The sequence below is a fragment of the Ranitomeya variabilis genome, chromosome 4, assembly GCF_051348905.1.
Source record: "Ranitomeya variabilis isolate aRanVar5 chromosome 4, aRanVar5.hap1, whole genome shotgun sequence".
NCBI lineage: Eukaryota > Metazoa > Chordata > Amphibia > Anura > Dendrobatidae > Ranitomeya > Ranitomeya variabilis.
Genome location: NC_135235.1, coordinates 594,356,423 through 594,933,138, shown reverse-complemented (window position 1 = coordinate 594,933,138; position 576,716 = coordinate 594,356,423). Strand labels below are relative to the sequence as shown.

The 576,716-nt window shown below is 44.4% G+C and overlaps 1 protein-coding gene across 1 annotated transcript; it reads right to left on the bottom strand.

Annotated features, from left to right (window-relative positions):
* Positions 1-361,759: 361,759 nt before the first annotated feature.
* ZNF217 (zinc finger protein 217) lies at positions 361,760-371,403 on the bottom strand. The gene is made up of 6 exons (XM_077253206.1): positions 371,300-371,403; positions 367,654-369,250; positions 366,937-367,065; positions 364,456-365,853; positions 363,732-363,810; positions 361,760-363,317 (listed from the first exon to the last, which is right to left on the bottom strand). The coding sequence occupies exons 2-5, from the start codon at positions 368,999-369,001 to the stop codon at positions 363,746-363,748; spliced, it is 2,940 nt and encodes a 979-aa protein (XP_077109321.1). The 5' UTR covers positions 369,002-369,250; positions 371,300-371,403; the 3' UTR covers positions 361,760-363,317; positions 363,732-363,745.
* Positions 371,404-576,716: the final 205,313 nt, after the last annotated feature.

Genomic DNA, 576,716 nt, shown 5'->3' with positions numbered 1-576,716 from the left:
TAGGGGTGGGAAACCCCACCATAACATTCTTAATGGCCTCAGAAAGACCTTCTCTGAAATTTGCAGCCAGGGCACACTCATTCCACTGAGTAAGCACCGACCATTTCTGAAATTTTTGACAATACACCTCTGCATCATCCTGACCTTGAGAAATAGCCAGCAACGCTTTTTCTGCCTGATTCTCAAGATTAGGCTCCTCATAAAGCAGTCCAAGAGCCAGAAAAAATGCATCTACATTAAGCAATGCAGGATCTCCTGGCGCCAGAGAGAAAGCCCAATCTTGAGGGTCGCCATGCAACAAGGAGATAATAATTTTAACTTGCTGAGCGGAATCACCAGAGGAACGAGGTCTCAGAGATAGAAATAACTTACAATTATTCTTAAAATTTAGAATCCTAGATCTATCTCCAGAAAACAACTCAGGAATGGGTATCTTTGGTTCTGACATAGGGCTATGAATAACAAAATCCTGAATACTTTGCACCCGTGCAGCAAGATGATCCACATTAGAAGCCAGAGTCTGAACATTCATGTCTGCAGCTGAGCTCAAAACCACCCAGAGTTCAAGGGGATGAAAGAAGCTAAACAGACTGCAGCAAAGGAAAAGCGGGAGGAGAAAAAAAAAAAAAATGTACTCAGGTCTTCTTTTTATCCCACTTCTGCGATGCATTAAACACTTTTTGGCCTGCTCTACTGTTATGAACCTTAGTGGTTGAGGATCACAAATTACTCCAGCTAAGTAACAAACCTAGGACAAGCTCTAGGGAGGTGGCAAACTGGACTGACCGCAAATCTGAACCTATCCAAACTCACTAGAAGTAGCCGGTGAACGTGCCTAAAAATCCTAGACGTCTCGAGCCAGCCTGAGGAACTAACTACCCCTAGAGAGAAAGAAAGACCTCTCTTGCCTCCAGAGAAATAATCCCCAAAGATATAGAAGCCCCCAACACATAATAACGGTGAGGTAAGAGGAAGGCACATACACAGGGGTGAAAGCAGATTCAGCAAATGAGGCCCACTAAAACTAGATAGCAGAAAATAGTAAAGGGGTCTGTGCGGTCAGTAAAAAACCCTTACAAAATATCCACACTGAGATTTCAAGAACCCCCGCACCAACTAACGGTGTGGGGGGAGAAACTCAGTCCCCTAGAGCAACCAGCAAGCGAGGAAATCACATTTTAGCGAGCTGGACTAAAAACATAATGAATGCTGATAATCAAAAAATGATCAAACAAAAACTTAGCTTGTCTTGGAGAGACTGGGAGCAAGGTAGTCACAAGGAATCTGAAGAGCACTGAATACATTGAGAGCAGGCAAGGAACTGAGTATCCAGGTGAGCTAAATAGGAAACCAACCAAGGATAACGAACCAGCTGATGCTGCCAACCTGCAGAAAGACAACACTACACAGTACCGCTTGTGACCACTAGAGGGAGCCCAAAAACAGAGTTCACAACAAATTGCGTTCCGCAGGCGAAAACTTGCGAGAAAAGAAGGCACATGGTTTCATCAAGGAACCATCAGAATTCCTCTGAGACAAAACGGCCCCTGCCCCAATCTCAGAAGCGTCAACCTCAACCTGAAAAGGAAGAGAAACATCCGGCTGACGCAACACAGGGGCAGAAGTGTTATGATCCTTAGTGGCTGAGGATCACGAATAGACCAGCAAGTGAATAAACTAAGGACAAGCTCTAGGGAGATGGTAACTGGACTGATCGCAAATCTGAACCTATCCAACACAAATAGAGGTAGCCGGTGAACGTGCCTAAAAAATTCCTAGACGTCTCGAGCCAGCCTGAGGAACTAGCTACCTCTAAAGAGAAAGAAAGACCTCGCTTGCCTCCAGAGAAATAATCCCCAAAGATATAGAAGCCCCCAACAAATATTAACTGTGAAGTAAGAAGAAGGCACATACGTAGGGATGAAATCAGATTCAGCAAAAGAGGCCCACTAGTACTAGAAAGCAGAAAATAGAGCAGGGGTCTATGCGATCAATAAAAAACCCTTACAAAATATCCATCCTGAGATTTCAAGAACCCACGCACCAACTAATGGTGTGTGGGGAGAAACTCAGTCCACTAGAGCATCCAGCAAGCGAGGGAATCACATTTTAGCAAGCTGGACAAGAAAACATGATAAACACTGCTGATCAAAAAATGAGCAAACAAAACTTAGCTTGTCCTGGATGGACTGGGAGCAAGGTAGTCAGAAGGAATCTGAGTAGCACTGATTACATCGACAGCCGGCAACAAGTGAAAGCAAAACAGAGCTATATAGGAACCTCCCAGAGGATAACGAACCAGCTGATAGCCAGAGACCAGCAGGATAACAAACAAAGCCACCAGGGGGAGCCCAAAGCAAAAGTCACACCATACCACCAGTGACCACAAGAGGGAGCCCGAAAACAGAGTTCACAACAGTACCCCCCCCTTAAGGAGGGGTCACCGAACCCTCATGAAAACCCCCAGGGCGATCAGGATGAGCCACATGGAATGCACGAACCAAATCGGCTGCATGAACATCAGAGGCGACAACCCAAGAATTATCCTCCTGACCATAGCCCTTCCACTTGACCAAATACTGGAGCCTCCATCTAGAAACACGAGAATCCAAGATCTTCTCCACCACGTATTCCAATTCTCCCTCAACCAGCACCGGGGCAGGAGGCTCAACCGGAGGAACCACAGGTACCACATACCTCCGCAACAACGAGCGATGGAACACATTATGAATAGCAAATGATGCCGGGAGGTCCAGACGGAATGACACAGGGCCAAGGACTTCCAGAATCTTATAAGGACCGATAAACTGAGGCTTAAACTTAGGAGAGGAGACCTTCATAGGAACGAAGCGAGAAGACAACCACACCAAGTCCCCAACACGAAGTCGGGGACCCACACAGCGACGGCAGTTGGCAAAGAGCTGAGCCTTCTCTTGTGACAACTTCAAATTGTCCACCACATGATTCCAAATCTGATGCAACCTATCCACCACAACATCCACTCCAGGACAGTCAGAAGGCTCCACCTGACCCGAGGAAAAACGAGGATGAAACCCCGAATTGCAAAAAAAAAGGAGAAACCAAAGTAGCAGAACTAGCCCGATTATTAAGGGCAAACTCGGCTAACGGCAAAAAAGTAACCCAGTCGTCCTGGTCAGCAGAAACAAAACATCTTAAATAAGTCTCCAAGGTCTTATTAGTTTGCTCGGTTTGGCCATTCGTCTGAGGATGGAAGGCCGACGAAAAAGACAATTCAATGCCCAACTTAGCACAAAAGGTCCGCCAAAATCTAGACACAAACTGGGATCCTCTGTCAGAAACAATGTTCTCAGGAATCCCGTGCAAACGAACCACATTTTGAAAAAACAGTGGAACCAACTCGGAGGAGGAAGGCAACTTAGGCAAGGGCACCAAATGGACCATCTTAGAAAAACGATCACACACCACCCAGATGACAGACATTCTCTGAGAGACAGGGAGATCTGAAATAAAATCCATGGAAATGTGCGTCCAAGGCCTCTTCGGGACAGGCAAAGGTAACAGCAAACCACTGGCACGAGAACAGCAAGGCTTCGCCCGAGCACAAATTCCACAAGACTGCACAAAGGAACGCACATCCCGCGACAAGGAAGGTCACCAAAAACACCTGGCCACCAAGTCTCTGGTAACAAATATTCCAGGATGGCCCGCCAACACCGAAGAATGAACCTCGGAGATGACTCTGTTGGTCCATCTATTCGGGACAAACAGTCTCTCCGGTGGACAGCGGTCAGGTCTATCCGCCTGAAACTCTTGCAGCACACGTCGCAAATCTGGGGAGATGGCAGACAAAATCACCCCTTCTCTAAGGATACCAGCCTTAATCTCTAAGGATACAAAACTCCTAGAAAGAGCATCAGCCTTCACATTCTTCGAACCCGGCAGGTACGAGACCATGAAATCAAAACGAGAGAAAAACAACGACCAACGAGCCTGTCTGGGATTCAGCCACTTGGCCGACTCGAGATAAATCAAATTCTTGTGATCAGTCAAGACCACCACACGATGTTTAGCTCCCTCGAGCCAATGTCGCCACTCCTCAAATGCCCACTTCATAGCCAACAGCTCCTGATTACCGACATCATAATTCCGCTCGGCAGGCGAAAACTTTCTTGAAAAGAAAGCACAAGGCTTCATCACAGAGCCATCGGGGCTTCTCTGCGACAAAACAGCTCCCGCTCCAATCTCGGAAGCATCAACCTCCACCTGGAAGGGAAGTGAGACATCTGGCTGACACAAGACCGGAGCCGAAGAAAACTGACGCTTCAGCTCCCGAAAGGCCTCCACAGCCGCAGAAGACCAATTAGTCACATCAGAACCCTTCTTGGTCAAATCCGTCAAAGGCTTAACAACGCCAGAAAAATTAGCTATGAAGCGACGGTAAAAATTAGCAAAACCCAAGAACTTCTGAAGACTCTTAACAGATGTAGGCTGCGTCCAGTCATGAATAGCCTGAACCTTGACTGGGTCCATCTCAATAGTAGAAGGAGAAAAAATGAAACCCAAAAAAGAAATCTTCTGGACTCCAAAAAGACATTTTGAGCCCTTCACAAATAAAGCATTGTCACGCAGGACCTGAAAGACCATCCTGACCTGCTTAACATGAGACTCCCAATCATCCGAAAAAACCAGAATATCATCCAGATACACAATCATAAACTTATCCAGATATTCACGGAAGATGTCATGCATAAAGGACTGAAAGACTGAAGGAGCATTAGAAAGTCCAAAAGGCATCACCAAGTACTCAAAATGGCCTTCAGGCGTATTAAATGCAGTTTTCCATTCATCACCCTGTTTTATACGCACAAGGTTATACGCACCACGAAGATCTATCTTGGTGAACCAACTAGACCCCCTAATGCGAGCAAACAAATCAGTTAACAATGGCAAAGGATACTGAAATTTGACCGTGATTTTATTCAAAAGGCGATAATCAATACAGGGTCTCAGGGAACCATCCTTTTTAGCCACAAAAAAGAATCCTGCACCAAGAGGGGATGAGGACGAGCGAATATGTCCCTTCTCTAAAGACTCCTTTATATAACTCCGCATGGCAGCATGCTCCGGCACAGATAAATTGAAAAGTCATCCCTTAGGAAACTTACTACCAGGAATCAAATTTATAGCACAATCACAGTCCCTATGAGGAGGTAGAGAATTGAGTTTGGGCTCCTCAAATACATCCTGGTAGTCTGACAAAAACGTAGGGACTTCAGAAGGAGTGGATGAAGCAATTGACACCACAGGAGCGTCACCATGAATTCCCTGACAACCCCAACTTGACACCGACATAGCTTTCCAATCCAGGACTGGATTATGAGTCGGCAACCATGGCAGACCCAACACGACGACATCATGCAAATTATGCAGTACAAGAAAGCGAATCACCTCCTGATGAACAGGAGTCATGCACATGGTCACTTGTGTCCAGTACTGAGGTCTATTCATAGCCAATGGTGTAGAATCAATTCCCCTTAGTGGAATAGGGAATTTTAAAGGCTCCAAATCAAAACCACAGCGCCTGGCAAATGACCAATCCATCAGACTCAGGGCGGCACCTGAATCTACAAAAGCATTAACCGGGTAAGATGACAGGGCACAAATCAGGGTAGCAGACAAAATGAACTTAGGCTGTAAAGTACCAATGGTGACAGATTTATCAACCTTTTTTTTGCGCTTAGAGCATGCTGAGATAACATGAGCTGTCACCACAGTAAAAGCACAACCCATTTTGCCGTCTATAATTTTGCCGTTCACTTTTGGTCAGAATTCTGTCACATTGCATAGATTCAGGTGTCTGTTCAGAAGACACCGCCAAATGGTGCACAGGTTTGCGCTCCCGCAAACGCCGATCAATCTGAATGGCCAGAGTCATTGACTCATTCAGACCTGCAGGCGTAGGGAACCCCACCATGACATTCTTAATGGCTTCAGAAAGACCTTCTCTGAAATTTGCAGCCAGGGCACACTCATTCCACTGAGTAAGCACCGACCATTTCCGAAATTTCTGGCAGTACACCTCTGCTTCATCTTGCCCCTGCGAGAGGGCCAATAACGTTTTTTCAGCCTGGTTCTCAAGATTAGGTTCCTCATAGAGCAATCCAGGGGCTAGAAAAAACGCATCTACACTAAGCAATGCAGGATCCCCTGGCGCCAATGCGAAGGCCCAATCTTGAGGGTCACCGCGCAAAAAGGAAATGATAATCTTAACTTGCTGAACGGCATCACCAGAGGAACGAGGTTTCAAAGAAAGAAACAACTTACAATTGTTCCTAAAATTCAGAAACCTAGATCTATCTCCAGAAAACAACTCCGGAATAGGTATTCTAGGCTCTGACATAGGACTGTGAACAACAAAATCCTGAATACTTTGAACCCTAGCAGCAAGATGATCCAGACTGGAAGCCAAGCTCTGGACATCCATGTCAGCAGCTGAACTCAGAGCCACACCAAGATTAAGAGGAGGAGAGAAGCTAACCACAGCAGCTAGACACACAGCAACAACAACAACAACAAAAAAAAAAAAATTCTCAAGGCTTCTTTTCTCCTGCCATGCAATTAACACTTTATGGCTGGCTGTACTGTTATGATCCTTAGTGGCTGAGGATCACGAATAGACCAGCAAGTGAATAAACTAAGGACAAGCTCTAGGGAGATGGTAACTGGACTGATCGCAAATCTGAACCTATCCAACACAAATAGAGGTAGCCGTTGAACGTGCCTAAAAAATTCCTAGACGTCTCGAGCCAGCCTGAGGAACTAGCTACCCCTAAAGAGAAAGAAAGACCTCGCTTGCCTCCAGAGAAATAATCCCCAAAGATATAGAAGCCCCCAACAAATATTAACGGTGAAGTAAGAAGAAGGCACATACGTAGGGATGAAATCAGATTCAGCAAAAGAGGCCCACTAGTACTAGAAAGCAGAAAATAGAGCAGGGGTCTATGCGATCAATAAAAAACCCTTACAAAATATCCATCCTGAGATTTCAAGAACCCACGCACCAACTAATGGTGTGTGGGGAGAAACTCAGTCCACTAGAGCATCCAGCAAGCGAGGGAATCACATTTTAGCAAGCTGGACAAGAAAACATGATAAACACTGCTGATCAAAAAATGAGCAAACAAAACTTAGCTTGTCCTGGATGGACTGGGAGCAAGGTAGTCAGAAGGAATCTGAGTAGCACTGATTACATCGACAGCCGGCAACAAGTGAAAGCAAAACAGAGCTATATAGGAACCTCCCAGAGGATAACGAACCAGCTGATAGCCAGAGACCAGCAGGATAACAAACAAAGCCACCAGGGGGAGCCCAAAGCAAAAGTCACACCATACCACCAGTGACTACAAGAGGGAGCCCGAAAACAGAGTTCACAACACAGAAGTAAATCGACGTTTAAGCTCCTGAAAGGCAGAAACAGCCGCAGAGGACCAATTCGTCACATCAGCGCCTTTCTTCGTCAAATCGGTCAGGGGTTTAACCACACTGGAGAAGTTGGCAATGAAACGGCGATAAAAATTAGCAAAGCCCAAAAATTTCTGAAGGCTCTTCACGGATGTGGGCTGGATCCAATCATGAATGGCCTGAACCTTAACCGGATCCATTTCTATAGATGAGGGAGAAAAAATGAAGCCCAAAAAAGAAATCTTCTGTACTCCAAAGAGGCACTTAGACCCCTTCACAAACAAGGCATTATCACGAAGGATCTGAAATACCATCCTGACTTGTTTCACATGAGACTCCCAATCATCTGAAAAAATCAAAATATCATCCAAATATACAATCATGAATTTATCAAGATAATTCCGAAATATATCATGCATGAAGGACTGAAACACAGATGGAGCATTAGAGAGTCCGAATGGCATCACAAGGTATTCAAAATGGCCTTCGGGCGTATAAAACGCAGTTTTCCATTCGTCACCCTGCTTAATACAAACAAGATTATATGCCCATCGAAGGTCAATCTTAGTAAACCAACTAGCCCCCTTAATCCTAGCAAACAGATCAGAAAGCAAAGGCAAAGGGTATTGGAATTTGACCGTGATCTTATTCAAGAGGCGATAATCAATACAGGGTCTCAAGGAGCCATCTTTTTTGGCAACAAAAAAAAAACCTGCTCCCAATGGTGAAGAAGATGGCCGAATATGCCCCTTCTCCAAGGACTCCTTAACATAGCTCCGCATGGCGGTATGTTCTGGCACAGACAGGTTGAAAAGTCGGCCCTTAGGGAACTTACAGCCTGGAATCAAGTCAATAGCACAATCACAGTCCCTATGCGGTGGAAGGGAACTGGACTTGGGCTCATTGAATACATCCTGGAAATCTGACAAAAACTCAGGAATTTCAGAAGAGGGGGAGGAGGCAATTGACATCAAAGGAACGTCACCATGAACCCCCTGACAACCCCAACTAGTCACAGACATAGATTTCCAATCTAATACCGGATTATGCACCTGTAACCATGGGAAACCCAGCACAATAGCATCATGCAAATTATGCAACACCAGAAAACGACAATCTTCCTGATGAGCTGGCGCCATACACATGGTCAGCTGTGTCCAAAACTGAGGTTTATTTTTAGCCAACGGTGTAGCATCAATGCCCCTCAAAGGAATAGGACTCTGCAAAGGCTGCAAGGGGAAACCACAACGTCTGGCAAATTCTAAGTCCATTAAGTTTAGAGCGGCGCCTGAATCCACAAATGCCATGACAGAAAATGATGGTAATGAGCAGATCAGGGTCACAGATAACAGAAATTTAGGTTGTACAGTACTGATGGTAACAGAACTAGCGATTCTCTTGGTACGCTTAGGGCAATCAGAAATAACATGAGCAGAATCGCCGCAGTAAAAACACAACCTATTCTGACGTCTGAATCCTTGTCGTTCAGCTCTAGACACAATCCTATCACACTGCATAGGCTCAGGACTCCGCTCGGAAGACAATGCCATAGTGTGCACAACTCTGCGCTCGCGCAAGCGCCGATCAATCTGAATGGCCAGAGACATAGAATCACTCAGATCAGCAGGCGTGGGGAACCCCACCATAACATTTTTAACGGATTCAGAAAGACCCTTTCTGAAGATTGCCGCCAAGGCATCCTCATTCCATTTAGTCAGTACAGACCATTTTCTAAACTTCTGGCAATATGATTCTGCCGCTTCTTGACCCTGAGACAGGGCCAACAAGGTCTTCTCAGCATGATCCACTGAATTAGGTTCGTCATACAATAACCCAAGCGCCTGAAAAAAGGTGTCTACATTAAGGAACGCCGGATTCCCAGGTTCCAGGGCAAATGCCCAATCCTGGGGGTCACCACGCAGCAGAGATATAACAATTTTAACCTGCTGGATGGGATCACCAGAGGAACGGGGTTTCAGAGCAAAAAACAGTTTACAGTTATTTTTAAAGCTCAGAAATTTGGACCTATCCCCAAAAAACAAATCAGGAGTTGGAATTCTAGGCTCTAAAACTGGAGTCTGAACGATATAATCGGAAATACCCTGTACTCTAGCAGCAAGTTGATCCACACGAGAAGCCAATCCCTGAACATCCATACCAGCGCCGAACTCCTGAGCCACCCAGAGGTAAAGAGGGAAGAAAAAAATAAAAACACAACAGACTATAGAAAAAAAAATGGCTCAGCACTTTCTTTCCCTTCTTCTGAGATGCGGTTAACTCGTTGTTGGCCAGTTGTACTGTTATGATCTGGTGGCCTAAGAGCAGCATGAGACGTACTCTGGAGAAGGTGGTACCTGTACTGACCGCAGACCCTGAACTTAACACCGCAACTAGAAGTAGCCGTGGAATGTACCTAGCGCTGCCTAGACATCTCGACACAGCCGGAGGACTAATTACCCCTAGAGATAGAAAAGGGAAAACTATCTTGCCTCAGAGAAAATCCCCAAAGCATAGACAGCCCCCCACAAATATTGACTGTGAGAGGAGAGGGAAAAAACATACACAGACTGAAATGAGAATTTAGCAAAGGAGGCCACTTCTAGCTAAATAGAAAGGATAGGACAGAGTACTATGCGGTCAGTATTAAAACACTAGAAAATATCCAACACAGAAAATACAAAATCTCCACAGCTATCTAAAGATATGGAGGGTATATCTGCATCTCCAGAGATACCAGCTTGGCTAAACAAATCCTTATACAGACCAAGCTGGACAAGACAAAAACATGGAAAAGAACTGAACAATAAGGCTACAGCATGTGGACAGCAAAAATCAAGGCCAGAACTTATCTTTGTTGAAATGAACTGCAAAGCAGAAGAGACCAGGCAGGGATGTGAATCCTCCAGGAACAATGGACAACTGGCACTGACCAAAGGGTGAAGCAAGACTAAATAGCCCAGTTAAAATTGCAAAAAGTGAACACACCTGATAAATGCTGCGATTCAGAGACAGCAGCGCTACCACTTACAACCACCGGAGGGAGCCCAAGAGCAGAATTCACAACACCCATCCTGTCATGTGCTCCCATCCTGCGCCCCCATCCTGTCATATGCTGCTCCATCCTGCACCCCCATCCTGTCATGTGCTCCCATCCTGCGCCCCATCCTTTCATATGCTGCTCCATCCTACACCCCCATCCTGTCATGTGTGTGCCCCCATTCTGTCATGTGCTGCTCCCATCCTGTGCCCCCATTCTGTCATGTGCTGCTCCCATCCTGCGCCCCATCCTGTCATGTGCTCCCATCCTGCACCCCCATCCTGTAAAGTGTGCGCCCCCATTCTGTCATGTGCTGCTCACATCGTGCGCAATCATTCTGTCATGTGCTGCTCCCATCCCGCGCCCCCATTCTGTCATGTGCTGCTCCCATCCCGTGCCCCCATTCTATCATGTGCTGCTCCCATCCTGCGCTCCCATTCTGTTGTAATGTGCTGCACCCATTCTGCCTGTTCCTGTTTCCATTCTGCCATATGTTGCTCCCATCTTTCTCTCTCCGGCTCTACTGCCCGAGTGCGGCTGTGCTGAGTGCGGGCGGCTGTGCTGAGTGCGGGCGGCTGTGCTGAATGCGGGCGTCTGTGCTGAGTGCGGGCGGCTGTGCTGAGTGCGGGCGGCTGTGCGTGGCTGTGCTGAGTGCAGGCCGCTGTGCGTGGCGGTGCTGAGTGCGGGCGGCTGTGCGTGGCGGTGCTGAGTGCGGGCGGCTGTGCTGAGTGTGAGCGGCTGTGCATGGCGTTGCTGAGTGCGGGCGGCTGTGCGTGGCGGTGCTGAGTGCGGGCGGCTGTGCGTGGCGGTGCTGAATGCGGGCGGCTGTGCGTGGCGGTGCTGAGTGCGGGCGGCTGTGCATGGCGGTGCTGAGTGCGGGCGGCTGTGCGTGGCTGTGCTGAGTGCCGGCGGCTGTGCGTGGCTGTGGTGAGTGCCGGCGGCTGTGCGTGGCTGTGGTGAGTGCGGGCGGCTGTGCGTGGCTGTGCTGAGTGCGGGTGGCTGTGCGGACGGTATCGCTCAACACTACTCATGATCCAAAGCATACCACATCATCTGTAAAACACGGTGGAGGCAGTGTGATGGCTTGGGCATGCATGGCTGCCAGTGGCACTGGGTCACTAGTGTTTATTGATGATGTGACACAGGACAGAAGCAGCCGAATGAATTCTGAGGTATCCAGAGCCATACTGTGTGCTCAGATCCAGCCAAAAGCAGCCAAACTGATTGGTCGTCGCTTCATACTACAGATGGACAACGACTCAAAACATAAAGCCAAAGCAACCCAGGAGTTTATTAAAGCAAAGAAGTGGAATATTCTTGAATGGCCAAGTCAGTCACCTGATCTCAACCCAATTGAGCAGCATTTCACTTGTTAAAGACTAAACTTCAGACAGAAAGGCCCACAAACAAACAGCAACTGAAAACCACCGCAGTGAAGGCCTGGCAGAGCATCAAAAAGGAGGAAACACAGCGTCTGGTGATGTCCATGAGTTCAAGACTTCAGGCAGTCATTGCCAACAAAGGGTTTTCAACCAAGTACTAGAAATGAACATTTTATTTAAAATTATTGAATCTGTCCAATTACTTTTGGTCCCTTTAAAAACAGGGAGGCACATGTTAAGGAGTTGAAACTCCTAAACCCTTCATCCAATTTTAATGTGGATACCCCCAAATGAAAGCTGAAAGTCTGAACTTCAACTGCATCGGAATTGTTTTGTTTAAAATTCATTGTGGTAATGTCTATAACCAAAATTAGAAAAATGTTGTCTGTGTCCAAATATATATGGACCTAACTGTATATATATATATATATATATATATATGCCAGTGTGACACATATATACATATTTATATTTAATTCAGCGCTAGATAGCAGAAAAGCCGGTAATTCAATTGCCGGCTTTTCCTCTCTCCTTCACAAACCCGACATGATATGAGACATGGTTTACATACAGTAAACCATCTCATATCCCTTCTTTTATTACATAATCCTCTTTACTAATGTAAGAAGTGTCTTGGTGTCAAATTTGGGGTCTCTAGCTATTAAATTAAAGGGTTAAATCGTGGAAAAAACTGGTGTGGGCTCCCGCGCAATTTTCTCCGCCAGAGTGGGAAAGCCAGTGACTGAACTCGAGCCTGGGAAAATATTCTGAAAAGTTCCCAGGCTCGAGTTCATATGAGTTCATCCAGCAGAGGGCGCATCACCGCGACTCGAGGTAACTACAGTACATTCCCCTGCATTCCATTCTTTCACCAAGTTTTACAGACAGGAGCACAGCTGCATTAGCAGAGCTCCTGGGTGTAAAGTGATTTAACCCCTTCAGATGGATTTACAGCGTGGACAAGACTAAACGATGGAAGGTATGGAATATTGTTGTTTGTTTTGTGTCTTTATTTCATTAAAATATTTTTTAATAATGTGTGTGTGTTTTATTAACCATTTCGTACTATTGGATTAATAATGGATAGGTGTCATAATTGACGCCTCTCCATTATTAACCTGGCTTAATGTCACCTTACAATAGCAAGGTGACATTAACCCTTCATTACCCCATATCCCACCGCTACACGGGAGTGGGAAGAGAGAGGCTAAGTGCCAGAATAGGCGCATCTTCACAGATGTGCCTTTTCTGGGGTGGCTGGGGGCAGATGTTTTTAGCCAGGGGGGCCAATAACCATGGTCCCTCTCTAGGCTATTAATATCGGCCCTCAGTCATTGGCTTTCCCACTCTGGCGGAGAAAATTGCACTGGAGCCCACGCCAGTTTTTTCCGCGATTTAACCCTTTAATTTAATAGCTAGAGACCCCAAATTTGACACCAAGACACTTCTTACATTGGTAAAGAGGAATATGTAATAAAAGAATGGATATGAGATGGTTTACTGTATGTAAGCCATGTCTCATATCATGTCGGGTTTGTGAAGGAGATAGAAAAAGCCGCCAATTGAATTACCGGCTTTTCTGCTATCTAGCCCTGGATTAAATATAAATACAGTATATATATATATATATATACAGTTAGGTCCATATATATTTGGACAGAGACGACATTATCCTAATTTTGGTTATAGACATTACCACAATGAATTTTAAGCAAAACAATTCAGATGCAGTTGAAGTTCAGACTTTCAGCTTTCATTTGAGGGTATCCACATTAAAATTGGATGAAGGGTTTAGGAGTTTCAGCTCCTTAACAAGTGCCACCCTGTTTTTAAAGGGACCAAAAGTAATTGGACAATTGACTCCAAGGCTATTTCATGGACAGTTGTGGGCAATCCCTTCGTTATGTCATTCTAAATTAAGCAGATAAAAGGCCTGGAGTTGATTTGAGGTGTGGTGCTTGCATTTGGAAGGTTTTGCTGTGAAGTAAACATGCGGTCAAAGGAGCTCTCCATGCAGGTAAAACAAGCCATCCTTAAGCTGCGAAAACAGAAAAAAAAAACATCCGAGAAATTGCTACAATATTAGGAGTGGCAAAATCAACAGTTTGGTGCATCCTGAGAAAGAAAGAAAGCACTGGTGAACTCATCAATGCAAAAAGACCTGAGCGCCCACGTAAGACAACAGTGGGGGATGATCGCAGAATAATCTCCATGGTGAAGAGAAATTTCTTCACAACAGCCAACCAAGTGAACAACACTCTCCAGGAGGTCGGCGTATCAATATCCAAATCTACTATAAAGAGAAAACTGCATGAAAGTAAATACAGAGGGTTCACTGCACGGTGCAAGCCACTCATAAGCATCAAGAATAAAAAGGCTAGACTGGACTTTGCTATAAAACATCTAAAAAAGCCAGCACAGTTCTGGAAGAACATTCTTTGGACAGATGAAACCAAGATCATCCTCTACCAGAATGATGGAAAGAGAAAAGTATGGCGAAGGCGTGGTGCAGCTCATGATCCAAAGCATACCACATCATCTGTAAAACACAGCGGAGGCAGTGTGATGGCTTGGGCATGCATGGCTGCCAGTGGCACTGGGTCACTAGTGTTTATTGATGATGTCACACAGGACTGAAGCAGCCGAATGAATTCTGAGGTATTCAGACCCACACTGTGTGCTCAGATCCAGCCAAATGCAGCCAAACTGATTGGTCGTCATTTCATACTACAGATGGACAACGACTCAAAACATAAAGCCAAAGCAACCCAGGAGTTTATTAAAGCAGAGAAGTGGAATATTCTTGAATGGCCAAGTCAGTCACCTGATCTCAACCCAATTGAGCATGCATTTCACTTGTTAAAGACTAAACTTCAGACAGTAAGGCCCACAAACAAACAGCAACTGAAAACCACCGCAGTGAAGGCCTGGCAGAGCATCAAAAAGGAGGAAACACAGCGTCTGGTGAGGTCCATGAGTTCAAGACTTCAGGCAGTCATTGCCAACAAAGGGTTTTCAACCAAGTACTAGAAATGAACATTTTATTTAAAATTATTTAATCTGTCCAATTACTTTTGGTCCCTTTAAAAACAGGGAGGCACATGTTAAGGAGTTGAAACTCCTAAAATCTTCATCCAATTTTAATGTGGATACCCTCAAATAAAAGCTGAAAGTCTGAACTTCAACTGCATCGGAATTGTTTTGTTTAAAATTCATTGTGGTAATGTCTATAACCAAAATTAGAAAAATGTTGTCTGTGTCCAAATATATATGGACCTAACTGTATATATATATATATATATATATATATATATATATATATATATATATATGTCTCACTGACATATATATATATATATATATATATATATATATATATATATATATATATATATATATATAGACTGTATATATGTTTTAACGAATATTTGAGCCCATGGATCCATTGTATGTCGGTTTTGCAAGCCTTCGAGAAAATATCGCAGTACGGATGCCATACGGATTACATACGGAGGATGACATGCGCAAAATACGCTGCCACACCCTGCCTACGGATGACATACGGATCTATTTTGGGAACATTTCTGCGTATTACGGCCGTAAAAAACGGACCATATTTTCATACGCCTAGTGTGACGCCGGCCTGAAACTGCTAAAAAGCTTTTAAACTGTTTGTATGCTTCTATTTCTCAGACATACAGTGTTACGTGGTCTGTGAACATTTCTGTGATCTCTAAAAGTGAAAAAAAGCTTTTAAAAATTTTGTAAGCTTCTCTTTCTCAGACATTCAGTGTTATGTAGTCTGTAGTGTTGAGTATTCCGATACCGCAAGTATCGGGTATCGGCCGATACTTGCGGGTATCGGAATTCCGATACCGAGATCCGATACTTTTGTGGTATCGGGTATCGGTATCGAAACAACATTAATGTGTAAAATAAAGAATTAAAATAAAAAATATTGCTATACTCACCTCTCCAACGCAGCCTGGACCTCACCGAGGGAACCGGCAGCGTTGTTTGCTTAAAATGCGCGCTTTTACTTCCATCCGTGACGTCACGGCTTGTGATTGGTCGCGTGCCGCCCATGTGGCCGCGACGCGACCAATCACAGCAAGCCGTGACGTAATTTTCAGGTCCTCAATGCCTAATTCTAGGCATTCATGATTTTAAAATTACGTTCCGGCTTGTGATTGGTCGCGTCGCGGTCACATGGGCGACGCGACCAATCACAAGCCGTGACGTCACGGGAGGCAGGAGACGCGCGCATTTTTAAAATTACGTCACGGCTTGTGATTGGTTGCGTGCCGCCCATGTGACCGCGACGCGACCAATCACAGCAAGCCGTGACGTAATTTCAGGCCCTGATGCCTATTTCTGCATTCAGGACCTGAAATTACGTCACGGCTTGCTGTGATTGGTCGCGTCACGGTCACATGGGCGGCACGCAACCAATCACAAGCCGTGACGTAATTTTAAAAATGCGCGCGTCTCCTGCCTCCCGTGACGTCACGGCTTGTGATTGGTCGCGTCGCCCATGTGACCGCGACGCGACCAATCACAAGCCGGAACGTAATTTTAAAATCATGAATGCCTAGAATTAGGCATTGAGGACCTGAAAATTACGTCACGGCTTGCGGCCACATGGGCGGCACGCGACCAATCACAAGCCGTGACATCACGGAAGGAAGTAAAAGCGCGCATTTTAAGCAAACAACGCTGCCGGTTCCCTCGGTGAGGTCCAGGCTGCGTCAGAGGGTGAGTATAGCAATATTTTTTATTTTAATTCTTTATTTTACACATTAATATGGATCCCAGGGCCTGAAGGAGAGTTTCCTCTCCTTCAGACCCTGGGAACCATCAGGATACCGTCCGATACTTGAGTCCCATTGACTTGTATTGGTATCGGGTATCGGTATCGGATTAGATCCGATACTTTGCCGGTATCGGCCGATACTTTCCGATACCGATACTTTCAAGTATCGGACACTATCGCTCAACACTAGTAGTCTGTGAACATTACTGTGATTTTAAAAAACTTCTAAAAAGCTTTTAAAAATGTTGTAGGCTTCCATTTCTCAGACATACAGTGTTACGTGGTTTGTAAACATTTCTGTGATCTGTAAAACTGCTAAAAAGCTTTAAAACATTTTGTTGATTTCCATTTCTCAGATGCACAATGTTACGTGGTTGGTGAGCATTTCTGTGATCTGTAAAGCTGCTAAAAAGCTTTAAAAAATGTTGTAGGCTTCCATTTCTCAGACATACAGTGTTACGTAGTCTGTGAACATTTCTGTGATTTGTAAAACTGCAAAAAGCTTTAAAACATTTGATAAGCTTCCGTGGTCTGGGAACATTTCTGTGATTTGTAAAACTGCTAAAAAGCTTTTACAAATTTTGTAGACTTCCATTTTTCAGACAGTGTTACGTGGTCTGTGAAGATTTAATCTCTAAAACTGATAAAAAGCTTTTAAAAATAATGCTTCCAGCAAGCTTGGCAGCACCACCCAGTCTTCCACATGGTCCAGTCTCACCAGCCTAAAGTTTGGATAACTTAATACTCACCCTGATCCTCCTTCCTCGTACAATGTTGAGTTCCAGGAGACTAGTGATTTCTTGATTGTGGACTCTCAACCTGCATGCTCCACGATGGACAGGAGAACATGCTGTTTAGTGATGCACAAACGTGCCTGATGACTGGGTATTTTTGACAAAGAGGGAACAGATGGTCAAGCAATACCTGGCCGACCAAATTGTACTCCCTAATTTCTCTGCGACTTTCAACTATTGGGTCTCAAAGCTGGACACCTTGCATGAGTTGTACCTCTATGTCTTGGAGATGTTTTCAGACAAGCTGTTTGGAAAGTCTTGTCTGAGTGGGTTTTTAGTGCCGTTGGGGGGTTCATAAGAGGCACATGCTTTCACCTGTCAACAGAGAATGCAGACAGGCTCACTCTCATAAAAATGAACAAAGCCTGGATTAGCCTACACTTTTCCACACCACCAGATGACAACAACACATAAAGTGTTTGTAATATTCAATATTATAATGAGGTCCACCAATTGTTACCTTTCAGGGGTCTATGGATGACCCTCCTTATAATTTCTGTCTGGTTTGCACTTTCTGCAAAGCGTTTATGACTGTATAAGTACATCAACTACATTTTCAAAATATTTTTTGTTAAAAATTCAATGACTCATCCATACAGTATTACATGCTTTCTGTCACATTTTGGCCTACCTTCTAACACTCTCGCACTCCTCCAGTCCATCCTTAACTTTGCTGCCCGACTAATTAACCTCTCTCCTCGATACACTCCTGCTTCCCCTCTTTGCAAATCCCTTCACTGGCTCCCAATTTCCCACCTTATCCAGTTTAAACTACTAACACTGACCTACAAAACCATCCATAACCTTTCTCCTCCGTATATTTCCAAACTAATATCTCAATATCCTTCCTCACGTAATCTCCGGTCCTCCCAAGACCTCCTTCTTTCCCTCACGCTTATTCGCTCCTCACCCAATCGCCTCCAAGACTTCTCCCAAATATTCTCCATCATCTGGAATTCTGCCCCAACACATCCGGTTATCCACCACATTTGGATCCTTCAAACGGAACTGAAAACCCATCTCTTCAAAAAAGCTTACAACCTGTAATGACCACATGGCCACCTCAGTACCATCGAAGTTACTGCAACCCCCAAATTACTGTCTCCTTCCCCATAATCCTGTAGAATGTAAGCCCACAAGGGCAGGGTCCTCTTCCCTCTGTACCAGTCTGCCATTGTTAGTTTTGTTTACTGTAAGTGATATTTGTATTTTGTTGTAACCTCTTCTAATGTACAGCACCATGGAATTAATGGTGCTATATAAATAAATAATAATAATAATAATAATCTATAACATAACGCTGGGAGTGTCACTGTCCGAAGACTTTATAAACTGCGCAAGCTCAACGCGCCTGCACAGTCTGGACCCCATAGAGTGACGCAGCCCAGGAGATCGCGGTAAGGAGATCAGCCCAGGAGATTATGGCGGTGAGAGAGAGAGAGAATATCCGGGCCAGTGAATCCTCCGTCAGACATGGCGCATGCGTAAATATATGTATATATATATATATATATATATATATATATAATGTATATAAGCCTCCCAAAATTTGCTTACAAAATGTATCGGTATTATATTTCTCATCCATAGACTTTTACATATTTTTGGGTAGATTTCCGTGTTATATAAGCCTCTAAAAACTTGTTTCAAAATGTATTGGTGTTATAATGCTCGCCTATAGACTATTTTGTGGTCTGGAGTACATTTCGTTGGTATGCAATCCTTAAAGGGAACCTGTCACCTGAATTTGGCGGGACCAGTTTTGGGTCATATGGGCGGGGTTTTCGGGTGTTTGATTCACCCTTTCCTTACCCGCTGGCTGCATGCTGGCCGCAATATTGAATTGAAGTTCATTCTCTGTCCTCCGGAGTACACGCCAGCGCAAGTCAATATTGCCTTGCGCAGGCGTGTACTCCGGAGGACAGAGAATGAACTTAAATCCAATATTGCGGCCAGCATGCAGCCAGCGGGTAAGGAAAGGGTGAATCAAACACCCGAAAACCCCGCCCATATGACCCAAAACTGGTCCCGTCAAATTCAGGTGACAGGTTCCCTTTAACCCCTTCCCGACATGTGACGGTATAGTACGTCACATGTCGGGACCCCCGCTTTGATGTGCGCTCCGGCGGTGAGCGCACATCAAAGTCGCGACATGTCAGCTGTTTTTTACAGCTGACATGTGCGCGCAATAGCGGCGGGTGAAATCGCGATCACCCGCCGCTATTAACTAGTTAAATGCCGCTGTCAAACACAGACAGCGGCATTTAACTACCGCATCCGGCCGTGCGGCCGGATATGAGCGCATCGCCGACCCCCGTCACATGATCAGGGGTCGGCGATGAGTCAGGAAGGTAACCATAGAGGTCCTTGAGACCTCTATGGTTACTGATTGCCGGTGGCTGTGAGCGCCCCCCTGTGGTCGGCGCTCACAGCACACCTGCATTTTAGCTGCATAACAGCGATCTGATGATCGCTGTTATGTAGCAGAGCCGATCGGGCTGTGCCTGCTTCTAGCCTCCCATGGAGGCTATAGAAGCATGGCAAAAGTAAAAAAAAAAAGTTTTTAAAAATGTGAAAAAAATAAAAAAAATATAAAAGTTTAAATCACCCCCCTTTCGCCCCAATCAAAATAAATCAATAAAAAAAACCCCCAACCTACACATATTTGGTATCGCCGCGTTCAGAATCGCCCGATCTATCAATAAAAAAAAAGCATTAACCTGTTCGCTAAATGGCGTAATGAGAAAAAAATTCGAAACGCCAGATTTACGTTTTTTTGGTCGCCACGACATTGCATTAAAATGCAAAAACGGGCGATCAAAAGAACGTATCTACACCAAAATGCTATCATTAAAAACGCCAGCTCGGCACGCAAAAAATAAGCCCTCACCTGACCCCAGATCACGAAAAATGGAGACGCTACGAGTATCGGAAAATGGCGCAATTTTGTTTTGTTTTGTTTTTTGCAAAGTTTGGAATTTTTTTTCACCACTTAGGTGAAAAATAACCTAGTCATGTTAGGTGTCTATGAACTCGTAGTGACCTGGAGAATCATAATGGCAGGTCAGTTTTAGCATTTAGTGAACCTAGCAAAATAGCCAAGCGAAAAACAAGTGTGGGATTGCACTTTTTTTGCAATTTCACTGCACTTGGAATTTTTTTCCCGTTTTCTGGTACACGACATGCTAAAACCAATGATGTCGTTCAAAAGTACAACTCGTCCCGCAAAAAATAAGCCCTCACATGGCCAAATTGACGGAAAAATAAAAAAGTTATGGCTCTGGGAAGGAGGGTAGCGAAAAACGAAAACGGAAAAACGGAAAAAGCTCCGGGGGTGAAGGGGTTAAAAAACATATTCAAAATGTATCATTATCATATTGCTCATCAATAGGGTATTAAATCTTTTTGGGTACATTTCGTTGCTTTAACCCCTTAGTGATAGAGACAATTTTGTACTTAATGACCAAGCCAATTGTTACAATTCTGACCACTGTCACTTTATGAGGTTATAGCTCTGGAATGCTTCAATAGATCCCACTGATTCTGAGATTGTATTTTTGTGACATATTGTACTTCATGTTAGAGGTAAAATTTATTCGATATGACTTGCGTTTATTTTTGAAAAAAACAAAACAGAAATTTGGCAAAAATGTTGAAAATGTTGCACTTTTAAACTTTTAATTTTGGTGCCCTTAAATCAGAGTCATATTACACAAAATAGTTAATTAATAACATTTCCCACATGTCTACTTTACATCAGTACAAATTTAGAAACATAATTTTTTTGTTAGGATGTTATAAGGGTTAAAGGTTGACCAACGATTTCTCATTTTTCCAACAAAATTTACAAAACCAATTTTTTTAGGGACCACCTCACATTTGAAGTCAGTTTGTGGGGTAAATGTAACAGAAAACACCCAAAAGTGAAGCCTTTCTAAAAACTGCACCCCTCAAGGTGCGCAAAACCACATTAACGAAGTATATTAACCCTTCAGATGCTTCACGAGAATTAAAGCAACGTGGAAGGAAAAAAATGAACATTTTACTTTTTCACAAAAAATTTACTTTGGAACCAAACTTTTTTATTTTCACAAGGGTATCAGGAGAAAATAGAAGACACAATCTGTTGTGCAATTTGTCCTGAGTACGCCGATACCCCGTATGTGGTGGAAAGCTTTTGTTTGGGCGCATGGCAGGGCTCAGAAAGAAGGAAGCACCACTTGACTTTTTGAGTGCAAAATTGGCTGGAATCAATGGCGGGTGCCATGTTGCGTTTGGAGATCCTCTGATGTATCTCAACAGTGGAAACCCCCCAATTCTAACTCCAACCCTAAAACAGCCCTAACCCCAACCCTAACCCCAACACACCCCTAACCCTAATCCCAACCCTAACCATAACCCTAACCCCAACATCATCCTATCCCCAACTCCACAACCCTAACCCCAACACAACCTTAACCCCAACACAACCCTAACCCAACCCTAAACCTAGCTCCAACCCTAGCCCTAGCCCCAACCCTAACTCTAGCTCAACCCTAACCCTAGCTCAACCCTAGTCCCAACCCTAACCCCAGCACAACTCTAACCCTAGCTCTATCCCCAACCGTAACTCTAGCCCCAACCCTAACCCTAGCCCCAACCCTAACCCCAGCTCTAAGCCTAGCCCCAACCCTAATCCTACCCCAGCCCTAACCCTAGCTCTAACCTCAACCCTAACACTAGCCCCATCCCTAACCCTATCCCTAGCCCCAACCCTAACCCTAATGGAAAAAAATACATTTTTTATTTTAATACTTTTACCTAACTAAGGAGGTAATAAAGGGGGGTTTGATTTACTTTTCATTTTATTTTGATCACTGTGATAGGGTCTATCACAGTGATCAAAATAAACTAATAGGAAAAAATCTCCTATAGCTGCCTGGTGCCCGCCGGCAGATCTCGGCGGGTGCATTGCGCATGTGCCCTCCATTTTCTTCCCGGAAGAAGACGCTGAGGGCGGACAGAGCTGGAGGGACCAGGGGACACCGGAGGTACCGGGTGGGCTCAGGTGACCCCATTTCTCTCTATATGTCCTAGATCAGGGGTCCCCTGATGCAGGTGCCTGCCCTGATGGTTCATTATCACCTGGGCGCACGTACACACTCAGCATTCATCATCTCAATGCTGCGACACATGGGGAGCCAGTGGCTGTAGCACAGTGACAGCTGTAGCTGCCGGCTTCAGAAGACATCAATACTCAAACTCTGTCACTGCATCTCCATCTCTCTGCATCTCTGTCCCAGCGCGGCAGCTTCTTCCTGTGCTGAGCGGTCACGTGGTACCGCTCATTAAGGTCATGAGTATGGATGCGACTCCATTTCCATAGGCATGGAGCGCATATTCATGACCTTAATGAGTGGTATCCCATGACCGCTTGGCACAGGAAGAAGCTGACATGCCGGGACAGAGATGCAGGGATGTTCAGCGATGGTGCGAGGAAGGTAAGTATGATGGAGGAGGATGGGGGAGGACGGGGAGGCATGGGGAGGCCGGAGGTAGGATGGGAAGGACGGAGGAGGATGGGGGAGGATGGAGGAGGATGGGGAAGCCCATTCATGCATACAAGATGGGACAGGGGAGCCATGCATACAAGGATGGGAGGGGGGAGCCGAGCCATGCATACAAGATGGGACCGGGGGAGCCATGCATACAAAGATGGGAGGGGGGAGCCGAGCCATGCATACAAGATAGGACAGGGGAGCCATGCATACAAGGATGGGAGGGGGGGAGCCGAGCCATGCATACAATATGGGACCAGGGAAAGCCATGCATACAAGGATGGGGGGAGGAGCCGAGCCATGCATACAAGATGGGACAGGGGAGCCATGTATACAGTACTTTGGGGGCCATCATACTATACATGGGGGGATTATATGTGTGGGACTATCATACTATACATGGGGAGATTATATATGTGGGACCATCTTGTTATACATGGGGGATTATATGTGTGGGACCATCTTGCTATATATGGGGGATTATACGTGTGGGACCATCTTGTTATACATGGGGGATTATATGTGTGGTACACCTTTTGAATATTTGTCAAATTTTCTTACACCATGATTAAAAAATAATCAGCATGTACAGTACTCAAGTACAATTTTTTGTAAGTGCTCAATGCTCCATTTCCTTGTAGGTTAATAATAATAATAATAATAATAAAAAAATTTATTTATATAGCGCCAACATATTCCGCAGCACTTTACAATTAAGCGGGGACATGTACAGACAAATTCAATACAAGTTAAGACAATTTAAACAGTGACATTAGAGGTGAGGTCCCTGCTCGCAAGCTTACAATCTACAAGGAAATGGGGGACACAATAGGTGAAAACTAAGTGCTTGTTATTTCAGGTCTGGCAATTATAATAAATTGTGAATTTTTATATAAAGCTGCATGATCCGGTCATCAGCCCGTGTGTTTAAGTGCAATAGCCAAGTATCAAGTGCAGTTATCATGTGCATTGAGGGTGTGGAGACAGATAAATAGTAGGGTGCAGATTCAGAAGGAGGGAACAGGGCTCGTCTGGGGAACTGCATTCCAGAGAGCTGGCACAGCACGAGAGAAGTCTTGGAGACGGAGGTGTGAGGTTCGGATTACAGGGGATGTTAGTCTTAGGTTATTTGTAGAACGGAGGGCACATTTAGGGCGATAGACAGAGATGAGAGAGGAGATATATGGCGGTGCAGAACTGTGGAGAGCTTTGTGAATGGGTAGCCAGTTGTTGCGAATGGGTAGCCAGTGTAATGACTGGCACAGGATGGAGGCATCGGTGAAGCTGCTGGACAGAAATATGACCCTGGCAGCCGCATTCAAGATGGATTGGAGAGGAGAAAGTTTGGTAAGAGGGAGACCGATCAGAAGAGAGTTGCAGTAGTCCAGACGAGAATGAATAAGAGCGACAGTAAGAGTCTTAGCAGTTTCAAAGGTGAGAAAAAGTCGGATTCTGGAGATGTTTTTAAGAGCGAGTGAGTGATCGGATATAGGGAGTAAAGGAAAGTTTGGTGTCGAATATGACCCCAAGACAGTGGGCATGCTGCTTGGGAGTTATGGTTGAACCCTCCAGGGTAATTTCGATGTTGGGTAGAGTGAGGTTAGTAGAAAGGAGAAACACAAGAAGTTCCATTTTGGAGAGATTTAGTTTCAGATAGAGGGAGGACATGATGTTAGAGACAGCAGACAGACAATCCTTGGTATTTTGAATTATGGTAGGGGTGATGTCAGGGGAAGAAGTATATAATTGGGTGTCGTCAGCATAGAGATGATACTGGAACCCAAATCTGCTGATTGTTTGTCCAATAGGTGCAGTGTATAGAGAGAAGAGAAGGGGGACTAGGACTGAGCGGTTAGAGAGGTAGGAGGAGTGTTGTGAAATTGGATTTTGGGCTCCCCCGGTGGCCACTGGTGGAATTGAACTGGTGTGCATCATCCCCTCTGTTCACCTGTTTCCATCAGGATGTGGGAGTCGCTATTTAGCCTTGCTCCTCTGTCACTTCCATGCCGGTCAACATTGTAATCAGAAGCCTTTCTGTGCATGTTCCTGCTGCTAGACTACTCCCAGCTAAGTTGGACTTTGTCCTCGTGTGTTTTTGCATTTTGTTCCAGTTCACAGCTGTAGTTTCGTTTCTGTGTCTGGAAAGCTCTTGTGATCTGAAATTGCCACTCTGATGTTATGAGTTAATACTAGAGTCTTAAAGTAATTTCAGGATGGTGTTTTATAGGGTTTTCAGCTGACCATGAAAGTGCCCTTTCTGTCTTCCTGCTATCTAGTAAGCGGACCTCAATTTTGCTAAACCTGTTTTCATACTACGTTTGTCATTTTCATCTAAAATCACCGCCAATATATGTGGGGGCCTCTGTCTGCCTTTCGGGGAAATTTCTCTAGAGGTGAGCCAGGACTATATTTTCCTCTGCCAGGATTAGTTAGTCCTCCGGCCGGCGCTGGGCGTCTAGGGATAAAAACGTAGGCAACGCTACCCGGCTACTGTTAGTTGTGCGGCAGGTTTAGTTCATGGTCAGTTTAGTTTCCATCCTTCCAAGAGCTAGTTCTTATGTTTGCTGGGCTTTGTTCTCTTGCCATTGAGAACCATAACAGTTTGACCGGCCACAAAGGGTTAAATTAATTGACAGAGAAAGGAGAGAAAAGAGAAGTCTGCTGAAGATTTTTTTTTTTTTTCCTTCAGTTCTGAGTGTGCTTGTAATTGAATCTCTTGCAAGTCTGCCTATATTGCAGCCTTTCTCTCTCTCTCTCCTTCTAATCCTGGAATGGCTCTGTGTTCACCTGTTTAAAATGGATATTCAGAGTTTAGCTGCAGGTTTGAATAATCTCACCACGAAAGTTCAAAATTTACAAGATTTTGTTGTTCATGTTCCTATATCTGAACCTAGAATTCCTTTGCCTGAATTTTTCTCAGGGAATAGATCTTGCTTTCAAAATTTCAAAAATAATTGCAAGTTGTTTTTGTCCCTGAAATCTCGCTCTGCTGGAGATCCTGCTCAGCAGGTCAGGATTGTGATTTCCTTGCTCCGGGGCGACCCTCAGGATTGGGCTTTTGCATTGGCTCCAGGGGATCCTGCGTTGCTCAATGTGGATGCGTTTTTTCTGGCCTTGGGGTTGCTTTATGAGGAACCTCAGTTAGAGCTTCAGGCGGAAAAGGCCTTGATGTCCCTATCTCAGGGGCAAGACGAAGCTGAAATATACTGCCAGAAATTCCGTAAATGGGCTGTGCTTACTCAGTGGAATGAGTGCGCCCTGGCGGCGAATTTCAGAGAGGGTCTCTCTGATGCCATTAAGGATGTTATGGTGGGGTTCCCTGTGCCTGCGGGTCTGAATGAGTCCATGACAATGGCTATCCAGATCGATAGGCGTCTGCGGGAGCGCAAACCTGTGCACCAGCGGTGTCTACTGAGAAGACGCCAGAGAATATGCAATGTGATAGAATTCTGTCCAGAAGTGAACGGCAGAATTTTAGACGAAAAAATGGGTTGTGCTTCTATTGCGGTGATTCAACTCATGTTATATCAGCATGCTCTAAGCGTACTAAGAAGCTTGATAAGTCTGTTTCAATTGGCACTTTACAGTCTAAGTTTATTCTATCTGTGACCCTGATTTGTTCTTTATCATCTATTACCGCGGATGCCTATGTCGACTCTGGCGCCGCTTTGAGTCTTATGGATTGGTCCTTTGCCAAACGCTGTGGGTATGATTTGGAGCCTCTTGAAACTCCTATACCCCTGAAGGGGATTGACTCCACCCCATTGGCTAGTAATAAACCACAGTACTGGACACAAGTAACTATGCGGATTAATCCGGATCACCAGATTATTCGCTTTCTTGTGCTGTATAACCTACATGATGTGTTGGTGCTTGGATTGCCATGGCTGCAATCTCATAACCCAGTCCTTGACTGGAAAGCTATGTCTGTGTTAAGCTGGGGATGTAAGGGGACGCATGGGGACGTACCTGTGGTTTCCATTTCATCATCTATTCCCTCTGAGATTCCTGAATTCTTGACTGAATATCGTGACGTTTTTGAAGAACCTAAGCTTGGTTCATTACCTCCGCACCGGGAGTGCGATTGTGCCATAGATTTGATTCCGGGTAGTAAATACCCTAAGGGTCGTTTATTTAATCTGTCTGTGCCTGAACATGCTGCTATGCGAGAATATATAAAGGAGTCCTTGGAAAAGGGACATATTCGTCCTTCGTCATCTCCCTTAGGAGCCGGTTTTTTCTTTGTGGCTAAGAAAGATGGCTCTTTGAGGCCGTGTATTGATTATCGGCTTTTGAATAAAATCACGGTTAAATATCAATATCCGTTGCCGCTGCTGACTGATTTGTTTGCTCGCATAAAGGGGGCCAAGTGGTTCTCTAAGATAGATCTCCGTGGGGCGTATAATTTGGTGCGAATTAAGCAGGGGGATGAGTGGAAAACCGCATTTAATACGCCCGAGGGCCACTTTGAGTATTTGGTGATGCCTTTTGGTCTTTCAAATGCCCCTTCAGTCTTTCAGTCCTTTATGCATGACATTTTCCGTGATTATTTGGATAAATTTATGATTGTGTATCTGGATGATATTTTGATTTTTTCGGATGACTGGGACTCTCATGTCCAGCAGGCCAGGAGGGTTTTTCAGGTTTTGCGGTCTAATTCCTTGTGTGTGAAGGGTTCTAAGTGCGTTTTTGGGGTTCAAAAGATTTCCTTTTTGGGATATATTTTTTCCCCCTCTTCCATCGAGATGGATCCTGTCAAGGTTCAGGCTATTTGTGATTGGACGCAACCCTCTTCTCTTAAGAGTCTTCAGAAATTTTTGGGCTTTGCTAACTTTTATCGTCGATTTATTGCTGGTTTTTCTGATGTTGTTAAACCATTGACTGATTTGACTAAGAAGGGTGCTGATGTTGCTGATTGGTCCCCTGCTGCTGTGGAGGCCTTTCGGGAGCTTAAGCGCCGCTTTTCTTCCGCCCCTGTGTTGCGTCAGCCTGATGTTGCTCTTCCTTTTCAGGTTGAGGTCGACGCTTCTGAAATCGGAGCTGGGGCGGTTTTGTCGCAGAGAAGTTCCGATTGCTCCGTGATGAGACCTTGTGCTTTTTTCTCGCGTAAATTTTCGCCCGCCGAGCGGAATTATGATGTTGGGAATCGGGAGCTTTTGGCCATGAAGTGGGCTTTTGAGGAGTGGCGTCATTGGCTTGAGGGGGCTAGACATCAGGTGGTGGTATTGACTGACCACAAAAATCTAATTTATCTTGAGTCCGCCAGACGCCTGAATCCTAGACAGGCGCGCTGGTCGTTGTTTTTCTCTCGGTTTAATTTTGTGGTGTCCTACCTGCCGGGTTCTAAGAATGTTAGGGCGGATGCCCTTTCTAGGAGTTTTGAGCCTGACTCCCCTTGTGATTCTGAACCTATAGGGATCCTTAAGGATGGAGTGATATTGTCTGCCGTTTCTCCAGACCTGCGGCGGGCCTTGCAGGAGTTTCAGGCGGATAGACCTGATCGTTGCCCACCTGGTAGACTGTTTGTTCCTGATGATTGGACCAGTAGAGTCATTTCTGAGGTTCATTCTTCTGCGTTGGCAGGTCATCCTGGAATCTTTGGTACCAGGGATTTGGTGGCAAGGTCCTTCTGGTGGCCTTCCCTGTCTCGAGATGTGCGAGGCTTTGTGCAGTCTTGTGACGTTTGTGCTCGGGCCAAGCCTTGTTGTTCTCGGGCTAGTGGATTGTTGTTGCCCTTGCCTATCCCGAAGAGGCCCTGGACGCACATCTCGATGGATTTTATTTCGGATCTTCCTGTTTCTCAGAAGATGTCTGTCATCTGGGTGGTGTGTGACCGTTTCTCTAAGATGGTCCATTTGGTTCCCCTGCCTAAGTTGCCTTCTTCTTCCGAGTTGGTTCCTCTGTTTTTTCAAAATGTGGTCCGTTTGCATGGTATTCCGGAGAATATCGTTTCTGACAGAGGAACCCAATTCGTGTCTAGATTTTGGCGAGCATTCTGTGCTAGGATGGGCATAGATTTGTCTTTCTCGTCTGCTTTCCATCCTCAGACTAATGGCCAGACCGAGCGGACGAATCAGACCTTGGAGACATATTTGAGGTGTTTTGTGTCTGCAGATCAGGATGATTGGGTTGCTTTTTTGCCTTTAGCGGAGTTTGCCCTCAATAATCGGGCCAGCTCTGCCACCTTGGTGTCTCCTTTTTTCTGTAATTCGGGGTTTCATCCTCGATTTTCTTCTGTTTAGGTGGAATCTTCGGATTGTCCTGGAGTGGATGCTGTGGTGGAGAGGTTGCATCAGATTTGGGGGCAGGTAGTGGACAATTTGAAGTTGTCCCAGGAGAAGACTCAGCTTTTTGCCAACCGCCGGCGTCGGGTTGGTCCTCGGCTTTGTGTTGGGGACTTGGTGTGGTTGTCTTCTCGTTTTGTCCCTATGAGGGTTTTTCTCCTAAGTTTAAGCCTCGGTTCATCGGCCCGTACAAGATATTGGAGATTCTTAACCCTGTGTCCTTCCGTTTGGACCTCCCTGCATCTTTTTCTATTCATAATGTTTTTCATCGGTCATTATTGCGCAGGTATGAGGTACCGGTTGTGCCTTCCGTTGAGCCTCCTGCTCCGGTGTTGGTTGAGGGCGAGTTGGAGTACGTTGTGGAAAAAATCTTGGACTCCCGTGTTTCCAGACGGAAACTCCAGTATCTGGTCAAATGGAAGGGATACGGTCAGGAGGATAATTCTTGGGTGACTGCCTCTGATGTTCATGCCTCCGATCTGGTCCGTGCCTTTCATAGGGCTCATCCTGATCGCCCTGGTGGTTCTGGTGAGGGTTCGGTGTCCCCTCCTTGAGGGGGGGGGGTACTGTTGTGAAATTGGATTTTGGGCTCCCCCGGTGGCCACTGGTGGAATTGAACTGGTGTGCATCATCCCCTCTGTTCACCTGTTTCCATCAGGATGTGGGAGTCGCTATTTAGCCTTGCTCCTCTGTCACTTCCATGCCGGTCAACATTGTAATCAGAAGCCTTTCTGTGCATGTTCCTGCTGCTAGACTACTCCCAGCTAAGTTGGACTTTGTCCTCGTGTGTTTTTGCATTTTGTTCCAGTTCACAGCTGTAGTTTCGTTTCTGTGTCTGGAAAGCTCTTGTGATCTGAAATTGCCACTCTGATGTTATGAGTTAATACTAGAGTCTTAAAGTAATTTCAGGATGGTGTTTTATAGGGTTTTCAGCTGACAGTGAAAGTGCCCTTTCTGTCTTCCTGCTATCTAGTAAGCGGACCTCAATTTTGCTAAACCTGTTTTCATACTACGTTTGTCATTTTCATCTAAAATCACCGCCAATATATGTGGGGGCCTCTGTCTGCCTTTCGGGGAAATTTCTCTAGAGGTGAGCCAGGACTATATTTTCCTCTGCCAGGATTAGTTAGTCCTCCGGCCGGCGCTGGGCGTCTAGGGATAAAAACGTAGGCAACGCTACCCGGCTACTGTTAGTTGTGCGGCAGGTTTAGTTCATGGTCAGTTTAGTTTCCATCCTTCCAAGAGCTAGTTCTTATGTTTGCTGGGCTTTGTTCTCTTGCCATTGAGAACCATAACAGAGGAGAACCAGGAGAGGGCTGTGTCCTTGAGGCCTATAGAGCGGAGCATAGTGAGGAGGAGCTGGTGATCTACAGTGTCAAATGCAGCAGAGAGATCCAGGAGAATCAGGAGGGAGCAATGACCTTTGTATTTAGCTGTTATCAGATTATTAGAGACTTTAGTGAGGGCAGTTTCAGTGGAGTGTAAAGAGTGTAAACCAGATTGTAAGGGGTCGAGAAGAGAGTTATCCGAGAGATAGCGGATTAGATGGGAGTGGCCAAATGTTCTAGGAGTTTAGAGATGAAGGAAAGGTTAGAGACAGGTCTGTAGTTAGGAGTGCAGTTCTGGTCCAGGGATGGCTTTTTAAGTAAAGCGGTTATGATTGCATGTTTAAATGAGGAGGGAAAGGTACCTGAAGAAAGAGAGAGGTTAAATATAGGGTTGAGCGAAACGGATCGGACAAATTCAAAAATCGCCGACTTTCGGCAAAGTCGGGTTTCATGAAACCCTACCCGATCCTAGTGTGGGATCGGCCATGCGGTCGGCGATCTCCACGCCAAAGTCGCATTTCATATGATGCTTTCACCGCCATTTTTCAGCCAATGAAGGAGGACGCAGAGTGTGGGCAGTGTGATGACATAGGTCTCGGTCCCCACCATCTTAGAGAAGGGCATGACAGTGATTGGCTTGCTTTCTGCGGCGTCACAGGGGGTATAAAGGGGCGTGCACGCCGACCGTCATCTTACTTCTGCCGATCTTAGCTTAGGGAGAGGTTGCTGCAGCTTCTTCAGAATAAGGGATATAGTTAGGGAGGGAAGATTAACCCCCAAACCGCTTGTGCTGTAGCGATTTCCACTGTCCAACACCACATTTATTTTGCAGGGACAGTGGAGGCTATATTTTTGAGCATCAGCTCTGTATCTTATTAGGCTGCCTTATAAGGCTCTGTGATAGCTGCATTGCTGTTTGCACGGTGCTGTCCAATCCAACTGCTTTTTAAAAAGCAAAAATCCTGTTGCTCCTTTCTGCACAGTTATCTTGTTTATTTGTCCACAATGCACTTTTGTGTGCAGCAGTCCTTTTAATTGCTGCCATGCTTGTCCTGAGATCATTGTAGGGAGATTGAAATTGTACTACAGTCCTTGTATTTTTTCATATATCTTCCAGCCACTTTCTGACACTTACATTGTGTTGTTTTATACACTGGGCCTGAGTTTTGGTGCAGTCTCCCCCGAAAAAGGGAGATTCAAATTCTCACAAAGAGGATATACTACAGTCCTGTTAGTTTGTCGTATATCAGCCAGCCACTTTCTTCCACTTACATTGTGTTGTTTTATACACTGGGCCTGAGTTTTGGTTCAGTCTCCCAAAAAAAAGTGAGATTCAAATTCTCACTTTTAGGATATACTACAGTCCTGTTAGTTTGTCGTATTTCAGCCAGCCACTTTCTGCCACTTACATTGTGTTGTTTTTTACACTGGGCCTGAGTTTTGGTTCAGTCTCCCCAAAAAAAGGGAGATTCATATTCTCACAAAGTGGATATTCTACAGTCCTCTTAGTTTGTCGTATATCAGCCAGCCACTTTCTGCCACTTACATTGTGTTGTTTTATACACTGGGCCTGAGTTTTGGTTCAGTCTCCCCCCAAAAAAGGGAGATTCAAATTCTCACAAAGAGGATATACTACAGTCCTGTTAGTTTGTCGTATATCAGCCAGCCACTTTCTGCCACTTACATTGTGTTGTTTTATACACTGGGCCTGAGTTTTGGTTCAGTCTCCCCAACAAAAAAGGGAGATTCAAATTCTCAAAAAGTTTATATACCCCTTCTACCTTGTTTTACAGTACCATATAATGGTTATTTTGGTTAGATTTTCCAAAAAATGAGGAAGTCTGGTGGAAGAGCCCATGGGCGGTCGTTGCCAGCTGGTACTGATGGTGGTGGTGGTGCATTTGGTGGTAGTGGCAAAAGCACAATAGCACCTAAGGCTAGAGGTGTTGAGCCAGCGTCATCGTCAGGCTACACAAGGCCTCGAAGGCTCCCTTATCTGGGAGTAGGAAAACAGCTTTTAAAGCCGGAGCAGCAGGAAAAAGTTTTGGCTTTCCTTGCTGACTCAGCCTCTAGCTCTTTCGTCTCCTCCAAATATAAAAGCAGCAAGTCGTCAGTGGATGCTCCCGGTCTGGAACAAGACGTTTCCTTGTGTCCTTCACCCAAACCAAAAGTGAAGGATGCGTCAGGCGACACAACAGGTTACTCCTTGGAGCTCTTTACACATACCGTGCCTGGGTTAGAAAGGGAAATTGTTAACTGCCCATTACAAGATGAATCGGACATGGAGTGCACTGATGCACAGCCACAGCTAGATTATTATGCTGTTCCATTGACTCAGATCACTACATTGCCCTCGCAGTGTACTGAGCCAGAATCTGACCCTGATGAGACTATGGTGCCCTGTGCCGAACGCTATAGCACCTTACACGGTGACACAGAGGAAGGTGCACATGACATTGAAGAGGAGGTGATAGATGACCCAGTTGTTAACCCAGATTGGCAGCCATTGGGGGAAGAGGGTGCCGCTGCCAGTAGCTCAGAAGCGGAGGAGGATGATCCGCAGCAGCCATCTACATTGCAACAGCTGTCATCTGGCAGGCCCAAATCAGGCCAAAAACGTGTGTCAAAAACAAAAACAGTTTTAGGACAGCGTGGCCATCTGGTGAAAGTAGCACAGGGTGCAATGCCTGAAAAGGTATTCGAAAGTAGGAAGAGTGCAGTGTGGCAATTTTTTAACCAAGATCCAAATGATCAGTCAAAAGTTATTTGTAAGAAATGCTCAAAGACCTTTAGCAGTGGGAAGAATCTTCAAAATTTAAATACAATGTGCATGCGTAGACATTTAACCAGCATGCACTTGCAAGCCTGGACTAACTACCAAACGTCACATAACGTTGGTGCACCTGCTCAGAATGAAGGTAGTCAGCAACGCTACATTGCTTCCCTCACTGTAAGCCCACCGGTTAGGACACCACCAGCAGCAAATGTGGAGGTATCGTCGCAAGGCCAAAGCAGTCAGGGAATCACAAGGTTATTGGTAGGAAACACTGTATGTAGGCCAACATCAAGAATACCATCACCAACCCTCTCTCAATCCGCCATGTCCACCACCACCACCGCTAGTTCTACCATATGTAACTCTCCAGTCCAGCTCACCCTACAAGAGACTCTCATTAGGAAAAGAAAGTTCTCATCCTCTCATCCGCGTACACAGGGTTTGAACGCCCACATTGCTATACTAATCTCGTTAGAGATGATGCCCTACCGGTTTGTTGAAAGAGAAGCTTTTAAAGACCTGATGGCCTACGCAGTACCACGCTATGACCTACCCAGTCGGCACTTCTTTGCGAGAAAAGCCATCCCAGCCCTCCACCAGCATGTCAAAGACCGCATTGTCCATGCACTGAGGCAATCAGTTAGTGGAAAGGTGCACCTCACAACAGATGCATGGACCAGTAGGCATGGCCAGGGACGTTACGTGTCCATCACGGCACACTGGGTTAATGTGGTGGATGCTGGGTCCACAGGGGACAGCCATAGTGGGACAGTTCTGCGTAGCCCACGGTCTAGGAAACAGTTGTCTGTAGGCGTTCGCCACCCCTCCTGTTGTGAATTCTGCTCTTGGGCTCCCTCCGGTGGTTGTTGGTGGTAGTGCAGTTGTCCTGGGGTTGTAATCCGGGCAGGTGTTTCTGCTGATTGCAGCTCTATTAGGTATTTAGGTGTGCAGGATCCATGAGTCTGTGCCAGTTGTCCATTGTACTTGGAGGGATTGCATCTCTCTCTGGCTCCTCATGCCCTGCTGCAAATTCAGCTAAGATAAGTGTCTGTTTTTTTGTCTCTGTGCACACATGCTGTGTGCTTTGCAATTCAGTGCAATTTATTGTGTTTTTGTCCAGCTTAGACTTTGTTTGGATTTTTCAGTCATGCTAGATTCTCAGGAGATGCAGATATACTTTCTATGTCTTTAGTTAGATGTGGAATATTTGTATTATCTGCTGTGGATGTTTTTAGGATTTTAATACTGACCGCTTAGAATTCTGTCCTATCCTTTTCTATTTAGCTAGAAGTGCCTCTTTTGCTAAATCCTGTTTTTCTGCCTGCGTGTGTCTTTCCTCTTATACTCACAGTCAATATTTGTGGGGGGCTGCCTATCCTTTGGGGTTCTGCTCTGAGGCAAGATAGAATTCCCATTTCCATCTATAGGGGTATTTAGTCCTCCGGCTGTGTCGAGATGTCTAGGACGTGTTAGGTACATCCCACGGCTACTTCTAGTTGCGGTGTTAGATTAGGGTTTGCGGTCAGTACAGGTACCACCTACTCCTGAGAAAGTCTCTCATGCGGCTCCAAGGTCACCAGATCATAACAGTACAACTGGCCAACAATGAGTTAAATGCATCTCAGAAGAAGGGAAGAAAGAGCCATTTTTTTTTCTGTAGCCTGTTTTGTCTTTTCTTCCCTCTTTTCCTCTGGGTGACTGAGGAGTCTTGTGCTAGCATGGATGTTCAGGGATTAGTTTCTCGTGTAGACCAGCTTGCTGCTAGGGTACAGGGTATTTCTGATTATATTGCTCAGACTCCGCTTTTAGAGCCTAGGATTCCTACTCCTGATTTGTTTTTTGGGGACAGGTCCAAATTTTTGAGTTTTAAAAACAACTGTAAACTGTTTTTTGCTCTGAAGCCTCGTTCCTCTGGTGATCCCATTCAGCAGATTAAAATTGTCATCTCCCTGCTGCGTGGCGACCCTCAGGATTGGGCATTTTCCCTGGAATCTGGGAATCCGGACTTGCTTAATGTAGATGCCTTTTTTCAGGCTCTAGGATTATTATATGATGAACCAAATTCTGTGGATCAAGCAGAGAAGACCTTGTTGGCCCTGTCTCAGGGTCAAGAAGCGGCAGAATTGTATTGTCAGAAATTTAGAAAATGGTCTGTGCTGACTAAATGGAATGAGGATGCTTTGGTGGCAATTTTCAGAAAGGGTCTTTCTGAATCTGTTAAAGATGTTATGGTGTGGTTTCCCACACCTGTTGGTCTGATTGATTCTATGTCTCTGGCCATTCAGATCGATTGGCGCTTGCGGGAGCGCAGAACTGTGCGCGCTGTGGCGTTGTCCTCAGAGCAGATGCCTGAGCCTATGCAGTGTGATAGGATTCTGTCTAGAACGGAACAACAAGGATTCAGACGTCAGAATAGGTTGTGTTTTTATTGTGGCGATGATTCTCATGTCATTTCAGTCTGCCCAAGGCATACAAAGAGAATCGCTAGTTCAGTTACCATCGGAACTGTACAACCTAAATTTCTGTTATCTGTGACGTTGATTTGCTCATTGTCGTCATTTTCTGTCATGGCGTTTGTGGATTCAGGTGCCGCTTTGAACTTAATGGACTTTGAATTTGCCAGGTGTTGTGGTTTCCCCTTGCAGTCTTTGCAGAACCCTATTCCTTTAAGGGGCATTGATGCTACACCTTTGGCTAAAAATAAACCCCAGTTTTGGACACAGGTGACCATGTGCATGGCGCCAGCTTATCAGGAAGATTGTCGTTTTCTGGTGTTGCATAATTTGCATGATGCTATTGTGCTGGGGTTTCCATGGTTGCAGATACATAATCCTGTGTTGGATTGGAGGTCTATGTCTGTGACTAGTTGGGGTTGTCAGGGGGTTCATAATGACGTTCCTGTGATGTCAATCTCCTCTTCCTCCTCTTCTGAAGTTCCAGAGTTTTTGTCTGATTTTCAGGATGTATTCGATGAGCCCAAGTCCAGTTCCCTTCCACCGCATAGGGACTGTGATTGTGCTATTGACTTGATTCCAGGCTGTAAGTTTCCTAAGGGCCGACTTTTCAACCTGTCTGTGCCGGAACATACCGCCATGCGGAGTTATGTTAAGGAGTCTTTGGAGAAAGGGCATATTCGGCCATCTTCTTCACCGTTGGGAGAGGGATTTTTTTTGTTGCTAAGAAGGATGGCTCCTTGAGACCCTGTATTGATTATCGCCTCTTGAATAAGATCACGGTCAAGTTTCAATACCCTTTACCTTTGCTTTCCGATTTGTTTGCCAGGATTAAGGGGGCTAGTTGGTTTACTAAAATTGTCCTTCGGGGGGCATATAATCTTGTTCGTATTAAGCAGGGTGTCGAATGGAAAACTGCGTTTAATACGCCCGAAGGCCATTTTGAATACCTTGTGATGCCATTCGGGCTCTCTAATGCTCCATCTGTTTTTCAGTCCTTCATGCATGATATCTTCCGGAATTATCTTGATAAATTCATGATTGTATATTTGGATGACATCTTAATTTTTTCCGATGATTGGGAGTCTCATGTGAAACAGGTCAGGATGGTATTTCAGATCCTTCGTGACAATGCTTTGTTTGTGAAGGGGTCTAAATGTCTCTTTGGAGTGCAGAAGGTTTCTTTTTTGGGCTTCCTTTTTTCTCCCTCATCTATAGAGATGGATCCGGTTAAGGTTCAGGCCATTCATGATTGGATTCAGCCCACATCCGTGAAGAGCCTTCAAAAATTTTTGGGCTTTGCTAATTTTTATCGCCGTTTCATTGCTAACTTCTCCAGTGTGGTTAAACCCCTGACCGATTTGACAAAGAAAGGCGCTGATGTAACGAATTGGTCCTCTGTGGCTGTCTCTGCCTTTCAGGAGCTTAAACGCCGATTTACTTCTGCCCCGGTGTTGCGTCAGCCAGATGTTTCTCTTCCGTTTCAGGTTGAGGTTGACGCTTCTGAGATTGGGGCAGGGGCCGTTTTGTCTCAGAGGAATTCTGATGGTTCCTTGATGAAACCGTGTGCCTTCTTTTCCCGTAAGTTTTCGCCTGCTGAACGCAATTATGATGTCGGCAATCGGGAGTTGTTGGCTATGAAGTGGGCGTTTGAGGAATGGCGACATTGGCTTGAGGGAGCCAAGCACCGTATTGTGGTCTTGACCGATCATAAAAATCTGATTTACCTCGAATCTGCCAAACGGCTGAATCCTAGACAGGCTCGATGGTCCCTGTTTTTCTCCCGTTTTGATTTTGTGGTTTCGTATCTTCCGGGTTCTAAGAATATTAAGGCTGATGCCCTCTCTAGGAGTTTTTTGCCTGATTCTCCTGAGGTACTTGAGCCGGTCGGCATTCTGAAGGAAGGGGTGGTCCTTTCTGCCATTTCCCCTGATTTGCGACGGGTTCTGCAGGAATTTCAGGCTGACAAACCTGACCGCTGTCCAGTGGGGAAACTGTTTGTTCCTGATAGATGGACTACTAGAGTGATTTCTGAGGTTCATTGTTCTGTGTTGGCTGGCCATCCTGGTATTTTTGGTACCAGAGATTTGGTTGGTAGGTCCTTTTGGTGGCCTTCTTTGTCGCGTGATGTGCGTTCTTTTGTGCAGTCCTGTGGGACTTGTGCGCGGGCCAAGCCTTGTTGTTCCCGTGCTAGTGGGTTGCTTTTGCCTTTGCCGGTCCCTGAGAGGCCCTGGACGCATATTTCTATGGATTTTATTTCAGATATTCCGGTTTCCCAGAGGATGTCGGTTATCTGGGTGGTTTGTGACCGGTTTTCTAAGATGGTTCATTTGGTGCCTTTGCCTAAATTGCCTTCCTCTTCTGATTTGGTTCCGTTGTTTTTTCAGCATGTGGTTCGTTTGCATGGTATTCCGGAGAATATTGTGTCTGACAGAGGTTTCCAGTTTGTTTCTAGGTTTTGGCGGGCCTTTTGTGCTAGGCTGGGCATTGATTTGTCTTTTTCTTCCGCATTTCATCCTCAGACAAATGGCCAGACCGAGCGAACTAATCAGACTTTGGAAACTTATTTGAGATGCTTTGTGTCTGCTGATCAGGATGATTGGCTGGCTTTCTTGCCATTGGCCGAGTTTGCCCTTAATAATTGGGCTAGTTCGGCTACCTTGGTTTCGCCCTTCTTTTGTAATTTTGGTTTTCATCCTCGTTTTTCTTCGGGGCAGGTTGAGCCTTCTGATTGTCCTGGAGTGGATTCTGTGGTTGACAGGTTGCAGCAGATTTGGGCTCATGGTGGACAATTTGGTGTTGTCTCAGGAGGAGGCTCAGCGTTTTGCTAACCGTCGTCGGTGTGTTGGTTCCCGGCTTCGGGTTGGGGATTTGGTCTGGTTGTCTTCCCGTCATGTTCCTATGAAGGTTTCTTCCCCTAAGTTTAAGCCTCGGTTTATTGGTCCTTATAGGATTTCTGAGATTATCAATCCGGTGTCTTTTCGTTTGGCCCTTCCGGCCTCTTTTGCCATCCATAATGTTTTCCATAGATCTTTATTGCGGAAATATGTGGTGCCCGTTGTTCCCTCTGTTGATCCTCCTGCTCCTGTGTTGGTTGATGGGGAGTTGGAGTATGTGGTTGAGAAGATTTTGGATTCTCGCTTTTCGAGGCGGAGGCTTCAGTACCTTGTCAAATGGAAGGGTTATGGCCAGGAGGATAATTCTTGGGTTTTTGCCTCTGATGTCCATGCTGCTGATTTGGTCTGTGCCTTTCATCTGGCTTGTCCTGATCGGCCTGGGGGCTCTGGTGAGGGTTCGGTGACCCCTCTTCAAGGGGTCTTGGGCTCCCTCTGGTGGTTGTTGGTGGTAGTGCAGTTGTCTTGGGGTTGTAATCCGGGCAGGTGTTTCTGCTGATTGCAGCTCTATTAGGTATTTAGGTGTGCAGGATCCATGAGTCTGTGCCAGTTGTCCATTGTACTTGGAAGGATTGCATCTCTCTCTGGCTCCTCATGCCCTGCTGCAAATTCAGCTAAGATAAGTGTCTGTTTTTTTGTCTCTGTGCACACATGCTGTGTGCTTTGCAATTCAGTGCAATTTATTGTGTTTTTGTCCAGCTTAGACTTTGTTTGGATTTTTCAGTCATGCTAGATTCTCAGGAGATGCAGATATACTTTCTATGTCTTTAGTTAGATGTGGAATATTTGTATTATCTGCTGTGGATGTTTTTAGGATTTTAATACTGACCGCTTAGAATTCTGTCCTATCCTTTTCTATTTAGCTAGAAGTGCCTCTTTTGCTAAATCCTGTTTTTCTGCCTGCGTGTGTCTTTCCTCTTATACTCAAAGTCAATATTTGTGGGGGGGGCTGCCTATCCTTTGGGGTTCTGCTCTGAGGCAAGATAGAATTCCCATTTCCATCTATAGGGGTATTTAGTCCTCCGGCTGTGTCGAGATGTCTAGGACGTGTTAGGTACATCCCACGGCTACTTCTAACTGCGGTGTTAGATTAGGGTTTGCGGTCAGTACAGGCACCACCTACTCCTGAGAAAGTCTCTCATGCGGCTCCAAGGTCACCAGATCATAACACCCTCCTCCTCCTCCTCCAGAAGCGAAAGCTCGTCCACAGAGCGCAGTCACACGACCACTCCATCCGCAGCTGCCAATGTTGCACACGAGGTGTCCCATTATTGAACAGCTAGTAGTAAGCGTCAGCAGGCTGTGTTACAAATGAAGTGTTTGGGCGACAACAGACACACCACAGAAGTACTGGCCGAGTACTTGCAGCAAGAAACTCAGTCATGGCTGGGCAGTGTACAGCTTGAGGCAGGCAAGGTAGTCAGTGATAACGGAAGAAGTTTTATGGCTGCCATAGCCCTTTCAGAACTGAAACACATACCTTGCCTGGCTCACACCTTGAACCTGGTGGTGCAGTGCTTCCTGAAAAATTATCCGGGGTTACCAGCCCTGCTCCTGAAGGTGCGAAGACTTTGCTCGCACATCCGCCGGTCGCCCGTACACTCCAGCCGTATGCTGAACCATCAGCGATCGCTGAATCTTCCCCAGCACCGCCTAATAATCGACGTTGCAACAAGGTGGAACTCCACACTGCACGTGGTTCAGAGGCTGTGCGAACAGAGGCGTGCTGTAATTTATTTGTGGGAGGATACACATACATGGGCAGGCACTTGGATGGCAGACATGGAGTTGTCTGGTGTGCAGTGGTCGAAGCTACAAGACCTCTGTCAAGTCCTTCAGTGTTTTGAGGAATGCACATGGCTGGTAAGTGCAGACGACGCACCATAAGTATGAGCATCCCACTAATGCGTCTGCTGATGCAAAGTTTGACGCACTTTAAGGAGCAGGCGTCTGCAGCCGAGGAGGTGGGAAGCCTTGATGACAGTCAGCCATTGTCTGCTCAGGGAACTGTCCTGGACAAGTTGGCGGACGAAGAGGAGGAGGAGGAGGATGATGGGGATGAATATTTATGGGAAGAGGATGCTTCTCAGGGGGCAATAGAAACTGGTGGCGTTGCAAGGTCAGGTACTGGGTTTTTGCGGGACACAAGTGATGTTGATTTTCAAGAAAGTGCTCCTCAACCCAGCACAAGCAGTGAATTGACACCTGGAACATTGGCCCACATGGCTGAGTATGCCTTGCGTATCCTAAAAAGGGACCCCCGCATTATGAAAATGATGACCGATGACGATTACTGGTTGGCCTGCTTCCTGGATCCACGATATAAAGGAAAATTACAAAATATCATGCCACATGAGAACCTTGAGCAAATATTGGCTACCAAACAAGCAACTCTTGTAGACCGTTTGGTTCAGGCATTCCCAGCACACAGCGGCGGTGATGGTTCTCACACAAGCCGTAGGGGGCAACATGGCAGAGGTGTTAGAGGTGCACAAATCCGAAGTGGCGTTGGACAGAGGGGTTTTATGACCACGTTGTGGAGTGATTTCGCAACGACCGCTGACATGACAGGTACTGCTGCATCGATTCAAAATGACAGGAGACAGCATTTCTCCAGTATGGTTACGAACTACTTTTCCTCCCTTATCGATGTTCTCCCTCACAGGTCATTCCCCTTTGATTACTGGGCATCTAAAATAGACACCTGGCCTGAATTGGCAGAATATGCATTACAGGAGCTCGCTTGCCCAGCTGCTAGTGTGCTATCAGAAAGAGTCTTCAGTGCTGCTGGTTCAATACTGACCAAAAAAAGGACACGTCTGGCTACCCGAAATGTTGATGATCTACCCTTCATTAAAATGAACCAGTCATGGATTTCAAATTATTGGGCCCCACCTTCCCCTGCTGACACGTAGCTTGCCTGAAAAATGTCTTGCTTGTGGCCTCCTCTTACTGACTGCTCCAATTCCTCCATTTGCAGCTGCTGAATGTCCACCATAGGCCATTTTTATACCTCCCTAAATGGGCTGACTCCCCCCCACAGGGCCGTGGTCACCACCTGGCGCAAGCACCCGTGCGAGTGCCGTTTGCCTGGACAGGTGGGTGTTCCCACTCTTGTGCGACGGCACTGGCACAGGGTCCCTCATAGTACAATGAAGTGTCTCTGACGGTGGTGGTGCACAACCAACATCAGACACACCGTCGTAATATGAGGGGCCCTGTGCCAGTACCGCCGCCCACGAGAGAGTATTCCCCCCAGCTCGAACAGTGCTCTACCACTTGCAATACTTACCTCTCCCTGCTCCACCACTGTATAGTCTGGGCTGTTAAATCCTTCAATGGCACTGCCAATACAAATTTGTTGAAATGATAGATGATAGTTAAAATATACAGGGGCCCTGGCCTCCATTTAGACCAGTTAATACTTTGCACCTACTACCACTGTCTGCTACTCAGCAGAGGAGCCCACCCCTGTACCTAGCTATGCCACCTGTTTATTTATGAACAATTTTTTGGCAGACATTTAGCACACTTTACTATTTGGGCCTACTAACTGTGTCTGCCGGTCATTACAGTTGTCCTCCACTGAACAAAGCAATGCCGCCTGTTTAGTCCTGTTACCACATTTGAACTGCATTCAGCCCACTTTATTATTTGGGCCTACTAACTGTGTCTGCCGCTCATTACAGTTGTCCTCCACTGACCAAAGCAATGCCGCCTGTTTAGTTCTGTTACCACATTTGAACTGCATTTAGCCCACTTTATTATTTGGGCCTACTAACTGTCTGCCACTCATTACAGTTATCCTCCACTGAACAAAGCAATGCCGCCTGTTTAGTCCTGTTACCAATTTTGAACTGCATTTAGGCTACTTTATTATTTGGGCCTACTAACTGTGTCTGCCACTCATTACAGTTGTCCTCCGCTAAACAAAGCAATGCCGCCTGTTTCGTCCTGTTACCAATTTTGAACTGCATTTAGGCTACTTTATTATTTGTGCCTATTAACTGTGTCTGCCACTCATTACAGTTGTCCTCAGCTGAACAAAGCAATGCTGCCTGTTTAGTCCTGTTACCAATTTTGAACTGCATTTAGCCCACTTTATTATTTGGGCCTATATCTGTGTTTCCTCCTCATCTTGCCCATTGCCCAGCCACTGCTAGATGAGTCTGCTGGTACATTGACCCAGACCACTACATTCCCCTTGCACTCTACACAGCCAGAATCTGACCCTGCTGAAAGTCAGTCTCCCCTTCCCGCATACTATACCACCTTACACGGGGACAAAGAGGAAGGTGCAGATGAAAGTGTAGGTTCCTTCATCAGGTGGGGGGGGCATACTCGTTGGTGACGTCACTGGCACAGGGACCCGCCGTCAAACACACCGCCGTACTATGAGGGGCCCTGTGCCAGTGCCAGTGCCAACGAGTGGGCCCCCCTGCTTGCTCAGGATCACAGCACTTGCAAAGTTGAAATACTTACCTCTCCCTGCTCCACCGCCGTGACGTATTCCGCGTTTCCTGGGCCCATGAAAATCTTGAGCCAGCCCTACCCTCCCACAACTTTAGCCAAATGACCCCCAGTTTTCAATGCCTAACTATTATTATAAAGTAAATTAAGATTGACAAGCTTCAGTAATAAGAATTGATGTTTTTGGCATTAAAATGGGCACTGTAGGTGTTTTCCTGTCCTCCACTCACTGCCGACTTTGATTCCCCATTGACTTGCATTGGGTTTCGTGTTTCAGTCGGCCCCCGACTTTTCGCAATAATCGGCCGATTTCACCCAACCCGACTTTTGACAAAGTCGGGTTTCGTGAAACCCGACTCGATCCGAAAAAAGTAAAAGTCGCTCAACTCTAGTTAAATATTTTAGTCAGGTGAGCGGTGACCACTGGTGAGAGAGACTACAGGAGATGTGAAGGAATGGGTTGCAGGTTGTAGGCCGAGCAGAAGCGAGGAGCTTGGAAACTTTTTCTGTAACAGGCTCAAAGATGTCTAGTGAGCTTGAGGTGTGGCAAGGAAGGGGATCCAGGCAGTGAGGAGATTGAGCTGAGATGTCCTGATGGATGTGGTTGATTTTTTCTAGGAAATAAGTGGCCAAATCCTCACCGCTGAGGTTGGTGATGGGGGTCTGTACTTTACGTTTCAGGAGGGAGTTTAAGGTTTCAAAAAGTCGTTATGGGTTGTTGGATAGTGAGGTGATGAGGGTGGTGAAGTAGGATTGTTTGGCCAGATGAAGGGCAGAGTTATAGGTTTTGAGCATGAACAATTGGATTAAGTCTACTGCTAAGAGAGATTTTCTCTACTGCATTTCTGCACACCTTGAGCAACGCTGAAGAAAGCGTGTTTGCATAGTGTGCCAGGGCTGCCGTTGTCTGTGTCGGATCTTTCTGCGTGTAGAAGGTGCTGCTTCATCTAGGGCATACTTCAGTGTATTATTGAAGTGTAACAATGCTAAGTCTGGACAGGAGAGGGAGGAGATGGGGGCTAAAGATGTGTGGAGATTGTCCATAAGCTGCTGGGTATTAATGGTACGTGTATTCCGATAAGTGTGGTAAGTGGGGGTGTCCCAGGTGAGGAGACAATTCTTGACAGAGAAGGAAAGAAGGTTGTGGTCCGAGAGCGGGAGAGGGGAGTTAGTTCCAATCATCATCAGCAGTGACTGTCATCAGTAGCAGTAGCCATCTTTCAATGACAGCAGCAAAAACGAGATTACGTAGTAGACTGGACATAAGGAAAACACTTCGGGTGTCACTGTCTCCCATCACCCCTAGATGGGACCGTCTTGTTGCAGGAAAACAAGTCCAGTGCTCCCACTGATCCAGGGAAACAAGCCGGTCCTCCCACTCATTCTAAACCTATGGTGAGTTGAGTCACATTATCATTATAAATGTTATAATAAAATGATAAGTATGCACTAAACTAAACTCCAACCCCCACCATATCCCTGCCCCATGACCAAAGCCCTGCCCCTGTCCCACCCCACGCAGCCGGGCCATGGAAAAATAGTCTTGCTTGAAGTCGGTCCCTGATGCAAAAAAGGTTGAGGACCACTGTATCATATCAGAGAACAGAGAAATAAATGGGAAATTGGAAATTTTTTTTTGCAGTCGTCGTTATTCGGTGAATAATGGCGATTGCAACACTGGGGACGGTTAAAACCGACCCAAATCATGTTCTCCATGGTCTCAGCTACCCCCAGTAGCCAAAACCCCAGAGATTTTCGATGCTGGGGGGCACTATAACCTTATTTCTCAGTGCCGTTAAAAAAGCAGCGCTGAGGAATAAGTACCCTTAACTGCCACCGTTAAAAGGCGTATCAGCGGTCGTTAAGGAGTTAAAAGCCTAAAAAACTTGTTAAAAAATGTATCGCTTTTAGGCTATGTGCACACGTCAGGATTATTTGCAAAAATTTCCTGAACAAAACTGGACTTTTTCCGAAGGAAATCCCCATGTGTTTTTTGCGCGTTTTTATCGTGTTTTTATCTCGTTTTTTGTGCGGATTTTTCGCGTTTTTTTCTGGAGCTTCCCAATGCATTAAATAGCGGGACATCCGCAAAAAATCCGCAAAATTAATGAACATGCTGCGTTTTTTTCCGTGATGCGTTTTTTTCGTGGAAAAAACGCAACATATGCACAAAAATTGCGGATTGCATTCTATTAATAGGATGCTTAATGGATGTGGGTTTTTTTTGCGGTTTTATCGCATTTTTATAGCAAAAAAACAAGAAAAAAACGTGAAAAATCCGGAACGTGTGCACACAGCCTAAAGCTGCCGTCACACTAGCAGTATTTGGTCAGTATTTTACATCAGTATTTGTAAGCCAAAACCAGGAGTGGGTGATAAATACAGAAGTGGTGCATATGTTTCTGTTATACTTTTCCTCTAATTGTTACACTCCTGGTTTTGGCTTACAGATACTGATGTAAAATACTGACCAAATACTGCTAGTGTGACGGCAGCCTTCTACTGCTCACCTATAGACTATGGCGTGGTTTGAAGTAAATTTCGTTGGTATATAACCATCAAAAACATCGTAAAAAATTAAGGCTGTGTGCACACATTGCAGATGTGGGGCTTTTTTGTCATGTTTTTTTCTGTGCGGATTTGTCACAAAACCTGATACCAGCAATGTGAATGAGAAACCTGACGTGTCATGCTCATGTTGAGTATTACGTGACTGTACGATTTTGCACTGCACTCCTGTATCTGAGGCCCTAATTTTTGGCAGTTCTTGACCTCTGCTGGATGTCCTCATATGAACTCTAGCGTGGGAACTTTTCCCAGGCTAGAGTTCATATGAGGACATCCAGCAGAGGGCACATCACCGCGACTCAAGGTAACTACAGGACATTCCCCTGCACTCCATTCATTCCCCGTCTTTTTACAACCACGAGCACAGCTGCTTTAGCAGAGCTCCTGGGTGTAAAATGCTTTAACCCCTTCAGATGGATTTACATCGTGAGACGTGACCAGAACGACGGAAGGTATGGGATATTGTTGTTTTTTTATTTTTCCTTTTTTACAGAACGAGGGTCTTCAGGTGGATTAAGAGTCTAATAAAATATTAAAACACCCTGTGTCTTTATTTCATTAAAGTACTTTGTAATAATGTGTGTGTTTTTTTAACCATTTCGTACTATTGGATTAATAATGGATAGGTGTCATAATTGACGCCTCTCCATTATTAATCTGGCTTAATGTCACCTTACAATAGCAAGGTGACATTAACCCTTCATTACCCCATATCCCACCGCTACACGGGAGTGGGAAGAGAGTGGCCAAGTGCCAGAATAGGCGCATCTTCCAGATGTGCCTTTTCTGGGGTGGCTGGGGGCAGATGTTTTTAGCCAGGGGGGGGGGCAATAACCATGGACCCTCTCCAGGCTATTAATATCTGCCCTCAGTCACTGGCTTTACCACTCTGGCGGAGAAAATTGCACGGGAGCCCACACCAGGTTTTTCAGCGATTTAACCCTTTAATTTAATAGCTAGAGACCCCAAATTTGACACCAAGACACTTCTTACATTAGTAAAGAGGATTATGTAATAAAAGAAGGGATATGAGATGGTTTACTGTATGTAAACCATGTCTCATATCATGTCGGGTTTGGGAAGGGGAGATCAAAAGCCAGCAACTGAATTACCGGCTTTTATGATACCTAGCGCTGTCTGAAATATATATATATATATATATATATATATATATATATATATATATATGTGTCTCAATGACATATATATATATATATATATATATATATATATATATATACTGTATATATGTTTTAACGAACATTTGAGCACATAAATCCATTAGATGTCAGTTTTGCAAGCCTGCGAGAAAATATCGCAGTACGGATGCCATACGGATTACATACGGAGGATGACATGCGCAAAATACGCTGCCACACCCTGCCTACGGATGACATACGGACCACTATTTTGGGAACATTTCTGCGTATTACGGCCGTAAAAAACAGACCGTATTTTCATACGCTGAGTGTGACGCCGGCCTAAGAGTTGATTGCAAGAGCACTCTTTAGGGCATAGACAGACTGCCATAATTCTCGGGCGAGAATCGCATCGTAAACCTCGTACTGGCTGTCGGTTCTCCTGATCTGAGCTTGACAGCTGCATAGAAATACATCACGCAGTCTTGTTCAGGTCAGGAGAGGTGCCAGTGTAAGGAGGTTGCTTTCCCTGCTCCTTACCTGGAACCACTTAGTCAGACAGCTGGGTTGTTGGGGGGAAGACTTTCTGCCCTGGACAGCGGGGACCATGTGACTGCTGGGGGCAGAGAGGAAGGGAGAGGAGTGTGGTCAGAAAAGAGCGGGAGAGCAGAGCGCGCGAGACAGAGGGGACAGCGCACCAGAGAGAGCAGGCTGCAGCACCATGCTCCCCGAAAGGGAGTGCTCCCGGTGAGGGCACTGAGGCTGAGATACCAGCCGTAGTGAAGGCTGGATGTGAGAGTGTGGACTTGGAAGCCTCCATAATCAGAGACGACGTATCCCCTTACAGTGACCTGAGCGCGCAGCCCCGGTGACCGCACTGACAAGCAGGACCCCTGAGTGTGACAAAGTGTGTATGTAGCATTGCTGCTGCAGAGAGAGAGTGCAAGCCTAATATACAGAGACTGCAGCAGAGTGGCTGAGTTACTTCCTGCTTCCAGCTTCACTGGGAGAAAAGACTGCAAAGACTTAACCCCGTAGTCTCCAGTTCCCAGGAGACAGAGGAGAGACTTCAGGATCTTCAAGCGCTGCTGGTGACTGTACCCACGTTGGAATAAGGACCCTCCAGTCAGGACCGCCCTGGACTGATAAGTTACAAGAACATTCGTTAACCATTTTGATTCCGCTTAACTGTTTACTGTTTGCTTTATCTCTATTAACCCCGTTTACTCCTTGCGAGGAGAATCTTACTCCCGTTAATAAATTCCCCTCAACAGTTGGTCTGTCTGTTCCGTGGTGACATACTCAACCCTGCACTCTATTACACCAGGCCAGTCCGTGCAGTGTGATGCGATCATCGCATGAGTTATACAGCAGTCTGGCCTTTAGACTCCTTTGTCAGGTATCTTTCTTGGAAACTGCTTTATTTTCTCCCAAGTAACAGGAGACCACTGCTTACCATCTACCTTCAGCCACACACTGACTCACTTACTGCCAGCAGCTCCTACATATGTTCTGCTAACATAGAGACATCTAGTGGCAACAGTTGATATTACAGTATTACATATTATATTTCGAATTACAAATAATTACAGAAAATAGTGATTACATTTATAGAAGGAAACAGACTCATTGGTGCTAAGTGTTAAGGCTCATGCCCTTTACATGCTGTGTAATAACCGACGCTCAGCACAAAATAAGTATATTGAGAGCTAGTTATATTACAGTAATGACACAGTGTTGCTAAATCCTCATAGGAGAAGTCAAAGGGACAAATTATATATTGAGTGTAACTTTAGGATACACTCACATTGTGTTAATGCCTTACCCAGAACAATCTTCAGAGGGTTATATCTGTATATCTAAAGTGATATTCAGACATACCTGTAGGTGTATCCATTCACTTTAATGAACCAAATGGATTCCAAAGGATAAAACTGTGAATATTGAACTTCCTAGCAGTGGCGTACTCCTTTGTGTGGCACAATGGTAGCAGTCTTGTACTCTTTTGTGTTTTGCAAAAAAAGTCATACCTTGACAGAAAACAGGTCAAAACAAAGTCCAAAATGTCATCAAGTTCCATACACTGAATACCATTTTGGGGCACACAGAAGTAACCCTGCCAAAGAATGCAGAACTTAATGCATTACCTCAATGTGAATGCACCCTAACATAGTCTACATTGTACTTGTTATGAATACTTTGTGCAAGCCAATACTAAAACTGAGAGAAAGTAAACCTCTTTGCAAGGCCCACATCTGAGGGTTTTTTTTAAATAAAAGGTTTGAAGATTGGCATCCATTCTTTTTAATGTAAAACATTAATAAAACTATGCAGAAAAAAACAATGCACCAGGAAATAGGTGCAGCAGCTTTAGTAAGTGCGGGTTAAATGTCTCTGTAAAAACATCATTATTTTCAAAAGAAGGGAAGTCAGCGATCAAGCACGGGGTAATTATCCTTCAAGGTTCTAAAATTTAAACCGATGTTTACCTCTGAATGTTTGTTATATTAAATAATTATATACACTGACTGTGTACATACATTACATTACTTTCCCTCTACTGATCCTGAGTTATCCTTAGTTACATCCTGTATTATACTCCAGAGCTGCACTCACTATTCTGCTGGTGGAGTCACTGTGTACATACATTACATTGCTTTCTCTGTACTGATCCTGAATTATCTTGAGTTACATTCTGTAGATCTTTTATTATAAAAATGAAAACCATAACAATAATAATAACAGAAACAAAACAGAAATATCAGCCAGAAAATAATCAGTATACTGAACACTGGTCCAGCTGCTCATTCTCTCCTCACACCCATATTATATATACAGAATAATAACTAATAATAACTCTTTACACCTCCTGGTCCGGTCACCAAACCAAATAATAACAAACAAATAAAATAAACAATAGCAAACTTAAACTTTATACATAACCTTTTTTTATTAGTAAAATATCCACAAACTATACAAATATATACAAGACTAAACGAACCACCACACCACTCAAGCCCACCATTCCCAACCCCCGCACTGACCTGAGAGCTGGTCCTGTGTCTCATGCCTCAGTCCATGTCCAACATCCATAGGCCAGATCAGGCAGTGCCAGTTTTTTCACCAAACACCCCAGTGTCCCATAGTCCCACAAGATGACCCCCCACCTCCCCCCTTTTCCCACCACCCAACCTAACACCTACACCCAAATCTATATCCCTATATACAATACTGTATATACAGGAACGAACAGTACACTAATCACAAAGCCCAAGTTCGGCGCCTGCAGCCCTACATCACTGTATACCGATCAAACAAAACAAAAATCTACAATGTTAGCAGCAGTCCACCACCAGGAAAGGAGATGGCCAGACTAGGGCACACTAAAAGAAAAGCCCCTCCAGAGGAGAGCGGCCGTACATGTACCCAGTCTCTCATACTCCAAAGAGCGCACCTTCCCCAGGTCACTGAGTATGGTCCTAAATACATCTTCCACTGGGAGGATTTTCTGTTGCGTCTATACTAAGCAACGTGCGTTCCACGTGTGATACCTAACCACTGTGCTAACTAGAAATAAGGTGCAGCGATCCCAACCACCAAAGTCTCCGAATGCTCCATAGACCCATTCCGCATAAGAGAGACCTGCCAGCCGAGACCAGCCAATGGAGGCACACACCCTGTTGTACACCTGTTTATTAAAGGGACACCGAAGCAGAAAGTGGTCCATGCTTTCCTGCATGGTACCACAATGCTCCCGAGGATACTTTCTGTCCTTAGAGCTCCTATGCTTCAGATTGTCCCTCACACACAGTTTTCCATGGAAGCAGCACCAAGCCAAGTCCCAAAACTTCGAGGGGATCCTGATAGAATTCAGAAGATGCAAACCCACCCCAAGATACCAACTTGGGCAATACCTGAGTGCCAGAGGCCTTTGAATATGGGTCAACAGAACCCTATTGTCAAGGAGTTTCCTTGGCACAGTCCTGATCTCCCACATTCCAGACCCACCGGCGAATTACCTTCAGAACCAAGGTAGAGTAAGCCGGAAGATGTCCACGTGGTGTGCGAAGATCCTTCACTTGCCCTCCTGTTGTGAATTTGCTTTTTGCTCCCTCTAGTGGTTACTAGTTTTTTGACTCTGGTTTTTCTGTCATTCCTTTTATCCGCACCTGGGTCGTTAGTTAGGGGTGTTGCTATTTAAGCTCCCTGGACCTTCAGTTCAATGCCTGGCAATGTAGTTATCAGAGCTAGTCTGCTGTGCTCTTGTCTACTGATCCTGGTTCCAGTTATATCAGCTAAGTCTGCCTTTTGCTTTTTGCTATTTGTTTTGGTTTTGTATTTTTGTCCAGCTTGTTCCAAATCTATATCCTGACCTTTGCTGGAAGCTCTAGGGGGCTGGTGTTCTCCCCCCGGACCGTTAGACGGTTCGGGGGTTCTTGAATTTCCAGTGTGGATTTTGATAGGGTTTTTGTTGACCATATAAGTTACCTTTCTTTATTCTGCTATCAGTAAGCGGGCCTCTCTGTGCTAAACCTGGTTCATTTCTGTGTTTGTCATTTCCTCTTACCTCACCGTCATTATTTGTGGGGGGCTTCTATCCAGCTTTGGGGTCCCCTTCTCTGGAGGCAAGAAAGGTCTTTGTTTTCCTCTACTAGGGGTAGCTAGATTCTCCGGCTGGCGCGTGTCATCTAGAATCAACGTAGGAATGATCCCCGGCTACTTCTAGTGTTGGCGTTAGGAGTAGATATATGGTCAACCCAGTTACCACTGCCCTATGAGCTGGATTTTTGTATTCTGCAGACTTCCACGTTCCTCTGAGACCCTCGCCATTGGGGTCATAACAGTTTGCCAGGCCCGTATTAAATGTTTAATGCATTGCAGAAGAGGGATTATAAGAAAGAAGATTCTGAGTTTTTTTTTTTTTTCTTCTTCCCCTTTACCTCAGAGTGGCTATGCTTGCTGCAGACATGAATGTCCAGACCTTGATTACAAGTGTGGACCAGCTGGCTACTCGTGTGCAGGGCATACAAGACTATGTTATCAGAAATCCTAGGTCAGAACCTAAAATACCGATTCCTGAACTGTTTTCCGGAGACAGGTTTAAGTTTAGGAATTTCGTGAATAATTGTAAATTGTTTTTGTCCCTGAGACCCTGTTCATCTGGAGATTCTGCTCAGCAAGTAAAAATTGTTATTTCGTTCTTACGGGGCGACCCTCAGGATTGGGCTTTTTCGCTGGCGCCAGGAGATCCGGCATTGGCTGATCTTGATGCGTTTTTTCTGGCGCTCGGTTTACTTTATGAGGAACCCAATCTTGAGATTCAGGCAGAAAAGGCCTTGCTGGTTATGTCTCAGGGACAGGACGAGGCTGAAGTGTATTGCCAAAAATTTCGGAAATGGTCCGTGCTGACACATTGGAACGAGTGTGCACTGGCCGCTAATTTTAGAAATGGCCTTTCTGAAGCCATTAAGAATGTTATGGTGGGTTTTCCCATTCCCACAGGTCTGAATGATACTATGGCACTGGCTATTCAAATTGACCGGCGGTTGCGGGAGCGCAAAACCGCAAATTCCCTCATGGTGTTGTCTGAACAGACACCTAATTCGGTGCAATGTGATAGAAAAACCGCAAATTCCCTCATGGTGTTGTCTGAACAGACACCTGATTTAATGCAATGTGATAGAATCCTGACTAGAAATGAGCGGAAAATTCATAGACGCCGGAATGGCTTGTGCTACTACTGTGGTGATTCTACACATGTTATCTCAGCATGCTCTAAACGTATAGCTAAGGTTGTTAGTCCTGTCACCGTTGGTAATTTGCAACCTAAATTTATTCTGTCTGTAACTTTGATTTGCTCACTGTCATCTTATCCTGTCATGGCGTTTGTAGATTCAGGTGCTGCCCTGAGTCTCATGGATCTCTCATTTGCTAAGCGCTGTGGTTTTACTCTTGAACCATTAGAAAATCCTATTCCTCTTAGGGGTATTGATGCTACACCATTGGCAGCAAATAAACCGCAGTATTGGACACAGGTTACCATGTGCATGACTCCTGAACACCGCGAGGTGATACGTTTCCTGGTTTTACATAAAATGCATGATTTGGTTGTTTTAGGGCTGCCATGGTTACAGACCCATAATCCAGTCCTGGACTGGAAGGCTATGTCAGTCTCAAGTTGGGGCTGTCGTGGTATTCATGAGGATTCCCTGCCTGTGTCTATTGCTTCTTCTACGCCTTCGGAAGTTCCGGAGTATTTGTCTGATTATCAGGATGTCTTCAGTGAGTCTGAGTCCAGTGCACTGCCTCCTCATAGGGACTGTGACTGTGCTATAGATTTGATCCCAGGCAGTAAATTTCCTAAGGGAAGACTGTTTAATCTGTCGGTACCTGAACATACCGCTATGCGTTCATATATCAAGGAGTCTCTGGAGAAAGGACATATTCGTCCGTCTTCTTCCCCTCTTGGTGCGGGATTCTTTTTTGTGGCAAAAAAGGACGGATCTTTGAGACCTTGTATTGATTATCGGCTTTTAAATAAGATCACTGTCAAATTTCAGTATCCTTTACCGCTGTTGTCTGACTTGTTTGCCCGGATTAAGGGTGCCAAGTGGTTCACCAAGATAGACCTTCGTGGTGCGTACAACCTTGTGCGCATTAAGCAAGGTGATGAATGGAAAACCGCATTCAATACGCCCGAAGGTCATTTTGAGTACTTGGTGATGCCTTTTGGGCTCTCCAATGCGCCTTCAGTTTTTCAGTCCTTTATGCATGACATTTTCCGGAAGTATCTGGATAAATTTTTGATTGTTTATCTGGATGATATTTTGGTTTTTTCTGATAATTGGGATTCGCATGTGGAGCAGGTCAGGTTGGTCTTTAAAATTTTGCGTGAAAATTCTTTGTTTGTCAAGGGCTCAAAGTGTCTCTTTGGTGTACAGAAGGTTCCCTTTTTGGGGTTCATTTTTTCCCCTTCTGCTGTGGAGATGGACCCAGTCAAGGTCCGAGCTATTCTTGATTGGACTCAGCCCTCGTCAGTTAAGAGTCTTCAGAAGTTCTTGGGCTTCGCTAACTTCTACCGTCGTTTTATCGCTAATTTTTCTAGCATTGTGAAACCTTTGACGGATATGACCAAGAAGGGCTCCGATGTAGCTAACTGGGCTCCTGCTGCCGTGGAGGCTTTCCAGGAGTTGAAACGCCGGTTTACTTCGGCGCCTGTTTTGTGCCAGCCTGACGTCTCACTTCCCTTTCAGGTTGAGGTGGATGCTTCGGAGATTGGGGCAGGGGCCGTTTTGTCGCAGAGAGGCCCTGGTTGCTCTGTTATGAAACCTTGTGCCTTTTTCTCTAGGAAGTTTTCGCCTGCCGAGCGAAATTATGATGTGGGCAATCGGGAGTTGTTGGCCATGAAATGGGCATTTGAGGAGTGGCGTCATTGGCTCGAGGGTGCTAAGCATCGTGTGGTGGTCTTGACTGATCACAAAAATCTGATGTATCTCGAGTCTGCTAAACGCCTTAATCCGAGACAGGCCCGCTGGTCATTGTTTTTCTCCCGCTTTGATTTTGTTGTCTCGTATTTACCAGGTTCAAAGAATGTGAAGGCCGATGCTCTTTCTAGGAGCTTTGTGCCTGATGCTCCTGGAGTCGCTGATCCTGTTGGTATTCTTAAAGATGGAGTTATCTTGTCAGCTATTTCTCCGGATCTGCGACGTGTGTTGCAGAGATTTCAGGCTGATAGGCCTGAGTCTTGTCCACCTGACAGACTGTTTGTCCCGGATAAGTGGACCAGCAGAGTCATTTCCGAGGTTCATTCCTCGGTGTTGGCAGGTCACCCGGGAATTTTTGGCACCAGAGATCTGGTGGCCAGGTCCTTTTGGTGGCCTTCCTTGTCAAGGGATGTGCGGTCATTTGTGCAGTCCTGTGGGACTTGTGCTCGAGCTAAGCCTTGCTGTTCTCGTGCCAGCGGTTTGCTCTTGCCCTTGCCTGTCCCGAAGAGACCTTGGACACATATCTCCATGGATTTCATTTCTGATCTTCCGCTATCTCAGGGCATGTCCGTTATCTGGGTGATATGTGATCGCTTCTCCAAGATGGTCCATTTGGTTCCTTTGCCTAAGCTGCCTTCCTCTTCCGATCTGGTTCCTGTGTTTTTCCAGAACGTGGTTCGTTTGCACGGCATCCCTGAGAATATTGTGTCTGACAGAGGATCCCAGTTCGTTTCCAGGTTCTGGCGATCCTTTTGTAGTAGGATGGGCATTGATTTGTCGTTTTCGTCTGCTTTCCATCCTCAGACTAATGGACAGACGGAGCGAACCAATCAGACTTTGGAGGCTTATTTGAGGTGTTTTGTCTCTGCTGATCAGGACGATTGGGTGACATTCTTGCCGTTGGCTGAGTTTGCCCTTAATAATCGGGCTAGTTCCGCCACCTTGGTTTCGCCTTTTTTCTGCAACTCTGGTTTCCATCCTCGCTTTTCTTCGGGTCATGTGGAGCCTTCTGACTGTCCTGGGGTGGATTCTGTGGTGGATAGGTTGCAGCAGATCTGGAATCATGTGGTGGACAACTTGAAGTTGTCACAGGAGAAGGCTCAGCGCTTTGCCAACCGCCGCCGCGGTGTGGGTCCCCGACTACGCGTTGGGGATTTGGTATGGCTTTCTTCCCGCTTTGTTCCTATGAAGGTCTCCTCTCCCAAATGTAAACCTCGTTTTATTGGGCCTTACAAGATATTGGAAATCCTTAATCCTGTATCTTTTCGTCTGGATCTTCCTGTGTCGTTTGCTATTCACAATGTATTTCATAGGTCCTTGTTGCGGCGGTACATTGTGCCTGTAGTTCCTTCTGCTGAGCCTCCTGCTCCGGTGTTGGTTGAGGGCGAGTTGGAGTACGTGGTGGAGAAGATCTTGGATTCTCGCCTCTCCAGGCGGAGGCTTCAGTACCTGGTCAAGTGGAAGGGCTATGGTCAGGAGGATAATTCCTGGGTGGTCGCCTCTGATGTTCATGCGGCCGATTTAGTTCGTGCCTTTCATGCCGCTCATCCTGATCGCCCTGGTGGTCGTGTTGAGGGTTCGGTGACCCCTCACTAAGGGGGGGGGTACTGTTGTGAATTTGCTTTTTGCTCCCTCTAGTGGTTACTAGTTTTTTGACTCTGGTTTTTCTGTCATTCCTTTTATCCGCACCTGGGTCGTTAGTTAGGGGTGTTGCTATTTAAGCTCCCTGGACCTTCAGTTCAATGCCTGGCAACGTAGTTATCAGAGCTAGTCTGCTGTGCTCTTGTCTACTGATCCTGGTTCCAGTTATATCAGCTAAGTCTGCCTTTTGCTTTTTGCTATTTGTTTTGGTTTTGTATTTTTGTCCAGCTTGTTCCAAATCTATATCCTGACCTTTGCTGGAAGCTCTAGGGGGCTGGTGTTCTCCCCCCGGACCGTTAGACGGTTCGGGGGTTCTTGAATTTCCAGTGTGGATTTTGATAGGGTTTTTGTTGACCATATAAGTTACCTTTCTTTATTCTGCTATCAGTAAGCGGGCCTCTCTGTGCTAAACCTGGTTCATTTCTGTGTTTGTCATTTCCTCTTACCTCACCGTCATTATTTGTGGGGGGCTTCTATCCAGCTTTGGGGTCCCCTTCTCTGGAGGCAAGAAAGGTCTTTGTTTTCCTCTACTAGGGGTAGCTAGATTCTCCGGCTGGCGCGTGTCATCTAGAATCAACGTAGGAATGATCCCCGGCTACTTCTAGTGTTGGCGTTAGGAGTAGGGTTGAGCGAAACGGGTCGATCATTTTCAAAAGTCGCCGACTTTTGGCTAAGTCGGCGTCTCATGAAACCCGATCCGACCCCTGTGCTTGTCGGCCATGCGGTACGCGACTTTCGCGCCAAAGTCGCGTTTCAATGACGCGAAAAGCGCCATTTCTCAGCCAATGAAGGTGAACGCAGAGTGTGGGCAGCGTGATGACATAGATCCTGGTCCCCACCATCTTAGAGAAGGGCATTGCAGTGATTGGCTTGCTGTCTGCGGCGTCACAGGGGCTATAAAGGGGCGTTCCCGCCGACCGCCATCTTACTGCTGCTGATCTGAGCTTAGGGACAGGTTGCTGCCGCTTCATCAGAAGCAGGGAGAGCGTTAGGCAGGGTCCACTAACCACCAAACCGCTTGTGCTGCAGCGATTTCCACTGTCCAACACCACCTTCGGTGTGCAGGGACTGTGGAAGCTATTTATTTATTTTTTTCCCCTCAGCGCTGTAGCTCATTGGGCTGCCCTAGAAGGCTCCGTGATAGCTGTATTGCTGTGTGTACGCCACTGTGGAAACCAACTGCTTTTTTCAAAGCACATATCCTCTTGTTCCTTCCTTTCTGCACAGCTATCTTTTTTGTTTGTCCACACTTTTTATTTAATTTGTGCATCAGTCCACTCCTATTGCTGCCTGCCATACCTGGCTTACATTACTGCAGGGAGATAGTAATTGTAGGACAGGTTTTTTTTTTTTTTTGTTTTTTTTTTGTGGGAGATTAAGATTGGCATTTCTGCTACAGTGCCATCCCTGTGTGTGCCATCTCTCACTGAGTGGGCCATAGAAAGCCTATTTATTTTTTCCGTGATTTGTGTTCTAAAATCTACCTCAACACAGAAACACTACATCAATCAGTGGGAGAAAAATATTGGCCTCAGTCAGGGCTTGTGTGCCACTGCTGTGTGTGCGCTATCTCTCATTCAGTGGGCTATAGCAAGCCTATATTTTTTTTTTTTTTTTTTTTTTAATATTATTTGGTTTCAAAAGTCTCCCTGAAAAAAAAAAAAAACCTAAAAAAACAGTGGGAGAGTAATATTGCCCTTTCAGCTTGTGTGCCAGTCTTGACTCCTGGGTGTGCCACCTCTCTCCCTCTCATTCAGTGGGCCATAGAAAGCCTATTTATTTTTTTTTTTTAATATTATTGGGTTTCTAAAGTCTCCCTGAAAAAAACAAAAAATACATAAAAAAACAGTGGGAGAGTAATATTGCCCTTTCAGCTTGTGTGCCAGTCTTGACTCCTGGGTGTGCCACCTCTCTCCCTTTCATTCAGTGGGCCATAGAAAGCCTATTTTTTTTTTTTTTTTAATATTATTTGGTTTCTAATTCTCCCTGAAAAAAAAAAAAAAACCTAAAAAAACAGTGGGAGAGTAATATTGCCCTTTCAGCTTGTGTGCCAGTCTTGACTCCTGGGTGTGCCACCTCTCTCCCTCTCATTCAGTGGGCCATAGAAAGCCTATTTATTTTTTTTTTTAAATATTATTGGGTTTCTAAAGTCTCCCTGAAAAAACAAAAAATACATAAAAAAACAGTGGGAGAGTAATATTGCCCTTTCAGCTTGTGTGCCAGTCTTGACTCCTGGGTGTGCCACCTCTCTCCCTCTCATTCAGTGGGCCATAGAAAGCCTATTTATTTTTTTTTTTAAATATTATTGGGTTTCTAAAGTCTCCCTGAAAAAACAAAAAATACATAAAAAAACAGTGGGAGAGTAATATTGCCCTTTCAGCTTGTGTGCCAGTCTTGACTCCTGGGTGTGCCACCTCTCTCCCTCTCATTCAGTGGGCCATAGAAAGCCTTTTTTTTTTTTGGTTTTTTTAATATTATTTGGTTTCTAAAGTCTCCCTGAAAAAAACAAAAAAAACATAAAAAAACAGTGGGAGAGTAATATTGCCCTTTCAGCTTGTGTGCCAGTCTTGACTCCTGGGTGTGCCACCTCTCTCCCTTTCATTCAGTGGGCCATAGAAAGCCTATTTATTTTTTTTTTTTAATATTATTTGGTTTCTAATTCTCCCTGAAAAAAAAAAAAAAACCTAAAAAAACAGTGGGAGAGTAATATTGCCCTTTCAGCTTGTGTGCCAGTCTTGACTCCTGGGTGTGCCACCTCTCTCCCTTTCATTCAGTGGGCCATAGAAAGCCTTTTTTTTTTTTGGTTTTTTTAATATTATTTGGTTTCTAAAGTCTCCCTGAAAAAAAACAAAAAAAACATAAAAAACAGTGGGAGAGTAATATTGCCCTTTCAGCTTGTGCGCCAGTCTTGACTCCTGGTTGTGCCACCTCTCTCTCTCTAATTGTGGGCCATAGAAAGCCTTTTTTTTTTTTTTTTTTAATATTATTTGGTTTCTAAAGTCTCCCTGAGAAAAAAAAATAAATAAATTAGGTGGGAGATTAATATTGACATTAGTGCTTGAGTGACAGTCCTGCGTGTGTGTCATCTCTGTGATTTTGTGCCACAGAAAACAGAGTGTGTAACATTGTGCCTGATTTTCCTTGTGGTCTCACCAACCTGTTAAGGGATATTGAAATCATACTGAAGTTATAGCTCACCGTGTAAGTTGTTTGATAGCAACAAATAAAGTTACTTTGGTTAAGATTTTAAAACAATGAGGAAGTCTGGTGCAAGAGGTCGTCGTGGGCGTTCATTGTCAGCTGGTAATGATGGTAGTGGTAGTGGAGCATCAGGTGGTCGTGGGGATAAAAATATTCCACCTAAGTCTGGAGCTGTGGAGCCAGTTTCGTCGTCAGGCTACACAAGGCCTCGAACGCTCTCTTTTCTGGGAGTAGGAAAACCGCTTTTAAAGGCGGAGCAGCAACAGCAAGTTTTGGCTTACATTGCAGACTCAGCCTCTAGCTCTTTTGCCTCCTCTTCCGAAACTGGTAAATGTAAAAGCAGCGCGTCGCTTGTGGATGTTCACGGTCAGGGACAAGTCGCTTCCTTGTCCTCCTCAGCAAAAACTACAACAAGAGAGAAGGATGCAGCAGGCGACACAACGGGTCACTCCATGGAGCTCTTTACACATACCGTCCCTGGCTTAGAAAGTGAAACATTTAACAGGCCATGCCCATTACAAGTATATTCTGACATGGAGTGCACTGATGCACAGCCACAGCCAGAGTACTATGCTGCTCCTTTGACTCAGACCACCACATTGCCCTCTCAGGGTACAGATCCACAATCAGACCCTGATGAGACTATGTTGCCCCGCCACGAACGCTATACCACCGACCGACACAGTGACACAGACGAAGTTGCACACGAGCTCGAAGAGGAGGTAATAGATGACCCAGTTATTGACCCCGATTGGCAGCCATTGGGGGAACAGGGTGCAGGCGGCAGTAGTTCAGAAGCGGAGGTGGAGGAGGGGCCGCAGCAGGCATCAACATCGCAACAGGTTCCATCTGCCGGGCCCGTATCTGGACCAAAACGCGTGTCAAAGCCAAAACCTGTTGGAGCACAGCGTTGCCATCCGGTTAAAGCTCAGTCTGCAATCCCTGAAAAGGGATCAGAGTCTAGGAAGAGTGCAGTCTGGCATTTTTTTAAACAACATCCAACTGATCAGCGCAAAGTCATCTGTCAAAAATGTTCAACTAGCTTAAGCAGAGGTCAGAATCTGAAAAGTCTAAATACTAGTTGCATGCATAGACACTTAACCACCATGCATTCTCAAGCCTGGACTAACTACCAAACGTCCCTCAAGGTTGTAGCACCCTCGGCCAATGAAGCTAGTCAGCAACGCAACATCCCTTCCGTCACTGTAAGGCCACCATTTTCCGCACCACCGGCAGTATCTGTGCAGGTTTCTTTGCCAGCCAAAAGCAGTCAGGGTCAGGGAATCACCAGTTTTGTAGGAGGAAATATTGCATGTAGGGCACCGGCGGAAACAATACCGTCTCCAACCGTCTCTCAGTCTGCCATGTCCACCGGCACACCCGAAAGTTCCACGATCTACAGCTCTCCAGTCCAGCTCACCCTACATGAGACTCTGGTTAGAAAAAGGAAGTACTTATCCTCGCATCCGCGTACACAGGGTTTTAACGCCCACATAGCTAGACTAATCTCGTTAGAGATGATGCCCTACCGGTTAGTTGAAAGCGAAGCTTTCAAAGCCCTGATGGAGTACGCTGAACCACGATACGAGCTACCCAGTCGACACTTTTTTTCCAGAAAAGCCATCCCAGCCCTGCACCAGCATGTTAAACAGCGCATCGTCCATGCACTCAGGCAATCTGTGAGTACAAAGGTGCACCTGACTACAGATGCATGGACCAGTAGGCATGGCCAGGGACGTTATGTGTCCATCACGGCACACTGGGTGAATGTGGTGGATGCAGGGTCCACAGGCGACATCAATTTAGGGACAGTTGTGCCTAGCCCACGGTCTAGGAAACAGTTGGCTGTAGGCGTTCGCACCCCCTCCTCCTCCTCCTCGTCCTCCTGCAGAAGCTACAGCTCTTCCACAGAACGCAGTCGGCCAACCACTCCATCGGCAGATGACACTGTTGCACACCAGTTGTCCCATTATGGGCCAGCTACTGCCAAGCGTCAGCAGGCTGTATTGGCTATGAAGTGTTTGGGCGACAACAGACACACCGCGGAAGTTCTGTCCGAGTTCTTGCAACAAGAAACGCAGTCGTGGCTGGGCACAGTAGATCTTGAGGCAGGCAAGGTAGTGAGTGATAACGGAAGGAATTTCATGGCTGCCATCTCCCTTTCCCAACTGAAACACATTCCTTGCCTGGCTCACACCTTAAACCTGGTGGTGCAGTGCTTATTGAAAACTTATCCTGGGTTCTCCGACCTGCTCCTCAAAGTGCGTGCACTTTGCTCACATATCCGACGTTCGCCTGTACACGCCAGCCGTATGCAGACCTATCAGCGGTCTTTGAACCTTCCCCAGCATCGCCTAATCATAGACGTTGCAACAAGGTGGAACTCAACACTGCACATGCTTCAGAGACTGTGCGAACAGAGGCGTGCTGTTATTTATTTGTGGGAGGATACACGGGCAGGCAGTAGGATGGCAGACATGGAGTTGTCAGGTGTGCAGTGGTCGAAGATACAAGACATGTGTCAAGTCCTTCAGTGTTTTGAGGAATGCACACGGCTGGTTAGTGCAGACAACGCCGTAATAAGCATGAGCATCCCCCTAATGCGTCTGCTGATGCAAAGTTTGACGCACATAAAGGAGCAGGCGTCTGCACCAGAGGAAGAGGGAAGCCTTGATGACAGTCAGCCATTGTCTGGTCAGGGCAGTGTACAGGACGAGGTAGCGGGCGAAGAGGAGGTGGAGGACGAGGAGGATGATGGGGATGAGTATATTTTTAATGCGGAAACTTTCACGGGGGCACAGGAAATTGGTTGCGTGTCACGGCCGGGTTCTGGTTTTTTGAGGGACACAAGTGACGTAGATTTGCCTGCAACTGCCCCTCAACCAATCACAACCGGAGATTTGACAACTGGAACTTTGGCCCACATGGCGGATTATGCCTTACGTATCCTAAAAAGGGACACACGCATTACGAAAATGATGAACGATGACGATTACTGGTTGGCCTGCCTCCTTGATCCACGCTATAAAGGCAAATTGCAAAATATTATGCCACATGAGAACTTGGAACTAATATTAGCAACCAAACAATCAACTCTTGTTGACCGTTTGCTTCAGGCATTCCCAGCACACAGCGCACGTGATCGTTCTCACACGAGCTCCAGGGGGCAGCAGACTAGGAGTGTTAGGGGTGCACACATCAGAAGTGGCGTTGGACAGAGGGGTTTTCTGACCAGGTTGTGGAGTGATTTTGCTATGACCGCAGACAGGACAGGTACTGCTGCATCAATTGAAAGTGACAGGAGACAACATTTGTCCAGTATGGTTACTAACTATTTTTCATCCCTTATCGATGTTCTCCCTCAACCGTCATTCCCATTTGATTACTGGGCCTCCAAATTAGACACCTGGCCAGAATTGGCAGAATATGCATTGCAGGAGCTTGCTTGCCCGGCAGCAAGTGTCCTATCAGAAAGAGTATTCAGTGCTGCAGGGTCAATATTAACCGAAAAAAGGACTCGTCTGGCTACCCAAAATGTTGACGATCTAACATTCATTAAAATGAACCACAACTGGATTTCAAAATCTTTTGCCCCACCTTGCCCGGCCGACACCTAGCTTTCCTATGAAAAGCTCTTGCCTGTGAATTACTTTTCTAATGTCTAATTTGCTGCTGCAGATTGTACAGCATACGACATGTTTACACCTCCCTAAATGGCCAAACTCCCCACACGGGGCCGTGGTATCGCGACTTGGCGCAAGCACCCGTGAGACTGCTGTTTGTCTGAAGAGGTGGGTGTGCTCGCTTTTGGTTGACGGCATTGCTACTGGGTCCCTCATAGTACAATGTAGTGTCTCTGGCGGTGGTGGTGCGCACCCAACGTCAGACACACCGTTGTAACATGAGTGGCCCTGGGGCGGTCCCGCCGGCCTCAAGAGAGTTCCCCCCTACCCCAGCTCAAACTGGGCTCTACTACGTGCAAAATTATGTCGCACAGCTCCACCAATCTTTAGTCTATTCGCTGACATCATTCAATGTCTGGCACTGACAATACAAATTTGTAGACATCTATGATGCAACTTAAAGTAGTCTGTGTCTGTGTCCTATATTGGCACCATTAAATAGTTACTGCCAAATTACTATGTCAGAAACACAGCAGATGAGCCCACCCCTGTACCTAAGTATGCCATCTTTTTTTTTGTTTTGGTTGTTTTGCGAGACATTAACATCTATTTATATTTTGGGAGTACTGGGACAGACACTCCTTGCACTACTCCTCCACTCAGCACCAAGCTGCCTGCCCGTGTATCCATGTAACCGCTGTAAAACTGCCATGAGCCTATTGTTTGTTATTTTAGGCCTTTGATAGCCTGTCTGCGGTCCCTACTCCTCCACTGACCACCAAGCTGCCTGCCCGTGTATCCATGTAACCGCTGTAAAACTGCCATGAGCCTATTGTTTGTTATTTTAGGCCTTTGATAGCCTGTCTGCGGTCCCTACTCCTCCACTGACCACCAAGCTGCCTGCCCGTGTATCCATGTAACCGCTGTAAAACTGCCATGAGCCTATTGTTTGTTATTTTAGGCCTTTGAAGCCTTTCTGCGCTCCCTCCTTCCACTAGTCCTCCACTGACCAGACCACTGCTGCCCGTGTACCCCTGGAACCAATTTTAAAGTGCCTACAGCCAGCCCATTTTATTGTGTTAGGCCTTCGAAGCCTGTCTGCGGTCCATACTTCCACTAGGCCTCCACTGACCAGACCACTGCTGCCCGTGTACCCCTGGAACCAATTTTAAAGTGCCTACAGCCAGCCCATTTTATTGTGTTAGGCCTTCGAAGCCTGTCTGCGGTCCATACTTCCACTAGGCCTCCACTGACCAGACCACTGCTGCCCGTGTACCCCTGGAACCAATTTTAAAGTGCCTACAGCCAGCCCATTTTATTGTGTTAGGCCTTCGAAGCCTGTCTGCGGTCCCTCCTTCCACTAGGCCTCCACTGACCAGACCACTGCTGCCCGTGTACCCCTGGAACCAATTTTAAAGTGCCTACAGCCAGCCCATTTTATTGTGTTAGGCCTTCGAAGCCTGTCTGCGGTCCCTCCTTCCACTAGGCCTCCACTGACCAGACCACTGCTGCCCGTGTACCCCTGGAACCAATTTTAAAGTGCCTACAGCCAGCCCATTTTATTGTGTTAGGCCTTCGAAGCCTGTCTGCGGTCCATACTTTAAATACTCCTCCACTCACCACCAAGCTGCCTGCCCGTGTATCCATGTAACCGCTGTAAAACTGCCATGAGCCTATTGTTTGTTATGTTAGGCCTTTGATAGCCTGTCTGCGGTCCCTACTTTAAATACTCCTCCACTCACCACCACCAAGCTGCCTGCCCGTGTATCCATGTAACCGCTGTGAAACTGCCATGAGCCTATTGTTTTTTTATGTTAGGCCTTTGATAGCCTGTCTGCGGTCCCTACTTTAAATACTCCTCCACTCACCACCACCAAGCTGCCTGCCCGTGTATCCATGTAACCGCTGTAAAACTGCCATGAGCCTATTGTTTGTTATGTTAGGCCTTTGAAGCCTTTCTGCGCTCCCTCCTTCCACTAGTCCTCCACTGACCAGACCACTGCTGCCCGTGTACCCCTGGAACCAATTTTAAAGTGCCTACAGCCAGCCCATTTTATTGTGTTAGGCCTTCGAAGCCTGTCTGCGGTCCATACTTCCACTAGGCCTCCACTGACCAGACCACTGCTGCCCGTGTACCCCTGGAACCAATTTTAAAGTGCCTACAGCCAGCCCATTTTATTGTGTTAGGCCTTCGAAGCCTGTCTGCGGTCCATACTTCCACTAGGCCTCCACTGACCAGACCACTGCTGCCCGTGTACCCCTGGAACCAATTTTAAAGTGCCTACAGCCAGCCCATTTTATTGTGTTAGGCCTTCGAAGCCTGTCTGCGGTCCCTCCTTCCACTAGGCCTCCACTGACCAGACCACTGCTGCCCGTGTACCCCTGGAACCAATTTTAAAGTGCCTACAGCCAGCCCATTTTATTGTGTTAGGCCTTCGAAGCCTGTCTGCGGTCCCTCCTTCCACTAGGCCTCCACTGACCAGACCACTGCTGCCCGTGTACCCCTGGAACCAATTTTAAAGTGCCTACAGCCAGCCCATTTTATTGTGTTAGGCCTTCGAAGCCTGTCTGCGGTCCATACTTTAAATACTCCTCCACTCACCACCAAGCTGCCTGCCCGTGTATCCATGTAACCGCTGTAAAACTGCCATGAGCCTATTGTTTGTTATGTTAGGCCTTTGATAGCCTGTCTGCGGTCCTTACTTTAAATACTCCTCCACTCACCACCTAGCTGCCTGTGTATCCATGTAACCGATGTAAAACTGCCATGACTGCCTACTGTTTGTTATTTTAGGCCTTTGATAGCCTGTCTGCAGCCCCTACTTGCAATACTCCTCCACTGACCACACCAATGCTGCCCGTGTACCCCTGGAACCTATTTAAAAGTTCATAGAGCCTAGTTATATATTTTATTTACTATTAATAAGGCCATGATGGACTACGCTGTACCACGCTACAAGCTAACCAGTCGACACTTCTTTTGCGAGAAAAGCCATCCCAACCCTCCACCAGCATGTAGAAGACCGCATTGTCCATGCACTCTGGCAATCTGTGAGTACAAAGGTGCACCTGACAACAGACGCATGGACCTGTAGGCATGGCCACGGAAGATTACGTGTCCATTACGGCGCAATGGGTTAATGTGGTGGATGCATGGTCCACAGGGGACAGCCTACTAAGTCTGTCTGCAGTCCCTAATTCAAATTGTCCTCCACTGTCTAAATCGGAACTTCCACCTTCTGGCTTTCGGCCTATAGTATCAGAAATTAAACTGCATTTGGCCTTCAACTTTGGTTAGGGCCTACTAACGGCTTCTGCCCCTCCCTGGTGTTGCCCTCAACTAAATAAAGCTGAGCTTCAACCTTCTGCTCCAAATTACCATTTTGAAAAATGCAATAGGCTTTTCAGGCCTACTAAAGGAGTCTGTCTGTGTGCCCCTGCCTGGTGTTGTCCTCAACTAAATAAAGCTGAGCTTCAACCTTCCGGCTCTCATTAAGTGGTTTTAAAAAAAAAATGGTGGTTAGGGCCTACTAACGGCTTCTGCCCCTCCCTGGTGTTGTCCTCAACTAAATAAAGCTGAGCTTCAACCTTCCGGCTCTCATTAAGTGGTTTTAAAAAAAAAAAAAATGGTGGTTAGGGCCTACTAACGGCTTCTGCCCCTCCCTGGTGTTGTCCTCAACTAAATAAAGCTGAGCTTCAACCTTCCGGCTCTCATTAAGTGGTTTTAAAAAAAAAATGGTGGTTAGGGCCTACTAACGGCTTCTGCCCCTCCCTGGTGTTGTCCTCAACTAAATAAAGCTGAGCTTCAACCTTCCGGCTCTCATTAAGTGGTTTTAAAAAAAAAAAAAATGGTGGTTAGGGCCTACTAACGGCTTCTGCCCCTCCCTGGTGTTGTCCTCAACTAAATAAAGCTGAGCTTCAACCTTCCGGCTCTCATTAAGTGGTTTTAAAAAAAAAATGGTGGTTAGGGCCTACTAACGGCTTCTGCCCCTCCCTGGTGTTGTCCTCAACTAAATAAAGCTGAGCTTCAACCTTCCGGCTCTCATTATGTGGTTTTAAAAAAAAAAATGGTGGTTAGGGCCTACTAACGGCTTCTGCCCCTCCCTGGTGTTGTCCTCAACTAAATAAAGCTGAGCTTCAACCTTCCGGCTCTCATTAAGTGGTTTTAAAAAAAAAATGGTGGTTAGGGCCTACTAACGGCTTCTGCCCCTCCCTGGTGTTGTCCTCAACTAAATAAAGCTGAGCTTCAACCTTCCGGCTCTCATTATGTGGTTTTAAAAAAAAAAATGGTGGTTAGGGCCTACTAACGGCTTCTGCCCCTCCCTGGTGTTGCCCTCAACTAAATAAAGCTGAGCTTCAACCTTCTGCTCCAAATTACCATTTTAAAAAATGCAATAGGCTTTTCCGGCCTACTAAAGGTGTCTGCCCCTCCCTGGTGTTGTCCTCAACTGAACAAAGCTGAGCTTCCACATTCTGGCTTTCGCCCTATACTATCAGATATTAAACTGCATTTGGCCTACTAGTGTGGTTAGGCCCTTGAAACAGTGTCTGCTGCTCTTGGGTTTGCTACTCCACTGAACAAAGCAATGCCGCCTGTTTAGTCCTGTTACCAATTTTGAACTGCATGTAGCCTACTTTATTCTTTGGCCCTATATCTGTTTCCTCCTCATCCTGCCCATTGCCCAGCCACTGCTAAATGAGTCTGCTGGTACATTGACCTAGACCACTACATTCCCCTTGTACTCTACACAGCCAGAATCTGTCCCTGCTGAAAGTAAGGTTCCCCTTCCCGCATGTTATACCACCTTACACAGGGACAAAGAGGAAGGTGCAGATGAAAGTGCAGGTTCCTTCATCAGGTGGGGGGGCATACTCGTTGGCGACGTCACTGGCACAGGGCCCCTCAGAGTACGCAAAAGTGTCGCTGCTGGTGGGAGGCGCCCCCGCCATGCAAACACACCGCCGTACTTTGAGGGGCCCTGTGCCAGTGGCAATGCGAACGAGTGGGCCCCCCCTGCTTGCTCAGGATCACAGCACTTGCAACTTTTAAATACTTACCTTTCCCTGCAACACCGCCGTGACGTAGTCCGCATTTCCTGGGCCCACGAAAAACTTGAGCCAGCCCTACTCCCCCCACAACTTTCCCCCAATTCCCTATGCCCAACTATTATTATACAGTTAATTAAGATTGGCAAGCTTCAGAAACAAGAATGGATGTTTTTGGCATTAAAATGGGCACTGTAGGTGTTTTCCTGGCCTCCACTCACTGCCGACTATGCTTCCCCATTGACTTGCATTGGGTTTCGTGTTTCGGTCGATCCCCGACTTTTAGCGATAATCGGCCGACTGCACTCGACTCGACTCTGGACAAAATCGGGTTTCCCAAAACCCTACTCGATCTTAAAAAAATGAAAGTCGCTCAACCCTAGTTAGGAGTAGATATATGGTCAACCCAGTTACCACTGCCCTATGAGCTGGATTTTTGTATTCTGCAGACTTCCACGTTCCTCTGAGACCCTCGCCATTGGGGTCATAACACCCTCCTGTCTCACATTTCTGGAAGAAAGGCTGAAACCATCCCCTACAGCAGAATACCCACGGAGGAGCCCTCTCTTTCCAGAGGTTTGCAATGTTGATCTTAATGAAGGTATCCACAAGGAATACTATAGAGTTGACCATACCCAACCCTCCTAGTCTCCTCGTTTGGTAAGTAACCTCCCTCTTGACCAGGTTTAGTCTATTCCCCCATAACAGTTGGAAGAACGAACTGTAGACCCAAGTCCAGAGAGACTGGCAAGATGCACACACGGCCCAGATAAATCACTAAAGGGAGCAGGTACATTTTGATCAGGTTTACCCTTTCCCTTAGGGTCAAAGACCAACCCTTCGATTGGTTCACCTTCTGAGTGGCGATCTCTAGCCTGCTGTCTCAGTTTTGTTTGGGGTAATCCCCCTGGCCAAATTCGATGCCAAGGACTTTTGCAGAGACTTTGGGTCTTGGAAGGGTGTCCGGGAGATCAAAACCAAGATCTCCTCCTCCCAGCCAGAGACTCTCACACTTATCCCAGTTGATCTTGGACCCAGATGTCTCCGAGTAGCGATCTACCTCTGACATCAGCCACTCCGCCTCCTCGTGAGAGGAAACAAAAACAGTGACATCATTGGCATACACCACCACCCTCACAGTGGCTTCCAGAGCTGCCAGGGTCCATCCCGATCCCGGCCAACTGTCCACGCTACACCTTCCTAAGAAGTGGGTCAATCGCAAACACATACAGCAGTGGGCTCAAGGGACAACCCTGGCAAACACCAGACCTAACTTCAAAAGAGCTGCCAATCCAACTGTTCATAAGCGGGAAAGTCTGCCCCACCGTACAAGGTCTTAAGCCAATCAACAAACCCCTCGGCAGGCCATATCTCAGAAGGTGTCAGGACTCTGAACATTTTTTACCTTTTGTGCATTACTGCCCTTTTCCAAGATGGCGTCTTTGGTCTCATGTGCACTGTGTCTTCCTGCTATAAAACTCCACCCCAGCCTTCAGTCTGTGCTAGAGTATTCTGCCTTGCATCCAGCTCCTGACCTCTGATTACTCCCTGGCTATATACCTGCTCCTGTGAACCTGTGTGGTGATCCTGCTACTCTGCTCTGAGTTCCTGCTGCATACACCAGTTTCCAGTAATCCTCCTTCATCTGCTGCTCGTGTTTACTTCCATCTGCATTTGCTGGACATGTAAGCTGTTTCTGCTCTGCAAAAACCTGAGACTATTAACCAGGCCTCCCTGGTTGAGCTAAGATATGATTTGAACTGCCTTATAAGCTTATCTATCTGTGTTTGAACTAAGACAAGTATTTATTTGTGTCAAGTATCCTCAAGAATAACTGTGCTTCATAGACTTTCTGCTTGATTGCATTTTCCTCTGAAGTTTCCTATAGACTGCTGAGCTGCATTTTATATTTGCACCAAGTGTTGTGGACTTGAGTTTCTCTCTGCACCTGTTTGAATCACTGTGTGATAATATAGACTTTGCCACTTATAAAACTGTGTCCTGTGGTTGTCTTGTTCCACGCAAAGAGTCTCCTGAGTTATCCCCTATAATTATTACAGAAGGACAGATCGAAGGTACTTGTGATTAACCCGATCAAACGCTTTTGCCTGGTTCAGTGACAGCATGTACCCCTTCCAGTGACCAGCACTACCCTGCTCCACTGCCTCTCGGACGCAGAGCACAGCACTAAATGTGCTGCGACCTGGAACAGAGCAATGCTGGGCCTCCGAAAGGAGTTGGGGTGCAAATTTCACCAGCCGATTAAACAGCACCTTTAACAGAACCTTCCTGTCTGCATTGAGAAGCGCCGTGGGATGCCAATTCTCAATGCAAGATGAGTCCTTACCCTTTGACAAGATGATCAGGGCAGACCTCCTCATTGACTTTGGCAGAGTGCCTGAGGGTAGACACTCATTGAATACCTCAGTCAAGAGGGGAACCAAAGCGTCCTTAAAGGTTATAGAATTCAGATATTAAGCCATCTGGACCGGGCGATTTTTGGGGGGCAAGCCCTTCAATCGCCAACTTAACTTCCTCTTCCCTGATCATCTCTGTCAAAACTTCAAGAGAGGGATCTACCCTTGGATCGGGGATGGCTTCAGCCAGGAAAGCCGACATCTCATCCCATTCAAGATCCCTCTTCCCCAAGAGGTGCAAGTAGAAGGATCTGACAACCTCCAGGGTCCCTGATCTGGATCTCCTCAGGGACCCCGCAGTGTCGAGCAGTCCTGACTACTTTACTATTCACTGACATCTTGCAGTTTCTGTAAGGGTAGGATGAGCAGTACTTCCCTCTCAAAAACAAAAGATGCCTGTCTATCCTACTGACACCTCATAAGCAAAGATTTCACTCTGGAGATCTCCTAGCGGCTACCACCAGTTGAGACGAGATGCTCCTCAGACTCGCTACCCTTTTCTTGAACATCCCCCACCACTCTGACTTACTACCGCAAAGATCCAGTAAGGGTACCTGGCTCTGAAGTAAGTCCTCAAATGACTATTTTATCTCCACTTCTTCCAAGAGAGATGAATTGAGCCTCCAAAAACCTCTTCCCATCCAGAGGGTCTAAGTAACAGTTAGAGAAAACAAAATTAAACAGTGGTTGGAGAACTCCACCTCAACAACAGACACTGCTGAAGAGACAGCTTCCTCCTTTAAATAAAACCTATCTATTCTGGATCTACAGTTACCTCTATGATAGGTGAACCCCTCGTGTCCTGTGGTGTGCCGAATGTGGACGTCCACCAGGCGAGCCTCATTAGCTATACTATTAAGGGCGATGCTATCATTAGTCAGCTTGTCTCTGGAACCTCCTCTATCTCGGGGCCTCCTGACAGTATTGATGTCCCCTCCAAAGACAACCTGCCGATTTGTAAAAAGGTAGCGCTTAATTCTCATAAAGAGACACTTTCGGTCCCACATAGATTGGGGACCATTGATGTTAATGAGCCAGAGCTCTTGTCCCTTCATGAGGACATCTAAGATCAGACACCTCTCCATTTCTAACTCAATAACTCGTCGGCATTCCTCCGGTGCTGTAAAAAGAACTGCCACTCCGCTATATGGTTCGGCCGCAAGAGACCAATAAGAGGGCCCAAGTCTCCACTCTCTTTTAGCTTTAAACATGTCTGCCATGTTTGGCAGCCTGGTCTCTTGCAAAAAGAAAATGTCAGCTTCAATCCAGCTAAGAAAATCAAAGGCCTCAAATCTGGCTGTATTTGACTTTATGCTGGCGACATTAATGGACGCCAGCGTCAACGGAGTGGGTACTGCCATCATTGGTGATTGAGTTAGATGGCTTTTTTCTTCCTACTCCCCTTATCCTCTGTCTCAGAGGAGGAATCCTTCCCCCTCTTTAATGACACAAAGGTGTCCATTCCCACATGTTTTTTCTTTTTATCGTCCTCGTCTCTGGACTTCGGGCCAGTCCCTGCCTCCAAAGCACCTTACATTCCCAGAAGAAGGAGACTTGGCACCCCCTGTGAGCCCTTCCGAAGTGGGCTTGGAACCGGTTAGAAAGACCAACCAGAGGGGAGTCAGTTTTTCCTTCATTAGGTAGGTTGGTCAGAGCGGGAGAAGATGTTTCAGGTCCCTTCTTTCTCTTCTTTTTGGCGCTGAGCTTACACTTGTCCTCTAGCTACTGCCTATTATCCTCATCCATACTTTCATAATGGGAGGATTCAGAGGCAGTGGTGCTTTCCTCCCTGTGGATCCTCTTGACCTCCTCATCCAACTCATCATCCCTCGTGGCCTCAACAGCAAGACTGGCGTCCAGGACAGGGGTCGCCCCAGGAGTCCGGGGCACGCCCAGCTCCCTTTCCTGTCTGCGCTTGTCTAGATGCCTCAGCCAGGTAGGTGTCTTTTTTATTGCTTTTCCTCCTTGGCCACTCAGTTCCTTCACCCCTGCTAGTCCCTTCCCAAGCAGAATCAGCCTCACAGCTTTCTTCCACCGGGGTCACGACTGCATTAGAGAAGGAACAAGGACAACAGCTGAATGGGTGACCTAAGTCACCACACAGGTGGCACCTAATCTCCACACAAGATGTAGCAAGATGGCCGATTTCCCCACACAATGCACATTTCTGCACAATGCAGTTTGCACTAAAGTGTGTGGGGTCGCCGCACCTGTGACACAACTTTGGTTGTACCTGGTAGAAGACCAGAATACGATCCCTACCCAGTAAGGCCGATGATGGAATGTGGGCAACCGTACCACCTGAACGCTTAAGTTTTACCATAAACGTCCAGGCCACTGACCAGATACCAAACTCGTCACGGTTTTTCTTTGGCATCTCCACCACCTCTCCATATCGGCCAAGCCACATGATGATGTCATAACAAGAAAGCTACTCGTTACAAGTCATCACGGTCACTTTCTTGACTTGGTTTTGGCGAGCCACCACCTGAATGGCAAAGTTTCTCCAGCAGGGTTCATTTTTTGCCAACTCATAATTCGACTAGAAGAGCTCAAGCCCCTCTTGCCAAACAAAGCTGACATCAAACTCAGGCGTGGAATAAGGATGTATCAAGGTGTATATGTCAATCGCCTTGAAGTCCATCTTCAGCAGGAGCTCCACAACCTTAGACTTTGGAGGACACGCATCACTGCCCCTCTATTGAAGACGGACCACATTCCTACGCACACTACCTGGCCCGGCTGTTGGGAGGGACCACACTGTATCACTTCCTTTTTGCTCTCCCAAGGCCATGCCTCTCTATCCAGAAAGATAGATCAACCTCTTGACCCTCTACCATTACTGTGTCGGCACCTCCCACTTTGCCACCAACGCTGGCGTCCAGGACTAGGATCGCAGTCCCTACTGCGCTGCCAATGGATACTTAAGCAGCTACATCCACCCTGTGCAAGTGTATATAAACTACGCGGTTTCCTAGATTTACTTCAGTCCCTGCTGGCTAAACGCTACACGGGCAACTAACCCTCTTTGTGGTAGATGGTAAATGTACATATACACTGTGTTCCAAATTATTATGCACAAAGAGTTTAGGAGTGATAAAGTTAGAATTTTTTTGTTTGTCATTTAAACTCATTGATGGTGATGTGTGTCAGGGCTCTTTATATCACTGAAAGCTATTGCAGATACCTGTGCAAATTAGTTTGGCAGGTGTGGCCAAATAAAGGCAAGACTGCTTAAGAAAGCTGTTCCACATTATTAAGCAACCTACATTTTTTGCCAAAATGGGAAAGAAAAAGGATGTGTTGGCTGCTGAGAAGCAACAAATTGTGGAGTATTTAGGTCAAGGCATGACTATAATCAACATTGCCAAGACACTTCATTGTGATCATCGCACAATCAAGAAGTATGTAGCTGATTCCCAGCACACACGTGTGCGTGCTGATAAGGAAAAATTGAGGACTCTTTCCAACAGGCAATTGCGTAAGGTGAAAAGAGCAGCTGCAAATATGCCTTGTCATAGCAGCAGACAGGTTTTTGAAGCTGCTGGTGCCTCCAATGTCCCCAGATCAACAAGATGCAGGGTCCTTCAGAGGTGCGAAAGCCATCCTGTCGACCACCTCTATCCACTGCACACAAGCAGAAACGGCTCAAGTGGGCCAAACGATACATGAAGACTGACTTCCAAACTGTTTTGTTCACCGATGAGTGCCGTGCAACGCTCGATGGTCCAGATGGATGAAGTGGAGGATGACTGGTTGATGGACACCCCATGAAAACATGGCTAAGGCGCCAACAAGGAGAAGGTGGAGTAATGTTTTGGGCTGGAATCATGGGGAGAGAGATTGTCGGCCCCTTTATGATCCCTGAAGGGGTAAAGATGAACTCCATAATCTATGTGGAGTTTCTAAAACAACACTTCCTGCCATGGTTCAAGAGGAAGAACCGTGCTTTCTGCAGCAAGATCATTTTCATGCATGATAATGCGCCGTCTCATGCTGCAAAAAACACATCTGCATCTCTGGCTGCTATGGGCATAAAAGAGGACAAACTTATGGTGTGGCCACCATCTTCCCCTGACCTCAACCCCATTGAGAACCTCTGGAGCATCATCAAAAGGAGTGTCTATGATGGCGGGAGGCAGTTCACATCTAAGCAACAGCTCTGGGAGGGTATTCTGTCCACATGCAAAACAATTGAAGCAGAAACCATCCAAAAACGGACAAATTCAATGGACGAGAGAGTTCAGAAGCTTCTTTCGAACAAGGGGTCCTATGTGCAAATGTAACATCACCTAGAATAAAGTTTTCACTTGAAAACTGTTTGATTTCATTTTGTAATAAGCGGATAATGCTTATAACTTCACAAATGACCATTTTTTTGTTCAAAATAAAAAAAAAGGTTGAAAACTCTGCTGTGCATAATAATTTGGAACATGCATTTTGAGTGTTTATTTTTTTTAAAAAAAGATAATGTTTTCATAGGCAGTTTGTTCCAAAACATTGCAATTATACTAGAATAGTAGATGACTGGAAAATAACAATGACTGCAATTCAGATAGGTAATTTAGAGAAAATATGAAGAAATATTATTTGCATAATAATTTGGAACACAGTGTACACCATCCCGGATTATCTTTGTTTGGAGCACAGGCCTTATATTCCTGTATGGGGTTATGACTTGGCTGTCTTCACATTTGATTACCTTTGAATGACATAACGTCCATTGATAGAAACGAACCGTCACAAAGGCACTTTATTGTGATCAAGGCCACTGTGTGGCAGAAACGTTAATTGCCTTATCACCTTTCGTTTCGTCTTCATCGCCGTATCTCAAATAAAACGTTCACCTCAGCAAAACTTTTTTGAACTGGATGAGTGCAGTGATTTCGTTTCATTTCTCTGGTAAATCATCACCAAGATGGACGTTCTGAAGGCACACTGAGGGCTTCAGGAGCTTAATTTCCACCATTAGTGCCCCTCCCTGGCCACTGTTATTATTGTCCTCTCCAGCAGAACTGCGACCAGAGGTTAATGTCATCTGTCCTGCAGGGAACTCACTGCACGTGGCCTGCGGGTGACTTTTCAGGCTGCCAGGTGTGGGTTTTCTGCTGGTCATCCTCCTCCACATTATCATCCACCTGGCTCTCAGGCTGCAGCCCCATCTGCCTTTGCTCTCTGTTATCAGCCATTTTTCTGAATCATTCTTCATTCAACAGTTTTTCTTTAAATGGTCTAATCTTCTCTCTGATAAATGCTTTTCTTACTTCCAACTCATTGATTTCAAGTTTAAGCCTCTTTACCTGTGCCTGGAATTGCGTCTTCCTGGTTTTGGAGGCACCTGCAGCTTTGGCACTTGTGAAGCACAGCTCCTCCTGGAGCCTCCTGAGGGTCTTACTCACCTCTTCATACTCACGGAGGTGGCTAATGACCCAGGAGGCATAGGTGGACACAGACTCCAGGGGTCTCTGCAGCCCCAACCTTCCTCAGTGAGGTTGGCCTCACCTCCGTGAGCACTCAGCTTTCCTCAGGAAGGACCACCATCTTGCACTCTTGCAGGTTTCTCATCTATGTTGGAAGCCTTGCGGCTTCACTGGGTCTCCACAGACCCAGGGGGGAGTAGGACCCACTTTGCTGTGACTCCTGGTGGAGCGTCTCACCCCCGAGTCCTCTGATGTGCAGGCCGTTTGCTGGTTTATCCTGCTCCCCACCGTCCTGGCCCAGAAAACAGAAGCCTGAGATTTGGCTCCTTCACTCATCCCAGGAAACCCACTCCCTCCCTGGTTAGGAGAGAACAGGTTCCCGGGTGGAGAGGAGGTGCTTATCAGGAGCTCAGGAGCACACAGCAGGATCAGCAGCCAATACACCCTCAATCACAATGAGCAACAGCTGAGCAGAGCGGCACTCACTATTCTGCTGGTGGAGTCACTTTGTACATACATTACATTACTTATCCTGTACTGATCTTAAGTTACATCCTGTATTACACTCCAGAGCTGCAATCACTATTCTGCTGGTGGAGTCACTGTGTACATACATTACATTACATTACTTATCCTGTACTGATCCTCAGTTACATCCTGTATTATACTCCAGAGCTGCACTCACTATTCTGTTGGTGCAGTCTCTGTGTACATATGGAGTGCCCGCTAGGACCATGGGGTATTCGGAACCGGGCCAGTTCTTATAGGGATGAGTCACACTGGCAGTGACCCAGTCTGTGGCCCTGTGCGTCCCATAAAAGGGGTTAAAGTGTAGTGGGAAATAAAGTCTAAAGAGTAATGTTCGTGATGCCACCTGAGGTACTCGGCCAGGGATGGCCGATGCTTCTTAAATGGGTTCTCTGGGGATGATGGTATTGCAGCAGAGTTCGTATAGCTCCCCACAGGTAGAGCTTTGTCCCCAGGGCTCCCGGTGCAGTTGGTGAGGATGATAGATGGTGAAGTGCAGGAAAGAATTGGAGGACATAGGGTTGCAGTCTCTTTACCTTTTACTGATGACGTTCAGGTACACAGATTACAGGTGGTCTTTGGCATTTGGGCAGCCTGGAAGCAATTCGGAATCCCCCTAGCCAGGTGGGGTTGGAAGCCTTCCATACTGTGTTGTATTATCAGTCCCTTGATGAATGAGGCTTCACACAAGGTCCTATCTCAATCTGTCCTCTTAGGTGGACACTACCTGCATGGCAGGCAAGTTGAGCCTTTTTACAAATGTCCCTTCTCGTGGTGACTCTGGGCTCTAATCTGCTGCTGTGCCTTCGGGTGTAATTGTGGCCAGGAGACTTGGAATCTCCTGCCCGCTGGTTTCTGCTGTGCGGCATACAGTTCCCCCACAACCTTGGACTTCCGGCCTCGGGTTTCTTGCGCTTGAACCTGGAGGGAGCCCACTCGCAGCTCCACTCCAGTTTCTCTCTCCTCCTGTGCTCCTTATTCCCTCACTGTCTCCTATAATCTGACTTTCACTCCTCCTCCAGCCAGAATATATAGGAAAGCTACCCTCAAACCGAGTCTAGCGCTCCCCCTTCTGGCCTGGAGTCAGAACAGTGTTGTATGTATGTGATACCTGTTAAGGGGATCCTTCTTGCTTCCAGGCATGGCCTCACCCTCCCCGTGAGGAAGGCAATACCACTGTGACATCCGGACTCCTGGGGTGTGACCAAAAATGGTCATGTCTCTGTGATTTTTTGCAAGCCACCGCTGTCTGAGAAAAAAAAAACACTGACAAGTAATCAGCCTCATAGACTATAATGGGTATGTGTTCTATCTGTACACCATTAGAACATATACTGATATGTAAATGTTTAAGTGACTACAGGTCGATTTGATTAATTTTAATAGATTTGCATGCACTTTCATTCAATTTTTCATGACAAAATGGACACGCGATGATATAGTGTCTGCAGAGTTGAATAAAAAGGTTTTGTTTTTATCTTATTTCCCCTCTCTGTTGCGAATACATTAGTAATGAAATATTTGATGCATAATGAGTTAACGTTAGTTAAGTCCAAGTGGGCGTAATCAGACAGTTTTCCCTGGGGGTGTGTCCTTCTTCTTCCAGTATGATGCTGAGCAATCATAAGCAGGCAACAACATAAAAGTGCATTAGGACCTATTATGAGGTCATCAGAGTTCACAGGTCCTGCCTGCTGGAATGTGCAGCCTGAATGAGCACCCAAGATAAATTGCACAGCACAGAAGTGTGTAGCTATTAATTCCAGTTAATATATCACTTAAAAAAAAAAAACAATGTGAACATGGCCCGATATTATGAAGCTCCAGGGGGATATATTTGTGGATATACCTGTGAATTGGAAGGTCCTCCACATCTGAGCTCCTCACTGGGTGGCAGATGTTTAACATGACATGCAATCTAATCAGTGACTGATCTCCACTTGACAGGGGGCACATTTTTATATCCTGCAAATTTGAAAAAAATGCATTGATGGTTAAAATCTGCAAGAAAAAAATAAGGATGAGGTTTCAGAAATATCATTCATTTTGCTGGTATTATAAACTGAAGTGGTTTTTATCCTAGAGAAATGCCGTGTGAGAACAAGCCCTTAGTACATGTTTCCATGTATGTAAAAAATACTTTTCTCCCCGCTACTTTTTACTAGCTCGGAATGCAGCGTTTTGATTTTGTTCCTGTTTATATGGCCACCTATACAGCATAAAACTTGATTAATCATAACAATACATTCAGGAGATCTGGAGAAAACTGCATCGGAAAGAATACAAGCACTTCTGCACGGTTTCCAATGCCGTTGCTTTTCTTACAGGTGAAACACATTATACCTGTAAAAGCCGCAACCACTTCCAAAACTACACCAAAAATACTTTCTTTTTTTGTAATTTAACGACATTGTCTGATATACCCTAGTGGAAGGTACCCTGACTTCCCTCACAATGGCGTGGAGTATTCACAACCCCCAGATCTGCGGTGAGGAAGAATCTGACAATGTATGGCGGTGGTGCTGATTGTCAGCTTGCAGAATGTATCGGTTATTCATCCTACGTTCCCGCTCTCATAATATAATATCTACTTGGCGGTGGATTATATTTTCTCTGTTTTAGACAGGAATGCCTGGATCTCTGCCTCGTTCTTGGTTCACTTCATATAAAGGTAGAGGCGTGAGTGACTTCTGAAGACAGATCGGGGGAATTGTCACTTGATTACGGCGTCTTGATTAGCATTTATAAGAGCCTTGTGATACGTTATTTGCATTCCTATTTAGTCCTGATTTCTGTGGGGCAGCAATGATTAAACTTGTCACCGGGGCTGATTGACGGGGTCAGATCTTCACTTTCCACTCTTTTGAAATTAAAAAGAAATGTGTCAGCTCCTTCACGAGTCCGGGCGCCGCGCATCTCGCCTGCCTTGTCATCGCAGATAGGTCAGGAATGTTTTAATTTTAGGGATGGATTTTGCTTGTCAAGAGCGCACTGATGGTGTGTAGTCGCCAAGATGAGATGTGAAGGGTGTAAAACAAAGAATCAGAGAACAAAGACAAAGACGCTCACGTTATTAGACAGATTTAATTAGTCTGAATGGATATTATGCTAGATGAAGCGGTGAGCTGGTAAATTAACCCTTGATTAGAGGAAATGGAGAAGCGGCCTCTGACCATTTCTACAGTCACGCCGGCCCCTGTTGCTATGACAGGAATGCAGGTTTGGTGTAAGGATGATTCCCGTAAGGCAGGACAACCTGGTCCAGGGGACATTTTTTTTGGACGATAACTTCTGTGTTGGGAGTTCCTTATACAAAGTTGAAAAATGTCCCAGATTTTAGGCACAGAAGTAAAAGGTACCTTATCTTGCCTGTAAATGTGATGCCTGCAGTTCTATGTAACACCAGGGATAACATACAGATAACTTTCTGCTCAGCCACAGGTGTTAATTCTATCCACATCCCTAGGATGCAGTTACAAATGCTGCTTCTACCAAAGATTTGCCAATTTCTCCAGGAGTTTGGAAGTCTTCCCTATTTCTGAGAGCTTTCCAAATGTGGCACACAAGCTGTTGCCAAATACTCATTTGGCTGAAAGCTATTCCTTCAAACATCCCCATAAACCAAGCATGTGTTTCAGGCTACTGTTGTGGCAGCTTACATCCCTTGGGAACAAAAGGATTAGGCATGCTGAAATCCAACATGCTCAATCCTTGTGTAATGTTTGGACTTTAGCTGCCGATAGACCGTACAGCGCAAAGGGGCAAACATGCCGGTGGTCGTAGGGAGAGATAGCGGAATGGGTTTAATGGGTAAAAGCATAAAATGACACTTTTCGACCCCTTGGTGGCACCTGGCTTTCTACTGGTTAGCAGCACTTATGTGTGATTCAGGCAGCGAACAGGTTAAGGGCCTTGTCAGCCATCTTGGTATGAGGCCTGTGTGGAGTTCCCGTGTCAGCGTGTACATATATAAACCAATTTTCTAGCAGCTGGAGAACCAACATGCATTCTGAATACATAAGAGCGCCTAACCAAGAAGGTTTGTAATTCCGTAATTAGCTGTAATTAATGAATACAAAGTGAAGACTCGTTCACAGTTTAAATTATCACATTAGCTGCTGTCACCCTCTGTATACACAAAACAGCAGGAATTCAATTATTTTATTCTTCAAAGCTAATTTAAAATTTAAGGAATGCCATTACAAGAAATAATAGGTAGAGGGGAAAATGGAAATCAGTTCACACAGTTGGTCGTCCTAAAGAAAAATAAAATACTGACGGGAAATGAAGATGTTTAAACGGCTTAATGTCATTCTCCAAGAAATGAGCACAAAGCCTGAGCATATACTTAGGACCAGGCAGCCAGCAAGTACGATTAATGGCTGAAAATGACCAAATGATCAGATCCACAAAGAAAATGTATTACATAGGCAAAATTGTAAAATCAGCCTGCAAATCTGCACAAGCTGCCCCAGTATCAATCCGTGCACAAGGCTGTTGAGTCTAGTTTCATTTTATACTCAATACATCACTAATACACCAACACAACAATGTGAGATGCCAAAGCTTAGGTTCTAACAGTCATACTTTAGCACTGCCCCATATTCAAGGGTATTGATATTCTAATATTGCCCTTGTGTACAAAAATATAACTATCGTAACACTGCCCCACTACTACATGTACAAGAATATAACTACTATAATACTGCCCCCTATGTACAAGAATATAACTACTATAATACTGCCCCCTATGTACAATAATATAACTACTATAATACTGCTCCTATGTACAAGCATATAACTACTAGAATACTGCCTCCTATGTACAAGAATATAACTACTATAATACTGCTCCCTATGTACAAGAATATAACTACTATAATACTGCCCCACATGTACAGGAATATAACTGCTATAGTACTGCCCCATATGTACAAGAACATAACTACTATAATACTGCCCCACATGTACAAGAATAGAACTACTATAATACTGCCCCTATGTATTAGACAATAACTACTATAATACTGCCCCTATGTACAAGAATATAACTACTATAATATTGCTCCTATGTACACGACAATAATTACTATAATACTGCTCCTATGTACAAGACAATAACTATTCTCAGGCTCGGACTGGCCCATAGGGTAACAGGGGAATCCCCCGGTGGGCCCCGTGCAGATCTGGGCCCCAACACCACTGTATGGGCAGTACTTGGCATAATTCACTTGATTTACTCTGTACAGAAAAAAACAGCATCTCAACATTCATTAACCAAAATACCCAGTTTATTATAATTTAGAGATATAGGTAAGTTTGTGAATGGGGGTAGTGTAATATTTGTATGCAGGTGAAATGCATTTTTACTGTTGGGCCCTTGGAACCCCAGTCCGACACTGACTACTATAACACTACCCCTTGTATACAAGAATATAACTACTATAATACTGCCCCCTATGAACAAAAATATAACTACTATAATTGTTGTGAAATTGGATTTTGGGCTCCCCCGGTGGCCACTGGTGGAATTGAACTGGTGTGCATCATCCTCTCTGTTCACCTGTTTCCATCAGGATGTGGGAGTCGCTATTTAGCCTTGCTCCTCTGTCACTTCCATGCCGGTCAACATTGTAATCAGAAGCCTTTCTGTGCATGTTCCTGCTGCTAGACAACTCTCAGCTAAGTTGGACTTTAGTCCTTGTTTGTTTTTGCATTTTGTTCCAGTTCACAGCTGTAGTTTCGTTTCTGTGTCTGGAAAGCTCTTGTGATCTGAAATTGCCACTCTGATGTTATGAGTTAATACTAGAGTCTTAAAGTAATTTCAGGATGGTATTTTGATAGGGTTTTCAGCTGACCATGAAAGTGCCCTTTCTGTCTTCCTGCTATCTAGTAAGCGGACCTCAATTTTGCTAAACCTATTTTCATACTACGTTTGTCATTTCATCTAAAATCACCGCCAATATTTGTGGGGGCCTCTGTCTGCCTTTCGGGGAAATTTCTCTAGAGGTGAGCCAGGACTATATTTTCCTCTGCCAGGATTAGTTAGTCCTCCGGCCGGCGCTGGGCGTCTAGGGATAAAACGCAGGCTACGCTACCCGGCTACTGTTAGTTGTGCGGCAGGTTTAGTTCATGGTCAGTTTAGTTTCCATCCTTCCAAGAGCTAGTTCTTATGTTTGCTTGGCTATGTTCTCTTGCCATTGAGAACCATAACATATAATACTGTCAATTATATACAAGAATATAACTACTATAATACTGCCCTCTATGTACAAGAATATAACTACTATAATACTGATCCTATATATAAGAACATAACTAACATAGTAACATAGTAACATAGTTAGTAAGGCCGAAAAAAGACATTTGTCCATCCAGTTCAGCCTATATTCCATCATAATAAATCCCCAGATCTACGTCCTTCTACAGAACCTAATAATTGTATGATACAATATTGTTCTGCTCCAGGAAGACATCCAGGCCTCTCTTGAACCCCTCGATTGAGTTCACCATCACCACCTCCTCAGGCAAGCAATTCCAGATTCTCACTGCCCTAACAGTAAAGAATCCTCTTCTATGTTGGTGGAAAAACCTTCTCTCCTCCAGACGCAAAGAATGCCCCCTTGTGCCCGTCACCTTCCTTGGTATAAACAGATCCTCAGCGAGATATTTGTATTGTCCCCTTATATACTTATACATGGTTATTAGATCGCCCCTCAGTCGTCTTTTTTCTAGACTAAATAATCCTAATTTCGTTAATCTATCTGGGTATTGTAGTTCTCCCATCCCCTTTATTAATTTTGTTGCCCTCCTTTGTACTCTCTCTAGTTCCATTATATCCTTCCTGAGCACCGGTGCCCAAAACTGGACACAGTACTCCATGTGCGGTCTAACTAGGGATTTGTACAGAGGCAGTATAATGCTCTCATCATGTGTATCCAGACCTCTTTTAATGCACCCCATGATCCTGTTTGCCTTGGCAGCTGCTGCCTGGCACTGGCTGCTCCAGGTAAGTTTATCATTAACTAGGATCCCCAAGTCCTTCTCCCTGTCAGATTTACCCAGTGGTTTCCCGTTCAGTGTGTAATGGTGATATTGATTCCTTCTTCCCATGTGTATAACCTTACATTTATCATTGTTAAACCTCATCTGCCACCTTTCAGCCCAAGTTTCCAACTTATCCAGATCCATCTGTAGCAGAATACTATCTTCTCTTGTATTAACTGCTATACATAGTTTTGTATCATCTGCAAATATCAATATTTTACTGTGTAAACCTTCTACCAGATCATTAATGAATATGTTGAAGAGAACAGGTCCCAATACCGACCCCTGCGGTACCCCACTGGTCACAGCGACCCAGTTAGAGACTATACCATTTATAACCACCCTCTGCTTTCTATCACTAAGCCAGTTACTAACCCATTTACACACATTTTCCCCCAGACCAAGCATTCTCATTTTGTGTACCAACCTCTTGTGCGGCACGGTATCAAATGCTTTGGAAAAATCGAGATATACCACGTCCAATGACTCACCGTGGTCCAGCCTATAGCTTACCTCTTCATAAAAACTGATTAGATTGTTTTGACAGGAGCGATTTCTCATAAACCCATGCTGATATGGAGTTAAACAGTTATTCTCATTGAGATAATCCAGAATAACATCCTTCAGAAACCCTTCAAATATTTTACCAACAGTAGAGTACTATAATACTGTCCCCTATATACAAGAATATAACTGCTATAATACTGACCCCTATGTTCAAGAATATAACTACTATAGTACTGCTCCCATGTACAAGAATATAACTACTATAATACAGCTCCCTAGGTACAAGAATAAAACTACTACAATACTGCCCCTTATGAGCAATAATATAACTACTATAATACTGCCCCCCTATGAGCAATAATATAACTACTATAATACTGTCCCCTATGTACAAGAATATAACTACTATAAGGCCGGAGTTACACTAGAGAGGAATACGGATGAGTGCTATGCAAGAAAAAAATGGCATAGCACTCGGACCAATGTTAATCTATGGGGCAGCTCCCATAGTTTTTTTTCTCAGCCATATTATACATGCGAGTGAAATAGCAGCATGCTGCGATTTGCACCGTAAATCGGCCGAGACTCACCAATGAAAGTCTATGGGTTCGGGAAAAACACACACCACATGGACCATCAGTGTGACTTGCGAGAAATACGCATCGGTGTCCTTTAGAAAAGTCGGCAATTCAGTGCGGTGTAATGTAAAATCACACTGACAGGTTAAAATAGAATTGATAAAATAAATGTCTACACATAGTATAGGTAAATATATATACACTAGACTGTGGCCCGATTCTAACGCATCGGGTATTCTAGAATATGCATGTCCCCGTAGTATATGGACAATGATGATTCCAGAATTCGCGGCAGACTGTACCCGTCTCTGATTGGTCGAGGCAACCTTTATGACATCATCGTCGCCATGGCAACCATTAAGACATCTACGTCATAGAACTTAACACAATTGAATGAAATTATGAAACAGATCATCCAAATATATAAACCACATTACATGAACTGTAACTGTATTTAAATAAATCATCGGACAAAAGAAGGACATTGACACTATAATATATTTATTAACAATATCAAGCCAAAATATTTTTGTACACCACATTTCTTGTGAATACCTTTGTACTACCTATAAGCAACTTTCCTTGTAAAGGGGTAGGAAGAACTTGCACCTTGACGTTGGATCTCATTTTAACTCTTGAAAATGCAACGTAGAGTTGTCCATGACCAAAAACGGGCTGCGGTAGATATATGCCAACACGGTGTAGAGTTTGACCTTGGGACTTGTTTATTGTCATGGCAAAAGCTGGTTTTAGTGGAAACTGTCGACGCCGAAGCCTAAATGGAAGACCGGTGTCTGAAGGACATAAATCAATGCGTGGAATGAACACTTCATCTCCTTTTGCTGATCCAGTGATCACTCTTGCTTGAATGACGTGAGAATGGAGTCCAGTAACAATAAGGCGAGTTCCATTACATAGACCATTTTTCGTATTTAGATTCCGCAGCAACATTATGATTGTTCCAACTTTCAGTTGAAGTCTATGGGATGGCATTCCTGATGGTGTAAGACTATTTAAAAATTCAACTGGATAATGCTCTCGTTCATCTTCATTGTCTACATCCACTGAATCATCACTTTTATACAACTTATAGTCACCAGGCATTCTATCCATCACCTGGGAATTTAGCAGAGCCACGTCATCATTCTTCGGACAGAGAATTGCATGAGAAGAGGCCCTCTCAACACTGCTTTGGTCATTCACATCAATTTCAATGCATTGTCCAAAAACATCAGTTACGATGCAGTCAGTGCACAACATGTCTTCTGGTATTTCAATAATATCTTCTCCAAGGTTGTATTCGTTGCTAAGTTCACCGTTGCCAAGTTTAAGAAGCCAGTTGCTATACTCTGGGTCCGAAGATCGCATATTGTTAATTAGTTGGAGTTTATTGAACTGTTTCCAAAGGTCAGACATTTTTAAGCTGGACTCGATAACATCTGTTCTTGTTCCATTTGGTATGACTGGAAGGCATTGCCTAAAATCTCCGCCGATGACAAAAACTTTACCTCCAAACGGAATTTTATTTTTTTCAGCAACATTTGTAGTCATTACTTCACGCAGAAGTCTGTCAATTAAGCTCAAAGCATATTTGGGTGCCATGGTGCACTCGTCAAGTATGAAAACATGTGCATTTTTTAACAGTCTTCCTGCAAATGTGTCTTGTTTTATTCTGGAAATAGAGATTTCATTGACTGGAACTGGTATCCCAAAGAGTGAATGGATAGTGCGACCTCCTCGTAAAAGGTTTCCTGCAATCCCTGTTGTAGCCGACGGCAATACGACTTTTCCCAACCCTCTAACGTGATGCATTATAACTTCATAGAGGTATGTTTTACCGCTCCCTCCTGGACCGTCAATAAAGAAACATTTTGGCCTTGCATCTGCTTGGTTTTCTATAGCGCTCACAATAGTGTCATATGCAATCCGTTGTTGTTCATTTAAGGAGTTTCTCTTCTCTGTTGCCAACAATAATTCATAAGCTTCGTCATACTCTGGAACTTGTGGAACTTGAATGGCAGGCTGGGGCAAATTAAAGTCTGAAAACGTTTTTCCATGTAGTAGTAAGATATTTTGGACATCTTGCATGGCATAAGATTCGCAATTTTGACAACTTCCACTTCTGTTGTGAAGACGTAAGCAGTAGTCCTCGATTAGATGTTCTTTAAAATTTGTCCAAAGTTGAGCTGGATTTGTAGGCGGTCCAAATACACAGATGTAGGCAAACAATTCACGAAGTTGCTTAGGCATATGTAGGGTAACTGCATCTTCTAAAGTAAGTTTCCACACAGTATCATCCAATAGAAGTCCTAAAGCCAAAGCTGCAGCTTTAAATGTATCGTGCAATACTCCGTTAACTGTTTTCAAATCGTCATAAGTTTTAGCTCCTTTGATATGTAGTAGTAACAGCCGAAGGCAATATCTTTCTTGATCCTTGACACTAACAGTATACATGCGTCCAATTATTCTGCTAACTCCTCGTTGTCTTGGATTCCAAGTTTTATTCCAAACGTAATGCTCTGGAATCTCTCGGTACAAATACTGCCTTGCGTTTTCGTCACGTTGGTTCAGCAAAAACCATTCCATTAATGTTGATGTCGTGCTTAAAGTTTTTGAGACATCTTTGACTTCAGCATCTTCAAAGAAATAAAGCTGCTGTTGATTTGGTAAATGAATAGCTAAACGTATAATGGCATGGGACTGTGAATGCATTGGAAACGCAAATATCCTCCAAGCAGCTTCTGGAGCACTGACATATCTTGAGTCAACAAAAGTTGATGATTCATCGTGATTGACTGTTTTCTGTTGTATTTCGATGTTAGCTTTGTCATGCCCCTTGTAGATGTACTTGAAGAGATATTTTACACTTTTTATTGAAGCACAGATTTCTACGTTGATGTGACAGTTGTAGCATTTTGATAAGTACGGGTTGTATGGGACTATCCATGAGTTATTTATAATTTTATTGTTGCAAGCTATGTTATCAATGTGTTGTCGCCGATAGGATGGGTAGCCATCCAAGTCTTTAACAGTGTGCTGTTTCAACTCCTTTGGAAACCCTTTTGTACACTTTCCGTTTTCCATGCATGGACTTTTTGGATTTGCTACACCGCATGGGCCATGAATCATATGAGAGACAACAATATTATACAGTTCAGGATACTTTTCTTGGTTAGGAATTTCAGCCCACACTATATTGTCGATTTCTTCCTCCGTACGAATCTTGGAATCCGTGTCTAAGATAATTAGTATATGCGCATGTGGGAGACCTCGTTTCTGAAACTCTATGACGTGTACCATTGCTACGACTGTTCCAAAAAGCCCATTTTTGATGTCTTTCAAAAGGCTGATGAGTTTCAGTCGAAATACGCGTGCGACTAAGTCCGGCCTGTGTTCAACTTTTTGCCAGGGTTCTAGATTTTCGGTAATTTCTGGCCATTTAGGATTACAGGTCATTGTCACAAAAATGTCAGGTCTTCCAAACTTTGTTACTATTGCCATTGCATCTTGATAACGCTGTTGCATGTTGCGGGGGCTACCTTCAAACGACGACGGGAGGATTACTGTTTTTCCAATTGGAATTCCCTTTTCAATTGATTGTTTTTGCAAATGTTCTTGAAGAACGCAGTAGTCTTCGACTTTAAGTTGTTTTTGGCTCATTCTTATGAAATTTAGACGATTAGCTTCAATTTTAACATATGCGTCAACTAAGTACTGTTGTGTCAGTTTCCCACCGTTTAAAATAGGATTGAAGTAATTTCGGACAGACAGACGAAAACTGTAGTATTGCAGTTGTGTAATTCTTCTTGAAGTTCCTTGTTGGTTTAAGTTTTCATGCCACCCTTGTTCACCTCTTGGAAAGAATAGCGGATACAGAAGAGCATCAAGGTTGCTGTGCAAAATGCTAATTCGTTGTGTCTTAGGAACCAAAGGGTTGTTTTGGTCTGGCTTAAGATGGACTAATATATCCCTTTGAAAAGGAGGTTCTCCATCATCGTTTTGAAAAACAACTGCGACCTCACTTACACGTGGTTTGTTGTAAAGTCGAGGATTCTGTTTACGTTCTTGTTTAATGGCCATGACAATAGAAGGCATTTCAGTACCATTTTGTATAGCCCTCTGTTCCTCCTCAGCTTGAACGTCTTTTAGCATGCGATATGCGGCAGCAAATGGGCTTATTTTTTGTAAATGTACAGCAATTTGGTTCATCAGTTCAGCATCACACTTTTCGTTTTCTTTTAGGTTCATTCTTTGTTCTGTAGCCTCATTTGTATCAATGATGTATAATTGTGCAAATTTTGGTGGTTGTCCTATTTCTGGGTGAAGTGTTCCAGTGCGATGGTAGATCTGGCCGTGAATTTTAAAACAATACGGTCCGAATCCAGGGGGCGGTGCAATGTTGGCACCGAATGAAGCAAACGCATGAGAACTGTTGATGCTTCTGATATTTTCCATAAAATTTCTACTGTGTTGATGCATTCCTTTCATTAACTGCTCAAACAGATCTGAGTAGTGAGGTCTCGGTAGCATAACTTTTCCTTTTTGGCAGCATTGAGTAAACTGATTGTCAGATGGTTTTTCATCAATGAAATTCAGAGAGTCGCATTTAGAGCAAACTGCATTCATATTCCCACAGTAGTGTTCATGAATTGTACTTTCATTGTCTGTTACGTAATGTGCAAGTTGTTGAATATTGTCCTGTTCGTGCCTTAGTTGGTAGAGCATTCGTTTTTTATGAATTTGGCGATCATGTTGTTCCTGTCGTACAACAGTTTGTTGTGGTGTCTCCTGTTGGCGAAATTGTCTGTGAGATTCCGCATCCTGGGCTTGTCTGGCGGCGGTTTGTTGTGGTGTCTCCTGTTGGCGACATTGTCTGTGAGATTCCACATCCTTGGCTTGTCTGGCGGCGGTTTGTTGTGGTGTCTCCTGTTGGCGACATTGTCTGTGAGATTCCACATCCTGGGCTTGTCTGGCGGCGGTTTGTTGTGGTGTCTCCTGTTGGCGACATTGTCTGTGAGATTCCACATCCTGGGCTTGTCTGGCGGCGGTTTGTTGTGGTGTCTCCTGTTGGCGACATTGTCTGTGAGATTCCACATCCTGGGCTTGTCTGGCGGCGGTTTGTTGTGGTGTCTCCTGTTGGCGACATTGTCTGTGAGATTCCACATCCTGGGCTTGTCTGGCGGCGGTTTGTTGTGGTGTCTCCTGTTGGCGACATTGTCTGTGAGATTCCACATCCTGGGCTTGTCTGGCGGCGGTTTGTTGTGGTGTCTCCTGTTGGCGACATTGTCTGTGAGATTCCACATCCTGGGCTTGTCTGGCGGCGGTTTGTTGTGGTGTCTCCTGTTGGCGAAATTGTCTGTGAGATTCCACATCCTGGGCTTGTCTGGCGGCGGTTTGTTGTGGTGTCTCCTGTTGGCGAAATTGTCTGTGAGATTCCACATCCTGGGCTTGTCTGGCGGCGGTTTGTTGTGGTGTCTCCTGTTGGCGACATTGTCTGTGAGATTCCACATCCTGGGCTTGTCTGGCGGCGGTTTGTTGTGGTGTCTCCTGTTGGCGACATTGTCTATGAGATTCCACATCCTGGGCTTGTCTGGCGGCGGTTTGTTGTGGTGTCTCCTGTTGGCGACATTGTCTGTGAGATTCCACATCCTGGGCTTGTCTGGCGGCGGTTTGTTGTGGTGTCTCCTGTTGGCGACATTGTCTGTGAGATTCCACATCCTGGGCTTGTCTGGCGGCGGTTTGTTGTGGTGTCTCCTGTTGGCGACATTGTCTGTGAGATTCCACATCCTGGGCTTGTCTGGCGGCGGTTTGTTGTGGTGTCTCCTGTTGGCAAAATTGTCTGTGAGATTCCACATCCTGGGCTTGTCTGGCGGCGGTTTGTTGTGGTGTCTCCTGTTGGCGAAATTGTCTGTGAGATTCCACATCCTGGACTTGTCTGGCGGCGGTTTGTTGTGGTGTCTCCTGTTGGCGAAATTGTCTGAGAGATTCCACATCCTGGGCTTGTCTGGCGGCGGTTTGTTGTGGTGTCTCCTGTTGGCGACATTGTCTGTGAGATTCCACATCCTGTGCTTGTCTGGCGGCGGTTTGTTGTGGTGTCTCCTGTTGGCGACATTGTCTGTGAGATTCCACATCCTGGGCTTGTCTGGCGGCGGTTTGTTGTGGTGTCTCCTGTTGGCGACATTGTCTGTGAGATTCCACATCCTGTGCTTGTCTGGCGGCGGTTTGTTGTGGTGTCTCCTGTTGGCGACATTGTCTGTGAGATTCCACATCCTGGGCTTGTCTGGCGGCGGTTTGTTGTGGTGTCTCCTGTTGGCGACATTGTCTGTGAGATTCCACATCCTGGGCTTGTCTGGCGGCAGTTTGTTGTGGTGTCTCCTGTTCCCGATGTTGTCGTTTTCTTGCTGCTGCTGCTCCTTTTCTGTCATCCTCATTGGCGTATTTTCGTTTACGACCCATTCTAAGATAGAAACACAGGGAGATGCCGCCTATCCAGGCACTTGACAGCAGTGGAGGACAATGATGACTGTGCCCGTCGCTGATTGGTCGAGGCAACCTTTATGACATCATCGTCGCCATGGCAACCATTATGACATATAGGTCGATACTGTGCCTGTCGCTGATTGGTCGATTCTAAAGCATCGGGTATTCTAGAATATGCATGTCCCCGTAGTATGTGATTCGTGGCAGACTGTGCCCGTCGCTGATTGGTCGAGGCAACCTTTATGACATCATCGTCGCCATGGCACCTATAAGGTATGGACCTTATATGGCTATAGGTCCATACCTTATATGGCTATAGGTCCATACCTTATATGGCTACAGGTCCATACCTTAGGGCTATGCGTCCATACATTATATGGCTATAGGTCCATGCCTTATATGGCTATGCGTCCATACCTTATATGGCTATAGGTCCATACCTTATATGGCTACAGGTCCATACCTTAGGGCTATGCGTCCATACATTATATGGCTATAGGTCCATGCCTTATATGGCTATGCGTCCATACCTTATATGGCTATAGGTCCATACCTTATATGGCTATGCGTCCATACCTTATATGGCTATGCGTCCATACCTTATATGGCTACAGGTCCATACCTTATATGGCTACAGGTCCATACCTTATATGGCTATAGGTCCATGCCTTATATGGCTATGCGTCCATACCTTATATGGCTATAGGTCCATACCTTATATGGCTATGCGTCCATACCTTATATGGCTACAGGTCCATACCTTATATGGCTACAGGTCCATACCTTATACGGGATTTCCAGGACAGACAGACAGACAGACAGACAGACAGACAGAAAGACAGACAGACAGACAGACAGAAAGACAGACAGACAGACAGACAGACGGAAAAACCCTTAGACAATTATATGGCTACTAGACTGTGGCCCGATTCTAATGCATCGGGTATTCTAGAATATGCATGTCCCCGTAGTATGTGATTTGCGGCAGACTGTGCCCGTCGCTGATTGGTCGAGGCAACCTTTATGACATCATCGTCGCCATGGCAACCATTATGACATCATCGTCGCCATGCTGTGCCCATCTCTGATTGGTCGAGGCCGCCCGACAAACCGTCGACCACTCCATATAAGGTATGGTCTACAAACCGCCAACCACTCCATATAAGGTATGGTCTACAAACCGCCGACCACTCCATATAAGGTATGGTCTACAAACCGCCGACCACTCCATATAAGGTATGGTCTACAAACCGCCGACCACTCCATATAAGGTATCCTGTTTGTAGACCATACCTTATATGGAGTGATTTCCAGGACAGACAGACAGACAGACAGACAGACAGACAGAAAGACAGACAGACAGACAGACAGACAGACAGACGGAAAAACCCTTAGACAATTATATATATAGATAGGTCCATACCTTATATGGCTATGCGTCCATACCTTATATGGCTACAGGTCCATACCTTATATGGCTACAGGTCCATACCTTATACGGGATTTCCAGGACAGACAGACAGACAGACAGACAGAAAGACAGACAGACAGACAGACAGACAGAAAGACAGACAGACAGACAGACAGACGGAAAAACCCTTAGACAATTATATATATAGATATATATGTATATATATATTTATTATTTATATCTCACAGAGAGTAAGGTAGCAGAATAGCCAATAATTTAATTGTCGGGTTCTGTAAAATCATTACAGGACCCGACAGGATATGAGACATGGTTTACATACAGTAAACCATTGCATAGCCGTTTTTTATATGTGCATCACCAATAATGTTAGTAGTGTGTGTGTAAAGTTTTAGAGCTGTAAGTGTTAAATTAAAGGATTAAAATAAAAAAGCAACAATATCCCATACCTGTCTGCTGTACAGTCAAGTTCCACTCTACAATCCATCTCAAGGGGTTAAATAGTCTACAACCGGGTGCGGTGCTAATGCTACCGCCCCGATTGTAAACCATGGAGGAATTAATGAAAGGCTGCCTGAGCAACCACCCTGCCTGACTGGACATGAACTCATTAATGTGGGACAGTTTCTGAACATTTTCCCACGCTGTCAAGTTCACAATGTCAGGCGGGAGTCTGCGCAGCCTAAGTGACATCAGCGGTAGTTACTGAGGCTGCGCAGACTCACCGCCTGACGCGGTAAACTTGACAGCGTGAGAAAATGTTCAGAAACTTTCCCACGTTAATGAGTTCATGTCTGGTCAGGCGGGGAGGCTGCGCAGGCAGCTTTTCATTCATTCCTCCTTGGTTTACAGTTGGACCGGTAGCTTTAGCACCGCTCCCGGTTGTAAACTAATTAACTACTTGAGATGGATTGCAGCGCGGGACTTGACTGTACGGCGAACAGGTATGGGATATTGTTGCTTTTTCATTTTGGATTTTTTTTTTACAGAAGAACGAGGGCTTCGATTGCATTGAGAGTGTAGTAAAGATGGTAAACCTATGTGTTTAATTATTTCATTAAAAGTCTTTATTCTTAATGTGTGCATATTTTTTTAACCCATTCATACTATTGGATTAATAATGGATAGGTGTCTTATTAACAACTCTCCATTATTAACCAGGCTTAATGTCACCTTAACCCCTTCCCGACATTTGACGTACTATCCCGTCGAGGTGGGGTGGGCCCGTATGACCGCCGACGGGATAGTACGTCATCATCGATCAGCGGCGCTCACGGGGGGAGCGCGGCCGATCGCGGCCGGGTGTCAGCTGCATATCGCAGCTGACATCCGGCACTATGTGCCAGGAGCGGTCACGGACCGCCCCCGGCACATTAACCCCCGGCACACCGCGATCAAACATGATCGCAGTGTACCGGCGGTATAGGGAAGCATCGCGCAGGGAGGGGGCTCCCTGCGGGCTTCCCTGAGACCCCCGGAGCAACGCGATGTGATCGCGTTGCTCTGAGGGTCTCCTACCTCCCTCCTCGCCGCAGGTCCCGGATCCAAGATGGCCGCGGCATCCGGGTCCTGCAGGGAGGGAGGTGGCTTACCGAGTGTCTGCTCAGAGCAGACACTTGGAAAGCCTGCAGCCCTGCACAGCAGATCGTCGATCTGGCAGAGTGCTGTGCACACTGCCAGATCAATGATCTGTAATGTCCCCCCCTGGGACAAAGTAAAAAAGTAAAAAAAAAATTTTTCCACATGTGTAAAAAAAAATAAAAAAAAAATTCCTAAATAAATAATAATAAAAAAAATATATTATTCCCATAAATACATTTCTTTATCTAAATAAAAAAAACAAAACAATAAAAGTACACATATTTAGTATCGCCGCGTCCGTAACGACCCAACCTATAAAACTGCCCCACTAGTTAACCCCTTCAGTAAACACCGTAAGAAAAAAAAAAAAAAAACGAGGCAAAAAACAACGCTTTATTACCATACCGCCGAACAAAAAGTGGAATAACACACGATCAAAAAGACTGATATAAATATCCATGGTACCGCTGAAAACGTCATCTTGTCCCGCAAAAAAAAAGCCGCCATACAGCATCATCAGCAAAAAAATAAAAAAGTTATAGTCCTGAGAATAAAGCGATACCAAAATAATTATTTTTTCTATATTTTAGTTTTTATCGTATAAAAGCGCCAAAACATAAAAAAATGATATAAATGAGATATCGCTGTAATCGTACTGACCCGACGAATAAAACTGCTTTATCAATTTTACCAAACGCGGAACGGTATAAACGCCTCTCCCAAAAGAAATTCATGAATAGCAGGTTTTTGGTCATTCTGCCTCACAAAAATCAGAATAAAAAGCGATCAAAAATGGTCACGTGTCCGAAAATGTTACCAATAAAAACGTCAACTCGTCCCGCAAAAAACAAGACCTCACATGACTCTGTGGAGCAAAATGTGGAAAAATTATAGGTCTCAAAATGTGGAGACGCAAAAACTTTTTTGCTATAAAAAGCGTCGCTGGTTTCACACTTGCGTTTTTGTCTGCAGCGTTTTTTGCACAAAAAAACGCATGCGTTTTTTCCCTATATTTGACATTGAAAACGCATGCGGTTTTTTTGTACGCGTTTGGTCGCGTTTTCAAACGCATGCGGTTTTTTTCTGCATGCGTTCATTTTCAGAAATACAACCTGCAGTATTTTCTTGCGTTTTTAAGCACATGCGTTTGTTTGCGTTAAAAACGCATGCATTTTTATCGAAAAAAAACAGAAAACACACTGAAAAGCCACCCACCACCATCAAGGTGATAAAGGGATCCAAACCCTAACCCTAACTCTACCCCTAACCTCACCCCTAACCGTTTAATGAACATTTTCTGACAGTCATAGTGCCACGTATTTCAGTGCCACGTATTTCAGTGCCACGTATTTCAGTGCCACGTATTTCAGTGCCACGTATTTCTGTGCCACGTATTTCTGTGCCACGTATCACGTATTTCAGTGCCACGTGTTTCAGTGCCACGTATTTCAGTGCCACGTATCACGTATTTCAGTGCCACATATTTTAGTACCACGTATTTCAGTGCCACGTATTTCAGTGCCACGTATTTCAGTGCCACGTATTTCAGTGCCACGTATTTCAGTGCCACGTGTTTCAGTGCCACGTGTTTCAGTGCCACGTATTTAAGTGCCACGTATCACATATTTCAGTGCCACATATTTCAGTGCCACGTATTTCAGTGCCACGTATTTCAGTGCCACGTGTTTCAGTGCCACGTGTTTCAGTGCCACGTGTTTCAGTGCCACGTATTTAAGTGCCACGTATTTCAGTGCCACGTATTTCAGTGCCACGTATTTCAGTGCCACGTATTTCAGTGCCACGTATCACGTATTTCAGTGCCACGTGTTTCAGTGCCACGTATTTAAGTGCCACGTATCACGTATTTCAGTGCCACGTATTTCAGTGCCACGTATTTCAGTGCCACGTATTTCAGTGCCACGTATTTCAGTGCCACGTATTTTAGTGACACGTATTTTAGTGACACGTATTTCAGTCACGTTTAGGGTTAGGGTGAGGGGTAGGGTTAGGGTTAGGGCTAGGGTTGGAGGTAAAGTTAGGGTTAGGGTTTGGATTACATTTACGTTTGGATTAGGGTTGGGATTAGAATTATGGGTGTGTCAGGGCTAGGGGTGTGGTTAGGGTTACCGTTGGGATTAGGGTTAGGGGTGTGTTTGGGTTAGGGTTTCAGGTAGAATTGGGGAGTTTCCACTGTCCAGGCACATCAGGGGCTCTCCAAGCGCGACATGGCGTCCAATCTCAATTCCAGCCAATTCTGCGTTGAAAAAGTAAAACAGTGCTCCTTCCCTTCCGAGCTCTCCCGTGCGCCCAAAAAGGGGTTTACCCCAACATATGTGTTATCAGCGTACTCGGGACAAATTGAACAACAACTTCTGGGGTCCAAGTTCTCTTGTTATCCTTAGGAAAATAAAAATTTGGGGGGCTAAAAATCATTTTTGTGGGAAAAAAAAGATGTTTTATTTTCACGGCTCTGCGTTATAAACTGTAGTGAAACACTTGGGGGTTCAAAGTTCTCACAACACATCTAGATAAGTTCCTTGGGAGGTCTAGTTTCCAATATGGGGTCACTTGTGGGGGGTTTGTACTGTTTGGGTACATCAGGGGCTCTGCAAATGCAACGTGACGCCTGCAGACCAATCCATTTAAGGCTGCATTCCAAATGGCGCTCCTTCCCTTCCGAGCTCTGTCATGCACCCAAACAGTGGTTCCCCCCCACATATGGGGTATCAGCGTACTCAGGACAAATTGGACAACAACTTTTGGGGTCTAATTTATCCTGTTACCCTTGTAAAAATACAAAACTGGGGGCTAAAAAATCATTTTTGTGAAAAAAAAAAAGAATTTTTATTTTCACGGCTTTGCGCTATAAACTTTAGTGAAACACTTGGGGGTTCAAAGTTCTCAAAACACATCTAGATAAGTTCCTTGGGAGGTCTAGTTTCCAATATGGGGTCACTTGTGGGGGGTTTGTACTGTTTGGGTACATCAGGGGCTCTGCAAATGCAACGTGAAGGCTGCTGACCAATCCATTTAAGTCTGCATTCCAAATGGCGCTCCTTCCCTTCCGAGCTCTGTCATGCGCCCAAACAGTGGTTCCCCCCCACATATGGGGTATCAGCGTACTCAGGACAAATTGGAAAACAAATTTTGGGGTCCAATTTATTCTGTTACCCTTGTAAAAATACAAAGCTGGGTGCTAAAAAAATCATTTTTGAGAAAAAAAATAAAAATTATTTTCACGGCTCTGCGTTATAATCTGTAGTGAAACACTTGGGGGTTCAAAGCTCTCAAAACACATCTAGATAAGTTCCTTAGGGGGTCTACTTTCCAAAATGGTGTCACTTGTAGGGAGTTTCAATGTTTAGGCACATCAGGGGCTCTCCAAACGCAACATGGCGTCCCATCTCAATTCCAGTCAATTTTGCATTGAAAAGTCAAATGGCGCTCCTTCCCTTCCAAGCTCTGCCATGCGCCCAAACAATGGTTTACACCCACATATGGGGTATCAGCGTACTCAGGACAAATTGGCCAACATTTTTTGGGGTCCAATTTCTTCTCTTACCCTTGAGAAAATAAAAAATTGGGGGCGAAAAGATCATTTTTGTGAAAAAATATGATTTTTTATTTTTACGGCTCTGCATTATAAACTTCTGTGAAGCACTTGGTGGGTCAAAGTGCTCACCACACATCTAGATAAGTTCCTTAGGGGGTCTACTTTCCAAAATGGTGTCACTTGTAGGGAGTTTCAATGTTTAGGCACATCAGGGGCTCTCCAAACGCAACATGGCGTCCCATCTCAATTCCAGTCAATTTTGCATTGAAAAGTCAAATGGCGCTCCTTCCCTTCCAAGCTCTGCCATGCGCCCAAACAATGGTTTACACCCACATATGGGGTATCATCGTACTCAGGACAAATTGGCCAACATTTTTTGGGGTCCAATTTCTTCTCTTACCCTTGGGAAAATAAAAAATTGGGGGCGAAAAGATCATTTTTGTGAAAAAATATGATTTTTTATTTTTACGGCTCTGCATTATAAACTTCTGTGAAGCACTTGGTGGGTCAAAGTGCTCACCACACATCTAGATAAGTTCCTTAGGGGGTCTACTTTCCAAAATGGTGTCACTTGTAGGGAGTTTCAATGTTTAGGCACATCAGGGGCTCTCCAAACGCAACATGGCGTCCCATCTCAATTCCAGTCAATTTTGCATTGAAAAGTCAAATGGCGCTCCTTCCCTTCCAAGCTCTGCCATGCGCCCAAACAATGGTTTACACCCACATATGGGGTATCATCGTACTCAGGACAAATTGGCCAACATTTTTTGGGGTCCAATTTCTTCTCTTACCCTTGGGAAAATAAAAAATTGGGGGCGAAAAGATCATTTTTGTGAAAAAATATGATTTTTTATTTTTACGGCTCTGCATTATAAACTTCTGTGAAGCACTTGGTGAGTCAAAGTGCTCACCACACATCTAGATAAGTTCCTTAGGGGGTCTACTTTCCAAAATGGTGTCACTTGTAGGGAGTTTCAATGTTTAGGCACATCAGGGGCTCTCCAAACGCAACATGGCGTCCCATCTCAATTCCAGTCAATTTTGCATTGAAAAGTCAAATGGCGCTCCTTCCCTTCCAAGCTCTGCCATGCGCCCAAACAATGGTTTACACCCACATATGGGGTATCATCGTACTCAGGACAAATTGCACAACATTTTTTGGGGTCCAATTTCTTCTCTTACCCTTGGGAAAATAAAAAATTGGGGGCGAAAAGATCATTTTTGTGAAACAATATGATTTTTTATTTTTACGGCTCTGCATTATAAACTTCTGTGAAGCACTTGGTGGGTCAAAGTGCTCACCACACATCAAGATAAGTTCCTTAGGGGGTCTACTTTCCAAAATGGTGTCACTTGTAGGGGGTTTCAGTGTTTAGGCACATCAGGGGCTCTCCAAACGCAACATGGCGTCCCATCTCAATTCCAGTCAATTTTGCATTGAAAAGTCAAATGGCGCTCCTTTCCTTCCGAGCTCTGCCATACGCCCAAACAGTGGTTTACCCCCACATATGGGGTATCAGCGTACTCAGGACAAATTGTACAACAACTTTGGGGGTCCATTTTCTCCTGTTACCCTTGGTAAAATAAAACAAATTGGAGCTGAAATAAATTTTGTGTGAAAAAAAGTTAAATGTTCATTTTTATTTAAACATTCCAAAAATTCCTGTGAAACACCTGAAGGGTTAATAAACTTCTTGAATGTGGTTTTGAGCACCTTGAGGGGTGCAGTTTTTAGAATGGTGTCACACTTGGGTATTTTCTATCATATAGACCCCTCAAAATGACTTCAAATGAGATGTGGTCCCTAAAAAAAAATGGTGTTGTAAAAATGAGAAATTGCTGGTCAACTTTTAACCCTTATAACTCCGTCACAAAAAAAAATTTTGGTTCCAAAATTGTACTGATGTAAAGTAGACATGTGGGAAATGTTACTTATTAAGTATTTTGCGTGACATATGTCTGTGATTTAAGGGCATAAAAATTCAAAGTTGGAAAATTGCAAAATTTTCAAAATTTTCGCCAAATTTCCATTTTTTTCACAAATAAACGCAAGTTATATCGAATAAATTTTACCACTAACATGAAGTACAATATGTCACGAGAAAACAATGTCAGAATCGCCAAGATCCGTCAAAGCGTTCCAGAGTTATAGCCTCATAAAGGGACAGTGGTCAGAATTGTAAAAATTGGCCCGGTCATTAACGTGCAAACCACCCTTGGGGGTGAAGGGGTTAAAATAGCAAGGTGACATTAACCCAGTATTACCAGTGATGAGCGAAAATACTCGTTACTCGAGATTTCCCGAGCACGCTTGGGTGTCCTCCGCGTATTCTTTAGTGCTCAGAGATTTAGTTTTCATCACCGCATCTGGAGTGGCTGGGGGCAGATGCTTTTAGCCGGGGGGGGGGGGGGGGGCAATAACCATAGTCCATCTCTAGATTATTAATATCTGCCCTCAGTCACTGGCTTTCCCTCTCTGGCGGAGAAAATTGTGCGGGAGCCCACGCAAGATTTTTCCGTGATTTCATTCTTTAATTTAACACCTGCAGCTCCAAAATTTGACACACACACTACTAACATTGTTAGTGAGGGACATATATAAATCTAAAGGATATGCAATGGTTTACTGTATGTAAACCATTTGTCATATCCCGTTGGCTTCTGCAATGATTTAGCAAAAGCTGATAAATGAATTATGAATTACCGGCTACTCTGCTACTCTGCTATCTAGCTCTGTTTGAAATATAAATTTATATATATATATATATATATATATATATATATATATATATATATATATATATATATATATATATGTGTATGTCTCACTGACATATACAGTATATAGACTGTATATATGTTTTCACGAACATTTGTGCCCATGGATCCATTGTATGTCCATTTTGCAAGCCGGCAAGAAAATCGCGCCATACGGATGTCATACAAATGTCACACGGATGCTTACATGCGAGAAAATCGCATCCTCGCACTGCACACGGATGACATACGGAACACTGTTCAGGGAACATTTCTGCGATTCTCGTCCGTGTAAAACGGACCGATTTTTTATACGTTATGTGTGACTCCAGCTTAATGCTGATCCTATTTATAGGAACATTACTACTGCCTCCCAAAGATCGCAGTAAGGCTCCGTGCACATTTATCCTGCACTCTGCGCTGAGCGCTTACACTGGGGTTTCCATGTAAATCTCTAAAATGCGTGATTCAGAAGGAACTCCCGGCGAAAGATACCCTATAATGAGGCAGATGGAAGAACTGTTTCCACAGTTTTGTGCACTTCTGAAAAGAAGGACACCGCTGAACAGAGGCCAGACAGAGTCTATAGTAACTCTGCTGCCTCATTATTGTGAATGGATCCCTCAGGGGTTTAATCTGAACCAAATGTTATGAAAAAATGTTCTCAATAAAAGCTTCAACTTAATCCACAAAAAAAGCAAGTCCTCAGGTCCGTCATCTGTAATGTCCGTAATCTGAAATATAGGGGGCTTCCACGTTACTGGTAGTACAAAGGCTCTGGAAAAACAAAATGGCTCCTTGCCCCTCAAAAGAAATTCAGCAAATTTTGCGCTCCCAAATCCAAATGTGCCCCTCCTTTCTGAGCCCCAATGTGCCTAAACCACATTTAGAGCCAAAATGTTTGGCATTTCAGTAGTGTTTCATCACTACTGAAATGCCAAACATTTTGGCTCTAAATGTGGTTTAGGCACATTGGGGCTCAGAAAGGAGGGGCACATTTGGATTTGGGAGCCTAATTTATGGGTGCGTGTCTCCAGAAACATGAGCTGGGCATAATGTACAGGTCACTACAACGTACAGGTCACTACAATGGCAGTTTACAATTTTTACTCAGCAACATCCACTACTGCTTGTTTCTGGAAAACACCCATGGAGTCAAAATCGTTACTACACCTGTAGATAAATTCCCAAAGGGGTATAATTTCCAAAATGGTTTACTTGAGGGGGGATTCTGCTTTTCTAGAACTTAGGGGCTCTGTATATGGAGTCCGCAAACTATTCTAGGAAAATCTGCACTCCAGAAGGCAAATAACACTCCATCCCTCCTGAATCTCACCATGTGGCTAAGTAGTACGCACAGGTACACAAATTTGTGACACGGACACGCAACACTGATAATACCAGTACTGTTTTTTCCAGTGTTGGTAAAATCAGGATGTTTGAAGGAGGCCTTAAGGTCAGCGTAGTTCTCTCTCTTTCCTGTAGTTTGTAAGCTCTTATGGTCAACATGGTCCTCTCTCTCTCTCTTGTAGAGTGTAAGCTCTTATGGCCAGCAGTGTCCTCCCTCTGTCTCCTGTAGAGACTTTCTTGAACCACAAAGCAGACAGGTAACATGTAGAGCAGTCCCAGCAAAATGCCCAAGATGGTGCACATTACAGAGTCTCATCCTTCCGCTGACTCGCCGGGATAAGAGCAGCTGTTACCAAGAAGAGAGTGGAAAGCACTACTGAAAGATATGCATATTAAAGATAATGCAACAATTACAAAATCTCATTTTGTTGGCACACAGGTTACAAACATTTAAAAACAAGTAAAACCATGTGGGTCCAATCACCCATAACATCATATAGTACATATGATCAACTACTGTAGGCAATACATATCAATCAAATATCATTATCAAGTATATAAGGCACACTAATAATGTGTATTTACAAATTGCAGCTCCAAAGGGCCCCTTTAGTCCTGTGAATAAATAAGTGGGGCCACAGTCCTCTTAATGTATGCAACCAAGCACCATGTATATGACCCCATCAAAAGTGGAGTGACGTTTAAGACTGACGAAGCCATGCCTGACACGCCGATACGTGTGGGGCTATGTCTGGGGTCCATTCTGCCCTGTTGCTCCCTATGGCTGCCTGATTCCTCAGCTTCCTGTGGTTACGGATATCTCCAGCCGGTCCTTTAAGTGTCACTCCATTCGGGCTGTTTTCTTACTGCATCAGCATCCCTACAGCACCTACTAGGGGTTTGCAAACCATTAGCCCGTGCATCTCATGTCATACATGGTGCTTGGTTGCATACATTAGGAGGACTGTGAACCCACTTATTTATTCACAGGAATGAAGGGGCCTTTTGGAGCTTACTTATAAATGTAACACCCCAGGGTCCTGGTTGTTACAGTGGCATTGCTTTCCTCACGGAGAGAGTGATGTCACGCTTGGAAGCAAGGGAAGATCTCCTCTATCAGGTAAACACAAACATGCAACATGTTCACACTCAAGGCCAGGCCCGGATTAAGGGGAACTTCTCTATATGTATATTCAGGTCTGGAGGGGAAGTCAGTCAGTCTGTCAGGAGGACAGAGAAGAGGGCAGTCAGACAGTGAGTGTCAGAAGGACTGAAGGGGCCGTGCAGCTAGAGGTGCAGGAGAGTGAAGCACAGGAGAGTGACAACTAGGGAGGCTAGCTGTGATTGGGCTACTTCCCTGCAGAGTGCAGACACAAGTAGCCAGAAGACCAAGGTTGTGTCGGACTCTAGGAGGCACAGCAGAAACCTGGCAGGACAGCTGGACTACATGTAACCTGTCCACCCTAACACCCAGGAGACACAGTGGCACATAGAGCCTGGGTCGTGATAGAGACCCTATACAAAGGCTCGAGCCACCTGTCATATGGGTTTGTGTCCCACCTTTATGGAGGACAGAGAGAACTGTGAGGACCTTGATAGAAGCCACAGGCAGCAAAGGACTATACCAAAGCGCTGGTAGGAAGACTTTCATCTCCACCTGGTAAAGGGGACTCTGAACTCGCTTCCAAGCCGGCTGGACCCTGCCTGTACCTGTGATCTGGTGCCCTGGACTGTGGATACCTGAAGTCTCCAGTAAACCAGGTAAAGAGACTGCAAACCTGTGTTCTCCGTTCTTTACTGCACCACTCACCATCCTCATCTACACACTGGGAGCCCTGGGGACCTACTTCACCTGTGGGAAGTTATACCATCTTAGCTGCCATAACATCACCCCAGATGACCCCTTTAAGCAGCGTCAGTGCCCATTGACCGAATACCACAGGTGGCGTCACGAACACGAGCTTTATTTCAAACCCCTTTAAAGACTGTCCCTTTTACATAGGTGCCCAGGGCCACGGACCAGGTCACCGCCACCGTGACATCCCCCTTTAAGTACCGGACCCAGTACCGAGTACCCCTAGGCCCTGGCGGGCTACTCATAAACTCGCTACAATTTGAATATTCATCCTATTAGTGTGTCCTATATACTTGATGATGCTATTTGATTATATGTATTGCCTACAGTAGCATTGTTCATATATACAGCGATTGGACCCACATGGTTTTACTTGTTTTGAAATGTTTGTAACCTGTGTGCCAATAAAATGTGATTTTGTAATTGTTACATGACCTTTGTTGTGCGCATCCTCTCTCTTTTTGGTATATATTGCTTTACTACTGGATGTAGCACCATGTGTAGGTACTTATAATGGTACTTATGTATGGTACTTATAATATTGTAGTCTACCCTGTCTTTTGTTTTTTTCACATAAGCAGCTGTTACTTCAGAGCTTCCAGGGTTGACTACCCCACCTGTGGCACGCATACAAAAAGAAGGTAACGACAAGCTTAGGATAAGCATTCAGTTACAAGGCCAGTTGACTGGAGGGTCACAACTTGACTTCATCTTCCAGGGCCGACTACCACACTTGTGGCACACACAGAGGGGAGGTGACAACAAGCTTAGGAAGATGACAGTTAATTGAGGTACAAGGCCAGTTGACTGTAGGGTCACAACCTGGCTTCTCCAAACATCTCCATTGAGCCAGGCGACCGATGGGTCCCAATCCTGGTTTTCTCCAAACGTATCCATGGATTTGCGATGGTCAATGGAGCAGATCTTTGTTCTTCCAGCCGGGGCCATGGTCCTGCTATCCTGTATCTGGTCCTTTGGATGTCTGGATGTCTTAGCTGAATATCTCTGCCTGTCTCTGTCTCTGGTCCTTTGGATGTCTGGATGCTGAATCTCTGGCTGTCTCACAGAGGCATATAACCTCTTTTTATGCTTAACAAGTGTCATTCAATCCAGCAGACACAGATAAGGGGAAGAATGGTGAAGACCTGATTATATAATCTATTTCCATAGTTTTTCCTCCTCTGTTTTCGAAGTCAGCAAGCTAGCTGACTTGGACAATGTGTAATTAGCATATCAGCAAACTTCACTAGTCATGCAGTATAAGAGCACAGTATGTTACATCAAATGTCAACTTACAAGTCAATATTACAGGTTTACACAAGCAAAAGACTGTTTTCTTGACCAATCATAAAGAAACAAATTCAAAAGTCAAACTATAGTTAACAGTCATTTCTTCCTGGGTTGCTAAAAATAGACGTCTGGTTAATTAAGATACAATGCTGTGTCGCCACAGTCTTCTCTCTCTTTGTCTTTTTCTCATGTAGCATGTAAGCTCTTATCATTCTCTCTCTCCTGTAGAGTGTAAGCTCTTATGGTCAACGGGGTTCTCTCTCTCTCATAGTCTGCAGAGTGCTCTCTCTCCATTACTGTGTAAGCTTTTAAGATTAGCAGGGTGCTCTCTCTTTCTATGTCTCCTGTAGAGTGTAAACTCTTATTGTCAGTGGGGTCCTCTGTGAAGCCCCAGTGTCCTGATTGTCACAGTGGTATTGCTTTCCTCATGGGGAGAGTGATGTCACGCTTGGAAGCGATGGAAGATTTCTCTTAACAGGTAATAAGCACATACAACACCATTCTGACTTCAGGCCAGAAGGGGGAGCTCTACATCCAAAATAAGGGGAGCTGCTCTCTCTTTGGTCAAGAGGAGGAGTTAGTTGCTAGGCAGTTGCTAGGCAGTTGGGAAGATTTAGTCAGTTGGTGCAGACAGCAGACTGGAGCAGTCTGAGGCAGAAGGACAGGTGAGGGGCCGTACAGTCTGAGGTGCTGTAGCTCCTAGATAGCGAGATACAGAAGGAGAAACAGCCTTTAGCTAATGTGCCGGAGAGCGAAGCACAGGAGTGTGACAACAGGGGAGAATAGCGGGGAATGGGCTACATCCCTGATTGCGCGCAGTAGCCGGAAGGCCGAGGCTTTTGTGGGACCTAAGACACATAGCAGAAACCGGCAGGACAGCTGGATTATACATCACCTGTTCGCCCTAACACCCAGGAGACACAGTGACACATAGAGCCCGGGTCGTGATAGAGACCCTGTAAAAAGGCTCGAGTCACCTGACATACGGGTTTGTGTCCCAGTTCAACAAAGGACAGAGATAACTGAGAGGACCTTGCTACAAAGCCATATACAGTAAGTGACTACAACAACACAGCGCTAGAAGGAATGCTTTCAACTCCACCAAGCTGGACTCTGAACTCGCTTCCAAGCCGGCCAGACCCTGCCTGTACCTGTGATCTGGTGCCCTGGACTGTGGCTACCTGTAACCATCAGTAAACCAGGTAAAAAGACTGCACAACTGCGTCCTCAATTCTGCACCAGTCACCATCCTCCATCTATTCACCGGGAGCCCTGGGGACCTACTTCACCTGTGGGAAGTTATACCATCTGGCTGCCATAACATCACCCCAGAGGACCGCTTTAAGCAGCGTTGGTCATCCCTGACCGAATACCACAGGTGGCATCATGAACTTTCGTTATTTCAAAAACCCCTTTAAAGACCTTCCCTTTAACTTGGGCACCCAGGGCCATGGACCGGGTTGCCGCTGCCTTGACACATCCCTTTAAGTAACGGACACGGTACCGAGAACCCCACTGCCCTGACGGGCGACTCACCTCTCTCTCTCTCTCTCCTGTAGAGTATAAGCTGTTATGATCAGCAGGGTCCTTTTTCTTTCTCTCTGCTGTAGAGTGTAAGCTCTTATAGTCAGTGGGGCCCTCTCTCTCTATTGTAGTGCATAAGCTCTTATGATCACCAGCATTCTCTCTCTCTTATGGTCAGCAGGGTTCTCTATTATGGCCAACGATGTTCTCTCCTCTCCCCCAAATTCATTCACCACAAATCAGTTTTTTGGGAAAAATTGGCAATGTTGACAAATTCAAATTTCAAAAGATCCACTCATCTTGATTCAGCACCAATTTCTAGTTTCGAAAAAGTTCTGGTCTGAACTTATAATGTTTTTTTTCATACAGTGGTCAGGTCACCACCGAACCAATTAATATTGTAATGTCAGAGAGCACTATATATAATATCTGTACATATCAGACAGTAAGCTGCAGACACTACGTATCCGGTGACAGAACATCTGCGGGTGAATCATGAATACGACATTCTCTCTTATTATTGACGTCTTCTCTTCGTCTTGTCTTTTTCTGCTCCTGTGATCGACTGCTGAGTTGCGGTTTTGGGAGACAGAGGGAGAGCGCTGATAAGGAGAAGAGAGATGATTCTATTAAGGAACTGCAGAGGTAATTAATGAACGCTGCCAGTAATTGGAAAGGTGTAAGACTCAGTGATATTCTAATGATAGGCCTCCTCCGCGTCCATCCCCACCACTTACAGATATCTACCAGCATCCTTCTCATTTCAGGCTCCCGAACGCAAATCTTCCTGATGTTTGGCGAGTCGCTGTCCGCTTAATTGGATGCTATAGAGTAGTTTATGAATATGGCTGACATTTAGACCTTGGCTGGAGGTGGTCCCTAAAATCATTAAAAAAGTTGCATTTCCCACATTGTCAGATTTCCCCTTCTCTGTTATATACTGGGCTGATAAGGGATGAATATTTCATCATCCGATCATCTGATGGTTGCAGGTCATGCCTGGTCGTTCGTAGTTTTCTATAAAGCTGAGCTGCAGACTAATTGCTGCACCAATAGATCTGTGTTATTTCTTCAAGGGACATTCCTTTTTACGAGCCGACAGCTGCCAAGTGACCTTTCCCGTTTTTGTAGAGTAGCCGTAAGTACGCGAGGGCTCTGCGGACTCATCCTGTGATAAGTGCTGGAATTATTGATGGCCATAAAAATATAAAGCTTTGATGAGTGTTTTCAGGAATCTAGTGATAAAATGGGGCAATACCTGTCCCCTTCATAACTGGAAGGTACCGAAATCCTCCTCCTGGGTGGTAGTGAATTACAGCATCCACATCCAGCTTTCCTAGACTCAAGCAATGCTGAGGTTATACTGGTTGTCCCCCAACCCATACTGGAGTTATAAGAGACTTCTCATGGGTTCTCTTGGCTTCAACATATGCAAGAAAATGTAACTAACGTGCGATCAAAGCATATTCATCTACTACTGACCTCTGCTCTGATGACCCCATGGTTTATAAGACTGAGCATCTGACTATGGGGAAGACGTTAGTCGTCTATAGCTTGGACTGATAGCCCTAGCATCCCATAGTTCCATGGTAAGGACAATTTGTAAGGAATTTTGCAAACCCACTGAAAATCAAAAAAATAACCTATTCTCGATCATCTGGTAATGCCAAACCAAATCTGTCTATATCTCCACTCCATTAAAGGGGTTCTCTAGTTATATAATATTGATAACCTGTCAATATCAGATCAATGAGGGTCCAACACTCCCGCTGATCAGCTGCTGTTTCATCGGCTACCAGTTGTAAACAGTGAACAGAGTGGCACCCCACATGTTCAATGTGCTGCCAAATACTAGACATCAGCCCCTATTTTCTTGAAGTGTGTTCTTTTGTCATCCTTCTGGTTGATGTGTGATTTTCTAGAGAAATAATACATATAACTAGTAACATACATTTTGGGGGAATTTTGTGCGTTTTTATTTATGATGGATAGTTGCCTAGGCATTTATCCAGACTGTGGCCGCTGTGAGCTGTACTGTATACACCCAGCAGTGACATAAAGCGCAGTCTGCACGTGGCCTAAGCCACACCATCACTTCAACCAGTCAAATAGAAAGACTGTATCTCATAGCCAGGCATAAGCGCACACTTGCTCTCACAGTTTACCTCCTTGCACCTTTTCAGATCCAGGAGGTGCCACACTCAGTCCTGATGATATCCAGTGTTGCATGATGCCGGTGACTTCAGCTGGCAAGGACCATATGTTATAGAGTTCAATGAGGGAGACCACCCACTCAAAAATAAACTGTCTTTTACTGAACAATAACTAAGGGAAGAGTATTTACAAGGGATAGCGGGTCCAAATCTTCATCCTTTACCCTAACACATAGAACATCTTTATACACATTCTTTCTCCCCTTCCTAAACTCACACGGTTCTGTCTCAGCTAGTTGGTCTTCCTTCACCACTTCCCAGCACAGTGCTTCGGGAGGTTACCTTGTCCCCAATAACGGCACTACAGTCCAGTAAGCGAGTGTCCTATGCTCAACCCGTGGGCCAAGTCCTTTTCCCATTAGGGGAGCTACTTCTGCCACTATGGCCATTGCTTAGCTTCTCCGCTTGCCGACGTCTCGGAACTATCACATGGGGTACTCTCTTCATATTGTATTTCCTGCTCTGATTCTGCCCATTACCTCTTTGGCTTGCAAACTTCAGGACCTCTTGGCTATGTGCACACGTAGGGAGGGTCCTCTGCGCTTTCTCCCGCAGCATATTTGATAAATCTGCAGGGCAAAACCGCTGCGGTTATCCCTGCAGATTTATCGCGGTTTGTCTTGCGGTTTCCGCTGCGGGTTTACTCCTGCACTATTGATGCTGCATATGCAGCAATATGCAGCATCAATAGTAATGTTAAAAATAATTAAAAATGGTTATACTCACCCTCTGACGTCCCGATCTCCTCGGCGCTGCACGTGGCGGTCCGGTTCCAAAGATGCTGTGCGAGAAGGACCTTCGTGACGTCACGGTCATGTGACCGTGATGTCATCGCAGGTCCTGCTCGCACAGCAACCCTGAGACCGGACGGCCGCGTGCAGCGCTGAGAGGTGAGTATATCATTATTTTTTTATTTTTATTCTTTTTCTTAACACAAATATGGTTCCCAGGGCCTGGAGGAGAGTCTCTCTCCTCCACCCCGGGTACCATCCACACATGATCCGCTTACTTCCCGCATTGTGGGCACAGCCCCATGCAGGAAGTAAGCGGATCAATGCTTTCCTATGTGTGCAGAATCGCCGCGATTCTGCACAAAGAAGTGACATGCTGCGGAATGTAAACCGCTGCGTTTCTGCGCGGTTTTTCCCGCAGCATGTGCACAGCGGATTGCGGTTTCCATAGGTTTACATGTAACTGTAAACGCAATGGAAACTGCTGCGGACCCGCAGCATCAAAATCGCTACGGTTCCGCGGTAAAAACCACAACGTGTGCATATAGCCTAAGGCTATGTGCACACGATGCAGATTTAGTGCAGATCTGCAGCGTTTTTTTCTGCTGGAGAAACGCTGCAGATCTGCACTATGATTTACAGTACAATGTAAAAAAAAAGCTGTGCACATGTGAAAAAAAAAAAGCTGTGCACAGGCGGCAGAAAAATCTGCGCAGAAATGCTGCAGATTTCATCCTGCATGCATGGCTCCCCCATCCTCCCACCATGTATGCATGGCTCCCCAGTGTCCTGGTCGTCGCAGTGATGTCATTATCCTTTCAAGGGAGAAGTGATGTCATGTCTGAAGGCAATGAAAGACAGCCACATTCAGGTATCACACACATACAACATGTTCACACTCCAGACCAGAAGGGGGAGCTCTAAGACTGTTTAGGGTGAACTCCCCTATTTAGATCCTGATCTGGAGGGAAAGGGGGTTCAGAGTTCAGTTCCTGTCAGGCAGACAGAAGGAGAGGAGGTCTGCTGGCATGAAGTGCTGCAACTCCTGGGAAAAGACACTAAAAGGTGAACATACTGCAGAGAGTGTGCAGGAAAGCAGAGCACAGGAGAAAAATACCAGAGGGAGATTAGCCAGGAACAAGCTGCTCCTTTCTGAGGCGCAGAAGCCGGTAGCCAGAAACACAGAGGGAGTAACTGTCTCCAAGGCTTGCTCCAGAGACTGGCAGGACAGTCAATTCCAAGTTGGCTGCCCAACCTTAATACCTAAGAAGACACAGTAGCAACTTGCGGGGGCCGGGGCATCTCTAGGGTCCCTATAAAAAGCCTCAGGCCATCAGTCATACGGGTTTGTCCTATCCATACCATCTGGGGGACAGAGAGGAAGAAATAACATCTAGAACATCTACAAGAGTTGTGAGGACCTTACCGGGAAGCTCAGCAGGGAGGTACTACAACACCCAGGCGCTAGTAGGAAGGCTACTGATTTCCACCTGGATAAGGGGACTGGATTTGCCTTCAGACTGTCCGGACTCTGCCTGCCCTGTCATCTGGCGCTCCGGGCTGAGGATACCATCTGAAGTCTTCAGTAAACAAGGTAAAAGACTGCAAACCTGTCTCCTCGTTCTTTACTGCACCTTGCCCATATATAAACTCTTTTACTGGACACCCCTGAGGGCCACGGACTGGGTCAGCCACCGTGACATCCCCCGAATCGTAGGACCTGGTGCCGAGTACCCCATTGCCCTACTCTGGGGGCGCTCCATTTTGGCGTCATGAACAGGATCTACCTAAGCCTGAAAAAATCGGGTTATGTGCGCCTAAGAACTGTGCCAGAACTGTATTGGAACTGTGATTTATTTAAAGACTGTGTGTTGCAAATTGCCGCCAAAATCCGCCATTGCCACGCCGTGTGGAGCACGAGGGGAGGAGCCATAGCTTTGTGGGCAGAGCCAGCCGAAAAGAGCGCAAAGCAAGAAGACGGGTGCCGTGCTGCTGCCTGGAAAGCCGGAAGTGGAGATGCCGTGCAGCAGTACCACCAGGAGAGATGCTGCAAAGTGCCGATTCTGGGGAGGAACCCCGACTTCCACCAGGTTAGCAGAGGGGAGGAGCGGCCATGTCTGATCCGGGAGGGGAAGTAGCGGCGGTCGCAGCCGCTGACTTGGAAACGCCTCCAGGCCCCGCAATAGGCGCAGCCGCAGGCCTTGTACCGCCGCCGGGTCCCGCAGAGCTTGAAGCTCCCATCAGCCAGCCGGACACTGCCATGGCTACAGTGGCCATAATGCCCTTCTCCATGCCATACATACCCGGAGCAGCCTGGCTCCCGCGATACTCTGGAGAATCGCATACATTAACTGACTTTAAGGAAGGGATCTGCAGCCTGCTTGAGCTTTATCCCCTGACAGCCTCAGAAAGTTCACATGGTAACAGGCCAACTGTTTGGAGTGGCTCTGAGAGAAGTGAAGTCCTGGCCCGCTGCGGATAAGAGAACTGCGCAGCAGGTCTTTGCAAAGCTTAAAACCACCTTTGACACCCGCACCGCTACAGAAATTAAATTGACGTTCTATGGGTGCAAGCAGAGGCCGCAGGATAGCTTACGGGACTATGCCCTTAATCTCCAGGAGGCCCTGCGGGCAATCAAGCAGGATGATCCAAACAGCATGCAAGATGATGATAAACTCTTAAAGGAGTGGTTCATCGAGGGGCTCCTGTGCAGTCACCAAAGGGCCCAACTGCACCTCCTGGCCATGCAGAATCCTGACCTGACCTTTGCGCAATTTAAGGACAAGGCCATCCAAGTGCGACAGCCCAGCCGTACAGTACTTCCTAGGCGTCAAGCCCTCACGTACCACCAGGAGGTGGCGCCAGATCCTCAAGTTTCTGCCGAGGCCGATGCCCAGATCCTGGAAGACGATTCCCCTGCAGGACTACGCCTCCAGATGCAGGAGCTGACCAAGAGCGTTGCTGCCTTAGCGTGGACCGTGCAGTCCCTACAGGAGGCCCCCAAGGAGAAGATCAAGCTGGCTTCCAGACCGGAGGATGTTCCCTGTCAACGACAGAGGAGGATCCCGCCGACCAGAGGCAGAGACGACGATCGCTTTCATCAGGATGGACGACCCATCTTCCGCCGCTGCAACCAAGTGGGCCACATTGCAAGGTACTGTCATTTAAACGAGCAACCCCTGCACTGCGGAGGTCTACATGTAGCACCAAGAATCAAACCCCAATTCGCTACAAAACTTGGAAACATTAATGGTTGCTACGGTTTATTTGAAAATGTTTGTATATATATCTTTGTTACAGGTTTAAAATGGACAATGGAGTAATGGACAGTGAATTGCTCCAAAACTTTCATTATACTTTTAAAGGGATCACTTTGTTTACCCGGGATGCTTGCTGTTTCAAGTTTGCCCTCACTGAACTGGGAGCCATGAACTGTGCATGACCGAGACTTTCGCAACGTTCAAGTATCCTCACCTCCCATAAAGGGAAGCACTACTTTTGCATAAGTTGTTCATAGCATTTCAAAATTGTATGTCTTTTGCTAATATGTATTGTTGTTCTTCTTTTCCCAGTCCTGGAGTACTGGATTTAGCAGGGGGGGAGTGCGGCGCCCCAGTGTCCTCGTCGTTGCAGTGATGTCATTATCCTTTCAAGGGAGAAGTGATGTCATGTCTGAAGGGAATGAAAGACAGCCACATTCAGGTATCACACACATACAACATGTTCACACTCCAGACCAGAAGGGGGAGCTCTAAGCCTGTTTAGGGTGAACTCCCCTATTTAGATCCTGATCTGGAGGGAAAGGGGGTTCAGAGTTCAGTTCCTGTCAGGCAGGGAGAAGGAGAGGAGCTCTGCTGGCATGAAGTGCTGCAACTCCTGGGAAAAGACACTAAAAGGTGAACATACTGCAGAGGGTGTGCAGGAAAGCAGAGCACAGGAGAGAAATACCAGAGGGAGATCAGCCAGGAACAAGCTGCTCCTTTCTGAGGCACAGAAGCCGGTAGCCAGAAACACCGAGGGAGTAACTGTCTCCAAGGCTTGCTCCAGAGACTGGCAGGACAGTCAATTCCAAGTTGGCTGCCCAACCTTAATACCTAAGAAGACACAGTAGCAACTTGCGGGGGCCGGGGCATCTCTAGGGTCCCTATAAAAAGCCTCAGGCCATCAGTCATACGGGTTTGTCCTATCCATACCATCTGGGGGACAGAGAGGAAGAAATAACATCTAGAACATCTACAAGAGTTGTGAGGACCTTACCGGGAAGCTCAGCAGGGAGGTACTACAACACCCAGGCGCTAGTAGGAAGGCTACTGATTTCCACCTGGATAAGGGGACTCTGGATTTGCCTTCAGACTGTCCAGACTCTGCCTGCCCTGTCATCTGGCGCTCCAGGCTGAGGATACCATCTGAAGTCTTCAGTAAACAAGGTAAAAGACTGAAGGAGTCGTGCTGTAAGATCGAGGCAACATCCTTCTGAGGGGCAACAGTCGGTGGCCGGAACGCCGAACAAGTAAGAGACTACAAGCATTACTTCAAACCACGGCCGGACAGCCAATTATAGGTTGGCTGTCTCACTAAAACACCTAAGCAGACAACGGAGGCAGCTGTGGGAGAGGGGCGACTCTAGAGTCCCGGAAGAACTCCAGGCCTACCCCGTCATACGGGTGCGTCCTAGCCATATCATCTGGGGGACGGAGAGAACGAGCATCAGAGACAGACAGAAGCAGTTGTGAGGACTATCCCAGGGTGCTCAGCAGGGAAGGACTACAACACACAGGCGCTAGAAGGTAGACGCTGATTCCCACCTGTGAAGGGGACTCCTGATGTGCCTTCAGACCGGCCGGTCTCAGACAGCCCGGTTAACAGTGCCCTGGATTGGACACCTGAAGCCTTCAGTAAAGAGGTAAAGAGACTGCAACCTGGTGTCCTCGTTATTAACTGCGACCGGCACTACACCGCACCACTACCACCATCCACATCTATTACTGTACGCCCCTCAGCAGGGTCACGGACCGGGTCTAGCCACCGTGACAACCCCAGAGCAGAGACTCAGAGGCCCGGTACCGGGTACCCCTCGGCCCTGCGGCAGTGGGGACGCTACAACTTGGCGTCACGAACAGGATCTACTTAAGCCTGAAGAATCAGGTCATGTGTGCCTTGGAACTACTGTGATTACTGTGCAAGGACTGTGTATTGTCATTTACCGTCAAAAATTCGCCATTGCCGCGCACGGAAGGAGGAGCCTTAGCTTCGTGGGCAGAACCAGCCAAAAGAAGCGCGGAATGGAAAAGCGCAGTAAGGCACCAATCCCGGAAGAGGAACTCCGACCTCCAGCAGGTTAGTGGGAGGAAGGGACAGCCATGTCCGAGTCGGGAGGAGAGGAGGTGGCGGCCGCAGCCGTGGATGCAGGGGCACCTCCGGTCCCCGCGGCGGACGAAGCCGCGGCCCTAATACCACCACTGGCAGCCCCGGAGCCCGCTGCCCCCATCAGTCAGTCGGACACCGCCGCTACCGCAAAGGCTATAATGCCCTTCTCTATGCCATACCTGCCCGGAGCGGCCTGGCTCCCACGATACTCCGGGGATTCACATACATTCACCGACTTTAAAGAAGGGATCTGCAGCCTGCTTGAGTTCTATCCCCTGACAGAGCCTCAGAAGGCTCATCTGATAACAAACCAACTCTTTGGGGCGGCTCTGAGAGAAATGAAATCCTGGCCCGCCGCGGATAAGGGAACGGCACAGCAGGTTTTTGCAAAGCTTAAAGCCACCTTTGATACCCGCACTGCTACCGAAATTAAACTGACTTTCTATGGGTGCAAGCAGAGGCCACAGGATAGCTTACGGGATTATGCCCTTAATCTTCAGGAGGCGATGCGGGCCATTAAGCAGAGTGACCCTGACAGCATGCAGGATGAGGATAAACTCCTGAAGGAGCGGTTCATTGAGGGGCTCCTGTGCAGCCAACAAAGGGGTCAACTGCACTTCCTGGCCATGCAAAATCCAGACTTGACTTTTGCGCAATTCAAGGATAAAGCTATCCAGGCATGGCAGGAGCGACAGCCTAGCCGTGCAGCACCTCCCAGGCATCCCGCTCTCACATACCACCAGGAGGTGGCGTCGGATGTTCCAGTCGCCACCGAGGCCGATGCCCAGAGCCTAGAAGACGACTCCCCTGCAGGACTCCGCCTTCAGATGCAGGAGCTGACCAAGAGCGTTGCTGCCCTGGCCCGGATGGTGCGGTCCCTACTGGAGGCCCCCAAGGAGAAGATCCAGCTGGCCACCAGACCGGAGGATGTTCCTTGGATGCGACAGAGGAGGATCCCGCCGACCAGAGGCCGGTCCGACGATCGCTTCCATGAGGATGGACGACCCATCTGCCGCCGCTGTCATCAGGTGGGCCACCTTGCAAGGTACTGTCCTTTAAACGAGCAACCCCTGGGGCTAAGGGCCCACCCCCAGGAATAGGACGGACAGGCCCACAGCATTGGAGAGCCAAATACATTGGAGGGCGACCAGTTCTTCCTGTAGTGGTTGACGGCATCCCCCTGAATGCTTTGCTGGACACCGGTTCTCAGGTGACGACTATGCCTTATGTACTCTATAAACGGTATTGGGAGGACACCAATATTACTCGTGGCCCCGATGACGATTTCACCATAATAGCCAGTAATGGTCAGCCATTGCCACAAGTGGGGTATAAAGAGGCCACTATCAAAGTGGGGCGGGTGGAATTGAAAGCCCAGGGGATTGTGATTGTTGATATTGACCGCCGAGAATGTAATCCCATGATGACTATCGGTACCAATGTTATAGAAAATTGTCTTGCAGAAGTTATTGTTTTGTTGCAACAGGTAGCCGAAACCGCTGGCCACAGCGAACAACGTGCCCTGCAAAAAGAAATCAGAGCTCTGATGCAGAGACAGCAGGTAGAGCTGACTGGTGGTGAGATTGGCCGTGTCACTGTGAGTGATTCAAACCCCATTGCGATACCCCCCCGGAGTGAAATGTTAATATGGTGTCGGGCAGCCATAGGCCTCAGGGGAAAAGACTACCAGGCCTTGCTAGAACCCGTGTATTCAGACAATAGGCCTACTATTCTGACAGCCCGGGGGGTGGTCGACGTGCGCCAGGGGAGGGTGCCCGTACGTGTCCTCAATTGTGGGGAGGAAGAGGTTCATCTCACCAAGTATGCCACGCTCGCCAAACTGTTCACTGTTAACAATAGTGTGATACGGACACCTGAACCCTTGGTCCCGTCAGACGTGACGAAGGACAATGGTTCTGCAGGGCACACGAAAGATTGGTGTCGGGAATTGCATGTGGGCACTGACTCCACCCCATCCCATCAGAAACAGGGGGCCTACAGGGTGGTTCACGAGTACGAGCAGGTATTTAGCAAACACCCCTTAGATTTTGGACAAGTGAAGGGGATCCAACATCACATCCCCACGGGAGATCATCTGCCCATAAAAGAGAGGTATCGCCCTGTACCCCCAGCTCATTACCAGTGTGCCAAGGACATGTTGCGAGAAATGAAGGAGGCTGGGGTGGTGAGAGACAGTTGTAGCCCCTGGGCAGCTCCATTAGTCCTGGTTAAAAAGAAGGATGGTACAATGAGGATGTGTGTTGATTATAGACAGTTGAATCGCATTACACATAAAGACGCATACCCACTGCCCAGGATAGAGGAGTCTCTGGCTGCCTTAAAATCTGCTAATTACTTCTCTACCTTAGATCTCACCAGTGGGTACTGGCAGGTTCCCGTGGCGGAGGCGGACAAAGAGAAGACGGCCTTCACGACACCGATGGGTCTCTGCGAATTCAATTACATGCCCTTTGGATTGTGCAACGCCCCGGGGACGTTCCAGAGGATGATGGAGTGCTGTCTGGGGCACAAGAACTTTGAAACTGTGCTGCTGTATTTGGATGATGTCATTGTCTTCTCTAAGACCTGCGAAGACCATTTGAAACACCTGGCTGAGGTGTTTGAAGCCCTGTCCAACTTTGGCTTAAAGGTGAAACTGTCCAAATGTCATCTGCTGAAACCCAAAGTGCAGTACCTGGGCCATGTGGTGAGCGCTGAAGGAGTGGCCCCAGACCCCGACAAGGTCACGGTGATCCAGGATTGGCCGATGCCCAGCAACCTCCACGAAGTCCGGCAATTCCTCGGGCTGGTAGGCTATTACTGGAGGTTCATTAAGGACTTCACCAAGAAGGCCGCGCCCTTGCAAGACCTGTTGGTGGGGCAATCAAAGAAGACCAAGGGGAAGAACACCCCATTAGATTGGAACGAGGGGCTGGAAGGGTCCTTCACTTGCTTGAAGTCGGCACTGACGGGAGAAGAGGTACTGGCCTACCCCGAATACGACCAACCGTTTGTGCTGTACACGGATGCCAGCAATGTAGGATTGGGAGCCGTGCTGTCCCAGGTCCAGAAGGGCAAGGAGAGGGTAATCGCTTACGCCAGCAGGAAACTTCGTCCCACGGAAAGGAACCCTGACAACTACAGTTCCTTTAAGCTGGAATTCCTTGCCATCGTCTGGGCCGTGACAGAGAGGTTCAAACACTACCTGGCTTCAGCGAAGTTCACTGTCTTCACGGATAACAATCCGTTAACACATCTGGACACCGCCAAGCTCGGGGCCTTGGAACAGTGGTGGATGGCCCGGCTGTCCAACTACAACTTCACCATCAAGTACCGGGCAGGACACAAGAATGCAAATGCTGATGCCTTGTCTCGAATGCTTAATTTGCCAGAAGCAGAGGAAGACCCGGAGGCACTTGAAGAGGTGGAGCTACCTGCATTCCATCACCCTAAAGCCACTCAGAACTCCCATCACGTGAGGAACAGGCACAAAAACCAACCGGGTGTCACGCTGAACCCCCTGCCCCACCACGGGTGGGCGGAAACCCAGGATGGTGACCCCGCGGTCCGTCGGGTGAAAGAGCTCTTGACGCAGGCAGGGTTGCATCCCGGCCCAGATGATCCACAGGAGACCCAACAGCTGTGGCGGGGGAGAAGCAAACTGTTAATCCATGAGGGCAAGCTGTGCCGGAGGAGCATCGACCCACGTACTCATGAATTGGTGTGGCAGATAGTGGTACCGAGGCGGGATGCGCCCATGGTTCTGGGAGCATCCACGATGGAGCTGGACACTTCGGATGGAGGAAGCTAGAGAGGCTGCTCCGAGGGAGGTTCTATTGGATTGGCATGAAGAGAGCCATTGAGAAGTGGTGTCGGGGGTGCGGTCCATGTAGCCTATGCCGGAAGGACCGTGACAGCCAACGGGCTCCCCTGCGGCCTATCATCACCAAACGGCCGCTCAAATTGGTTGCGCTGGATCATGTGAAGCTGACGCCTAGCCGGTCAGGCTATATCTACGCTCTTACCATCGTAGATCACTACTCCAGATTTTTGGTGGTTGTACCTGTCAAGGATCTAACGGCCAGGACTGCCGCCAAGGCCTTCCAGCAGTACTTTTGTAGGCCCCATGGCTACCCGGAGAAGGTACTGACCGATCAGGGACCAGCCTTCGAAGCAGAAGTGTTCCAAGAGTTCTGCCAACTGTACGGGTGTAAGAAGATCAGAACCACACCGTACCATCCTCAAACCAATGGGATGTGCGAAAAGATGAACCAAGTGGTGATTGACTTATTGAAGACCCTGCCTGTAGAGGAACGGAACCTGTGGCCGACAAAGTTGCCTGACTTGGTGGATATATACAATCACATCCCAGTAAATTCTACCAACTGCACTCCAGCGTACCTGATGCGAGGAAGGTCTAGCCAGTTACCCGTTGATCTGGACATGGGGGTCCTAGTCCCCGAAGATACCTCACCGGATGCAGATTGGGATGTAGAAAGGCAGCAAAGGTACCGCAAGGTACAGGAGTGCGTAGAGAGGAGTCTCGCCCAGGCTAGGAAAAAACAAGAAAGGGACTACAACCAGCACGCTCCTGCGATTCCCCTGTCACCTGGTGAGCAAGTACTCAAACGAAAGAGGAGACTACACAAGCTCGATGACCAATGGGAAGTGGAACCGTATACCATCCTGCCATCTGATTTCGACAACACGAAGGTCTGTCTCATCAGCAAGGACGGAGGTGAGACCTCAACGGCGATATCCAGGGATCACCTTAAGGTCTGCCCTGATAAGTTGAGAGAGAGGGAAACGGCTCCAGGAATCTCCCCACCTGAAGAAAAGGAGAAGATGATCCACACTGTCTTTGGTGACTTTCCCCAGTCCTGGACTCAGATAAATCAGGCCATCGTGGTACCTGTTCTAACGTTCCAACAGCCGGACCCACCAGAAACAATGGTGGTACCAGATAATCCGGCCCCGCAGCCTCAGCCAGCTCAGCAGATCCGATCTGAAGATACCATGCCAACCGTTGAACCGGCAAGTTCTCCCTCTGCTATCGGCGAATCTGTCGTACCCACTGTTGGTAGCAGCAGCCCTGAGAGCTCTAGCCTGCCAGTGCTACCCAGACTCACTAGAAGTGTAGCCAGAAGACAGTGCACTACACCAGCGGTAGCAAGCATAGCGGGCCCTGTTAGGTCAATAGCGACCACTGCGCTGCGAAGGTCCACACGCAGCACTCAGAATCAAACTCCACTCCGCTACAAAACTTGGAGGTATTAATGAGGGCTGCTATTTAGTTGAAAATGTTTGTGTGCATATATTCTGTTACAGATTTTAAAAATGGACAACGGGGTAATGGACAGTGAATTGCTCCAAAAACTTCTAAAAGGGGACCCCTTTGTTTACCCGGGGTCCCCGCTGTTTCAACCACTGAACTGAGAGTCATAAACTGTGCATGACCTAACTTTCGCAACGTTCAAGAGTCCTCACCTCCCATAGAGGGAAGCAATGTTATGTTTAATTGTGTATAATCTTTCAAAATGTTGTGTGTTTTCCTGTTAACATGTATTGTTGTTCTTATTTTCCCAGTCCGGGAGTACTGGATTTATCCGGGGGGGAGTGCAGCGCCCCAGAGTCCTGGTCGTTGCAGTAACGTCGCTCTGCCGCTAAGGGGAGTGTTATGATCCCAATGGCAGAGGATCTCAGAGATTACAGCAAAGTCTGCAAACATAAATACCAGCTCATAGGGAAGTGGTAACTAGGCTGACCATATACCTGATCCTAGCACAAACAACTAACAGTAGCCGGGGAACGTGCCTACGTTGATTCTAGACGTCTCGCGCCAGCCAGAGAACTAACTAACCCTATCAGGGAAAATAAGACCTCTCTTGCCTCCAGAGAAAAGACCCCAAAGTTATAATACAAGCCCCCAACAAATAATAACGGTGAGGTAAGAAGAAAAGACAAACGTAAGAATGAACTAGATTTTAGCAAAGAGAGGCCCACTGACTAATAGCAGAAGATAGTAAGATGACTTATATGGTCAGCAAAAAACCCTGCAAAATATCCACGCTGAATATACAAGAACCCCCGAACCGACTAACGGTGAGGGGGAAGAATATCAGCCCCCTAGAGCTTCCAGCGATATCAGGAATCACATTTTGTACAAGCTGGACAAAAATATGAACAATGCAAATAAACAAAAATAAGAAAGCAGGACTTAGCTTATCTTGCAAAGAACCAGGACCTGAAGACAGGAGCAAACAGAAATGAACTGATTACAACGATGCCAGGCACTGGACTGAGAATCCAGGAAGTTTAAATAGCAACACCCCAGGCCTAACGAACCAGGTGAGTACCAACCTGGGAAAAGACAATCCAAGTGCCAAACCACTAGTGACCACAAGAGGGAGCCAAGAAGTATAGTTCACAACAGGGGAGTGATGTTACGTCTGATTGCACTAAAGGAGTTCACCTGATCAGGTAACACTCACATTACACTTCACACTCCGGCCACCAGGGGGAGTGGTTCTATCTAGTAGGCCATTCCTCACACTCTGGTAAAACTGGGGGCTGGACAGGAAGACAGAGAGAAGTAACTGGGAAGAGCTAGTGAGAGGACCTGTCAGGGATGGGATCCTGGCAGACTCCTAAGAATAGCACAAACCAGTGAGCAACGGGGACACAGCAAAGAAGTGATAGAACCAGAAGGAGTCGTGCTGTAAGATCGAGGCAACATCCTTCTGAGGGGCAACAGTCGGTGGCCGGAACGCCGAGCAAGTAAGAGACTACAAGCATTACTTCAAACCACGGCCGGACAGCCAATTATAGGTTGGCTGTCTCACTAAAACACCTAAGCAGACAACGGAGGCAGCTGTGGGAGAGGGGCGACTCTAGAGTCCCGGAAGAACTCCAGGCCTACCCCGTCATACGGGTGCGTCCTAGCCATATCATCTGGGGGACGGAGAGAACGAGCATCAGAGACAGACAGAAGCAGTTGTGAGGACTATCCCGGGGTGCTCAGCAGGGAAGGACTACAACACACAGGCGCTAGAAGGTAGACGCTAATTCCCACCTGTGAAGGGGACTCCTGATGTGCCTTCAGACCGGCCGGTCTCAGACAGCCCGGTTAACAGTGCCCTGGATTGGACACCTGAAGCCTTCAGTAAAGAGGTAAAGAGACTGCAACCTGGTGTCCTCGTTATTAACTGCGACCGGCACTACACCGCACCACTACCACCATCCACATCTATTACTGTACGCACCTCAGCAGGGTCACGGACCGGGTCTAGCCACCGTGACAACCCCAGAGCAGAGACTCAGAGGCCCGGTACCAGGTACCCCTCGGCCCTGCGGCAGTGGGGGCGCTACATATGCATGTTTCCCCCATCCTCCCTCCCTGTATTCATGGCTCACCCATCCTCTCATCTATATGCATGGCTCGGCTCCTCCATCCTCCCATCCTGTATGCATGGCTCCCCCATCCTCCCATCCTGTATGCATGGCTCCCCCATCCTCCCATCCTGTATGCATGGCTTCCCCATCCTGTATGCATGGCTCCCCCACCCTGTATGCATGGCTCCCCATCCTGTATGCATGGCTCAGCTCCCCCATCCTCCCACCCTATATGCATGGCTCCTCCATCCTGTATGCATGGCTCCCCCATCCTGTTTGCATGGCTCGGCTCCCCCATCCTCCCACCCTGTATGCATGGCTCCCACATCCTCCCACCCTGTATGCATGGCTCCCCATCCTGTAAGAATGGCTCCCCATCCTCCCACCCTGTATGCATGGCTTCCCCTTCCTCCTACCCTGTATGCATGGCTCCCCCATCCTCACATCCTGTATGCATGGCTCCCCCATCCTCCCATCCTGTATGCATGGCTCCCCCATCCTCCCATCCTATATGCATGGCTCCCCCATCCACCCAACCTGTATGCATGGCTTCCCCATCCTCCAACCCTGTATGCATGGCTCCCCCATCCTCCCGCCCTGTATGCATGGCTCCCCCATCCTCCCATCCTATATGCATGGCTCCCCCATCCTCCCATCCTGTATGCTTGGCTCCCCCATCCTCCCATCCGGTATGCATGGCTCCCCCATCCACCCACTCTGTATGCATGGCTTCCTCATCCTCCCACCCTGTATGCATGGCTCCCCCATCCTCCTACCCTGTATGCATGGCTCCCCCATCCTCCCATCCTGTATGCATGGCTCGCCCATCATCCCACCCTGTATTCATGACTCCTCCATCCTCCCCCATCCTACTCTGTCCTCCTCCGTCCTCTGTCCTCCTTCTTTATCCGTCCTCCTCCATCCTCCCCCCATCCTCCTCCATCCTCCTGTCATACTCACCTTTCTCTCACCACACGGCGCTGAACTTCCCGGCATCTCTGTCCCGCTGCAGCATCTTCCTTCCTGTATGAGCGGTCACGTGGTACCGCTCATTAAGGCGATGAATATGCATCCATGGGGGTGGGTTTTTGACCCAGAACGTTAAAAAAAAAACCTTGCTCGAAAGCACCCCCCGCATCCTGGCGTCCTAGGCACGTGCCCTCAAGTGCCTAGTGGCAAATACCGCCCTGAGGATAAGTAATGTATGTACATAGTGACTCCACCAGCAGAATAGTGAGTGCAGCTCTGAAATATAATACAGGATGTAACTCAGGATCAGTACAGGATAACTAATGTAATGTATGTGCACAGTGACTGCACCAGCAGAATAGTGAGTACAGCTCTGGAGTATAATGCAGGATGTAAATCAGGATCAGTACAGGATTAGTAATGTAATGTATGTGCACAGTGACATCACCAGCAGAATAGTGAGTGCTGCTCTGGAGGATAATACAGGATGTAACTTAGGATCAGTACAGGATAAGTAATGTATGTACACAGTGACTGCACCAGCAGAATAGTTTGTGCAGCACTGAAGTATAATACAGGATGTAACTCAGGATCAGTACAGGATAAGTAATGTAATGTATGTACACAGTGACTCCACCAGCAGAATAGTGAGTGCAGTTCTGGGGTATAATACAGGATGTAACTCAGGATCAGTACAGGATAAGTAATGTAATGTATGTACACAGTGACTCCACCAGCAGAATAGTGAGTGCAGCTCTGGGGTATAATACAGGATGTAACTCAGGATCAGTACAGGATAAGTAATGCAATGTATGTGCACAGTGACTCCACCAGCAGAATAGTGAGTACAGCTCTGGAGTATAATGCAGGATGTAACTCAGGATCAGTACAGGGTAAGTAATGTAATGTATGTGCACAGTGACATCACCAGCAGAATAGTGAGTGCAGCTCCGGAGTATAATACAGGATGTAACTTAGGATCAGTACAGGATAAGTAATGTAATGTATGTACACAGTGACTGCACCAGCAGAATAGTGAGTGCAGCTCTGGGGTATAATACAGGATGTAACTCAGGATCATTACAGGATAAGTAATGTAATGTATGTACACAGTGACTCCACCAGCAGAATAGTGAGTGCAGCTCTGGAGTATAATACAGGATATAACTCAGGATTAGTACAGGATAAGTAATGTAATGTATGTACACAGTGACTTCACCAGCAGAATAGTGAGTGCTGCTCTGGAGTATAATACAAGATGTAACTCAGGATCAGTACAGTATAAGTAATGTAATGTATGTACACAGTGACTCCACCAGCAGAATAGTGAGTGCAGCTCTGGAGTATAATACAGGATGTAACTCAGGATCAGTACAGGATAAGCAATGTATTTATACAAAATTCAGAGTAATTTTCTTCTCATCCCCAAGATATATAAATTGGCTGTCTCGGCTGCCAGGTCATGTCAGCAGCGTGTGATGACTTAGCATGAATATTAGTTAATCATAATGGAATTACGAGCCAAGTTACCAAACTGGGCTTCTAAAATTATAAAGAATTTAGACAAAAATTCTATTACTTTATATCTGACACCTATTAGGATGAGATCAAGATATGAGCAGATTGCAGATTATGGTGCATACGCTACATGACAATATAAGAGAATAAATCTTGTGGAAATATAATGTATGTACCCCCTTCCTGAGCTTAAGATGAAACCATCTGACCTCACAAGTCGTTGCTTAGTCTGGAAAACGTTACATCGGTCGACCCCCCGTAAGATGGAGGGAGGCTGTTCCACCGTACCCATGCGCTCACTGGTATAAATCCCTTTTATGGTTCATTGAAACTTTTCCCAACCTTCCGAATTCTGACAGATTTTACTAAACACATAGAAATAAGTCGCGGTGGCGGATTTCCCTGCTATATTATTTCATAAAGGAAAGTTTTCATCCGGCGCTGTTTCATTAGACCTAATTAAAGGTTCTGCGGGTGCCAGTCTTTCCACACACAGTGGAAGGAGAGAGCGAGAAGAAAGCTTTCCCCATATTATGGACTCACATCTGCTTTATATCCGTGTATCTGAGCCAAACTAATGACAGACTCGCGGCACCGAGAATTCAGTGTTACACGACGCAGACGTGACTCATGGGCTGTGTGCGATGAGGAACATTATTAAACATGGCTCGTAAACCCCTCCTATTATGATTGTTTAATACTCATACTAAGTCGTCACAAGCTGCTGACATGACCTGGCAGCCGAGGCAGCCATATTACATCTAAGGTCCACTCTGTGTGTTGGTGACAGACTATGAATTCTCTCAGAAAAATATAGACTACACCAAAGTAATGAGAAGAAAATAAATCTGAATTCTGTATAAATACATTGCATTACTTACCCTGTACTGATCCTGAGTTATATCCTGCATTATACTCTAAAGCTGCACTCACTATTCTGCTGGTGCAGACACTGTGCACATACATTACATTACATATCCTGTACTGATCCTGAGTTACATCCTCTATTATACTCCAGAGCTGCACTCACTATTCTGCTGGTGCAGTCACTGTGTACATACATTACATTACTTATCCTGTACTGATCCTGAGTTACATTCTCTATTATACTCCAGAGCTGCACTCACTATTCTGCTGGTGCAGTCACTGTGTACATACTGTACATTACTTATCCTGTACTGATCCTGAGTTATATCCTGTATTATACTCCAGAGCTGCACTCACTATTCTGCTGGTGGAGTCACTGTGTACATACATTACATTACATATCCTGTACTGATCCTGAGTTACATCCTGTATTATACTCCAGAGCTGCACTCACTATTCTGCTGGTGCAGTCACTGTGCACATACTGTACATTACTTATCCTGTACTGATCCAGAGTTACATCCTGTATTATACTCCAGAGCTGCACTCACTATTCTGCTGGTGGAGTCACTGTGTACATACATTACATTACATATCCTGTACTGATCCTGAGTTACATCCTCTATTATACTCCAGAGCTGCACTCACTATTCTGCTGGTGCAGTCACTGTGTACATACTGTACATTACTTATCCTGTACTGATCCTGAGTTGAATTCTGTATTATATTCCAGAGCTGCACTCACTATTCTGCTGGTGCAGTAACTGTGTACATACATTACATTACTTATCCTGTACTGATCCTTGAGTTCCATCCTGTATTATACTCCAGAGCTGCACTCACTATTCTGCTGGTGGAGTCAGTGTGTACATACAATACATTACTTATCCTGTACTGATCCTGAGTTACATCCTGTATTATACGGCAGAGCTGCACTCACTATTCTGCTGGTGGAGTCACTGTGTACATATATTACGTTACTTATCCTGTACTGATCCTGAGTTGAATTCTGTTATTATATTCCAGAGCTGCACTCACTATTCTGCTGGTGCAGTAACTGTGTACATACATTACATTACTGATCCTGTACTGATCCTTGAGTTCCATCCTATAGTATACTCTAGACCTGCACTCACTATTCTGCTGGTGCAGTCACTGTGTACATACATTACACTACTGATCCTGTACTGATCCTTAGGTACATCCTGTATTATAATCCAGAGCTGCACTCACTATTCTGCTGGTGCAGACACTGTGTACATACATTACATAATTGATCCTGTACTGATCCTGAGTTACATCCTGTATTATATATACTCCAGAGCTGCACTCACTATTCTGCTGGTGTAGTCAGTGTGTACATTCATTACATTACTGATCCCGTACTGATCCTGAGGTTCATCCTGTATTATACTCCAGAGCTGCACTCACTATTCTGCTGTTGGAATCACTGTGTACATACAGTACATTACTGATTCTGTACTGATCCTGAGGTATATCCTGTATTATACTCCAGAGCAGCAATCAGTGTTCTGCTGGTGCAGTCATTGTGTACATACATTACATTACTGATCCTTTTCTGATCCTGAGGTACATCCTGTATTATACTCCAGAGCTGCACTCGCTATACTGCTGGTGGAGTCACTGTGTACATATATTTTACTTATCTCGTACTGATCCTAAGTTACATCCTGTATAATACTTTAGAGCTGCACTGACTATTCTGCTGGTGCAGTCAGTGTGTACATACAGAACATTACCTATCCTGTACTGATCCTGAGTTACATCCTGTATTTTCTCCAGGGCTGCACTCATTATTCTGCTGGTGCAATCACTGTGTACGTACATTACATTACTCATTGTGTACTGATCCTGAGTTGTACCCAGTATTATACTCCAGAGCGGCACTCATTATTCTGCTGGTGGAGTCACTATGTACATATATTACTTATCCTATACTGATCCTGAGTTACATCCTGTATTATACCCCAGAGCTGCACTCACTATTCTGCTGGTGGAGTTACTGTGTACATACATTACATTACTTATCCTGTACTGATCCTGAGGTTCATCCTGTATTATACTTCAGAGCTGCACTCACTATTCTGCTGGTGCAGTCACTGTGTACATACATTACATTACTTATCCTGTACGGATCCTGAGGTAAATCCTGTATTATACTTCAGAGCTGCACTCACTATTCTGCTGGTGATGTCAGTGTGTACATGCATTACATTACTGATCCTGAGGTACATCCTGTATTATACTTCAGAGCTGCACTCACAATTTTGCTGGTACAGTCAGTGTGTACATACATTACATTACTGATCCTGTACTGATCCTGAGTTACATCCTGTATTATATATACTCCAGAGCTGCACTCACTATTCTGCTGGTGTAGTCAGTGTGTACATTCATTACATTACTGATCCCGTACTGATCCTGAGTTACATCCTGTATTATACTCCAGAGCTGCACTCACTATTCTGCTGGTGGAGTCACTGTGTACATACATTACATTACTTATCCTGTACTGATCCTGAGTTACATCCTGTATTATACTCCAGAGCTGCACTCACTATTCTGCTGGTGGAGTCACTGTGTACATACATTGCATTACTTATCCTGTACTGATAATGAGTTACATCCTGTATTATACTCCAGAGCTGCACTCACTATTCTGCTGGTGCAGTCATTGTGTACATACATTACATTACTGATCCTGTACTGATCCCGAGGTACATCCTGTATTATTCTCCAGAGCTGCACTCACTATTCTGCTGGTGCAGTCACTGTGTACATACATTACATTACTTATCCTGTACTGATCCTGAGTTACATCCTGTATTATACTCCAGAGCTGCATTCACTATTCTGCTGGTGGAGTCACTGTGTACATACATTATATTACTTATCCTGTACTGATCCTGAGTTACATCCTGTATTATACTCCAGAGCTGCACTCACTATTCTGCTGGTGGAGTCACTGTGTACATACATTTCTTATCCTGTACTGATCCTGAGTTACATCCTGTATTATACTCCAGAGCTGCACTCACTATTCTGCTGGTGGAGTCACTGTGTACATACATTACATTACTTATCCTGTACTGATAATGAGTTACATCCTGTATTATACTCCAGAGCTGCACTCACTATTCTGCTGGTGCAGTCATTGTGTACATACATTACATTACTGATCCTGTACTGATCCCGAGGTACATCTTGTATTATACTCCAGAGCTGCACTCACTATTCTGCTGTTGGAGTCACTGTGTATGCAGCGCCCCAGAGTCCTGGTCGTTGCAGTACTGTGGCTCCGCCACTATGGGGAGCTACGGTGCGTCCGATGGCACTGAAGGAGTTCATCTGATCAGGTATCACAGACACCAATACATTTCACAGCTGGGCCTCCGGGGGGAGCTAAGGGTGCTATTCATTAGGCCACTCCCCACCATAGTGGGTAAACTGGGGGTCAGGCAGGAAGTTAGATCAGAAAGCTGACTGGATTGGACGAAGCAACACCTGGTGGCAGAGGGTGTTGTGGAGGAAGAGACAGTAGGGTCTCTGTCAGGGGTGGGATCCTGACAGAGGCTTGGCATTGGAAAGAACGTAACGGGTCCGCGCCAGCTCCGGGAAGCGGCGGGGCCCAAGAAAGGACTAAGAAGCGAGATAGATTGTGCTGAGTGAGAAACGAGATCAAGCGATAGGAGAATTCCAGTAGGGGTCGTGCTGTAAGACCGGAGCAACATCCTACTGAGGCGCACAACCGGTGGCCGGAACGCCGAGGGAGTATTATAACAATCAGCTTCAAGCAATACTCAAAACAGCGGCAGGACAGTCAGTCTAAGGCGGGCTGTCTCACACAAATCACCTATGAAGTCTTGGGGGGCACCTTGTGGAGAGGGGCGACTCTAGGGTCCCGGAAGAGCTCCGAGCCTACCCGTCAAATGGGTGCCGTCCCAAACAGAACAACAGGGAGGGACGGAGGATTAGAAGAACATCATTTAATCGAGTTGTGAGGGAACTTAAGAAACAGACACAACGGTTGTGGGGACTTTCCGTAAGCACAGCAGGGGAGGACCGCAACACATAGCGCTAGAAGGAAGGCACCGATTTCCACCTGTGAAGTGAGCTCTGGAGGTGCCATCGGACCAGCCGGACTTGCGCAGCCTGGTGAACCGTATTCTGGACTGAGGGCCCAGAGATCTTCAGTAAAGAGGTAAAGAGACTGCAACCTGGTGTCCTCGTTATTTACTGCACCGCACCACCACCACTGTCATTTATACGTATTATAGACTGTGCGCCCCACGGCAGGGTCACGGACCGGGCCTAGCCGCCGTGACAACCCCAGAAGCAGAGACTCAGAGGCCCGGTACCGGGTAACCCCTCGGCCCTGCGGCGGTGGGGGCGCTACATGTACATACAGTACATTACTGATCCTGAGGTACATCCAGCATTATACTCCAGAGCTGCACTCACTATTCTGCTGGTGGAGTCACTGTGTACATACAGTACATTACTGATCCTGTACTGATCCTGAGGTACATCCTGTATTATACTCCAGAGCTGCACTCACTATTCTGCTGGTGGAGTCACTGTGTACATACATTACATTACTTATCCTGTACTGATCCTGAGTTACATCCTGTATTATACTCCAGAGCTGCACTCACTATTCTGCTGGTGGAGTCACTGTGTACATATAGCTCATTACTTATCCTGCACTGATCCTGAGTTACATCCTGTGATATACTCCAGAGCTGCAGTCAATATTCTGCTGGTGCATTCACTGTGTACATACATTACATTTCTTATCCTGTACTGATCCTGAGTTATATCCTGTATTATACTCCAGAGCTGCACTCACTATTCTGCTGTTGGAGTCACTGTGTACATACAGTACATTACTGATCCTGTACTGATCCTGAGGTACATCCTGTATTATACTCCAGAGCTGCACTCACTATTCTGCTGGTGGAGTCACTGTGTACATACATTACATTACTTATCCTGTACTGATCCTGAGTTACATCCTGTATTATACTCCAGAGCTGCACTCACTATTCTGCTAGTGCAGTCACTGTGTACATACATTACTTGTCCTGTACTGATCCTGAGTTACATCCTGTATTATACTCCAGAGCTGCACTCACTATTCTGCTATTCTGCTGGTGGAGTCACTGTGTACATACATTACTTATCCTGTACTGATCCTGAGTTACATCCTGTATTATACTCCAGAGCTGCACTCACTATTCTGCTGGTGCAGTTACTGTGTACATACATTACATTACTTATCCTGTACTCATCCTGAGTTACATCCTGTATTATACTCGAGAGCTGCACTCACTATTCTGCTGGTGCAGTCACTGTGTACATACATTACATTACTTATCCTGTACTGATCCTGAGTTACATCCTGTATTATACTCCAGAGCTGCACTCACTATTCTGCTATTCTGCTGGTGGAGTCACTGTCTACATACATTACAGTACTTATCCTGTACTGATCCTGAGTTACACCCTGTATTATACTCCAGAGCTGCACTCACTATTCTTCTGGTGCAGTCACTGTGTACATACATTACATTACTTATCCTGTACTGATCCTGAGTTACATCCTGTATTATACTCCAGAGCTGCACTCACTATTCTGCTGGTGCAGTCACTGTGTACATACATTACATTACTTATCCTGTACTGATCCTGAGTTACATCCTGTATTATACTCCAGAGCTGCACTCACTATTCTGCTATTCTGCTGGTGGAGTCACTGTCTACATACATTACAGTACTTATCCTGTACTGATCCTGAGTTACACCCTGTATTATACTCCAGAGCTGCACTCACTATTCTTCTGGTGCAGTCACTGTGTACATACATTACATTACTTATCCTGTACTGATCCTGAGTTACATCCTGTATTATACTCCAGAGCTGCACTCACTATTCTTCTGGTGCAGTCACTGTGTACATACATTACATTACTTATCCTGTACTGATCCTGAGTTACATCCTGTATTATACTCCAGAGCTGCACTCACTATTCTGCTGGTGCAGTCACTGTCTACATACATTACAGTACTCATCCTGTACTGATCCTGAGTTACATCCTGTATTATACTCCAGAGCTGCACTCACTATTCTGCTGGTGCAGTCACTATGTACATTACATTACATTACTTATCCTGCACTGATCCTGAGTTACATCCTGTATTATACTCCAGAGCTGCACTCACTATTCTGCTGGTGCAGTCACTGTGTACATACATTACATTACTTATCCTGTACTGATCCTGAGTTACATCCTGTATTATACTCCAGAGCTGCACTCACTATTCTGCTGGTGCAGTCACTGTGTACATACATTACATTACTTATCCTGTACTGATCCTGAGTTACATCCTGTATTATACCCCAGAGCTGCACTCACTATTCTGCTGGTGGAGTCACTGTGTACATACATTACTTATCCTGTACTGATCCTGAGTTACATCCTGTATTATACCCCAGAGCTGCACTCACTATTCTGCTGGTGGAGTCACTGTGTACATACATTACATTACTTGTCCTGTACTGATCCTGAGTTACATCCTATACTCCAGAGTTTTATATTCAAACGCTGAATACCATCTTGGCCTACTCTACTCCTGCTGTACTGTAGGCTAAGGTCACTTGTGGCATTTTTTCCCCATGGATTTCATGTGTCCACAGTGAATTTGTTGCAAAATCGACATCTATTGGCAAGTTCAATGCAGCTAAATCTGCAGCAGAAAAGTACCAGATGTGACCGTAAACCGTCACTCCAAGAATACCAGGTAATCCCTGGGAGTCGGCTATCTTTGAGCTCACAGAAGGTGCAGCACGCCGGCTCCTTGTCACCAATTGTGCTTGCATCTTTCATTCGTACTAATGGAGATCCCTTTCACACTTCATATACTTCTTTTGATTTTTGTCTTAAATGGTTAATCACTAAGAATGTGTAGGTTTGATCCCTTTAATAGCGGTGCCCTCGTAGCTTGCATTTTTCTATACATTTAATAGTTTGTTGCATTGTTTCAATAATAAGAAGTAATATCATGGTATTAGAATCAGTGAGGTTTTCTTTAAAATACAGAAAAGTAGGGAAATTTCAGAACATGACAAAAATCTTAAAGGGAATCTGTCATCATATTTTTGCAATGTAATATGAAAGCAGCATGATGTTGGGGAAGAGTCTCTGATTCCAGCGATGTATCTCTTTCTGGGCTGCTTGCTACAGTTTTTATGAAATCACTGCTTATCTGCTGCAGATCTACCAGTTCTGGGAATGCTGAGCTCTGTATTACCCTGCACATACCACTGATTGGCAGCTTTCTGTGTACACTGTGCATAGGCAGAAATTAGTCAATCAGTGGTGGGGGCGGGGCTACACAGAATAGGATGGATCATGGCACTATACACCTAGTCCCCTAATGATAATCTCCTGCTAATTAAACAGTGATTTTATGGAAACTACAACACACAGCCTAATAAGTGATACATCACCGGAATCAGGGTCTCTGTCCCTCCATCATACTGCTACATGGCAAAACCTACTGACTGATTCCCTCTAAAGGAATTTTCCAGTCATCCCATCAAGTAGCACCTCTCCTGTAAGGGTAGGATCAAACAACTTTTCTTTTTTAGCTGAAGTTCTCCTTATTGAAGAGATTTTAGGGTGAAATTATTAATAAATTTTTTTTATAATAAATAATTTGATTACATTTCTGTTTCACTTTCTGTTTTTGTCTTTTTAGTGCAATCTTTACTTACAGTGCGACTGAGAAGATCGGCATTCTGTTCCTTCTGCTTCCAAGATGGTCACCGCACTGGCATTGGGAGTGCAGTGGATGAGAAACGTAACGTCACTCTTCAGTCCCATGGTGGAGGGTCACTATAACGTTTTTCATATTGAGAACACCATAGAAAAATAGGTGCTGAAGGATGATATTTATTTTTTTAAATAAACGAACAACGCCATCTTATTTCATAGGCTGTGCCTTGTATTGCAGGTAATTCCTATTAATTCACATTCAAAAGAGTTGCAATACCAGACACGGTCTTTGAACAATGGGGGCGCTCTTTTGCATCTGATAGAATTTCTGTAAAAGGAAGTAACTATAGAGTCAGGTTCACTCAAGCGAATAAAAAATTGTTCAGTTTCATCCAAAAAAGTGCATAGATTTCTCACTTATTTTCCGTGTACAATCCGTTTTTTACACCAGCAGATATTAATAATTTACAAGACTTCATCATTTCCTCTGTTACAGAATTGCAATGTATCCATAATAATCAGATGTGACTCCGTACGTCATCAGATTTTTTGTGCATCCACTGGCTTGAAAGGGCAAGTCTCATCCGATTTATGAAAGAATGTAGTGCGCAGTCAGTGAAGACATTAGTACCTGCTCTGCCCCTTTGAGTAACATTGGCCCCAGTTTTTCCACTGACAGCACTTGGTCTCAAAATATGCTCGTGTGAACGAGGCCTAGGATTGAGTCATCGTATACCAGCTGCTGGGGTTGCAGCCCCGGATTACACCTGAGGCTCAAATGACCATATGGGAAGATGAATACTATTAATGATGCATGAACCTGTTAGCGATTTTGTATTGGACCTGTTAGCCATTTTGTATTGGACCTGTTAGCCATTTTGTATTGGACCTGTTAGCCATTTTGTATTGGACTTGTTAGCGATTTTGTATTGGGCCTGTTAGCCATTTTGTATTGGACTTGTTAGCCATTTTGTATTGGACCTGTTAGCCATTTTGTATTGGACCTGTTAGCCATTTTCTATTGGACCTGTTAGCCATTTTGTATTGGACCTGTTAGCCATTTTGTATTGGACTTGTTAGCGATTTTGTATTGGGCCTGTTAGCCATTTTGTATTGGACTTGTTAGCCATTTTCTATTGGACCTGTTAGCCATTTTCTATTGGACCTGTTAGCCATTTTCTATTGGACCTGTTAGCCATTTTGTATTGGACCTGTTAGCCATTTTGTATTGGACCTGTTAGCCATTTTGTATTGGACCTGTTAGCCATTTTGTATTGGACTTGTTAGCGATTTTGTATTGGGCCTGTTAGCCATTTTGTATTGGACTTGTTAGCCATTTTGTATTGGACCTGTTAGCCATTTTGTATTGGACCTGTTAGCCATTTTCTATTGGACCTGTTAGCCATTTTGTATTGGACCTGTTAGCCATTTTGTATTGGACTTGTTAGCGATTTTGTATTGGACCTGTTAGCCATTTTGTTTTGGACCTGTTAGCCATTTTGTATTGGACTTGTTAGCGATTTTGTATTGGACCTGTTAGCGATTTTGTATTGGACCTGTTAGCCATTTTGTATTGGACTTGTTAGCGGTTTTGTATTGGACTTGTTAGCGATTTTGTATTGGACTTGTTAGGGATTTTGTATTGGACCTGTTAGCCATTTTGTATTGGACCTGTTAGCCATTTTGTATTGGACTTGTTAGCGATTTTGTATTGGACTTGTTAGCGATTTTGTATTGGACCTGTTAGCGATTTTGTATTGGGTCCACAAGTCTCATGTTAATCTACTCCTGGGTGGCATCCTATATAGTCACCATTACATTATTTTACAAGGATATAACTTGGCCTTTCCAGAATTTCAATGGAAGAAGTAATGGAGCCATATTTAAGTCGTCCAGTTTTCCCAGGAAGGGGATGATTCAAGGACTTCTATCTATAAGGAACCTTCCTTCTTCTTCTTGACACCTTGTTATTTATCGTGTCCCCGGTGAAGGATCTGTGACTTTTTGCCACCTGGATAATTCCCCTACAAGTCCTTCCATCACTGATCCAGCCGCCTCCTCTCACCCCATCTGTCCTCACGATCGGTAAAAAGGCTGCGGACATTCTTCTTCATCCCGACTAACAATTTGGTAATGAAATATTGATTTTCACTTGCCTACTTATGGAACATATTAGATTCTTGCTGATAAACTGCGCCGGGCACTTTAGTCTCCACTGTCCCTTTTTCTCGCTGTCACCGATACAAAGTGCGGCCGAGGTAAAGATAATGACTGCAAACACTGATCTACTGCTCCTCATTTCATCTATTTGTGGCTCGTGACTGGGAGGAGGGGGGCATTTTTCAGAGTTGAATGTTTCGGCTGCCGCTCAGTATCCGGCCCCATCGCCGCCTGGCTTTTCATTGTAACGTCCATTTTCTATTTATAAGCCCTGTGGGATAGTTTATCTAAAGGAAATGTTTCTATTCACATCGGCTGTTACTGCTGCACCTGGGTTGGCCCATGCGGCGTCTCGCTGGGGATCGATACATCACCGTAAGTGGAAGAATTATTAACTTAAAACAGAGCTGGAGCCAGAAAAGCCCCGAACAATGTTAATCTCCAGTGCAGATTGTCCGAATGCTAACGCTTAACCGCGCGCCTGCCAGACATTTGCTTCATTTCATTATTTTTTTCTTTGCTTTATGACTTTTTTTTCCTGGTCTGTGATATGTCAGGATCTATACGTTTTATGCATTTGAAAAAAAAATGTATCTAGAAGAAGTGAACGGATTGTAAGGAATGTCTGCGGCTCCCATTAACCTTTTTAGAAACCGGGGATTTTTTGCCTAATAAACTTTTCCTCTACCATACTTTTGTAATGGCATTCTTTCATTTTGAAGGGGAATAAAAAGCAAAATGAATTGACCCAAAGTCAGCTCTTTATTTTTACATTGTTATTATTATTAGATTTTTCTCTGTTTATTATTTTTGGTGTATTTATTATTTATTGAATATTTAATGATGTTGTATTACATTGTTATGAATGCATTAAATTATTCATATTTATTGGATTTATTAAAAGTTTTATTTAACTTCTGTATTAATACAACTTTCAATCTTTCCAACAACTTTTTTTAACTTCATATTTTAATTTCTATTATCACATTATAAGATCCAAGAAAATTATTCTGATAAGACTTTGATCAGAGTTTAATTGGAGTTTGATCGGAGTGGCAATTTTCCCGAATACTCATCAGTTTACAGTATTTATTGGAACACAATTATTTCATGTTTGATTCCCAGTTTTTTCTGCAGACAGAAAGTGCCTCGATAGAGTCTAGATTTTTACCTTCACTTGTTATCCTTTTTATGGCCTAATAATATACAATGGTATGGACGTTATGTAGATGACCTCCTAATGTTATGGTCAGGAAATACATCTAATATACCCAATTTCATCAAGTACATCAATAACAATGAATATACCCTACAAAAATATTAAGATTTGAGAGTCCTCAGTGGTTGATGCCTTTTAATGGCTAACTGAAAAGATGGTAACAAATTGCAAGCTTTCGAGACTACTCAGGTCTCTTCATCAGGCATAGAAGCAAAGAAGGCATAGACAGACCTGAATAGTCTTGAATGCTTGCAATTGAACCTGGTCCAGGACATCAGTAACTTTTTCTACTCCAAAGCATTTACAATCAAATCAGATAAAACATTGTTTTAAAATATTTACCAATAGTAAATCAAGATGACACTCTTAGACCACGTTCACACATTCAGTATTTGGTCAGTATTTTATATCAGTATCTGTAAGCCAAAACCAGGAGAGGAACAATTAGAGGAAAAGTATAATAGAAACATATGCACCACTTCTGTATTTATCACCCACTCCTGGTTTTGGCTTATACATACTGAGGTAAAATACTGACCAAATACTGAACATGTGAACGAGGAAGATCTCTAGGAAACATTCTGTTTTCAGTTTATTTCAAAACCTGACCGCGAAGTTGACCTGGCTCAAACTCAAAGGTTTCTTTAAATATGCGGGCAATAGCTACAACATGTGTGTCCTAGCAGTAAATAAGATTCACATATTTTCATCACCAGATGGTAGATTCAATGACATTTTGGATTTTATCAACTGCTATACATACTATGTAGTATACTGTATAGAATGCATCCTTTGCAATTTGCGCTACATTATATAGTCTGTACTACACGCAGACTGAAAAAGCGTATAACAGAACATGTTGCCAATATATGCAGCGCCCAAGAGTCCTGGTCGTTGCAGTAATGTCGCACTTCCACCAGGGGGAGTGATATTACGTCTGATGGTACTAAAGGAGTTCATCTTGCCAGGTATCACAAGTCACACACTACACTTCACACTCCAGTCCACCAGGGGGAGCCTTGCTTCTATCTATTAGGGCATTCCTCACATACGGGTAAAACTGGTGGGTTGGATAGAAAGTGAGTCAGAAGATGCCTGGGTTTGACCCAGAGAGGACCTGTCAGGCAGACAGGGGGAAAGGAGGAACATCTGAGCTGCAGACAGAGGGTCCCTGGCAGGGGTGGGATCCTGACAGAGGCCTAGCACGAGATAGAAAGCTACCGAGCTGCGCCTGCCCCTACGTGCGGCAGCATCCTAAGAAAGGACAAGAACGGAATTGTATGGTGGAGAGTGAGAAATGAAGTCACAGCACAAGGAGATAATACCGGGAGGAGTTCTGCCCCAAGATCAGCAGCCTCCTTCTGAGGCGCGTAGCCGGTGGCCGGAACACCGAGGGAGTAATTGACTCTACGCATTGCTTCAGAGACTGGCAGGACAGTCAATTCCAAGTTGGCTGCCCGACCTTAATACCTAAGAAGACACGGTGGCAAATTGTGGGGGTCGGGGCATCTCTAGTGTCCCTACAAACAAGCCCCAGGCTATCCCAGTCATACGGGTTGTCCTATCCATACCATCTGGGGGACAGAGAGAGAGAGAACATCAGAAACATCTACGAAAGTTGTGAAGACTATCCCGTGGTGCTCAGCAGGGAGGTACTACAACACACAGGCACTAGTAGGAAGGCTACTGATTTCCACCTGGTTAAGAGAACTCTGGATATGCCTTCGGACCAGCCGGACTCTGCTTGCCCTGTGAACAGTACTCTGGACTGTGGACGCTGAAGTCTTCAGTAAAAGGTAAAGAGACTGCAACCTTTGTGTCCTCGTTATTCATTGCGCCTTACATCGTTCACCATCACCACCTACACATCTGGTAAGCCCTGGGGATACACTTCACCTGTGGGAAGGTACACCATCTAGCTGCCATTCCATCGCCCCAGCGGACCCCTAAGCAGCGTCGGTCACTATGACCGAATACCACAGGTGGTGTCACGAACACCGTACAGACTACACCTTTAATTGGGCCCCCCTCAGAAGGGCCACGGACCAGGTCGGGCCACCGTGACATCCCCAGAACCGAGAAGGACCCGGTACCGAGTACCCCATTGCCCTTGCACGTGGGGGCGCTCCATATACATCAAAGAATAGTTATTCTGGTGCTGCCAAGCACCTTGTTACCTCACATAATGGAGACATTACACATTTAACATTTTATGGCATTGAGAGGGTTAAACGACCTGCCATAAGCGGTACCTGGCGAAGACATCTCACTTTACGTGAGGCTTTTTAAATTCTTACTTTGGGCAACACAAAATTTCCAAAACGTATGAACTTCAGAAATTATCTTTTATATATACTAATGCAAAAGTTTTTTTTTCCGATTATGTGATTTTTTTTTCTGCATTTTTTATTACATTTTGTTCTGCATTCTTTTTCTGCATTTGTGTTTTTTATGGCAATGATATATTTCCACATTCTGTGACGCATATGATCAGTGCTGCTTTTTCCTGATTGGTTGCTGTATGTTACACTCATGATTGAAGGTTATTGGTTCCTGTTTCTATTAGGGCTGTCCCACACGTCCAGATAATTCCGGTACCGGAATAAATCGGTACCGGAGTTATCCGTGTCCGTGTGCCTGGGAACTCACGTAGGCCATACGTGCGGCACACGTGTGCCGCCCGTATGGCGAGTGGGTACCACACGGAGCGTGTGGTACCCACGCGTGTGGTACCCTGCATCGCGGGTTCATATGTTCCCTGCAGCAGCGTTTGCTGCAGAGAAAATATGAAGAATAGTGTTTAAAATAAAGATCTATGTGTCCGCCGCCCCCCCACCCCCTGTGCGCCCCCCGCTGTTCAGAAAATACTTACCCGCCTCCCTCGCTGCTTCCTGCTCTGGCCGCGGCTTCTAGTGTATGCGGTCACGTGGGGCCGATCATTTACAGTCATGAATATGTGGCTCCACCTCCCATAGGGGCGGAGCCGACTATTCATGATTGTAAATGAGCGGCCCCACGTGACCGCATACAGTAGGAGGCGCAGGGCAGAGAGGAAGGAGTGACAGCCAACGTGGGAGCGGGTGAGTATTTTCAGGACAGCGGGGGGGGGGGCGCTCAGGGGGTGGGGGGGCGCACAGGGGGTGGGGGGATAGATCTTTATTTTAAACACTATTATTCATATTTTCTCTGCAGCAAACGCTGCTACAGGGAACATATGAATGGCGGCTTCAGCACCATGTGGGGGGGACAGCGCTTACTGTAGCGCTGTCTCCTGCACGCACACGGACCCCAGACGGAGAATGTCCGTGTGAGGTCCGTGTTTTACACGGACCCATTGACTCTATTGGGTCCGTGTAATCCGTGCGCTCCCACGAACACTGACATGTCTCCGTGTTTGGCACACGGAGACACAGTCTGCAAAAAATCAATGACATCTGCACAGATGCATTGATTTTTATGGGTCTACGTGAGTCAGTGTCTCCGGTACGTGAGGAAACTGTCACCTCACGTACCGGAGCCACTGACGTGTGAAACCGGCCTTAAAAGAAGATCTCATGGATATGTTTGACATACTATGATTTAGGGCTCATACTCATCTGCGACAAAAATGAATGAGTGCAATCCGAAAAAGAATCGGATCGCACTCTTTACAATGTAAATCTATGAGACCCTGCTCATCTGCCATTTTTTTTCTCAGCTCAGATCGGGGTGAGAAAAAAATCGCAGCATGCTGTGACTGACCTCGTATCTCGGACGAGACCCACCAATTTAAGTCAATGGGCACAAGGAAAAATTTGCATGACACTCGGATCATGCGAGTCCTATCTGATTTTTACACACCAATGTCCTTTGAAAAGCCGGCAATTCTTGTGCCCTGGTTAGTAAAATCACAGCGTGACCTGACAGGATAGAATAGGTAGAATAGATATATACACATAGAATAGATAGACACAAAGATGTCAGTGACATATATAATTAGTACAGTGCTTGTGTAGCTTACTGTACATGTATTTTTTTACATACTAAATTATTTTCTGATAAAAAAAAATGATTTGGGATCCCCCAACATTTCATTAGGTGACCAAAGCATAGAGATAGCGAGATCTGAAGCAGAAGTGACTGAGAGATAGTGTTCTACCAGAGACTGGTCCAGGGAGAGAACAGTAACGCCCAGAGTTTATAACTCTTGAAGGTAACGAGCCTAGACGCCTAGACAGGACTGAGTATGTGAGACGAATAGATTGTCCCAGGTGGGAGTTCCAGCCCGTCAGCACTAGAGAAGGTAAGGATAGCCCATACAGGCACCCTGAAGGGAAAAAAGATGTGGAACCCCGTGTTGAGTAAAGGACTCTTGCTAAACAGAACTGTAGTCTTGAGCTAGGTTGTATTGAAGCATTGAGAAACAGTGGCAACAGAGGACAAGTAGAGAGAGTAAAGAGGAAAGGTGAACAAAGAGAAAAAAGGAAGGAAACTGTGTAAAATGCTTAGAGTTTTAAAGAAAATGTTCATAAGACAGTGTGCCACTATGTATATATTCCCAACCAAGTTTTCGTGCAGTAAAAAATGTATTTTCGACTGGTGGTCTTCCTCATTGAACTGTTCCAACACCTGGTCCTGGCAAAACAGCTACATCGGTTATATGGGGGTGTGGCGCTTTCACAGCACAAGCCCACACACCCAACCAGCAACATTGGTTGTATGCAGCCTGCAAGGGTCCATGGGCGCCACTCAGTGCCATGTTACATGCCTACACCTTTAAAGTTTTTTTTTTTTCTAGTCTTGATAAATGAAACTTGATTTATCAGTGTATAAATGAGAAGTTCTACAGTTGAGACAACTTGGGGGGAATTAATTAACCCCTTCATGACCGTGGGATTTTTTAGTTTTTCCGTGTTCGTTTTTCACTCCCCTCCTTCCCAGAGCCATAACTTTTTTATTTTTCCGTCAATTTGGCCATGTGAGGGCTTATTTTTTGTGGGACGAGTTGTACTTTTGAACGACATCATTGGTTTTACCATGTCGTGTACTAGAAAACGGGAAAAAAATTCCAAGTGCGGTGAAGTTGCAAAAAAAGTGCAATCCCACACTTGTTTTTTGCTTGGCTTTTTTGCTAGGTTCACTAAATGCTAAAACTGACCTGCCATTATGATTCTCCAGGTCATTACGAGTTCATAGACACCTAACATGACTAGGTTACCTAAGTGGTGAAAAAAAATTCCAAACTTTGCTAACAAAAAAAAAAAAATAGATTGCGCCATTTTCCGATACTCGTAGCGTCTCCATTTTTCATGATCTGGGGTTGGTTGAGGGCTTATTTTTTGTGTGCCGAGCTGGCGTTTTTAATGATTCCAATTCAGTGCAGATACGTTCTTTTAATCGCCTGTTATTGCATTTTAATGCAATGTCGCGGTGACCAAAAAAAGTAATTCTGGAGTTTCGATTTTTTTTCTCGTTACGCCGTTTAGCGATCAGGTTAATGCTTTTTTTTATTGATAGATCGGGCAATTCTGAACGCGGCGATACCAAATATGTGTAGATTTGATTTTTTTTTATTGATTTATTTTGATTGGGGCGAAAGGGGGGTGATTTAAACTTTTATATTTTTTTTCTTTTTTTCACATTTTTTTTAAACTTTTTTTTTAACTTTTGCCATGCTTCAATAGCCTCCATGGGAGGCTAGAAGCAGGCACAGCACGATCGCCTCTGCTACATAGCAGCGATCTGCTGTTCGCTGCTATGCAGCAGAAAATCAGGTGTGCTGTGTGCGCCGACCACAGGGTGGCGCTCACAGCTACCGGCGATCAGTAACCATAGAGGTCTCAAGGACCTCTATGGTTACAATGGAGAAGCATCGCCGACCTCCGATCATGTGACGGGGGTCGGCGATGCCGTCATTTACGGCCGCCCGGCCGGATGCGGTAGTTAAATGCCGCTGTCTGCGTTTGACAGCGGCATTTAACTAGTTAATAGCGGCGGGTGAATCGCGATTTCACCCGCCGCTATTGCGGGCACATGTCAGCTGTTCAAAACAGCTGACATGTCCCGGCTTTGATGCGGGCTCAACGCCGGAGCCCTGCATCAAAGCAGGGGAGCTGACATCGGACGTACTATCCCGTCCGATGTCAGTAAGGGGTTAAGACTGACTTTTATATACCAATCTTGCTTAAAATTCCCAGTATCAACAGTTTCAAGCGTGCTCTAAAAACACATTTCTTTAGATTGGTCTATCACCTCACCTCACTAGCCTAACTTACTATCCCCTGTTCTCTCTTCTACGTGTAAGAAGGTTGCGGGATGCAGTGACAGACAGAAGGCAGAGCAAGGGTTAGCAAATGTAACTGTTTTAATTTAACAGGAAGTTAACTCCTCGCAGGGAGATGAAGGGTTAAACTGGAATAGCAGTCCAATTGCGGCGAATATGCAGGGTAAATAAACAAAGTGACAATAGTTCTGTGATGCACTTATCGTGTCAGAAGTTCTTCAGAATGCAGGTATCACTTGGAGGTTGGTATAGCGCGGTCAACGGCAGGAGCGGTGTTTGTCCAAGGAGATTCAGCTGGTAATGGCGGTCCATCTTCTGGCAGCAGCGGTAGGTCTCCGGTATCTTCCGCTGAGCACCTAGTCCATGAACATATGTGGCCGAAGGAAACAAGGCCGCAGCACGATCAGAGGCCCCCGTGTATGGGAAGGTGTATGGTGGTAAAGTGGGCTGCAAACATCTGTCCAGTTACCGGTTCTCTCTCTGCGGCACGTGCGCTGTACTCACGGTCACAGTAATCCCTGCTGGTCACAGTGGGAATACATGGACGCGGGCTGGTGCAGCCCCGGTGCCCAAGGGCCGGGGCACTTCTTTCTCTGTGCCGCACGCTGCCTGTTCTGTTATGGTTTCCAATGGCAAGGAAACATCAGAAGCATAGACTAAACGGACAAGCTCTCGGGTGATGGAAACTAGAGCTGACCGCGATGCTAAACCTACACACCACACTAGAAGTAGCCAGGGGGCATTCCTGCGTTGTCTCTAGATGCCGCGCGCCAGCCGGAGAACTAACTACCCCTGGTAGAAGAAAACACAGTCCTGGCTTGCCTCCAGAGAATGTCCCCACAGGAGATAGCAGCCCCCCACATATAATAACGGTGAGAGCAGATGAAAAGACACACGTAGTATGAAAGCAGATTTAGCACAGAGAGGCCCGCTAACTAAATAGCAGAAAGATACAACAGAGGACTTCGCGGTCAGCTGCAAAACCCTTCAAAACACCATCCTGAAATTACCTTAACTCATGTGACAACTCATGCCACTGGAGTGGTAATTTCAGCCCAACAAGAGCTTCCAGCTGCAGAGATTCACATAAGTGCAAACTGGACAAAACATACAAAAATAGACTTAAGGACTAAAGTGTCCAACTTAGCTGAGCAGAAAACTGGGAGCAGGAACATGCAACAGAATCACTCTGGATACATTGATGGCCAGCATTAGAATGACTGAGGAGCAAGGTTAAATAGGATACTCCCACATCCTGATAGGAACAGGTGAACTGAGAAGGCAAAGCTTGCAGGACACCAGTACCACAAGAGACCACCGGGGGAGCCCACGAACCGAATCACAACAGTACCCCCCCCTTAAGGAGGGGGCACCGAACCCTCACAAGAACCACCAGGGCGATCTGGATGAGCCCTATGAAAGGCACGGACCAAATCAGAAGCATGAACATCAGAAGCTGTAACCCAAGAATTATCCTCTTGACCGTAGCCGTTCCATTTCACCAGATATTGAAGTCTCCGTCTGGAAACACGGGAGTCCAAGATTTTCTCCACCACGTACTCCAATTCACCCTCAACCAGCACAGGAGCAGGAGGCTCAACAGAAGGCACAAGTGGTACCTCATACCTCCGCAATAATGACCGATGGAAGACATTATGGATAGCAAAGGATGCTGGGAGGTCCAAACGAAAAGACACAGGGTTAAGAATTTCCAAAATCTTATAAGGACCGATGAACCGAGGCTTAAACTTAGGAGAAGAGACCCTCATAGGGACAAAACGGGAGGACAACCACACCAAGTCCCCAACACGAAGACGAGGACCAACACGACGATGGCGATTAGCAAAACGTTGAGTCTTCTCCTGGGACAACTCCAAATTGTCCACCACCTGCCCCCAAATACGATGCAACCTATCCACCATGGTATCCACTCCAGGACAATCCGAAGACTCCACCTGACCAGATGAAAAACGAGGATGGAACCCTGAATTGCAAAAGAAAGGGGAGACCAAAGTGGCAGAACTGGCCCGATTATTAAGGGCAAACTCAGCCAACGGCAAAAAGGAGACCCAGTCATCCTGATCAGCAGACACGAAATACCTCAAATAAGTCTCCAAGGTCTGATTAGTACGTTCCGCCTGGCCATTTGTCTGGGGATGAAATGCAGACGAAAAAGACAAATCAATGCCCATCCTGGCACAAAACGCCCGCCAAAATCTGGACACAAACTGGGATCCCCTGTCGGAAACGATATTCTCCGGAATACCATGCAGCCGAACCACATTCTGAAAAAACAGGGGCACCAACTCAGATGAGGAAGGCAGCTTGGGCAAGGGCACCAAATGAACCATCTTAGAAAAGCGGTCACACACCACCCAAATGACGGACATCTTCTGAGAAACAGGGAGATCAGAAATAAAATCCATAGAGATGTGTGTCCAAGGCCTCTTAGGAACAGGCAAGGGCAACAACAACCCACTAGCCCGAGAACAACAAGGCTTGGCCCGAGCACAAACATCGCAAGACTGCACAAAAGTACGCACGTCCCGAGACAGGGAAGGCCACCAGAAGGACCTAGCCACCAACTCTCTGGTACCAAAAATTCCCGGATGACCTGCCAACGCAGAAGAATAAACCTCCGAGATGACTCTATTGGTCCACTCATCCGGCACAAACAATCTACCAGGCGGACAACGATCAGGCCGATCCGCCTGAAACTCTTGTAAAGCACGTCGCAGGTCTGGGAAGACAGCAGACAATATCACCCCATCCTTAAGTATACCCGTAGGTTTAGAATCACCAGGGGAATCAGGCTCAAAACTCCTAGAAAGGGCATCCGCCTTCACATTCTTAGTACCTGGCAGATACGAAACCACAAAATTAAACCGGGAGAAAAACAACGACCAGCGCGCCTGTCTAGGATTCAGACGTCTGGCCGACTCAAGATAAATCAAATTTTTGTGATCAGTCAAGACCACCACCTGATGTTTAGCACCCTCAAGCCAATGACGCCACTCCTCGAATGCCCACTTCATCGCCAAAAGCTCCCGATTACCGACGTCATAATTTCGCTCGGCGGCCGAAAATTTTCGAGAAAAGAACGCACAAGGTCTCATCACTGAACAATCTGAACTTTTCTGCGACAAAACCGCCCCCGCTCCGATCTCGGAAGCATCAACTTCCACCTGAAAAGGAAGAGAAACATCAGGCTGGCACAACACCGGAGCAGAAGAAAAACGGCGCTTAAGCTCCCGAAAGGCCTCCACAGCAGCAGGAGACCAATCTGAAACATCAGCACCCTTTTTAGTCAAATCAGTCAAAGGCCTGACAACGCTAGAAAAACCAGTTATGAATCGACGATAAAAGTTAGCAAAGCCCAAAAATTTCTGAAGGCCCTTAAGAGAAGTCGGTTGCGTCCAGTCACAAATAGCCCGAACCTTCACAGGATCCATCTCAATAGAAGAGGGGGAAAAAATGTACCCCAAAAAAGAAATCTTCTGAACCCCAAAAACACACTTTGAACCTTTAACAAACAGAGAATTGGTCCGCAAAACCTGAAAAACCCTCCTAACTTGTTGAACATGAGATTCCCAGTCATCCGAAAAAATCAAGATATCGTCCAAATACACAATCATAAATTTATCCAGATATTCACGGAAAATATTGTGCATAAAAGACTGAAAGACCGAAGGGGCATTTGACAGACCAAAAGGCATCACCAAATACTCAAAATGGCCCTCGGGCGTATTAAATGCGGTTTTCCACTCATCCCCCTGCTTAATTCGCACCAAATTATACGCACCGCGAAGATCAATCTTAGAGAACCACTTCGCCCCCTTAATGCGAGCAAATAAATCTGTCAGCAATGGCAAAGGATACTGATACTTGACTGTGATCTTATTCAAGAGTCTATAATCAATACAAGGTCTCAAAGAACCATCGCTTTTAGCTACGAAAAAGAACCCGCTCCAAGAGGAGACGAAGAAGGACGAATATGTCCCTTTTCCAAGGACTCCCTAATATACTCTCGCATGGCAGCATGTTCAGGTACAGACAGATTGAATAGACGACCCTTAGGAAATTTACTGCCAGGGATCAAATCTATGGCGCAATCGCAATCTCTGTGAGGAGGAAGAGAATTAAGAGTAGATTCCTCAAAAACCTCACGATAATCAGACAAAAACTCAGGAATTTCAGAGGGAATAGATGAAGCAATGGAGACAAAAGATGTGTCCCCATGATTTCCCTGACATCCCCAGCTTAGTACAGACATTGTTTTCCAGTCAAGGACTGGGTTATGAGTTTGCAACCATGGCAATCCCAGCACCAACACATCATGTAGATTATACAGTACAAGGAAGCGAATCACCTCTTGATGGTCTGGAGTCATACGCATAGTCACTTGTGTCCAGTATTGTGGTTTATTACTAGCCAATGGTGAAGAATCAATACCCTTTAAAGGTATAGGAACTTCCAGAGGCTCTAGATCAAACCCACAGCGCCTGGCAAAGGACCAATCCATAAGACTCAAAGCGGCGCCAGAATCCACATACGCATCCGCAACAATAGAAGATAACGAACAAATTAGAGTTACAGACAAAATAAACTTGGACTGCAAAGTGCCAATAGCAGAGGATTTATCAACTTTCTTTGTTCGTTTAGAGCATGCTGATATAACATGAGTAGAATTTCCACAATAGAAGCACAAATGATTTTTGCGCCTATAAATCTGTCGTTCGCTTCTGGACAGAAAGCTATCACATTGCATACTCTGTGGTGCCTCTTCAGAAGACACCGCCAACTGGTGCACAGGTTTGCGTTCCCGTAAACGCCGATCAATCTGAATTGCCATTGTCATGGACTCATTCAGACCAGTAGGCGCAGGAAACCCCACCATGACGTCTTTTACAGCATCAGAGAGACCTTCTCTGAAAATTGCCGCCAGAGCGCACTCATTCCACTGAGTAAGCACAGACCATTTTCGAAATTTTTGGCAATATATTTCGGCTTCATCTTGCCCCTGAGAGAGGGCTATTAGGGCTTTCTCAGCCTGTATCTCCAAATTTGGTTCCTTATAAAGCAACCCCAAAGCCAGAAAAAACGCATCCACATTGAGCAACGCAGGATCCCCTGGTGCCAATGAAAATGCCCAATTTTGGGGGTCACCCCGCAGTAAAGAAATAACAATTTTTACTTGCTGGGCAGGATCTCCAGCAGAATGAGATCTCAGCGAAAGAAACAATTTACAATTGTATTTAAAATTTAGAAAACAAGATCGATCTCCAGAAAAAAACTCCGGTATAGGAATTTTAGGTTCAGACCGAGGAGCATGTAACAAAAAATCTTGTATATTCTGAACTTTAGAGGCAAGATTATTCAAATTGGTAGCCAGACTCTGGGGATCCATATTTCAACAGATAAAGTCTAAGCCATTCAGGGGTTAAGAGGAGAGGAAAACAGGAGACTGCAATTAGAGCTGGGGTGCAACTTCAGAGGAAGGAAAAAAAAAAAAAAAAAAAAAAAGGTTTCACACAGTTCTTTTTCTCTCCTGCTTCAGCCTATAGATTAAACATTTTGGCTGGCCATACTGTTATGGTTTCCAATGGCAAGGAAACATCAGAAGCATAGACTAAACGGACAAGCTCTCGGGTGATGGAAACTAGAGCTGACCGCGATGCTAAACCTACACACCACACTAGAAGTAGCCAGGGGGCATTCCTGCGTTGTCTCTAGATGCCGCGCACCAGCCGGAGAACTAACTACCCCTGGTAGAAGAAAACACAGTCCTGGCTTGCCTCCAGAGAATGTCCCCACAGGAGATAGCAGCCCCCCACATATAATAACGGTGAGAGCAGATGAAAAGACACACGTAGTATGAAAGCAGATTTAGCACAGAGAGGCCCGCTAACTAAATAGCTGAAAGATACAACAGAGGACTTCGCGGTCAGCTGCAAAACCCTTCAAAACACCATCCTGAAATTACCTTAACTCATGTGACAACTCATGCCACTGGAGTGGTAATTTCAGCCCAACAAGAGCTTCCAGCTGCAGAGATTCACATAAGTGCAAACTGGACAAAACATACAAAAATAGACTTAAGGACTAAAGTGTCCAACTTAGCTGAGCAGAAAACTGGGAGCAGGAACATGCAACAGAATCACTCTGGATACATTGATGGCCAGCATTAGAATGACTGAGGAGCAAGGTTAAATAGGATACTCCCACATCCTGATAGGAACAGGTGAACTGAGAAGGCAAAGCTTGCAGGACACCAGTACCACAAGAGACCACCGGGAGAGCCCACGAACCGAATCACAACACTGTTCCCGCCAAGACTGACTGCTTCCACGCACGCTGTGGCTGTTGAAACTTAGCCACACCCCCTATTTCCGAGTGCAAATGTCTGTCTGGTCTTTTACTCCTTCCCCCGGACAACAGAGGAGACAGCCCCGACAGTTCCAGACCTGACATAGGACAGGTACAAAGAAGAAAAAACAGTGTTTCAGCTCACCCTTAATTCAAACGAGATGGTAGAAGTCAGTCCGAATACGGAGACAAAGTGTTGCTGCCACAACACTGATTAGCATGTAGAAGAAAACAGTGTGAATCCAGCTCCAGGATAAAATGCAAAAAAAATTTTATTTCAACATTTAAAAGCGCTGCTAGAACATGACCAGCATAGAAATTATCGGAGAGCTACCAGCACCTGACTGGACGCGTTTCGGGCAGCGAATGTGCCCTTAGTCCTCAGTAGTCCTTAGGACAGGTACCCACGGTCCGGTTCTCCTCCTTAGGCTGTAGTCACACTTACCGTATAAAAAAAAATCGGTCCAATTTTCACGGCCGAGAATCGCACAGATGTTCCCGAACAGTGATTCGTGTCATGAATCCCAATGGCTAGGGATAGCACAGGACAAGCAAAGTACAAATATATTACGGACGAGCTCTAGGGTGATGGAACCTGGGCTGACCGCTGCCCTACGCCTGACAAACGCAACTAGAGATAGCCAGGGAGCGTGCCTACGTTGGTTCTAGACGCCACGCACCAGCCTAAGAGCTAACTAACACTGCAGAGAAAATAAAGACCTCACTTGCCTCCAGCGGAATGAACCCCAAAAGATATAGTTGCCCCCCACATGTATTGACGGTGAAATGAGAGGAAGGCACACACATAGAGATGATATATATAGTTTTAGCAAATTGAGGCCCGCTGTAAACTAGAAAGCAGAACGATACAAAAGGGGACTGAGCGGTCAGCAAAAAACCCTAATCAAAAAAAACCATCCTGAGATTACAAGAACCCATGTGCCAACTCATGGCACATGGGGAGAACCTCAGTCCACTAGAGCTACCAGCTAGCATAGAGACATAATAAGCAAGCTGGACAAAAAACCAAACAACTGAAAATCAGCACTTAGCTTATCCTGAAAGATCTGGGAGCAGGTAGGCAGGAACCAAACAGAGCACATCTGAATACATTGATAGCCGGCAAGGGAAATGACAGAAAGGCCAGGTAAAATAGGAAACACCCAGCCACTGATGGACAGGTGGAAACCAAAGGCCGCAACCCACCAAAGTCACCCAGTACCAGCAGTAACCACCAGAGGGAGCCCACAAACAGAATCCACAACAGTACCCCCCCTTGAGGAGGGGTCACCGAACCCTCACGAGAACCCCCAGGGCGATCAGGGTGAGCTCTATGGAAGGCGCGGACCAAATCAGTCGCATGAACATCGGAGGCGACCACCCAGGAATTATCCTCCTGACCATAACCCTTCCACTTAACCAAATACTGGAGTTTGCGTCTGGAAACACGAGAATCCAAGATCTTCTCAACAACATACTCCAATTCTCCCTCCACCAGCACCGGAGCAGGAGGCTCAACCGAAGGAACAACGGGCACCTCATACCTCCGCAACAACGACCGATGGAACACATTATGAATAGCAAACGATGCTGGGAGATCCAAACGAAAAGATACAGGGTTAAGAATCTCCGAGATCCTATAAGGACCGATGAACCGAGGCTTGAACTTAGGAGAAGAGACCTTCATAGGGACAAAACGAGAAGACAACCACACCAAATCCCCAACAAGAAGTCGGGGACCCACGCGGCGACGGCGATTAGCAAACTGCTGAGTCTTCTCCTGAGATAACTTCAAATTGTCCACCACCTGATTCCAAATCTGATGTAGCCTGTCCACCACCACGTCCACTCCAGGACAATCCGAAGGCTCCACCTGACCAGAGGAAAAACGAGGATGAAACCCCGAATTACAAAAAAAAGGAGAGACCAACGTGGCCGAACTAGCCCGATTATTAAGAGCAAATTCGGCCAGTGGCAAAAAAGCAACCCAGTCATCTTGATCAGCAGAAACAAAACACCTCAAATAAGTTTCCAAGGTCTGATTAGTTCGCTCCGTCTGGCCATTCGTCTGAGGATGGAATGCAGACGAGAAAGACAAATCAATGCCCATCTTGGCACAAAACGTCCGCCAAAATCTAGACACAAACTGGGATCCCCTGTCAGAAACGATATTCTCCGGAATCCCATGCAAACGAACCACGTTCTGAAAAAATAAAGGGACCAACTCAGAGGAGGAAGGCAACTTAGGCAAGGGCACCAAATGAACCATCTTAGAAAAGCGGTCACACACAACCCAGATAACGGACATTTTCTGTGAAACCGGGAGATCAGAAATAAAATCCATGGAAATGTGCGTCCAAGGCCTCTTCGGGATGGGCAAGGATAACAACAACCCACTGGCCCGAGAACAGCAAGGCTTAGCTCGAGCACACACTTCACAAGACTGCACAAAGGTACGCACATCCCTAGACAAGGAAGGCCCCCAAAAAGACCTGGCCACCAAGTCTCTAGTACCAAATATTCCAGGATGACCAGCCAACACAGAAGAATGGACCTCGGAGATGACTCTACTGGTCCAATCATCCGGAACAAACAGTCTTTCTGGTGGACAACGATCCGGTTTATCCACCTGAAACTCCTGCAATGCACGTCGCAAGTCTGGGGATACGGCGGACAATATTACCCCATCCCTAAGGATACCAGTAGGCCCAGAGTCTCCAGGAGAGTCAGGCACAAAACTCCTGGAAAGAGCATCTGCCTTCACATTCTTTGAACCTGGCAGGTATGAAACCACGAAATTGAAACGAGAAAAAAACAACGACCAACGAGCCTGTCTAGGATTCAAACGCCTGGCAGACTCAAGGTAAATGAGATTCTTGTGATCAGTCAAGACCACCACACGATGTTTAGCACCCTCAAGCCAATGACGCCACTCCTCAAATGCCCACTTCATGGCCAAAAGCTCCCGATTACCCACATCATAATTGCGCTCGGCGGGCGAGAATTTTCTAGAGAAGAATGCACATGGCTTCATCACCGAGCCATTAGAACTTCTCTGTGACAAAACCGCCCCCGCTCCAATCTCGGAAGCATCAACCTCAACCTGAAAAGGAAGTGAAACATCTGGTTGACACAACACAGGAGCAGAAGAAAACCGGCGCTTAAGTTCCTGAAAGGCCTCCACGGCCGCAGGAGACCAATCAGCAACATCAGCACCCTTTTTAGTCAAATCAGTCAAAAGTTTAACAATACTGGAAAAATTAGCAATGAACCGACGATAAAAATTAGCAAACCCCAAGAACTTCTGAAGGCTCTTAACAGATGTAGGTTGTGTCCAGTCACAAATCGCCTGAACCTTGACGGGATCCATCTCAATAGTAGAAGGAGAAAAAATGTACCCCAAAAAAGAAATCTTCTGGACTCCGAAGAGACACTTTGAGCCCTTCACAAACAGAGAATTGGCCCGCAGAACCTGAAACACCTTCCTGACCTGTAGAACATGAGACTCCCAGTCATCAGAAAACACCAAAATATAATCCAAATACACAATCATAAACTTATCCAGATATTCACGGAAAATATTGTGCATAAAGGACTGAAAGACTGACGGAGCATTGGAGAGTCCAAAAGGCATTACCAAATACTCAAAATGGCCCTCAGGCGTATTAAATGCGGTTTTCCACTCATCACCCTGTTTTATCCGCACCAGATTATACGCACCGCGAAGATCTATCTTAGTGAACCACCTAGCCCCCTTAATGCGAGCAAACAAATCAGTCAATAATGGCAATGGATACTGATACTTGACTGTAATCTTATTCAGAAGGCGATAATCTATACAAGGCCTCAGGGAACCATCTTTTTTTGCCACAAAAAAAAAACCTGCTCCCAGAGGGGACGAAGATGGACGAATATGTCCCTTTTCCAAGGACTCCTTAATATAATTCCGCATAGCAGTATGCTCTGGCAGTGACAGATTAAATAAACGACCCTTAGGGAACTTACTGCCAGGAATCAATTCTATAGCACAGTCACAATCTCTATGCGGAGGGAGCGAATTGAGCTTAGGCTCCTCAAAAACATCCCTATAGTCAGACAAAAACGCAGGGATCTCAGAAGGAGTAGATGAAGCGATTGAAATCGGAGGTGCATCATCATGAACCCCCTGACATCCCCAGCTTAACACAGACATTGTTTTCCAGTCCAGGACAGGATTATGAGTTTGTAACCATGGCAGACCAAGCACTAGTACATCATGTAAATTATAAAGTACAAGGAAGCGAATCACCTCCTGATGAACGGGAGTCATGCGCATGGTCACTTGTGTCCAATACTGCGGTTTATTCATAGCCAATGGTGTAGAGTCAATTCCCTTCAGAGGAATAGGAACTTCCAGAGGTTCCAGACTAAAACCGCAGCGTTTAGCAAATGACCAATCCATAAGACTCAGGGCAGCGCCCGAATCCACATAGGCATCGACGGAAATGGAAGACAGTGAAAAAATCAGAGTCACAGACAAAATGAACTTAGGCTGCAGAGTACCAATGGCAAAAGATTTATCAACCCTTTTTGTGCGTTTAGAGCATGCTGATATAACATGAGCTGAATCACCACAATAGAAACACAATCCATTTTTCCGCCTATAATTTTGCCGTTCACTTCTGGACTGAATTCTATCACATTGCATAGTCTCAGGTGCCTGTTCAGAAGACACCGCCAACTGGTGCACGGGTTTGCGCTCCCGTAAACGCCGATCAATCTGAATGGCCATAGCCATAGACTCATTCAGACCTGTAGGCGTAGGGAACCCCACCATAATATCCTTAATGGCCTCAGAAAGACCATTTCTGAAGTTTGCAGCCAGGGCGCACTCATTCCACTGAGTAAGCACCGACCATTTCCGAAACTTCTGACAATATATCTCCGCTTCATCATGCCCCTGAGAGAGGGCTAATAAAGCCTTTTCAGCCTGAATCTCCAGGTTAGGTTCCTCATAGAGCAATCCCAATGCCAGAAAAAACGCATCCACACTGAGCAATGCAGGATCCCCTGGTGCCAATGCAAATGCCCAATTCTGAGGGTCGCCCCGCAGGAAAGATATTACAATCTTGACCTGTTGAGCAGGGTCTCCAGAGGAGCGAGATTTTAAGGAAAGAAACAATTTACAATTGTTCCTGAAATTCAGGAAGGTAGATCTATCTCCAGAAAAGAACTCTGGAATAGGAATTCTAGGTTCAGACATGGGAGTGTGAACAACAAAATCCTGTATGTTTTGAACTTTTGCCGCGAGATTACTCAGGCTGGAAGCCAAACTCTGGACATCCATGTTAAACAGCTAAGATCAGAGCCATTCAAGGGTTAAGAGGAGGTAAGAAGCAGCTAGACAGCAATTAAGGGCTAGGCAGCAAAACTCTGAAGGGAAAAAAAAAAATTTCCCTTAAACACTTCTCTATCTCCTGCTTCAGCCCAAACAATTAACACTTTGTTGGCCGGCTATACTGTCATGAATCCCAATGGCTAGGGATAGCACAGGACAAGCAAAGTACAAATATATTACGGACGAGCTCTAGGGTGATGGAACCTGGGCTGACCGCTGCCCTACGCCTGACAAACGCAACTAGAGATAGCCAGGGAGCGTGCCTACGTTGGTTCTAGACGCCACGCACCAGCCTAAGAGCTAACTAGCACTGCAGAGAAAATAAAGACCTCACTTGCCTCCAGCGGAATGAACCCCAAAAGATATAGTTGCCCCCCACATGTATTGACGGTGAAATGAGAGGAAGGCACACACATAGAGATGATATATATAGTTTTAGCAAATTGAGGCCCGCTGTAAACTAGAAAGCAGAACGATACAAAAGGGGACTGAGCGGTCAGCAAAAAACCCTAATCAAAAAAAACCATCCTGAGATTACAAGAACCCATGTGCCAACTCATGGCACATGGGGAGAACCTCAGTCCACTAGAGCTACCAGCTAGCATAGAGACATAATAAGCAAGCTGGACAAAAAACCAAACAACTGAAAATCAGCACTTAGCTTATCCTGAAAGATCTGGGAGCAGGTAGGCAGGAACCAAACAGAGCACATCTGAATACATTGATAGCCGGCAAGGGAAATGACAGAAAGGCCAGGTAAAATAGGAAACACCCAGCCACTGATGGACAGGTGGAAACCAAAGGCCGCAACCCACCAAAGTCACCCAGTACCAGCAGTAACCACCAGAGGGAGCCCACAAACAGAATCCACAACAGATTCGTATGTAATCCGTTTGCAATGCAAGGATGCGATTTCCTCGCATTTAGTAACAGTGTGACATCCGTATGCAATGCGATTTTAACATGAGCTTTTACATACAGCAGTTCTCTCTATGTAAAAGCTCATATTGAAATCACATTGTAAAACACAACTGTAATCATCGTTTCAATACCAAATAATCTTCAAAACATAGATAGATAGATAGATAGATAGATAGATAGATAGATAGATAGATAGATAGATAGATAGATAGATAGATAGATAGATTAAAAGCCGGCAAATGATCTGCCGCGTACAGTATAGAATAGAATAGGTTAGAATAAAATAGATAGAATTGATATATACACATAGAATAGGTGTGTATATATATATATATATATATATATATATATATATATATATATATGTCTTTATATTTCATAGACAGATATGGCCAGTAATTCATTTGTCGGCTTCTGTCAAATCGTTGCAGAAGCCGACAGGACAGGAGACATGGTTTATATACAGTAAACCATTACATAATAGTAAGGCTATGTGCCCACGTTGCGGATACGTGTGCGGATTATCCGCACCGTTTTTGAAAAATCCGCAGGTAAAACACCCTGCGCTTTACCTGCGGATTACCCTCGGATTTACCGTGGATTTCCTGCGTTTTTTGTGCGGATTTCACCTGCGGGTTTACACCTGCGGATTCCTATTGAGGAGCAGGTGAAAAACGCTGCGGAATCCGCACAAAGAATTGACATGCTGCAGAAAATAATCTGCAGCGTTTCCACGTGGTATTTTCTGCACCATGGGCACTGCGGATTTGGTTTTCCATAGGTTTACATAATACTGTAAACCGCATGGAAAACTGCTGCGAATCCGTGTGCACATACCCTTAGCTTTATATGTGTCAGTGACTAACACTGTTAGTAGTATGCTTGTGTAAAATTTGGGACCTGTATGTATTTAATAAAAGAATGTATTCACAGAAAAAACTGGAGTGGGCTGCCGCGCAATTTTCTGTGCCAGAGAGGGAAAGCCAGTGACTGAGGGCAGATATTAATAGCCTAGAGAGAGACCATGGTTATTGGCCCCCAGCCACCCCAGAAAAGGCACATCTGTAAGATGCGACAATTCGGCACTTAGCCTCTCTCTTCCCACTGCCCTGTAGCGGTGGCATATGGGGTAATAAGGGGTTAATTTCACCATTGTATTGTAAGGTGACATTAAGTCAGCTTAGTAATGGAGTGGTGTCAATAAGATACCTATCCATTACTAATCCTAAAGTTTGTAAAGGGTTAAAAAAAGACACAGCCAGAAAAAGTCTTTTAATTAAATAAAACACTAAACACAGTTTGACCACTTTATTGTTACTGGTAATCCATGCGAAGCCCTTGATCTCCTGTAAAAAATGTAAAATAAAAAACCAACAATATACCCATACCTGTCCGGCGTTCAGTCAGTCCCGTAATCCATATCTGGGGTATATAAAGTTTACAAATGGGAGCGGTGCTAATGCGACCAGCCCAGTTGTAAACTACTGGGGAATTAATGAAATGCTGGGAGCGGAGCTTCAGTGACAAGCGGTGACATCACTGAAGCTGCGCTCCCTCACAGCCTGAACGTAGATGAACTCTTGTGCGTGGGAAAATGCCAGCTAACTGTCTATGAAATATAAAGACATATATGTGTGTGTGTGTATATATACACCTATACTATGTGTACACATTTATTCTATCTATTCTATTCTAACCTGTCAGTGTGATTTTACTGTACACCATATTTCTCGCAAGTCATATGCATAATCCGTGTGTAATCCGTTTTTTTCTCGCACCCATAGACTTGTATTGGCAAGTCTTGGCCGATGTACACTGCAAATGGCAGCATACTGAGATTTCACTCACATGTGTAATACGGCTGAGAAAAAAATGGTTGATGGGAGCTGCCCCATAGATTAACATTGGTCCGAGTGCTCTCGCATAGCACTCTGTTATGATCTGGTGGCCTAAGAGCAGCATGAGACGTACTCTGGAGAAGGTGGTACCTGTACTGACCGCAGACCCTGAACCTAACACAGCAACTAGAAGTAGCCGTGGAATGTACCTAGTGCTCCCTAGACATCTCGACACAGCTGGAGGACTAATTACCCCTAGAGATAGAAAAGGGAAAACTATCTTGCCTCAGAGAAAATCCCCAAAGGATAGGCAGCCCCCCACAAATATTGACTGTGAGAGGAGAGGGAAAAAACATACACAGGCTGAAATGAGAATTTAGCAAAGGAGGCCACTTCTAGCTAAATAGAAAGGATAGGACAGTGTACTATGCGGTCAGTATTAAAACACTAGAAAACATCCACCACAGAAAATACAAAATCTCCACAGCTAACTAAAGATATGGAGGGTATATCTGCATCTCCAGAGATACCAGCTTGGCTAAAAAAATCCTTACACAGACCAAGCTGGACAAGACAAAACATAGAAAAGAACTGAACAATAAGACCACAGCATGTGGACAGCAAAATCAAGGCCAGAACTTATCATTGTTGAAATGAACTGCAAAGCAGAAGAGACCAGGCAGGGATGTGAATCCTCCAGGAACAATGGACAACTGGCACTGACTAAAGGGTGAAGTAAGACTAAATAGCCCAGTCAAAATTGCCAAAAGTGAACACACCTGATAAATGCTGCGATTCAGAGACAGCAGCGCTACCACTTACAACCACCGGAGGGAGCCCAAGAGCAGAATTCACAACAGTACCCCCCTTGAGGAGGGGTCACCGAACCCTCACCAGAGCCCCCAGGCCGATCCGGACGAGCCAAATGAAAGGCACGAACCAAATCATCAGCATGAACATCGGAGGCAATAACCCAAGAATTATCCTCCTGGCCATAACCCTTCCATTTGACAAGATACTGAAGCCTCCACCTCGAAAAACGAGAATCCAAAATCTTCTCAACCACATACTCCAACTCCCCATCAATCAACACCGGGGCAGGAGGATCAACAGAGGGAACAACGGGCACCACATATTTCCGCAACAAAGATCTATGAAAAACATTATGGATGGAAAAAGAGGCTGGAAGGGCCAAATGAAAAGACACTGGATTGATAATCTCAGAAATCCTATAAGGGCCAATAAACCGAGGCTTAAACTTAGGGGAAGAAACCTTCATAGGGACTTGACGGGAAGACAACCAGACCAAATCCCCAACCCGAAGCCGGGAACCAACACACCGACGACGGTTAGCAAAACGCTGAGGCCCCTCCTGAGACAACACCAAATTGTCAACATGAGCCCAAATTTGCTGCAACCTGTCAACCACAGAGTCCACCCCAGGACAATCAGAAGGCTCAACCTGCCCTGAAGAAAAACGAGGATGAAAACCAGAGTTACAAAAGAAGGGTGAAACCAAGGTAGCAGAACTAGCCCGATTATTAAGGGCAAACTCGGCCAATGGCAAGAAAGCCACCCAATCATCCTGATCAGCAGACACAAAGCATCTCAAATAAGTTTCCAAAGTCTGATTAGTTCGCTCGGTTTGGCCACTTGTCTGAGGATGAAATGCGGAAGAAAAAGACAAATCAATGCCCAGCCTAGCACAAAAGGCCCGCCAAAACCTAGAAACAAACTGGGAACCTCTATCGGACACAATGTTCTCCGGAATGCCATACAAACGAACCACATGCTGAAAAAACAACGGAACCAAATCAGAAGAGGAAGAGAAACATCCGGCTGACGCAACACAGGTGCAGAAGTAAATCGGCGTTTAAGCTCCTGAAAGGCAGAAACAGCCGCAGAGGACCAATTCGTCACATCAGCGCCTTTCTTCGTCAAATCGGTCAGGGGTTTAACCACACTGGAGAAGTTGGCAATGAAACGGCGATAAAAATTAGCAAAGCCCAACAATTTCTGAAGGCTCTTCACGGATGTGGGCTGGATCCAATCATGAATGGCCTGAACCTTAACCGGATCCATTTCTATAGATGAGGGAGAAAAAATGAAGCCCAAAAAAGAAATCTTCTGTACTCCAAAGAGGCACTTAGACCCCTTCACAAACAAGGCATTATCACGAAGGATCTGAAATACCATCCTGACTTGTTTCACATGAGACTCCCAATCATCTGAAAAAATCTAAATATCATCCAAATATACAATCATGAATTTATCAAGATAATTCCGAAATATATCATGCATGAAGGACTGAAACACAGATGGAGCATTAGAGAGTCCGAATGGCATCACAAGGTATTCAAAATGGCCTTCGGGCGTATTAAACGCAGTTTTCCATTCGTCACCCTGCTTAATACGAACAAGATTATATGCCCCTCGAAGGTCAATCTTAGTAAACCAACTAGCCCCCTTAATCCTAGCAAACAGATCAGAAAGCAAAGGCAAAGGGTATTGGAATTTGACCGTGATCTTATTCAAGAGGCGACAATCAATACAGGGTCTCAAGGAGCCATCTTTTTTGGCAACGAAAAAAAAAACCTGCTCCCAATGGTAAAGAAGATGGCCGAATATGCCCCTTCTCCAAGGACTCCTGTTGTGTATCCGCTTTTTGGGCTCCCCTGGTGGTTGCTGGTGGTACTGGTGACTTGTTTGCACTTTGCTGCTTCTGTTCACCTGCTTCCATCAGTGTTTGGGAGTTTCCTATTTAGCCTTGCTCTCCAGTCATTTCCTTGCCGGTCATCATTGTAACCAGAGCCTTCAGTTGCATGTTCCTGCTACTAGTCTGCTGATCAGCTAAGTGGACTTTGTCCTTTTGTTTTGTACCTTTTGTCCAGTTTGCAGTTTTTGTAATCCTCTGTAGCTGGAAGCTCTTGCGGGCTGAAATTGCCACTCCTGTGTCATGAGTTGACACAGGAGTCTTAAAGTAATTTCAGGATGGTTTTTGAAAGGGTTTTCAGTTGACCGTGAAGTCCTCTTTTGTATCCTTCTGCTATCTAGTAAGTGGACCTCTCTTTGCTAAATCTACTTTCATACTGTGTATGTCTTTTCCTCTTAATTCACCGTTATTACATGTGGGGGGCTGCTATCATCTTTTGGGGTATTTCCCTAGAGGTAAGCCAGGTCTGTTTCTTCCTCTACCAGGCGTAGTTAGTCCTCCGGCTGGCGCGTGGCATATAGGAAGCCGTAGGTATGCTCCCTGGCTACTGTTAGTTGTGTGGTAGATTTAGCTCACGGTCAACTCGAGTTTCCATCACCCGAGAGCTCGTTCGTTACTTATGTGTTTTTTACGTTCCCTTGCCATTGGGAACCATGACAGTATGACCGGCCAACAAAGTGTTAATTGTTTGGGCTGAAGCAGGAGAAAAAGAAGTGTTGAAGGGAAATTTTTTTTTTTTCTTTCCCTCAGAGTTTTGCTGCCTAGCCCTTAATTGCTGTCTAGCTGCTTCTTACCTCCTCTTAACCCTTGAATGGCTCTGACCTTAGCTGTTTAACATGGATGTCCAGAGTTTGGCTGCAGGTTTAAATAATCTTGCTACGAAGGTTCAAAATTTACAAGATTTTGTTATACATGCTCCTATTTCTGAACCTAAAATCCCTACACCAGAGGTGTTTTCCGGAGATAGATCTCGGTTTTTGAATTTCAAATATAATTGTAAATTATTCCTTTCTCTCAGACCTCACTCCTCAGGAGATCCTGTCCAGCAGGTTAAGATTGTAATCTCTTTGCTGCGAGGTGACCCTCAAAATTGGGCATTTTCATTGGCACCAGGGGATCCTGCGTTGCTCAATGTGGATGCGTTTTTCCTGGCTTTAGGGTTGCTTTATGAGGAACCTAATTTGGAGATTCAAGCTGAAAAAGCTTTGATAGCCCTATCTCAAGGGCAAGATGAAGCGGAGATATACTGCCAAAAATTTCGTAGGTGGTCTGTGCTTACTCAGTGGAATGAGTGCGCCTTAGCGGCAAATTTCAGAGAGGGCCTTTCTGATGCCGTTAAAGATGTTATGGTCGGGTTCCCTGCGCCTACAGGTCTGAATGAGTCCATGACAATGGCAATTCAGATTGATCGGCGTTTGCGGGAGCGCAAACCCGTGCACCATTTGGCGGTATCTTCTGAAGAGACGCCAGAGAAAATGCAATGTGACAGAGTTATGTCCAGAAGCGAGCGGCAGAATTATAGGCGTAAAAATGGGTTATGCTTCTATTGTGGTGATTCTGCTCATGTTATATCGGCATGCTCTAAGCGTACTAGGAAGGTTGACAAGTCCATTTCAATTGGCACTTTACAGTCCAAATTTATTTTGTCTGTAACCTTGATTTGTTCATTATCAGTTATTACCGTGGATGCCTATGTGGACTCGGGCGCCGCTCTGAGTCTTATGGACTGGTCCTTTGCCAGGCGCTGTGGGTTTGATTTAGAGCCTCTGGAAGTCCCTATACCTCTGAAGGGTATTGATTCTACACCTTTGGCTTGTAATAAACCACAGGTCTGGACGCAAGTGACTATGCGTATGACTCCAGACCATCAGGAGGTGATTCGCTTCCTTGTGTTGTACAATTTACATGATGTTTTGGTGCTTGGATTACCATGGTTACAGTCTCATAACCCAGTCCTTGACTGGAAAGCTATGTCTGTGTTAAGCTGGGGATGTCGGGGGGCTCATGGGGACACTCCTATGGTGTCCATTTCGTCATCTATTCCATCTGAGATTCCGGCATTCTTGTCTGATTATCGTGATATTTTTGAAGAGCCTAAGATTGGTTCACTCCCTCCTCACAGGGATTGTGATTGCGCCATAGATCTGATTCCTGGCAGTAAATTTCCAAAGGGTCGTTTGTTTAACCTATCTGTACCTGAACATGCTGCTATGCGCGAGTATATTAAGGAGTCCCTGGAAAAGGGACATATTCGTCCTTCTTCATCACCTTTAGGAGCCGGTTTTTTCTTTGTCTCTAAAAAGGATGGCTCTCTGAGGCCTTGTATTGATTATCGTCTCCTGAATAAAATTACAGTCAAATATCAGTATCCGTTGCCTTTGCTGACTGATTTGTTTGCTCGCATAAGGGGGGCTAAGTGGTTCTCTAAGATTGATCTTCGTGGGGCGTATAATTTGGTGCGAATTAAGCAGGGGGATGAGTGGAAGACCGCATTTAATACGCCTGAGGGCCATTTTGAGTATTTGGTAATGCCTTTCGGCCTTTCTAATGCACCTTCTGTCTTTCAGTCCTTAATGCATGATATTTTCCGTGAATATTTGGATAAATTTATGATTGTGTACTTGGATGATATTTTGATTTTTTGTGATGACTGGGAGTCTCATGTTCAGCAGGTCAGGAGGGTTTTTCAGGTTTTGCGGGAGAATTCTTTGTGTGTAAAGGGTTCAAAGTGTGTTTTTGGGGTTCCAAAAATTTCATTTTTGGGGTATATTTTTTCCCCTTCTTCTATTGAGATGGACCCTGTCAAGGTTCGGGCTATTTACGACTGGACGCAGCCTACTTCTCTGAAGAGTCTCCAGAAATTCTTGGGCTTTGCTAATTTTTATCGTCGATTTATAGCTGGTTTTTCTGGCGTTGCTAAACCTCTGACGGATTTGACTAAAAAGGGTGCTGATGTTGCCAATTGGTCCCCTGCTGCCGTGGAGGCCTTTCGGGAGCTTAAGTGCCACTTTTTGTCTGCCCCTGTGTTGCGCCAGCCTGATGTTTCTCTTCCCTTTCTGGTTGAGGTCGATGCTTCCGAGATCGGAGCGGGGGCGGTTTTGTCGCAGAAAAGTTCCGACTGCTCAGTGATGAGACCTTGTGCGTTCTTTTCGCGAAAATTTTCGGCCGCCGAGCGAAACTATGATGTTGGTAATCGGGAGCTTTTGGCCATGAAGTGGGCATTTGAGGAGTGGCGTCATTGGCTTGAGGGTGCCAGACATCAGGTGGTAGTTTTGACTGATCACAAGAATTTAATTTATTTGGAGTCTGCCAGGCGCCTGAATCCTAGACAGGCACGTTGGTCGTTGTTCTTTTCCCGGTTTAATTTTGTGGTCTCGTACTTACCGGGTTCTAGGAATGTGAAGGCAGATGCTCTTTCTAGGAGTTTTGAGCCTGACTCTCCTGGGAATTCTGAACCTGCTGGTGTCCTTAAGGATGGAGTGGTTTTGTCTGCTGTCTCTCCAGATTTGCGACGTGCTTTGCAAGAATTTCAGGCGGATAGACCTGATCGTTGTCCGTCTGGTAGACTGTTTGTTCCTGACGAGTGGACCACTAGAGTCATCTCGGAAGTTCATTCTTCTACTCTGGCAGGTCATCCGGGAATTTTTGGCACCAGAGATTTGGTGGCTAGATCCTTCTGGTGGCCTTCTCTGTCTCGAGATGTGCGTGTTTTTGTGCAGTCTTGCGATGTGTGTGCTCGGGCCAAGCTTTGTTGTTCTAGGGCTAGTGGGTTGTTGTTACCCTTGCCTATTCCGAAGAGGCCTTGGACGCACATCTCTATGGACTTTATCTCGGATCTCCCTGTTTCTCAGAAGATGTCTGTCATCTGGGTGGTGTGTGACCGTTTTTCTAAAATGGTTCATTTGGTGCCATTGCCTAAGTTGCCTTCCTCATCTGAGTTGGTCCCTCTGTTTTTTCAAAATGTGGTTCGCTTGCATGGTATTCCGGAAAACATCGTTTCTGACAGGGGTACCCAGTTCGTGTCTAGATTTTGGCGGGCAGTCTGTGCCAGGTTGGGCATTGATTTGTCCTTTTCGTCTGCATTCCATCCTCAGACCAATGGCCAGACGGAGCGAACTAATCAAACTTTGGAGACTTATTTGAGGTGTTTTGTGTCTGCGGATCAGGATGATTGGGTTGCCTTTCTGCCGTTGGCGGAGTTTGCTCTTAATAATCGGGCTAGTTCTGCCACTTTGGTTTCTCCTTTCTTTTGCAATTCAGGGTTTCATCCGCGTTTTTCATCTGGTCAGGTTGAATCTTCGGATTGTCCTGGAGTGGATGCGGTGGTGGATCGGTTGCATCGGATTTGGGGACAAGTGGTGGATAATTTGGAATTGTCCCAGGAGAGGACTCAGCAGTTTGCTAACCGTCGTCGTCGTGTTGGTCCCCACCTTTGCGTTTGGGACTTGGTGTGGTTGTCTTCCCGTTTTGTCCCTATGAGGGTTTCTTCTCCCAAATTTAAGCCTCGGTTCATCGGTCCTTATAGGATTTTGGAGATTCTTAACCCTGTTTCCTTTCGTTTGGACCTCCCGGCATCTTTCGCTATCCATAATGTGTTCCATCGGTCGTTGTTGCGGAGATATGAGGTACCGGTGGTTCCTTCTACTGAACCTCCTGCTCCTGTGCTGGTGGAGGGTGAATTGGAGTACGTCGTGGAGAAGATTTTGGACTCCCGTATTTCCAGACGGAGACTTCAATATCTGGTTAAATGGAAAGGCTATGGTCAGGAAGATAATTCTTGGGTAACTGCCTCTGATGTTCATGCCTCGGATTTGGTTCGTGCCTTTCATAGGGCTCATCCAGATCGCCCTGGCGGTTCTTGTGAGGGTTCGGTGCCCCCTCCTTAAGGGGAGGGTACTGTTGTGTATCCGCTTTTTGGGCTCCCCTGGTGGTTGCTGGTGGTACTGGTGACTTGTTTGCACTTTGCTTCTTCTGTTCACCTGCTTCCATCAGTGTTTGGGAGTTTCCTATTTAGCATTGCTCTCCAGTCATTTCCTTGCCGGTCATCATTGTAACCAGAGCCTTCGGTTGCATGTTCCTGCTACTAGTCTGCTTATCAGCTAAGTGGACTTTGTCCTTTTGTTTTGTACCTTTTGTCCAGTTTGCAGTTTTTGTAATCCTCTGTAGCTGGAAGCTCTTGCGGGCTGAAATTGCCACTCCTGTGTCATGAGTTGACACAGGAGTCTTAAAGTAATTTCAGGATGGTTTTTGAAAGGGTTTTCAGTTGACCGTGAAGTCCTCTTTTGTATCCTTCTGCTATCTAGTAAGTGGACCTCTCTTTGCTAAATCTACTTTCATACTGTGTATGTCTTTTCCTCTTAATTCACCGTTATTACATGTGGGGGGCTGCTATCATCTTTTGGGGTATTTCCCTAGAGGTAAGCCAGGTCTGTTTCTTCCTCTACCAGGCGTAGTTAGTCCTCCGGCTGGCGCGTGGCATATAGGAAGCCGTAGGTATGCTCCCTGGCTACTGTTAGTTGTGTGGTAGATTTAGCTCACGGTCAACTCGAGTTTCCATCACCCGAGAGCTCGTTCGTTACTTATGTGTTTTTTACGTTCCCTTGCCATTGGGAACCATGACAGACTCCTTAACATAGCTCCGCATGGCGGTATGTTCTGGCACAGACAGGTTGAAAAGTCGGCCCTTAGGGAACTTACAGCCTGGAATCAAGTCAATAGCACAATCACAGTCCCTATGCGGTGGAAGGGAACTGGACTTGGGCTCATTGAATACATCCTGGAAATCTGACAAAAACTCAGGAATTTCAGAAGAGGGGGAGGAGGCAATTGACATCACAGGAACGTCACCATGAACCCCCTGACAACCCCAACTAGTCACAGACATGAATTTCCAATCTATTACCGGATTATGCACCTGTAACCATGGGAAACCCAGCACAATAGCATCATGCAAATTATGCAACACCAGAAAACGACAATCTTCCTGATGGGCTGGCGCCATGCACATGGTCAGCTGTGTCCAAAACTGAGGTTTATTTTTAGCCAACGGTGTAGCATCAATGCCCGTCAAAGGAATAGGACTCTGCAAAGGCTGTAAGGGGAAACCACAACGTCTGGCAAATTCTAAGTCCATTACGTTTAGAGCGGCGCCTGAATCCACAAATGCCATGACAGAAAATGACGATAATGAGCAGATCAGGGTCACAGATAACAGAAATTTAGGTTGTACAGTACTGATGGTAACAGAACTAGCGATTCTCTTGGTACGCTTAGGGCAATCAGAAATAACATGAGCAGAATCGCCGCAGTAAAAACACAACCTATTCTGACATCTGAATCCTTGTCGTTCAGCTCTAGACACAATCCTATCACACTGCATAGGCTCAGGACTCCGCTCGGAAGACAATGCCATAGTGTGCACAACTCTGCGCTTGCGCAAGTGCCGATCAATCTGAATGGCCAGAGACGTAGAATCACTCAGACCAGCAGGCGTGGGGAACCCCACCATAACATCTTTAACGGATTCAGAAAGATCCTTTCTGAAGATTGCCGCCAAGGCATCCTCATTCCATTTAGTCAGTGCAGACCATTTTCTAAACTTCTGGCAATATGATTCTGCCGCTTCTTGACCCTGAGACAGGGCCAACAAGGTCTTCTCAGCATGATCCACTGAATTAGGTTCGTCATACAATAACCCAAGCGCCTGAAAAAAGGTGTCTACATTAAGCAACGCCGGATTCCCAGGTTCCAGGGCAAATGCCCAATCCTGGGGGTCACCACGCAACAGAGATATAATAATTTTAACCTGCTGGATGGGATCACCGGAGGAACGGGGTTTCGGAGCAAAAAACAATTTACAGTTATTTTTAAAGCTCAGAAATTTGGACCTATCCCCAAAAAACAAATCAGGAGTTGGAATTCTAGGCTCTAAAACTGGAGTCTGAACGATATAATCGGAAATACCCTGTACTCTAGCAGCAAGTTGATCCACACGAGAAGCCAATCCCTGAACATCCATACCAGCGCCGAACTCCTGAGCCACCCAGAGGTAAAGAGGGAAGAGAAAAAAAAAACACTACAGACTACAGAAAAAAAAAAATGGCTCAGCACTTTCCTTCCCTTCTTCTGAGATGCGGTTAACTCATTGTTGGCCAGTTGTACTGTTATGATCTGGTGGCCTAAGAGCAGCATGAGACGTACTCTGGAGAAGGTGGTACCTGTACTGACCGCAGACCCTGAACCTAACACAGCAACTAGAAGTAGCCGTGGAATGTACCTAGCGCTCCCTAGACATCTCGACACAGCCGGAGGACTAATTACCCCTAGAGATAGAAAAGGGAAAACTATCTTGCCTCAGAGAAAATCCCCAAATGATAGGCAGCCCCCCACAAATATTGACTGTGAGAGGAGAGGGAAAAAACATACACAGGCTGAAATGAGAATTTAGCAAAGGAGGCCACTTCTAGCTAAATAGAAAGGATAGGACAGAGTACTATGCGGTCAGTATTAAAACACTAGAAAACACCCACCACAGAAAATACAAAATCTCCACAGCTAACTAAAGATATGGAGGGTATATCTGCATCTCCAGAGATACCAGCTTGGCTAAAAAAATCCTTACACAGACCAAGCTGGACAAGACAAAACATAGAAAAGAACTGAACAATAAGACCATAGCATGTGGACAGCAAAATCAAGGCCAGAACTTATCTTTGTTGAAATGAACTGCAAAGCAGAAGAGACCAGGCAGGGATGTGAATCCTCCAGGAACAATGGACAACTGGCACTGACTAAAGGGAAAAGCAAGACAAAATAGCCCAGTCAAAATTGCCAAAAGTGAACACACCTGATAAATGCTGCGATTCAGAGACAGCAGCGCTACCACTTACAACCACCGGAGGGAGCCCAAGAGCAGAATTCACAACAGCACTCGTCCATATTCCTCTCTAGTGTGACTCCAGCCTTACACACACACTTAGTAGCACTCTGCTCCTGTACTTGTACAGATACTGGATGCTGACCGGTTTATGCAGCATTATTTGAATGCCCAATTTATCACACTGATGGCTGGACCCTACATGACAAGCGCTTTTGATTTTTACCTTTTGTGTCCCCCCATTTCCTCATAAATTGTAAGCTTGCGAGCAGGGCATTTATTCCTCCTGGTATGTGAAGAACTCTTCAATGTCTTTTCTTGTTTGACACATTGGTTTTTTTTTCCTGACTGATTTGGAAAACTGCTGCATGTCACTTCGTTCAGTGTTTTTTCACCCATAGATAGCAATGGGTAAATGCAAAAATGCAGCACAACCTGATACCTGCATTTTTTGCTGTGGTTTTGCACTAACCCATTGCTTTCTATGGGTGAAAAACCTAAGGAAGTTGCATCATTTTTTTTGTGCACTTAACTTTACCAGCAAGCACAATAGACGATAAAAACGCAAAAAGAAGCGCAAGAAAAACACAGCAAATACACAGCAAAAAAATGCAGCAAATACAGAGCAAAAAACGCAGCAAATACACAGCAAAAACGCAGCAAATGCACAGCAAAAACGCAGCAAATACACAGCAAAAAGACAAGCAAATACACAGCAAAAAAGCGCAGCAATGCAAGTTTTGCCTGCAGAAAAAAATTCTGTCCATAGTCTAAAATGCATCAAATTCATAAAGAAGAGCTGTATACCTTTTAATAAATATGGCTTACCTTTTCGAGATGTCCATGTATCAGTCAGATGTTCTGCAGTAACTTATAAGCTCCAACACATTTTTACTGTAATTTCTACAACTTTATGACTTAAATGATATAGAATCCTTTGGGATGAAGAAATAGTGGATAAATGACAAGCTTACAATGAACCGGTCACCATCCAGTATCTGCACAAGTACAGGAACTGAGTGCGAGGAAGAGAGAACGGGATAGTTAGACTGGTGAGGTGATAGACCAGACTGCAGTGGTTCTGCTATATCTCACCAGCGCACCTTCCCACCCACAAATACTGTGTAATAAAATAACAAATAAAACAAGTACATAAATTGATGGGTGAAGGTCGGTCACAGCTTTATCAATATTTTTGCTTTAACAGAAAGGCACTTAACTTTCTTAAACCGCGCTCATCACCAAATGCCCTGTTGTCTAGTGACAGGCAAGTCAGCCAACGAGCCGTAACGTAACCATGTGTCCTTTCTTTCATTTTCTGCCGCTGTGACCTGTCAATCTAGAAAAAATTATACATTAACTTTAGTGTAAAGTGAAATCAACAAGGGGGGGAAGGGGACGAGAAGCTCCATGACCCGACAGGTCGGTGCCCACTTAAGTACTAGATAGGGGCTGTACTAGCCCCTTCAGATATCCATTGGCCCAACTGGAGCATGTCATAACCACCCCTTAATATAGGGGTGGGTGGGAAAACACCAGGGTGCCCAATAGCAGAAGCAAGGGAGGGGCACAGCAGTCAAAGGCACCCTCCTTGATTAGTACAGTGCTTGCCAATCTAAAGATGTTTTTAGGGCACACTTGAAACTGTTGATTCTGAGTATTTTGAGAAAGACTGGCATATAAAACGTCAGTCTTGATTAATTCCTCCCAAGTCTCACTTATTGAACTTCTCATTTGTACAGTGATGAATCAAATTTAATTGATAAAAGCTGAAGAAAAAAAACCTTTAAGGCTATGTGCACACGTTCAGGATTTCTTGCAGAAATTTCCAGAGCAAAAACGGACATTTTCTGCAAGAAATTCGCATGCGTTTTTCTCGCGGTTTTGTCGCATTTTTGATGCGTTTTGTGCGCGTTTTTGACTTGTTTTTTGTGCGTTTTTTCACGTTTTTTTTCCAGAGCTTCCCAATGCATTAAATAGCGGGAAAATGCGAACAAAACGCAAAATTAATGAACATGATGCGTTTTTCACTGTGATGCGTTTTTTTTGCGGAAAAAACGCATCATGTGCACAAAAATTGCGGAATGCATTCTAAATGATGGGATGCATAATGTTTGCGTTTTTATGTGTTTTTATAGCAAAAAAAATGCAAAAAAAACATGAAAAATCCACAACGTGTGCACACAGCCTCAGAGTATAGGCATGTAATGTGGCGCTGGGGGGTAGCCCTGGGTGAGGTATTCGTCTGTTGCACCCCGACACATTACATGAAGGTGGAGGTCCTGGCTGGGTGTGTGGACTTGTGCTGTGAGGGCGCCACACCCCTGCAGGCTGCATATAACCGACGTTGCTCTTTTGCCAGGACCAGGTGTTGAACAGTTCAATGAGGAAGGCCTCCAGTCGAAAATAAACTATTTACTGAACGAAAACTTGGTAGGGAATATATACAGGAGACAGTGGGCACTGTTGTGATTCGGTTCGTGGGCTCCCCCGGTGGTCTCTTGTGGTACTGGTGTCCTGCAAGCTTTGCCTTCTCAGTTCACCTGTTCCTATCAGGATGTGGGAGTATCCTATTTAACCTTGCTCCTCAGTCATTCTAATGCTGGCCATCAATGCATCCAGAGTGATTCTGTTGCATGTTCCTGCTCCCAGTTTTCTGCTCAGCTAAGTTGGACACTTTAGTCCTTAAGTCTATTTTTGTATGTTTTGTCCAGTTTGCACTTATGTGAATCTCTGCAGCTGGAAGCTCTTGTTGGGCTGAAATTACCACTCCAGTGGCATGAGTTGTCACATGAGTTAAGGTAATTTCAGGATGGTGTTTTGAAGGGTTTTGCAGCTGACCGCGAAGTCCTCTGTTGTATCTTTCTGCTATTTAGTTAGCGGGCCTCTCTGTGCTAAATCTGCTTTCATACTACGTGTGTCTTTTCATCTGCTCTCACCGTTATTATATGTGGGGGGCTGCTATCTCCTGTGGGGACATTCTCTGGAGGCAAGCCAGGACTGTGTTTTCTTCTACCAGGGGTAGTTAGCTCTCCGGCTGGCGCGCGGCATCTAGAGACAACGCAGGAATGCCCCCTGGCTACTTCTAGTGTGGTGTGTAGGTTTAGCATCGCGGTCAGCTCTAGTTTCCATCACCCGAGAGCTTGTCCGTTTATTCTATGCTTCTGATGTTTCCTTGCCATTGGAAACCATAACAGTATGGCCAGCCCAAATGTTTAATCTATAGGCTGAAGCAGGAGAGAAAAGGAACTGTGTGAAACCTTTTTTTTTTTTTTTTTCCTTCCTCTGAAGTCGCACTCCAGCTCTAATTGCAGTCTCCTGTTTTCCTCTCCTCTTAACCCCTGAATGGCTCAGACTTTATCTGTTGAAATATGGATCCCCAGAGTCTGGCTACCAATTTGAATAATCTTGCCTCTAAAGTTCAGAATATACAAGATTTTTTGTTACATGCTCCTCGGTCTGAACCTAAAATTCCTATACCGGAGTTTTTTTCTGGAGATCGATCTTGTTTTCTAAATTTTAAATACAATTGTAAATTGTTTCTTTCGCTGAGATCTCATTCTGCTGGAGATCCTGCCCAGCAAGTAAGAATTGTTATTTCTTTACTGCGGGGTGACCCCCAAAATTGGGCATTTTCATTGGCACCAGGGGATCCTGCGTTGCTCAATGTGGATGCGTTTTTTCTGGCTTTGGGGTTGCTTTATGAGGAACCAAATTTGGAGATTCAGGCTGAGAAAGCCCTAATAGTCCTCTCTCAGGGGCAAGATGAAGCCGAAATATATTGCCAAAAATTTCGAAAATGGTCTGTGCTTACTCAGTGGAATGAGTGCGCTCTGGCGGCAGTTTTCAGAGAAGGTCTCTCTGATGCTGTAAAAGACGTCATGGTGGGGTTTCCTGCGCCTACTGGTCTGAATGAGTCCATGACAATGGCAATTCAGATTGATCGGCGTTTACGGGAACGCAAACCTGTGCACCAGTTGGCGGTGTCTTCTGAAGAGGCACCACAGAGTATGCAATGTGATAGCTTTCTGTCCAGAAGCGAACGACAGATTTATAGGCGCAAAAATCATTTGTGCTTCTATTGTGGAAATTCTACTCATGTTATATCAGCATGCTCTAAACGAACAAAGAAAGTTGATAAATCCTCTGCTATTGGCACTTTGCAGTCCAAGTTTATTTTGTCTGTAACTCTAATTTGTTCGTTATCTTCTATTGTTGCGGATGCGTATGTGGATTCTGGCGCCGCTTTGAGTCTTATGGATTGGTCCTTTGCCAGGCGCTGTGGGTTTGATCTAGAGCCTCTGGAAGTTCCTATACCTTTAAAGGGTATTGATTCTACACCATTGGCTAGTAATAAACCACAATACTGGACACAAGTGACTACGCGTATGACTCCAGACCATCAAGAGGTGATTCGCTTCCTTGTACTGTATAATCTACATGATGTGTTGGTGCTGGGATTGCCATGGTTGCAAACTCATAACCCAGTCCTTGACTGGAAAACAATGTCTGTACTAAGCTGGGGATGTCAGGGAAATCATGGGGACACATCTTTGGTCTCCATTGCTTCATCTATTCCCTCTGAAATTCCTGAGTTTTTGTCTGATTATCGTGAGGTTTTTGAGGAATCTACTCTTAATTCTCTTCCTCCTCACAGAGATTGCGATTGCGCCATAGATTTGATCCCTGGCAGTAAATTTCCTAAGGGTCGTCTATTCAATCTGTCTGTACCTGAACATGCTGCCATGCGAGAGTATATTAGGGAGTCCTTGGAAAAGGGACATATTCGTCCTTCTTCGTCTCCTCTTGGAGCGGGGTTCTTTTTCGTAGCTAAAAGCGATGGTTCTTTGAGACCTCGTATTGATTATAGACTCTTGAATAAGATCACAGTCAAGTATCAGTATCCTTTGCCATTGCTGACAGATTTATTTGCTCGCATTGAGGGGGCGAAGTTGTTCTCTAAGATTGATCTTCGCGGTGCGTATAATTTGGTGCGAATTAAGCAGGGGGATGAGTGGAAAACCGCATTTAATACGCCCGAGGGCCATTTTGAGTATTTGGTGATGCCTTTTGGTCTGTCAAATGCCCCTTCGGTCTTTCAGTCTTTTATGCACAATATTTTCCGTGAATATCTGGATAAATTTATGATTGTGTATTTGGACGATATCTTGATTTTTTCGGATGACTGGGAATCTCATGTTCAACAAGTTAGAAGGGTTTTTCAGGTTTTGCGGACCAATTTTCTGTTTGTTAAAGGTTCAAAGTGTGTTTTTGGGGTTCAGAAGATTTCTTTTTTGGGGTACATTTTTTCCCCCTCTTCTATTGAGATGGATCCTGTGAAGGTTCGGGCTATTTGTGACTGGACGCAACCGACTTCTCTTAAGGGCCTTCAGAAATTTTTGGGCTTTGCTAACTTTTATCGTCGATTCATAACTGGTTTTTCTAGCGTTGTCAGGCCTTTGACTGATTTGACTAAAAAGGGTGCTGATGTTGCAGATTGGTCTCCTGCTGCTGTGGAGGCCTTTCGGGAGCTTAAGCGCCGTTTTTCTTCTGCTCCGGTGTTGTGCCAGCCTGATGTTTCTCTTCCTTTTCAGGTGGAAGTTGATGCTTCCGAGATCGGAGCGGGGGCGGTTTTGTCGCAGAAAAGTTCAGATTGTTCAGTGATGAGACCTTGTGCGTTCTTTTCTCGAAAATTTTCGGCCGCCGAGCGAAATTATGACGTCGGTAATCGGGAGCTTTTGGCGATGAAGTGGGCATTCGAGGAGTGGCGTCATTGGCTTGAGGGTGCTAAACATCAGGTGGTGGTCTTGACTGATCACAAAAATTTGATTTATCTTGAGTCGGCCAGACGTCTGAATCCTAGACAGGCGCGCTGGTCGTTGTTTTTCTCCCGGTTTAATTTTGTGGTTTCGTATCTGCCAGGTACTAAGAATGTGAAGGCGGATGCCCTTTCTAGGAGTTTTGAACCTGATTCCCCTGGTGATTCTAAACCTACGGGTATACTTAAGGATGGGGTGATATTGTCTGCTGTCTTCATAGACCTGCGACGTGCTTTACAAGAGTTTCAGGCGGATCGGCCTGATCGTTGTCCGCCTGGTAGATTGTTTGTGCCGGATGAGTGGACCAATAGAGTCATCTCGGAGGTTCATTCTTCTGCGTTGGCAAGTCATCCGGGAATTTTTGGTACCAGAGATTTGGTGGCTAGGTCCTTCTGGTGGCCTTCCCTGTCTCGGGACGTGCGTACTTTTGTGCAGTCTTGCGATGTTTGTGCTCGGGCCAAGCCTTGTTGTTCTCGGGCTAGTGGGTTGTTGTTGCCCTTGCCTGTTCCTAAGAGGCCTTGGACGCACATCTCTATGGATTTTATTTCTGATCTCCCTGTTTCTCAGAAGATGTCCGTCATTTGGGTGGTGTGTGACCGCTTTTCTAAGATGGTTCATTTGGTGCCCTTGCCCAAGCTGCCTTCCTCATCTGAGTTGGTGCCCCTGTTTTTTCAGAATGTGGTTCGGCTGCATGGTATTCCGGAGAATATCGTTTCCGACAGGGGATCCCAGTTTGTGTCCAGATTTTGGCGGGCGTTTTGTGCCAGGATGGGCATTGATTTGTCTTTTTCGTCTGCATTTCATCCCCAGACAAATGGCCAGACGGAACGTACTAATCAGACCTTGGAGACTTATTTGAGGTGTTTCGTGTCTGCTGATCAGGATGACTGGGTCTCCTTTTTGCCGTTGGCTGAGTTTGCCCTTAATAATCGGGCCAGTTCTGCCACTTTGGTCTCCCCTTTCTTTTGCAATTCAGGGTTCCATCCTCGTTTTTCATCTGGTCAGGTGGAGTCTTCGGATTGTCCTGGAGTGGATACCATGGTGGATAGGTTGCATCGTATTTGGGGGCAGGTGGTGGACAATTTGGAGTTGTCCCAGGAGAAGACTCAACGTTTTGCTAATCGCCATCGTCGTGTTGGTCCTCGTCTTCGTGTTGGGGACTTGGTGTGGTTGTCCTCCCGTTTTGTCCCTATGAAGGTCTCTTCTCCTAAGTTTAAGCCTCGGTTCATCGGTCCTTATAAGATTTTGGAAATTCTTAACCCTGTGTCTTTTCGTTTGGACCTCCCAGCATCCTTTGCTATCCATAATGTCTTCCATCGGTCATTATTGCGGAGGTATGAGGTACCACTTGTGCCTTCTGTTGAGCCTCCTGCTCCTGTGCTGGTTGAGGGTGAATTGGAGTACGTGGTGGAGAAAATCTTGGACTCCCGTGTTTCCAGATGGAGACTTCAATATCTGGTGAAATGGAAGGGCTACGGTCAAGAGGATAATTCTTGGGTTACAGCTTCTGATGTTCATGCTTCTGATTTGGTCCGTGCCTTTCATAGGGCTCATCCAGATCGCCCTGGTGGTTCTTGTGAGGGTTCGGTGCCCCCTCCTTAAGGGGGGGGTACTGTTGTGATTCGGTTCGTGGGCTCCCCCGGTGGTCTCTTGTGGTACTGGTGTCCTGCAAGCTTTGCCTTCTCAGTTCACCTGTTCCTATCAGGATGTGGGAGTATCCTATTTAACCTTGCTCCTCAGTCATTCTAATGCTGGCCATCAATGTATCCAGAGTGATTCTGTTGCATGTTCCTGCTCCCAGTTTTCTGCTCAGCTAAGTTGGACACTTTAGTCCTTAAGTCTATTTTTGTATGTTTTGTCCAGTTTGCACTTATGTGAATCTCTGCAGCTGGAAGCTCTTGTTGGGCTGAAATTACCACTCCAGTGGCATGAGTTGTCACATGAGTTAAGGTAATTTCAGGATGGTGTTTTGAAGGGTTTTGCAGCTGACCGCGAAGTCCTCTGTTGTATCTTTCTGCTATTTAGTTAGCGGGCCTCTCTGTGCTAAATCTGCTTTCATACTACGTGTGTCTTTTCATCTGCTCTCACCGTTATTATATGTGGGGGGCTGCTATCTCCTGTGGGGACATTCTCTGGAGGCAAGCCAGGACTGTGTTTTCTTCTACCAGGGGTAGTTAGCTCTCCGGCTGGCGCGCGGCATCTAGAGACAACGCAGGAATGCCCCCTGGCTACTTCTAGTGTGGTGTGTAGGTTTAGCATCGCGGTCAGCTCTAGTTTCCATCACCCGAGAGCTTGTCCGTTTATTCTATGCTTCTGATGTTTCCTTGCCATTGGAAACCATAACAGGGCACACAGTCTTATGAACATTTCCGTTATAACTCTTAGCATTTTCCACACAGTTTCCTTCCTTTTTTCTCTCTGTTTACCTTTCTTCTTTACTCTCGCTACTCATCCTCTTGTTCTCAATACTTCACTACAACCCAGCTTAAGAGTACAGTTCTGTTTAGCAAATGCCTTTACTCGATCTGGGGTTCCGCATCTCCTTTCCACTCAGGATACCTGTATGGGCTATCCTTATCTTCTCTAGAGCTGAGGGGCTGAAATTCCCGTCCAGGACAATCTATTTGTCTCATGTACTCATTCCTGTCTAGGCCCGTTACCTTTGAGAGTTATAGACTCTGGGCCTTAAGGTTCTCTCCCAGGACCCATCTCTGGTACAATACTCTATCTCTCAGTCAGTTCTGCTCCGGATCTCTCTATCTCTATCCTTTAGTTTCCTCTCACTTTAGGCACACTCTAAAATGTGACACTGCTCACAATGGACCTTAGGTCCTCTTTCTAAGCACTCCCAGGAAACTCTCTCTCTTCCCCTCAACTTAGCCCCCCCCCCCCACTGTAGGCTACTCCCAAACTTAATTCTAATTTACCTTGCTAACTATTTGTTTGCAGAACACAGCTTCCTCACAGTACCAGGCAAAATATTACACAGCAAAAATTAACTCTATCTTGCCCTACTGTCTAGCATACGATCAGCTTAGCTCAGCTCACATAATGTAGTGCGCAGTTAATTTTTCGAACATAGGACGACTGTACAGAGCTTGATTTTTTTTTTGCACAAATTGTACTACAGTCCCCTAGCGGACTAAACTTTTCTTTTTTTTTTGCGCTATTGAAGACTAATATACAACTAACACACTCTGTTGAAAGAATTCTGTGACTTTTTACTCTAAAAAAAATTAGCAGTTTTGGATTTTCACCCATTTTCATGTATGTGGCATCAAATCCTCTAGCATGAAAAGAAAAATCAGACAAAACACAATTGACTTAAAAATCCACAAATAATGAACTGAGACTGCATTTTTTATAGAGAACCTGTCACATGCTCCAAAAATATTAAATACCTCGCACAAATCGCCAGAGTTCCTGTGACTCTGCTGCTTTTTTTCCACTTTGTGCTGCGTTGCTCCATTGCAGAGATATTTACATTTGTTTCTTCTGGAGTGCAGCATGTGAGATTTCACCTTTGCAGTGCAATTAGGAGTTTCCTCAGAGTCTTCCCTGGAGTCATGCGCTTTCACCCCTTCCTCATAGAGGCTGCCAATCACAGCTCAGTAGTGTCTGACACTGTTTGATCATCTGCTGAGTAGTGATTGGCAGCATCTTGGAGGGACGGGAAATAGCGCACGTTAATAATAATAATTTTATTTCTATAGCGCCGACATATTCCACAGCACATTACATTTTAGAGGAGACTTGTACATACAATAGACATTACATCATAACAATAAACATATAGATCAAAACAGATACCAAGAGGAAGCCTTTCCCAGAGAAGAAGGGCACATAATGTAAGCCCGAAGGGATAATGGAGGGCCACATGACTAGATTGCATGCTAGGCCTCAGTTAAGGTCAATTATAGGGATAATATTAAGTGGGAGAAATACTAGGCGTTTTTGATATTGAGGAGTAGGGTTTTAGGGAAATTTTTGTGTAGGCTCCCTAAGCGAGTCCTCTCTTGGGAGCTAACTTGATTGGAAGGGGACTCTAGGTATATAGGGGAGCCAGGGGCGGGATAGGCACAGTCCGTTAGTGAATCCACGTCTCACCCACCCTCCTGTTTGAAATGTTGTATTATAAGGATGGTAAGATGGCTAATGTATAGGTTTGATTGGTGGGCTGCTCGGGTTACCCCTAATGCCATGGCAACTGGCGGGAACGAATCTGTGGAAAGCCAGTTGGTGGTATTGAAAAGGCGGTGAAGTAGGTGGCCTATTTTGGTGGAGGTCAATATCATTCCCTCCTCCTTTTATAAATGGTGAGAAAATACTTGGGATCCCCAAAGATCCAAGATCTCAGGGGGGCAATCTTATGGGGGGGTGCAATTCGGCAGGAGTGTCCCCGAATCGGTGCGATGCGGTTGGGAGCAGAGAGGAGTAGCTGATGGCACTACGCTTATTGGTTGAGCTGCCATAGAACCTTTCCTTATGTTTTACTTAATATGTTAATGTTATTTAATAAAGGCTGCTGTGGCCAATTTATCCAATAAGCTCATGGCGTATGTTTTTATTATGAGATAGGGGAAGGTGAGAAGATAATGTGGGGGACAGCAAATAGGGGAAGAGGTTTTTTGGTTGGTTGCTGGCTGAAGGCAGCCATTCCTTAGTCAAGAGATTTCACATGGTGCGCTCCAGAACAAATAAATGTGAATATCTCTGCAATGGAGCGACACAGTACAAAACCGAAAAGAGTGGAAGAATCAGGGGAGCTCAGGGATTTTTTGTATAAGGTATATAAAACTATTTTTTTTGAGCAAGTGACAGGATTTCACAAACAGAATTTAGATGCACAAGAACTTATACAAGAGAATGTGTCATCAGACAAACTCAAACTGTTTTAAATAAACGCATCTAATCACAGGCTCACCCAATCAGTGAAGAGGGACACTGGTTTTTCTACAGGGGCCGTTTGTGATTTTACTGTTTTCCGCTACGATACTGATATTATACTAATTTATCTGGATAGGAGCAGATGTTCTTTATTGAATTGTCAGCTCTATGCTCACAGAGTGCATGCAGAAGCTGTAAATGCAGCTCTGGATGTGACTGGAGTAAATGTAAGCAAGAATGCAAAAATGTTTGCATCTCACTGGATAAACAGAATAATATCAACAACTGTGCAGTGTTTGCATTGGATAGAATCACCCCTCCTCCGCTGATGTTGTCAGCGCCACATAAAGGGTGTCAGGTGCTTTACAGGAAACGCCTCTACGAATGATTGAATCCATGACACAGAGGGGCATAAATCATGCGCACAATTCGTGGCGTGTAGTAATGCTGTGGAACCTGACAATTATTCAATATTCCTCTCCCTGGAGTGTGCATCAAATTTAATAAATCTCTTATACATAGAAGGGAAGCATGGCAGACAGGCGAGGAGAGCGGCGGCAGCAAGGATGACACTAAAAGCATTAGAGATAGAGATGTGTGACACGCTCGGCAGGGGGGAAACCGATCACCTCCATCATTTCTCAGCAACAGTCATGGTGAGAGGGGTCTTACCCATTCTGCTTAAGTCTGGCCTGTCAGTCAGGGGTCACATGATCATCACTAGGGGGTTCAGGAGCTGGAACCCCACAAGTCACCAGCCAGAACCAACTGAACTTAGAGCAATACAAGGTAACCTATTATATAAAAATAAGTTCTGCAATTTTCTAATTGATTTTGTGTCATGACTTTTATCTTTGCTGCTTATTTACATTGAGATTCTAAAAACATGCCCTTATCATGTGCATAATAAGACGTTCGAAAACTTTCTAAAAAACTTTGGGGCAGATTTATTAAAACGTCTAATTCTTAGGCAGTGCGCAGTGGCGTAACTACAAAGTTATGGGCCCCGGTGCGAACTTCCAAATGGGGCCCCCCCCCCACCCCGGGTCCCCCCGCCTCAAGCCCACCCACCCCGGCCCGGGTCCCCCCGCCTCAACCCCACCCACCCCCGCCCCCCCCCCCACCTTAACCCCCCCACCCCCGCCCCCCCCACCTTCCCCTAGATACGCCTTGGACTGTCGCAGGAATCTCCTGCACTGCAACATGGTGTTGGGTGCCAGCACAGCCCGCACAGTGGTATATCCAGCACAGTGGTATATCCAGCACAGCCCGCACAGTGGTATATCCAGCACAGCCCGCACAGTGGTATATCAAGCACAGCGGTATATCCAGCACAGCCCGCACAGTGGTATATCCAGCACAGCCCGCACAGTGGTATATCCAGCACAGCCCGCACAGTGGTATATCCAGCACAGCGGTATATCCAGCACAGCCCGCACAGTGGTATATCCAGCACAGCCAGCACAGTGGTATATCCAGCACAGCCCGCACAGTGGTATATCCAGCACAGCCCGCACAGTGGTATATCCAGCACAGCCCGCACAGTGGTATATCCAGCACAGCCCGCACAGTGGTATATCAAGCACAGCGGTATATCCAGCACAGCCCGCACAGTGGTATATCCAGCACAGCCCGCACAGTGGTATATCCAGCACAGCCCGCACAGTGGTATATCCAGCACAGCCCGCACAGTGGTATATCCAGCACAGGGATATATACAGCAGAGCCCGCACAGGGATATATACAGCAGAGCCCGCACAGGGGTATATAGAGCACAGCCCGCACAGGGGTATATACACAGCACAGCCCGCACAGGGGTATATACAGCACAGCCCGCACAGGGATATATACAGCAGAGCCCGCACAGGGGTATATAGAGCACAGCCCGCACAGGGGTATATACAGCACAGCCCGCACAGGGGTATATACAGCACAGCCCGCACAGGGGTATATACAGCACAGCCCGCACAGGGATATATACAGCAGAGCCCGCACAGGGGTATATAGAGCACAGCCCGCACAGGGATATATACAGCAGAGCCCGCACAGGGGTATATAGAGCACAGCCCGCACAGGGGTATATAGAGCACAGCCCGCACAGGGGTATATAGAGCACAGCCCGCACAGGGATATATACAGCAGAGCCCACACAGGGATATATACAGCAGAGCCCGCACATCTCATCTCCCCCCCCCCGATAATGGCCCCACAGTCCAGTTAAAAAGAAAAAAAAAAAAAAACTCTCCTCACCTTTCCTTTTGCCCGCGCTGCTCCCGGCGGCTGCAGTCTGCCCAGGACACTGCAGGTGAGCGATGATATGACGTCATCGCGCACCCGCAGTGTACTGTCAGAGGCAGAGCGGGGAATGATGGGAGAGGGAGCGTCAGCAGACGCTCTCTCCTCCATCATTGCATTGAACTATACCGGTGTCATAGACGCCGGTATAGTTAAATGCAGCGGCGGCGGCGGTGGCACTGGCGGGGGGCGGGGGGGAACAGTGCAGCGGCCCACTACTGGCACCGGCTCTTCTGGCATTTGCCAGAAGTGCCCGATGGCCAGTCCGGCCCTGCACTGACCTGCCAACCCGGGGCCCCTGACCTGCGGGGCCCGGTCGCAATGGTGACCGCTGCGACCGCGGTAGTTACGCCCCTGGCAGTGCGTACTAAGACTACCCAGTCTAAGGGCTCTTGCACACAGAAATTATTTTCTTGTACAAGAAAATCGGTCCTAGTTTCATCAGTGATTTTCATCAGTTTCTTCAGTTTTTTTATGGAGAGTAAATAAAAGAATCTTTTTCCTACTGCTGGTATCTATGGCTCCATGGAAAAATGGATGGTATCTGATGCTTTCTGATTTCTTTCACAGACCCAAAGACTTTCATTTCACTTGGATTAACATTGGACTTGTCTCTGCGATTTTGCATGGACCACTTGTTTTACAAAAAATCATGGACAACTGAACAGCCCCATAGACTATCAAAGGTGTGAGTGCTATAAGTGAAAAGCTGATGTGTGAATGAGTGTCTCCGGACTTGTCTCCCATCGAGCACATCTGTAACCTCATTGGTTGATAATTGCACAGAAGCTGCCAGCTGCGGATCTTGATGATTTGCCCAAGCACGACAGAACATTCCTCAGTCAGCCATTAATATCCTCACTGATAGCAGCCGAGGCTGTAAGTGTGAGGATTTCTGCACATAGTGCTCATATTCCATACTGAATAAATCGAGATGTTTTGAAAATGTTGTTTCCAATTTTTCAGCAGATCAGCAGATCAGTAACATGTATATTCAACCTGTGATTTCCATCATTCCATGACTTTTCCTTCGTGATGTTGCAATTTCAATGTTGAGGAGTGGACGTTTCAGTGTGCTAAGCGGTTTGGACTGCAGACTGATATATTACCTGAGCTGATACACGGTAACAAATCAGGACTAAAAAGCATTTTGTCCTTTAAAAAGCTGCAAAAATGCGCCAAATTGATAACACCTCCAGAAACTTTACTATAACCAGGGCCTGGTTTAAAAAGTGTGACGCTCCAGGGTCCTGGTCGTCACAGTGGCATTGTTTTCCTCCCGGGGAGAGTGATGTCACCCTTGAAAGAGATGAAGGATACTTTCGACCAGGTAATCACATACACACAACACGTTCATACTCCAGGCCAGAAGGGGGAGCTCTGAACCCAGATTAAGGGGAACTTCCCTTATATATTCTGGCTGGAGAGGAAGTTAGAGAGCATTCTGTCAGAGGACAGAGATGAAGACAGACGGACATAGAGTGTCAGAAGGTCTGAAGGGGCCATGTAGTCAGAGCTACAGCTCCTGGAGAGAGGAAACTTAGAAGGAAAGAACAGCTTGTGGAAAGTGTGCAGGAGAGAAAAGGCACAGGAGAGTGACACCAGGGGAGCAGAGCAGTGATTTGGCTACCTCCCTGGCTAGCGCAGATTCCGGTAGCTGGAAGACCGAGGCCGTGCCGGACTCTAAGGGGCATAGCAGAAACCGGCAGGACAGCTGGACTTTAAGTTACCTGTCCGCCTTTACACCCAGGAGGCACAGTGACATATAGGGCCCAGGTCGTGATAGAGACCCTGTAAAAAGGCTCGAGTCACCTGTCATACGGGTTTGTGTCCTAACCTATATGGGGGACAGAGAGGATCTGTGAGGACCTTATCAGAAGCCATAGGCAATAAGGGACTACAACACCACCGCGCTTTGAGGATGGCTTTCATCTGCTCCTGGTAAAGGGGACTCTCGATTCGCTTCCAAGCAGGCCGGACCCTGCCTGTACCTGTTATCTGGTGCCCTGGACTGGAGTTGCCTGAAGCCTACAGTAAACCAGGTAAAAAGACTGCAAACCTGTGTCCTCGTTCTTCACTGCACCTCTCTCACCAACCTTGCCTATACACCGGGAGCCCTGGGGACCTACTTCACCTGTGAGAAGTTATACCATCCTAGCTGCCATAACATCACCCCATAGGACCCCTTTAAGCATTGTCGGTCCCTACTGACCGAATACCACAGGTGGGGTCACAAACATAAACTTTAATCAATTTCCCTTTTATATGGGCGCCCAGTGCCACGAACCAGGTCGCCGCCGTGACACATCCCTTTAAGTACCGGACCCGGCACCGAGTACCCCACGGCCGTGGCGGGCGTTCCAGAAGTGCCAAAAAATCCAACATTTGGTAAATTCACATTTCATAATTCTGTCTAAAATATTTGGATAATTTCACTTGCTGACGATGACGACGACAGCTCCTGCAAATTATGTTATCACGCCCCGGATAACATGGAAAGAAGGCTGACTAGTCTGGAGCAATCAATGCCAAAATCGACTAGTCAAAGCCCTAATTAGCATAGAGAATGAGGACGCTAACAAAGCTTTTTTAAACCTAATTTTTGCCTAATTTACTAATACATAAGTGAATGGTGCTGGGTTGGAGGGCATGGGGAACCTGACAGTTTCCCTTTAAAAAGAGAGACAACTTAAAAAAATGACCCAAAAAGTATAGAAAATAAGGCGCAAATAAATACGCCACTAAAAAGGAGCTAATTACCCCAGAAAACTGGAGAAACAAGAATGATGAAATGGGCTAAAGTCTATTATTAGGCGTATCACCCCTACTCTGGAACCCTCTACCACAACACATCAGACTCTCTACATGAGATTAGAATACGATTTTAAAATGCTTGCAGGTACCATACAGGGGCAGACATTGATCTAAATCGTAGCTGTCTATAGGGGGCACTATAGAGCTTTCCCCTATCTCTTACCTGATCCAATCCCTATACTATTGACGCATCTCTCAATTAAAATCAACCAAGGACATTCATTGTGGATATCAGCGGGGTCCCAGGCCCACACCACCCACCTTCTGACTAGTCATATATCCCTTCATTATACAAATTCCTAGAGCTACAAAATAATAAAACTCAAATTCCCCGGTATCCACTGCTCACCGACGCATTTCGTCCACTGTGATGGATCCACCCATTGCCTTTTATTGCCTGGACTTGATGCAACGTCTTGAGACATTCGTCTGTAGCATCTTGCTCCCGTTAGACACAATCTATCCAGCCGCACTTCTAATCTGCTCCATATAGTCATTAATAATCAGATCTAATTAAGACGCACATTAAAAGCCAGTTAAAGTTAATTTAACGTAAAAATTCCAATCGCGTTTTATTAGATTTTCCTCATTAAATTAGCGTTATGGATTTTTAACGGATGTCTTAATTATACATTATTATGATCAGATAGGAAACTAGAGCGGGGTCGTAAGTCAATGGGCAGATGTGTTACTTATGTTTTTATGTGTTTCTCATGCAGAGTCCGGCAAGTGTAAAGTGCCCCCACTGAGGACCTGGTATAGCGCCCCCTGCTGTGCCCTGACAGCATCTTTCTTCATCATATTTGCACAGAGGATTTGGGTGCTATAGTCCTGCAGTATTATTGTGTCTAGGGTTTTATGGTACCGATAGCATGTGAGCAGTGGCAAATCGAAAATTCTCTAGCTGCTTCATTTCTATGTTAGTTTATTACCAAGCAACTCTATGAAAAAAATTTACAGCGCTATAATATTGATGGTGTAAAGTAAAAAAATATATACAGTCAAAGACACAGGACAGGTCTGATTTGTAGAACTGCCACTGTTTGGGTTTAGACTGAGCTCTGGTACCAGGTACAGGCACAACCTCAAAGGGAATCGGTCACCAGATCTTTGCTATGTAATCTGTCAGCATGAGGTAGGGGCTGAGACACTGATTTCAGCGATGTGTCAATTATTAGGCTGTGTGCTGTTGTTTCAATACAACCAGTGTGTTATCAGCAGGAGATTATCACTGCAGGACTAGCTCCAACATGCCCCCTAGTCCAACCACTCCTCCAACCATGATTAGAAGCTTACTGCCAATATACAATGTAAAATTGCTAATCAAGGGTGTGAGAGGGGGCAGCTTTCTGAGCTCAGCTACAGCAGAGAAAACTATGATTATATCACAACTGCTGCACCCAGTAATATTGATGATACATCACTGGAATCAGGATCTCTTTTCTTACACCATGCTGTTCTAAGATAATGTAGCAAAAACTTGGTAACAGATTCCCTTTAACCCCATAACCCCCGGAGCTTTTTTCAGTTTTGCGTTATCGTTTTTCGCTCCCCTCCTTCCCAGAGCCATACCTCTTTTATTTTTCCGTCAATATGGCCATGTGAGGGCTTATTTTTTGTGGGACGAGTTGTACTTTTGAATGACACTATTGGTTTTACCATGTCATGTACTAGAAAATGGGAAAAAAAATTCCAAGTGCGGTGAAATTGCAAAAAAGTGCAAGCCCACACTTGTTTTTTGATTGGATTTTTTGCTTGGTTCACTAAATGCTAAAACTGACCTGCCATTATGATTCTCCAGGTCATTACGAGTTCATAGACACCAAACATGTCTAGGTTATTTTTTATCTAAGTGGTAAAAAAATTCCAAACTTTGCTAAAAAAAAAAGAATTGCGCAATTTTCCGAGACCCATAGAGTCTCCATTTTTTTGTGATCTCAGGTTGGGTGAGGGCTTATTTTTTGCGTGCCAAGCTGATGTTTTTAATGATACCATTTCGCTGCAGATATGTTCTTTTGATCGCCCATTACTGCATTTTAATGCAATGTTGCGGCGACCAAAAAAACGAATTTGAAATGAATCGTCCCTATGAAGCTGAATTACAGCATTGCTATGAGCGCCGACCACAGGGTGGCGCTCGCAGCAATCTGGCATCAACAGCCTTAGAGGTCTGCAGGAGACCTCTGGTTGTTATGCCAATGCACTGCTGACCCCCGATCACGTGACAGGGTCAGCAGTGCGCGTATTTCCGTCTGGATGGCCAGAAGCGCTTGTTAGATTCCGCTGTCAGAGTTTGACAGCCGCATTTAACTAGTTTATAGGCGCGGGTGGAACGCAATTCTGACAGTACCTATTGCGAGCACGTCAGCTGTACAAAACAGCTGACATGTCCCGGCTTTGATGCCCACGTCAAAGTGGGGGATACTGCCATCAGACGTACTATTCCGTCGGATGGCAGAAAGGGGGAACCTGTAACCCCCAAAATGGAAGTTGAGCTAAGCCCACCGGCATCAGGGGCTTATCTACAGCTTTCTGTAATGCTGTAGATAAGCCCCCGATGTAACCTGAAAGGTAAGAAAAAGAGGTTAGAATATACTCACCCAGGGGCGGTCCCGGTCCGGTCCGATGGGTGTCGCGGTCCTGTCCGGGGCCTCCCATCTTCATACAATGACGTCCTCTTCTGGTCTTCACGCTGCGGCTCCGGCGCAGGCATACTTTGCCCTGTTGAGGGCAGAGCAAAGTACTGCAGTGCGCAGGCGCTGGGCCTCTCTGACCTTTCCCGGCGCCTGCGCACTGCAGTACTTTGCTCTGCCCTCAACAGGGCAAAGTATGCCTGCGCCGGAGCTACAGCGTGAAGACAAGAAAAGGACGTCATCGTAAGAAGATGGGAGGCCCCGGACCGTGACACCCATCGGACCGGATCGGGATCGCCCCTGGGTGAGTATAATATAACCTCTTTTTCTCATCTTTCAGGTTACATCGGGGGGCTTATCTACAGCATTACAGAAAGCTGTAGATAAGCCCTTGATGTCGGTGGGCTTAGCTCAACTTCCATTTTGGGGGTGACAGGTTCCTTTTAAAGGTGTTGCTCACTTTTCAGGTCTTTTTTTTAAATCCATGTAATTGGGGCTAAAAGTCATTAGTTTGAGGCTATGTGCACACGGTGCGGATTCGCTTTCGGATCTGCAGCAGTTTTCCATCAGGTGTACAGTACCATGTAAACCTATGGAAAACTAAATCCGCTGTGCCCATGGTGCGGAAAATACCACGTGGAAACACAGCGTTGTTTATTCCGCAGCATGTCAATTCTTTGTGCTGATTCCGCAGCGTTTTACACCTGCTCCATAATTGTAATCCGCCGGTGTAAACCCGCAGGTGAAATCCGCACAAAAAACGCAAGAAAACTGCGGACAATCCGAGGTAAATCCGCAGGTAAAACGCAGTGCATTTTATCTGCGGATTTTGCAAAAACGGTGCGGAAAAATCCGCACACGAATCCGCAATGTGTGCACATAGCCTGAAGCACTTTTTACTTTTTCTATCCTCTGTATTGCACAGTTTATTGCCGGCTGCAGAATGGATTAATTGCAAATCTGTCAGTCGGCTCGCTATGATGGTCTGATGGGGAGTATGTAAGCGTATGTGCACATGTTGATAATTTGCAGTGGATTTTACTGCACGTACAACACAGTTTTGGGCAGAAAAATAGAGCGTACAATAAGCTTGTCTTTTATGCGTTTTTACTTGCATTTTTCATGCATTCATTTTAATGGGTGAAAAATGCTGCAAAAACGCTGAAAGAACTGACATGCATTGATAATTAAGATACACAATATAAAAAACAGCAGCAAGTGTATGAGATTTCAGAAATCTCACTAATTTTGCTGTTTACAGTAAAACAGACTGAATAACGATGCAAATACTCAATGTGTGCACAAGACCTAACTCTTTTATCCGTCTTTTTCTGAGCTTCTCTCTGATTTGTGACTACAGATCACATCAAAGTTTCATGTGCAGAGAAACAAAAACGTGCTACATTTTTAAGGGAATCTGTCAGCAGGGTTTCATTAGTAAATCTTAGAGCAGCATGTTGAAGGGGCAGGGACCCTGATTCCAAGGATTTGTCACTTGCTCAGTAGATTGCTGATAGTTTCAATAAAATTAGTGTTTTATCAGAAGGAGATTATCACTGTAGAACCACGGTTCTTGTGCCAGGGAGTCCAAGTAATCTGTGTGAGGCTACTTTCACACTGGCGTCGTGCACTGCATGTTGCAATGCGTCGTTGTGGAGAAAAAACGCATCCTGCAAAGTTGTCTGCAGGATGCGTTTTTTCCCCATAGACTAATATTACCGACGCATTGCGACGCAGTGCCACACGTCGCAACCGTCATGCGACGGTTGCATCGTGTTTTGGCGCACCGCCGCTACAAAAAAAGTTACATGTAACGTTTTTTTGTGCGTCGGGACCGCCATTTTCGACCGCGCATGCGTGGCCGGAACTCCGCCCCCTCCTCCCCGTACCTTACAATGGGGCAGCGGAAGCGTCTTAAGGCTGCTTCCGCTGCCAACGTCAGGCATTTTCTTCACAGTATGCGTCGGTACGTCGGGCCGACGCAGCGCGACGGCCCCGTACTGACGCTAGTGTGAAAGTAGCCTAACTCCACCACCACCACTGATTGGCAGCTTGCCAATAATGTACACAGGAAGCTGCCAATCAGTGGTGTGGGCGGGGTTATACACAGCTCAGCATTCTGAGCACTGCTACATGTACAGCAGAGAAAAAAAGTAATTTTATCAAAACTGCACCAAGTAGTCCAGTAAGTGATACATCACTGGAATCAGGCTGCCTTTCAGTACATCACACAGCTGTCAGATTCCCTACCAATAACCTTCTGACAGATTTAATGAAACCTGATTGCAAAAATGATTTTTAGACTAAAACACATACATTTAAGTGAAAAAAACAAAATTGTCCTGTAAGGTGGACAACCCTAAGTAAAGATAACCAAATCAATTGACAGAGGACCGAGATCGAGTCAAATTACCAGAAATGTGTGGTTGCAGCAAATGTAAACATTTTGACATTCAATTCGCAATTTGGAAAAAAAGTGCCCGGCCATTTTTCCGCATTACTGGAGCATTAAAGAGCTGGCAAACGTCATTTTGCATTGTTGACCTCGCCTCTCCATAATGCCCTACAGTTATCTAGTGGATTATCATACCTTGTACAGTGGTGGTCAGTACCGGGCCGTCACAGATCAGGGGTTCCCAGTGGAGCACAGTTTGAAAGGGAGAGTCATTTTCCCTCTCCAGAGTCACTAACTATATCTTCACTAGAATGTTAACGGTTATGGTCAGCAGGGTCCTCTCTCTCCTGTAAAGTGTAATCTCTGATGGCCAGTGAAATCCTCTTTCTCCTGTAGAGTGTAAGCTCTTATGGTCAGCGGAGTCCTCTCTCTATTGTAGACTGTAATCTCTTATGATCAGCAGGGTCCTCTTTCTATCCTATAGAGAGTAATCTCTTATTGTCAGCGGAGTCCTCTCTCTCCTGTAGAGTGTAAGCTCTTATGGCCAGTGGGGTTCTCTCTCTCTCCTGTAGAGTGTAAGCTCTTATGATCAGTAGGGTCCTCTCTCTCTCCTGTAGAGTGTAAGCTCTTATGGTCAGCGGGGTCCTCTCTCTCCTGCAGAGTGTAAGCTCTTATGGTCAGTGGGGTCCTCTCTCTCCTGTAGAGTGTAAGCTCTTATGACCAGAGGGGTTCTCTCTCTCTCCTGTAGATTGTAAGCTCTTATGGTCAGCGGAGTCCTCTCTCTCTCCTGTAGACTGTAAGCTCTTATGATCAGCGGAGTCCTCTCTCTCCTGTAGAGTGTAAGCTCTTATGGTCAGCGGGGTCCTCTCTCTCCTGTAGAGTGTAAGCTCTAATGATCAGTAGGGTCCTCTCTCTCCTGTAGAGTGTAAGCTCTTATGGTCAGCGGGGTCCTCTCTCTCCTGTAGAGTGTAAGCTCTTATGACCAGAGGGGTTCTCTCTCTCTCCTGTAGACTGTAAGCTCTTATGGTCAGCGGAGTCCTCTCTCTCTCCTGTAGACTGTAAGTGCAGCGCCCCAGAGTCCTGGTCGTTGCAGTACTGTTGCTCCACCGCTAAGGGGGGCTATGGTATGTCTGATGGCACTGAAGGAGTTCATCTGACCAGGTATCACAGACACCAATACATTTCACAGTCTGGCCTCCAGGGGGAGCTAAGGGTTCTATTTATTAGGCCACTCCTCACAATCTGGTAAAACTGGGGGTTAGGCAGGAAGTTAGAGAGAAAGCTGACTGGGTTGGAACCAGGCAACACCTTGTGGCAGAGGGTGTTGTAGGGGAAGATTCGGAGGGGTCCCTGTCAGGGGTGGGATCCTGACAGAGGCCTAGCAAACAGAGAGAACGTTACGGGACCGCGCCTGCACGATATAGCGGCGGTACCCCAAGAAAGGATAAGAAGCGAGGTATATTGTGCTGAGTGAGAAACGAGATCAACGCAACAAGGAGAATACCAGTAGGAGTCGTGCTGTAAGACGAGGCAACATCCTATTGAGGCGCATAACCGGTGGCCGGAACGCCGAGGAAGTATAGAGCTCCAAGCCAAACTTCAAACCTATGGCAGGACAGTCAGTTATAGGCGGGCTGTCTCACCCAATTGACCTAGGAAGACACAGGGGGGTAACAACAGGAGCGGGGCGACGCTAGAGTCCCGGAAGAGCTCCGAGCCTCCCCGTCATACGGGTGCGTCCTAACCATAAGATCTGGGGGACGTGGAAGAACATCAGAATCGAGTTGTGAGGGAACACGAGAAACAGACACAACAGTTGTGAGGACTATCCCGTGGTGCTTAGCAGGGAAGGACTACAACACACAGCGCAAGAAGGTAGGCACAGATTTCCACCTGCAAAGGGAGCTCTGGATGTGCCATCGGACCGGCCAGGCTTGCGCAGCCCGGTTAGCCATATTCCGGATTGAGGATCTTGAAGCCTTCAGTAAAGAGGTAAAGAGACTGCAACCTGGTGTCCTCGTTATTTACTACAACCTGCACCGCACCACTACAACATCACCACCATCTCGCACACCCTTTAATTGGGCGCCCCTCAGCAGGGTCACGGACCGGGTCTAGCCACCGTGACAACCCCAGAGCAGAGACTCAGAGGCCCGGTACCGGGTACCCCTCGGCCCTGCGGCAGTGGGGGCGCTGCAAACTTGGCGTCACGAACAGGATCTACTTAAGCCTGAAGAAACAGGTCATGTGTGCCTTGGAACTGTGATTTATTATACTTGGACTGTGACTTATTGCAAAGACTGTGTATTGCCACTTGCCGCCAGAAGTTCCCGCCAAAATCGCCGCCATTACAGCGCTGAGGAGAGCGCAGGAGGAGAAGAGGGGCGTGGAGTAGGCGTGGACCAGCTGAAGAGCGCGAAAGACAATGGCCGCCCAGTCTAAATATTTCTGCCCCTTGAGGACATGTCCGTCAGCAGCCGAGATCCGCCTACTGATCCTCAATGGGGGGCGGAGACAACAAAAGCGAAACCGGCCACGAAGGAGAGAGCGGGAAAAGGACCAGGAAGAAGAAGTCAGCGACATGGAGGACGCCATGGCCAGCCGCCCGGAGCCGGAGCGTGGGGTCAGAGCCGAGGTCTCCCCCAGCTACCCGGAGAGGCACCGCAGCCAGACCTCCACAGTTGACGCTGACCTCCTGCAGACCGGAGCGGACGAGCTGATCCACCAACTCCTGCAGACGCAGCTGAGCACTGAGGCCAGGTGGAAGAAGACCATCATCGGGAGCCTCGCCAGACGTCTGTCGGCAGCCTCCTCTGGTCCGGAGCAAGAAGGAAGTTACAGCGCTCCAAAGCCGGAAAGCGAGATGCTGCGAGCAGAGATGACAACGTCGCAGCACAAGGCCCCGCAACCAGCATTCCAGACCCCAGCGGAGGCAGAGCAGACCGGCACCGGAGGGACCGCATCTGAAGCAGGTATGAAGAACGACCCTGCCCCGCCAGCAGAGGACCTGCTGATAGGCCCCGTCACGGCGCCCCCTCTCCCTGGGACCTATAGACTCCAGCGCCTTACACCCTGGGATAGGATCATGGGTATGGAGCACTTCTTAAAGGCCCCGATCTCGCCGATCACCTTGCCGAGCGAGGTCTATGAGGAGCTACGGCCGCCAGAGCGAAAGTAAACCTCGATGCCATGGATATGTAAATAGTTAACTGCTTGTTTCCATGCTGTTTTGCTGCTAAAACCCGTCCAGGGTTAACTCTTAAAGGGATCCCTTTGTTGACCCGGGATCCCTATTGGTTTTTGTTTGTTTTCTACTTTTGCTCAGTTATCAAAAGACTGCCGAATCATGGACGGTGAATGATTCAAAAACTGATGTTATAAATAGTTTGCACCTTCTTAAAGGTGCTCTCTACTGGTTTTACATAAAGAAAGGACTCTTTGCGAAGACACTGGTCTAGGAACCAGCATTGGAGTCCTTACTGCAAACAGACTTGCAGCTTGCGAAGTTGCACTACCTCATAGAGACTTGGTCCCCTCTTAAAGGGGATGTTCGCATATTGCACTTATGAACAGTGTTGCCTTAAGATGGTTAAATGGCAATAATGTCTTGAAAGAAGAAGTTAAATGTAACTAATTAGTTGATTGTAAGAAATGTTGGTAATGTGCTCTGAAATAAAGTCCTGTAAAGGTGAAAGCTAGAAGAAAGATGCAGCAGACCCGTAGGGGTAGACATAGCGTCCTGCATACAAGTCAGTAAGAAAGTAACAAAGGAAGTTTAATGTTTTATTTAATAGAAAATGTTTAATAATGTGCTAGAAAACGAGGACAGGAAGTGAACCCGTAGGGGTTAGTGGTGAGTCCTCTTAGGAGCCATACAGAGATGGCTCAGTAATCCGAACTGAAAGATGGATGATATGTTCTATACTGTGTATAGTAGTAGAAAGACAGTAGGCCCGGGCGGAAAGGGGCGGTCCTGTAACAGAAAGGAGAGGCAGTAGGTCTGGAGCAGTTAGGACAGGCGGTCCTGCAGATTTAAAGAAGGAGAATGCATAAAAGTTGTTTAGCCTTATAATGTGTTATAAGAAGGTCTTTAGTGGATCCAGCGAGTACGTCCTTAAAGGCAATGTTAAATTATTGTTCAAAGATTTTGCACTTAGTAGAATACCCGGTTGGGTAAGAAAAGCATTTATAGTATGTTATTTAAAGTATTTAACCATGTTTGCAACGTTCAAGTGTCCTCACCTCCCAAAAAGGGAAGCTCTGTTAAAAAGTTTACTTGTACTTGCATTTTCAAAATTGTATGTCTTTTTGCTGACATGTATTGTTGTTTTCTTCCCAGTCCAGGAGTACTGGATTTAACCGGGGGGGAGTGCAGCGCCCCAGAGTCCTGGTCGTTGCAGTACTGTTGCTCCGCCGCTAAGGGGGGCTATGGTACGTCTGATGGCACTGAAGGAGTTCATCTGACCAGGTATCACAGACACCAATACATTTCACAGTCTGGCCTCCAGGGGGAGCTAAGGGTTCTATTTATTAGGCCACTCCTCACAATCTGGTAAAACTGGGGGTTAGGCAGGAAGTTAGAGAGAAAGCTGACTGGGTTGGAACCAGGCAACACCTTGTGGCAGAGGGTGTTGTAGGGGAAGATTCGGAGGGGTCCCTGTCAGGGGTGGGGTCCTGACAGAGGCCTAGCAAACAGAGAGAACGTTACAGGACCGTGCCTGCACGATATAGCGGCGGTACCCCAAGAAAGGATAAGAAGCGAGGTATATTGTGCTGAGTGAGAAACGAGATCAACGCAACAAGGAGAATACCAGTAGGAGTCGTGCTGTAAGACGAGGCAACATCCTATTGAGGCGCATAACCGGTGGCCGGAACGCCGAGGAAGTATAGAGCTCCAAGCCAAACTTCAAACCTACGGCAGGACAGTCAGTTATAGGCGGGCTGTCTCACCCAATTGACCTAGGAAGACACAGGGGGGTAACAACAGGAGTGGGGCGACGCTAGAGTCCCGGAAGAGCTCCGAGCCTCCCCGTCATACGGGTGCGTCCTAACCATAAGATCTGGGGGACATGGAAGAACATCAGAATCGAGTTGTGAGGGAACACGAGAAACAGACACAACAGTTGTGAGGACTATCCCGTGGTGCTTAGCAGGGAAGGACTACAACACACAGCGCAAGAAGGTAGGCACAGATTTCCACCTGCAAAGGGAGCTCTGGATGTGCCATCGGACCGGCCAGGCTTGCGCAGCCCGGTTAACCATATTCCGGATTGAGGATCTTGAAGCCTTCAGTAAAGAGGTAAAGAGACTGCAACCTGGTGTCCTCGTTATTTACTGCAACCTGCACCGCACCACTACAACATCACCACCATCTCGCACACCCTTTAATTGGGCGCCCCTCAGCAGGGTCACGGACCGGGTCTAGCAACCGTGACAACCCCAGAGCAGAGACTCAGAGGCCTGGTACCGGGTACCCCTCGGCCCTGCGGCAGTGGGGGCGCTGCATAAGCTCTTATGGTCAGTGGAGTCCTCTCTCTCCTGTAGAGTGTAAGCTCTTATGGCCAGTGGGGTCCTCTCTCTCTCTCCTGTAGACTGTAAGCTCTTATGGTCAGTGGGGTCCTCTCTCTCTCCTGTAGAGTGTAAGCTCTTATGGTCAGCGGAGCCCTCGCTCTCCTGTAGAGTGTAAGCTCTTATGGTCAGCGGGTTCTCTCTCTCCTGTAGAGTGTAATCTCTTATGGTCGTCGGGGTTCTCTCTCTCCTGTAGAGTGTAATCTCTTGTGGTCAGTGGGGTCCTCTCTCTCTTGTAGAGTGTAATATCTTATGGTCAGCGGGGTTCTCTTTCTCCTGTATAGTGTAAGCTCTTATGGTCAGTGGGGTCCTCTCTCTCTCCTGTAGAGTGTAATCTCTTATGGTCGTCGGGGTCCTCTCTCTCTCCTGTAGAGTGTAATCTCTTGTGGTCAGCGGGGTCCTCTCTCTCTCCAGTAGAGTGTAAGCTCTTATGGTCAGCGGGGTCCTCTCTCTCTCCTGTAGAGTGTAAGCTCTTATGGTCAGTGGGGTCCTCTCTCTCTCCAGTAGAGTGTAAGCTCTTATGGTCAGTGGGGTCCTCTCTCTCTCCTGTAGAGTGTAAGCTCTTATGGTCAGCGGGGTCCTCTCTCTCTTGTAGAGTGTAAGCTCTTATGGTCAGTGGGGTCCTCTCTCTCTCCTGTAGAGTGTAAGCTCTTATGGTCAGTGGGGTCCTCTCTCTCTCCTGTAGAGTGTAAGCTCTTATGGTCAGCGGGGTCCTCTCTCTCTTGTAGAGTGTAAGCTCTTATGGTCAGCGGGGTCCTCTCTCTCTTGTAGAGTGTAAGCTCTTATGGTCAGTGGGGTCCTCTCTCTCTCCTGTAGAGTGTAATCTCTTATGGTCGTCGGGGTCCTCTCTCTCTCCTGTAGAGTGTAATCTCTTGTGGTCAGCGGGGTCCTCTCTCTCTCCAGTAGAGTGTAAGCTCTTATGGTCAGCGGGGTCCTCTCTCTCTCCTGTAGAGTGTAAGCTCTTATGGTCAGTGGGGTCCTCTCTCTCTCCAGTAGAGTGTAAGCTCTTATGGTCAGTGGGGTCCTCTCTCTCTCCTGTAGAGTGTAAGCTCTTATGGTCAGCGGGGTCTTCTCTCTCTCCTGTAGAGTGTAAGCTCTTATGGTCAGTGGGGTCCTCTCTCTCTCCTGTAGAGTGTAAGCTCTTATGGTCAGCGGGGTCCTCTCTCTCTTGTAGAGTGTAAGCTCTTATGGTCAGCGGGGTCCTCTCTCTCTTGTAGAGTGTAAGCTCTTATGGTCAGTGGGGTCCTCTCTCTCTCCAGTAGAGTGTAAGCTCTTATGGTCAGTGGGGTCCTCTCTCTCTCCAGTAGAGAGTAAGCTCTTAAGGTCAGTAGTGTCCTCTCTCTCCTGTAGAGTGTGAGCACTTATGGTCAATGGAGTCCTGTCTTTCTTGCCTATGAAGCATAAGCTGTGTACACTGTACATTACTAACAATCCGTAGTGAGGGTGGAGTTACACACATGAGCTGGACTGCCTGGCATACAACACCTAGTCCAACAGTGATAATCTCCTGCTGATAAAACGCTGATTATATTGAAACTGCAGCAAGTTGCTGAGCAAGTGACATATCACTGAAGTCAGGCTCTTTGCCCCCAAATTATTTGGCTATCAGATTAAATAACAGACCTATTGACAGACTCCCTTTAAATTATTTTTAGTCTCAGTGTTTCACCCCTTCAATTAGGGATCAGTCTCATAAAAAGTTTTTAAAAATAGAGAACGCCTTGAAGTACAGTAAGTACAGTATATCTATTAGGCTATGTGCACACGTTGCAGATTTACTGCGGATCCGCAGCGTTTTTTTTCACGCAGAAATGTTGCAGAACTGCAAGTGATTTACAGTTCAATGTAAATCAATGAAAAAAAAAATGCTGTGCTAATGGTGCGGAAAATTCCGCACGAAAAACGCAGCGGATTAAGAAAAGTAGCATGTCAGTTCTTTTGTGCGGATCTGCAGCGTTTCTGCACCCATTCCATTATAGAAATCTGCAGGGGTAAAAACGCAGAATCCGCAGTAAATCTGCTGGAAAAACGCATCAAATCTGCACCTGCGTTTTCTGCCAAGAGATGCAGAATCCGCACAGAAAATTCCAGAGACAAATCCGCAACGTGGGCACATACCCTAAAGATTCTTGCAAACATTGTGTGATGCCTCGTTGTGCCGTGATCCTTGTGCAGCGCAGCATTAGTATACTGCTGATAATCCCTAAAACTTCCACAAAGGTTTTCAAAATTTGTGTTCACTAGGTATCATCTATTGATGTTGAAGATGATACCTACAGGATTAGTCAGGATGATGTGACATCCACTAATCAGGCTGGACCATGCAGATCCCCTCAACCTGAAGACCAGTGTAATGTCTGTCTTGCAATGGGAAAAAACGTGATAAATTTTGCAGAATATGATGAAATATTTAATTGGGTCGGTTGGCACGTGCAGACACTCTTACATAGACTGGCAAAGAAGAAAAAAAACAGCACCAGGTGATTTCCATAAAAATTTTACATTTTTCTTTTATTTAATCCATAGAATGCCTATGAGTCAGAAAGGACATGAAGTCCGAAACGCGTCAGACGTGCGGGGGATGTTTGCCCCTTGACATTTAATGACACATATGTTTTTAACTTTTTGCAAGCTATGGATTAAATAAAAGAAAAATGTAAAATTTTTATGGAAATCACCTAGCGCTGGTTTTTTTCCTTTGCCTGCATTTAAAAGTGGAATCCAGCCACACTGAACCTGGCACCCATGGTCCTGTGATACTCAGGTGAGCACTGACTAACTACTTTCCCCTTTTCCTATGTTGATTTCTTACAAAAACTGTACTCAGTGATGACTTTTTATGGCAATTTATTTATTTTACTCCCTTATATAGCACCATTTATTCCACAGCGCTTTATATACATTATCATTGCTGTCCCCATTGGGGCTCACAATCTAGAATCCCTATCAGCATGTCTTTGGAGTGTGGGAGGAAACCGGAGTACCCGGAGGAAACCCACGCAAACACGGGGAGAACATACAAACTCCTTGCAGATGTTATCCTTGGTGGGATTTGAACCCCGGACCCCAGCTAACCACTGAGCCACCGTGCTGCCCACCATTAACTGAACTGAGCCCCAAATAACAATATGGTGTAGAAAAGAGGAGCGAGAGCCAATAACTGAAAATATTATCCAGGAATATGAAAAAAGTAGAAATGCTTCTCCTGCACAGTGAAACGAGTCATCATTAATAATTTCTTCTTATCATTATGATATAATTGCTAATACGTTGTTTCAGTGTTATAGTATTACTAGGGATTTAATGCTCTACTAGAGGTTTTATTATTACATTTTCTTTATATTACCAGATTACGATGTGACTAATAAATCTATATATTATCTTTTCTTCTGTTATAGAAAACAAAATCTAAAAGTAATGTTTTCACTCTTTTCTACTTTTATTGAGCATTCCTTGAGCTCATCCATATCTCATGGTTTGACCTGACCTGTGCTCCACAGCCTCATATATGCCCGTGAAACTGTTGAGTTCAGGTCTAGAGATCAGCGGACTGTCCGGAAATTACTGTCTGTACAAAGGCAGGGCAGGGGGCAGTAACAATTGTAAATGGGCTTCTAAAACTTTTGGGACCTTCACAATAGAATAGCCCCACACATAGCAATTTTTCTGCATGTCCTTTCTCTTGTGGGTTTTTGTCAAGGGCTTTATCCAAAGCAGTGAATCAGTTAAAAACTATGTATTAGAATACTTTCTAATTCTGATGTGTTTTTCATGGATAGAACATGTACCCATTATATTCTAATGGAAGATCTTCCTTATTTTGTTGGTCGATGTTATGCAAAAATAAAACAGAAAATAGTGATTTCAGTACAGACGCCTGTATAGGACATTGCCTGAGGGCATCATATTTGCAAACGCCCCTTTGATTCGCACACTTCTCTAGTTCAGACCTTCTGGCTATGTTGGTAAGAGGAATTTTTATAATTCTCGTCGATATCTAGGCCGTATTCAGAGTGCTTACTCTTAATCTTTTTTGCTCACTTGCCATGATTTTTTGTCACAGGAACCCAGCAGAATTTGTATCCTTATTGGATTTCTCTCTTGTGGTACAGGGAATGAGTGTATGGCCAACAGCTTCCTCACTCCCATGTGATTTGGAGCGCCCCCAAGGGCTAGGGAGTACTCGGTATTGGGTCCTTCGGTTCTCAGGGGGATGTCACAGTGGCTGACCCGGTCCGTGGCCCTCGGGAAGTTCGTTTTAAAGGGGAAAGGTCTTTAAAGGGGATATGTTTGTGACGCCACATGTGGGATTCGGACAAACCCGTATGACCGGTGGCTTGAGACTTTTTGCAGGGACTCCATCATGCCTCAGCCTCTCGTGGGTGCCACCTTGCCTCCTGGGTATAGGGCAGGCAGGTAACGTGAAATTAGCTGTCCTGCCGGTCTCTGGAGCAAGGCATAAAGGACTGTTGCTCCGTCGGTGTTCCAGCTACCGGGATCTTGCGCCTCAGAAGGAGGCAGCCTGTGCAGGGCAGAACTCCTCTGATATCCACTCCTTTGCTATGACTTCTTCACCCTCTCTACAATACAGTTCTCTTTTAGTGTCTCTTTCTAGAAGCTGCCGCACTCAGGGCAGGCGCAGCTCCGTGTCCTTCTGTCTCAGCCTCTGGCAGGATCCCACCCCTGTCAGGGACCAACTACCTGAGCGAAGCTCAGCCAGCAACTGACTAACTTCCTATCCAGGCAACCAGTTTTACCTAAGTGTGAGGAGTGCCCTAATAAATAGGAGCATAGCTCCCCCTGGTGGCCTGGAGTGTGAAATGTGTTGTATGTTTGTGATACCTGGATTCAGTTGTCTTTCATTGACTCTAAACGTAACACCACTCCCCCCTAGAGGAGAATGATATTACTGCAACGACAAGGACCCTGGGGCACTGCATAAACTCTTGGCCTGTTTTTTTCAGGGAGAGGATATACTGAGACTACGGGCTCCTTCTCACTTGCGAGAAATACGTCTGAGTCTCACAGGTTAAAACCCTGTTGTGGCGAAGGCACTCTAGAGCGGAGCGTGCGGCCGCACAGCAATACATGGAGCTGCATGCTCCGCTCTGGAGTGCCGGCGCCAGAGCAGAGTTTTAACCTTCGAGACTCGGACGTATTTCTCGCAAGTGAGAAGGAGCCCTAAGACTCTTTGGGTGAGCCAATGTGCACGCTGAGAGTAAGATGGGCCCTTCCTAAGCTTCAGAGAGGGAAAGTCACCTACCCAACACTTGCTGTGGCCTACAGAGTGATGTTAAAAGGTTTGCTTAGGGCCCTTCTTTCAGAGAGATATGTTGTATACCAGTGCACTTTTTGTGTGGCATTCTGCACTTTTTTGCACTTCACTGAAGAAAGTCATGGTCTAACTCCTCCTCATTCACATGATTGGAGTTCATCCACAGATGAACATCTCCCAACCAGATATATCTCTATAGAATATCATGCACAATGATGTCACATGACACCGTTACGGCCATCGTCACCCTCTTTGAAATCTGTTTACAAAAAAGCTGGGTAAAATCTGATATGATTGTCATCAAGCTTTTCAGACCCCTGAACGTCAGCTCACCCGAGTTATGAATGGTGGTCCAGTAGCAGCGGCCATACCGTTTATGTAGTGTGTGCATCATTCTTTTTATAATGTGTCTTTATGAAAAGAAATTCACAGCCATTCCTTGTGGTAATGTGCCTTTGATTAGACTTTTTTATCGCAGTGAGTAAAAGTACATTTGCTTCTTAATAAAGCCTCATCCTGGTATCAGAGTGGAGGATTTCTACATAAATGTTGTAGAAAGGTTTACGTGTAGCGAAGGAGATGGCGCTTGAGGGAGTGACGGCGAGAGACGAGATGAAGTTCCTCCTGAAGTAATGAGGCGTGGACAGAAAATATACCTCTCACATGATGGGATTGAGATGGCAGACGGAACAGCTTCATTGTACTGTCAGGAGACATCCATCAATCAATCACCCGCGAGGAAGGAGCGGCGGCGGCGGCTGTTAAGGCGTTTACTCATGGGCCCTGACACACGCAGGAAGGTGCTGATATGATAGTTTATGATGGGGGTGATCACAACCTGAACTGAGAACACGAGGTTTCATTTTGCTGAGGATTATTCAGCCGGAAAGCCATGATCAGGGATTCGGGAGCGCTGTCCAGCCACGAAATGTTCCTGGAAGGCAGACACCAACATTTGCATTCAGTTACACGATGAAAGCTGCGAAATATCACTTTTCATTTCCAGATTATTCAGTTCAGTTCCGCAGGATGGATCTGGTACAGAGTCAATCCCAGATGTGATTCCTGCGCTCTTGCCCTCCTACTCGCCACATTGTCTGTCCCTTAAAGGTACAAACTACACATGCCCTGATGTATACAGGGAAAGTGTGTAAAAATAAATACCCTCTTCACATAAGTAATAGTGTAATGACCCAGAAGGGGTCATTATAAATGTTTATGCATTCATAGGAGCCTGTGCTTTGATGTATTGCTTGGTGTCATTCTGTCAGATTAAATGCAAGTAGTTCCTCTGTAATACCACTGGAGACCAGCAGGTAGCGATATAAGGGTTGACAAGGGACTGTATTGGAGGATGTCTGATCAACATCCACCTCTATAGTCTGGTCACTATGGTGACAAGAGGTTGTTGGCAGTTGGCAGTAGGAGAGAGTCAAGCCCAACTAGAGGTGAGGAGTAGGGAACAAGGGCTGCTAGGACTGAGTACTTTGCCAGACAGTATTTTCAGAGAATATCGCAGCAAGGCCAAAACATTGTGTCATATCAGAGTATCAGTCCAGCTGCCGTCCAGCCAGGACCTGTATGGAAAACCAGTGTTGCGGCTAAATGCCGGAGAAGCTGTGAATCCTTGATCTGTGATCCAATAAACAATTTGAACTGTTCATACCAAGGTCTGATCTGCTTTCTTCATAACTACCTACCTCGTAATGCTCTAAATGCACCCTGGGAAGGGGTCTGGAGTGCCAGGAACCAGGTAGGAGCACGTGACACCCAAAACTGCACAACACCGCAGAATAGGCATGCCACCGCTCAGCACCTACAGTATGTCTGGGCCTAATAGTGCGTCCTGGCCCTACTACTGGGGTGTGGCATACACTGCATCTAAAATTTTTACCAGTCCTGTTTTAAAAGAACTTTATTTGCCTAAGAATTATGAAAGAACCTGCCGTTGCAGGTGTTCCTGCATGCACCAAGGTCATCCGCCATTTTGCGGTTTCCTATGCACCACTGTGATTCCTCAATCCTTGGAGCTCGGAATATCATTCTACAGAAGCCTGAGTGAGTGCTGCTGAGGAAACCAATATGGGGGAGAGACTGTCTGAACCTTTATCTGTCCTCTGTTATAGCCCACTTTACAAAAGCAGGTTGCCACTGCAACTTTTAAAGGGACCACACTCTCATTTCCCAGTTGTTGCCCATAGTAATGCCTCACAAAATTTCAAATTAGCTGAAATTGATCCATCTAGTCTGGTGCAGGATATTGAGAGCAGTGTCTGGCAGCAAAGATAGCTACACTATGGAGCAGGAGGACTCATCAGCAATCCAAGTGATGCAGCCATGCAGAAGTATATGCAGTCCATCCTCAGCAGCCACAGCAGTCAGCTGTGTCATGCCTCTCACCATGCCATAATACTTCGGGGTCCCCTGGCTTTCCCACTATTAAGGAGCAGTGCTTTCCCAGATGCAGGCCGGAACTGAAAGGGTTATTGCCTATGCCAGGCGCTAACTAAGAGAACCAGAGCAAAATGATCAACACTGACACTCTTGCTCCTTCAAGCTGGAGTTTCTGGCCCTGGGCTGGGCAGTAACTGAGAAATTCAATGACTACCTGGCTGCGTTAAGTTTCACAGTATAAATGGACAACAAACCGTTAGCGCATCTAAATTCAGCCTGTCTGGGAGTTCTGGAGCAGAGATGGGCCTCTCGATTGGCCAACTTCAGCTTTACTATAGGATACCGGGACGGCAAGGCCAGTGATAATGCAGATGTCTTGTTGAGGCTGCCTCCTCAGATGGAACTCAAATCCCTGAATGATCAGTGGGAAGATGTGGAGATGCCCTGTCACGGCTCTGTTGTCAGGTGTCCCAGGACCAGGGGCTCTTTCTCTGTCCCTAACACTAGGGGGCACCCAAACTCACCCTGCTCGCTGGATTACTTCTGATGGTGAAGACGCCAGGGCCACATACTTTTCCTTAACTTCTGAATCCTCCCTCCGTCTGTGCCCTTCCCCCACCCAGGGAAGAGGGGAGTAGTAGTGTACCGCAATACACCAACCAAACTTAACAAGGTAATATGGGGTAATGGAAAATACTAAATATACAAATATATTCACACATATAACAGAGGTATGCACCAGGGAGTGGAGGATGGGGCTAAACTGAAGTAGAAGAAGAAAGGGAACTATCACACACCTAAAACCAAGCAACAGTCACAGATAAATCCACCAAAAGCTTACTTAAATAACTATCAACCTCCAAGCTATGCAGCAAAAGCCATCTCTGATGATGTGTGTCAGTCAGGACCCAGATTATATAGGAGATGGGAGTGGCAAACAGCGCTCAGCTGAGAACCTTAGCTCCCAGAGCACTCAACAGAGCAGAATAACCCCTGCACTGCCCAAAGAAATTGACACCGTTTAATATGAAGATGAAGTGCTTCTATTCATCGCAGGAGTAGGAGAAATAACACACTGCGATCATCTGGCTGCTCTCTGTCATGGTAAACGCGTGACATGCCCACTTTTTATACCCAGTTCACCCAACAGGAGGCCCTGCAGATCACACAGCAGATTCCTAAGACTATTAGTGCTTTCAGCCAGATGATCTTCTACATCCCGTTGAAAAGGAGCTCTACAAGATTTTCCAGACCGAGAGCAGAGTCATTGGAGAACTACTGGATTACTTTTCCAGTAGGAGGGTGCCAGAAAAAGTCAGAAGGAAGAGAGCTGATGCAGAGGTGGGACATCTCTGGTGACAGAGAAATCGGCTCTTCCTCCAGAAAGGGCCTATTGCATCGAAGAACCTTGGATCCAGTCACTTATGAGAGTATCTTCCAAGTGGTGGTTCCTAGAAGAGGTGCTAAAATGGTTCTGGACATATATCAAAACCAGTCTGGTCACTTTGGGATCCAGAAGACAGAGGCCACCATCAGGCAACGGTTCTATTGGATCAACATGAGAGCTGACATCGAGGCTAGGTGTCAAGAGTTCCCCACCTGTCCTGTGGCCACGGGTGAAAGACATAATCAGCATGCTCCTGTTCATCCCATCATGAGCAAGAGTCCATTGGAGCTGGTAGCCACTGATGATGTCAAACTGGAGCCTAGTCGCTCAGGGTATACATATGCTATGACGGTCATTGATCACTACACAAAGTTTGTGGTGGCCGTCCCCGTGAGAGAACTCATTGCCAGGATCTCCAATGCCACCTTGTGGAAAAGTGTCATCTTACCCAGGTGTCGGCCTTCGAGTCTCAGTTGTTTCAGAAGCTATGTGCACCAAATAATTGCAAGAAGCCGAAAAGGCCCAACATAGACAAAAGCAAAACTTTGCCTTCCATTCCAGTGCCGATCCCTTGTAGTCAGGGGAACAAGTGTGGCTAAAGAATAATCACCCTATCAGTAAGCTACATAGAAGATGGGAGCGTTAGCCATATGTAGTTAGGGACAGTTTATCTCCTGAAGTCCACCATAACCACCTAAAAATTTGCCTGCAAGAGCCAATACATCAGCAACTATCAAGAGAAAGTGAGCCATCTGGACAATCATCATCTTCAAGTGGGTCTTCCTTCGCCATGCCAACTAGCTTCAATTCTCCTTGTTGCTGCAGATCCTAATGAGGATACCTATACCGACAACCACTGTTCCGGCTGGGTGGGTCTCGCCAGAAACATATTGCCCCTTCTCCATCTTCAGTTGAGGATATAGTCTCTCCAGAGTACTGGGCTGCTTTGCTTTGAGACTTGGAAACTGCAAGAAATCCAGTTCTGGTTGAGAATTCTGCAAAGGTCTCAAAGGAAGAAGAAGGGAGGAGTTCCCTCTTATCTGTACAGTTATGAGTTGTCCCAAGAAGAAAGTTTCTATTCCTCCAAAGCCAAGACTCAAAGTCTAGAGTCACCACTTCAACAATAATAACCTTACCCTATTATTGTGTAACATTTGAAGCCAGGGAAAGAAGTCAGACGAATACTTGAGCTCCTCGTGATCCTGTTTTCACTGGAAAGCACCCTGTGCATACTCTTTCTGGTTTTACACGTTAAGTTATATACAGTGCCTTGCGAAAGTATTCGGCCCCCTGGAACTTTTCAACCTTTTCCCACATATCATGCTTCAAACATAAAGATACCAAATGTAAATTTTTGGTGAAGAATCAACAACAAGTGGAACACAATTGTGAAGTTGAACGAAATTTATTGGTTATTTAAAATTTTTGTGGAAATTCAAAAACTGAAAAGTGGGGGGTGCAATATTATTCGGCCCCTTTACATTCAGTGCAGCATACTCACTTTAAACAGCTCGAGCTCAGTGAGGTTGGGAAGGAAGAAAGGGCAAGAATTTCAGTCTCTGGATGTACAAAACTGATAGAGACATACCCCTAGCGACTTGCAGCTGTAATCACAGCAAAAGGTGGCGCATAAAGTATTAAGTTAAAGTGGTCGAATAATATTGCACGCCCCACTTTTCAGTTTTTAAATTTTCACAAAAATTTTAAATAACCAATAAATTTCATTCAACTTCACAATTGTGTTCCACTTGTTGTTGATTCATTACCAAAAGTTTACATTTGGTATCTTTATGTTTGAAGCATGATATGTGGGAAAAGGTTGAAAAGTTCTAGGGGGCCGAATACTTTCACAAGGCACTGTAGTTATGCTGTTCAAGTACTTGTGCCTATTGTGTGGACTCCTTCTGCCATTTGGGAGCCTCAGCATGATGGTTTTCAAACTATTGTACTTCACCAAAAGACTCATTGCACTGAAAGATGGAACTCACATTTCTTAAACATATAGACTTTTTGCTAACTATGGGTTTTGTAGAATAGATACGCTTTGCAGGTCCTAAAGGAGAAACCATGATTCCAGTGCTGAATGTCGTAAGTGTTCCAGAGAGCTACTTCCACAGAAAAGCCTTGCTTCTGATGATAGATGTATAATGATTTTATTTCACTGTGTAGCTAGAATTTTAGGAAATGCACTTATGTTGTACATACTCTTAACCAAAGGTGTCTTTCAATGGAGCTGTAGCCAGCAGATGATGTGTCTTGGGTAATTTTGTTGTGCGCCAGTGAAACCTACACACTAGGTTACAAGCAGGCACAAATATACACTACAAGGTATCAAGGTGATGAAGCGTTCAGAGTAATTACAGGCCTTGATGGTCTTGAAGGGATAACTGTATCACGACACCCATCTAAAGGTAGATTAGTTCAGCTGGTTAAGTGGTTGGGATAACCATGCCCCCATGCTCCTTGTGTTCTTAAGAGCTCATAGACATGATGAGTCTGCTAGACTAATCTTTGCCATATGACACTAGTATTAATAGGAAGTAAAATACACTTTAGTCAGAGTCAAGTCAGAGAACTGGGTATAAGTCTGTGGCACTTAGCATACATGGGCGCTACATGAGCATGAAGAGCAACCTCGTGTGAACTCAAGTGAGGTTCTAGAACACAAGTAACCATAATTACTTAACGTTACACTATGATAGGACAAAGGCTTTCTTTTCAGGTGTACATCAACACACACCTGGGTGGTTACAAGACGCCTCATCATTAGTGTTGAGCATTCCGATACCGCAAGTATCGGGTATCGGCCGATATTTGCTGTATCGGAATTCCAATACCGAGTTCTGATATTTTTGTGATATCGGAAATCAGAATCGGAAGTTCCCAGTGTATGGTTCCCAGGGTCTGGAGGAGAGGAGACTCTCCTTCAGGCCCTTGGATCCATATTCATGTAAAAAATAAAGAATAAAAATAAAAAATATGGTTATACTCACCCCTCCGGCGGACCCTGGACCTTAGCGGTGTAACTGAGATCCTCCGTTTCTAAGAATGCAATGAGTGTAGGACCTGCGATGACGTCGCGGCTTGTGATTGGTCACGTGAGCGGTCACATGAGCGGTCACGCGACCAATCACAAGCCGCGACGTCATCGAAGGTCCTTCACTCTGCATTCTTAGGAACGGAGGCTGCCGGTTACATCGCTAAGGTCCAGGGTCCGCCGGAGGGGTGAGTATATCCATATTTTTTATTTTTATTCTTTATTTTTTACATGAATATGGATCCCAGGGCCTGAAGGAGAGTTTCCTCTCCTTCAGACCCTGGGAACCATGCAGGATACCTTCCGATATTTGTGTCCTATTGACTTGTATTGGTATTGGGTATCGGTATCGGTGAGATCCGATATTTTGCCGGTATCGGCCGATCCAATCTGATACCGATACTTTCGAATATCGGAAGGTATCGCTCAACACTACTCATCATCTATTCAGCCAAGGCCTCTTAGGCAAGCAGAAGGGGGTTAGTACAAACATGCATGCATTCATAAGAGCCTGTGGAATAATCCATGCTTTGATGTATTGCCTGGTGTCATTATGTCAGATTAAATGTAAATTGTTGCTCTATAATAGCACTGGAGACCAGCAGGTGGCGGTACAAGGGTCGGCAAGAGACAGTATTGGAGGAAGTCTGATCAACATCCTCTATAGTTTGCTCACTATTTTGACCGGAGGTTGTTGGTAGTGGGCAGTAGGAGAGAGTCAAGCCCGACTAGAGTTGAGGAGTCATGGGTTTACTGCAGGAGTCACAGGTTTACCCTTCTGCTGTATAATATGGACTCTGGCTAGCACTTATCGCCAGAGCTAGTTTATGCTGCATGGTTAGAAGATGGTGGTTTGTGGTTGTCGTTTGAGAAGGTGTTTGGTAGATTTATCTGAGACTGTTGCTGGGTTTTGGGTGTGTGCTAATTCCCCTCTTTCTCATACTTTGTTTTTACCCCATCCTCCACTCCCCGGTGTTTACCTCTGTTGTTTGTGTGAGTATATTTGTATGATTGGTATTTTCTTTTATCCATGTTTTTATTACCTTGTTAGTCTAGTTGGTGTATTACTGTACACTATCACTCCTGTCTTCCCTGGGTTGGGGAAGGGCACAGACTGAGGTCGAATTTAGGAGCTAAGGCAATGTACGTGGCCTCGGCATCTGCACCATCAGAAGTAATCTGGGGAATAGGGAGAGTTAGGGCGCCCCTAGCGATAGGGACAGGGAAGAAGCCCCTGGTCCCGGGACCCCCCTCAACAGAGTCATGACATTAGCTCTGTCCAAAACCATTTTTTGATCCATTATGGTACTATCTCTGCTTTGATAGGGCTGTTTTTAGCTTGCAGATGGGAGTAAAATAACCGCAGAAGGTATTGGACAAGGAATCCTAATCTGTCCTGCTAGATTTGACCATAATTCAAAATTACTAGTAAAGGATCTGTTATATGTTCCAGGACTAGAAGGAGGATTGTTATCCGTAAAGCATCTGACAACCAAAGGACTTACTGTAAAATGCAAAGATGATAATTGTACAATTCTAGCGGGAGATAAGGTAATAATTAGTGTCAAAGGAACAGATGAAGTTATGTACACATGATCACAAAAATTGTATTCACATGTGGCATAGACGTCTAGGACACAGACTTCCTGAGAGCATAATGGTATTACAAAAGAAGAATTTGACAAAAGACCTATTGATATCTGATTGCTCAATTTACCATAAAATGTGAATGTTGTATAAAATCTAAAGCTACAAGAGTATATATACGTAAAGAGAGTTAGACAAAAAGCACAAGACCACTCGACTTGGTACACACTGATGTATGTGGACCCATGAAAGTGACCACATCACGAGGTAATAGATATATGGTGAACTTCATAGAAGACTACTCAAGATAAACAGTCACGTACTTGATAAAGAACAAAAGTGAAGTTTTTAAAAATTAGAACACTATCTGACAAAGTCAAATAACAAGTTTCAGAGCAAGCCAATCATCATCAGAAGTGATAATGTAGGTGAATTTGCAGGACACCAAATAGAAAACTACTTAAGACAGAATGGAATAGAGCATTAAAAGAATGTTCCATACACACCTGAACAGAACGGGGTAGCAGAAAGGAAAAACAGAACTCTGACTGAAATGATAAGATGTATGCTAACAGACTCCAAACTAGAGAAATACTGGGGTGAAGCAAGAAAAAGAAAAAAAAAACATATGAACTATGGCAAGATAAGAAACCAAGTGTGAATCATTTAAGAGTTTTTCTGTTTATTCCAAAAGAAAAACGCTCCAAACTTCAAAGCAGAGCCATTGAAGGAATATTTGTCAGATATAGTGACAATTGCAAAGGATACAGAATCCTAGATCCCAAGACAGACAGAATCACAGTGAGTAACAGTGTAACATTCATTGAAGATCTAAATGATGTCATAATGACATCACTGGAAACGAAAAATGAGACAAACGACAGTGATATAAATATAAAAACATCTGATGAGAAAGAAGTGGAAATCGATGAAAATCAAAAAACTGAAAGTCAAGAGATACAGCTCCATACAGACACAGAACTGTTGTGAATTCCGCTCTTGGGCTCCCTCCGGTGGTTGTAAGTAGCACTTTTGTGAGTTCTGCTCTTGGGCTCCCTCCTGTGGTTTTGAGTGGTATAGCTGCTTCTTGGATTTAGTATCAGCAGCTGCGTCCATTGATCTTCTTTCTGCTCGGCTATATTAGTCTGGCTTTATCCCTCAATTAATGCCAGTTGCCAATTGTTCCTGCCTGGAGGCACGGCTCTTGGATTTCCCTGACACTCTGACTCGTTCAGCAAAGATAAGTCCTTGCTTGTCCTTTTGCAGTCCACTTGTTGTGGACTTATTGTTCAGCACATTCTATGTTTTGCTCATTTGTCCAGCTTATCAATATGGATCTATTTAGCTAAGCTGGAAGCTCTGGGCTGCAGATTTTGCCCTCCACACCTTTAGTCAGGTGTGGAGATTTTTGCATATCTCTGCGGTGGACTTTTTCTAGTTTTTATTACTGACCGCACAGTGTTTCTTTCCTTACTGTCTATCTAGCAAGAATTGGCCTCCTTTGCTAAAATCTTGTTTCATACTATGTATGTCATTTCCTTCTCCTCTCACAGCCAATATTTGTGGGGGGCTGTCCTATCCTTTGGGGATTTTCTCTGAGGCAAGATAGCTTTCCGTTTTCTACCTTTAGGGGTATCTAGTTTTCCGGCTGTGATGAGATGTCCAGGGAGTGACAGGAACATTCCACGGCTACTGCTAGTGTTGTGTTAAGATCAGGAACTGCGGTCTGTATAGTTACCACCTGCCCAGAGCTAGTCGCATGTCGCTCCTAAATTACCAGTCCATAACACAGAACCAAGACGCTCAATAAGAGAAAACAGGGGAAGACCACCTCAACGTCTTTCATACAAGGCAAGTACAAGTAAAATTTATGAACCAACATCTTGGGAGGACATAGCTCAACTTTCAGAAGAAAAGACCAACAAATGGATAAAGGCTGCAGAAACAGAAATAAAATCCATGCACGATTCAAAGACATGGACTCTGACAAAACTACTAAAAGAAAAAAGGCTATAGGATGTAAATGGGTTTGTAAACTAAAATACCAAGCAAATGGCACAGCTGATCGATACAGAGCAAGACTCGTAGCTAAAGGCTATTCTCAGAAATATGGAGAAGACTATGATGAGACATTTGCTCCAGTTGTCAAACACACCACAATCAGAACTTTGTTTGCAGTTGCAGCAACGAAACAAATGCAGTTCAAACATCTGGATGCAAAGACAGCATTTCTGAATGGAGACTTAACAGAAGACATTTACATGGAACAACCCCCAGGATTCAAGGATAAAAGGAAACCAAATATGTTTTGTAAGCAGAAAAGAATATATGGTTTAAAACCAGCCGATAAAGCATGGAATGATAAAATCACAGAAGTACTCATAAATGAACATTTTCAAAGAAGCAAAGCGGATCCTTATCTATATACAAAGAGACTGATAGACAGATGGATCTATGTGCTGATATATGTGGACAATATTTTAGTTTGTTTTGAAAAAGAAAGGGATGAAGCGGAGATAGTGAAAACTTTGGATCAACACTTGCAGATCAAAGATCTGGGAAACGTGAAACACTACGTAGGAATACAGATAGAAAGAACAATACAGAAAGGCAATGGGAAAATTATTATATCTTGCGACTGTTACAAGGCCAGACATTGCAGCAGCAGTAAGAATTTTGAGCAGGACTGTGTCAAAGCCAAACAAAATGGATTGAAATGCAGTGAAGAGAGTAATCCGTTATTTGAAAGGGGCTAGCAGTGTTAAACTGAAACTACCTGCAAGTGAGAAATTATTTTAACCAGATACCTTGATGCAGACTGGGCTGGAAATCCAATTGACAGGAAATCTACCAGTGGCTATCTTTTCTTGCTCTCAGTCCAACCAATTAGTTGGACCAGTAAGAAATAATCTATAGTAACACTGTCATCGACAGAAGCAGAATATGTCGCTGCAGCACGTGCCAGTGAAGAAGTTCTATGATTAAGACAAATGCTAACAGACTTAGGGCAACAACAATTGGGACCAACAAAGATGTTTGAGGACAATCAAGGATGTCTAGTTTTTGCTCAGATGGAAAGAGTTAATCCAAGAACTAAACATATTGATGTAAAGTTTCACTTCTTGAGAGATCACCAGTAACAAGGAATCCTAAATTTAGAGTACTGCCCAACTGAAGATATGATGGCAGATATTTTCACAAAGGCACTGAATGCTGAAAGACATCAGAGACTGATGAAGAAATTAGGCTTAACTGAATAAGTCCTTACTTTTGAGAAAGGGTGCTGGCAGATATGCAACAGATATAGACTCATTTGTGTGCAGGAGGAGTTTACACTTTTCTGACAGTAGATGACGATGTTGTTACTGTCATATGCTTAGTTGAATGTAATGCATATACTTGTACTTTGGTTTCACTCTCTCTCTCTGGTAAAAGATCCTTTAGACTTCCTGTTATGCTGTATTAAGAAGCTGATGCATGTACTGCATGTTCTGTGTAGATAAAAGTTGAATTACCCCATATAATCTACTCTCACAAGTTTTTTCTGTGACCAAACTGTGCAACAAGGGCAATAGCAGCAACTCAGCCTGGAGGTGGCAGATCTACACACTGTCATTTTTCAGCACTCTAACACATCAGGTTTCAGGACCTTGACTCTCAGACAACCATTAGTGGAGCCCACAGTTGCTTTGCCTGACAGGTTCTTTGGGGGATGTGACAAGTGTATTTTCAGGGGAACCTGTAAGCTATACTGAGGAGCAATGGATGGCGATAATAATCTCTCTCCTTTAGGGTGACCCCCAATCATGGGCATTCTCTCTCCTGTCTGACACCCAGTCGCTCCATGGAGGATTTTTCTCTGATGCTGGGTAATATATACGACGATCCCGACTGTGTCTCCCTGAGTGCACACTACATCAGCTTCAGCAGGAAGACTGGCCAGAGTAGAAGTATTGCTCTGAGTTTTGGAAGTGGTCCACTGACACTAGGTGGAATGACCCTGCGCTACATAGCCAGATCTGTCAAGAGTTATCAGTATTGTTGAAGAAGCCCTGTATGAGACTCCAGTTTCCCTTGAGGTGGCCATGTCTCTGGCTATTCGGGTGGATCGCCATCTTTTCCAGAGAAATAAAGAGACATCCCAATGTGCGGGAGGTCCGAGGCCAAGGGAAACCTAGTCTGAGTCATCTTAGAAACACATGCAGTTGGGTGGGGCAACACGTTCTGGGAATCAAACTGTAGTACAGTGTAAAGGGGAGTGTATTTTTACTGTAGGAAAAAGGGCCATTTTTTGGGTGCATGTGTAAGGTACTAGCAGGTCCGTGGGATGCAGTGAGGAGCAGGAGGCAGAACAAGAGTTAACGGGTTTTTTATGAAAAGGTATTTTAACAGTTGATACTCCAGGGAGAAAGACAATAAAGTAATAGGTATGAATAAAGCATGTGCAATTAATAAGGAACAATATAGATTCAAATAACAGGTTAACTTATCAGCCTGTGGTTCTCGGAGGAAGGAGGCTGGAAAATCCCACGATGACACCGTAGATGACGGGAAAAGTCTCTGAACTGATTCCGGAGAAAAGTGAAGCACTATCTCTTTATGTCGGCGAAGTATCCTGGTCTTTCCACACATAGTCTTGAAGTCCTGGAAGAAGGAACTGTTTGGGTGACTGTCTGTGGTACCATACCATGAAGGATGGATGAAGTACCAGAGAGGAGGCCGCAGTCACGCTACCAGCCTCAACAAGCACCGTTCGGGTAATGCTGTGTCGTGCACTGGCGGCACTCAGCGGTACAGTCCGTTTTGTACTACTAGTGTCGGAAGCAGTAGGGGTATTGGTCCCTGAAGGTACACAGTCTCTGTGCGTGGGGAATGAGGGAGTGAAACATGGCCCTGCTCATTGGTGTCAGACTGCAGAAAGGGAATCAACCTTCTCCTGTCTCTCCCGCTGTCTTCCCGCCAAAGCCCGCTTCCTGGCAAATGCCGTCCCTTTTATCTGAGACCCACCCCCTACAATCAGGTGCAAAAGTCTCTTCCAGTCAGAAAATGCTTCCCCCGGTGACAGTGGTGGCAGCCCCGACAGTTCCGGCCCTGACACGAAAGAGATATTACTAGCCCGGTCTATCTCCCTACACTCTCCCACTCTTTTTGCTCGCCATTCCAGGGGCAAGAATTATTGTGAAACACGTTGCCATTTTTCATTTTCTTGAACAGTTTGTTGTCAAATGAACTGATCTTGATCATATCGATTGGGGGGTTTGCCGGCTGTTGTTCTTACGGAGCGTTGTAGGTTGGAAGGAATAGTGGTGTCCCCTTGGGTGGTCGAGTCAGGTTGCGTAGGAGAGAGCGCTAGTGCATCTGTTTCCTCTGGGACAGGTTCTTCAGGAACCCCGGGCTCTTGTCCTGTTTGTCCATCCTCGAGTAATCATTCAATACTTTCTTCTTCTCCCTCTACTATCGATGGAGCTTTCTCGAGAGTCTCCGGTGACTCTTCCACTTGAATAGGATCTTTCGATAGACAAGGCTGGAGCATTGTCTGGTGAACTATGGGGGTAGGAGAGCTTCCTCCTTTTTCAGCTTGAATCTCATAAACAGGCCCTTCGGAGCGTACTCATCGCTTTCCTTGATATGGGTCCCTTTACAAAGCAGCATAGACTGTGATGTCATCTAAATAAATGAGCGTAGCTTCAAAGTTCAAATCTCATAAAGACCTCTCCATAAGATGCTGAAAAGTTCCAGGAGCATTAGCTAAGCCGAACGGCATTCGGGTGAATTCAAATAGGCCCATGGGTAGTATAAAGGCGGTCTTCGCCCGATCCTGTTCCAACATCGGTACTTGCCAATAGCCGCTGATGAGGTCCAGCGTCGAGAAGAATTTGGCCTTTCCTAGTGCAGACAAGGATTCTTCAATCTGGGGTAATGGATATGAATCTCTCATGGTGCAGGCATTGAGTTTACGATAATCCACACAAAAACACAAGGTGCCATCCTTTTTCCACACTAGGACTATAGGAGCAGCTCATGGACACTGACTCTCTCTAATGACGTCTTTCTGTAACATTTGACTTAGCATACTCTTCACATCTTGGTACAGCTGTGGTGGGATTTTGTAACAACCCTGCCGGCATCACTGCATGGTCTTCCATTCCCCACCTGTTGTGATTTCCGTTCTCGGGCTCCCTCCTGTGGTCATGAGTGGTACTGTGTGAGTTTGTTCTTGGGCTCCCTCTGGTGGCCTTTAGCGATATGGCTGGTCTTGGCTGGGCTCAGCTGTTTCATCTCCTGCTAGGCTGGGCCTATTTAACTCACCTGGACCTTTACTTGTCGCCTGCTGTCAGTGTATTCAGTCCTGATCCTGTGCTCTCCTGAATATTCCTTGTGACCAGTCTCCTGCTATGAGAAGCTAAGTTTGCTTGTTCAGTTTCTCATTATTTCCTTGAAAACATTTCTCATTATATTATGAGTTCAGCCCAGCTTGCTTTTATGTGATTTTTTGCTTGCTGGTTAGTTCTGGGGTGCAGAGTGCGCCCCTCACATCGTGAGTCGGTGTGGGGGTTCTTGTATTCTCTGCGTGGTTTACTTTTGATAGTTTTTGTACTGACCGCACAGACACCTATCTATTTTCTGCCTATCTAGTATTAGCGGGCCTCATTTGCTAAACCTGTTTCATCTCTACGTTTGTGTTTTCCCCTTAACTCACCGTTATTATTTGTGGGGGGCTATCTAAAACTTTGGGATATTTCTCTGAGGCAAGTGAGGTCTTTGCTTTCTCTCTAGGGGTAGTCAGTTTCTCAGGCTGTGACGAGACGTCTAGGTTTTCAGGTAACGTTCCACAGCTGCCTTTAGTGTATTTGGATAGGATCAGGATTGCGGTCAGTATAGCTTCCACATCCCCAGAACTTGTCCTATATATTCAAGGTATATTTGTCAGGTCAGTCTAGATCCTACCACCAGGATCATAACAGTACAGCAGGCCAAAAAGTGTTAATGCAGCTAAAGAGGGAGAAGAGAAATCTTAAGGTCATTTTTTTTTTTTTTTTCCTCTGCACTGTGTTTAGCTTCTCTCCTCCCCTTAATCTCTGGGTGGTTCTGTATGCAGCTACTAATATGGACATTCAGAGTCTGTCTTCTAGTGTGGATCATCTCACTGCAAGGGTACAGGGCATTCAGGATTATGTAGTCCGCAGTCCTATGTCAGAGCCTAAAATACCTATTCCTGAGCTGTTCTCCGGAGATAGATCTAGGTTTTTGACCTTTAAGAATAATTGTAAGTTATTCCTTTCTCTGAGACCTCGCTCATCTGGCGACTCTGTTCAGCAAGTCAAAATTGTTATTTCTTTGTTGCGGGGTGACCCTCAAGATTGGGCATTCTCTTTGGCGCCAGGAGATCCGGCACTGCTAAATGTTGATGCGCTTTTTCTGGCGCTTGGAGTGCTTTATGAGGAACCAAATCTGGTAGACCAAGCAGAGAAGGTTTTGCTGGCTCTCTCTCAGGGTCAGGATGAAGCAGAGGTTTATTGTCAGAAGTTTAGGAAGTGGTCAGTGCTCACTCAGTGGAATGAGTGTGCCCTGGCGGCGATTTTCAGAAAGGGTCTTTCTGAAGCCCTTAAAGATGTTATGGTGGGGTTCCCCACGCCGGCGGGTCTGAATGAGTCAATGTCTTTGGCCATTCAGATTGATCGGCGTTTGCGGGAGCGCAAATCTGTGCACCCTCTGGCGGTATTTTCTGAGCAGAAACCTGAGCCTATGCAATGTGACAGGATTCTGACCAGAGTTGAACGGCAAAACCACAGACGTCAGAATGGGTTGTGCTTTTACTGTGGTGATTCTGCTCATGTTATCTCAGCATGCTCTAAGCACACAAAAAGGGTTGCCAAGTTTGTCACCATTGGTACTGTACAACCTAAATTCATTTTGTCTGTTACTTTGATTTGCTCTCTGTCATCCTACCCAGTTATGGCTTTTGTGGATTCAGGTGCTGCCCTGAATTTGATGGATTTGTCATTTGCCAGGCGCTGTGGTTTTATCTTGGAGCCTTTACAATTCCCTATTCCGCTAAAGGGAATTGATGCTACACCATTGGCCAAGAATAAACCTCAGCACTGGACTCAATTGACCATGTGCATCGCTGCTGTACATCAGGAGGTAATTCGCTTTCTGGTGCTACATAATTTGCATGATGTTGTCGTGTTGGGTCTGCCATGGCTGCAGGCTCATAATCCAGTCCTGGATTGGAAAGCAATGTCTGTGTCAAGTTGGGGTTGCCAGGGGATTCATGGCGATGCTCCTTTGGTGTCAATTGCTTCTTCTACTCCTTCTGAAGTCCCTGAATTTTTGTCGGACTACCAGGATGTATTTGATGAGCCCAAATCCAGTGCCCTACCTCCTCATAGGGATTGTGATTGTGCCATAAATCTGATTCCTGGTAGTAAGTTTCCTAAGGGACGACTTTTTAATTTGTCTGTACCAGAACATACCGCTATGCGGAGTTATATAAAGGACTCCTTGGAGAAGGGACATATTCGCCCGTCCTCGTCCCCTTTGGGTGCGGGGTTCTTTTTTTTGGCCAAGAAGGATGGTTCTCTGAGACCCTGTATAGATTATCGCCTTCTAAATAACATCACGGTCAAATTTCAGTATCCCTTGCCACTGTTGTCCGATCTGTTTGCCCGGATTAGGGGGGCCAGTTAGTTCACCAAGATAGATCTTCGTGGAGCGCATAATCTTGTGCGCATAAAGCAGGGCGATGAATGGAAAACAGCATTTAATACGCCCGAAGGCCATTTTGAGTACTTGGTGATGCCTTTTGGGCTTTCTAATGCCCCCTCTGTGTGTCAGTCCTTCATGCACGATATCTTCCGAGAGTACCAGGATAGATTTATGATTGTGTACCTGGATGATATTTTGGTCTTTTCTGATGATTGGGAGTCTCATGTGAAGCAGGTCAGGATGGTATTTCAGGTCCTGCGTGCCAATGCCTTGTTTGTGAAGGGCTTTAAATGTCTCTTCGGAGTCCAGAAGGTTTCCTTTTGGGCTTTATTTTTTCTCCTTCTACTATCGAGATGGATCCAGTCAAGGTCCAGGCTATTCATGACTGGACTCAACCTACATCTGTGAAGAGTCTTCAGAAGTTCTTGGGTTTTGCAAATTTTTACCGTCTCTTCATCACTAATTTTTCTAGTGTGGTGAAGCCTTTGACGGATTTGACCAAGAAGGGTTCTGATGTGACGAATTGGTCTCCTGCGGCCGTGGAGGCCTTTCAGGAGCTGAAACGTCGGGTTTCTTCGGCTCCTGTCTTGCGCCAGCCCGATGTCTCTCTTCCCTTTCAGATCGAGGTTGATTGTTCTGAGATTGGAGCAGGGGCTGTTTTGTCGCAGAGAAGCTCTGATGGCTCTGTGATGAGACCATGTGCTTTCTTTTCAAGAAAGTTTTCGCCTGCCGAGCGGAATTATGATGTTGGTAATCGAGAGTTGTTGGCAATGAAGTGGGCATTTGAGGAGTGGCGACATTGGCTTGAGGGAGCCAAGCATCGTGTGGTGGTCTTGACGGATCATAAGAATTTGACTTATCTCGAGTCTGCCAAACGGTTGAATTCGAGACAGGCTCGATGGTCGCTGTTTTTCTCTCGTTTCAATTTCGTGGTTTCATATCTTCCGGGTTCGAAAAACGTGAAGGCTGATGCCCTTTCTAGGAGTTTGGACCTGACTCCCCGGAAGTTTCTGAACCGACTGGTGTTCTCAAAGAGGGGGTGATTTTGTCTGCTATCTCTCCTGATCTGCGACGGGTGTTGCAGGAGTTTCAGGCCAATAGACCTGACCGTTGTCCACCGGAGAGACTGTTTATCCCAGACAGATGGACCAATAGAGTTATTTCCGAGGTTCATTCTTTGGTGTTGGGGGGTCATCCTGGGATTTTTGGTACCAGGGATTTGGTGGCGAGATCTTTTTGGTGGCCTTCCTTGTCGCGGGATGTGCGTTCCTTTGTGCAGTCCTGTGGGATTTGTGCTCGGGCCAAGCCTTCGTGTTCTCGTGCCAGTGGATTGCTTTTGCCTTTGCCTGTCCCGAAGAGGCCTTGGACGCATATTTCCATGGATTTTATTTCGGATCTTCCTGTCTCTCAGAAGATGTCTGTCATCTGGGTGGTTTGTGATCGTTTTTCCAAAATGGTCCATTTGGTACCCTTGCCTAAGTTGCCTTCCTCCTCCGATTTGGTGCCACTGTTTTTTCAGAATGTGGTTCGTTTACATGGTATTCCGGAGAACATTGTGTCCGACAGAGGATCCCAGTTTGTGTCCAGATTTTGGCGATCCTTTTGTGCTAAGATGGGCATTGAATTGTCTTTTTCGTCAGCCTTCCATCCTCAGACGAATGGTCAAACCGAACAAACTAATCAGACCTTGGAAACTTATTTGAGATGTTTTCTTTCTGCTGACCAGGATGATTGGGTGACCTTTTTGCCATTGGCTGAGTTCGCCCTCAATAATCGGGCTAGTTCTGCTACTTTGGTTTCACCTTTCTTTTGCAATTCTGGTTTTCATCCTCGTTTCTCCTCGGGTCAGGTTGAGTCTTCTGACTGTCCTGGGGTGGATTCTGTGGTGGATAGGTTGCAGCAGATTTGGAACCATGTGGTGGACAATTTGACTTTGTCCCAAGAGAAGGCTCAGCGCTTTGCTAACCGCCGTCGCTGTGTGGGTCCCCGACTTCCTGTGGGGGATTTGGTATGGTTGTCTTCTCGTTATGTCCCGATGAAGGTTTCCTCTCCTAAGTTCAAGCCTCGTTTCATCGGTCCTTATAAGATTTTGGAAAACCTCAACCCTGTGTCTTTTCGTTTGGACCTCCCAACATCGTTTGCCATTCATAATGTGTTCCATAGGTCATTGTTGCGGAGATATGTGGTGACTGTGGTCCCTTCTGTTGATCCTCCTGCTCCGCTCTTGGTCGAGGGGGAGTTGGAATATGTGGTGGAGAAGATCTTGGATTCTCGTATTTCGAGACGGAGGCTTCAGTACTTGGTGAAATGGAAGGGTTATGGTCAGGAGGATAATTCCTGGGTTGTAGCCTCCGATGTCCATGCGGCCGATTTGGTTCGTGCCTTTCATTTGGCTCGTCCTGATCGGCCTGGGAGCTCTGTTGAGGGTTCGGTGACCCCTCCTCAAGGGGGGGGGGTACTGTTGTGAATTCCGTTCTCGGGCTCCCTCCTGTGGTCATGAGTGGTACTGTGTGAGTTTGTTCTTGGGCTCCCTCTGGTGGCCTTTAGCGATATGGCTGGTCATGGCTGGTCTTGGCTGGGCTCAGCTGTTTCATCTCCTGCTAGGTTGGGCCTATTTAACTCACCTGGACCTTTACTTGTCGCCTGCTGTCGGTGTATTTAGTCCTGATCCTGTGCTCTCCTGAATATTCCTTGTGACCAGTCTCCTGCTATGAGAAGCTAAGTTTGCTTGTTCAGTTTCTCATTATTTCCTTGAAAACGTTTCTCATTATATTATGAGTTCAGCCCAGCTTGCTTTTATGTGATTTTTTGCTTGCTGGTTAGTTCTGGGGTGCAGAGTGCGCCCCTCACATCGTGAGTCGGTGTGGGGGTTCTTGTATTCTCTGCGTGGTTTACTTTTGATAGTTTTTGTACTGACCGCACAGACACCTATCTATTTTCTGCCTATCTAGTATTAGCGGGCCTCATTTGCTAAACCTGTTTCATCTCTACGTTTTTGTTTTCCCCTTAACTCACCGTTATTATTTGTGGGGGGGCTATCTAAAACTTTGGGATATTTCTCTGAGGCAAGTGAGGTCTTTGCTTTCTCTCTAGGGGTAGTCAGTTTCTCAGGCTGTGACGAGACGTCTAGGTTTTCAGGTAACGTTCCACAGCTGCCTTTAGTGTATTTGGATAGGATCAGGATTGCGGTCAGTATAGCTTCCACATCCCCAGAACTTGTCCTATATATTCAAGGTATATTTGTCAGGTCAGTCTAGATCCTACCACCAGGATCATAACAGTACAGCAGGCCAAAAAGTGTTAATGCAGCTAAAGAGGGAGAAGAGAAATCTTAAGGTCATTTTTTTTTTTTTTTTCCTCTGCACTGTGTTTAGCTTCTCTCCTCCCCTTAATCTCTGGGTGGTTCTGTATGCAGCTACTAATATGGACATTCAGAGTCTGTCTTCTAGTGTGGATCATCTCACTGCAAGGGTACAGGGCATTCAGGATTATGTAGTCCGCAGTCCTATGTCAGAGCCTAAAATACCTATTCCTGAGCTGTTCTCCGGAGATAGATCTAGGTTTTTGACCTTTAAGAATAATTGTAAGTTATTCCTTTCTCTGAGACCTCGCTCATCTGGCGACTCTGTTCAGCAAGTCAAAATTGTTATTTCTTTGTTGCGGGGTGACCCTCAAGATTGGGCATTCTCTTTGGCGCCAGGAGATCCGGCACTACTAAATGTTGATGCGTTTTTTCTGGCGCTTGGAGTGCTTTATGAGGAACCACATCCCCAGAACTTGTCCTATATATTCAAGGTATATTTGTCAGGTCAGTCTAGATCCTACCACCAGGATCATAACACCCACCTGCCTGTTACATCAACTCACTCACCCAGTGCCATGCTGTGAGATCGGTCTGCTGTCGGCTCCATGCCATGTACTCCATGGCCGCTTACTCTGTGTACACTTCCTGGCTGTGTGCATAGGGGGCGGTGCCAGCAACTCCAGATTCTTATTGAGACTGTGTGCACCTCCTGTTATGGTTCTCAATGGCAAGAGAACATAGCCCAGCAAACATAAGAACTAGCTCTTGGAAGGATGGAAACTAAACTGACCATGAACTAAACCTGTCGCACAACTAACAGTAGCCGGGTAGCGTAGCCTGCGTTTTATCCCTAGACGCCCAGCGCCGGCCGGAGGACTAACTAATCCTGGCAGAGGAAAATATAGTCCTGGCTCACCTCTAGAGAAATTTCCCCGAAAGGCAGACAGAGGCCCCCACAAATATTGGCGGTGATTTTAGATGAAATGACAAACGTAGTATGAAAATAGGTTTAGCAAAATTGAGGTCCGCTTACTAGATAGCAGGAAGACAGAAAGGGCACTTTCATGGTCAGCTGAAAACCCTATCAAAACACCATCCTAAAATTACTTTAAGACTCTAGTATTAACTCATAACATCAGAGTGGCAATTTCAGATCACAAGAGCTTTCCAGACACAGAAACGAAACTACAGCTGTGAACTGGAACAAAATGCAAAAACAAACAAGGACTAAAGTCCAACTTAGCTGGGAGTTGTCTAGCAGCAGGAACATGCACAGAAAGGCTTCTGATTACAATGTTGACCGGCAAGGAAGTGACAGAGGAGCAAGGCTAAATAGCGACTCCCACATCCTGATGGAAACAGGTGAACAGAGAGGATGATGCACACCAGTTCAATTCCACCAGTGGCCACAGGGGGAGCCCAAAATCCAATTTCACAACAGTACCCCCCCCTCAAGGAGGGGGCACCGAACCCTCACCAGAACCACCAGGGCGATCAGGATGAGCCCTATGAAAGGCACGGACCAAATCGGAGGCATGAACATCAGAGGCAGTCACCCAAGAATTATCCTCCTGACCGTATCCCTTCCATTTGACCAGATACTGGAGTTTCCGTCTGGAAACACGGGAGTCCAAGATTTTTTCCACAACGTACTCCAACTCGCCCTCAACCAACACCGGAGCAGGAGGCTCAATGGAAGGCACAACCGGTACCTCATACCTGCGCAATAATGACCGATGAAAAACATTATGAATAGAAAAAGATGCAGGGAGGTCCAAACGGAAGGACACAGGGTTAAGAATCTCCAATATCTTGTACGGGCCGATGAACCGAGGCTTAAACTTGGGAGAAGAAACCCTCATAGGGACAAAACGAGAAGACAACCACACCAAGTCCCCAACACAAAGCCGAGGACCAACCCGACGCCGGCGGTTGGCAAAAAGCTGAGTCTTCTCCTGGGACAACTTCAAATTGTCCACTACCTGCCCCCAAATCTGATGCAACCTCTCCACCACAGCATCCACTCCAGGACAATCCGAAGATTCCACCTGACCAGAAGAAAATCGAGGATGAAACCCCGAATTACAGAAAAAGGGAGACACCAAGGTGGCAGAGCTGGCCCGATTATTGAGGGCAAACTCCGCTAAAGGCAAAAAAGCAACCCAATCATCCTGATCTGCAGACACAAAACACCTCAAATATGTCTCCAAGGTCTGATTCGTCCGCTCGGTCTGGCCATTAGTCTGAGGATGGAAAGCAGACGAGAAAGACAAATCTATGCCCATCCTAGCACAGAATGCTCGCCAAAATCTAGACACGAATTGGGTACCTCTGTCAGAAACGATATTCTCCGGAATACCATGCAAACGGACCACATTTTGAAAAAACAGAGGAACCAACTCGGAAGAAGAAGGCAACTTAGGCAGGGGAACCAAATGGACCATCTTAGAGAAACGATCACACACCACCCAGATGACAGACATCTTCTGAGAAACAGGAAGATCCGAAATAAAATCCATCGAGATGTGCGTCCAGGGCCTCTTCGGGATAGGCAAGGGCAACAACAATCCACTAGCCCGAGAACAACAAGGCTTGGCCCGAGCGCAAACGTCACAAGACTGCACGAAGCCTCGCACATCTCGAGACAGGGAAGGCCACCGGAAGGACCTTGCCACCAAATCCCTGGTACCAAAGATTCCAGGATGACCTGCCAACGCAGAAGAATGAACCTCAGAAATGACTTTACTGGTCCAATCATCAGGAACAAACAGTCTACCAGGTGGGCAACGATCAGGTCTATCCGCCTGAAACTCCTGCAAGGCCCGCCGCAGGTCTGGAGAAACGGCAGACAATATCACTCCATCCTTAAGGATACCTGTAGGTTCAGAATTACCAGGGGAGTCAGGCTCAAAACTCCTAGAAAGGGCATCCGCCTTAACATTCTTAGAACCCGGCAGGTAGGACACCACAAAATTAAACCGAGAGAAAAACAACGACCAGCGCGCCTGTCTAGGATTCAGGCGTCTGGCGGACTCAAGATAAATTAGATTTTTGTGGTCAGTCAATACCACCACCTGATGTCTAGCCCCCTCAAGCCAATGACGCCACTCCTCAAAAGCCCACTTCATGGCCAAAAGCTCCCGATTCCCAACATCATAATTCCGCTCGGCGGGCGAAAATTTACGCGAGAAAAAAGCACAAGGTCTCATCACGGAGCAATCGGAACTTCTCTGCGACAAAACCGCCCCAGCTCCGATTTCAGAAGCGTCGACCTCAACCTGAAAAGGAAGAGCAACATCAGGCTGACGCAACACAGGGGCGGAAGAAAAGCGGCGCTTAAGCTCCCGAAAGGCCTCCACAGCAGCAGGGGACCAATCAGCAACATCAGCACCCTTCTTAGTCAAATCAGTCAATGGCTTAACAACATCAGAAAAACCAGCAATAAATCGACGATAAAAGTTAGCAAAGCCCAAAAATTTCTGAAGACTCTTAAGAGAAGAGGGTTGCGTCCAATCACAAATAGCCTGAACCTTGACAGGATCCATCTCGATGGAAGAGGGGGAAAAAATATATCCCAAAAAGGAAATCTTTTGAACCCCAAAAACGCACTTAGAACCCTTCACACACAAGGAATTAGACCGCAAAACCTGAAAAACCCTCCTGACCTGCTGGACATGAGAGTCCCAGTCATCCGAAAAAATCAAAATATCATCCAGATACACAATCATAAATTTATACAAATAATCACGGAAAATGTCATGCATAAAGGACTGAAAGACTGAAGGGGCATTTGAAAGACCAAAAGGCATCACCAAATACTCAAAGTGGCCCTCGGGCGTATTAAATGCGGTTTTCCACTCATCCCCCTGCTTAATTCGCACCAAATTATACGCCCCACGGAGATCTATCTTAGAGAACCACTTGGCCCCCTTTATGCGAGCAAACAAATCAGTCAGCAGTGGCAACGGATATTGATATTTAACCGTGATTTTATTCAAAAGCCGATAATCAATGCACGGCCTCAAAGAGCCATCTTTCTTAGCCACAAAGAAAAAACCGGCTCCTAAGGGAGATGACGAAGGACGAATATGTCCCTTTTCCAAGGACTCCTTTATATATTCTCGCATAGCAGCATGCTCAGGCACAGACAGATTAAATAAACGACCCTTAGGGTATTTACTACCCGGAATCAAATCTATGGCACAATCGCACTCCCGGTGCGGAGGTAATGAACCAAGCTTAGGTTCTTCAAAAACGTCACGATATTCAGTCAAGAATTCAGGAATCTCAGAGGGAATAGATGATGAAATGGAAACCACAAGTACGTCCCCATGCGTCCCCTTACATCCCCAGCTTAACACAGACATAGCTTTCCAGTCAAGGACTGGGTTATGAGATTGCAGCCATGGCAATCCAAGCACCAACACATCATGTAGGTTATACAGCACAAGAAAGCGAATAATTTCCTGGTGATCCGGATTAATCCGCATAGTTACTTGTGTCCAGTATTGTGGTTTATTGCTAGCCAATGGGGTGGAGTCAATCCCCTTCAGGGGTATAGGAGTTTCAAGAGGCTCCAAATCATACCCACAGCGTTTGGCAAAGGACCAATCCATAAGACTCAAAGCGGCGCCAGAGTCGACATAGGCATCCGCGGTAATAGATGATAAAGAACAAATCAGGGTCACAGAAAGAATAAACTTAGACTGTAAAGTGCCAATTGAAACAGACTTATCAAGCTTCTTAGTACGCTTAGAGCATGCTGATATAACATGAGTTGAATCACCGCAATAGAAGCACAACCCATTTTTTCGTCTAAAATTCTGCCGTTCACTTCTGGACAGAATTCTATCACATTGCATATTCTCTGGCGTCTTCTCAGTAGACACCGCCAAATGGTGCACAGGTTTGCGCTCCCGCAGACGCCTATCGATCTGGATAGCCATTGTCATGGACTCATTCAGACCCGCAGGCACAGGGAACCCCACCATAACATCCTTAATGGCATCAGAGAGACCCTCTCTGAAATTCGCCGCCAGGGCGCACTCATTCCACTGAGTAAGCACAGCCCATTTACGGAATTTCTGGCAGTATATTTCAGCTTCGTCTTGCCCCTGAGATAGGGACATCAAGGCCTTTTCCGCCTGAAGTTCTAACTGAGGTTCCTCATAAAGCAACCCCAAGGCCAGAAAAAACGCATCCACATTGAGCAACGCAGGATCCCCTGGAGCCAATGCAAAAGCCCAATCCTGAGGGTCGCCCCGGAGCAAGGAAATCACAATCCTGACCTGCTGAGCAGGATCTCCAGCAGAGCGAGATTTCAGGGACAAAAACAACTTGCAATTATTTTTGAAATTTTGAAAGCAAGATCTATTCCCCGAAAAAAATTCAGGCAAAGGAATTCTAGGTTCAGATATAGGAACATGAACAACAAAATCTTGTAAATTTTGAACTTTCGTGGTGAGATTATTCAAACCTGCAGCTAAACTCTGAATATCCATTTTAAACAGGTGAACACAGAGCCATTCCAGGATTAGAAGGAGAGAGAGAGAGAAAGGCTGCAATATAGGCAGACTTGCGAGAGATTCAATTACAAGCACACTCAGAACTGAAAAAAAAAAAAAAAAAATCTTCAGCAGACTTCTCTTTTCTCTCCTTTCTCTGTCAATTAATTTAACCCTTTTGGCCGGTCAAACTGTTATGGTTCTCAATGGCAAGAGAACATAGCCCAGCAAACATAAGAACTAGCTCTTGGAAGGATGGAAACTAAACTGACCATGAACTAAACCTGTCGCACAACTAACAGTAGCCGGGTAGCGTAGCCTGCGTTTTATCCCTAGACGCCCAGCGCCGGCCGGAGGACTAACTAATCCTGGCAGAGGAAAATATAGTCCTGGCTCACCTCTAGAGAAATTTCCCCGAAAGGCAGACAGAGGCCCCCACAAATATTGGCGGTGATTTTAGATGAAATGACAAACGTAGTATGAAAATAGGTTTAGCAAAATTGAGGTCCGCTTACTAGATAGCAGGAAGACAGAAAGGGCACTTTCATGGTCAGCTGAAAACCCTATCAAAACACCATCCTAAAATTACTTTAAGACTCTAGTATTAACTCATAACATCAGAGTGGCAATTTCAGATCACAAGAGCTTTCCAGACACAGAAACGAAACTACAGCTGTGAACTGGAACAAAATGCAAAAACAAACAAGGACTAAAGTCCAACTTAGCTGGGAGTTGTCTAGCAGCAGGAACATGCACAGAAAGGCTTCTGATTACAATGTTGACCGGCAAGGAAGTGACAGAGGAGCAAGGCTAAATAGCGACTCCCACATCCTGATGGAAACAGGTGAACAGAGAGGATGATGCACACCAGTTCAATTCCACCAGTGGCCACAGGGGGAGCCCAAAATCCAATTTCACAACAACCTCCCTAAGGTGTCCCTGGCCAAAAGCCTAGAGGCCTCTGATACTTAAGACATCCTCACCCATTGGAGGATGCCTGAGCAAACTATTTCCCTCAGTTAGCACTTGCTACTGAGCTGCCAGGTCGTGTCTGTTTCCTGTCTCAGAGGGCTGCAATTAGCAGGCCTTCATCTGTGTTCTGTTTGTGTATCCGTGTAATTTCCTGTCTGTACTCTGGTCTACGTCTATTCCTGTCTGAACTCTGGTCGATATCCGTTCCTGTTCCTCCTTTGCCATTAGTCATTTCCCATTAGTTCTGCCACAACCTGTGGTTCTGTGCCTCTCAGCTTTGCTTTCAGCTCTGCACTCTGTGGCTTTGCTCTGCGGCTCCGCTCAGCTCTCGCTCTGCGGCTCCACTCCTTGAGGTTCTACCTGGCTCCGCTCCTTGCGGTTCTACGTCTCTTGCTCTTGGCTCCGCCTCCTATGTTTCTGCATGTGGCTCCGCCTCCTGCTCTTGGCTCCGCCTCCTGCGTTTCTGCACGTGGCTCCGCCTTCTTCTCTTGGCTCCGCGTCCTGCGTTTCTGCACGTGGCTCTGCCTCCTGCTTTTGGCTCCGCCTTCTACTTCCCTGCTCTTAGCTCCGCCTTCTCCTTCTCTGGTCTTAGCTCCGCCTTCTTCTCTGCTCTTAGCGCTGCCTTCTCCTTCTCTGCTCTTAGCTCCGCCTTCTCCTTCTCTGCTCTTGCTCCGCCTCCTGTGGTTCTGCTTTGCATCTGCTCTTGCTCTACCTCTGTTCAGCAACTTGCCGTACAGGTCTCTACCTGTTTGTTTACATTCACCAGTCTGAACAGGTTCTTACCTGTTTCCATACACCCACCTGTATACCAGTTCCTACCAGAGTATCAGCCCTGTTCGCCTGTCTGCCAGTGCCAGCCGTGCCCGCCAGTCTGCCAGAGTGCCAGCCATGCCTGTATCTCCGTCAAGCCAGTCTGCCCGTCAGGGTCTCTGCCGTACCTGTCCGTCAGCCAGTGTCACAGCTGTGCCTGCCTGTGTCTTGACCCCAGTGGGATCAGCATCCACAGTCCAACTCCACCCTGGAGTGGTACCCGGTAGCTTCCTATTGCACAAGTCTGACCTCACCATCAGAGGCTCCAGTGAACACCTAGGAAGCTACTTAGTTACGCCCCTTCCAGGGAAGTTTGGTCTGTGGTCCAGTGGGGCCACACCCCCAGACACCCGCGCCAACCAGTCTCGGCGCGAGCGTTACAGATTTGTCGATATCGCTCTCTTATGGGTGCAGTTTTTTCAGTTGGTATCTTGTGTGTGATGGCCGTAGTGCAGCCAAAGTCGTCCTCGTGATGAGCGAACACGTCTCTATAGTGTCCCAATAGAGCTTCTACCTGTTACACCTGTGCTTGAGTGAGTTTGGTCATCTCAGCCCGCATCTGTTCCAAAATTAGTCATCCCTCCTGGATATGTTGGGGCTCCAGAGTCGAAGAGGAGCTTACCATCACAGTCCAGGGATCTCCCTGCTGTACCTGCTATTGCACAGGTTGAGATGGTATTATTTCTTCAGGAGTGCCCATTATCCGAGCTATTTCACTTTTGGGAGAAACTGTAATATCCTGATTTTCTAAATTGATGCAACGCACGGTAACTGTTCCATCACACACAATGGCTAATGTCTGAGTCCTGAGGGAAGTTGCTCTGAGAAAGAAGGCTCAATTTGAATCTCTGCTCCTTCTAGTGGGGTGTGAGCTCAGACAGGCAGAGTGAGTACCATCTGCCCGGGAGGCAGAATGAGTCCGGCAGAGGTGGATACGATCACTTTTCCTAATGCCCCCTGTCACTGAAAGACTCTTGTGCTTGCGCTACACGGATTAACTGTTGGAATACTCTCCTCTGGGGGGTATGCGGGCTGCACTGCTTCAGTGTCTCGTTAGCGGGTTCGTTGATGAGGAAATTCCCAAATTCCTTCAATATATTAATTCCCAGAGTGACTGTGTGTCTGCTACTCACTTCTCCTAGGGTTAGCACTACACCTTTCCGCCACAGATCCTTTCCACAAATAGATATCTGCATCCTCACCACCCCTGCGACCGGGATGGGCAGTTGGTTGGCAGCCGTCAACTTTATCACTGGGCCCCACTTGGGCCGCCCTGCTTCAGAAAAATGTCACTGGAAATAGGCCTCGGGCATCGTAGTCACCTGTGAGCCGGTGTCCACCAAACATCGCACTGCTCGACCATCAAATTCGGCCCAGATTAGAGGGCACGTTGAAACTAAATTTGTGGGACTTCCACTACTCCTCTGTGTCGATTCTGGCTCCAGGCGCCGTCCCCCAGGCTCGGAGCCAACTAGTTTAATGGACGACGTGGTTTGATCCTACCTCATCGTGGACACTCCCATGCCATATATTCAGTCTCGCCGCAATTGAAGCAGGTGAGAGGCTTTTGTCAGAAGAGCAGTCTAGAATCATGGCAGGAATTCAGGTCTTCTCTACGGATTTGAGGCAGCCTCAGACAGCTTTTTAACATCAGCCAACTCTCCTTTTATGGTCAGCAGCTCTTTCCTTAATTCTTCTACCCATTGGGGTTCGGTGATTGCATTCACAGACACCTCCCCACTCCGGACCTTCCCTACCGGGGCTGTCACCCCCTGCTCCTTTTCACGCATGTGCGCTGCACTTCCTACCTCAGGAAAAGTCATACGAGGGTTCACTCATACGCTCTTCCGCAGGGTCTGTTTCGTCAGCGTGTCCCACAAGCCCAGCATCAAAAGGTCTCGCAGCATTATGTCGGTAGGGTCTATGCCTATGCCGTATTTCCTGACAATCGCAGTATGCAACGCCTGCAGTGCGTTCATGTGCTGATTCACAGTCTCCCCCTCCCTCTGCATGCGACTAAAAAGACATGTTTTCAGCTCCCCTACATCCATGGGGTCTCCATGGGTCTCCTTCAAAAACTGGAGCACCTTATTAAAGGTGTCCCGCTCTCTGGGGGGGTCATAACATAACTGAGTCTCTGGCTTCTCCATCTAATGCCACGATGGCCACCTCGGCCTCCAGTGCAGGGGTCATGGGGTGCATTCTCATTATCCCCCTTATACGCTCAGTCCAGCTCCATAACATGGAATTGCTTCCCGTAAACTTTGGCAAATTGTTCAGCATTGCCCCCAGAGAGATACTGGACTTAAGGCCAACCCCAACTGCTTGGTCTGCCGCATCTGTGCTGTTGGACTGCATCCTGCCGACTACACCAAATGTAAGGTACTAGCAGGTACGCGGGATGCAGTGACGAGCAGGAGGCAGAACAAGGGTTAACTTTTTTTATGAAAAGGTATTTTAACACTTGATACTACACGCAGGCAGAAAGATATTAAAGTAATAGGTATGAACAAAGTGTATGCAATTAATAAGGAACAATATAGATTCAAATAACAGGTTAACTTATCAGCCTGTGGTTGCCAGATGAAGGAGGCTGGAGAATCACATGATGGCGCCGTAGATGACGGGAAAAGTCTCTGATCTGATTCCGGACAAAAGTGAAGCACTGTCTCTTTACGGCAGCGAAGTATCCTGGTCTTTCCATGCGTAGTCTTGAGGTCCTGGAAGAAGGAACTGTTCGGTTGGCTGTCTGTGGTACCGTGAAGGATGGATGAAGTACCAGAGAGGAGGCCGCAGTCATGCTACCAGCCTCAGGTAATGCTGTGTCGTGCACTGGTGGCAGTCAGCGGTACAGTCTGTTTTGCACTACTAGTGTCGGAAGTAGTAGGGGTATTGGTCTCTGAAGGTACACAGTCTCTGTGTGCGGGGAATGAGGGAGTGAAACATGGCCCTGCTCGTTGGTGTCAGACTGCGGAGAGGGAATCAACCTTCTCCTGTCTCCCCGCTGTCTTCCCGCCAAAACCCGCGTCCTGGTGCACGCTGTCCTTTTTATCTGAGACCCGCCCCCTATAGTCTGGTGCAAAGGTCTCTTCCAGTCAGAAAATGCTTCCCCCGCCCACAATGGTGACAGCCCCGACAGTTCAGGCCCTGACACGAAAGAAATATCACTAGCCTGGTCTATATCCCTACACATGTCCTTCCCCGCCTCACTGTAAACAGCTGGGGAGTGTATTTTTACTGTAGGAAAAATGGCCATTTTATGGGTAAATGTCCTTCCCTACCATATTGTAAACAGCAGCTGGAAAACTATGGAGCCCAGGTTGCGGGGAGGTTAGCAACCCTGGTGTACATATCTCACATAGGACTCAATATTTTCTACCTGCTGAAATCCATCTGGACAAAAATAAGGTGGTTATTTCTGCCTTTCTGGACAGTGGAGTGGGGTTTAATTTGGTCAATGCTAGTTTCGTCCAGGTCCAGGGCCTCAAACCACATACAATGTCCAGACCTACACCCATAATAGCCATCGACTCCGCACCCTTGAGACAGGGGTATTTTTCTCAAGTCGTCCACGGGTTACGTCTACAGGTAGGGGCGATGCACTCAGAAGGTATTGACTGTTATGTGTTAGAGGGTCTGCTTCCTCCTGTGGTTCTTGGACTACCTTGGCTCACTCTGCACAGCCCTGTGGTAGATTGGCAGACTCAGGAGGTGGTAAAGTGGAGTGAGTATTGTCAAGGACACTGCTTGGGCACCCTGCTTGCAAGGGTGGATACCCAGTCTGTGCCTAAATACCTGTTTTACTTTGGGGATGTTTTTTCAGAGCAGGGGTGCCTAGAACTTTCTCCCCATCATTCTTATGACTGCGCTGTTAATCTTGTCCCAAGGGCCAAGTTGCCTAAGAGCAGACTATATAATATCTCTGGTCCAGAGAGGCAGGCCATGAAGGACTGATCGTGGAATGTTTGGCAAAGGGTCATATCAGACCATCATCATCCCCCATTGCTGCAAGTTTTTTCTTTGTAAAGAAGAAAGACGGGGGTTACGCCTGCCTAGATTTCCGCAAACTCAATCAGATCATGGTCCAGGATCCTGATCCACTTCCTCTCATCCTGGACCTCTTTAATCAGACTGTAGGAGCAAAATGGTTTTCCAAACTGGATCTCAGGGGGCGTATACTCTAATTTGTATTAAAGAGGAGGATGAGTGGAAAACAGCTTTCAATACACCCGAGGGACACTGTGAGAACCTTATGATGCCATTTGGGTTGACTAATGCTCTCGCCGACTTTCAGCACTTTGCAAATGACACCTTTAGTCATCTGATAGGTAGATTTGTTGTAATCTATATTGATGACATATTCATTTATTCAACTGACCTTGAGTCACATCAGATACATGTTAGGCAGGTCTTACAGATACTCAGATACTGAGAGACAATAAATTATTTGTCAAAACAGAGAAATGTTCTTGGTTTAGGAGATCTCTTTTCTAGGATATGTCTTATTGTCCACCGGTTTTCGTATGGATACGGCAAAAGTCTGTTCGGTACTGGATTGGGATCGTCCTGAGGATTAGAAGGTATTACAAAGGTTTTTGGTTTCGCCAACAACTATCGTAAGTTCATCAAAATCTTTTCTGTAGTGGCCAAACCTCTGACGGATATGACCAGGAAAGGAAAAGACTATTTCAAATGGTCCAGTCCGGCCAGGGAGGTATTTGATAACTTGAAGGAATGTTTTATATCTGTGCCGATTCTCATACAGCCTGACATCAGTCAGCCATTTATTGCAGAAGTTGACGCATCTGAAGTGAGGGTGGGGGCTGTATTATCACAGGGAGGGTCTCCTTGTAAATGACATTCATGTGTGGATAAAAATTATGACATTGGTAATAGGGAACTCTTGGCAATCAAGTGGGCCTTTGAAGAGAGGGTGTCATTTTCTGGAAGGGCAGTTTATCCGGTTATGGTAATCACGGATTATAAGAATCTGGTATATCTCGAGTCTGTGAAAAGTCTAACGCCTATACAGGCAAGGTGGGCATTGTTCTTCACCAGGTTTAACTTTTTTCTTACATATAGGCCGGGTGACAAGAACATTAAGGCAGATGCCTTATCTCGTTGTGGGAGATAATTGTGAACCGGTTCCTATACTACAAAAAGGGGTGGTTTCTGCTTCTACAAGTGCTTCTCACAAAATTAGAATATCATCAAAAAGTTCATTTATTTCAGTCCTTCAATACAAAAAGTGAAACTCATATATTATATAGAGTCATTACAAACAAAGTGATCTATTTCAAGTGTTTATTTCTGTTATTGTTAATAATTATGGCTTACAGCCAATGAAAACCAAAAAGTCGTTATCTCAGTAAATTAGAATACTTTATAACACCAGCTTGAAAAATGATTTTAAAATCCGAAATATTGGCCTACTGAAAAGTATGTTCAGTAAATGCACTCAATACTTGGTCGGGGCACCTTATGCATCAATTACTGCATCAATGCGGCATGGCACGGAGGTGTTCAAAGGTGTTATGGAAGCCAAGGTTGCTTTAATAGTTTTGATAGCAGCCTTCAGCTTCCTCTTGACAATACCCCATAGATTCTCTAGAGTTTGCTGGCCAATCAAGCACAGGGATACTGTTGTTTTTAAACCAGGTATTTGTAGTTTTTGCAGTGTGGACAGGTGCCAAGTCCTGCTGGAGAATGAAATTTCTATCTCCTAAAAGCTTGTCGGCAGAGGGAAGCATTAAGTGCTCTAAAATTTCCCGGTAGACAACTGCGCTGACTTTGGTCTTGATAAAACACAGTGGACCTACCCAGCAGATAACATAGCTCCCCAAACCATCACTGATTGTGGAAACTTCACACTACACCTCAAGCAGCTTGGATTGTGTGCCTCTCCACTCTTCCTCCAGACTCTGGGACCTTGATTTCCAAATGAAATGCAAAATTTACTTCCATCTGAAAACAACACCTTGGACTACTGAGCAACAGTTCAGCTCTTTTTCTCCTTGGCCAGGTTATATACTTATGGCATTGTATATTGGTCATGAGTGGCTTGAAACAAGGAATGCGACGCTTGTAGCCCATGTCCTGGATACGTCTGTGTGTGGTAGCTTAAAGCAATGACTCCAGCAGCAGTCCACTCCTTGTGAATTTCCCCAAAATTTTTGAATGGCCTTTTCTTAACAATCCTTTCAAGGCTGCGGTTATCCCGGTTGCTTGTGCACCTTTTTCTACCACACTTTTTGCCTTTCACTCAACTTTCCATTAATATGTTTGGATACAGCACTCTGTGAACAGCCAGCTTCTTTAGTAGTTACATTTTGTGGCTTACCCTCCTTGTGGAGTGTATGAATGACTGCCTTCTGGACATCTGTCAAGTCAGCAGTCTTCCCCATGATTATGGAACCTACTGAAACAGACTAAGGGACATTTTAACTGGCACATGGCAGCAAAGCACCCGACTTTGTGGGCTGAACCCAAGGTTCCAGGACCACTGCCTGCAGGTCACACCACTGCTTTTTCCACTGTTTTATGGAGAAGCCAATCCCCAGTACACCGTGCATGTGAAGATGCCTCTACCCCAGCACCTGTTGTGGCCCACAGTCAAGCAGCACCATCATCAAGCCCGTCCACGTCCTTGTCGCAGCACAGCCTTGAATTGTCTATAACCCAGTCTTTGGAATGCAAGCGGAAATACCCCGCCTACGCCCCACAGGCCACAGTCCTAAATTCAAATATTTCTCTGCTGCTTACTCTAGAAATGCTGCCTTTTAGGCTCTTTTAGACAGAAGCTTTCCGCAACCTGATGGCCACTATTTCTCCCGGTGTGCTGTAGTGGCCTTACACCAGCATGTGTCCCACAACATTACCCGTGCCTTCTACAATGCCATTACAGGGAAAGTCCACCTAACCATGGACACGTGGACAAGTGCTTGTGGGCAGGGATGGTACATCTCACTGACGGCACACTGGGTTAACATAGTGAAAGCCGGGACCCAGTCAGACCTTGGGATGGAACACATCCTCCCCACGCCAAGGATTGCTGGCCCACGTCAATCAGGGTTGCCCCCACAGTCTACAGCTCCTGCACCTCCTCCTCTTCATCCTCCATCTCTGAAATCAACACATCAGTCCGAAGCTGGAAGCACTGCAGCACTGCCTCAGCCAAGCGGCAACAGGCTGTGCGGAAGCTAATCTGCATAGGTGACAAAGCGCACAATGCAGAAGAGTTGTGGACAGCTCTGAAAGAGCAGTCAGATGTTTGGATGACACCGCTGAACCTACAGCCAGGCATGGTCATGTGTGACAATGGCCGTAACCTTGTGGCGGCTCTGAGGCAAGGTGAGCTCACACAAGTACCTTGCTTGGCCCATGTGCTTAACCTCGTTGTTCAACGTTTTCTGAAAAGCTACCCAGAGCTGCCGGATCTGCTAGTGAAAGTACGCCGTCTGTCTGCCCATTTTAGAAAGTCAGCTACAGCTTCAGCCGCCCTTGCCGTGCTTCAGCAGCGTTTTCAGCTTCCAGATCACGCCTATTGTGTGATGTCCCCACGCGCTGGAACTCTACGCTGCATATGTTGTAAATAGGGTTGAGCGAAATGGATCGGTCATTTTCATAAGTCGCCGACTTTTGGCAAAGTCGGGTTTCATGAAACCCGACTCGATCCCAGCGTGGGATCGGCCATGGGGTACACGATCTTCGCGCCAAAGTCGCGTTTCATATGACGCTTAAAGCGCCATTTCTCAGCCAATGAAAGTGCACGCAGAGTGTGGGCAGCGTGATGACATTGGTCCTGGTCCCCACCATCTTAGAGAAGGGCATGGCAGTGATTGGCTTGCTTTCTGCGGCATCACAGGAGCTATAAAGGGGCGTTCCCGCCGACCGCGATCTTACTGCTGCTGATCTGAGCATAGGGAGAGGATGCTGCCGCTTCGTCAGAAGCAGGGATAGCGTTAGACAGGGTAAATTAACCCCCAAACCGCTTGTGCTGTAGCGATTTCCACTGTCCAACACCACCTTTTCTTTGCAGGGACAGTGGAGGCAAGATTTCTGTGCAACAGCTCTGTAGCTTATAAGGCTCCCTGATCGCTGCGTTGCTGTGTGTACGCCGCTGTGCAAACCAACTGCTTTTTTAAAAGCAAAAATCCTGTTGCTCCTTCCTTTCTGCACAGCTATCTTGTTTGTTTGTCCTCATTTTTTGTGTGCAGCACTCCTTTTTATTGCTGCCTGCCATTCTTTTCAGAGACTATTGTAGGGAGATAGTAATTGTAGTACAGTCCCTTTTTTTTTTTTTAATATCTTCCAGCCACTTTCAGCCCCTGAAACTGTGTAGTGTAAAACAGTGGGCCACACCTAAGAAGGGAGATTTATATTTCCAATCAGTGCATCTGTGCCAGTGCTGTCTGTGGTATCTGTCATTCATTTTGTGCCACAGAAACTATACTGTGATATAGTGGGCCTGATTTATTCACTTGTCTCCCATAAAAAAATAAAATAAATAAAGGGAGAATAATCTTGCCAAATCTGTGCATCTGTGCCAGTGCTGTCTGTGGTATCTGTCATTCATTTTGTGCCACAGAAACTATACTGTGATATAGTGGGCCTGATTAACTCACTTGTCTCCCATATAAATAAAAAAAAATTAAAATAAAGGGAGAATAATCTTGCCAAATCTGTGCATCTGTGCTAGTGCTGTCTGTGGTATCTGTCATTCATTTTGTGCCACAGAAACTATACTGTGATATAGTGGGCCTGATTAAATCACTTGTCTCCCATAAAAAAATAAAAAAATAAAGGGAGAATAATCTTGCCAAATCTGTGCATCTGTGCCAGTGCTGTCTGTAGTATCTGTCATTCATTTTGTGCCACAGAAACTATACTGTGATATAGTGGGCCTGATTAAATCACTTGTCTCCCATATCACAAAAAAAATAAATAAATAAAGGGAGAATAATCTTGCCAAATCTGTGCATCTGTGCCAGTGCTGTCTGTGGTATCTCATTCATTTTGTGCCACAGAAAATATACTGTGATATTGTGGGCCTGATTAAATCACTTGTCTCCCATATCACAAAAAAAATAAATAAATAAAGGGAGAATAATCTTGCCAAATCTGTGCATCTGTGCCAGTGCTGTCTGTGGTATCTCATTCATTTTGTGCCACAGAAAATATACTGTGATATTGTGGGCATGATTAAATCACTTGTCTCCCATATAAATAAAAAAAATTAAAATAAAGGGAGAATAATATTGCCAAATCTGTGCATCTGTGCCAGTGCTGTCTGTGGTATCTGGCAGTCATTTTGTGCCACAGAAACTATACTGTGATATAGTGGGCCTGATTTTTCCCTGCTTTCTCCCACACATAAAGAGGGAGATTTCTATTGCCAGTGTGTGCATCTGCGTGCGTCAGTCCTGTTCATGGCATATCTGCCAGCCTCTTTCTGCCAATCAAACTGTGTAGTGTAATCGAGTGGGCCTGATTTTTCCCTGCATTCTCCCACACATAAAGAGGGAGATTTCTATTGCCAGTGTGTGCATCTGTGTCACTCCTGTTAGTGGCATATCTGTCAGCCTCTTTCTGCCAATCAAACTGTGTAGTGTAATTGCAGCGCCCCAGAGTCCTGGTCGTTGCAGTACTGTGGCTCCGCCACTAAGGGGAGCCACGGTGCGTTCGATGGCACTGAAGGAGTTCCTCCAATCAGGTATCACAGACACCAATATGTTTCACAGCTGGGCCTCCGGGGGGAGCTAAGGGTGCTATTCATTAGGCCACTCCCCACCATAGTGGGTAAACTGGGGGTCAGGCAGGAAGTTAGAGAGAGAACGCTGACGGGATTGAACGGAGCAACACCCTGTGGCAGGGGGTGTTGTGAAGGGAGAGACTGTAGGGTCTCTGCCAGGGGTGGGATCCTGGCAGAGGCTTGGCATTGAAAGAACGTAACGGGTCCGCGCAGGCTCCTGGAAGCGGCGGGACTCAAGAAAGGACTAGAAGCGAGACAGATTGTGCTGAGTGAGAAACGAGATCAAGCAGAAGGAGAATACCAGCAGGGGTTGTGCTGAAAGAGGCAGCACCTTGCTGAGGCGCAATACCGGTGGCCGGAACGCCGAGGGAGTGGATTAGAATACAGCTTCAAGCCATACTCCAAACAGCGGCAGGACAGTCGGTCTCAGGCGGGCTGTCTACCACATATCACCTATGAAGTCTTGGGGGGCAATTGCGGGAGAGGGGCGTCTCTAGGGTCCCGGAAGAACTCCAGGCCTACCTGACAAACGGGTGCCATTCCAACCTGAATACAGGGAAGGGGTGGATTACAGAGGAACATCAAATCGAGTTGTGAGGGAACTTAAGAAACAGACACAACCGTTGTGGGGTTACTTTCCGTGAGCACAGCAGGGAAGGACTACAACACGTAGCGCTAGAAGGAAGGCACAGATTTCCACCTGAGAGGAGAACTCTGGAGGTGCCATTGGACCGGCCGGACTTGCGTAGCCTGGTGAACCGTATTCCGGACTGAGGACTCAGAGATCTCCAGTAAAGAGGTAAAGAGACTGCAACCTGGTGTCCTCGTTATTTACCGCGACTTACACCCCACAACTGCACCGCTACATCGCTACCATTACTACCACCTATTGCATCGGACGTCCCCCACTGACGGACAGGGCCACGGACCGGGTCTAGCCACCGTGACAACCCCGAGACTGAGAACTAGAGGCCCGGCTCCGGGTATCCCCTCGGCCCTGCGGTGGTGTGGGGGCGCTCCAACTTGGCGTCACGAACAGGATCTACTTAAGCCTGAAGAATCAGGTCATGTGTGCCTTGGAACTGTGATTTATTGTGCTTGGACTGTACTTTATTGCAAAGACTGTGCTGCGCCATTTACCGCCAAAAGTTCCCGCCAAAACCGCCGCCATTACAGCGCTGAGGAGAGCGCAGGAGAAGAAGAAGGGCGTGGAAGTGGGCGTGAACAAGCTGAAGAGCGCGAAAGACAATGGCCGCCCAGTCTAAATATCTCGGCCCCTTGAGGACGTGTCCGTCAGCAGCCGAGATCCGCCTCCTGATCCTTAATGGTGGGCAGAGGCAACGAAAACGAAACCGCCCACGAAGAAGAGAGCGGGAAAAGGACCAGGAAGAAGGAGCGAGAGACATGGAGGACGCCATGGCGAGCCACCCGGAGCCGGAGCGTGGGGTCGGAGCCGAGGACTCCCCCAGCTACCCGGAGGGGCACCGCAACCAGGCCTCCACCGCTGACGCTGAATTCCTGCAGGCCGGAGTGGACGAGCTCGGCGACCGACCCCGGCGGACGCAGCTGAGCACCGAGGCCGGGTGGAAGAAGGCCATCATCAGGAGCCTTACCGGACATCTGTCGGCAGCCTCATCTGGTCCGGAGCAGGAAAGAAGTTCCAGCGCTCCGAAGCCAGAAAGCAAGGCCCTGCCGGAAAGTGAGGTACTGCAAGCAGAGATGACAGCGTCGCAGCACAAGGCCCTGCAACCAGCGCTACAGGCCGCAGTGGAGACGGAGCAGACCGGCACCGGAGGGACCGCATCTGAAGCAGGTATGAAGGACGACCCTGCCCTGACGACCGACACCACTCCAGCGACTGCTAGTGCCACAGCTGCTGACTCCGTTCCAGTGACTGATCTTGCAGCAGCCGCTACCTCTGCTGCAGCAAATGCCCCTACTCAAGCTGCGCAGACCTCCATCGCTGCGCATGATTTAACCATACATGAAAGACGGATTAACGGCGTGTGTCCAGCACTGGGTGTAGCCCTGGACCTCACTTTTCCCAGGCCAGGAAGGGTTAAGTGCCAGGTGCTGCCCTGGAAGCCGTCCAACTAAGCCTCGGAAACCTGAAACTGTAAATAGTTACTGTTTGTTCTTTTAAGTTGCTGCTAAACCTGTCCAGGGTTAATGGATCCCTCTGTTGACCCGGGATCCCCTTTGTTTGTTTTCCTTTTTTTTTTTTCTGAAGTTTTTGCACAAAGTTATACAAACTGCAGAAATCATGGACTGTGCATGATTCGAACTTCCTTGTAAATAGTTTGCACCTTCTTAAAGGTGCTTCCTACTGGTTTTAGCCAAAGACACTTTGCGAAGATACTTTTCCTACTGGTTTTAGCCAAAGACACTTTGCGAAGATACTATTTCTACTGGTTTTAGCCAAAGACACTTTGCGAAGATATCAATGCTGGAACCTTTGCCTGGACTGGTAGGCTGAGAGAACGAGCTACCTCAGAGAGACTTGGTCCCCTCTTAAAGGGGATGTGAAGAATTGAACTTGAGAGAGATACTGTTGCAGAACAGTAAAGCTATAATGATGCTTGAAAAGAATGTAACTGTTTTCCATGAAAAGTTAAATGTGTTCAATTTGTTTGAAATGTGAAACCTGAATAATGTTTTGAAAGGTGCAGAGAGCCCGTAGGGGTAGATGTAGAGATCTGCATAGCTGAAAGTAAAGAAGTAATGATGAAGGTGAGGATAGAAGGTAAACCCTGCGTCCCCATAGAAAGTTACTTTGTTACTAAGGACAGAAAGTGAACCCGTAGGGGTTAGAGAGTGAGTCCTTAAAGGAGCCGAGTAGAGCGGGCTCAGAGTTCTTGAAACGAAAGGAATGTTATGTCTATACTGTGTATAGTAGCGAAAGGCAGTAGGCCCTGGCTGAACGGGGCGGTCCTGTAAAAGAAAGGAGAGGCAGTAGGTCTGGTGCCATAGGGACAGGCGGTCCTGCAGGTTCAAAGTAGGAGAATGTGAAGTTACCTTACCCTGTAATGTGATTATAGGAAGGCCTTTGGTAAACTAAGAGTGTATGTTTCTTAAAGGCAATGTTAATTTATTGTTCCAGTATTTGCACTAAGTAGAATACCCGGTTGGGTAACAGGAGTTATGTATAGCCTGTAATTTATAATGTTGACTATGTTTGTAACGTTAAAAGTGTCCTCACCTCCCATAAAGGGAAGCCTGTTCAAGTATACTTATCGTTTTGCACTCAACAAAATTGTATGTCTTTTTGCTAACCTGTATTGTTGTTTTCTTCCCAGTCCCGGAGTACTGTGTTTAACCAGGGGGGAGTGCAGCGCCCCAGAGTCCTGGTCGTTGCAGTACTGTGGCTCCGCCACTAAGGGGAGCCACGGTGCGTTCGATGGCACTGAAGGAGTTCCTCCAATCAGGTATCACAGACACCAATATGTTTCACAGCTGGGCCTCCGGGGGGAGCTAAGGGTGCTATTCATTAGGCCACTCCCCACCATAGTGGGTAAACTGGGGGTCAGGCAGGAAGTTAGAGAGAGAACGCTGACGGGATTGAACGGAGCAACACCCTGTGGCAGGGGGTGTTGTGAAGGGAGAGACTGTAGGGTCTCTGCCAGGGGTGGGATCCTGGCAGAGGCTTGGCATTGAAAGAACGTAACGGGTCCGCGCAGGCTCCTGGAAGCGGCGGGACTCAAGAAAGGACTAGAAGCGAGACAGATTGTGCTGAGTGAGAAACGAGATCAAGCAGAAGGAGAATACCAGCAGGGGTTGTGCTGAAAGAGGCAGCACCTTGCTGAGGCGCAATACCGGTGGCCGGAACGCCGAGGGAGTGGATTAGAATACAGCTTCAAGCCATACTCCAAACAGCGGCAGGACAGTCGGTCTCAGGCGGGCTGTCTACCACATATCACCTATGAAGTCTTGGGGGGCAATTGCGGGAGAGGGGCGTCTCTAGGGTCCCGGAAGAACTCCAGGCCTACCTGACAAACGGGTGCCATTCCAACCTGAATACAGGGAAGGGGTGGATTACAGAGGAACATCAAATCGAGTTGTGAGGGAACTTAAGAAACAGACACAACCGTTGTGGGGTTACTTTCCGTGAGCACAGCAGGGAAGGACTACAACACGTAACGCTAGAAGGAAGGCACAGATTTCCACCTGAGAGGAGAACTCTGGAGGTGCCATTGGACCGGCCGGACTTGCGTAGCCTGGTGAACCGTATTCCGGACTGAGGACTCAGAGATCTCCAGTAAAGAGGTAAAGAGACTGCAACCTGGTGTCCTCGTTATTTACCGCGACTTACACCCCACAACTGCACCGCTACATCGCTACCATTACTACCACCTATTGCATCGGACGTCCCCCACTGACGGACAGGGCCACGGACCGGGTCTAGCCACCGTGACAACCCCGAGACTGAGAACTAGAGGCCCGGCTCCGGGTATCCCCTCGGCCCTGCGGTGGTGTGGGGGCGCTCCATAATCCAGTGGGCCTGATTTTTCCCTGCATTCTCCCACACATAAAGAGGGAGATTTCTATTGCCAGTGTGTGCATCTGCGTGCGTCAGTCCTGTTCGTGGCATATCTGCCAGCCTCTTTCTGCCAATCAAACTGTGTAGTGTAATCCAGTGGGCCTGATTTTTCCCTGCATTCTCCCACACATAAAGAGGGAGATTTCTATTGCCAATGTGTGCATCTGCGTGCATCAGTCCTGTTCGTGGCATATCTGCCAGCCTCTTTCTGCCAATCAAACTGTGTAGTGTAATCCAGTGGGCCTGATTTTTCCCTGCATTCTCCCACACATAAAGAGGGAGATTTCTATTGCCAGTGTGTGCATCTGCGTGCGTCAGTCCTGTTCGTGGCATATCTGCCAGCCTCTTTCTGCCAATCAAACTGTGTAGTGTAATCCAGTGGGCCTGATTTTTCCCTGCATTCTCCCACACATAAAGAGGGAGATTTCTATTGCCAGTGTGTGCATCTGCGTGCATCAGTCCTGTTCGTGGCATATCTGCCAGCCTCTTTCTGCCAATCAAACTGTGTAGTGTAATCCAGTGGGCCTGATTTTTCCCTGCATTCTCCCACACATAAAGAGGGAGATTTCTATTGCCAGTGTGTGCATCTGTGTCACTCCTGTTAGTGGCATATCTGCCAGCCTCTTTCTGCCAATGAAACTGTGTAGTGTAATCCAGTGGGCCTGATTTTTCCCTGCATTCTCCCACACATAAAGAGGGAGATTTCTATTGCCAGTGTGTGCATATGCGTGCATCAGTCCTGTTCGTGGCATATCTGCCAGCCTCTTTCTGCCAATCAAACTGTGTAGTGTAATCCAGTGGGCCTGATTTTTCCCTGCATTCTCCCACACATAAAGAGGGAGATTTCTATTGCCAGTGTGTGCATCTGCGTCACTCCTGTTCGTGGCATATCTGCCAGCCTCTTTCTGCCAATCAAACTGTGTAGTGTAATCCAGTGGGCCTGATTTTTCCCTGCATTCTCCCACACATAAAGAGGGAGATTTCTATTGCCAGTGTGTGCATCTGCGTGCGTCAGTCCTGTTCGTGGCATATCTGCCAGCCTCTTTCTGCCAATCAAACTGTGTAGTGTAATCCAGTGGGCCTGATTTTTCCCTGCATTCTCCCACACATAAAGAGGGAGATTTCTATTGCCAGTGTGTGCATCTGCGTCACTCATGTTAGTGGCATATCTGCAAGCCTCTTTCTGCCAATCAAACTGTGTAGTGTAATCCAGTGGGCCTGATTTTTCCCTGCATTCTCCCACACAAAAAGAGGGAGATTTCTATTGCCAGTGTGTGCATCTGCATGCGTCAGTCCTGTTCGTGGCATATCTGCCAGCCTCTTTCTGCCAATCAAACAGTGTAGTGTAATCCAGTGGGCCTGATTTTTCCCTGCATTCTCCCACACATAAAGAGGGAGATTTTTATTGCCAGTGTGTGCATCTGCGTGCGTCAGTCCTGTTTGTGGCATATCTGCAAGCCTCTTTCTGCCCTCGCAGTGTACTGATCCAGAATCTGACCCTGATGAGACTATTAAGCCCCGTCACGAACGCTATAGCACCGGCTTACACGGTGACCCAGAGGAAGGTGCCCAGGACATAGAAGAGGAGGTCATAGATGACACAGTTATTGACCCCGAATGGCAGCCATTGGGGGAACAGGGTGCCGGTGGCAGTAGCTCTGAAGCGGAGGAGGAGGAGCCACAGCAGGCATCAACATCGCAACAGGTTCCATCTGGCAGGCCTGTATCTGGTCAAAAACGTGTGGCAAAAACAAAACCAGTTGTAGGAAAGTGTGGCCATCCGGTTAAAGTAGCTCAGTGTGCAATGCCTGAAAAGGTATCCGATAGTAGGAAGAGTGCAGTCTGGCATTTTTTTAACCAAGATCCAAATGATCAGTGCAAAGTCATCTGTAAGAAATGCTCAAGGACCTTCAGCAGAGGTCAGAATGTTAAAAATCTAAATACAAGTTGCATGCGTAGACATTTAACCACCATGCAATTGCAAGCCTGGACTAACTACCAAACGTCCCTTAACGTTGTAGCACCCTCTCACAATGAAGCTAGTCAGCAACGCTACATCCCTTCCCTCACTGTAAGCCCACCGTTTACCACACCACCTGCAGTAAATGTGGCGGTTTCGTCGCAAGGCCAAAACAGTCAGGGAATCACCAGGTTCGTGGTAGGAAACACTGTATGTAGGGTGCAGCGCCCCAGAGTCCTGGTCATTGCAGTACTGTAGCTCCGCCACTAAGGGGGGCTATGGTACGTCTGATGGCACTGAAGGAGTTCATCTGACCAGGTATCACAGACACCAATACATTTCACAGTCTGGCCTCCAGGGGGAGCTAAGGGTTCTATTTATTAGGCCACTCCTCACAATCTGGTAAAACTGGGGGTTAGGCAGGAAGTTAGAAAGAAAGCTGACTGGGATGGAACCAGGCAACACCTTGTGGCAGAGGGTGTTGTAGGGGAAGATTCAGAGGGGTCCCTGTCAGGGGTGGGATCCTGACAGAGGCCTAGCAACCAGAGAGAACGTTACGGGACCGCGCCTGCACGATATAGCGGCGGTACCCTAAGAAAGGACAAGAAGCGAGGTATATTGTGCTGAGTGAGAAACGAGATCAATGCAACAAGGAGAATACCAGTAGGAGTCGTGCTGTAAGACGAGGCAACATCCTATTGAGGCGCATAACCGGTGGCCGGAACGCCGAGGAAGTATAGAGCTCCAAGCCAAACTTCAAACCTACGGCAGGACAGTCAGTTAGAGGCGGGCTGTCTCACCCAATTGACACAGGGGGGTAACAACAGGAGTGGGGCGACGCTAGAGTCCCGGAAGAGCTCCGAGCCTCCCCGTCATACGGGTGCGTCCTAACCATAAGATCTGGGGGACGTGGAAGAACATCAGAATCGAGTTGTGAGGGAACATGAGAAACAGACACAACAGTTGTGAGGACTATCCCGTGGTGCTCAGCAGGGAAGGACTACAACACACAAGCGCTAGCAGGTAGGCACAGATTTCCACCTGCAAAGGGAACTCTGGATGTGCCATCGGACCGACCAGGCTTGCGCAGCCCGGTTAACCGTATTCCGGATTGAGGACCCTGAAGCTTTCAGTAAAGAGGTAAAGAGACTGCAACCTGGTGTCCTCGTTATTTACTGCACTGCACTACCACCACCATCCACACCTATTGGGCGCCCCTCAGCAGGGTCACGGACCGGGTCTAGCCACCGTGACAATCCCAGAGCAGAGACTCAGAGGCCCGGTACCGGGTACCCCTCGGCCCTGCGGCAGTGGGGGCGCTGCATAGGGCAACAGCAAGAATACCATCACCAACCCTCTCTCAGTCTGCCATGTCCACCGGCACCCCCGCTAGTTCCACCCTATGCAGCTCTCCAGTCCAGCTCACCCTACATGAGACTCTCATTAGGAAAAGGAAGTACTCATCCTCGCATCCGCGTACACAGGGTTTGAACGCCCACATTGCTAGACTAATCTCGTTAGAGTTGAAACCGAAGCTTTCAAAGCCCTGATGGACTACGCTGTACCACGCTACGAGCTACCCAGTCGACACTTTTCGAGAAAAACCAACCCAGCCCTCCACCAGCATGTAAAAGACCGCCTTGTCCATGCACTCAGGCAATCTGTGAGTAGAAAGGTGCACCTGACAACAGATGCATGGACCAGTAGGCATGGCCAGGGGCGTTACGTCTCCATCACGGCACACTGGGTTAATGTGGTGGATGCAGGGTCCACAGGGGACAGTAATATTGGGACAGTTCTGCCTAGCCCACGGTCTAGGAAACAGTTGGCTGTAGGCGTTCGTCCCCCCTCCTCCTCGTCCTCCAGCAGAAGCGAGAGCTCGTCCACAGACCGCAGTCGCACGACCACTCCATCCGCAGCTGGCACTGTTGCACACGAGGTGTCCCATTATGGAACAGCTAGTGGCAAGCGTCAGCAGGCTGTATTGGCAATGAAGTGTTTGGGCGACAACAGACACACCGCGGAAGTTCTGTCCGAGTTCTTGCAGCAAGAAACTCAGTCATGGCTGGGCACTGTACATCTTGAGGCAGGCAAGGTAGTGAGTGATAACGGAAGGAATTTTATGGCTGCCATAGCCCTTTCACAACTGAAACACATTCCTTGCCTGGCTCACACCTTAAACCTGGTGGTGCAGTGCTTTCTGAAAAGTTATCCGGGGTTACACGACCTGCTCCTGAAAGTGCGCAGACTTTGCTCGCACATCCGCCGTTCGCCCGTACACTCCAGCCGTATGCAGAACCATCAGCAGTCTTTGAAACTTCCCCAGCATCGCCTAATCATTGACGTTGCAACAAGGTGGAACTCCACACTGCACATGCTTCAGAGACTGTGCGAACAGAGGCGTGCTGTTATGTATTTGTGGGAGGATACACATACACGGGTAGGCAGTTGGATGGCAGACATGGAGTTGTCAGGTGTGCAGTGGTCGAAGCTACAAGACCTGTGTCAAGTCCTTCAGTGTTTTGAGGAATGCACACGGCTGGTTAGTGCAGACAACGCCATAATAAGCATGAGCATCCCCCTAATGCGCCTGCTGATGCAAAGTTTGATGCACATAAAGGAGCAGGCGTCTGCAGCCGAGGACGAGGGAAGCCTAGATCACAGTCAGCCATTGTCAGCTCAGGGAAGTCTACAGGACGAGGTGGGGGGCGAAGAGGAGGAGGACGAGGAGGATGATGGGGATGAGTATTTTTTGGATGAGGAAGCTTTTCAGGGGGCAATAGAAACTGCTGTCGTTGCAAGGCCGGGTTCAGGTTTTTTGAGGGAGACAAGTGACGTTGATTTGCCCGAAAGTGCTCCTCAACCCAGCACATGCACTGATTTGACAACTGGAACATTGGCCCACATGGCGGATTATGCCTTGCGTATCCTCAAAAGGGACCCACGCATTATAAAAATGATGACCGATGACGATTACTGGTTGGCCTGCCTCCTTGATCCTCGCTATAAAGGCAAATTGCAAAATATCATGCCACATGAGAACCTCGAACAAATATTGGCAACCAAACAAGCTATTCTTGTAGACCGTTTGATTCAGGCATTCCCAGCACACAGCGCCGGTGATGGTTCTCACACGAGCTGCAGGGGGCAACAGGGCAGAGGTGTTAGAGGTGCACAAATCAGAAGTGGCGTTGGACAGAGGGGTTTTCTGACCAGGTTGTGGAGTGATTTTGCAATGACCGCAGACACGACAGGTACTGCAGCATCAATTCAAAGTGACAGGAGACAATATTTGTCCAGTATGGTTACTAACTATTTTTCCTCCATTATCGATGTTCTCCCTCAACCGTCATTCCCCTTTGATTACTGGGCATCCAAAATAGACACCTGGCCTGAATTGGCCGAATATGCATTGCAAGAGCTTGCTTGCCCAGCAGCTAGTGTGCTATCAGAAAGAATATTCAGTGCTGCTGGTTCAATACTGACCGAAAAAAGGACTCGTCTGGCGACCCAAAATGTTGATGATCTAACCTTCATTAAAATGAACCACTCATGGATCTCTAATTATTTTGCCCCACCTTTCCCGGCTGACACCTAGCTTTCCTGAAAAAAGGTCTTGCTTTGGGACTGGTGTTACTGACTGTTCCAATCTCTTAATTTGCAGCTGCTGTTTGTACAGCATACGACATGTTTACACCTCCCTAAATGGCCTAACTCCCCCCATGGGGCCGTGGTCTCGCCACTTGGCGCAAGCACCCGTCAGAGTGCCGTTTGTCTGAAGAGGTGGGTGTGCCCACTTTTGGTCGACGGCACTGCCACTGGGTCCCTCATAGTACAATGAAGTGTCTCTGGCAGTGGTGGCGCGCACCCAACGTCAGACACACCGTTGTAACATGAGGGGCCCTGGGCCTGTACCACCGGCCACGAGAGAGTGTCCCCCCCCAGGTCAAACAGTGCTCTACCACTTGCAAAATTATCTCTCGCTGCTCCACCACTGTTTAGTCTATGCGCTGAAATCCTTCAATGCCTGGCACTGACTGACAATAACCATTTTTTTGACATATATGATGCTATTTAAAATAGGCAGGGGCCCTGTCCTACATTTACACAAGTAAATACTTTGCGCCAAATTACAATGTCTGAAAGTCAGCATAGGAGCCCACCCCTGTACCTAAGTATGGCACCTTTTTTTTTTTTTTTTTTTTTTTGCGATACATTAACATCTATTTAGTTTTTTGGAGTACTTACTGTCTGAGGTCCCTCCTTCCAATTGTCCTCCGCCGAGCACACCAAATGGAAGCTGCATAGAGCCTATTTTGTTATTTTAGGCCTACTAAGTCTGTCTGTGGTCCCTCCTTCCAATTGTCCTCCACTCAGCACGCCAATGCTGCCTGTGTACCCCTGCCACATAATGGAAGCTGCATAGAGCCTATTTTGTTATTTTAGGCCTACTAAGTCTGTCTGCGGTCCCTCCTTCCAATTGTCCTCCGACGAGCACACCAATGCTGCCTGTGTACACCTGCCACTTAATGGAAGCTGCATAGAGCCTATTTTGTTATTTTAGGCCTACTAAGTCTGTCTGCGGTCCCTCCTTCCAATTGTCCTCCACTCAGCACACCAATGCTGCCTGTGTACCCCTGCCACATAATGGAAGCTGCATAGAGCCTATTTTGTTTTTTTAGGACTACTAAGTCTGTCTGCGGTCCCTCCTTCCAATTGTCCTCCACTGAGCACACCAATGCTGCCTGTGTACCCCTGCCACATAATGGAAGCTGCATAGAGCCTATTTTGTTATTTTAGGCCTACTAAGTCTGTCTGCGGTCCCTCCTTCCAATTGTCCTCCACTCAGCACACCAATGCTGCCTGTGTTTTCCTGCCACATAATGGAAGCTGCATAGAGCCTATTTAGTTTTTTTAGGCCTACTAAGTCTGTCTGCGGTCCCTCCTTCCAATTGTCCTCCACTCAGCACACCAATGATGCCTGTGTACCCCTGCCACATAATGGAAGCTGCATAGAGCCTATTTTGTTTTTTTAGGCCTACTAAGTCTGTCTGCGGTCCCTCCTTCCAATTGTCCTCCACTCAGCACACCAATGCTGCCTGTGTTTTCCTGCCACATAATGGAAGCTGCATAGAGCCTATTTAGTTTTTTTAGGCCTACTAAGTCTGTCTGCGGTCCCTCATTCCATTTGTCCTCCACTGAGCACACCAATGCTGCCTGTGTACCCCTGCCACATAATGGAAGCTACATAGAGCCTATTTTGTTATTTTAGGGCTACTAAGTCTGTCTGCGGCCCCTCCTTCCAATTGTCCTCCGCTGAGCACACCAATGCTGCCTGTGTACCCCTGTAGCCTAATTTAAACCGCATCGAGCCTGCTTTATTATTTTATGCCTAGGAAGTCTGTCTGCGGTCCCTTCTTGAAATCGTCCTCCGCTGACCTCAACAATGCTGCCTGTGTACCCCTGTAGCCTACTTTAAACTGCTCCAAGCTATGTGGGGGATGTCGCCAATACCTGCGGTAGCGCGTGCTATTGGTCACTTCTTTTTAGGGTATTTGCTATATTTAATTCCTGTTATTACTCCTGTCGCCATACATATCCTGTGGTTGTGCTTAGTATGGGTGATAGTATGCTATGGTTTTTTTGCCCCTCTATGTATACACCATGGATATATGCTTTTATGATGTTGCATAAATAAACTTTATATATATTTTTAATTCACATATGGCCTTTTGATCATCCTTTTTTCGTTATCTATGTAGTAGTTGGTGATAGGCGTTATATTCCTATTATTGATAACATGGTATATAAATAGGGATTTGTTGATTATACTTTAGATTATTCTATTTACCATGTTTTTGTGTCATATTTACCTTTATAGGCTCTCATTAAGTAGTTGTTGTTAATATAACACTGCAGTTGGCCTACTAGTGTGGTTGGGGCCTGCTAACGGTGTCTGCCGCTGCTTTCTGTTCTCCACTGAACAGAGCTGAGCTTCAATCTTCAGGCTCTCATTAAGTTGTTGTTTATATAACACTGCAGTTTGCCTACTATTTTGGTTGGGCCTAGTAACGGTGTCTGCCACACCTTGGTGTTGTCTGCGTTATTTTCCAGAGCTTCAATCTTCAGGCTTTCGGGCTAGATTTGTAATATTAAACTGCATTGGGCCTACTAGTGTGGTTGGGCCCTTAAAACGGTGTCTGCCGCTCCTGGGTTTTCTCCTGTTTTGTTTTCCCGAGCTTCAATCTTCAGTAGTGTTGAGCATTCCGATACCGCAAGTATCGGGTATCGGCCGATATTTGCGGTATCAGAATTCTGATACCGAGTTCCGATATTTTTGCGATATCGGGAATCGGGATCGGAATGCATATTCATGTGTAAAATAAAGAATAAAAAAAAAAATAGGGATATACTCACCCTCTGATGCGCCCTGGTAGTAACCGCTGCAACCGGCAGCCTCCGTTCCTAAGAATGAGCGAGTGAAGGACCTGTGATGACGTTGCGGTCTTGTGATTGGTCCCGTGAGCGGTCACATGAGCGGTCACGCGACCAATCACAAGCCGCCACGTCATCGAAGGTCCTTCACTCGCTCATTCTTAGGAACGGAGGCTGCCGGTTGCAGCGGTTACTACCAGGGCGCGTCAGAGGGTGAGTATATCCCTATTTTCTATTTTTATTCTTTATTTTACACATGAATATGGATCCCAGGGCCTGAAGGAGAGTTTCCTCTCCTTCAGACCCTGGGAACCATCCAGGATCACTTCCGATATTTGTGTCCCATTGACTTGTATTGGTATCGGGTATCGGTATCGGCGATATCCGATATTTTTTGGATATCGGCCGATACAATCCGATACCGATACTTTCAAATATCGGAAGGTATCGCTCAACACTAATCTTCAGGCTTTCGGCCTTCATTTGTAATATTAAACTGCATTGGGCCTACTACGGTGGTTGGGCCCTTAAAACGGTGTCTGCCACTCCTGGGTTTTCTACTCCACTGAACAAACCAATGCCGCCTGGTTAGTCCTGTTACCAATTTTGAACTGCATTTAGCCCACTTTATTATTTGGGCTTATATCTGTGTTTCTTCCTCATCCTGCCCATTGCCCAGCCAGTGCTAGATGAGTCTTGTGGTACATTGACCCAGACCACTACATTCCCCTTGCACGCTACACAGCCACAATCTGACCCTGCTGAAAGTCAGGTTCCCCTTCCCGCATACTATACCACCTTACACAGGGACAAAGAGGAAGGTGCAGATGAAAGTGCAGGTTCCTTCATCAGGTGGGGGGGCATACTCGTTGGCGACGTCACAGGCACAGGGCCCCTCAGAGTACGCAGAAGTGTCGCTGCCGGTGGGAGGCGCCCCCGCCGTGCAAACACACCGCCGTACTTTGAGGGGTCCTGTGCCAGTGCCAATGCGAACGAGTGGGCCCCCCCTGCTTGCTCAGGATCACAGCACTTGCAAAGTGGAAATACTTTCCTCTCACTGCTCCACCGCCGTGACGTAGTCCACGTTTCCTGGGCCCACTAAAAACTTGAACCAGCCCTACCCCCCACAACTTTAGCCAAATGACCCCCAATTTCCAATGCCCAACTATTATTATAAAGTTAATTAAGATTGACAAGCTTCAGAAACAAGAATGGATGTTTTTGCCATTAAAATGGGTACTGTAGGTGTTTTCCTGGCCCCCACTCACTGCCGACTATGCTTCCCCATTGACTTGCATTGGGTTTCGTGTTTCGGTCGATCCTCGACTTTTCGCGATAATCGGCCGATTGCACTCGACTCGACTTTTGAGATAGTCGGGTTTCGCAAAACCCGACTCGACCCCAAAAAAGTAAAAGTCGCTCAACCCTAGTTGTAAAGGATTTGTGAGCAGAAGAGGGCAGTTGTTGACTACCAACATGAACAAGGCCATCGAATTTCAGGTCAGACTCCACACATAAGACCTCATGAGTGGACATGGATGTCAGACATATGTAGCATCCTCCAAAACTTTGAGGACTGCACCAAGATGGTGAGCGGCGATGATGCCATAATTAGCATCACCATCCCGCTTCTCAGCATTCTGAAAACCTCTCTGCTCACAATTAAAGAGGATGCATTGCAGGCAGAGCACGAGGTCATGGAGCATAGAGACATACAGGGGTTTACACTCAGCCCAGCCTCATGTCTTCTCAATGTGGATTGGTAGGCAATGAGGAGGAGGAAGAACAGGAGCTACTTTCATGCGCTATAGACGGTACTACAAACACATCTGTATTAGCATCTGTTCAGCGGGGATGGCCTGTGGACAGGGGGGATGAGGATGAGGAGGACAGCTTGGTCAGTCGTCCTGTTGGTGAGGACACGGAAGTCTTGCCTTTTAATAGTCTGGCATGCATGGCTGACTTTATGTTGCACTGCGTTCTACATGACCCTCGCATTATAAAAATTTTGGGTAACACTCATTACTGGTTGGTGACACTTTTAGACTCACGCTACAAGGAGAACCTTCAATCTCTTCTGCCAGAGACAGAGAGGTGTACTAAAATTTTGCAGTACCAGGGGGCCCTTGTAGCGGAATTACTTAGAAAATTCCAATGTGAGAATGCTGGCAGCAGATGGCAGAGTTTGTTGTACAACCAAAGAGTCCAAGCGAGAGAGACAGAAGTGCAATCCAGCTCAGGCAGGGGAACAATGGCCAAGTTCTGGGACAGTTTTCTCAGACCCTCCCATAGTGGCGGCCCAGAGGCAAGGGGTGCTGTCACAAGAAGTGCAATGTTTATGAAGATGGTGAGGGAGTACCTTGCAGATCGTACAAACGTCCTCTGTGATCCCTCTGTACTTTTTAATTATTGGTTATCCAAGCTTGACACGTGGCATGAACTGGCTCTCTACGCCTTGGAGGTCCTGGCCTGCCCTGCTGCTAGCGTTCTGTCAGAGAGGGTTCTTAGTGCCGCTGGTGGAATTATAACAAATAAGCGCATCCACCTGTCAACTGAAAATGCTGACTCTTATAAAAATGAACAAGGGCTGGATTGGGAAAAACTTCTGTACACCACCAAGTGAAAACAGCGAAACATAACCTGAAATTCATTCTCTCTTTTGGGGAGGTGTATTCTCATGCACCTCTTCACAACCACACATGGGTATACGCTTCCAGATTTGGTCTGTATGTTCTTATCCTCCTCTTTATCCTCATCCTCATCATCCAGAACCACTATTTTGCATTTTGGCCAAGGGGGCTGTGATGGCACTCTTTTATTTTTTTTAAAAAGGATCCCACATTGGGGAATTGGGCATGACATTACTTTGGGCCTACTTCTTAACTCGGTCTCCTGCAATCTGTCCTGTATCTGCCAGTAGATCACCAGGGTGAACGTGCTCTGTACAGTGCATTTTGGCCAAGGGGGCTGTGATGGCACTCTTATTTTTTTTAAAAAGGACAACACATTGGGGAATTGGGCACAACATTACATTGGGGCTACTTCTTAACTAGGTCTCCCGCAATCTGTCCTGTACCTGCCAGTAGATCATCAGGGTAAACATGCTCTGTACGGTGCATTTTGGCCAAGAGGGCTGTGATGGCACTCTTATTTTTAAAAAAACGGACAACACATTGGGGAAATGGGCATGACATTACTTTTGGCCTATTTATTAACTCGTTCTGCTGCAATCTGTCCTGTACCTGCCAGTAGATCACCAGGGTGAACGTGCTCTATACGGTGCATTTTGGCCAAGGGGACTGTGATGGCACGCTTTTATTTTTTTTAAAAAAAGGATCCCACATTGCGGAATTGGGCATGACATTACTTTGGGCCTACTTATTAACTCGTTCTCCTGCAATCTGTCCTGTACCTGCCAGTAGATCACCAGGGTGAACGTGCTCTATACGGTGCATTTTTGGCCAAGGGGGCTGTGATGGCACTCTTTCTTTTTAAAAAAAAAAAAAATGACAACACATTGGGGAACTGGGCATGACATTACTTTGGACCTACTTCTTAACTCGGTCTTCTGCAATCTGTCCTGTACCTGCCAGTAGATCACCAGGGTGATCGTGCTCTGTACAGTGCATTTTGGCCAAGGGGGCTGTGATGGCACTCTTTTATTTCTTAAAAAAAGGACAACACATTGGGGAATTGGGCATGACATTACATTGGGGCTTAGTTCTTAACTCTGTCTCCTGCAATGTCTCTTGTTTAACTGCCACTAGATCACCAGGGTGAATGTGCTTTGTAGTGTTATTGGCTGGTGAGATTTGGGCAAGGGGGGCTGTGATGGCACTAGTATATTTTTAAAAAAGGTACCCCACATTTGTGAAACCACATCCTTGTTGGCAAACACTTCATAACCTTTGTGTACCTTAAAGAGCTCACTTGAAAAGCTCCTTTTTGTGTTGCCTGGTTGCTATCATTGGACACAATACACTTCATATAAATTTGATAAAGCAATGCTGTTAGTTTGGTTCAGTAGTTCGTTAAAATTAATTCTTTGTCCACTATATTAGTTTCTCTCCTTGAGAGCCTTAACTTTGGCTGCCTCAAATGTACAAATGGCGAATATACAAATGGCGATTTGTAAACAAGATTGAAATACTGTATACCGAATGCATTCAGACAATCACATAGCTGCATTATCAGATCGCTGCTATGCAGCAGAAATGCAGGTGTGCTATGAGCGCCGACCACAGGGTGGCGCTCACAGCTACCCGGGATCAGTAACCATAGAGGTCTCAAGGACCTCTATGGTTACTATGTAGAAGCATCGCTGACCCCCGATCATGTGACGGGGGTCAGCGATGCGCTCATTTCCAGCCGCCCGGCTGGAAGCGCCGGTTAAATGCCCTGTCAGCGTTTGACAGCGGCATTTAACTAGTTAATAGCGGCGGGCGAATCACGATTTCACCCACCGCTATTGCGGGCACATGTCAGCTGTTCAAAATAGCTGACATGTCCCGGCTTTGATGCGGGCTCACCGCCAGAGCCTGCATCAAAGCGGGGGTTCTGACCTTGGACGTACTATCCCGTCCGAGGTCAGAAAGGGGTTAAAGGGATAAAGTTTATGTTCGTGATGCCACCAGTGGTATATGGTCAGGGTGACTGATGCTACTTTAAGGGGTCTGGTGGGGTGATGTTATGGCAGCTAGATGGTATACCTTCCCACAGGTGAAGTATGTCCCCAGGGCGGGCCCAGTGTGTAGATGGTGGATGGTGAGAGGCGCAGAGGAGAACGAGGACTCAAGGTTGCAGTCTCTTTACCTTTACTGTAGACTTCAGCATCCACAGTCCAGGGCACCAGATCACAGGGCAGGCAGAGTCCGGCCGGTTTGGAGGCAAGTCCAGAGTCCCCTTGTCCAGGTGGAAATCAGTAGCCTTCCCTTGCGCTGCAGTGGTATGGTCCTTTACTGCCTATGGCTTCACATAAGGGTCTCACAGATGCAATGTTTTGCTCTCTCTGTCCCCCATATAAGATAGGACAAAACCCGTATGACTGGTGACTTGAGCCTGTTTATAGGGTCTCTTAGATAACCCGGCTCTGTAGGTGTCACCGTGCCTCCTGGGTGTAGGTGCGGACAGGTAACCTGCAATTAGCTGTCCTGCCGGTCTCTGAAATAAGGCGTAGAGATCCTTACTCCCTCTGTGTTCCGCCTTACTGGGACTTTGTACCTCAGAAGGAGGCAGCCTGAGCGGGGCTGGTCCCCTTCTGATATCCTCTCCTGTGCTTCGACTTCCTTCACGCTCGCTGCAATTCAATTCTGCCTTTCAATGTCACTTTCTGGGAGCTGCAGCTCTGAGGGCTTGCACAGCTCCATTAACCTTCTGTCCTCCTCAGACTCTGGTCTGGAACGAACTAACAGAACTCCTGTCTGGAGCTCTGTCAGGAACTGACTACGTCCGGAACTGACTAACTTTGCCTACAGACTACTAGTTATATAAATATATTGGGAGGAGTGACCTAATAAATAGGAGCAAAATCTCCCCCTGGTGGCCTGGAGTGTGAAATGCGTTGCATGTTTGTGATACCAGTTATCCTTCCTTGCCTCCAAATGTAGCATCACTCTCCCCGAGAGTAAAGCAATACCACTGCGACGACCAGGACCCTGGGGCGCCGCATCTGAACTAAGCCTAAGTGATGGAGCAAATTTTTGGTCTGGGTTTAAATACTTGGCCTTACAGGCAAGTCATTAACCTGCAAAGGATGTGCCTTAACATATTTCAAAGGAAAATCCGTTTTGGTTTCGTTTTCATGTTTTTTGTGTCACCGGTAAAAAAAGCATGAATCTCGGAAAAATTGGATTAAAGCTGTGAACTAGGAGTCAGGGGCGATCCCTATGATGTCCCTGTGTCATTTGAGCAGTGTTTCCATAATTTTCAGATGTTTTTAGACCTTAAAGGGACCCCAAGGGGATAGCGGTAAAAATACTCGGGTCTCCCATAGACTTACATTGGGCTCATTGTTCTAGCCGAGTACCCGAGTATTCCAATCTGCTCGACCCGAGCAACGAGCACCCGAGCATTTTAGTGTTCGCTCATCACTAGTGTCCTGGTGTTTTTATCCGCAATGAACATTAAGTTAAAGGTTACCTCTTGGAATCTGGGTGTCAGGTTCATCAGTCCTTATAAGATTGTGACCGTCATCAGTATCTTCTGTACCATTACCGCTACCGCCATCTCCGGTATTGAGGATGTAAATTTAGAATTTCAAATTGCTAAGATCATTGATTCTCACTTATTTCGTCGGTGGCTTTAGTATCTGGTACACCGGAAACTGTCCTGAAGAGAGGATGTGGTTACCAGCATCTGACGTCCATGTGGCCAGGTTGATCCAGTCTTTTCAAGTGGCACACCCTGAAAAACCTGGTTCTGGAGGTCCTTCATAGAAGGAAAGGTGTCACGGGTTTGCTGCAACAGAGAGGAGCTAAAAGACCGCTGCATCTGATTTCTCCTACTCCTGCACTTTAGAAGCACTACACCTTCGTATTAAATGATGCAAGTTTATTTTAGCAGTGTAGGGGTTAATCCGCTCAGTTGCGAGCTTTTGGAAGCTTTCCTGCATTAAGGCTTGCAGCTGTTCACTGTTAACCACTCCCATCTCCTCTATAATCTGAACCCTAGCTAATACTCATTGCCAGAGATAGCTTCTGCTGCATGGTTAGGAGATGGTGGTTTGTAGTTGCTGTTTGAGAAGGCGTTTGGTGGATTTATTTGAGACTGTTGCTAGGTTTTGAGTGTGTGCTAATTCCCCTCATTGTCCTACTTTAGTTTTACCCCATTCTCCACTCCCCGGTGTTTACTTCTGTGCTTTGTTTGAGTATATTTGTATGATTTTAATTTATCCCTGTTTGTATTGCCTTGCTAGTCTGGTTGGTTTATTACGGTACACTACTACTCCCCTCTTCTCTGGGTGGTTTTTACAATTTTTTTTAACTCCCAATTGGCTCAATCCAGTAATATTACCTTACAATTAGCACCATATATTAATTCTTGCCAAAATCTTAAAACAATGTCCTCCATCCTTGTCCCAATCTTGTCGAAATGTCTTCATTCCTCATCCCATCTTGTAGTAATGTCCTCCTTCTTGGTCCCCTTCTTGTTGTAACAACCCCCATCCTGATCCCCATCTTGTTGTAGAACCCCCATCCTGGTCCACATCTTGTAGCAATATCCTCCATCCTTGTCCCCATCTTGTAATAATGATCCCCATCCTGGTCCATGCTTGTAGTTATGTCCCCATCCTTGGCCCCATCTTCTAGTACTTCCTCCCCATCCTGGTTCCCTTCTTGTAGTAATGTCCCCATCTTGCATTAATGTCTCCCAATCCGGATACCCATGTTTTAGTAATGTCCCCAATTTTGCTGCTCTTCACATACACATAAAAAATACGTAATTCTTCTCACCTGTCCTTGCTCCCTCCGTAAACAGTGTCTTTTTCTCTGGAGTGCAGCATGACAGTAATGTCATATGCTGCCTGAGTCGGCATGCCAACATCAGCTGCCGGGCTCTGAGTGTCCGGTTGCTGGTACTGGTATTGTGGTGCAGAAAGCCGGTCCAAGGACGCACATTAACCCCTTTAACACATACCACAATTCATGATTCTGTACACATTTGTTCAGAGCGGCCTATCACGTTCCCTAATCAAAGTAATCTTATGTTTGTGTGTGTGTGTGTAGCCCATTCACTACTTCCATCCATCCGCCACCTCCTGAAGATGGCTGGACCATCATTGTAAATACACAACTGTGCTTTGTATCTCCCCCACTTCATTGTAGATTGTAAGCTCTCAGCTTACATAGAAAAACTAAAAAACAAAAACCCAACATGAAGAGCAGACTCACCAAAATCTTGTCAAATGACAAATGCACTCGCAGGGTGCAGCAGGCCCCTGACAATAAATGCTATAGCAGCACAGGTGCAATCTACTGATGAGAGCAACCACCCACTCGCCCAAACATTAGAGGGGTTGGCCGCCTAGTAGCAAAAATGCACACAGGTAAGGCTTGCATAAGACACTATTCACACAGATAAATGTGATGCACAGTGTCTGGACAACCTATTGATCACACCCATAGTATTAGCAGGCAGGTCGTCCAGCACTATACAGGTCCTTCTCAAAAAATTAGCATATAGTGTTAAATTTCATTATTTACCATAATGTAATGATTACAATTAAACTTTCATATATTATAGATTCATTATCCACCAACTGAAATTTGTCAGGTCTTTTATTGTTTTAATACTGATGATTTTGGCATACAACTCCTGATAACCCAAAAAACCTGTCTCAATAAATTAGCATATCAAGAAAAGGTTCTCTAAATGACCTATTACCCTAATCTTCTGAATCAACTAATTAACTCTAAACACATGCAAAAGATACCTGAGGCTTTTAAAAACTCCCTGCCTGGTTCATTACTCAAAACCCCCATCATGGGTAAGACTAGCGACCTGACAGATGTCAAGAAGGCCATCATTGACACCCTCAAGCAAGAGGGTAAGACCCAGAAAGAAATTTCTCAACAAATAGGCTGTTCCCAGAGTGCTGTATCAAGGCACCTCAATGGTAAGTCTGTTGGAAGGAAACAATGTGGCAGAAAACGCTGTACAACGAGAAGAGGTGACCGGACCCTGAGCAAGATTGTGGAGAAGGACCGATTCCAGACCTTGGGGAACCTGAGGAAGCAGTGGACTGAGTCTGGTGTGGAAACATCCAGAGCCACCGTGCACAGGCGTGTGCAGGAAATGGGCTACAGGTGCCGCATTCCCCAGGTAAAGCCACTTTTGAACCATAAACAGCGGCACTGGACTGTTGCTAAGTGGTCCCAAGTACTTTTTTCTGATGAAAGCAAATTTTGCATGTCATTCGGAAATCAAGGTGCCAGAGTCTGGAGGAAGACTGGGGAGAAGGAAATGCCACAATGCCTGAAGTCCAGTGTCAAGTACCCACAGTCAGTGATGGTGTGGGGTGCCATGTCAGCTGCTGGTGTTGGTCCACTGTGTTTCATCAAGGGCAGGGTCAATGCAGCTAGCTATCAGGAGATTTTGGAGCACTTCATGCTTCCATCGGCTGAAATGCTTTATGGAGATGAAGATTTCATTTTTCAGCACGACCTGGCACCTGCTCACAGTGCCAAAACCACTGGTAAATGGTTTACTGACCATGGTATTACTGTGCTCAATTGGCCTGCCAACTCTCCTGACCTGAACCCCATAGAGAATCTGTGGGATATTGTGAAGAGAAAGTTGAGAGACGCAAGACCCAACACTCTGGATGAGCTTAAGGCCGCTATTGAAGCATCCTGGGCCTCCATAACATGTCAGCAGTGTCACAGGCTGATTGCCTCCATGCCACGCCGCATTGAAGCAGTCATTTCTGCCAAAGGATTCCCGACCAAGTATTGAGTGCATAACTGAACATTATTATTTGATGGTTTTTTTGTTTGGTATTAAAAAACACTTTTATTTGATTGGTCGGGTGAAATATGCTAATTTATTGAGACAGGTTTTTTGGGTTATCAGGAGTTGTATGCCAAAATCATCAGTATTAAAACAATAAAAGACCTGACAAATTTCAGTTGGTGGATAATGAATCTATAATATATGAAAGTTTAATTGTAATCATTACATTATGGTAAATAATGCAATTTAACACTATATGCTAATTTTTTGAGAAGGACCTGTATATATACATGCAACACACAAGGAACAACATAAAGGGGCCCTGCCACACCCTGCAAAAAGATGATAAAAAATGATAAAAAGTGCAAAAAAGATGAAAAATTAAATAATGTATATAATACATTAGATGAGGTATTAGTTACAATTAGGGTTGAGCGAAACGGGTCGGCCATTTTCAGAAGTCGCCGACTTTTGGCAAAGTCGGGTTTCATGAAACCCGACCCCTGTGTGGGGTTGGCCATGAGGTCGGCGATCTTCTGAATTTGGTATCGGAATTCCGATACCGAGTTCCGATATGTTTGCGATATCGGAAATCGGTATCGGAATCCACATTTAAGTGTAAAATAAAGAATTAAAATAAAAAATATTGATATACTCACCTCTCCGGAGGCCCCTGGACATCGCCGCTGGTAACCGGTAGCCTTCTTTGCTTAAAATGAGCGCGTTTACGGCCTTCCATGATGTCACGGCTTGTGATTGGTCGCGTGCCGCTCATGTGACCGCCACGCGACCAATCACAAGCCGTGACGTAATTCTCAGGTCCTAAATTCCTCATTCTAGGAATTTAGGACCTGAGAATTACGTCACGGCTTGTGATTGGTCGCGTGAGCGGTCACATGGGCGGCCGCGACCAATCACAAGCCGTGACGTCATCTAAGGCCCTTCACGCGCTCATTCTAAAGAAGGAAGGCTGCCGGAAAGAAGCAGGGCGCGTCCGAGGGTGAGTATATACCTAATAGGAATATACTCACCCTCAGCTTCTTTCCGGCAGCCTTCCTTCCTAAGAATGAGCGCGTTCAGGGCCTTAGATGACGTCACGGCTTGTGATTGGTCGCGGTCGCCCATGTGACCGCCACGCGACAAATCACAAGCCGTGACGTAATTCTCAAGTCCTAAATTCCTAGAATTAGGAATTTAGGACCTGAGAATTACATCACGGCTCGTGATTGGTTGCGTGGCGGTCACATGAGCGGCACGCGACCAATCAGAAGCCGTGATGTCATGGAAGGCCCTGAACGCGCTCATTTTAAGCAAAGAAGGCTGCCGGTTACCAGCGGTGATGTCCAGGGGCCTCCGGACGGGTGAGTATATCAATATTTTTTATTTTCATTCTTTATTTTACACATTAATATGGATCCCAGGGCCTGAAGGAGAGTTTCCTCTCCTTCAGACCCTGGGAACCATAGTATCCCATTGCACTGCATTGGGTTTCGTGTTTCGGCCGACCCCGACACCGACTTTTTTATAGGATCGGCCGATTTCGCTCGACCCGACTTTTGAGAAAGTCGGGTTTCGTGAAACCCGACCCGATCCTATAAAAATAAAAGTCGCTCAACCCTAGTTACAATACATTGTAAGCTCTCACCAGCAGGGTCGACTTATTTTGCATTAATCATTATATTATTGTTAATGTTGTTACTTATGACTGTTGTGTTTGAAACTGTGTAACTGTAAAGCGCTGCGGAATATGTTGGCGCTATGTAAATAAATATTATTATTATTATGCACAGTTACGGCAGAGAAATATAGATATAGTACAATGCCAAAGATTTCACTTACTTCTTACATTACATGAATGATATCTATTGTAAATTTTGCAATATCTCAGAAACCAGCGAATCCTCACAGCGCACAGTGTGTGCGCTTTGGGGATTCAAAAATCTAAAGTCACACAGAGTGACTGCAGACTTATCATTTTAGACCGGACGGTATAGTCCTTCATAAAATATTATGGGCACTACATAGTCCTTCATATAATATTATGGACACCATATAGTCCTCCTTACAGTATTCTAGGCATCACGTAGTCCTCCATACAGTATTATGGGCACAATATATGCTCTATACAGCATAAAGGGCCCCATATATTGCTCCATACAGTATAATGGGCCTCTTATATTGCTCCATACAGTATAATGGGCCACATATATTGCTCCATACAGAATATTGGGCCTCGTATATTGCTCCATACAGTATAATGGGCCCCATATATTGCTCCATACAGTATAATGAGCCACATATATTGCTCCATACTTTATAATGGGCCTCATATATTGCTCCATACAGAATAATGGGCCCCGTATATTGCTCCATATAGTATAATGGGCCTCATATATTGCACACAAGTTGATTGGGGTGCATATTGTACCTTAGATTTTCATGGAGACAATCAAAAGATTTATTTGAGATAGGGTCTAAAAAAATAAAAACTAAAACTATTTTACAAAATATGAGTAAGGCAGTATAGGCAGATACCTGCATAATGCAGCAGGGTGAGCAGTGTGTGTGTGTATATATACAGTCATATGAAAAAGTTTGGGCACCCCTATTAATCTTAAGCTTAATGTTTTATAAAAATTGTTTTTTTTGCAACAGCTATTTCAGTTTCATATATCTAATAACTGTTGGACACAGTAATGTTTCTGCCTTGAAATGAGGATTATTGTACTAACAGAAAATGTGCAATCTGCATTCAAACAAAATTTGACAGGTGCATAAGTATGGGCACCCTTATCATTTTCTTGTTTTAAATACTCCTACCTACTTTTTACTGACTTACTAAAGCACTTTTTTTGGTTTTGTAACCTCATTGAGCTTTGAACTTCATAGCTAGGTGTATGCAATCATGAGAAAAGCTACTTAAAGTGGCCACTTGCAAGTTGTTCTCCTGTTTGAATCTCCTCTGAAGAGTGGCATCATGGGCTCCTCAAAACAACTGTCAAATGATCTGAAAACAAAGATTATTCAACATAGTTGTTAAGGGGAAGGATACAAAAAGCTGTCTCAGAGATTTAACCTGTCAATTTCCACTGTGAGAAACATAGTAAGGAAATGGAAGAACACAGGTACAGTTCTTGTCAAGGCCAGAAGTGGCAGGCCAAGAAAAACATCAGAAAGGCAGAGAAGAAGAATGGTGAGATCAGTCAAGGACAATCCTCAGACCATCTCCAGAGAGCTGCAGCATCAACTTGCTGCAGATGGTGTCACTGTGCATCGGTCAACTATACAACGCACTTTGTTTTTTTGCCGCCATGCATAACTCCTTTTTGTATTACCAAACAACTCAATCTTGGTTTCATGAGTCAACAGGACCTTCTTCCAAAAAGAAATTGGCTTCTCCAAATGTGCTTTTGCATACCTCAGCCGACTCTGTTTGTGGCGTGCTTGCAGAAACGGCTTCTTTCGCATCACTCTCCCATACAGCTTCTCCTTGTGCAAAGTGCGTTGTATAGTTGACCGATGCACAGTGACACCATCTGCAGCAAGTTGATGCTGCAGCTCTCTGGAGGTGGTCTGAGGATTATCCTTGACTGATCTCACCATTCTTCTTCTCTGTCTTTCTGATGTTTTTCTTGGCCTGCCACTTCTGGCCTTGACAAGAACTGTACCTGTGTTCTTCCATTTCCTTCATATGTTCCTCACAGTGGAAATTGACAGGTTAAACCTCTGAGACAGCTTTTTGTATCCTTCCCCTGAACAACTATGTTGAATAATCTTTGTTTTCAGATCATTTGACAGTTGTTTTGAGGAGCCCATGATGCCACTCTTCAGAGGAGATTCAAACAGGAGAACAACTTGCAAGTGGCCACTTTAAGTAGCTTTTCTCATGATTGCATACACCTAGCTATGAAGTTCAAAGCTCAATGAGGTTACAAAACCAAAAAAAGTGCTTTAGTAAGTCAGTAAAAAGTAGGTAGGAGTATTTAAAACAAGAAAATGATAAGGGTGCCCATACTTATGCACCTGTCAAATTTTGTTTGGATGCAGATTGCACATTTTCTGTTAGTACAATAAACCTCATTTCAAGGCAGAAACATTACTGTGTCCAACAGTTATTAGATATATGAAACTGAAATAGCTGTTGCAAAAAAAACAATTTTTATAAAACATTAAGCTTAAGATTAATAGGGGTGCCCAAACTTTTTCATATGACTGTATATATATATATATATATATATATATATATATATATATACTGTATATATATAATATATATATATATGAGGCATCGTGATTACTTGCTAATCCTGCCCCCTGCACAGTAGCTCTGCCCCCGCCACATCACCACACATAATCCTGCCCCCCACCCCATTACCACACACAATCCGCACCAAATCACCACACACAATCCCGCCCCCCACAAATCCCGCCCCCCCACCACATCACCACACAATCTCGCCCCCCAACACATCACCACACATAATCCCGCCCCCCACCCCATTACCACACATAATACCGCCCCCCCACCCCATTACCACACATAAACCCGCCCCCCCACCCCATTACCACACATAATCCCGCCCCCACCACATCACCACACATAATCCCGACACCACACATAATCCCGACACCCCACCACACATAATCCCGCCCCTTCAACACATCACCACACATAATCCCGCCCCCCAACACATCACCACACAATCCCACCCCCCCAACACATCACCACACATAATCCCACCCCCTCACCCCATTACCACACATAATCCTGCCCCCCACCACATCACCACACATAATCCCACCACCCCACCACATCACCACATAATCCCGCCCCCCCACCCCATTACCACACATAATCCCGCCCCCCCACATCACCACACATAATCCCGCCACCCCACCACATCACCACACATAATCCCGCCCCCCCACCACATTACTACACATAATGCCACCCCCCACATTACCACAGATATTCCCGCCCCCCACCACATTACCACACATAATCCCGCCCCCCCACCACATTACCACGCATAATCCCACCCCATCACCACACATAATCTCGCCCCCCACCACATCACCACACATAATCCCGCCCCCCACCACATTACCACAGATAATCCCGCCCCCCACCACATTACCACAGATAATCCCATCCCCCACATTACCACGCATAATCCCACCCCTCCACCACATTACTACAGATAATCCCGCCCCCCACCACATTGCCACACATAATCCTGCCCACCACCACATTACCACACATAATCCCCCCCCACATCGCCACACGTAATCCCGCCACCCCACCACATCACTACATATAATCCCGCCCCCCCACTACATTACCACAGATAATCCCGCCCCCCACATTACCACACATAATCCCGCCCCCACCACATTACCACAGATAATCCCATCCCCCACATTACCACGCATAATCCCACCCCTCCACCACATTACTACAGATAAGCCCGCCCCCCACCACATTGCCACACATAATCCTGCCCCCCACCACATTACCACACATAATCCCCCCCACATCTCACACGTAATCCCGCCACCCCACCACATCACTACATATAATCCCGCCCCCCCACTACATTACCACAGATAATCCCGCCCCCACCACATTACCACACATAATCCCGCCCCCCACCACATTACCACAGATAATCCCGCCCACCACCACATTACCACAGATAATCCCACCCCCCACCACATTACCACACGTAATCCCGCCCCCCCACCACATTACCACACATAATCCCGCCCCCACCACATTACTACAGATAATCCCGCCCCCACCACATTACCACACATAATCTTGCCCCCCCACCACATCACCACACATAATCCCGCCCCCCACCACATCACCACACATAATCCAGCCCGCCAACCACATCACCACACAATCCCTCCCCCATCACATTACCACTCATAATCCCACCCCCCACCACATTACTACAGATAATCCCGCCCCCCACCACATTACCACACATAATCCCGCCCCCCACCACATTACCACAGATAATCCCGCCCCCCCAAAATTACCACACATAATCCCGCCCCCACCACATTACCACACATAATCCCGCCCTCACCACATTACCACAGATAATCCTCCCCACCACATTACTACAGATAATCCCACCCCTCACATTACCACAAATAATCCGCCCCCCCACATCACCACACGTAATCCCGCCCGCCCACCACATAACCACACATAATCCCGCCCGCCCACCACATTACCACACATAATCCCGCCCCCCACATCACCACACATAATCCCACCCCCCACCACATCACCACACATAAGGCCGCCCGCCCACCACATTACCACACATAATCCCACCCCCACCACATCACCACACATAATCCCGCCCTCCCACCCCATTACCACACATAATCCCACCGCCCCACCCCATTACCACACATAATCCCACCGCCCCACCCCATTACCACACATAATCCCGCCCCCTCACCCCATTACCACACATAATCCCGCCCCCACCACATCACCACACTATTATTATTAACTTAATTTTAAGTTAAATTACCACCTGCGTAAGCGCTATTGAATGTTGTCATTATTTACTTTAGTTTAATCACCAGCAGCGTTAATTAGATAGCAATGAGCATGCCGAGCGTTAGCTGGCTGGAAACAGCTAGTATATATATAAGTCTGCAAGGGCAGGGCCCTCATCTTTCTGTACCAGTCTGTTAATGTTTGTTCACCGTGTTTTATATTCATATTCTGTATGTAACCCTCTCTCATGTACAGCACTATGGAGTAAATGGTGCTAAAAAAACCAAAAACAATAATAGTAATACAAAATGTGAAAAAAAATATTATGTTTTTTTTTTTTTTTAACTTAATTAAAACATTTTCAGGACTACAATACCCAGGTATTCCCAGAAGGGGGAGCTACTTACAGGTGGTTCTTCCACAAGACTGCTCCAAACTTGACATTGCTTCACCTTCTGCTGAACAGATTATAGCAGGCCTGATGATGACCTATTCCCCCTCCACCAGTTATTTATGACCCCTCATTTCAGGCTGCTGCATATTTAAAGGTCTAGGCTCCGAAATCTGATATGGAAAAATGGGATTTCCAGACAATAACATGGTGTCAGCAGGTTCCTGCAGTTGTGGATATGGTAAGTCATTTGTAATATGACGTATATTCCGAAAAGCTAAATTGTCTTCAAATTTTCTGTTCAAACATTTCTTAATCTGGTCTCCCCAACAAGTAACAGATGCTGGCAGACAACAACCACTGTGAGCACAAGGCACCTAAGAAGCCCTGAATTAAATCAGAATTCTCTCCTCTCCGCTTGTGTCAGTCTTCACTGCAGTTCTTGCGTGATATTCCAAATGATGAGGTATGTGCCCACTTCCAGCCCTGACGGCACAATTTATTTGAAGTGTGGGGCCCTCTTTAAATCCAGACATGATAATAATGAATAAAATAGAGTCACAAACTTCTATCAAGTGCGCCACAAAGCTCTTAAAGGGACGGTTCACCTTAATTTCTGTGCATTTTCATTTTTCTGGGGTGTGATGGTTTATAATCGCATGATAAATATGACTGTAATTGATAGCAGAAGAAATATCCCGGGGTTCTGTATACGTGAATCACATACCTTCCATTGTTACAAACAAAGGGAAATAAAGAAATTCGCCAATAAACAGATAATACAAGTAACTTGTGTCTGTTAGCCATAGTGCTAGTGGTTGATAATGTAGTGCAAGGGCGCCCCTCAGTGGAAGGTTTTGTTAATGCAACTACTTGAAATGCTTCCCAATTTGCATTCACTCGACTCATGTTTTTGGTCTCTATGATGCACATGGGGCATTTATTTCTGGGTGGTTGCTCTAGTACAGGGGGTACATAACGCAACCCTACTGCTGGTGGTCGCTCCTCTTCCTGAGAGCCCATCCCTGTGCCAAAGATTTGTGAGACCATGCTGGATTTCCGGCACCTTCTCCTTTGTTAATATGTGTCTGCAAAAATTTGAACAGGAAGAGCTACATGGACCGTACTTTAAAAAGTATTCCTATCCCGTGAACTTTCCCACATTTTTTTCACGTTACAACCACAAACAAAAATGGATTTTATTGGGATTTTATGTGACACACCAACACAAAGTAGCAAGTATTTGTGAAATGTAAAGGAAATGTGACATGGTTTTCTGAATATTTTAGAAACATAAATCCGAAAATTGGCTATGGCTATGTTCACAAGTTGCTTTTTTTTTAATGGAAATTTTATGCTGCATTTTACAGTTCCAGCAAAAGCTATGAGATTTCAGAGATCTCACGCACACATCCGTTTTTTCTTCCTGACCGAATTGGAAAACTGCTTTGTTTTTGAAAAATGCAGCATGTCACTTCTTTCAGCTTTTTTGCAGCGTTTTATTCACCCATAAAAGTGGGAAAACGCAGCAAAAATGCAGATATCAGATTTTTCTGATCAGAAAGCTCAGGAGCAAAAGGCCCTAAACTGTATCAGCATGAACAAGAGACAAATGTAAGTGAAAAACTCAGCAAAAAACGCAGCAAACTCTTTTTTTAAGCAGCTTCTTTCCTACTAAGAGAGCAGTTTTTGCCTGCAGAAAAAAACACAGCAAAAATGTTACATGTGAACATATAAGGCTAGTTCTACACGTCAATGTGTACATACCACTATATCCAGACTGGCCGCGGGTCTCCTGACCTGAATACAATGCCTAATTTGTGCATATGAGGCTTCTCAGTTCAGGTCAGGTGACCAGTCCATTAATCACAGTTCATACCTGGATCATGAACCTCAAATGTATGAAACCAACTTAATATCGTCCTTTATCCAAACTCACATTCCCAATAATTTTTTTTGTGCTGCACCACTTCTCAGGAATGCTCTACTCTAGAAAATTAGATTAATTCTTAACCCCTTCCCGACCTTTGACGCCACGTAGGCGTCATGAAAACCCGTGCCAATCCGACCCATGACGCCTAAGGGTTAACTCCATTTTCACCCGATCTTCAGAGACAGGGGGAGTGGTGCTTCAGCCCAGGGGGGGTGGCTTCACCCCCCCATAACTACGATCGCTCTGATTGGCTGTTGAAAGTGAAACTGCCAATCAGAGCGATTTGTAATATTTCACCTAAAAAACTGGTGAAATATTACAATCCAGCCATGGCCGATGCTGCAATATCATCGGCCATGGCTGGAAATACTGAAGTGACCCCCCCCACACCCACCGATCGCCCCCCCAGTCCTCCGTTATGGGGTCCGGTCCCCTCCGTCCGCCTGCCGGCTCCCCCGTCCCCCTGTCCGCTCCCTCCTTGTTTGGATTCACCCCCCCTGTGGTCCGATTACCCCCCCTGTGCTCCGATCCACCCCCCACCACCCCTTCATACTTACCGATCCTCCCGGTGTCCGTACGTCTCCTCGCTGGGCGCCGCCATCTTCCAAAATGGCGGGCGCATGCTCAGTGCGCCCGCCGAATCTGCCAGCCGGCAGATTCCTTACAAGTACATTTTGATCGCTGTGGTAGGTTCTATCACAGCGATCAAAATAAAAAAAATAATAAATAACCCCCCCCTTTATCACCCCCATAGGTAGGGACAATAATAAAATAAAGAAAATATATATATATATATTTTTTTCGTTTTCCACTAGGGTTAGGGTTAGAACTAGGGGTAGGGTTAGGGTTAGGGGTAGGGTTAGGGTTACGGGTAGGGTTAGGGTTAGGGGTAGGGTTAGGGTTATGGCATGTGCACACAGTGCGGATTTGGCTGCGGATCCGCAGCGGATTGGCCGCGGATCCGCAGCGGATTGGCCGCGGATCCGCAGCGGATTGGCCGCTGCGAATTCGTAGCAGTTTTCCATCAGGTTTACAGTACCATGTACACCTATGGAAAACCAAATCCACTGTGCCCATGGTGCGGAAAATTCCGTTCAGAAACGCTGCGTTGTATTTTCCGCAGCATGTCAATTCTTTGTGCGGATTCCGCAGCGTTTTACACCTGTTCCTCAATAGGAATCCGCAGGTGAAATCCGCACAAAAAAACACTGGAAATCTGCTGTAAATCTGCAGGTAAAACGCAGTGCCTTTTACCTGCAGATTTTTCAAAAATCGTGCGGAAAAATCTCACACGAATCCGCAACGTGGGCACATAGCCTTAGGGTTAGGGTTGGAATTAGAGTTAGGGTTGGAAATAGGGCTAGGGTTGGAAATAGGGTTAAGATTAGGCTTGTGGTTAGGGTTACGGATAGGGTTAGGGGTGTGTTGGGGTTACAGTTGTGGTTAGGGTTGGGATTAGGGTTAGGGTTGGGATTAGGGTTAGGATTAGGGTTAGGGTTGGAATTAGGGTTACGGGTGTGTTGCGGTTAGGGTTGTGGTTAGGGGTGTGTTGGGGTTAGGGTTGTGATTAGGGTTATGGCTACAGTTGGGATTAGGATTAGGGGTGTGTTGGGGTTAGTGTTGAAGTTAGAATTGAGGGGTTTCCACTGTTTAGGCACATCAGGGGTCTCCAAACGCAACATGGCGCCACCATTGATTCCAGCCAATCTTGCGTTCAAAAAGTCAAATGGTGGTCCCTCCCACCCAAGCCCCAACGTGCGCCCAAACAGTGGTTTACCCCCACATTTGGGGTACCAGCGTACTCAGGACAAACTGGGCAACAACTGTTGGGGTCCAATTTCTCTTGTTACCCTTGCAAAAATAAAAAATTACTTGCTAAAACATAATTTTTGAGGAAAGAACAATTATTTTTTATTTTCACGGCTCTGCGTTATAAACTTCTGTGAAGCACTTGGGGGTTGAAAGTGCTCACCACACATCTAGATAAGTTCCTTGGGGGGGTCTAGTTTCCAAAATGGGGTCACTTGTGGGGTGTTTCTACTGTTTAGGCATATCAGGGGCTCTGCAAATGCAACGTGATGCCCGCAGACCATTCCATCAAAGTCTGCATTTCAAATGCCACTACTTCCCTTCCGAGCCCCGGCATATGCCCAAACAGTGGTCTACCCCCACATATGGGGTATCAGCGTACTCACAACAAACTGGGCAACAAATATTGGGGTCCAATTTCTCCTGTTACCCTTGTGAAAATAAAAAATTGCTTGCTAAAACATCTTTTTTGAGGAAAGAAAAATGATTTTTTATTTTCACGGCTCTGCGTTGTAAACTTCTGTGAAGCACTTGGGGGTTGAACGTGCTCATCACACATCTAGATAAGTTCCTTGGGGGGTCTAGTTTCCAAAATGGGGTCACTTGTGGGGTGTTTCTACTGTTTAGGCACATCAGGGGCTCTGCAAATGCAATGTAACGCCCGCAGACCATTCCATCAAAGTCTGCATTTCAAATGCCACTACTTCCCTTCCGAGCCCCGGCATATGCCCAAACAGTGGTCTACCCCCACATATGGGGTATCAGCATACTCACAACAAACTGGGCAACAAATATTGGGGTCCAATTTCTCCTGTTACCCTTGTGAAAATAAAAAATTGCTTGCTAAAACATCTTTTTTGATGAAAGAAAAATGATTTTTTATTTTCACGGCTCTGCGTTGTAAACTTCTGTGAAGCACTTGGGGGTTGAACGTGCTCACCACACATCTAGATAAGTTCCCTTGGGGGTCTAGTTTCCAAAGTGGAGTCACTTGTGGGGAGTTCCTACTGTTTAGGCACATCAGGGGCTCTGCAAACGCAACCTGACGCCCGCAGAGCATTCCATCAAAGTCTGCATTCCAAAACGTCACTACTTCCATTCTGAGCCCCGGCATATGCCCAAACAGTGGTTTACCCCCACATATGGGGTATCAGCATACTCAGGAGAAACTGGACAACAACTTTTGGGGTCCAATTTCTCCTGTTACCCTTGGGAAAATAAAAAATTGTGGGCTAAAAAATCATTTTTGAGAAAAGAAAAATTATTTTTTATTTTCATGGCTCTACGTTATAAACTTCTGTGAAGCACTTGGGGGTTCAAAGTGCTCACCACACATCTAGATTAGTTCCTTGGGAGGTCTAGTTTCCAAAATGGGGTCACTTGTGCGGGAGCTCCAATGTTTAGGCACACAGGGGCTCTCCAAACGCGACATGGTGTCCTCTAATGATTGGAGCTAATTTTCCATTCAAAAAGCCAAATGGCGTGCCTTCCCTTCCGAGCCCTGCCGTGCGCCTAAACAGTGGTTTACCCCCACATATGGGGTATCATCGTACTCAGGACAAACTGGACAACAACATTTGGGGTCCAATTTCTCCTATTACCCTTGGGAAAATAAAAAATTCTGGGCTAAAAATCATTTTTGAGGAAAGAAAAATTATTTTTTATTTTCACGACTCTGCGTTATAAACTTCTGTGAAGCACCTGGGGGTTATAAGTGCTCACTATGCATCTAGATAAGTTCCTTGGGGGGTCTAGTTTCCAAAATGGGGTCACTTGTAGGGGAGCTCCAATGTTTAGGCACACAGGGGCTCTCCAAACGCGACATGGTGTCCGCTAACGATTGGAGCTAATTTTCCATTCAAAAAGTCAAATGGCACGCCTCCCCTTCCGAGCCTTGCCGTGCACCCAAACAGTGGTTTACCCCCACATATGAGGTATCGGCGTACTCAGGAGAAATTGCCCAACAAATTTTAGGATCCATTTTATCCTGTTGCCCATGTGAAAATGAAAGAATTGAGGCTAAAAGAAATTTTGTGTGAAAAAAAAAGTACTTTTTCATTTTTGCGGATCAATTTGTGAAGTACCTGGGGGTTTAAAGTGCTCACTATGCCTCTAGATAAGTTCCTTGGGGGGTCTAGTTTCCAAAATGGGGTCACTTGTGGAGGAGCTCCAATGTGTAGGCACACGGGGGCTTTCCAAACGCGACATGGTGTCCGCTAACGATGGAGATAATTTTTAATTCAAAAAGTCAAATGGCGCTCCTTCCCTTCCGAGCCTTACCATGTGCCCAAACAGTGGTTTACCCCCACATGTGAGGTATCGGTGTACTCAGGAGAAATTGTCCAACAAATTTTAGGATCCATTTTATCCTGTTGCCCATGTGAAAATGAAAAAATTGAGGCTAAAATAATTTTTTTGTGAAAAAAAAGTACTTTTTCATTTTTACGGAACAATTTGTGAAGCACCTGGGGGTTTAAAGTGCTCACTATGCTTCTAGATAAGTTCCTTGGGGGGTCTAGTTTTCAAAATGGGGTCACTTGTGGGGGAGCTCCAATGTTTAGGCACACGGGGGCTCTCCAAACGCGACATGGTGTCCGCTAAAGATTGGAGCCAATTTTTCATTCAAAAAGTCAAATGGCGCTCCTTCCCTTCCGAGCCCTGCCGTGCGCCCAAACAGTGGTTTACCCCCACATATGAGGTATCAGCGTACTCAGGACAAATTGGACAACAACGTCCATGGTCCAGTTTCTCCTTTTACCCTTGGGAAAATAAAAAAATTGTTGCTAAAAGATCATTTTTGTGACTAAAAAGTTAAATGTTCATTTTTTACTTCCATGTTGCTTCTGCTGCTGTGAAACACCTGAAGGGTTAATAAACTTCTTGAATGTGGTTTTGAGCACCTTGAGGGGTGCAGTTTTTAGAATGGTGTCACTTTGGGGTATTTTCAGCCATATAGAACCCTCAAACTGACTTCAAATGTGAGGTGGTCCCTAAAAAAAATGGTTTTGTAAATTTTGTTGTAAAAATGAGAAATCACTGGTCAAATTTTAACCCTTATAACTTCCTAGCAAAAAAAAAATTTGTTTCCAAAATTGTGCTGATGTAAAGTAGACATGTGGGAAATGTTATTTATTAACTATTTTGTGTCACATAACTCTCTGGTTTAACAGAATAAAAATTCAAAATGTGAAAATTGCGAAATTTTCAAAATTTTCGCCAAATTTCCATTTTTTTCACAAATAAACTCAGAAATTATCGACCTAAATTTACCACTAACATGAAGCCCAATATGTCACGAAAAAACTATCTCAGAATCGCTAGGATCCGTTGAAGCGTTCCGGAGTTACCTCATAAAGGGACACTGGTCAGAATTGCAAAAAACGGCAAGGTCATTAAGGCCAAAATAGGCTGGGTCATGAAGGGGTTAATGGTCATTGTTTGAAATAGAATTTGTCCTCGGGTTGTTACCACCTAATATGAGAGCAGCATAATGACCGAGACCCCGATTCCAGCAACTGATCAGGAGATTATCACTTGAGGACTAGTAACCCTGCAGCTATGTGGTCATCAATATTCATGAGCTCTGTGCAATCCCGCCCGCATCACTGATTGGCTGCTGTATACACTGTGCATAGGCAGTTAGCTGCCAATCACTGGTGTGGGCGGGGTTATACAAAGCTCAGCATCTGCAGCATTTCTAATCAAAACTGCAACAAGCATCGTTCTCCAGCATCAGCGCTCCTGCACAGGCGTACTTTGCCCTGTTAGGGGCAGAGAAAAGTACTGCAGTGCGCAGTCGCTGGGAAAGGTAAGAGAGGCCCGGCACATGCGCACTGCAGTACTTTACTCTGAACGATGAAGAAGCAGGAGGGCGGCGTCGCAAGAAGATGGGAGGCATCGGACCCAAACCTGCGACACCCATCGGACTTATCCTGCAGGTCAGACCGGGAACTTATCTACAACATTATAGAATGCTGTAGATAAACCCTGAAAGGCAGTGGCAGCATATTATAGCGGCAAAATCTTCTGATAAAACTCTCCTATTACCACTACATTATCTGCATTATCGGCAAAACAACATTACTTCATTTGAAAGCATATTCATTTTTTTTTACATAATACACTGGATCCTTTTTTAAAGAGAGCTATGGGAGGGTTAGTAGATCTTGTGATTGCCTTTAAAAAATAAATAAAGATGGATACTTTTCCATAAGTAAAAGTAAATCAATACATTTGCATCAGTATCGTAGCTACTGGGGGAGTCAGGAGCAAATAGAGGGCCCAACCTGGAGTGACCACCACTCTTTACTGCATCAACAAGCAAAAGCATGCTGATACAGTTGAACTTGGCAGTAGAGCAGGGAGTCATGGTCTCACTGCTGTTCTGTAGGCCACAAGTCACTTTAGGCCTGTGTCCCACAAAACAGTGGGGGCTCACACAGGATGTCAGAGTCCTGATGCAGGTGACGCAATAATGTTACCATGTCATTCCGCCCATGCCAGCACGCTAACTGTGCCAGCAGACTCTCCAGGGTCCGGGGTTAGGAGAAAATATAAATATATTTTTTTCTGGAGCACTATTACTATTTTTGTGGAGGATGTATGTGTATGAGGGGAGGACTTAGAAGACATCATTACTGTGCGGCATCCCAGGGTCCTGGTCGTCGCAGTGGTATTGCTTTAGTCTCGGGGAGAGTGATACTACGTTTGGAGGCAAAGAAGGATAACTGCATCCAGGTATCACAAACATGCAACATTTCACATTCCAGGCCACCAGGGGGAGCTTCTGCTCCTATTTATTAGGTCACTCCCCACATATATATAACTGGTAGTCTGTAGGGAAAGTTAGTTCAGTTCCTGGCAGAGCTCCAGACAGGAGTTCTGTTAGTTCCAGACCAGAGTCTGAGGAGGATGGAAGGTTAAAGGGAACCTGTTACCCCCCCCCCCAGGCGTTTGAAACTAAAAGAGCCACCTTGTGCAGCAGTAATGCTGCATTCTGACAAGCTGACAAGGTGGCTCTTTTAGTTCTGGGTGCTGTAACTGCAGAAATAATCCATTTTGTAATTTGTCAGAAAATACCTTTCTTCAGTCAAGAAAGCAGGCCTTTCCCCCCTGCTGCAGATGCCACACAGCCGTCACTCAAATCTTCTTGGCGCCGGGCGCCGCCTCCTCCGCGCTGTTTTGAAATGAGCCGGCGCCTGCGCTCTTTTCTCCTGCCTTGGGCAGGCGCAGTGAGCGCTGCCCGTGTTCTCTCCTCATATGCATTCTAGCTGACTGCGCCTGTGCGGCCGCCCTGCCTGTGAATCCCAGCCCCGCAATGTGAATAAATCAGAAGACACTGTGGGGCTGGGATTCACAGGCAGGGCGGCCGCACAGGCGCAGTCAGCTAGACTGCATATGAGGACGGGCAGCGCTCACTGCGCCTGCCCAAGGCAGGAGAAAAAAGCGCAGGCGCTGGCTCTTTTCAAAACAGCTCTGAGAAGGCGGCGCCCGGCACCAAGAAGACTTGAGCGACGGCTGTGTGGCATCTGCAGCAGGGGGAAAGGCCTGCCTTCTTGACTGAAGAAAAATATTTTTTGACAAATTACAAAACGGATTATTTCTGCAGTTACAGCACCCAGAACTAAAAGAGCCACCTTGTCAGAATGCAGCATTACTGCTGCACAAGGTGGCTCTTTTAGTTTCAAACGCCTGGGGGGGTGACAGGTTCCCTTTAATGGAGCTGTGCATGCCCTCAGAGCTGCAGCTCCCAGAAAGAGACATTGAAAGACTGAATTGTATTGCCGCGAGCGTGAAGGAAAGCAAAGAAGAGGATACCAGAAGGGGACCAGCCCCGCTCAAGCTGTCTCCTTCTGAGGCGCAACATCCCGGTAGCCGGAACACCGAACGCCTTATTTCAGAGACTGTCAGGACAGCTGATTGCAGGTTACCTGTCCGCACCTACACCCAGGAGGCACAGTGACACCTACAGAGCCGGGTTATCTAAGAGACCCTATAAACAGGCTGAAGTCACCAGTCATACGGGTTTTGTCCTATCCTATATGGGGGACAGAGAGAACGAAACACCACATCTGTGAGACCCTTATGTGAAGCCTTAGGCAGTAAGGGACTACACCACCGCAGCGCAAGGGAAGGCTACTGATTTCCACCTGGACAAGGGGACTCTGGACTTGTCTTCAAACCGGCCGGACTCTGCCTGCCCTGTGATCTGGTACCCTGGACTGTGGATGCTGGAGTCTTCAGTAAAGGTAAAGAGACTGCAACCTTGTGTCCTCCTTCTTCTCTGCGCCTCTCACCATACCACTATCTATACACCGGGAAGCCCTGGGGACATACTTCACCTGTGGGGAGGTATACCATCTAGCTGCCATAACATCACCCCAGAGGACCACTTAAAGCAGCGTCGGTCACCCTGCCTGAATACGACAGGTGGCGTCACAAACATTCTCCTTAAAGACCTTTCCCTTTTACACGGATGTCCCAGGGCCACGGGCCGGGTTAGCCACTGTGACATCCCCCAGTGAACCGAAGGACCCGGTACCGAGTACCCCACGGCCCTTGGGGGGCGATCCAACTGTATGTGAGGAGCACCCAGAGGACATCATTACTGTATGTGAGGAGGACATCATTAATCTATGTGGGGAGGACTCAAAGGACATTATTACTGTATGTGGGGAGGACTCAGAGGACATCAATATTGTATGTGCTGAGGACTCAGAGGACATCATTACTGTATGTGAGGAGTAGGGTTGAGCAAAACGGATCGGACAAATTGAAAAATCGCCGACTTTCGGCAAAGTCGGGTTTCATGAAACCCGACCCGATCCTAGTGTGGTCGGCGATCTTTGCGCCAAAGTCGCGTTTTGTATGACGCGTTCAGTGCCTTTTCTCAGCCAATGAAGGAGGACGCAGAGTGTGGGCAGGGTGATGACATAGGTCTCGGTCCCCGCCATCTTAGAGAAGGGCATGACAGTGATTGGTTTGCTTTCTGCGGCGTCACAGGGGGTATAAAGGGGCGTGCACGCCGACCGCCATCTTACTTCTGCCGATCTTAGCATAGGGAGAGATTGCTGCAGCTTCGTCAGAAGAAGGGCTATAGTTAGGGAGGGAAGATTAACCCCCAAACCGCTTGTGCTGTAGTGATTTCCACTGTCCAACACCACCTTTGTTTTGCAGGGACAGTGGAGGCTATATCTTTGTGCATCAGCTCTGTAGCTTATTAGGCTGCCTTATAAGGCTCCCTGATAGCTGCATTGCTGTTTGCACGCTGCTGTGCAAACCAACTGCTTTTTTAAAAGCAAAAATCCTGTTGCTCCTTTCTGCAGTTATCTTGTTTATTTGTCCACACTTTTGTGTGCAGCAGTCCTTTTTGTTGCTGCCATACTTGTCCTGAGATCATTGTAGGGAGATTGAAATTGTACTGCAGTCCTTGGATTTTTTTCAGATATCTTCCAGCCACTTTCTGCCACCTACATTGTGTTGTGTTACACACTGGGCCTGAGTTGTGGTGCTGTCTCCCCCCCAAAAAAGGGAGATTCAAATTGTCACAAAGTGGATATACGTCAGTTTTGTTAGTTTGTTGTATATCAGCCAGCCACGTTCTGCCACTTACATTGTGTTGTAAAATACACTGGGCCTGAGTTTGGGTTCAGTCTCCCCCCAAAAAAAAGTGAGATTCAAATTCTCACAAAGTGGATATACTAGAGTCCTGTTAGTTTGTGGTACATCAGCCAGCTGCTTTCTGCCACGTACATTGTGTAGTGTAATACACTGGGCCTGAGTTTTGGTGCAGTCTCCCCCCCCAAAAAAGGGAGATTTAGGGTACGTTCACACAGGACTTTTTTGCTGCTTTTTTTTGCTGCTTTTTTTTTTATGCTAATTTAGGTGCGTTTTTTTGGTGCGTTTTTTTGGGTACGTTCACACAGGACTTTTTTGCTGCAGATTTTTGCTGCAGATTTTTGCTGCTTTTTTTATGCCACTTTTCAGCTGCTAGGACACCTCACAATGGCTCTTCACACGTTACTACCAGGAACTCCCTCACAATAGATCACAATCAGGACACCTCACAATGGCTCTTCACACCTCACAATGGCTCTTCACACCTCACTACCAGGAACTCCCTCACAATAGATCACAAACAGGACACCTCACAATGGCTCTTCACACCTCACAATGGCTCTTCACACCTTACTACCAGGAACTCCCTCACAATAGATCACAATCAGGACACCTCACAATGGCTCTTCACACCTCACAATGGCTCTTCACACCTCACTACCAGGAACTCCCTCACAATAGATCACAAACAGGACACCTCACAATGGCTCTTCACACCTCACAATGGCTCTTCACACCTTACTACCAGGAACTCCCTCACAATAGATCACAATCAGGACACCTCACAATGGCTCTTCACACCTCACAATGGCTCACAATGGCTCTTCACACCTCACTAACCACACCCCTAAGCTCTTGGCTGTGAGATCCCTTCCTGCTGGCCATGATTTTCTGCACAAAAAACGCAGCAAATAATGCTACATGCGTTTTTTCAGCGTTTTTGCAGCGTTTATTTCATCACCCATTCAAGTCAATGGGTGAAAAAACGCTGCAAAAACGCAGCAAAAACGCTGAAAGAAGTGACATGCCCTATGTCAAAAAAAAGCAGCAAAGCAGAAAAAACTGATCAAACAAAAAACCAACGTGTGTGCATGAGATTTCTGAAATCTCATAGGCTTTACTGGTACTGTAAAAAGCAGCTGAAAATTAGCATAAAAAAAAGCAGCAAAAAAAAGCAGCAAAAAAGTCCTGTGTGAACGTACCCTTAAATTGCCACTAAGTGGATCTACGTCAGTTCTGTTAGTTTGTCGTATATTTTCCAGCCACATTCTGCCATTTACATTGTGTAGTGTAATACACTGGGCCTGAGTTTTGGTGCAGTCTCCCCCCCAAAAAAGGGAGATTTAAATTGCCACTAAGTGGATCTACGTCAGTTCTGTTAGTTTGTCGTATATTTTCCAGCCACATTCTGCCATTTACATTGTGTAGTGTAATACACTGGGCCTGAGTTTTGGTGCAGTCTCCCCCTCAAAAAAAGGGAGATTTAAATTCTCAACAAGTTTATATACACCTTCTACCTTGTTTTACAGTACCATATAATGGTTGTTATTTTGGTTACATTTTCCCAAAAATGAGGAAGTCTGGTGGAAGAGGCCATGGGCGGTCGTTGCCAGCTGGTACTGATGGTGGTGGTGGTGGAGCATCTGGTGGTAGTGGGAAAAGCAAAATAGCACCTAAGGCTGGAGGTGTTGAGCCAGCGTCATCGTCTGGCTACACAAGGCCTCGAAGGCTCCCTTATCTGGGAGTAGGAAAACCGCTTTTAAAGCCGGAGCAGCAGGAAAAAGTTTTGGCTTTCCTTGCTGACTCAGCCTCTAGCTCTTTCGCCTCCTCTTCAGAAAGTTCCAAATATAAAAGCAGCGAGTCGTCAGTGGATGCTCCCGGTCAGGAACAAGTCGCTTCCTTGTGTCCTTCACCCAAACCAAAAGTGAAGGATGTGGCAGGCGACACTACAGTTTACTCCATGGAGCTCTTTACACATACCTTGCCTGGGTTAGAAAGGGAAATTGTTAACAGCCCATTACAAGATGAATCGGACATGGAGTGCACAGATGCACAGCCACAGCTAGATTATTATGCTGTTCCATTGATTCAGATCACTACATTGCCCTCGCAGTGTACTCAGCCAGAATCTGACCCTGATGAGACTATGGTGCCCCGTCCCGAACGCTATAGCACCTTACATGGTGACACAGAGGAAGGTGCACATGACATTGAAGAGGAGCTGATAGATGACCCAGTTGTTGACCCAGATTGGCAGCCATTGGGGGAAGAGGGTGCTGCTGCCAGTAGCTCAGAAGCAGTGGAGGATGATCCGCAGCAGCCATCTACATCGCAACAGCTGTCATCTGGCAGGCCCGTATCAGGCCAAACACGTTTGTCAAAAACAAAAACAGTTTTAGGACAGCGTGGCCATCCAGTTAAAGTAGCACAGCGTGCAATGCCTGAAAAGGTATTCCATAGTAGGAAGAGTGTAGTGTGGCAATTTTTTAACCAAGATCCGAATAATCAGTGCAAAGTTATCTGTAAGAAATGCTCAAAGACCTTTAGCAGAGGGAAGAATCTCCAAAATTTAAATACAACGTGCATGCATAGACATTTAACCAGCATGCACTTGCAAGCCTGGACTAACTACCAAACGTCCCGTACAGTTGGTGCACCCGCTCAGAATGAAGGTAGTCAGCAACGCTACATTGCTTCCCTCACTGTAAGCCCACCGGTTAGGACACCACCAGCAGCAAATGTGGAGGTATCGTCGCAAGGCCAAAGCAGTCGCTGAATCACAAGGTTCTTGGTAGGAAACACTGTATGTAGGCCAACATCAGGAATACCATCACCAACCCTCTCTCAATCAGCTATGTCCACCACCACCCCCGCTAGTTCCACCATATGCAGCTCTCCAGTCCAGCTCACCCTACAAGAGACTCTCGTTAGGAAAAGGAAGTACTCATCCTCTCATCCGCATACACAGGGTTTGAACGCCCACATTGCTAGACTAATCTCGTTAGAGATGATGCCCTACCGGTTGGTTGAAAGCGAAGCTTTCAAAGCCCTGATGGCCTACGCAGTACCACGCTATGACCTACCCAGTCGACACTTCTTTGCGAGAAAAGCCATCCTAGCCCTCCACCAACATGTCAAAGACCGCATTGTCCATGCACTGAGGCAATCAGTCAGTAGAAGGGTGCACCTCACAACAGATGCATGGACCAGTAGGCATGGCCAAGGACGTTATGTGTCCATCACGGCGCACTGGGTTAATGTAGTGGATGCAGGGTCCACAGGGAACAACCATAGTGGGACAGTTCTGCCTAGCCCACGGTCTAGGAAACAGTTGGCTGTAGGCGTTCGCCACCCCTCCTCCTCCTCCTCCTCCTCCTCCTCCAGAAGCGAAAGCTCATCCACAGAGCGCAGTCGCACGACCACTCCATCCGTAGCTGCCAGTGTTGCACACGAGGTGCCTGTCTATGGAACAGCTAGTGGTAAGCGTCAGCAGGCTGTGTTGGAAATGAAGTGTTTGGGCGACAATAGACACACCGCGGAAGTACTGGCCGAGTACTTGCAGCAAGAAACTCAGTTGTGGCTGGGCAGTGTACATCTTGAGGCAGGCAAGGTAGTCAGTGATAGCGGAAGGAATTTTATGGCTGCCATAGCCCTTTCAGAACTGAAACACATACCTTGCCTGGCTCACACCTTGAACCTGGTGGTGCAGTGCTTCCTGAAAAATTATCCCGGGTTACCAGCCCTGCTCCTGAAGATGCGAAGACTTTGCTCGCACATCCGCCGGTCGCCCGTACACTCCAGCCGTATGCTGAACCATCAGCGATCGCTGAATCTTCCCTAGCACCGCCTTATAATCGACGTTGCAACAAGGTGGAACTCCACACTGCACATGCTTCAGAGACTGTGCGAACAAAGGCGTGCTGTAATTTATTTGTGGGAGGATACACATACACGGGCAGGCAGTTGGATGGCAGACATGGAGTTGTCTGGTGTGCAGTGGTCGAAGCTACAAGACCTCTGTCAAGTCCTTCAGTGTTTTGAGGAATGCAGACGGCTGGTAAGTGCAGACGACGCCATCATAAGCATGAGCATCCCACTAATGCGTCTGCTGATGCAAAGTTTGACGCACATTAAGGAGCAGGTGTCTGCAGCCGAGGAGGAGGGAAGCCTTGATGACAGTCAGCCATTGTCTGCTCAGGGAACTCTCCTGGACAAGGTGGCGGACGAAGAGGAGGAGGATGAGGATGATGGGGATGAATATTTATGGGAGGAGGATGCTTCTCAGGGGGCAATAGAAACTGGTGGCGTTGCAAGGTCAGATACAGGGTTTTTGCGGGACACAAGTGTTGTTGATTTGCAAGAAAGTGCTCCTCAACCAAGCACAAGCAGTGAATTGACACCTGGAACACTTGTCCACATGGCTGAGTATGCCTTGCGTATCCTAAAAAGGGACCCCCGCATTATCAAAATGATGACCGATGACAATTACTGGTTGGCCTTCCTCCTGGATCCACGATATAAAGGAAAATTACAAAATATCATGCCACATGAGAACCTTGAGCAAATATTGGCTACCAAACAAGCAACTCTTGTAGACCGTTTGGTTCAGGCATTCCCAGCACACAGCGGCGGTGATGGTTCTCACACGAGCTGTAGGGGGCAACATGGCAGAGGTGTTAGAGGTCCACAAATACGAAGTGGCGTTGGACAGAGGGGTTTTATGACCAGGTTGTGGAGTGATTTCGCAATGACCGCAGACATGACAGGCACTGCTGCATCGATTCAAAGTGACAGGAGACAGCATTTGTCCAGTATGGTTACAAACTATTTTTCCTCCCTTATCGATGTTCTCCCTCACAGGTCCTTTCACCTTTGATTATTGGGCATCTAAAATAGACACCTGGCCTGAATTGGCAGAATATGCATTACAGGAGCTCGCTTGCCCAGCTGCTAGTGTGCTATCAGAAAGAGTCTTCAGTGCTGCTGGTTCAATACTGACCGAAAAAAGGACACATCTGGCTACCCGAAATGTTGATGATCTAACCTTCATTAAAATGAACCAATCATGGATTTCAAATTATTTTGCCCCACCTTCCCCTGCTGACACGTAGCTTGCCTGAAAAATGTCTTGCTTTTGTCCTCCTCTTACTGACTGCTCAAATTCCTCCATTTGCAGCTGCTGAATGTCCACCATAGGCCATTTTTATACCTCCCTAAATGGGCTGACTCCCCCCACGGAGCCGTGGTCACCACTTGGCGCAAGCACCCGCGCGAGTGCCGTTTGCCTGGACAGGTGGGTGTGCCCACTCTTGGGCGACGGCACTGGCACAGGGTCCCTCATAGTACAATGAAGTGTCTCTGACGGTGGTGGTGCACAACCAACGTCAGACACACCGTCGTAATATGAGGGGCCCTGTGCAAGTACCGCCGCCCACGAGAGAGTGTTCCCCCCAGCTCAAACAGTGCTCTACCACTTGCAAAACTTACCTCTCCCTGCTCCACCACTGTGTAGTCTGTGCAGTTAAATCCTTCAATGGCAATGGCACTGCCAATACAAATTTGTTGAAATGATAGATGATAGTAAAAATATACAGGGGCCCTGGCCTCCATTTAGACCGGTTAATACTTTGTGCCAACTACCACTGTCTGCTACTCAGCAGAGGAGCCCACCCCTGTACCTAGCTATGCCACCTGTTTATTTATTAACATTTTTTTGGCAGACATTTAGCCTACTTACTTATTTGGGCCTAGCAACTATGTCAGCCAGCCCTTACAGTTGTCCTCCACTGAACAAAGCTATGCAGCCTGTGTACTCCTGTTACCAATTTTGTGCTGCATTTAGCCTTCTTTTTTCTTTTAGGCCTTCTACCTGTGTCTGTCTGCGCCACTCCTTACAGTTGTCCTCCACTGAACAAAGCTATGCCGCCTGCTTACTCCTGTTACCAATTTTGAACTGCATTTAGCCTACTTACTTATTTGGGCCTAGTAACTGTGTCAGCCAGTCCTTACAGTTGTCCTCCACTGAACAAAGCTATGCAGCCTGTGTATTCCTGTTACAAATTTTGAACTGCATTTAGCCTACTTTTTTTATTTTAGGCCTACTACCTGTGTCTGTCTGCGCCACTCCTTACAGTTGTTGAAGATTAAGCAACCGTGGTCATCCCTATACCCGCATCAATTGCAGATACACAGAGATCACTTCTCTTCATTGCACATTTCCATTTAATATCTGAGTGAGTTTGTAGCGCCCCCACTGCCGCAGGGCCGAGGGGTACCCGGTACCGGGCCTCTGAGTCTCTGCTCTGGGGTTGTCACGGTGGCTAGGCCCCGGTCCGTGACCCTGCCGAGGGGCGCACGGTGAATGATGTGGATAGATGATGTTAGTGGTGCAGTGCAGTAAATAATGAGGACACCAGGTTGTAGTCTCTTTACCTCTTTACTGAAGGTTTCAGAGTCCTCAGTCCAGAGCGCTGTCAACAGGGCTGTCTGAGACCGGCCGGTCCAAAGGCACATCAGGAGTTCTCTTTACAGGTGGGAATCAGTGTCTACCTTCTAGCGCTGTGTGTTGTAGTTCTTCCCTGCTGAGCTCCCGGGGATAGTCCTCACAACTGCTTCTGTCTGTCTCTGATGTTCGTTCTCTCCGTCGCCCAGATGATATGGTAGGACGCACCCGTATGACGGGGTAGGCCTGGAGTTCTTCCGGGACCCTAGAGTCGCCCCTCTCCCACAGCTGCCTCCGTTGTCTGCTTAGGTGTTAAGTGAGACAGCCAACCTTTAATTGGCTGTCCTGCCGTGGTTTGCAGTAGTACTTAAAGTCTCTTACTTGCTCGGCGTTCCGGCCACCGACTGTTTGCGCCTCAGAAGGATGTTGCCTCGGTCTAACAGCACGACTCCTTCTGGTCCTAATTCCTCTTTACTGTATTCCCGTTGTGCACTGGTTAGTTCTGCTCTGAGGAGTCTGCCAGGATCCCATCCCTGACAGGTCCTCTCACTAGCTCTTCCCAGCTACTTCTCTCCCCCTTCCTGTCCAACCCCCAGTTTTACCAGAGTGTGAGGAGTGGCCTACTAGATAGGACCACCCCCCCTGGTGGCCGGAGTGTGAAGTGTAGTGAGGTGTTACCTGGTCAGAGAAACTCCTTTAGTGCAATCAGACGTACCATAGCTCCCCATAGTGGCAGAGCCACAGTACTGCAACGACCAGGACTCTGGGGCGCTGCAAGTATATATTATAAATCTATTTAGTCTCACTACATTCACCAATACAAACATTTACACCTTTTATTTTTTTTTTCTTCTCATTCCCTTAAGATTCTGGTAGTACTTTAAGGACCTATTAAAACATCCACTGCATAACCAATGATTACTCATTACGTGCTCTCTTATTCATTTATTCATCTATTTTTCATTTTATTGTTCATTTTTGTAGACAGCGCAGGTGAATACCACTTTTTTTTTTTTTCATTTGATATGCTTTACAGGTCTACACAGAACCTGTCACAATCACCAGCAGCACTCTACATTCAGCAATTTTTGTTCCCCCACTAGGAACTATTAGGAGCGCCAGTGCTTTCTACTTCCTTTTTAAAATTTTGAACTGCATTTAGCCTACTTTTTTATTTTAGGCCTACTACCTGTGTCTGTCTGCGCCACTCCTTACAGTTGTTCTCCACTGAACAAAGCAATGCCGCCTGTGTACTCCTGTTACCAATTTTGAACTGCATTTAGCCTACTTACTTATTTGGGCCTAGTAACTGTGTCAGCCAGTCCTTACAGTTGTCCTCCACTGAACAAAGCAATGCCGCCTGTGTACTCCTGTTACCAATTTTGAACTGCATTTAGCCTACTTTTTTATTTTAGGCCTACTACCTGTGTCTGTCTGCGCCACTCTTTACAGTTGTCCTCCACTGAACAAAGCTATGCCGCCTGGTTACTCCTGTTACCAATTTTGAACTGCATTTAGCCTACTTACTTATTTGGGCCTAGTAACTGTGTCAGCCAGTCCTTACAGTTGTCCTCCACTGAACAAAGCAATGCCGCCTGTGTACTCCTGTTACCAATTTTTAACTGCTTTTAGCCTACTTTTTTATTTTGGGCCTATATCTGTGTTTCCTCCTCATCCTGCCCATTGCCCAGCCACTGCTAGATGAGTCTGCTGGTACATTGACCCAGACCACTACATTCCCCTTGCACTCTACACAGCCAGAATCTGACCCTGCTGAAAGTCAGGTTCCCCTTCCCGCATACTATACCACCTTACACGGGGACAAAGAGGAAGGTGCAGATGAAAGTGCAGGTTCCTTCATCAGGTGGGGGGGCATACTCGTTGGCACTGGCACAGGGCCCCCTCATAGTACACAAAAGTGTCTCTGGCAGTGGGAGGCGCCGCCCGCCGTCAAACACACCGCCGTACTATGAGGGGCCCTGTGCCAGTGCCAACTAGTGGCCCCCCTGCTTGCTCAGGATCACAGCACTTGCAAAGTTGAAATACTTACCTCTCCCTGCTCCACCGCCGTGACATATTCCGCGTTTCCTGGGCCCAAGAAAATCTTGAGCCAGCCCTACCCCCCCACAACTTTAGCCAAATGACCCCCTGTTTTCAATGCGTAACTATTATTATAAAGTAAATTAAGATTGACACGCTTAAGTAATAAGAATTTATGTTTTTGGCATTAAAATGGGCACTGTAGGTGTTTTCCTGTCCTCCACTCACTGCCGACTTTGTTTCCCCATTGACTTGCATTGGGTTTCGTGTTTCAGTCGGCCCTCGACTTTTCGCAATAATCGGCCGATTTCACCCAACCCGACTTTTGAGAAAGTCGGGTTTCGCGAAACCCGACTCGATCCTAAAAAAGTAAAAGTCGCTCAACTCTAGTGAGGAGGACTGAGAGGATATCAATACTGTATGTGGGAAGGACTCAGAGGGCACTAGTACTGTGTGTGTGGAGGGCTCAGAGGACATTATAACTATATGTGGGGAGGACTCAGTGGGGAGGACTAAAAGGACATTATTACTTTTTCTATGGGAAGGACTCAGAAGACATTATTTTTATATGTGAGGAGGACTCAGAGGACATCATTATTGTATGTGGGGAGGACTCAGGGCATCATTACTGTGTGTGGGGAAGACTCAGAGGACATCATTACTGTATGTGGGGATAACTCGGAGGACATTATTATTGTATGTGCTGAGGACTCGGAGGACATCATTACTGTATGTGAGGAGGACTCAGAGGATATCAATATTATTATTATTTATTTATATAGCACCATTAATTCCATGGTGCTGTACACGAGAAAGGGGTTACATACAGGGTTATAAATATCGTTTACAGTAAACACGTTTACAGTGACAGACTGGTACAGAGGGGAGTGAGGACCCTGTCCTTGCGGACTTACATTCTATGGGTTAGTGGGGAAGAGACAGAAGGTCGGAGGTGCAGCAGCTCTGGCAGTGGTGAGGTGGCTGCTCTGGCGATGGCGAGGTGGCAGAATGGTTATTGCAGGCTGTAGGCTTTCTTGAAGAGATGGGTTTTCAGGTTCCGCCTGAAGGAGCAGAGGGTGGTGGATAGTCGGACGTGTTGAGGCATGGAATTCCAGAGGATGGGGGATATTCGGGAGAAATCTTGGAGGCGGTTGTGTGAGGACCGAATAAGTGTGGTGGAGAGTAAGAGGTCTTGGGAGGATCGGAGATTACGTGAGGGAAGGTATTGGGAGATTAGTTCGGAGATATAGGGCGGGGACAGGTTGTAGATGGCTTTGTAGATCAGTATTAGTAGTTTGAACTGGACTCGTTGGGGAATTGGGAGCCAGTGGAGGGATTTGCAAAGGGGAGAAGCAGGGGAGTAGCGAGGATAGAGGTGGATTAGCCGGGCAGCAGAGTTGAGGACAGACTGGAGTGGTGCAAGAGAGTTAGCGGGGAGGCCACAGAGGAGGGTGTTGCAGTAGTCGAGGCGGGAGATGATAAGGGCATGCTCAAGAGTCTTAGTAGATTGTGGGGTGAGGAAGGGACGGATCTGGCAATATTTTTGAGTTGGAGGCGACAAGAGGTTGCAAGAGTTTGAATGTGCGGTTTGAAGGACAAGGCTGAGTCAAGAGTTACCCCGAGGCAGCGGATTTCAGGTATACTTTATGTAGGGAGGATTCAGAGGACATCATTACTGTATGTGAAGAGGACTCAGAGGACATCATTACTGGATTTTGAGAGGACTCAGATGACACCATTACTGTATGTGAGCAGGTCTCTGAGGACATTATTACTGTATATGGGGAGGACTCAAAGGACATTAGTACTGCATGTGGGGAGAACTCGGAGGAAATTATTACTGTATGTGGGGAGGACTCGGAGGACATTACTGCTATATATGGGAGGACTCAGAGGACATCATTACTGTATGTGTGGAGGTCTCAGAGGACATTATTACTGTATTTGGGGAGGACTCAGAGGACATCATTGCTGTATGTGGGGAAGGCTCAAGTGACAATTACTGTTTGTGGGGAGGACTTAGTGGTGAAAAGTAAGAGGACTTCATTACAGTATGTTGGTAGGACTCAGGGTAGATTATTACTGTATATGGGGAGGGCTCTGAGGACATTATTTTTGTATGTGGGGAGGACTCAGTGGGGAGGACTCACAGGACATCATTACAGTATGTAGGGAGGACTCGGGACAATATTACTGTATGTGGTGAGGGCACAGAGGACATCATTACTGTATGTGGGAAGGACTTGGGACATCATTACTGTATGTTGGAAGGACTCGGGAATTATTACTGTATGTGAGGAGGGCTTAGAGAACATTATTATTGTATGTGGGGAGGACTCAAAGGACATGATTGCTGTATGTGGGGAGGACTCAGGGGACATCATTACTGTATGTGGGGAGGGCACAAAGGACATTATTATTGTATGTGGGGAGGACTCAGATGACATCATTCTGTATGTGGGGAAGAATCTGAGGACATTATTACTGTATGTGGGGGAGGGATCAAGGGATGTCAGTTAGTATAAAGTCGTTTATTTTAAATAAAAACAAAACACACTTTTCCTTTTTTATTTAAAAATAACAAACACAATTATACTCACCTAACGCCCATTTCATTTAATCCGTTGTCTCCTGTAATAAAACAAAAATAAAAAACAACAATATCCCCCACTTGTCTGTCGTTTCGTTTTGTCCTATGCCGTAATCCATGTCTGGGGATAAATAGTTTTTAACCTGGATGGTGCCAAGATGCGACAATCCAGGCTGAGAACCACTGATGAAGGAGCTGCTGGAAGCTCACCATCAGTGAGCAGCGGTGACCTCATCGAGGTTACTTCCTTTCACTGAGACCAGCTCCCAGCTGGGCTGAACTGCGGTGACCTCCCTACGCAGTGGCGTAACTTGAATCTCATGGGCCCCGATGCGAAAGATCCAATGGGGCCCCCAAATATTTTAAATCTTTAATAGCAATAGTCTTTTTCTATAGGCCAAAGGGACTTTTAGGGCCCCCTAGGCTCCAGGGCCCGGGTGCGATTGCAACCCCTGCATCTGTTGTAGTTACACCCCTGTCCCTACGGTGAGAAGTGAGTTCACCGCAGTTCAAATTCTCCCAGTGAACTGTGGTGAACTCACTTCTCACTGGAGGGGAGGAAGGTCACTGCAGTTCAGCCCTGCTGGGGATTCAGCCTCAGTGACCAGAGGTAACCTCAATTAGGTCACCGCTAAACACTGATGCTACGCTCACAGCAGCTCATTTATCAAGGGTTTTCAGCCAGGACAATCGCATCTTGGCAACGTCTAGGTTTAAAATTATTTATCCCCAGACATAGATTACGTCACGTTGTGGGACAGAACGACTGACAGTTGAGGGATATGGTTGTTTTTTATTTTTGTTTTCTTACAGGAGACTAGGGATTCAATTGAATGGGCGTTACGTGAGTAAAACTGTGTTTGTTATTTTTAAATAAAAAAACGAAAAGTGTGTTTTGTTTTTATTTCAAATAAAATACTTTATTCTGGCTGTGTCTTTACTTTCACACCTCTCCATTACTTATTCATGGGCTTTATGTCACCAGACAATACAAAGGTGACATCAACTCCACAAATATGAACCCCACATGCCACTGCTACAGGGCAAGTGGGAAGAGCCTGGCTGGTTATCACAAATACAGGGGAACCCACTTTGTTTTTTTTTATTATTTATTTAGAGCGCAGGCGCCGGCTGATGAATACTTCCATCAGCTGCCGCCTGCTCTTGGTGTTATTAGCGGAAGGAAGCATAGGAGGAGCAGTAGTCCCATCAGCCTACGAAAGTGACCGGAGGTAAACTTTTTACCTCTGATCACAGCCGTGGGCTCATGCTGTCATTTGACAGTGTGGGAACTGCGGCTGTCTGACCGACGGTAATAATTTTACCGCTGATCAAAACCAGTGTTTGCTTCGCTGTCATAACAGGATGACAAACACCCGTGTTCAGGGGGCTGAACACGAACAGTAACACGGACTTCCTGGTGAACTTTGCTGTTCGGGTTCGCCCATCTCTGCTTATGATGCATATGGAGTCACTTTAGACTAGTCTCTGTTCCGGCGGTGTCTCATTATTTTAGGCATCTTTTTAGTGCACAATTGTGGGCAATCACAGATCTGTGCACGCCTAAAAAGATGGATACCACAGGAACAGATGCCAAACAGAGTGAGTGGTTCTGTAGGGGGTTTCATCTGAGTCGCATTTTTGTGGAATGTGATCTTAGCCTTATACTAAAAGTGATAAAAAAATATTATATACCCCAAAATGTTATGTTACCAATAAAACCCCTAAGTTATTCCTCACAAAACCGGCCCCCACTTATGTCCATCATCTGTCACTGTAACTATAGGGGGTTCCCGTGTTACTGGTAGAATAAAGACTATTGAAAAACTAAATGGCTCCCGCCGATTCAAATAAAATTCAGTGAAATCTAGTGAAATCTGCGCTCTCAAATCCAAACCCCTTTCTTCTGAGCACCACTGTGCCTAAACCGCAGTAAGCGGCCACATGTTTGGCATTACTGTAGTGGGGAAAACTCAACTATTTACGGGGCTCTGGGCACAATGTATGGGGGTGTTACAATGTATAAGGGCTCTACACTGTATAGGGGCACAATGTACGGATACTAAATTGCCAGATTTGCAATTCCCTAGAATAAAGCATAGTGTGGATGCTACAAAATAGCCTCTGCAGCTGTAGATGAATTCATTGAGAGGTGCAATTTCTACAATGGGGTTACTTTTTTTTTTTTTTCTGCTTTTTTGGCACCTCAAGCCAAAATCAGGAGTGGGTGATAAATGCAGAAGTGGTGCATATGTTTCTATTATACTTTTCCTCTAATTGTTCCACCCCTGGTTTTGGCTTACAAATACTGATGTAAAATACTGACCAAATACTGCTAGTGTGACGGCAGCCTTAGAGAACACCGAAATGTTCACAGACCACGAAACACTGTATGGCTGAGAAATGGAAGCCTCCAAAATTTTTAAAAGCTTTTTCTCAGTTTTAGAGATCACAGACATGTTCACAGACTACGTTATACTGTTTGGCTGAGAAATGGAAGCCTAAAAAAAGTTAAAAGCTTTTTCTCAGTTTTATAGATCACAGAAATGTACTACAACGGAATAGTGTATGGCTGAGAAATGTAGCCCAGAAAAATGTTTCAGTGGTTTTTGGGTGTGTTATATAACACAAAAAAAGGACCTCAAAGCACGTAATACTTTATAGATAAAAATATATTACAGCTATATATTTGCTAATGGACTGCAGAGGCCTAATCTCTGTCTACAGACTGGATTCTGTCACTCTCCCTGCTCCTGTGACTCTCTCTCCCTCCCTAGGCTAAATGCAGATTGTATGTGATATAAACAGCAAAGCAAACCATTAGTCCTTACAAGGGCTGTTTGTATGATGGCTCAGCTTCAGCATCAGTATCGACACTACAGGCCTCTGATACGTTATACTGTGCACACAGGCGTAGACAAGCATTCTCTCCCTCCAATATGAAGTGTCACAGAGCTGTGCAATGGCATCAGTGTCCAGACGGCCAGCCAATTACAGTAATGCCACAACCAAGATGGCTACAGCATTACAGTGACTCACAGTTTGAACTCGAGCACCACCCATTGCGCGTCGAATAACCTTTTTAGTTATTTGATTCATTTTTTTCTGCACACTATGTTTCACCCATTATATTCAATGTGAACCACAACGTATACATTGGAACACAATTGTTCTGATAAAAACTTCTACATCCAGGAGCTTTATGTATATTACCCTATTTATTTAAGAGCAAATGTCTGGCCCTTTTCACCTTTTCTATCACCCCTATTTTCTCATCGATTGCAAGCTCTTGTGAGCTGAACCCTTACTTTTCTTTCACTTTTTGATTAATTAGTTTCATTTATTGATTGCTGTGTCACTCTGTAATGGAGATTATAAATTCTCCCTGTTCTTGTGTGGGTTTCCATTGAGTTCTCCGGTTTCCTCTCATAATCCAAAGACTTAAGGTACCTTCTCACTAAACGACTTTGCAACGATAACAATAGCGATCCGTGACGTTGCAGCGTCCTGGATAGCGATATCGTTGTGTTTGACACGCAGCAGCGATCTGGATCCTGCTGTGATATCGCTGGTCGTTGCTGAAAGTCCAGAACTTTATTTGGTCGTCAGATCGGCGTGTATCGTCGTGTTTGACAGCAAAAGCAACGATGCCAGCAATGTTTTACAATGGTAACCAGGGTAAATATGACTGTGAGCGCCGGCCGGCCATAAAGCACAGCACAGCGGTGATGTCACCGCTGTGCTCTGCTTTTACTTTACGGCCGGCCGGCGCTCACAGTCAGTGCGGGAAGCAGACGGCCAGGGACCTGACGGACATCAGAAGGTGAGTATGTACTGTTTGGTTTTTTTTTACATTTACAATGGTAACCAGGGTAAACATCGGGTTACTAAGCGCGGCCCTGCGCTTAGTAACCCGATGTTTACCCTGGTTACCCGGGGACTTCGGCATCGTTGGTCGCTGGAGAGCTGTCTGTGTGACAGCTCTCCAGCGACCACACAGCGACGCTGCAGCGATCGGCATCGTTGTCGATATCGCTGCAGTGTCGCTTAATGTGACGGTACCTTTACTGATGTTACAGTAAATTGTGACCCGCTGTGGGGACAGTGTTGATGTCTGTAAAGCGTTGCGGAATATGTTAGTGCTATTTCAGCAAATGTTATAAATAATGTCTGATATTGTTTCTACATATCCCCCCTGAAGTGTAAAGTGCTATGGAATATGTTGGTGCTATACTGATGTATATTGGGAATAATCTAGGCTGGGCAGAATTGTGACAAACCCTCAGCTGCTTGAGCAGGAAAGCTTAAAACCTGTATTAGGTTGAAAAATTATTGAAATTCCCTAAGTGGACCATGCTGGACTCCCGTGTCTTTCAGAAGAGGCTTCAGTGCTATAATCTCACTAGTTATCCAGTACTTTGCACATTGACTTTATTCCTTGTTGCGGTGGGTAACTTGATTCTCTCTTATAAGTACAAAGATCAGGGATGTAATGGTTCTGTGTGGTCCTGCAGTGCCTTCTAGTGGTTACTAGTGACAATTGCAGAATTTGCACGGTTTACCAAGCAGCAGAACATAGACATTATTCTGTAACATAAGACTGACGATGCTGGATACCTGAAAAACGGGGATTCAGAAGGACACACTGACAGGGGTGTAGCTACAGCTCTTTCCTCTAAATTACAGTTACATATTTTGAAAATAGGTACATCATTGTCAACCTTTCTCCACCAATTATAAATTCGTAGTCAGTAAATTATCTATTACCCACAATGCCATTTGTGCTGTTGAAAGCATCCACCCCTTTTATAGTGTCTGCCATTACTAAGTCTTGTGATAGGAGATTCCACAGTTTGACTGCTCTAACTGTAAAGAACCCTTTCCTATTTTGCGGCCGGAATCTCCTTTTTTCCACCCGTAGTGAGTGCACCTTAGTCCTTTGTATGGTTTTTGGAAGGAATAAGTCATGTGCCGGTCCTTTGTATGGACCACACACTGAGACGTCTTTTTCCTAAGCTAAACAAAAGGGGCCTTCCATACCTTGTTAAAATCTAGTTTCTGCCTTTCAACTGACTAATTTCGAAATATCCTTTTTAAAAAGACGAGCACAAAAGTGGAACCCATATTCTAGATGTGGCTTTACAACCACAGTTCAGAGAAGAGTTACCAGGATGGTGAGCGGACTGTATACTATTTCTTTCAAGGATCGGTTAAAGAATCTGGGAATGTTTAGCTTGAAAAAAAGAAGGCTAAAAGGAGACTTAATAGCGATCTACAAATATCTCAAGGGATGTCACAGTGTAGAGGGATCTCATTTGCACATGAAAACAAGAAACAATGGATTGAATCTGAAAGGGAGAAGATGCAGATTAGATATTAGAAAAAACTTTTTGACATGAGGGTGATCAATGAGTGGAGCAGACTGCCACGAGAGGTGGTGAGTTCTCCTTCAATGGAAGTCTTCAGAGGCTGGACAGACATCTGTCTGAGATGGTTTAGTAAGTGCTGCATTGAGCAGGGGGTTGGACACGATGACCCTGGAGGTCCCTTACAACTCTAGCATACATGATTCTATACATTAACCAGGGTCAAATTTGGCTTTCATACTGCCATAGTCATTTTAAGTGGTCATGCCGCTAACAGATAAATCAAACTATGAGTATGTGCACACAACATCTATTAAAGGCAGATCTGCTTTGTAATCCCCTGAAAAAGCGCTAAACGCTAAAAAGAATGAACATCTGCACTTGCTGCACATATGTTTTTAGGTTTTCATAGAAGCCAAGAGGTTAAAATAGGTAACCTAACAATTTTACCGCTAGGAAGCTGCTTACTACTACTTTAAAACAATTTCTATTAAAAAAAACAATAGCCAAAAGATGTTGGAAAAGAAGCAAAAAAAAAAACCAGCCGCTTTAGAAGACATCAGTGTGTCCTAATTTGTCTTTAACCTGAAAAACTCACAGGATTCTGAGATGTCAAGCACATTGTGTGCACCTACCCTAAAAGTTTACATACGCTTTATATCGTATTTAAGGCATTCACACACATTAGACTAAAGTTGGCCAAACCCAGAGATAGACAGTCTAATGTCAGGGAAATAAGGATCCAGAATTTCCAAATTCAGACTGCAGATCCTTTTGATCTCTAAAAGATAAGAACACTGCCAGATATGTCTTGCAGCTGTTTTCTTTTAGACAAGACAAGAGCGCTCAACAAAGTGAGTGCTCCTATGCATGGGAGAGTCGGTGAGAATCTGGGACAGTTGTCTATAGTGTATGGGTGATTTAGTCAAATTGTAATAATTATAGGGGATAACTCAGGAGACTCTTTGCATGGAACAAGACAACTACAGGACACAGTTTTATAAGTGGTAAAGTCTATATTATCACACGGTGATTGAAACAGGTGCAGAGAGAAACTCAAGTCCACAACACTTGGTGTAAATATTAAACGCAGCTTAGCAGTCTATAGGAAACTTCAAAGGAAACTGCAATCAAGCAGAAAGTCTATGAAACACAGTTATTCTTGAGGATACTTGACATGAATAAATCCTTGTCTTAGTCCAAACACAGATAGATAAGCTTATAAGGCAGTTCAAATCATATCTTAGCTCAACCAGGGAGGCCTGGTTAATAGTCTCAGGTTTTTGCAAAGCAGAAACAGCTTACATGTCCAGCAAATGCAGATGGAAGTAAACACGAGCAGCAGATGAAGGAGGATTACTGGAAACTGGTGTATGCAGCAGGAACTCAGAGCAGAGTAGCAGGATCACCACACAGGTTCACAGGAGCAGGTATATAGCCAGGGAGTAATCAGAGGTCAGGAGCTGGATGCAAGGCAGAATACTCTAGCACAGACTGAAGGCTGGGGTGGAGTTTTTTAGCAGGAAGACACAGTGCACATGAGACCAAAGACGCCATCTTGGAAAAGGGCAGTAATGCACAAAAGGTAAAAAATGTTCAGAGTCCTGACATTACTCCCTCCTTAGAAGCGGCCTCAGGACGATCCTGGACCTGGTTTCTCAGGGAATCTCTGATGAAAACGAGAAATCTTCTGTTGGGCATTGATGTTTTCCACAGGTTCCCAAGAGTCTTCCTCAGGGGGATATCTGTTGTGAATTCTGTTCTCGAGCTCCCTCCTGTGGTTATGAATGGTACTTCGGCGAGTTCTGTTCATGGACTCCCTCTGGTGGCTGTGAGTGGAGCTGCTGGTTCTGAGATTCCTTCTCCAGCTGATATCGTTCAGGCCTTGGCTGGCTGCTCTATTTAACTCCACTCAGATCGTTACTTGATGCCAGCTGTCAATGTCCTAGTACTGGTTCAGTTCTTTTGGATCTTTCAGATGACCTGTCTACTTCAGCAAAAGCTAAGTCCCTGCTAGCTTATTTGTTACCACTGTGTTTTTGTCCAGCTTGCTATTATATTTAATCTTGTTAGCTGGAAGCTCTGGGATGCAGAGTGGCACCACCGTGTCGTGAGTCGGTGCGGTGGTTTCTTTTGTACACTCTGCATGGTTTTTTGTTAGTTTTTATGCTGACCGCAAAGATACCTTTTCTATCCTCAGTCTGTTTAGTTCAGTCTGGCCTCCTATGCTGAAACCTATTTCATTCCTGTGTTTGTGACTTCCATCTTAACTCACAGTCAATATATGTGGGGGCTGCCTATTTCTTTGGGGAATTTCTCTGAGGCAAGGTAGGCTGTATTTTCTATCTTTAGGGGTTGTTAGCTCTTAGGCTGTGAAGAGGCATCTAGGCAGAGTCAGGAACGCTCCACGGCTATTTCTAGTTGTTGTTGATAGGATTAGTGCTTGCGGTCAGCAGAGCTCCCACTTCCCAGAGCTCGTCCTGTATTGCTAGTTTGCTCATCTGGTCATTTCTAGTGCTCCTAACCACCAGCCCAACATAACAGATATCCCTGCCATCGTATCAGATATTGGAGCTGATTCCTGCGAATCCTAGAATCAATCATTTCCTCCACCACAAATTGTTCTTGCCCATCAATCACCACAGGCTGCGGAGGTGGCACAACACGTCCCTGGAAGGTATTAGGAGATACAGGCTTTAGTAAAGATACATGAAAAACTGGGTGTACCTTCATAGTCCTAGGCAGCTTCAGCCGGCAGGCCACAGAGCTCACAATACCGTTGATCTTGAAAGGGCCAATGAATTTCTGTCCAAGTTTTTGTAAAGGAACGTTTAACTTCAGATTCTTAGTTGCTAACCACACGGAATCTCCTACCTTGAACATGGGTGCAGGTTTACGGAATCTATCAGCCGATCTCTTATAACGTTCTTGAGCTGTGGTCAGGGATTCCTTCAGAACCTCCAGATTTTGTCTCTTCGCAGTCAGCCTTTCCTCCACTGCCGGAACCGGAGAATTAATTGGAGACCTAGGTAAAATACACGGATGATAACCCAGATTGGCAAAGAACGGTGTAAATTTAGTGGAGGCGCTCTGAGAATTATTATATGAAAATTCGGCTAACGGCAGTGTCACGATATGGTATGAAATATCATATAAGTAGTTTCTCTTGCTAGCAAGCTGTGGGCTAAAAAAGCCCCCCTTCCCTTTCACTCAGCCAAGAGCTGCCTTGCCATTGTACATGGGGGAAGAGCGTTTTATTGCCTAAAGGAATTTTTACGACCAGGTTAGAATCTTCCTCCAGCAAGAACTGGATTCTAAGTCTCTAGAACACATGGAAGTTCTTTGTTTTGTTTTTGTAAGATATTACGCAAACCGTTTACGTTAAGAACACGAGAATATATATTCTTAATCCCCCTCAATGGATCTATCCGCCACACTAAACCTGAGCGTCTAACTCCATCTAGTAAAAAAGTAGGGATTTCTCTGTAAATATGTATCCCAGATAGGACATATTTGATCTCCCTAGAATGCTAGCGATAATACGAGATGAATGCTGGGTGGGGTATGATGATGACATGTTCGGTAGCAAAGTTACGGGCATCAGATATATTTAATGCACAGTTAGTTAGACTGAAAAGGTAGGAGGGTCTAGGATAGCCAGCCCTTTTTGGTGATGTCACCAAGCTGAGCTATAACTGTTTTGGCCGGACTCCAGCAGTCAGTCTGTTGCTGGAAGAACATGTGAGTCTGATCTGAAGAGCTGTACCTCATGCATTGGGATTTTTGGGAGCTCCGCCCACCAGCATGGTTTTTGCCTGAACTGATATGAACTAAGAATATGTGAGTGTTACCTTTTCTCCTTTAATCCTCTTTATGTTATAATTACCTTGTACATATTTGCAATTGTCTCATTTGTAACATATTTGTAAAATATTTTTATAAAGCACTGCCTAAACTTTACAGAGTATAATATTTAATACTAGTTCGTTCTTCCTGCCCTAAACCGTACCCTGTCTCTGAAGGGAATTACGCTACTGTTTTGGGTTAGCTTCGGACCCGTTTAATCGAAGCTGGTGGCGGCACTACCGTGTGCAGGCCTTTGGGTGACTTTGCAGCGACTGCGGCATTGATAATTATTGTTCCTGCCTGAGTGGGAGTAGTTTATCGCGTCGCTGCAGCGTGCCCAATAGCCAGTACATAGCAGGCAGCCTTTCTGGCGACTAATTACCCTAGGTGCAGTACCTAATCTGACCTGAGAGTAAGGGGGGCGCCAGAGAGCTGCAAGGTTTAAGTGGAACTGTAAGCGGGATATACACAAATCCCTGCAGTTCATGATATATGGAAGAGCAGTGGGATACCTAAAATAAGCCCCTGCTGTAAACTAAGAGGTCAATAGCCGTGTGTGTGGGGTTTTTTTACATCACATTGTGGCAGTGGAGGGATAACTAAGATAAGCCCCCTGCACATATGATAGCCGTCTGTTGGTCTAAAGTCACCCCAATCCGTGACATATTGGTGACAGTGGTCAGGAATCCCTGTGGATTTCGTGACCAATTGGTGGCAGCGGCTAAGGGATCGTGACAGGCAGCAACTCCAACCAATCATCCTGGAGATGGCTGACATAGCATCTTAGATATTGTTCCAGCGTCTGGTTGGTACACTCAGTCTGACCATTTGTCTGGGGATGGTAAGCGGAAGAGACAGACATTAATATTGAGTGCAGAGCAAAACCCCTTCCAGAATCTTGAAGTGAACTGTACTCCACGGCCAGAGATGATCTCATCCGGACCCCCATGCAACCGAAAGACATTCTGTATAACCAAGTTCACTGTATCTTTAGCTGAGGGGAGGCCGGTGCATGGAACAAAATGAGCAGCTTTGGTCAGGCGATCAACTAACACCATGATTGTATTCATGCCCCCCGATGTAGGCAGCTCCACAATAAAGTCCATTGATATAGACCCCCAAGGGCGGGATGGAACAGGTAATGGTTGTAGAAGACCCGTAGGTGCCACATGAGGAGTCTTGTAACGGGCACATACCTCGCAAGAGAGAACATAGTCCTTGGTATCCTTCAGACAAGTTGGCCACCAGAAGAATCGGCTTAGGAACTCTTGTGTCTTCTGTACCCCCCTGTGACCAGCCAACTTGGAGTCATGTACCAAATTGAGGATCTGCAGACGGACGACCTCAGGGACGTAGATACGTCGATCTCTGAACCACATGTCACCCTTAAAGACAAGATTAATATCCACAGGTGGGTTGGCCAGATATACATCACCGTCATAGGCCTCCCTGCACTCCTTCCACAAGTCCTGATCGTGGATAACTCCGATGAAATTGGCATCAGATAGAATGGTCTTGGACGGGGCTCCAGGTATGGAATCCGCAGCATGGATTCGGGATAAAGCATCAGCCTTCCCATTACGAGAACCTGGACGGTACGAGATAACAAAGTTAAATTGATTTAAAAATAAGTTCCAACGAGCCTGACGAGGAGAAAGACATCTAGCGGATCTAAGGAACTCTAAATTGCGATGGTCAGTTAGCACTATGATCTGTTGTGCAGCTCCTTGCAGATGATGCCTCCATTCTTTGAAAGCCGCAATAATAGCCAGCAATTCCTTGTCTCCCACGTCGTAATTCTTCTCTGCTGAGGTTAGTCTATGGGAAAAGAAAGCACAAGGAGGTAGCAGACCCTTCTCTCCAGTTCTTTGGGAGAGAATAGCCCCCAAAGCATTATCAGAAGCATCCACGTCCACAATGAATGAAAGTGTTGGATCTGGGTTTATCAACAGCGGTGCTGATGTGAAACAGATCTTAAGCCGATCAAAAGCTTCTTGAGCATGTGATGACCACTTAAAGGGCTTTTCCTTCTTTGTCAAGGAAGTAATGGGACGGACAACATCAGAAAAATTTCGAATGAAGTGTCTGTAGAAATTTGGAAAACCAATAAAATGTTGGACCTCCTTAACGTTCTTGGGTACCAGCCAGTCAAGGATAGCCTGAATCTTACCAGATTCCATGTTCAGCCCCTGGGGAGAGATGATATAACCTAAGAACTGTATCTCAGAACGATGGAATTCGCATTTCTCCGGCTTAATATACAGATGGTTCTCTTTCAGACGTCTTAAAACAGCTTTGACATGTTCTTCATGTTCCTGTAGAGAGTCAGAAAAGATTAGAATATCGTCCAAAAAGATCACCACAAACTGGTTCAACGAATCTCTGAAAATGTCATTAGCAAGGTGTTGAAACATTGCAGGGGCATTACAAAGCCCGAAGGGCATCACCAGATATTCAAAGTGTCCATACTGGCATCGGAATGCTGTCTTCCACTCATCCCCTTGATGAATACACACCAAATTATAAGCCCCATGAAGATCCAGTTTAGAGAACACCTTAGCATGGCGGACTCTTTCCAGCAATTTGGGAATTAGAGGCAAAGGGTAATTGTTTCGTACAGTTACCTTATTGAGTTCCCGATAGTCAACACAGGGTCTCAGGGTCCCATCCTTCTTTTTTACAAAAAATATAGGTGCCCCTGCTGGTGAGGAAGAAGGACGTATGAAGCCTTTGGCCAGATTTTCATCAATATACTCCTTTAAGGCTTGAAGCTCAGGTGCCGCCAAAGGGTATACGTTACCAAAAGGAATAGCTGCACCAGGAAGCGGCTCAATGGGATAGTCATAATGCCTGTGTGGAGGAAGCTGATCTGCATTCTTCTTGTCACAGATGTCAGAGAACTCTTTATATGCTGGAGGTAAAGAAAATACCGGTACATGTGGTTCCATAGCCGTGGACTCAGGGAGAGCTTCTGTTAACGCTGAGTTGCTCCTTGTTGGAAAGATAATCTCCTTGGTCTCCCAGTTGATAATTGGGTTCTGAGAACGCAACCAAGGAATGCCTAAAATCACAGGAAAATGAGGAGAAGAAATTAGCAAGAAAGAAAGTTGCTCCTGATGATTAGGCTCCAACAAAATTTCAAGGGGTACGGTCTCCTGATCCACAGGCCCAGAGATTAAAGGTGACCCATCCACTGTTTCCATGGTAATTGGAGAGGCTCTTTGCTGAATTTCATTACCATGTTCCTTGGCAAATGCGATATCCATGAAATTGCCACCTGCACCAGAGTCAATCATAGCTGCACTGGAAATCCACTGTCCTGAACACAGGATCTTAATAGGGAGAGAGAACAGTGAGAGTTCTTCTCCTTCAGCTCCTTGGGGGGTGAAGTCATAGCAAGTGAATGGACTACAGCGTTTAAAGGCAGGCTACATTCAGAGATGTCAGATTCATCATAACAGTTGTCATACTCCCCTACTGCTGCTAGCACCTTGTTAGGCCGTCTAGGACACTTAGGACAATTGATCAAAAAGTGGTCAGACTGGCCGCAGTAGAAACATAGACTTTCACGAAGGCGATGCTCCCGGCGCTCATTGATCTCGTGCCTCTGAACGGAATCAATTTGCATGGGCACCTCCTCCACCTCCCGAGAGGTTTTACCTGCAGGCTCTTTGGAAGGAAGGGAAAAGTTAGAAATACGGTTATATGCAGCAAATTTCTCCTGCCTACGCTCAGTAAGGCGAATGTCTATGCGCACACAATGCTGTACAAATGTCTCTAGCTCTTGTGGTGACTCAGAGCGAGCTAGTTCATCTTTTACAATACTAGACTGACCCCTTTTAAAAATAGGCAATTGTGCATAACTGTCCCAATTAGTATCTACTGCTAATCTCCTGAATTCAGTGGCATACTCAATAACAGAATGTTTAGCCTGGCGTAAAGACAACAAAGCAGATTCAGCGGTTGCACGGCGATTAGGGTCATCAAACATTAATGCCATAGCGGCCAAGAAATCATCCAAGTTATTTAACTGTGTGTCACGAGACTCAATCATCGGATTCGCCCAGGCGAGCGCTCGTGAGGTCAGTAGCATTATTACACATAATACTTTGGATCTATCAGTAGGAAAACGGTCAGCATGCACATCAAAATATAGCATACATTGATTCACAAAGCCACGAAATTTGTCGCGATCACCATTAAATCTGAATGGGGCAACTTAGGTGGGCTAGCTGGTGGCGGTTGCCCAGAGGGTAAAGTCACCTGTGCAGCTATTTGCGTGCTTATGTCCTGAAAAGCCCATCCATACTGGGACTCTATGCCAGCAAGTTTGTTTTCCTGGGCTGCCATGTGGTTGCTTAAGTCCTGCAAAGTTTGTCCAAACACTGGTTGATTGTGTTCAAAGCTTCCAAACTTCTTTTGCAGACCTTCCACATCTTTGTTGCAGTGATCTAATTATGGAAAACACCTGCTCTAATCTGCTCTCTGCAGTCATTGTTCCAGCAGTCTCCTGTTTTTTTATGGCTAGAGTATCCTGTAATAATTTTTTGGGATAACTCAGGAGACTCTTTGCATGGAACAAGACAACTACAGGACAGAGTTTTATAAGTGGTAAAGTCTATATTATCACACGGTGATTCAAACAGGTGCAGAGAGAAACTCAAGTCCAAAACACTTGGTGTAAATATTAAACACAGCTTAGCAGTCTATAGGAAACTTCAGAGGAAAATGCAATCAAGCAGAAAGTCTATGAAGCACAGTTATTATTTAGGATACTTGACACGAATAAATCCTTGTCTTAGTCCAAACACAGATAGATAAGCTTATAAGGCAGCTCAAATCATATCTTAGCTCAACCAGGGAGGCCTGGTTACTATTCTCAGGTTTTTGCAGAGCAGAAACAGCTTACATTGTCCAGCAAATGCAGATGGAAGTAATCACGAGCAGCAGATGAAGGAGGATTACTGGAAACTGGTGTATGCAGCAGGAACTCAGAGCAGAGTAGCAGGATCACCACACAGGTTCACAGGAGCAGGTATATAGCCAGGGAGTAATCAGAGGTCAGGAGCTGGATGCAAGGCAGAATACTCTAGCACAGACTGAAGGCTGGGGTGGAGTTTTATAGCAGGAAGACACAGTGCACATGAGACCAAAGATGCCATCTTGGAAAAGGGCAGTAATGCACAAAAGGTAAAAAATGTTCAGAGTCCTGACACAAGTACTTGTTCAGCTAACATAATTAACTTCATTCAGATGGCTATATTTTTAGTTTGGCACACTGACCCTATAATGATCTGTCTAATAAATTAAATATTGCTAACTCTACACGACTACGTCACCAGTACCACCGTCAGTACATGACTACATCCCCAGAACCACTGTCAGTACACGACTACATCCCCAGAATCACTGTCGGTATACGACTACATGACCAGAACAATTGTAGGTACAAGACTACATGACCAGAAACACTGTCAGTACATCACTAAGTTTAATACAGTGATCAATTGCAATGTCAGGTAAGCCCAGTATACCATTTTATTTCATGAAGATTTGCTTCCAGTATGTCTTTAACCCCTTAAGCCCCAAGGGTGGTTTGCACGTTAATGACTGGGCCAATTTTTACAATTCTGACCACTGTCCCTTTATGAGGTTATAACTCTGGAACGCTTCAACAGATCCTGATGATTCTGGCATTGTTTTCTCATGACATATTGTACTTCATGATAATGGTAAAATTAATTTGATATTACCCGCATTTATTTGTGAAAAAAACGGAAATTTGGCAAAAATTTTGAAAATTTCGCAATTTTCCAACTTTGACTTTTTATGCCCTTAAATCACAGAGATATGTCACACAAAATACTTAATAGGTAACATTTCATACATGTCTACTTTACATCAGCACAATTTTGGAACCAAATTTTTTTGTTGTTAGGGAGTTATAAGCGTTAAAAGTTGACCAGCAATTTCTCATTTTTACAACACCATTTTTTTTTAGGGACCACATCACATTTGAATTCATTTTGAGGGGTCTATATGATAGAAAATAACCAAGTGTGACACCATTCTAAAAACTGCACCCCTCAAGGTGCTCAAAACCGCATTCAAGAAGTTTATTAACCCTTCAGGTGTTTCACAGCAATTTTTGGAATGTTTAAAAAAAATGAACATTCAACTTTTTTCACAAAAAATTTTACTTCAGCTCCAATTTGCTTTATTTTACCAAGGTAACAGGAGAAAATGGACCCCAAACGTTGTTTTACAATTTGTCATGAGAACGCCGATACCCCATATGTGGGGGTAAACCACTGTTTGGGCGCATAGCAGAGCTCGGAAGGGAAGGAGTACCATTTGACTTTTCAATGCAAAATGACTGGAATTGAGATGGGACGCGATGTTGCGTTTGGAGAGCCACTGATGTGCCTAAACATTGAAACCACCCACAAGTGACACCATTTTGGAAAGTAGACCCCCTGAGGAACTTATCTAGATGTGTTGTGAGAGCTTTGAACCCCCAAGTGTTTCACTACAGTTTATAACGCAGAGCCATGAAAATAAAAATTCTTTTTTTCTCCACAAAAATTATATTTTAGCCCCCAGTTTTGTATTTTCCCAAGGGTAACAGGAGAAATTGGACTGCAAAAGTTGTTGTCCAGTTTGTCCTGAGCACGCTGATACCCCATATATGGGGGGAACCACCGTTTGGGCGCATGGCAGAGCTTGGAAGGGAAGGAGCATCTTTTGGAATGCAGACTTAGATGGAATGGTCTGCAGGCGTCACTTTGCGTTTGCAGAGCCCCTAATGTACCTAAACAGTAGAAACCCCCCACAAGTGACCCCATATTGGAAACTAGACCCCCCAAGGAACTTATCTAGATGTGTTGTGAGAACTTTGAACCCCCAAGTGTTTCACTACAATTTATAACGCAGAGCCGTGAAAATAAAAAATCATTTTTTTCCCAAAAAATGTTTTTTAGCCCCCCAAATGTTTATTTTCCCAAGGGTAACAAGAGAAATTGGACCCCAAAAGTTGTTGTCCAATTTGTCCTGAGTACGCTGATACCCCATATGTTGGGGTAAACCCCTGTTTGGGCACACGGGAGAGCTCGGAAGGGAAGGAGCACTGTTTTACTTTTTCAATGCAGAATTGGCTGGAATTGAGATCAGACACCACGTCACGTTTGGAGAGCCCTGATGTGCCTAAACAGTGGAAACCCCCAATTCTAACTGAAACCCTAACCCAAACACACCCCTAATCCCAACCACAGCCCTAACCCCAACCACACCCCTAACCCCAACACACCCCTAACCCTAATCCCAACCCTAACCACACCCCTAACACAACACACCCCTAACCCTAATCCCAACCAGAACCCAAACCACACCCCTAACCCTAATCCCAAATGTAAATGTAATCCAAACCCTAACTTTAGCCCCAACCCTAACTGTAGCCCTAACCCTAACTTTAGCCCCAACCCTAACTTTAGCCGCAACCCTAACCCTAACTTTAGCCACAACCCTAACCCTAACTTTAGCCCCAACCCTAACTGTAGCCCTAACCCTAACTTTAGCCCCAACCTTAACCCTAACTTTAGCCCCTGCGCTAACCCTAACTTTAGCCCCAACCCTAGCCCCAACCCTAACCCTAGCCCTAACCCTAACCTTAACCCTAACCCTAGCCGTAACCCTAACCCTAACCCTAGCCCTAACCCTAATGGGAAAATACAGTTTATACCATTCCACGTTTGGTAAAATTGATAAAGCAGTTTTATTCTTCAGAACGATTACAGCGATACCTCATTTATATCTTTTTTTATGTTTTGGCGCTTTTATACGATAAAAACTATTTTATAGAAAAAATAAGTATTTTTGCATCGCTTTATTCTGAGGACTATAACTTTTTTTTAATTTTTTCGCTGATAATGCTGTATGGTGGCTCGTTTTTTGCGGGACAAGATGGCGTTTTCAGCGGTATCATGGTTATTTATATCCGTCTTTTTGATCGCGTGTTATTCCACTTTTTGTTCGGCGGTATGATAATAAAGCATTGTTTTTTGCCTCTTTTTTTTTTTCGGCGTTCACTGAAGGGGTTAACTAGTGGGACAGTTTTATAGGTGGGGTCGTTACAAACGTGGCGATACTAAATATGTGTACTTTTTTTATTTAGGTAAAGAAATATATTTATGGGAACAATATATATATATATATATATATATATATATATATATATATATATATATATATATATACAGTTATATGAAAAAGTTTGGGCACCCCTATTAATCTAAAGCTTAATGTCTTATAAAAATTGTTTTTTTTGCAACAGCTATTTCAGTTTCATATAATCTAATAACTGTTGGACACAGTAATGTTTCTGCCTTGAAATGAGGTTTATTGTACTAACAGAAAATGTGCAATCTGCATTCAAACAAAATTTGACAGGTGCATAAGTATGGGCACCTCACCAGAAAAGGGACATTAATATTTAGTAGATACTCCTTTTGCAAAAATAACAGCCTCTAATCGCTTCCTGTAGCTTTTAATTAGTTCCTGGATCCTGGATGAAGGTATTTTTGACTATTCCTCTTTACAAAACAATTCCAGTTCAGTTAAGTTTGATGGTCGCCGAGCATTGACAGCCCTCTTCAAATGATCCAACAGATGTTCAATGATATTCAGGTCTGGGGACTGGGATGGCCATTCCAGAACAGTGTAATTGTTCCTCTGCATGAATGCCTGAGTAGATTTGGAGCAGTGTTTTCGATCATTGTCTTGCTGAAAGATCCATCCCCTGCGTAACTTCAACTTTGTCACGATTCATGAACATTATTGTCAAGAATCTGCTGATACTGAGAGGAATCCATGCGTCCCTCAACTTTAACAAGATTCCCGGTGCCAGCATTGGCCACACAGCCCCAAAGCATGATGGTTAGTGTTGAGCGATACCGTCCGATACTTGAAAGTATTGGTATCGGAAAGTATCGGCCGATACCGGCAAAGTATCGGATCTAATCCGATACCGATACCCGATACCAGTACAAGTCAATGGGACTCAAGTATCGGACGGTATCCCTGATGGTTCCCAGGGTCTGAAGGAGAGGAAACTCTCCTTCAGGCCCTGGGATCCATATCAATGTGTAAAAGAAAGAATTAAAATAAAAAATAGGGATATACTCACCCTCCGACGCAGCCTGGACTTTACCGCCGTAACCGGGAGCCGCTGTACCTAAGAATGCGCGCTTGAAGGGCCTTAGATGAGGTCACTGCGCTCTGATTGGTCCGTAGCGGTCGCGTGACCGCTACACGACCAATCACAAAGCAGTGACGTCACCTAAGGTCTTTCAAGCGCTTGAAATACCTTAGAAGACGTCCGCAGCTTCTGATTGGTCGCGAAGCGGTCGCGTGACCGCTACGCGACCAATCACAATGCAGTGACGTCTTCTAAGGTATTTCCATTGCTTGAAAGACCTTAGGTGACGTCACTGCTTTGTGATTGGTCGCGTAGCGGTCACGCGACCGCTACGGACCAATCAGAGCGCAGTGACCTCATCTAAGGCCCTGCAAGCGCGCATTCTTAGGTACAACGGCTCCCGGTTACGGCGGTAAAGTCCAGGAGCAGCCGGAGAGGTGAGTATATCCCTATTTTTTATTTTAATTCTTTATTTTACACATTGATATTAATCCCGATACCGATTCCCGATACCACAAAAGTATCGGATCTCGGTATCGGAATTCCGATACCCGCAAGTATCGGCCGATACCCGATACTTGCGGTATCGGAATGCTCAACACTAATAATGGTACCTCCACCAAATTTTACTGTGGGTAGCAAGTGTTTTTCTTGGAATGCTGTGTTTTTTGGCCACCATGCATAATGCCTTTTTGTATGACCAAACAACTCAATCTTGGTTTCATCAGTCCACAGGACCTTCTTCCAAAAAGAAATTGGCTTCTCCAAATGTGCTTTTGCATACCTCAGCCGACTCTGTTTGTGGCATGCTTGCAGAAATGGCTTCTTTCGCATCACTCTCCCATACAGCTTCTCCTTGTGCAAAGTGCGTTGAATAGTTGACCAATGTACAGTGACACCATCTGCAGCAAGGTGATGCTGCAGCTCTCTGGAGGTGGTCTAAGGATTGTCCTTGAGTGATCTCACCATTCTTCTTCTCTGCCTTTCTGATGTTTTTCTTGGCCTGCCACTTCTGGCCTTAACAAAAACTGTACCTGTGTTCTTCCATTTCCTTACTATGTTCCTCACAGTGGAAATTGACAGGTTCAATCTCTGAGACAGCTTTTTGTATCCTTCCCCTGAACAACTATATTGAATAATCTTTGTTTTCAGATCATTTGACAGTTGTTTTGAGGAGCCCTTGATGCCACTCTTCAGAGGAGATTCAAACAGGAGAACAACTTGCAAGTGGCCACTTTAAGTAGCTTTTCTCATGATTGCATACACCTGGCTATGAAGTTCAAAGCTCAATGAGGTTACAAAACCAAAAAAAGTGCTTTAGTAAGTCAGTAAAATGTAGGTAGGAGTATTTAAAACAAGAAAATGATAAGGGTGCCCACACTTATGCACCTGTCAAATTTTGTTTGAATGCAGATTGCACATTTTCTGTTAGTACAATAAACCTCATTTTAAGGCAGAAACATTACTGTGTCCAACAGTTATTAGATATATGAAACTGAAATAGCTGTTGCAAAAAAAAACTATTTTTATAAAACATTAAGCTTAAGATTAATAGGGGTGCCCAAACTCTTTCACATAACTGTGTGTGTATGTATATATATATTCTTTTACACATCCAAAAAATGTTTTTCTTTATAACATTGTCCGGGGACATCACAATATAGGGTCAGATCGCTGATCTGACACTTTGCACAGCACTGTGTCAGATCAGCAATCTGACAAGCAGGGCTGCAGGCTTACCAGCGCCTGCTCTGAGCAGGCGCTTGTAAGCCACCTCCCTGCAGGACCCGGAAGTAGCCCCTTGGCCATTTTGGATCCAGGGCCTGCAGGGAGGATATGCTCGGTACAAGGTGAGCCCCTCGCCTTGTACCTAGGGTCTCAGGGAAGCACGCAGGGAGCCCCCTCCCTGCGTGATGCTTTCCTATGTCCCCGGAATGCTGCGATCGTGTTTGATCGCAGTGTTTCAGGGGTTAATATGCCAGGAACGATCCGTGACTGCTCCTGGCACATAGTGCCGGATGTCAGCTGCGATAGTCAGCTGACACCCGGCCGCGATCGGCCACGCCCCCCCGTGAGCGCGGCCGATTGCATATGACATACTATCCCGTCACTGGGAATTAAGTCCCAGGTCACCTCGACGGGATAGTACGTCATATGCGGTTAAGGGGTTAACAATGGTAATGAGAAATTAGGAGTTGTTGTTACTAGAGATGAGTGGTGTTCGAGTCGAACTGTTCGCCAATTTAAAATTCGATCTGTTTTGGGCGGTGTTCGAGTCGTTCGACAAACCCAAACAATTTGCTGTTCGAGTTTCTGTTCGATAACTGTTTGTTCACCAAAAGCCCAGCTTGATTTGCACATTAAAACTGTTTATCATTGTTAATGGACTGTTTCAGTGTATAGTGGGCAAGGGGGGGGCGGGGGCTAGATCTGTGCTGAAATAACGCCGATCTCCTTTTTTTTTTCTTTCCTGCATTTACTGAGGGGCGGTGCAGTCTGTCAGCCTATCAGCAGTGCACACACACACAGCGATGTGCATGTGATGCACATGCAGCGCCCCAGAGTCCTGGTCGTTGCAGTATTGTCGCTCTTGTCCCACTAGGGGGAGTGATGGTACGTCTGATGGTACTAAAGGAGTTCACCTGACCAGGTATCACAGTCACACACTACACTTCACACTCCGGCCACCAGGGGGAGCAAAAGGTTCTATCTATTAGGCCACTCCTCACACTCTGGTAAAACTGGGGGTTGGATAGGAAGTTAGGAGAGAAGCTACCTGGGTTCGACCCAGAGAAGACCTGTCAGGCAGACAAGGGGAGAAGGAGGAACAGCTGAGCTGTAGACAGAGGTCCCTGTCAGGGGTGGGATCCTAACAGAGACATAGCAAGAGATAGAACATTACGGAGCTGCGCCTGCACTTCATTGCGGCAGCATCCTAAGGAAGGACAAGAAGCGAAGTATATTGTGGAGAAGTGAGAAACGAGATCACAGCACAAGGAGATAATACCAGGAGGAGTCCTGCCTTAAGATCGGCAACATCCTTCTGAGGCGCGTAGCCGGTGGCCGGACCACCGAGGGAGTAATAGGCTCTACGCATTACTTCAAACAACGGCAGGACAGTTAATTCCAAGTTGGCTGCCCAACCTTTAACCTAATGAAGACAACGGAGGCAAATTGTGGGAGAGGGGCGTCACTAGGGTCCCTATAAAATAGCTCCAGGCCTACCCCGTCATACGGGTCGTCCTATCCATACCATCTGGGGGACGAAGAGAAAGAACATCAGAAATATACACAACAGTTGTGAGGACTAGCCCGTGGTGCTCAGCAGGGAGGTACTACAACACACAGGCGCTAGTAGGAAGGCTACTGATTTTCACCTGCAAAGGGAACTCTGGATGTGCCTTCGGACCGGCCGGACTCAGCCAGCCCTGTGAACGGTACTCTGGACTGTGGATGCTGAAGTCTTCAGTAAAAGGTAAAGAGACTGCAACCTTTGTGTCCTCGTTATTCATCGCACCTTACAACATCCACCATTATCACCTACTCATCAAGGGAAGCCCTGGGGACATACTTCACCTGTGGGAAGGTATACCATCTAGCTGCCATTCCATCACCCCAGCGGACCCCTAGCGGCGTCGGTCACCCTGACCGAATACCACAGGTGGCGTCACAAACACTTGACAAACTACACCCTTTGATTGGGTGCCCCTTAGCAGGGCCACGGACCGGGTCGGGCCACCATGACATCCCCAGAACCGAGACAGAGGGACCCGGTGCCGAGTACCCCACTGCCCTGCGCCTGGGGGCGATCCACAAACAAGCAAGGGCATGTGTCATTGGCTGTGTATGTCACAAGTCCTTGCCCTATAAGAACCAGTATATTACCACAGACAGAAAAATGGTGTACTAGTCCAGGGATTAATGCAAATAGCAACTTTATTGTAATAAAGATACGAACAAGTCAAAAATGACTATAAGAACCAGCCATTTGCCCCGTCGCCACCATTTCCTCACTGCTGCAGCTTAGTGTTAGACGGCACCGCTGCTGCTGTGGTCGCTATACAGACTGAGGCTAAGTTCACACGTTGCAGAATTGCCGCGGAAATTTCCGCGGCAATTCTGCGCCTCCTGCCGTGGGTATATCGCATGCAGAATTAGCATGCATATACCCGCAGAAAACTAGCGTTTTGCAAGCATAATTAGCTTGCAGAATGCTAGAGTTTTCCAAGCGATCTGTAGCATCGCTTGGAAAACTGATTGACAGGTTGGTCACACTTGTCAAACATAGTGTTTGACAAGTGTGACCAACTTTTTACTATAGATGCAGCCTATGCCGCATCTATAGTAAAAGATCGAATGTTTAAAAATAATAAAAAAAATAAAAAACATGGTTATACTCACCTGCAGACCTCAGCGGCGTCCGTTCCTATAGCTGTTGTGCGGTGAAGGGCCTGTGATGACGTCACGGTTTGTGATTGGTCACGTGACCGGTCACATGCGGTCTCGCGACCAATCACAAGATTGGAAAGAACGTTAAGGAACCGCGCCTGCACAACATCGCGGCGGTATCTCAAGAAAGGACAAGAAGCGAGGTTTATTGTGAAGCAGTGACAAACGATATCGCAGCAATAAGGAGATAATACCAATAGGAGTCGTGCTGTAAGACCGAGGCAACATCCTATTGAGGCGCGTAGCCGGTGGCCAGAACGCCGAGGAAGTATTAGGCTCCAAGCAATACTTTAAACAGAGGCAGGACAGTTGATTTTAGGTTGGCTGTTTCACCAAAATCACCTAAGAAGACGTAGGGGGCAACTGTGGGAGAGGGGCGACACTAGGGTCCCGGAAGAACTCCAGGCCTTCCCGTCATATGGGTGCGTCCTATCCATATCATCTGGGGGACGGAGAAGAACATCAGAACAGACAAGAGTTGTGGGAAATAACATCAGAAACAGACACAACAGTTGTGAGGACTATCCCGTGGTGCTCAGCAGGGAAGTACTACAACACACAGGCGCTAGAAGGTAGGCACAGATTTCCACCTGCAAAGGGAACTCTGGAGGTGCCATAGGACCGGCAAGTCTCAGCCAGCCCTGTTAACCGTACTCTGGATTGAGGATCCTGAAGCCTTCAGTAAAGAGGTAAAGAGACTGCAACCCTGTGTCCTCGTTATTCATCGCGACCTGCACCACGCACCACCACTCACACCTTTCATTGGACGCCCCTTAGCAGGGTCACGGACCGGGTCTAGCCACCGTGACAACCCCAGAACTGAGACAGAGAGGCCCGGTGTCGAGTGTCCCGCGGCCCTGCGTCTGGGGGCGCTCCACAAACAAAAATGCTGCATGTGCATGCGTTTAAATGCGTTTTGGCATGCTTTTTTTGGCTTTTATGCACATGGTGGAGGCAGTGACATCATTTTTTGGACATGCGCAGTCTAAAGTACAAATGTTTAGCGAACGCTTGCGTACGCATGTCCTTGTGTACCAATGCGTTCCCATTGACAGTAATGCGTTTTTTGATGCAATCGTCTGCATGCGGACGATTGCACAATATTTGATGCCTCAAAAAGTGCAACATGTTGCGTTCGCTAGACACCGCCGCACATCGTGAAACAACGCATCCGCATGCAAAAGCATGTCCCTGCATACATCATGTTAAAGATATGTACGCATGACGCATGCGGATGTATGCGGATCTTACGCTGAGCACAGAAACGCTAATGTGTACCCGGCATTAAAGGGAGTCTGTCACCTCCTAATGTCAATTAAACTGCATAAACATTTATATAGGGGACGTAGCCCCTACAAAAATCATATACAATATATCTTAAAGGGGTTGGCAGGTCTAGAATTACAAGTCTGCAGTCACTTTGTGTGAAAGCAGACTTGTCAGTCCTCCCAGTGCACGCACTGTGGCTGTGGGCGCATACTGATGCCAGATTCCTGCATGCCTGTGGCCACTACTTGGTGCACCTGATGAGTAGCAAGCAAATGCTGTATGCTCATTCAACACCTCTCCTCTTTACTGAAGCCATTCACAGAGCAACCAAAAGACAAGAATGAGCCTGCAGCCACACTGTGCACCCACAGTGACACTTTGAGTACGTTGCTGCACACGTCCAGTTTCCATGTGCAAGCACGGAATTGCCAGCTGATTTTAGACAGCACTCACTTTTACCAACAGAGCCCTGTCAATAAAGACCAAAGGCTGGCTTGAATGTACAAATAGGAGTGCATAACGGTGCACCAAAGCACCCTCATTTGCATAATAAATAAAAGTAGATTTTTCTGCAAATATTAAAAAGCATTCCAGTAGTTTTTTCCCTAAACCTGTGTAAACCGTCTCCCCTTATATACTATGACCACAACACTGTCCGCCATTGTGTACTATGACCATAACACTGCCCCCTTATAAACTAAAATGCCATACTGTCCTCCCTTTTAAATTATACCCACCTGTCACGATAATGTAAGAAATGTCATAATGTGAGATTAGTTCCAGAAAGTACCATGTCTGTCAGGACTCTGAACATTTTTTACCTTTTGTGCATTACTGCCCTTTTTCAAGATGGCGTCTTTGGTCTCATGTGCACTGTGTATTCCTGCTATAAAACTCCACCCCAGCCTTCAGTCTGTGCTAGGGTATTCTGCCTTGCATCCAGCTCCTGACCTCTGATTACTCCCTGGCTACACCTGCTCCTGTGAACCTGTGTGGTGATCCTGCTACTCTGCTCTGAGTTCCTGCTGCATACACAAGTTTCCAGTAATCCTCCTTCATCTGCTGTTTGTGTTTACTTCCATCTGCATTTGCTGGTCATGTAAGCTGTTGCTGCTTTGCAATAACCTGAGACTATTAACCAGGCCTCCCTGGTTGAGCTAAGATATGATTTGAACTGCCTAATAAGCATATCTATCTGTGTCTGGACTAAGACAAGGATTTATTCGTGGCAAGTATCCTCAAGAATAACTGTGCTTCATAGACTTTCTGCTTGATTGCATTTTCCCTGAAGTTTCCTATAGACTGCTAAGCTGTGTTTATTATTTGCACCAAGTGTTGTGGACTTGAGTTTCTCTCTACACCTGTTTGAATCACCGTGTGATAATATAGACCTTACCACTTATAAAACTGTGTCCAGTAGTTGTCTTGTTCCACGCAAAGAGTCTCCTGAGGTATCCCCTATAATTATTACAATAACATAAATACTAACAAACTAACACACATACAAACAAACTAACATACATACATACTAACAAACTAACATACATACATACTAACAAACTAACATACATACAAACAATCTAACATGCATACATACTAAAAAACTAACACACATACTAACAAACTAACATACATACTAACAAACTAAGATAAATACTAACAAACTAACATATATACTAACCAACTAACATACATACTAGCTAACTAACATACATACATACCAACAAACTAACAATCATACTAACAAACTAACATACGAACATACTAACAAACTAACATACATACATACATACTAACATACTAACAATCATACTAACAAACTAGCATACGAACATACTAACAAACTAACAATCATACTAACAAACTAACATACATACTAACAAACTAACATACATACTAACAAACTAACATATATACATACATACTAACAAACTAACATACATACTTACTAACAAACTAACATACATACATACTAAGAAACTAACATACATACATACATACTAAGAAAATAACATACATACTAACAAACTAACATACATAATAAAAACTAATACACATACATACTAACAAACTAACATACATACTAACAAACTAACATACATACTAACAAACTAACAAACATACTAACAAACTAACATACATACATACTAACAAACTAACATACATACATACTAACAAACTAGCATACATACATACATACTAACAAACTAACATACATACTAACAAACTACCATACTTACTAACCAACTAACATACATACTAGCAAACTAACATACATACATACTAACAAACTAACATACATACTAACAAACTAACATACATACTAACAAACTAACATACATACATACTAACAAACTAACATGCATACATACATACTAACAAACATACATACATACTAACAAACTAACATACATACTAACAAACTACCATACTTACTAACCAACTAACATACATACTAGCAAACTAACATACATACATACTAACAAACTAACATACATACTAACAAACTAACATACATACATACTAACAAACTAACATACATACTAACAAACTAACATAGATACATAGTAACAAACTAACATACATACATACTAACAAACTAACATACATACATACTAACATTCATACTAACAAACTAACATACATACTAACAAACTAACATACATACATACTAACAAACTAACATACATACTAACAAACTAACATACATACATACTAACAAACTAACATACATACATACATACTAACAAACTAACATACATACATACTAACAAACTAACATACATACATACTAACAAACTAACATGCATACTAACAAACTATCATACTTACTAACCAACTAACATACATACTAGCAAACTAACATACATACATACTAACAAACTAACATACATACTAACAAGCTAAAATACATACATACTAACAAACTACCATACATACTAACAAACTAACATACATACTAACAAACTAACTTACATACATACATACTAACAAACTAATATACATACATACTAACAAACTAACATACATACATACTAACAAACTAACATACATACTAACAAACTAACATACATACATACATACTAACAAACTAACATACATACTAACAAACTAACATGCATACATACTAACAAACTAACATACATACATACTAAAAAACTAACAAACATACTAATAAACTAACATACATACTAACCAACTAACATACATACTAGCAAAATAACATACATACATACTAACAAACTAACATACATACTAGCAAACTAACATACAAACATATAAACAAACTATCATACATACTAACAAGCTAACATACATACAAACAAACTATCATACATACATACTAACAAACTAACATACATAGTAACAAACTAACATACATACATGCATACTAACAAACTAACATACATAATAACAAGCTAACATACATACAAACAATCATACGAACATACTAACAAACTAACATACATACATACTAACATATTAACAATCATACTAACAAACTAGCATACGAACATACTAACAAACTAACAATCATACTAACAAACTAACATACATACTAACAAACTAACATACATACTAACAAACTAACATACATACTAACAAACTAACATACATACTTACTAACAAACATACATACATACTAAGAAACTAACATACATACATACATACTAAGAAAATAACATACATACTAACAAACTAACATACATACTAACAAACTAACATACATACTAACAAACTAACATACATACATACTAACAAACTAACATACATATATACATACTAACAAACTAACATACATACATACATACTAACAAACTAACATACATACTAACAAACTACCATACTTACTAACCAACTAACATACATACTAGCAAACTAACATACATACATACTAACAAACTAACATACATACTAACAAACTAACATACATACATACTAACAAACTAACATACATACTAACAAACATACATACATACATACTAACAAACTAACATACATACTAACAAACTACCATACTTACTAACCAACTAACATACATACTAGCAAACTAACATACATACATACTAACAAACCAACATACATACTAACAAACTAACATACATACATACTAACAAACTAAAATACATACTAACAAACTAACATAGATACATAGTAACAAACTAACATACATACATACTAACAAACTAACATACATACATACTAACATTCATACTAACAAACTAACATACATACTAACGAACTAACATACATACATACTAACAAACTAGCATACATACTAACAAACTAACATACATACATACATACTAACAAACGAACATACATACATACATACTAACAAACTAACATACATACATACTAACAAACTAACATACATACATACATACTAACAAACTAACATACATACTAACAAACTATCATACTTACTAACCAACTAACATACATACTAGCAAACTAACATACATACATACTAACAAACTAACATACATACTAACAAGCTAAAATACATACATACATACTAACAAACTACCATACATACTAACAAACTAACATACATACTAACAAACTAACTTACATACATACATACTAACAAACTAATATACATACATACTAACAAACTAACATACATACATACTAACAAACTAACATACATACTAACAAACTAACATACATACATACATACTAACAAACTAACATGCATACATACTAACAAACTAACATACATACATACTAAAAAACTAACAAACATACTAATAAACTAACATACATACTAACCAACTAACATACATACTAGCAAAATAACATACATACATACTAACAAACTAACATACATACTAGCAAACTAACATACAAACATACTAACAAACTATCATACATACTAACAAGCTAACATACATACAAGCAAACTATCATACATACATACTAACAAACTAACATACATAGTAACAAACTAACATACATACATGCATACTAACAAACTAACATACATAATAACAAGCTAACATACATACAAACAATCATGCATGCAGACTAACAAACTAACATACATACATGCATACTAACAAACTAACATACATACTAACAAACTACCATACTTACTAACCAACTAACATACATACTAGCAAACTAACATACATACATACTAACAAACTAACATACATACTAACAAACTAACATACATACGTACATACTAACAAACTACCATACATACTAACAAACTAACATACATACTAACAAACTAACATACATACTAACAAACTAACATACATACATACTAACAAACTAACATACATACATACATACTAACAAACTAACATACATACTAACAAACTAACATACATACATACTAACAAACTAACATACATACTAACAAACTAACATACATACATACTAACAAACTAGCATACATACATACTAAAAAACTAACAAACATACTAACACACTAACATAATACTAACCAACTAACATACATACGAGCAAACTAACATACATACATACTAACAAACTAACATACATACTAACAAAATAACATACATACATACATACATACTAACAAACTATCATACATACTAACACGCTAGCATACATACAAACAAACTATCATACATACATACTAACAAACTAACATACATAGTAACAAACTAACATACATACATGCATACTAACAAACTAACATACATACTAACAAGCTAACATACATACAAACAAACTATCATACATACATAATTACAAACTAACATGCATACTAACAAACTAACATACATAATAACAACCTAACATACATACTAACAAACTAACATACATACTAACAAACTAACATGCATACATACAAACTAACATACATACAAACTAACAAACTAGCATACATACTAACAAACTAACATACATACATACTAACAAACTAACATACATACTAACAAGCTAACATACATACTAACATGCATATTAACAAACTAACATACATACTAACAAACCAACATACATACTAACATACTAACATACATACATACTAACAAACTAACATACATACTAACAAACTAACATACATACATACTACTAAACTAACATACGTACTAACAAACGAACATACATACGTACTAACAAACTAACATACATACATACTTACTGTACATACTAGCAAACTAACATACATACTAACAAACTAACATACATACTAACAAACTAACATGCATACATACATACTAACATGCATACAAACAAACTAACAAACTAGCATACATACTGACAAACATACATACTAACAAACTGACATACATACATGCTAACAAACTAACATACATACATACTAACAAACTGACATACATACATACATACTAACAAAAAAAACATACTAACAAAATAACATACATACAGTAACCCCCGGATAAGGCACGAAGGGTCCGTAAGGAGGGGGCCATGACCGGGCAGGTTGCAAGTGACGGGGGAGTTGGGGGTTGGGAGAAGGCAGGGGGACGACAAGGCAAGGGTAAGCCGGGAGGGGAGGAAGTATTAGGGGCTTAATTAAAGGGGAAATGACATAGGGGAAGGAAGTGACCTAGGACGGGGGGAGAGGGGGGGGGCACGGGGGGATAAAAAGGACGCAGGGAGGAGCCGTGGCCCTCTTTCCCTCTCAGGACGGCCGGACATCAAGCAAGCTGCTCTCCCACCCTGCCACCGAGCTCTCCCATCCCGACACATCTTACCGGCATGGACGTCATCGCCAGGCTCCAGGCGGCTGTCAGCGCTCACCCCCCAGGATGGTTAGAAAGCATTGCGGAAGGTATCCTGGGGGTGAGCGGTGGTGGTGGGAAGTCCTCGGCGCCAGCTGGTGGGACAGGTCCGGGGCGCGGTACGGAAGGCAGCACCGGATCCCGCAGGAGGAGCGCAGGGGGTAGCAGCAGCAGGAGGAGCGCGCAGGCTAGCAGGCGTCGGGCGTCGGATGCTGCATGCTCCGATGGGCAGGAAAGGCAGGGAGAATGCGGTACGGAGCCGGCGGGGGGGCGGAGGAGCGAGTCCACAAGACCCACCGCAGCGCAGCAGCAGGGACAGGGATCTCCAGGGAGGCCTCCGGTAGTAGCCCCTGCAGCAGTTGCAGCCAGGAGTGTGAGCGTTCCCCCAGCAGCCAGGCAAGAGAGTCAGGACACATGGGCAGTGCCATCTTGTTTCCGGGGTCCTTCCCAAAGGCCCCAGGGAAGCGGGCTGCCCAGCGAGGTGCCTGTGGAAAGTATACAGAGTCCGGGGCTGTCCAGCCAGATGCCCGTGGGGGAAGAGGGGGGGAGGAGAACAACTCGCAGGACCAGGCCCCCCGAGAGGCTGGCCATGGAGATGCCGATAAGGGGTCAGCAGCGCAGGACAAGGAGCCCGTCGAGGGAGCAGGGGGCCAGCGTTAACAGACAGCGACGGCCCAGGATGGTGAGCACCCCCAGGCAGCCAGGGCCATGTAGCGGGTTGCAGAGCCAACAGCAGAGCACACAGGGCAGTGCCAGGCAGGTGAACAGAAGTAGCGACAGGGTGGCCACCACACAATATAGTCACGGGAGCCAGGAAAGAACGGGAGACGAACGAGCTGAGGACGGACGCTGGTCGCAAGGAGCAAGATGGCCCTCATCCCTGGACACAGACAGCGACGGCAACGGCGAGGAGGATTCCAGGAGCACAGCGGCCGGGGGGAGGATGACTCCCGTGCGGCCTGGTAACTATGAATCTATGTTTCCATCATACCCAGATGCAGGCCCATTGCTAGCGGAAGGGGGAGGCGGGGGATCACATAGGGATAATGTAGCCACTATTTTAGGGTCTTTAGAGGCCACCGCTAGGGAAACGAGGGCAATGATAGCGAGTCTGGCAGACAGAATGGACCGTGTTGAGGGGCGCGGGCCCGGGCACCTATCAGCTTGGACGAGTCCATACTTGCGGCCTGGTGCCGCTGGGGGTGGGGACGTTATAAACTGGGCACCCGAGTCGGCAGCAGCCGGGGAGGAGTATGGGCAGTTAGATGACACCGCGCGGGGGGATATATATTTTTGTTTTACGGGTAACCTGGGTATGCACCTTAAGAAAGAGATGAAAGAAAAAATATGGAGGGAGGAGTATGTGGACATTTTCGCGCTTTTGCCTGTGGAGAGGTTGAGCACAAAAATAGAAAAGGATGGAGGGAGGAAAGAAGAGGAGAGAGCAATTACGGTGGCGCATACGTTTTCAAATTGGTGGCATGCTTTCGTGATATTTGGTAGCATTATTGGGCAAAAGGCGCCAGAAAATTGCTCGCAATTGTTTTGTTACATGGACACCATTGGGGAGGCTTACAAGTCATATGGGGGTCACGCTTGGCTGAGGTATGACGAACAGTTTCGTCAGCGCAAGGCCATGCGACCATCTATGAGATGGGATCAAAAAGATATTGGCCTGTGGCTTCAGATTATGTCTCAGAATCACAGGCATTGGATGCCCTTTCAGGGAGGGGCCGGGGGGGCCGGCCATACAGGGTACAGCGCAGGAAGCATGGCAGGGGGGAACTTCCAAGGTCGGGGCGGTAATCAAAAACGGGGGCTCTGCTGGCAATTCAATGAGGGACAGTGCAAATTCGGAACAGGTTGTAAATTTAGGCACACGTGTTCCAATTGTGGGGGATCGGCTCATGGGGCCTATAGGTGTCCTAGAAAGTACGGTGGTAAGGTGGGAGGAGCCGGTTATGGTCAAGGGCAAAACACCAGTCAAGCTGCACGCGATGCTCCCTTATCTAAGTAAATACGCGAATAAGAAAAACGCGGACCTATTAATCAAAGGTTTCAGGGAAGGGTTTTCCATCCCTTCCCCGGCGCGCCAAACGCCGCGGAAGCTGAGGAATCTCTGTTCGGCCTATCAGCACCCCGCAGTTGTAAAGCAGAAACTTGAGAAAGAGGTGCGGATGGGCCGGATGGCGGGTCCGTTTTGTTCCCCACCCGTGTCGGACTTGGTGGTTTCTCCATTGGGCATTGTACCAAAGAAGGAACCGAACAAGTTCCGAATGATCCATCACCTGTCATACCCTCGTGGTAAGTCCGTCAATGACGGCATCGATCCTGAGTTATGTACGGTGCTATACGCATCATTTGATCGGGCGTTAGAGTGGGTGAGAAAATGCGGAAAGGGGGCGCTGATGGCAAAAACGGATGTGGAGGCTGCCTTTCGGCTACTGCCGGTACACCCGGAGAGTCAGCGATTGCTCGGGTGCTATTGGGAGGGAGAGTATTTCATAGACAGGTGTTTGCCAATGGGATGCTCTTTGTCATGTTCATTGTTCGAAGCCTTTAGCACATTCCTGGAGTGGGTAGTGAAGGATATCACGGGATTGGGATCGTTGATCCACTACCTCGATGACTTTTGGTGTGTAGGTCCGGCACAATCAAAGGTGTGCGGTACCATCTTAAAGGGTTTGCAGGGGGTTGCTAAGGAGTTCGGGGTGCCATTGGCTCCCGAAAAAACTGTCGGCCCAACGTCATGTATCTCATTTCTGGGAATCATGATCGACACGATAAGGTGGGAGTGTCGTCTCCCAGGGGAGAAGGTGGAAGCCCTAAAATTGGAAATAGGCAGGGCTAGGAGAGCTAAAAAACTGAAGCTTCGGGAGGTACAGTCTTTGCTGGGGAGTTTAAATTTTGCATGTCGAGTCATGCCGATGGGCAGAATATTCACGAGGAGATTAGCGGCGGCAACGGCCGGCATTAAATCGCCGCATCATTATGTGCGATTGACGGCAGATAACAAAGCTGATCTGGCGGTTTGGGACACATTCTTGGAAAATTACAACGGGCTTTCCCTCTTGATGGAAGGGGGATGTTGTAATACGGATATTGAATTATACACGGACACAGCGGGCAGTCATGGCTTTGGAGCTTACTGTCAGGGACAGTGGTGTGCGGCAGCATGGCCAGAGGATTGGGTGCGCTCAGGGCTGATGAAAAACATTGCATTATTGGAAATTTTCCCAATTCTGGTAGCGGTAACACTATGGGGACATCGGCTCAAAAACCGAAAAGTGAGGTTTAAGTGTGATAACATGGGGGTGGTCATGGCCATAAATAACATCACCGCGTCTTCGCCGCCCGTAATTAGAGTGTTGAGGCAGTTGGTGTTGGAATGCCTAGTTATCAATGCTCAGGTGACAGCATCTCATGTTCCAGGAGAATTTAACTCGGTCGCTGATGCGCTTTCTCGTTTTCAGTGGCAGCGGTTTCGGGCGTTGGCCCCCGAAGCGGAAGAAGAGGGCCTACCCTGCCCTCCCGGATTATGGAACGTGGCATCTGGGCGGCTGAACCGCTGATCAAGGCATCCGTAACAAGTAGCACGTGGGCGGCGTACGGACGGTCGTGGGGGCTGTGGGAACAATGGCTAGGCAGGGGTGGCGAGGACATGTCAGAGGAGGAGCAGATTGGGGTGTTATTGATGGGAATTAGGCGGGCCGCAGACGATAGTTGGTCGGCGGCAAAAACGAGTCAACTAATTGCAGGAATAGCATTTGGGTTTAAGCTTAGGAACAGAACCGATTTGACGAAGAGTTTCTTAGTCAGGCAGGCCTTAAAAGGCTACCGTAAGGGAAAGGTTAGAAAAGACAACAGGCGGCCCGTGTCTTTTGGCATGTTAGAGATATTAGGAGAGCAGTTAGAGGGGGTGTGCAGGACACAATTTGAGGTTGGCTTGTTTAGGTTGGCCTTTTCACTCGCATTCTTTGGAGCGATGAGGATAGGGGAGCTTGTAGCGCCAGGCAAGGCCATAGTGGGGGGCATTCTAGCCGAAGACGTTATGAAGACAAAAAGGGGATTGGAATTTTGGATTAGGAGGTCAAAGACGGATCAAAAGGGGAAAGGAAAAAGGGTGTTATTGGGAAAAGTAAGGGGTTCTATGATGTGTCCATGTAAGTGTTTCGGGATATTCTCAGCAGCTAGGCCTAAGCAGGGGGGACCGCTGCTATGTCACGAGGATGGGTCATATTTGTCCAGGTATCAATTTATTAGAGTATTCCGGACGTGTATGGTAAGGGCAGGTGGGAACCCTGGGAGATACACAGGTCATTCCTTCCGGATTGGGGCGGCAACGGAGGCTGCAGTGGGTGGGCTGAGCCCGAAAACAGTAAAGCGAATTGGCCGGTGGGAGTCGCGGCGGTACAGGTCTTACGTACGACCTCAAGGATATGAGGCGGCGATTCCCCCCCCCAGAATTAATACATCTCACTGATTCCTTTTTGTTGTTACAGGACAAGTCCCGATCCTGATTTGGATTCTAGGACATTCATACGTTTACTGGGGAGCACAGCGGGCTGACAGACGGACGGGCGGGAGACAGCTAGGTATGGCAAGGGATGGGGCAGTGATTAGGTGGTTGGGTTATCGGGGTTTAACATGGGGCCGGTTACTGCACGAGTTTTTCCGGGCGGTGAACCTCTATGGGGTCCCAGATATATTAGTGTTACACGCAGGGGGGAACGACTTGGGGGCTAGCTCGGGAAAAGGGCTGAGTGCCAAAATCAGAAGGGATATAAGGCAGCTGGGATTAGCATATCCAAACTTGAGGCTAGTGTGGTCAGACATGGTACCTAGAAAAAAGTGGCGAGGGGCACGGTCAGTGGGAAAGGTTAACAAAGCACGGATAAAAGTGAACAAGGAGGTATCCAAGTTCGTGTCACGGAACGGGGGGGTGACAATACGTCACGCAGGTCTGGACTCTACAGAAGGAGATTACTGGCTAGGGGACGGGGTGCATTTGAACACCGTGGGAACTGACTTATGGATTGAGGGCTTGGTTGGGGGGATACGGAAGGCCGCAGCAGGGTTGGTTGGTGGGGTCTCGAGCACTTGAAGGTCAAGCGCTCTCGGTGTGGCGTTGGTGGGTCCTCGAAGCTGGCAGAAAAGTACGGTAGAGGGGGGATTCTTGCACTGCGGGACCCCCCCCCCACTGCCATGGATAGTTACTTAGTTCGTGATCTGGTGATACTTGCGTGATACCCGACGAGGTAGGTCAGGGTCACGTTATCGGGGGACCCGGAGGGCCACCCTGATGTTGGAGGTCGGGTGCGCGGTACCGACGGGTGGGTACCCGACGATGGAAGTCGGGTACAGGTTAACGGATGGAGGCAACCTCTTCCCTCAACTCATGATGCTTCTGAGCCTAGGGGAAAAACGCGGCGGGAAGTAAGGCTGAGAGGGAAGAGGCAGTGCCGACGGAATAATCACCAGACCAGGAGCGGGTTAGCTTCGAGGGCCGCACCAAGGGTCCGTTCTTTATTAATATTAATAATAAATTGGCTGCTGTGGCCGTTATTATCCAAATTACTGGTGTGGTTATTCAAGAAAGGTGGGGGGGAAGTCACGGGGAGTCAACCTTGCCAAGGTCAAGTAACCCCCGGATAAGGCACGAAGGGTCCGTAAGGAGGGGGCCATGACCGGGCAGGTTGCAAGTGACGGGGGAGTTGGGGGTTGGGAGAAGGCAGGGGGACGACAAGGCAAGGGTAAGCCGGGAGGGGAGGAAGTATTAGGGGCTTAATTAAAGGGGAAATGACATAGGGGAAGGAAGTGACCTAGGACGGGGGGAGAGGGGGGGGCACGGGGGGATAAAAAGGACGCAGGGAGGAGCCGTGGCCCTCTTTCCCTCTCAGGACGGCCGGACATCAAGCCCCACCCACCCATCCCTGACGAAAAGAAGGAGGACCGGGTCGCAGTAGCCAGATGAACCATTCGGACGTGGACATGAGCGAGACTTATAAACAAAAAAAAAATGTATTTGTTTGGCAGTTACCTTTAAGCCCAGGGGAAGGGCAGTCCATCACCATGGTTCCCTGGAGGTTTCCCCCACAGGGGGTTTTTCCTCTCCTGACTGGTGGCGGATAGCTCTTTGTGAGCGCGAGGTCTGTTACATCATCGGATGATGACTTGAGCGTTGGTGGGTCCTCGAAGCTGGCAGAAAAGTACGGTAGAGGGGGGATTCTTGCACTGTGGGACCCCCCCCACTGCCATGGATAGTTACTTAGTTCGTGGTCTGGTGATACTTGCGTGATACCCGACGAGGTAGGTCGGGGTCACGTTATCGGGGGACCCGGAGGGCCACCCTGATGTTGGAGGTCGGGTGCGCGGTACCGACGGGTGGGTACCCGACGATGGAAGTCGGGTACAGGTTAACGGATGGAGGCAACCTCTTCCCTCAACTCATGATGCTTCTGAGCCTAGGGGAAAAACGCGGCGGGAAGTAAGGCTGAGAGGGAAGAGGCAGTGCCGACGGAATAATCACCAGACCAGGAGCGGGTTAGCTTCGAGGGCCGCACCAAGGGTCCGTTCTTTATTAATATTAATAATAAATTGGCTGCTGTGGCCGTTATTATCCAAATTACTGGTGTGGTGTGGTTATTCAAGAAAGGTGGGGGGGAAGTCACGGGGAGTCAACCTTGCCAAGGTCATAACAAGCTAACACACATACTAACAAACTAACATACATACATACATACTAACAAACTAACATACATACATACTAACAAACAAACATACATGCAAACAAACTAACATACATACATACAAACAAACTAACATACATACTAACAAACTAATATACATACTAAAAAACTAATATACATACATACATACTAACAAACTAACATACATACATACTAACAAACTAACATACATACTAACAAACTAACATACATACTTACCAACTAACACATACTAGCAAACTAACACACATACATACTAACAAACTAACATACATACATACATACTAACAAATTAACATACATACATACTAACAAACTAACATACAGTACATACATACTAACAAACTAACATACATACATGCTAACAAACTAACAAACATACTAACAAACTAACATATATACTAACATACATACTAACAAACTAACATACATACTATCAAACTAACATACATACAAACAAACTAACATACATACTAACAAACTAACTTTCATACTAACACAGTAACATGCATACATACTAACAAACTAACATACATACATACTAACAAACTAACATACATACATACTAACAAACTACCATACATACTAACAAACTAACACAACCACAGATATACCGATCACAGTATACCAATAATTCACAACCAAATGGCTAATAAATTAATTGAAATATTTGTATATTATACCAGTGACAAGTATTCCGTGGAGAAAGTGTGGAAACCCACCAGATCAGAGATAGCAACCACAGCCAATATAGAGTTATCCAGAAATAATACCAAGCAGAGGTGAGATATAAAATGCCTTTATTATATATAATTTGGCAGCAAAAAATAACAATAAGAAATATATAACAATTGTGCGCACAACAGGGACAATAAAATAATGCAGTATCACAATGTTAAAATCAATATAGAAGATGATACAGGCTGACCCACTTATATATATAAAATATCAGGTTTAGTGTAACCCCAAATAGTATCTAAAAAGTACTTGATCTGAAAAGAATTAGTTTAAAACAATGTATATATAAAGAGAAAATTTTTTAATGAAATATATCAAAAAAATAATATCAAAAAAATATATAATATGTGTATAAAAATTACCCCATGTATCTATGTATATATAGACCCGTGTATTGACCACTCAAAACCGTGAAAAAATATATGTAAATGTGCAAAAGGAATTAATTACTATAAAAATAATTTTTATATAAAATTAATTTTTACCAATAAATATGTGTACAAAAAATTTTTTATGTGCAAAAAATATATGTAAGGTGCCAATTATATATATATAGAGAACAATATAATCAATATTGTGTGTGCAAACAAATCCTATATAAAGTGCCAAGTGATAATATTTTATAAAACATACACAATCTGTATACTGCCTCTCACAATATCTGTGCAATTAGTACAAGTAGATAAAGTGCAGCATGCAATAATAGTGCAAGAAAGACATGAAATTTATAACATCCACAACGAGTACATAACAAGTGCGGCTATCACAGTGTGCATCGCTATGAAGATTGCATACTTAGGGCCAGTGAAAGATTGTAAGTAGATAGAATTTATAATAGTACAATACCAGGGTGTCAAGATTGATTAGTGGCAGTTGCAGAGTTCAACTCGGTAATCCAGATACTGCCAAGTTGCCACAGATGTTCCAAAAGTACTTAGTAGAGGTGTTAATTAAAAAGGGGGGAGATCTGTATAATATACAATGTACCTGTATGAAGGGGGTCAGCCAGGTCCCGTGTAACGCACCCCGACGCGCGTTTCGGATCTACGTCCTTCGTCAGGACGAAGGACGTAGATCCGAAACGCGCGTCGGGGTGCGTTACACGGGACCTGGCTGACCCCCTTCATACAGGTACATTGTATATTATACAGATCTCCCCCCTTTTTAATTAACACCTCTACTAAGTACTTTTGGAACATCTGTGGCAACTTGGCAGTATGTGGATTACCGAGTTGAACTCTGCAACTGCCACTAATCAATCTTGACACCCTGGTATTGTACTATTATAAATTCTATCTACTTACAATCTTTCACTGGCCCTAAGTATGCAATCTTCATGGCAGACGCGGTACTGTATAAGGTGCGCGTCTCTGACTGGGGAGCACCTAAATAGAGCAGCACGGAAAGATTGTCAGTGCCAGTCCCCCCCCTAGCATCACTCCCCCTTAGTGATGCACTAATTGGAAGACCCCCAGCTGGCCAGTGGGCACCGGAGGGGAGGGGTCCTACGGCCACTCCTACAGGGGTTAAATCCAGGTGTCCGGCCGGGAACTTCCTCTTTTCCTCCCGGCGGACACCTGGAAGCTTTTGTCCCTGCAGTAGTGATGTCGGATCCCCTGTTTGAGGCCTTACAGAGGAGAGCGGCGCAGGAAGGTGAGCACTGGCTTCAGATCCTCTTTACCGATATCAGGGCTCAGCTTCCTGCGCCCTCTCCCGACCCCCTGCTCTTAATCCCCTTATCTGGTCCTGCTGAGTCGTCCTCCCTTACTCCCGTTCCCCCGGGGCCCCTCGTGGCTGGCTCGCCTCCGACGCGGGCGAGCTCGCCGGCCGGGGGGCATTCCATGCTGCGTCCTTGTGGTCCGGAGGTTGGAGCAGTGCAGCCCCCCGGGCAGGAGCGGCGGGTCGTGGGTCTTCCAGCCGCGGGCGGTATGGTCGGTGAGGCAGCTTCCCGGGGGCGGCGGGGGAGGGCCGGGTGCCGCACCCGCCAAAAAAACATCGGAGTCCCCCTAGGCGACGAAGCGTCGGGCCGCAGCAGACAGCGGCCAGCGTCGCCTCTTCCTCCCGTTGCTCCGGTTACCTGCGGTGAGCAGGCTGGCCGCCCCAGGCGCCGCGAGGCATCGCCCCCTCCCCTAACGGCTCTGGCGAATCTCCCATCTGCGCGGGGTGGGAGGAGGTCTGCCCGCCTACCCCGCGCCACGGAGCGACTTCAAGTCGGGGAGGGGGCAGCCTCGCCGCCCCGCAGCTGCCGGAGACTTCATGCGCATTCGAGCTCGGTCCGGCGCTCTGAGAAGGCTCCACCCTCCAACTTCCGGTCCCCGCCCACCCACTTCCGGTCACCACCCACCCACTTCCGGTCACCGCAGCTCTGCGCTGACAACAGCGCTGGCCAGCCCTCCATTACCTTCCCTGCGGGCACATATATGCCGCCCGCAGGGGGTAACCTGGAGGCTGGCATCAACCCCTCACAGCCCCCAGAGCGCGCTGATCGGTCAAACCCGACCGAGCAGCGTGCTGATTTTCCACCACGCCTGACCTCCAGTCTACCCCCGGCAGACGCAGCACGGATGCCTGCACGGGGGTATCAGGGGTCAGTCGGGAGAGGTCACAGGGCAGCTGAAGAGCGCATTGTTCGGTCCAATAGGACCGATCAAGGTGCTCAACAGCTGTACAGCGGGAATCACTGCGAAAGATCAGTAAACGCACCAAACATAGACACGTTTACCCCTCCCCCCACAGCCAAAATCCCTAATAAAAATTACCCGTTAACCGTTGTCCCGCCACATCCCAGCAATGGAATAGAATACAGTTACCTCCTTCCGCCCCCCCTTCTAAGTAGCACTACAGGACCGAATACTGCCAATAATCCCCCTCGTAATAATGTTTGCACCCCCCCCATTACACCGCTAAGTAACGGCGGACGAAGGCGTAGACGCTCCTCCCAATCCTCCTCTGATAACTCCCGTCGCCATTCGCGCTACCCCTCTAAACGCCCCTCCCGTCACCGATGCAGACTCAGCTCCCATAGGAGCCGACGCAGATCCCGGGCCTCAGGATGGCTGTCATCAGCAACATCTGAAGGGTCCGAAGTATTGCTCAGCCCGGATAGGAGCCATCGTGCACGGGACAAATCCTCTAAATCTCGGGCACCATCTAGGGCTTTCAGCCGGGGAGAACAATCCCCCGCGGCTTCCAGCCACAACTACTGCCATGCAGTCTCTGAAGACAGAGCCGTTAATCCGCCACTATGTGGTTGTAATCGGGCTCCAACGCACGATACTCAGACCATCGGCCAGCACATCGGCCATTCCCACGCTGTAGCGGGAGCCAGAGTTTCCCCGTCCTGCGACATCACCCCGTCAACATCTGCGGGGGTTCCTCCAGGATCGGAGTTCACTCGTCCAGAGCCACACAGCGGTGAGCGTTCCAAGGGTAGCGAGGAAAGGTTACGCTACGGGGGTAATTTAAAGGAAATGGGGCTAACCTCAGCGGTAAAGGAGTTAATCCTACAACTATCACATTCGAGCGGAAAAATGGTGAACAATACAACACCACAATCCGCTAATCTACACAAAGACGCCTTCTTCTGCGGGATCAGCCCGCTAGGCGGTCATATAGATCAGGAAACTAGACTGAAAATCTGGAGCAACGAGTATATTGACATATGGTCGCTGTTATCAGCGGATCAACAAACGGTGGATAAATCTAACGATGGGGGTTTCGATAGGGGGGGACCAAAAATTGCACTAACAATGAATAATTGGCTCCAGGCCTTCGCAGTATTGGGCTGTATTATGGGCCAGAAACATCCGGAACGCTGCTCCGAACTGTTTATATATCAGGACATGATATATAGTTCGTACAAGTTGCACGGCGGTTCAGCCTGGCGTCAGTACGACGAGGAGTTCCGCAGGCGTCTGGCCCTACAGCCCGATCTAGGCTGGGGAGTTAAAGCTACAGACGTGTGGTTGCGACTGATGCTGTCCCAAAAACAGCCCCCCCTCTTCAGCCACGACCACTAATTACTCCGCAGCCGCAGGTCAAAACTCAGTGGTCGTTATTCAACGAGGGCGCCTACACGGCAGAATCCCAGTGAGCGTAGCCGCGATGGCCCTGGCTAAATCTCTACCCCAATAAGAAAGCGACTCCCTGGCTAAATCTCTACCCCAATAAGAAAGCGGCTCAGCAGCTGCAAGCGGGATTCTCCAACAGGTTTTTCATCCCTTTCAGGTTTACAAGAACGCCAACCCTGTCCGATAACCTAAAATCTGCTCGCGAATTCCCTGAAATTCTTAGACAAAAAATAGCTAAGGAGGTACAATTGGGGAGAATAGGAGGCCCCTTCCAGTCGCTCCCCTTTAGAATCTCCGGTAGGCATCATTCCAAAAAAAAAAAAAAAAAAGGAACAAAAGGAACCCGGTAAATACCGCCTAACCGTGCTCTCGGCACAATGTAAATTATCGGGGCTAGCAGTTTCTTTCAATTATTGGGTTGGGCGGACGTAACTAAGTCCTTCTGCATAAGGCAAGCCATTAAAGGTTGGAAAAGGCTTCAGCCAAGCCAAGAATGTCGCCGCCCCATTCCTCTGAGACGATTGCAGGACCTGACTTCGATATCCCCGACAGTCTGCTCATCTCAATATCAGGCGGCCCTCATATCGGCAGCTTTTGCGACTGTCTTTTTCAGAGCACTGCGTACCAGTGAATTGCTTCCGCGGTCAAAAAACGCGTCGGAAGGAGGCTTAATCAATGAGGACATAGTAATATGCAGCGACACCCTGCGCATCAGGGTTAGAAAATCCAAATGCGATCCCACCAGTAGGGGCACAGGGGTCCTGGTTAACTCTACAGATGGCCCAGCTTGCCTGCTAAAAATGGTTAAAAGATACGCCGTAATAACACACGCTGGTAGAATTTTCTTCAATCATACAGACGGCTCCCCTCTAACCAAATACCAATTCCAGGCAATTTTCAAGCTATACTTAAAAAAAAAAAAAATAAATAAATAAAAAAATAAAAAAAAAAATAAAAAAATAAAAAAAAAGGCGCAAAACCAAAGGAGTTTGAAACCATTTGTTCCGGATAGGGGCGGCCACAGAGGCTGCTAGGGCTGGAGTGTCAAAGGCTGAGGTGCAGAGAATGGGTCGTTGGAAGTCCGCATGCTTCGCCAGATACATAAGACCCGACTTGCTTAATTAACAGATGTTGTTTCTTACAGGGATTGAAGTTTGAGTTGTAGGAAATTCCTACGTATACTGGGCCGTAAAGAGGGCCAAACTGAGGCCAGGAGGAACAAATCTTTACCTCCCGGGCATAAAAGGTTTAAAGGTAACTGGTGGGGTATCAGAGGCCTCCAGTGGAAACAGGTGTTCAAGGAGATGGTTGGCAATCAGGTGTTCAAGGAGATGGTTGGCAATCAGGTGTTCAAGGAGATGGTTGGCAAACAGGTGCTCAAGGAGATGGTGGGTGGCATAGCAAGGAAGACGGAACGCCCTGTGATAATGGTGGTACAAGCAGGTGGCAATGACCTTGGCAAACAAAAGGTGGCCGAAGCGTACAAATAGGCGACAACGGATATGGAACGGTTCAGCTGTCTATTCAGGAACATAATACTGGTGTGGTCGGATATAACACCACGGGCCGTTGGGCGAGGAGCAAGAGATAAAAAAGCCATAGAGCGGACAAGGAGCAAATTCAACGCGCGGATGGGAAAATATGTGAGAAGAAGAGGCGGTATCGTGATTCGTCACCAATACCTACAAGGAGATAACACGCTACAATTAAGATCGGTCGAAGTTCACCTAACGGACATTGGCCTCGATATTTTTCTGTCTGGTTTACAGGATGGGGTTGAACAGGCCTTAACAGTGATGGGTGGGGTCGGAGTCCCGCGTAGGTAATACGCGGGATCCTCCGTGGCGGAAGAAGCGGAGGAGGGCAAAGGTCGTAACCGCTCGTTGGGCCAATTCCCCTGTCGATCACGGACAGGAGCTCGGCGCGAGCCGCTTGTTACGATATGTAATTGCCTTTCTCTGCTTATTTAATGAATAAACTGTGACCGACCTGTTCAACCCACCTAGGACTGTGTGTGTTTCATTACGGGATTGATGGGAGGGGGGAAGGCACTGGTTACGACACCCAGGTCTCCACAGTCTGGCAGACGTGGTACTGTATAAGGTGCGCGTCTCTGACTGGGGAGCACCTAAATAGAGCAGCACGGAAAGATTGTCAGTGCCAGTCCCCCCCTAGCATCACTCCCCCTTAGTGATGCACTAATTGGAAGACCCCCAGCTGGCCAGTGGGCACCGGAGGGGAGGGGTCCTACGGCCACTCCTACAGGGGTTAAATCCAGGTGTCCGGCCGGGAACTTCCTCTTTTCCTCCCGGCGGACACCTGGAAGCTTTTGTCCCACCCTCCCTCCCTTTTAAAGGCTAAAGATGGTACTAACCTGCGTGACAATGTAAATTTGTGAATGCTATTGTAATAATTAAAAAAAAAAAAAAAAAAATGTATTTACGTATATGATATAACTAACCCTAGTAACCTTTATTAAGTCACAGCGGAAGAAGCGGAGGAGGGCAAAGGTCGTAACCGCTCGTTGGGCCAATTCCCCTGTCGATCACGGACAGGAGCTCGGCGCGAGCCGCTCGTTACGATATGTAATTGCCTTTCTCTGCTTATTTAATGAATAAACTGTGACCGACCTGTTCAACCCACCTAGGACTGTGTGTGTTTCATTACGGGATTGATGGGAGGGGGGAAGGCACTGGTTACGACACCCAGGTCTCCACAGTCTAGCGATGCACACTGTGATATCCGCACTTGTTATGTACTCGTTGCGGATGTTATAAATTTCATGTCTTTCTTGCACTATTATTGCATGCTGCACTTTATCTACTTGTACTAATTGCACAGATATTGTGAGAGGCAGTATACAGATTGTGTATGTTTTATAAAATATTATCACTTGGCACTTTATATAGGATTTGTTTGCACACACAATATTGATTATATTGTTCTCTATATATATATAATTGGCACCTTACATATATTCTTTGCACATAAAAAAATTTTTGTACACATATTTATTGGTAAAAATTAATTTTATATAAAAATTATTTTTATAGTAATTAATTCCTTTTGCACATTTACATATATTTTTTCACGGTTTTGAGTGGTCAATACACGGGTCTATATATACATAGATACATGGGGTAATTTTTTATACACATATTATATATTTTTTTGATATTATTTTTTTGATATATTTCATAAAAAAATTTTCTCTTTATATATACATTGTTTTAAACTAATTCTTTTCAGATCAAGTACTTTTTAGATACTATTTGGGGTTACACTAAACCTGATATTTTATATATATAAGTGGGTCAGCCTGTATCATCTTCTATATTGATTTTAACATTGTGATACTGCATTATTTTATTGTCCCTGTTGTGCGCACAATTGTTATATATTTCTTATTGTTATTTTTTGCTGCCAAATTATATATAATAAAGGCATTTTATATCTCACCTCTGCTTGGTATTATTTCTGGATAACTCTATATTGGCTGTGATTGCTATACTAACAAACTAACATACATACAAACAAACTAACATACATGCATAGAAACAAACTAACATACAAACTAATAAACTAACATACATGCTAACAAATTAACATACATACATACTAACAAAATAACATACATACATACATAAATACTATCAAACTAACATACATACTAAAAAACTAACATATATGCTAACAAACTAACATACATACATACATACTAACAAACTAACATACATACTAACAAACTAACATACATACATACTAACAAAATAGCATACATACATAAATACTAACAAAAAACCATACATACTAACCAACTAACATACATACTAGCAAACTTACATACATACATACTAACAAACTAACATACATACTAACAAACTAACATACATACTGACAAACTAACATGCATATATACATACTAACATACATACTAACAAACTAACACACATACTAACAAACTAACATACATGCATACTAACATGCATACTAACAAACTAGCAAACATACTAACAAACTAACATGCTAACAAACTAACATATATACTAACAAACTAACATACATACTAACAAACTAACATACATACATACTAACATACATACATACTAACAAACTAACATACGTACTAACAAACTAACATACATACAAACAAACTAACAAACTAACATACACACTAACAAACTAACATACATACATACATACTAACAAACTAACATACATACTAACAAACTAACATACATACATACTAACAAAATAGCATACATACATAAATACTAACAAAAAACCATACATACTAACCAACTAACATACATACTAGCAAACTTACATACATACATACTAACAAACTAACATACATACTAACAAACTAACATACATACTGACAAACTAACATGCATATATACATACTAACATACATACTAACAAACTAACACACATACTAACAAACTAACATACATGCATACTAACATGCATACTAACAAACTAGCAAACATACTAACAAACTAACATGCTAACAAACTAACATATATACTAACAAACTAACATACATACTAACAAACTAACATACATACATACTAACATACATACATACTAACAAACTAACATACGTACTAACAAACTAACATACATACAAACAAACTAACAAACTAACATACACACTAACAAACTAACATACATACATACTAACAAACTAACATACATACATACTAACAAACATACATACTAACAAACTAACATACATACTAACAAACATACATACTAACAAACTAACATACATACTAACAAACTAACATACATACTAACAAACTAATATACATACTAACAAACTAATATACATACTAACAAACTAACATACATACATACTAACAAACTAACATACATACCAACAAACTAACATACATACTAACAAACATTCATACAAACAAAGTAACAAACTAACATACATACTAACAAACATACATACATACTAACAAACTAACATACAAACATACAAACAAACTAACATACACACATACATACTAACAAACTAACACACATACTAACAAACTAACATAAATACATACATACTAACAAACTAACATACATACTAACAAACTATCATACATACTAACAAACTAAAATACATACATACTAACATACATACATACTAACAAACTAACATACGTACTAACAAACTAACATACATACAAACAAACTAACAAACTAACATACACACTAACAAACTAACATACATACATACTAACAAACTAACATACATACATACTAACAAACATACATACTAACAAACTAACATACATACTAACAAACATACATACTAACAAACTAACAGACATACTAACAAACTAACATACATACTAACAAACTAATATACATACTAACAAACTAATATACATACTAACAAACTAACATTTATAAAAATAGGAGAAACCGGAGCATAATATATAGAAAAGTACTTTATTGATACAAAAAATTAAAACCAACAACAGTAATATATAGAGGTGTAGCATAATTACCATGATATACATATACAGGGGAAAACCCACCCCTCTAAGATCCCCATAATATACAAAAATCCTAGGAGGGAAAAGGAAGTAAAGAAGGTCCCTTCCATACAGTACAATGTCTCCTGGTGTAGTATTCAGCTGAAAACCGGTAACCAACAAGATCGATATATAAATAAATAATGGGTCAGCCTAATATAACTTACCAAGGCACAGGAGGGGAGATAGAGGAGTGGGGTCCCGCCAAGATACCAGCCCCGACACGTGTTTCGCGGCTCAAAAACGCCGCTTTTTCAAGGAAGTGCACTACTAACATGCATACTAACAAACTAGCAAACATACTAACAAACTAACATACTAACAAACTAACATATATACTAATAAACTAACATACATACTAACAAACTAACATACATAAATACTAACATACATACATACTAACAAACTAACATACGTACTAACAAACTAACATACATACAAACTAACAAACTAACATACACACTAACAAACTAACATACATACATACTAACAAACTAACATACATACATACTAACAAACATACATACTAACAAACTAACATACATACTAACAAACATACATACTAACAAACTAACATACATACTAACAAACTAACATACATACTAACAAACTACTATACATACTAACAAACTAATATACATACTAACAAACTAACATACATACATACTAACAAACTAACATACATACATACTAACAAACTAACATACGTACCAACAAACTAACATACATACTAACAAACATACATACAAACAAAGTAACAAACTAACATACATACTAACAAACGAACATACATACATACTAACAAACTAACATACAAACATACTAACAAACTAACATACACACATACATACTAACAAACTAACACACATACTAACAAACTAACATAAATACATACATACTAACAAACTAACATACATACTAACAAACTATCATACATACTAACAAACTAACATACATACATACTAACAAACATACGTACTAACAAAATAACATACGTACTAACAAACTAACATACATACAAACAAACTAACATACATACTAACAAACTATCATACATACTAACAAAGTAACATACATACTAACAAACTAACATACATACATACTAACAAACTAACTTTCATACTAACAGAGTAACATGCATACATACTAACAAACTAACATACATACATACTAACATACATACTAACAAACTAACATACATGCATACTAGCATACATACTAACAAAGTAACATACATACTAACAAACTAACATACATACTAACAAACTAACATGCATACATACTAACAAACTACCATACATACTAACAAACTAACATACATACAAACAAACTAACATACATGCATAGAAACAAACTAACATACATACTAACAAACTAACATACATGCATACTAACATACATACTAACAAACTAACATACATACTAACAAACTAACATACATACTAACAAACTAACATGCATACATACTAACAAACTACCATACATACTAACAAACTATCATACATACAAACAAACTAACATACATACATACTAACAAACTAACTTTCATACTAACAAACTAACATGCATACATACTAACAAACTACCATACATACTAACAAACTAACATACATACAAACAAACTAACATACATACATACTAACAAACTAACTTTCATACTAACAGAGTAACATGCATACATACTAACAAACTAACATACATACATACTAACATACATACTATCAAACTAACATACATGCATACTAACATACATACTAACAAACTAACATACATACTAACAAACTAACATACATACTAACAAACTAACATGCATACATACTAACAAACTAACACACATACTAACAAACTAACAAACATGCATACTAACATGCATACTAACAAACTAGCAAACATACTAACAAACTAACATACTAACTAACATATATACTAACAAACTAACATACATACTAACAAACTAACATACATACATGCTAACATACATACATACTAACAAACTAACATACGTACTAACAAACTAACATACATACAAACAAACTAACAAACTAACACACACACTAACAAACTAACATACATACATACTAACAAACTAACATACATACATACTAACAAACATACATACTAACAAACTAACATACATGCTAACAAACTAACATACATGCTAACAAACTAATATACATTCTAACAAACTAATATACATACTAACAAACTAACATACATACATACTAACAAACTAACATACATACATACATACTAACAAACTAACATACATACATACTAACTAACATGCATACAAACAAACATACATACTAACAAACTATCATACAGACTAACAAAGTAACATACATACTAACAAACTAACATACATACATACTAACAAACTAACTTTCATACTAACAGAGTAACATGCATACATACTAACAAACTAACATACATACATACTAACATACATACTAACAAACTAACATACATGCATACTAACATACATACTAACAAACTAACATACATACTAACAAACTAACATACATACTAACAAACTAACATACATGCATAGAAACAAACTAACATACATAATAACAAAATAACATACATGATAACAAATTAACATACATACATACAAACATAATAACATACATACATACATTAATACTATCAAACTAACATACATACTAAAAAACTAACATATATGCTAACAAACTAACATACATACATACTAACAAACTAACATACATACATACATACTAACAAACTAACATACACACTAACAGACTAACATACATACTAACAAACTAACATACATACATACTAACAAACTAACATACATACTAACAAACTAATATACATACTAACAAACTAACATACATACATACTAACAAACTAACATACATACAAACTAACAAACTTACATACATACTAACAAATGAAAATACATGCATACTAACAAAATAACATAAAAACATACTAACAAACTAATATACATACATACATACTAACAAACTAACACACATAATAACAAACTAACATACATACTAAAAACTAACATAAATGCATACATTCTAACAAACTAACATACATACTAACAAACTATCATACATACTAACAAACTAACATACATACATACTAACAAACTAACATACATACACGCATACTAACAAACATACTAACAAACTAACATACCTACTAACAAGCTAACATATATACTAACAAACATACTAACAAACTAACATACATACTAACAAACTAACATACATACAAACAAACTAACAAACTAACATACATACTAACAAACAAACATACATACATACTAACAAACTAACATACATACATACTAACAAACTAACACACACACTAACAAACTTACACACTTACTAACAAACTAACATACATACTAACAAACTAACATACATACTAACAAACTAACATACATACATACTAACAAACTAACATACATACATGCATACTAACATGCATACTAACAAACTAACAAATATACTAACAAACTAACATATATACTAACAAACTAACATATATACTAACAAACATACTAACAAACTAACATACATACTAACAAACTAACATACATACTAACAAACTAACATACGTACATACTAAAAAACTAACATACATACATACTAACAGACTAAAATACCTACTAACAAACTAGCATACATGACCTTGGCATGGTTGACTCCCCGTGACTTCCCCCCACCTTTCTTGAATAACCACACCACAACAGTAATTTGGATAATAACGGCCACAGCAGCCAGTTTATTATTAATATTAATAAGAAACGGACCCTTGGTGCGGCGCTCGAAGCTAACCCGCTCCTGGTCTGGTGATTATTCCGTCGGCACTGCCTCTTCCCTCTCAGCCTTACTTCCGCCGCGTTTTTTTCAGGCTCAGAAGCATCATGAGTTGAGGGAAGAGGTTGCCTCCATCCGTTAACCTGTACCCGACTTCCATCGTCGGGTACCCACCCATCGGTACCGCGCACCCGACCTCCAACATCAGGGTGGCCCTCCGGGTCCCCCGATAACGTGACCCCGACCTACCTCGTCGGGTATCACGCAAGTATCACCAGACCACGAACTAAGTAACTATCCATGGCAGTGGAAGGGGGGGTCCCGCAGTGCAAGAATCCCCCCTCTACCGTACTTTTTTGCCAGCTTCGAGGACCCACCAACGCTCCAACCATTATCCAGTGATGTAACAGAACCTCGCGCTCACCAAGAGCTATCCGCCACCAGTCAGGAGAGGAAAAACCCCCTGTGGGGGAAACCTCCAGGGAACCATGGTGATGGACTGCCCTTCCCCTGGGCTTAAAGGTAACTGCCAAATAAGTAAAATTTTTTTTTTTTTTTTTTTTTTTTTTTTATAATTCTCGCTCCTGTCCACGTCCGACTGGTTCATCTGGCCACTGCGACCCGGTCTTCCTTCTTTTCGTCAGGGACGGGTGGGTGGGGCTTGATGTCCGGCCGTCCTGAGAGGGAAAGGGGACCACGGCTCCTCCCTGCTTCCTTTTTAACCCCCTCGTGCCCACCCCCCCCCTCGTCCTAGGTCACTTCCCCTATGTCATTTCCCTTTTCATTAATCCCCTAATACTTCCTCCCCTCCCGGCTTACCCTTGCCGTCCCCCTGCCTTCTCCCAACCCCCAACTCATCCGTCACTTGCAACCTGCCCGGTCATGGCCCCCTCCTTACGGACCCTTCGTGCCTTATCCGGGGGTTACTTGACCTTGGCACGGTTGACTCCCCGTGACTTCCCCCCACCTTTCTTGAATAACCACACCACAACAGTAATTTGGATAATAACGGCCACAGCAGCCAGTTTATTATTAATATTAATAAGAAACGGACCCTTGGTGCGGCGCTCGAAGCTAACCCGCTCCTGGTCTGGTGATTATTCCGTCGGCACTGCCTCTTCCCTCTCAGCCTTACTTCCGCCGCGTTTTTTTCAGGCTCAGAAGCATCATGAGTTGAGGGAAGAGGTTGCCTCCATCCGTTAACCTGTACCCGACTTCCATCGTCGGGTACCCACCCATCGGTACCGCGCACCCGACCTCCAACATCAGGGTGGCCCTCCGGGTCCCCCGATAACGTGACCCCGACCTACCTCGTCGGGTATCACGCAAGTATCACCAGACCACGAACTAAGTAACTATCCATGGCAGTGGAAGGGGGGGTCCCGCAGTGCAAGAATCCCCCCTCTACCGTACTTTTTTGCCAGCTTCGAGGACCCACCAACGCCACACCGAGAGCGCTTGACCTTCAAGTGCTCGAGACCCCACCAACCAACCCTGCTGTGGCCTTCCGTATCCCCCCAACCAAGCCCTCAATCCATAAGTCAGTTCCCACGGTGTTCAAATGCACCCCGTCCCCTAGCCAGTAATCTCCTTCTATAGAGTCGAGACCTGCGTGACGTATTGTCACCCCCCCGTTCTGTGACACGAACTTAGATACCTCCTTGTTCACTTTTTTCCGTGCTTTGTTAATCTTTCCCACTGACCGTGCCCCTCGCCACTTTTTTCTAGGTACCATGTCTGACCACACTAGCCTCAAGTTTGGATATGCTGATCCCAGCTGCCTTATGTCCCTTCTGATTTTTGCACTCAGCCCTTTTCCCGAGCTGGCCCCCAAGTCGTTCCCTCCTGCGTGTAACACTAATATATCTGGGACCCCATAGAGGTTCACCGCCCGAAAAAACTCGTGCAGTAACCGGCCCCATGTTAAACCCCGATAACCCAACCACCTAATCACCGCCCCATTCCTTGCCATACCTAACTGTCTCCCGCCCGTTCGTCTGTCAGCCCGCTGCGCTCCCCAGTAAACGTATGAATGTCCTAGAATCCAAATCATGATCGGGACTTGTCCTGTAACAAACAAAAAGAAATCAGTGTGATGTATTAATTTTGGGGGGGGGATCGCCGCCTCATATCCTTGAGGTCGTACGTAAGACCTGTACCGCCGCGATTCCCACCGGCCAATCCGCTTTACTGTTTCCGGGCTCAGCCCCCCCACCGCGGCCTCCGTTGCCGCCCCAATCCGGAATGAATGACCTGTGTATCTCCCAGGGTTCCCTCCTGCCCTTACCATACACGTCCGGAATACTTTAATAAATTGATACCTGGACAAATATGACCCGTCCTCGTGACATAGCAGCGGTCCCCCCTGCTTAGGCCTGGCTGCCGCGAATATCCCGAAACACTTACACGGACACATCATAGAACCACTCACTCTCCCCAATAACACCCTTTTTCCTTTCCCCTTTTGGTCCGTCTTTGACCTCCTAATCCAAAATTCCAATCCCCTTTTTGTCTTCACAACGTCTTCGGCTAGAATGCCCCCCGCTATGGCCTTGCCTGGCGCTACCAGCTCCCCTATCCTCATCGCTCCAAAGAATGCGAGTGAAAAGGCCAACCTAAACAAACCAACCTCAAATTGTGTCCTGCACACCCCTTCTAACTGTTCTCCCAATACTTCTAACATGCCAAAAGACACGGGCCGCCTGTTGTCTTTTCTAACCTTTCCCTTACGGTAACCTTTTAAGGCCTGCCTGACTAAGAAACTCTTTGTCAAATCGGTTCTGTTCCTAAGTTTAAACCCAAATGCTAATCCTGCCATTAGTTGACTCATTTTTGCTGCTGACCAACTATCGTCTGCGGCCTGCCTAATTCCCATCAATAACACCCCAATCTGCTCCTCTTCTGACATGTCCTCGTCCCCCTGGCCTAGCCATTGTTCCCACAGCCTCCACGACCGTCCGTACGCCGCCCATGTGCTACTTGTTACGGATGCCTTGATCAGCGGTTCTGCCGCCCAGATGCCACGTTCCATAATCCGGGAGGGCAGGGTAGGCCCTCTTCTTCCGCCTCGGGGGCCAATGCCCGAAACCGCTGCCACTGAAAACGAGAAAGCGCATCAGCGACCGAGTTAAATTCTCCCGGAACATGAGATGCTGTCACATGAGCATTGATAACTAGGCATTCCAACACCAACTGCCTCAACACTCTAATTACTGGCGGCGACGACGCGGTGATGTTATTTATGGCCATGACCACCCCCATGTTATCGCACTTAAACCTAACTTTTCGGTTCTTTAGCCGATGTCCCCATAGTGTTACCGCTACCAAGATTGGGAAAATTTCCAGTAATGCAATGTTTTTTGTCAGCCCTGAGCGCACCCACTCCTCTGGCCATGCTGCCGCGCACCACTGCCCCTGACAGTAGGCCCCAAAGCCATGACTGCCCGCTGCATCCGTGTATAGTTCAATATCCGTATTACAACATACCCCTTCCATCAAGAGGGAAAGCCCGTTGTATTTTTCTAAGAATGTGTCCCAAACCGCCAGATCAGCTTTGTTATCTGCCGTCAACCGCACATAATGATGCGGTGATTTAATGCCAGCCGTTGCCGCCGCTAATCTCCTCGTGAATATTCTTCCCATCGGCATGACTCGACACGCGAAATTTAAACTCCCCAGCAAAGACTGCACCTCCCGCAGCTTCAGTTTTTTAGCTCTCCTAGCCCTGCCTATTTCCAATTTTAGGGCTTCCACCTTCTCCCCCGGGAGACGACACTCCCACCTTATCGTGTCGATCATGATTCCCAGAAATGAGATACATGACGTTGGGCCGACAGTTTTTTCGGGAGCCAATGGCACCCCGAACTCCTTAGCAACCCCTTGCAACCCCTTTAAGATAGTACCGCACACCTCTGATTGTGCCGGACCTACACACCAAAAGTCATCGAGGTAGTGGATCAACGATCCCCATCCCGTGATATCCTTCACTACCCACTCCAGGAATGTGCTAAAGGCTTCAAACAACGAACATGACAAAGAGCATCCCATTGGCAAACACCTGTCTATGAAATACTCTCCCTCCCAATAGCACCCGAGCAATCGCTGACTGTCCGGGTGTACCGGCAGCAGCCGAAAGGCAGCCTCCACATCCGTTTTTGCCATCAGCGCCCCCTTTCCGCATTTTCTCACCCACTCTACCGCCCGATCAAATGATGCGTATAGCACCGTACATAACTCAGGATCGATGCCGTCATTGACGGACTCACCACGCGGGTATGACAGGTGATGGATCATTCGGAACTTGTTTGGTTCCTTCTTTGGTACAATGCCCAATGGAGAAACCACCAAGTCCGACACGGGTGGGAAACCAAACGGACCCGCCATCCGGCCCATCCGCACCTCTTTCTCAAGCTTCTGCTTTACCACTGCGGGGTGCTGATAGGCCGAGCTGAGATTCCTCAGCTTCCGTGGCGTTTGGCGCGCCGGGGAAGGGATGGAAAACCCTTCCTCGAAACCTTTAATTAATAGGTCCGCGTTTTTCTTATCCGGGTATCTACTTAGATAAGGGAGCATCGCGTGCAGCTTGACTGGTGTTTTGCCCTTGACCATAACCGGCTCCTCCCACCCTACCACCGTACTTCCTCGGACACCTATTGACCCCATGTGCCGATCCCCCACAATTGGAACACGTGTGCCTAAATTTACAACCTGTTCCGAATTTGCACTGTCCCTCGTTGAATTGCCAGCAGAGCCCACGTTTTTGATTACCTCCCCGACCTTGGAAGTTCCCCCCTGCCATGCTTCCTGCGCTGTACCCTGTATGGCCGGGCCCCCCGGCCCCTCCCTGAAAGGGCATCCACTGTCTGTGATTCTGAGACATAATCTGAAGCCACAGGCCAATATCTTTCTGATCCCATCTCATAGATGGTCGCATGGCCTTGCGCTGACGAAACTGTTCATCATACCGCAGCCAGGCTTGACCCCCATATGACTTGTAAGCCTCCCCAATGGTGTCCATGTAACAAAATAATTGCGAGCAATTTTCTGGCGCCTTTTGCCCAATAATGCTACCAAATATCACGAAAGCATGCCACCAATTTGAAAACGTATGCGCCACCGTAATTGATTTCTCCTCTTCTTTCCTCCCTCCATCCTTTTCTATTTTTGTGCTCAACCTCTCCACAGGCAAAAGCGCGAAAATGTCCACATACTCCTCCCTCCATATTTTTTCTTTCATCTCTTTCTTAAGGTGCATGCCAAGATTACCCGTAAAACAAAAATATATATCCCCCCGCGCAGTGTCATCTAACTGCCCATACTCGTCCCCGGCTGCTGCAGACTCGGGTGCCCAGTTTATAACGTCCCCACCCCCAGCGGCACCAGGCCGCAAGTATGGGCTCGTCCAAGCTGATAGGTGCCCATGCCCACGCCCCTCAACACGGTCCATTCTGTCTGCCAGACTCGCTATCATTGCCCTCGTTTCCCTAGCGGTGGCCTCCAAGGACCCTAAAATAGTGGCTACATTATCCCTATGTGATCCCTGGCCTCCCCCTCCCGCTAGTAATGGGCCCGCATCTGGGTATGATGGAAACATGGATTCATAGTTACCAGGCCGCGTGGGAGTCATCCTCCCCCCGGCCGCTGTGCTCCTGGAATCCTCCTCGCCGTTGTCGTCGCTGTCTGCGTCCAGGGATGAGGGCCATCTTGCTCCTTGCGACCAGCGTCCGTCCTCGGCTCGTTCGTCTCCCGTTCTTTCCTGGCTCCCGTGATTATATTGTGCGGTGGCCACCCTGTCGCTACTTCTGTTCCCCTGTCTGGCTCTGCCCTGTGTGCTCTGCTGTTGGCTCTGCAACCCGCTACATGGCCCTGGCTGCCTGGGGGTGCTCACCATCCTGGGCCGTCGCCGTCTGTTAACGCTTGCCCCACGCTCCCTCGACGGGCTCCTTGTCCTGCGCTGCTGCCCCCTTATCGGCATCTCCATGGTCAGCCTTTCGGGGGGCCTGGTCCTGCGGGTTGTTCTCCTCCCCCCCTCTTCCCCCACTGGCATCTGGCTGGACGGCCCCGGACTCTGTATTCTTTCAACAGGCACCTCGCTAGGCAGCCTGCTTCCCTGGGGCCTTTGCGAAGGACCCCGGAAACAAGATGGCACTCCCCATGTGTCCTGACTCTCTTGCCTGGCTGCGGGGGGAACGCTCACACCCCCAGCTGCTACTGCTGCAGGGGCTGCTACCGGAGGCCTCCCTGGAGATCCCTGTCCTTGCTGCTGCGCTGCGGTGGGTCTTGTGGACTCCCTCCTCTGCCCCCCCGCCGGCTCCGTACCGCTTTCTCCGTGCCTTTCCTGCCCGGCGGAGCATGCAGCATCCGCCGCCCGACGCCTGCTAGCCGGCGCACTCCTCCTGCCGCTGCTACCCCCTGCGCTCCTCCTGCGGGACCCTGCGCTGCCCTCCCTACCGCGCCCCGGACCTGTCCCACCCGCTGGCGCCGAGGACTCCCCCCTACCACCGCTCACCCCCAGGATACCTTCCGCAATGCTTTCCAGCCACCCTGGGGGGTGAGCGCTGGCAGCCGCCTGGAGCCTGGCGATGACGTCCATGCCGGTAAGATGCGTCTGCGGGACGGGAGAGCTCGGTGCAGGGTGGGAGAGCAGCTTGATGTCCGGCCGTCCTGAGAGGGAAAGAGGACCACGGCTCCTCCCTGCTTCCTTTTTAACCCCCTCGTGCCCACCCCCCCCTCGTCCTAGGTCACTTCCCCTATGTAATTTCCCTTTTCATTAATCCCCTAATACTTCCTCCCCTCCCGGCTTACCCTTGCCGTCCCCCTGCCTTCTCCCAACCCCCAACTCATCCGTCACTTGCAACCTGCCCGGTCATGGCCCCCTCCTTACGGACCCTTCGTGCCTTATCCGGGGGTTACTTACAAACAAACAAACTAAAATACATACTAACAAACTAACATACATACATACTAACAAACTAACATACATACATACTAACAAACATACATACTAACAAACTAACATACTAACAAACTAACATACATACTAACAAACTAATATACATACTAACAAACTAACATACATACATACTAACAAACTAGCATACATACTAACAAACTAACATACATACATACATACTAACAAACTAACATACGTACCAACAAACTAACATACATACAAACTAACAAACTAACATACATACTAAAATACATACATACTAACAAACTAACATACAAACATACTAATAAACTAACATACATACATACATACTAACAAACTAACATACATACTAACAATCTAACATACATACATATATACATACATACTAACAAACTAACATACATACAAACTAACATACATACATACTAACAAACTAACATACATACATACATGCATACTAACATACATACTAACAAACTAACAAACATACTAACAAACTAACATACATACTAACAAACTAACATACATACATACTAACAAACTAACATTCATACATACATACATACTACCAAATAACATACGTACTAACAAACTAACATACATACATACTAACAAACTAACATACATACATAATAACAAACATACATACTAACAAACTAACATACATACTAACAAACTAATATGCACACTAGCAAACATACATACTAACAAACTAACATACATACATACATACTAACAAATTAACATACGTACCAACAAACTAACATATATACTAACAAACTAACATACATACAAACTAACAAACTAACATACATATTAACAAATAAACATACATACATACAAACAAACTAACATACATACATTCTAACAAACTAACATACATGCATACTAACAAACATACATACTAACAAACTAATATACATACTGACAAACTAACATACATACTAACAAACTAACATACATACTAACAAACTAACATACATACATACTAACAAACATACATACTAACAAACTAACATACATACTAACAAACTAACATACATACTAACAAACTAACATACATACTAACAAACTAAAATACATACTAACAAACATACATACATGCAAACAAACTAACATACATACATACTAACAAACATACATACATGCATACTAACATACATACTAACAAACTAACAAACATACTATCAAACTAACATACATACTAGCAAACTAACATACATACATACTAACATACATACTAACAAACTAACATACATACATACTAACAAACATTCATACATACATACATACTAACAAACTAACATACGTATTAACAAACTAACATACATACAAACAAACTAACCAACTAACATACATACTAACAAACTAACATACATACATACTAACAAACTAACATACATACATATTAAGAAACATACATACTAACAAACTAACATACATATTAACAAACTAACATACATACTAAAAAACTAATATACATACTAACAAACTAACATACATACATACTAACAAACTAACATACATACATACTAGCAAACTAACATACATACATACATACTAACAAATTAACATACGTACCAACAAACTAACATATATACTAACAAACTAACATACATACAAACAAACTAACAAACTAACATACATACTAACAAACGAACATACATACATACATACTAACAAACTAACATACATACTAACAACTAACATACATACAAACTAACATACATACTAACAAACATACATACATGCTAACAAACTAACATACATACTAACAAACTAACCTACATATATACTAACAAACTTACATACATACTAACAAACTAACATACATATTAACAAGCTAACATACATACTAACAAACTAACATGCATACAATCAAACTGACATACATACATACTAACAAACTAACATACATACTAATAAACTAACATACATACAAACAAACTAACATACATACTAACAAACTAACCTACATACATACATACTAACAAACTAACATGCATACTAACAAACTAGCATACCTACTAACAAACTTATATACATACATAGTAACAAATTAACATACATACTAACATACATACATACTAACATACATACATACTAACAAGCTAACATACATACTAACAAACTAACATACATACAAACTAACATACATACATACTAACAAACTAACATACCTACATAATAAACAACTAACATACATACATACTAACAACCTAACATACATACATACTAACAAACTAACATACATGCATACATACTAACAGACTAACATACATACTAAAAAACTAACATACATACTAACAAACTAACATACATTCTAACAAACTAACATACATACATACTAACAAACTAACATACATACTAACAAACTAGCATACATACATACATACATACTAACAAACTAACATACATACTAACAAACTAACGTACATACTAACCAACTAACATACCTACATAATAAACACCTAACATACATACATACTAACAAACTAACATACGTACTAACAAACTAACATACCTACTAACAAACTAATATACATACATACTAACAAATTAACATACATACTAACATACATACATACTAACATACATACATACTAACAAACTAACATACATACAAACAAACTAACATACATACATACTAACAAACTAACATACATACTAACAAACTAGAATACATACATACATACTAACAAACTAACATACATACTAACAAACTAACATACATACATACTAACAAACTAGCATACTAACAAACTAACATACATACTAACTAACATACATACATACTAACATACATACTAACAAACTAACATACATAAACTAGAAGCTTGGGCTGATAAATGGCAAATGAGCTTTAATGGGGATAAATGTAAGGTCATGCACTTGGGTAGAAGTAATAAGATGTATAACTATGGGCTTAATTCTAAAATTCTGGGCAAAACCGTCAATGAAAAAGACCTGGGTGTATGGGTGGATGACAAACTCATATTCAGTGGCCAGTGTCAGGCAGCTGCTACTAAGGCAAATAAAATAATGGGATGCATTAAAAGAGGCATAGATGCTCATGAGGAGAACATAATTTTACCTCTATACAAGTCACTAGTTCGACCACACTTAGAATACTGTGCAAAGTTCTGGTCTCCGGTGTATAAGAAAGACATAGCTGAACTAGAGCGGGTGCAGAGAAGAGTGACCAAGGTTATTAGCGGACTGGGGGGTCTGCAATACCAAGATAGGTTATTACACTTGGGGCTATTTAGTTTGGAAAAACGAAGGCTAAGGGGTGATCTTATGTTAATGTATAAATATATGAGGGGACAGTACAAAGACCTTTCTGATGATCTTTTTAATCATAGACCGGTGACAGGGACAAGGGGGCATCCTCTACGTCTGGAGGAAAAAAGGTTTAAGCATAATAACAGACGTGGATTCTTTACTGTAAGAGCAGTGAGACTATGGAACTCTCTGCCGTATGATGTTGTAATGAGTGATTCATTACTTAAATTTAAGAGGGGACTGGATACGTTTCTGGAATAGTATAATGTTACAGGGTAACTAGTCTGATTGCCGTATGTGGGGTCGGGAAGGAATTTTTTTCCCCATGGTGGAGCTTACTGATTGCCACATGGTTTTTTTTTGCCTTCCCCTGGATCAACATGTTAGGGCATGTTAGGCTATGGGTTGAACTAGATGGACTTAAAGTCTTCCTTCAACCTTAATAACTATGTAACTATGTAACATACTAACAAACTAACATACATACTAACATACATACTAACAAACAAACATACATACTAACAAACTAACATACATACATACTAACAAACTAACATACATACATACTTACAAACTAACATACATACTAACAAACTAACATAGATACATACTAACAAATTAACATACATACATACTTACAAACAAACATACATACAAACAATCTAACATACATACATACTAACAAACTAACATACATACTAACATACATACAAACAAACTAATATACATACATACTAGGGTTGAGCGAAACGGATCGGTCATTTTCATAAATCGCCGACTTTTGGCACACGAAACCCGACCCGATCCTAGTGTGGGGTCGGCCATGCGGTCGGCGATCTTCGCGCCAAAGTCGCGTTTCGTATGACGCTTTCAGCGCCTTTTCTCAGCCAATGAAGGCGGACGCAGAGTGTGGGCAGCGTGATGACATAGGTCTCGGATCCCACCATCTTAGAGAAGGGCATGGCAGTGATTGGCTTGCTCTCTGCAGCGTCACATGGGCTATAAAGGGGCATGCACGCCGACCGCCATCTTACTGCTGGCGATCTGAGCATAGGGAGAGGTTGCGGCCGCTTCGTCAGAAGCAGGGATACCGTTAGGCAGGGAACATTAACCCCCAAACCGCTTGTGCTGTAGCGATTTCCACTGTCCAACACCACCTTTTCTTTGCAGGGACAGTGGAGGCTAGATTTTTCTTCATCAGCTCTGTAGCTTATTGGGCTGCCATAGAAGGCTCCCTGATAGCTGCATTGCTGTTTGTATGCCGCTGTGCAAACCAACTGCTTTTTTAAAGGCACAAATCCTGTTGCTCCTTCCTTTCTGCACAGCTATCTTGTTTGTTTGTCCACACTTTTGTGTGCAGCAGTCCTTTTTATTGCTGCCTGCCATACTTTTCTGAGATTATTGTAGGGAGATAGTAATTGTAGTACAGTCCATTTTTTATATATATATATATATATATATATATATATATATATATATATATATATATATATATCTTCAAGCCACTTTCTGTCCCTGAAACTGTGTAGTGTAAAACAGTGGGCCTGTATTTTTCTGCACTGTCCCACACCTAAAAAGGGAGATTTATATTGCCAATCAGTGCATCTGCGCCAGTCCTGTCTGTGGTATCTCTGTCAGTCATTTTCTGCCACAGAAACTATACTGTAATACAGTGGGCCAGATTTATTCACTAGTCTCCCAAAAACAAAAAAAAGGGAGATTAAGGCCGGCCTCACACTCAGCGTATAAAAATACGGTCCGTTTTTTTTACGGCCGTAATACGCAGAAAAGTCCCCAAAATAGTGGTCCTAGGCAGGGTGTGTCAGCGTATTTTGCGCATGGCATCCTCCGTATGTAATCCGTATGGCATCCGTACTGCGATATTTTCTCGCAGGCTTGCAAAACCGACATCTAATGGATTTATGTGCTCAAATGTTCGGTAAAACATATATACATATATATGTCATTGAGACACATATATATATGCTGTATTTAGATTTCATTCAGCGCGATATCTGTGAAAAGCCGGTAATTCAATTGCCGGCTTTTCAATTCTCCTTCCCAAACCCGACATGATATGAGACATGGTTTACATACAGTAAACCATCTCATATCCCCCTTTTTTTTGCATATTCCACACTACTAATGTTAGTAGTGTGTATGTGCAAAGTTTTGGTGCTGTAGCTGCTAAAATGAAGGGTTAAAGCGTGGGAACTTTTACAAGGCTCCAGTTCATGAGGACATCCAGCAGAGGGTGCCTCACCGCGACTCAATGTAATTACAGATCACCCAGCTTTCCTTTCAGCACCCGGGGTTTTTACAGCCACGAGCAGTGCTTTAGCGCAGCTCCTGGCTGTAAAATGATTTAACCCCTTCAGATGGATTTACTTCGTGGGACCTGACAGTTCATCAGAAGGTATGTATATTGTTGGTTTATTATTTTGCCAAGCGAGGGTCTTCTGGTGGATTGAGTGAGCAATAAAATACTAAAACAACCTGTTTGTTTATTTCATTAAAATACTTTTTAATAATGTGTGTGTGTGTGTGTTTTATTAACCCTTTCATACAATTGGATTAATAATGGATAGGTGTCAGAACTGGCGCCTCTCCATTATTAATCTGGCTTAATGTCACCTTACAATAGCAAGGTGACATTAACCCTTCATTACCCCATATCCCACCGCTACACGGGAGTGGGAAGAGAGTGGCCAAGTGCCAGAATAGGCACATCTTCCAGATGTACATTTTCTGGGGTGGCTGGGGGCAGATGTTTGTAGCCAGGGGGCGCCAATAACCATGGACCCTCTCTAGGCTAATAATATCTGCCCTCAGTCACTGGCTTTACCACTCTGGCGGACAAAATTGCGCGGGAGCCCACGCCAATTTTTTCCACGATTTAACCCTTTATTTTACAAGCTACAGTGCCCAAATTTTGCACATACACACTACTAACATTAGTAGTGTGGAATATGCAAAAAAAAAAGGATATGAGATCGTTTACTGCATGTAAACCATGTCTCATATCATGTGTTTGTGAAGGAGAAATGAAAAGCCGGCAATTGAATTACCGGCTTTTCTATAGAACATTGCTGCGTATTTCTCGCAAGTCACACTGCTGGTCCGTGTGTAATCCGTATTTTTCTCGCCCCCATAGACTTTCATTGGCGATTTTTTTTTGCGCAATACGGTGACAAACGCAGCATGCTCCCATTTTGTAGGGCCGTAGAAGACCGTATAATACGGATCCGTAAAATACGGCTGATAGGAGCTGGGCCATAGAGAATCATTAGGCCGTGTGTTATGCGTATTTTACGGGTGTATTTTCTGTGCTCATACGTCCGTAAAACTCACCAGTGTGACGCCGGCCTTACAGTGAAGGAAAAGTTTCACCTCACGGAACAGTATGTGGGAGGCTGTGGTTGGTGCGGCCCAAAAAGTTAATCGTCAACAGACGAAGAAACTGACAGGCTCCATGGATGGAGCTTATGCCTGTTATTGAAAGGAAGAGCGGATATATTGGTCACGGATATTATTTTTGAAAAAAAAAATCCCGACCAATCGCAGACAAGTACACAAGTCGCATTTAACTTGCATTGAAGTCTACAGCAAAAATGTCACGTGTGACTTGTGACCAGCGACAGAAAACAGGACACATTTGGAAACACCAGCGCTCAGTTAGGGCAAAGAGCGGCATCTTGCGAAATCTTGCTTTTTCACTTTGTGGGATCCCACAGCATGGAAGTTCCGATCTAACTTTTGCTAGAAAGTCATGCCCTTTTTGGAGAGGATAGGGACTCTTCTGAGGAGTTTTGTATTGATATTTAGAAAAAAAAATTCAATCTGAGGCTGCTCATTCTTTTAAGAATGATTTTTGGCACAACTACTTAACATTTGGAGATTTGCCAAGTTATGCACATGCTGAGGCTGCACCCGTAATACACTCTGTGGACAAAGGTCTTACTCATTGAATTCAAGTTTTACATTCAGTCCTATTGCCCTCAGTGTATAACATCTGGCCCATGACCTAGCAATCTGCATTTGCTAACATTTATGACAAAATGGTTCTGGAGCGGTGGAAAGGTGTTCTGTGGATTTACAGATCACACAACTCTCACTGGCATCTGATGGACTAGTCTAGGTTTGGTGAATGCCAGGAGGACTTTACATGCTTGACTGTGTTGTGCCCAGTGTAAAGTTTGGTAAAGGAGGGATGATAGTATTCTTCAGGGCGGCATGGTGGCTCAGTGGTTAGCATTGCAGCACTAGAGTACTGAGTTCAAATCCCACCAAGGACAACATTTGCAAGGAGTTTGTATGTTCTCCCCGTGTTTGCGTGGGTTTCCTCTGGGTACTCTGGTTTCCTCTCTCATTCCAAAGACATACTGATAGGGAATTTAGATTGTGAGCCCCATCGGGGACAGCGATGATGTGTGAAAACTGTGAAGCGCTGCGGAATATGTTAGCGCTATATAAAGATTATTATTATTCAGAGCTTGGCCTAGGTACTTTATTTCAGGTGAAGGGAAATCTTGATGCTTCAAGACATATTGGATGGCCGAGGATAATTTTAGGCTCCGTCATCCCCTCTTCCCACACATTCTATTTGCTAATGGCCCAACCAAAAAGGCTGGTGTATGCATCATAGTGAAAAATACAATCGCTTTTAAATTGATAGCGCAAAATAATGACCCCACGGGTAGGTGCTTAACTATCACGTGCCTATTGAATGGTGAGTTACACACGTTGACAAATCTTTATGCTCCCAATGAGGGACAACATAAATTTCTGAGAACAACCCTTCATGAAGTTTATGTGAATGTGAAGGGCAGCAATATAATATGTGGTGAGTTTAATCTCCCCATGCATGTGGACCTTGATTGCTCTTCTGGTAGCAGACAACCTAGAGGGAACTTGACTCTACTCACAGGCGAATTCCACCTGCATGATTATTGGAGATATTCGCATGCATCTGAGAGGGATTATACCTTTTACTCTTCCAGGCATTCCACATACTCCCGTATTGATTATTTTCTAACAGATAGTGCAACCTTGTCCAGATGTAGATCCGCAACTATAGGCTTAATAACGTGATCTGATCACGCTCCTATCACTCTAACTCTTACTTTAGCACACCAAGCTAACCCAGCCTTTAGGTGGCGATTAAATGACGCATTGCTGCTGAATGGGGAGGTGTTAGAGTCTCTTCGGAGTTGGAACATTACTTTCAGATAAATGATAATGGAGAGGTTTCTGATGAGTCCTTATGGTTGGCACATAAAATAGTGATTAGAGGTGTGCTTCTCCAACAAGCTTCCTACCTGAAAAGGAAGAGGGAGAGTGGCAGAGAGGTATTACTTTCCCACCTGCAATATTTAGACAATATCAACAAGTCTGCTCCCACGCCTTCTATCTCCGAGGAGATCTATCAGATTAGGTTTAAATTGAGAGAAAATCTCCTGGCCAGATATACACATAACATGAAGAAATTCAAGACTAATCTATATGCCGTGGGTGATAGGGCAGGTGCACTCCTGGCGTGCAGAGTACGTAAGAGGGAAGCTAAATCAAGAGTGGACCATATCTTAGATAAAAATGGGAAGGCCCTCAGGAACCCTCAGGACATAGTCCAAGCTTTTGCAGAATATTATACCGGATTGTATAACTTAAAAGATGACCCTTCTACTCCCCAACCGGATCACCAATCTATTTATAAATATCTAGACTCTATAAAATTACCCCGTATTACATCTGAGCAGCTAAACTACCTTAATTCTCCCTTCACAGATGTAGAAAATAACTTGATGATTAAACAAACTAAATCTCATAAGGCCCCAGGCACAGACGGGCTGACGAATGACTATTATAAATCCTTTTATCTGTTGCTGACCCCATATTTGCAGAGATTATTCTTGGTATGGAGAGACTCGGGTACTGTGGTGGCTCCTGGTTTGGAAGCTACCATATCTACCATACCCAAGCCTGGGAAACCCCTCACACACCCTGGTGACTTTAGACCCATTGCTCTGCTCAATTCGGATGTCAAAATATTCACTAAAATTACAGCGTCCAGACTAAAGCTTATTATCCCAACTATAATTTCACCGGACCAAGTGGGTTTTGTGGCCGGACATGAGACGAAAGATGGGGTGCGGCGCATGCTGAATCTGATTAAAATAGCCGAGCTGTCTGGCCTACCCAGTGCATTCCTGTCACTTGATGCCGAGAAGGCTTTTGACAGGGTGCACTGGGGGTATCTTCGGGCAGTATTGGAAAGGTTTGGACTGTCGGGCCCAATATTCTCAGCAATCTGTGCTATGTACTCGACTCCTTGTGCCAGGTTCTTGACGTCCGGTTTTTTATCTGGTCCGTTTCAGATCACGAATGGCACTCGTCAGGGTTGCCCACTCTCTCCTATTATTTTCGCACTGTGCGTGGAGCCGCTCGCTGAACGCATAAGAACCTCTACTAATATTACCGGCATCAGGATTGGACAGATGGAGCACAGAATTGGCTTGTATGCTGATGATGTTATTCTATCCTGTGTCAACTTGGAGACATCATTGACAGCTATTACCTTGGAACTCAGGGAATTCAGTAATGTGTCATACTACAGGTTGAATCCCACGAAGTCCTTGTTGTTTCCGGTGGCGGTTCCATGTGCAGCCAAGTCGAAAATGGAGGCTGAGTTTCCATTTAAATGGATGACAGAGGGTATCCCGTACTTGGGAGTTATATTGACGGGCTCTGAACAGATTGTCGAGAAGAATTTCTCTAAGTTGATTACGCAGGTTAGGGCACAACTTGACCATTTTCACATAGTTATGACAACCTGGATTGCCAAGATTAATGTTTTCAAAATGATGATCCTGCCTAAAATACTGTATCTCCTTAGGTGTATCCCATTAAAAATCCCCAAACGTTTGATTTTGAAATTACAAACTATGACATACGATTATATTTGGTCACACAAAAAATCTAGAATCTCTAGGACCTTGATGTACTATCCGTACAATCGGGGAGGGCTGGGAATGCCGAACCTCATGCTGTACCATAGAGCGGCCATACTAACTGGATTTAGAGACTGGTGGCAGGCGGACAAAGACCATAGATGGCTCCAAATATAAAACTACTATGCCAAAACGAGATCTACCCGCACGATTCTTGAGGCTGAATCTATTGCAATCATTGATTATTCCCCTACCTTACCAACCATGAAAATCGCGCTCCACTATTGGAGGACACTGGTCCCTTCCTTGATTAAATTATCTCATGACTCCCTATCCCTAAAAGCCCTTGAGACACACATCCCATTTATTAATCTCCAGCCTTGGGTTGATGTTGGAATCGTAACATTACGGCAGATATTTGATACCACTGGCCTTATCCCCTTTGACCGCTTGGCCTCCAACTTCCCGAGTGTCCGGAGATACTTCTATCAATATTTGCAGATACGTCATCTACTTCATAATTCCCCAGACTCGCCTTTCTTCAACTCCCATTTAAATAACAGGGTTAATGGTTAATTCTTGTTGCCGGACTCTGGCCCGAAGGGAATTTCAATATTATATAAAGCCTTAAACGACCCAGCAGAAGATGTTAAACTGCCTTATATGATCAAGTGGGAACAGGATCTGGACTTCCTATCTGACCCGATGGATTGGGAGGAGGGACTGGGGGAGGTATTATGGGTATCTGCCTGTGTCAATCATCTCGAACAATTGAAAAAAGTACACCTTAGATGGTATCAATATCCGGTTCAGGTGGCTCACTATGACCCTGCCTGGTCGGATAAATGCTGGAGGGTGTGCGGTCACAGGGGAACTCTGGAACACACCTGGTGGTCATGCCCAATTCTTCAACCCTGGTGGAGAGATATGGACCTTTTAATTGCACAGGTCTTGGGGATCCAGCTGACTCTGTCACCTAGGCAGGCCATTCTTCACATCGGCCTGGAGGACATTCCACACATACTTCGAGGTACACTATCACATATTCTAATAGCTGCCAGGTTATTAGTCGCCTCAAGATGGAAAGACACCAATTCTCCCAATATTAGAGAATTAATAAACTTAATGTCCACTGCCAATATGAACTCGCCTTGGCTCACTCCATGACTGCCAAAACCAAAAGACAAAATATCTGGCACCCGTGGTTACATAGCGGTCATTCCTCTATTGACCCGCACCACCTTGTTTGACTGTTTACTTGAGTGGGAATAAGTAAGCATAATTGACATGTCTGTTTTTGTGTTTGTAATATTCTTATTCTGCCATAGTTTGCCAGGACCCCTTGTCTATAACTGAACTGCTAGATAATGTCTTGTGAATGCCTACACTCCTTTCCTCCCCCCCTATTCCCCCTACCTTACCTACCCCTCCCCCCTCCGCTTCTCTCCCCTACTTCTTCCTTTCTGATTGGTTTTGTTTTTCTCCTCACTTATTTCTGGTCATTTTTAGTTGACCTCTGTTACTGTTATTACTGTTTGACTGTACTGTATTGTTTTGGAAATCTTCAATAAACACTAAGGTTATGTGTCCACGGTCAGGTTTGCTTCAGGCTTTGGTCAGGATTTTATGCAGGTAAAATCCTGACCAAAAATGCACCTGAGGTCACTGGCAGGTCACCTGCGGTGTTCCTGCGTGTTTTGCTCATTGTAGCAACAGGCTGCGTTCTGAAAAAAAACACACTGCATGTGCGTTTTTGCGGGAAAAACGCATGCGTTTTTTAATGCACAGTGGAGCTGGGATTTCATTAAATCCCCTCCACTATGCTGTAACATCTGGACGCTGCGTTTTTGACGCTGCGGCTCAACGCTGCGTCAAAAATGCAGCGTTTCCTGAACGTGGACACATACCCTAATTGATAAAAAAAAAAAAGAAAAAAAAAAAAAAGACATATTGGATAATTATACGGTTCCAAGTTTGTTGGAGACCTATTTTTGTTTCAAATGACTGCCCAATACAGAAGGTCCATAAGGACATGGTTGGGGGAGTTTGGTGAGAAATAACATAACCGGCTGCTTATAGAGCCCAGACTTCAACCCAATCTAAACACCTTTGGGATGAACTAGAACGGAGATTGTGATCCTGGCCCTCTTCTCCAGCATCAGTCTGACCTCACAAATGCTCTTCTGGATAATGGGCAAAAATTCAGTCACCCTTCAAAATCTTATAGAAAGCCTTCTCAGAAGAGTTGAAGCTGTTATGAAGACAAAGGGAGGAAGTAAACTCTATGTTAATGCCTATGTATTTAGGGCAGGTTTACACTGGCTGATTATTGTGATCAAGCGTTCCCAGGATGTTCGTTTCATGATAATCAAGCAGTGTAAATAGGCTGCCGATCAGCTGATGAATGAGCAAAATGTTCATTCATCGGGTGAAATTATTTTTATGTATGCATAAAAGGAAAAAAAATCGTTGTCTCAACAGAAAATCGTCCTGTGTAGGCGATCTATTACTGTTTGTTCTGTGCGCTGCTGAAATGGAGTGAGCTAATCAGCATCCATTTAACACCACCAGTCGGCTGGAGTAAACCTGGCCTTAGAATGGGATTTCATAAAGGTGTTGTGTCGACTTCCCCATACTTTTTACCATATAGTGCATGAGTGAGGTCAGGTATTGTGAGCAAACTAATGACTTATAAAAAGATATCTCATTTATTCATTTAAGTTAGTTAGGCTAGGTGTACTCTTGTTGGTGCAAATGTATATACTAGAAAAAATGTTTGGTATGTACTTTATCATTCCCTTTGGCCTTCATTCACAAGATAGAGGCAAAAATGTGTCCCTTACTATTCATATAGCAAGTATGTGACTTGTAGAATACTGAAGAAAAATACATTCTTCTACAGCAGGTCATATTATATACATACACTGTATATACACACTATATATATATATATAATTTGCAATGGGTCCCTGTGGTGTGATGAATAGATAGCATAATATATACACTGGGTGGGCCATGTATATGGATACACCTAAACAAAATGGGAATGGTTGGTGATATCAATTTCTTGTTTGTGGCACATTAGTATATGGAAGGGGGAAACTTTTCAAGATCGGTGGTGACCATCTTGAAGTTGGCCATTTTGGAATATATATATATATATATAGTACTACAGTAGCTCCTTTGCAAGAGATAATGTATCTATTGGGAAACCCTTTTGAAAAGGTTCATTTCCATTACATAAAGTGAGAGCACAATGATCCAATATCCTATTGCTTTCCGAGCACCTGAGATCTGACTGTGGGACCTCAAATGAAATGAAGACACAGACAGTATATGGGCATTTCACCATCCAACAGCTCATCATAATGCACAATTCCACCTGCTTTGGAGGTGGTAGTGGTCCCCTCACCTCTTGGGCCCCTTTGCAGCTGCCCAGGTTGCACCAATGGTATGTCCGCCACTGCAATCAGTAAGGGCTGTCCCACACGTCCAGATAATTCCGGTAATCGGTACCGGAGTTATCCGTGTCCGTGTGCCTGGGAACTCACTCTTTATTTTAAACACTATTATTCATATTTTCTCTGCAGCAAACGCTGCTACAGGGAACATATGAATGGCGGCTTCAGCACCAGTGGGGGGGACAGCGCTTACTGTAGCGCTGTCTCCGGCACGCCACACGGACCCCAGACGGAGAAGGTCCGTGTGTGGTCCGTGTTTTACACGGACCCATTGACTCTATTGGGTCCGTGTAATACGTGCGCTCCCACGAACACTGACATGTCTCCGTGTTTGGCACACGGAGACACGGTCCGCAAAAAAATCAATGACATCTGCACAGATGCATTGATTTTTATGGGTCTACGTGTGTCAGTGGCTCCGGTACGTGAGGAAACTGTCACCTCACGTACCGGAGCCACTGACGTGTGAAACTGGCCTAAAGGGGATACACCCCAGTAGTTCTCACAGCAACCAGCTGCAATGATTGTGGCCAAGCCAAAGCTCTACGCATATGGCTGTGCAGGTAAATGCTGGGAGTACTGCGCAGCGCTGCAACCCCTTTTGTATAAGTAGCAGTGGGTGTCCTAACAAAGCAAAAAGTGATGGGAAATACTTCTGAAGTCCCCTCTGCCCTGCATATTTCTGATCAATCAATAACACCACAAACACAAAAATAATTGCAAAACACCGCAAACTATATTTACAAACCAAAAAAAAAATAATAATTTCACATGGCAGAAAACATAACTTAAAAAATAAAATGGAAAATAAATAGAACGATCTGGAACAAAGTCATGAAATAAATACAATGTCAATATGAATAACAGGCATGTGAGGGACACAGTGGAGCAGGGGGTCCCAATGATTAATACTGAGTGATCAGGACTGATAAATACGGAAGGGGTAGACGCCATGTAAACCTGCCCCCCTCTCCTCAGCGAATCAGCACGTGTCAATATAGGGATGGATGGAGATTCGCCCAGTAGAAATGAACTTAAATGACAATGCACCCCATTTTAAGAAGCCAGTGGAGAGTGATGGAGGGGTTACGGGGTGGAATTATTTTTTCTACCACGATCTTGATGTTAGTTCTGATCTTAGCTCAAGTCGATGATATATAACTGTCTGTCCGAAATTAAGAACGTGACATTAGTATGTCCACACGTATCAGAAATGCTGCAATTTTCAATGAAGAGGGGGGTTACATTTTCTGCAACGTACACGAGGATTCACAACAGGGTGTGTACGGACCCTTAAAAGTCCTGTATATGTAGCAATCAATTAAAGATAGAATGGGTAGGCATCCCCTGAAGGAGCAAATGGCATCCATACAGCATTTGGAGTAGTGCAAGAAAAAAAAAGTCACATATCCTTTCACAGTGTGTTCATACATAGTGGGGAGAGGGAGGTCATTCCAGATCTTCAGTTTGCATTGATGTATAAAAAGGACATCTCAGTGTATCCCAAAATACACAAGCCGTATATAATGGCGCAAACATCCAAGAACAGTCATTTCCACACTATATCTGAGGCTTCTACAATTTGTAGGGAAGATCTTCCAGATCCACATCCAGTGCAGACACATTTCATTTGCTAAAGTCATTAGCAGATGTATAAAAATCCATATTTTTTTGTAATCATTTTTTAAATAAAATTAAAAGAAAATAATATATAGATATAAAAAGTGACCATGTGAAACAAAACTGATGGAAATTCCATGGAAAGCAAATCTGGAAAAAAGTCAGATTAAGGCAAGAATGTGCATCCAGGAAGGGGTGATGCAGCCCTTAGAGGTAATCCTATGTACACACGGGCTCCAGAGAAACAAAACCATCCGTCTGAGGTCTTTGCTATTAATTATGTGGCAAAAAAAAAAAAAAGTACAGAGATGTGAAAAATAATATATAGAATATTCCCAGTGATTCACACACACACGGGGAAAAAAAAAAGGCCCAAAAATAATAAAGAAAATAATTCCATGGGCTTCTCAAGTTAAGATCAGACTCTCGCTGTTTTTGGTCCTTGAGGATAAATCAATCAGTCAATGCCAAAAATATAAATCTGTATACAAAAGAACATTCCCGGAGATTCGGCTACAGTATATATAAAAAAAAGAAGAGTTTTAGGATCACTCGAAAATACATTCACAGTTTCTGTAGAGTTCACGGACACTTTTCAGACGATATGTAGCAGCTTGTGAGTACTTGGTGGATGCTTCAGGAACCTCCAGGGCTGCAACAAGAAACATTTCACATTTAGACAAATACTTGGGGTGGACAGTTCCTCAAAATTAGACAAGAGCTACACTGTAACATAAAGATGGAAATTGCACACGTTGTGACCCCACCACTACAGTTGAAAAGAAAGTCCACTAAATCTGTAGGATTTTTTGGTCAAAGGTCACACACAAAGTGGTAAAAGACTAACCTGGCTGTTTCTTTACAGCCCAATGGCAGCAATAAGATTCCATGCCGAAAAGTCACAAACAACTCAGATTAATGTATTTTGCGGTCAAATATTTACCCCATTATAAAATTGTAATTTTATAGTAACAGAATGGTTATTACACAAAGCCCCCAATCTACTTCTAGATCTCCCATTACAACTCCGGGCGCTTGTTCCTATTAAAGAGAAGTTCGCACTTACGTCTTGAAACTCTGTTAAGGTCTTTTCTCATTTGGTCCAACACCTCGCTTGGCTATCCGCCGATTTACATTCTGTTTTCCTGCAGGAAAGGACATAGATATTACACAAAAATCCATTTGGTTTCAAGTATAAGTCATTATCAATAATAGAAACTGTCTATAGGATAGGTGATAACTTTTTGATTGTAGAACCCATTGGACCCTGACTAAACCTAAAAAAGTAGCACAGAAATATACCTGGCAATATCTGGCAACCCTACAGACAACGAAAGGAGCGGTGGTGAGATTCCATAAGACCACATTCACATGTTCAGTATTTTACATCAGTATCTGTAAGCCAAAACCAGGAGTGGGTGATAAATACAGAAGTGGTGACGTGTTTCTATTATACTTTTTCTCCGATTGTCCACTTCTGATTTTGGTTTGCAAATACTGTCCAAATACTTAATGGAACAACCAGTTTCTGGGATTAGTGACAGTCCCAATGGTAGGTCCTAATGATCAGCAAGTTATCACCTATCCACGAAGATGGGAATGAAACATTCATTTTAATAATACACACTAATTTATTTCACTTAATGAGGACATAATAATGAAATTAAGGAAATGTACAACAGTGAATAACTATATAATACTAGAACATCTAAGACACTACACGGTAGCAGAAGAATCTACGGCTGTGCCCATTAGTCCAAATGTAGGATTAATATGGGGTATAATATTACCTTCAGAAGATGCATCGGATCCCTGGTTGACTGGAGGATTGCTGACAGCGAGTGGTGCTCCAGCTGGTGTTGGTGGCTGCTCGTAAGGCCTAAAGAGGTTCCAACGAGGATCCACCTCACATGGATACATCACATTATTGGTCAGTTCTGACGGACCTGACTTGACAGAAGGCCTCTCCAGGTTGTGCATGTTGACATGACTAGGGTGAATTCTCCTGAGTATGTCAGCATTGGTGTAATTGCTGCTAGAGGCAGGCAGTGGCATACCTTGTGCGATTCTCTTTGCGAAGGGGCTGAGCTCCCCCGGAGATCTGGTAAATGGGTTTTCACCAAACAATGATGGCATCATATGACAAGAGTGTTGGGAGCCATTCAAGTTTCCACTGCTGGTCTGGGTGTTTGGTGGCCAGGGAAAAAGGTTTTGTTCAGGTTGTGGCAGCCTTTCTAACAAGTTGCAGATGTTCTGAAGATCGCCCTGCAGGCACCTATAGCTGCCGACCTGCTGGCCACTTTGAAATTTATTCTCTTGCCCGATGTTTTTACAGTCAGTTTCTGATTTAGTTACCTTGTTCGACTGTGCAGGTGCCCGTTTGGGTTTCTCATGGTTGGATACCTTTGTACTGGTCGGTGCAGACGTTTTTATCCTAGCACCGTCCAGCGGCATAGGAGACACATCCACCCCTTTTAAAGCTGAGGGACAACCGGTGCGCCTCATTTTTAGAACAAATCCTGGGTTTTTACTCTTGCTACCATTTATGTGAAGGAGATCATGTTTTTGTTTGTGGGACAGTTTCTGGTGTAAGGTCAACAGCTCAGGGTATAAGGTGTTGTAAGAACAGTAGAGGCAGGCATGCACGGGGAATAAGGCACGGTCATATAAAGTGGCAGGTGTGTTCTGTGTTTTCACAGATAAGTCCAAAGGAACAGGTTCAAGATCCTCTACTGTGTGAGGTGCAGAGACTGGACTTTCCTCAGAGGTCTCTTCGTTTGAGCACATTTCAGGGTCTAAGGTTTCCTCACAAGCTAGTGAAATCTCCTCCATACTACTGGGTGACCTCGGCTGCACTTCCTCCGGCTCTTTCTTGACGATGTCAAACAGCTCCCATTTGAAGCGTTGGTTTGTGTTCACCAGTTTGTTGCGCAAGGCCGACATCCTCCTGGGAGGTTTGGCAGACAGAATGTCCTCTTTGGTATCAGCGATGAGTTTCTTGCTTACTTGGACGTTGGTCTGAGGATGATCTGGGGACTTCTTATTTAATTGTAAACTCTTACTGATGCTCCTCACACGGGCATTAGATTCTCCAGGCTTAAATTTGTGATGTCTCTCCAAGTGATACCTCAGGGAAGTTTTCTGTGCAGCAGCATAATCACAAAAGTCACATTTGTACGGCTTTTCACCTGTCAAAGAATAAAATTGTTAGAAGGCAAACAATTGGCAAGTACAAATGACAGACCTAAATCTTCAGCCAGCAAAAGACAAGCATTTATGAAGTGCTAGCATCTTACTTAAGGTAATCCTAAATTAACTGGTACTATTGTGGCAGAAATTGGTTCTGAATTACCGGATTGCATACTGCAAACTATACTACCATCAAAATGGGGGGAGGGGAACACATTTTAGATGGTTTTTAATACAAAAAATTTCTACTACTAAAAGTAAGCTATTGAAGCATTATGAACACGATACTCTGTATAGAAATAATGTGTCCGATTGGTAGCAGTCTGATGGCTGGGGCACCAATGATCACAAAAAAGGAGGTCCCTAATGTAGTGAGCATGTGCTACTCCTCTGAGCCATTCATGCACTCATTGACCTAATTTCTTGTGATCAGTGGGTGTCTCCATTGTTGCACTCCAATAATCAGACACTAAGAACATGTCAACAGTAAACCCAAGTTTCTGATCACAAGATAACAGGTCAAAGAGGAGTGGTAGAGCTCATGGTTGTCCACCAATCCTTTCACAAATTATGGGAGTGCCAAAGAGCTGAATACAGCACACAGCTATCATTGGCAAAACAGTGAGGCCGGGTGCACACAATCCGGAAGTAACAGCGCTTTGGACGCAGCACATTTTTAGCGTGTCCAAAGCGCTGCCGTCTACTGAACGGATTCACAGCGTTCATTACATTCTATGACATTGACATGCTGCGGTCTGGAAAGACGCACCACATGTCAGTCTCCGCGAGTGATCCACGGGTGTCTGTGGACACATAGTGGTCGATTTCTTGAAATCCATCCACTATGCTGTAATAGCTAGCCAATGTGGGTTTGACACTGCACAAGTGTCCAACTCGCAGCAATTCCGGATCGTGTGCACATACCCTGAATTGTGGCGGCCTCATATGTTCACTACCGCTCCACTCATGCAGTGGATTCTGGGACTCCTATTTTCATGATTGGTGCAGCTTCCAGCTATCAGACACTCATCTTTCCTGTGGATATTTTGAATTTGGGGAAGCCACTTTACAAAGCCATTTACCTGTATGGGTCCTGAGATGAATGTTGAGGTAATAGTTTGAGCGAAAGCTCTTTCCACAGAAACTGCATTCCTTAGAAGCTTGAAGGCCTTTGGTTTTTGGTATGGTTTGTCCATCATCAATTTTCTCTTCTAATTTAGAAAAAAAAAAACAATACATGAGTGGATTAAAAAGGATTCCTCTATTACACATGTCACAAAATAAAAATAATAAAATAAAATGTATTACCAGCCAAGCATAGAACATGGATCCAACAGAAAGATATAAAGTTAATACTAACAGAGGTGTAATGCTATTACGTGGGGACTCTGGTATGTATGAGGCCTATGGATGAAGTATACCCACTCACACATTTTTTTTTTGTCTAAAAAACAAAACAAAACACTATTGTATGTGAAAAACCCCATGAACTAAAATGGTCACAGATAGAACTTGTACAAGAATCACAGGCGACTGAATGAGGCCTGAAAGTATTACGTTTACCCACATGCACCACTAGAGGACGATCTAAGCATCTAAATGATTAACATGGAAAAGGTGACAGCAGAATGTGGATGCATCATTGTTACGGAAATAGCTGGGATTTCCTTCTTCATTTTAGAAAACCTAAATATGACCTACACAATTCACGTCCATAGTGCACTAAGTATTTTGGGTACTTTTGAGTGAGGAATTATGTGAGACAGATGCCACAGTACTAGCATTGCATAGTTTCTTACCACTCATTAGGTCATCTCCTCCCACACCTTCTGATTCAGACACTTCCTCCATCTTGACAATCTCCCGGTCCTCCACACTGGCTGGAGTATCTGGAGAGCTTGCAGGCAGCAGTCCTTCAATGTGACTCATGGATGAGGATTCAGAATCACTCCTATCCTTTTTGTGGACACGAGAATGCACCACAATCTGTTGGTAGGTCCTAAACACCCTCCCGCAGTCAATGCAGAACAGGCTTTTATCCTTCTCGCTCTTAACCTTCACTTCCTCTTGTCTTTTTGGGGTTTCAGACTCCACCAGATCTTGTGAAGGAGCTGCTTTAGCACAGTCCTCACTTTTGGCAGTGTCCATATTCCCGAGGGGGACAGACTGACTCATCTTTCCCTTATTCAAGGTATCCGTGATCTCATCCTTCTCAGAATCAGTTTCCATGTTGACTTCAGGGGATGGCTCCTTAACACGACCAAAGCTTAGAGCCACTTTGCCTTTTGTTGCCAGCTGCCAAGCTTGGTAGGTGATGAAGGGGTCCAGTTCTTTGATAGATTTGTTGGATGGCTCAGGCTCTTTGGCTTTTGGCTTTAGATTTAGGAAACCTAAGAATTCTGCCTTCTGGACATTTTCTTGTTCTTTCTTGGCGGCAGACTCTGTACGAATCTCCGCATTTGCTCCTTTACTGTGCATCTTATTATGCTCCAACAAGGATTTTTTATCATGGAAGTGGAAACCACACACCATGCAGATTTTATAGGATGAGGTGACATTTTTGACCACCTGATCTTGAACAACCTCATTTATAGTAGTGGGAGTCTCCAGAACCGCTGGTTTATTTTTCCCTCCTGTTCGGGTGGAATGAGTCCGCTTATGGTTTTTTAGAAACCATGGTTCTTTGAATCTCCTACCACAAATATTGCAAGAGAATAGGTAGGATTCTTTGTGCTTCTTCATGTGGGCTTCCAAGTCGGCTAAGTCAGTAAAGGTCTCATCACATACCTGACAGTTAAACACTTCACTGTCATCCTTTTTATCCTGCTTTGCGGAACCCTTCACGATCTTTCTGCGCTTATCCTTGGGGCCAAGATACTCCTCTTCAACACAAAGGACAGTAGGTTCAATCAACGTTGTTTTATGAGAGGTCAGAACATGTGTTCCAAGTTCCTCGTGAGTCCTATAGGTCTCATTGCAAAACATACAATCAAAAGTCCCTTCTCCTTCGACTGGTATCAGAATGCCCTCCTGGGAGAAGTGTCGCTTCTTAAATCGGATGGTACGGGCACTTTCCATTTTGGAGCAGACAGCACTAGCGATGACTTCAGGACTGTCAACAAATTCAGTCAGAGACTGATTGGGCATTGTTGGTGCCAGCTTTAAAATGAAATATGGCAATTTTGCCCTTTTAGATCAAAACAAAAGATATAGGCAACACATGGATTGAGAAGGGCACAAGTGTCGCTGCTAAGGCACAAGTCAGAGATAGGTCATTCTTGGGTCATTCTTAGGCCACAAATGGATAAGATAGAATGGTCCAGACAGACGATACAGACATTTCCAGCAAAGGCCAGGTGAAAAATCAATGAAAAAAATAATCCATAACAGCCAGACCTGTAAATATAGAAAGTAAAAAGGTTAGTACAGGAACCTCAGACTGTCCAATAAACAATATTAAATATAAATATTTGTGTTTTAACACCGCTAACTTTTATTGGTATTTGTATATCCGTTGGGACACGTATACAGATTTGTTAATGTAAAGTCTACATACATACAGGTAGGTATACAATTTCTGAAAATAATATATATTTTACACACACTTGTGTTTTAGTAAATAATAATATAACATTTCTGAAAAAAAAAAAAAATTCTCCCTGTGTTTGCGTGGGTTTCCTCCCACATTCCAAGGACATACTGATAGGCATTCTGGAATGAGCCCCATCATGGACAGTCCGATAATGTCTGTGAAGGGCTGTGGAATTAATGGTGCTATATAGATGAGTAAAATCTATAAATTATATATGTATATATTTTATTTTGCACATTTATATAGTGCCATTAATTCCACAGCCCTTCACAGACATTATCGGACTGTCCCCGATGGGGCTCACAATCTAGAATCCCTATAAGTATGTTCTTGGAATGTGGGAGGAAACCCACGCAAACACACATTATTGGTCATAAATTACAGTAACAAAATCTGTATACTTGTCCCCACAGATATGCAAATATTCATAAAAGGTAGCAGCTGTAAAACACAAAGCAAAGGCTGGGTGCACAAGAAGTATCCACTCCAACAACAATGTCCTTTTTTCTGAAGATACTGATTTCCCCCCCCCCCCCCCCCCGCCATAATTAACATATGCTTGGAGGACACCTCCACACCCCTCATAGGTTGTTGAATTAGACAACCTTTCCATGAAACACCAATTCTATACATAAGTAGTAGCAGGCTGAAAGTATGTACTAACATAAATAATGCAATACATTAGAATTATATTGGCTAAGATATATTTTAAGATAGAAATATAGCTAAAAATATATATATTCAGAGGATATCATAATGTCAAATTATTCAGTTACATGTAAAAGCCAGAAGTGTGTACTTTTCCTAATAATTCCTAATACAGACCAGTTCTACTACTGCTAAGAAGATCCAATTAGGAAACACCAAAGGGAAACCACTCCACACACAGCTCATAGGAAAATGGCTTCCTCACTCCAAGCTGCCACTAGCCAGCCTCTATTGTTGTGGCAACTCCAGCAAACTTTTCTCCCAGCTCAGGAGATAATGGAATCAGATGTAAATGAAGTTGGCTGCTTGCTTTAGAAGGTGTGATGTGGTTTCCCTTTGTGAGTCACTAGATGGAAGGTAGAAGAACAGCAAAAAAAAGGGAAGAAACAGAAACTACTGCAAGCTACAAGAAATTACCAAAATGTATCATCAACACCCCCCTTCCCTTCCTCTACACTATAGACACACACCAGGGTGGGCTGGCAGACATATTGCAGAATAGTAGAGCCCAGTCCAGTCACAGTGTGGAGTTTACACCAACACCAGTGGGGGCAGCAGTATTGTCAGATCACTATTCTGTATGTAGGATTAGTCAGCATGTCACCAAAAAAAAAAAAAAAAAACACAGGAAAGAAGAGCTGTAACAGCCAAATCCCCCCACCACCAATTACCACAGTCACTCACTTATTAGGATTCAACACTAATCATAAAAAAACCATCCTAGAACTGCAACTCCCAGCAGCTCCTGCCTCGGTGACTGCAGGAGAACTCCCCAATACAAACCTGCCCAAATCAAGTGCTAATTACAGACGCCACTGAGGAGGAGGCTGCACCGCTCGGGTTTCCTGTTGATCTCTTTCTTCCAGAGGACACTAGAAGAAGCCTTCACTTCCCAATGCCACCACCTCCTCCTCCTCCTCCATTGTGCTCTATACATGCCCGTACCTCCACTGGGGACAGCAAGGAAAACTTTATCTGCCGCTAACCTAATTACCGCCCCACCACCCCCACTGCCCCCTGATGGGGAGAAGAGGAGGACAGCGGTATATACAGCAGCAGGGGTACAGGTGGTCTACAGCGGGAGACATGCAGGATGTGGGGGACTTGCAGAAGTGGCAGCCAGGATGGATGCTGCCGGTGATTACCTGCTCGGTGCTGGCAGCTCTACCTGCAGCTGCGTCCTCCTCCTCCTGCTCCTCCTCCTCCTCCTTCTGTTCTTCTTCTCATATTTGGGAGGCTGTGCGGTGTCTTATACTTCCTGGCTGTGGGGAGCTCTTATACTGTGGCCGTGCTCAAGTCTCCGCCTCCTCCTCATCCTCTTTCTATTCTGCACCCCTCGCCTGCCAATCATGGAGGACCAGGTGTGTTGTGTACACTGTATGTGCACAGTGGGGGGCTACCTGCAGAAACCTGGAATTCTTTAAAGTGGAAAACTTAAAGAATTACCATCTATCTATCTATTTATCTATCTATCTATATATATATAAAGCAAAAGTAGCCAAATATGTGCTGCTTCTCTCACCAATGCTTTATTATGGAGGATTTCTTTTTATATTTCTTTTTTTCAAGATGCCTTATGTTCTGGTTATAACATTTTTTTTCTCAGATATTTTTCTTTTTATTAAATACTGGAAAAGATGAATGTTACACGTGTAATGGAAGCTTTGGCGGAAGCAATGAAATATTCTTGAAATTCAGGTGTTTGGGTTTTTTTTTACGTGCAAAAAAATAATTGCTGAAAGAAGAAGATTCAGGCGATGTTCACACAGTGCGTAAATGTATATATATTTTTTAAATAGTGATGTGATTTCATGAACATTTATTCCCACCGAGCTTGTAGAACTGCATTTTTGGCTTTTTTTTCCCCCCCATAAACTGATAATGGGAGCACTGCAGGGGCTGGAGGGATATTAATAAGGGAGGAATGCTGTATTGTAATACTACATAGAATTTTCAACATTTTAATATAATTATTATTATGCAAGTGACTGTTGGTTGGATAGGAAACCTTCACACTGGTGGGTTACACAATATTTTACATGTGCGACATCCTGTACCTCATGTTTTCATTAATTATCTGTTATCTAAAATGCTCATTTATACCCAAGTGTAACTAACCCCTCGCTGACCCACAACTAATAATCCCAATCCCAATTGTAGTGAAATTCCTTTCATTCAGCATTGGATAATCTGCCACTATAAATGGTATTTTGCCTGACCAGAAGTGAGAAAACACAGTCCCAATGAGGAAATAGTGTGCTAGATTCTGTGATCTGTATCTCCAGCTCTGATCTTACCTTCTGAGGGAACAGTATGCTCTTTTGTAACCATTTATATACATGTGTGAAATGACCTAAAAGAGTTTAAGCCAATAAATAAATAATATCACTTCTGAGGAGGAGACATTGTCTAATATCTGATATAATCAATTCTTTGTAGAGAAGGTGCCACTTAGCTGCAGACCCCTCCAGTGTCCTTGTTCTGTTCAGACAGCCCCATTGTCCTCCTTGTGAAGTTGATTATATTAGCCTGGTATCAGTCTGGATCATTGTTGTATATCACACATTGCTTAACTTTATCATCATTATTACTGCCTGCCACTACTGTAGCAGTGGACTATGTAATCATGTGTATTAGGTGTTCAGCTGGGTCCAGAGGGGGGCATATTTGAGGGACTGGGGGGTCTTCTGACCCCAACTTATGTTTTATATATGCTTACGAGGCACTTAGTTTGAGTCAGGAAACCTGCAGTAAGTCCGGGCATTGAGGTCCACAACATGGACCATGAAGACTACAAGGCAGTTAGTTTGGGTCAGGAGACCTGTAGTAAGTCCAGGCATTGAGGTCCACAACATGGACCATGAAGACTACAAGGCAGTTAGTTTGGGTCAGGAGACCTGTAGTAAGCCCAGGCATTGAGGTCCACAACATGGACCATGAAGCCTAGGAGGCAGTTAGTTTGAGTCAGGAGACCTGTAGGAAGTCCAGGCATTGAGGTCCACAACATGGACCATGAAGACTACGAGGCAGTTAGTTTGGGTCAGGAGACCTGTAGTAAGTCCAGGCATTGAGGTCCACAACATGGACCATGAAGCCTAGGAGGCAGTTAGTTTGAGTCAGGAGAACTGTAGTAAGTCCAGGCATTGAGGCCCACAACATGGACCATGAAATACAGCCACCTGAAGAGGGCTTTTCTGTGAACATTCTTGCAGCAGATGTCAGGGAGAAAATGGATGGGATATGTTGAATTTGTTCTATCTTTTGTTCTCAGGGGAGATAAGTCAAAGCCACATATGTCATGAAACAGCTTTGCCGTTCAGAATACATGTACCCTCGGGTGAGCTGAGTGTGCATGTGTATGGAGTGGTTACGAGTTTTTTATAAATGTTCTCATACTCGTATCATGTTCTCATACACTTTATGCAGTTAATAGCCCTCTGTGTCTGTACTGTTACATACTTAGGCAGTTAACTGGTTCATGCAGCTTTACATGAACACCCGATTCTTACACTATGGCTGGTCCAAATAACTAAAGCAATTGTTACCATCCACCTCTCGTGTCTCCCCTTTTCCTCATAGTTTGTAAGCTTGCGAGCAGGGCCCTCATTCCTCCTGGTATCTATTTTGAACTGTGATTTCTGTTATGCTGTAATGTCTATTGTCTGTACAAGTCCCCTCTATAAGTTGTAAAGTGCTGCGGAATATGTTGGCGCTATATGAATAAAATTATTATTATTATTATTAAGAAGAATTTAGGCCACAAACACATATTATAATGATAAAACAACCTAGGATTTCAACTTGGCCCATCCTTTGTTTTCTTGGACATGAGTGTAGCTACAGGGGGTGCAGAAGAAGAAGTCACACCCAAGCCCTGGTGCCTGAGGGGGGTCTGGAATTCTCTCTGCTACATAACAAATGGCACATAACAGGTGAAGGCCCTGTGCTAGATTTTACATTGGGGCCTAGAGGTTTCAAGTTTATCCTCTGAATATAAGCAGTTCCAGAGGTGTCTGATGGTCATAGGGGATCTTGTTTAGAAGTTATACCACTTCTCTATGAAATATGTAACGTGATAAAAACATACCATGACAAATACAGTACATGGTTTGTGTAGTGTTATATGTATACACACACTCAAATAAGATATATATATATGTATGTATACATATATTTAGCACACATTACGTCTCCAGTATAAATGCATATATATAGTTAGATACATGGGCCTACTGTGTGCTGTGATTCTATGTAAAAGATAAATCTATCTACATCTGCTCTAAATCCACCAAATTCTGGTGGAAGCCTCTAGATCTACTTGCTGTTGGTCCACACAGTAAAAAAAAAACCCATAAAGAGACAGTGCATCTTTCTGATACAAAGAAGAACAAAGGGTTTATTCTATGCCCAAAATAAATGACCATTCGGCTCCAATAATGAGCCAAACCAGTACAACAACTTTTCAGCTTGAAGAAGGCTCACTGGAGCCGAAACGTCATTTAACTTTGGCATGGCTTATACTGTGAATTCTTGTTTGTATCACAAGGACCGGCTGCATTTTTTGTGTTAAAAAAAAAATATATATATATATATATATATATATATATATATATATATATATATATATATATATATATGTATATATACACTCACCGGCCACTTTATTAGGTACACCATGCTAGTAACGGGTTGGACCCCCTTTTGCCTTCAGAACTGCCTCAATTCTTCGTGGCATAGATTCAACAAGGTGCTGGAAGCATTCCTCAGAGATTTTGGTCCATATTGACATGATGGCATCACACAGTTGCCGCAGATTTGTCGGCTGCACATCCCAAAGATGCTCCATACAAGGCAGGATGGATCCATGCTTTCATGTTGTTTACGCCAAATTCTGACCCTACCATCCGAATGTCGCAGCAGAAATCGAGACTCATCAGACCAAGCAACGTTTTTCCAATCTTCTACTGTCCAATTTCGATGAGCTTGTACAAATTGTAGCCTCAGTTTCCTGTTCTTAGCTGAAAGGAGTGGTACCCGGTGGTCTTCTGCTGCTGTAGCCCATCTGCCTCAAAGTTCGACGCACTGTGCGTTCAGAGATGCTCTTAGGCCTACCTTGGTTGTAACGGGTGGCGATTTGAGTCACTGTTGCCTTTCTATCAGCTCGAACCAGTCTGCCCATTCTCCTCTGACCTCTGGCATCAACAAGGCATTTCCGCCCACAGAACTGCCGCTCACTGGATTTTTTTTCTTTTTCGGACCATTCTCTGTAAACCCTAGAGATGGTTGTGCGTGAAAATCCCAGTAGATCAGCAGTTTCTGAAATACTCAGACCAGCCCTTCTGGCACCAACAACCATGCCACGTTCAAAGGCACTCAAATCACCTTTCTTCCCCATACTGATGCTCGGTTTGAACTGCAGGAGATTGTCTTGACCATGTCTACATGCCTAAATGCACTGAGTTGCCGCCATGTGATTGGCTGATTAGAAATTAAGTGTTAACAAGAAGTTGGACAGGTGTACCTAATAAAGTGGCCAGTGAGTGTATATATATATATATATATATATATATATATATATATATATATATATATATATACTCTGTGTTCTTGCTCAAGTCTCCTCCTCATCCTCTTTCTATTCTGAACCCCTCGCCTGCCAATCATGGAGGACCAGGTGTGTTGTGTACACTGTATGTGCACAGTGGGGGGCTACCTGCTGAAACCAGACATATAGTGGTAGGATGACATTCTTTAGGGTGAAAGAATTACCGCTATCTACATATACATGCAATATATATATATATATATATATATATATATATATATATATATAATCTTCTTCTTCTATTTGTCGGTAAAGCAAAAATAGCCCAATATGTGTGGGGGTTTTTTAATAACGAAAACTTTTTTTTTTATGAAAATTTCTGTCACCCGATATATTACACACAGTCCATAAAATGTATAGCACATTGCATGCTTTATTATGGAGGGTTTATTTTTTACTCGGTCATACATTTTTATCACAATGCAGTATATTCTGGTTATAGCATTGTTTTCAGATTTTTTTTCTTTAAATACAGGAGAACATCAATGTTACACATGTAATGGAAGCACAAGCAGAATAGCTTGAGAGGAAGCAAGGAAATATTCTGAAACTCATGAGGTTTTTTTTTTTACATGCAAAAAAATAGTCATTACAACCTGAGTGATCTGTTTCAAGTGTTTATTTCTGTTAATGTTGATGATTATGGCTTGCGTGTGCATGTTGTGCATGTGTTCATTTCTATACATTATTAATGTGAGCTATGTATATTTTATGTGTTTATATGTGTCGGTATGTTATAATGCATTTGTGGATTATTAGGTGAACCTGGTATGTGTTGAATATGTACAGTATATAACATTTTCTATAGCTGTTATATATGCATGTGTATGTATGTGTAATGTATGTGTGTGTTATTTGTAGTGTATACATGATGTCTTTGTGCCAGTCGCCATATGCCTTAGGATATGATCACACACAGTTTTGTTCACACACAGTTTTTTGAGGAGTTTAAAAAAATCAACTAGTTTTTCAAGTTTATACCATTCAGAAAATATTCTTACGTTGGAGAAGTTTTTTTTATTCCTGAAATGGATTTGAAGAGGGTTTTTTTTTTTTTTTTTATCTCAGAAGCGTTTTCCACAGTTTTCAATTTGACTGTGTCTAGTCTGGTGCAAAATGAATCAGGATCCACTTCAAAGACGTGACATGCACTTTTTTTCCATCAGGAGTTTTCTTAACACTCTTCATAAAAAAAAAATGCTCAAAAAGCTTCTTATAGGAGCAGCAAAGTGGATTCCTCATAGAAATGAACATTTTTTTAAAAAAAAACATTATTTTAGGGGGATTTTGGAGTAGATTTGCTCAAAAAAACTTTGTGGAAAACAGAAAAAATTGGAGTCCGGCTCAACAGGACTGGATTTTCCTTTTCTTTTTCTTTTTCAAAAGAAAATATAGTGCATACAAAGGAAAAATTTACATGGTCGACATAACCCAGTCGACGCGTTTCGACTGCACTAGGCAGTCTTACTCATGAGTAAGTCCAGAACTTAAAACATTGTCCGAAACGTAACACATTGCCCAAGACTCCGAACATTGCAACGGAGCAGAAACCCTTTTACGAGCCAATAAAAACAATCTCTCCCGATCATGGGCCTGTTTATATCCCTACTGATTGGTTTATGCTGGCAAAAAAAAATTGTGGTCAGCAGCACAATGACAGAAACGTCTGGTGTATGGGGGACAGTACGATCATCTTAATAATTTTGTGCCGGCAGACAAAATTCACCGTGTATATAATCAGTTAATGGGCCGAAATAGTAATCGGATATGGGGGTAACATATCTTTGATGGGAACAAGAGGATCAGCCATAGGGAAATCCAGCAGGTCTGACAAAAGTCAGGGGAAGGATGAGATGCACATCAGAAGGATTTGTCCGCCTTTCATCGAATGCGTGTAGCCACCTTGACATGCATATTCTTATATTTTCCTTTATGAAACCATTACAGAATTATGTGATCTGTCTTCAGTGTCTTTGAATTTTCCCTCCGCAATACGGCAGTCACATGGCATAAATACTGCTCTTTGTATGCTGCTATATGCGTCCATCGTTCCTCTCACACCTATAGTAAATTACATAATGGCTGATACTTATCAGTAATAGCACCTCAGGCTGTGTATTTAATAGGAACATCCCTTTAATTTGATCTAATAATCCAGCACCAGTTTCCGAAAAAAATAAGTGCATGATGGAGGCTTAATCTCTGGTAGCGTTTTTTTATTTGTGCGTCTTTCTATTCTTATTATTTTTATATTAATTTCTATGGCAGTCCATAATTTATCACACGATGATGGACTAAAGGAAATTTACTCTATATATTTTGCTGTAAAACGATGTCTATCTCTATACTAATAGGTCACCGTGATAAGAAGGGGTGATAATGGAGTAATAGGGCGTGATAATAGCGCAAGTTGCAAGACATATTGTTGACTTTCTGTATTTATTTAGCTATGACAGGAGCAGAACTATACCCAGTTCAATATCCATAAGGGAACAAAATGGCTGTCGCTCTCCATGGTTAAGCTGAGGATAACTAGATAAAGCCAGTCATAGAAATGGTCTAATTTTTTTTTTTTTTTTTATTTCTAGCACTAAATTGAAGCACAGAGCAATAAAGAAGAGCTCTTCTTCTTCTTTCCCCATACAACACTTCTTCCATCTGTCACTGTCATTATTTCCTCAGATCTGACAGGATCTTATATAGGCTCAGAGTTTATTTACCGTGCATGCGCACAGTTCTACCGCGGGGACGCGCTTCTCTCTTAGCATAGGAAGACGCGCTCTCACTGTGTCACGTGAGCGGAAGCGCGCTCCCGCCGTGGGCAGTTGTGATCTCTCACCATTGGGCTATTGTTTTTTTTTTTTAATTTCCGAGGGCGGGAAACACAGAGGTCATGTCATGTGACCTGGGCTAAGTGCAGCTGATAATGGTGGCAATGGCTGCTTGTGAATGATGTGGACATTATAATGATCAGATTGTAGTGAATTATAACGATTCCTTTATATCCTGGGGATATAATGAACATATGATACTCTGGTTATAAAATAACCATATATTATAATATGCCAGCTAAAAATAAAAGCCAAAATTGGCTTGAAAACAGAATAAAGATATTCTGACAGAAAAATAAAAGAAATACATATTTCTGCACTTTTGTGAGGAGAAATTATCTAATTTTATCATGAAGTGTCATTCAAACCCACTCTTGTGTCTTTTAAAAAAAAAATGTCCTTGTAAAAACTCAAATTTCATATGTATTTTTGCTAAGTGTTTTTTATTATTTTATATGCATTTTTTTTAATAACATAGCTTATGAAAAAACACGTTAAAAAACACCATATCCAGAGCATGCTTGCAATTGGAGGACACAAAAAATGAGCAAATGTTAAAAAAAAAAAAACAATAAAACACTTACTTTCACCTTGACTTGAAAAATGCAGAAAAAACTACAGAAATTAAAAAAATGCTTTTTGTAACATGGCCCAAAAGTAGTCAAACATTGAGCAGATGAGAACTACAAATAAGAAATACAAGTGCTCGACGCCAACATTTATTGTACATTGCCAAATCTTCCAATATTTTTTGTACATCAAAATCACAGATTTTTTGTGGTGTTTGTGGGGGTCATAACATAGATGATTGCATCACAGAGATTGGCAGAAGGAAGGTTTGAGGTCGGTTTCACACATCTGTGCTCCACATGCCAAGTACATGCTGAAATGTTTGGACCAACAGCGACTTTCCTGACCCAAATTCATCTGCCTTAGTCCATGTTCACACGATCAGTATTTTATATCAGTATTTTTCAGCCCAAACTAGGAGTGGAACAAGAGGAAAAGTGTAATAGAAACACGTCACCACTTCTGTATTTATCACCCCCTCCTGGTTTTGACTTACCGATACTGAGGTAAAATACTGACCAAATACTGAACGTGTGAATATGGCCTTCTAGGCACTTATGAGACTATTAAGTTTATGTCAGGAAATCCGGGTCCAGGCCGTGAAACACAGAAATGTGAAACCGGCCTAATTTTGGTAATTTTTGAATTTCTGATCCCTATTTTTTACATTAACCCCTTCACGACCTTGGGATTTTCTGTTTTCATTTTTTGCTCCCCTTCTTCCCAGAGCCATAGCTTTGTTTTATTTTTCCATCAATATGGCTATGTGAGGGCTTTTTTTTTGCGGGACGATATGTACTTTTGAACGACACCATTGATTTTACCATATACCGTACAGGAAAGTGGGGAAAAAATTCCAAGTGCAGTGAAATTGCAAAAAAAGTGCAATTCCACAATTATTTTTGGGATTTTATTTACCATGTGAACTAAATGCTAAAAACTGATCTGCCATTATGATTCTCCAGGTCATTACAAGTTCGCAGATACCAAACATGTATAGGTTCTTTTTAATTTATGTGGTGAAAAAAAAATCCAAAGTTTGTAGAAAAAAAATGGCTCCATTTTCCAAGACTCATAGCGTCTCCATTTTTTCAGGATTTTCAGCTAGTTGAGGGCTCATTTCTTGCATGCCGAGCTGATAATTTTATCGATGCCATTTTGGGGTAGAAATTATGTTTTGATAGCCTGTTATTGCATTTTATTGCAATACTGCAGTGAGCAAAATATGTAATTCTAGGGTTTTGATTTGTTTTCTCATTACGCCGTTTACCGATTGGATTATTTTTTTTATATTTTGATAGATCAGACGTTTCTGAATGTGAATGAGGCAAAATGGGGGTGATTTTTTTGTTTTGTTAATATTTTGAAAAAAAATTATTGTTTTTACTTGCTTCAATAGTCTCCATAGGAAACTTGAAGCTGCAATCTTCTGATCGCTTGTGCTACACATAGCAGGGCTTCAGTCCTGCCATGTATAGCAGAAATGATCATCTGCCATGTGCCAGCGCTCGTAGCAGATCAACAATGACATGCACAGGGGTATCCTGCAGACCCCCTGGTTGTCGTGCTAACCAATAGGTGCCCCGCAATCATGTGACGGGTGCAGATTGGCAGGTTTAGTGACGCGTTTCAATCGCGTTCATGTTAAGTGCTGCTTACGGAGACTGGTTTCATATTAAACAATTGATCCCTACATTTTGCTAAAATAAAATACGTGAATTATTTAGCCTTTTTTCATTTCTTAGATATATGGCCAGTACATTCATGGGTGGATTGTACGCTGGAGTGAAACATTTTTACTTATTTTTCATAACCATAACATCAATTTCTACACTGGAAAAGTCAGCAACTGGTGAGATGTCTAAAATGTCACCCATTTGTCTGATACTGTTATATTATGTGTATTTTACCTGCACTAAAACAAGGGAAAATTTTGCAGCAGCTTCATCCCGTGTGGACTTGCACTAGAGTATGTTTCAACAGAGGATTATGAAGCTGATCATACCCAGAATGTGTGTCCACAATGAATTTTTAGTGAGTTTTTGATGTTGCAGATTTTCCATAGCATTTCTGCACCAATTAGGTTACTTGTGTTTTTTTTTACATGTGTTTTTATCACGATTTTCACTCTTTGATATGTCATGTGTTAAATAAAGCTTCTTTATTTTATCCTTTCTGGTATTTGGCTTTGACAACATTTTATGTGCGGATTACATGCGTTTTTTGTAAGTTTTTTACCTGCAGATTTTCCTTTTCTAATGAAAGAAAACGAGAAATTGACATGTTACAGACTTGAATCACTCACCGCAGGTCAGTTTATACTGCGTAAAGAAAAAAGTGGGCAAGACATTTCTATAAATTTCACAGTGGGCAGGAAATTTCTATAAATCCTGTACACTTTGCTAGAACTGTAAGGCTATGTTCACACGTTGCGTTTTTTCAGTGTTTTTTTAATGCAAATTTTCAGCTGCGTTTTACAGAAGCAACAAAGTCTATGAGATTTTCAGAAATCTCATGCATACAGCTTATTTTTTTCCTGAGTATTTTGTGCAATACCTTAGTTTTTGCAAAATGCAGCATGTCACTTCTTTCAGTGTTTTTTCAGCGTATTTCACCCATTGCCAGTTCAAAAAACGCAACGTGTGAACACATAGCATAAGATGCGTCGCTTTTGACACAGCATCAAAATCTAATTTTTGGCACACAGCCTAACATTATGGCACATTGAGTTTGTTGAGGAATCATAAGGAGCGAGTACACTCCGAAAGAGACGCATGAAAAAAAAAAATAAAAAAAAAAATGCTAAAAAAAGTCTTCCTTATTCATTTCTGTTGTAAAACTGCTTGCATGTCATATGTTCAGTCTTTTGATCTCTTTTCTTCTGCTATAGTTTTTGAAAAATAGAGCAATAATACACCAGGATGCAATGTCCCAGGACAGGAAGACAAATATGCTAGGAATATGTTAAAATATATGATCCTTATTATAAATCCAAATCACTAAAATTAAAAACAAACAGGAATGACAAAAATATTGCACAGATTTAAATAAGGAATGGGAAAAATATAAATGTCAATACTGATGAGAAAATAAGATGCACAGGTGCAGGACTAAGTATATAGGTGAAGAAAAGTGCAAGTGCTTCTATATTCAAAAATCGTCCCACCATCTGAAAATGTATGTATTTATTGGTTTCAGCAAGTGTTAAGGTTTTGAAAAATGCCTGATGGATTAACAAGACAGTGCATGTCTCTTCTTGAAAACAACTTCTTTTGATAAATGCTCCAAACTAGTAACTGTCCAAGCAAAAAAAGCTTAAGAGAAATCAAAAAACTTTCCAAAAACGCTTCAGGAAACAAAAAACTCTCCAAAGAAGCAGCATTTCTTGAATTGATTTCCAATAGAAAACTTTTGATTTTTGACTACTTCAAATAAACTCCATTTGGGTATGCGCACATGATGTCTAACTCCGGTGTACCCACATCTCTTCTTTAGTGTTTTTCCTAAAGCATTTTTATAGATAGATAGATAGATAGATAGATAGATAGATAGATAGATAGATAGATAGATAGATAGATAGATAGATAGATAGATAGTTAAAAAAAACAAATCCTTTTTCAAGCCTGAGAAAGGATTTGTTTTATCCGAAACGTTGCCACGCCACAGGGCATTAGGCATTAAAGCCCTCTTTTTTAAATCTTCTTGTGCTGTTTCACTTTTTGTTCACTATATATATATATATATATATATATATATATATATATATATGTACGGTATCTATAATATAACGGTAGGAGCGTCACTCTGTCCGAAGCCTTTATGGACTGCGAAAGCGCGACGCTCCTAGCGTTAAGGTACCTTCACACGAAGCGACGCTGCAGCGATAGCGACAACGATGCCGATCGCTGCAGCGTCGCTGTTTGGTCGCTGGAGAGCTGTCACACAGACCGCTCTCCAGCGACCAACGATGCCGAGGTCCCCGGGTAACCAGGGTAAACATCGGGTTGCTAAGCGCAGGGCCGCGCTTAGTAACCCGATGTTTACCCTGGTTACCAGCGTAAAAGTAAAAATAACAAACAGTACATGCTCACCTGCGCGTCCCCCGGCGTCCGCTTCCTGCACTGTGTGAGCGCCGGCCCCTAACAGCAGAGCGGTGACGTCACCGCTGTGCTTTTACTTTCACTTTAGGGCCGGCGCTCAGTCAGAGCAGGAAGCGGACGCCGGGGGGACGCGCAGGTGAGCATGTACTGTTTGTTATTTTTACTTTTACGCTGGTAACCAGGGACTGCATCTTCAAGAAAATGGCGCCGGAAAGCGCGGACTGCGCAGGCACCGATTCCGGGAGCAGGGGAACATTTATGAGAAAGAAACAGGGGGCGTGTGGACACGATCCCGCACTGATGATGCTGTGGCAGTTCATGCCACAGCAATTTCTTACTTACACCACCTGATTCCGGCCCATGAATGTCCCTCTGCTCCCGGAATCGGCACCTGCGCAGTCCGTGCTTTCCGGAGCCATTTTCTTGAAGACTGCAGTGTGTCTTCAAGAAAATGGCGCTGGAAAGCGCTGACTGCGCAGGCGCCGATTCCGGGAGCAGGAGAACATTTATGAGTCGGAAACGGGGCGTGTGGACACGATCCCGCACTGATGATGCTGTGGCACTTCATGCCACAGCAATTTCTTACTTACGCCACCTTATTCCGGGCCATGAATGTCCCCCTGCTCCCGGAATCGGCGCCTGCGCAGTCCGCGCTTTCCGCCGCCATTTTCTTGGATACTGCAGTGTGTCTTCAAGAAAATGGCGCCGGAAAGCGTGGACTGCGCAGGCGCCGATTCCGGGAGCACAGGGACATTTATCAGCCGGAAACGGGGCGTGTGGACAGATCCCGCACTCAGGACGCAGCAATTCAAACTTACGCCACCTGATTCCGGGGCCATGAATGTCCCTCAATGGGGGTGCAGGATGGCAGCAGCACATGACAGAATCGGGGCTCAGGATGGGAGCAGCACATGACACAATAGGGGTGCAGGATGGGAGCAGCACATGACAGAATGGGGGAGCAGGATGGCAGCAGCACATGACAGGATGGGAGCAGCACATGACAGGATGGGGGCACAAGATAGGAGCAGCACATGGCAGGATAAGGGCGCAGGATGGGAGCAGCAAGTGACAGGATGGGGGCGTAGGATGAGAGCAGCACATGAAAAGATGGGGCGCAGGATGGGAGCAGCACATAACCAAAATGGAGGCGCAGGATGGGAGCAGCACATGACAGCATGTGGGTGCAGGATGCAAGCACTACATGACAGGATGAGGGAGCAGGATGGGAGCAGCACATGGGAGCATGGGGGTGCAGGATGGGAACACCACATGACAGCATGGGGGCGCAGGATTGGAGCACATGACAGGATGAGGGCTCAGGAAGAGAGTAGCACATTACAGGATGGGGGTACATGATGGTAGCAGCACATGACAGGATTGGAGTGGAGTACGGGAGCACCACATGACAGGATTGGGGTACGGGATGGGACCACCACATGACAGGATTGGGGTACAGGATGGGAGCACGTGACAGGATGAGTGCTCAGGAAGACAGTAGCACATCACAGGATGGGGGCTGCACATGACAGGATGTGGGCGCAAGGTGGTAGCAGCACATGACAAGATTAGGGCGCAGGATGGAAGCAACACATACCAGGATGGATGGAGGATGGAGACCATATGCTAATATAAATGCTCGCCACCCGGGCGTAGAACGGGTACAATAGCTAGTATATATATATATATATATATATATATATATATATATATATATATATATAAAATTGTCTAAGGGTTTTTCTGTCTGTCCTGGAAATCCCGCGTCTCTGATTGGTCGAGGCCGCCTGGGCCTCGACCAATCAGCGACGGGCACAGTATCGACGTAGATGTCATAATGGTTGCCATGGCGACGATGATGTCATAAAGGTTGCCTCGACCAATCAGCGACGGGCACAGTCTGCCGCGAATTCTGGAATCATCATTGTCCATATACTATGGGGACATGCATATTCTAGAATACCTGATGCGCTAGAATCGGGCCACAATCTAGTGTATATATATATATATATATATATATATATATATATATATACAGTACAGAGCAAAAGTTTGGACACACCTTCTCTTTCAAAGATTTTTCTGTATTTTCATGACTATGAAAATTGTAAATTCACACTGAAGGCATCAAAGCTATGAATTAACATGTGGAATTATATACTTCACAAAAAAAGTGTGAAACAACTGAAATTATGTCTTATATTCTAGGTTCTTCAAAGTAGCCACCTTTTGCTTTGATGACTGCTTTGCACACTCTTGGCATTCTCATGATGAGCTTCAAGGGGTCAAGCTTCAACAGTCTATTCAGTAGGACTATCAGCTGTTTATCCACCAGACTTCTGCACAACACAACTGATGGTCCCAACCCCATTTATAAGGCAAGAAATCCTACTTATTAAACCTGACAGGGCACACCTGTGAAGTGAAAACTATTTCCAGTGACTACCCCTTGAAGCTCATCATGAGAATGCCAAGAGTGTGCAAAGCAGTCATCAAAGCAAAAGGTAGCTACTTTGAAGAACCTAGAATATAAGACATAATTTCAGTTGTTTCACACTTTTTTGTTAAGTATATAATTCCACATGAGTTAATTCATAGTTTTTATGCCTTCAGTGTGAATGTACAATTTTCATAGTCATGAAAATACAGAAAAATCTTTAAATGAGAAGGTGTGTCCAAACTTTTGCGCTGTACTGTATATACACACTACCGTTCAAAAGTTTGGGGTCACCCAGACAATTTTGTGTTTTCCATTAAAACTCATACTTTTATTAATCAAATGAGTTGCCAAATTAATTTAAAATCTAGTCCAGACATTGACAAGGTTCGAAAAAAAGATTTTTATTTGAAATAATTTTCTACTTCAAAATTTGCTTTCGTCAAAGAATGCTCCCTTTGCAGTAATTACAGCATTGCAGACCTTTGGCATTCTAGCAGTTAATTTGCTGAGGTAATCTGGAGAAATTTCACCCCATGCCTCCAGAAACCCCTCCTACAAGTTGGTTTGGCTGATGGGCACTTTTTGTGTACCATACGGTCAAGCTGCTCCCACAACAGCTCAATGGGGTTGAGATCTGGTGACGGCGCTGGCCACTCCATTACAGATAGAATACCAGCTGCCTCCTTCTTCCCTAAAGAGTTCTTGCATAATTTGGAGGTGTGCTTTGGGTCATTGTCCTGTTGTAGGATGAAATTGGCTCCAATCAAGCGCTGTCCACAGGGTATGGCATGGCTTTGCAAAATGGAGTGATAGCCTTCCTTATTCAAAATCCCTTTTACCTTGTACAAATCTCCCACTTTACCAGCACCAAAGCAACCCCAGACCATCATATTACCTCCTCCATGCTTGACAGATGGTTTCAGGCACTCTTCCAGCATCTTTTCAGTTGTTCTGCGTCTCACAAATGTTCTGTGAGATCCAAACACCTCAAACTTGGATTCGTCTGTCCATAACACTTTTTTCCAATCTTCATCTGTCCAATGTCTGTGTTCTTTTGCCCATATTACCGTATATACTCGAGTATAAGTCGAGATTTTCAGCCCAAATTTTTGGGCTGAAAGTGCCCCTCTCGGCTTATACTCGAGTCACGGTCGGCGGGTGAGGGGGAGAGGGCGCTGAGGCATACTTACCTGCTTCCGGCGCTCCTGGTGCTCCCCCTGCCCTTCCAACAGTCTCCGGGTGCCGCAGCTCTTCCCCTGTTCAGCGGTCACGTGGGACCGCTCATTAGAGAAATGACTATGGACTCCACTCCCATAGGGGCGGAGCCGCCTATTCATTTCTCTAATCAGCGGTGCCGGTGACCGCTGACAGAGGAAGAGGCTGCGGCACCGAAGACCAGCTGTCCGGGGGAAGGAGCGGGACGCCGGGAGCAGGTAAGCATGTCATATTTACCTGTCCGCGTTCCACACGCCGAGCGCCGCTCTGTCTTCCCGGCATCTCTCCGCACTGACTGTGCAGGTCAGAGGGCGCGATGACGCATATAGTGTGCGCGCCGCCCTCTGCCTGATCAGTCAGTGCAGAGAGACGCCGGGATGGGACGCTGAGGAGCTGCAAGCAAGAGAGGTGAGTATGTGTTGTTTTTTTTATTGCAGCAGCAGCAGCAATGGCACAGATTTATGTGGAGTATCTATGGGGCAATGGTGCAGAGCATTATATATAAGGCACAGCTTTATGTGGAGCATCTATGGGGCCATAATCAAAGGTGCAGGGCATTATTTTTATTATTTTTATTATTTTTATTGCAGCACCAGCAGCAATGGCAGAGCTTTCTATGGTACATATATGGGGCAATAATGAACGGTGCAGAGCACTATATGGCACAGCTATCGGGCAATAATAAACGGTGCAGAGCACTATATGGCACAGCTTTCTATGGCACATCCTATGGGGCCATAATGAACGGTGCAGAGCACTATATGGCACAGCTATGGGGGCAATAATGAACGGTGCAGAGCACTATATGGCACAGCTTTCTATGGCACATCCTATGGGGCAATTATGAACGGTGCAGAGCACTATATATAGCTATCGGGCAATAATAAACGGTGCAGAGCACTATATGGCACAGCTATGGGGAAATAATGAACGGCGCAGAGCACTATATGGCACAGCTATGGGGCAATTAGGAACGGTGCAGAGCACTATATGGCACAGCTATGGGGCAATAATGAACGGTGCAGTGCACTATATGGCACAGCTATGGGGCAATAATGAACGGTGCAGAGCAGTATATGGCACAGCTATGGGGCAATAATGAACGGTGCAGAGCACTATATGGCACAACTTTCTATGGTACAGCTATGGGGCAATAATGAATGGTGCAGAGCACTATATGGCACAGCTATGGGGCCATAATGAACGGTATGGAGCATCTATTTTTATTTTTGAAATTCACCGGTAGCTGCTGCATTTTCCACCCTAGGCTTATACTCGAGTCAATAAGTTTTCCCAGTTTTTTGTGGCAAAATTAGGGGGGTCGGCTTATACTCGGGTCGGCTTATACTCGAGTATATACGGTAATCTTTTTTCCTTTTATTAGACAGTCTCAGATATGGCTTTTTCTTTGCCACTCTGCCCTGAAGGCCAGCACCCGGAGTCGCCTCTTCACTGTAGACGTTGACGCTACAATCAACGCTACAATCTCTTTAGCAATCAACATCTTACTAATTGAAAATATAGGATTGGGGGATCATTGAGCGATATATGGTGCCTGCTTTACAACATAGCTGCGTAGGATTAACAAATTCAGTTTAACAACACTCTCCTAATTCAATTATCTACAAATCGTGTATTCATAGATAAGATTAATCTTATAAGAAATGTTATTAGGAGTCGTCCTACCTTGTTTTCTGCACTGGCATCGGGAAGAAAATAGGTCTCACTAATAATAATGATGCCCAGTGTAAGTATTCCCTCTGTATTCTGCATATAGCTTAAGTCTTTAAGCTATGCATATCTATCTATCTATATTTATATATTTATATCTTTATAGTAGATTTTTATTTCTACTCTGCACATACATAAGTCCTGCCACTCACTACAAGGGTCAAGCAGCAAAGTAAAGGTCATGTTTACACAGGCTGTTTTCTGTGTGTTTTTTTCTCTTGTGAAGAGACCTGTTACCTATGAGTGCTTGGGAAAATATAGTTCAATGGTCACACTAAGGGCTCTTTCAGAGGTCCCTGCAAAACAGTCTGATATTGGACTACAATGCACAGATTTACTGCGGGTTTCTTGACCCGAGTATCACAGCTTCATATATTTCTATGAGGCGGTCACTTCTTAATAGGAAGACCCCCAGCCAGTCCGGATGTTTTGTTAAATTGTCCTTAGCCAATCACGGAAAAAAAACCTTATATTGTGTATTTAGTTTGGCTTTTCTGCACAGAAAATCTAAATTGTAACACAGTACAACACAGCACAAACAATAATCATCAAGCACATCATGTAATCAATGGCCAAGGGTATACTACCATGAAAACCCTCCCAGTATATCCAGACGGCATGTCGCCAGGTGAAATACTCCAAAAGCATATTTTACACTAGAGAAAAAGAGTATCAACAACACCAAGAAAGTAACTAAAAAGTTAATTACATGTAACATAAAAATACAAGAAGAGGAGGAAACAAAACAGGTACACAGAGGGAAGATCACTTGTCCACTATATGACCTGGGAGAGCACATGAATATATAATTCTATCAATAATCAGAAAAAAGAGAGACCGGGTGCACAGGTATTCCTAATCATGCAGTAATCTCATAGGTATTGCCATAAGCACAAGACCACCAAGTCCATTCAGCACATATTTTGTCAAAAACAATGCCCACCCATAGTAAGTCAGGACAATGCGGTGGCCTTCCCATGACCCCTGACGTACGTTTCGCGTGATGGCTTTATCAAAGGGGAGATATAATCTGTTTAATAAAGATGAACTTTTTAGTTACTTTCTTGGTGTTGTTGATACTCTTTTTCCTTTTTCTCTAGTGTAAAACAGTACCAGCTAAGTAGATCAAATTTCAATAAATCTCTAAATCTTTTCTAAGCATACTTTTTAATCAGCAGCATATTAGTGTGCACATATTCAGTGTGAATTTCATCCATTGCAATGGATAGAAAGGGTGAAATCTACTACAAATCACCATCAAAATCCACTTGCTACATACTCAGATTTTGCTCTGAAGTTTAATATTCTATTTTTTCAGTGGTCTGGGGACTTTAGGCTACGCTCAATACTGAAATCACAAATGCAGATTTTTTTTAAATGTAACCCAGAAGTGGATCCAGCAGGAAGAGTCATTAGTGTATTTGGAATATAATATGTATATGAACTTATCTGTATACACATCCTAACGATTCCCCTCCCTGCACATACCGCTGATCTCCTGGTGGTTCCACAGCTGCTTCTTGTTGACAGTGCTGGATGATTTGTTATCCATAGTGATTCGCTGCAATGTTTGTGTGGCATCAAATCATTATGGATAACACATCCTCGCACACTATAGTCGGGCACTTTGGATAGATAGACAGATACTAGATGATCTCCAGAAAATCTGAATCCCGGAGATGCTGAATACAGATATGTGTATGCTTCCTCCTGACTCAGCGGATTTCTCAGCACAGTATTAGTAATTTGATCTTCCTGGATAAGTCAGCATCATTGGACATAGTAGAGAACACAGAGCGTATATAACCTTGTGGTTTAGGATGGTTCCTCTGATTCGTGGCTCACTCTATCTCTATGAACCTTAAAAGATCCCTGGTATTATTATTGAGTTTCCGTGACATCTGTGTACGTCCTTGTGTCCTCGTCCTCTTTCCCAATGACGTTCCTCGTGCTGCTTTTGCAGAAATGAACTCAGAAAAACACATTGCTTATTATTTTCTTTACTTCTTCCTTCTATTTAATAATCTATAATAGGACAGAAATCTTCTCTAGAAATTAGGAAATTAGTTCTTCAGTCTTCCTGGCTTGTCAAGATGACTAAACTAATCAGCTATTTGTTTTAATAATAGTATCTGCTTCTTGGAAAGCTGAGTCTGCCCCGTTATAAGATATCAATGCAATTTTTCATACTTTTTGGATTCCAACTTTGATACGAGGCCCTAATTTTTTTTCCTGATGAGGGAAATTTGTCACCCAGGTGAAGGCAAAGTGATAACCCATTGTGTGCTGCATGTTGATAATCAGACAGTTTTCCCAATACTAGAAATAAATAAGAAACACAAGTCTAAAATATCAACAGATTAGGACTCTAAGTTTTTTTTTTATTTTTTTTCATTGCTATAGCAAATGTTCTATGAGGCCGGTTTCACACGTCAGTGGCTCCGGTACGTGAGGTGACAGTTTCCTCACGTACCGGAGACACTGACACACGTAGACCCATAAAAATCAATGCATCTGTTCAGATGTCATTGATTTTTTGCGGACCGTGTGCGGACCGTGTCTCCGTGTGCCAAACACGGAGACATGTCAGTGTTCGTGGGAGCGCACGTTTTACACGGACCCAATAGAGTCAATGGGTCCGCGTAAAACACGGACCTCACACGGACATTCTCCGTCTGGGGTCCGTGTGCGTGCCGGAGACAGCGCTACAGTAAGCGCTGTCCCCCCCACATGGTGCTGAAGCCGGTATTCATATCTTCCCTGTAGCAGCGTTTGCTATAGAGAAAATATGAAGAATAGTGTTAAAAATAAAGATTTAGGTGTCCGCCGCCCTCCCACCCCCTGTGCGCCCCCCCGCTGGTCAGAAAATACTTATCCGGGTCCCCCGTCGGCTGTCGCTCCTTCCTGGTCTGGCCGCGCCTCCTACTGTATGCGGTCACGTGGGGCCGATCAATTACAATCATGAATAGTCGGCTCCGCCCCTATGGAGGTGGAGCCACATATTCATGACTGTAAATGATCGGGCCCACGTGACCGCATGCAGGAGAAGCCGCGGCAAGACCAAGAAGGAGCGACAGCCGACGGGGGACCCGGGTAAGTATTTTCTGACCAGCGGGGGGGCGCACAGGGGGTGGGGGGGCGGCGGACACCTAAATCTTTATTTTTAACACTATTCTTCATATTTTCTCTGCAGCAAACGTTACTGCAGAGAGGATATGAATCGCAGCTTCAGCAGCTTCAGCACCATGCAGAGTGGGTACCACACGCTCCGTGTGGTACCCACTCGCCATACGGGCGGCACACGTGTGCCGCAGGTATGGCCTCCGTGAGTTCCCAGGCACACGGACACGGATAACTCCGGTACCGATTTATTCCGGTACCGGAATTATCTGGACGTGTGGGACAGCCCTAACAAAAAGAATCTTCATCCTCCGCTAGAATACCTTTCAACATTACAGGAGTATAGGGTTCGCTCTGGTATTTATTTAACCTTTCCATTAATAATGAATAGCTAGATGATAAAAGTTTGTAATAAATAAACTGTCCTCTGAAAAATGCAGAATATCTATTTTCTGCAAAATAACAGGGCAGAAAGGCAGCTTACCTGGAAAAGAATGGGATTCTTGCTCCTCACTGTACTCAGGACCATGGGACATAATATGGAGTCAGAGGATTTTCGGATTGTGCGAAAATAGACATGAGACAGTTGTCTGCACGGACCCTGCACTTCTTAATTTGTCACACTCAAACGTACACTGTAGGTGTTTAATAAAAGAAATCTATGTTTTTGGACTGTGATAAGAAATCAGAGAACACAGAGAGCCCGCCCATGTAGATGTGGCTCCTGATCATAATTACACTAGAGGTGTCCATAGACCTTACACTTACTTGATGAAAAGGAAGGATTTCAAGCAAAACAATTGCATGTCTGGTAAAACTTTGGCCTACTTTCCCAAAATGAGTATTTACTGAGTTTTTGATGTTGCAAATTTTCTGCAGCATTTCTGCACCTATTACTGTACATAAATGAGGTTCCTTACACTATTTTTTTCATTGCATTTTTGATTGCTGTTTTTACCAGTTTTTTGTCTCTTTTTGATATGTCATGTTTCAAACTAAGCTGCTTGGTTTTTCATACTTCCTGGTATTTGGCTTTGATAAAACCTTATTGATAAAGTCATGAGTGGATTACATGCACTTTTATTGCATTTCTACAGTTGCATATTCATTTTTCTAGCTGCAGTCATTTTCATATTTAATGCAATTTTATGGGTAAAATCTACCCAGTAAATTCGGTGTACTTGCAAGAGATATTGACAAGTCCCAGGTCAGTTTATGCAACTTAATAAAAGAGCACAGTTGGCATGAGATTTCTATAAATCACATCCACTTTGCTGGAACTGTACGATCGGCGATACACATTAGATGGCTGTCGGCCGAACGATGATTCGGCCAATCATTTAGCCAGAAGCTGACAATCCCATACACATGAGCGCTCGCTTGGCCAAGCGTTCCTGTGTACTCTATGAGAATGACACCAACTGACATGTCGGCCGGTGGCTTATCTCAGGAAGAACAATGCGATTGGCAGTCCAAAATCGGACATGCGTGGTTAATCGACTGGTGCCCCCATAACATTAGACCATCATCTGAACCTGTCGATATAAGCAGATTCAGTTGACATTAGTATTTGTATGGTGGCCTTAAAACGCTCTGTTTTTTGTTTGTGCAGTGAAAATACGCAGCGTCAATAGCTCACCAAATGCTCAGTGTGGGAGCCTAGCCTTAGAATGAATGAGCATTTTAGCAGAAGAATCACAGACAGTCTTGAACGAATGTTACTATAAAGATCATTTGTTCATTCGCTGCTCAGTGTCATCAAGCAAGTATGGCCAGGGTGAGCTAATGTAATATTTGCTAATGACTAAAAAGTGTATGGCTGTTTGTGTGACAATGATCATGTAACTGTAAAACCATTACAGGGTTGTAATACGAAAAATGTTTATTGCTTATGCAAGGAATGCTCTTTTCTGTTAAGTCCTGTACTGTACGAAGAGAACTTCAGATAATTGTTATGCAAAGGGGAAAATGTCTTGAGAGCAACACAGAAAGTTGTACTCTGTACTGTATACTGCCTTGTAGGATGGGGGAGGGGGAGGGTCAGTGGAACTGTGGCCAGAGGTGTATTAGAATTGGGTGGGTGGAGAGCTTGTGACCCTGCCTTCCTTCCCTTCACAAAATCTGTGCTGTATCTAATGAATTACCATTGGACATACAATTTATTACTACATTTTCAAACACTTTAAAACAATATTCATAAAATAACAGGCACCAAAATTAGACATCTGTCAAAAAAACAACCCTTTATTGTGGTCATACTATGTGGTCTTACAGAAGCGTAATACAACATCTGTCATAATATAGCAATCAAATAAGTGGGTATAAATCATTTATACTCAAAGTGGTAATGCATCAACCAGTATAACCAGTATAGCCAACCAGTCAAACAACTTAATTGTGAAACCAGGACTAAAAAAAGGGTGCCCTTAGATATGATACCAACCGACTCAGTGTAGATAGACTTCGTGACACAAACTTCCCAGTACATGGAGGCATGTTTGTATCACACAGTCTATTTACACGAGGTTGGTGGGTATCATACCTAAGGTGATATCATGAACAAACTGGTGCACAAGTGACGTTTGAAATGCTTCTTTATTAGGGATGAGTGAACGTGTTCGGTGAAATTTGGTTATCACTTTAGTATCATATGCTTGGATGTACTCATTACTCAGCGAGCGATCAAACTCAAATCCCCACCCTTCATCTTTGGCATCTGTTACGCAGCCAATAAACATGCAGGGATTGCCTGTGAGTCACTGTAATGCCGTAGCCATCTTGGTTGTAGCATTACTGTGATTGGCTCGCAGTCTGACATCATCAGGGATTATAAAAGGACAGGCGCCACACAGATCAGCACACTGACGCCATTGCACAGCTCTGTGACAGTGCTTATTGGAGGGAGAGACTGCTTGTCTAGGCCTGTGTGCACAGTATAACGAATCAGAGGCCTGTAGTCTTGATATTGGTGCTGAAGCTGAGCCATCATACTAACAGCCCTTCTAAGGCCAGATGCACATTATGTTCCGGGCTTTGCAGAGGGCTGCATATGCCCTCCGTTAAGCCCTGCCTACTTCTGCATGCGTCCTGCGTACCTATCTTTAACATTGGGTACGCAGGACATGCGGATGTATGCAGATGTGTCGTTTTGACCATTCGAACAAATCGCATCTTTGTTGCATTCCCGCACGGTCGGCGGGCGCTTCAAAACAACGCATCCGCATACATCCGCATGTCCTGCATACCCAATGTTAAAGATAGGTATGCAGAAGTAAGCAGGGCTTAGCGGAGGGCTAATCGCTTGCTTTGTTGTTTGTATCACATACAATCTGCATTTAGCCTAGGAAGTGAGAGAGAGTTGCAGGAGTAGGGAGTGTGAAAGAATCCAGTCTGTGGACAGGGATTGAGCCTGTGCAGTCTGTTGGCAAATATGGAATATATTTTGATCCATCAAGTATTACGTGCTTTGAGGTCCTTTTTTGTGTAATATAACACACCCAGAAATCGTTGAAACATTTTCCTGAGCTACATTTCTCAGCCATACACTATTCCGTGGTGTAGAGTACATTTCTGTAATCTGTAAAACTGAGAAAAAGCTTTTAAAAATTTTGTAAGCTTCTGTTTCTCAGTCACACAGTGATACGTGGTCTGTGAAAATTTCTGTGATATCTGAAACTGAGAAAAATAGTTTAAAAATTTTGTAGACTTCCGTTTCTCGGTTATACAGTGTTATGTGGTCTGGGAACATTTCTGTGATCTCTAAAACTGAAGAAAAACATTGAAACATTTTTTCTGGATTGAACTTAATTGTCATTATGGTGGAGTAATCTCTCAAAAACCGCTTTGAATGCTGCAGGTGACCAATTTTTTCTTTTATTAAAAATAAACTTGGTTTCAAGAGGCCTAACAATTATAAAATGCGTAAGGCTTGCTTTAAGGGATAGGGAAGTGGAAGCGCTGATGATGGTGCACACAAATACCGAGGATGTGGGGAAGTTGCGACTATGAATGTTGCTGGAACACATGAGAAACACCCATCCATGACACAGAGGTTTCTGTCCCACTTTGCAGGGGGGCACAGTACACCACTCCTGAAGCCAGTGCAGTGTCGGTTGGATAGCAGATAATGCTTCCAGCAGGCTTGGCAGCACTACCCAGCCTTCAACACGGTCCAGTCTCACCAGCCTAAATTTATACGTAATCCTTACCCTGATCCTCCTTCCTCCCACCACGTTGAGTCCTAGGAGACTAGTGATCCCACACTAGGACACTCCAAGGTGCTCTTTACAACATAATTTCTTGATTGTGGCCTATCAACCTGCATTCTCCATGAGGGACAGAAGGACATGCTGTTTGGTGATGCACAAACCTTAGAGAAGCCACAGCCGCAAGAACATGATGTTGGCGAATGGAAAATATGGGATAAGGAGGAAGATGATGATTAGACACAGTTGCCGCTAAGTCTTGTGTTGTTAAGTCATGAAGTCAGGAGAACCAGGGTGCGGTGATGGAAGACAAGGTGGTGGATGAAGAAGTCACCAACTCAACCTGGAAAGCTGTCATGCAGAGCGAGGCCAGAAGCGCTGAGGGGGAGAGATTAGCAGCACTGAAACAGACAGGAAGAGGCAGTGGGGTGACAAAGCGGGAAACTGTTTCACGGAGCATCGATACTCGTCCATTTCTCCATCAAAGAGTTAGGTGTTCCCATGTCTGGGACTTTTTTAAAGAGAGTTCTGACACTAACAAAGTGGTTATTTGCAATCTGTGCAATGCCAAGATCAGCAGGGGCATGATCACTAAGAACCTAACCACCACCAACATGATCAGGCACATGTAATTCACACACACACGACTAAGTTGGCCAAATGCCTAGGTTCCACGATTGGTGCCATAGGGTGTCACTACTACCTCTTTCCCTGTGCTAGGTGCTTCCTAATCCCTTGTTGAAAACACTGGCGCAGATGCCTCTTGCCCTGCACCTATCCTTGCACATTCTGACTTACTATCATCAGGCACTTTCAAATCCTTGTCCGAGCATAGCGTTCAGATGCCATTTAGGCTGGTAGACAAGAAGGATTTCTGCCAACTCATGGCGGCAGCCGTCCCTAGGTACTCGGTCCTCAGTGCCCACTTTTTCTCCCGGTATGGCGTCCCTGCCTTGTATCAGCATGTGTCCAGGAACATCAACCATGCACTTACCAATGCACTTACTGGCATTGTCCACTTAACAACCGACACATGGACAAGCATCTGGGGCCAGTGATGCTATGTTTCCCTGACAGCACACTAGGTGAACATTGTGGAGGCTGGGGCTGGGTCACACCATGGCACGGTGCATGTGCTCCCAACACCGAGGATTGCTGGCCCTACTTCTATCAGGGTTTCCTCCATCTCCTACAGCAGTTTTTGCACCCCCCTGCTCCTCCATCTCCGATGTGCTATCTCAAACCACGTCATCCACATCAGCTGGAAGCTAGACGCTCTGCAGCACTGCCTTAGCAAAGCGGCAACAGGCTCTGCTGAAGCTAATTTGTCTAGGAGACAAACTGCACACCATGGAAATGTTACTTAAAGGAATAACAGACCAGACAGATCTGTGTTTTTTGCCGCTGAACCTCCAACTATGTATGGTTTGGAAGCTTGGCAAGCTCACACGTGCAATGTTTGGTACATGTGCTCAACTTGGTAGTTCAGCAGTTTCTGAAAACATACATTTGCCAGAGCTTCTGGTTAAGGTACTCCACGTCAATGCCCATTTCCACAAGTCGGCTACAGCTGCCGCAGCTCTGGTAGTGATGCAGTAGCACATGCAAGTGCCAGCTCACCATATGGTGTGTGACGTCACCACGCACTTGAACTCCACACTGCACATGCTGGCAAGGCTTTGTGGGCAGAAAAGGCCAGTGGTTGAGTACCAGCTCCAGTACACCCGTTGGTATTCTGGTCAGCCTCTGCACATAACAACTAAAAAGTAGGCATGAATTTCTGACATTTGAGCGGTTCTCCAAGACTTTAAGGACTCCACAAAGATGGTGTCCAGTGATGACGCGCAACTATACTCCTTCTGTGTCTACTTAAACAGTTGCTCACAAATAAACATGAAGCTTTGCATGCAGACCAGGTGGGAATGGAGGAAGACATAGCACAGAAAGATTGGAGCCAGCCCAGCCTTATCACATCTTCTAATCGCAGATTGGGTATCATTGAGAAGGTTGATGCTGAGGAGGAAGAAGAGGAGGAGTAGGAGCCAGTGGCTAGTGAAACAGAGGCTAGTAGCCATACAAACTTTGTCCAGTCTACATGGATGGGCTGAGGATGGGAAGGAGAGTTGTCATCATGGTGGAGACAGGGAAGTGTTGGCTGTATGGAGATTGGCACATATGGCCAACTCTTTGTACGCTGCCTTTTTTCCGTGACCCTCACATTACATTCCTCTTGGCCAAAAAAAGAGTACTGGTTGTTCACCCTGCTAGACCCATGCTACAAGGAGAACTTTGCATCTCTTCTTCCTGAGGTGGAGAAGTCTACTGAAATGGTGCTATACCAGAAGGCCATTGTGGAAAATATGTTGAAAAAATTCCCATCAGACAACACTAGCAGCAGGGTGTAAGCTTCCTTGCCCAACCAAGGAGGAGAGGTCAGGGAGACAAACAGCAGAGGCAGGGTACACTGTCAAAGGCATGAGCCAATTTCATGACACCAGTCCAGGGCCTGATGACTGGGTATTTTTGCCGAGGACTGATGGTCCTTTTTAAAGATGGTCAAACAATACCTGGCCGACCAAACCAGCGTACTCCCTAATTCATCTGCAACTTTCAACTATTGGGTCGCAAAGCTGGAAAGCTGGCATCAGCTGTCCCTCTATGCCTTGGAAGTGTTGTGCTGTTCTGCTGCTAGCGTCTTGTCTAATCAGGTTTTTAGTGCCGAGGGGGTTCATAACAGGCAGGTACTTTCGTCTGTTAACAGAGAATGCAGACAGGCTCACTCATAAAAATTAACAAAGCCTAGATTATTCCACACCACCAGATCACAGCAGCACATAAGGTGTTTGTAATATTCAAAATTTAAATGAGGCCCGCCGCTTGTTGCCTTTCGGGAATCTATGGATGACCCTCCTCATAATTTCTGTCTAGCTTTGCACTTTCGGCAAAGCCATTATGACTTTATAAGTACATCAACTACACTTTCAAAATATTTTAGTTAAAAAATTTTTTATGGATTCAATGACTCATCTATAGTTTAACGCGATTATTGCTGCATGACAGTGTATGTAAAACTTACCAAAAGCGTAGAAAAACATTTCAGGATTAGATTACTCATCCATAGAGTATTACGTGATTTCTGTTACATTTTGGTGGTATATAACAGTACAAAAAAGTGTTTGAAAATTTAGCTTGTTTGTTCACATTTCTTACCCATACACTATTCCGTGTACTGGGGTATATTTTTGTGATATATAACACTAAAAAAAGTTTTAAAATTATGCTGGGTTTCATTTCTCAGTCATACAGTATTTTGTATTTGTGGGTACATTTAGTTGGTATATAACCCTTAAAAAATTTATCGATATTATATTGCTCACCTATAGAACATTTTGTTGATATGTAGCCCTCACAAAATGTATTAGTACATAGTACATAGTACATAGTACATAGTTAGTAAGGCCGAAAAAAGACATTTTTCCATCCAGTTCAGCCTATATTCCTATATTCCATCATAATAAATCCCCAGATCTACATCCTTCTACAGAACCTAATAATTGTATGATACAATATTGTTCTGCTCCAGGAAGACATCCAGGCCTCTCTTGAACCCCTCGACTGAGTTCGCCATCACCACCTCCTCAGGCAAGCAATTCCAGATTCTCACTGCCCTAACAATAAAGAATCCTCTTCTATGTTGGTGGAAAAACCTTCTCTCCTCCAGACGCAAAGAATGCCCCCTTGTGCCCGTCACCTTCCTTGGTATAAACAGATCTTCAGCGAGATATTTGTATTGTCCATGTATATACTTATACATGGTTATTAGATCGCCCCTCAGTCGTCTTTTTTCTAGACTAAATAATCCTAATTTCGCTAATCTATCTGGGTGTTGTAGTTCTCCCATCCCCTTTATTAACTTTGTTGCCCTCCTTTGTACTCTCTCTAGTTCCATTATATCCTTCCTGAGCACCGGTGCCCAAAACTGGACACAGTACTCCATGTGCGGTCTAACTAGGGATTTGTACAGAGGCAGTATAACGCTATTAAAAATTAATTGGTATTATATTGCTCATCCGTGGTCTGGATTACATTTTATTGCTATATAAGCTTTAAAAAATGATTCAAAATTGTATTACAATGGGGAAAATAAATATTTGATACATTGCCGATCTTGAACATTTTCCCTCCTACAAAGAATGGAGAGGTCTGTAATTTTTATCGTAGGTACACTTCAACTGTGAGAGACAGAATCAAAAAATTAAAAACAAAAAAAAAAATCACATTGTAGAATTTCTGACCAATATACTACGTGGGCTGTGCAATATACTACATGGACATGCATATTCTAGAATTTAGAATCGGGCCACCATCTAGTTTTTAAATAATTAAATTGCATTTTATTGCATGAAATAAGTATTTGATCACCTACCAACCAGCAAGAACTCTGTGTCTCACAGACCTATTAGTTTTTCTTTAAAAATCCCTCTTAGGGTACCGTCACACAGTGCCATTTTGATCGCTACGACGGCACGATCCGTGACGTCGCAGCAATCGTATGATTATCGCTCCAGCGTCGTAGACTGCGGTCACACGTTGCAATCACGGCGCTGGAGCGATGCCGAAGTCCCCGGGTAACCAGGGTAAACATCGGGTTACTAAGCGCAGGGCCGCGCTTAGTAACCCGATGTTTACCCTGGTTACCAGCGTAAATGTAAAAAAAACAAACAGTACATACTTACATTCCGGTGTCTGTCCCCCGGCGTCTCAGCTTCTCTGCACTGTGTAAGCACCATAGCCGGAAAGCAGAGCGGTGACGTCAGACGTCACCGCTGTGCTCGCTTTCTGGCTGGCCGGCGCTCACAGTGCAGAGAAGCTGAGACGCCGGAGGACAGACACCGGAATGTAAGTATGTACTGTTTGTTTTTTTTACGTTTACGCTGGTAACCACGGTAAACATCGGGTTACTAAGCGCGGCCCTGCGCTTAGTAACCCGATGTTTACCCTGGTTACAAGCGAACACATCGCTGGATCGCTGTCACACACAACGATCCAGCTATGTCAGCGGGTGATCAAGCGACGAAAGAAAGTTCCAAACGATCTGCTACGACGTACGATTCTCAGCAGGGTCCCTGATCGCTGCTGCGTGTCAGACACAGCGATATCGTATGGATATCGCTGGAACGTCACGAATCGTACCGTCGTAGCGATCAAAGTGTGACTGTGTGACAGTACCCTTACTCTGCACTCATTACCTGTATTAATCGCACCTTTTTGAACTTGCAATCTGTATAAAAGACACCTGTCCACACACTCAATCAATCATACTCCAATCTCTACACCATGACCAAGATCAAAGAGCTGCAAAAAATAGTGAAGGCTACATCTTGTGTTTGCATATATCTTGGTTCTTACAGAGTGCTGCTGTACTTCTTTTTTTGTATGTTATTCAGTCATTGCAGCTTTCACCTGTTCACACTATATGGAGGTACTGGTCAGGTTTTTTTTTTTTTTTTTTTTTCAGTTTGCCATTGGAGGTGGTGACTGCCTCTTTCCTGACTCTGCACTCCTCCCATAAGCCCAAGGGTGCTTTTAATTAGTGCTGGTTTTAAAATTGTAGGTTTATAACCCGAGAGCGGCATGTTTAGGATGATAGGACCTATCAAAAAAGTGTCACTTTTCCGTGGTTGATGGGCACACATGAATTGGCCAATTTATGCGCCAAGACCCTTCATTTTTGTAAGTACTTCTTTTTATTAGTACCTTTTATTCAGCAACAGTATAGTCTAGATCTCGTGTTTGCATATATCTTGGTCCTTACAGAGTGCTGCTGTGCTCCTGTTTTTGCAAGATTAATGAGCTGTCTAAGGACACCAGGGACATCATTGTAGACCTGCACAAGGCTGGGATGGGCTACAGGACAATAGGCAAGCAGTTTAGTGAGAAGACAACGACAACAACTGTTGGCACAATTATTAGAAAAATGAAAGAAACACAAGATGACTGGGTCTGGGTCTCCATGCAAGATCTCGCCTTGTGGGGTAAGGATGTTTCAGAGAAAGGTCAGGAATCAACCCAGAACTACACAAGAGGGATCTGGTCAATGACCTGAAGCGAGCTGGGACCACAGCCTCAAACATTATCGTTAATAAACACACTACGTAGTCATGGATTAAAAGCCTGCAGGACATGCAAGGTCCCCCTGATCACACGAGCACATGTCCAGGCCCATTTGAAGTTCACCAATAACCATCTAGATGATTCAGAAGAGGCATGGGAGAAGGTCATGTGGTCAGATGAGACCAAAATAGAACTTTTGGTATCAACTACACTCGCCGTGTTTGGAGGAAGAAGGATGGGTACCACCCCAAAAACACCATTCCAAACTTGAAGCATGGTGGGGGAAACATCATATTTTGAGGATGATTTTATGCACTGTATTGAAGAGATGATGGATGGGGTCATGTATTACGAGATTTTGCCCAACAACCTCCTTCCCTCGGTAAGAGCATTGAAGATGGGTCGTGGCTGGGTCTTTTAGCATGACAATGACCCGAAACACACAGCCAGGGCTACTAAGGAGTGGCTCCGTAAGAAGTATTTTAAGATCCTGGAGTGCCTAGCCAGTCTCCAGACCTGAACTCAACAGAAAATCTTTGGAGGGAGCTGAAACTCAATGTTGTCCAGCGACAGCCCTGAAACCAGAGATCAGGAAAAGATCTGTATGGAGCAGTGGGCCAAAATCCCTGCTGCAGTATGTGCAAACTTGGTCAAGAACTACAGGAAATATCTGACCTTTGTAATTGCAAACAAAGATTTTTGTACCAAATATTATGTTCGGTTTTTCTAATGTATCACATACTTATTTCATGCAGTAAAATGCAAATTAATTCTGTAAAAATCATACAATGGGATTTTTTTAAAAATTTTTTAAGATTCTGTCTCTCACAGTTAAAGCGTGTCTGCAATAAAAGTGACAGACCTCTTCATTCTCTGTAGGTGGGAAAACTTGCAAAATCGGCAGTGCATCAACTACTTATTTTCCCCACTGTATATTACTCATCCATAGACTATTCTGTGGTATGGATTACATTTTGTTGTTATATAACCCTCAAAAAACTTGGTTAACCCCTTTCTGCCTTTGGACGTACTATTCCGTCCATGTGGGGTGGGCCCTAATTCCCAAGGACGGAATAGTACGTCCAGCACGATCGGCCGCGCTCACGGGGGGAGCGCGGCCGATCGCGGCCGGGTGTCAGCTGCCTATCGCAGCTGACATCCGGCACTATGTGCCAGGAGCGGTCACGGACCGCCCCCGGCACATTAACCCCCGGCACACCGCGATCAAACATTATCGCGGTGTGCCGGCGGTACAGGGAAGCGTCGCGCAGGGAGGGGGCTCCCTGCGGGCTTCCCTGAGACCCCCGGAGCAACGCGATGTGATCGCGTTGCTGCGAGGGTCTCCTACCTCCTATCCCTGCAGGCCCCGGATCCAAAATGGCCGCAGGGCTGCATTCGGGTCCTGCAGGGATTACTTCCGGGTGCCGTGTAGGTGCTGGTAAGCCTGCAGCCTGCACGGCTGTAAGTGAGATCGGTGATCTGACAGAGTGCTGTGCACACTGTCAGATCAACGATCTGTAATGTCCCCCCCTGGGACAAAGTAAAAAAGTAAAAAAAAAAATTCCCACATGTGTAAAAAAAAAAAAGAAAAAAAAAATTCCTAAATAAAGAAAAAATATATATGTATTATTCCCATAAATACATTCCTTTATCTAAATTAAAAAAATCAAACAATAAAAGTACACGTATTTAGTATCGCCGCGTCCGTAACGACCCGACCTATAAAACTATATCACTAGTTAACCCCTTCAGTGAACACCGTAAAAAAAAAAAAAAAAAACCGAGGCAAGAAACAACGCTTTATTCTCATACCGCCAAACAAAAAGTAGAATAACACGCGATCAAAAAGACGGATATAAATAACCATGGTACCGCTGCAAACATCATCTTGTCCTGCAAAAAACGAGCCGCCATATAGCATCATCAGCAAAAAAATAAAAAAGTTATAGTCCTCAGAATAAAGCAATGCCAAAATAATTATTTTTTCTATAAAATAGTTTTTATCGTATAAAAGCGCCAAAACATTAAAAAAATGATATAATTGAGGTATCGCTGTAATCGTACTGACCCAAAGAATAAAACTGCTTTATCAATTTTACCAAACGCGGAACGGTATAAACGCCTCCCCCAAAAGAAATTCATGAATAGCTGGTTTTTGGTCATTCTGCCTCACAAAAATAGGAATAAAAAGCGATCAAAAAATCTCCCGTGCCGGAGCATGTTACCAATAAAAACGTCAACTCGTTCCGCAAAAAACAAGACCTCACATGACTCTGTGGACTTAAATGTGGTAACGCAAAAAATATTTTTTGCAATAAAAAGCTTCTTTCAGTGTGTGACAGCTGCCAATCATAAAAATCCGCTAAAAAACCCGCTATAAAAGTAAATTAAACCCCCCTTCATCACCCCCTTGGATAGGGAAAAATAAAAAAATTTTAAAAATGTATTTATTTCCATTTTACCATTAGGGTTAGGGCTAGGGCTAGGGCTAGGGTTAGGGCTAGGGCTAGGGTTAGGGTTAGGGCTAGGGTTAGGGTTAGGGCTAGGGTAAGGGCTAGGGTTAGGGTTAGGGTTAGGGTTGGGGCTAGGGTTAGGGCTAGGGTTAGGGCTAGGGTTGGGGCTAGGGTTAGGGTTGGGGCTAGGGTTGGGGCTAGGGTTAGGGTTAAGGCTACAGTTAGGGTTGGGGCTAAAGTTAGGGTTAGGATTGGGGCTAAAGTTAGGGTTAAGGTTTGGATTACATCTATGGTTGGGAATAGGGTTGGGATTAGGGTTAGGGGTGTGTCTGGGTTAGAGGTGTGGTTAGGGTTACCATTGGGATTAGGGTTAGGGGTGTGTTTGGATTAGGGTTTCAGTTATAATTGGGGGGTTTCCACTGTTTAGGCACATCAGGGGCTCTCCAAACGCGACATGGCGTCCGATCTCAATTTCAGCCAATTCTGCGTTGAAAAAGTAAAACAGTGCTCCTTCCCTTCCGAGCTCTCCCGTGCGCCCAAACAGGAGTTTACCCCAACATATGGGGTATCAGTGTACTCGGAACACATTGGAGAACAACTTTTGGGGTCCAATCTCTCCTGTTACCCTTGGGAAAATACAAAACTGGGGGCTATAAAATAATTTTTGTGGAAAAAAAATATTTTTTATTTGCATGGCTCTGTGTTATAAACTGTAGTGAAACAATTGGGGGTTCAAAGCTCTCACAACACATCTAGATGAGTTCCTTAGGGGGTCCACTTTCCAAAATGGTGTCACTTGCGGGGGTTTCTACTGTTTAGGTACATTAGGGCCTCTGCAAACGCAACGTGGCGCTTGCAGACGAATCCATCTAAGTCTGCATTCCAAATGGCGCTCCTTCCCTTCCGAGCCCTCCCATGTGCCTAAACGGTGGTTCCCCCCCACATATGGGGTATCAGCGTACTCAAGACAAATTGGACAACAACTTTTGGGGTCCAATTTCTCCTGTTACCCTTGGGAAAATACAAAACTGGGGGCTAAAAAATCATTTTGGGGGGAAATTTTTGTTTTATTATTTTCACAGCTATGCGTTATAAACTGTAGTGAAACACTTGAGGGTTCAAAGCTCTCACAACACATCTAGATGAGTTCCTTAGGGGGTCCACTTTCCAAAATGGTGTCACTTGTGGGGGGTTTCTACTGTTTAGGTACATTAGGGCTCTGCAAACGCAATGTGACGCCTGCAGACCATTCCATCTAAGTCTGCATTCAAAATGGCGCTCCATCCCTTCCGAGCCCTTCCATGCGCCCAAACAGTGGTTCCCCCCCACATATGGGGTAGCAGCATACTCAGGACAAATTGGACAACAACTTTTGGGGTCCAATTTCTCCTGTTACCCTCAGGAAAATACAAAACTGGGGGCTAAAAAATAATTTTTGTGGGAAAAAAATGTTTGTTTTATTTTTACGGCTCTGCATTATAAACTTATGTGAAGAAGTTGGTGGGTCAAAGTGCTCACTACACCACTAGATAAGTTCCTTAGGGGGTCTATTTTCCAAAATGGTGTCACTTGTGAGGGGGTTTTAATGTTTAGGCACATCAGTGGCTCTCCAAACGCAACATGGCGTCCCATCTCAATTCCTGTCAATTTTGCAGTGAAAAGTCAAACGGCGCTCCTTCCCTTCCGAGCTCTCCCATGCGCCCAAACAGTGGTTTACCCCCACATATGGGGTATCAGCGTACTCAGGACAAATTGTACAACAACTTTTGGGGTCCAATTTCTTCTCTTACCCTTGGGAAAATAAAAAATTGGGGGCGAAAATATTATTTTTGTGAAAAAATATGATTTTTTATTTTTACGGTTCTGCATTATAAACTTCTGTGAAGCACTTGGTAAGTCAAAGTGCTCACCACACCTCTAGATAAACTCCTTAGGGGGTCTAGTTTCCAAAATGGTGTCACTTGTGGGGGGTTTCAATGTTTAGGCATATCAGGGGCTCTCCAAACGCAACATGGTGTCCCATCTCAATTCCAGTCAATTTTGCATTGAAAAGTCAAATGGCGCTCCTTCGCTTCCGAGCTCTGTCATGCGCCCAAACAGTGGTTTACCCCCACATATGGGGTATTAGCATACTCAGGACAAATTGTACAACATCTTTTTGGGTCCATTTTCTCCTGTTACCCTTGGTAAAATTAAACAAATTGGAGCTGAAGTAAATTTTGTGTGAAAAAAAAGTTAAATGCTCATTTTTATTTAAACATTCCAAAAATTCCTGTGAAACACCTGAAGGGTTAATAAACTTCTTGAATGTGGTTTTGAGCACCTTGAGGGGTGCAGTTTTTAGAATGGTGTCACACTTGGGTATTTTCTATCATATAGACCCCTCAAAATGACTTCAAATGAGATGTGGTCCCTAAAAAAAATGGTGTTGTGAAAATGAGAAATTGCTGGTCAAATTTTAACCCTTATAACTCCCTAACAAAAAAAAAATTTGGTTCCAAAATTGTGCTGATGTAAAGTAGACATGTGGGAAATGTTACTTATTAAGTATTTTGTGTGACATATCACTGTGATTTAATTGCATAAAAATTCAAAGTTGGAAAATTGCGAAATTTTCAAAATTTTCGCCAAATTTCCGTTTTTTTCACAAATAAACGCAGGTAATATCAAAGAAATTTTACCACTATCATGAAGTACAATATGTCACGAGAAAACAATGTCAGAATCACCGGAATCCGTTGAAGCGTTCCAGAGTTATAACCTCATAAAGGGACAGTGGTCAGAATTGTAAAAATTGGCCCGGTCCATAACGTGCAAACCACCCTTGGGGGTGAAGGGGTTAAAAATGTATCGGTCACCTATTGCTCATCCATAGAGTATTACATCTTCTTGGATACATGTCATTGGCATACAACCCTCAAAAAACTTGTTAAAAAATTTAGGCTATGTGCACACGTTACAGATTTGGTGCGTTTTTGTCTCATTTTTGTTTCTGCGCAGATTGGTGACAAAACTTGAAGCAAAACCTGATGCTAGCAAAGTGAATGAGAAATGTGGCTTGCAGATTTGGTGCAGAAAATAATCTGCAGCATGTCAATTCTCTGTGCGTTTTTGCCCTGCGCTTTTTACCATTGACTTCAGTCAAATCAATCAAAAAGTGCAGTTGTGTTTTTCCTGCCAAGAGATGCAGAAATGGTGAGGAAATCTTACTCAAGGTGTGCACATACCCTTATCAGTATTATATTGCTCACCCATAGACTATTCTGTGGTCTGGAGGAAATTTCCTTGGTGTATAACCCTCAAAAGCGCATAGCCTTTATGACTCTAGGAGCATCAATACATGACAATTTAAACAGAATGTGTATTAGGCCCTCCTGTGTGTCTAATACAGGGTGTATCTGAGCCCCTAATTTTTGGCAATTCTTGCTTCCTTCATAAATTTCACTAAAATTTCCTATTTTTTTAATTAAAAAAAATTATTTTGGTTTACTTAAATTAGATATTTTTTTAAATCCATTTTAAATTTTGCCTTATTTAAAAGTCATAATACTGGAAAAAAATGTCTCTCGACATCCGTACAAAACAGATAGAGACATAGCCGAAGTGACTTGCAGCTGTAATCGCAGTAAAAGGTGGCGCAGCAAAGTATTAAGTTAAAGGGGCCGGATAATATTGCACGCCCCACTTTTCAGTTTTTGAATTTCCACAAAAATTTAAAATAACCAATAAATTTCATTCAACTTCACAATTGTGTTCCACTTGTTGTTGATTCTTCACCATAAATTTACATTTGGTAGCTTTATGTTTGAAGCATGATATGTGGGCAAAGACTGAAAAGTTCCAGGGAGCCGAATACTTTCGCAAGGCACTGTATATATATAGAGAGAGAGAGAGAGAGAGAGAGAGAGAGAGAGAGAGAGAGAGAGAGAGAGAGAGACAATAGGCAATAATTTTGCAACTATCATATCTAAGGTCCCCTTTGTTTGGTACTAGATTCACATTGATAGTGTCTGAATGGTTGGCTATAGTGATTATAATGTTTGATTCAATTATATACTATTAATCTTATTACCACGTTGTGTGTAAATTATTTGTACCCACCGATTTGATTGTTATTTTTATTATGACAGATGTATTACTCTTCTGTAAAACCACACTACCCTATTTGGGGTTATTTGGGGTGTTTTTAATGATTTTTTGACAGTTGTTTGTCTACTTTTTACATGATCAACTATAGTCAACCAGTCAGACAATATAAGGGTGAAACCAGCACCAAACAAAAGGGGACCTTAGGTATGATAGCAATTGACTCCCTTCCCCCCCTTCATGTAGATAAACCCTCATCACACAAACTGCCCAGCACCATGGTGCATGTTTGGGTGGGTATCTCACCTAAGGTCATATCATGAATAAACTGATGCCCAAGTAAAGTTTTATATGCTTCTTTATATATCTAATGGTGTCCAATATATATCCCATGGTGTGCTAATAAAGTCTGTTACTTTGTGATCGTTGTCTAGTCCAAGGGTAATTTATGGGTTATTATTATTTATTTTTAGGGACCTCCACTAGTCGATATAGTAATCTTGTTTGGGGATTATGGTCTATTATAAGGATCTGCTATATGACTGAATTTGATTTTCAAAAAGCAATATACGCTCTGCAGATTCAACTCCATTCCCATGTATGGAAGAGATTTTTTTTTTAAAGATCTGCTGTGTATGACCATACCTTATTGCTCTATAAGTTGGTTGTTTACAGCCAGGCACGGATCAGATTGGGTGCTGTAAAGGTACCGTCACACTAAGCGACGCTGCAGCGATACAACGATGCTGATCGCTGCAGCGTCGCTGTTTGGTCGCTGGAGAGCTGTCACACAGACCGCTCTCCAGCGACCAACGATGCCGAAGTCCCCGGGTAACCAGGGTAAACATCGGGTTGCTAAGCGCAGGGCCGCGCTTAGTAACCCGATGTTTACCCTGGTTACCAGTGTAAAATGTAAAAAAACAAACAGTACATACTTACATTCGCGTCCCCCGGCGTCCGCTTCCTGCACTGACTGAGCGCCGGCCCTAACAGCAGAGCGGTGACGTCACCGCTGTGCTGTGCTTTCACTTACGGCCAGCGCTCAGTCAGTGCAGGAAGCGGACAGCGAGGGACGTGTGACAGACATCAGAAGGTGAGTATGTACTGTTTGTTTTTTTACATTTTACACTGGTAACCAGGGTAAACATCGGGTTACTAAGCGCGGCCCTGCGCTTAGTAACCCGATATTTACCCTGGTTACCATTGTAAAACATCGCTGGTATCGTTGCTTTTGCTGTCAAACACAACGATACACGGCGATCTGACGACCAAATAAAGTTCTGGACTTTATTCAGCGACCAGCGATATCACAGCAGGATCCTGATCGCTGCTGCGTGTCAAACACAATGATATCGCTATCCAGGACGCTGCAACGTCACGGATCGCTAGCGATATCGTTTAGTGTGACCGTACCTTAAGGGCTTGTTCACACGATCCTTTTTCCGCTGCGGATTTTTCAGGTCCTGATTTGTGAAAACCGCAGTGCAAAACCTGCGGTGGTTTTCACTGCGGTTTTCAGTCCTTTTTCTACTGCGGATTCCACTGCGGGTTTCCAGCTGCATTTTCCTATTGGTGCAGGTGGAAACCCGCTGCGGAATCCGCAGAAAGAATTGACATGGTACTTCTTTTTTTCCGCTGAAAATCCGCGCTGATTTTCAAGCCGAAAAAAGGATAGTGGACACAGCGGATTTCGTTTTCCATAGGGTAACATTGTACTGTACCCTGACATGGAAAACGTCTGCGGATCCGCAGCTGCAAATCCGCTGCCGATCCGCAGCGAAAAAAGGATCGTGTGAACACAGCCTAAGACTTGGGAAGCCTTTAGACAACTTTACTGATTACACAGAATAGGATCCAGATAAATATACAGTTCTTCACTTATAGGAGGTCATACTCCTTAAATTGCTGAGCCTGAGCGATTCATCAACAGCTATTCTTCTTCACCTGAAGATACACATGCGTGCTCGGTTATACCAAGTGTTCATGTGTTTTCTATGGAGAGAACGGAATAAAATTGGCCATATACATTAGATGGCTGCTGGCCAAACGATGTTTCGGCTGATCATTCTGCTGACGGCCATCTCAGTCGACGCTTACATGAGTGCTCATTCAGCTGTAGGTTCTTGTGTTCTCAATGAAAAAGCTGCCATTTGACATGTCAGTGGGCAGCTTATATCCTGGTAAACAGTGTGATCTGCAGTCCGAAATCAGACATGCCCAATCCACATCTCTCCTGACCATCAATTAGCTCGTGACCCCATACACATTAGACTGTCAGCTCAACCTGTCAACATCGATTAGTCTTATATGTATGGGGCCTTTAACAACTAACCGTTGTTTTAGTTTTTACTTCATAAATCAATATTACACATGAAAAGAAGTAACTTTCTAGATATTTTATCATAGAAATCTACTTCCTTCTCCTCCTGGACTAATCTTTCATTTTCAAAATTTGCAATTCACGGGTAAAATCTGTATTCAGCGAAAACCGATTTTTTACATTACTGAGATAGGAGATGAGAGTTGCTACTGATAAAATTTTATACAGATGGGAGGGGGAATAAAGGGACAAGACCTGTGCTTCTTATCCATCCTCCTCGCCCTCCCCTCTACATAGATTACAATTGCTACCAATAAGAGTTTATCTCAGTAATTTAATAATATGTCTTCACTAAATACAGATTTTATGCAGAAATTGAGAATTTTGTAGATAAATGATCAGTCCTGCCAGAGAAACAATCAGATTTCTGTGATAAAATATATTTACAAAGTTTCTTATTTTCACATATACCGTTAATTTATGCAATAAAAAATTAAAACGACTGTTACTTTTTAAGCCTAGAAATGCAGCTTATTTCACCTAAGAACAAAAGGATTGAGCAAAAGGAATTCAATGTGCCTGATCCTTCTTTTGCCTGACAATCTGTCAATGGAAAATTTAGATGATCCCCATAAGTCATAGAATGTAAGAGTTGGGAAGGACCTCAAAAGTCATCATGTCGAACCCCCTGCTCAATACAGTGCAGGATTCTAGTCCAAACCATCTTAGACAGATCTCTGTCCAGCCTCTTTTTGAAGAATTCCATTGAAGGAGAACTCACCACCTCACGTGGCAGACTGTTCCACTCATTGATAACCCTCACTGTCAAAAAGTTTTTTTCTAATATTTTATCTATATCTTCTCCCTTTCAGTTTCATTCCATTGCTTCTCGTGTTTCCATGTGCAAATGAGAATGATCCCTCTACACTGTGACATCCCTTCAGATAGTTGTAGACAGCTATTAAGTCTCCTCTTAGCCTTCTTTTTTGCAAGCTAAACATTCCCAGATCCTTTAATCGTTACTCATAGAGCATACTTTGCGGTCCGCCCACCATTCTGGTAGCTCTTCTCTGAACTTGCTCCAGTTTTTCAATGCTTTTTTTAAAATATGGTGCCCAGAGCTGGACACATTATACTAGATGAGGCTTGACCAAGGAGGCGTAGAGGAGTAGACTCTATGCTTCTCTTAATACATCCTAGAACAGTGTTTGCTTTTTTTCTGCTGCGTCACACTGTTGACTCATGTGCAGTCTGTGATCTGTTAGTATACCCAAGTCTTTTTCACACGTGCTGTTGCTTAGTTCTAATCCTCCCATTCTGTAGATGTAATTTTCGAATTTCTTGCCCAGATGTAGAATTGTAGAATCTTGCATTTCTCTCTGTTAAATACCATTCTATTAGTCGCTGCCCATTGTTTAAGCTTATCAAGATCCTTCTGAATCCTTTCTCTGTCTTCTATAGTGTTAGGGTACTGTCACACAGTGCCATTTTGATCGCTACGACGGCACGATCCGTGACGTCGCAGCGATCGTATGATTATCGTTTCAGCGTCGTAGACTGCGGTCACATGTTGCAATCACGGCGCTGGAGCGATGCCGAAGTCCCCGGGTAACCAGGGTAAACATCGGGTTACTAAGCGCAGGGCCGCGCTTAGTAACCCGATGTTTACCCTGGTTACCAGCGTAAATGTAAAAAAAACAAACAGTACATACTTACATTCCGGTGTCTGTCCTCCGGCGTCTCAGCTTCTCTGCACTGTGTAAGCACAGCGGCCGGAAAGCAGAGCGGTGACGTCACCGCTGTGCTCGCTTTCTGGCTGGCCGGCGCTCACAGTGCAGAGAAGCTGAGACGCCGGAGGACAGACACCGGAATGTAAGTATGTACTGTTTGTTTTTTTTACGTTTACGCTGGTAACCACGGTAAACATCGGGTTACTAAGCGCGGCTCTGCGCTTAGTTACCCGATGTTTACCCTGGTTACAAGCGAACACATCGCTGGATCGCTGTCACACACAACGATCCAGCGATGTCAGCGGGTGATCAAGCGACGAAAGAAAGTTCCAAACGATCTGCTACGACGTACGATTCTCAGCAGGGTCCCTGATCGCTGCTGCGTGTCAGACACTGCGATATCGTAACGATATCGCTAGAACGTCACGAATCGTACCGTCGTAGCGATCAAAATGGCACTGTGTGACAGTACCCTAAGCTATCCCTTCTAGCTTTGCATCATCTGCAAATTTGATTACTTTACCTTCAGTCACCTTATCTAGATCATTTATAAAAATGTTGAACAACACTGGGGTCAGGACAGAGCCTTGTGGCTCCCTACTTGAAACACTCTTCTAAAACCCTAGTCCATGCCCTCATCATCTCTCGCCTCGACTACTGCAACCTCCTGCTCTGTGGCCTCCCCTCAAACACTCTCGCACCCCTCCAATCTATTCTAAACTCTGCTGCCCGACTAATCCACCTGTCCCCCCGCTATTCTCCGGCCTCTCCCCTCTGTCAATCCCTTCACTGGCTCCCCATTGCCCAGAGACTCCAGTACAAAACCCTAACGATGACATACAAAGCCATCCACAACCTGTCTCCTCCATACATCTGTGACCTCGTCTCCCGGTACTTACCTACACGCAACCTCCGATCCTCACAAGATCTCCTTCTCTACTCCCCTCTTATGTCCTCTTCCCACAATCGTATACAAGATTTCTCTCGCGTATCACCCCTACTCTGGAACCTTCTACCACAACACATCAGACTCTCGCCTACCATCAGAATCTTCAAAAAGAATCTGAAGACCCACCTCTTCCGACAAGCCTACAACCTGCAGTAACCAACGATCAACCAACCGCTGCACGATCAGCTCTATCCTCACCTACTGTATTCTCACCCATCCCTTGTAGATTGTGAGCCTTCGCGGGCAGGGTCCTCACTCCTCCTGTACCAGTTATGACTTGTATTGTTTAAGATTATTGTACTTGTTTTTATTATGTATACCCCTCCTCACTTGTAAAGCGCCATGGAATAAATGGCGCTATAACAATAAATAATAATAATAATAATAATAATAATAATAATTGGATGTGCAACCATTTATTACCAATGTTTGAGTACGATCACTAAGCTAGTTATGAATCCACCTAGCTGTAGGCCTTGTGAATACCTATGGATAGTATGAAATACTTAATCAAATGCTTTGCGGAAGTCGAGATATATTCTATATTTACTGCATTTCACTGATCCACCTAGTAAGCGATTCCATCATAGAAGTCTGGCATGACTTATTTGCTACAAACCCATGCTGGCTCTGGGTTTGTATAAAGATAGTCAGCTGATGGCCAAGTTTTATCTAATATGTAAGGACACCTTAAGACATTCACAGCAAAAATTCTCTCTCCATGTCAAGGGCTTTAGGTAGATAGGTAGCTCTTGCCTATGTTGAATAGACATTGGGACTTTGTCAGGATAGTTTTTAGTTTCTCAATATTAGCAACAAGCAATCTTGAAAATATGGAGGATCAGAAAGGTAAATTAGACTTTTGTAGAACATTGTCGTACAATATATTAGGCCACCAGATGTACTGATTTTACTAGGAGCCTTTCTTCCTTTCTTGCCAACTTGAATTCAAAATGAATACAAATGTAGTTTTCCTTTTACAGCATTCTTACAGATATGTGTATGACCTATTCTTCTGTAGCTATTATAATCAGTAGTTCTTCATTCTAATTTGAGGCCTTTTCTGTTTGTAGAAGTTTCGCTGTCTCATGAATGTTTATCCAACACAAAAAAACAAAGCCAGGCAGAGACCAGAGCTCAGGGTGGAGCCCAGAACACTTGTGTGCCTCCTGCACTTTCTCTTTTATATGTAAATGTTCATTAGCAGAATCAGATAGTGGGAGGATGAAGAGCTGCATGGTAATAACACAGCTTATACATCCACCCTCTTTTTATTCATTCAAGGAATCTGACAGGGCTCGGAAATTCAAGAAAGGAAAAATACTATCATCCTGTCTTACGAGAGGTTTCATAATGAGTGCAATGTCCTGTCCCAGCACAGGAAACCTCCCATTCAGTAAGACTCCAGAAGTCGCGTTACCCGGATCGACATTGACAGAGTCAAGGGGGGCAATTAGTCATAGCGCAGGAGCCTTGTACATTGGTTATTATTACTGGACGGGCTTCAGGATATAACACTGTTAATGACGGTAAAATTTTATTAACTTTTTAGTGTTGGAAGTATCGTTATCGTGGTCCTTACTGAAAAAAAATCCACTTTTTAGTTATTCTTTCCCTGAGGAACAGCTGATTGCTGGGTCCCGCCAATGGAAGACATTTAACTCACCAACCAGTTTGCTAATTTTTAGAATCCTAAAAATTGCCTCACTCTAAGGCTATTTTCACACTAACGTTGTTCGGCGGACGTCGCAATGCGTCGTTTAGGAGAAAAAACGCATCCTGCAAAGTTGTCTGCAGGATGCGTTTTTTCCCCATAGACTTACATTACCGACGCATTGCGACTAGAGTTGAGCGACTAACTTTTTTCGGATCGAGTCGGGTTTCGCGAAACCCGACTTTGTCAAAAGTCAGGTCGGGTGAAATCGGCCGATTATTGCGAAAAGTCGGGGGCCCACTGAAACACGAAACCCAATGCAAGTCAATGGGGAATCAAAGTCGGCGGTGAGTGGAGGACAGGAAAACACCTACAGTGCCCATTTTAATGCCAAAAACATCAATTCTTATTACTGAAGCTTGTCAATCTTAATTTACTTCATAATAATAGTTAGGCATTGAAAACTGGGGGTCATTTGGCTAAAGTTGTGGGGGGGTTGGGCTGGCTCAAGATTTTCGTGGCCCCAGGAAACGCGGAATACGTCACGGCGGTGGAGCAGGGAGAGGTAAGTATTTCATCTTTGCAAGTGCTGTGATCCTGAGCAAGCAGGGGGGGCCAACTCGTTGGCGACGTCACTGGCACAGGGCCCCTCGTAGCACGGCGGTGTGTTTGACGGCGGGTGGCGCCTCCCACCGGCAGAGACACTTTTGCGTACTACAAGGGGCCCTGTGCCAGTGATGTCGCTAACGAGTATGCCCCCCCACCTGATGAAGGAACCTGCACTTTCATCTGCACCTTCCTCTTTGTCCCCGTGTAAGGTGGTATAGTATGCGGGAAGGGGAACCTGACTTTCAGCAGGGTCAGATTCTGGCTGTGTAGAGTGCAAGGGGAATGTAGGGGTCTGGGTCAATGTACCAGCAGACTCATCTAGCAGTGGCTGGGCAATGGGCAGGATGAGGAGGAAACACAGATATAGGCCCAAATAATAAAGTAGGCTAAATGCAGTTCAAAATTGGTAACAGGACTAAACAGGCGGCATTGCTTTGTTCAGTGGAGGAAAACTGTAATGGGTGGCTGACACAGTTAGTAGGCCCAAATAATTAAGTAGGCTAAATGCAGTTCAAAATTGGTAGCAGGACTAAACAGGCGGCATTGCTTTGTTCAGTGGAGGACAACTGTAATGAGCGGCAGACACAGTTAGTAGGCCCAAATAATTAAGTAGGCTAAATGCAGTTCAAAATTGGTAACAGGACTAAACAGGCGGCATTGCTTTGTTCAGTGGAGGACAACTGTGATGAGCGGCAGACACAGTTAGTAGGCCCTAATAATAAAGTAGGCGAAATGTCTGCCAAAAAATTGTTCATAAATAAACAGGTGGCATAGCTAGGTACAGGGGTGGGCTCCTCTGCTGAGTAGCAGACAGTGGTAGTAGGCGCAAAGTATTAACTGGTCTAAATGGAGGCCAGGGCCCCTGTATATTTTAACTATCATCTATCATTTCAACAAATTTGTATTGGCAGTGCCATTGAAGGATTTAACAGCACAGACTACACAGTGGGAGCAGGGAGAGGTAAGTATTGCAAGTGGTAGAGCACTGTTTGAGCTGGGGGGAACACTCTCTCGTGGGCGGCGGTACTGGCACAGGGCCCCTCATATTACGACGGTGTGTCTGACGTTGGTTGTGCACCACCACCATCAGAGACACTTCATTGTACTATGAGGGACCCTGTGCCAGTGCCGTCGCCCAAGAGTGGGCACACCCACCTGTCCAGGCAAACGGCACTCGCACGGGTGCTTGCACCAGGTGGTGACCACGGCCCTGTGGGGGGAGTCAGCCCATTTAGGGAGGTATAAAAATGGCCTATGGTGGACATTCAGCAGCTACAAATGGAGGAATTGGAGCAGTCAGTAAGAGGAGGCCAAAAGCAAGACATTTTCCAGGCAAGCTACGTGTCAGCAGGGGAAGGTGGGGCCAAATAATTGGAAAGCCATGATTGGTTCATTTTAATGAAGGTTAGATCATCGACATTTCAAGTAGCCAGACGTGTCCTTTTTTCGGTCAGTATTGAACCAGCAGCACTGAAGACTCTTTTGGATAGAACACTAGCAGCAGGGCAAGCAAGCTCCTGTAATGCATATTCTGCCAATTCAGGCCAGGTGTCTATTTTAGATGCCCAGTAATCAAAGGGGAATGACCTGTGAGGGAGAACATCGATAAGGGAGGAAAAGTAGTTCATAACCATACTGGAAAAATGCTGTCTCCTGTCACTTTGAATCGATGCAGCAGCACTAGTGTTGAGCGATACCGTCCGATACTTGAAAGTATCGGTATCGGAAAGTATCGGCCGATACCGGCAAAGTATCGGATCTAATCCGATACCGATACCCGATACCAATACAAGTCAATGGGACTCAAGTATCGGACGGTATCCCTGATGGTTCCCAGGGTCTGAAGGAGAGGAAACTCTCCTTCAGGCCCTGGGATCCATATTAATGTGTAAAATAAAGAATTAAAATAAAAATATTGCTATACTCACCTCTCCGACGCAGCCTGGACCTCACCGAGGGAACCGGCAGCGTTCTTTGCTTAAAATGCGCGCGTTTACTTCCTTCCGTGACGTCACGGCTTGTGACTTAGTAACCCGATGTTTACCCTGGTTACCAGTGTAAAATGTAAAAAAAACAAACAGTACATACTTACATTAGCATCCCCCGTCATCCGCTTCCCTGCACTGACTGAGTGCCGGCCCTAACAGCAGAGCGGTGACGTCACCGCTGTGCTCTGCTTTTACTTTACGGCCGGCACTCAGTCAGTGCGGGAAGCGGACGGCGGGAGACGTGAAGGTGAGTATGTACTGTTTGTTTTTTTTACATTTTACACTGGTAACCAGGGTAAACATCGGGTTACTAAGCGCGGCCCTGCGCTTAGTAACCCGATATTTACCCTGGTTACCATTGTAAAACATCGCTGGCATCGTTGCTTTTGGTGTCAAATACGACGATACACGCCGATCTGATGACCAAATAAAGTTCTGAACTTTCAGCAACGACCAGCGATATCACAGCAGGATCCAGATCGCTGCTGCGTGTCAAACACAACGATATCGCTAGCCGGGACGCTGCAACGTCACGGATCGCTAGCGATATCGTTTAGTGTGAAGGTACCTTAACACCTCTGCCATGTTGCCCACTACAGCTATGAGAACCATCACCGCCGCTGTGTGCTGGGAATGCCTGAGCCAAACGGTCTACAAGAGTTGCTTGTTTGGTAGCCAATATTTGCTCAACGTTCTCATGTGGCATTATATTTTGTAATTTTCCTTTATATCGTGGATACAGGAGGCAGGCCAACCAGTAGTCGTCATGGGTCATCATTTTGATAATGCGGGGGTCCCTTTTTAGGATACGCAAGGCATACTCAGCCATGTGGGCCAATGTTCCAGGTGTCAATTCACTGCTTGTGCTGGGTTGAGGAGCACTTTCTTGCAAATCAACATCACTTGTGTCCCGCATAAACCCTGTACCTGACCTTGCAACGCCACCAGTTTCTATTGCCCCCTGAGAAGCATCCTCCTCCCATAAATATTCATCCCCATCATCCTCCTCCTCCTCCTCTTCGTCCACCACCTCGTCCAGGAGAGTTCCCTGAGCAGACAATGGCTGACTGTAATCAAGGCTTCCCACCTCGTCGGCTGCAGACACCTGCTCCTTAATGTGCATCAAACATTGCATCAGCAGACGCATTAGTGGGATGCTCATGCTTATGATGGTGTCGTCTGCACTTACTAGCCGTGTGCATTCCTCAAAACACTGAAGGACTTGACAGAGGTCTTGTAGCTTCGACCACTGCACACCAGACAACTCCATGTCTGCCATCCAAGTGCCTGCCCGTGTATGTGTATCCTCCCACAAATAAATTACAGCACGCCTCTGTTCGCACAGCCTCTGAAGCATGTGCAGTGTAGAGTTCCACCTTGTTGCAACGTCGATTATTAGGCTGTGCTGGGGAAGATTCAGCGATCGCTGATGGTTCAGCATACGGCTGGAGTGTACGGGCGACTGGCCGATGTGCAAGCAAATTCTTCGCACCTTCAGGAGCAGGGCTGGTAACCCCGAATAATTTTCAGGAAGCACTGCACCACCAGGTTCAAGGTGTGAGCCAGGCAAGGTATGTGTTTCAGTTCTGAAAGGGGTATGGCAGCCATAAAATTCCTTCCGTTATCACTGACTACCTTGCCTGCCTCAAGATGTACACTGCCCAGCCATGACTGAGTCTGAGTTTCTTACTGCAAGTACTCGGCCAGAACTTCCGCGGTGTGTCTATTGTCGCCCAAACACTTCATTTGTAACACAGCCTGCTGACGCTTACCACTAGGTGTTCGATAATGGGACACCTCGTGTGCAACACTGGCAGCTGCGGATGGAGTGGTCGTGTGACTGCACTCTGTGGACGAGCTTTTGCTTCTGGAGGAGGAGGAGGAGGAGGAGGAGGAGGAGGGGTGGCGAACGCCTACAGCCAACTTTCCTAGACCATGGGCTAGGCAGAACTGTCCCACTATGGCTGTCCCCTGTGGACCCTACATCCACCACATTAACCCAGTGCACCGTGATGGACACGTAACGTCCCTGGCCATGCCTACTGGTCCATGCATCTGTTGTGAGGTGCACCTTTCCACTGACTGATTGCCTCAGTGCATGGACAATGCGGTCTTTGACATGCTGGTGGAGGTCTGGGATGGCTTTTCTCGCAAAGAAGTGCCGACTGGGTAGATCATAGCGTGGTACTGCGTAGGCCATCAGGTCTTTGAAAGCTTTGCTTTCAACGAACCGGTAGGGCATCATCTCTAACGAGATTAGTCTAGCAATGTGGGCGTTCAAACCCTGTGTACGCAGATGAGAGGATGAGTACTTTCTTTTCCTAACGAGAGTCTCTTGTAGGGTGAGCTGGACTGGAGAGCTGCATAGGGTGGAACTAGTGGTGGTGGTGGACATGGCGGATTGAGAGAGGGTTGGTGATGGTATTCTTGATGTTGGCCTACATACAGTGTTTCCTACCAAAAACCTTGTGACTCCCTGACTGCTTTGGCCTTGTGACGATACCTCCACATTTGCTGCTGGTGGTGTCCTAACCCGTGAGCTTACAGTGAGGGAAGCAATGTAGCGTTGCTGACTACCTTCATTCTGAGCAGGTGCACCAACGGTATGGGACGTTAGGTAGTTAGTCCAGGCTTGCAAGTGCATGCTGGTTAAATGTCTACGCATGCACGTTGTATTTAAATTTTGGAGATTCTTCCCTCTGCTAAAGGTCTTTGAGCATTTCTTACAGATAACTTTGCACTGATCATTCGGATCTTGGTTAAAAAATTGCCACACTACACTCTTCCTACTATGGAATACCTTTGCAGGGACTCGAACATATTATCCGAGCACGCCCAAGATACTCCAATACCACCTGAGCATGCTCGGATAACACATCATCAGAGCACATTCGCTCATTACTAGTATTCAACCATTTCATTCACAGTTGTTGTCCCGTGTACACACTTGTCTTACATAGTCAACGTTGCCATCTTGATTTTTTCTTTTTTTTTTGGACAGCTTATCAAAATTTAATGGACACACAATTTTTTATAGACACATTAAAAAAAGATAATAAATCATTATGATTATAAGTGATACATATCTACAACCCATAATTCTGGTATGAAGACAGGTGCTGCATTCTTTATGAACTATAAAGTTATAATTACAGATGTAATAATCTGTATGAGTTTCTTCAGCTTAAAAAAAAAATCACGGACACCTTTACATTTTATTTTACGGACGGCGCAAAAAACTTTGCTAGTCCATTGTTCATCGTTAAAATCATTATCTGCTTTTGTAAATGAACCCTTGGGATCCGTTTATACAGACTGACCGGCGGCTCAATATGACCAGCAATCGCTAACCTTTTGAATGCCTTTTTACATAGGCAGACCAAAGTAGATAATGTACACTGACCGATATATACCGTATACACTCGAGTATAAGCCGACCCGAGTATAAGCCGACCCCCCTAATTTTGCCACAAAAAACAGGGAAAACTTAATGACTCGAGTATAAGCCTAGGGTGGAAAATGCAGCAGCTACCGGTAAATTTCAAAAATAAAAATCGATACCAATAAAATTAAAATTAATTGAGACATCAGTAGTTTAAGTGTTTTTGAATATCCATATTGAATCAGGAGCCCCATATAATGCTCCATACAATTCATGATGGCCCCATAAGATGCTCCATACAAAATACGCCCCATATAATGCTCCATACAGTGTATGATGGGCTCCATAAGCTGCTCCATATTAAAATATGCCCCATATAATGCTGCACAAATGTTGATTATGACCCCAAAAGATGCTCCATACAGACATTTGCCCCATACAGTGCTTCACAAATGCTGATTATGGCCCCATAAGATGCTCCATAGACACATTTGCCCCGTATAATGCTCCACAAATGCGGATTATGGACCCATAAGATGCTCCATAGAGATATTTGCCCCATATAATGCTGCACATAGCCCCATAAGATGCTCCATAGAGATATTTGCCCCATAAGATGCTCCATACAGATATTTGCCCCATATGTTGTTGCTGCGATTAAAAAAATAAAAAATCACATACTCACCTCTCAGGCCCCCGACACTTGATATACTCTCCTTTCCCGTTCCACCAACGGCCGCCGCTGTATCTTCCGCGTCCTCTGCACTGACTGTTCAGGCAGAGGGCGGCGCGCACGCTAATTGCGTCATCGCGCCCTCTGACCTGAGCGTCACTGCAGGGGATGCAGAAGACACAGCGGCGCTGGAACGGGGAGCAGGTGAATATCGCACACTGCGTTATACTCACCTGCTCCTGGCGCGGTCCCTGCACATCTGTTCCCCCGCGCCGGCAGCTTCTTCCGGTAGTGAGCGGTCACAGAGTACCGCTCATTACAGTAATGAATATGCGGCTCCACCCCTATGGGAGTGGAGTCCATATTCATTACTATAATGAGCGGTACCATATGACCGCTCACTACAGGAAGAAGCTGCCGGCACCCGGAGAACCAAGGACGTCCAGGGACCGCGCAAGGAGTAGGTGAGTATTTTTAGACAGCTGCTGCTCCCCCTCCAATGCCAACCCCTGGGTATGACTCGAGTATAAGCCGAGAGGGGCAATTTCAGCCTAAAAAAATGGGCTGAAATTCTCGGCTTATACTCGAGTATATACGGTATACTAGATCACTCAGTGCACATAGGCTGCCATAGTTCTCAGCAATCCAAGTTCTGTTTGCACAGGATTATGCGCCGCTGAGAACGATGATCTTTTATGCTGTACAAAAGATCATTACACCCTACAAAAGATCATTACACCCGAAGAACGAGCACTTAGCTCTTTCATCTTGTGATCAGCAGCCTGTTTACACGGCAAGATAATCGTGAAACTAGTGTTTTTAACACACTCATTCATCCTTATCTTGCAATGTAAATGCCTCTTTAGGGTGATTTAATTAAAAAGCAGAGTTTGCTGTCTTCCAGTATATTTCTTCTTCTCCACACCCACAGTCAGCTATGTTGTACTTGCTTCTGGAAAGTTTCCAGCCAGGACACTGGCAGTTCATAAAGTCATGAGTCAGCACACAAGTTCACTCTGTAGAAAAGCAGAACTAACTGAATGTATGCTCAGCCGACCACAGGCTTAAATATAGAGACTGGACCCTAGGCGGCGAACATCACAGCAGAGGCACGATACTTTACCTGCTTGTTTCCAGAAATGGACGTTTTAAAGCAACATTACTTGCAATGCCTGCTGATTTTCTATAACATCTACTATATGTGATTGTGTATATTTTGATAATAATACCCTTTACTACACATAAATAATAACCGATTACAAATCTGTCCATCAAATGACAGGATGGGCCTGTATCTCCTGGTTACTAGTTGCTCCCTTATTGTTTGCAAGGGAAAAGGAATATTTAAACACGACCTATAATTCTGACTCACAAGGCAAACAACAATGGTGCATATTTATCAATACTATCTGACTTTTAAACATGCATCACTAGACGACTGCCGCTTTGTCTTCAGATGCGCGCACGACAATCGTGCTGTTGTTGCACCATTGGCACGACAGGTCCTGGCCACACAGAGCGATGTTCTGCGGAGAACCATGATCTTTTTTGTACAGACCAAAAGACCATTTCACCCGACAAACAAGCTTTTTCCTAAATTCATCGGGTGTTCAATGTTTAGACTGCACAATTATCACGAAGTGGGAGTTACTGGAGACACTCGTTTATGATATTCGTGCAGTGTAAATGATAGTCTTAAAATGCCTCAGATTTATGATAGAGGCTCATTCTAGACAATAAATATGGCACCTCTTTAGAATACGCCACCTGTTACTTGGTTTACCGGATGTTAAACATTTTTGTAAAAATTTTGACAAATTATTTTGCACACGGTGCTTCATGTTAAGTTACTCCCCTTCTTTAAAAACCACATCCCTTTTCATCAAAGCAATTCCACAAAGTCAGATATAGTACAGAAAATGTCTGAGCAAAAGACAGATAATCGCTAAAGAATTCGCCTTTATTGCATGAAAATATAGAACTTTGCTAATTATACTGAAATCCAAGATATAATATTTGATGACAAGTAGACTAGGGCAACACAATGACATCTGTCTCATTGCATAATCACATCTGATTGCGATTTCCAGCCTTCCATGACTGTGAAATGGTCACAAATGTGTTACAGTTATACACACAACGCACTTGTCGTTGACTTTACTGCAAGTTGCATGTGACATATCTGTGATCTGACTTTTTTTTTGTCTTTTATGTGCAGCAAAATCAAAGCTCTAAAACAAGACAAGGTGCAAAAGCCTTATTCCCCAGGTGCAATGAGAAAAAAATCCCCCAAAAGATGGGAGTCCCAATGTTGCTGCCCTAAACAACTGGACATTGATATCTACAAGTGATGCTACATTTAAAAAAATCACAAGACCTTTTATTGGGGTATACAGGTATGCTAAAATTCAGTTATTCCCATTGGTTCATGTAGCATTTGTAATTGTGATTGTGACATTTACTGGTCCAAAAAAATAAAGACCATGGATTAAGTGAATACACAAAAAACCCGATGTAGACAGCACAGGACAATATGTGGTGGTAATCCCTTTAGCACCTACACTTGGAGATTTGATACCTTTCTACAGCATACTAGGCTATGTTCACAGGTGTCATTTTTGCAATGTTTTTCTCTGCAGAAAAGGAGCAGCGTTTTACAGTACAAGCAAAAATTATGCAATTTCAGAAATCTCACAGCTTTTTTTCCTGATTGAATTTGAGCACTTATGACATTTCTGAAAATCTGCAACATACCAATTCTTTTATTTATTGCAGTGTTTTTTCACTATTAGAAATAAATGAGAAAATGCCAAAAAAAAAAAGCGGCATAACTGTACTGTAGACAAATCACACATGTATTCCACGTGAAAATGCAACTAAAAATTCTACATGTAAACGTAGCATAGTGGATTCAAAAACCTGCTGAATGCTTGTTTTCTGGGGAACTGAACTGCATCCTACATCCTACTTGTGTTAATAGGATGTCCATTTATTGGTTGTTCCAGATATTTTTATGTCTCTACAGTGGCATGTAAAAGTTTGTGCACCCCTAATCAAAGTGACTGTTATTGTCAACAGGCGTGTAAGTTGAAGATGAAATGACCTCTAAAAGGCCTAAAGTTAAAAATGACACATTTATTTTGTATTTTGAGCAAAAAATATACACTGCTCAAAAAAATAAAGGGAACACTAAAATACCACATCCTAGATATCACTGAATGAAATATTTCAGTTCCAAATCTTTATTCATTACATACTGGAATGGGTTGAGAACAGTAAAACATAAAAATGATCAATGTAAATCAAAATGAATATCCCATGGAGGTCTGGATTTGGAATGATACTCAAAATCAAAGTGGAAAATCAAATTACAGGCTGGTCCAACTTCAGTGGAAATGCCTCAAGACAAGGAAATGATGCTCAGTAGTGTGTGTCGCCTCCACGTGCCTGTATGCCCTCTATGTGCGGCCCTCCAAAGAAATGCTACCCCACACCATTACTGATCCACTGCCAAACCGGTCATGCTGAAGGATGTTGCAGGCAGCATATTGCTCTCCACGGTGTCTCCAGACTCTGTCACGTCTGCCACATGTGCTCAGTGTGAACCTGCTTTCATCTGTGAAGAGCACAGGGCGCCAGTGGCGAATTTGCCAATCCTGGTGTTCTGTGGCAAGTGCCAATCGTCCTGCATGGTTTTGGTCTGTGAGCACATCCCCCATCTGTGGACGTCGGGCACTCAGACCATCCTCATGGAGTCGGTTTCTACCCCTTTGTGCAGACACATGCACATTTGTGGCCTACTGGAGGTCATTTTGCAGGGCTCCGGCAGTGCTCCTCCTTGCACAAAGGATGAGGTAGCGGTCCTAATGCTGGCTTGTTGCCCTCCTTCTAATGCCCCCTCCATGTCTTCTGGTGTACTGGCCTGTCTCCTGGTAGCGCCTCCAGCCTCTGGACACTACGCTGACAGGCGCAGCAAACCTTCTTGCGACAGCTCACATTGATGTGCCATCCTGGATGAGCTGCACTACCTGAGCCACTTGTGTAGGTTATAGAGTCCATCTCATGCTACCACGAGTGTGAAAGCACAAACGACATTCAAAAGTGACCAAAAATCAGCCAAAAAGCATTGGTACTGAGATGTGGCCTGTTGTCCCCACCTGCAGAACCACTTTTTTATTGAGTGTGTCTTGATAATTGCCAATAATTTTCATCTGTTGTCTATTCCATTTGCAATATAGCATGTGAAGTTGATTGTCAAACAGTGTTGCTTCCTAAGTGGACAGTTTGATTTCACAGAAGTTTGATTTACTTGGAGTTATATTCTGTTGTTTAAGTGTTGCCTTTATTTTTTGAGCAGTGTATATATATAAATTACAAAAGTAAAATGGGCACATGCAAAAGTTTGATCACCCTGCATGGTTAGTACCTAGTAGCACTGCCCTTTGAAAGTATCACAGCTTGTAAATGCTATTTGTAGCCAGACAGTAGTCTTTCAATTCTTGTTTGAGGGATTTTCATCCATTCTTCCTTGGAAAATTCTTCCAGTTCTGTGAGATTCCTGGGCCATCTTGCATGCACTGGTATTTTTAGGTCTAGACACAGATTTTCAATGATGTTCAGATCAGGGGACTGTGAGAGCCCCTGTACAACCTTCAGCTTACGCTTTTTGAGGCAGTCTATTGTGGATTTTGACGGGTGTTTTGGATCATTATCCATTTGTAGAAGCCATCCTCTTTTCAACTTCAGCTTTATTTCACAGATGGTGTTTTGTTTATGTTAAATACTTAAATTTCAATGAATCCATTCTTCCCTCTAGCCGTAAAATATTCCCTGTGCCATTGGCTGCAACACAACCCCAGAGCATGATTGATCCACCCCCATTCTTAATGGTTGGTGAGATGTTCTTTTCCTGAAATTCTGTGCCCTTTTTTCTCCACATATACCTTTGATCATTGTGGCCAAAGGGTTCTATTTTAACCTCATTGGTCCACAAGACTTGTTTCCAAAATGCGTAAAGCTAGTTTAGATGTGTTTGCATACTTCTTACACTGACTTTTATGTTGAGGATACAGGAGAGGTTTTCTTTTGATGACTCTTCTATGGAGGCCATAATTGTGTATATCTCTGAACAGTAGAAAAATGTACCACAACTTCAGTGTCTGCTAAATCTTTCTGAAGGTCATTTTCAGTCAAGCGGGGGTTCTGATTTGTCTCTCTTAAAATTCTGCCAGCATCTCTTGCTGAAATTTGGCTTGGTCCTCCAAACCTTATCTTGACCTCCACTGTTTCTATAAATTTCCATTTCTTAATTACATTTTGAACTGAGGAAAGGGCAACTTGAAAACTCTTTGCTATCTTCTTATAGCCGTCTTGTGCTTTGTGGGCCTCCACCATTTTAATTTTCAGAGTGCTAGACAGCTGTTTAGAAAAACTCATGGCTCCTGTTTTTTGGCACAAGGTTGGCAGAGGCTGGATTTTTATAAAGCTGCAAAATTTGCATCACCTGGCCTTTCCTAAAGATGATAATGAACAAACCATAACCCTAACAGGCTAATTAAGGTCTGAAATCTGGGTCAAACTTATATGAGCACAAATCTTCCAAACCTTTGCATCATCGCATTTTTCTTGTTGTCATTTTTAAAATGTAAAAATGACAATTTTGTTGTTGTCTGAAATACAAAGGAAATGTGTAATCTTTAACTTTAGCCCTTTTAGAGATCATTGCATCTTCAGCTTGCTTAAAGGCCCCGTCTCACTAAGCGATTTACCAACGATCACGACCAGCGATACGACCTGGCCGTGATCGTTGGTAAGTCGCTGTGTGGTCGCTGGGGAGCTGTCACACAGACAGCTCTCTCCAGCGACCAACGATCAGGGGAACGACTTCGGCATCGTTGAAACTGTCTTCAACGATGCCGAAGTCCCCCTGCAGCACCCGGGTAACCAGGGTAAACATCGGGTTACTAAGCGCAGGGCCGCGCTTAGTAACCCGATGTTTACCCTGGTTACCAAAAAAAAACAAACACTACATACTCGCCTTTCGGTGTCCAGGTCCCTTGCCGTCTGCTTCCTGCTCTGACTGAGATCCGGCCGTACAGTGAGAGCAGAGCGCAGCGGTGACGTCACTGCTGTGCTCTCACTTCTCACTGTACGGCCGGCAGTCAGTGAGAGCAGGAAGCAGACGGCAAGGGACCTGGACACCGAAAGGCGAGTATGTACTGTTTTTTTTTTTTGGTAACCAGGGTAAACATCGGGTTACTAAGCGCGGCCCTGCGCTTAGTAACCCGATGTTTACCCTGGTTACCAGTGAAGACATCGCTGGATCGGTGTCACACACACCGATTCAGCGATGTCAGCGGGGCCTCAACGACCAAAAAAAGGTCCAGGCCATTCCGACACGACCAGCGATCTCGCAGCAGGGGCCTGATCGCTGGTACGTGTCACACATAGCGAGATCGCTATGGAGGTCGCTGTTGCGTCACAAAACTTGTGACTCAGCAGCGATCTCGCTAGCGATCTCGCTATGTGAGACGGGGCCTTAACTGTTCACACTAGCAGTAATTTACATACATACTGTATATACATTGAATATGAGATGAAAGTCAGCTTAAGCTGATCATCTAATGTGTATGGAGACCTTCTGACTATCCTCTGATAGATGTTGTTGGGGAAGAGAGGGATCAGGCTTTTGGAATTTCAATGCCCACTATGTTTACTTTCAGGGGAGATCTCTCCTCTCTCCATGCTGAAAACTCATGAATCCTTGACAGAGAAGAGACAGGAGAAATAACGCTGCTAAACCAATGTTCCTCAACAGTTATCTTAACCCCTTAATCCCATATGACGCACTATACCGTCGAGGTGACCTGGGACCTAATTCCCAGTGACGGGATAGTACGTCATAGTCGATCGGCCGCGCTCACGGGGGGAGCACGGCCAATTGCCGCCGGGAGTCAGCTGATTATTTCAGCTGATATTCAGCACTATGTGCCAGGATCATTACATTAACCCCCGGAGCATTGCGATCAAACATAGTCGAAGCGTTTCAGCAGCATAGGAATGCATCGCGCAGGGAGGGGGCTCCCTGCGGGCTTCCCTGAGACCCTCGGAGCAACGCGATGTGATCGCGTTGCTCCGAGGGTCTCCTACATCCTCCTCCCTGCAGGTCCTGATCCAAAATGGCCACGGGGGGCCTTCCGCATCCCACAGGGAGGTGGCTTTCAGCGATCTGTCACTATAATGTGATTTTTTTTCCCCTGGGGCAATGTTATAAAGTGAAAGCAATAATATTCACAAGTGTAAAAAAATAAATTCCTAAATAAAGAAAAAAAAAATATATATATATTGTTCCAATAAATACATTTCTTTATCTAAATTAAAAAAAAACAATAAAAGTACACATATTTAGTATCGCCACATCCGTAACGACCCGACCTATAAAACTGTCCTAGTTAACCCCTTCAGTGAACACCGTAAAAAAAAGAGGCAAAAAAACTATGCTTTATTATCATACCTCCAAATAAAAAGTGGAATAACACAATCAAAAAGATGGATATAAATAACCATGGTACCGCTGAAAATGACATCTTGTCCCGCAAAAAACGAGCCGCCATACAGCGTCATCAACAAAAAAATAAAAAAGTTATAGTCCTCAGAATAAAGCAATGCAAAAATAATTATTTTTTATGTAAAATAGTTTTTATCGTATAAAAGCGCCAAAACATAAAAAAATATAAATGAGTTATCGCTGTAATCGTTCTGACCCAAAGAATAAAACTGCTTTATCAATTTTACCAAACGTGGAGCGGTATAAATGCCCCTCCCAAAAGAAATTCATGAATAACTGCTTTTTGTTCATTCTACCTCACAAAAATCGGAATAAAAAGTGATCAAAAAAGTCACGTGCCAGAAAATGGTACAAATAAAAACGTCAACTCACCCCGCAAAAAACAAGACCTCACATGACTCTGTGGACCAAAATATGGAAAATTTATAGCTCTCAAAATGTGGAGCCACAAAAACTATTTTTTGCAATTAAAAGCGTCTTTTAGTGTATGACGGCTGCCAATCATAAAAATCAGCTAAAAACCCGCTATAAAAGTAAATCAAACCCCACATCATTACCCCCTTTGTTAGGGAAAAATAATAAAATTTTAAAAAATGTATTTATTTTCATTTTCCCATTAGGGCTAGGGTTAGGGTTGGGGCTAAAGTTAGGGTTAGGGTTAGGGCTAAAGTTAGGGTTAGGGCTACAGTTTGGGTTGGGGTTAGGGTTGGGGCTAAAGTTAGGGTTAGTGTTAAGGCTAAAGTTAGGGTTAGGGTTGGGGCTAAAGTTAGGGTTTGGATTACATTTATGGTTGGGATTAGGGTTGGGATTAGGGTTAGGGGTGTGGTTAGGGTTATGGTTGGGATTAGGGTTAAGGGTGTGTTTGGGTTAGGATTTCAGTTAGAATTGGGGAAAATGTTTTCTTTTTATTTTCACGGCTCTGCGTTATAAACTGTAGTGAAACACTTGGGGGTTCAAAGTTCTCACAACACATCTAGATAAGTTACTTGGGGGGTCTAGTTTCCAATATGGGGGTCACTTGTGGGGGGTTTCTACTGTTTAGGTACATCAGGGGCTCTGCAAACGCAATGTGACGCCTGCAGACCATTCCATCTAAGTCTGCATTCCAAACGGAGCTCCTTCCCTTCCGAGCTCTGCCATGCACCCAAACGATGGTTCCCCACACATACGGGGTATCAGTGTACTCAGGACAAATTGGACAACAACTTTTGGGGTCCAATTTCTCCTGTTAGCCTTGGGAAAATACAAAACTGGGGGCTAAAAAATAATTTTTGTGGAAAAAAAAAAAGAATTGCTATTTTCACGGCTCTGCATTATAAACTGTATTGAAACACTTGGAGGTTCAAAGTTTTCACAACACATCTAGATAAGTTCCTTAGGTGGTCTTCTTTCCAAAATGTTGTCACTTGTGGGGGGTTTCAATGTTTAGGCACATCAGGGGCACTGTTATGATCCGGTGGTAGGATCACAAAACTGACCTGATAAATAAACCTGAATATTAGGACGAGCTCTGGGGATGTGGAAACTATACTGACCGCAACCCTGATCCTATCCAAACACACTAAAGGCAGCCGTGGAGCGTTACCTAAAAACCTAGACGCCTCTTCACAGCCTGAGGAACTAACTACCCCTAGAGAGAAAGCAAAGCCTCACTTGCCTCAGAGAAATAACCCCCAAAGTTTAGACAGCCCCCCACAAATAATAACGGTGAGTTAAGGGGAAAATACAAACGTAGTAATGAAAAACAGGTTTAAGCAAATGAGGCCCGCTAACACTAAATAGACTGAAGATAGCAAGGGATCTGTGCGGTCAGTACAAAAACTATCAAAAACTATCCACGCAGAAAATACAAGAACCCCCACACCGACTCACGATGTGAGGGGCGCACTCTGCACCCCAGAACTTCCAGCAAGCGAAAAATCACATATAAGCAGCTGGACTGAACTCATCATATATTGAGAAACATTTTCAAGAGAAATGTGAGCAAACATGAACTAGCAAGACTTAGCTTCTCTGGATGGAGACGCGTCACAAGGAAGTCAAGAGAGATCAGAATCAGTACTGAATACAACGACAGCAGGCAACAAGTAAAGGTCCAGGTGGAGTTAAATAGGAACCAGCATAGCAGGAAATGAGGCAGCTGAGCCCTGCTACAGACCCACAGTAACGCTAAAGGCCACCAGAGGGAGCCCAGACGGAATTCACAACAGGGCTCTCCAAATGCGACATGGTGTCCTATCTCAATTCCAGTCAATTTTGCATTGCTCCTTCCCTTCCGAGCTCTGCCATGCGCCCAAACAGTGGTTTACCCCCACAGATGGGGTATCAGCATACTCAGGACAAATTTTACAACAACTTTTGTGGCACAATTTCTTCTGTTACCCTTGGGAAAATAAAAAATTGGGGGCGAAAAGATCATTTTTGTGAAAAAATATGATTTTTTATTTTTACAGCTCTACATTATAAACTTCTGTGAAGCGCTTGGTGAGTCAAAGTGCTCACCACATATCTAGATAAGTTCCTTAGGGGGTCTACTTTCCAAAATGGTGTCACTTGTGGGGGGTTTCAATGTTTAGGCACATCAGGGGCTCTCCAAACTCGACATGGCGTCCCATCTCAATTCCAGTCAATTTTGCATTGAAAAGTCAAATGGCGCTCCTTCCCTTCCGAGCTCTGCCATGCGCCCAAACAGTGGTTTACCCCATATATGAGGTATCAGCATACTCAGGACAAATTTTACAACAGCTTTTGGGGTCCAATTTCTCCTGTTACCCTTGGTAAAATAAAATAAATTGGAGCTGAAGTACATTTTTTGTGTAAAAAATTTAAATGTTAATTTTTTTTTTTAAACATTCCAAAAATTCCTGTGAAACACCTGAAGGGTTAATAAACTTCATGAATGTGATTTTGAGCACCTTGAAATGTGCAGTTTTTAGAATGGTGTCACACTTGGGTATTTTCTATCATTTAGACCCCTCAAAGTGACTTCAAATGTGATGTGGTCCCTAAAAAAAATGGTGTTGTAAAAATGTGAAATTGCTGGTCAACTTTTAACACTTATAACTCCGTAACAAAAAAACCTTTGATTCTAAAATTGTGCTGATGTAAAGTAGACATGTGGGAAATGTTACTTATTAGGTATTTTGTGTGACATATCTCTGTGATTTAAGGGCATAAAAATGTAAAGTTGGAAAATTGCGAAATTTTCAAAATTTTTGCCAAATTTCAGTTTTTTTCACAAATAAACGCAGGCAATATCAAAGAAATTTTACCACTATCATGAAGTACAATATGTCACGAGAAAACAATGTCAGAATCATCAGGATCCGTTGAAGCATTGCAGAGTTATAACCTCATAAAGGGACAGTGGTCAGAATTGTAAAAATTGGCCCGGTCATTAACGTGCAAACCACCCTTGGGGGTTAAAGGGGTTAAGGGTGTGGGCAGCTTTAGTATGGTAGGGATTGCATCTGCAGGTGTCATATATTTTCCCCTGCAACCAACAATTCTGTGGGAGAACAGCATACTGAGAATTTTTTTTCTCTATCTAGTTATGAATGCTTTTTATACTCCGAAGTTTTAGGAAAAACATTTTTTTTTCAAGAAATAGCATTGTGGCAAGGTCTTGACTGTATGTTAATAGGGTGATAACAAAACCAAAGCACAGATTAAAAGAAAGAAAATCATCCAGACATAGAGCCAAAAATAAAGATACATTTTTATTTATAACATCTGATAATACAAAAATTACAATAAAAGGTTAAAAAACCACAATGTGCACGCATTAGAGAAAATTTATCATATTTATAAATGATAAATAAGTAAGTAAAATCCCCTCATTTACTGATAGAAAAATGGGATAAAATTATACTGGCAGAAAAAAATGTGAAATTAAATACGTATAAGAATTCTTATAATTCTATACGTGCACCATGTGCAAATGTAAAAGGCAGGGGGAAAGGAAACCCCCTAAAAAATGAGCGACCAAATAAGAATGTGCAAAAGGTGCTGAGTGATTAAAGCCCAGTGCACAATTAACATGTAGCACTGGAAAAAGTGCTGCAACAAGAAAGTGCCAGTAGAATCAATATCACCGCACATAAAGTATGCAAAATACCTTAAGGGGATTCCAAATATAAACATGCACACATGCGCCCTAACGGGCGTTTCGGTTAAACTTCCTTCATCAGGGGGAGTGAAGGCAAAAATGAAAGACGCCCTATATTTATACCTACTACCGTTGGTGATATAGCGCGGTCCGGGAGTGTTCGGCGCATGCGCCACAAGGAGGTCCCAGAGATCCCGACGCGCCGCATCACGTGACCGGACGCACGGCATTTTGGGTCCGGTGTTACCAAGGCCACAGCGACACGGCGAACCAGGACACAGGCCGCGCACTACCAGGAGCGCGATATCATTCAGCTAATGGGAGCAAAAAAGAAAAACTCCGCTTACAATAGCCATAGTGGCGATCTGATAGAGCACAGCAGACAATAATATATATTATATCCCATTAGAAGCCGACAAAAACAAAAGACCACGTATATTTGAAATTAAAAAAGGGGGAAGAGAGATGATAAGGTGCACATAAATGCATACACATATGCATACCCACGCTCACAAAAGTATATAATCATATACATTTAAATCAAATACATGAAATAATCAAATAAGAAAAAGGAGAAAAATATATGCTGCCCATGGTTTGGGCAAAATGAATCAGGTGACAGGTTCATTTTAAAGGCACAAGTTCGGATTTTTTTCATGCAGTGTTTTTCTTTACTTGTCTTTTTTTTTGTTCACAGTGGGTTTTTTTCAACCAACTTAACATGCTGTAATTTGGCATTTATTTAATCAGTTTATGGCATTTGTTCCCATATCCTTCATTGTTTTTGTCCACAGTTGATACATGCACGGTATCTTACGTTTTTTAGTCACACTTTTTTTTGGTCCATTTTTTACATTAGACTAATCTTGTCTGAACCCGCACAGATATTGATGGGTTTGCCCAACAGTATAGTGTGTATTGGGGCCCCTAGACTCTCCCCCCCAATAGATGATGTCAGGAAGATAAAGATCCGGCATGTTTGATTTAGTACTAATTATTATTTTATTCTCTATCAGATAAACCACCATTAAAGGAATCTCTCTTGGAGAGAACACAGCATATTGGAGAGTTTGTACAGTACATAAAGCTTGAAATTCAGGAGATAGCTGAATATATTCAACTAGATGGTGGCCCGATTCTAACGCATGGGGTATTCTAGAATATGTATGTAGTTTATTTATGAAGATTTTAGAATAATACATTGAACACACAGGATTCGGCCGCGACCAATTAGAGAAGCGTGGTTCAAATCCCATGCCAATTCGCGGCCGGACTGCACGTGTCGCTGATTGTTCGCGGCCGGCCACGTAGTAAATAGCACAGCCACGTAGTATATTGCACAGCCACGTAGTATATTGCACAGCCACGTAGTATATAGCACAGCCACGTAGTATATAGCACACCCCACGTAGTATATTGCCCACCCCACGTAGTATATTGCCCAGCCCACGTAGTATATTGCCCAGCCCACGTAGTATATTGCCCAGCCCACGTAGTATATTGCACAGCCCACGTAGTATATTGCCCAGCCCACGTAGTATATTGCCCAGCCCACGTAGTATATTGCCCAGCCCACGCAGTATATTGCACAGCCCACGTAGTATATAGCAATGTGGGCATCATATCCCTGTTAAAAAAAACTAATTAAAATAAAAAATAGTTACAGGCTAATAAGTTGTTACCAGATTATCCCAGAAAACCACACTGGTACCACATTCCGAAGGTTCACAAATCACTAACGCGGCCACCAGGCCGCCCTATAGTGTCAGGGGTGGGATCCCTTACAGAACCTTTGTCTGCCTATTTAGATTGGTTGTTACGTCCCCTTTTACGTGATATTCCTTCCTTTATAAAAGACACCGGAGATTTTTTGGGTACAATAAATAATTTTGTCTGGCAAGAAGGTTTTTGCTTGACTTCAATTGACATTGAAAGTCTTTATACCAGAATTCCCCAGAAAATGGGAGTAGAAACTATTGACATGATTTTAAGGAATACCCCGACAGATGCGGGAACCATTTCCTTCATCTGTGGGGGTCTTTCCTTTATTCTCGAACATAATGCCTTTCAGTTCGACGATATCTGGTACAGACAAATTGAGGGAGTGGCGATGGGCACTCCAGTCGCTTGTACCCTAGCAAACCTCTTCTTGGCCAGACTAGAAGAGGAATATATATACTCTATAAAAAATCCCTTTTTGAGACACATAAAGTTTTTTGTGAGATTTGTGGATGACGTATTCATGTGTGGGACGGTGATAGCGACACCTTCACACAATTTGTGGAATACCTTGAGACATCCAACACCTTGAATATGAAGTTCACGTCTCAATTTGGAGGAAATGAATTAGTATTCCTAGATGTCAAACTCACGGTTATTGATGGTATAATTCACACAGAGACATACCGAAAACCTTCTGCAACAAATGCTTTGCTTCATTATAATAGTGCTCATCCCCTCTATACTAAAAAATCCCTGCCTTATAGCCAGTTTTTACGGGTAAAAAGGATTAATAATAGTCCAGCGGGATTTAAACGTCAATCAGAAGAACTATATAAGAGGTTTTCAAAAAGAGGGTATCCACAATCGATCTTAGATGGGGCTTTAAATAGAGCTGCAAGTACAGATGTAAATGACAACTCCTGTGTCAGGTCCACAAAAAAAGAAAAAAGATTTGTTTTTTGTTTTGAATTTGGACCTATGGATTCACAAATTAGGTCAGTAATTCGTAAAAACTGGCACATCCTAGGTCAGGACACTGACTTGAAAGAAATGACAGATAGGGGGCCTTTATTTGCGTGCCGGCGTAGCAGAAATATTAGGGATTTGATAGTGCGTAATAGGTTCTCCTCAGATCGGGATAATTGGCTCACATCAAATACACCTAAGGGAAATTTTAAATGTGGCCACTGTAATTTTTGTAAATACCATCTGACAGGCACCTATGTTAAAATTGGTCCCATCCAACATACGGTTCGAGATTTCATCTCATGCAGGTCCACTCATATTGTATATGCCATTTTCTGCCCATGCGGCTTTTATTATATAGGCAAGACAATCCGGCCGTTGTTCAAAAGAATAAGAGAACATTTTAATTCGGTGAAAACAGGCAAAGGGGTTCCAAGGTTTATTAACCATGTAAGAAATCAACACGATGGTAATATACAATCTTTACGTTTTGCGGGGTTGGAACAGGTTTCCTTACCAAAACAAGGTGGAGACTTGCAGCGCTTGCTACTCCAGAGAGAAGGGAGATGGATTATGCGCGCAGGCGCTGTAGGTCCCCTAGGTCTAAATGAAAGGATCGACATGGCCGTTTTCCTCCGAAAAGTGATTGTAAAATTAAGTGCAATGTTCTGTTTCAGATTTAAATCATTGGTTGCGTTGTTTTTAAATTGGTTTTAAATATGTCTTTGTTATTAATGTTTTCACATTTAAGATATAGGTGATTGGTGCACCTTGCTGACAGGAGGAGTAGCAGGAGGGGCAGTGCCTTTCAGCTAGCACTGATATGGACCCACCCTACTTCCTTTCAGTGTTTGGACCCGTTGAAGTGCTGAGGCACGAAACGATCGTAAAAGTCCGCATTTTTTCTACACTCTCCCTGGCTGTTATTGTAATGTTGTCTGAATAAAGTTGTGCACTTTTTTATCTTTTCATGGACTAAAAAAATAGTTACATACTCACCTTCCGTTGGCCCCCGGATGCAGGCGAAGCGGTTACCGACGCTCCTCGCGCGCTCCGGTCTCAAGAGTGCATTGCGGTCTCACGAGATGATGACGTAGCGGTCTCGCGAGACCACTACGTCATCATCTCGCGAGATCGCAATGCATGGAGCGGTCACCGGAGCGTCACGAGGAGCGGGGAAGGCCTGTTCTGGATCCGAGGGGCCGACGGACAGTGAGTATATAACGATTTTTTATTTTTTTAATTATTTTTAACATTAGATCTTTTTACTATTGATGCTGTATAGGCAGCATCAATAGTAAAAAGTTGGTCACACAGGGTTAATAGCAGCGTTAATGGAGTGCGTAACACCGCGGCATAACGCGGTCCGTTAGCGCTGCCATTAACCACGTGTGAGCGCTGACTGGAGGGGATTATGGAGCAGGCGCTGACTGCGGGGAGTAAGGAGCGGCCATTTTGCCGCCGGACTGTGCCTGTCGCTGATTGGTCGTGGCTGTTTTGCCGCGACCAATCAGCGACTTGGATTTCCATGACAGACAGAGGCTGCGACCAATGAATATCCGTGACAGACAGAAGGACAGACGGAAGTGACCCTTAGACAATTATATAGTAGATTGACATCTCTCAATTCCCACATACATGTAAATGTGTTTTCAGGGAGCTCAGGGGAGAAAGCCGCTGCTAGAGTCATTTGACAGCATCATATCTCCCCTAAAAAAATAAACAAACAAGAGGAACAAACATTGAAATTTAAGCTGCCCAGTCCCATTTTTCATGGACATCATCTGTCAGGAGTCCCCCATTCTCATCAAGTTGGGCCCGCCAAAATCTGTATTTCTAGCCAACTTACATTTAGGTTCTCTACAAACAGGGAAAAATATGATTTTTAGGGTAAAATAATTACAGGTCTACATATTTGTAACTCCAGTATATATATATATATATATATATATATATATATATATATATATATATATATATATATATATATATATATATATATATATATATATATATATATATATATATATATATATTTTATTTTTTTTTTTATTTTTTTTTTTCTTCTACACACCCATCGGATGAGCAATCTGATTTATGAAAGAAACTAGTGTGTGGTAAGATTTTCCTCAAATTCAAATTCGGTCAGTGAAAAAAAATCGGTAATCTGCACTGCCCGAATGAATATCATTGGTTCGAGTGTGCTCCGTTTTTTTTCACAGACAGCACTCAAACCAAAAATACAGTTGTGTGATCAAGCCCTAAGTGGGGAATGGGGCACCTTTTTCAAACACATAATGTCATGATAGGGATTGGCTTGTCTAAACCAGATATTACTTAAGTTCATTATACAACTGAGTAATCCCGTTTTCCTATGTTATTGTTTATTTCTCTAATACATTTACATAACAATATCTGATGGTGAGTTTTTCTTGTTTCCATACATTCCTAGTCAGTGACATTACAGAGTCTTTCTGTGACACGTGAGGCAAACATTAAATAGAATTGTGCATGTTTATTAGTAATGTAGATGAGACACTCTGCATACAGATGACATCAATGTCACATGGCGTGGCAAGAATGCAGTCCTGGCAGCGTTGTTCTCTGCTCCCGAGTTATTAATTCCCAAACCGGGACTATGGAATAAGTCTATAGGTTGTGTGACACGGGGAGAGGTTGTAATTATAGAGCATCACAGAGCTGCTGTCTCAGAGAAAAGAACAGCCCAGTGTTCCAGGAAGGGGAATATCTATCTATCTATCTATCTATCTATCTATCTATCTCATATCTATCTATCTACCTAGAAAAAGAAAACACAGCAGCACTCTATATGAGCCAAGATATATGCAAACACTGAAAACATTGAATCTAAACTGTGTTATTACTCAGTAAGATTAACTTTCAAAACTGAAGGTTCTTAGCGCAATAATTGGCTAATACATGTATGCCCGTCAACCACAGCAAGGTGACCTCCCTCTGATGGGTCCTATTCTACTGTACATACCTTTCTTTTTCTCTATATCTCATATCTATCAATCTAGCCATGATAAAAACATAAGACATTACAGAGTTATATATATATAATATATAACAGAGAATGTGGAAATGTACAACATGTTTGTTGTATGAAGTTTCATAAAATTCTCAGATTTAGAAGAAAGTCCTACCTACTCACAATTTCAGAAAATATACTAAATTAATAAAAATAGTGAGGGATTTGGGAAAAATGGGTGACAGCTCCTGTGAGTTGTAGGTTTCTCAGAACCCTGAGTTCCTGGTGTTCATTGATTTTCCCAGTTGTCAACCATTTTTCAGTCTCAATGTTTCCAGGAGACGAATGATAATGAGCGGTAACAGTGAGATGACGCTTATCGGCCAATCATTTATTAGAGTATGATCTAATTTCTCATTTCTACTATGATAACATTGCGACTTCCTATCCACAACACCCTAATAATAAAATGTTGGTATGTGGAGGTTACAAATGTGTGATGAATATGGATGGTATTCCTGCGCTGTGATGGATGAGCCTCTGTGTTCTCGGTGTGCAGGTGCTGCTCTTGTCTAGCAGGAATACTGTGCTGCTCTCATGCTCTTCTGTCTCTTCTCCCTGGAGTTTTGTCTCCACCTCCCCCTCCCCCATCCTGGTATCTTCTCTCCCCTCAGATCCCTTGTTCTATCTTTCTACATTCTTGCCCACACACACATTTATGTCAAAGTAGTAATGGTGCAGATACAAGAAGGAGATGCCGCGCCCTGCCAAACCTGCTGCTGATGTCATCAACGATCACAAGTGACACATCAAAAATGAAACCCAGATACAATAACCATGGCTTGGTAGCCGACCTTATTACATGAACCTCTGAGACTTTGTTATTGCTTCTTTATGAAACAAACTTTTATAAATACAATATATACTGTATACGCGGATTAGATTATTCGATTCTGCTCATTAGACTTCTAAATGAGGATTAAGAATATAACAATTTATGCTCTTGGCTCAGATTTCATTCTCCGCCCTTATTGAAAGCGAAGAGTTTTATTATAGAAACCTTTTATATAGTAATTGTTACAAACTAACAGCCCGATCCTTTACATCAAAGGCACAGTGTCACTTTCTTGGTAGACGGGCTCATTTACCTCCAGGAGCTGGAAGTAATAACAGGGTTTGGCAGAAAATCTTTTCTCCCATCTCTGTTTTTTACTAAAACGGAAAATGGATTCCTGCGCGGAGACCCATTCCCAGTTTAGATAATGACGGATGGGGAATAAGATCTTGCAGATGCCAGCGCCAAGGATGTTAAAGGGGCGCATAGAACTACATTGGAATGGCAGCTTTTCTCTAGAAACGGTCACATCTGCCTATTGAAGTGAAAATAGCGAAACAGCAGTACTATATAATTTGTGAGAAACCATGGGACCGATTCATCATTTGCATTTTTTAAGTCGCTTTTCTTTTTTCATCATCTGATATTTGTTGACATTTTTTTGCACCAAATTCTTCAAAACTGCACATAGTTTGTGAATTTTGTGCGTAATCAAAAACTCTCTTTGGGTGCGATTCTTTATTACGCTTGCGCATTTTTTACATTGTTTGTGCCGGTTTTTCATTTGTACTTTATTATTCTTTGCTTTGTACCTTTTTATAACCCCTTATATACCAGAGGTATTTCCATTTTTGCGTTTCCATTTTGTGCTTCCCTTCTTCCCAGAGCCATACTTTTTTTATTTTTCCGTCAATATGGCCATGTGAGGGCTTGTTTTTTGCGGGACAAGTTGTAGTTTTGAATGGCACCATTGATTTTGCCATATCATGTACTGGAAAATGGGAAAAAAATTGCAAGTGTGGTGAAATTGCAAAAAAAAATGTGCAGTTCCACAATTGTTTTCTGGATTTTTTTTTTTTACCATGTTCACTAAATGCTAATACTGACCTGCCATTATGATTTTCCATGTCAGTACGAGTTCATAGACACCAAACATGTCTAGGTTCTTTTTTATTTAAGTGGTAAAAAAACAAAAAAATTGCCGTTTTCCGAGACCAGTAGTGTCTCCCATTTTTCGGGATCTGGGGCCGGGCGAGGGATTATTTTTTGTGTGCGTCGAGCTGACGTTTTTATTGATACTATTTTGGTGTGTATACGATCTTTTGATCACTCATTATTGCATTTATTGCAATGTTGCAGTGACCAAAAAAAGTAATTCTGGCGTTTTGATTTTTTGTCTCGCTACGCCGTTTACTGATCAGATTAATTCTTTTTATGTATTGCTAGATGAACTCGGCAATACCTATTATGTGTATATTTGATTTTGTTCTTGTTTTATTTTGAATGGGGAGAATAGGGGGTGATTTGAACTTTTATTTTTTTACTTTAATATTTTTAAAAACTTTTTTTTAACTTTTTACCATTCGATCTCTTGTTCTACACAGCCCTCCTCTATGTAGCAGATATGCTCACTTGCTATGAGCACTGACCGCTGGGATGCGCTCATAGCTATCCAGCTATGACAACCACAGGGGTCTCCTGTCATGCCAACCCATCGGCGACCCACGGTCATATGACACGGGCGACGATGGGCGGGGTTAATGAGACACTTCCTGCGGGTGCATGTTACGTGCTGCAGTCAGAGTTTGACAGCGGCATTTAACATATTATCAGCCGCAGGTGGAACCCACACCAATCAGGGGGAGGCGTCTAATGTCAGATATATCCGTCATTGGACGTTAAGGGGTTAACCCCATACTGACATCCGATGTATGTCTCAAATCGGATTCAGAGCCTGCCCTGCACCATACACTGAGATAATGACTGATGCACAGTCAGGATCTGCTTCTGACTACAGCTGTTAACCTGTTAAATTCCATCCTCCATTTGTGACAGCAGCATTTAAAGTACGCCAGCATCGGGGCATGACATTTCACTGCCCTAAATCATCGCTAACAAGCTAACAAATACAATGAAAAGTAAAAGGGATTAAAAAATATGAAAAAAAAAATCTAAAAGCATAAAACTTTAAAAAAATAATACACATTTTGTATCACTGTGACCATAAGAGTTATATCAAAAGAGAAAATTAATTTTACCCAGTTGGTAAACCCCATAAAAAATTGAAAACACCAAAATTGCAGATTTGTTGTTGTTGTCACAAAGTCCATAAAATTAAATAAGCAATTAATAAGTCATATTTATCCCAAAACGGTTACAATAAAAGCGTCTGATCACCTCGCAAAAAAGCAAGCAGGCATTGGAAAATGGCAACAACATTTTTGCACCTCCAAAAAGAATTTTTGTAATCGTACTGACCACAATAATCTTGATGCCAGGTCATTTCTACTGCAAAATCAAAACCCAAAATACAATGTCGGAATTGCGTTTTGTTTAGACAATCATAAACATGTCTATGTGGAAAAATAAACCATACGTCTGTTGAAAGGAGGAACATAATGTGTTCACCTGTGGTTTTTTTTCTTATGGTTGCACCTGTGGGCATGATACAGGGTTTCCTTATGTGTTACCCTGATTAGTCATTTTCAACTTTCCAAAAATGTGGCGCAGGTGAATTCCAAATCTCCAATAAAGTGGTTTTAAGTACTTTGTAATTTTTTTCCACAAATTTTGGGACATGTTATTGGGTCACGCAACTTTTGCATTAAGCAGTTACTTAAGAGATTGAAGACAAAAGTAAAGGCAATTTTTCTTTTAGTCTGTGCAAAGTTTATGAACCGGGTGTGCCATTTTTAAGAGGAAAAACATGACTTAAAAAGTTGCAAATAATGTTTCAGGCGTACATAAAATCACTGCAGTGGGGGTACAGGAGTATATTTGAGCAAAAAAATTCAATTTTTTTTAAAGGTAGCAATTGATGAATCATCTGCAAACATTTGGAAGAAAAAACTCCTGCCTACAATGGTGAGCAAAAAAAAAAAAAAAAGAAAGCAAAAACAGGCAACACGTGTAAAATAAACTTCCAAAAAGACACAAATCAAAAGAAAAAAATGGTCACAAATCAGAAATAGGGCAAAAATTAGAAAAAAAAAAACGCAAATCTAATATCACTCGGGCCCCAAGTTTTCCTAATTCTGGACAACACCTTTAAATGTTGTTGTGACCACACCATGCGTAGGATTCACAGCACATTATTCCAGAGGGCTTTTCGTCATATGATGAAAAACCCTCTGGAGTAATATGCTTTTTATTCAGAATCTGTTACGTCTCAAGGCCGTCTGTGTGCTAGAAGCAAAAACCTTTAAATCCAATAGCCAAAGCCCAAAAAGTCTCATTGTAACCAATCCAAAATAAAACATAACTTTTAATTGTTAAATTAAAAATGTGAGCAACTAGTGTAAATCGTATGTTATGGTGCATATTAAAATTCCACTCTGTTCTTTATTGGTCTATGTTTAAATGTATCTCAAGTGATCACATTGCTGCGCTAGTTGTGTCATTTAATTATAATATACATATGGATAGATGATCGATCTACCTATCTGTGGCTACTTAGGTGTAAACCTCCAATATCCTCAAACAGTATAACTAACGTAAAGCAGAAGGACTGTCATCCATTATCTAACCATCTGGGATCCTATTTTATAATATCTAATGACATGTTTCACCCTTACGGCTTCATCAGGGGAATGAGGCAAATGCAAACTAAAAATGGCCTAACAAACTATTTATAACCTCCCCATCTGACATCAGACCTACTTAATCATTATGATTCCCAATCTGATCCTCCACAATGCTGATCCAATGCACATGTATCAGAGAAGGGTCAAAGCTATACATTCATATTACATGTATGTTTTCTAACCTATCAGCATGGTGCATTGTATGCAGCCAATACAGAGCAGGTTGCCATGTGATTACATCATCATGGCAAAGGAAAACATAAAATTATAATGGTCTCCAAGAAAATTGTGGTCGCTCCATACTGTGAGCTTAAAATGATGGCCGCGACACTCGCACAGTGGAGGGAACCAAATCTTCAAGAAAATGGTGCTAGTCTTATACTTTGGACTTCTTCAAAATGACCACAAATCTTATGTAATGTGAAGAGATATCAAAGTGGTTATAAACCCATCTAAATTTATGCCAAGTGGTCACTGTCTTTTGAATTGATTCTTCAGGCCAGGTCTATTTTAATATATTATGCTGTAATGTGCAGGCATTATAGCCCTGTTGGAGAAGCTCAAAGTATAAAATCATCGCCATCTTTTTGAAGACAATAGGCCATGCAAATAGTTAGTAAACATCGGAAACATTTACAGGAGCAGTGATACTAAATATTCTTATTTTTTTATTTGATTATTATTTTTAGCTGAGAAAAGGGTGATTTAAACTTTTTCCTTTTTTTGGACTTTATTTTTTATTTACGCTAGGACACTTGACCTTTGTTCTATAGGCTGGAAAATCACTTTATTGTGATATATAGCAAATTAACATTGTCCTATGAAGTCCAGACGTTTGCGTTGCAGGAAACCAATGGGAGCCAGTGCACAAGCGCACCAGCAGCCAAGCCATCTAAACACTGCTATCAGTGATTGACAGCAGCAGATATCAGAACTGGCTCATCTCCTGAGCCCACTACATACATACGCACCCTGACAGCGACATACAGTTACTACAGGGTGCACCATAGGGGCCATAGTACTTCTTAGTATAAAATATGACGGATGTGTCTTTTTTTGTTTTAGAAAACTTCTTGGAAAGATGTAGAAATTCTAAAACTGATGGAAATTTGCAACTTTTATGCACCGCAAAATTGTCTTAAAGACTTTGATAGAGTTCCCTTTATGTGTTTCAGTTCTCTACCATTTAACCGATCTATTCTTATTATTAGTGATTGGGTTCGATCACACAACCATATTTTCGATCCGAGTGCTGTCCGTGAAAAAAAGACCGCCCTCAGATAAATGTTTTTCAATGGGGCAGAGCAGATGAGCGATGGTATTCACTGATTTTTCTGTGAATCAGATTACATTCACCCATTCAAGTCTATGGGTGCATAAAAAATATCGTAGCCACAGTATGGTATCCGATTATTACAGATACATTGCAATTCTGTAACACAGGAAACTGTAAATGATTAATAACTGCTGTAAAAAACAGATTGTACACGGTCGCCAAGCGGTAAAAAAATCGTCTGAGTTTTCTGCATGAAACGCTGCAGGATTTTTTTTATACACTCATATGAACCTACCCATTGAATAATTGAAAACACTACGAGCCAGACTGATCAAGTCTTCATTTTTTCGAACACGTTGTCGAATCATGGATTAGACGCTGGATCCACCTCTTTCTTCCACATGGACTCATACTCTGCAGTGGCATGGATCACGAGCTTCTCCAGGAGAGTGAGCTAGTTCTTTTTTGTCTTTGCACCATAATATCCAATAACAATCTTCTGAGGTTTTTGGTTATGGATTTCCCCCTTTTTATGATGCATTTCTAGTTTCAAAGATTCCTGATAATTATATGTTGCATCTTTGATACAGATTTGAAGCAACTTTTTTGATCCATTTTTTGTTAGTACAGAAAAGCTGTAATTCTGCATCAAAAAAACTCAACTGCGTTTTTTTAAGTGCTTTTCTTTTCACAGGCTTCCCATTGAATCCTATAATGAAAAACATGCACCAAAAAGTGCACACTTCAACAGTGTCATTAGACGTACGGTGTGCATGAGTTTTCATGATAATCGCGTCCACTCTGTTTGGACAATTAAACGCAGTAGATGTTCTGCAAGAAACAACGCAGTGGAGAATTCGCTATGTTGGAACGTGGCCTTATAATTATTTTTAAACAGCTGCCTTTGTTCTAATTTAATAAAATTAACATTACTCGTCTAACCCTTTCACCAGGAGAGCCCTGTAGGAAAGTCCAACACCGACTTTCCTACAGCACTGTCGATCTTCGCATATGTGCCAAAATCCCAAACCCTCTAGAGCTAATCAGTGGTCACAGCGGTCACACTGGCATCATGGCTCCCATCAGTCAGCTGTAGATGACAGTAGGGTACAGGAACAGGAGCAAGCGACGCGTTTCGAACATGGTTGTTCTTTATCAAGTTTGATAAAGACCAACCGTGTTCGAAACACGTGGTTTGCTCTTGTTCCTAGTAACAGCTTATATAACAGTTGGGCATGTTACAAATATTCGCCCTAGATCATATTATATAAAGGCCACGTGTAACAATAATCGGACTTCTATGACCTATCATCACATAACATATAAGCAACACTATACACAAAAGATGATACTGAGGTCCATATAAATAGAAAAATTACAAAAATGTATTGTTAAAATACAATGAACACTGGTGAGGGGGAAGCAAGAATATACAAAAAATGTCACACACATTGATGTGCTGTGGAATAGGACTTGCAAAAAACTGGACATGTGGCAGTGGGATCACGTATTATAGAACCCTAGCTTGAGCACACCATACTACAATGTGTGTTCACCATATCATACAGGGTAAACCTATATCATATCTGTCCACCACTATGCCACCCACAGTCTGTACCACAGTTAGATCTCACTGTTTTTCATATTATATGTCCCATAGTGCAAATATGCAATAAATACTAGTGGACCCCTGAAGAAGGAAGGTCCGAAACGCGCGTCGGGGCGACGCGCATCTTCCTGGATAGTGGACTGTGCCCCAGATTGCCGGTAATGACTGCTGTTTTATAGTACTTCTTTTTTTGCATGTCCTATTCCACAGCACATCATTGTGTGTGACATTTTTTGTATATTCTTGCTTCCCCCTCACCAGTGTTCGTTGTATTTTAACAATAAAGTTTTGTAATTTTTCTATTTATATGGACCTCAGTATCATCTTTTGTGTATAGTGTTGCTTGCTCTTGTTCCTGTCCACCATATTTTTTTAATTGTTTTTTTATGGAATAAAGATTACTCTGAAAATTTTACCAGAAGCTGGGACATTTTTTTCTTCCTTTTGCAATTGCTACACATGAGCGGTCGGCTCGTGGTTGCGTGCACACTGGACTCCTGTAAACTTCAACGGTGAGCTGGCATTATCCTTTCTGTTTTCCAGATGACAGTAGTATAGCATGTTCCCCATGGCAGACATACCATTGGTGTAGCCTGTGCAGCCACACAGGGGCCCAAGAGGTAAGGGGGCCACTACCACCTCCAAAGCATGTGGAATTGTGCATTATGATGAGCTTTTGGACTGCAAAGGGCCCATATAATATTCTTGCCCAGAGGCCCTTTTTCTCCTGATGTGACTCCTGTGAACAATCATTGGCTATAGATGGTTGTGTATAAAAAGACAAAGAGTGCCGCAGGAGGGTCAGGGATTGATTGCTTGGGGAGAAATTAGGGGAGTAGTGTTACTTTTTAAAGTTTTAGAACAAAGACAGCTGTTTTTGAGAAAAAATAAATAAATGATACATTTGATAGCGTCTATAACTCATATATGTATTGTATGTTCTCTAGCATTGGCAAAAACTGGACAACAATGAGCCTCATGGGGTCCTGTGCTGTAAATTTTACATTTGTCTAAAAGCTGAAGCCCCCATATAGGACTGCAGAGAGCAAGTATATGCCCCATAACCTCTATTGAATGGGAACAGCTGTGATCAGGGAAATGTCGCATTTCAATCTCATTCTCCCAAAATAAAAAAGTACAATTTTTTAGGGAGTTGGGAACGTTTTATTGCTTCCCATAATAGAAACAACCTGGGCTGGATGTCTGTCACCTTGCACTTATAGGCAGGACATGAAGTAAGGCAGAAAATATGAGTATAGGTTTGCATCCTCATGTCCTTAGCAACTGTATGTGACCTGAAATAATCCCTACCCAAATCGATATGCGTATGTATTTTTATATTTTAATCGTGCAGTCAAGATCTCTGCATTTCTCTGTTATCAGCCATTGTGTGGCTAAATGCTGACTGCAGTGGATGATATTATTGACAGGAAATAATCGTGACTTCCTCTGCTGTGAGATATCTTCTGCTCTTATACAGCTACATGATTATGATTCTTTATTAATAGGAAAAGTGTAGAAACAAATGGCGCTCCTATGTTTTACCTTGGTCAGTTTTATGAGTATGCAATACATTGTATATATGCCACATATAAGATAGTTTAACTCCTTGTAAAAAAAAAAAAAAAAAAAAAAAAAGTTAAATGATAGTTACAGTGTGTAAAAAAATATTTATTTTACTCATGTCATAGCGCTTTACAGACATTATCACTTTCCCCATTGGGGCTCATGATATATATTCCCATTACACCAAAATTAAATTAAACTGATGCCTTCATTGGAGATGGGGAATAACATGGAGTAACTACTGTTTTCTGGCTTCTGATAACAATCCATTTCTGAGCTAACTGCTTAGTAGAGGGAGTTGCTGTGCCCCTTAAATATGGCACTGCCCCTGTCGTCATCCCTGTCTTTCATTCTCTTGCTCATCCTTGGGTGTCCCAGTTGTGGCTCACCATGTCTTGACATGATGACAGAGGAAGGTCATTGTGCTCAGGGAGGGAGAACAGTCATCTTGCTATCAAACCACAGTGACCCTACGGTGAGTGACTCAATGGTTAACACTGTTGCTTTGGGGTCCTGGGTTCAAATCCCACCAAGAACAACATAAGGAGTTTGTGTTGGTTTCCTCCGGGTTCTCTGGTTTCCCCTCATACTGATAGGAAAATTCGATTTTGAGCCCCAATGGACACAATGATGATCATGTCTATAAAGCGCTATGGAATATGATGGTGCTATATAAGCAAAGCATAATGAATAACAACACTGGCATAGGAAAAGGGGACAGCATAAGAGTTTTTTCACCATACAAAAATACCAGTCAGAATAGCTCAGCATCTGATAAAATGCCACCACCTATGGTAGAAACCTGACGCTCTCTTCAGTGGGAACCATTGGACACTCCTTTGTTCTGGCATGTGAGGGGTCTGTAATCCCAGATAATTTAGTTTTTCTGTCCCATAACAGAGCAAAACAGCAAAAATGCTGATGTGAACAAAGACTAGACGCTGCACTGAGACTGTGGGCAGAGAGGACTTCCTTCCAAAGTAGAGAAGAGAGACTCTCATTCTTGGAACTGTTAGTAAGGAAACCCCTTCTGTGAAAACTCTCACAATGAATGGTTGGTAGGGCGCTGTAATAAAAAATTCCTCCTTCTCCCAAGTGATGAGAAGCAAGTTTTGTGAAAGAGTCATTCAGGGGAAACAGATAGAAGTTCTGCATTTACTGGATAAAGATCTGACACTCAGGTTGTCTTATTTTAGGAGGTGCCATAAAGAGACACTGACTATGACACCGGAACTCAGACTAAAATATCAGTTTTCCCTGGGTCTGTGCTCCGTTTTGTTGTCCAGACATTGTTGTACAAGTTGCACGTACATGAGGGTATTGAGATTCTGTCTGCAACATCGTCATCATCTTCCCTTATTTGATGTTGTCAGGCAGCCTGTTACGTAGAAACTAGTCTGTCTCTGATTACTCAGGCCTTCAGCTTTAGGGCATCTACATTATTCAGAGTACTTGTTTATCTGGTTATTGGATGACATCATTAAAATGAGCGTTTTCGCCAGCACATCATCCTGTGTAAACATTTATTGCGCTGGCGATTTCATAATATTTGATGCACACAGAATGATCACACTGACAATCCTTTTGTGCGTATATAATTCTGGTCGGTCTGTCGAGACAGGCCATTAAGTGACCGGGGATTGGCTTGTATATAGCCAATAGGTAGTCTTTTAACGCTGTGTTTGGCTGGTGTAAATTCACCTTTACCGTATCCCAGTGAAGTTTGTGGAACTTGACAACTTAGATACAGAACTATGGAAGAGTAACAACCAAAAGCAGTGTTATTTTTGTTGGTTCAACAATGCCGGGAATTCCCACAGCGCTGTGCGGAGACGTTTTATTCTTGTGTTTTTCAGACACAACATCAAGACCACCCACAGGTTATCAGAACCCAAAGGAACATAGAAACCTATGGGAGTGTAACCCTATTTGTAGTGACCTAGGGGAGGTCGGTGTGTTGTGCCCCGTAGTTCCAATATCCATTGTTTGCTTCTTATTGACCATTATCAGTGACTATAATAAAACTAAACAGGATTTATTATTTCTATTATTTTTTAACAAGGTGATATATTCAGAGATTTCTATATTGTGGATATAAAGCCTGAAGCTGAGATGAAGACAGGAAGTGAGAGGTCACATCCTGCTAAACCTACAAGACCAGTAAATTCAGGAACTGACATATAAGTTATCAGACCTTGTCCTGTACGGTCTCCCAGCTATACGAATATTCACAGCTCCCACCTCGTCTACATACAAAGTGCTGCAAGGAGCAGATGTCGCTGGAGGCTGTAATATAATCCTGAGAGTGATATAAAGAAGCTCAGAGGGTGGACACATCATTAGAGGGAGGGCTTTCTGTCTACATGAAGCCGTCAGCCTCAAAACGTCAATGACTATAGAAATCACAGAGATAATAATCATTATTGAATGAAAAATTGGAACCAACTTGTGATCAATGTTATTACCAAGATTGCCCTGTGCACATTACAGCTTCACTATAGAGACCAGTAGTGATCCACATATATGTGTGTACAACTTGTGACCGCTGCAGCCAATAACTGGCCTCACTTTTTATTTTGCCATCTTGATGGTTGCCTTGTGCCAAAGACCGAAATTTACCGCAATGGTTGTAATTGAGAAGTTTCAGATCTTCTTCTCGTACAGTTGGGCTTCGTCATAAACTGCAGAGAGTTCCTTGTTAAATGCAGGGTTTGCATGTGTCAATCATTGCTGATAAATGTCCGGTGATCGGCTACTTGTATACTAATTTACGTTTTTTTTAATTGTCTGTTTATACGGGACAACCACAATTTTATGCGCATAGAACAATTGCATTGTGTCCCCGCTCCTCCTGGAACTGGTGAACTATGTGTTACTTTGTAATGTGCTATCTGTACATGTCCCCCCTAAATTGTAAAGTGCTGCTATAGAAATAAAGGCATTATTATCTACATCCTGATATTGTGTAATATTGCGACTGCATTATATCTCATTTTAATTGAATACTCATACCATGAGTAAGACCTGAATGGTCAAAACCCGTCGGTAGGACCACCAGGGACCCCACATCTACCATGTACCAAGACAACACTTGTTTTTAATATGTTCTATATAAAATTGGATTTTAATTCTATGAAGTCACACGCTGGAGATCACTCTCTTTCATCCATTTTAATTGAATGGTACGTGGGGGAAAATTACAGTACATGTGATTCTTAATTGTAAAACAAATCCTGTACATTAGATTCCATGGGGATACATTACCGTCATTGTTCCTAGTTGTCTCTTGCGTATCGTGTCCACAGCGCAGCCTATTACTCAATAATTGGCCCCATCTTGACCTGCATGTATGTGCTGTTAATGGCCATTTGGCATTGTTAGTCCATTTAGCTAAACAGAAGGAAGTTTTTAGATCATCTCATTGAATTGTGGTATTTATGTATTTTTCTATTTTGTGATAATTTTATACAATTGTGGATTCTTTTCCATTTTGCTAGCACTTTAATAATGGTCAGATTATGATCAAGTGGTAAAGAACTTTTTAGACGATGTGATTATTGTTTAAAACCTGGTGAGAACGAGTGTAAAAATGTTCACAGATTGCCTGATCAGCGAGAAATTGCTTGCTCTCTTTTATAATGGCCTAAAGATTATTATCTGTTGGCTTTATATCTGTTCCTGTACACTAGCACGCGCTTGTCAATAGTGGAGAGAAGAGGAAAGACAAGCAATGTCAAAACTAATAAAAATGACAAAACACAGTGTATTTTTCCATGTAATTATGAGTTGTTTGAACCTTAACAACTTACCGTACTATGTTGTGAATTTATGTGATTGGACAATAATTATTTTCCTTAATGGACATGAGTCACTTATAGATGATAAATGTCTGACCACAGGTTCACCCACTCTCACGGGTTCCCCACTATCACTAAAACGAGAGATTGCGCAGTGAGGAGGAGTCTGATTGACGTGGTGGTCCAGTCCTACAGAGAGGGGATAGCTTGCAGTTCTGGGAATATTTAGTTAGGAGCACCTAATCATAAATAGCTGATTAGGTGTCCAAAGTAAGACTTCCACCAATCACATATCCGAAAGTTAGGCTATTTTTTTTTTCAAAAGACTAGATTACACCCTTAAGTAATTAAATCATATTTTGTGGATTTCCTCTTGGCTGGGCATTGTGGCAGATATGGCTGACATTTCTGTGTTTCGGGGAAGTCTTCTTGAGTTCCCAGCACTTTGTTCAACGATGAAGCGGAGTTCTGTCAGTGTTTCCAGCCTCCTCCTCCACCTCCCCCCTGATGATGATGGTGACCTGCAGCACAAAGAGTCGGCGAGGCAGAATCACAATACACAACACTCACATCCAGAATTGCAGGAAACGTTTCTGATGACACAAAATCTGCCATTATGAAATGTACAAGTTGTTACATAAGAAATCTTGTCCAAAAAGCATGTCTATGACATAATTCATTGTTTCTGCAGTAAACACTATACCACACCTCTACTGAACATCTACTGAGAATACCATTGTACCTGCCATAATAAAATAATAATAATGTAATGATAGTACAGTAAGCATGAGTATATATGTACCATCAGTAGAAGGGTGTCAGTAAGATACAAGAGACCTTGTAGAAAACTAAGAAATGCCTTCTCACCCATCACCCATTTTATTCACTGTAAGTAACGATAATAAGGATAGATAATAGCGGTTGCAGATCTCTGCCAAGGAGAATCTGTATAGTAGGGCTAGATAAATAAAAGCCACCACTGAAGTGGACAGCATCGGTGCACCTGGTTGGTCTTATAGGCTTCTAACTACTAACCAGTAAAAATGGACAAACCCGAAAAGAAATGTTTGTCGTTCGTACCGGACAGTGACTGTTCATGCCTGAACGCCGAACATGGACTTTCTGCCGAAGTCCGGTGCAGTGTTCGGGTACGTCTGGGGTGGTGCAGGAGGAGAGGGAGAGATTTTTTTTTTCTTTTCGTATCAGTTCAGGTAACCATATTTTCAATGGGTGTTGGTTCTGGTAACCAAACCGAACTTCCTAAAAAGGAACCAGAACCCTAACTTCCACCGGTCTGCCCATCCCTACTAACCAGTTAATGTGGGTGAATAGTGCAGAAGTGGTGACGTGTTTCTATTATACTTTTCCTTTGACTGTTCCACTCCTGGTTTTGGCTTACACATCCTGAGGTAAAACACTGACCAAATACTGATAGTGAGAACATGGCCTAACCCATTAACTTGTGTAGGTTGGCAAATTCCACTCTGCTACAATATTTTATAATTTACATATTTATGGTTGTTTTGTAAAACTGGGATCTTGAATTCAAATCCGAATGGAGTTTGTATGTTCTCTCATAGATTTCCTCCTAGACCTTAGTGTCCCGGTCTTTAAAAACATTTTTTTACAGAATTCTGACGTAAACCTGTTTGAAATGTCTCAATGTTTTTGTCGAACTCACCAAATCTGGTGAATTTTTAAAAAGTGGGCTTAGTGGTTAGCATTGTTTTTTTTTAGCGCTGGAGTCCTGGGTTCAAATCCCACCAAGGACGACATCTGCAAGTTTATACGTTCTCCCTGTGTTTGCGTGAGGTTCCATCGGGTTCTCCAGTTTCCTCTCTCATGTCAAAGACATACTGATAGGGAATATAGTTTATGAGCCCCAATGGGACAGTGCAGATAATGTCTGTAAAGTGCTATGGAATTAATTGCGCTATATAATCAAAGCGTAATAATAATATTAAACGTTGCTGGGAGAGGGCATGGTCATGAAATCCAACATGACTACGATTGTATTACTTGACCGGAGTACACTTCTTTTGGCGGCATATGGCAGCTAGAAGATGCGCCAAATTCATTAATAGGCGTATACTCCTCATAATGAATTTGGCCCATCTTTCTCCATTTCATCAAGACTGGCATGCAGAACTCCAATCTTGATGAATCGGAGCCTAAAGAATTATTGAAAGGGAATTTGGATTGTGAGCTCCAATGGAGACAGTGAATAATGATAATGTCTTTAAAACTCTGTGGAATATGTTGGTGCCATATAAGCAACAGTAAGAAATAAACAGAAATTAATATTTCTAATGTTTTGAATATGATCATACAAAGCCCAGACATATGTAACTTTACCATTATCTTTTTTTTTCTACAGGAAGTGAAAGCACATGGGCCTCACACGCACCGACCTCTGAACCGGCCATACACACAGCAGAACTTCTCTGATTTTCACACTAAAACAATAATCTTGTTAAGGGCTGGCAGGGACCTCATAGCAGAAGATCATTTCTTAAATCGTCAAGTGGGACAATGGCTTCCTTTGTAGAGAAATAACCCAAGGAGGATCTTGTGCTTTAGGTTCTCTTTGATCAGTAAATACGCATGAAAGATTACATTTACCATCCCCCAACTAGCAAGAATTTGCCTCACTCCTTGCTATCTAACCAGCACACATCCAACCGATCTTCTGCTGCCTGCTACACAAACAAGTGTTCTTGGTTTGTTCTGCACACAGAAGGAATCATATGATGAGGGTCAGACAAACATAGGCTTCAGACTGTTAATGATAATTTTAAGGATTAATGCAGTATCCTGGTATATACACAAAATTTATCCAAATAGCCCACGTGCACCCGAAAGCTTCTGCTGCCTAGGGCTGGATTACGTCTGTACACCCTTTTTGAACTGCATAGAAGAGAATACTCCACACAGTAAGGCCACATTCACACTGTCAGTATTTGGTCAGTATTTTACCTCAGTATCTGTAAGCCAAAACCAGGAGTGGAACAATCAGAGGGAAAGATACCAGAAACATGTCACCACTTCAGCGTTTTTCACCCACTCCTGGTTTTGACTTACAAATACTGATGTAAAATACTGACCAAATACTGCTAGTGTGACCATAGCCTAAGAAAGCCATACTGCGTGTGTAACAGATGTCATTGTATGACAGAGGTGTGTCAGAGACGAATCAGGAAATCCTCCCCGTCCTATACCTCAGACAGACACTGCGGACACAGTGATGAATGCACTGTATTTCCACAGCCACCATAGGCAATAACAAATGCACAGAAAAAGCAACATGTCATGCAGTCCCGAAATGTACAGTGATAATATATGCTGTTATGTGAGAATTAATAAAGTCATCCCACAATAGTAGAATTACTGTAAAAAAAAATAATAGATTAACTTTTGCATGATTTTGGGAATTCAAGGTCAATTGCAAACTATTGCTCACACTGGGGAGCGCTGACTGTACTGCTGCTTAATGTTATGCCAGGAAATAAGAAAAAAGTACAGACCCTCATGATAAATAATACTTCATGTTACAAATCTAAGAACCTCCAGAGACATTTACATCTATATATGTGACTGATAACAGCAATGTCGGGCTGGGGTGCCAAAGGCCCACCAGTAACCAACTCCAGGGCCCCACTATTCAGCTACATGCAAATGTGACATTACAAATCACAAATTAATAGAACAACTGGGTAGAACTGGGTAGATTGGTAAATGAATAAGATGCCGACTTTGTCTGTACATAGTGATTCAAGTATATTGTGCCAAGTACTGCTCATATAAGAGGGGCCCACCAGAGGATTCTCCTGCTCTCCTGTGGGCCAGTCCAAGCCTGAATATCAAACATGTTTTTTGAGTGCTCCTGCATTTTTATAAGATCTAGTCCTACTGCGTAGTTGCCCTTTTAAATGTGTTAAAATACTTAAACTACAGCTCATGTTCTCGTCAAATACCGGAACAAAGTGCATGAACCATTTCTTCTATCCATCCAATTACAAATGCAGTTGTTCAGTACATTTCAATTGTTTGCTAACAGGTTTCGGAGTAAATGTTTCTGTATTGCTGTACATTTAACTAGTTCTGGAGGGAGAACAGTACAAATCCTTTTTTTTTTCATCAAGTGGTCACATTGGTAACATACAGGTGCATCTCACAAAATTAGAATATCATCAAAAAGTTAATTTATTTCAGTTCTTCAATACAAAAAGTGAAACTCATATATTATATAGAGTGATCTATTTCAAGTGTTTATTTCTGTTAATGTTGATGATTATGGCTTACAGCCAATGAAAGCCCAAAAGTTATTATCTCAGTAAATTAGAATACTTTATAACACCAACACCAAAAATTATTTTAAAATCCGAAATGTTGACCTACTGAAATGTATGTTCAGTAAATGCACTCAATACTTGGTCGGGGCTCCTTTTGCATCAATTATTGCATCAATGCAATGTGGAATGGAGGCGATCAGCCTGTGGCACTGCTGAGGTGTTATGGAAGCCCAGGTTGCTTTGATGGCAGCCTTCAGCTTGTGTGCATTGTTGGGTCTGTTGTTTCTTATCTTCCTCTTGACAATACCCCATAGATTCTCTATGGGGTTAAGGTCAGATGAGTTTTCTGGCCAATCAAGCACAGTGATACTGTTGTTTTTAAACCAGGTATTGGTACTTTTGGCAGTGTGGACAGGTGCTAAGTCCTGCTGGAGAATGAAATTTCCATCTCCATAAAAGGCTTAGGCCATGTGCACACGTTCAGGATTTTTAGCGTTTTTTTCGCGTTTTTTCGCTATAAAAACGTGATAAAAACGCGAAAAAAACGCTAACATATGCCTCCTATTATTTACAAGGTATTCCGCATTTTTTGTGCAAATGTTGCGATTTTTTCCGTGAAAAAATCGCATAGCGGAAAAAAAAGCAACATGTTCATTAAAAATGCGGAATTGCAGGGATTCCGCACACCTAGGAGTCCATTGATCTGCTTACTTCCCGCACGGGGCTGTGCCCACGATGCGGGAAGTAAGCAGATTATGTGCGGTTGGTACCCAGGGTGGAGGAGAGGAGACTCTCCTCCACGCACTGGGCACCATATAAGTGGTCAAAAAATAAGAAATAAAATAAAAAATAGTCCTATACTCACCCTCGATGTCCCGCGCAGTGTTCCCGCCTCACCGCTGCACGCTGCCGTTCGGTTCCTGTAGCTGATGTGCGGCGAAGGACCTTGCCGATGACGTCACTGTCCTGTGATTGGTCGTGAGCGGTCATGTGACCGCTCACGTGACCGTGACGTCACGGAAGGCCCTGTGCGCACAGACCAGCTATAGGAAGACGAACGGACGCCGGTGAGATGTCTGGGTGAGTATAAGCATTTTTTTATTTTTTTTATTATTTTTAAACATTCTATCTTTTACTATAGATGCTGCATAAGCTGCATCTATAGTAAAAAGTTGGTCACACTTGTCAAACAGTATGTTTGACAAGTGTGACCAACCTGTCAGTCAGTTTTCCAAGCGATGCTACAGATCGCTTGGAAAACTTTAGCATTCTGCAAGCTAATTACGCTTGCAGAATGCTAAAAAAACGCGAAAAAAACGGAAAAAAAACGCAAAAAAAAAAATGCGGATTTCTTGCAGAAAATTTCCGGTTTTCTTCAGGAAATTTCTGCAAGAAATCCTGAACGTGTGCACATACCCTTATTGGCAGAGGGAAGCATGAAGTGCTCTAAAATTTCCTAGTAGACGGCTGCGCTGACTTTGGTCTTGATAGAACACAGAGGACCTACACCAGCAGATGACATGGCTCCCCAAACCATCACTGATTGTGGAAACTTCACACTAGGTCCCAGTGTCTGGAGGAAGAGTGGAGAGACACACAATCCGAGCTGCTTGAGGTATAGTGTTAAGTTTCCATTGATAATGGATTAATTAAGGAATAGCCCATTAAAGAGCTTTTGAGATAATTGTTCAATTACTTTTGGTCCCTTTAAAAAGAGGCAGCTAGATATTAAAGAGCTGTAATTTCTAACCATCAACTCCAGATGTGATTACCCTTAAATTAAATCTAAGTGTCTGCACTTTAAGCCCATACTGATTATATAACTATTTATTGAATATGTTTGGTAAACAGCTAAAATTCCAAAATTTGTGGCACTGACAAATATTTCTGTACCTAATTGTAAAAACTCTACCCACCCCACTTAATGTGCCAGGTTTTTGTCATGTAAAAATATTATATCAAGAAGAACCAGTAATTTTTTTCCCCAACTTTAACAACATCCATAATGTATACAAATGAATTGTGAAATTATTTTTGTGGGGGACAATAACATTAATAAAACTAAAATGATGCTGTTGCAAAAGTATCAACAAGCTCCTATATTCGGGAATGTGGTTGTGTTCAGAAATAGCCAGACACATTTTAATTCATGATGAATAGTAGTTACTACACAGCTGCCATTATTTACTGTGATTCTGATTAACCCAGTGTAAAGTTTAGCTGTTCAAGTGTGATTTTCTTTACATTTTTTAATTGCATTTTACAACAAAGGTAATGGTCCATAATCACCTTACAACACAGCACAGAGATCTGAATGTTGAAATTTATCAGTCAAGAGAAGGGTACAAAAACTTTTCCAAAGGCACTAAATATTCCATGGAATACTCTGAAGACGGTCATCAAGAAGTGGCTTACATTTGGTACAACAGGGACATTACCTAGAACTGGGCATCCCTCAAAAATTGATGAAAAAAACAAGAAGAAAATTTGCCTAAGAGGTTGCCAATTTTCCTACAGCAACATTAAAGGAGCTGCAGGAATTTCTGGCAAGTACTGATTGTATACTGCATGTGAGAAAAAAACTAATGAATAAACGAGGTCATTAGCTTTTACTATGTACCTCTAAAATGCTGAAATATATAAAAACACACACATTGATGAGTGGATCAGGCAGAGGTGCTCAGTATTCATATACCAGGTCAAAATGATGTATTCAAGGAAAAAGGTCTAGAGGAACAGATAACTGATACTCCGTTTCCCCACCTGGCAGCGAAGGTTGGCACCCTAGGGGAAAAACGTAATCTTTACCATCACATCTACTAGTTTAAATATATTAAACTGACACCTCTATATGAAATCATATGAACAACTACTAAGATATTTCAGCCAATCATAAAAGGCATCCTCTGTCTACTATCCATTAGACTCTTATTATAGTGAGCACTATACAGTTTTGTATATGTATAGCATTGGCATCCACTGATCATATTCACAGTCGTATTGCAGGTTCATTATCATACAGCACTTCAGCACTTTATGGGTCTTGGTGATGGCTTGGTGAGGAAATTCCTTTTTTAGGGTCAGACAGGGTCAGCCTACGTAGAGTGCCATTACGTTTTCTCCCCTAGGGGTGCCAACCTCCGTTGCCAGGTAGGGAAACGGAGTATCTGTCCCCCTAGACCCTAATTTTGACCTGATATATGAATATTGAGCACCTCTGTCTGATCCACTCACCAATGAGCGTGTTTTTATATATTTAAGCTTTTTAGAGGTACATAACAAAAGCTAATTTTTAGGACTGTTTTTGTTTTGGTCTATATACTGCATGTGACAAACAATCGCCTGTATTCTTCATGTGTCTGGCCTGTGAGGTAGGATGGCAGGACAAAGAAAAATATCTGCCTGGGTATATTTTGCTAACACCTACATTAAATTCTTCAAAAGCATGAGTGCAAACATGTTATGGCTGATAAGACCAAGGTTGAACTTTTTTGCCGTAATTCCAAAAAGTATGTTTGGCATACAGCCAACATGTCGCATTATGTTTTCTGGCTGTTTTTGGAAGTTGGGACTGGGACTTTAGACAAGGTATAGGGAATGATGATGATGAATTTCACCTTTCATGACGATGACCCTAACCATACCTTCAACTCAACAAAAGAATGAAGTTTAGAAATACCAAGCTAGAGCACAGCCCTGAAACTAATTGAAAATCTGGAGCGCAACTGCAAGGAAGAGTTTGCAAAGAATGACAATTCTAGATATGCCATATGCTGATAGACTCTTACTAGTGATGAGCGGGCATGTTTGCCACTGCTCGTTACTCGATAGAGCATTGGGGTGCTCAGATACGCTTGCTACTTGATCGAGTATCACACGTGCTCGAGCACCATGCTCGAGTCCCCACCCAGCATGTTTTGTGGCTGTTAGACATATGTGAGGATTGGTTGCTATACACGGTAATTCCATAGCCATGTTGGCTACTGACATTACTGTGATTGGCCGGCTATATCACTTCACGTTTCTCGATGCTCAGTACCCTCTCCACTGGAAGCAGTTCATGGAGAGTTGATCTGGGAGGTAGATTGGGGGCAGGCATACAGGCAGTGTATAATTGCTATTGCGGTACTTGTATACAGCTGCTGCACCTTTAAAAGAAAAGTCCTTTTCAGGGCAACATACTGTCCTTTCTCTAGTAATATCGGTGTTACCTGCATTCAGTGTAGGGATAGCTGGAGGAAGAAGGATAGTTTTGGATTAGAGGCATGTAGGCAGGGTTACAGGAATACATATTTTCTTTTCTCTATTAACCCCTTTACCCCCAAGGATGGTTTGCACGTTAATGACCGGGCCAATTTTTACAATTCTGACCACTGTCCCTTTATGAGGTTATAATTCTGGAACGCTTCATTGATGATTCTGACATTGTTTTCTCGAGACATATTGTACTTCATGATAAAATTTCTTTGATATTACCTGTGTTTACTTTTGAAAAAAACTGAAATTTGGCGAAAATTTTGAAAATTTCGCAATTTTCCAACTTTGAATTTTTATGCCCTTAAATCACAGAGATATGTCACACAAAATACTTAATAAGTAACATTTCCCACATGTCTACTTTACATCAGCACAATTTTGGAACCATAATTTTTTTTGTTACGGAGTTATAAGGGTTAAAAGTTGACCAGTGATTTCTCATTTTTACAACACCATTTTTTTTAGGGACCACATCACATTTGAACTCATTTTGAGAGGTCTATATGATAGAAAATACCCAAGTGTGACACCATTCTAAAAACTGCACCCCTCAAGGTGCTCAAAACCACATTCAAGAAGTTTATTAACCCTTGAGGTGATTCACAGGAATTTTTGGAATGTTTAAATAAAAATTAACATTTAACTTTTCTTCACAAAAAATTTACTTCAGCTCCAATTTGTTTTATTTTACCAAGAGTAACAGGAGAATTGGACGCATGGCAGAGCCCGGAAGCGGAGGAGCGCCATTTGACTTTTCAATGCAAAATTGACTGGAATTGAGATGGGACGCCCCATCCCTAACCCTAATGGGAAAATGGAAATAAATACATTTTTTAAAATTGTATTATTTTCCCTAACTAAGGGGGTGATGAAGGGGGGTTTGATTTACTTTTATAGCTTTTTTTTTGGTGGATTTTTATGGTTGGCAGCCGTCACACACTAAAAGACGCTTTTTATTGCAAAAAATATTTTTTGCGTTACCACATTTTGAGAGCTATAATTTTTCCATATTTTGGTTCACAGAGTCATGTGAGGTCTTGTTTTTTGCAGGACGAGTTTACGTTTTAATTGGTATAATTTTTGGGCACGTAACATTTTTTGATCGCTTTTATTCTGATTTTTATGAAGCAGAATGAACAAAAAACAGCTATTCATGAATTTCTTTTGGGGGGGCGCTTATACCGTTCCACGTTTGGTAAAATTGATAAAGCAGCTTTATTCTTCAGGTCAGTACGATTACAACGATACCTCATTTATATTATTTTTTTATGTTTTGGTGCTTTTATACGATAAAAACTATTTTATATATAAAATAATTATTTTTGCATCCCTTTATTCTGAGGACTATAACTTTTTTATTTTTTCGTTGATGACGCTGTTATTTTTTACACATGTAAATATTTTTTTTTTTACTTTTTTACTTTGTCCCAGGGGGGACATCACATTGTAGTGACAGATCGCTGATCTGACACTTTGCTATGCACCCTGTCAGATCAGGGATCTGACAGGCACAGCAGAGAGCAGGCACAGCAGGCACTTGGAAGCCGCCTCCATGCAGGACCCGGAAGGCCCCCCGTGGCCATTTTGGATACAGGCCTGCAGGGAGGAGGAGGTAAGAGACCCTCGGAGCAACGCGATCACATCGCGTTGCTCCGAGGGTCTCAGGGAAGCACGCAGGGAGCCCCCTCCCTGCTTGATGCTTCCCAATGCCGCCGGAACGCTACGATCATGTTTGATCGCAGTGTGTCTGGGGTTAATGCGCCGGGAGCGGTCCGTGACCACTCCTGGCACATAGTGCCGGATGTCATCTGCAATAGCTGTCACCAGGCCCCGATCAGCCGCGCTCCCCCCATGAGCGTGGCTGATCAGTGATGACGTACTATCCCGTTGGTGGTCATACGGGCCCATACCACCTCGACGGGATAGTACGTCCGATGTCAGAAAGGGGTTAATACCGGAAAGTTTGCAGAGATATATTTTACACCTAATTTAAAATGTGCAAGTTATGCAGCCATCGTTCCAAATTTTTAGAGGGTCATCAGGCGGCCCACAGTCATACTTTTTAGAGGGTCATCATGTGTTCTTCATTCATAATTTTTAGAGGATCAACAGGTGGCCCTCACTCATACTTTTTAGAGGGTTAGCAGGTGGTCCTTGCTCATAATTTTTTAAAGGGTCATTATTCGACCATCCCTCTTAACTTTTCCAGTGTGTATGATGCCCTCTTTTCATAATTTTTACAGGATGTGTTTGAGACCTATAATGAAATCTATAATTCTCTTATATACACTCCAGGGGTAAATGTGTTTCCGCCCTTGCACTTAGTGCACAGGCTTTATCAGTCTCAGGGCTCTTTTCCATTTGCGAGAAATACGTCCGTGTCTCGCATGTGAAAACCAAGCTCTGGCGCCGGCACTCCGGAGCGGAGCGTGCGGCCCCATAGCAACATATGGAGCTGCACGCCCCACTCCAAAATGCCGGCGCCAGAGCTTGGTTTTCACATGCGAGACACGGACGTGTTTCTCGCAAATGGAAAAGAGCCCTAAGAGTCCCACTCCTTAAAAATTTGGGAAAAATCTTTCTCAGAGTCCCTCTTCTACGTATCTTACAGTGTGCATTGCAGTCCCTCCTTCTAATTTGTGGCAGTCCTTTTACTTAGTGCATAGGTTTTATGAGTCTAGGCATCGCACTACTGAACAATTTGAGCAGAATGTGTATTAGGCCCTCCAATACAGGGTGTATCAGAGTCATTACACAGGAAATAATGTTTCCTAACATTTTTTTCCTGTAAAATCCACTTTATCTTCGGTTTTGGATATTTTATTGTCACTCCGTAACAGTGAAGTAATACTCTGACAGAATTGTTCCAAGCAGCGACCTGGCAGTCATGATGAATCCAGGCGTCTTCCCCATGCTGTTCCCATTCCATTTGAGTGCTGTTTCCATCCTTTTCAGTGATTTTCCTGCCTTCCCAGACCTTCTGTTAGGGTCTTCCGGAAAAATGCTCGAGTTTCCCATTGGCTTCCATTATACTTGAGTCGAGCCCGTCCGAGTGTCTGACCTGCTTGATTCGATTACCGATTTTAGTGCTCGCTCATCACTATTACCCAAAAAGACTTAATGCTGTTGTAAATTTAAAGGATAGTCCAGCAAGGTATCAGTTTTAGGGCTCGCTCACAGGAGCATATAACACGGCCGAGTGCTATGTGATGTTTTATCGGACAGCACTTGGCCCAATGTTATACTATGGGGCAGTGCAGATCAGTGATTATTTTTTCATGTGCTTCGTCATGAGAGAGCAATCACAGCATGCTGCAAGTGGCTGCGAGACTCAGCTTACACGCACCCATACATGAGTGCGTGTGAAACATCAGACTGCACTTGGATGCCATATGAGTACAGAGCGATTATGTTATATTACATTAGCGATGGAGACAGGCAATGGAGAAGATGGAGAAATTACTTTCTACGTCTTCTCCCTACCTGTGCTCCGATTCTCTCATGTGAGAAGATCAGAACTGACAGTCGCATTAAACCCAGGGCCGGCGTTAGGGGCAGGCAGACCAGGCAGCTGCCTGGGGCCCCCGCTCCTCCCGGGGCCCCAGCTAGCGTCAAGTCACGCAGCCGCTATGGGGCCCCTGTGAGGCAGGGGGGCCCGCCTGCCGCCAGCGCTGACTCCCCCGCCGCATTGAACTATACCGGCGTCTGCCGGTACAGTTCAAAGCAATGATGGAGGAGAGAGCGTCACCTGACACTCCCTCTCCCATCATTCCCCGCTCTGCCTCTGATACAGCGGGTGCGCGTGATCGCGCACTCGCTGTGTGTAAGGCAGTGCGGCGGCAGCCGCCGACACAGGAGCAGGGAGCAGCGCGGGCTCGGGGAGAGGTAAGGAGCTTGTGTTTTTTTTTTTTGTTTTTTTTACTGGACTGTGCTGCCATTCTCGGGAGGAGAGAGGGGGGATGTGGGCTGTGCTGTGCTACTGTATGGGCTGTGCTGTTTACTCCTGTGGGCTGTGCTATATACTACTGTGGGCAGTGCTGTATACTCCTGTGGGCAGTGCTGTATACTCCTGTGGGCAGTGCTGTATACTCCTGTGGGCTGTGCTGTGTACTACTGTATGGGCAGTGCTGTATACTCCTGTGGGCTGTGCTGTGTACTACTGTATGGGCAGTGCTGTATATTCCTGTGGGCTGTGCTGTATACTGCTGTGGGCAGTGCTGTATACTGCTGTGGGCTGTTCTGTACACTACTGTGGGCAGTGCTGTATACTCCTGTGGGCTGTGCTGTGTACTACTGTATGGGCAGTGCTGTATACTCCTGTGGGCTGTGCTGTATTCTCCTGTGGGCTGTGCTGTATACTACTGTGGGCAGTGCTGTATACTCCTGTGGGCTGTGCTGTATACTCCTGTGGGCAGTGCTGTATACTCCTGTGGGCTGTGCTGTGTACTACTGTATGGGCACTGCTGTATACTCCTGTGGGCTGTGCTGTATACTCCTGTGGGCAGTGCTATATACTACTGTGGGCAGTGCTGTACACTACTGTGGGCAGTGCTGTATACTACTGTGTGGGCTGTTCTATAAACTACTGTGTGGGCTGTGCTATATACTACTGTGTGGGCTGTGCTATATACTACTATATGGGCTGTGCTATATACTACTATGTGGGCTGTGCTATATACTATGGGGGTATATTATATTCTATGGGGGAGGCTGTGTTATATACTATGTGGCTGTGTTATATATTTGGGGGGTACATTATACATTATATTCTATGGAGGAGGCTGTGTTATATACTATGGGGGGCTGCATTATATTCTGTGGGGGGCTTTATTATATTTTATGAGGGATGATTGCATCATACCCTTTGATGGGGCTACATTATATTCTATGGGGAGGTGGGCTGTATTATATCTTGTTCGGGGCTACATTGTATTCTATGGGGGGGCTGTATTATATTTATATTCCTTGATGGGTGATTGCATCATACTCTATGAGGGGGCTACATTATACTTTATGCGGGGTAGCTGACCGGGATCTGGACGGGACCTGTTACATTTATGGGTAATTAACTTTAATCCCATCTTTATATTATACACTGGATTTGTACGGACATGCGGCGATGTCATTGGTAGCAACTGTGCAACTTATTATTTAGGCTACTTTCACACTAGCGTCGGGCCGAGGTTCCCGACGCTAGCGTTGTCTCTGCCGCACAATGGGGGCAGCGGATGCCTTTTTCCAGCGCATCCGCTGCCCCATTGTGAGGTGCGGGGAAGTGCGGGGAGGTGGGGCGGAGTTCCGGCCGTGCATGCGCGGTCGGAAAAAGCGGACCGTCGTGAGCAAAAAATGTTACATGTAGCGTTTTTTGGTCCCGACGGTCCGCCACAACACGGCGCAACCGTCGCACGACTGTTGCGACGTGTGTCAATCCGTCGCAATACGTCGCTTAATGTAAGTCTATGGGGAAAAAACGCATCCTGCAAGCACTTTTGCAGGATGCGTTTTTTCGGCAAAACGACGCATTGTGGCGGATTGCAGTTAACGCTAGTGTGAAAGTAGCCTAAATCGCTACTTGCCCAATATAGCCTTATTTACTGGCGACATATTGATTGTATATTTGGCAGTGTGCGTTCGCCTTTGGCATGTTAAGCAATGTCCTAGTTATCATTAGTCCCTGATTCCGGATCATTGTTTGTATTCATGGATCACTCACCTTGTTTTTTATCAACTACTTTATGGTAATTTTGTATTCTTGTAATGCTTTAATAAAATTACATGTGATTATTTACTTCTGGCCTATTTTTGAATTCTTGGTTCTCCTGGGTTTCAATATTGTTATTAGAGTCGCCAATAATATTTATTTTAGAATTAGATTTATTTATAACTGATGCTTGTTCTAAATATATGCGGGGGCTGCATTATATTCTATGGGGAGGTTACATTATACTCTGTTGGGGGTGGTTACATTATACTCTGGGGTGGCTGCATTATACTCTGTGGGGTGGCTGCATTATACTCTGTGGGGTGGTGGCTGCATTATACTATATGTGGGCTGAATTATACTGTATTGAGGACTATGGGGAATACATTATACTATATGAAGAACTAAGGGGTGCATTATACTATGGGAAGTGAATTGTACTACATGGATGACTATGTGAGGAGTGTATTATGCTATATGGAGGACTGAGGAGTATATTTTAATATATGGAGGACTTTGAGGAGTGTATTATACTATATGGAGGACTATGGGAAGTGTATAATACTATATGGAGGACTATGAGGAGTGTATTATACTATAGGAGGACTATGGGGCACATTATATTATATGGAGAACTATGGGGTGTGTATTTTACAATATGGAGGACTGTGGTGCACATTATAATATATGGAGGACTATGGGGTGTATTATACTAAACAAGCAAAATGCTGCATATTCATTGGGGGATTGGCTGATGATGGTGGCAACTTCCTTTCTCAAGGTGAAGTAGAAAGACAAGCTAGAAAAGATACAGCTGCTGTAGCAAATGAAACACTGTGCAAAGATAAGAGGAGCATTCAGGAGCTGGTGTCAGCAGAGCGCTGCCTTAGTATATGCATATGTGCAGCAAATATGGATGCCAGCCTCACAATCCTGCTTTATTTCTTAATTAAAGGAACCAAACTTTGCATCAGGAGAGCGGATCTTCAGACCCCTGCTGCTCCTCATTGTCTCACAGCAGTCTGTTCTGCAATGTGTGAATGTTGTGGCAGAACAGGTTATCTGGGATTCTGCCTCTAACTAGATTACATTATCTTCTCCATGCAAATACCCGCGCTCCGCTCAGTACAGCAGTGCAAATACCACAATACAGAGGCCTAAAGGAAATAGATATACACGACACTCTATCGAAAATAAAGTGATCTTTTCCCTTGTCCCTACTCTCCACGTTTATCTGATCCAACCTTCTCCTATGCCCTTTTCTTTCCTTACCCTTACCCTCTTCCTTTCCTAAAGGTACCGTCACACTCAGCGACGCTGCGGCGATATAGACAACGAGCCGACCTAAACTAGATCGCTGGAGCGTCGCTGTTAGGTCGCTGTAGAGACGTCAAACACAGCAACTCCAGAACGATGCAGGAGCGATCCAGTGACGTAACGGCGACTCACTTCTCGTTGTCGCTGGTTGATAGCTCCATGTCTGGCATTGCTGGCGTCGTTGCTTTTGATGTCAAACATGACGATACACGCCGACCTGACGACAAAATAAAGTTCTGGACTTCTAGCTCCGACCAGCGATGGCACAGCGGGATCCAGATCGCTGCTGCGTGTCAAACACAACGAGATCGCTATCCAGGACGCTGCAACGTCACGGATTGTTGTCATTCTCCTTGCAAAGTTGCTGAGTGTGAAGGTACCTTAACTTTTCCTTCCACATTCTTTTCCTCTTGCATTAACCTTTTTTTTCTCTGTTGATTCTTCTTTGAATATATCTTCTTATGTACTTGTTTAATAGAGCAAGTTTTACATCACTATGTTATGTTTTATTACTCACCTTATTGTCTATAACTATAATCCCCTTCCCATAAATTGTTAAAAAATCCACCCAAATAAAAACCTTATTGTTGAAAAATAAACAAAGCAGGGAGCACTCAAAAATGGGAAACTATCAAAAGTACAGTGAAACAGCTCTGTGGAGTCGAAACGTTGCTTGTTGCACAAATGGATTATTAAAAGTTTCACCAGACTTTTCTATCTATCTATCTATCTATCTATCTATCTATCTATCTATCTATCTATCTATCTATCTATCTATCTATCTATCTATCTATCTATCTATCTATCCCATTTCTATATCTATCTATCTATCTATCTATCTATCTCATATCTATGTATCTCATATCTATCTAATCTATCTATCTATCTATCTATCTATCCCATATCTATCTGTCTATCTCATATCTATCTAGCTATCTATCTAATATCTATCTATCTATCTATCTATCTATCTATCTATCTATCTATCTATCTATCTATCCCATATCTATCTATCATCTATCTATCTATCTATCTATCTCATATCTATGTATATCATATCTATCTATCCAACTATCTATCTATCTATCTATCTATCTATCTATCTATCTATCTATCTATCTATCTATCTATCTATCTATTCCTGTAAGTGAACAACAAAGTTCCGATAAACATCATTGGTGGAGTATATACATCACAATTGTATCAATGGTATGTATCTAAATAAATACACCACCCTTGTATGGACAATAGGGATAACTGCCAACAAACAGTAAACCAAAACCAGAAAAAATGCAGTCATAGAATCCAATAAAAACAACCTTTATTAATAATCAGTAAAATGTACAATATACTCACAAAAAGACCAGGCAATGCGTAATGGGGCTGGTAGATGACAAAAAATTGCCAATCACAACATGAAAAAAGTAGTCACCCAAGGTTTAAGTGGCCCCCACGGTGGCCCAGATACACCACAGGATCAAAAAAGCATACGACATGTCATAGAGTAGAGTAACAACAATAAGGAGTAGCCGCAGTAGCTATTATAAAATAACTCCCATGTCATTAGGCATATGGCTACAGACATGAAGAAACAAAATAATATGCATATCACCTGAAAAGGAGGACCTGAGCCAGTGCAGGGGACACCGGACCACCCCGACGCGCGTTTCGGTGCGTATACCTTCCTCAGGGGGCATTTCGGCAGCTTAATAACTCTATATGCTACAAAAAGCTGACATACTACAATCCGTTGAGTGCCTATACGGGGCAGTTAGAGTCTATTATTAAGGATGCCTTGGAAGGCAATATTATTACTAAGGAACTCGCCTCCTCCCTTATCATTAAAGACCCCACTATAGCCACCTTCTACCTCCCCCCAAAAGTCCATAAGGACCTGAAGTCACCACCCGGCCGACCTATAGTTTCAGGAAGGGGAAATTACCTTGAGCATGTGAACTCATGGATTGACTTCCACCTCCAGCCCCTCGTGACGGCTCTCCCGTCATATCTTAGGGATACTGGTGAGCTGCTTCGTCGGGTCGACGGCCTCCATTTTGAGGGTGAATCTCTACTAGTTTCAGCAGATGTGGAGTCCCTGTATACAAGTATTAGACATAAGGATGGCATTGCCGCAGTTAAATTCTTCTTACAAACTTCAACATTGTCTATTGGACTTAGGGGACTCCTGCTGGAACTACTGGAGTTCACCCTCTCACACAATTTCTTTGTCTTTAAGGGGTCCTTCTACCTACAGCTCCAGGGGACTGCCATGGGTGTGGCCTTTGCGCCGGCCTATGCCGGTCTCTTCCTGGGGCTGTGGGAGAGGGACCTCTTCCTGTCAGACAGGCTGTCATCGATGGACCGCATCCCCTTTTGGATGCGGTACATCGATGACATCCTTTTTGTTTGGCAGGGTGGGGCCGTCGACCTGAGGCAGTTCATCGAATGTCTCAACAGCAACGATCTCAATATCAGCCTCACGTGTGCTTGGGATGAGTCTAGGATTAGTTTTTTAGATGTAATGGTTAGTAAGGATGAGATTGGCAATATACATACTGACATATGCCGCCACATATTTTGTTATTTTGTGCGCAAGCGCTTCTCTGCTCTGGCCGGCTCCAGTCACCGATCGCGTACTTTTGGGTCCCGTGGGGCCCCATGTGTTTCCAGTTGTCGGCAGATCGGCTGTGCGGGGCTGGCGTGAGCTGCGCGGCGCAGCTGCGCTTGATTTTTTAACTAAGGGTCCTGTATAAATAGCGCGGTTTTGCCCATATACTGCCAAGCGCCCCCTGAGGAAGGTATATGCACCGAAACGCGCGTCGGGGTGGTCCGGTGTCCCCTGCGCTGGCTCAGGTCCTCCTTTTCAGGTGATATGCATATTATTTTGTTTCTTCATGTCTGTAGCCATATTAATGCCTAAGGATATGGGAGTTATTTTATAATAGCTACTGCGGCTACTCCTTATTGTTGTTACTCTACTCTATGACATGTCGTATGCTTTTTTGATCCTGTGGTGTATCTGGGCCACCGTGGGGGCCACTTAAACCTTGAGTGACTACTTTTTTCATGTTGTGATTGGCAATTTTTTGTCATCTACCAGCCCCATTACGCATTGCCTGGTCTTTTTGTGAGTATATTGTACATTTTACTGATTATTAATAAAGGTTGTTTTTATTGGATTCTATGACTGCATTTTTTCTGGTTTTGGTTTACTATTCCTGTAAGTGTAGCAAAAAAACAGAACAGCACAGCACTTATACTTATCTTCAGGTGCAAGGCCCCAAACAACCAGTCCAACGATTGCACCAGGTTCATACAAATTCAAAAAAAGAGGCAGCACTCTATTTCTTCAATGAAAATGTGGAAGGTTTAATCAACCCACTTGTCTGGGCGACGTTTCGGCTCCATCTGAGCCTTTCTCAAGCCTGTAAGTGAATATTACATTCACTTATTTGAATATATATTTACATTGTTGTCCATATATTAAATTAAAACCTTTTTTGATCTCTCAAGCTTGTGTCCCCAACCAGTCTGCTGTAAGTAGTTTAATAAGTTACTGTAGTTTGTCAATTAAAATTAACCACAGATCAGCGCTGGAAAAAAAGAAAAAATAATTACATAAGATTGCAATATTTTATATTTAATTCAGGTGTATAGATTGAAGAATCATGATAACGAATTACAGAAATTATATATGTTAATATATTTAATTCTCATTATTTATTCTTTAACTGTTTTTTCTTTCTACAAATTAGGGAGGATGCAGCATTACTTCACTTCTCCTGTTTTAATTGATAATGTAGAAATGCACCTGATGGCTTCTTTTCTTTATTTCCTGCTTCTTTTTGTAACAGAGAAGAATAAGAGAAAAGGTAAAAGACAATAGTTGCTGTTTAGTAAAGCCACTGACTTTCCATGTGAAAAGCTCTTGTATGTGTGGCCATTGTGCAGGGACTGGACACAGTAGGTGTGATACAATGAGTCATTGCTCACAGATTTCTGAGTTCTTGCTTCTCTTCTTTGCTGTGGGGTGTCTCAGGCCACATTTCTGCTTAACATGTTACTTTATTTTACAAGTTCAGGAAATATTTAATTTACTCATTCCTCGATCACACTCTGATATCCACTGACATCCCATCTGTTCTAACCATAGAAATATCAACTGCTTTTAATTACTGCAAGTGCTTCTTGTGTTCCATACATGAATATGCATATTTCTGTGTCAGGGACAAAGAAAGAAGTTCCTGTAAAGGATAATTTGTAATATCTATTTTGACTGACAAATACTATTTTAATGTACTGACAATATGTACAAGAATATAACTTCTATAATACTATCCTTAAATGCAGGAATATAACTACTATAATACTGCCCTTAAATGAATGCAGGAATATGACTACTATAATACTGATCCTATGGACAGGAATATAAAGACTATAATACTGCTACCTATGTGCAAAAATATAACTACTATAATACCGTGCCTATGTACAAGAATATAACTGCTATAAAACTGCCTCCTATGTACAAGAATATTATCTCTATAATACTACCCCTAAATGAAGACTATAACTACTATAATACTGCCCCTATATACAAGAATATAACTACTATAATACTGCAACCTAGGAATAAAAATGTAACTACTATAATACTGTCCCTATGTACAATAATATAACTACTATAATACTGCTCCCTATGTACAAGAATATAACTACTATAATACTTCCCCTATGTACAAGAATATAACTACTATAATACTGCCCCTATCTCCAAGAATATAACTACTATAATACTGCCCCCTATGTACAAGAATATAACTACTATAATACTGCTCCTATATACAAGGGTATAATTACTATAATACTGCTCCTATGTACAAGAATATAACTACTATAATACTGACCCTATGTACAAGAATATAACTACTATTATACTGCTCCTATGTACAAGAATATAACTACTATAATACTGCCCCTATGTACAAGAATATAACTACTATTATACTGCTCCTATGTACAAGAATATAACTAGTATAATACTGCTCCTATATACAAGGGTATAATTACTATAATACTGCTCCTATGTACAAGAATATAACTACTATAATACTGCCCCTATGTACAGGAATATAACTGCTATAATACTGCTCCTATGTACAAGAATATAACTACTGTAATACGGCTCCATATGTGCAAGAATATAACTACTATAATACTGCTCCCTATGTACAAGGATATAACTACTATAATACTGCTCCTATGTACAAGAATATAACTACTATAATACTGCTCCCTATGTACAAGAATATAACTACTATAATACTGCTCCTATGTACAAGAATATAACTACTGTAATACGGCTCCATATGTGCAAGAATATAACTACTATAATATTGTCCTTTATGTACACGTACATAATTGTTGTGTGGATGTTGATTCATTTTTGGAGTAGCCTCATAGTAATAAATAAACAGCGTATTTGAATGGTGTATACATTTCCTTTAAATGAGGGGGAAAATAAAATAATAATAATAATAATAACAAACAAGGTTCTCCTGGCAATTTCACCTGCATTTACGGTACTTTCTCCATATACTGAGTTGTATAAATCTGCACTGAAATGTTCTTTTCTCATATAATCACCTTATCATTTTACTCAATAGCATTGTGATGCTAATCAGGTTTGCATTCATTTGACCACAGAGGTGTAAATGCCTCAATCCTTTGTCTTTCATAAAACCCTGTATGGTTTAGGTGGGAGAGTCCTATGATCTACAAGCCATTTGCTTCTCAATGTAAAGAAGATGTATGAAAACCAACCAACCTAAATAACTACAGATGGGCAGCAACAACAAACACTAATGGCTGCCATTACATAATTTGTAAACCAAAGAAGATGTCCAAGAATGTTTTTTAAATGGCTGGAAAGTGGACACTGCCATAGTTTAACACTATAATTTTTAACCCTTTAAGTCTCCCCACTGCTCCAGTGCTGCCTATCATATAGTCCTGCCGATCTTTGTAGTAATAAAGACTTTTCCCATATTGTCTTCAGTCACTGACCGTTCAGGTAGGGTTATATATTATGTTCTAGTAGAGCGGCAGTGGGTACATTACTCATCCAGTGCTTTTATACACTGACACGCTTTTTTTTTTCTTCTGCATCTTTCACTATATTATTTCAATGATAACATTTTATTTTTCCATTTGTTTTATTCTAGAGTATGAGAATCAGAATTTTATCCAGGTCCTACGCCGGATAAAGCAGGAAGGTAATCACTAAGAGAAGATTCTTGCACTTTGTACCTGTTGCGTTATTACTTCTGCTTGTATAATACAGTTTACACAGCGTCTTGGGAAGGTTACTGTGACAAAGATCTGCCTCCATGTTATCACTGAGTGATTAATCTCCACATTACATTACGTGTATGTACTTTAGGCCCCCTATACACTTTAGATAGGGTTCAGCCAACAGCAACCTTGCCCACTATAAATAAATAAATAATCTTTCTTTTTATATAGCACTAACATATTCCGCAGCGCTTTACAGTTTGCACACATTATCATCACTGTCCCCGATGGGGCTCACAATCTAAATTCCCTATCAGTATGTCTTTGGAATGTGGGAGGAAACCGGAGTACCCAGAGGAAACCCACGCAAACACAGAGAGAACATACAAACTCTTTGCAGATGTTGTCCTGGGTGGGATTAGAACCCAGGACCCCAGCGCTGCAATGCTATCCACTGCGCCACCGTGCTGCCCCACTATCCCATACACAGGAGCACCTGTGTCCTCAGTGAGAGACTCTTCTGGGGGCGTCTTATCACTTAGAGAACAAAAGGATTGGCAATCCAAAATCTGACATTCCGGATCCTTATCTCCCTCTTTAGATCATCGACTGAGCCTCTCAATATCAGAGGATTTGGCCAATATTTTTCTACATATATGGGGGCCTTTAAAGAGGATGTGTTCATAAATAATATATATCCTTAGCAACTAAAAGTCCTTCAGTTGTCCTCTAATGTTGTGGTGTGAGGCTGCCGTCACACTAGCAGTATTTGGTCAGTATTTTGCATCAGTATTTGTCAGCCAAAACCAGGAGTGGGTAATAAATGCAGAAGTGGTGCATATGTTTCTATTATACTTTTCCTCTAATTAGTCCACTCCTGGTTTTGGCTTACAAATACTGATGTAAAATACTGACCAAATACTGCTAGTGTGAAGGCAGCCTTAAAGGGAACTTGTCACATCCTCAAACGCTATTAACCTGCAGATATGGGGTGAATCTGCAGTAAAATTACATTCTAAAGCTGCTCGCCGTCTACTGCACTGAATGTCCGGCTATTGGGAGAAAATTAACTTCCTTCTTCCCAGCAGCCTCCGGCTTTCAGTCATAGAGGTGTGGTTGGAGCTGCTTCAGTCACCGTTTAGTATATAGTGAGTGGCGGCGGTGACTGGCAGGTGGTCTTCCCAACCTTAGTGTTACAGCTTCATATATTTCTATGCAACTGTCACGCTCAGGCCAGATGAGCCGCAGTCGGTCCGGGTATTGTGGTTCGATAACAGTCTGATTTATATGACTGTCTGACTGCACCCAAATACTAAGTTATGCCCTATCTATGGATAGCTGTTATCTTGCTGATCGCACTGGGTCCGTCCACTGGGAAATCCAATGATCCCAAGTTGTTCATGCTCGATCTACTCTCCATTCATTTTCTAAGGGGCTTTTAGTACAGCGCTCGGCTATTTCCAAAAGTCCAGTAGACAATAAATGGAGCATGTGAAACTTTGCTCCATTCTAGACAGTTCTGCAGAGCCCCGTTCTTGGGATTTCAGAGCTTCATCCTTAGGATTTCAGAGCTTCGTTCTTGGGATTTCAAAGCTTCGGTCTTGGGATTTCAGAGCTTCAGTCTTGGGATTTCAGAACTTCGGTCTTGGGATTTCAGAGCTTTGGTCTTGGGATTTCAGAGCTTCGGTGGTCTTGGGATTTCAGAGCTTTGGTCTTGGGATTTCAGAGCTTCGGTCTTGGGATTTCAGAGCTTTGGTCTTGGGATTTCAGAGCTTCGGTCTTGGGATTTCAGAGCTTCGGTCTTGGGATTTCAGAGCTTTGGTCTTGGGATTTCAGAGCTTCGGTCTTGGGATTTCAGAGCTTCGGTCTTGGGATTTCAGAGCTTCGGTCTTGGGATTTCAGAGCTTCGGTGGTCTTGGGATTTTAGAGCTTTGGTCTTGGGATTTCAGAGCTTTGGTCTTGGGATTTCAGAGCTTCGGTGGTCTTGGGATTTCAGAGCTTTGGTCTTGGGATTTCAGAGCTTCGCTTTTGTGATTTCAGAGCTACGTTCTTGGGATTTCAGAGCTTCGTTCTTGGGATTGTCAAACACCCAGCAAGTTCATAAGTTAGATCCTATCCTAAGAGATAATGTTATTTTAGGAAGAACCCTTTAGTTTTACTCACGGAAATTATTGCCGCATTGGCTGAGTGACAGCTTATTTGGTTTTTCTAATAAAGAAAGGGGGCAATGTCTGTAAATAAATATAAATGAAAAACGAAATTCCCATTTGCTTTTAGTTTTGGGGCCGGAGGGATGCGATTTGACTTGTATGACACATGTGCACAATGTCAGACTCACTTCTGCCTCTATGGGCCTACTGTTAGGTATCTGAGTCATGTTGACTGCAGGGTGTATAGTAGCAGTTGCAATCTGTCATCCGCTGAGAGTTGTAACTTCACAGCAGCTGGAGAACCACAGGTTGTAGAGAAGCTGCAGCTCCAGAGCGCAGTCCTCCAGCCTGGTAATATGATGCAGCTATTGTGTCAGCAGCGGTGGTTTATATGGCGGAAGTTACAGCCCAGTCCTCACATCTACAGAGCCTCTCATGTGCCTGATAAAGGACAATCCATCACATGTGATGCAGGAATTGTAGAGGAAGAGGTGATTGCATAACCCTGCTTGGGAGAACTGTCAATGGTAGTAGCTATAATGGTTTATCTAGGCATCTTGTGCAAGTTGTATATGATGCAATTTGTCACTGAAACACTTTGTTGCCGGTTCTGTATCTGAGTGCAACAAATACTACACACACAAAGCACTGAGATCACTGATCCAGAGCCACTACTGGAAACTATGATTTTTCACCCATTCAAATAAAGAGGGAAAAAGCTCATTACAAAATGGTGCAAAAAACTTGCATATTTTACCTAGTGTTTTTTCTGCTAACATATCAGTATTTACACCAGAGTTTTCTATTGCAAATACTGAAGGCGTGCACATACCCTTATGCTGCAAGTACTAAGTAATGCAGTAACATGTACTGTTTTCAAATACAACCTACTATATTGTCAAACACGGTAGCAAATATTTATATAAAGCACCCACATAATACCGCATACAGTGACATAAAGTTATGTTTCTGCATTCTTCTCTGTCCAGGTTTGGGAGCCGCAGGTCTCCTCTGTCTGACAACACGTGCTTATTGCCACTGAGAGGTGCATTATATCAACCTACATCAGTGGAAGTTGCAAGCCAGGGAAAGAGCCAGTCACTCCTTTGTACCTTCCAATTGGATTTTTTTTTCATTCATATCAAGGTTCCCTTCTCCCAAAAGTGCACATTAATTACCTCCATAGAGTCAGATGCATTTTAAGCTGTTTGTACTCCAGGATACCATCATTAATGATTTATGAAGAACCATTAAGATACACACTGCAGAATGCTGTGCAGACTAGATACATAAGGAGAATTAGTCCTGCCCACAAGAGCTGACAATCTAATGGATAAGATGTATGATCACCGACATCCAAGATGGGGGACTCCCCATGGAATGATGGATGGTGTTACAGAACCCATATACCTTGGGATGGTTCCATTTGTCCAACTTGATCATACAATACAATCCTGTTAACAAACGAATGAAAAATACATGTATAATATGTGCTGAAGCAGGAACAGCTATCCAAAAGTGTGATCCTTTCATTGGGCAGGGTTCACTTTTTTTTACTAACCATCACCCTGAAAAATGCAAGAATACTAAATGGATCCCTTGTCTCTGACCAGCTGTATTGGTGCCATAAGATAATGCCCATGGAGTAAAAGTCTCAAACTGCAGTTCGACAAAAGTGCAAAATCCATCCCACCACGACAAGGTGTACCCAGTCGGGTCAGTACCTAACTCTTGTAGCTCAGTTCACTATGTGTCACAAGACATCAAAATGGATAATATAGATTATTTTTTGTTGTTCTGTTTTAGTCTTTGTACTTTTTTAAACTGTTCATTTTGTTTGTATAGCTTTCCACGGGCAGGTGTCTGAACAGTTGGGACCTGGTCCTGCTCTTACCTATTTTGAGGTCTGCTGACACATAGTGAGGACTACAAGATCTATAGACTGTCCAAACTAGGGTGCACTTTGTCGCGTTGGGAAGGCCTTTATGCTTTTTTGAGCAAAACTGAGTTAACTAAGTACCCTATATTATTTACATGTACTGTTATTATTTATTAATTTACGAATCACAGGGTTATTTGCTCATTTCTTTTTTACTTAGGTTCTGTTTGTTAAATGGCCACAGGTTGAATACACACCTATGCATTGCACTTATACCAACATGTGCTCTGGCTCAATTTTTGGGTTTTTTATCAACAATCCCAAAAGAAAGAAAAACAATAGGGAACAGCAAAAAAAAAATAGGTTTAAATCAGTAGTGTAGCTACCGGGGGGCAGAGCGTGTGGGCGCCCCGGGCCCGGTGCTCTGAGGGGGCCCACCCGGAGCTATGCTACTGTAACTGTGTCGGCACATGCAGCGCGCCGATACAGTTACATTCTGCGGCAGAGCAGGGAGATTCGATCTCCCTGCTCTGCCGCCCGGCCGCTATGGGGCCCCTGAGCAGGCGGGGGGATCCGGTGCCAGCAGTGGTCAGCTGTACCGGCATTTAGCCGATACAGCTGACCGCAATGATGAGGGAAGGAGCGCTGCTCTCCTTCCCCCATCATTCCTCTGTCAGCGTCTGACGTCGGCGACGCTGACAGGGGATGTGCTGAGTCACTGCCCAGCGCCGAGGCGAGCGGGAGCTCAGAGCAGCGCAGGAACCAGGAAGAAGAGGTGAGTATTTATTTATTTTTTTAAGGGGTGCTGCCTTATAGTACACAATCTGCCTATGGGGGGTCTGCCTAATACTACAGGGTCTGCCTATGGGGGGTCTGCCTGTAGGGGGGTCTGCATAATACTACAGGGTCTGCCTATGGGGGGGGTCTACCTAATACTACAGGGTCTGCCCATGGGGGGGTCTGCCTAATACTACAGGGTCTGCCGATGTGGGGAGGTCTGCCTAATACTACAGGGTCTGCCTGTGGGGGGTCTGCCTTATACTACAGGGTCTGCCTAAAGGGGTGCTGCCTTATGCTACAGGGTCTGCCTAATACTACAGGGTCTGCCTATGGGGGGTCTGCCTAATGCTACAGGGTCTGCCTTTAGGGGAGTCTGCCTAATGCTACAGGGTCTGCGTATGGGGGGGTCTGCCTTATACTACAGGGTCTGCCATTGGGAGGTCTGCATTATACTACAGGGTCTGCCTGTGGGGGGTCTGCCTTACACTACAGGGTCTGCCTATGGGGTGCTGCCTTATACTACAGGGTCTGCCTATGGAGGTGCTGCCTTATACTACAGGGTCTGCCTATAGGGTTGCTGCCTTTATAGTACAGGGTCTGCCTATGGGGGTGCTGTCTTATACTACAAGGTCTGCCTATAGGGGTGCTGTGTTATAGTACAGGGTCTGTCTATAGGGGTGCTGTCTTATACTACAGGGTCTGCCTATAGGGGTGCTGCTTTATACTACAGGGTCTGCCTATGGGAGGTGCATTATACAATATTGAGGACTATCTGGTACATTATACTATATTGAGGACTATCTGGTACATTATACTATATTGAGGACTATTTGGTGCATTATACTATATGGAGGCTATCTAGAGGGGCATCATACAGTGTGGGGATTACAGTGTTGGAGCCATCAGTTTGGAGGCTACTAAGGGGTTAGTATACTGTGTATAAGAGAGCATCATACTGTGTATAATGGAGCTGTACAGGGGGAGACTCGGGACATTATTAAATGTAAAGTGGGCACTTATTGTTATAGGGGAACTCAGGTTACTGTGACTATCAAAGGGGCACACAGGACAACATTACTTTCTAGGGGGCAAAATATGGACACTGTTTTCTAGGGCACTTGCACCTGGCATTGCTATATTATAGAGGAGCGCCTTAGAATTTAGAGGGCAGAGAACCACACAGCAGGGGTAGTAATGTGGACACATATGGAAGTAGCGGCTCAGTATTGGGGTATCAGGTGCAGTAATAAGGACACAAACGGCAGCAGTGGCTCAGTATTGGGGTATCAGGGGCAGTAATGTGGACACATACGGCAGCAGCGGCTCAGTATTCTGGTATCAGGGGCACTAATAGGAACACATACAGCAGCAGCGGCTCAGTATTGGGGTATTAGGGGCAGTAATAGGGACAAATACATCAGCAGCGGCTCAGTATTGGGGTATCAGGGGCAGTAATAGGGACACATACATCAGCAGCGGCTCAGTATTGGGGTATCAGGGGCAGTAATAGGGACACATACATCAGCAGCGGCTCAGTATTGGGGTATCAGGGGCAGTAATAGGGACCCATACGGCAGCAGCGGCTCATTATTGGGGTATCAGGGGCAGTAATAGGAACACATACGGCAGCAGCGGCTCAGTATTGGGGTATCGGGTGCAGTAATAGGGACACGTATGCAGCGCCCCAGAGTCCTGGTCGTTGCAGTATTGTCGCTCTGCCACAAGGGGGAGTGATGGTACGTCTGATGGCACTAAAGGAGTTCACCTGACCAGGTATCACAGTCACACACTACACTTCACACTCCGGCCACCAGGGGGAGCAAAAGGTTCTATGTATTAGGCCACTCCTCACACTCTGGTAAAACTGGGGGTCGGATAGGAAGTTAGGGAGAAGCTGACTGGGTTTTGCCCAGGTAACATCCAGTGAGAGGGGAGCGTTGCTTGGGAAGACCCAGGGAGGTCTCTGTCAGGGGTGGGATCCTGGCAGTGGCCTAGCACGGGACAGATCGTTACGGAGCTGCGCCTGCACTTCCTTGCAGCAGCATCCTAAGAAAGGACAAGAAGCTAAGTATTTTGTGGAGAAGTGAGAAACAAGATCACAGCACAAAGGAGATAGAACCAGGAGGAGTCGTGCCCCGAGATCGGCAACATCCTTCTGAGGCGCGTAGCCGGCGGCCAGAACGCCGAGGGAGTAATAGGCTCTACGCATTACTCTGAACTATGGCAGGGCAGTTAATTCCAAGTTGGCTGTCCACCTTTTCACCTACGAAGACAACTGAGGCAATTGTGGGAGAGGAGCATCTCTAGGGTCCCTATAAAATAACTCCAGGCCTACCCCGTCATACGGGTGCGTCCTATCCATATCATCTGGGGGACGGAGAGAGAGAGAACAGAAACATACACGACAGTTGTGAGGACTATCCCGTGGTGCTCAGCAGGGAGGCACTACAACACACAGGCGCTAGTAGGTAGGCTACTGATTTCCACCTGCAAAGGGAACTCTGGATGTGCCTTCGGACCGGCCAGTCTCAGCCAGCCCTTTTAGCAGTGCTCTGGATTGCGGATGCCGAAGCCTTCAGTAAAAAGGTAAAGAGACTGCCACCCTGTGTCCTCGTCATTTACTGCGACCTACACCATCACCGTCTACTCATCAAGGGAAGCCCTGGGGACATACTTCACCTGTGGGAAGTCACACCATCTAGCTGCTATTCCATCACCCCAGCGGACCCCTAGCAGCGTCGGTCACCCTGACCGAACACCACAGGTGGCATCACGAACACTTGACAAACTTTCACCTACACCTTTAATTGGGTTCCCTTTAGCAGGGCCACGGACTGGGTCGGGCCACCGTGACATCCCCAGAACCGAGACAGAGGGACCGGTACCGAGTACCCCGCTGCCCTGTGACTGGGGGCCGCTCCACATACGGCAGCAGCGGCTCAGTATTGTGGTATCACGGGCAGTAATAGGGACACATACGGCAGCAGAGGCTCAGTATTGGGGTATCAGGTGTAGTAATAGGGACACATGCGGCAGCAGCGGCTCAGTATTGGGGTATCACGGGCAGTAATAGGGACACATACGGCAGCAGAGGCTCAGTATTGGGGTATCAGGAGCAGTAATAGGGACACATACGGCAGCTGAGGCTCAGTATTGGGGTATCAGGTGTAGTAATAGGGACACATACGGCAGCAGCGGCTCAGTATTGGGGTATCAGGTGGAGTAATAGGGACACACACGGCAGCAGCGGCTCAGTATTGGGGTATCAGGTGCAGTAATAGGGTCACATACGGCAGCAGCGGCTCAGTATTGGGGTATCAGGGGCAGTAATAGGGACACGTACGGCAGCAGGGGCTCAGTATTGGGGTATCAGGGGCAGTAATAGGGACACATACGGCAGCAGCGGCTCAGTATTCGGGTATCAGGTGCAGTAATAGGGACACATATGGCAGCAGCGGCCCAGTATTGGGGTATCAGGTGCAGTAATAGGGACACATACGGCAGCAGCTGCTCAGTATTGGGGTATCAGGTGCAGTAATAGGGACACATACGGCAGCAGCTGCTCAGTATTGGGGTATCAGGGGCAGTAATAGGGACACATACGGCAGCAGCAGCTCAGTATTGGGGTATCAGGTGCAGTAATAGGGACACATACGGCAGCAGTGGCTCAGTATTGGGGTGTCAGGTGCAGTAATAGGGACACATACGGCAGCAGCTGCTCAGTATTGGGGTATCAGGGGCAGTAATAGGGACACATACGGCAGCAGCGGCTCAGTATTGGGGTATCAGGTGCAGTAATAGGGACACATACGGCAGCAGCGGCTCAGTATTGGGGTGTCAGGTGCAGTAATAGGGACACATACGGCAGCAGCTGCTCAGTATTGGGGTATCAGGGGCAGTAATAGGGACACATACGGCAGCAGCAGCTCAGTATTGGGGTATCAGGTGCAGTAATAGGGACACATACGGCAGCAGCGGCTCAGTATTGGGGTATCAGGTGCAGTAATAGGGACACATACGGCAGCAGCGGCTCAGTATTGGGGTATCAGGTGCAGTAACAGGGACACATACGGCAGCAGGGGCTCAGTATTGGGGTATCAGGGGCAGTAATAGGGACACATACGGCAGCAGCGGCTCAGTATTGGGGTATCAGGAGCAGTAATAGGGACACATACGGCAGTAGCGGCTCAGTATTAGGGTATCAGGTGCAGTAATAGGGACACATACGGCAGCAGCGGCTCAGTATTGGGATATCAGGTGCAGTAATAAGGACACATATGGCAGCAGCGGCTCAGTATTGGGGTATCAGGTGCAGTAATAGGGACACATACGGCAGCAGTGGCTCAGTATTGGGGTATCAGGTGCAGTAATAGGGACACATACGGCAGCAGCGGCTCAGTATTGGGGTATCAGGTGCAGTAATAGGGACACATACGGCAGCAGCGGCTCAGTATTGGGGTATCAGGTGCAGTAATAGGGACACATACGGCAGCAGCGGCTCAGTATTGGGGTATCAGGGGCAGTAATAGGGACACATACGGCAGCAGCGGCTCAGTATTGGGGTATCAGCAGGATGAGGGGTTTGTGCAGGTTGGGAATAGATGGTGATGGGGCTGGAATATGAGAAGTGAAATGTGTCTTTGTTGTATTCTCTGCAGCCTAGTCGTTGCTGGAAGAAGTTGTCATGTTGGTCTGGGCCAGATGGAAAAGACGGGAAAAGTGGCGACTCCATCATAAAGGACATCAGTGGTATGTCACTATCTGTAACTGTGCTGTGATCTCTTATATGTTCTGTAGGGCTGGTATCTACCACTGACCATATGGCGGTAATATCCATGTTGGTCTTTATATAGAGATTATCTTCGGTAACAGCGCGGTCATCTGCTGAGGTTCTCCTCCACTATTAGGGTGCGTCACCGAGTTGTAATGAAGGTTACCTGGTTAGGGGCCCACTCAGAAGCTTCGCCCCCCTGAGCCAAAACCCTAGCTACGCCTCTGATTTAAATATACATGTAAAGAGGGAAGCAGGAAGTCTTATTTATAATACAAGGAGAGGGGAATTCCTGCCCTTACTTGATAGATCTATATACTGTCTGCATGTGTAAGCAGATTGTGCGCTCTCACTACCAAATGCTGAGACTTCAGAGATAATAAGTAGAGAGAATTCTCTTCAGGAGGAAATAATGTTGATTAGCAAGCAAGGTCTTCTTCGAGGCTGCAAACCTGTCATAAAAGTGGAGACTGTACGTCACATTCAATGTATACACACAGCCGAGTTATTACTGAGAAAGGAGAACCTGAGGGCCGAGCTGGACACTCTTGTCCATTCTTGTTCATCTATCATGAGATAGTTGGTTCTCTCTGTTTAGTAGCCAGTATAATGTAATGATATTTTATAATCCAGTGCTCACCACCCACCCCCAGTCAGCAGTGCATAAACTTACACTATGCAAACCAAGTGGGGGAGTGGGTTTAAAAAATGAACTGTATCAAAGGTTTTAAAGGGAATCTGTCACAAGGATTTTCCTACTTCATCTGAAAGCAGTATGATGTTGAGGTAGAGACACTGATTCCAGTGATGTGTCACTTACTGGGCTACTTGCTGCAGTTTTGATAAAATCACAGTTTCTCTACTAAAATCTACCAGTTCTCTGAATACCGAGCTCTGTATAACCCTGCCCACACCATTGATTGGTAGCTTTCTGTGTACACTGTGCATAGGCAGAAAGCTGCCAATCAGTGATGGGGGCAGAGTTATACAGAGCTCATGAATATGGTGGACTACATGGCAGCAGGTTTACTAGTCCTCTAGTGATAATCTCCTGCTGATAAAACCGATTTTATCAAAAGTACAGCAATCAGCCCAGAAAGTGACACATCGCTGCAATCAGTGTCTCTTCCGCTACATTACATTGTACAAATTTACCAATGTGTGTATTGTATCATTAAATTATCACCCTTAAAATTCCTAAAATTAGGCAAAATGAGCCATGCAATTATGGCTTAAAGGGCTGTTTGGCTTTATGATATTGATAACCTCTCCTCTTGATAGCTCATCAGTATCAGATTGGTGGGTGTCTGACACCCAGTACCCCCTCAGAAAAGCAGTTTACAGCTCCAGCGGCAGAGGGATAGAAACAGTGAATGGAACCGAAAGAGCACAACAACGTTCACCCGTGGATCTGATCTTAGGTATAGGTCATTAATATCATAAGGCCGGACAACCCCTTTAATAATCACATGAGCAAAACTGAGAAATAGCCCTGTAGTAATAATAGTCAATAAAGTTAGCCATAGATTTTAAGGCTTATTCACACGTCAGTATTTGGTCAGTTATTTTGCATGTGTGGAAGCCTAAACCAGGAGTAGAACTTACAGAGAAAAACTAGAATCGAAAGAGTGACACCTGTTCTGTGTTTTGGGGACACTCCTAGTTTTGGCATCCAAATACTGATGTGTGAATGAGGCCTTAGATAGATGTCCATCCTGACTCCCTCCCTAAGCTTTCAGCCCACCTACACCAAAGGAGAAATTCTCTGTAGAAAGGGGGGCATCTGTGCCATTGCTTATCTCCAGGGATGGTTCATGTTTTCTTTGACTGCAGACATTGGGGGACCTTTGGGCCGCCCTGTAGAGAATGTATTAGTGACAGATCCCGCTGGCACTCACAAGCTAAAGCCCAGGGCTGGACTGGCCATCTGGCAATTCTGGCAAATGCCAGAAGGGCCTATCTGGTCGTGGGCTGCCTGGCCTGCTACGTTGTTGGCAGCAGGGCTGTGGAGTCGGAGCCCATTTTGGTGGAGTTGGAGTTGGTGTCATGGAAATTGAGGAGTTGGAGGTTTAGCTTACTGACTCCGCATCCCTGGTTGGCATAATCGATGTTCTCAAGACACCCATGTTGTTAAGAATTGTGTTGGAGCACAAATATTGGTCTTGTAGTAAATCTTCCTTTCCTCCATCCAGGGTAATATCAGTAATATATCCCATCTGGTGCTTGGGGACGGGGACAACATGGGCCTGTGTGATTTCAAATGCCAGGGCCCAGTCCGAAATCCTAATGTCTATGACCAGGTAATTGTAAGTCAATTTACGTGTCAAATTACTTAGTTGGAAGTCCAGAAGATTCTGTTAGGCTACGTTCACATTTGCGGTGTGCGCCGCAGCGTCGCCGCCGCAACGCACAGCGCAAATGTGAACACATGCACAACGCTGCTTTTTGCGCCGCATGCGTCCTTTTTTCCATTGATTTTGGACGCAGCAAAAATGCAACTTGCTGCGTCCTCTGCGCCCCGACGCGGGCGCCGCAGGGACGCATGCGGCGCAAAAAGCAAGTGCACCGCATGTCCATGCGCCCCCATGTTAAATATAGGGGCGCATGATGCATGCGGCGCCGCTGCGGTGCCCGACGCTGCGGCGCTAGCCGCGAATGTGAACGTAGCCTTAGATCTCTGTAGACCGGCTTTGCCAACTTCAAAGTCATGTGTTGCAGAACTGCGAATTTGTGTCTGTTGTCTAATAGCCATGTGCTCCTTCCAGCAAATGGCGGCTATAAACACAATGGCAATCCCCCTGACTCAGCTGCTCCCTGCCCTCCCTGAACTCTCTCTTTTCATTACAATCCTTAGGTGCCAAATTACTTCACAGAAACCATTGAAGGTGAAGCTTCCACAATAAAACAATGCCAGAATAATGTGCATATTTTTATTTGCACAATTCAGGTTTAACTCAAGTATTTGTTTAAGCAGATGGTTGTATTAGCAGGCAGCACTCCACACTCAGGTCTGGTTAATAATCCTTTAGCTAAACGTTTAACCCATTTAATTCCAAGAATAGTCATGACTACATTGTTTACAGCATGCTGGAAGTCATAAACCAGCATTATATACCTAGATTATAAAACGATTTTTTTACTTGCAGTGCTTTTTTTAAGCTTGCAAAAAAGCAGAATTATTTTTTATTCACATGTGTAATTTTTATGCAGTTTTTTTTTTACCTATGCAGAAAAAATGAAATCACAGTACCTAGATTATGCTGCTTCTAGAAAAAAAAAAACTAAACAAAAAAAAATGGCAGAAAAAAACCCTATAGTATACTACATTTCATATTTCCCACTGATCTGGAAGTGATACAGATTTTTCAGAAAACAAAAATGTGAAACCACGACAATTACTGTAATTTATTGTACATTTATGACAATAAAAAATGATGGGGCAGATGCACTAATTAATGTAAATGCGCCTGAGTTTTGTCAGAAATCGAACCAGTATTCCATGTCCCGCATTTAATAAGGGTTTTAGACACTTATGGTTGAAATGTATTAAGACACAAGTTTTGCACACCAGTCTTGAACCTATAGCTGCTAGAATAAGGTGCTTCACATTTATTACGAAGTGTGCGCCTCTTAATAAATTTGGGGCATCTTTTGGTGGTCCTTGTCCCAGAAATTGACATCTATGTGCAGACTTAGGAAAAAAAAGAAAATGATCTCACCGTACTTACTCTGATATAGATTTCAACTAAAATATATGGCAGTTTTCTGGTTTGCCACGTTTTTGCACATGTCTGAGAAAGACGAGTGCTGCCGGGACTGAGACCAGACCATGGCCACAGTGACTAAATTGACTTTATTCAAGTGAATGGCTCCGTCAGGGCTCTGTCGGATGTTGGGCTCACCAGGTGAGGTGAATCTTGTGACCCCCTGATCCATTGGGCACTCAGATCCCAGGCATTGATGCAGTAGGTAGGAAGGCACATGGGCAACGAGGACTTGATGCAAGGCACACTCAGGAGAAGCAGGATGGATGAAATGGAACCTTGCAGTTAAGGGTACCGTCACACAGTGCAATTTTGATCTCTACGACGGCACGATCCGTGACGTCGCAGCGATCGTATGATTATCGCTCCAGCGTCGTAGACTGCGGTCACACGTTGCAATCACGGCGCTGGAGCGATGCCGAAGTCCCCGGGTAACCAGGGTAAACATCGGGTTACTAAGCGCAGGGCCGCGCTTAGTAACCCGATGTTTACCGTGGTTACCAGCGTAAAAGTAAAAAAAAACAAACCGTACATGCTCACCATCTGATGTCCGTCCGGTCCCTTGCCGTCCGCTTCCTGCTCTGACAGATCCGGCTGTACAGTGAGAGCAGAGTGCAGCGGTGACGTCACCGCTGTGATCTGCTCTCACTTTCCGGCCGGCAGACAGTCAGAGCGGGAAGCGGACGGCAAGGGACCGGACGGACATCAGATGGTGAGCATGTACGGTTTGGTTTTTTTTACTTTTACGATGGTAACCACGGTAAACATCGGGTTACTAAGCGCGGCCCTGCGCTTAGTTACCCGATGTTTACCCTGGTTACCAGCGAACGCATCGCTGGATCGCTGTCACACACAACGATCCAGCGATGTCAGCGGGTGATCAAGCGACGAAAGAACGTTCCAAACGATCTGCTACGATGTACGATTCTCAGCAGGATCCCTGATCGCTGCTGCGTGTCAGACACTGCGATATCATAACGATATCGCTAGAACATCACGAATCGTACCGTCGTAGCGATCAAAATTGCACTGTGTGACAGTACCCTAAGGAGGCAAGTAAAAACACATTATGAAAAGAAAGTGGAGCACACCAAACATAGAGCTCTAGAGTCTCAATCCAAAGACACAGGTGTATGTCTTAATGGACCTTAAATTGGCCTAGGGAGATGATATAATTGCTCTACTCTTTACAATCTGCAAAACCCAACACAGAGCATAGTAGAGGGCAGGGGACCCAAAGGAATAAAACGAAGCATGGGATACCTGAGACAAGTGTGTACCATCAGGGTTCCTGTCAAAATACAGTTTTTCAGGAATTCCATCTTGATGTAGTGCTCACCGGAGAGCACAGTATTAATGTGAATCTAGTCATAAAGAGGTTGTACCAAGTTTGGAAGTTATTCCCTATCCATAGGAAAGGGGATAACTATCCTTTCACTGGTGGTCAACTTCTGGGACCCCAACGATCCCAAGATCTGCAGCTCTGAAGAGGTAGATCTGATCATGGGCATCTCTGCTCTATTCATTTTCAATGGGAACACCGGAGATAGCCAAGTGCGTTCTCCTGGTCTTCAGCACTCACATCAAGCATGAATGGAATAGAAGTGCGCATGATTGACCATGGCACCATTTACACGCAGCTCTTCAGAGCCCCTGTACTTGGAACCAGTGGGGGTCCAAGTGGTCGGACCCTCAATGATCAGGACGTTATCCCCTATCCAATACATAGGGGATAACTTGTCCAATTGGTAAAACTTTGAATGAGGGTGTTTATATTGATCTGAATGGTTGCTGCAAGCGCCTTTTAGAAGTGGGGCAAATTTATTATGTTATACCCTCGGACCAAGCTCCACAATTTTTATTCTATTTAATTTTTTTGCCTTTTTCAATGAAAATGCTAAGCGTTTCATTTGAGGAAATTTACAAAAAAATTAACAGTGAAAGCACCAATATAGTAGATGTAACTGGACAAGAAGTAAAAAAAATGTAAGTTTTTTTAAATTTTTTTTAGAGCAATGCTCTAAGCTGTCAATGATCAATAAATACAAATTCCACAATAAACCATACTTACTGATTATATTTTAATTAAAGTTAATCTGAATGTGTAATGATTAAATAAAATAGTCAAATACCAGGAGCAAGGGGGCAAAATAATAAAATACCAGGAGCGAGGGGGTATCACTGAAATACATTGGAAATGTGTTCTTCTGCAAGGTGGACCAAAGCAGTCAAGTGAAAGTCTTATTCAATCCTCTCTCACAAATAATTGTCCCAATGGCAGAACTCCATTCCTTAAACATAAAACCTGTGATCTACACAGAAAATATCTTTTGCTGACTTTGGGGTTAGAGTACTTACTTTTTAAACACATGTCCTTCCTGTTCACAGAATTTAACTAAAATTTATTGCACTTGCAAATAAACAGTGTATTCTGTTTAATTGATTACACTTGTCTTACAGTCATGGCAGAAAGTGTTGATATCTTTTAAATTGTTCCAGAAAATGAAGTATTTTTCCCAGACAACTATTGCAATAACACATGTTTTGTTATAAACATGCTTATTTCCTTTGTGGGAAAAAAAAAAGTCAAATTGGACATAATTTCGCACAAAACCCCCAAAATGGGCCGGACATAATTGTTGGCACCCTCAACTTAATATTAGGTTGCACACCCTTAGGAATAAATAACTACAATCAATGGCTTCCTATGACCATTAACAAGCTTCTTATACCTCTCAAATGGAATTTTGGACCACTCTTCTTTTGCAAACTGCTCCAGGTCTCTAATATGTGCCTTTTCCCAACAGAAATTTAAGATCTCTGCACAGATTTCATGATGCCTTGCACACAGCCAGGGATCCCAGTGCCAGAGGCAGCAAAACAACCCTAAAACATCTTTGAACCTCCATCATATTTGACTGTAGGTACTATGTTATTTCTTTTGTATACAAAAAAGGTTGCACTCTATCGTGCTAAAGCATGTCAATGTGAAATATATGAAAAATGAATAGCAATATGACTTTTGAAAAATAAATGAGAAGCTTTACACCAAATTTGGCCAAATAATGTCTGCCCATCAACCAGACATTGGCTTTACTAAGAGAGGTGTCCACATTCACCCAAGAATTCAGAGATCACCCTAAGAGAGGTATTTACATTGGTTAGAGACTCATCAGTCTTTGAGACCACCTTGATGTTGGTTGATGGGCAGACATTATTTGGCCAAATTTGGTGCAAAGTGTCTCATTTATTTTTTCCTAATATTCAAAAGCCATATTGCTGTTCATATTTCATATATTTCACATTGACATGCTTTAGCATGATAGAGTGAAACCTTTTTTTGTATGTTGTGTATGGAGATAAGCTCTATCTTGATCTCATCTGTCCACAAGACGCTTTTCCAGAAGAATTTTGAGCTACTCAAGTGCATTTTGGCAAACTGCAGTCTAGCATTTTTTATGTCTCTGTGTCAGCAGCAGGGTCCTGCTGGGTCTCCTGCCATAGCGCTTCATTTCATTCAAATGTCGATGGATACTATGTGCTAACACTGATGTACCTTGAGCCTGCAAGACAGCTGAATTTCTTTGGAACTTGATTTGGGCTGCTTTTCCAGCATCTGAATTATCCTGTGTTGCAAACGTTCATCAATTTTTTTCTGTCATCCATGTCCAGGGAGATTAGCTATAGTGCCATGGGTTGTAAGTTTCTTAATTATGTGGCGCTCTGTGGACAAAGGAAAATCAAGATGTCTGGAGAAGGACTTGTAATCTTGAGATTGTTGATACCATTTAACAATTTTGGTTCCCAAGTCCTCAGACAGTTCTTTTCTCTTTCTGTTCTCCTTGCTTAGTGTAGCACACACAGATACGCAATGCAAGAGTGAGTCAACTTCTCCCCTTTTTATCTGGTTGCAGGTGTGATTTTCATACTGCCCACACCTGTTACTTGCTACAGGTGCGTTTGGACGAGCATCACATGCTTGAAACAAAGCTGTTTACCCACACGTTTGAAATGGTACCAACAATTTTGTCTGGCCCATATTTGGGGGCTTTATGTGAAAATATATCCAATTTGACTTTTTTCAGTTTTTCTTTTGTTTTGTTCCAATACACAAAAAGAAAACAAACATGTGTATAACAGAACATGCGTAATTGGGAGAAATACTTAATTTTATGGAATAATTTCAAGGGGGAGCAACACTTTCAGCCATGACTGTATATGATCTCTCATCCAGTTTATTTAGGGATATTGGGTTCGATTTGCACACACCAGTCTTAATAAAGAGCGCGCCGGAGGACAATGCCCCTAATTACTTTTAAAGGCGCATGCTGCTTAATGATTTCAGGGGATCTGTTAACTGGCGTACTTTTTCATGGATTCGACATCCCGTTCTGCCCATGATACATCCACATGGGCGTTGCTTGCCGAGACTGGCATGTAAATTCCAAATGTTACAATATTTTTGCACATCTTTCAATTTGCACAAGAATATTGCTACTTATTATGTTGTTTTAAACCAGAATTTTGGAGTAAACACCTTAATGAATTGACTGCATTGTTTCCAAAACCCTTTCAACCATGTCTGTACTTTTTTCATTTTCTCTCTTCCCTATTTCCCTGCCATGATATAAATTATCTACTGTTTGGATACTGCGTAGCCAGCATTCTCATTTTCAATTCTCTTTTTTTTGGCATTTTCCCTTTAGCATTTGTTTTTTTCTGAGGAATAAAATAAAGACTTTTCTCAAAAAATTACTCTCCATCTCTCTTTCTTTCCCTTCTTTTTATTTCCCTCTTATATGAGCAATTTTTAGAATATGTTCACACTACATCTTTTTCCTCTAGTCAAAATCGTCCATTTTTGCAAGCAGAAGACGTTTCACTTTTCACTGACGTTTTGTAATCCTGAAGTGTCTTTTTTGTTTTTTTTTAGAATTCTCTTGAGTGCTTTTTCAACGTTTTCTTTTCTTGTCATCGTTCTTTTCATCATTTTTGGGGCGTCTTTTAACAGGTGTTTTGCAGACTTTTCCTGAAATCCATAAAGCAATTAAGAAATCGCTTGTTTTTTTAAATAAAACAAAAATGCTTATATAATGCTCGAAAAGACTCAGGGGCAACTTCTTTTTAGCCTCCCTATTGACTTGTATTGTAAAGAATTTTGTGGAAAATGCCTGAAGAATGGACATGTCACTTTTATTCAACGCTTGGCTTCTGTGAAAGCCTGATGAGTTTACAAGACGCTCAAAATCCTGAACATATGAACAGTGAATGAGTAGTTTTTCGAATGAATGTGACAATTCTTTCTTGTGCTTTGTGAGCAATTTTTGAAAGGGCTGTTATGAGCGGACCCACTCAAAAAACGGGGGAAAAAGATGCAGTTTGAACATACTCCTTCCTTGTCCTCTTTCCACCCTCTCAGTGGCGTAACTAGAAACCGATGGGCCCAGGTGCAAAATCTGGACCTGGCAACCCCCTGCATGTTGGTCAGATGTATGCACATTTGTAGTGTTTTGATCCTATAATGACATGTGCATCCGCCCCCCTTGTAATAATGTCCCCCATCCAGACCTGGCCTCTTCCTGTAATAATATCCCCCATCCTTGACCCCTTCCAGGTATGATGTCCCCCATTCTGGACTCTTCCTGGTGTAGTGTTCCCCATCATGTAATAATGTACCAGATCCTGGGCCCTTCCAGTGATAATACCTTCCATACTGGGCCCCATGCTATAACCCCCATCCTGGGCCCTTCCCTGGTATAACATTCCCCATCATCTAATAATGTACCCAGTCCTGGGTCCTTAATTTAATAATGCCCCTCATTATGGACCCCTTCCTATGATAATGTCTTCCAACTTCCAGTAATAATGTCACATCCTGGACCCTTCCAGTAATAATGACCCGCATCCTGGGCCCTATCCTATAACAATGTCCCCCATTCTGAACTCCTTCTGGCATAATGTCCCCAATCCTGGGCTCCTTCCTGGTGCAATGCCCCCGCACTGTCTGAAACCGCCATTGTTATGCCCCTGCACCCACTTACACCCTTTGTTGAGTATTAATTGGGTGAGCTTAGTACAACTATCACATACAGCTTTAGATGCCAACCTATATCACCAATTTGTTTTAAATACTATTTAGTTGCAGAACAGGTAATTTTTTGACAGTTCAAAAATTGTCAAAATACTAATAAAAATGTGAGTATAAAAAAATTGTAATAATAAAGGTAATACATTTTAATTTAGAACATCTCATAGTCAACTTTTACAACAAATTCACAAGCAAATTTACGTTACTAATTTCGCACTGCAGATCAGCTGCAAATGATATATCAATTCATGTGAAATATTTTAAAAAAACAGTCCACAAGTAGCAGAAAAAAAATCTATGAATGAAAACAAGCATGGTGCAAAAGTCCTCCATGGATACATACTGCTCCAACTTATTGAGATTTAGCTTGAATTTCTTGCTATTTACTGTAGCAAATGATTTCACAATGAGCTGGTCCTTGCTGCCGACAGGAGAAACTTTGTGCCCTGCTGATAGTGATCAGTTACTTCTAGTTGGGTAGATAAGTAGACCATTTGGGGTCAGAGGTGAACCACGCCCTTCTGCATTCACCGCTCCTCTTATATTTACTTGTCAATTAACCAGTGCTGAGCAAGGGCAGGCAATGTCATATCGATCTGAAAAATCAAAAAATGATTGCTACCGAGAGCAGACAAGTCATTCCACGGATCTAGGAACAAGCGCAGTTACAGTCTGCTTCCTGTAGCTGCAACTCCTGTAAAATCCTCCTCCACACTCTCTGTCACACAATGACTGTACGCAGCAATTCCTTCTAGCTTACACATTACAACAGCTGCAAAAGTAGAAAAACCCTATGAAATCACTTTCATGACACTGGTAGAACTTTGGGGAATATTTACGAAGTAGTAATTACAAAACAAAAAGAACACAAAAATCTAATGTTAAAAATGAAGACAAGTGCTGAAACATAATTCAATATTATATAGATATATTGCTCATCTGTAAATATTTTTTGTATTATTTTATTATGCTTATGTCTATGTCCCATCCCCTGATGATGCCACTAGCATGGAGAAACATGTTGGGGGGACAATATTATTATTATTATTATTTATTTATATACCACCATTGATTCCATGGTGCTGTACATGAGAAGGTGTTACATACAAATTACAGATATCACTTACAGTAAGCAAACTAACAATTACAGACTGATACAGAGGGGCGAGGACCCTACCCCTGCGGGCTTACATTCTACAGGATGGTGGGGAAGGAGACAGTAGGTTGGGGGTTGCAGCAGTTCCGGTGTTGGTGAGGCGGTAGCTCCGGTAGTGGTGAGGAGGCAGCGGGGTCAGTGCAGGCTGTAGCCTTTCCTAAAGAGGTGGGTTTTCAGGTTCCGTCTGAAGGATCTGAATGTGGTTGATAGTCGGATGTGTTGGGGCAAAGAATTCCAGAGGATGGGGGATTTTCAGGAGAAGTCTTGGAGGTGATTGGATGAGGAGCGAATAAGTGTGGAGGAGAGAAGGAGGTCTTGGGAGGACTGGAGATTATTTGAGGAAAGATATCGGGAGATTAGTTCAGAGATATATGGAGAAAGGTTATGGATGGCTTTGTAGGTCAGTATTAGTAATTTGAACTGGAAACGCTGAGGGAATGGGAGCCAGTGAAGAGATTTGCAGAGGAGAGTAGCGAGGAGAGAGGTGAATTAGTCAGGCAGCAGAGTTAAGGACAGATTGGAGAGGTGCAAGGGTGTTAGCAGGGAGACCACAGAAAAGGATGTTGCAGTAGTCAAGTCGGGAGATGATGAGGGCATGCACAAGCATTTTAGTAGATTGATGGTTGAAGAAAGGACGGATTCTTGAGATATGTTTGAGCTGGAGGCGACAGGAGGTGTTATACACTTTCTAAATATAAATTAGCAGGAATAAAATAAAATAACTGCAGACTTCTGAGACAGCTTAGGGATAAAACGTTTTATACCCTTTGTATAGAGAAATAAAAGTTACATTTTATGGTCTTCTAATGAGGGTTTATTTGGGGTTCTTCCCAATTTGGAAATTATATATATGTATATCCCTCCAAAGACCATCTTAGTTCCTCCATCGTTTTTGATTATATATGACAATGACACGATCTATTCCGTGCATTCAGCCCCCGTCAGGCATCAAGATATCAATAAAATAAAGAATGACACTGATCATTATTAAAGTATCTTATTTTAAAACGAATAGGGAGAAGAATGATAGTAACATAAAAGTATTTATAAAACCTGATCACAAGAGTAAAAAAACTCAAACAGCAAAACATACAGCAAAATAAATAAATAAAATGGTAAAATAAAAATAAAATTGTTCCTTGTATTTTTTAATCCTGCCAACTCAATACTACATGTCTTAGTGTGAGTGTAAAGACTATTTTTCCACTTTGCTTGCTGCATCTAACTTGTTCAGGATGTGAACTTTTTACGTTTACTATATGAAAAGAAGCCATGGGGTGGGGGTGGGGTGGGAGGTATAGCTCCATGTACAGGATTATACAGCCCTTGTTCCTGTTTGCTCTGTTACTTGAATCCTCTTGTGTGGGCCAATCATCGGCTGTTACCAGGTAGGACATGAGTCTGGTGAGTGACACTGTGTCTGTTAGCTTCCCCCCCCCCCCCTGGGGATTATGCAGCTACAGTACCTACTATCTTTGCTTTCCAGCATTGCTGCACATGACCCGTCAGATATTGTCACTTAGTGCAGATATTTACTCTGTTCCAAAAATTGCATAAATGAGATCAATGACAAATGATTTCTGCACAGCTAGAGCTCTGTTCACACCAGTGAATTAAAAACCTCTTATGCTGCTCCCGTCATAAAAGCAGAATTAGGTATATTCGCACATTGCTTTTCTGCTGTGTTTTTTCTGCAGCCAAAACCAGATCTCTTGGCAGTAAAAAAGTTGTATTATAAAAGTTGAATATATAATAATAGTTATATTCTTGCAGATAGGGGGCAGTGTTATAGCAATTATATTATTGCACATTGGGGCAATATAATAGTAGTTATATTCTTGTACATAGGAGGCAGTGTTATAGTAGTTATATTCTTGCACAAATTGAGCAGTATTATAGTAGTTATATTCTTGTACATAGAGGGCAGTATTATAGTAGTTATATTCTTGTACATAGGGGCAGTATTATAGTAGTTATATTCTTATACATAGGGGGCAGTATTACAGTAGTTATATTCTTGTACATAGGGGCAGTATTATAGTAGTTATATTCTTATACATAGGAGCAGTATTATAGAAGTTATATTCTTGTACATAGGGGCAGTATTATAGTAGTTATATTCTTGTACATAGGGGACAGTATTATAGTAGTTATATTCTTGTACATAGGGGCAGTATTATAGTAGTTATATTCTTCTGCATAGAGGGCAGTATTATAGTAGTTATATTCTCGTACATAGGGGCAGTATTATAGAAGTTATATTCTTGTACATAGGAGCAGTATTATAGAAGTTATATTCTTGTACATAGGGGGCAGTATTATAGTCAGGGCTGTGGAGTCGGAGTCGCGGAGTCGGAGTTAGTTTTGGTTGGAGTTGGAGTCAGAGTCGGAGTCGGTAGAAATGTACCGACTCCGACTCCAGCTTTAAAAAAAAAGTATTAATATTTCATAATTGAACTTTCATATGAATTTTATAAATGTTACTCAAATATATATGTTCTATCAAACTATGAACAACAGTGATAAGCAGTTCTGCTGGAGAAAGAGACATTTCTTACTTCTTGTGTGTCACTGTTCTCCACTGCCCTTATCTAATCTTATACTTGGTTAACCTAATGCTGCCCCAACCCCCCTACTTACAATGTATGAAACGGAAAGTGAAAATGTGTTGCAAATTCTTAGTAGTAAAGCTCCTCCTCTAGACTAGATGTTTACTAGGTGTGCGTCTTACAAGCATCTCACAGCTGCTACTCAGAAGAGGAAGACTGTAAGAACTGAAGTATTATCCTTTCAACAAACTTTGCATCAGTTAACTGTGAGTACATGAGGAATAACAATATTACTGACCACTCTATCAGTTGTACGACCTGGCAATAATTTTGTACAATTGTTTTTCGGAAATACAATTGTCATTTGGATTGTGAATGCAGAATTAAAAACCTGAGAATGTCAAAGAAGCGTCACATTAAATCAGCTGCATTTGAACATTTCACCATCACTCAAGATAGAAAACATTATGTCTGTCAGTGTGAAGTGAGCAAGGGCAAGGCCGCCCATGCATATCCATGATCTGGCCCAGCAAAACTTCCACACTCAGATTCCATCTTAACAAACGTATCTTTACTGTTAAACATTTTCATTAACACAGCGGAACACAATAATAGACAGTACAAAATATGCCTATTCACAGAAATAACGTGTAATAAACTTTCCCTCACTGTCCCTATCCACACGTTACCAGTTCCTCTGTTCCAGGAGGTTATCTTCCCACGTCGCAGGCCTGTCTGTCACTGCAGGGAGACGTTCCAGCCGAGGAGAAAACAACAGGGAGTGAACAAAACTCTGTCTCTCAGGTCCAGACTGTAATCCTTGGGGTTCAGCAGGTAAGAGTGGGGTGTTCGGCCTCTCAACAGAGGACCCGCTTACAGTTCATGGGCTCCAGGATCTGTGAAGATGTCACCGCTGAGTGCTCCGCAGTGTGGGAGCTAGGAACAATCTGGATGCCAGCTTCCAAGAGAGGGGAATCGTCCAGGCAATTTCCTATGTCGCATCTACAGGAGGACGCCAGCATACACATACTTCTCTCTGCACAGACTGATTTCCCGGGCTCTTTTTCTTCTTTCCCTCCTTCCTGGTCACATGACATAACAGGGGGGAGCTTAGCCAATACAGTTTGTTTCTCTGTAATCACATTCGGCATAGGTATAACTTCTGGCCACACGGGGGCAGTGTCTGTCACAGATTCTATGTCAATGATAACAGAACAGTCACAGCCGGCCAGCTCATTACAAGTGTATGACAAATGATCCAGGCGAAAACAAATGCTGTGAAGCCAAGATCAGTGCATATGCAGACAAAGATAAAAATGCTCCTACCAGAGCTTCTAATCTAAAGAGACATTTACAGCTCTTTCATCCAGAAGTACTGAAAGCAGTGGATGAGAAAGACTGCATCCAAACCAATGAACCAGTGCCCAGCTCTTCCAGCTAAACAAAGGAGCAGAGAACTTTGCAGCCATCAGTTGCAAGATATTTTGTCAGTGACAAAGTTACTGTGACAATGACAGTAGATACATTTAAAAAACAGATCATAGAGCTTGTTGTAAAGGATAGTGTGGCTATTTCATTATTTTCACGACTAGCTTTTATGTGTCTCAATGGGGAAATGGCCCGCAAGCTTGGTGTTTCTCTGGAGAGAGAGAGTATTAGAAAATTAGTAATCGAAGAAGCTTTTAAACAAAAGGAAGAACTTAAAAAAACTCTCAAGGGACGCTTTCTGTTTCTTAAAATGGATGCCTGCACACGTCACAGAGTGAACTATTTTGCCATCAATGTCCGATTTGTTTGTGACAAAAATGAAATAGTTACCAAGACATTGGCAGTAAAAGACACCAAAGCTCATCACACCAGTGAGTTTCTCCAGGTCTTGGTGGAAAAGGTTCTGCAACACTATGAACTTAAAAAAGAGCAAGTTCTTTCTGTCGTAACTGACAATGCTTCAAATATAAGTACTATTAAGCTAATGAATGAGAGTAATGATGGTGACCAGCAGCTAGAAGAACATTCTGGGTCCACAGACACAGAAATGTTTGAAATAGAGGAACACAGTATTGTAACTGAGGAGCAAACTGAAGTTGCTTCAGATGAACAGCAACATGATAGTTTAGATGATTTTGTTGAAACTGTCAATACGTTCTTTCATTCATCACATGCGCTGTGTTGTGCATACGCTACAGCTGGCTATAAGAGACAGTCTGCAAGAAGGACATGCTGCTGCACTGATTGGCAAGGTGAGAAAATTGGCTACTGTTGCCAGAACCCCTAAAGTTGACTCAATTTTGAAGAGACGTGCTGGAAAAGGGGCAATTATTGATCAAGCCACACGATGGGGCAGTACTTACTTAATGATTCAGCGCTTGGTTGAACTGAAAACCTTTCTTGTAGACATGGCTAACCCTCAACTGACGCTAAATGAAAGTCAGTGGAATCAGGTGACTGAGCTGGAAAAATTGCTAGAGCACCCATTTACAGTGACTAAAAAATTACAAGCAGAGGACTTAACTCCAGATATTTTCTTAAAGGAGTGGAAGAACCTGATGTTTTGCCTGTCCCAAAGAGGAGGGTTAATTGCAAGTGGCATTGCTACATCAATGAAACGGAGAGAGGAGCTACTATTACAAAATAACATTCTTTTGGCAGCTGTTTATGTAGACCCAATGCATCGGATTCTTCTAGATGATCAACAGCTAACTAAAGGAAAAGAAGTTCTGTTTGAAATAGCAGTAAGGATGAAAGGGTTGCAGAACAGTCAGGAGGACCAAGAAGAATTTGGTCGTCCTGCCACATCTTCACCCTCATCAACTGATGAAGAATTTAATTTCGAAAAATATTTGGATCACAAGGACCGTGCAAAGCGTTCCCACATAGAAGAAGAGTCATCCCCATCAAAGAACACAGCCAGTACATTTCAGCAGAATTTTTCATGTGCACTAAAAGAAATTGAGAAATTTGACCGTTCATCAAAAATAACAGTGCAACAAGCGATTCCTCTGTATCCTGACATTGTCAGAGATGTTGCCCGAGTGGTTACTGCTTTGCCACCAACCCAAGTTAGTGTAGAGAGGTTGTTCTCTGCTCTCAAAATAACTAGATCAGATTTGAGGGCATCCATGAAGGAGGATCTGACAGAGGCAATACTTTTTCTGAGGACAAATTTATAGATTTCTTCTTATTAACTGCATAACAGTGTTTATTGCATATTTACTTACAAGAGTTTAGAAAAGTTTATAAATTATTTGCTATATTCTAATTGTATTCTAATAAATATAGTTTTTGCTCTAAGTAGTCTGATTAATTATATGATGGTGAGAAACTGAATAAGCACGATGTTAATATTTTACAACAGTAAATTTATTGTTACGAATTGGCCATTTATGAAGGAGTCGGAGCCGGAGTCGGAGTCGGAGCCGGAGCCGGAGTCGGAGTCGGAACCTGATAAAATCCAGGAGTCGGAGTCAGAGTCGCAACTGTGGCTTACCGACTCCACAGCCCTGATTATAGTAGTTATATTCTTGTACATAGGGGCAGTATTATAGTAGTTATATTCTTGTACATAGAGGGCAGTATTATAGTAGCTATAATCTTGTACATAGGGGCAGTATTATAGTAGTTATATTCTTAGGCCATGTTCACACAGTGCGTTTTTTACCGCGGAACCGCGGCGGTTTTGCCGCTGCGGTTCCGCAGCTGTTTTCCATGCAGGGTACAGTACACTGTACCCTATGGAAAACAGGACACACTGTGCACATGGTCCGGAAATTTAAAAAAAAAGCCGTGCTGAATAGCTCCCGGAAAAAAGAAGGAGCATGTCAATTCTTCTTCCTGAACCGCAGCGGTTCTGCACCCATAGACCTCCATTGTGAGGTCAAAATCGCAGTAAAACACGCAGATCAAAAATATATCTGCGTGTTTTACTGCGGTTTGATGTGCAGAACCGCTGCTGCAGGAAGTGCGGGGAAGCCGGCGGAAGTGCGGGGCCGGAAGTGCGTGGGCGGAGAGACATGGAGGCATAGCGTCGCATGGGGATCGTGTCGGCCGTTTGATTGATTTGGTGTATGTGTGTGTGTGTGTGTGTGTGTGTGTGTGTGTGTGTGTGTGTGTGTGTGTGTGTGTCCCCATGCGACGATAGTGCCTCCATTGTGCTAAGTCGCCGTATGGGACTACTACTCCCATCCGGTATTAGGATGGGAGAGTTGTCCCTGTGTCCGGCGACTTAGCACAATAGTAAAGTTTACACCAAACACATAACACATACACATACATGACACACAGTACAGTACATACAACATATAACACAGAGTATATACTCACCAACAGCACACTGGTAGGCGAAGCCCTCGATCCTCCAGGAAAAAATCCAAAAATAATAAACCAAATTCATACTCCCTGTCCGCAGAATCCATAAAACGAGTGTCCCACGCCGATCGGCTGCTCTCCGGCGATACACTGCCAGGAGCGAAGCTCCTAGCAGTGTATCGCGTACTGTTCCGGAGTTCAATGACTCCGGCGTCTCGGTTAACGGCAGTACAGCTGCGTTGAACTTTCCCACGCAGCACTGCCGTTAAGCGAGAGTGCCGGGGTCAATGACCGCCGGTAAACTCGCTCGCGCATGCGCAGTGACACACCGACAGGAACTATGGCTCCTGTCAGTGTGTTGCTGCATCCGTGGAGAGCAGACATATCTCTGGATGTGTCTGTTCTCCATGGAAAATCTTCGTGGGATACGGGGATACTTAAATACGTGACACGTGTCACTTAAATACGTGACACGTGTCACTTAAATACGTGGCATGTGGCACTTAAATACGTGGCACGTGGCACTTAAATACGTGATACGTGGCACTGAAATACGTGGCACGTGGCACTTAAATACGTGGCACGTGGCACTGAAATACGTGGCACGTGGCACTTAAATACGTGATACGTGGCACTGAAATACGTGGCACGTGGCACTTAAATACGTGGCACGTGGCACTGAAATACGTGGCACGTGGCACTTAAATACGTGATACGTGGCACTGAAATACGTGGCACGTGGCACTTAAATACATGATACGTGGCACTGAAATACGTGGCACGTGGCACTTAAATACGTGGCACGTGGCACTGAAATACGTGGCACGTGGCACTTAAATACGTGATACGTGGCACTGAAATACGTGGCACGTGGCACTTAAATACGTGGCACGTGGCACTGAAATACGTGGCACGTGGCACTTAAATACGTGATACGTGGCACTGAAATACGTGGCACGTGGCACTTAAATACGTGGCACGTGGCACTGAAATACGTGGCACTTAAATACGTGGCACGTGGCACTGAAATACGTGGCACGTGGCACTTAAATACGTGATACGTGGCACTGAAATACGTGGCACGTGGCACTGAAATACGTGGCACGTGGCACTGAAATACGTGGCACTTAGGCTATGTTCACATTTGCGTTGTGCGCCGCAGCGTCGGCGCCGCAACACACAACGCAAAGTAAAACGCAGCAAAACGCATGCACAACGCTGTGTTTTGCGCCGCATGCGTCCTTTTTTTGATTGATTTTGGACGCAGCAAAAATGCAACTTGCTGCGTCCTCTGCGCCCGGATGCGTGCGCTGCAGTGACGCATGCGGCGCAAAACGCGGAGCGCTGTCATTCAAAACACGTCCACTCATTTTGGTGTTTAGTCCCAAAATGGAGGATGGAAGAAGAAAAGGGTTGGACAAGGAAATGACATCATTTTTTTTTTTTTTTTCCCCCCCACTGCAGTAAACTTTATTTCTGTCAAACACAGACAATCTGCAGACAAAACTGCATCAAAAAACGCACTAAAAAACGCACTAAAAAACGCACTAAAAACGCACCAAAAACGCACCAAAAAACGCACCTGCGTTTTCTGCAGAGACCTGCAGTTTCAGTCAGGAAAAAAAAAGGATGGAAATCCTGAACGTGTGAACATAGCCTTATACATAGGGAGCAGTATTATAGTAGTTATATTCTTGTACATAGGAGGCAGTATTATAGTAGTTATATTCTTGTACATAGGAGCAGTATTATAGAAGTTATATTTTTGTACATAGGGGGCAGTATTATAGTAGTTATATTCTTGTACATAGGAGCAGTATTATAGAAGTTATATTTTTGTACATAGGGGGCACTATTATAGTAGTTATATTCTTGTTCATAGGGACAGTATTATAGTAGTTATATAAGCACTGACAGCGAAACGCACGTCGGGGCTCTCTGTACACGTCTTGGCAGTAAGTTGGTACTACTATATTTATTCTTTCACTCTCTTTTCTCTGTTCCGGCATTTTTATACATATACTTCTACTTTAGAGGATAGTCTTCTGGTTATGATGCTGTTTATGTAAGATACTGTTGAGTATACTATGGCTCTTCAAGCATGTCACATTGAGTCTATGCACTGGCAGCTGCTTATGGGCCTTTATACCTGTGTCTGCTTACATTTTATAAGTGCTGGTATAGGAACAAAGTGATATATTTAGTGTTAGAATTGTACCCTCTTTCTGCCTGGCATGGTTTCTAGGTGTCTCTAGCTCTGTCATTATCTGTTTTACTTGTTTGCCCTACATTTCTGTCTTATGTAGTATTTATTAAAATTAATATATTTAATTAGTATTTTGCTCTGTGATTCACTTCTTCTCGTTTTTGGGTAATATTCCGGTTTTCTGTGATAGAGCTATTTTATATTTGGCCATATTTGATTAACAGTATTATCGTAGTTATATCCTTGTACATAGGGAGCAGTATTATAGTAATAATAATAATAAGTATATATTAATAAGTATAGTAATAATAGTATAGTAATAATAAGTATAGTAAACTCATCTCTCTCACCCACAAAGCTCTCCACAGTTCTGCACCGCCTTATATCCCCTCTCTCATCTTTATCGCCCTACACGTGCCCTCCGTTCTACAAATGACCTAAGACTAACATCCCCCGTAATCCAAACCTCGCACCTCCGTCTCCAAGACTTCTCTCGTGCTGCGCCAGCTCTCTGGAATGCGCTTCCCCAGACAATCAGACTGATACCTAGCCCCGACCTTTTCAAGCGCGCTTTAAAAACCCATCTCTTCAAACAAGCCTACCACATCAACTACTCAGTAAACTAACTTTGCCCTGTTCCCTCCTTCCAAATATTATCTGCATGTGAATCTGCACCCTACTATTCATCTGTCCCCACACCCTCCATGCACATAACTGCACTTGATACTTGACTATTGCACTTAAACACACGGGCTGATGACCGGATCATGCAGCTTTATATGAAAATCCCAATTTATTATAATTGCCAGACCTGAAATAACAAGCACTTTTCACCTATTGTGTCCCCCCATTTCCTTGTAGATTGTAAGCTTGCGAGCAGGGACCTCACTCCTAATGTCACTGTTTAAATTGTCTTAACTTGTACTGAATTTATTGTCTGTACATGTCCCCGCTTAATTGTAAAGTGCTGCGGAATATGTTGGCGCTATATATAAATAAAAATTATTATTATTATTATTATAGTAGTTATATTTTTGTACATCGGACCAGTGTTATAGTAGTTATATTCTTATACATAGGGGCAGTATTATAGTAGTTACTAGATGGTAGCCCGATTCTAACGCATCGGGTATTCTACAATATATATGTAGTTTATTTATGAAGATTTTAGAATAATACATTGAATACACAGGATTCGGCCGGCCTGGCGCGACCAATTAGCGAAGCATGGTTCAAATCCCGCGCCAATTCGCGTCCGGACTGCGCCTGTCGCTGATTGTTCGCGGCCGGCCACGTAGTATATAGCACAGCCACGTAGTATATTGCACAGCCACGTAGTGTATTGCCCACCCCACATAGTATATTGCCCAGCCCATGTAGTATATTGCCCAGCCCACGTAGTATATTGCCCAGCCACGTAGTATATTGCACAGCCCACGTAGTATATTGCCCAGCCCACGTAGTATATTGCCCAGCCCATGTAGTATATTGCCCAGCCCACGTATTATATTTCACAGCCACGTAGTATATTGCACAGCCCACGTAGTATATTGCACAGCCCACGCAGTATATTGCACAGCCCACGCAGTATATTGCACAGCCCACGCAGTATATTGCACAGCCCACGTAGTATATTGCACAGCCCACGTAGTATATTGCACAGCCCACGTAGTATATTGCACAGCCCACGTAGTATATTGCACAGCCCACGTAGTATATTGCACAGCCCACGCAGTATATTGCACAGCCCACGCAGTATATTGCACAGCCCACGCAGTATATTGCACAGCCCACGCAGTATATTGCACAGCCCACGCAGTATATTGCACAGCCCACGTAGTATATTGCACAGCCCACGTAGTATATTGCACAGCCCACGTAGTTTATTGCACAGCCCACGTAGTATATAGCACATTCACGCAGTTTATTGTACAGCCCACGTACTATATAGCAATGTGGGCATCATATCCCTGTTAAAAAAAAGAATTAAAATAAAAAATAGTTCTATACTCACCCTCCATTGGCCCCCGGATCCAAGAGAGGCCTTTACCGATGCTCCTCGCAACGCTCCGGTCCCAAGAGTACATTGCAGTCTCGCGAGATGATGATGTAGCGGTCTCGTGAGACTGCTACGTCATCATCTCGCGAGATCGCAATGCATGGAGCGGTCACCGGAGCGTCGCGAGGAGCGGAAAGGCCTGTTCCTGATCCAGGGGGCTGACGAACGGTGAGTATATAATTATTTTTTATTTTTTTAATTATTTTTAACATTAGATCTTTTTACTATTGATGCTGCATGGGCAGCATCAATAGTAAAAAGTTGGTCACACAGGGTTAATAGCAGCGTTAACGGACTGCGTTACACCGCGGCATAATGCGGTCCGTTAACGCTGCCATTAACCCTGTGTGAGCGCTGACTGGAGGGGAGTATGGAGCGGGTGCTGATGGCTGGGAAGTAGGGAGGGACTAATTCTCAGCCTTACTGTGCCCGTCGCTGATTGGCCTGGCATCCGCGACCAATCAGTGACGTGGGATTTCCGGGACAGACAGACAGTAAGACAGACAGACAGACGGAAGTGACCCTTAGACAATTATATATTGTATCTCCCCCACCTCATTGTAAATTGTAAGCTCTCGCGAGCAGGGTCGTCTTATTTTGTCTTATTTTGCTTTATTACTGTATTGTTAACATTGTTACCTATGACTGTTGTGTTTGAAACTGTTAAACTGTAAAGCGCTGCGGAATATGTTGGTGCTATATAAATAAAGATTATTATTATAATTATATAGTAGATAGTCTTGTACATAGGGGAAGTATTATAGTAGTTATATTCTTGTACATGGGGCAGTATTAGAGTAGTTATATTCTTGTACATGGGGCAGTATTAGAGTAGTTATATTTTTGTACATGAGGGGCTTTATTATAGTAGTTATATTCTTGTACATAGGGAGCAGTATTATAGTAGTTATATTCTTGTATATAGGAGCAGTATTATAGTACGGTAATTATATTCATGTACATATGAGCAGTATTATAGTAGTTATATTCTTCTACATAAGAGCAGTATTATAGTAGTTGCGTTCTTGTGCATGGGGGCAGTATTATAGTAGGAATATTCTTGTATATAGTGGTCAGTATTACAGTAGCTATATTCTTGTACATGGGGCAGTATTATAGTAGTTATATTCTTTACAAAGGGGCAGTATTAGGCCGGGGTCACACTAGATAGAAATATGGACGAGTGAGAGGCGCAAAAACAATGCATTGCACTCGGACCAATGTTTATCTATGGGGCAGCTTCCATCAGCCGTATATTTCTCGGACGTATTTAACAGGCTGAGAAAATTGTAGCATGCTGCGATTGTCAGCGTATTCCTCCAAAAATACGCCAATGTAAGTCTATGGAGGTGAAAAAAATACAGATTACACATGGACCACACGTCTGCCTTGCGAGAAATACGCACTGTGTTCTATAGAAAAGCCGGTAATTCAGTGCGGTGTACAGTAAAATCACACTGACAGGTTAAAAATAGAATAGATAAAATAAATGTCTACACATAGTATAGGTATGTACTGTATATATGTCATTGACACACATAACGCATCGGGTATTCTAGAATATGTATGCGTAGTGTATAGCACAGCCCACGTAGTATATTGCGCAGCCCACGCAGTACATTGCGCAGCCCACGCAGTACATTGCGCAGCCCACGCAGTACATTGCGCAGCCCACGTAGTACATTGCGCAGACCACGTAGTACATTGCGCAGCCCACGTAGTACATTGCACAGCCCAAGTAGTACATTGCCCAGCCCACGTAGTACATTACGCAGCCCACGTTGTACATTGGCAGCCCACGTTATACATTGCGCAGCACACGTTGTACATTGCGCAGCCCACGTAGTATATTGCGCAGCCCATGTAGTGTATTGCGCAGCCCACGTAGTATATTGCGCAGCCCACATAGTATATTGCGCTGCCCACGTAGTATATTGCGCAGCCCACGTAGTATATTGCGCAGCCCACGTTGTATATTGCACAGCCCACGTTGTATATTGCACAGCCCACGTTGTACATTGCGCAGCCCACGTAGTACATTGCGCAGCCCACGTAGTATATTGCGCAGCCCACGTAGTACATTGCGCAGCCCACGTTGTACATTGCGCAGCCCATGTTGTACATTGCGCAGCCTACGTTGTACATTGCGCAGCCCACATAGTATATTGCGCAGCCCACGTAGTATATTGTGCAGCCCACGTAGTATATTGCGTTTGTCACTTCTTTCACTTAATAGTATAAAAGCACTGTCTGTGTATGCTTTTCATGCTGTGCGCATGCGTGGTACGCCCCAGCTCTGAACATTTCTGGGAGCTCTGGTTACGCTTGATTTCCACCTTGCGTTCCAGGGAGGGCCTGCCCAGAAATGTATATTATCAGAGGAGCGGTGCGGGAGCCGCATGTGCCGTAAAGCTAGGAAAGCATTTTAACTATCTCCGCCCCTCACTTATGCACGGCACTTCTATTGGCTGTGCGTTACATAAGAAGCCTCACGTCCCTCACAACGACACCCCCCCGGAAGAAGCTTAGGGCGAAACGTGCGTCGGGGTGCACGAGGGAGATTTGATCGGTTTCTGCTCAGCACTTGTGGATCTGCCTGAGGATTCCTCTTTTAAGGTATTGATTGTACTTTTGTATATTGGGGTTATGTGTGCCGTCTTATAAGGATGGGCTCACCTTACTGTGGATAGGGGATATTGAGCATATATTTAAATGTACCCCTACGTTTCTACAGTATAAATAGATGTGGATTTCTCTTCAATATATATACTAGACCACCTTAATAGAGCCATGGATTCATTATGATCTACTTTGCTGTAGTTCGTTCCGATCATCCTCCTGGACACGTTCCCCGGCGTCCGCTTCCCTGCACTGTGTAAGCGCCGGCCGTAAAGCAGAGCGGTGATGTCACCGCTGTGCTCTGCTTTACGGCCAGCCGGCGCTGACACAGTGCAGAGAAGCAGAACGCCGGGGGACGCGACAGACACCGGAATGTGAGTATGTAGTGTTTGGTTTTTTTTACATTTACAATGGTAACCAGGGTAAATATCGGGTTACTAAGCGCGGCCCTGCACTTAGTAACCCAATGTTTACCCTGGTTACCAGTGAAGACATCACTGAATCAGCGTCACACATGCCGACTCAGCGATGTCAGCGGGTGATCCAGCGACGAAATAAGGTGCTGGCCTTCTAGCTCCGACCTCCGACCAACGATATCACAGCAGGATCCTGATCGCTGCTGCGTGTCAAACTCAAAGATATCGCTATCCAGGACGCTGCAACGTCACGGATCGCTATCGTTATCGTTGTTAAGTTGTTCAGTGTGAAGGTACCTTAACACATCACTAATTTAATTATCACTAATTTAATTAAACTCTGTTTACAGCAGGAAGAAAAAAAATGATTGCTTTTTTAAAAAATTAAGTGTGAATTACACTACAGTAAAAAAGAAAATACTAACATCCATTCTCAGGACGTGATACCAAGACATTATGATTTATATTTAGGAAAATCGCAAAAATAAATAGGTTTCACATCCTGCCGTACATGCTTTTTCTTCACCAAAAAACGCTGTAAAAACTGATTTTGCTGAGTTTTTCCAATTACTCAATGTTTTCTATGAATGAATAAATGCTGCAAAAACGCTTGACATGCCAAAAACCATAACATTTTGGACCCCATTGACTTTAATTTATTATGGGGCCTGACATATAACTTGGTAAATAGTGTAGGATGGTCCTGATTTTGGAACACTTTGTTGCGGTGGGATTGTTTTTACACTTTTTTTTCATTAAAAACAGTGTTTACTAAGTATCCTATGTTATTTATATGTACTATTACTATTTACTTTCTTACAGCAGGGTTTCTGCTCATTTTGTTTCTATCTCTGGTTATAACTGGAGAAAGTAACGCAGCATAATGTTCTATATTGTTCTTTATTTTGTCTCAATCTGTGACTGAGCCTCCAACACAGATGTGAGCAGAGCTTAAGGCCTCATTCAGGTGTCTGTTTTTCTTACACGAGTGTTATCCATGTTTTTCCCAGATAGATCTTGTACCTATGATATTTTTTGGGTTACTTCATGTCCGATTTTGATATTGTAGGATCAAACTCGCCAATGCAAGTCCGTGGGTCGGTGAAAAAAATTGGACAGCTCTTGGATGCCATCTGTGTGCTGTCGTTTTTTCACTGATAGATAAGGGAAGGTGGAGAAACATTTTTGCCCCATCAGAGAACAATTGATGAAAATCACTGATGACTTACGAGAAAAACGGATCGACGTCTGTGATTGTGGCATTCGGAGCACCTTACTGGAGAGTGACAGAAATCACTGTATACACAGCTGTCAACTTAACACTTAGATTAAAATTATCCCATATTAGATCATATTTAAATATAACGATAGTGAAACAGAACAATTTGGTTTCACTGTTGTAGGATTGTCTGAGCTGAGCTTTGAAAAGACTTCAAAAATAAAAATTATATATATATATATATATATATATATATATATATATATATATATATATATATATATATATATATATGTGTGTATATATATATATATATATATATATATATATATATATATATATATATATATACACACAGTGGGTACGGAAAGTATTCAGGCCCCTTCAAATTTTTCACTCTTTGTTTCATTGCAGTCATTTGGTAAATTCAAAAAAGTTCATTTTTTTCTCATTAATGTACGCTCTGCACCCTATCTTGACTGAAAAAAAACATAAATGTAGTAATCTTTGCAAATTTATTAAAAGAGAAACACTGAAATGTCACATGGTCATAAGTATTCAGACCCTTTGCTCAGTAGTGAGTAGAAGCCCCCTTTTGAGCTAGTACAGCCATGAGTCTTCTTGGGAATGATGCAACAAGTTTTTCACCCCTGGATTTGGGGATCCTCTGCTATTCTTCCTTGCAGATCCTCTCCAGTTCCGTCAGGTTGGATGGTGAACGTTGGTGGACAGCCATTTTCAGGTCTCTGACAGCTAATCAGCTGATTGTGAGAACGCTGTAGTGTAGGTGATCGCTGGAGAGTTATCTCCGGCGATCATCTACCGGCTCTGCTACATCTAGATGTCAGGCATCCAGATGTAGCAGAGCTGGACTCGTCTACACTGTGTGCACATACAACACACACCATACAACACACAACATACACCATACAACATACAGCATGCGACATGCGACAACATGCGACGACATGCAACACCATGCGACGACATGCAACACCATGCGACAACATGCGACGACATGCAACACCATGCGACGACATGCGACAGCATGCGACATGCAACATGCGACGATGTGCGACATGCGACAACATGCGACATGCAACATGCGACAACATGTGACATGCAACAACATGCGACGACATGCAACATGCGTCAACATGCAACAACATGCGACATGCGTCATCATGCGACATGCGACAACATGCGACATGCAACAACATGCGACATGCAACATCATGTCCCTATTTCACGTCCGTGTGTCATCCGTGTGTTTTGTTTTTTCATATCTGTATGTATCTATCAAAACTTTAAAAGATACGTTATCAAATATGAGAATCCAAAAATGTATGTTTGGTCCAACCCCATTGATAAAGCATAACATCTTTTTATTGAATGTAGAGTAAAAAAAATGAGGTACAGAACCTACACGTTTCGAGCGGTTAACCCGCTCTTAATCACAGCATGGCAAGTATGGTTTCCTAGGTCAATAATGGCAATGTGACCATAAAAATTGAATGCTATGCGGATGATATGTAAGGGATCCAATTTTTTTTGGTTCACCCATAGACTTAAAAGGACAAGCCTCATCCACAATACGGACTAGAATTGTTCATGCTGCAATTTTTCTTTACATCGAGGCATCACTCAGACCAATGATGCTCAATAGAGCTGTCCCAATGGACCGAATGCCCACGTGAAAAAAATCGTAGTATGCACTAGTCTTTTCAAATTTTTCGGATGAGACTTACTGTATCTGTTCAAGCCCACGGGTGCGCAGAAAAAATAGGATCCCACACATACCAACTGTATAGCATCCAAATGTTACTGATACATTGTAATTCTTTAATATAGCAAAATGTATTTGGTCTGATAAATTTTAATAGTTGGTAATGTATAAAAATGGAGGCCATACGGCATGCAGCATGTCAAGGTATCACCATACAGAGGAAAATACGTCTGTCTTTTTTGGATGAAAATTGGACGATTATTTTTTATTTACGCTCCTGAGAGCTCAGCCATACTCAAAAACCATAATCTCAATATCCCATAAGGCCACGTTCACACTAGCAGTATTTGGTCAGTATTTTACATCAGTATTTGTAAGCCAAAACCAGGAGTGGGTGATAAATACAGAAGTGGTGACGTGTTTCTATTATACTTTCCCTCTGATTGTTCCACTCCTGGTTTTGGCTTAAAAATACTGATGTAAAATACTGACCAAATACTGAACTTGTGAACATGGCCTTAAAATTATATTGGTCAGTGTGCTGTACAAATTTTACAGTAAAATCCGCTTGTCAGAGCAAAGCCTGAACCTAAGCAGTGAAAAAGATACAATTAAACATACAAATGTTAGGATTTCAAAGAGCCTCAGATGTCAGGAAGTTGAGTGTTTGTAATGCATGAATCTCTACACAGGAAGTTAATGGTTAAAAGAATGGCAAAGTCTGCATTCAGCCAACGAAATCCCACAACCACACAGAGTCCTATATATACACACATGCGGAAACAAATGTGTATGTAGATACACGCACCAGCACACAATTATTAATATACTTAGTACATATAAACAAGTAAAGAACGGAATAGATACACAAATACATACTATCCAATAAAGACACTAAGCTTAAGGCCGGTTTCACACGTCAGTGGCTCCGGTACGTGAGGTGACAGTTTCCTCCCGTACCGGAGACACTGACACACGTAGACCCATAAAAATCAATGCATCTGTTCAGATGTCATTGATTTTGTGCGGACCGTGTGCGGACCGTGTCTCCGTGTGCCAAACACGGAGACATGTCAGTGTTCGTGGGAGCGCACGGATTACACGGACCCAATAGAGTCAATGGGTCCGTGTAAAACACGCACCTCACACGGACATTCTCCGTCTGGGGTCCGTGTGGCGTGCCGGAGACAGCGCTACAGTAAGCGCTGTCCCCCCCACATGGTGCTGAAGCCGGTATTCATATCTTCCCTGTAGCACCGTTTGCTACAGAGAAAATATGAATGATAGTGTTTAAAATAAAGATCCATGTGTCCGCCGCCCCCCCACCCCCTGTGCGCCCCCCCCCGCTGGTCAGAAAATACTTATCCGGGTCCCCCGTCGGCTGTCGCTCCTTCCTGGTCTGGCCGCGCCTCCTACTGTATGCGGCCGATTACACTCATGAATATGTGGCTCCACCTCCAATAGGGGCGGAGCCGCCTATTCATGAGTGTAAATGATCGGCCCCACGTGACCGCATGCAGGAGAAGCCGCGGCCAGACCAGGAAGGAGCGACTGCCGACGGGGGATCCGGGTGAGTATTTTCTGACCAGCGGGGGGGGCGCACAGGGGGTGGGGGGGCGGCGGACACATGGATCTTTATTTTAAACACTATTCTTCATATTTTCCCTGCAGCAAACGTTGCTGCAGGGATGATATGAATCGCAGCTTCAGCACCATGCAGAGTGGGTACCACACGCTCCGTGTGGTACCCACTCGCCATACGGGCGGCACACGTGTGCCGCAGGTATGGCCTCCGTGAGTTCCCAGGCACACGGACACGGATAACTCCGGTACCGATTTATTCCGGTACCGGAATTATCTGGACGTGTGGGTCAGCCCTAAAATAGCTGTGCTTTAGCAAATCAGAAGTTAGAGCAGAGACCATAGTTAGGTAAATATGTTGTATTTTCCAACTATGATCATTATATAATAGTTTATACCTAGAATAAATTCACATAAGCAAAATTTATTGTTTTAATACATTACATTACTCATCTAAGGGTATGTTTCCACATTCAGGAAACGCTGCGTGTTTGATGCTGTGCAGAGCCGCAGCATCAAACATGCAGCGTCCAACATGCAGCGTCCAGATGTTACAGCAGAGTGGAGGGGATTTCATGAAATCCCGTCTACACTATGTGGTAAAACACACAGGCGGCAGACCCACGTAAATGGACATGCGGCGCGTCTTTTCAGAACGCAGCATGTCTGTTTACAAAGTGGCTCCGTTGCCACGCCGTACATTTACCATAGACTATCATTAGATGTGGTAAAACTGCATCTAATGATTAGTCACATGTGTAGAAACTGCCTAACCGCAGCTTACTACGCATGTCTGCCGCCTCACCTGTCCTGCCGCCGGAAGTCCCTCATCCACTGCAGTTCTCGCAATAACTTATGTTATCGCGAGAACTGCCGTGCACGTGACCGGGACTTATCTCCAGTCACTAGTCTGGTTCTCGCAAACAGCTGATCAGCTGATTGTGAGAACGCTGTAATGTAGGTGATCATCTACCGGTTCTGCTACATCTAGATGTCAGGCATCCAGGTGTAGCAGAGCCGGACTCGTCTACACTGTGAGCACATACACCACACAACATACAACACACAACATACAACATACACCATGCGACAACATGCAACATGCGACGACATGCAACATGCAACAACATGCTACATGCAACATGCGACGACATGCTACATGCCACGACGTGCAACATGCAACATGCGACAACATGCGACATGCAACAACATGCGACAACATGTGACATGCAACATGCGACAACATGCGACGACATGCAACATGCGACATGTGACAACATGTGACATGCAACAACATGCGGCATCATGCAACATGCGACAACATGCGACATGAAACAACATGCGACATGCAACAACATGCAACATGCGACAACGTGCAACATTCGACATGCAACATGCGACAACATGCGACATGTTACAACATGCGACATGCAACAACATGCAACATGCGACAACATGCGACATGTGACAACATGCGACAACATGTGACAACATGCGACATGATGCAACATGCGACAACATGGCAACATGCGACAACATGCGACATGTGGCAACATGCGACATGCAGCAACATGCGACATGCAACATGCGACAACATGCAACATGCGACAACATGCGACATGCGACAACATGTGACATGCAACATGCCACAACATGTGACATGCAACATACACCATACAACACATACATACAGTACATACATATAGACATACAATACATATAACATAGATTACATACTCACCATCACTTGTCAATTTGATCCCCGAAGCCAGTGTCACCTGTAAAAAATATTAAAATAATAAACAAACACTGTACTCCCTGATCCGCAGAAATCCAATTAAAATGAGTGTCCCACGACGATCGCCAGTGGAGAGCAGCAGCATCAGCTGGTGCGACCGCTCTCCAGGGGCTATCGGAATACAATGATGGAAGGTATCCTTCCACAATGTATTCCCCACAATGTATTCCTACGCCCCTGTGAGAAAATAGTCCCTAGTCTCACTTCTGGCACTGCTGTGTGAGAAAGTTCCCACGCAGCAATGCCATAAAGTGAGACCCTGAACTCAGGTAACCTCAGTGATGCACAGCAGGAGCCATTGTCTCCGGTCAGTGTGTCACTGGAGGGCCTATAGAGCAGTGACATCACCAGATGTCACTGTTCTATAGGGGAGATCGTCGTGGGACACTTGTTATTAATTGGACTACGGCGGACAGGTAGTATACGGTTTATTATTTTTAATTTTTTGCAGGTGATCGAGTATGGTAAGTATTGTTAAATTAAGAATATTAACCCCTTCATGACCTTGGGATTTTCCGTTTTTCCGTGTTTGTTTTTCGCTCCCCTCCTTCCCAGAGCCATAACTTTTTTATTTTTCCGTCAATATGGCCATGTGAGGGCTTATTTTTTGCAGGACAAGTTGTACTTTTGAACAACATAATTGGTTTTAGCATGTCGTGTACTAGAAAATGGGAAAAAAAATTCAAGTGCGGAGAAATTGCAAAAAAAGTGCAATCCCACACTTGTTTTTTTGTTTGGCTTTTTTACTAGGTTCACTAAATGCTAAAACTGACCAGCCATTATGATTCTTCAGGTCAGTACGAGTTCATAGACACCAAGCATGTCTTGGTTCTCTTTTATCTAAGTGGTGAAAAAAAATTCCAAAGTTTTCTAAAAAAAAAAATTGCGCCATTTTCCGATACCCGTAGCGTCTCCATTTTTCATGATCTGGGGTCAGTTGAGGGCTTATTTTTTGCTTGCCGAGCTGTCGTTTTTAGTGATACCATTTTGGTGCAGATACGTTCTTTTGATCGCCCGTTATTGCGGTGACCAAAAAAATGTAATTCTGGCGTTTCAATTTTTTTTTTTGCTAGGCCGTTTAGCGATCAGGTTAATCCTTTTTTTTATTGATAGATCGGGCGATTCTGAACGCGGCAATACCAAATATGTGTATGTTTGATTTTCTTATTTTGAATGGGGTGAAAGGGGGGTGATTTAAACTTTTATATTTTTTTTTATTTTTTTCACATTTTTTGTAACTTTTTTTTTTTACTTTTGCCATGCTTCAATAGCCTCCATGGGAGGCTAGAAGCTGGCACAACTTGATCGGCTCTGCTACATAGCAGCGCTCATCAGATTGATAGATATATTTATAGATAGATATGGGATAGATAGATAGATAGATAGATAGATAGATAGATAGATAGATACTATAAATCTATCATCTATCTATCTATCTATCTATCTATCTATCTATCTATCTATCTATCTATCTATCTATCTATCTATCTATCTACAGTATCTATCTATCTATCTATCTATCTATCTATCTATCTATCTATCTATCTATCCCATATCTATCATCTATCTATCATCTATTATCTATCTATCGATCTATCTGTTATCTATCATCTATCTGTCTGTGTATATGTAGCGCCCCCACCGCCGCAGGGGCTATCCGATACCGGGCCTCTGAGTCTCTGCTCTGGGGTTGTCACGGTGGCTAGGCCCCGGTCCGTGACCCTGCCGAGGGGCGTACAGTGATAGGTATGATGTAGAGATGTGGATAGATGGTGGTGAGGCTGTAGTGGTGCAGTGCAGTAATTAACGAGGACACCAGGTTGCAGTCTCTTTACCTCTTTACTGAAGATCTCTGGGTCCTCAGTCCGGAACACGGTTCACCAGGCTGCGCAAGTCCGGCCGGTCCAATGGCACCTCCAGAGTTCTCTTCACAGGTGGAAATCGGTGCCTTCCTTCTAGCGCTATGTGTTGTGGTCCTTCCCTGCTGTGCTTACGGAAAGTCCCCCACAACTGTCGTGTCTGTTTCTTAAGTTCCCTCACAACTCGATTAGATGATGTTCTGCTAATCCTCCGTCCCTCCCTGATGTTCTGGTTGGGACGGCACCCGTTTGACGGGTAGGCTCGGAGCTCTTCCGGGACCCTAGAGTCGCCCCTCTCCACAAGTTGCCCCCCAAGACTGCATAGGTGATTTAGGTTAGACAGCCCGCCTTAAACTGACTGTCCTGCCGCTGTTTGGAGTATTGCTTGAAGCTGAATGTTATGATACTCCCTCGGCGTTCCGGCCACCGGTAGTGCGCCTCAGTAGGCTGTTGCTTCGGTCTTACAGCACGACTCCTACTGGTATTTCTCATTTGCGTGATCTCGTTTCTCACTCAGCACAATCTATCTCGCTTCTAATCCTTCCTTGGGCACCGCCGCTACCCGGAGCAGGCGCGGTCCCGTTACGTTCGTTCAAGTTGCCAAGCCTCTGTCAGGATCCCACCCCTGACAGAGACCCTACTGTATCTTCCCCTACAACACCCTCTGCCACAAGGTGTTGCCTGGTTCCAACCCAGTCAGCTTTCTGATCTAACTTCCTGCCTGACCCCCAGTTTACCCACTATGGTGGGGAGTGGCCTAGTGAATAGAACCCTTAGCTCCCCCCGGAGGCCCGACTGTGAAATGTATTGGTGTCTGTGATACCTGATCAGATGAACTCCTTCAGTGCCATCAGATGTACCATAGCTCCCCTTAGTGGCGGAGCCACAGTACTGCAACGACCAGGACTCTGGGGCGCTGCACTCCCCCCTGGTTAAACACAGTACTCCGGGACTGGGAAGAAAACAACAATACAAGTTAGCAAAAAGACATACAGTTTTGTTGAGTGTAATAACAATAAGCATATTTAAACAGGCTTCCCTTTATGGGAGGTAAGGACACTTAAACGTTACAAACGTGGTTAAATATCATAGCAACGTGCTATAAATAACTTTTCTTACCCAACCGGGTATTCTACTAAGTGCAAAATTGTTGAACAATAATTTAACATTGCCTTTAAGGACATACACTCTAAATCCACTAAAGACCTTCCTATAATCACATTATAAGGTAATTTAACTTTTCCATTCTCCTTCTTTAAATCTGCAGGACCGCCTGTCCTAACGGCACCAGACCTACTGCCTCTCCTTTCTATGCAGGACCGCCCCGTTCAGCCCGGGCCTACTGCCTTTTCCACTACTATACACAGTATAGAACATAACATTACTTTCAGTTTAAGAGCACTGAGCCATCTCTACATGACTCCTATGAGGACTCAGGGTTTACCTTCTATCCTAACTATCTATCAACATTATCAAAACATTTTCTATTGAACATTAAGCCTTCTCATTATCTTTCTCACTATCATGCATGCTGGACACCACGTCTACCCCTACGGGCCCACTGCATCCTTCTTCTATCTTTCACTTTCTTTCGGAGAACATCATCAACATTTCTTCACATTTAACTAGTTAAATACATATAACTTACTCATATAAACATTATCATCACTTTCTTTCATCAAACATTATTGCCAGCTGTCTTAAAGCAATATCACTATTTACGTGCAACAAATGGACATCCCCTTTAAGAGAGGACCAAGTCTCTATGAGGTAGCGTGTCTTCTCAAGCTACCAGTCCATACTCAGCAAAGGTTCCAGTGTGGTATCTTCACAAAGAGTCCTTCTTTAAGTAAAACCAGTAGGGAGCACCTTTAATAAGGTGCAAACTATATACAAAAAGTTCGCATCATGCACTGTTCATGATTTCAGCAGTTCTTTTCAACTATAAAATTGTGCAAAAACTTTGGAAAAAACAAACAAAAACAAAACAATAGGGATACCGGGTCAACAGAAGGATCCCCTTTAAGAGTTAACCCTGGACGGGTTTAGCAGCAAAACAGGAAACAAACAAACAGTCAAAGAACTATTTACATATTTAAAGCGGTCATGCTTACTCGTTTTTCGGGGAAGAAGGTGGTTTCCTCCCGGGCCTCACCAGACCAACGGGTCGTCCTGCTGGTTCAAGGATCGGGTCCCGCCCCAACAACGACAGGATCCCTCGCCGGGATGTTCTTTTCACCGAGGATCCGGCACGCCCCCAAGGTACATGGTGGGTCCGGGTCCCCCGCTGCTCCGCAGGGTCAGGTTCCGTTGTCTTTTCGGCGGGATGTTCATCTTCAGGGGTTGCAGCGGCGGCCTGGAGCGCGACGCACCGCTGGACGCCTCGCGCCATCCAGCCAGCTTCGCCTGTTGCTCTCCTCCACCTGGTATAAGTTACGGCATCACCTGGCTCCAGGTCGCGTGTGAACTTTCCACCGCAATGTTCCACCTCCTCTCGGTCCACGTGGACTTGTAGCGGCTCCCCGATCTCCTGTATAACCCCTCTTCCATATCGGGGGTTAAAGGAGACCACTACACCCCAGTGGGACGATGGGATCTCTGCAACGCTGGTCAGATCAATCTGAGCTGCAGGCTGGGGCCAGCTCCGCCACGCCGTCATCAGGTGCCGCAGGTGTTCGGCCTCCGGCAAGATCCTCGTGCCCTGTGTTGGCAGCGTATCTTCCGCCGCGGCCGGGTTGGGTCGAGCAGGGGACACCGGAGATAGACGGATCTCTGTGGGCTGGCCCAGCCGAGCAAGCACGCGGGCATCAGCCTCCAAGCGGCGTGCTATTTGGCGAGCCTCGGCTGCAGCTACACACTCCTCAGATGGTGGCAAGGGGGGTCGGCCCATCGGTAGCTCCGTGAGGGTCAGTCCCCGCAACGTTGGCGCATCTGGGGCTGTGTCGGGTGGTGCAGCCTCAGGCTGGATCGGGTCAGTCCCATGCGGTGTTCTCGGTGTCGCCATCTTTTCTCCTTCCTCCGTGTCCTCTTCCCGGGGTCTCTTTCGTGGGCGGCCCCGTCTCCATGGTCTCCACCCTCCAAACAGGATCAGGAGGCGGACCTCGGCTGTTGACGGACACGTCCGCAGGACACAGAAATATTTAGACTGGGCGGCCATTGTTGTTCGCGCTCTCCAGCTTGCCTACGCCTACTCCACGCCCCTCCTTTTCTCCTGCGCTCTCCTCAGCGCTGCAATGGCGGCGGATTTTTGGCGGTAAATGGCGCAGCACACAGTCTCTCAATAAAGTACAGTAAATCACAGTTCCAAGGCACACATGACCTGATTCTTCAGGCTTAAGTAGATCCTGTTCGTGACGCCAAGTTGTAGCGCCCCCACCGCCGCAGGGGCTATCCGATACCGGGCCTCTGAGTCTCTGCTCTGGGGTTGTCACGGTGGCTAGGCCCCGGTCCGTGACCCTGCCGAGGGGCGTACAGTGATAGGTATGATGTAGAGATGTGGATAGATGGTGGTGAGGCTGTAGTGGTGCAGTGCAGTAAATAACGAGGACACCAGGTTGCAGTCTCTTTACCTCTTTACTGAAGATCTCTGGGTCCTCAGTCCGGAACACGGTTCACCAGGCTGCGCAAGTCCAGCCGGTCCAATGGCACCTCCAGAGTTCTCTTCACAGGTGGAAATCGGTGCCTTCCTTCTAGCGCTATGTGTTGTGGTCCTTCCCTGCTGTGCTTACGGAAAGTCCCCTACAACTGTTGTGTCTGTTTCTTAAGTTCCCTCACAACTCGATTAGATGATGTTCTGCTAATCCTCCGTCCCTCCCTGATGTTCTGGTTGGGACGGCACCCGTTTGACGGGTAGGCTCGGAGCTCTTCCGGGACCCTAGAGTCGCCCCTCTCCACAAGTTGCCCCCCAAGACTGCATAGGTGATTTAGGTTAGACAGCCCGCCTTAAACTGACTGTCCTGCCGCTGTTTGGAGTATTGCTTGAAGCTGAATGTTATGATACTCCCTCGGCGTTCCGGCCACCGGTAGTGCGCCTCAGTAGGCTGTTGCTTCGGTCTTACAGCACGACTCCTACTGGTATTTCTCCTTTGCGTGATCTCGTTTCTCACTCAGCACAATCTATCTCGCTTCTAATCCTTCCTTGGGCACCGCCGCTACCCGGAGCAGGCGCGGTCCCGTTACGTTCGTTCAAGTTGCCAAGCCTCTGTCAGGATCCCACCCCTGACAGAGACCCTACTGTATCTTCCCCTACAACACCCTCTGCCACAAGGTGTTGCCTGGTTCCAACCCAGTCAGCTTTCTGATCTAACTTCCTGCCTGACCCCCAGTTTACCCACTATGGTGGGGAGTGGCCTAGTGAATAGAACCCTTAGCTCCCCCCGGAGGCCCGACTGTGAAATGTATTGGTGTCTGTGATACCTGATCAGATGAACTCCTTCAGTGCCATCAGACGTACCATAGCTCCCCTTAGTGGCGGAGCCACAGTACTGCAACGACCAGGACTCTGGGGCGCTGCATATACATTATTCTTCAATGGAGTATGTAAATGAAGAGGTTGGACAAGAAAGGGCATCACCCTTTTTTTTGGTATATCTTTATTGAACTTACAAAAACACACAAATCCGCATGAAAAAAACGCATCAGATTTTCCCTGCGTCAAATCCTGATCAAATCCTGATGCAATCCTGAAAGTGTACACCTACTCTTAGGGCTCATTTCCACTTGCGAGGAAAACGGACGAGTGCAATCTGATAAAAAATCGGATTGCACTTGGACCAATGTTATTCAATAGGTGTCTTTTCATTTGCGATTTTTTTCTCAGCCGAAATCGGACTGAGAAAAAAATCGCAGCATGCTGCGATTTGCTGCGAGTCTCGGACGAGACTCGCCAATGCAAGTCAATGGGTGCGAGAAAAAAAACGGACGGAATATAGACCATCCGTATTCCGTCCGTTTTTTACGGATACATCACCATTCTGTGGCCTAGAACACTGTCCATGGTCCTGTAAATGACTGTAGAAAAATAGTTGCAGAGAAATAAAACGGATTGCATACGGATGTCATACGGATGGTACGATTAAAAATCGCATTGCACTCGCATGACAATCGCATACGCTACATCCCTTTTTTCGGTCCAGATTACGGACCGATTTGTCTCTCGCCAGTGGAAATGAGCCCTTATACTGAGCCTTAGTTACTTTTTGTAGTATATGTTAGAGCTGCACTCACTATTCTGCTGGTGGAGTCACTGTGTACATACATTACATTACTTATCCTGTACTGATCCTGAGTTACATCCAGTATTATATTCCAGAGCTGCACTCACTATTCTGCTGGTGCAGTCACTGTGTACATACATTACATTACTTATCCTGTACTGATCCTGAGTTACATCCAGTATTATATTCCAGAGCTGCACTCACTATTCTGCTGGTGCAGTCACTGTGTACATACATAACAACATCACTTATCCTGTACTGATCCTGAGTTACATCCTGTATTATACTCCAGAGCTGCACTCACTATTCTGCTGGTGGAGTCACTGTGTACATACAATACATAACTTACCCTGTACTGATCCTGAGTTATATCCTGTATTATACTCCAGAGCTGCACTCACTATTCTGCTGGTGGAGTCCGTGTGTACATATATTATATTACTTATCCTGTACTGATCCATTCCTGAGTTACATTCTGTATTATACTCCAGAGCTGCAATCACTATTCTGCTGGTGCAGTCACTGTGTACATACATTACATTACTTATCCTGTACTGATCCTGAGTTACATCCTGTATTATACTCCAGTGCTGCACTCACTATTCTGCTGGTGGAGTCACTGTGTACATACATTACATTACTTATCCTGTACTGATCCTGAGTTACATTCTGTATTATACTCCAGTGCTGCACTCACTATTCTGCTGGTGGAGTCACTGTGTACATACATTACATTACTTATCCTGTACTGATCCTGAGTTACATCCTGTATTATACTCCAGAGCTGCACTCACTATTCTGCTGGTGCAGCCACAGTATACATACATTACATTACTTATCCTGTACTGATCCTGAGTTACATCCAGTATTATATTCCAGAGCTGCACTCACTATTCTGCTGGTGCAGTCACTGTGTACATACAATACATAACTTACCCTGTACTGATCCTGAGTTATATCCTGTATTATACTCCAGAGCTGCACTCACTATTCTGCTGGTGGAGTCCGTGTGTACATATATTATATTACTTATCCTGTACTGATCCATTCCTGAGTTACATTCTGTATTATACTCCAGAGCTGCAATCACTATTCTGCTGGTGCAGTCACTGTGTACATACATTACATTACTTATCCTGTACTGATCCTGAGTTACATCCTGTATTATACTCCAGTGCTGCACTCACTATTCTGCTGGTGGAGTCACTGTGTACATACATTACATTACTTATCCTGTACTGATCCTGAGTTACATTCTGTATTATACTCCAGTGCTGCACTCACTATTCTGCTGGTGGAGTCACTGTGTACATACATTACATAACTTACCCTGTACTGATCCTGAGTTACATCCTGTATTATACTCCAGAGCTGCACTCACTATTCTGCTGGTGCAGCCACAGTATACATACATTACATTACTTATCCTGTACTGATCCTGAGTTACATCCAGTATTATATTCCAGAGCTGCACTCACTATTCTGCTGGTGCAGTCACTGTGTACATACATAACAACATCACTTATCCTGTACTGATCCTGAGTTACATCCTGTATTATACTCCAGAGCTGCACTCACTATTCTGCTGGTGGAGTCACTGTGTACATACAATACATAACTTACCCTGTACTGATCCTGAGTTATATCCTGTATTATACTCCAGAGCTGCACTCACTATTCTGCTGGTGGAGTCCGTGTGTACATATATTATATTACTTATCCTGTACTGATCCATTCCTCAGTTACATTCTGTATTATACTCCAGAGCTGCAATCACTATTCTGCTGGTGCAGTCACTGTGTACATACATTACATTACTTATCCTGTACTGATCCTGAGTTACATCCTGTATTATACTCCAGTGCTGCACTCACTATTCTGCTGGTGGAGTCACTGTGTACATACATTACATTACTTATCCTGTACTGATCCTGAGTTACATCCTGTATTATACTCCAGAGCTGCACTCACTATTCTGCTGGTGGAGTCACTGTGTACATGCATTACATTACTTATCCTGTACTGATCCTGAGTTACATCCTGTATTATACCCCAGAGCTGCACTCACTATTCTGCTGGTGCAGTCACTGTGTTCATACATTACATTACTTATCCTGCACTGATCCTGAGTTACATCCTGTATTATACTCCAGAGCTGCACTCACTATTCTGCTGGTGGAGTCACTGTGTACATGCATTACATTACTTATCCTGTACTGATCCTGAGTTACATCCTGTATTATACGCCAGAGCTGCACTCACTATTCTGCTGGTGGAGTCACTGTGTTCATACATTACATTACTTATCCTGTACTGATCCTGAGTTACATCCTATATTATACCCCAGAGCTGCACTCACTATTCTGCTGATGCAGTCACTGTGTATGTACATACATTACATTACTTATCATGTACTGATCCTGAGTTACATCCTGTATTATACTCCAGAGCTGCACTCACTATTCTGCTGGTGGAGTCATTGTGTACATACATTACATTACTTATCCAGTACTGATCCTGAGTTACATCCTGTATTATACTCCAGAGCTGCACTCACTATTCTGCTGGTGCAGTCACTGTGTTCATACATTACATTACTTATCCTGTACTGATCCTGAGTTACATCTTGTATTATATTTCAGAGCTGCACTCACTATTCTGCTGATGGAATCACTATGTGGAATATGATCACTGAGCCACAGGAATGACTAGGGGGAGCCTCACAGTTTAAGAGCACTGGTTTAGAGTCCCAGTGTTTGATACATTGTCTTATTTTTGGCCTGCAGATGACTGACTATTCTGGTAACCTCGCCAAAAACAAAAAATGATACTTTAGGGCCCCATCTGTGTACAGATGATGAGTTTTTGATGCTACATATTTGAGTGACATATATAATTAGTATAGTAAGTGTGTAGCTTACTGTATATGTATTTAATAAATCCCATACATTTTAGAAAAAAAAATAAAAATTAAGAACCAGCAAAGGGAAAGCGTATAGCTGGGCGCAGATATTTCTAGCCAGTCCGATCTGAGCTGAGAAAAAAAATCTGAAAAAAAAGTCACAGATGAGCAAGAAATCATTGGACAACATTAGCCAGAGTGCAATACGATTTTTAATAGGATTGCAGTCATCTATATTCGTCGCAAATAAGTATGAGCCCTAATACACGGGCTATAGTAGGCAAACGGTGCAAAATATTTAACCCCTTCACCCCCAATGGTGGTTTGCACGTTAATGACCAGGCCAATTTTTACAATTCTGACCACTGTCCCTTTATGAGGTTATAACTCTGGAACTCTTCAACGGATCTTGGCGATTCTGACACTGTTTTCTCGTGACATATTGTACTTCATGTTAGTGGTAAAATTTATTCGATATAACTTGCGTTTATTTGTGAAAAAAACGGAAATTTGGCGAAAATTTAGAAAATTTCACAATTTTCCAACTTTGAATTTTTATGCCCTTAAATCACAGAGATATGTCACGCAAAATACTTAATAAGTAACATTCCCCACATGTCTACTTTACATCAGCACAATTTTGGAAACAAATTTTTTTTTGTTAGGGAGTTATAAGGGTTAAAAGTTGACCAGAAATTTCTAATTTTTACAACACCATTTTTTTTTAGGGACCACATCTCATTTGAAGTCATTTTGAGGGGTCAATATGATAGAAAATAACCAAGTGTGACACCATTCTAAAAACTGCACCCCTCAAGGTGCTCAAAACCACATTCAAGAAGTTTATTAACCCTTGAGGTGATTCACAGGAATTTTTGGAATGTTTAAATAAAAATGAACATTTAACTTTTTTTCACACAAAATTTATTTCAGCTCCAATTTGTTTTATTTTACCAAGGGTAACAGGAGAAAATGGACCCCAAAAGTTGTTGTACAATTTGTCCTGAGTACGCTGATACCCAATATGTGGGGGTAAACCACTGTTTGGGCGCATGGCAGAGCTCGGAAGGAAAGGAGCGCCATTTTACTTTTCAATGCAATATTGACTGGAATTGAGATGGGACGCCATGTTGCGTTTGGAGAGCCCCTGATGTGCCTAAACATTGAAACCCCCCACAAGTGACACCATTTTGGAAAGTAGACCCCCTAAGGAACTTATCTAGATGTGTGGTGAGCACTTGGACCCACCAAGTGCTTCACAGAAGTTTATAATGCAGAGCCGTAAAAATAAAAAATCATATTTTTTCACAAAAGTGATCTTTTTGCCCCCAATTTTTTATTTTCCCAAGGGTAAGAGAAGAAATTAGACCACAAAAGTTGTTGTGCAATTTGTCCTGAGTACGACGATACCCCATATGTGGGGGTAAACCACTGTTTGGGCGCATAGCAGAGCTCGGAAGGGAAGGAGCGCCATTTTACTTTTCAATGCAAAATTGACTGGAATTGAGATGGGACACCATGTTGGGTTTGGAGAGCCCCTCATGTGCCTAAACATTGAAACCCCCCACAAGTGACACCATTTTGGAAAGTAGACCCCTTAAGGAACTTATCTAGATGTGTGGTGAGCACTTTGACCCAACAAGTGCTTCACAGAAGTTTATAATGCAGAGCCGTAAAAATAAAAAATCATATTTGTCCTGAGTACGCTGATACCCCGTATGTGAGGGGGAACCACTGTTTGGGCGCATGGCAGAGCTCGGAAGGGAAGGAGCACCATTTGGAATGCAGACTTAGATGGATTGGTCTGCAGGCGTCACGTTGCATTTGCAGAGCCTCTGATGTACCCAAACAGTAGAAACCCCCCACAAGTGACCCGATATTGGAAACTAGACTGTTATGACCCCAATGGCAGAGGGTCTCAAAAGTACATACCAAGTCTGCAAACACAAAAAAAAACAGCTCTTAGGGCAGTGGTAACTGGGCTGACCATATATCTAATCCTAGCACCACAAATAGCAGCAGCCGGGGAACATGCCTACGTTGGTTCTAGACGTCTCGCGCCAGCCGGAGAACTAACTAACCCTAGAAGGGAAAAGATAGACCTTTCTTGCCTCCAGAGAAAAGACCCCAAAAGTTGGATACAAGCCCCCAACAAATAATAACAGTGAGGTAAGGAGAAAAGACAAACGTAAGAATGAACTAGATATTTAGCAAAGAGAGGCCCACTGACTAATAGCAGAATATAGTAAGATGACTTATACGGTCAGCAAAAACCCTATCAAAATTTCCACGCTGGATATTCAAGAACCCCCGAACCGTCTAACGGCCCGGGGGGAGAACATCAGCCCCCTAGAGCTTCCAGCAAAAATCAGGAATCACATTTAGTACAAGCTGGACAAAAAATAAGAGCTATGCAAATAACCAAAAAACAAAGAAGCAGGACTTAGCTTAATTTTGCAAGATCCAGGACCAGCAGACAGGAGCAAACAGAAAGGAACTGATTACAATGATGCCAGGCACAGGACTGAGAATCCAGGAAGTTTATATAGCAACACCCCTGGACTAACGACCCAGGTGGGTGCCAAACTGAGGAAAGACAATCCCAGAGTCATATCACTAGTGACCACAAGAGGGAGCCAAAAAAGTCTAATTCACAACACTAGACCTCCTAAGGAACTTATCTAGATATGTTGTGAGAACTTTGAACTCCAAGTGTTTCACTACAGTTTATAACGCAGAGCCGTGAAAATAAAAATTCTTTTTTTTCCCACAAAAGTGATTTTTTAGCCCCCAGTTTTGTATTTTCACAAGGGTAACAGGATAAATTGGACACCAAAAGTTGTTGTCCAATTTGTCCTGAGTACGCTGATACCCCATATGTGAGGGGGAACCACTGTTTGGGCGCATGGCAGAGCTCGGAAGGGAAGGAGCGCCATTTGGAATGCAGACTTAGATGGATTGGTCTGCAGGCGTCACGTTGCATTTGTAGAGCCCCTGATATACCCAAACAGTAGAAACCCCCCACAAGTGACCCCATATTCGAAACTAGACCTCCTACGGAACTTATCTAGATGTGTTGTGAGAACTTTGAACCCCCAAGTGTTTCACTACAGTTTACAACGCAGAGCCGTGAAAATAAAAAATCCTTTTTTTTCCCACAAAAATGATTTTTAGCCCCCCAAATTTTTATTTTCCCAAGGATAACAAGAGAACTTCGACCCCAAAAGTTGTTGTCCAATTTGTCCCGAGTACTCTGATACCCCATATGTTGGGGTAAACCCCTGTTTGGGCGCACGGGAGAGCTCGGAAGGGAAGGAGCACTGTTTTACTTTTTCAACGCAGAATTGGCTGGAATTGAGATTGGATGCCATGTCGCGTTTGGAGAGCCCCTGGTGTGCCTAAACAGTGGAAACCCCCCAATTCTACCTGAAACCCTAATCCAAACACACCCCTAACCCTAATCCCAACGGTAACCCTAACCAGACCCCTAACCCTGACACACCCCTAACTCTAATCCCAACCCTAATCCCAACCGTAAATGTAATCCAAACCCTAACCCTAACTTTAGCCCCAACCCTAACCCTAACTTTAGCCCAACCCTAACCCTAACTTTAGCCCCAACCCAAGCCCCAACCTTAGCCCTAACCCTAGCCCTAACCCTAGCTCTAACCCTAACCCTAGCCCTAACCCTAGCTCTAACCCTAACCCTAACCCTAACCCTAGCTCTAACCCTAGCCCTAACCCTAACCCTAGCCCTAACCCTAACCCTAGCTCTAACCCTAACCCTAGCCCTAACCCTAGCCCTAACCCTAACCCTAACCCTAGCCCTAACCCTAGCCGTAACCCTAACCCTAGCCCTAACCCTAGCCCTAACCCTAACCCTAGCCCTAATGGGAAAATGGAAATAAATACATTTTAAATTTTTTTTTATTTTTCGCTAACTAAGGGGGTGATGAAGGGGGGTTTGATTTACTTTTATAGCGGGTTTTTTAGCGGATTTTTATGATTGGCAGCCGTCACACACTGAAAGACGCTTTTTATTGCAAAAAATATTTTTTGCGTTACCACATTTTGAGACCTATAATTTTTCCATATTTTGGTCCACAGAGTTATGTGAGGTCATGTTTTTTGCGGGACGAGTTAACGTTTTTATTGGTAACATTTTCGGACACGTGACAGTTTTTGATCACTTTTTATTTCGATTTTTGTGAGGCAGAATGACCAAACACCAGCTATTCATGAAATTCTTTTGGGGGAGGCGTTTATACCGTTCCACGTTTGGTAAAATTGATAAAGCATTTTTGTTCTTCGGGTCAGTACGATTACAGCGATATCTCATTTGTATCATTTTTTTATGTTTTGACGCTTTTATACGATAAAAGCTATTTTATAGAAAAAATAATTATTTTGGCATCGCTTTATTCTGAGAACTATAACTTTTTAATTTTTTTGCTTATGATGCTGTGTGGCGGCTCGTTTTTTGCAGGACAAGATGTCGTTTTCAGCGGTACCATGCTTATTTATATCCGTCTTTTTGATCGCGTGTTATTCCACTTTTTGTTCGGCGGTATGATAATAAAGCGGTGTTCACTGAAGGGGTTAACTAGTGGGACAGTTTTATAGGTTTGGTCATTACGGACGCGGCGATACTAAATATGTGTACTTTTATTGTTTTTTTTTTATAAAGAAATGTATTTATGGGAATAATATATGTATTTTTTTTCTTTATTTAGGAATTTATTTTTTTTTTTATTTTTTTTTTTACACTTGTGGAAATTTTTTTTTTTACTTTTTTACTTTGTCCCAGGGGGGGACATCACAGATCGCCCATCTGACAGTTTGCACAGCACTCTGTCAGATGGGCGATCTTACTTTCATCGGAGCAGGCTGCTCTGCAGCCGGCTCCGGACCCTGACCCGGAAGTACTCCCTGCAGGACCCGGATGCAGCCCCGCGGCCATTTTGGATCCGGGGACTGCAGGGAGAAGACGCTCGGTACAAGGTGAGTACATCACCTTGTACCGATCGTCTCAGGGAAGCACGCAGGGAGCCCCCTCCCTGCGCGATGCTTCCCTGTACCGCCGGTACACCGCGATCATGTTTGATCGCGGTGTACCGGGGGTTAATGTGCCGGGGGCGGTCCGTGACCGCTCCTGACACATAGTGCCGGATGTCAGCTGCGATAGGCAGCTGACACCCGGCCGCGATCGGCCGCGCTCCCCCCGTGAGCGCGGCCGATCGCATATGACGTACTATCCCGTCGGTGGTCATACGGGCCCACCCCACCTCGACGGGATAGTACGTCAGATGTCAGAAAGGGGTTAATGAAACCCAATAGCAAAAAATTATTTTTAGTCCAAATTGTATGCTTTAAGAAATAAAAAATTGTTCCCAAAGGTAGACAACCCCTTTAACCCCTTCACCCCGCAGCCCATTTTTGTTTTTTCGCTTTTGTTTTTTGCACCCCTTCTTAGTGGAAGGAGTAGGATTCCCCAACATCACTGAGTATTTCAGGAGATCTCTGATCTTGTTGGAAGTCACGGAATGAAAGGTACATAGTGGAAGGCAAGCTCACCGACACAAAAAGAGGACTTAAAGATTCTCCCAAAAATTGAAAAAAGTCACAGAGAAAAATGCAGAGATGTTTACCTTCTGAAGCCTCCAACCAAATGCACTAGCAGGGTGCGGCGGACACGATTAATGATGGCAAAAACACAGGTGCAAAAAATACCAATGAAACAACCACTTTCAATCCAGTGTTGGCTGTTTGGCATTAGTGCACAAAAAGATAAGCGATAATAGTCTGTATGTGGCGTTGTTCACACAGGCAATACAGAGCATCTGGTTTACAGCCTATTACTGACTCACTGGGTGGAAAGTGGTTGTTTCATCGGTATTTTTTGCACCTGTGTTTTTGCCATCATTAAGCGTGTCTGACGCACCCTGCTAGTGCATTTGGTTGGAGGCAGGGCCGGACTGGGACTAAAATTCAGATCTGGCATTTGAAGTTACACAGGCCCACTTGTCACATGGTGACTGTATAATATCTTTGTACACTTGTAGGCAGGGCCGGTTTTAGGCAAAGTGGGGCCCTAGGCAAAGTTTAAAATGGGGCCCCAAATGCTAACATATTGCACATCACACAAAAGCATTTCGGTTGTATTTACAAGCGCTGAGTTCAGGCCGCTAAATGAGTTTGATCGACCATACTGAAGTTGTTTAACGCTTGTTTCCCGGCCTCTTTCCACCAGCTGAGGAATAATGATGGGACAGAACGATCACTAATAGATCACTAACAGGTCACCATACAGTATCATGTTATCAGCAGCACATCTACAGTTTACACTGGCAATGTGCTGCTGAGAACAATGATTTTTGTTCCAGCAAAAACAATCTGAATATGCAGCATTTTACTTGTTTAGTAAAATACACCCCATAGTGCTCCATAGTCCTCCACATAGTATAATACACTCCTCATAGTCCTCCATATAGCATAATACACTCCTCATAGTCCTCCATATAGCATAATACACTCCTCATAGTGCTCCATATAGTATAATGCACCGCCACAGTCATCCATGTAGTACAATTCCCTTCCCATAGTATAATGCACCCCATAGTTCTTCATATAGTATAACGTATTCCCCATAGTCCTCGATACAGTATAATGCAGCCCACATACAGTATAATGCAGCCACCCCACAGAGTATAATGCAGCCACCCCAGAATATAATGCAGCCACCCCAGAGTATAATGCAGCCACCCCAGAGTATAATGCAGCCACCCCAGAGTATAATGCAGCCCACCTCCCCATAATATATAATGTAGCCCCCCCATAGAATACAATATACCCTCACAATAGTATATAACACAGCCACATAGTACATAACATGGCCTCCCCCATAGAATATAATATACTCCCCATAGTATATAGCAAAGCCCGCATACTATATAGCACAAACCGCATAGTATACAACACAGCCCACAGAGAACTATATACAGCACAGCCCAGAGAGTACTATATATAGCACAGCCCACAGAGAACTATATACAGCACAGCCCAGAGAGTACTGTATACAGCACAGCCCAGAGAGTACTGTATACAGCACAGCCCAGAGAGTACTGTATACAGCACAGCCCAGAGAGTACTGTATACAGCACAGCCCAGAGAGTACTGTATACAGCACAGCCCACAGAGAACTATATACAGCACAGCCCACAGAGAATTATATACAGCACAGCCCACAGAGTACTATATATAGCACAGCCCACAGAGTACTATATACAGCACAGCCCACAGAGTACTATATACAGCACAGAGCATACAGTAGTATACAGCACAGAGCACAGCCCACAGAGAACTATATATAGCACAGAGCACACAGTAGTATACAGCACAGAGCACAGCCAGAGAACTATATATAGCACACAGTAGTATACAGCACAGAGCACAGCCCACAGAGAACTATATATAGCACACAGTAGTATACAGCACAGAGCACAGCCCACAGAGAACTATATATAGCACACAGCACACAGTAGTATACAGCACAGAGCACAGCCCACAGAGAACTATATATAGCACAGAGCACACAGTAGTATACAGCACAGCCCACAGAGAACTATATATAGCACACAGCACACAGTAGTATACAGCACAGAGCACAGCCCACAGAGAACTATATATAGCACACAGTAGTATACAGCACAGAGCACAGCCCACAGAGAACTATATATAGCACACAGCAGTATACAGCACAGAGCACAGCCAGAGAACTATATATAGCACACAGTAGTATACAGCACAGAGCACAGCCCACAGAGAACTATATATAGCACACAGTAGTATACAGCACAGAGCACAGCCCACAGAGAACTATATATAGCACACAGCACACAGTAGTATACAGCACAGAGCACAGCCCACAGAGAACTATATATAGCACACAGCACACAGTAGTATACAGCACAGAGCACAGCCCACAGAGAACTATATATAGCACAGAGCACACAGTAGTATACAGCACAGCCCACAGAGAACTATATATAGCACACAGCACACAGTAGTATACAGCACAGAGCACAGCCCACAGAGAACTATATATAGCACACAGCAGTATACAGCACAGACCACAGCCCACATCTCTTCTCTTCCTCCCCTCCCCTCCCCTCCTCCGAGAATGGCCCCACAGTCCAGAAAAAAAAAAAACTCTCCTCACCTCTCCTCTTGCCAGCGTTGCTTCCGCCTTCCTGCTCCTGTCTCAGCAGCGTGCAGTCTGCCTGGGACATAGCAGGTGATGTCATCGCGCACCCGCAGTGTCAGAGGCAGAGCGGGGAATGATGGGAGAGGAGCGTCTGTGGACGCTCTCTCCTCCATCATTGCATTCAACTGTACCGGCGTCTATACACCGGTATAGTTGAATGCGACGTCAGGGGGATTTTGGATCGAGCGGCCCACTACTGGCACCGGCCCTTCTGGCATTTGCCAGAAGTGCCCGATGGCCAGTCCGGCCCTGGTTGGAGGCTTCAGCAGGTAAACATCTCTGCATTTTTCTCTGTGACTTTTTACATAGTGGAAGGCCTAGGATCCCCCAACATCACTGAGTATTTCAGAAGATCTCTGATCTTGTTGGAAGTCATGGAGTTAAAGGTACATAGCGGAAGAAGTAGGATTCACCAACATCACAGAGTATTTCTTGAGATCTCTGATCTTGGTGGAAGTCACGGTGTGAAAGGTACATAGTGGAAGGAGTAGGATCCACAACGTCTCTGAGTATTTCAGGATGTGAGCATGCTTGGCTTGTTGGGGAGTGACTTATCCACCTATGAGATGTTAGTGAGGACAAGGCTGCACGTGACAAGGGGACGTTGCTAGTTTATCATGATAATTTACGTCAGCTTTTGTGTATTTACTTTGCTTTCACAGCAGCACTTTTCTTTTGCTTACTCTTGTCTTACATGTCATTGTTGTGGGGGCATGTATTCAGGCTGTCCTGTTTAGCAATGATGAACTTTCCATTTCTGCCACCGACACCAGGCATCTCTTACCAAGACAGAAATGTGGCAATCTATAGATAAGGAGAAGTGTTATATGCTTTACTCATAACATAGGATCAAAGTCTTCCCATTATAAATCCTGAGATCACAGGTGACTAAGAACTGGATACCGATGTCTTACTAGAAACAGATATTTGATATCTACTGGGCGGTGGAATCAGGGCATTATCCTCCAAAATAATACTATTAGGAAAAAGGCAGCATCATTACCTATATATGAAATAAGTTTAAAAAAAAACAACCTATTTTTTTCATACACTATTTCTTAGAAATGTGGATACTCACCTGTATGACAGCCACGGAAGCTCCTTATATATTTCCATTAAAGAGAATCTGTCAGCAGATTTTTACTATATATTCTGAGGGTAGCATGAGGTAGGGGCTGAGACACTGATTTCAGCAATGGGTTACTTATTAGACTGTGTGTTCTTGTTGCAATACAATGAGTGTTTTATCACTGCCGGACTAGCTGTCTTCGTGCCTCCTGGTCCACCTCCTCTTCCACCTCTGATTAGCAGCTTACCGTCAATATACAATATACACAGAAAGTAACGGTGTGGAGAGGGTTAGATTTCTGAGCTCTGCTACATGCTATATCTAAAAACTCTAATGGTAGCACAACTGCTGCACCCAGTAAACTAAGTGATACATAGCTGGAATCAGGGTCTCTTTCCCTACATCATGCTGTTCTTAGATGAAGAAGCAAAAACCTGGTGACTAATTCCCTTTAAGCACTTTTAGACCAGTATATGAGCTGGGCATGCGTTTACATGGGGGATCTTGGCGTAGCTGTTTGCCAAACCAGCATTCACTGTCTACTGGCAACGTGACCATCTGTCCAAAAAGCTTCTTCTGACACCAAATATTTAGTTTATAGTATTAGTTGCGATTTATGGAACGTGCTATATATTGGATGTTCCATTTAGAAAATCTAAAATCCGAACACATTGCTGATATCATTAAAGATACCTACCTCTTTTTCGTAATCAAAGGATCACTAAGTCCAAAATAGGTGATAAGTGGAGAAAGCCACTCCTAAACAAAGAAGCTTTATGAATTTTAAAAGCGAACACTAGATATCCCCCAGGCATGAATTACCGCAATGACCTTATGTATATTTATTGATGTTTGTTATTTCTTGTTCTTTTCATATTATATTTGCATATTCTATTGACACTAACATGGATGGGGCTTTTGGGTTTTTAAAAGAAAGCAGTTGTATGGAAAAGTATGGTATGACTAACACCGATGTGCAGTCAAAAAGTGTCAACAGACCTTCGCTACCCAATGATTGTACTTTTTTAATGAAGATGAAATAAAGTATGTGTGAACAATGGAACTGGAGAGATCACACAGAATCCCACCACTGCCACCACTTGTGATGGATGGCACCAGAGAGATCACGCAGAATCCCACCGCTGCCACCACATGTGATGAACCCACACCTCGCCACCCCACCTGACGTCACTATTATGTCAGATGGATCACATAATGGATTCACCACTGTCATCATCGTGACAATCCACCCCCCGGACACATTAGGGCAGCTTGGTACAGTTTTACACAGACACCCCCTGTCTACACGGGCCCATGAGAAACATAGGGAGTGAGAGGATGTGACCCATGCAGTCACTGATGTGGCATCACACTCGCTCACAACCCTGGCAGGCTGAGAGGCCACTTTTAGTAGCACCAGTGAAACAGAGCGCTGCCAGCCCAGTATGACTGCCATCAGTTCCTCGTTAGAAATAAACTCTGTGCGTTAAAAGGATTATATTGGGCCAGAAACCAGCCCCGATAGCATGGAAAGTTAGAAATGAATCTGTGGATTTATGGATCGAGATAAAAGAGCAGCTCAAGGTTAAATTATATATTTAATCGCCTTAAGGGTACACTAGAGAATACACTATATACACAATGATTATACATATACAGTATGGAAATACAGATAGTGATAGGGTAAAAGATATAAGCAAAGGATCAATTACTGGGTTGATGTTCGACCATGTGTGCTCTGGGCCGCAGAGGGCATGGGCTAACAGCTGGTTACTAGGTCCTTCACAGAACATTACTTGATGTGACCCCACTTTCAAAGTGGACCGCATGCACCACAAAGAGCAAGACCACATTGCCTTACACTAGCCATTATACTCTTTAGGTCACTCCCCTCCTGCCCACTGGGCTGAATCTAAATCCCCTCCCCTTGCCTCTAGTAGCTAAAAACTCTAAAACATAAGATGAGTGATAACTCCTTAAAAAATGGGCCTAGGGTGGCAATTTTGGCGCTAGCGGATCTGGCCAGGCCCCTTCTACGCATTGCGAATAAACACATCTTTTCTATCTGATTCCTACTAGCCATTCCACATGTCTCCACACCCTGTGGTGCTAGAATGGATCAAGATCCTGGAAGGCGTTAAAGAAATCTCAAAAATGTAATTGGTGTGTGGCCAGGACGTACGATAAGTCCATATTCTCCTTATGAAATCATAGCTGATGGAACAAAAAATTAGACTGCATGGTACCCACATGGCCAGCAAGCCTTTTGTTTTGAGTTTAGCTGGCTCAAGGTGTGAGATTTGTCACTCACAGCCTTTTGAGGCATGACCCCCCTGATGAGCTAGGTGTTTTCATACTGCTGCACGCTGAAGGGGTTTTACATTCCCATAGGATACAAATGATTAACAAGAAATTATATCTCCCATATTCTTCCCAGTATGTTTTTAATTTTTCACATTTTTGTGTCTTGTTCCCTTTTTTCCTGCTTATGTTGCTGGTGCTAACGATGAGACTGTAGCTGTCTTCACATATATGGCAGAAATGGCAATCATTTCTATAAAGGGTTTCAAATTCATTTGGTTTTTGTAAATCTCATTTTGGCCCATTTTACCTGAGGAAAACAAGCTGTCCAATAGCTCTGCACACCTAGATAAAGGGCATTGTATCCTTAGGCCCCATCCCCTTCCTTGCAAAAATACACTTCACAAGATCTGCTTCATCCAATGAGTTTTCAGGTTTATACAGCGCCAGAATGGGAAGTATGCGTAAAAAGGGAGAGGCTGGAACTCTAAGCCCGCACCATGAGCGGAGACCAGCATGATGAGGGTTTGGAGGGAGGTGGGGGATAACTATTAGAGGGGAGGAGGCTACTGTGGGGGCCTTTATAAGGCCAGTTTGGGGCAGGAGTTGCCCATTTTCCCTGCTCCCTGGCTCACAGCCTCAAAATACTTTAGTAAACATTCTAAGATAGAACAATGCAGTACTGGCTAGGTTTCTGAAGTGCAGACCACAGATTATTATATAGGTGCAGTTTTTCAGCAGTAGAAAGGATATGATGAGTGAACACCCAGGGTCAGCTTACCAGAGCCACATAATATCTTCATTAGCTCTATAACAAATGATCTGAAGGCACGGCTTGGCATGTGTGAGCCAGAGGGCAGAGACTGCAAAAATGATTAACGATTTATCGAGATAAGAAGAATAGACAAAGGAATTTGTTGTAAGTGCAGTTTAATACCAGAAAGTGTGAAGTAATAGTCTAAGGGTCAGTAAACATCTAAAATAAACTTCAGTTCTTTAATTCTCTTCCCCAGAGGAAATGTATTGTAAGTAATATTAGATATTTAAAACTGTAGAAGGAATCAACAAGAGATTATCTCTGAGAATGCAGAGAGCAGCAGTGACAAACCTGGGACCACAGTCTATCCATCCATACAAAGCTGTGACATCACTGAAAATACAGCCTTTCCCTACACTACAAATCAGTGACATCACCAAGAATACAGCCTATCTATATACTTCAGAGCAGTGATATCACTGAGAATACAGCCTATACATACACTAGAGAGCAGTAACATCACTAAGAATACAGCCTATCCCTACACTACAGGGCTTATCCCTACACTACAGAGCAGTGACATCCCTGAGAATACAGCCTATCCCTCAACTACAGAGCAGTGACATCCCTAAGAATACAGCCTATCTATATACATCAGAGCAGTGATATCACTGAGAATACAGCCTATACCTACACTAGAGAGCAGAGACATCACTAAGAATACAACCTATCCCTACACTAGAGAGAAGTGACATCACTAAGAATACATCCTATCCCTACACTACAGAGCAGTGACATCACTAAGAATACAACCTATCCCTACACTAGAGAGCAGTGGCATCACTAAGAATACAGCCTATCCCTACAATAGAGAGCAGAGACATCACTAAGAATACAACCTATCCCTACACTAGAGAGAAGTGACATCACTAAGAATACATCCTATCCCTACACTACAGAGCAGTGACATCACTTAGAATACAGCCTATCCCTACACAAGAGAGCAGTGACATCACTAAGAATACAACCTATCCCTATACCACAGAGCAGTGACATCACTTAGAATACAGCCTATCCCTACACTACAGAGCAGTGACATCACTTAGAATACAGCCTATCCCTACACTAGAGAGCAGTGACATCACTAAATACAACCTCTCCGTACACAGAGCAGTGACATCACTTAGAATACAGCCTGTCCCTACATAGAGAACAGTGACATCACTAAGAATACAACCTATCCCTACACTACAGAGCAGTGACATCACTAAGAATACATCCTATCCCTACACTACAGAGCAGTGACATCACTTAGAATACAGCCTATCCCTACACTAGAGAGCAGTGACATCACTAAGAATACAACCTATCCCTACACTACAGAGCAGTGACATCACTTAGAATACAGCCTATCCCTACAGTAGAGAGCAGTGACATCACTAAGAAAACAACCTATCCCTACACTAGAGAGCAGTGACATCACTAAGAATACATCCTATCCCTACACTACAGAGCAGTGACATCACTAAGAATACAACCTATCCCTACACTACAAATCAGTGACATCACCAAGAATACAGCCTATCCCTACACTACAGGGCCTATCCCTACACTACAGAGCAGTGACATCCTTGAGAATACAGCCTATCCTTAGACTACAGAGCAGTGACATCCCTAAGAATACAGCCTATCTATATACTTCAGGGCAGTGATATCACTGAGAATACAGCCTATACCTACACTAGAGAGCAGTGACATCACTAAGAATACATACAACCTATCCCTACACTAGAGAGCAGTGGCATCACTAAGAATACAGCCTATCCCTACACTAGAGAGCAGTGACATCACTAAAAATACAACCTATCCCTACACTAGAGAACAGTGACATCACTAAGAATACATCCTATCCCTACACTACAAGGTTATCTGCTCGTGGGCATAGTAAGCGCAGCATTAAAAAAGCCTTTAATAGAGCTAGGTTTACATCGAGAGAGTCATTGCTGTATGAGACTAAAGGGAAACAAGTACGAGATGTTGTCCGTTTCGTCACCAAGTATCATTCTCAATTCCCACTGATGAAGAGAATTCTTGAAAAGTCCTGGCATGTTCTAAGGGCGGACCCCGTTATTTCACGGTATCTCCCGGAGAGGGCTGGCATCACGGTCAGACGGTCTAGGAATCTTAGGGACATTTTAGTCCATAGTCATTACATTGGCGAGAGAGTGAGCACCTTTTTAGATTCTATGGCAACTCAGGTGGGGTGTTTTCCCTGCGGCCGCTGTGTCACATGCCCAAACATTGAGAGGATTTGTGTTTTCCCCAATTCAGACGGATCACGTGAGTTTACAATTAGGAAGAGAATCACGTGTACCAGTAGGAATGGTTACTTGCCCATGCAATAAAAGGTATGTCGGGATGACCACACGCCAACTTAAGACACGTATACGCGAACATGTTCTGGGCATTGGCGCAGGGGCTGGGGTAGATGACATTTCCACATTGAAGACACTGCCACGCCACTTTAAGAGATTCCACGACTGTGATGCCAGCCTTCTTAGGGCAAGGGGTATTGATCTATTGGAGGTGGGGATTCGTGGAGGGGGTACCTTTCAGCGGCTTGCCCGCATAGAGTCTAGGTGGATTTGGACCTTGAATACAGTCCACCCTGCGGGCCTTAATGACAATATCAGTTATGCCCCCTTCCTGTGATAAATGGTCTGTTTTGTGGTTTGGCGTCACTATGTGGTTGTTGTATTATTATTTTTTAATTTATTTTAACCTTTTTTCTTTTTTCATGTTATCTTAGCTTACCTTGACCCTGGTTTGTTTGGACATCGTTCTGAAGAAATTGCGCCATGACTTTCTACTATCAATCCTATCAAATCTTATTAGGATGAATCTACTTAATCCTCAAAGACCTGTTCAAAGACTGTTAAATCCTTTAGTCTGTTTTTATTAATATTGATAATGCTGTTACCTATGTAAACTAATTATGGTCTGATATGGGTTGTCTTGGCATTCTTGATATTTATGTATTTATGTGTTATGTTTTGGGAAGGCTGTAGTCATTTAGTTGGTGTAATTGGTAGTGGTCTAATTATATTATTAACGTTTGTATTTATTATCACTTTGTGATTGTTCTGTCGATCTACGCTATTGATTTGGATATTTACCCCGTTATAGATAGTGGTCGTTGCCTGGTTACTGAACGCATCTTCTGGCTTCTCTGCGCCTGCGCGTCTCTGGGGCTGTGGTTGGACGTTTGTGATCACGTGGGGCCCCCGTGGTCTCCCTCGTTCTTCCGCCGCTCTGGGATTGCGCCGGCGTCATAGTTGCTATGACAGCGCATGACTACTTCCGGTTTCCGTAACTATGCATTTCCGGGGTCAACCCTTTTTAAACCAGTCACTTGTATGTGATTAATGCCCCCTGACGAAGGTGTTGTTTCCGAAACGCGCGTTGGGGCGGAGGCGCATCCCCAGGAGTTACAGTCTACTTTGCGGTGGGTAATTTGTGCGGCGGATTACATTTGACTATGGCCTGATTAATGATTCTGTCTTTACCACTAGTCCTGCATATTATGTGCACTCGATATTCTTTAGGGCTGTGTGGAATGAGATTGTTAAAGATGATTGTGGTCTATATGCATTCTCCCAGGTCTCCGCTCGCAGACAAAGATCCCTGCCATTTAATTACTAATTAATTATTATTTTGTTACTTTTTCTTATATTTTTTAATTATACTCTATGGATATTAGCTGAGCAATTAGGTATGAGTATTGACCTCCTCCTGAGTATGTGCCTCCTGCTATTTTTACAACGTCCCCATTTATGTCGCCATTTTTGTATCACCTCTCTCACACTTGTTGTCGTAGTTTTTACAATTGCTAATAAAGTGTTTTTTTAAACGGTATTTGTTTTACCTAGTATCATCTTTTTTCTGTGTAACTATGCTAACTTGATGATGGGTCTTTAAGTCCCTTAGACTATTGGTACAGATTGCTGATTTATTAAGTATTACCATGTTAGTTGGTCATATAAGTTGCTATCCTATCTCATTCCTACACTACAGAGCAGTGACATCACTTACAATACAGCCTATCCCTACAATAGAGAGCAGTGACATCACTAAGAATACAACCTATCCCTACACTACAGAGCAGTGACATCACTTAGAATACAGCCTATCCCTACACTAGAGAGCAGTGATTTCGCTTAGAATACAGCCTATCCCTACATAGAGAACAGTGACATCACTAAGAATACAACCTATCCCTACACTAGAGAGCAGTGACATCACTAAGAATTCAACCTATCCCTACACTACAGAGCAGTGACATAACTTAGAATACAGCCTATCCCTACACTAGAGAGCAGTGGCATCACTAAGAATACAACCTATCCCTACTCTACAGAGCAGTGACATCTCTTAGAATACAACCTATCCCTACACTAGAGAGCAGTGACATCACTAAGAATACAACCTATCCGTACACAGTTCAGCGATATTGCTTAGAACACAGCCTATCCCTACACTACCGTGGACATCACTTAGAATACAGCCTATCCCTACATAGAAAACAGTGACATCACTAAGAATACAACCTATCCCTACACTAGAGAGCAGTGACATCACTAAGAATACAACCTATCCCTACACTACAAATCAGTGACATCACGAAGAATACAGCCTATCCCTACACTACAGGGCCTATCCCTACACTACAGAGCAGTGACATCCCTGGGAATACAGCCGATCCCTAGACTACAGAGCAGTGACATCCCTAAGAATACAGCCTATCTATATACTTCAGAGCAGTAATATCACTGAGAATACAGCCTAAACCTACACTAGAGAGCAGTGACATCACTAAGAATACAACCTATCCCTACACTAGAGAGCAGTGGCATCACTAAGAATACAACCTATCTGTACACAGAGCAGTGATATCGCTTAGAATACAGCCTATCCCTACACTACAGAGCAGTGACATTACTTAGAATACAGCCTATCCCTACATAGAGAACAGTGACATCACTTAGAATACAACCTATCCCTACACTAGAGAGCAGTGACATCACTAAGAATACAACCTATCCCTACACTACAAATCAGTGACATCACCAAGAATACAGCCTATCCCTACACTACAGGGCCTATCCCTACACTACAGAGCAGTGACATCCCTGAGAATATAGCCTGTCCCTAGACTACAGAGCAGTGACATCCCTAAGAATACAGCCTATCTATATACTTCAGAGCAGTGATATCACTGAGAATACAGCCTATACCTACACAAGAGAGCAGTGACATCACTAAGAATACAACCTATCCCTACACTACAGAGCAGTGTCATCACTAAGAATACAGCCTATCCCTACACTAGAGAGCAGTGACATCACTAAGAATACAAACTATCCCTACACTAGAGAGCAATGACAGCACTAAGAATACATCCTATCCCTACACTACAGAGCAGTGACATCACTTAGAATACAGCCTATCCCTACAATAGAGAGCAGTGACATCTCTAAGAATACAGCCTATCCCTACATAGAGAACAGTGACATCACTGAGAATACAACCTATCCCTACACTAGAGAGCAGTGACATCACAAAGAATACAACCTATCCCTACACTAGAGAGCAGTGACATCACTAAGAATACATCCTATCCCTACACTACAGAGCAATGACATCACTTAGAATACAGCCTATCCCTACACAAGAGAGCAGTGGCATCACTAAGAATACAACCTATCCGTACACAGATCAGTGACATTGCTTAGAATACAGCCTATCCCTACACTACAGAGCAGTGACATCACTTAGAATACAGCCTATCCCTACATAGAGAACAGTGACATCACTAAGAATACAACCTATCCCTACACTAGAGATCAGTGACATCACTAAGAATACAACCTATCCCTACACTAGAGAGCAGTGACATCACTAAGAATACATCCTATCCCTACACTACAGAGCAGTGACATCACTTAGAATACAACCTATCCCTACACTAGAGAGCAGTGACATCACTAAGAATACAACCTATCCCTACACTACAAATCAGTGACATCACCAAGAATACAGCCTATCCCTACACTACATGGCCTATCCCTACACTACAGAGCAGTGACATCCTTGAGAATACAGCCTATCCCTAGACTACAGAGCAGTGACATCCCTAAGAAAACAGCCTATCCGTACACTAGAGAGCAGTGGCATCACTAAGAACACAGCCTATCCCTACACTAGAGAGCAGTGACATCACTAAGAATACTACCTATTCCTACACTAGAGAGCAGTGACATCACTAAGAATACATCCTATCCCTACAATACAGAGCATTGACATCACTTAGAATACAACCTATTCCTACACTACAGAGAAGTGACATCACTTAGAATACAGCCTATCCCTACACTAGAGAGCAGTGATATCACTAAGAATACAACCTATCCGTACACAGAGCAGTGACATCACTTAGAATACAGCTATCCCTACACTACAGAGCAGTGACATCACTAAGAATACAGCCTATCCCTACATAGAGAACAGCGACATCACTAAGAATACAACCTATCCCTACACTAGAGAGCAGTGACATCACTGAGAATACAACCTATCTCTACACTACAGAGCAGTGACATCACTTAGAATACAACCTATCCCTACACTAGAGAGCATTGACATCACTAAGAATACAACCTATCCCTACAATACAGAGCAGTGACATCACTTAGAATACAGCCTATCCCTACACTAGAGAGCAGTGACATCACTAAGAATACAACCTATCCGTACACAGAGCAGTGACATCACTTAGAATACAGCCTATCCCTACACTACAGAGCAGTGACATCACTAAGAATACAGCCTATCCCTACATAGAGAACAGTGACATCAATAAGAATACAACCTATCCCTACACTAGAGAGCAGTGACATCACTGAGAATACAACCTATCCCTACACTACAGAGCAGTGACATCACTTAGAATACAACCTATCCCTACACTAGAGAGCAGTGACATCACTAAGAATACAACCTATCCCTACACTAGAGAGCAGTGATATGACTAAGAATACAACCTATCCTTACACTACAGAGCAGTGACATCACTTAGAATACAGCCTATCCCTACACTAGAGAGCAGTGGCATCACTAAGAATACAGCCTATCCCTACACTAGAGAGCAGTGACATCATTAAGAATGCAACCTATCCCTACACTAGAGAGCAGTGGCATCACTAACAGTACAGCCTGTTCCTACACTAGAGAGCAGTGACATCACTAAGAATACATCCTATCTCTACACTACAGAGCAGTACATTACTTAGAATACAGCCTATCCCTACACTAGAGAGCAGTGACATCACTAGGAGTACAACCTATCCCTGCACTACAGAGCAGTGACATCACTTAGAATACAGCCTATCCCTACACTAGAGAGCAGTGACATCACTAAGAATACACCCTATCCATACACAGAGCAGTGACATCACTTAGAATACAGCCTATCCCTACACTACAGAGCAGTGACATCACTAAGAATACAGCCTATCCCTACATAGAGAACAGTGACATCACTAAGAATGCAACCTATCCTTACACTAGAGAGCTGTGACATCACTGAGAATACAACCTATCCCTACACTAGAGAGCAGTGACATCACTAAGAATACAACCTATCCCTACACTAGAGAGCAGTGACATCACTTAGAATACAACCTATCCCTACACTAGAGAGAAGAGACATCACTAAGAATACAACCTATCCCTACACTAGAGAGCAGTGATATGACTAAGAATACAACCTATCCTTACACTACAGAGCGGTGACATCACTAAGAATACAACCTATCCCTACACTAGAGAGCAGTGGCATCACTAAGAATACAGCCTATCCCTACACTAGAGAGCAGTGACATCATTAAGAATACAACCTATCCCTACACTAGAGAGCAGAGACATCACTAAGAATACAACCTATCCCTACACTAGAGAGCAGTGACATCACTAAGAATACAACCTATCCCTACACTAGAGAGCAGTGGCATCACTAAGAATACAGCCTATCCCTACACTAGAGAGCAGTGACATAATTAACAATACAACCTATCCCTACACTAGAGAGAAGAGACATCACTAAGAATACAACCTATCCCTACACTAGAGAGCAGTGACATCACTAAGAATATATCCTATCCCTACACTACAGAGCAGTGACATCACTGAGAATACATCCTATCCATATACTACAATGCAGTGACATCACTGAGAATACAGCCTATCCATATACTTCATAGCAGTGACATCACTGAGAACACATCCTATCGTATACTACAGAGCAGTGACATCACTGAGAATACATCCCAGCCTGACAGCCAGCATGCTGGCTCATATTGTATATAGGAGACTATGTGCGGGCTCAAACTGTATATAGGAGACTATGTGCAGGCTTATACTGTATATAGGAGACTCTGTGCGAGCTCATACTGTTTACAGGAGGCTAGGCATGGGTTCATACTGTAGATAGGAGGCTATGCGGGGCTCGTACTATGTATTGGAGACTATGTGGAGCTCATACTGTGTATAGGATACTGTGCAGGCTCATACTGTATACAGGAGGCTATGTGCGGGCTCATACTGTATACAGGAGGCTATGTGCGGGCTCATACTGTATACAGCAGGCTAGGTGTGGACTCATACTGTATATAGGGAGCTATATGGGCCTTATACTGTATAAAGGAGGTATTCACATAGAAAAAAATGGTTTTCTAGCTCACTCATAAACTGAAGTCCTCCGGTAGGGCAGGGACATGAAAGCCTGTGTTGGCAGCAGGAAATTAGGAAAACTTGGTAGGGAAGATGTCCAGCAACAGATCCGGAGAGGTAAGTGTTAAAAACAACTATTTATTTAAAAAAATAATTAACATTTTTTTTGTATCATATTAGCAAAAATTGCATATCCCTGGAATTGTACAAGACTGACGCGTTTCGAACTTGTTCTTAGTCATGGGATAGTGGTATTAATATTTGCCAAATGCCAGAATAATGAGAGAGAGAATGTTTTAAGGCATTTTTTATTACTTACTGCAAAGTCAAAAGTTTGCATACATTTCATTAGTTTTTGGTACCATTGCTGTCATGGATCCCAATGGCTGGGGATCGCACTGGACAAGCAAAATAACATAAATAACGGACGAGCTCTAGGGTGATGGAACCTGGGCTGACCGCTGCCCTACTCCTGACAAACACAACTAGAAATAGCCAGGGAGCGTGCCTACGTTGATTCTAGACGCCACGCGCCAGCCTAAGAGCTAACTAGCACTGCAGAGGAAATAAAGACCTAGCTTGCCTCCAGAGGAATGAACCCCAAAAGGTATAGTTGCCCCCCACATGTATTGACGGTGAAATGAGAGGAAGGCACGCACATAGAGATGAAAATAGATTTAGCAAAATGAGGCCCGCTATAACTAGAAAGCAGAATGATACAAAAGGGGTCTGAGCGGTCAGCAAAAAACCCTAATCAAAAACCATCCTGAGATTACAAGAACCCATGTGCCAACTCATGGCACATGGGGAGAACCTCAGCCCACTAGAGCTACCAGCTAGCATAGAGACATAATTAGCAAGCTGGACAAAAAACCAAACAACTAAAAAACAGAACTTAGCTTATCCTGAGAGATCTGGGAGCAGGTAGTCAGGAACCAAACTGAGCACATCTGAGTACATTGATAGCCGGCAAGGGAATGACAGAAAAGCCAGGTTAAATAGGAAACACCCAGCCTCTGATGGACAGGTGGAAAGCAGAGACCGCAACCCACCAAAGTCACCCAGTACCAGCCGTAACCACCAGAGGGAGCCCAAAAACAGAATCCACAACACATTGCCCTTAAACTGAATGACTTGGGTCAAACGCTTGGTATATCCTTCAACAAGCTTCTCACAATAAAAGGTCAGAATTTGGGCCCATTCCTGAGTCCTGACAAAACTGGTGTAACCGATCCAGGTTTGTAGGTCACTTTGCTCACACCTGCCTTTTCAGCTTTGCCCATTAATTTTCAATAGCATTGAGATCAGGGCTTTGTGATGGTGACTCCAAAACATTGACTTTGTTATCCTTAAGCCACTTTGTTACCATTTTGGCAGTATGCTTCAGGTTGTTGTCCATTTGGAAGACTCATTTCCACCTAAGCTCTAACTTCCTGGCTGATGTCTTGAGATGTTGCTTCAGTATTGCCACGTAATCTTCTTTTCTCATGATGCCATCTATTTTGTGAAGTGCACCAGTCCCTCCTGCAGCAAAAGAACCCCAAAACATGATGCTGCCACCCCCATGTTTCACAGTTGGGATGGTGTTCTTAGGCTTCCAAGCTTCTCCCTTTTTCCTCTAAACATAACGATGGTCTTTAAGTTCAATTTTAGTTTCATCAGACCATAGAACATTCAAATCCAAAATAAGTCTGAAATTGCCATAACCAATGCAATAAAGACTAAAAAACACAATTTCAATGATTCTAATATTATAATGTTTATTAATAATTAAACCATATATTAATTCATAATTTTAACAGTAATAGCCTCCAATGTAAAGAGGAGCGGATACATACACATAACATCACTTTTTTTGACACCTATGTAAGCAAAATTCCAATATATATATATAAAACCCACTGCCTTTAACAGAGAAACATAAGTCTCCTCATGGATGGCAGCCTATCATTAGTATGCCCATGAATACTATTAGCTTTTATACACAAAAAGTGCCTTTGAAACCATAAATCAGAGCTTGTGCTTGTATTACTGCCATCTAGCATGTATCTCCAACAATGCTCTTTATTTCATTAATATGTTACAAATGCAAACTGCAATTTAAGAAAGCGGGCAAAAAGGAGGTTTTTTCACTTACATGGGGTATGATGTCCGTGTCTCCGTTCCTGTACCCCGACGCGCGTTTCGTAACACTTCCTCAGGGGGCGTCCCCTGAGGAAGTGTTACGAAACGCGCGTCGGGGTACAGGAACGGAGACACGGACATCATACCCCATGTAAGTGAAAAAACCACCTTTTTGCCCGCTTTCTTAAATTGCAGTTTGCATTTGTAACATATTAATGAAATAAAGAGCATTGTTGGAGATACATGCTAGATGGCAGTAATACAAGCACAAGCTCTGATTTATGGTTACAAAGGCACTTTTTGTGTATAAAAGCTAATAGTATTCATGGGCATACTAATGATAGGCTGCCATCCATGAGGAGACTTATGTTTCTCTGTTAAAGGCAGTGGGTTTTATATATATATATTGGAATTTTGCTTACATAGGTGTCAAAAAAAGTGATGTTATGTGTATGTATCCGCTCCTCTTTACATTGGAGGCTATTACTGTTAAAATTATGAATTAATATATGGTTTAATTATTAATAAACATTATAATATTAGAATCATTGAAATTGTGTTTTTTAGTCTTTATTGCATTGGTTATGGCAATTTCAGACTTATTATGGATTTGAGTGTAGTTTTAACACAATAAAACAATAGGGCCTTTTTCTTTAGGTGATTAAATTAGACCATAGGACATGTCTACAAAAATTAAGGTATTTGTTCCTGTGTCCATTTACAAACATTAATCTGGCTTTCTATGTTTCTTGTGGAGTAATGGCTTCTTCCTGGCAGAGTGGCTTTTCAGCCTAGGTTGATACAGTACTCGTTTCACTGTGGATATTTACACAATCTTACCAGCTTCTGCCATCATCTTCACAAGGTCTTTTGCTTTTGTCCATGGGTTGATATGCACATGACGGACCAAATCACGTTCATCTCTGGGACACAGAACCCATCTCCTTCCTGAGCAGTAAGAAGGCTGGACATTCCCATCTTGTTTGTACTTGCATATAATTGTTTGTACAGATGAACGAGGCACCTTCAGGTATCTTCAATTTGTACCCAAGGATGAGCCAGACTTGTGCAAGTCCACAATTCTCTTCCTGATATCTTGGCTGATTTCTTGAGACTTTCCCATGATACTACACAAAGAAGCAGTGTGTTTCAGATGTGCATTAAAATACATTCACAGGTGTGTCTCTAATTAACTCAGATGTTGCAAAAAAAAACCTATCAGAAGCTTCCAAACACATGACATCATCATATGGGCAGTCCAGAATTGTTTAAAGGCATAGGAATCTCAGTGTATGCAAACTTTTGACTTTTCAATAAGTAATAAAAATGCCTTAAAACATTCTCTCTCATTATTCTGGAATTTGGTAAATATTAATAATTATGGTAATCCTAATTGAGCTAAAATGGGAAAGATTTATTCTGATTTCATGTCAGATATTGAGAAAAACATGCATGTGTGTCACTTTTTATTTAGTGTATGAAAACATCTGGTTTCAACTGTATATGGATGTTGTGTGGTTTTAATAGCGCTGCCACTTTTTATTATTATTATTATTATTATTATTATTTATTTATATAGCACCATTAATTCCATGGTGCTGTACATCAGAAGGGGTTACATCAAAATACAAATATCACTTACAGTAAACAAAACTAACAACGACAAGCTGGTACAGAGGGAAGAGGACCCTACCCTTGCGGGCTTACATTCTACAGGATTATGGGGAAGGAGACAGTAGGTCGAGGGTTGCAGTAGCTCCATTAGTGTTGAGGTGGCCGTGTGGTCATTACAGGCTGTAAGCTTCTTTGAAGAGATGGGTTTTCAGGTTTCTTTTGAAGGATCCAAAAGTAGTGGATAACCGGATGTGTTGGGGCACTGAATTCCAGAGGATGGGTGATATTCGGGAGGTCTTGGATGCGATTGGGTGAGGAGCGAATAAGCATGGAGGAGAGGAGGAGGTCTTGGGAGGACCGGAGATTACGTGAGGGAAGATATTGAGAGATGAGTGTGGAAATATACGGAGGAGAAAGATTATGGATGGCTTTGTAGGTCAGTGTTAGTAATTTAAACTGGATACGCTGAGAAATTGGGAGCCAGTGAAGGGATTTGCAAAGAGGGGAAGCAGGAGTGTAGCGAGGAGAGAGATTAATTAGTCGGGCAGCAGAGTTAAGGATGGACTGGAGGGGTGCGAGAGTGTTAGAAGGTAGGCCACAGAGGAGTATGTTGCCATTTAACTACCATTTATGATCTGAAGGGTTATTTGTTATACAAGGACATCATATGTTTCTTCTTGTACTTTGTTAGGGTTTTTTCTGGTTCTGGTCAGATTGCTGAAAAATATAGAGGATATATATATATATATATATATATATATATATATATATATATGCAGCGCCCCAGAGTCCTGGTCGTTGCAGTACTGTGGCTCCGCCACTAAGGGGAGCTATGGTACGTCTGATGGCACTGAAGGAGTTTATCTGATCAGGTATCACAGACACCAATACATTTCACCGCCGGGCCACCAGGGGGAGCTAAGGGTTCTATTCATTAGGCCACTCTCCACACACTGGTAAAACTGGGGGTCAGGCAGGAAGTTAGACAGAAAGCTGACTGGGTTGGAACCAGGCAACACCTTGTGGCAGAGGGTGTTGCGGGAGAAGATTCGGTAGGGTCTCTGTCAGGGGTGGGATCCTGACAGAGGCTTGGCAACTTGAGCGAACGTAACGGGACCGTGCCTGCTCAGTATAGCGGCGGTGCCCAAGAAGGGATTGGAAGCGAGATAGATTGTGCTGAGTGAGAAACGAGATCAAAGCAACAAGGAGAACACCAGTAGGGGTCGTGCTGTAAGACCGAGGCAACATCCTACTGAGGCGCACAACCGGCGGCCGGAACGCCGAGGGAGTATTACAATATCAGCTTCAAGCAATACTCTAAACCAACGGCAGGACAGTCAGTCTAAGGCGGGCTGTCTCAACTAAATCACCTATGCAGTCTTGGGGGGCAACTTGTGGAGAGGGGCGACTCTAGGGTCCCGGAAGAGCTCTGAGCCTACCCGTCATACGGGTGCCGTTCCAACCGTAACATCAGGGAGGGACGGAAGATTAGCAGAACATCATCTAATCGAGTTGTGAGGGAACTTAAGAAACGGACACAACAGTTGTGGGGACTTTCCGTAAGCACAGCAGGGAAGGACCGCAACACCTAGCGCTAGAAGGAAGGCACAGATTTCCACCTGTTAAGAGAACTCTGGAGGTGCCATTGGACCGGCCGGACTTGCGCAGCCTGGTTATCTGGATTCCGGACTGAGGACCCAGAGATCTTCAGTAAAGAGGTAAAGAGACTGCAACCTGGTGTCCTCGTTATTTACTGCACCGCACCACCACCACCACTACCACCATCCATATCTATTATTCACTGTACGCCCCTCGGCAGGGTCACGGACCGGGCCTAGCCACCGTGACAACCCCAGAGCAGAGACTCAGAGGCCCGGTACCGGGTACCCCTCGGCCCTGCGGCGGTGGGGGCGCTACATATACAGTTGTGCTCAAAAGTTCACATACCCCGGAAGAATTTTTGCTTTCTTTTCCTTTTTTCCAGAAAATATGAATGATAACACCAAAACTTTTTCTCCACTCATGGTTAGTGGTTGGGTGAAGCCATTTATTGTCAAACTACCGTGTTTTCTGATTTTAAATCATAATGACAATCCAAAACATCCAAATGACCCTGATCAAAAGTTCACATACCCTGGTAATTTTGGCCTGATAACATGCGCAGAAGTTGACGCAAATGGGTTTGAATGGCTACTAAAGGTAACATCCTCACGGATCACCTGTTTGCTTGTTATCAGTGTGTGCATAAAAGCTGAGTGAGACAGACTCTTGCATCTTTCATCAACAAATGGAAAATCAGGGGCTCTGTAAAAACAAAACCACGGTCAGGTAGACCAACAAAAATGTCACCCACAACTGCCAAGAAAATTGTTCGGGATGCAAAGAAAAACCCACAAATAACATCAGCTGAAATACAGGACTCTCTGAAAACTAGCGGTGTGGCTGTGTTAAGATGCACAATAAGGAAGCACTTAAAGAAAAATGGACTGCATGGTTGAGTCGTCAGAAGAAAGCCATTACTGCACAAATGTCACAAAGTATCTCGTGTACAATATGCAAAACAGCACAGAGACAAGCCTCAAAACTTCTGGAACAAGGTAATTTGGAGTGATTAGACCAAAATTGAACTTTTTGACCGCAATCATAAACGTTACTTTTTGAGAGATTTCAACAAGTCCTTTGATGAAAAGAACAGGTTGTTGACAACTTTGACCTCGATTTGTATATGGACGCAGCCGGCAGTTCAGGCTATGGTGCTTGTTTTCAAGGACAGTGTTGTGCTGGTAGGTGGGCTGAAGAATGGCGATCGTTGGGTTTAGTTAAAAATGTGGGTGTACTTGAGATTTTTCCAATACTGGTGGCAGTGACATTGTGGGGGCAGCACTTTTGTAAAAAACTTATTTGTTTTAATTGTGATAATATCGGCGTAGTGTTAGCAAATAACAGTGTTACGGCATCTTCCTCTCCAATAGTTCGGGTGCTGTGGCAAATGGTCTTGGAGTGCTTATTGTTAAATGCTTGTGCTGCAGCGTCACATATGCTAGTTATTTAGAACTCGATCGCTGATTCCCTTTCTCATTTTCAGTGGGATTGTTTCCAGTTGCTGGCTCTGGACATGGAGGCGAAAGGGTTTGGCTGTCCTTCTCAGTTACGGATCTTGTCTTTCGAGCAGGCGAATCATTGATTAGGGCGTCTCTTTTCACTGGCACTTGGATAGCATATCAGTCTGTTTGGGAATTGTGGGAGAATTTGATATGATCATTTGGTTGCGTGTTGCTTGAAGACAATCAGGTAGGATTATTGTTGCTATACTTAAGTGAGGGAACGTTAAGTAAATGGTCTATGTCAAAGGTAAATCGTTTGATCTCCAGTTTGGCTTTTGGTTTTAAACTACAACATAATAGGGATTTATCAAAAATATTTCTGACAAAACAGGGTCTTAGGATTTTTCATAGGCTTAGGTTACGGAGAGATAGCAGGCGCCCATTTCTTTTGGATTTCTGGAATGTTTGGGTAAGGAGCTGGTGGGAGTTTGCAGCTCTGATTTTAAGGTTAGGTTGTTTTAATTGGCCTTTTCATTGGCATTTTTGAGGGCTTTAAGGGTTAGTGAGTTGGTCTCTCCCATGAAAAAGAAAATTGGAAGGCTTTTGACAAAAGATGTGGCTACAAGTAGAGGGTTCGAATTTTGGATTTGAAAGTCAGAAACAGATCAGTTAAGAAGAGGGTAGTGGGTGTGTTTAGGGGCTGGTCATGATTCGGTTATGTGCCCTTTAAGCACCTTCAGGAGGCATTTTAATAAAGTAGATGGCCCATTGTTACATCATGAGGATGGTACATTTTTGTCAAGGTACCAGTTTATGGAAATATTTAGGAGTTGTTTAAGTTGTTTGGATTCCTCTAGTTTTGCGCCTCATTCCTTCCATATAGATGCTGCTACTGAGGCTGCAGTTTGTGGTTTGAGCCCTGGAATTGTCTGGTGAATACGCAGATGGGAATCTCTAAGTTTTTCATCACATGTTAAGCCAGATTAAGTTTAGTCAAATTTAAGAAATCAGTTTAAGTGTGTTACATCTCCTAATGTCATTATTTTTATATAGGTTCTCCCCTTTTGATATGGATTATGGGCCATTCCTATGTGGAGCGCCCGCCAGGGACTAGGGGCACTCGGTACTGGGTCTGGTGGTCATTGAAGGGGAAGTAACGGTGGCAGCGACCCGGTCCGTGGCCCTGGGAGTCCAAATTAAAGGGAATATCTTTAAAGGGGTTATTAGAAATAAGAATGTTTGTGATGCCACCTGTGGTATTCGGTCAGGGGTGACCGACGCTGCTTAAAGGAGTCTTCTGGGGAGTGATGGCACTGCAGCAAGGATGGTATGGCTTCCCACAGGTGAAGCTGGGTCCCCAGGGCTCCCAGTGTATTTGGCAAAGACAGTGTGGTGCCAGAAATAATTAGAGGACATAAGGTTGCAGTCTCTTTACCTGTTTTACTGGTGGTTTATGGCCACAGTCCAGGGTACCAGCAACAGGTGACGGTGGAGTCCAGGCAGCCTGGAAAGGAGTTGAATTCCTTTTGCCAGGTCAGATTGGGAGCCTTCCACTACACGCTGTATAATAGTCCCTTGCTGCCTATGGCTTCTTTCAAGGTCCTCTCTCACTCTCTGTCCTGAGACCGTTCCTGCATGGTAGGCAATGCGAGCAGTTTTATAGGGGTCTCTATTCACGGTGACTCCGGGCTCTTTATGTTGCTGTACCTCAGGGTGTAGATGAGGGCAAGTTATTTTCAATCTACTGCCCTCTGGTTTCTGCTGTGGGGCATACAGTTCCAGACAGCCTTGGACTCCAGGTGTCTGGTTCCTGTGCTTCAGCATGGAGGGAGCCCAGTCGCAGCTCTCCTCCAGCTCCTTATTTCTCCTGTCCTCCTTCCTCCTTCTCTGTCTCACACAAACTCCAGACTGAACTAACTAACTCCTCCTCCAAGCCAGAATATATATCTCTATCTAGGGAAGCTCCCCTGAAGCTCCCCTGAAATCGGGTCTAGAGCTCCCCCTTCTGGCCTGGAGTCAAAACATGTTGCATGTACAGATTACCTGTCAAAGGGATCCTCATCGTTTGCAGGCATGGCATCACCCTCCCCAAAAGGAAAGCAATACCACTGTGGTACCCAAACTCCTGGGATGCCACATACGTCTATTGGGTCACCACCGGGGTGGACATGAGAAGAGACCATAAGCAGCTTGATTTTCATAAAAGAAGTTCATCGATTTGTTCGGTTAGATCGCCCTCCAGATATTTTGGTTTGCACATGAGAGTAATGATTTGGAGCTCGCTCATACATGGAGTTGGTCAGAGATATGATTTTTTACGGCATTGGGTATCTTTTTCTGGGATTATCACAGTTTGGTCTGAGATCATTCCCCGGATGAGGTGGCTGAATTACCGTTCAGCTGAGAAGTTAGATTAGGCTTAAAGAAGTTGTCCACTACTATAAAGTTTTTTTTTTTTTTTCATAAATCTTGCTATTATGTGCCACTGAAAACATCTACTGTGTTTATTTTAACAATATTACCTGTTATCATGCTGTAGCAGCACATCTTCAGTGCTGGATTCAGCTCTCATGGGGTTAATCGACTACTTCCTTATTGTGCCCTAATACTACAAGTTCCATGATGCATTGCACTGTCCTCTAAGCCCGAACTTAGCACACCCACTCCAAAACACACCCCAACCCCTCCCTCCTCTCCCTCCTCTCTCTTCAGGCTGATGAGGAGAGGTCACATCTTGGTCACAAGCTGTAAAGCAGCACCAAGAACTGCACAACCATGGTGATCAAGCTTTGAGCTTTTTTTCTTTCTCATCTATTTCATAGTATATATAGTTTAGTATACATATGATATACTGTAAAGAGATCCTACTGCGTATATGTCTTAGATATGTAAATTACACAGTACATGTGTGGTTATATGTGTCCATCTACATACGCTTGTGTGCATGTATATATTATATGTGTTCTTATTTTACACTATTTGTGCTCATATACAGGAGAGGCCCCAGTTTCAGAAACAATATATGGGCCATTTGCAGAAATAACAGCTCATCCTAAGTCACAATTCCACCTGCTTTCGAGGTAGAAATGGCCCCCATTGCATTTTAGCTGCACAGATTGCACCAATATGCGATCACACCTTTTATATACACACCAATATATACTTCTATGTGTATGTATGGAATAAATTATTTATTCATATACATACACTTTAATATTTTGTTGCAGTGATATATACATACATATAGAACTTTGAAGGGTTTGTCCACTATTCTAACAACCCCCTCTCAGTCTGTATGTTTACTAGATTCCAGTGCCTGCACGTTCCAATAGTGTCGGCGCGGTGTCTCGCAGCGATTGTACCTGTGGTCAATCAGTGGCCGCATCACTCTCACCACCTTCTAAGCAAACTCTTATATCTGTAGGAAGTGAGTGTTGCTGCATTTTTTTTAAGAATTACCAAATGTAAGCCACTTCTTCCTAAGGCGAAGACAGTGAAGCAGCCACTGATTGTCCACAGGGTTCACATAATGTTAGCCCCCCCGCGTAAACCTGAAAGAAATATAGCGGGGGTCTCATGGCCTCATGGACCCTGTCATTTAATATGACTTTCTGTCAGAAGAAAGGTCAAATAAAGGTCAGGTCAGTCATCTCTGAAAGTGTGAAACTGGTTTTATCCAGTTTTTTTCTGGTATGTTTGGCAGCTATTGTAACGGTTTTCTATTGGCTGTAAGCAGCTTTGCCGCTCTTTTTTTGAATATATACACACCTGTTTTGTGGTATCTGGTCATTCTGTCAGCGGAAGAAGATAAAGAAGACACATACCCCAGGATGGAGAATCTCCTGCAACAGCTCCTGACTAGAGCCGACGGCGAGGATGGAGCGGACTGGCTGAGGCAGTGCCTGGCTATGAAACCTATCTTAGCGCCTGCCGATGCTGTCCCTCATCCTCCAGAAGATACCCTTCGGTCGCCGTGTCAAGCCTCTCTGGTCCTGCCGACACCCACCGCTTCAGGGAGGCGCAGGAGGCAAAGGACCCCATACTCTCCTTCGGCGTCGCCGCCTGCTTCCAGCCGCAGTGTCCAAGAAGGAAGAAGGAAGTTGCGGCGCCGCCCTCCTCAGAAGTCTCGCAGCCCAGCGCGAGACTTCCACCACGAGCGTCATGACAGAGCGCCGACCGCCTCATCTGAAGCGGCCGGGATGTCTTCAACACACAGCAGCCGTAAAAGCGCTGCGGTGTCATTGGATTCTACAACAGCGGTGGCTTCTGCTGCTGCGGTCCAGACCACCGGTTCGGGAGGACCCCCTGTCATCACCCTCAGAAGAGGATGAAGAAACGCCGCTTACAGCAGCTTCCCATATGAGCTTGCCCAACATGGAGGGCTCGAGCTCCAGCTGCTGTATGGAGCAGAGAAACGACCAGCATTCATCAAGGGGTGAGACTTTCAATGTTTCTTTGTCTGTCCCACACTCACATTAAAAAGACATCATAAAGAAAAGTGTTAGCTGAAACTTTAAGAGAAGCTATTCCCCCCCCCCTTGCTGTCACATCAGCTGTACACAGTGCTGCAATCTCTGACATTTCATCAGCTAACACCGCCCCTGTTAACTCTTTTAAAGAAGCTCTGACATGTGAGCTGTCTCCCTTAGGATTCCATTTAAGCCCTTCTGTTAAAGAGCTTATTTGGAATAATCATTTTATCCATCTTTAAATCTTTCAATAACTGGGTGCAAGCTTTTTCTGTTTTTGCTGCAGTTTTGGGTGAAAAATCTCCCCATTTCTGCAGCAAGATATTTCAGCACTTGGACATAATCCTGGAAGCTGGAATTATGATGAAGCTTTCAGGCACAAATTATCCGTTCACCCCTTCTAGTTCAAGTAAATGCGGTGTTTGTTTCGCTTTCAACGATTCCTTTTGTAAGTGGAACAACTGTAGATTCCGCCATGAGTGCTCGTTCTGTGGTAACTCACACCCTATGTCTAAATGTTTTAAGTAACAAGCAGCTCAACAGTCCTCACGTAAGGAGCCTAATTCAAAAAGCACAGATGCCAGTGATTCTGGCAAACATGTCAGTATGGCTAAGCAAATATCCCAACCAGGAGACCAGTGAGCTGCTTTTTAATGGTTTTTCTGAATGATTATTTATCCCACAATTTAAAGGGGCGGGTTGTTTTGTTGTTCCTAATTTACCCTCTTTAAAGGCTCACCCTGAGGTAGCTAGGGATAAAATTATTAATGAAATTCAGCTAGGCAGAGTTTCAGGCCCTTTTTTAACCCCGCTGTTTGTTAATTTCCATATATCACCATTGGGTATTATGCCAAAAAAAAAAAAAATAGATGAGGGCTCTTTCCGGCTAATTCACCACTTATCCTCAAGAAATTTGGTTTTAATGCTTTAATGTCCAAGTCAGATATTAAGTCTGCTTTTAGACTCCTTCCTGTTCACCCGTGTGGATTTAATTCTTTAGATTTTTATTTTGATGACTGCTTTTTTTTTTTTTTTTTTTTTTTTTTTTGATAAGTGCCTGCCAATGGGCTTTTCTTTGTCATGTTCGTATTTTGAAAGTTTTTCTTAATTTCTTCATTGGGTTTTACAAACTAATTGTAAGGATGCAGGTATCCTCCATTATTTAGACGATTTTTTGTTTATCGGTCCTTATGGTTCCTCAATATGCGAAGATACCCTCAATAAATTTATCCAAATGTGTGAGCACTTTGGTGTTCCTATTGCTCAAAAAAAAAAACAAAAAAAAAAAAAAACAGTTAGTCTGCCTAGATCCCTCGAGTTTCTGGGAATCACTCTTGATTATCAAAAAATGGAATCTGACTTCCTGATGAGAAAATTTTTAAACTGCGCATTGCGTTATCAAATTTTTTAGCCAAGAGCAAGGTCACTCTTAAGGAAATTCAATCATTGTTAGGTCTATTGAATTTTGCGGTTCGCGTCATTCCTATAGGTCGGGCTTTTGGCAGAAGTTTATAGGATGCCACTAAAGGTGTATCTTCACCTCATTCGCATGTTAGTATCCATTCTGACCTAAAGGAAGATGCTAGAATTTGGCTCTCCTTTTTGTCAGAGCATAATGGCAGATCTTTTGTCTCTGGCGATTCTTTTCCCTTTCTTTTCACAGCGGATAGCCAGTGTGGCTTCAGTATTTTATTTGACTCTCATTGGATGTCCATCCAGTGGCCAATAAGTTGGGTGTCTAAGAAACTATCTTCAAACGTAATGTGTTGGAACTTTTATTTTCTATTTTTGCAGGAATATTTATTTGGGGATCACTAATGCAGAATTCCAGGATTTTACTCCTTTCCACTAACCAGGCAGTAGTTTTATTTTTTTTATTTTTTATTTTTTTTTCTATCAACACGTTATCTTCTAAAAATACTTTTGCTGACAGAATTTTGAGACAATTGGTCTTACAATGCCTGAAAGCAAAGTTGGGAAAGAGCAAATTTCTTTTCATAACTGACTCTTTACAAAATCGTCAGTGGTCGAATTTTTTCCTGCAGGTTCCCAACGTGGATTCGGAAGGACCCTCTTACCCCTTTCAATTTGGGACATGGTTGCACTCTGATACAGTATTTTATCAAAAAATCGTTATCTAATAGATCATGGGCTGACTATTCGGCTGCATGGCTGAAATGGAACAATTTTTGCAACCTACATTATTTTGACCCAACAGTTTCTAATCCGGTAGCAGCACTAAAGTTTGCTGAATCGATAGTAGAAAACGGTTTGTCTTACTCGGCAATAGCGAAATGCCTAGCAGGAGTTTCATTTTTCCTTTAAACTTTCTGGCAGTATTGCTTTAACTAATCTTTTTCCAGTAAAGCAGTTTTTAAAAGGCTTTAGGAAAACCAATTTTATACCTGACTCGAGACGACCTATTTCCCTGTCTTTATTGAAAGAATTGTGCTCCTGTCTCATCCACGTTTATGTAAGTTTTGAGGAAGCCTTATTATTTAGCTCTATTTTTTCTCTGTCCTTTTTTGGAGCACTTCGCGTTGGTGAGGTGGTTTCTGTTAAGAAATCGGAGCCTTCGGGACTCATGATTTTGGATGTCCAGATTCATGAGTCGTTTTTTAATTTTATTTATAATAAAATTAAAGACAGATCAATTAGGCAGGGGATCTAGGTTGAACATTAAAGCAATCCATGTCTCAATCATTTGCCCTGTTGATAACATGGCAAATTGGATTAAGGTCAGACCTATGGGACAGGGCCCATTATTCATTCATAGTGATTTTTCTCCGGTTACGGTCTTTCAATTTAATTTTGTCCTAAAGAAATGTTTAAGCTTTTTGGGTAAAAAACACCTTAAAATCACATCTCATTCGTTTAGAATCGGAGCAGCTACGGAGGCCTCTAGGGCCGGGCTTTCTGATTCAGGGATAAAGGAATTGGGAAGATGGAACTCCAAAAGGTTCAAATTATATGTACGACATGATCTTTATGACTATTAATTATTGTTTTTCTTTCAGGTCCGCTAGTCATTTGGATAGTCGGACATTCTTTTATCTTCTGGGCCAGGAAGAGGGCCAGCCAACGATCTTATACTAAATATTTATCCTTTAATCCTTCTGATATTCAGGTCTGGTGGCATGGAGTTCGCGGCTTGAAATGGCATTGCCTGGTTGCTGAAGTGAAGAAATGGCTAATTAAATTTCCTTCCCCTGATTTAATTATATTTCATGTAGCTGGGAATGATCTTGGAAAAATCAGGACTCTTGACTTATTATCGGCCATGCGATCCGATTTTATTTATCTTAAACAAATTCTGCCTGATTCAAACTTTGTTTTTTCAAGATTATTCCCAGACTTTTGTGGCACAACAATTAATTTTCTTTTTTAGATAAAATCCGGAGAAGGGTCAATAAATCCATGGAAAAATTTTTTCTTTTAATTTCAGGGTTTTCATTACGGCATTTGGATTTGGAGGGTTTTTTACCGGGCCTTTATAGGCCTGATTTGGTTCATTTATCTGATATTGGCCTTGATATTTTTAATTTGGACTTACAAACTATCATTGAAAAATGGCTGTGTGGTTTGGGGGGGGCCATGTCTCGCTGAGTCATGGCCTTGTGGGAAAATCACCCATGTCTGGGTGGATTGGTTTATTGGAAAAGTTTGGTACTTTGGTTTTATAATTTATGGAGTTTATTTATTGGTGATTAATTAATTTATGTAACCCTAAATAAACTACACGGCCATTTTTATCCACAATTAAAGCGTTTTGTGTTTTTATTGTATGAATGGGTTCTATGAGGCCATGTTAGCCCCCCCGCGTAAACCTGAAAGAAATATAGCGGGGGTCTCATGGCCTCATGGACCCTGTCATTTAATATGACTTTCTGTCAGAAGAAAGGTCAAATAAAGGTCAGGTCAGTCATCTCTGAAAGTGTGAAACTGGTTTTATCCAGTTTTTTTCTGGTATGTTTGGCAGCTATTGTAACGGTTTTCTATTGGCTGTAAGCAGCTTTGCCGCTCTTTTTTTGAATATATACACACCTGTTTTGTGGTATCTGGTCATTCTGTCAGCGGAAGAAGATAAAGAAGACCCCACCCTCCCTCCCCTGAATTCTTGTAAATTTACTGTCGTGTAGTTTAATTGTGGGAAAATCACCCATGTCTGGGTGGATTGGTTTATTGGAAAAGTTTGGTACTTTGGTTTTATAATTTATGGAGTTTATTTATTGGTGATTAATTAATTTATGTAACCCTAAATAAACTACACGGCCATTTTTATCCACAATTAAAGCGTTTTGTGTTTTTATTGTATGAATGGGTTCTATGAGGCCATGACACTGACACAAATTCTCCGTGAGAGAAACCGTGGTGACAACATTGGGAGTATTCAAATCACATCCTTGTATTCACTCTCTGAGTGTAATATGAGTAACCAAAAATCTGCATTCACACTGAGAAATTACAGATTTGTAGACTGTAGTCTACACTGTGCATTTTATAGATTCAAAACAGTTTTAGTATCATATATTAAAGGGATTGTTCAGTACTTGTCCATTACTTTTTATTTATGGTCTTTACTTTGGTTATGTCATCACTGGGATTGCGATAACCATATCTTCCACCCTCACCGATGATGCGTTTTTATAGAAAAAAAACTGAAAAAACACCCACCACCATCAGGGTGATAAAGGGATCCAAACCCTAACCCTACCCCTAACCTCACCCCTAACCGTTTAATGAACATTTTCTGACAGTCATAGTGCCACGATATTTCAGTGCCACGTATTTCAGTGCCACGTATGTAAGTGCCACGTGCCACGTATATAAGTGCCACGTATGTAAGTGCCACGTGCCACGTATGTAAGTGCCACGTATGTAAGTGCCACGTATTAAAGTGCCATGTATTTCAGTCCCACTCCCGTGTAGCGGTGGGATATGGGGTAATAAGGGGTTAATGTCACCTTGCTATTGTAAGGTGACATTAAGCCGGGTTAATAACGGAGAGGCGTCAATAAGACGCCTATCCATTATTAGTCCAATAGTAAGAAAGGGTTAATGAAACACACACACATTAGGAAAAAGTATTTTAATATTCTTCATTTAACCATACTTACCATACTCCAGCACCTGCAAAAAAGTAAAATAATAAACCGTATACTACCTGTCCGCCGTAGTCCAATTAATAACGAGTGTCCCACGACGATCTCCCCTATAGAACAGTGACATTGGGTGGTGTCACTGCTCTATAGGACCCTCAGTGACACACTGACAGAAGACAATGGCTCCTGCAGTGCATCACTGAGGTTACTAAAGTTCACTGGTCTCACTTTATGGCAAAAAGCTGCGTGGGAACTTTCTCATACAGCATGCCATAAAGTGAGACTAGGGACTATTTTCTCACAGGGGTGTAGGAATACATTGTGGGGAATACATTGTGGAAGGATACCTTCCTCCCCTCATTGTGTTCCTGGAGCCCCTGGAGAGTGGTTGCATCAGCAGAGGCTCCTGCTCTCCACGGGAGATCGTCGTGGGTCACTCGTTTTAATTGGATTTCTGCGGATCAGGGAGTATAGTGTTTGTTTATTATTTTAATATTTTTTACAGATGACAATGGCTTCGGGGATCAAAGTGACAAGTGATGGTGAGTATGTACTCTATGTTATATGTACTGTATGTCTGTTGTATGTACGTACTGTATGTGGCATGTTTCATGTCGCATGTCACATGTTGCATGTCGTCGCATGGTGCATGTCGTCGCATGGCGCATGTCGTCGCATGGTGCATGTCGACGCATGGTGCATGTTGATGCATGGTGCATGTCGACGCATGGTGCATGTCGATGCATGGTGCATGTCGTCGCATGGTGCGTGTTGCATGTCGTCGCATTGTGCATGTCTCATGTTGACGCATGGCGCATGTCGACGCATGGTGCATGTCGCATGTTGACGCATGTGCATGTCGTCGCATGTTGCATGTCGCATGTCACATGGTGCATGTCGTCGCATGGTGCATGTCGCTGCATGGTGCATGTCGTCGCATGGTGCATGTGTCGCATGGTGCATGTCGCCGCATGGTGCATGTCGCCGCATGGTGCATGTCGTCGCATGGTGCATGTGTCGCATGGTGCATGTCGTCGCATGTCGTCGCATGGTGCATGTGTCGCATGGTACATGTCACCGCATGGTGTATGTCGTCGCATGGTGCATGTCGCCGCATGGTGCATGTCGTCGCATGGTGCATGTCGCCGCATGGTGCATGTCGTCGCATGGTGCATGTCGTCGCATGGTGTGTTGTATGTATGTATGTACTGTGTTTTTTGTTTTTTTTTTTACATTCAAGACATTAGCCGGATGATGGGACTACTACTGTCCCATCATTGGCTAATGTGTCACTCACTGTCAGTGTAGCAGGCAGAGCCCGATGGGACTTGTAGTCCCATCGGACGATGCCTGCACACACACGCACAGCGTTGGCACACACACAGCGCCGGCACACACACACACGCACAGCGCCGGCGGGCAGAAGCACCGGCGCCGGCGGTCACAAGCACCGGCGCCGGCGGGCACAAGCACCGGTGCCGGCGGGCACATGCACCGGCGGGCAGAAACGCCGGCGGGCACAAGCACCGGCAGACCCCCGGCGACCGAAGCACAGCCCAGCCACACATCATGATCCCAGCAGTGAGCACACACACAGCCCCGCCCGCCCCCAGCACAGCCCTGCAGGCAGCCCCCAGCACCGCCCACAGCCCAGTCACTCTTGCTGAGTGACTGCTGACTGTGGGGGCTGGTCACGCCTGCTGCTGACGTCACGTCAATTTTCAGAGCCTGGAAATTGACGTGACGTCGGCGGAAATGAGCGGCGGCTGCAGTCTGGGGGTCATGTGACCTGGACTCAGCAGGAGGAATAGCGCCGCTCACAGGCGAAAACGTCAACAGAAGGTAATGGCACAATTCATTAGGGGCCCCGGGGGGGTACATTGGGGGGTTAATTGAAAGTAGTGGACAACCCCTTTAATAAAGGTGAACAGGATAATTCCCAATTTTGTTTATTGAGGACATGGATCCCTCTGTTATAAGTTGGTTGTTTGGTGTGCCAATTGGTGGGGCTTATGGCAAAAGAATGTTGAGTCTTGGGTTAGCGGTTATCCACTAAATTAACCCTTTAGGTTTTTGGTGCTCCTGAGGCTGTGGCTTGTGGCCGGAAGTTGTTGTGGTTTTTCTTATGGTTGTTTTGTGGTCACCAGATCTTGTAGCTTCAAGGACCTAACCATGGTTTACAAATGGTTTATAAATGTTTGTAATGTTTATAAAAAAAGGCCACTGTGGCAAATATTATACAAACCTTTGTGTCTGCCTTTATTGTGGATGAGTTGGTTTGGTTGGTAAGGACATTCTATAAAGGGAAAAGGTAGATATTTAGGGTCACTGGAGAGTCAACAAAATCAGCGTCAAGGGCAGAGTTAAAACCAACATATCCCTGATGCTTATTTTCTTTGACCACTCTAGGGAAAGATGGGATACCCCATATGGACACATTTCTCCATCAGGAGATATCTGGGGGCTGTCAAGAGATTAGCGAACCCTTGTTGGTGGTTTCACCTACCACAAATTGAGCATGAGAGACCGTGAGAAATGTCCCTGTCAATCTGAACATCTCTGTACTGTGATGGAAGCAATTCGTTTTGGGAAAGCAAATGAGCCCTGGAGCTAAACTGACTTGCAAACAGTGGGTTACATATCAGGTGCTTTTATGAGACTTGATTAATGAAGGCTTCTCCTTCATTTACATAGTCAACAACCCTGCACAGAAATGCAACCACAGGGAAGTGAGCATCCCAGAGAATCCGGAGTTCACTGTGAGCTGAATGGTGACTACACGATGTGCAACGGAGTGTGATGCCATGTACCGTCTGTGTATTACATAAGTACATGAACACCGCCATTCATCATTATTTTTTTACTTATATTAGCACCATCATATGCCACAGTGATTCCCAGAAAGTGTCTTTGGAATGTTATAGGAAACCAGAACATGCAAACACAGGGAGAACATACAAAGTCCTTGCGGATGTTCTAATAGGTCAACAATGTAAAGCAACGGTGCTAACCACTGAGCCACTGGGCAGTAAAACTTTGATTTTAGAAAGTGTTATTTTTGAGCCAAATTCATAGTGGAGTAGAAAATCTATGAAAATGTTATTTTTGCACATTTGACCACTTGATGACCTGTAACACACATTTTAGTCACAAGTCCAAGAAAACTGTATGGAGCGGGCTTATATCTAGCAGATACCAACTGTGTTACATAGCTGGCATCTGTCTGCAAAAGCAGCTGGCAGAGATAGCCCTGATTTCTGCTGTTAAATATTTGCTGTCACTCACTAATACTGACAAATAAATTACCTGCATCCACACTGGCTCTGATCAACCCTCCTGCGACATGATCAGGAGGAGCAATGGGTCACCACGTTGAAAGCCACTGTGGCTTCCATTGTAGTCCTCCTGTGATTCTCAGCCAGAGGCAGGCTTCATAGAAGAGATGTTTGAAAAAGGAGAACCATAGGAGTGTTTAAAAAAAAAAAAAGTCTAAAATTTTCTTTATTGACAAACAGAGAATACAAAAATACCATGCATAAAAAGTGCAAATAAGGACGCCAAAATGGTGGCACTCAGTACTATATAGAATGAAGGTTCCACAACACAGAATATATATATTCTACCAATAAGATATACCCTGTGAAGTTTGGGGCCTATCCCGTAAGCCCATATCTTAAATGGAAATTAGCAACATATTAAACATCATAAATTCTTTATAGGTAATTCCTTGTATAATGACATATATACTATGTATAAATCCAAAGATACAGTGGCAGGTTCAAGCCCCAACAAAACCCCAAATTGTCATATAAAGTCATCCCATTAATGTACATAAATCATGAACAGGGACCATCTTACCACATACCAAGGCACACACACTTTTTCACCCCGACGTGCGTTTCGCCGCTATTTCGCCATGCTTTCTCATAGTTGAGATGCAATTTCACTATATAATGCAATACAAAAGCGGTAGTACTGCAGCATAAGCCATCAAGTGATCACAGGTTTAACGCGCCCTAAAAGGACTAAGAAATCAGATCTTTCAAGATACAAAAAGAAAAAAAATGGAAAATCCAAAATTAATTTCTTTGGTCACTGCACTAAAAAAAATATTTAAAAAAACGATCAAAATCTCATAAGTATCCCAAAGTGGTATCAATAAACTTCAGCTCAGCACTAGTGATGAGCGAGTGTACTCGTTGCTCGGGTTTTCCCGAGCACGCTCGTGTGTCCTCTGAGTATTTTTTAGTGCTCGGAGATTTCGTTTTCATCTCGGGAGCTGAATGATTTACAGCTATTAGCCAAGCTGAGTACATGTGGGGGTTGCCTGGTTGCTAGGGAATCCCCACATGTAATAAAGCAGGCTAGTAGCTGAAAACCATTCAGCTGCCACGATGAAAACTAAATCTCCGAGCAGTCATAAATACTCGGAGGTCACCTGAGCAACGAGTACACTCGCTCATCACTACTCAGCACACAAAAAAGCAAGCCCCCACACAGGTCCTTTGACAGAAAAATACAAAAGTTAGAAGTCTCAGAAAATGGCATCACTAACCAATTTTTTTAAAATGTTAACAAATTTCAGACTTTTTTTAACTAGTTAAATGAGTACACCATTGGGGACTAGTTTTTACTTAAATGCACATATTTTGGGTTGAATTATAACATTTTTGATAATGTTTGCCTTACATTGCCCCTGTATTGCACAGTCTACTGCTGGCTTCTGAATAAGTTAAAAGGAATCTGTCACCCCATTTTTCACCTATAAGCTAAGCCCACCGCCATCAGGGGCTTACAGAATGCTGTAGATAAGCCCCCGATGTAACCTGAAAGATAAGAAAAGCAAGTTAGATTATACTCACCCAGGGGAGGTCCTGGTGCGGTCCGGTCCGATGGGCGTCGTGGTCTGGGTCTGGCGCCTCCTATCTTCATACGATGTCGTCCTCTTCTTTGCTTCCTGTCGCGGCTCCTGCGCAGGCGCATTGATTTGCCCTGTTGAGGGCAGAGCAAAGTACTACAGTGCTTATTTATTTTTACTTTCGTAAAGGGTAACAGGAGAAAATGGACCATAGAATTTGTTGTGCAATTTCTCCTGAGCATACCGATACCCCATATGTGGGGGAAATCTACTGTTTGGGCACACAGCAGGGCTCGTAAGGGAAGGAGCTCCATTTCACTTTTTGAATGTAAAATTTGCTGGCATAATTAGCGGACTCCATGTCATGTTTGGAGAGCCCCTGATGTGCCTAAACAGTGGAAAACCCCAACAAGTGACACCATATTGGAAGCTAGACCATTCAGGGAACTTATCTAGATGTGGATTGAGCACCTTGAACCCACAGGTGCTTCACAGATAAATCTATTTAGCTCCAAATTTTGCATTTTCATAAGGGTAAAAGGTGAAATTGCTGTGTCAATTTGTTGTGCATTTTCTCCTGAGTGCGCAGATACCCAACATGTAGAGGAAAACAACTGTTTGGGTGCACGGCAGGGCTTGAACGGGAAGGAGCACATTTGACTTTTTGAATGTAAAATTTGCTGGAATAATTAGCGGATGCCATGTCGTATTTGGAGAGCACTAGTGATGAGCAAGTATGCTCTTTACTCGAGTTTCTCCAAGCATGCTTGGGTTGTCTCCGAGTATTTTGGCGTGCTTGGAGAGTTCATGTCAACATAGCTGCATGATTTGCGACTGCTAGACAGCCTGAATACATGTGGGGATTGCCTATTTGTGGCCCCATTTTACAAATTAAAACCTCTCAATGAATTCATCTAGTGGTTTGCTGCGTTTTTGGTGCCAAAACCTGATGAAGATGAATCAGATTTTTTTATGCACTAAACTTTATCAGACAAAAGGACCCCGACAAAAATGGGGTACAAAAATGCAGCAAAAGCTAAGGAAATAATGCAGCAAAAACTAAGAAAAAAAAGATTTTTGTAAGCAGCTTAAGTGCAGCTTAAACTTTGCATAAAAAAGCAGCAAAAATGCAACATGTGAACACAGCCTAAAAAGAAAAACAAAACACCCGAATTGCTGTTTTTTGTTCATCACACTACCCAAAAAAAGCTTCCATTCTCTCATATACGGCATAAAGAAACAGAAACATTTTTATGTATATTGTAATGACGGTAACAGGATTTTCTCTCCATTGATGTTTTGTGAGGTTTACAGAGTATATTATAAGGGTGCTGCTGACACCTGATCTGCAGATGTTCCCTGTCTGATTGAGAGAAGAGGATGAGACCAGATCATTCAGTCCACAACTATTGCATTTCACAGTCTTTTCTCGCCAGATTACTATGGCCTTCTTGAAAGTAATTACTGCAGTGGTGAAAAGTTGTAATACAAGTGAGTTCTGGTATGTTAGAAGAAGCCGTAACCCCAAATTTTAGTTTCCCATCAGACACCCATTCTGTGGTTTCTGTATGGAGCTGTCGCCTTTCATGTCACTTCCTGTTTCCCATACAGAATTACACTGAATTATTTCACAACAGACACAAAGCTGGAGCCTCTGAAATGTCTTCAACTGCAGCTTCCGAGATTATACCCTATCAGTGCCTACTAGTGATGAGCGAGTGTGCCCATTACTAGAGATTTCCAATCATCGGGTGTTCTCCGAGTATCTTGGGCTTGCTCGTAGATTATGTTTTTGTCTCCGTAGCTGCATGATTTGTGGCTGTTAGGCCATGTGCACACGTTGCGGATTTCTTGCAGAAATTTCCTGAAGAAAACCGGAAATTTTCTGCAAGAAATCCGCATTTTTTTTTTGCGTTTTTTTTCCGTTTTTTTTGCGTTTTTTTAGCATTCTGCAAGCGTAATTAGCTTGCAGAATGCTAAAGTTTTCCAAGCGATCTGTAGCATCGCTTGGAAAACTGACTGACAAGTTGGTCACACTTGTCAAACATAGTGTTTGACAAGTGTGACCAACTTTTTACTATAGATGCAGCTTATGCAGCATCTATAGTAAAAGATAGAATGTTTAAAAATAATTAAAAAAATAAAAAAATGCTTATACTCACCCAGACATCTCCTCAGCGGCGTCCGTTCGTCTTCCTATAGCTGGTCTGTGCGCACAGGGCCTTCCGTGACGTCACGGTCACGTGAGCGGTCACATGACCGCTCACGACAAATCACAGGACAGTGACGTCATCGGCAAGGTCCTTCGCCGCACATCAGCTACAGGAACCGAACGGCAGCGTGCAGCGGTGAGGCGGGAACACTGCGCGGGACATCGAGGGTGAGTATATGACTATTTTTTATTTCTTATTTTTTGACCACTTATATGGTGCCCAGTGCGTGGAGGAGAGTCTCCTCTCCTCCACCCTGGGTACCAACCGCACATAATCTGCTTACTTCCCGCATCGTGGGCACAGCCCCGTGCGGGAAGTAAGCAGATCAATGGACTCCTAGGTGTGCGGAATCCCTGCAATTCCGCATTTTTAATGAACATGTTGCTTTTTTTTCCGCTATGCGATTTTTTCGCGGAAAAAATCGCAACATTTGCACAAAAAATGCGGAATACCTTGTAAATGATAGGAGGCATATGTTAGCGGTTTTTTCGCGTTTTTATCACGTTTTTATAGCGAAAAAACGCGAAAAAAACGCTAAAAATCCTGAACGTGTGCACATGGCCTTAGACTACCTGAACACATGCAGGGATTGCCTGTTTGTTAGGGAATCCCCACATGTATCCAGGCTGTCTAGCAGCCGCAAATCATGCAGGTGCAGGGACACAAACATAATATACGAGCACGCCCAAGATACTCGGAGAACACGAGCATGCTTGGAAATCTCGAGTAACGAGCACACTCGCTCATCACTAGTGCCGACAGTAAATCTGGTGGATGCTGCATAAACGTATTTTGGTTATTGGATGATTGTAGAAATGTACATAAAAGTCAGGGTAGAAAAGCTTCAGAAACACCAGGTTTACTGCCTCTGCTGAGAATCAAGAAATATGGAGAAAGTATTGAATAAAGAATATTTTCTTTGCATGACCTGTTAATGAGGTAAGGCTAAGGCATGTCCGTAGCTTTCAGGTCATCTTAATTTTTTATTCCTGTAAATTAATGTTGTTTAGTGAACTGGTGTATTTAAGCCTATATTGCTTTCTGATCTGTGTATCTAAGCCGGATGACACTATCTTATGAGCTTGGGCATTTCAATTTATGATGTGGGATACTCTGCTAAGCGGTGTATCTTGGAGCGCTTCCACTGCCGCAGGGCCGAGGGGCACCCGGTACCGAGCCTCTGTGTCTCGGTTCTGGGGTTGTCACGGTGGCTGGGCCCGGTCCGTGACCCTGCTGAGGGGCGTCCAATGAAGGTGGAGAGTGGGATGAGGTGTTGTGGTGCGGTGCAGGTCACAGTAAATAACGAGGACACCAGGTTGCAGTCTCTTTACCTCTTTACTGAAGGCTTCAGGACCCTCAGTCCGGAATACGGTTAACCGGGCTGCGTGAGTCCGGCCGGTCCGATGGCACCTCCAGAGTTCCCTTTGCAGGTGGAAATCTGTGCCTACCTTCTAGCGCTTGTGTGTTGTGGTCCTCCCTTGCTGTGCTTACGGGATAGTCCCCACAACTGTTGTGTGTGTTTCTGAAGTTCCCTCACAACTCGATTTTGATGTTCTTCTTCGTCCCCCCAGATGATATGGCTAGGACGCACCCGTATGACGGGTAGGCTTGGAGCTCTTCCGGGACCCTAGTGTCGCCCCTCTCCAACTGTTGCCCCCTATGTCTTCTTAGGTTATTTGAGTGAGACAGCCCGCCTATAACTGACTGTCCTGCCGTAGGTTTGAAGTAAGGCCTGGAGCTCAATACTTCCTCGGCGTTCCGGCCACCGGCTACGCGCCTCAGTAGGATGTTGCCTCGTCTTACAGCACGACACCTACTGGTAATTCTCCTTGTTGCGTTGATCTCGTTTCTCACTCAGCACAATAAACCTCGCTTCTTGTCCTTTCTTGGGGTACCGCCGCGATGAAGTGCAGGCGCGGTCCTGTAACGTTCTTTCCTGTTCGCTAGGCCTCTGTCAGGATCCCACCCCTGACAGGGACCCCCCTGAATCTTCCCCTGCAACACCCTCTGCCACAGGATGTTGCCTGGTTCCAACCCAGTTAGCATCTGACTAACTTCCTGTCTAACCCCCAGTTTTACCAGATTGTGAGGAGTGGCCTAATACATAGCACCCTTAGCTCCCCCTGGAGGCCAGACTGTGAAGTGTATTGGTGTCTGTGATACCTGGTCAGGTGAACTCCTTCAGTGCCATCAGACGTACCATAGCCCCCCTTAGCGGCGGAGCATCAGTACTGCAACGACCAGGACTCTGGGGCGCTGCATATCTCATATTAGACTAGAGATGTCTGAGCCCACCAATATCCACGAGATACTGTATGCCTACAATCTAATATGTATGGAGCCTCCCAACTCTCCCCCGACAGAAGATGTCCGGGGAGATAAGGGTCGGGCATTTTAATGTCTGACCCTTTTGTTATTGAGGAGATAAAAGAAGCTCCAAAGAAAATTACTTTCTATTCAGACCAATTGAAACTATAAAACTAAATTTTTTTGAGACACATTATAAAACCAAGCCATAATTATTATTATTTTATTATTATTATTATTATTATTAGACATTTTTATAGCGCCATTTATTCCATGGCGCTTTACATATGAATACAGGGCAAATATAGACAAATACATTAAACATGAGCAAAAAACAAGGGACACAGGTACATAAGGAGGGAGGACCCTGCCCGCGAGGCCTCACAGTCTGCAGGGGATGGGTAAGGATACACTAGGAGAGGGTAGAGCTGGTTGTGCAGTGGTTAAATGGGTTGAGGATCTAAGCTGTAAGCTTGTCGGAAGAGGTGAGTCTTCAGGTTCTTTTTGAAGGTTTCTATGGTAGGCGAAAGTCTGATGTGTTGGCGTAGAGAGTTCCAGAGTATGGGGGAAGCACGGGAGAAGTCTTGGATGTGGTTGTGGGAAAAAGAGATGAGAGGGGAGTAGAGAACGAGGTCTTGAGAGGATTGGAGGTTGCGTGTAGGTAGGTACCGGGAGACCATGTCACAGATGTATGGAGGAGATAGGTTGTGGATGGCTTTGTATGTCATTGTGAGGATTTTGAACTGGAGTCTCTGGGCGATAGGAAGCCAGTGAAGGGCTTGGCATAGGGGAGAGGCTGGGGAATAGTGGGGAGACAGGTAGATTAGTCAGGCAGCAGAGTGTAGGATGGACTGGAGTGGTGCCAGAGTGCTAGAGGGGAGTCCAGAGAGTAGGAGGTTGCAGTAGTCAAGGCAGGAGATGATAAGGGCATGTACTAGTGTTTTTGTGGTGTCGCAGTCAAGGTATGCGCGGAGCCGAGAAATATTTTTGAGTTTGAGATGGCAGGAGGAGGCAAGGGCTTGGATATGTGGCTTGAAAGAGAGGGCAGAGTCGAGGATCATCCCGAGGCACCGGGCGTGTGGGACTGGGGAAAGTGAGCAGCCATTGACATTGATGGATAGGTCTGGTGGAGGGGTAGAGTGAGATGGGGGAAAGATGATGAATTCTGTTTTGTCCATGTTCAGTTTTAGAAAGCGAGCAGAAAAGAAGGCTGAAATAGCAGACAGACAGTGCGGGATTTTGGTAAGTAAGGAGGTGAGGTCAGGTCCGGATAGGTAGATATGCGTGTCATCAGCGTAGAGATGGTACTGCATACCGTGGGATTCTATGAGCTGTCCAAGGCCGAAGGTGTACATGGAGAAGAGTAGGGGTCCTAGAACAGAGCCTTGAGGAACACCGACTGACAAGGGTCGAAGTGAGGAGGTGGTGTGGGGGAGGGAGACTCTGAATGTTCTGTCTGTCAGATATGACGAGATCCAAGATAGGGCCAAGTCTGTGATGCCAAGACATGAGAGGATCTGTAGCAGAATGGAGTGGTCCACAGTGTTGAAGGCAGAAGACAGGTCCAGGAGAAGGAGGACAGAGTAGTGTCGCTTGCTCCTGGCAGTTAGTAGGTCATTGGTGACTTTAGTTAGGGCAGTTTCAGTTGAGTGATGTGGTCGGAAGCCAGATTGTAACCGATCAAAGAGGGAGAAGGAGGAGAGGTGGGAGGACAGTTCAAGATGGACGTGTTGCTTCAGTAATTTAGAGGCATATGGGAGAAGAGATATCGGGTGATAGCTAGACACAGAGGATGGGTTGAGGGAGGGCTTTTTGAGGATGTGTGTGATCTTGGGATGCTTGAAGGATAAGGGGAAGACACCTGTTGTGAGTGAGAGGTTGAAGAGGTGTGTAAAAGGCAAAAATAGTAAAAAGGCAAAAAAAAAAACAACACAGATGAGGTAAATTGGTGGAAAAACCCAGATAAATTGTATAAGGCAAGCTAAATGGTAAACAGTTAATCATAAAAACATAAGGAGGCAGGAACAATATATTTTAATAAAAAACGCACGTCGCGTGTGGTAGACACTTTCAGATCTCTCTCAATTTAGAAGGTAATGGACATATAACTATTTTTACTGATATGATGCAGGTATATACATATTTATTTTCATAAGGTTTATTCTTTACTATGGGATTTTATAAAAATGAAACTAAACAGGACAGTAAGTGACAAACTGTTGGATTCATGCCCTCTGCCCCTACATTATGCTGGTATCAGATTAGTTGCAAAAACATGGTGACAGATTAAAGGTAACCTGTGATGTAAAAAAAATGCTATTAATCTGCAGTTATGGGGTTAATCCACAGGTTAATAGCTTTCTAAAACTGTGGGACTGCCGCAATAAGAGCCCGTCTACCAGAAGTAAATGAACTACTCCTCTGGAAGCCTCCGAATTTTAGTCACAAAGGTAGGGCCATTACGGCTTCAGTGACCATTCAGTATACTATGAACATCAGCTGTAACCATGACCCAGCACTAACTGACAGCCAGCTCAGCAGTGCATCAGTCAGTCAGAGTCGGGGCATGGTTACAGCCACCATTCACTATACACTGATCATTGACTGAAGCCGTGCCTCTATGACTGAAGACTGCCAGGAGGAATAAAGATTATCTGCAGGTTAATAATGTTTTTTTTTACGTGACTGGTTCCCTTTAAGTTGCAAATTTATTTTCATTGGTTGGACAATCATCTGATTCTTATTGACTCTGTTCACATCACCTTTATAGGCTCAGTCATTGATTCCATAATTGAGGGGAAAGGAAGAATGGTGTCTTTTTCCAGCAAAACCTCACATAACAGACCCCACTATAAACTGATGGGATGCGTCAGGCGTCGTTGGTTCTTCAACTTGTTAAGATGTGAGCAGAACCTTCCGATTTTCATATTTCCTTCTCTGCAGACCACACTTGTTTTTATGTTCCTATCTATAACTAAGGAGAATGTTGATGATGGATGTAATGCTGAATATCCTGCCTGACGTGTTCTGCTCTGCCTGTAATGGTACATGTATGAAATTCCTTCTCTTCCCAGCTCTTCTTCATTATGAGACTGTTCATCTGTTCTTCGTAGTGATTCACATACAGGATGACCTTTCTACAGTTGCATGTGGATGGGGGCTCATGTAGAGTGTAAGGCTACTTTCACAATAGCGTCGGGCTCGGCCCGTCGCAGTGCGTCGGGCCGAGGTCACCGACGCTAGCGTTGTCTCCGCCGCACAACGGGGGCAGCGGATGCATTTTTCCAGTGCATCCGCTGCCTCATTGTGAGGTGTGGGGAATTGCGGGGAGGTGGGGGCGGAGTTCCGGCCGCGCATGTGCGGTCGGAAAAAGCGGACCGTCGGGAGCAAAAAACGTTACATGTAACGTTTTTTGCTCCCGGCGGACCGCCACAACACGGCGCAACCGTCTCACGACGGTTGCGACGTGTGGCAATCTGTCGCAATGCGTCGCTAATGTTAGTCAATGGAGAAAAAACGCATCCTGCAAGCACTTTTGCAGGATGCGTTTTTTCTGCAAAACGACGCATTGTGAGGGATTGCAGTTAACGCTAGTGTGAAAGTAGCCTAAGATGGGCAAGGCCACATCGCGTAATACAGAAAGAGGAAGGGTAACAGTAAAAGGTTATCTGGATTTAGCAACAGAGAGTGTGTCCTAATGGGAAAAGCTGATGGGAGAGGTCTCTGTGTGGACCCCTCCATTAATTTGTTTCTGCCATGTCAAGACTCTCTTAAAGGGGTCTATATGAATTTGGCACATGTTGGGGGAAATCTTAAAACTGAATATTGTCCCCGTGAAAAATAAAAGAAAAGAAATACAAACTTCCAAAGATTCTCCATATCAGTGCATCATAAATATGTGGAAGAACCAGCCCCCCCCCCTCCTTTGTCTTTCTGTATAAAGATTTTCCAACCGCCTACTAAAGGGAATATGTCACCCCAAAACTGAAATTGAACAATTTAGGCATTCATACAAGGGACTTTGCCCCTATATCAATTTTCTTGTATTGTAGTTTTAGTAAATGTCTTGTAAAGAAAAACATTTTTATTAAATATGGAAATGAAAGGGCTTCCAGTGCATCCTTGGAATGGCCAATGACATTGTCCAATGGCTCGATGCACCGTTTCACACTCTAAATTACCAGCCTCCTCCCCTTATGTTGATTGACAGTGCTTGCTTTGGAGCACTGAATGATCTATATCCTTAACTCTGAACACACTGGCCTACAAGGGCCTAAAGCACCCACAGTGTCAAAGTGTGCATTATCCCTCTCCTGTGTATAGCAGCCACTTGCTGCACACAGGATCAGAAAGCAGTGGGCAGCCAATGCTGACATGCGCATGTACTCACACCCCACAAGTCAGTGTGTACACTAGCCTTTCTCTCCTGTGTGTAGCGACCGCTCATTGCATGCAGGATCACACAGCAGTATGCGGCCACAATACATAGGAGTGGGAGATGACTTTGTGATAATGTAACAAAAAGGACTTGCTGTTCACGTTTCCCTTTGAAGACATGAGTATTGTGGTAATGTTTAATGTGTATTGTGACCTGCGTTATTAGTGACAATGTTGTATTTTGCCCTACAGAAGGGAGAGTTACGTTTAATGTTTAGGATTAGCCAGGAATCAGTGGGATGGGGGTCAAAGTGAGCTGATAGAGACAGCTTCCTAGAAAGCTGTAGGAGAGAGCAG

Coding starts and splice junctions, on each gene's coding strand:
- ZNF217 (XM_077253206.1), bottom strand. CDS start 369,001: ATGCCCAATCAGTCTCTGACTGAATTTGTTGACAGTCCTGAAGTCATC. Junction 365,854..366,936: donor TCATCTCAGGACCCATACAG/GTAAATGGCTTT, acceptor ATTCTTTGACAG/GTGAAAAGCCGTACAAATGT. Junction 363,811..364,455: donor ATCCGATGCATCTTCTGAAG/GTAATATTATAC, acceptor CCTTTCCTGCAG/GAAAACAGAATGTAAATCGG.